This window comes from Cervus elaphus, chromosome 12 (assembly GCF_910594005.1).
Source record: "Cervus elaphus chromosome 12, mCerEla1.1, whole genome shotgun sequence".
Lineage (NCBI taxonomy): Eukaryota > Metazoa > Chordata > Mammalia > Artiodactyla > Cervidae > Cervus > Cervus elaphus.
The window spans coordinates 76649406-77226121 of NC_057826.1; the positions used below are offsets into that span (position 1 = coordinate 76649406).

Below are 576716 nucleotides of genomic sequence, written 5' to 3' on the forward strand. Positions count from 1 at the left end.
ATATATGCAACCTACATTACTGAAACGGGAATCAAATGCAGAATATATTAAAAGCTCATAAATCAATATGAAGTGAAAATAATTAATATGAAAGGCAAAATCTTGGAGATTCAATTCAGAAATATTATATCCAATAGTAGCTAGTAAACATGCAATATGTCCTTGATTTTACTATTTTTAAGGAAACCAAAATCAAGCCTCACCAGATTCATCTGTGTCCTTTCAGCACCCTGAGTGTATCAGTGCAGTTAGCTGGCTATCACACCAAAAGGATAAGGAAAAATAATGACTATCTCCAGGAAAGTAAGTGATTAAGTAAATGTCCTAGAAGCGTCCACTAGAACTAGATGTGGGGGGAAAAAGCAGTTCACAAGCCTGGCCATTGAAGGAAAGGAAGGTTTTAGTGGAATAAAGAGAGTTGATATTTATTGAGCTTACTCTGTGTAAGGCACTGTAGGATGCATTTCCAATTCATTATCTAATTTAAATATCAAAACCTTATGGGGCAGGTTTTTATTATTCCAATTATTATCATCTTTGAGAAATGAGACACAACTTTGCTGTCTGTGAAAAGTGTCTCTAACCTTTATTGTCATCCAGAGTGTACCATTTACAGGGCTCCTTGGAGAAGATTTGGAATGAGGAAGGCTTGACCCAGCACAGGATGAATGGATGTCTCAGTGCCAGTGACAATATGAGTTTAAACTGGAACCTAAATGGATCTGTGAAGAATGGTTCTATCAAGATCTACAAGACTTTCTAGAACTACAACCAAAAAAAGATGTCATTTTCATCATAGGGGATTGGAGTGCAAACATAGAAAGTCAAGAGATACCGGGAGTAACTGGCAACTTTGGCCTTGGAGTACAAAATGAAGCAGGACAAAGGCTAGCAGAGTTTTGCCAAGAAAACACACTGGTTGTAGCAAACACCCTCTTCCAACAACACGACAACCCACACTACACATGGATATCACCAGAGGGTTAATACAGAAATCAGATTGATTATATTCGTTGCAGTCGAAGATGGAGGAAATCTATACAGTCACAAAAAGAAAATCTGGAGCCGACTGTGGCTAAGATCATGAACTCCTTATTGCAAAATTCAGGCTTAAGCTGAAGAAAGTAGGGAAAACCACTAGACCATTTAGGTATGACCTAAACCAAGAACATTATGATTATAAAGTGGAGGTGACAAACAGATTCAGGGATTAGATTCCATAGACAGAGTTCCTGAAGAACTGTGGTTGGGGATTCATAACACTGTACAGAAGTCAGTGACCAAAACCATCCCAAAGCAAAAGAAATGCAAGAAGGCAAAATGTTTCTCTAAGAAAATAGCTGAGAAAAGAAGTAAGAGATAAAGAAGAAGGGGGAAGATATAGCCAAATGAATGCAAAATTCCAGAGACTAGCAAGAAGAGATAAGAAATCTTTCTTAAGTGAGCAATGCAAAGAAATAGCAGGGAACAATAGAATGGGAAAAACTATAGACATTTTCAAGAAAATTAGAGTTACCAAGGGAACATTTTATGCAATGTTGGGCACAAAAAAGGACAGAAATGGCAAGAATCTAACAGGAGCAGAAGAGATTAAGAAGAGGTGGCAAGAATACACAGAAAAACTGTACAGAAGAGGTCTTAATGACCCAGATAACCAGGATGGTCACTCACCTAAAGCCAGGCATCCTGGAGTGTGAAGTCTAGTGGGCCTTAGGAAACATTATTATAAACAAAGCTAGTGCAGATGATGGAATTCCAGCTAACCTTTTAAAGTCCTAAATTATGATAATGTTAAAGTGCTGTACTCATTCTGCCAGCAAATTTTGAAAACTCAGCAATGGTCACAGGAGTAGAAAAGGTCAGTTTTCATTCCAATACTAAAGAAAGGCAATACCAAAGAACGTTCAAACTATCATACAATTGAGCTCGTTTCATAGATTAGCAAGGTAATTCACAAAATCCTTCAAGTAGGTTTAAGCAGTTTGTGAACTGAGAAATTCCAAATGTGTAAGTTGGATTTAGAAAAGGCAGAGGAACCAGAAGTCAAATTGCCAACATTCATTGGATCATAGGAAAAGCAAGGGAATTCCAGAAAAGCATCTACCTCTGCTTCACTGACTACACTAAAGCCTTTGAATGTGTGGATCACAATAAACTGGAAAATTCTTAGATAGATAGGATACTAGTACACCTTACCTGCCTCAGGTAACACTTAGAACTTAGAAGCAACACTTAGAACTGGACATGGAACAACAAACTGGTTCAAAATTGGGAAGGAGTAAATCAAGGCTGTATACTGTCACTCTGCTTATTTAAATTGTATGTAGAGTACATCACACATCATGTGAAATGCTGGGTTGGATGAATCACAAGCTGGAATCAAGATTGCCAGGAGAAATACCAACAACCTCAAATATGCAGATAATACCACTCTAATGGCAGAAAGAGAAGAGTAACTAAAGAGCCTCTTGATGAGGGTGAAGGAGGACAGTGACAAATTGACTTAAAACTCAGCATTCAAAAAACTAAGATCATGGCATCTGATCCCATCACTTCATGGCAAATAGATGGGGAAAAGTGTAAGCAGTCACGGATTTTATTTTCTTGGGCTCCAAAATCACTGTGGAAGATGATTGCAGCCATGGTATTAAAAGACGCTTGCTTCTTGGAAGGAAAGATATGACAAACCTACACAGCATATTAAAAAGCAGAGAGATCACTTTGCCAACAAAGGTCCATAGAGTTGAAGCTGTGGTTTTCCAGTAGTCATGTATGGATGTGAGAGTTGGACGCTCAAGGAGGCTGAGAGCCGAAGAATCGAGCCTTTCTAATTGTGGTGCTGCAGAAGACCTTTGAGAGTTTCTTTGACAACAAGGATATCAAACCAGTCAATTCTAAAGGAAATCAACCCTGAATATTCATCAAAAAGACTGATGCTGAAGCTGAAGCTCCAATACTTTGACCCCTGGTGTAAAGAGCCGACTCATTGAAAAGACCCTGATGCTGGGAAAGATTGAGGGCAGGAGGAGAAGCGGGTGACAGAGGACAAGACGACTGGATGGCATCATCCACACAATGGACATGAGTTTGAGCAATCTCTTGGAGATAGTGAAGGGCAGGGGAGTCTGCTGTGCTGCAGTCCAAGGGGTCACATAGAGTCAGACATGACTGAGTACCTGAACAACAATAAGACTTCCATTGAGCATTTATGTATGTTTGTTAAATGAACAAAGCATGATTATCATAACATTTACTCCCATGTCTTCAATAGAGTTTTCCTCAATCCTAGACTTGGATTTATTGTTTATTGTCCATTTTGTTCACAATTTACTGTTCATTTTGTTCACAATAATAACCCCCTGTTTATACTATTGGAGCCTTTTGTTTGGTATGCATTCCATAAAATTGGAAGATTGTTTTCAGAATAATTTAAATTGTTCAACATATTTTTTTCATTAAATTCATGAATAATGATTCATCGGCTCATTCAAGATACAAGTAATTCTTGAGTGTCTACTGTCTACCAAACTCTCTTATAAACATTGAATTACATGGCCTTTGAAGTAAGTTTTAAATATAGGAAGGTTAGAGACAAATGAATACTTAAAGAGATCAACAAATGAGAAGCATATGACTGCAGTAAAGCAGTAAAAGATAATTAAAACACTTCTATGGAGTGTTTTGGAGAAGGAAATGGCAACCCACTGAAGTACTCTTGCCTGGAAAATCCCATGGATGGAAGAGCCTGGTAGGCTACAGTCCGTGGGGTCACAAAGAGTCAGACATGACTGAGTGACTTCACTTTCACCTTCACCTTCATGGAGTGTTTAGGACCAAGAAAATACAGATGAGTACAGAGGTATTACAAGTAAGATGTGTGAAGTGTGTGCTAAGATGCTTCAGTCGTGTCTGACTCTGCAAGTCATGGACTGTAGCCCATCAGGCTCCTCTTTCCAGTGAATTTTCCAGGCAGAATATTGGAGTGGGTTGCCATGGACCCTTCTCCAGGGGATCGTCCTGATCCAGGGATTGAACCTGGGTCTCTTAAGTCTCCTGTATTGGCAGGTGAGTTCTTTACCACTCATGCCACCTGGGAAGCCCATTTACCTGCAAACTTGAGGGGTTTTTCAAAAAGTTGCTTGCTGACTATTGGTCCGGATTTAGATCTGCAGTTCTATTCAGTCACAAGAAGGGGCTGATTCATCTGAAAACAATGTTTCTGGGAGAAGGGAACAGAAATTTATTTTCCATTGATGTGCCCCCCAAAAGGAAAAATAACAAACTTTCTTCTTCTCTAGACAACTTGAGCTTTATTATCCCTTGTTGAACGTGTGTGGTCAAGGATTCAGGTTAGCCCAATAGCCTAAGCCCTTTCCAAGTACCTTCCTAACACGCTTTCCCATTTCCCTGCTCTGATTATCCCTTCTCTTTTCTATTCCTGATACCTTTTTTCCCTCCTCCAACTTTTTCTACCATTCACACCTACCTCCATGCCACCTCCACTTTTTTTTCCTTCATTTCTGTCAATTCCTCTGCCTTAGCATCCTTGCTACACAACATCCACAAGCATTGGCATAGGGAACATGAGAATTAAGGGCCACTGTTCAAGGAGGAGGTGAACACCATCTATGTCAATCAGTTAGTTTATTAAGAACAAATGCATGGAAAATGTCTACCTAGTTGGCAATAGATGCAAGATTCCAAGAACCCTCACGAGAGCTGCTACGAGTTCTAGGATGTGTAGCTATTAGTCTCAATGTTATTAGTTTTCCTGTCTCCCAGAGCACATCCCTGCCTACTTTTGAATCTCCCATTAATGTTCTGGAATGTGGATGGAAATTTTCATCATTTTACAACACAGAGCTTAGTACATTTTTCTGGGATTAAGCACTGTATTCCTCAAGCTTCATGGAGCACCAGCCAGTTTCCTAAGAAACAAATGAAAGACCAATAACTGTGCACAGACACGTCATTGTGATCCATGTTCTTTATCCAGAGCCAGACATTAAACTTCATAAATGATTTCACTGTGAGCTGGGGATGCTTCACCATCTTTTGGGGACATGACTAAAACCAGGGAGGAAGACATAGATAAGGAACTGCTTGATCATTGGCTGAGAAGGTCCTGACAACACAGCAGTATCTGCACTGGTTGCAAGTTTTTGCTGACAGCTGTTGCCTCTGTTCTCTGGAACCTCCTCAAGCCAAGGATCAGACACAAGCTTGAGCTCTGGGCCCATGGTCCTAGCTTGTCCTTGAAGTATGAGGCTGGTGACTGGAGTAACTGTGTTTCTGACCTTAGGTAAGTGCTCTGTGTCTACAAGGGGTGACTTGAGGGCAAAGGGCCACAAAGATTCACTTACTCTCCACTCCCCTCCCTGTGTTGTAGTCAGCATCACAGTGTTGGGACTGAGAAGTGATCTGTGGGTTTGCTAAAGACGACAGATTTCTACATGACAGTTTAAATCATAGCCACGATACCAGAAGAGTCCTTAGCAGTAAGCAGGTTGTAAGAATTCTCTGGTCTTATTAAGCCAAAGACCCATGGAACAAAGCCTATGGAATCTCTGATTCTTGCCACATATCTCTGGTCTCTATAATTTTGTTGTTGTCCAGTTGCTAAGTTGTATCCAACTTTTTACGACCAAATGGACAGCAGTGTGCCAGGCTCCTCTATCCTCTACTATCTCCTGGAGTATGCTCAAATTCATGTCCACTGAGATGGTGATGCTGTTTAACCGTGTCATCCTCGGATGCCCTCCTCTCCTTTTGCCTTCACTCTTTCCCAGAATCAGGGTATTTTCCAATGAGTCAGCTCTTCTCATCAGGTGGACAAAATATTGGAGCTTCAGTTTCAGCATCAGTCTCTCCAATGAATATTTAGGGTTCATTTCCTTTAGGATAACTGGTTTGATTTCCTTGCAGTCCAATAATGAACATCAACAATATTTTTACAGGACATAAGTAGAAACACTTGAGTAGGAGTTAGGGTCAGACAGTTACAGGAGGCTTATGCCTTTTATCCATAGAATTACACTTATTTGTGCTCTGAAGTTAATTTGATTTCTTAACCCCCCAGGGACTGTGTTTGATGCTAAGACCACTCAGCCCAGCTCCATGGATTGTTGTGAAGGAGAGGATGTGAACCTGTCTTGTAACCACTCTACCATTGGTGGAAATGACATTGGTATCGGCAAAATCCAAATCAGAGTCCACAGTATGTCATTCATGGCTTACGAGGCACAGTGAACGACAGCATGGCCTCTCTGACCATAGCTTCAGACAGAAAGTCCAGCACCTTGGTCCTGCCCCAGGTCACCCTGAGAGACACCACTGTGTACTACTGCGTCCTGAGAGGGGCACACTGGGACAGATGGGGCTGCACCTGTGCAGTGTCTCATGTGGGAAGAAGGGGGGACACAGTGGGGGAGCAGTCACGAGAGCAAATCTAGAGTCATCCGGAAGGAGAGTCAGAGAGCAGTAAGAGATGAGGAAAATGAAGGAAAGGAAATGGGGAGAAGATGCATAAAGAAAAGGACAAGGAAGAAGTGCTTCATTGATTGATGTGGCTGAGACGAATTATGGGAATACTAAGAATCCTAATTGCAACATAGAAATAACGTGAGAAACATTAGCAATTTTTCATGGTTCTTTCTCATGTCAATAAAACAGTTTCAGTGTGTTAGTCTTAACCTATAAGTGAGAAAAATACAAATAATTCTCGTTGTTCCAAAGACTTCTTTCATGTCCGACTCTTTGCCAACACAAGAACTGTGATTAGTTCTATCACTAATTCTACCAATAGAGATTCACCATGAGTATATGATCTCACAAGAAAATTGATAGGAGTTAGTAACTTGGAGCTCCATTGGCTCACTGTGTCTTAACTGTTTTTCCCTACAGCTAATGCATTAGTAAATTGAATCAGGAAAGATTGTTGGCAGTGCACACTGAGGATTCTAATGTTTCACAAATTCTACCTGTTTGCACATCTGAGAGACTCAATCTAAAGTTAGAAGAATATCTAATTTGTTTGCTACACCAGAATTGCATAACATACAACATACTAAGTGATGTTTAAATTAATTAATAACAACATACTAAGAATTTCATAACATTGGCAACATACTAAGTGATGCTTAAATTAACTAATAACAAGTGTATACACAATACAGAACATAGAGAAGAAAGTATCCTGGGCACAAAGAGGATGAGAAAACTTCAGAAAATAATTCATTTTATTAGTTAGAACGAAAGTTTAGAAAACTACATCACCCATGTAATAAATACATGATAATATGAAAGGTAAAGAAAAATTTTAAAAATAGAAGAAATCCTGAAATAAAGGAGAATGATATGACCATATGGAGAGGGTGACAAAGTAAAATTTTGTGATAAAATTAATACTGGAAGGGTATTACACTAAAAATTGGAAAAACATTTCCATCCATGTGCCAAGGATAAAGGATTTATAAATAGCAGTCAGAATGCAGAATAATGCATGACGTTAATAGAAAAAACTCAGAACTTGTTCATTACTTTGTGATAGATACACATTTCTTAGACAGGACACAAGTATCACTAAGCTTCAAAACTAATCTATATTCATATATACATTCATGTTTTGTCACTTTCCTGTACAGCAGAGATGGGCACAACATGGTAAACCATCTACCCTTCATTAAAAAACTGATCTACATTAAAATTATTTCAAGAGTTAAAAGGATAACTAGAAAATCTATTAAAGGATAACTAGTGGATATATTTGCAATATTATTATCTTATCAAATTTAATATTGATTATCAAAAATAATATATTACCAAACATTATCTATCATATATATCATCAAAGGGATAATTTTGATTTAAAAATATCTCTTTCAAATCAACAAGAAAACAAGCAAATTGATAGAAAAGACAAAAGTCTGAAGTAGGTTTTTGACAACAGCAGATATTCAGATAGTCAATAAACATGTCATTCCTATAGGATACATAAGCTGACGTAGCTCATTTACACTGGCAGAAATCAGAATACTGTTATATGCGGGGCAATATCATAAAGAGAGCACTGTAGGGCTGGTAATGCTCTGTTTCTTGATCTCAGTGCTGATTAAAAGAGTGTTGGTTTTTTTCCCATTGTATATCCTTGCCTCCTTTGTCAAAGATAAGGTGTCCATAGGTTCATGGATTTATCTCTGGGCTTTCTATTCTGTTCCATTGATCTATATTTCTGTCTTTGTGCCAGTACCATACTGTCTTGATGACTGGCTTTGTAGTAGAGTCTGAGGTCAGGCAGGTTGATTCCTCCAGGTCCATTCTTCTTTCTCAAGATTACTTTAGCTATTCGAGGTTTTTTGTATTTCCATACAAATTGTGAAATTATTTGGTCTAGTTCTGTGAAAAATACTGTTGGTAGCTTGATAGGTATTGCATTGAATCTATAGATTGCTTTGGGTAGAATAGCCATTTTGACAATATTGATTCTTCCAATCCATGAACACGGTATGTTTCTCCCTCTGTTTGTGTCCTCTTTGATTTCTTTCATCAGTGTTTTATAGCTTTCTATGTATAGGTCTTTTGTTTCTTTAGGTAGATATACTCCTAAGTATTTTATTCTTTTTGTTGCAATGGTGAATGGTATTGTTTCCTTAATTTCTCTTTCTGTTTTTTCATTGTTAGTATATAAGAATGCAAGGGATTTTGTGTGTGTTAATTTTATATCCTGCAACTTTACTATATTCATTGATTAGCTCTAACCCTAACCCTAAAAGAATGAAACTAGAACACTTTCTAACACCATACACAAAAATAAACTCAAAATGGATTAAAGATCTAAATGTAAGACCAGAAACTATAAAACTCCTAGAGGAGAACATAGGCAAAACACTCCCCGACATAAATCACAGCAGGATCCTCTATGACCCACCTCCCAGAATATTGGAAATAAAAGCAAAAATAAACAAATGGGACCTAATGAAACTTAAAAGCTTTTGCACTACAAAGGAAACTATAACAAGGTGAAAAGACAGCCCTCAGACTGGGAGAAAATAATAGCAAATGAAGCAACAGACAAAGGATTAATCTCAAAAATATACAAGCAACTCCTGCAGCTCAATTCCAGAAAAATAAATGACCCAATCAAAAAATTGGCCAAAGAACTAAACAGACATTTCTCCAAAGAAGACATACAGATGGCTAACAAACACATGAAAAGATGCTCAACATCACTCATTATCAGAGAAATGCAAATCAAAACCACAATGAGGTACCATTACACGCCAGTCAGGATGGCTGCTATCCAAAAGTCTACAGGCAATAAATGCTGGAGAGGGTGTGGAGAAAAGGGAACCCTCTTACACTGTTGGTGGGAATGCAAACTAGTACAGCCACTATGGAAAACAGTGTGGAGATTTCTTAAAAAACTGGAAATAGAACTGCCATATGACCCAGCAATCCTACTTCTGGGCATACACACCGAGGAAACCAGATCTGAAAGAGACACATGCACCCCAATGTTCATTGCAGCACTGTTTATAATAGCCAGGACATGAAAGCAACCTAGATGCCCAATCAGCAGATGAATGGATAAGGAAGCTGTGGTACATATACACCATGGAGTATTACTCAGCCATTAAAAAGAATTCATTTGAATCAGTTTTAATGAGATGGATGAAACTGGAGCCTCTTATACCGAGTGAAGTAAGCCAGAAAGAGAAAGAACATTACAGCATACTAACACATATATATGGAATTTAGAAAGATGGTAATGATAACCCTATATGCAAAACAGAAAAAGAGACACAGATGTACAGAACAGACTTTGGGACTCTGTGGGAGAAGGCGAGGGTGGGATGTTTCAAGAGAACAGCATCGAAACATGTATATTATCTATTGTGAAACAGATCACCAGCCCAGGTGGGATGTATGAGACAAGTGCTCGGGCCTGGTACACTGGGAAGACTCAGAGGGACTGGGTAGAGGGGGAGGTGGGAGGGGGGATTGGGAAGGGGAATACATGTAAATCCATGGCTGATTCATGTCAATGTATGACAAAACCCACTACAATATTGTAAAGTAATTAGCCTCCAACTAATAACAATAAATGAAAAAAATAATAATAAAAAAGTAAATAAATACTTACATTCCTAAAGAAAAATACTGCAAAGCAATAATCTGAGCTTTCAACAAAAAAGATAAAACAAATTACAACTGATATACACTGAAATAAGAAAATAATAAAAATGTCAAATTGGTAAAACAGAAGGAAAAATGATAGAAATACCCATGAGATACAAAGTTAAATTTGCTAAAATGATTAATAAACTATATATTCATAGATAGAATTAGCATGGTGAAAAAAGAGAAAACACAAATTAGAAATATAAAGAATGAAAAAGTAAAATATTGTACAGATGCTGCAGTGTTAAAAAGATAGAGTCCCTCTACTGTCTACCTGAAACTATCACAGCATTGTGAATTGGCTATACTCCAATACAAGATAAAAAAGTTCAATAAAAATGAATAAAAAGGGAAAATTAAAAAAATATTAACAAGATAATGCTACTGACTCATCCCAAGTGGGGATGTGGGAAAGTGGAGAAATTTGATTTTTTGGCAAGGGTGCAATGACAATTCAACAGAGTAATGATAGTCATATGAACAAATGATTTAGGGACAATTGGATATTCCTAGGCAAATTAGTGAATCTTAGCCTAAATCTCACACCTTATACAAAAATTTGAGGAGAATCTCAAAATGGACTGTATATCCAAGTGTAAAATCTAAAACACTAAATCTTTTTGAAAAAAAAATCTTCAGTACCAAGTGTTAGACAAAAGGATTTTTGTCATGACGTTAGAGCACAATCAATAAAAAATAAAATATTTCATCAAAAGTAAAAATGCTTGCTCTGTGAAAGATACTATTAAGAGAATGAAAAAGACAAACGACAGAATGGCAGGAAATATTTTCACAATGTATTTTCATCAAAGGATGGTATTTAGAATACAATGAACTCTCTAAACTCAGTAGGAAGAAAACAAGTAGTCCAATTGGAAAATGGTTCATCCAAACATATTATGGAAGAGCTATGTGTTAGGGAAATAAGCATATAAACAGATGTTCAACATCATTAACCACCAAGGAAATGCAAATTAAAGCCACAATGAGATACCATTCCACATCTTGCTTAATGGCTAAGATGAAAATTACTCATGATAACCAAGTTCTGGCAATGATGTAGAGAAGCTGGACCACTCATGCATTGCTGGTGGGTAAATGGTGCAGTCATTCTGGAAGACAGTTTAGCAGTTCCACATAAACTTAAATATTCACTCACCTTACAAGTCAGCAATCACACTCTCTTATGGGCATTTGAGTTTCTTACTTAGTAATTTCCAGGTATATGAAGCTGATCAATTACCTGGTCCTGTGCTCATTTTGCAGATTTCCAAATAACCCACCAGTTTAACATCATATTGGGCTTCTGTGATGGTCAGATGGTAAAGAATCTGCCCACAATGCAGGAGAGCTGTGTTTGATCCCGGGGTCAGGAAGATACCCTGGAGAAGGGAATGGCTACCATTCCAGTATTCTTGCCTGGATAATTCCATGGGCAGAGGAGCATGGTGGGCTATAGTCCATGGGGTCACAAAGAGTTGGACATGACTTAGTGACTGAACAACAATAACACATATATATACATATTCATACATATATATATATATATATATATATACACATATACACATACAATTAGATTGCTTCCTGCTCATCTTCAGATAATGAGGAACCATTAGAAATTATAAAGATTAAATTTTATATTAAGAATTACAAGGCAACGTACAATTTTTCCCTGAGTTACTTATAGTAACTCATTCACCCTTTTCTGCCACATACTCTAGATGTACATCAGCCACTTTAAAATAAAACCATTTATGCTGCTATTAAGCTCTTTCCTTAATCTGAACCTTTGCAGATGCTGTCCTCTTTGGTCAGAATGGTTTTTCCCAAGTGCTTGTTCAAAACACATATATGTACTCAACCTTTACAGCCCAGTTCAAGCAACATTATTTCTTATGTGAAATCTCAGAGGATAATATTGCTAACTTTTAATTATAAATATTCTTGGATCTGCTCCCCTCTTAAGATGGTTTGACAGGAATATTTGCTACTGGGGGCCATCTTATATTTATATTCATTCAAACTGTTTCCTACGAGGCATCAAGAGATTCCTTTTAGTCCACAAACCAAAGCACGGTCAGGTTCCTTTCTTTTCATTTAGCAAATAGCTCCTTCACAGCACAAGCCCGGGAGATAGGCTACAGCAAATACGATGGTGTGAGTTGGGAAAGCGCAGCCTTCTCCAGGGGGTGACTGTTCTGTCTTGATTTACATCCTTCTGTGTAAACTGTGGCAGGGCTCCTGATCTGCATGAAGACCAGAGAACTTTTAAAGCATCCCCAAGTGCTCTTCTAGACCCCTTGCTCTTCTAGGGTGGGAGTGGAGCCTTCACCAACATAGCATTGCTAGATTTGTCTTCATTTGGAGGTTCAAATCCAACATGCCTGAAAAGGAAAAGTTATCCCAAGGATGTGCATTTCAAAGAACTTTGTTAACTCATGGTCTTTTCCTTTTCCATTGCATCTTAAACCTGCTTCTCTTTCTGTTTCTATATATAAAGTAATTCAGATTCAGATTTACTTTTGACTTTAAAGAAGTTTTGAGATTTCTACTGTTTGTATAATTACATGGCAACACTTCAAAGACATTAAGGATCCTATAGTGGGTTGGAGGGCGGGTCCGGAAAGATACATTCACATCCTAACCCAGGGAAACTGTGAATGTGAACTTGTTTAACAAAGAACCTTTTCAAATGGAATTAAGCAAAGGATATCAAAATCCAATCATACTGGATTATCTTGGTGGGGCCTCAATCCAGTGACAAGTGTCCTTTTAAGAGACACACAGGTGAGAAGGCCTCGTGAGGTCTTTTTGATGGAGGAGGAGACTGGAGGTGTACAGTCACTAGCAAAGGAGCACCTGGAACCACCAGAAGCCAGAAGAGGCAGGAAGGAGTCTCTCCAGAAACAGTTGGAAGGAGTATGTTCCTGCTGACACCTTATCATCAGACTTCTGCCCTCCAGGTTGCAGGGAACCGATTCTTGTTTTTTGGAGCCATCAAATTTGTGATGATTTGTTATGGGAGAACTAGGGCTACTGGGGCTAACACAGTTTTCAAAAGGTAGCATTTCTAAATAGCTACAAGCAACTCCTGACTGTTTACATTCATGGAAGGGCACTTTTAAATTGCTCTTTGGGACATTTGCATTCAAATTCTCACATATGCAAATGTATATATTTATTTATCATTCAGCAAATGTTAGAGTAACCACTGTTTACCAGGTATTACTGGATCAGCAATTTTTGATCCAGTCACAGAGGGGCAGCATCTGCAAACATAGACACTCCATGGGGGAGATGGGTGGATAATAAGGTGTAAGTCTGGTTGGCTGTCTCAAATTGTAGTCGCTCCTTTCTATTTGCTTTCCAAAAGACAGTATAGACCAGGTTTCTATAGGTCTGGAAGAAACTGATACAAGGGAAAGCCTTTCAGGAGCAGGCAGATGCGGCAACTGTTTCTGAAGAGGAAGAAAAGGGAGATGCTACTGTTAGCACTAGGGTTGATCTTATGAATATAAATATCACATGAGTTTGGGGTTTCCCTGATTGCTCCCAGAAAATTCAGCACAGAGGAATCTTATCTGCAGGCAACTGTAAGAGTGGGATTTTCTGACTGAGAGCAGGATGTTGAGAAAAACATAAAAACTAAAAGGTGGGTATAGAGTTGGGGAGAGAAACATGGAAAGAAGGAGAAAATACACAAGAAGAATGAGAGAGACCATGACAGCTGAGAGAATAAACATCTAATCAGACTTTCTCTGTTACTTCTCACTGTTTTTCTGAACAGAAATGAATGGACAACAGATAAAGCATTTTCCTGAATTCTTGCTTCTGCAAGAAGGAGAGAACTTCACCACATACTGCAATTCCTCAAGCACATTTTACAGTTTACAGTGGTATCAGCAGAGGCCTGGAGGAAGTCCTGTCTTCTTGATGATATTAGCTGAGGGTGGAGAAGTGAAGATGGTGCAGAGACGGACAGATCGGCGTGGAGAGTCCAGACAGCACAGCTCCCTGCACCTCGCGGCTGCCCAGCTCTCAGACGTAGGAACCTACTTCTGGGCAAGGGGACAGTGCTCTGGAAGCACCTGCTGTCTGTCCCCAAACCTCACTGTGGGCTCCAGGGTCGCTCCTCCTCATCTCTCCTCAGAGCAGGGGCCAGAGAAAGCTGAAGTCATGATGTCTATGAAGAAATTGAAGTTTTAATAAAAAAAAATCCCCAGACTCAGTGTCACTGAAGAATTCTGTCAAACATTGAATTGTACACAATTTCTTTCAGAAAATAGAAAGAAAATAATTCTTCACTCATTTTATGAGGCTAATATTACCCTGATACCCAAATCAGACAAAGACCATAAAGAACCAAAAACTACATGGAAATATCTTTTATCTAGAAGATAGACACAAATTTATTAAAATATTTTAGCAAGTAAAATTCATTGATATATAAAATGAATAATATACCGAGCACAAATGTAATTTCTTTCAAGGATGCAAGACACTTTAATATTGAAAATCAGTGGATGGAATTCACCATATGAAAGGGTAAAAAAGAAAAATCATATCATCATATTAACCTAGTCAGAATAAAAGGATTTGCAAAAATTCAGTAGTTAGTTATGGTGGAAACTCTGAGCAACACAAGAATAGTGGGGAATCTCCTCAATACCTAATGGTATTCTTACTAGTAAAAGACTATGATATTCTCTAAGAAAGAGACCAAAACCAGAGTGTCCTTTCTCGTCACTCTTTCCATACAGAGCTAGATGTTGGAGTCAGTGCAATAAAGAAAGTAGATGTAACAATCTTATAGAGTTGAAAGAAAAAGTGAAACTGCCACTATTTTCTGGTAACATGATTATCTATGTAGAAAATCCAAAGAATATACCCCTAAAATTATATTAGGGAAATCCAACTTAAAATTACAAAGAGAAACCACTTCACATCTATCATAAGGGCCAAAATTAAAATTACTGACAATACCAAGTTCTGGCAAGGAAGCAGAGAAATTTGATCACTCATGCATTGCTGGTGGGTGAATGGCCCAGTCATTCTAGGAAACAATCCAAGAGTTTCACATAAACTTAAATATTCACTTACTGAACAACCCAGCAAACACACTCCTGGGTATTTATGCTTGAGAAATGAAAACTTTATGTTCACACAAAAATATGTGCATTAGCACTGGAAATTAACCAGTGATCGTCACTGAATGAGCAGATAAATATCCTGTAGTGCATTCACACAATGAAATACTATTTATACATCTTTCTCAACTTCAATAGGGTTATTTTGCAATAAATCATTTTAAGTTGAAACAATAGAAAGTCAAAAGTTCATTTAATATGGGAAGGAAATCTAAAAAAATGTGGAGATAAATGTATGCATGTATAACTGATTCTCTTTGCTGCACTGCAGAAAGCGACATTGTAAAGAAACTATACTTCAATAAAAATAGATTAAAATTAAAAAAAAAGAAAACCCACCTAATATATTAAATCTAGCTTCCTTTGAAAGTGAAGTTGCTCAGTCGTGTCCGACTCCTTGAGACCCCATGGACTGTCCATGGAATTCTCCAGGCCAGACTACTGGAGTGGGTAGCCTTTCCCTTCTCCAGGGCATCTTCCCAATCCAGGGATCAGACACAGATCTCCTGCATTGCAGGCGGATTCTTTACAAGGGAAACCCAAGAATACTGGAATGGGTAGCCTATCCCTTCTCCAGAGGAACTTCCCAACCCAGGAATCAAACCAGGGTGTCCTGCATTGCAGCAAATTCTTTACCAACTCACCTATCAGGGAAGCGGTAGCTTCCCTTAAATGTGGCCAACACTTACATTAGCCTACAGTTGGGAAAAAATTGTCTCGTACAGTCTATTTTATACTAAAATGATGAAAATCTTATGAATGTGTTGAATACTGTACTGAAAGTGAAAATCAAAATGGTTATACAGGTATGAAATGGCTGTAAATGTGTCAGTTGTTTACACTCATGATTTTGAGGCTGGCCAGGAGCTCAGCTCACTGCTGCTGCCCAGAATCACCAGGAAATATCATACTGCATGTTGCTAGCCCAGGAAAAGATAAAATTTCAGTATTCCAAGTATGGTTTCTACTGAATGCATACCACTTTTTCACTACTGTAAAGTCAAAAATCCTAAATTGAATTATCCTAATTAAGTTGGGGACAGTCTGTAGTGATTAAAAGGAAAAGGTTATTGATATATGCAGTAGTCTAGATGGATCTCAGGATACTATGCTGAATGAAACAAAATCAATCTCAGAGGCTACATGGTGTGTGGTTACACTTACTGGATTATTATGATTGCATACATAGTGTGATTCTACTTACACAACATTCTCAACAGGACAAAATACAGAGATGAAAGGAGATCAGTAGTGACCTGGATTGTAAAGAATTGCAGGCCTCGGGAGGGTGTGCAAAGAGGGTTTCTTTAGAGAGATGGAAAAAGTCTATGTCGTGATTTTAATGGTGATAACAGGAGCCTATACATGTGATAAAGTTTCACAGAGCTATGCATCAAAACCAAAGATTACATATAGAACTGAGGTACCAGATCATGATCTGTATTTTAATAAAATTTTAGCAATATCAATTTCCTGATATGTATATGTAATTATTATATTAGCATATATATTTTAGAATATCAAGCTGCTCCCCAGGCTGTTGTGGGCCTTTGTGGTCTCTTCTGCCTAGTTACTAATAATTGGAAACCAGAACATCAGCAGTTTTTAAGGGTTGCAGAGGTGGTGATGGTTGGCAAAGCAACCTAAAGTTCTTTAGGGTGATAGAATGGTTCTGTATATTAATTTTAGTGGTGGTAATAAGAATTTACAAGTGTGATCAATTTCACAACTATTCATAAAAAGGTGGATAAAAATGTAATAAATATAATATACTGATATATATAATATGTGTATTAGAGATCAAATTGCCAACATTCATGGGATCATGGAGAAAGCAAAGGAATTCCAGAACAACATCTACTTCTGCTTCATTGACTACACTAAAAACTTTGTGTGGATAACAACAAACTGGAAAATTCTTAAGGAGATGGAAACACCAACCCACCATACTTGTCTCCTGATCTGTATGCAGATCAAGAAGCAGCAGTTAGAACCGGACATGGAACAACCTACTGGTACCAAATTGGGAAAGGAGTACATCAAGGCTATATTGCCAGTCCTCTTATTTAACTTATATGCAGAGTATAACATGTGAAATGCTGGGCTGGATGAGTCATAGGCTGGAATCAAGATTGCTGGGAGAAATATAAAAAACCTCAGATATGCAGATGATACCACTCTAATGGGAGAAAGTGAAGAGGAACTTAAGGGCCTCTTGATGAGAGTGAAAGAGGAGAGTGAAAAAACTGGCTTGAAACTCAACGTTCAAAAATCTGAGATCATGGCATCTGGTCCCATTACTTTATGGCAAATAGAAGGGGAAAATGTAGAAGTAGTGACAGATTTAATTTTTGTGGGCTCCAAAATTCCTATGGATAGTGACTGAAGCCATGAAATTGAAAGATGTTTCCTCTTTGGAAGAAAAGATATGACAGACCTGCAGGTGGGCTAAGTCGCTTCAGTCGTGTCCGCTCTGCATCCCTGTGAACCGTAGCCCTCCAGGCTCCTCTGTTCATGAGATTTCCCAGGCAACAGTATTGGAGTGGGTTGCCATGCCCTCCTCCAGGCGATCTTCCTGACCCAGGGATCGAACCCACATCTCTTATGTCTCCTGCATTTGCAGGCAGGTTCTTAAACACTTGTGCTCCCTGGGAAGCTTAAGATGGCATATTAAAAAGCAGACACACTTTGCCGACAAGGGTCTGTATAATCAAAGCTCTGGTTTTTCCAATTGTCATGTGTGGTGTGAGAGTTGGACCATAAATAAGGCTGAATGCTGAAGAATTGATGCTTTTCAATTGTGGTGCTAGAGAAAACTCTTGAGAGTCCCTTGGACTGCAAGGAGGACAAACCAGTCAGTCCTAATAGAAATCAATCATGAATACTCACTGGAAGGACTGATGCTGAAGCTGAAGCTCCAATACTTTGACCACCTGATATGAAGAGCTGACTCTTGGGAAAAACCCTGATGCTGGGAAAGATTGAAGGCAAAAGGAGAAAGGAGCAGCAGAGGATGAGGTGATTGGATAGCATCATTGACTCAATGGACATGAATTAGAGCAACTGTGGGAGATACTGAAGCACAGTGTAGCCTGGGGTGCTGCAGTCCATGGGGGTCACAAAGTTTGGACACAACTTAGTGACTGAACAAAAACAAAAACGTGTTTAAAACCTGTAAATACCAAGTGTTGTAGGAGAACATTACAGCATTATGTCACAGAAAGATCTGGCATACTTTTCTTGAATTTATTTTACAGAGAGAAAAATAATGAGCCACTAACAAGTGAGACTGAACACTTTGGACCACTGACATAGAAAATGTGATGTCAGGACAATTCCAGGACACATGGTCTAATTAATGCAATCCTGCTTGTGGAGGGGACAAGACAGAGTATCCTGGTCTTCCTCAAAGTCTAATAAATAAGACTCAATTTCAAATTTCAAAAGAATATTTTATTCCTATGTAATTTCATTCAAAATTTAAAACTGAATAGACTCTGAAAGTCAGATGGATTGATTATTTTTGTCATTTCATGGTGAAGTAATTTTATTTATTGAAAAACCTAAACAGAGTCACAAAACTCAATACAAAGACAGAGATACATTAATGATTTTGAATAAAATTTCCATTCACCAAGAAGCCTAAGATCTGCAAGTTTTTAAAAGAGGCATTAGATTCTGGATGGAGAAAAGTATAGGCTAAATAAATGACCTGTTAGTAGATTACAGAAAGTTTCATAGGCTATAGTAAATTATATCTTAAACAAGATGGCAAAACTATTTTGCTAAATAATTATTAATGTATGTCAACTTGCCTAATATTCAGTTCTCCTCAGCTCAAATTTTAATTCTGATTGCTTTTTTCATGACTTCTTTCAGGATTTGCCTAATCTAATGACCAGGGAAAAACAAGCAGACAAAGTAAAGATTTGTGGTGAGCCAGACTTTTTCCCATGCATTCACAGACCACGTGGTCTATGGACATGACAAACCCCACTTCCTGTCGGGGGGAGTCACACAGGTACCGGGTAGTATGTATATGTGCTGCCAGGCACTCAAAGACACTGAACTCTCAGCTTGAGGCAGAACTCAGCACATTTGTTGAGGGAAATCCATGCCTCATGCCACTCTCCAGTCTGCTCTGGGTGTTCCTGGCCTTCACCTTCTCTGGTAGGGATGCTTCCAAATGTGGGTGCGAGTATTCAGGGTGAAAGGACTGCACACAGGCACGTGGTGCTTCACAGGGACTTGGGGAAGAAAGGAAAGATGAAGAAAAGCAAGAATCTTATGATTTCAATTTTTTGTCTTTGGATCCTAAATAACTCCTAGATTATTTTATTCACTGCTTCATCTTTGTTTTCTGATTTTTTTCCCATAGGATCTGGTGTGGCCCAGAAAGTTACTCAATACCAGCCAGATGTATCCAGCCAAGTGGGGCAGTCAGTCACCCTGAATTGTCGGTATGAAACAAGTTGGACCACTTACTACCTTTATTGGTACGAGCAACCTCCCAGTGGACAGATGACTTATGTTATTCATCAGGATTCATTAGTCTCAAATGCAAGGAAAGACCGCTACTCTGTAAACTTTAAGAAAGCAGACAAATCCATCAGCCTCACCATTTCAGCCTTACAACTGGAAGACTCTGCAAAGTACTTCTGTGCTCTTTCTGAACTCACAGTGCTTGAAGTAATAGGAAAAGCTGTACAAAAACCCCGGAGCTTAGTAAGAGTGAGCCCCCCTGCTGCAAGACCCCAGCTGAAATGCACACCCACAGACCCCAGACAAGAAATGATAGTCCTGTGGTTATTTAAGTTGTGGTCTGGATCAGAAGATTTAGTTCTAGTTTAAGGCACCTTCTACGTTATTTGGAAACAGGTGTCCAGAGTAACTTTCTATTAATATATTCTCTTGAATTTTTGACTTTAAATCAACTGTACAGAACATGTGCAAAGTTGCCTAAATTAGAAAACTTGGCCCATAATACTTTAAACTGGCAGTTTTACTTCATCAAAACCTGGGTCTAGTTGTGTGGAATCACCATCAAAACCATTTCCTTAGTCACTCCCTCCTAGACTTTGTGTCAGGGCACAATCAGAAAGCAGACCATGGATGATGTAGAATAAGAGATTAGTTCTAGGGATTAAAACTCAGGTAATGGCTAGAGCTGGTGGATGAGTCTGTACAAAGCTGTTATCTTCATATCTGCTGTTGAGACTGAATTCACTTTAAGTCATCTTAGAGTAACATTGATGCTTTTGAACTGTGGTGTTGGAGAAGACTCTTGAGAGTCCCTTGGACTGCAAGGAGATTCAACCAGTCCATCCTAAAGGAAATCAGTCCTGAATATTCATTGGAAGGACTGATGCTGAAGCTGAAATTCCAATACTTTGGCCACATGATGCGAAGAACTGATTCCTTGGAAAAGACCCTGATGCTGGGAAAGATTGAAGGTGGGAGGAGAAGGGGATGGAAGAGGATGAGATGGTTGGATGGCATCACTGACTCAATGGACATGAGTTTGAGTAAGCTCCGGGAGTTGGTGATGGACAGGAAAGCCTGGCATACTGCAGTCCATGGGGTCGAAAAGAGTCAGACACCACTGAGCAACTGAACTGAACAAAACTGAACTGAGGTTAACATTTGTAAAGCAAAGTCTGATGGGGACAAAAGCATGGACAAACTTGGACAAACAAAGTCATAGTTGAACTATGAGGACAACTGGAACCCACAAAGACTTGTCTGTCCCTCGCCTCCTTCAGTCTCACAATAGTGGGTGACTTTGAAGAGAAGTGGGTATCATTTGCCATCTTGCTACATGCATACTTGGCCCAAGACAAAGAAGATGAGGAGGACATCTAATGGGAAGTGGAGGAGTTGTGAGTCAACAATAAGTTGAGCTAGTTCAGCAACAGCAATGAGTAGAAAAGCATTTGCCAAAATCCAATAGTCAGCCATGGTGAAAACTCTAAGAAACACAGGAATAATGGGGAAGTTCCTCAACAGCTCTTAGCATGTTTACTGGTAAAAGACTATACTTTTCCCTAAGGAAGGGAACAAAGGGAGAATATCCACTTTAATCACTCTCCTTCAGCACAGTGCTGGACGTTGTAGTCAGTGCAGTAAAGCAAATAAATATATAAACAATCTTTTAAGCTAGAAAGGCAGTCAAATGACCACTATTTTCTATCTATGTAAAAAATCCCAAAGAATATACCCTCCAAAACTCCTACAACTATTAAGTGGGTTCAGTAGGTCTCAGGATATATAAGGTAAACACACAAAATAAAAAGCATTTTTATATATTATCAGTAAACATGTGGATGCCTAAATTAAAAATATAATACTGTTTACAATGGCTCAAGAAAGGCCCTAAATCCTTAGGCATAAATCTAAGAAAATAAGTACAGAAATTATACACAGAAAGCTACAAAACACTGGTACTTCCAAAATATAAAAATTGCCAAGTATTCTAGCTATTATCCTAGAAAGACCAACCTTCCCCCAGTGGAGCTGCATAGGCACCTTTAGAGAAAATAAATTGATGGCACATGTATTATGGCACATCTTTTTGGACTTGATTTTGTTTATTGACTATTTTATCTTCATACCAACAGACCATTCTATCTTAATTACTTCATACACGTTTTGAAATCTGGAAATGCAAGTCATGTTTTCCGTGTCTTATTCAAGGCTTATTCTAGGTCTTTGCACTTTCACGTAAATTATAGAGCAGCTTCTAACACAAGAGATTGAGGTAATTTGATTGGGATTGTGTTGAATTTACAAATTCATTTAGGACAATTGACATCTTAACACATAGAGTCCTTAGATCCATAACCTCTTTATTTATGTCCTCTCTAATTTCTTTCATTCATTTAGGTCCTCTCTAATTTCTTTCGTTAGTGTTAAGATTTTTGCAGAGGACTTGTATTGTTGCTGTTGTTTAGTCTCCGTCGTGTCCAACTCTTCACGACCCCATGGACTGTAGCCCGCCAGGCTCCTCTGTCCACGGGATTTCCCGGGCAAGAATACTGGAGTGGGTTGCCCCTCCCCTCTCCAGGGGATCTTCCCAAAGCAGGGGTATTTTCTACACGTACAAACATATGATGTGTAAATAAAAATAGTGCACCTGGTTGGCAGGTGGACTCTTTACCATTGAGCCACCTGGGAAGCAAGGCTACTTATAACAATTTTATCTTTTATTTTGTATAGCTTTTTTTACCTTAATTGACCTAAATGCCCAGCATCAAATCCAGAGCTAGGACTAATTGCATTAAGAAAATGCAAATACAGGGAATTAATTATGCCTTGAAATAGCCAGAACAGAGCTAGATACCTGTCAATATGAGAACAGATTTAGTTCAACAGCCAAATAAATGGTACCAACCTCTTGTTTGGGGTTTTGAAAACACTATTTCATTGAGCAGCCTTAGGAAATGGTGTTTCCTGACATTAGTGTCTGTAGGTGGCAAGGACTGGTCACCACTGAGTACCAGGCCATGATTTATGTTAGTTACCCCAGACCTCAGAAGTGAGGACATTTCTCATCTCCTTAAAATGCTATGTGATTTTTATCTCTCAAATCAAAATTATTCTAGAGTTACTGGAGAGGAATCAAGAAGAGGTCTTGCATACCTTATATTACATTTGTTCCCCAGCGTTTGATAAATGACATTTTAATTGCATTTTCTAATGCTTTTGCTAGAATCTAGAAATAAAATTGATTTTTGTGTTTGGTGACTGTATCAATGCACTAATAGGTTCTAGTTCTTAAACAGCTTGTTTAGAGGTACTTTGTATTTTGTACATGTATAAACTTGTAAATCTGTAAATTAAAATAGTTTTGCTTCTCCTTTTATTTTTTTTATTTTTTGCTTCTTCTTTTAAAACTTAATATATCTTATTTCCTTTCCTGTTTTGATCACAGGCCCTCCATTAGGACAGTGAATAGAAGTACATGTCTTGTTTGTGATCCTGTAGGGAATAATATTGACTTTGATATTTTCACTGATACCCTTTATTAGATTTGGGAATTATTCTTTTATTTTTGGATTGTTGGGAGTATTCATCATGCAGAGACATTAGCCTTTCATCAAGTTCTCTTAATTTTTTAAAATTAAATTAAGTACATTATTTTGGTTTTCATCAAGCAAAGAAGGATAACATCATCTCATATGGTCAAGATATAATCTTCTAAAATTAAAAATTCTGAAAAGAGCCAATAGGCTAAAAATCTTATTTTTAAATTCTTCATATTTTGGTTTTCATTTTTTCAGTTTTCACTATTATTTAAAATGCCACTTTGAAGTGTGACATCAAATCTTCTAAAAAATAAAGTTAAAGAAGCCAAAAAGCAAAAACTTTTTTTTTTCTGTCTTTTGGTAATATAATAAAATAATATATTCCTACATAGTTTAAATGAATTCATCTTTAGTTGTTCCTATATTTTCAGTAGTAGAGGGTGTTGACTTGTGTGTGTGTGATCTGCCACAGAACAGACTACCAAAGAATATTTATGAATATTTGTTAAATATTTATATGGGAATAATATGTATACCCATATCAGTTTAATTTTCCTCCATCCTAGACTTGGGATGTTTGTTATCTGTTATTGAATTTTGTCCATGAATATAACCCTCTATTTATCCTGTTGGAGTCTTTTGTTTAACTTGACTTCCATAGTATTGGAAGATTGCTTTTAGAATAATTTCAAGAGTTGTTCAGTATAACTTCTTTCACTAAGTTCATGAATAACAACTCATCTACTCATTCAGAAAACAGATAACTCTTGAGTGCTTTACCTGTACCAACCTCTCTCTATAAACATTGAATAACCTTTAAATATGGGGAGACAAAAGACAAAAGGAAAACTACAAAGAAGTCAGCAACAGAGGATCATAATGGGGGTGTGACAAAGAAAGGAGCCAGAAAGAATGAAAACAACTTGTGGAGTGGCATAGAACTAAGAAAACACAGATGGATACAGAGGTCATACAACTAAGATGTATGTATCTCAGTCGTGTCCAACTCCTGGAACACCATGGACTGTAGCCCACCAGGCTCTTCTGTTCATGGGTTTACCCAGGCAAGAATACTGGAGTGGGTTCAGTTCAGTTCAGTTCAGTTGCTCAGTCATGTTCGACTCTTTGCGACCCCATGAACTGCAGCACACCAGGCCGCCCTGTCGATCACCAACTACTAGAGTCTACCCAAACCCATGTCCATTGTGTCGGTGATGCCATCCAACCATCTCATCCTCTGTGGTCCCCTTCTCCTCCTGCCCTCAATTTTTCCCAGCATCAGGGTCTGTTCAAATGAGTCAGCTCTTCCCATTAGGTGGCCAAATTATTGGAGTTTCAGCTTCAGCATCAGTCCTTCCAATAAACACCCAGGACTGATCTCCTTTAGGATGGATTGGTTGGATCTCCTTGCAGTCCAAGGGACTCTCAAGAGTCTTCTCCAACACCACAGTTCAAAAGCATCAATTCTTTGGCACTCAGCTTTCTTTATAGTCCAACTTTCATATCCATACATGACCACTGGAAAAACCATAGCCTTGACTAGACAGATCTTTGTTGGCAAAGTAATGTCTCTGCTTTTTAATATGCTGCCTAGGTTGGTCATAACTTTCCTTCCAAGGAGTAAGCATCTTTAATTTCATGGCTGCAATCACCATCTGCAGTGATTTTGGAGCCCAGAAAGTGAGCCACTGTTTCCACTGTTTCCCCATCTATTTGTCATGAAGTGATGGGAGCAGATTCCATGATCTTAGTTTTCTGAATGTTGAGCTTTAAGCCAACTTTTTCACTCTCCTCTTTCACTTTCATCAAGAAGTTCTTTAGTTCTTCACTTTTTGCCGTAAGGTTAGTGTCATCTGCTTATCTGAGGTTACTGATATTTCTCCCAGCAATCTTGATTCCAGCTTGTGCTTCATCCAGCCCAGCGTTTCTCATGATGTACTCTGCATATAAGTATTTAAAGCAGGGTGACAATATACAGCCTGACATACTCTTTTTCCTATTTGGGACCAGTCTGTTGTTCCATGTCCAGTTTTAACTATTGCTTCCTGACTTTCATACAGGTTTCTCAAGAGGCAGGTCAGGGGTCTGGTATTCCCATCTCTTTCAGAATTTTCCACAGTTTATTGTGATCCAGAGTCAAAGGCTTTGGCATAGTCAACAAAGCAGACATAGATATTTTTCTGGAACTCTCTTGCTTTTTTGATGACCTAATCAAATCCCTTATGACTGAAAGGTTGTTGCTGAACGATAAGACGCCAGGATTCTTGGCCTCCGGAGGAGATGAATTCAATCCGGGGCCAGAGACGAGGCTGGATCACTCAGAGCTTTTGTGTAATAAAATTTTATTAAAGTATAAAAGAGATAGAGAAAGCTTCCGACATAGGCATCAGAAGGGGGCAGAAAGAGTACCCCCCTGCTAGTCTTTAGCTGTATGTTATATAGCCACTCGCAGTCTGTTAATGAAAAGAAAGGAATGTCATAAAATTTAGAATGGCACCAGATAATTCATCTCTGCCATAAACGATTGACTTGAATCTTGTAGAAGGGCAGATTACCAAACAAACAGTTTCATTTACATAGATTAGGGGAACAATATCTGAGTATAGTTTGAGCCATTTTGGCGGAACTTAGAGTCTGGGGTAAATGCATAGCACATTAACATAGCTTAAGACAAACATTTCCATAAGAAAAAAATGTATTGGTTAACTCAAAGTTTGAGAATATTTAGCTTCAGGTGAAACCAGGTGTCATGGCAACACAGCATTTTAAGAGAAATCTCCTTTTAAAATTGTATAAAGAAGAAAAAAATATCACTGGTTTGTTTCCTCCTGCTGCTTGAGAGAGAGAAAAATGTCTGGCACTTGCAGCCTATTTCCTCTGTTTGGAGATCCCTGGCCTTCCTGCCTGTTACCTTCTCATTCTCCCCTTTTCTTTTAGGAAAATTATGTTGCCTAGGGAAAAGGGGCGTCGTTCCCATTCCATAACTGCTTCTGAGCTGACAAGGGGCATTGTCCCTAAATTGGTGAGGCAACATATTCTCCTAATCCTTATAGTGAGGATGTCTGATCCAGGGGCCCCAAATAGTAGTCGGAAGAAGCTGCAGTGATAGCAGGAGTTTGAGCAACCATTTGTAACTTAAAAGCTTTCATGCGACTGGAAACAAATCCAGTTACACAGTTACAGATGCAGGGAGCAAACAGCAAAAACAAAACAATCAGAATTATTGTAATTAAGATAGTTTTGCACCCTGGGGAACTAGTTAACGTCTCCCAAAGTGAGGCAATTGAGGCTTCAGGAGTATCCATGGCCCCAATCATCTTGTTCATATGTTTAGTAAAATGAGTAACATTAGTGCTCATATCAGGTATATATGTACAGCAATGGGTATGAATGATGGCACAAGTTCCTCCTTGTGCAGCTGTCAGAATATCTAAAGCCAATCTGTTTTGTAAAACCACCTTTCTAATTTGTGCTTGTTCAGCATTAAGAGCTGAAATAGCTTTTTGAGAATCTTGTAATGCCTGTTGAGTAAAATTAGTCAAAGCACCCACTCATAGCATAACATCTGTAGTTCCCAAAGAGGAGACAAACAGTGCAGCCAAATAATCGTACCAGTGAAATACAGACCTTGCCCACCGAGTTTTAAGGTGGGGTAAATTAGCAGGCTTCTCCAGAAGCTCTGAAAATATAAAGCCACGAGTAAAGGCTAGACCCAGGGTGCATCTCCCTATCTAGCCAGGGGGAAGCCAAGCCCATAGGTAAGAGCCACATATCTAATAAGTCCCATTTGGAGCAAGCCAGAGTGACTGAGATATCCAGTCCCAATTAGCGTCTGGCCAGACAAAGGGAGATCCTGAACTGGGGTTGGGAAACACGGGAATGGTTACATTACATATTTCCTGAGGCAAAAAATCCCAATTGTTTCCAATCATTGTAATTAAGTTGTTGGCTAACTTTGGGGGATGGCTCTGTTTGTTCCCAGCATATAGGGGCAGTAGATATTAGATGTCCTTTTTCAGGAGTTAGCCATATAACCTCATCCCATATTTGATAAACATCAGGTAAAAAACCATCAGACCTAGACATATTTGTCTTATATGCAGCAAAATAGTCATTAAACTGAGACAATGTATAATCAAAATAAAAAGTCACCTTATGTCCATAGTTAAAGTACAAAGTGTTGCACCAGTCCATTTTAGGATTGCTGGATGTCATCAGATGAAGAAGAGGCATCACATATGATTGTTGTTGAAGATATTCACAGACTTGGAGAAAGTCTTTTTCTTGAACTGGAGATGTCCACCATGGGAAGCCTTCCACTGATGAAGAGGGGAGTGCTCCGCAGACCCAGCAGTTAGACCGATTGTGGAAGATTGTGGAATGCACCGTAGGAGTGAGCCCAGGACAGGATGGCATTGTCTTGAGGATCAAACGGCAGACTCAGGATTTTTGGAGTCAGCAGAAGCAGGCTCACATAGATTATCAGGCCCATCTGAAACATACAAAGTCAGAGCATAGAAAGTAAAGGCATAAAATGACATCACTTAGTTCTGGCCAGGGTGTCACCTCTTAACTCGGTTGATTCATGTACCCATGAATCAATTCCTGGGACTTTGACAGCTGTGGGAGAAGAAAGAATAACCTGGTAAGGGCCTTCCCAGAGGGGCTCCAGGCTTGGGCCCCCAGACCCCAATGTTTTTATGAGGACCTCGGTTCCTGGCTCAAGCAGAAGCTTGGGCAGGCTCAAATAGAGGCTTGTTGGATTCAGAAGCTGGGTCAGGAGTCGTCTCCCGGAGTTCTGTTAATGCCTGTTGAAAAGCTGAGAGCTGAGTTACATAATTAGTTATCTCCAAGGCTTCAGGATCTATAACAATGTCTGTGCCTAAGAAAGGCCTTCCATAAATACATTCAAAGGGGGACAGTCCCTCCTTTTTTGGGGCAGTTCGAGCCCTCGTTAAAGCTGTGGGTAGAACTTTAATCCAGTTGTCCTGTGTTTCTTGAGTTAATTTGCGCAGATGTCTTTTGATAATGTCATTAGCTTTTTCAACCTTTCCTGAGGATTGGGGTCTCCACGAACAGTGTAAGTGATATTCTATTCCTAGAGCTTTAGATATCCCCTGAGTTACAGCAGCTTTAAAGGCGGAGCCACTGTCACTCTGAAGGCTCTGTGGCAGCCCAAATCTGGGGATGATTTCATGGAAAATCTTTATAACCACCTTAGCTTGTTCACTATGACAGGGGAAAGCCTCAATCCATCCAGTAAAAGTATCCACTCAAACTTGTAAGCAAGAATATCCATTAGCTTTTGGCATATGAGTAAAATCAATTTCCCAGTCCTCTCCAGGATACTTTCCACTTCGTTGTAATCTAGATTTTGCTAGCTTTTCAGTCTGTGGGTTATTTTTCTGACAAACCTCACACTGTTTGATAATGTTCTTTAAAGTTTTCAGTATATTTTTACCTTCAAACAAATGAGAAGCCATCTGGTAAGTACTTTCTACACCCAAATGAAAACTCTGATGCAAACCCTTAAGAATTTTCCACTGAGCATTTTCAGAAATTATTAATCGTCCATCCTCGGACTGTAACCATCCTTTATTAGTAATCTTTGCTCCTCTTTTCTCATATCTTTCTAATTCTTCCTCAGTATATTGTGGTTTTTCCTGTTCCACAGGACCTGTCCAGATCAAAGGCGTCTGTAGGGAGGGGGTTTGGTAAAGTGCTGCTTTTTTGGCTTGAAAGTCAGCTAACAGGTTACTGGCGGCTACTTTACTCCCATCCCTGCTGTGCCCTTTGCAATGCATAATCGCTACTTCTTCAGGACAATAGATAGCAGTTAAAAGTCTCTCGATCTCTCTGAAATGCTTAATAGGTTCTCCTGTTGCTGTTTTAAACTGTCTTTCTTTCCATATTGCAGCATGAGCATGTAAAGTCAAATAAGCATACTTAGAATCAGTGTAGATATTTACTCGCTGCCCTTTGCTTAACTCTAGAGCTTGGGTCAGAGCCATAAGCTCCGCTAACTGGGCACTGGTTCCCTGGGGGAGAGATTTTGCTTCTAAAACCTGTTCAGCAGTCACCATGGCGTAACCTGCTTTACGCTTTCCATCCCGAACAAAAGAACTGCCATCTGTAAATATTTCCATGTCAGGATTGTCTAATGGGGTATCCATTAGATCCTCCCGAGCTGCATAGTTTAAAGTTAAGAATTGGGAACAATCGTGATCAGGTGTTTCATTTTCCTTTTCAGGAAGGAAAGTGGCAGGATTTAAATTTCCACAAATTTTAAGCTCAGTTACTGGTCCTTCTGACTACAATGACTGATATTTAAGAAGTCTACTGTCTGTTATCCAAATATTAACCTTAGAATTTAAGATTCCACTCACATCATGAGAAGTCAGTACAGTAAGGTTTCGTCCATTAATTATTTTTAAAGCTTCAGGTGCTAATAAAGCCGTGACCCCAATTACTCTTAGGCAGTGGGGCCACCCACGTGCAATTACACCTAATTCTCTGCTTAGATAAGCAATGGGTTGCTGGTGAGGCCCTGGGGGTTGTGTCAAAACTCCCAAGGCCATACCTTTTCTTTCAGTGACAAACAAGTTGAATTCTGACCCTGTGGGCAAACTCAAAGCAGGAGCTTGCAGGAGAGCAGTCTGAAGAACCTTAAAAGCCTTTTGAGTATCTGGAGACCAAATCAGTTTGTCAGTTTGGGCCTGCTGAGTTTCAGCTATAAGTTTATATAAAGGCCAGGCAAGTTCCCCATAGCCCGGAATCCAAATAAGACAGTAGCCTGTGATTCCCCCAAATCCTGTCAATTGTCTTAAAGTCATAGGTAGGGGATGATTTAGTATAGGTTTAATTCTCTCAGGGCCTATGGCCCTAGTCCCTTCTGATATGATCAGGCCCAGATATCTAACAGATTGTTGACAAAGCTGAGCCTTCTCTCTTGATGCCTTGTAACTGCAGCCTGCCAGAAAGTTTAAGAAATCTTCTGAAGCTCGTGAACAAGCTTCCTCTGTCTCAGCACAGAGCAAAATATCATCTACATACTGTAACACTACTGCTTCAGCGCTGTTAAAGTTTTGTAGATCCCGTGCCCAAATAAGTGAGGACTGTCACGAAATCCCTGGGGCAAAACTGTCCAGGTTAACTGAGAAGCTGACTGCGTGGGGTCTTCAAAGGCAAATAAAAATTGACTTTCCTCCACCAAAGGCACTGAATAGAAGGCATCTTTTAAATCAATTACTGAAAAATATTTGGCTCCTTCAGGAATTTCAGACAATAGAGTCTAAGGATTAGGCACCACGGGGTGTAAAGGAACCACAGCCTCGTTTATTATTCGTGAATCTTGAACTAGTTTCCATATACCATTTGCTTTCTTTATACCCAAAATAGGAGTGTTGCATGGACTGTTACAGGGAATCAATAGGCCCTGCTCCTTTAAATTCTCAACGATGGATTTTAACCCTTCCTTAACCTCGGGTTTCAGTGGATACTGCTTCTTATGTGGAAATAGGTGCGGGTCTTGGAGCTTGACAACTACAGGAATAGCATTTTGTGCTCGACCCACAGACTTTCTATTAGCCCATACTCTAGGATTTACATTTTGTTCAACTAAAGAGAGAGAATGGGAGGGCTCCATATTCATGAAAACAGAGGCATGGACCTTGCTCAGTATATCCCTCCCCAAAAGGGGTGAGGGTGGTTCTGGCACAATCAGAAACTCATGGGAAAATAGCACAGAATCCCAGTTGCAAGATAGAGAATAACTGAAATAAGACCTTTTGGCTCATCCAGATAATCCCATTATGGAAGCGGATCGGGAAGAAAGTGGGCCAGGAGCTTCAGTAAGCGCGGAGTAAGTTGCCCCAGTATCTAAAAGGAAATTGACGGGTTGGCCTCCCACCGTTATCAATACCCAGGGTTCCTCAGGTGTAATTAGGATGGGAGCTTGTGTGGGGACCCCCAGGCACCTTCGGTCCTGATTGTCTTGAGAGTCAGACCCCTGAGACCTATGCCTGGGAGGGGGTCAGTATCTCCTCCAATGTGGTCCCTTGCAGACCAGACATGGAGCTGGGGGCTGCTTAGATGCCTGAGGGCAATCTTGCTTGAGATGCCCCTCCTTTCCATAGCAATAGCAAGCCCATCCCTTTTCACCTGGGTCCCTCTGGGCATTTTTCTCAGGCTGTTTAAGGATGGTTTTCATAGCCATTGTGAGGGCTTCCGCCTTTTCCTTTGTCTTTCTCTGCCTTTCTTTCTTTTCCTCATATTCCCTACCATAATAGACTGTCTGAGCCAGTTGTAACAGATTATCTAAAGACTGATTTGGTCCATACGCCCATTTTGATAACTTACAGCGAATATCTGTAGCTGACTGAGTGAGAAATCTATCCTTTAAAATCACTTTTCCCTCTTCACTTTCAGGATCAATCTCAGTGAATCTGCAAAGGGCTTCTCTCAGTCTATCTAGGAATTTACCAGGAGCTTCCTTCTCCTCCTGTTCTATGTCTGCCAGTTTGCCATAGTTTAAAGGCTTAGAACGCGCCTGCCTGAGTCCTTCAAGAATACATCTGACAAAATGACTCTTATTAGAAAACACCGCGGGAAGAAAAAGCCGCCTCTAAGGACCGTTGGTGAAGGCCTTTATTGAGCGTTCACTCTCGGGCAGAACTCCCAGGGGCAGGTGAGCGAGGAGACAAAGGGAGTCTGCGAGGTATGAGGGGGTGGGGAGGGGTTTTATAGCCAGGGCCGGTGTCCAAGCCAGGTCTTTTCATATAAGGAAGAAAACGCGGGCTACAGCGGTGGTCAGTGTCTAAGGGCTCCATGTTGGTACATGATTGGACCAGGCTGCAGGGGGTCGGTCTCTGGAAGTTTAGCCAGCCTCCGGAATTTGCCTTGCGGCACTTTTCTGGGGCGTGTCTCAACATACCCGACCTTTCAACTCTGATCCCATCTTCCTTTAGCAGTGTTATAGTCTCAGTCTGGTTCTGTAGCTGGGACCGCCTGACTCCCAGTGGGTATCACATAGGAAGACCAAGTGTGTCTTCTTTAAGCCCTGGGGATCAAATCTATCCCAGTTTTTTTTTAGGATACAGTTCAAAGGAGTGAGGCTTGAATTGTTAGCTCCCATCTGTAAGAGAGAAAAAAAGCAACCAGTGCCATTTTTTCTACTGGAGGCGTCCCTCCTAGTTCTAGATGAGGGTCTAGACAGACTTTACACCAAAAGCTTTTCCTTCCTGGTCAGACTTAGTCTGTCCCTTACCGACACAGGTGTCACACTCGTCCCTCCCGGTTCTACCACCGAGATGGGGTGGGGATGAACCAGGGGTAGACCTGATGGCATCCCTGACTGACGTCCAGCTCTTCACCTCGCTTGCCTCTGATGCCACCCGGGGTGCAATCAGAGTAACCTTCCGGAATGCCTCCCAAGCTAAGACCTCTGGGGGGAAACTTTCGTCACCTGAGTGCCTGTGCACGACCCTGAGTGTATTCCTGACCACAATAAGACCTGCACGAACTTTAAACTGAGATGTTCCTGCCAAACATCACCACACCAGTATAAGAGCCTCCTCTGGTCCACTAAGAGCCAGTGTTACCAAAAGAAAAAAAAAAACATTGCAGTTCCAATCCGAGTAACCTTTAACCTCAGAGATGCTCTTGGAGTTAGAGCTCCATCTAGCTTCTGAACTTTCGATGCCTAGCAAGGCTAGGCGCTTCCTGACTACCAATCCAAGTTTGAGACCTAGGCCACCTAGTACACAGTAGCAACATAGATTACAAGTCCCTTGAAAGCTTATGATCCGATAGATTAGGTTAGTACTTCTAATTCCCAAAGAGTTATGAAATGGTCAAAGAGACCAAAAAGTTTGACCGAGAAAGGAGAGTCAGTCCACACACTTTGCCCATTTCTGATCGGTTCCCAAAGGAGACATTGGTTGCCTCTTGGCATTAGCAGGTCGGTATAAACCCCCGACAGGTTTCTGCCATAAGCCTTATGAGGTCACCGCTGAACCACAGAGCAGGGCTCCTCACTTGCTTCTTGTAGGGTGTTTCATTCATTCACACAAGCACACCGTAGAGTTAGTAAAGTACAGCGGAAAACGTGTTTGCTAGGAGAACAAAGAGCTAGAGCTCCAAGCACCCTTACCTTGTCCTGAGGGATCCCTGACGAGCCCCCAAGATGAAAGGTTGTTGCTGAACGATAAGACGCCGGGATTCTTGGCTTCCAGAGGAGACGAATTCAATCCGGGGCCAGAGATGAGGCTGGATCACTCAGAGCTTTTGTGTAATAAAGTTTTATTAAAGTATAAAGGAGATAGAGAAAGCTTCTGACATAGGCATCAGAAGGAGGCGGAAAGAGTACCCCCCCTCCTAGTCTTTAGCTGTAAGTTATATAGTCACTCACAATCTGTTAATGAAAAGAAAGGAATGTCTTAGAATTTAGAATGGCACCAGATAATTCATCCCTGGCCATAAAATGATTGACTTGAATCTTGTAGAAGGGCAGATTACCAACAAATAGTTTCATTTACATAGATTAGGGGAACAATATCTGAGTAAGTAGGTTAAAACATTTGGCGGAACTTAGAGTCTGGAGTAAATTAACATATCTTAAGACAAACATTTCCATAGAAAAAAGAAATGTGTTGGTTAACTCAAGGTTTGAGAGTAGTTAGCTTTAGGTGAAACCGGGTGTCATGGCGACACAGCATTTTAAGAGAAACCTCCTTTTATATTTGTATAGAGAAGAAAAAAATATCGCTGGTTTGTTTCCTCCTGCCACTTAAGAGAGATGAAAATGTCTGGCACTTGCAGCCTATTTTCTCCATTTGGAGACCCCTGGCCTTCCTGCCTGTTACCCTCTCATATATTCTTACTAGCTTTAAAATATGTTTTTGTGTTTTTTGTTTGTTTGCTTGTTTGTTTTTTTTAAGCATGGATAACAATTTTCTGCATCCATGCATTCTATACTATTCTATTTTTTCAACTCAATGTCATTAAACCTGTATTGTTTTCCCCCTTTATATCAGAATAAAAGTTTTTAGCTGCTTTTCCTGAATTCCTTTCTAGCATAATTTTGAGGAAGGTTCTGACAATGTGATTTGGAAGGCAAAGGAGAAAGGAAGAAATGTGTGAGGCCAGCCAGTATCTGAGTCTGCTTTTCCTACTTAATCGGAATCTGGGAAACCAGTCACACGTTGACTTTGGACTCATGAAACTCCCTGATCTGAAACTGTGGAGAGTCAACTCTCTGAAAGAACCTGAGCTAAGCTCCCATCTATGTGTCTAAGGACTAATGATTCCAGGGGCTTTACTGACTCTTTCTTTCTCCAGAACTTTATCCTGAGAGCCCTCAGGATTTTTGGTTTCTTTTAATTTTTTTAAATAAAATGAACATTCATAAAAAGCCAGCTTAAAAAAAAAAAGTGAGCTAAAGAAGACTTCTTGTTGCTGATGGTACTTCACAGAGAAGGATCATTTAACACAACCTGTAGAGTCATGGGCTTCCCAGGTGGCGCTAGTGGTAAAGAACCAACCTGCAAATGCAGAAGACATAAGAGACGTCAGTTCAATCCCTGGGTCAGGAAGATCCTCTAGAGGAGGATATGGCAATGCACTCCAGTATTCTTGCCTGGAGGATCCCATAGACAGAGAAGCCTGGTGGGCTACAGTCTATAGGGTCACAAAGAGTCCGACACAACTGAAGCGACTTAGCACAGTATAGTCATGGAAACATTTTTCCATTCTGAGCCCAGAGCTTTCTCCCTGAACCTTGGCAACTACCTTTGTCTAGACATTGATCACAAATGAAATTTTGTTGGACTGTTTTCAACAAAATCTCTAAGGGAGCTTTCAAAATTACAAATTCACAAGTCTCAATTCTGGAAAATATGATTCATGAAATCTGTGGTGCATCCAGAATCTGTAATTTTAAATCATGCACATATTGATTTTGTCATCAGCTGTTGTATAAATATCAATTTATAAGTCTTTAATGATTTGAAAAGCTGGGAAAGAACAGTCCTAACTCAAGCTCCAGGCTTTTGACAGAAATTCACATCTTTGGGGTTCCAGACACGGAGGAGAAAAATTATTTGGTTAAAGTTTGGCATCAAAATGTTGGTATAACATTTTGCTTATTACTTATTACCTTAAGTAATAAAAAGTGTATTTGAGGTTAGATATCTACTGAGGGTATTGTTGGTAGGATTTAGTAAGATTAGTATTTGTTGCTCAGACAGTAAAGAATCTGCCTGCAATGTGGGAGACACGGGTTCCCTAGGTTGGGAAGATCCCCTGCAGAAGGGAATGGCAACCCACTCTGGTATTCTTGCCTGGAGAATTCCATGGACAGAGGAGCCTGGTGGGCTACAGTCAATGGGGTCACAAAGAATCAGACATGACTAAATGACTAATACTCAGGCAGCTTGAAACTGTGAGAGAATAAGATATTCATATCAGAACATCAAGTAGAATTTCATAAATTCAATTATGGTGTTTCTTTCTAGCTAGGATTCATATTTTCATTTTCAAATGATTTTTATATTCAGGAATATATGACTATTAGTAAGATATATGACTTTTCCTGCTTAAAAGCTTTTACTAAAAGATAGAATTCCTTACAATTGATATAATTTAGGACTAGTCCCTCACAGCTCAGTTAGTAAAGAATCTGCCTGTAAAGCAGGAGATCCGGGTTTGATTCCTGGGTCAGAAAGATCCCCTGGAGAAGGAAATGGCAAACCACTCCAGTATTCTTGCCTGGAGAGTCCCATGGGCAAAGGAACCTTGCAGGCTACAGTCCATAGGGTTGCAAGAGTTCAACAAGACTTAGGGACTAAACCCACCAACCAAGGAAACAGTGCATTTCAAAAAGTAGTGATTCCTCAAAGATTGTCTAGTCATCATTTTTGTTTAATTGGACAGATATTTTGTGATGTAATAATCTGAGTTTACTGCTCTACATATTAGGGTACAGTATTGAAAAAAAGAATCACTCAGTAATGACTTGATTTTTTATTACTTCTTCTAAGTTCAATACCAAATACTTTTCTGGTATTTGATGAATTATGGCTAGTTCACACTGAATACATGAGGATGTAAAGGACTGTTTTAACATGCTCAAGGAAATTGGTATCTTTTCAGTTACAGACATACCCTAGGGATGTTCTGTTAAAGGACTTCTGTCAGGTAGAGACCTAATGACAAAATAGACCTCAGAGGTTAGAGCAACTTGGTCAGATTTCCAAGTGCCATCTGAAGACTGGTATAGATCTCAAAAATAAAGCTGGGGATGTGAACATGTTCCGGAGACTAGGTCACAAGCATCCCATTCCTCGCTCTGTCCACAAGGGGGTGCAGCTTCCTGACACCAGCGCATTTCCTGTGTGAAAAGCAGGCTTCGACTTGTCACTTCATTGTGATTTCAACCTTTCTTCCTCTTAAAAGAAGAAGTGTCAGGTGTCGCCTCTTTATTCGGATGACACTCCAGAGATGAGCTCCTCTCCAGGTTTAGTGACTGTGATACTCCTAATGCTTGGTAAGTAAAATGCCTCTTAAAACATGGATTTTTCCTTCTATTATGTCAGCAAAATCTTTAACCATAATTTTATCCCAGAATAATATGTCCCCGGTGACACAAAATTTTTATTTATAATTTGCCCAGGACAAACCCATGGAAACTCAGTGACCCAGATGGATGGCCAAGTGACTCTTTCAGAAGGGACTTCTCTGACTATAAACTGCACTTATTCAACCTCTGGGTACCCTACTCTTTTCTGGTATGTCCAGTATCCTGGAGAAGGCCCACAGCTCCTCCTGAAAGCCACGAAGGTCAAGGAGAAGGGAAGTCACAAAGGTTTTGAAGCCACATACAATACAGAAACCACCTCCTTCCACTTGGAGAAAGCCTCAGTCCAAGAGTCAGACTCGGCTGTGTACTACTGTGCTCTGAGGAACACAGTGACGGAAACTGCAGGGGGAGCTGAGCACAAACTCTGAGCAGCAGCGGGGCCTGGATGCTGAGTGTCTCTGACCCCCTCTGGTCCCTGCAGAGTTTATGGTGGTTTGTCGCTCAGTCTCTCGTTGATACAAACATCATACCAACATCTAGAGCATAAGAACAAGAAGTAAACACTCCCCTGTGTGAGCGCTGAGTCACTTCAGTCATGTCCGACTCTTTGGGACCCCATGGACTGTAGCCCGCCAGGCTCCTCTGTCCATGGAATTCTTCAGGCAAGAATACTGGAGTGGGTTGCCATACCCTCCTCCAGGGGATCTTCCCGACCCAGGGATCGAACCTGGGTCTGCTGCATTGCAGGTGGATTCTTTACCACTGCATCACTGGGAAACGTTCCCTTTACCCAGCCTCTTATTAGTGAAGTTAAAAACTGTCTGACACCAAAGGCTCCTTATCAAAGACCAAAGTAATTTCAAGGATAAACCACATAAACAATGCAATAGTCCCTTGCTCATCCTTGCAGTCAAATCCATGCCCCGCAGGTTGTTCCAGGCCAACTTGATGGGTTTTACTTTACTGAGTTTTATCATACTTTTAGTATACAATACACTTTTAGAGAGCCAGAGTGCACCAGAGAAGGTGTCATTTTCATAGTGTCTTCCTGACAGAGCATGCAGGAGAAGTAATAGGAGAGCTACAGCCTCCAAAAACCATGACTTATGAAAACTTTTATTTTAGATTGAAGTAGAGCTGACACACAGCGTTGTGTCAGTGTCAGGTGCACAGCAGAGTCCGTCATGTGCACGAGTGTAGTGTGTGACACACGTGGTGTATGGGTTCTTTCCAGATTCTCCCTTATAGGTTACAGCAAAATATTGAGGATTTTGTCATAATCTTGAAACTGTGAGAGATAAGGAAGTAAGAGAAGATGGTGTATTGAAAAGAATAATAGAGCAATCAATCTCTGTATTGCACTGCAAATATACTGCTGGTCTTTGCAAATATTGGTGCAATCCTATGTAATCAACATCTGTTTATTGGCAAACTAGGAGTACTTTTGCTACTTGGGAGAAAGTTTTAAGCACAGATGTGAACAACGTATGTTCTCTGGTTCTGCAGTGGCTATTATGATAAGAATAACTAAAAATATTATTGCCCTTGAAATGCCTGCTGCTTCTAAAATATTTTTCTTGGCCTCATTCTTCCACATTCATGAAAATTTTCTTCTACTTTTTTCAAAGACTGTATTTTTAGGCTTTGTGAATGAGCTAGAGTCATAACATTAATATATTTTTGTTATGCATTGTTGATTTAAATGTAGTATATATCAGCTATGCATCATTGGTTTAAATCTAGTTAATTTTTTATTAAATTGATTTAAAGGCAAATTTTATTTTTAAAGTTCTATAAATAAAATCCATGTCAAAGTATACTTCAAACAATACAAAATGTTGTGCTATAAAATGTTTTCTCTGAAACTTGTATAAACATAGTAGATTAATAATATGCATTTATCTCTAAGATAGTAAAGAAATCAGAAAGACTATAAACCTGCAAACACAAAAAGAATAGATGAGGAGATCATAGCACAGTGATGTCAACAAAATGTCAGAAGGTGAGAAGTGTAAGGAAGAATTAAAGCTTGTGATACAGACTAGACGAAGGAGAAACCTAGGTTCAGTGTGAGAGGTGTCACAATGTGAGCTGTGCAAGAGTTTAAAAGAGAAGGACCAGTTACCTTTGAATAGTTTAGAAAGATGGTGTTGCTCTCGCAAGTGCCTGTGTATGTGTGGGTTGAAGGTTTGTGGTGGGTGCTAAAATAGGAGGCCTGAGTGAGATTACTTATAAGTGAAGAACACCAATGCTCTCCACAATTCTTTATAGTAGTGTTAGTTGCTCAGTCATGTCTGACTCTTTGCGACCCATGGACTGTAGCCTGCCAGGCTCCTCTGTCCATGGGATTTTTCCAGGCAAGAATACTGGAGTGGCTGCCATTCACTTCTCCAGGAAATCTTCCTGACCCAGGGATCAAACCTGGGTCTGCTGCATTGCAGGCAGATTCTTTACTATTTGAGCCACCAGGGAATTTATGACAAGCAATAATTGCTTTCTAAATCCAGAAGAAAAGTGGAAGATAGTCTTTGATGAATTAAGAACTTCACATACAAAATTGTTCCAAACTTTGTGTATTACCTGGGCTTCCCTGGTGGCTCAGATGGTAAATAATCTGCCTGCAGTGTAAGAAGCTTAGCACACATAAAACCAGCACATTTTAATAAATATACATATTTATACGTTGAGTAGATATTCTTCAACACAGCTGTGTAAAATTTTAAAGATATGAGATATGGAACAGAGGTTAAATTAATTCTTTGTAATCCACAGGGCCAGAGAATCCAAATCACAGGAGAGGGGCTTCTACCTCTGGAAATGAAGTAGTCTTGGTTGCCCAGGGACCATTTCTTCCAACAGGTTCTTTAGGGTCAATCTTTTATTTGCACTATTTCTCTAGAAGACACAGGCAGTATTGAGGCTTTCTTAGATTTGTTCTCACAGAGGTAACCAGAAAATTCCAAGTAATTAAAGTGGTTTTGGCAGAGGAAGATAATTCTGGAAACTCACAGAGGTTAAGGGAAAGGGTCTTGGGTAAAGAACATTTTATTGGGGAAATGTCAATGTCAGTGTCTTGGGGAAAGAACATTCTAGTGGAGTTTGGAAGAAAAATAATCGAATATAGACCCTGAGCCAGCGATGGTCAAGGCAGCAGAAGCATGCCAGTAGAAATGATTCATCCTCTGGAGGAAATTCCACTGAGGCTCTGAGTTATTCACTGCTTTTAAGATATGTGTGAGTTTAAGGTGTCTTTTATAATGATTTGACATATGCATTTGATATATATATTTTGAAGTGATAACACTGATAAGGTTAGTGAACACATGTTTCATTGCACATAATTACCAGGGTTTTTGTCTTGTTGTTATTATGGTGAGTATATTTAAGGTCTGTACTCCCAGCCACTCTCAAATGAAAAGTACAGTATTGTTAACTATAGTCACAGTTAACAGGCAAGACCAGCTTAGAGGAACACAATCTAAGATAATAGGCATTTGGGATATCAAATGATCTTTTTCTTTTATACTCTTCTTTGGCTTACATGTTCCTTTTAGAAAGATTTTCTCCCCATAGTAGACAAAAGAACATGGTATACAGGCTGAAAAGGAAGGTTTTATATTTTTATGTTTAAGAGTGAATCATGGTGCTTTTCTAATTTCAAAACTAATATCAGGCCCATCATTGGATAAAGAGCAACAGCATCTACCTCCTTCTAACTTACTAAAAATGACTCAGTTGTGTGGAGAGGTATAAATCTTGATCTCTACATCCTTACTGTGCATTTAAATTTACAACCCAAGATGTAATTTGCTTGATCTTTGCTGTTTTTATGCATCAGAGTCCCTCATAGGCACAGGTATGAGAAGGACATTTAACAGAGAGTTCAGTAGTTAGAGATGTAACCACCAGAGGGTGGTGCACCTCTGCTGATCAGAACATGTGGATTGTTCATTTGAGTGGATTCTGAATGGATAGGTAGGCTTGGGCAGAAGCAGAACCTTTTCCTTATTGGCTGGGTAGACAATGAAAGAAACCAGTAGAGAAAAGAAGGGATCACTTGGTAACAGAAGCAGCTCTCCTGGCCGGAGACTGCAGGTCCACAATCGATCCTAAATGGGAAAAGCAATGAAGACACCCATTGGAGCTTTAATCACATTCTTGTGGCTGCAGCTGGACTGTGAGTTGAGGGTTTAAGGGAAATACAGTGTATTAGTAGATATTCTTTAGATGCCAAGACTGGCTTTATTCATGTTTCTTCTAGTTATTGTAGAAAAGGAAAAGTAAACTCTAGAGCTAAATAATCTGACAACCCTTCTCCTTTCTCTACTTCTGCTTTCTCCATAGGTGTCAGCCTGGGAAACAAGGTGGAACAGAGTCCTTCTACCCTGAGTGTCCAGGAGGGAAACAGCTCTGTTATCACCTGCACTTATACAGATGGTAACTCAGACTACTTCCCTTGGTATAAGCAAGAACCTGGGAAAGGTCCCCAGCTCCTTATAGCCATTCGTTCAAATATGGGTAAAAATGAAGGCCAGAGACTGACTGTTTTATTGAATAAGACGGCCAAACATCTCTCCCTGCACATCACCACCACTGAAGCTGGAGACTCAGCTGTCTACTTCTGTGCAGCAAGGACACAGTGCTTCCCAGGCACCCGCTATCTGTACTGAAACCTGCGACTGGGGCAGCCCCCTTCCTGTGGCACAACCTTCAAGTTATAGCATTTGTCATAGTGTTTGTCTACAAGTGGAAACTAATGTTTCAGACATGAAAAACGTAGAATAAGAAGATTAGGTTTCATATGATGCAGAAAGTGTTAAAACACATTCTGTTGGATGACTATTGCTTACTGAATTCTTGAAAAGGAGTTAGGTTTTATTTTAAAATTCAGGCTTTAAAAATGACTTTATATTTGCTATCAGACTCCTCTTCTATAAATGAATGCTTGGGAACAATACTACTTTCCTATTATGGATGAGTTCTTAATGCTTGTGTTTCAAAAATTATGTATGTTATTTTTCACTTATTGTAAAAATTATATTCTAAATGTAGAAAATGTGTTTAATACAAAAATATTGTAAAATTTATAATTCTGCATCCAGATAATTTATTGCTAATATTTGATTTACTCTCTTTTTAAGTTCTAGCATGTTTAGAATTCTGATTTTTTTCACTTAATATAATATCTTGAAATGAGCATTTTCAATTTCATTATCTTCATCTCTAACACCTACTTTTAATGGCTTCATGAGAGATTTTTCTCACAATTATATTTAAAATTTTCTTTCTATATTTCTGGCAAAATTGGACTGTCCTTTCTATATATTCTGACTACTTTCTTGTTGAAATGTGACTTGGGTTTTCTTTAGAGCCCAGTGATGGAGCATATATATTTTTGTATGTTTGAGGGAAATCAAAATAGAAAGTGATTTATTCAAGAATATAATTTGAGGATTAGGCTCACAAATCTATTCTTCTTTTCAAAATGTTATTAGTGTTCATGTTTACTCTCATGTAAGTTAGAAGGGAGACTTGTGTCTTTTAATCAAATTCCCTTGTGGTATAATTTTGTAATCACACCCTGACCTATAATAACTCCATGCAAACCTTGATTTTATATTTTTATCTTTTCAGGAATTTTATATGAATAAGTGAAAGTTGCTCAGTTGTGTCCGACTCTCCAGGCCAGAATACTGGAGTGAGTAGACTTTCCCTTCTCCAGGGGATCTTCCCAACCCAGGGATTTAACCCAGGTCTCCCACATTGCAGGCAGATTCTTTACTAGCTGAGCCACAAGGGAAGCCCAAGAATACTGGAGTGGGTAGCCTATCCCTTCTGCAGCGGATCTTCTCAGCCCAGGAATTGAACTGAGGTCTCCTGCATTGCAGGAGGATTCTTTACCAACTGAGCTATGAGGGAAGCCCCGTATGAATAAAGTCATACAATAAAAAACCTTTTGAGCAGTCTGCATCTTTGTCAGGTGGAGCACATGGTACTAGGCATGTGAATGATCGCTTTCCCTGCCACCGCTCTCACTAATTTTTAACCCAGATGTTTTGAACTTTTAAGTTATTTTGCAAAAATAACTCATCATTTCAAGTGTTTGAATTCCTTTAGAAATTTTATTTGTATTTCTACAAAAGAAACATTATGGCAACTGATAATGAGCAGGTTCACTGGAGTGTTGGACCAACTCATGATCAAGTTAAGACATATTCTTCATGCAAAGCTAACTGTACCAACTCCATTATGAATATTTCTAATATTTTTAACACAAATTTTATTGGTCAAATTTCACTTTAGCAGTACTAATTGGGATATGTTTATTATTTGGTGTTTACAGGAGTTGACACTAAATAACATCTCCAACAATTGTTTAACATTGTTGCACAATCAATGGGCTTGTTGAACCAAATTATAGCATTAGGATGGTTACTGCTTCAAGTGAAGCCAATATGTTAGTAAATTATTTTATTGGTAGGAGAAAATCATAAAGTAGGGGAAATCATAAATATATAACACACTAGTGTTAAAGTGGGCAAGTACCACTAAAAAGATGAAAAATAGAAGAATGCAAAGGGTAGTGTGACAAACAGTGGTTCCAGACATCTTAGAGAATTCTCTAGTGGTCTTGGATGGAGATATACACTTTAGGCAGTTGTATATTTGTTTCAAGGATCGTGGGTCAACCCATCTTCTATGGACTATCTGCTTCTGATCATTCTTGGGAGAACCTCGGTTTAATACCTCTAATGTACGTAACTTTACAACTTTTGTCAATTAGGGATGCCTGATGTTATAGTAGTTGGTACACATGTGATGAAGGATCAATTTCTTGTACTTTACCTGCTGAACTGATAACAAATAGAACATATTAAAGTCATTTCCACAAGTTCAATGGCAGTTTTTCTCTGGGTATTATGCCAGCACTCAGTCACCCAGGTTGTCATGAAAAAACTGGTTAAATGAAAGGCTAGGAAATCAACCTGTGCCTGTGATGAATGGACTGATTATAACGGGTTTATTTATTTAGTTCAGTTGGTGAAAGATTGGAATATGTGTGATTCGGGCCGTTGTGAATTACCTGGGCATATCAGGGACCAGCTGGTAGTGAGATCTGGTAGTGTGACCTTGTGAGGGAAGAAAAAGGGCCATGGGGGCCAAGACTAATTAATAATGTATTAGGCCACAGTAGTTCAAGGGTGTCTGATACTGTAATTCATTTCAGTTCTAATATTCCATTTGTTCTTTCCACTTCTTCAGAAGATAGAGGGACAATAAGAGTAGTAAAATTTCTGAGTGAGGGCAAAATTTATATAACTATCTCAGAGAAACTTGTTTCCTTATATAGATACAATTAGAAATGACACAGGTAGTAAAGACTGCATCAAGTTCATTTTTAAGTATGGTGAGTGCTGTGGTTTATCAAAAGATTGCTTCAACCCATGTGAAGAATAAAAATGCTGTTACTAGTACACACTCATAACCTATGGAGATGTGAAATTGTTTAAATTTCTTTTGGAAATACCCAAATATTTCCTTGGTATAGTATTCTAGTTCATAATCGACTTTTACAAATTTTATGGGATTTTGAGGGTTCCAAGAAATGCATGAGCTGACCCCAGTATCTACCAACCTAGAAAATTTTTCCCACAATTTTTTTTAAATGTTGCAGCCAATATTTCCCCAATGCCATATCTCAAGGATTTGAATAAGGGTTCAATGGAGATCATTTGGCTTCACCAGACAACTGTCTTGGCTTTGATATATTTTGTCCTCATGGATCAAACAAATCAATCATTCCTAGTCATTCCTTACAAAATCAGGGTCTGGCATTCTGAACCTAAGATGAAATTTTTGAGCCTTTCTATGGATTTGCCTTTATGTTCGAGAAGAGGTTCTTGCATAAGGACTTTACTCAGAAAGTTATGTTTAATGTGATAATCTGCTCAATCATTTTTTTCCCCATACTCTGCAAAATCTTTCATGCTGAGAGACTTTGCCTTTATAACAAAATTTCTTTGAGTAGCATGATGACATCAAATGATTCATGTATTTATACTGAATTCATGTATTTATACTGAGTTCATTTTAATTGGAGGGCATAAGACATATGCCAAGACTAAGAAAAGTCAGAGATTTAGGAAATCTCATTGTCTCTGTTGTATTTGGAAGCTATGAACTGCATTCAAAACCTACTGACCAACATTGAATATAATTTTTTGTTTGTAAATTGACTTGCCCAAGAGAGATGCACAAGTTCAGCTACTTGAAATAATTATACTTCCCCTAAGGATTGAGTTTTATAAAGGAGTCTGGAGTAATTATTGCATAAACAGCTTGGTATTGTCCCTTTAAATTTTTAAGATTAAATATTTATTATGAAGAATTTTCTATAAGAATGTCTGAAAGATCTGTTCTGGACATGGGCACTTCTTAAATGGCAGAAGTGCAATCATAAGAGTCCTCTGATTTAGAAATAGATTACAGTTCAATCATGCAAGGAGAAATTAATAGTATTTCATATTTATTCAGCCAACTGACATGAAAATGTTGGGTGTTTTCAGAGAGTTGTAGTGTATAACTCAGAGAGCAGAGCTGTTTGTACTGCATGTGGTACCATCAGATTTAATGGAGATTTTAGAGCAAGATGTGATAACACTTCAACCAGTTTAGCTGAGGCTGCTGTTATTTTGAGACAAGGCTGATAAACTTTGGATACATTATCAAAAGGTAGAATAATAGGCCAGGGGCCCTTGTTATTTGCCATGATGTTGAATAATATTCCTAGAGCATGGCCTTACTTTTAACATACATATGCAGAGAAAAAGTTTCATTACCATCAATAATACTGCAATCACAGTCCCTTGTAGTTATATGAGGTCACCTAGAGGAGGAAATGACAACCCACTCCAGAACTCTTGCCTGGAAAATCCCATGGATGGAGGATCCTGGTAGGCTACAGTCCATGGGGTCGCGAAGAGTCGGGCATGACTGAGCAAATTCACTTTCCCTTTTCACTTTCATGCATTGGAGAAGGAAATGGCAACCCACTCCAATATTCTTGCCTGGAGCATCCTAGGGAGAGAGGAGCCTGCTGGGCTGCCACCTATGGGGTCGCACAGAGTCGGACACGACTGAAGCAAATTATCAGCAGCCGCATAATATGTTCTCCATAGAAATGGGCATACAAAATATAGAAGCTTACTGTGGTTCATTTAGGATTTCAACTGAAGTAAAGGGGAAAATGTAATTTCAAAGATTTGATAACCTGATGACAAAACTCTGGTGTCTAAATTGACTTTATGAATGAGTAGAGCTGGGCTGTAAAAACTAATAGAGAAGAGTAGGGGACCTCTGTGATAGGACTCAGTGTGAGTGTGCAGGTGTGCTAAGTCACTTCAGTTGCTTCTGCCTCTGTGACCCTATGGACTGTAGCCTGCCAGTCTCCTACATTGGCAGATGGGCTCTTCTCCCCAGCACCACCTGGGAAACCAATTGCTGAGTCATGTTCAACTCTTTGCAACCCCATGGACTGTAGCCTGTTAGGCTTCTACGTCCAAGGAATTCTCCAGGCAAGAATACTAGAGTGGGTTGCTGTGCCCTCCTCCAGGGGACCTTCACGACCCAGGGATCAAATTTGGGTCTCCTGCATTGCAGGCAGTTTCTTTACTGTCTGAGGCACCAGGAAGCCCCTTAATTTGAGCAGCTTCAGCCTAAATTCTTCAGCCAATTGTGATTAGATTTTCTTCTTTTGACCACAAGACAGGCAACTGAACATTGATAGTGAAGAGAAATAGTGTCTTAACAGCAAGAAGAACAATAAAGTTACAATAATTATTCCAAACAGCTTTCCCTTCTTATTATTAAATGGTTTATTTCTACCTTAGGTTGAAGAACAGCATACATGGCTGTGAGAATGCATGCTTATTATATCTTACACTGTTTCCATAATGCATTACACATAATATTTTAAAATAAGAGCTACCTACTCATTTCCTTCACAGATGCAATGACTGAACACAACATTGGTGGGGTCATCAATCTTTGCTGCAATATTAAATTTAACTTGTTTTTATTTTCAGACGTAATTGATATCAATTGAAGAGCTGGTTAATGCAAAAGGAAGTTTGGGTTGAGTGAGACTCTCACCTGGCCCATAGAGAAGTTGACATACCCACATCAACTTGCAACTCCAGGAAACCCCTGTTTCCTGTTGTGGAGCTGCAGCAGCACATACGCAGCAATTCTTCTCTAACCTGTCAGGCTCATCTCACCTTGCACACCCTTGACATTGAAGAAGAAGATATTTTCCATCTAGTGGAAGAGCTAAAACATGGTTCTCTCAAGCCTTCTGAAGGTGGTCATAGCTTCACTGTGTTTAGGTAAGGATGGTCCTGGTGGGATTGTGACTCCTCTATGACCTAAGGACTGGGGGAACAGGCAGTCTTATGTGTACCCTGAGAAGAAGGGGTAGTAAGATCTAAAATAAGATTTCTTTATTCCACACCACTCATTCCTAAAGTTTTGATTCTGTTTTTTTTTTTTTTCTTTAGGATCCATTATTGCCCAGAAGGTAACTCAAGATCCACAACCAATGTTAGTACAGGAGAAGGAGGCTGTGACCCTGGACTGCACATATGACACCAGTGATTTAAGTTATAATCTATTCTGGTACAAGCAGCCCAGCAGTGGGGCAGTGATTTTTCTCCTTCGTCAGGATTCTCATAGCAAGGAAAATGCCACAGAAGGTCGCTACTCATTGAATTTCCAGAAAGCAAGCAAATCCATCACACTTGTCATCTCAGCTTCACAGCTGGAGGACTCTGCAGTGTATTTCTGTGCACTGAGAGAGACCACAGTGAGACGCACATAGGAGGGATTGTACCAAAACCTAGGGCTCTGCTCCACCTGCTGTAGGGACCAGGGCAGGGAATTGGCAGCAGAGACAGGAAGTGGCTAGGATGACAGTACAGGTGTAGAGTTGGAGGAAGGACACTCACCCTGAGAAAATACCTCTCTAGGTTCATAGACCGTGTTCAGAGCTATCATCAAAAGCACCTTTATCCCTGACTCATTGTCTTGAAGGTAGACGTGTAGCATTTTTAGCCAAAGATTGGAAAGAAAGAACAGCCCCATAAAATCTTTGCCATTTGTTGACCAGATTGAGATAGAAGAATTGTCTAAGTTCAGAAACATATGATGGAAAAATCAGTAAAAATATGTGTGAATTGTTGGTTTTTCTGATCAATTTTTCAATAAATATTTATGGATTATATATTGTGTGGAGGAGGAAAAATTCTCCTCTACCCTCTTTGTGTCCCTGGTTAAGCCTAAGAATTAAACTGACCTAAGACAGATTAGAGGAGAAAAGCATGCAAATTTTGTTAAATTTGTACATGTACATGGGAACCTTCACAAGAAAATGAAGATCTGAAGAAGCACCCAGAGCAGAGATAGTTTTTATACTTGTGGATGAAGAAACAATAAATCTGTGAAGAACTGACAAGACCATGGGCTAGTGATAGTCCACTTATCCCCTGTGTGTCCACATCTTTCTTGAATAAAAGAGTTCTTGGTGCCATTATAGAATTTCTCTTCAAAAAAAGTATTTATTTACTGCTTTTAGGCATAAAAAAGGGATGCTTTCCTGCATTTACTCAAAATAATTTTTATGTCAAAGAGGCATAATTTGCCTTTTTAGAAAAATATTTTGTTTATTTATTTATTTTACTTTACAATATTGTATTGGTTTTGCTATACATTGACTTGAATCTGCCATGGGTGTACCTGTGTTCCCATGCTGACCCACCCCCCACCTCTCTGCCCATCCCATCCCTCTGGGACATCCCAGTGCACCAGCTCCGAGCACCCTGTCTCATGCATCGAACTTAGACTGGTGATTCTTTTCACATATGATAATATACATATTTCAATGCCATTCTGCCATATCATCCCACCCTCACCTTCTCCCACAGAGTCCAAAAGACTGTTCAATACATCTGTTTCTCTTTTGCTGTCTCGCATACAGGGTTATTGTTACCATCTTTCTAAATTCAATATATATGCGTTAGTATACGGTATTGGTGTTTTTCTTTCTGGCTTACTTTCACTCTGTCCAATAGGCTCCAGTTTCATCCACCTCATTAGAACAGATTCAAATGTATTCTTTTTAATGGGTGAGTAATATTCCATTGTGTATATGTACCACAGCATTCTTATCCATTCATCTGCTGATGGACATCTAGGTTGCTTCCATGTCCTGGCTATTATAAACAGTGCTGAGATGAACATTGGGGTACACATGTCTCTTTCAATTCTGGTTTCCTCAGTGTGTATGCCCAGCAGTGGGATTGCTGGGTCATATGGCCATTCTATTTCCAGTTTTTTAAGGAATCTCCACACTGTTCTCCATAGTGGCTGTACTAGTTTGCATTCCCACCAACAGTGTAACAGGGTTCCCTTTTCTCCACACCCTCTCCAGCATTTATTACTTGTAGACTTTTGGATAGCAGCCATTCTGACTGGCGTGAAATGGTACCTCACTTGTGGTTTTGATTTGCATTTCTCTGATAATGAGTGATGTTGAGCATCTTTTCATGTGTTTGTTAGCCATCTGTATGTCTTTTTGGAGAAGGGTCTGTTTAGTTCTTTGGTCCAATTTAGCTGCAGGAGTTGCTTGTGTATTTTTGAGATTTAATTCTTTGTCCGTTGCTTCATTTTCTATTATTTTCTCCCATTCTGAAGACTGTCTTTTCACCTTGCTTATAGTCTCCTTTGTGGTGCAGAAGCTTTTAATTTTAATTAGGTCCCATTTGTCTATTTTTGCTTTTATTTCCAATATTCTGGTAGGTGGGTCATAGAGGATCCTGCTGTGGCTTATGTCAGAGAGTGTTTTACCTATGTTTTCCTCCAGGAGTTTTATAGTTTCTGGTCTTACGTTTAGATCTTCAATCCATTTTGAGTTTATTTTTGTGTATGGTGTTAGAAAGTGTTCTAGTTTCATTCTTTTATAAGTGGATGACCAGTTTTCCCAGCACCACTTGTTAAAGAGATTGTTTTTTCTCTATTGTATATTCTTGCCTCCTTTGTCAAAGATAAGGTGTCCATAGGTATGTGGATTTACCTCTGGGCTTTCTATTTTGTTCAATTGATCTATATTTCTGTCTTTGTGCCAGTACCATACTGTCTTGATGACTGTGGCTTTGTAGTAGAGCCTGAAGTCAGGCAGGTTGATTTCTCCAGTTCCATTCTTCTTTCTCAAGATTGTTTTGGCTATTCAAGGTTTTTTGTATTTCCATACAAATTGTGAGATTATTTGTTCTAGTTCTTTAAAAAATACCATTGGTAGCTTGACAGGGATTGCATTGAATCTATAGATTGCTTTGGGTCATATACTCATTTTCACTGTATTGATTCTTCTGATCCATGAATATGGTATATTTCTCCATCTATTTGTGTCCTCTTTGATTTCTTTCACCAGTGTTTTATAGTTTTCTATGTATAGGTCTTTTGTTTCTTTAGGTAGATATATTCCTAAGTATTTTATTCTTTTCACTGCAATGGTGAATGGAATTGTTTCCTTAATTTCTCTTTCTGTTTTCTCATTGTTAGTGTATAGGAATGCAAGGGATTTCTCTGTGTTAATTTTATATCCTGCAACTTTACTATATTAATTGATTAGCTGTAGTAATTTTCTGGTGGAGTCTTTAGGGTTTTCTATGGAGAGGATCATGTCATCTGCAAACAGTGAGAGTTTTGCTTCTTCTTTTCCTATCTGAATTCCTTTTATTTCTTCTTCTGCTCTGATTGCTGGGGCCAACACTTCCAAAACTATGTCGAATTGAGGTGGTGAGAGTAGGGACCCTTGTCTTGTCCTGACTTTAGGGGAAATGCTTTCAATTTTTCACCATTGAGGATACTGTTTGCTGAGAGTTTGTCATATATGGCTTTTATTATGTTGAGGTATGTTCCTCATATGCCTGCTTTCTGGAGGGTTTTTATCACAAATGGATGTTGAATTTTGTCAAAGGCTTTCTCTGCATCTATTGAGATAATCATATGGCTTTTATTTTCAATTTGTTGATGTGGTGTATTACATCGATTGATTCATGGATATTGAAGAATCCTTGCATCCCTGGGATAAAGCCCACTTGGTCATGATGTATGATCTTTTTAATACGTTGCTGGATTCTGTTTGCTAGACTTTTGTTAAGGATTTTTGCATTTATGTTCATCAGTGATATTGGCCTGTAGTTTTCTCTTTTGTGGCATCTTTGTCAGGTTTTGAAATTAGGGTGATGGTGGCCTCATAGAATGAGTTTGGAAGTTTACTTTCCTCTCCAATTTTCTGGAAGAGTTTGAGTAGGATAGGTGTAAGTTCTTCTCTAAATTTTTGGTAGAATTCAGCTGTGAAATAATCTGGTCCTGGGCTTTTGTTTGTTGGATGATTTCTGGTTACAGTTTCAATTTACATGCTTGTGATGGGTCTATTAAATTTTTCTATTTCTTCCTGATTCAGTTTTGGAAAGTTTTACTTTTATAAGAATGTGTCAATTTCTTCCAAATTGTCCATTTTATTTGCATATAGTTGCTGATAATAGTCTCTTATGATCCTCAAAGAAGCATAATTTGGATTGGCATATTCTGGTTTTCTTCAGTTATGTTATAGGCATGGTTTTCAATTATGAAGGTCCTCTCAGAATGATGTCGCTTTTTATAGACCATGCTGTTTTATACTATTTCTGAATTAGTTTGATTTAGGTCTGTTTGGTGTGAGTCCATGGTACTCATATTTACTTTCTAAGGTGACTACTATGCAATTTTTCTCAGCTTGTAAAGGACTTTTAATATTTTTCTTTATATTTTACCTTATCTTCAAACAAATTTCCCTCTCTATATTCCTACATGTTCATGTCTCTATACGTAATTAAACTTTCTTTTTTATATTTATTTTTAATTTTCTTCCAAGTACAAAAATGTTATTTAGATTAAACAACTATAGTATGTAACTCAAGAAATTAGTATGAACAGTAAAACAAAATGAAAGAAATCAAAGTGAAAGAATTAAAGCAGAAATTGACTGATCAAGGGAAAATAATAAAATCAATAATAAAATCATAATCTGACATTTTGAAAAGGATTGTTTTAATAATTGGAAGTGTATTAACAGATGTATTTGATCTGGAAAGATTTCCTTTTGACCTGGCATGATTCATTCACTATAGCTGTTCAGAACATATGTATTTGTGCAAGCTTATCTGATTTTGGTAGCTCTTATAAATATTTGGATTCCTCTCTAATTTGACTGAACTTATAGATATAGCATTTATTCCTTTTCTTTAATCTGCTTGTTGCATTTAGGTTATTTCTGTGGTGTATAAGAAAAAAATGATGAGTTTTTCTCAACCATGTTTACATTGAAATCTTGTCTTCCACTTACTGCTTGCATATTTGTCTTTTACTGTGAGGGGCTCCAAGTTTTACTCTAGAAGGTGCTGGGGTAGTAACTGTGGTTCAAATTTATGAGATGTATAGATGCTTCAGATTTCTGGAGTGCATCTAAAAATTATTCTCCTTTCTGTCCACAAACCTCTCATAATCTTCTGGAAGTCTCACAAGTATGATGATTCTGTAGAGGTCAAACCATGGTTTAAATAAAGTAGTTGTGTAGGAAGGACCAGGCTTCATGAATAAAGGCAAGAAAAAGGGAAGAATTTTGGCTTCTACCGCTTGTATTTAATATTGTACCAGGGGTTCTAGTCAGTGCAATAAGGCAAGAGGAAGAAACAAAAGACAAAGAGTTTTGAAAGGAAAAGTGAACCTATCTTTAGTCACAGATGGTATAATTGTCTGAGTCTAAAATACATTGGGATCTATGAAAGAAATCTACCAGAAAAAATAAGAAAGTTAAAGTCAAATATACACCTCCCACATGATCCAGCTATTTCACCCCAGATATTTACCCAAGAGAAATGAAAGCATGTCTATTAAAAAAAATCTTATTCACACATATTCATAGCAACTTTATTTGTAACAGCCCTAAACTGGGACTAACCTAAATGTACATCAACAGGTGAATAGATAGGAAAATTGTTTTGTATCCATATAATGGGATACTACTCAGCAACACAGAAGAACAAGCCATTGATACTTATAACTATGAAAGAATCTTAAAATAATTATGCTAAATGAAGGAAGCTAGACAAAAAGTATATATTATCCCATTTATATCATGTTATAAAATATGTAAACTAATTAATAACAAGTTTTGCATGAAAATGGGAGTAGGAGGTGGGGAGAGGGTTGAGAGAACCACAAAGAGATGTAAGGAAACTTTTGGTGGTGAGGCACAGTTCATTATCTTGATTGTGATGATGGTTTCACAATTATGCATGTATATGTACATACATATTTGTCTAATCTTATGAAAGTTTACTTTAAATAAGTGCAGTATATTTTTTATGAAAATTATGCTTTAATAATGGCATTAAAATCCAAATTTAGCAAATATCTTTCTTCATTGTTGTACAAGACTTCTGCTGCTGCTGCTGCTGCTGCTGCTAAATCGCTTCAGTCATGTCCGACTCTGTGAGACCCCATAGACGGCAGTCCTGTGACTCAAATGCAAATATTTGTCCTCTACATTCTCACTGGCCTTAAAATATTATTTTTAAAGTGTGGATAACAACTTTCTGCATCTGTGTATTCTATACTTATTTTTTTGACTCAGTATCATCAAACCTGTATTGTTTTCCCCCTTTAGAGCAGTATAAAAGTTTTTAGCTGCTTTTCCTGAATTCTTTTCTAGCATAATTTTGAGGCAGGTTCTGACAATGCAATTTGGAAGGCAAAGGAGAAAGGAAGAAATATGTGAGGCCAACCAGTATCTGAGTCTGCTTTTCCTACTTAATCAGAATCTGGGAAACCAGTCACACGTTGACTTTGGGCTCATGGAACTCCCTGATCTGAAACCGTGGAGAGTCAACTCTCTGAAGGAAACTGAGCTAAGCTCCCATCTATGTGTCTAGGGACTAATGATTCCAGGGGCTTTACTGACTGTTTCCTTCTCCAGAACTTTATCCTGAGAGCCCTCAGGATTTTTGGTTTCTTTTAATTTTTTTTAAATAAAATGAACATTCATAAAAAGCCAGATTAAAAAAAAAGTGAGCTAAAGAAGACTTTTTTTTTGCTGTTGGTACTTCACAGAGAAGGATCGTTTAACACAACCTGTAGAGTCATGGGCTTCCCAGGTGGCACTAGTAAAGAACCAACCTGCCAGTGCAGAAGACATAAGAGACGTGGTTTCAATCCCTGGGTCAGGAAGGACCTCTGGAGAAGGACATGGCAATGCCCTCCAGTATTCTTGCCTGGAGGATCCCATAGAAAGAGGAGCCTGGTGGGCTATAGTCTATAGGGTCGCAAAGAGTCCGACACAACTGAAGTGACTTAGCAGAGAATAGGCATGGAAACATTTTTCCATTCTGAGCCCAGAGCTTTCTCCCTGAACCTTGGCAACTACCTTTGTCTAGACAATGATCACAAATGCAATTTTGCTGGACTGTTTTCAACAAAACCTCTTAGGGAGCTTTCAAAATTACAAATTCACAAGTGTCAATTCTGGAAAAAAATGATTCATGAAATTTGTGGTGCGTCCGGAATCTGTAATTTTAAATCATGCACATATTGATTCTATCATCAGCTGTTGTATAAATATCAATTTATAAGTCTTTAATAATTTGAAAAGCTTGGAAAGAACAGCTCTAACCCAAGCTCCAGGCTTTTGACAGAAATTCACATCTTTAGGGTTCCAGACACAGTGGAGGAAAATTATTTGGTTAAAGTTTGGCATCAAAATGTTGGTATAACATTTTGCTTATTACTTATTACGTTAAGTAATAAAAAGTGTACTTGAGATTGGATATCTACTAAGTGTATTGTTAGTAGGATTTAGTAAGGTTAGTATTTGTTGGTCACACAGTAAAGAATCTGCCTGCAATGAGGGAGGCACAGGTTCGATCCCCAGATTGGGAAGTTCCCCTGCAGAAGGGAATGGCAACCCACTCTGGTATTCTTGCCTGGAGAATTCCATGGACAGAGGAGCCTGGCGGGCTACCGTCAATGGCTTCACAAAGAATCAGATATGACTAAATGACTAATATTCAGGCAGCTTGAAACTGTGAGAGAATAAGATATTCATATCAGAAGATCAAGTAGAATTTCATAAATTCAATTATGGTGTTTCTTTCTAGCTAGGATTCATATTTTCATTTTCAAATGATTTTTATATTTAGGAATATATGACTATTAGTAAGATATGTGACTTTTCCTCCTTAAAAGCTTTTACTAAAAGATAGAATTCCTTACAATTGATATAATTTAGGACTAGTCCCTCATAGCTCAGTTGGTAAAGAATCAGCCTATAAAGCAGGAGATCCAGGTTTGATTCCTGGGTCAGGAAGATCCCCTGGAGAAGGAAATGGCAAACCACTCCAGTATTCTTGCTTGGAGAGTCCCAGGAGCAAAGGAGCCTTGCAGGCTACAGTCCATGGGGTTGCAAGAGTTGAACAAGACTTAGGGACCAAACCAACCAACCAAGGAAACAGTGCATTTCAAAAAGTAGTGATTCCTCAAAGATTGTCTAGTCATCATTTTTGTTTAATTGGACTGATATTTTGTGATGTAATAAATCTCAGTTTACTGCTCTACATATTAGGGTACAGTGTTTAAAAAAAGAATCACTCAGTAATGACTTGATTTTTTATTACTTCTTCTAAGTTCAACGTCAAACGCTTTTCTGGTATTTGATGAATTATGGCTAGCTCACACTGAATACATGAAGGTGTAAAGGACTATTTTAACATGCTCAAGGAAATTGGTATCTTTTCAGTTACAGACATACCCTAGGGATGTTCTGTTAAAGGACTTCTGTCAGGTAGAGACCTAACGACAAAATAGACCTCAGAGGTTAGAGCAACTTGGTCAGATTTCCAAGTGCCATCTGAAGACTGGTATATATCTCAAAAATAAAGCTGGGGATGTGAACATGTTCCGGAGACTAGGTCACAAGCATCCCATTCCTCGCTCTGTCCACAAGGGGGTGCAGCTTCCTGACACCAACGCATTTCCTGTGTGAAAAGCAGGCTTCGACTTGTCACTTCACTGTGATTTCAACCCTTCTTCCTCTTAAAAGAAGCATCAGGTGTCGCCTCTTTATTCGGGTGACACTCCAGAGATGAGCTCCTCTCCAGGTTTAGTGACTGTGATACTCCTAATGCTTGGTAAGTAAAATGCCTCTTAAAACACGGATTCTTCCTTCTATTATGTCAGCAAAATCTTTAACCATAATTTTATCCGAGAAAAATATGCCCCAGGTGACACAGAGTTTTTATTTATAATTTGCCCAGGACAAACCCATGGAAACTCAGTGACCCAGATGGATGGCCAAGTGACTCTTTCAGAAGGGACTTCTCTGACTATAAACTGCACTTATTCAACCTCTGGGTACCCTACTCTTTTCTGGTATGTCCAGTATCCTGGAGAAGGTCCACAGCTCCTCCTGAAAGCCACGAAGGTCAAGGAGAAGGGAAGTCACAAAGGTTTTGAAACCACATACAATACAGAAACCACCTCCTTCCACTTGGAGAAAGCCTCAGTCCAAGAGTCAGACTCGGCTGTGTACTACTGTGCTCTGAGGGACACAGTGACGGAAACTGCAGGGGGAGCTGAGCACAAACTCTGAGCAGCAGCGGGGCCTGGATGCTGAGTGTCTCTGACCCCCTCTGGTCCCTGCAGAGTTTATGGTGGTTTGTCGCTCAGTCTCTCGTTGATACAAACATCATACCAACATCTAGAGCATAAGAACAAGAAGTAAACACTCCCCTGTGTGAGCGCTGACATCACTTCAGTCATGTCCGACTCTTTGGGACCCCATGGACTGTAGCCCGCCAGGCTCCTCTGTCCATGGAATTCTTCAGGCAAGAATACTGGAGTGGGTTGCCATACCCTCCTCCAGGGGATCTTCCCGACCCAGGGATCGAACCTGGGTCTGCTGCATTGCAGGCGGATTCTTTACCACTGCATCACTGGGACATGTTCCCTTTACCCAACCTCTTATTAGTGAAGCTAAAAACTGTCTGACACCAATGGTTCCTTATCAAAGACCAAAGTAATTTCAAGGTTAAACCACATAAACAATGCAATAGTCCCTTACTCAGCCTTGCAGTCAAAATCCATGCCCCGCAGGTTGTTCCAGGCCAACTTGATGGGTTTTGCTTTACTGAGTTTTATCATACTTTTAGTATACAATACACTTTTAGAGAGCCAGAGTGCACCAGAGAAGGTGTCATTTGCATAGTATCTTCCTGACAGAGCATGCAGGAGAAGTAATAGGAGAGCTACAGCCTCCAAAAACCATGACTTTGTAAAAACTTTTATTTTTAGATTGAAGTAGAGGTGACACACAGCGTTGTGTCAGTGTCAGGTGCACAGCAGAGTCATGTGCACGAGTGTAGTGTGTGACACACGTGGTGTATGGGTTCTTTCCAGATTCTCCCTTATAGGTTACTGCAAAATATTGAGGATTTTGTCATAATCTTGAAACTGTGAGAGATAAGGAAGTAAGAGAAGATGGTGTATTGAAAAGAATAATAGAGCAATCAATCTCTGTATTGCACTGCAAATATACTGCTGGTCTTTGCAAATATTGGTGCAATTCTATTTAATTAACATCAGTTTATTGGCAAACTAGGAGTACTTTTGCTGCTTGGGAAGAAGTTTTAAGCACAGATGTGAACAATATATGTTTTCTGGTTCTGCAGTGACTATTATGATAAGAATGACTAAAAATATTATTGCCCTTGAAATGCCTGCTGCTTCTAAAATGTTTTTCTTGCCTTCATTCTTCCACCTTCATAAAAATTTTCTTCTACTTTTTTCAAAGGCTATATTTGTAGGCTTTGTGGATGAGCTATAGTCATAACATTAATATATTTTTGTTATGCACTGTTGGTTTAAATCTAGTATATATTAGCTATACATTGTTGGTTTAAATCTAGTTAATTTTTTATTAAATTGGTTTAAATGCAAATTTTATTTTTAAAGTTCTATAAATAAAATCCATGTCAAAGTATACTTCAAACAATACAAAATGTTGTGCAATAAAATGTTTTCTCTGAAATTTGTATAAACATAGTAGATTAATAATACACATTTATTTCTAAGATAGTAAAGAAATCAGAAAGGTGTAAACCTGAAAACACAAAAAGAATAGATAAGGAGATCACAGCGCATAGTGATGTTAACAAAATGTCAGAAGGTGAGAAGTTTAAGGCAGAATTAAAGCTTGTGTTACAGACTAGACGAAGAAGAAACCTAGGTTCAGTACAAGAGGTGTCACAATGTGAGCTGTGAAAGAGTTTAAAAAAGAAGGACCTTTGAATAGTTGAGAAAGATGGTGTTGCTCTCGCGAGTGCCTGTGTATGTGTGGGTTGAAGGTTTGTGGTGGGTGCTAAAATAGGAGGCCTGAGTGAGATTACTTATAAGTGAAGAACACCAATGCTCTCCACAATTCTTTATAGTAGTGTTAGTTGCTCAGTCATGTCTGACTCTTTGCGACCCATGGACTGTAGCCTGCCAGGCTCCTCTGTCCATGGGATTTTTCCAGGCAAGAATACTGGAGTGGTTGCCATTCACTTCTCCAGGAGATCTTCCTGACCCAGGGATCAAACCTGGGTCTGCTGCATTGCAGGCAGATTCTTTACTGTTTGAGCCACCAGGGAATTTACAACAAGCAATAATTGCTTTCTAAATCCAGAAGAAAAGTGGAAGATAGTCTTTGATGAATTAAGAACATCACATAAAAAATTGTTCCAAACTTTGTGTATTACCTGGGCTTCCCTGGTGGCTCAGATGATAAATAATCTGCCTACAATGCAAGAAGTTTAATACACATAAAACCAGCACATTTTAATAAATATACATATTTATATGTTGATTAGATATTCTTCACCATAGTTGTGTAAATTTTTAAAAATATGAGATATGGAGCAGAGGTTAAATTAATTCTTTGTAATCCACAGGGCCAGAGAATCCAAATCACAGGAGAGGGGCTTCTACCTCTGGAAATGAAGTAGTCTTGGTTGCCCAGGGACCGTTTCTTACAACAGGTTCTTTAGGGTCAATCTTCTATTTGCACTATTTCTCTAGAAGACACAGGCAGTATTGAGGCTTTCTTAGGTTTATTCTCACAGAGGTAACCAGAAAATTCCAAGTAATTAAAGTGGTTTTGGCAGAGGAAGATAATTCTGGAAACTCACAGAAGTTAAGGGGAAATGTCTTGGGGGAAGGAACCTTTTATTGGGGAAATGTCAATGTCAGTGTCTTGGGGAAAGAACATTCTAGTGGAGTTTGGAAGAAAAATAATCGAATATAGACTCTGAGCCAGTGATGGGCAAGACAGCAGAAGCATGCCAGTAGAACTGACTCATACTCATCCTACTAAGGCTCTGAGTCATTCACTGCTTTTAAGATATGTGTGAGTTTAAGGTGTCTAATATAATGATTTGATATATGTATATATTTTGAAGTGATAGCACTGATAAGGTTAGTGAACACATCTTTCACTGCACATAATTACCAGGGTTTTTGTCTTGTTGTTATTATGGTGAGTATATTTAAGGTCTGCACTCCTAGCCATGCTCAAATGAAAAGTACAGTATTGTTAACTATAGTCACAGTTAACAGGCAAGACCAGCTTAGAGGAACACAATCTAAGATAATAGGCATTTGGGATATCAAATGATCTTTTTTTCTCTTATACTCTTCTTTGGCTTACATGTTCCTTTTAGAAAGATTTTTCTCCCCATAATAGACATAAGAGCATGGTATACAGGCTGAAAAGGAAGGTTTTATATTTTTATGTTTAAGAGTGAATCTTGGTGCTTTTCTAATTTCAAAACTAATATCAGGCCCATCATTGGATAAAGCATCTACCTCCTTCTAACTTACTAAAAATGACTCAGTTGTGTGCAGAGGTGTAAATCTTGATCTCTACATTCTTACTGTGCATTTAAATTTTCAATCTAAAATATAATTTGCTTGGTCTTTGCTGTTTTTATGCATCAGAGTCCCTCATAGGCACAGGTATGAGAAGGACATTTAACCAGAGAGTTCAGTAGCTGGAGATGTGACCACCAGAGGGTGGTGCACCTCTGCTGATCAGAACATGAGGAGAGTTCCTTTGAGTGGATTCTGAATGGATAGGTAGGCTTGCGGCCGAAGCAGAGCCTTTTTCTTATTGGCTGGGTAGACAGAGAAAGAAACCACTAGAGAAAAGAAGGGATCACTTGGTAACAGAAGCAGCTCTCCTGGCCGGAGACTGCCGGTCCACAATTGATCCTAAATGGGAAAAACAATGAAGACACCCATTGGAGCTTTAATCACATTCTTGTGGCTGCAGCTGGACTGTGAGTTGAGGGTTTAAGGGAAATACAGTGTATTGGTAGATATTCATTAGACACTGAGACTGACTTTATTCAGGTTTCTTCTAGTTATTGTAGGAAAAAGAAAAGTAAACTCTAGAGCTCAATAATCTAGCAGTCCTTCTCCTTTCTCTGACTTCTGCTTTCTCCATAGGTGTCAGCCTGGGAAACAAGGTGGAACAGAGTCCTTCTACCCTGAGTGTCCAGGAGGGAAACAGCTCTGTTATCACTTGCACTTATACAGATGGTAACTCAGTGTATTTCCCTTGGTATAAGCAGGAACCTGGGAAAGGTCCCCAGCTCCTTATAGCTATTCATTCAAATAAGGGCAAAGAGGAAGACCAGAGACTGACTGTTTTATTGAATACTATGGCCAAACATCTCTCCCTGCACATCACAACCACTGAAGCTGGAGACTCAGCTGTCTACTTCTGTGCAGCAAGCACACAGTGCTTCCCAGGCATCTTCTGTCTGTACTCAAACCTGTGACTGGGGCAGCCCCCTTCCTTTGGTGCAACCTTCAAATATGACAAATGTTATATTGTTTGTCTGCAGGTGGAAACTGATGTGCCAGTCATAAAAAGCATGTGAAAGAAAGTGGAAGTCACTCAGTCGTGTCCAACTCTTTGCTACGCCATGGATATAGTCCATGGAATTCTCCAGGCCAGAATACTGGAATGAGTAGCCTTTCCCTTCTCCAGGGGATCTTCCCCACACAGGAATCGAACCTAGGTCTCCCAATTGCAGGCAGATTCTTTACCTGCTGAACCACAGGGGAAGCCCAAGAATACTGGAGTGGGTAGTCTATTCCTTCTCCAGGGGATCTTCCCCACCCAGGAATCGAACCGGGGTCTCCAGCATTGCAGGTGGATTCTTTACCCACTGAGCTATCAGGGAAGCCATAAAAAGCATTGGATAAGAATATTAGGCTTAAGGGCAGCTAGAAAGGGTTAGAACATGTTGTTGGATACCTGTTGCTTACTGAATTCTTGAAGAGCGTTAGTAATTTACTGATTGATTTTGAAATTGTAAGACCGACTTTACATTTTGCCATTCTGACTCCTCTTCTACAAATACTCCCTCTGTTATCCATATCACAAGCCTTATTATGAATGGGTTTTTAAAATATTGTGCTTTGAAAACAGCATATTTTTCTGATTATACAAATTACATGCCAATATAAGAAAATGCTTTATATAATTAATATGATATTGACAATTCTATGATCACACAATGTTGCTAATATTCAGTTTACTCTTTTTATAAATTCCTATCTTAATTAGTATCCTTTTCCACTTAATATTAAATATTGAACTGAGCATTCCTCATTTCACTGTCTTGTTCCCAAACATCAGCTTTGAAATATCTCTATGAGAAATATTAATAAATTACAATTTTACATTGTTTGACATCCCTTTTATGTGCATTGACTACTTTCTTATTGAGAAAATGTGACATGTGTTTTCCTTTTGTGCCCAGTAACAGAATATATTTTTTGTGTATTTGAGGAAAAGTAAGATAGAAAGGTATTTGAAAATGTCATGTTCAAATGATTGCAAATCAAATGGTGTATTTGCTTTTTCCTGTCTATGGACAGTTTACTGCAAACTTCATGGCCTTCTCTTGATGCTAGGAGGCCAGTCTGGGTGTTGATAGCCTCCATGTTTCTTCCTTTCCTTGGGGGAGGCTGGCTGCTCACATCTGTCTTGTTTCCTCCAGGCCAGCAGGGTGGGGCCGCCACTGCCCATGCTCACTAGGCATCTGCAGAGCCTCACCCTGGCTGCTCTTTGCGCCCTGGGATCAGTGACAGGGTGGGGTGGTGTTTGAGTCAGACGTTGTGTGATGGCTGGTACCCCTGGGCCACTTTTGATGATTGGCAGGCAAGGCATCCCTGGCGACTGGTGGGCAGTCCTGAGGGAGCCAGTGCCCTGGTAGTAGGAAACTTGTCCACTTTAATGCCCTCCTGGAGATTTGGCTGCCGTTCCCGGTGCTCCCCATTCCCCAGCTGAGCACCACACCTAAGTGTTCTGGGTGAGGTGAGAAAGGGGCGAGTCTTCTCTGTAGGTTCTCCCAAAGCTGGAGAGCAGATGCTCACTCACAGGCTCTCACTTTCCTCTGTGGAGAAATCGCAGGTCAAGAATGTTTCTCCTGGAGCCCAGCTGTGTGCTGTGAGGGGAGGGGTGATGAAGGTAATGGGAACTTGTTCCCCTAACCCTCTGCAGTGTGTCTGACATCAGACGGTGTGCTGGAATTTCTCTGCTGGATTTCTGGACTTCTCAAAGCTCCCTTGGAGTATGACTGTGAAAATTGGTGTTTTTGGCGGGGTGAAAAGATGGTAGAAGATTCCTATTTTGCTATTTTGAATTCAGTATTTCAAATCTTAATTCCTAAGTAATTACATAGAAAAAATGGACTATTTTTGATTTATGTTTCTGTTTATTTTGAATTTTAATCCATTGTGGAGATCAAGTAGCCATCACGAGATCCTGACACAGAACAGCTCCGCTGCTCCCCAGAACACCCTGTGCTCCCCTTTTGTGAAGACAAACTGCCCGATTCCTGTGATGTGCTGTGCTTAGTCGATCAGTTGTGTCCGACTCTTCTCGACCCCGCGGACGGTAGCCCGCCCAGGCTCCTCTGTCCACGGGGATTCTCCAGGCAAGAATATTGGAGAGGGTTGTCATGCCCTCCTAAAGGGGATATTTCCAACCTAGGGATCGAATCCAGATTTCCTGCATTGGAGGAAGATTCTTTATTGACTGAACCACCAGAGAAGCCCATGAATACTGGAGTGGGTAGCCTATCCCTTCTCCAGGGCATCTTCCCAACCCAGGAATTGAACTGGGGTCTCCTGCATTGCAGGCGGATTCTTTACCAGCTGAGCTACAAGGAAAGCACCCCCCACCCATACCTAACTCATCTCAAAAATTTAAAAAAATATAAATTCAGAGTTTGATGTGAGACTGTCAAAAGAATTGTTCCGGGTGTGGATGTACTTTGAGTAACAGAATACAGTCATGAGATCCTTTAATTGAGAAGTTTAAAAGACTTAAATAATATGAAGAGAAATTAATGATATTTCATATTTAGTCAACCAGTTGTTAGAAAAAAGTTGGGTGTTTTTAAATTAGAGAACAATTCCTACTGTATGTAGTTCCATTAAACTTAATGGAGATTCCACTGCAAGATCTAAAGATGCTTCAAACAGTTTCACTGAGGCTGTCATTACTGTGACAGGAAGATGTGAAGTGAACAGTGAAGTGAAAGTCACTCAGTACTGTTTGACTCTTTGCGACCCCATGGACTATACTGTCCATGGATTTCTCTAGGCCAGAATACTGGAGTGGGTAACCTTTCCCTTCTCCAAGGGATCTTCCCAACCCAGGGATCGAACCCAGGTCTCCCGCATTGCAGGCAATTCTTTACCAGCTGAGCCACAGGGGAAGCCCAAGAATACTGGAGTGGGTAGTCTATCCCTTCTATAGTGGATCTTCCCAACCCAGGAATCTAACTGGGGTCTCCTGCATTGCAGGTGGATTCTTTACCAACTGAGCTATCAGGGGAAGATAAGTTTTGGCTAATGTATCAAGAAATAGGCTGTGATAGGCAGTGGGTCTTTGTTGTTTGCCATGGTGTTGAGTCATATCCCTAGGCATGGCTTTCCTGTCATATTCATACACAAACAAAGATTTATCACAGACAGGAAGTGGTTAGGGCTGTGGTAGCACAGGTGTAGGGTTGGGGTTGGAATCAGTGGTGATCTTATGGTTAGCTGTCTTATGGAGGTGTATGAGATCACCTCCTATGTATTTCCTTTAGAGCTGGGCATATAGGATATATAACAGTTTGGTACGGCTTGTTTATGGTCCCAGTTGAGTTAATGGGATGAATATAAGTTCAAAGGCTTGATAACCTAATGACAAAAGTAAGGTATCTAATCTGGCTTTCATGAACAGAGCTGGACTGTCAAAATTAGTAGAAACTAAAAGGGGACTTCCGTGACAGGAGTCAATCTCTGCAACCTCAGCCTAAGCTCTTCAGCAAAGGGTGATTAGATTTTCCTGCTTTGGCCCCAAGATGGGCAACTGAAAATATTGATAGTGAGGAGAAGCATTACTGTAACAATAGGCAGAAAGTGAAGAGGAACTAAAAAGCCTCTTGATGAAAGTGAAAGAGGAGAGTGAAAAAGTTGGCTTAAAGCTCAACATTCAGAAAACTAAGATCATGGCATCTGATCCCATCACTTCATGGGAAATACATGGGCAAACAGTGGAAATAGTGGCTGGCTTTATTTTTGGGGGCTCCAAAATCACTGCAGATGGTGATTTCAGCCATGAAATTAAAATATGCTTACTCCTTGGAAGGAAAGTTATGACCAACCTAGATAGCATATTAAAAAGCAGAGACATTACTTTGCCAACAAAGGTCTGTCTAGTCAAGGCTATGGTTTTTCCAATGGTCATGTGTGGATGTGAGAGTTGGACTATGAAGAAAACTGAGTGCTGAAGAATTGATGCTTTTGAACTGTGGTGTTGGAGAAGACTCTTGAGAGTCCCTTGGACTGCAAGGAGATCCAACCAGTCCATCCTAAAGGAGATCAGTCCTGGGTGTTCACTGGAAGGACTGATGTTGAAGCTGAAACTCCAATACTTTGGCCACCTCATGCAAAGAGTTGACTCATTGGAAAAGACCCTGATGCTGGGAGGGAATGGGGGCAGGAGGAGAAGGGGACGAGAGAGGATGAGATGGCTGGATGGTATCACCGACTTGATGGACATAAGTTTGAGTAAACTCCGGGAGTTGGTGATGGACAGGGAGGCCTGGCGTGCTGCGATTCATGGGGTCGCAGAGTCAGACACGACTGAGCGATTGAACTGAACTGAACTCAGGCAGAATAGAAGAGCTAAAGTGCTTTGTCTTCTTACCATAAAGTGATTTATTTCTACCTTAAGTGGAAGAACAGAACACAGATATGAGGATGCGTGGTTAGTGTGTCTTATATTATTTCCATAATACATTACAGATAATAGTTTTAAATTAGAGCTGCTCACTTATTTCCTTCACAGAAGCAATGACCCAACACAGCATTGTGTGTGTGTGTGTGTGGGGGGGGGGGGGGTCTTCCTTGCAATATTAAATGTAGCTTGCTTATTTTAAGATGTAATTGCTACCCGTCGAAGAGCTGGTTAATACAAAAGGAAGTTTGGTGTGAGTAGGACTCTCACCTGGTTTATAGAGAAGTTGATGTAACCCACATCAACTTGCTACTCAACTAACTACATCAACTTGCTACTCAACTTGCTACATCAACTAACCCCTGTTTCCTGTTGTGGGGAAGCAGCAGCACATACCCAGCAGTTCTTCCCTCACCCTGTCAGGCTCACCTCACCTTGCAAAGCCTTGACACTGAAGAAGAAGACATTTTCCTTCCAGTGGAAGAGCTGAAACATGCTTCTCTCCAGCCTTCTGAAGGTGGTCATGGCTTCACTGTGTTTAGGTAAGGGTGGTCCTGACGGGATTGTGCCTCCACTGTGACCTAAGGACCAAGGGAACGGCAGTCTTAAGGGTACCCCGGGAAGGAAGCCTATCCGAGTGTAAAGTAGAATTTCTTTATTCTACACCACTTATTCCTAAATCTCTGTTGTTTTTGTTCAGTAGCTAAGTTGTGTCTGACTCTTTGCAACCCCATGGACTGCAGAATGCCAGGTTCCCCTGTTCCTCTCTATCTCCTGGAGTTTGCTCAAATTCACGTCCATTGAGTCAGTGATACTATCTAATCATCCCATCTTCTGCTGCACCCTTCTTTTCTCTTCAATCTTTCCAGCATCAGGGTCTTTACCAATATGTCCGCTCTTTGCCTCAGGTGGCCAAAGGATTGGAGCTTCAGTTTCAGCATCAGTCCTTTCAGTGAATATTCAGGGTTGATTTCCTTTAGGATTGACTAGTTTGATCTCCTTGCAGTCCAAGGGACTCTCAAGAGTCTTCTCCAGCACCACAATTTGAAAGCATCAATTCTTCAGTGCTCAGCCTCCTTTCTGGTCCAACTCTTACATCCATACATGACTATTGGAAAACCCATAGCTTTGACTATACAGATCTTTGTTGGGAAAGTGATGTCTCTGTTTTTTAATACACTGTCTAGGTCATTCGTAGCTTTCCTTCCAAGGAGCAAGTGCTTTTTAATTTCATGGCTGCAGTCTACTTCTGTTTTTCTCCTCCAGGATCCAGTATTGCCCAGAAAGTAACTCAAGACCAACAGCCAATGTCAGTGCAGGAGAAGGAAACTGTGACCCTGGATTGCACATATGACACCAGTGGTGCAGCTCACAGTCTGTTCTGGTGCAAGAAGCCCAGCAGTGGGGCGATGACCTTCCTCATTCGCCAGGACTCTCAGAACAAGCAAAATGCAACAGAAGGCCGCTGCTCATTGAATTTCCAGGAGGCAAGCAAATTCATCAAACTTAGCATCTCAGCCTCACAGCTGGAGGACTCTGCAGTGTATTTCTGTGCACTGAGGGAGCCCACAGTGAGAGGCGTGCAGGAGGGTCCTGCACCAAAACCCAGAGTTCTAATGATACACCCACCTGCGGTAGGACCAGGGTGGGGAATTGCCTTCACAGACAGGAAGTGGTTAGCACTGCGGCAGCACAGGTGTAGGTTTAGAGGGGAAACACTCATTCTAAGAAAGTATTTCTCTAGGTTCATAGACCATGTCTAGAGCTACCACTCATCAAAAACATTCTTATCCCTGAAAATTTGGATTTAAATTTCTTATTGAAGACAAATATAACCACCAAAATCTTTACCGTATGGTGATTAGATAAAACTAGAAGAATTGACTAAGGAAATTAAAAAATGTCAGAATTAAAAATCAGTTTAAAATATGTGTGAATTATTGGTCTTTCAGATCAGTTCAGTTCAGTTCAAGTTGCTCACCCATGTCTGACTCTTTGCGACCCCACAGACTGCAGCACACCAGGCCTCGCTGTCTATCACCAACTCCCAGAGTCTACTCAAACTCATGTCCATTGAGTAGGTGATGCCATCCAGCCATCTCATCTTCTGTTGTCCCCTTCTTCTCCCACCTTCTGTCTTTCCCAGAATCAGGGTCTTTTCCAGTGAGTCAATTCTTCACATCAGGTGGCCAAAGTATTAGAGTTTCAGCTTCAACATCAGTCCTTCCAGTGAATATTCAGGACCGATTTCCTTTATGATGGACTGGTTGGATCTCTTTGCAGTCCAAGAGACCCTCAAGACTCTTCTCCAACACCACTGTTCAAAAGCATCAATTCTTTGGCACTCAGCTTTCTTTATAATCCAACCTTCACATCCATACATGACTGCTGGAAAAACCATAGCCTTGACTAGATGGACCTTTGTTGGCAGAGTAATGTCTCTGCTTTTTAATATGCTGTCTAGGTTGGTAGTAACTTTTCTTCCAAGGAGTAAGTGTCCTTTACTTTAATTTCATGGCTGCAGTCACCATCTGTAGTGGTTTTGGAGCACCCCAAAATAAAGTCTGTCACTGTTTCCACTGTTCCCCCATCTATTTGCCATGAAGTAATGGGACCAGATGCCATGATCTTAGTTTTCTGAATGTTGAGCTTTAAGCCAACTTTTTCACTCTCTTCTTTCACTTTCATCAAGAGGCTCTTTAGTTCTTCACTTTCTGCCATAAGGGTGGTGTCATCTGGGTATCTGAGGTTATTGATATTCCTCCCAGCAATCTTGATTCCAGCTTGTGCTTCATCCAGCCCAGCATTTCTCATGATGTACTCTGCATATAAGTTAAATAAGCAGGGTGACAATATAGAGCCTTGACATACTCCTTTCCCGATTTGGAACCAGTCTGTTGTTCCATGTCCAGCTCTAACTGCTGCTTCCTGACCTGCAAACAGATTTCTCAAGAGGTGGGTCAGGTGGTCTGGTATTCCCATCTCTTTAAGAATTTTCCACAGATCAATTTGCTCAATAAATATTTATTGTATTTATATTATATTACCAACATTACTTGGAATGAGGAAGGTGGTGAAATCTCTCTGTGGTAGTCCTCTTTCTGAATATCTGTTTGAATGCAGTTTTATACCATTTAATGAATAAATTTATTTTAGATTTATTAATGGAATCAGTGTACTCTCATTTACTTTCTAAAATGTTTAGTATGTCACAAACTTTGTGCTAATACTCATTCTGCATTATTAACACCTCTAGCATGAAATAGCTCAATTTCTATAATATAGTTTAACTGCCTCCCATCAATCTTATTCACAAAGTGATTAATAATTAGCTGCTCTTAGAAGGATATTGTGAAGGAGAAGAGTATGAATTGTCTTCTTTCTCTGCTCTTGCTCTTTGTTGTACCACTCTTCAAGAAGCATTTTTACTATCATGTGACTGATTTTGCAACCTTCTAGGCCCTGTTTTTCAATCAGTGTTAACACAGTCCAAAATACTCCTTGTCTCCAATTTCCTCCTACCTCTAACCTCATTTTCTCAGCGCCTTAAAATCTGAAGGGTAATGGATGATTGATAAGTGGTCTTGTATTATAACTCCCTCTTATATTTTCATTTAGAAGCAGATGTGTAAAGTAGAATTCTCAAAATACTCCCTTAAATTTTTTTAAATTAAATTTTTATCATTTTGACATTCATTTTTACTATTTTAAGTGTTCAATGCAGTGATACTAAGTACACTTGCATTGTTGTTCAGCAAACACCATCCATATCTAGTACTTTTTGCATCTTGAAAAATTGAAAATTTATACTTATTAAAGACAAACTTCTCAGGACTTCCCTAGTAGTCCAGTGATTAAGACTCCATGCTTACAATGTAGGGGACACAGGTTTGATCCCTAGTCAGGGAAATGATATTCCTCATGCCTCAATGTGCAGCCAAAAATGTAAATTAAAAAAAAAAAAGACTAACTCCTCATTCCTTTGTCCCTCCAACCATGGCCACTACTGTTCTACTTTCTCTTTCTATGAGTTTGACTACTTTAGATAACTCATATAAGTCAAATTACAAAATATTGGTCATTTCGTGACATTTCTTTTATTATAATGTCCTCAAATTTCATTCATGTTGTAGATTTTTTTATACCTTTCTAAGGTTGAGTAATATTCCATTGTACACATATACTTTTTGTCTACTCATTCATCTGTTGATGAACATTTGGGTTCCTTCCATCTTTTGGTAGAAACATGGATATATGAATATGTCAGTATTTGGGGTATATATCCAAATTCTTTCAAGTGTTTTGAATGTAATATAATCAGAAGTAGAATTGCTGGATCACATGGCAGTACAGTTTTTAAATTTTTGAGAAACATTTATCCTGGTTAGTCTGAAAAACTATGCTCTAGACTACTTTATCACATGCCAATTTCAAGGGAAAGAGAAATAGAGTGATCAGTAGTCATGAATGAGGTTTCAGAATTCTAGTGATTTACGGAAACCTAGAAGAGTTTGTTGTGTTGGTATGGAGCATTGCTCCTCAGGTGCCTAGTAATTAGCAGTCTGAAGGGGATGGTCAAGGCACTACCTGGTGGCCATCTCCTGAATTGCAGCTTGAATTTTTTTTTTTTTTTAATTTTACATTATATTGGAGTATAGATGATAGACAATGTTGTGATAGTTTCAGGGGGACAGCAAGGAATTCAGCCATACAGGTACTTGTATCCATTCTCCCCCAAGCTCCCATCCCATCCAAGCTGCCACGTAATATTAGGCAGAGTTTCCTGTGCTAGACATTAGGTCCTGGTTGGTTATCCATTTTAAATAGAGCAGTGTGTACATGTCCATCCTAAACTCCGTAATGATCTCCCCCCCATCCTTCCCCTTTGGCAACCATTAGTTAGTTCTCCATGTCTGTGAGTCTGTTTCTGTTTTGTAAACAAGTTCATGAGTATTCTTTATGTTTCTTTCTTCTTTTGGTGAAAGGGCCAAATCTATAATTATTTAATTAGTTCAGTTTGCATAAGTAAAGAACCTATTAAAAGACTGTCTTAAAATATTTCAAAGATTCGAGAAGTAATTTTGCTGCCCTGTCTCTCTCAAAATTTCTCTGAAAAGTATCTACAGGGGAAAAAAGGAAAGATTTTTGCTATTAGACAGGTCTGTGTTCAAAACTTTTAACTCTAAAATTAAGTTTCTAGATAGCTTTGTTTTACTAGTGATAGAGTGATATCTTCTTTAATATTTTGTTGTGACAATTTATCAGTAATGTATCCACAGAGATTAACAAGTCACAGATGATTACTGACAGCAACCTCTATAGGTACAGAAAAAGCATTGGACAAAACTCAGTATCTATTCTTGATTAAAAACTCCCAGCAAATTAGGACTTAAGGGAATTCATTAACTTAATAAAGGTCCTCTACCAAAAAATCTACATCAAATACACTTGATGGCGAAAGACTGAATGCTTTCCTTCAAAGTTCAGGAATAAGGGAACAATTTTGACTGGCATCACTTGTACTGAATATTGGACTAAGAGTCTTAGCCAGTGCAATAAGGCAGGAGAAAGAAACAAAAATCATATAGTTTGGAAAAGAAGCGAATCTACCTTTCGTCACAGACAGCATAATTATCTGAGTGTCAAATCCAGGGGAATTTGCAAAAACATTACTAGAAAAAAACGAAAGTTAAACAAATTCAAATATATACTTAACATAGGCTCCAGTCATTCCACTCCCAGATATTGACCCAAGAGAAATGAAAGTATGACTATAAAAAATCTTATTCGCACATGTTCACAGCAGCTTTATTTGTAACAGCCGCAAACTAGGACTAACCTAAATGTCCATCAGTAGGTGAATAGATAAACATATCTATAGATAAATCATATCCATATAATGGAATACTATTCAGCAATACAAAGGAATGAAACATGATTATAATAACCATGGAAGAATCTTAAAATAATTATGCTGAATGAAAGAATCTATCAAAGGCACATATCATACCATTTATCTGAAATTACTGAATATGCAAACTATTTTATGAGAGAAATGTTGCTTGAAAATGGGAGGAGGAAGTGAAGAGAGCACTGAGAGGACTAAAAAGAGACAAGAGGAAACTTTTGAGGTGATGCATTGTTCACTATCTTAATTGTGGTGATAGTTTCACAAGTATATACAAGTGTCAATCTTACTAAGGTAAGGAGGTACAATTTATTTCAAAGAGAACTATGCATTAATAAAGCCATTAAAATCCAAATACAGCAAATACTTTTCTTCAGTGTTGTACAAGTCTTCTTTTATGACCCCGCAATGCAAAAATACTTCTCCTATATGTACTCATTGGCCTTAAACTGTGTGTTTTTAAAGTAGAGATAACAACTATCTGCCTCCATATGCTATACATTTATTTTCAGTCCTACATCATTGCAACCTATTTCGCATTCTTTCTTTACACCAGAATTGCCAGCAGATTCTTTACCATCTGAGCCACCAGGGAAACCCACCTACCATTACAGAAGTTTGTAACTCATTTTCCAGAATTTCTTTCTGGCATATTTTTGAGGCAGTTTCTCACTATGTGATTTGGAAGGTGGAGAAGAAAGGAAGGAATATGTGAATTCAAGCAGTATCTGAGCCTGGTTTTTTAACTTCAAATCTGGATTTGGGAAATGATTCACGTGCTGACTCTGACTCATGAAATTCCTTGATGTGAATCTGAGAAGAGTGAACTCCTAGAAACAGAATGGGCTAAGCTTCCATCTGTGTGTTTAGGGATCTATGGTTACAAGCCTTTACAGAAGATGAATGCCTCTTAGAACTTCATCTTGATACTCCTCAGAGGTTTTGTTTTATAAAATGAATGGTCATAAAAAGAGCTAAAGAAGTGCTTGTTTTTGCTGCTGGTACTCAAAAAGAAAAGTTTTGAGTATGCATGTAGTCCTGGGAACATCCTGTTGCTCCCTGATCTTTGACAACTACCTTGATCTAGTACATCTGTCCCAAATGAAAACTTGTAAACCAACATAAGACTGGCTGCGGCCCAACTTCTTGGGGAGCTTCCAAAACTTACAGATTCATGGGTCTCAACTCTGGATAATATGATTCATGAAGTTATTGGTGGGCCCAGAATCTGTAATTTTAAGTCATTCACTCATTAATTCTACTTTCAGCTGTCATGTGAATATTGGCTGAGAGGTCTTTAACAATTTGAAAAACTGGGAAAGAAGAGCGTCCTAACTCATGCTCTGAGCTTTTGACACAAATCCACATCTTCAGGGTTTCAAACACTGGGGGAAAATTATTTGGTTAAAGTTTGGCAACAAAATGTGGCAGATAGAATAGAAAGTATCTTTGAGGCTAGATTTCAACTAAGAATATACAATAGGATTAGTACTTGTCTGATTTACATAGGCCAACCCTCTTATCTTAGAGTCAAGGAAGAAGTAGGAGAATAAGATATTGATCTTAGATAATTCTACAAGGATTTGATAATTTCAATTATATTTCTTTTGTTTTCACATTTTAATGATTCTGAAATTCAGGATTATTTGACTATTGATAAGACAATGTGACTTTTTCCCTTGAAAAAAAATTTATTAGAAAGATAACATTTCTTACAAATGATATTATTTTAGGACTGAGAAAATATTTTATTTCAAGTAGTAGTGATTCCACAATAAAAGACCCTTTATTCATTACTTTTTTTGTGGTAGAGCAAATATTTAGTAAGCATATAATAAACATCAGTCAGGGCTTCCCTGGTGACTCAGTGGTAAAGAATCTGCCTGCCAATGCAGGAGACTCAGGTTCGATCCCTGGGTTGGGAAGATCCCCTGGGGAAGAAATGGCAACTCCAGTATTCTTGACTGGGAAATCCCATGGACAAAGGAGCCTAGCAGGCCACAGTCCTTAGGGTTGCAAAAGAATCAGACATGACTGATTCAGTGACTAAACAACAAATAATTGTCAGTCACTCTTCTATAAATTGGGGTACAATGCTGAAAAACAGAGATTCACTCAGTAATGACCTAGCTTCTTATTACCTCCTCTGTGAAAGTGAAGTGAAAGTGAAGCTGCTCAGTCATGTCCCACTCTTTGCAACCCCGTGGACTGTAGCCCACCAGGCTCCTCAGTCCACGGGATTCTCCAGGCAAGAATACTGGAGTGGGTTGCCAATTTCTTTCTCCAGGGGATCTTCCCAACCCAGGGATCGAACCCAGATCTCCCGCATTGCAGGCAGATGCTTTAACTTCTGAGTCACCAGGGAAGGCCTGTAATCAGCCACAAACTCTTCTGACAGTCAGTGAATTATAGGTTGGCTCACAATGGATACATGAGAATATAAAATACTATATTACAGTGCTTAAGAAAATTGATATCTTCTCAGCTACAAAAATACCTGGGATGCTTTGTTAAAGAACTTCCATGTCAGGTAGTATCCTAAGAACAAAACAGACTTGAGAAATGTTGACAGCTGTTGATCAGATTTCCAAGCTCCACCTAAAGACTGACATGTGCTTCGTGGATAAAGTCAAGGGTAACATTTTTCTAATTTAGGGAGGAGACCAGGATACTTGGGCTTCCCTGGTGGCTCAGTCAGTAAAGAGTCTGTCTGCAGTGTGGAAACCCAAGTTCGATCCCTGGGTCGGGAAGATCCCCTGGAGAAGGAAATGGCAACCCACTCCAGTATTCTTGCCTGGAGAATCCCATGGACAGAGGAGCCTGGCAGGCTACAGTTCACGGGGCTGCGAAGAGTTGGACAGGACTTCACTTTCACTTTCTTTCATACATGCATCGCATTTCTGTCCCTGTCCACCAGAGGGTGCAGTTTCCTAACACAGACACATTTCCTGTGTGTCTAAACTTCACTGAAACTAAACCTCACTGTGACTTCACCATTTCCTCATGTTAACAGTCAAGAACGTTCTTCAGGAGACACTCTAGAGATGATTTCTTCTCCAGGATTAGTGATTGTGATACTCTTCCTGCTGGGTAAGCAAAACGCCTCTAAAAATTTGGATCCTTTCTTCTGTTGTGTCAACAAAACCTTTAAGCATAATTTTATCCCAGAGTTTTATGCCCAAGATCACAGAGAACTCTCTTATTTTCCCCTAGGACAAACCCGTGGAGCTTCAGTGAGCCAGATGGACGGCCAAGTGACCCTTTTGGAAGGGGCTACCTTGACTGTGAACTGTACTTATTCAGACACCATATACCCCACTCTTTTCTGGTATGTCCAGTATCCTGGAGAAGGTCCAGAGCTCCTCCTGAAAGCCACGAAGGCTAACGACAAGGAAACCAACAAAGGTTGTGAAGCCACATACAATGCAAAAACCACCTCCTTCCACTTGGAGAAAGCCTCAGTCCAGGAGTCAGACTCGGCTGTGTACTACTGTGCTCTGAGGGACACAGTGACGGAAACTGCAGCGGGAGCTGAGCGCAAACTCTGAGCAGTGATGGGGCCTGGATGCACTGTGGTTCCAGCAGAGCCTGTGGTTGTCTGTCTCTTCGTCTCTGGTTGATACAAAAAACGTACAAATGGCTAAAGCATAAGAATAAGAAGAGAATATTCCCCATACCCAACTCTTTACTAGTAAAACTGAAAACTCTCTGACACCAATAGTTCCTTTTCCAGGGTCAAAGTAATTTCAAGGTAAAACCACATAAGCAATGAAGTGGTGTTTTGCATATTCTTGCAAAATCCTGCTTCCACAAGTTGTTCCAAGTCACCCAGGTGGGTATTGCTATGCCTCACTATACTTTCATAGAACCAAAGTGTGCCAGATGATGTGTGGTCTGCACAATGTCTTCCTGACAGAGCAGGGCATGAGAGGTGATAGGAGAGCCACAGCCTCCAGAAATTATCATTCTTAATAGAGAAAGAAGGGATGAAAGGAGGAGGAACAGAATCTCATACATAATGAAACAGTGGAAAGAGAGGAAAGGATTTTATTCACATTTATCTCTTTATCTCTTAGCAACTCTAAGAAATTAGAAAGGGTATACGCCTGAAAATACAGAGAGAACAGAAAAGGAGTTAGCAGCGCAGAGTGCTGTCAACAGATTTCAGAGGATGAGAAGTATAAGGAAGAACGAAGACTCGTCTCGTAGAAAAGTTGAAGGAGGAACCTAGCCCTCGTGTGAGACGCATCAGAATGTGTGCTGAGCACCTGTGCAAAGGTTAAGAAAACACGGCACCAATCATCTTTGAGTAATTGAGAAAGATGGTGTTGCCCCAATAAGTGCACATGTGTGAGTGTTGAGGGTTTTGGGGAGCACTAAACCAGGAGGCCTGAGTGAGGTCACTTATAAGCAAAGAATAGCCATGCTCTCCACAATTCTTTACGACAAGCAATGATGACTTTCTAAATAGCATACAGAGAAGACAATGGCAACCCACTCCAGTACTCTTGCCTGGAAACTCCCATGGATGGAGGAGCCTGGTAGACTGCAGTCCACTGGGTCTCGAAGAATCAGACACAACTGAGTGACTTCACTTTCACTTTTCACTTTCATGCCTTGGAGAAGGAAATGGCAACCCACTCCAGCATTCTTGCCTGGAGAATCCCAGGGATGGAGGAGCCTGGTAGGCTGCCAGCTATGGGGTCACACAGAGTTGGACACGACTGAATCGACTTAGCAGCAGCAGCAACAAACTCAGCATAAAAGTGGAAGTTAGTCTTTAATGAACTGAGAACAACACAAAAAATTCCCCCAAACTTTGTATGTGCCATGCTGGGCTTCGTCACTTCAGCTGTGTCCGACTCTTTGCAACCCCATGGACTCCTCTGTCTACGGCTCCTCTGTCTCAGGCTCTGTCCCTCTGTCCATGGGATTCTCCAGGCAAGAATACTGGAGTGGGTTCCATTTCCTTCTCCAGGGGACCTTCCCAACCCAGGAATTGAACCCAGGTCAGGTAGACTCTTTACTGTATGAGCCACAGGGAAGACCAATAATACTGGAGAGGGTAGCCTGTCCCTTCTCGAGCGGAACTTTCCGACTGAGGAATCAAACGGGGGTCTCCTGCATTGCAGAGGGATTCTTTACCAGCTGAGCTACCCTAGTTTGTATACTATTAAACGTTTTGACTTTTACTCATCGGTTAGCCTTTCTTTTCTTAAAAATGTTCTGTAAATGTTTTTTCCCTTCTTCCCTGTAACCCCTTGCAAACACTGAACTTTTTACTATCTCCATAGTTTTTCTTCTTCCAGAATATTATATAGTTGGAATCATATGGTGTGTAGCTTTTTCACATTGGTTTCTTTCACTTGTGTATGTGTGTGCTCAGTCGCTTCAGTCCTGTCTGACTCTTTGCAACGCTATGGAATGTAGCCATAACAATGGCTATGTAACAATTTTAAAGGTTACTTTCCATTTGCAGTTATTACAAAACATTGTCTATATTCTCCATGTTATAACAATACATCCTTAAGCCTACCTTATACCCAATTGTTTGTATCTCCCCACACCCACACCCCTCTACTGGCCCTGCCCCCGCTAAAAACCACCAGTTTGTTCTCTATATCTATGAGTCTGCTTTTATTGTTATATTCACTAGTTTATTGTGTTTGTTAGACTAGTGGAAACAGTGTCAGACTTTATTTTTTGGGGCTCCAAAATCACTGTGGATGGTGATTGCAGCCATGAAATTAAAAGACGCTTACTCCTTGGAAGGAAAGTTATGGCCAACCTAGATAGCATGTTAAAAAGCAGAGATATTACTTTACCAACAAAGGTCTGTCTGGTCAAGGCTATGGTTTTTCCAGTGGTCATGTATGGATGTGAGAGTTGGACTGTGAAGAAAGCTGAGCACCAAAAAATAGATGCTTTTGAACTGTGGTGTTGGAGACGACTGTTGAGAGTCCCTTGGACTGTAAGGAGATCCAACCAGTCCATCCTAAAGGAGATCAGTCCTGGGTGTTCATTGGAAGGACTGATGCTGAAGCTGAAACTCCAATACTCTGGCCACCTCATGCAGAGTTGACTAGTTGGAAAAGACCCTGATGCTGGGAGGGATTGGGGGCAGGAGGAGAAGGGGATGACAGAGGATGAGATGGCTGGATGGCATCACCGACTCGATGGGCATGAGTTTGAGTAAACTTCGGGAGTTGGTGATGGACAGGGAGGCCTGGCATGCTGCGATTCATGGGGTCGCAAAGAGTCGGACACGACTAAGCGACTCAACTGAACTGATACACAGATGATATCATACAGTATTTGTCTTTCTCTGACATATTTCACTAGCATAATGCCCTCCAAGTCCATTCCTGTTGCTGCAAATGGCAAAATTTTGTTCTTTTTAATAAATTACCATATTTACAGCACAATTTCTATAAATAAGGGTTTATTTTGAACTAAAGTAAAGAAATAAAAAAAAAAGCACAAGATCAAATTTATGAAATTTTTAAGGCATAAATTTCCATGAAATGACATTTTAAGAGTAAGAGTTTATTTTTAGTCTCCATTCAATCTAGGCAGTGACTTTTTTTCTGACTACTTTGTTCATCAGGAAGCATGTAGTGAAAGGGACTGGGGTTTTGTGATGCTGTAGTTGGGCTGAAGGGGTCTTTGTTGATGGTTTCAGCCCACTAGGGGGCACTGTAGGCTTTAAAGACATGAAGATCTTTTCTGATGATTCCAAAGATGGAACAGTAAGAGAGGAGCCCAGAGAGCATGGGGAACCGTCAAATTATAGACAGCAAAGGTGGGGAGAGGGGAACAGTGTTTGTGTAAAGTTCATATCAGATTTCAGTTTTGTCATTCTATATAAGGTTTGGAAAACTGTAGCCCTTACCTCTGTAAATCCATGGTGAGAATGATTCTCTGAGCAGAGGTAGAGAAATAGGGATACTACTGAGCTGAGTGCACGGAAGCTCAACAGAAAACATCTGCGTTACCTGTATTCATTTTTAAAATTTTTATGACTGAATTCCCCAAACCCATTGACCCAGAAATTATTCCAATACCCCAGACCTCCTACCTTTTCATATATTTCCTCGAGAGTAGAAAGAACAAGAATAAAAAGAGGAAAAAATAAGGAACAAAAATAGAAGGAAAGGAGAAAGACAATATTGGATTTGAGCAAAAGAGTGTGACCAGATCAGAATTAGCTGTGGGTCAACAGGGTGTTTAAGAGTTGGACAGTAGGAAGGGGAGGTGGAAATTAAGTCAGAGTGAACATTATACGCATGTCCTGTTTTTCAACAACCAAATTCTTATTGGAATCTGTGCAGAGGCTGACTATATATCTCTTTCTAAATGATTTCAAGAAATTGTATTTACTTCTGCAATACACAGTGCATGTATCAGATAGTTTTCCTTGATCAGAATTTTCACATAACCGAATTATCAAAATCTGTGCCAAACTATGCAGTTTGAAAAATGGGTCATCCTTCCCTATAATTCCTCAAGGTTCTACATAATCCATCAAGACACAATTCTATAAATATCATCTACCTTTCCTCACACACTATCCCACAATCTTCTCTTATATATAGTCTTTTAAGAAAAAAAAAATTCTTTATGACTTCACATATTGGAAATATTGCTTTTACCGCTCTGCACTGTCCCCCCAAACCTCAAGTTTGGAGAAATCGCTGACCTTACTGCAGTCTCACTAGGCCACTGTGGGTGGAGTTTCCTGTTAAGTGAGCTGACACACCTCAGATGTGATTGGTACTCAGTGATTCTGGTGGAACACACTGACAGTAAGAACAACATTTCTCTGGCCCCAGGACTCTATATCCCTCAGAGTAGGGGCGAAGGCACCTCAGTACCTGGGCAAGGGATCATGAAGAGACAATGGGGAGCCCTGCTGGGGCTTCTGTGGGTCCAGATTTGCTGTGAGTCGGGGTCACCCCAGAGAGGGGGCTGGGGAGTGTCCACAGCCATCAGTGGGGGGGAGGGGGGAGAGCTGACTGGGGCTCCTAGATGCTCCTTCATCCTCAGGTGCTTCCTGAGAGAGTTTCCTGGTCTGGAAAGCCCATCCGTGACCCCTCAGTGACATCACATGTGTTCGTTTTTCTCTTTCCGAGCAGGGGTGAGAGGAGTGAAGGTGGAGCAGAGTCCTTCAGTCTTGAAGCTCCAGGAAGGAGCCAACTCTACTCTGAGGTGCAATTTTTCTGACACAGTGACCAGTGTGCACTGGTTCCAGCAGAATCCCAGAGGCAGCCTCACCACGCTGTTTTTCATAACTTCAGGGACGAAGCAGAATGAAAGGCTGAGTTCCACAGTGAATTTTAAGGAACGGTACAGTACCCTACACATCGCAGCCTCCCAGCTGGAAGACGCAGCCACCTACCTCTGTGCGGCGGAGGCACAGTGCTCCCCGGTGACCTGCAGCCTGTGCCCAAACTGCAGCTACCTCAGCCCCGCCCCTCCGCAGGGCTACACCATGCAAGTACCTTGTTACCTCTTTGGGATTCCAGATTCATACTTCAGCACTTTTTTCTTCCCAAGATCAGATCCTTTAGGACTGTCATTTCACTTTTTTTTTTTTAACCCTTCTTCATCCCAGAAATCTCTCGTGGATATAAAGCTCTAATATGGAGCCATTGTCATAACTGATGTAGATGCCAATATTCAATGTCCTGTTAAAACAATGTAGTGCTCCTGACAGATAAAATATAAGCTACATATAAATTTCTCTGAGGGAAAATGCTCGAAAAAATATACGGTGATCAACAAACAGAAAGAGATGACCCAATTTTTTGGTTAACTGCATGTGTGTGTTCCTTCAAAGTGAAAAGGGAATTAAATGTGTGTAATGCTTTTAAAGTTTGTATTCAGAGTTTTGAGTCCTGGTAATAACAAATATAAGAAGAATGATTTTTTATGTGAGGACAAGGCAAAGACTGGAGCACTGTGTCTGAAAGCCAAGGAGCACCAAACACTGGGGCAGTTGCCACAAGCTGAGAGAAAAGCATGGGAGTTTACAACAGTTTTATTCACAATTACCAACATTTGGGACTAACCAAGATGTCCTTCAACAAGGAGATGCATAAGTAAATTGTGGTACATCCAAACAATGGAATATTATTCAGTGTTAAAAAGAAGTGAGCTAAAAAAAATAAAAAATAAAAAGAAATGGGCTGTCAAGCCTTAAAAATGCAGAGGAAACTTAAATGCGTGTTACTAAGTGAAAGAAGTCAATCTCAAAGGCTGCCTACTATATGATTCCAACTATATGACATGCTGGGAAAGGTAGAATTATAAAGAGTAAAAACCAGTGATTGCAAGGATTGAGGGGAGTGGAAGGATGAATGGGCAGAGCACAGAGGATTTTTAGGAGTGAAACTACTCTCTGTGATACTATGATGATGAACACGTGCCACTGTACATTTGTGTAAACCCGTAGAATGTACAACACCAAGAGTGAATTCTGGTAAACGATAGACTTTGGGCAATTATAATGTGTTAATATGGGCTCATCAGTTGTGAGAAATAGACCAGTCTCATGTGGAAGTTGATAAGAAGAGAGGTTATGCAAGTGTGGGAGTGGGAGGTATATTGGAAACCTCTGCATCTTCTCTTTAATTTTTCTGTGAACCTAAAATGATTGAAAGTCTCAAAAAATTAGATTCAGATACATGAAGCTAATTTGTATGAAGAGTTAAAGCATTTTAGAAAAATGGTGCCACCAGAAACGTTGAAAGTGAAAGTGTTAGTCGGTCCATCCTGTCCTACTCTATGCGATGCCAAGGACTATAGTCTGCCAGGCTCCTCCTCCATGGAATTCTCTGGGCAAGAATACTGGAGTGGGTTGCCATTTCCTACTCCAAGGGATCTTCCCGACCCAGGGATCGGACCCAGGGGTCGAACTCAGGTCTCCCGCATTGCAGGCAAGTTCTTTACCATTTGAACCACCAGGGAAGCCACTAGAAACATTACCTAATGAGACTTTACCCTGCTTCTTGCAAAGAAGATTCCAGGTTTTCATTTTGCTCTGGTTCTAAAAATGACATAGGTGATCCCCACCTACATTTGCACGGAGAGACAGAAGCCAGAAAGCAATTTGCTTGCTTTAGAAAGAGCCTCTTGCTTTACCTGTTGGCAACTCATTGACTTCCTCCGGGTCCTCCAGTCGTGCAGATGTTTTTTCTTTTATTCCTATAAGATGAAATAAGACTTACAGAATGAATCACCAGAAGAACATCTTCTCACCGATTCAGTCACAAAGCCCCTTTGACCTCACTGTCTGTGAAGACACTTACATTCAGCGAGCCCCGTCCCATTTTATACCATTTTACTGTGGATTTATATTCTCCTTGATCTTACAGGAGAAATGAAATCACAGATAGGGATTCATTCTAAGGACCCTGCCTCTGCTTCAGAAGAGGACCTAGGGTTAATTAGTGGCAACTGCAGCCCCCGAAGACTGCATGAAATGCAAAAATGGTGTTGCGGTTCCAGAGTGCAAGGGGTTTCTCCCCACTTTCTCTCCTCACTCTACATTGTATATAAGCAGGCCTCAAAGATTTGTTCTGCTAAATAGTATAAAAGAATTTAGAGCTAGATGAGCCCTTGTACAGGGTTTAGTTCAACCTCATTTTACAAAACAGAAACTAGATCCAAGATGACAGAATGAAAAATTGTGTAATTAAAAAATAGATCAAACGAGCTAGCAGTAGAAAGTAGAGGATAAACTGGATATCATCACACCCCCCCCCCTTAATGTTCTTTTCCTATCTCCTTCTTCCACACTCTTGTTGCTGAGCAAATAAAAGCTAATACTGCAACACTTAGATCTCTGCCATTTAGTAACTGCATTTTAGGATACATTTCAACTGTTTCTACTGTCAATTCTCTGAGAAAGCAAGGGCCCACTAAAAACCAGCTTAGAGGAGACAGTCTGAGATAACAGGCAGTTGAAATGTCAAATGATCTTCTCTCTGTTACTCTGATCTTTGGCTTAAAAGTTCCTTTTAGAGAGAATTATCCTCCATAACAGGCAAATAAAAAAGTTATATTGGCCGAACTTGATAGTTTCATATATATATATATATATAATTTTTTTTTGGTTTGTTTGTTTAGGAGAGTGAATCATGGTGCTTTTATAATTTGAAAACTATATATCAGGCCCATCATTGAATAAAGAGCAACAGTATCCACCTCTTTTCAGCTTATAAACAGTCAAATTCTCTATCTCTACATTCTTACTGTGCATGAGCAACGAAGAATTCATGTTTTTGAACTGTGGTGTTGGAGAAGACTCTTGAGAGTCCTGTGGACTGCAAGGAGATCCAACCAGTCCATCCTAAAGGAAATCAGTCCTGGGTGTTCATTGGAAGGACTGATCCAATACTTTGGCCACCTGATGCAAAGAGCTGGCTCATTGGAAAAGACCCTGATGCTGGGAAAGATTGAAGGCAGGAGGAGAAGGGGACGACAGAGGATGAGATGGTTGGATGGCATCACCGACTCAATGGATATGGGTTTGGGTAGACTCCGGCAGTTGGTGATGGACAGGGAGACCTGGTGTGCTGCGGTTCATGGGGTCACAAAGAGTCAGACATGACCGAACAACTGAACTGAACTGAACTGAGATTATTTCAATCTGAGACATAATTTGTTTGACCTTTGCTGCTTTTATGCATGTCCCTCATAGGCTGTGCCTATGAGGGACAAACGTCTCTCCCTGCACATCGTAACCATCCAGCCTGGAGACTCAGCTGCCTACTTCTGTGCAGCAAGGACACAGCGCTGCCCAGGCAGCCGCTACCTGTACTCATACTTGTGACGGGCAGCCCCCTTCCTCTAGTGCAACCTTCAAAGTAGCATCTGTCATATTGTTTGTCTGCAAGTGGAAACTGATGTGTTAGACAAGCATAGAATAAGAAGGTTAGGTTCAAGATGACCCAGAAAGTATGACACATTTTATGGATAATTGCTGTTTACTGAATTCTTGAAGGGAGTTAGCATTGTTTTGTTTCAAAATTGTAAGATTGCCTTTACGTTTGCCACTCAGACTTCTTTTCTATAAATAACCTCTTGGTATCAATTCACAATCCTTATTATGAATGGGTTTTTTAATACGGTGTTTTGAAAACAACATTTATTATTTTTCTGATTATATATTGCATGCCAATTATAGGGAAATGTGTGATATCCAATAAATATGATACTGAAAATTCCGCAATCACATAATATTGTGAATATTCAGCTTACCTTTTAAATAAATTATTGTTACAATAGGCTTATAGTTTTTTTCACTTACTATTATATGTTCAATTGAGCATTTCCCATTCATATAGTTGATTATCAGTAGATGTTTATTAAAGAAATAAGAAAGGGTGAATCCTGCAATGCAGGAGACCCTGGTTCAATTCCTGGGTTGGGAAGATCTGCTGGAGAAGGGGTAGGCTACCCACTCCAGTATTCTTGGGCTTTCCTTGTGACTCAGCTGGTAAAGAATCTTCCTGCAATGTGGGAGACCTGGGTTCAATCCCTCGGTTGAGAAGATTCCCTGGAGAAGGGAAAGGCTACCCACTCCAATATTGTGGCCTGGAGAATTCCATGGGCTATCTAGTCCACGGGGTCACAAAGAGTCAGACATGACGAGCGACTTTCACTTTCACTTTAACAGGCATGCATGATATGTGAACTGTGTTAAAAACCTGTAACTACCACTCTATGTATACTTTTTGTAATTTAATGTATCCAAGATAGATCCACAAGTTCAGCTACTTAGTTAATTTCATTTTTGCTAATGATTGGTTTAAAAGGGAGTTTAGAATAGTTATTGCATAGACAGCCTGGTATTGTTTCTTTTCAATATTTAAGATAAGATTATTTTAAAACACATTAATTCACATTTGGTATGAGAGTGTTAAAAAAATCTGTCCTGGACATGAAGGCATTTTGAATAGCAAAGGTACTATCAGGAGAAACTTTCACTGAGAAGCGTAACAACGTTGAATAACCTGATGGGAAATTAATATTTTATATTAGTCAACTGATTGGTAGAAAAAAGTTGGGTGTTTTAGGTTGGGGAACAATTTGTGCTATGTGTGGTACCATCAGATTTAATGGAGATTCCAGGGCAGGATCTGAAAAAAACTTCAACCAGTTTAGCTGAGGCTGTAATTACCTTGAGATAGGAAGGTAAGTTCTGTTCAACTTTAAGGGGTAGGCCACTGTAGGTAACAGCTCTCTGCTGTTTGCCATTGTTGACTAAAAAGATGCACAATGTGAGAGCTGTGAGCTAAGTTTTACTTGGGGCAAAATGAGGACTGCAGCTGGGGAGACCGAAGCTCAGATAGCTCTGAGAGACTGCTCCAAAGAGGTAATGGGGGAAAGTCAACATACAAGATTTTGGTAAAGGGGGAATTCCATGCAATCAAATGCTCACTTTACAAAAAATTTTCTGCTAGTCCCAAGGAACTGATGTCACCATGAAGGGATTTAGTGGTTTTCTAGATATGAAGAGATGGAAGGATTGGGATCATGAAATCAGTTCCTGAAAATATCTAACTATGTAAAGACCTGTTTCACCAGTTTCCCTGGAGCACAGAGTGCCTCACTGTCCACCCTGCATTACCCTTAGAGGGTTTTGAAGGTCAGCAGCTGCAGCAGCACAGGGTTCAATCTCTGTAGAGGTGGAAGACAATTGCCCCTGCTGTTGTTCAGTTGCTGGCAAATACTCTTGGTGAGTGCCAATTTGTAGCTGACAACATGTTGATTAGCAATATTCTTAGGCATGGCTTTCCTTTCACATTCTCACACAAATATTATAATCAGTAGTGGTCTTATGATCAACTGTCCTATGGAGATCTCTTGTGATATATTCCTTTAGAACTAGGTGCACAGAATATAGAGGCTTTTTGAGGCTCTTTTGGGCTTCCCTGGTGGCTCAGATGGTCAAGAATCTGCCTACAAAGGAGGAGACCTGGGTTCAATCCTGGGGTTGGAAAGATCCACTGGAGGAAGGAATGGCTACCCACTCCAGCATTCTTGCCTGGAGAATGCCATGGACAGAGGAGCCTGGCAGGTCTGGGGTCGCAGAGAGTCAGACCTGGCTGAGAGTGTTCCAATTGAATTAATGGGAACAATATAAATTCAAAGTTTTGATAAGCTGATGACCAATATCTAGCATCTATTAGCCCTCTCTGAACAGTCCTGAACTGTCAGAACAAATAGAGAGGAGAAAGGGACCACTGTGATAGGACTCCATGTCTTCGAGATTCACTCTAGGCTTCTGCAAAAGGAGAGTATCTTTCCTCCTACTATTAGGTCCCAAGTTAGGGAACTGAGCAGATGTGGTGAAGAATTATAGTGATTGCTATATTGATATGTAGGTTGAGAAAGCTGCAGTAATTAACACAAACAGATTTGTCTACTTTTCATAAAGCAATTTATTTCTATCTTAAGTGAAAGAAAGCATATGTAGGTATGAGGATAAATGATCACTACATCTTATGTTGTTTCCATAATCCATTACACGCAGTATCTTGAAACAAGTTCCATCATAGATGCAACAGCTGAACACAGTAGTCAGTCAAATTATTACTCTTCCTATAAATATCAAATTTGACTTGTGTTTATTTTCAGATGTAATTGGTATCAACTAAAAATGGGTTTGGGTGGACTCCGGGAGTTGGTGATGGACAGGGAGACCTGGCATGCTGCGGTTCATGGGGTCGCAAAGGATCGGACACAACTGAGCGACTGCACCGAACTGAACTGAAGAGTGGGTTAATGCAAAAGGAAGTTTGGGGTGAGTGAGACACTCACCTGGTCCATAGAGAAGTTGACATGAGCCACATCAACTTGCTACTCCAGGAAACCCCTGTTTCCTGTTGTGGGGCAGCAACAGCACATATCCAGCAATTCTTCCCCTCACCCTGTCAGGCTCATCTCACCTTGCAAAGCCTTGACATTGAGGAAGATATTTTCCATCTAGCGGAGAGCTGAAACATGCTTCTCTCCAGCCTTCTGAAAGTGGTCATGGCTTCACTGTATTTAGGTAAGGATGGTCCCGGTAGAACTGAGCCTCCTCTGTGACCTAAGGACTGGGGGAACAGGCAGTCTTATGGGAACCCTGGGAAGAGGGATAGTAGGGTCTAAAATAGGATTTCTTCATTCCACACCACTTATTCCTAAAGTTCTGATTCTATTTTTTTTTTTTTTTTCCTTTAGGATCCATTATTGCCCAGAAGGTAACTCAAGACCAACCACAAGTATTAGTGCAGGAGAAGGAAGCTGTGACCCTGGACTGCAAGTATGACACCAGTGAGTCACGTTATAGTTTATTCTGGTACAAGCAGCCCAGCAGTGGCGGTGGGGGGGGGGGGGGGGGGATGTGATTCTCCTTATTCGTCAGGATTCTCATAACCAGCAAAGTGCCACAGAAGGTCGCTACTCATTGAATTTCCAGAAAGCAAGAAAATCTATCACACTTGTCATCTCAGCTTCACAGCTGGAGGACTCTGCAGTGTATTTCTGTGCACTGAGAGAGCCCACAGTGAGACGTGTGGAGGAGGGACCTGCACCAAAACCCAGGGCCCTGCTCCACCTGCCGTAGGGACCAGGGCAGGGAGTTGCCAGCACAGACAGGAAGTGATTACGGTTGCACAGGCATAAGGTTAGAGAGAAGATACTCATTCTAAGAAAACAGTTCTCTAGGTTCAGAGGCCATATTCAGAGCTATCACTCATAAAAACATCCTTTATCCCTAAAAATTTGGATTTAAATTATTTATTTATTAAAAATGTAAAATTATGTATTGAAGACAAAAATTAGCTACATAAAATCTTTGCCATGTAGTGATTAGTATGAGCTAGAAGAATTGACTAAGGAAATTCTGAAATGTCTGAATTACAAATCAGTAAAAATATATGTGAATTGTTGGATTTTCATTTCAATTTATTCATGTTTTACCAAAAGTTTTCACTTTTGTCTCAGGTTCAAAGTATTTGTTAACAAAATAAGCCACTTGTTATATACAAATAAATAATATAGATGTTTACTGGAGAATTATCTAGCTTACTTTCAACATATTAGCATTAAACACACTAACGTTAAAAGAAAATAGAAATAGAAAGAGCAGATGACACATCACCAAATTGGGTTTTGACCAACATCCAGACTTGGATGGAGGTCAACATCGAGACTTGAGAGTTTCCAGCACTGGGAAGTCCCAGGTCCCAGCACATCTGGAGTCCCAGTTAGGAAAAGGTGCCAGGAAGCATATGGGCTCCATGGGTGAGACTTCAAAGACTGCAGTTCAGGGCTCCAGTTTACAATCCCAGGGCGGTTGCAAACTGATATCATCAATCTGTGACCAAATTGCAGCTCCGCTTTCATGTTAATGCTATTCGTTTTGTCATGTAAAACTTGGAGTGTTGCTAAGTCTGGGGCTTGTTTGCCCAGGCTCCCTCCGGGAGCTCATCAACCTCAAGATTCCTTCCCCATCTTATCCATGGTGCTGGAAGTCTTGCACTTACAGCAGGCAGTTACCCACAGTCAGCTCACAGTCCAGGCAGGTTAGAAGCAAAGTCAGAGGCCTGTTCTGCTTTGTTTCTGAAGCCTGAACAAGACTATTTATTTAATTTTCCTAGCAATTCATTAAATATTAATTGACTATATGTTATATTACAGGCATTGTTTTGTCATGAAATCTGTGTGATTTTCCTTCTTTTGAATATCATGTTGTTTCACACAATTTAATACATTCATTCATTTTAGTTTTGTTAGCTGAGTTAATAGTACCCTTATTTACGTTCTAAGGTGCCTACTCATTGCTTCTTATTAACATTTCTATAACAGAATGGCTCAATTTCCATAATGCAAGTTTTTCCTGCCTCTCTTCAGTCTTACCCACACAAAGGTCAATAATTAGTGGCTCTTAGAAAGACATTTTGTGAAGTACTGTATGAGTTATGTTCTGTCTCTGGTCTTGCCTTTCACTGCACACTCCTCCAAAAGAATTTTTGCCATCATGTGGCTGATTCTGCACTCCTCTGGGCCCTCTCTTTGAATCATTGTTATACAGTCCCAAATATTCTTTCTCTCCAATTTCCTCCTTTTCAAATCCCATTTTTCTCAGTGTCTTAAAAGTTGAATGGTAATGGGTGGTTGCTAAGCAATCTTGTATAGTAGCTGCCTCTTATATTTGTATTTGGAAAGCAATTGTGTAGAGTAGAAATCTTCAAAAGAATGTCTTACAGTCTTTCCAATAAATGAGGCTGGAAAAACTGGACAGGTACATATAAAGAATGAAATCAGAACACTCTCTAACATCATACACAAAAATAAACTCAAAATGGATTTAAGGCCTAAATGTAAGACTGGATACTCTAAAACTGTTAGAGGATAACATAGGCAGAACACTCTTTGACATAAATCACACTAGAATCTTTTCGTAGTCTACCTCCTAGAGTAATGAAAATAAAAATAAAAATAAACAAATGGAACCTAACTAAACTTAAAAGCTTTTGCATAGCACAAGAAATCATAAACAAAACAAAGAAAATCCACAGAATGAGAGAAAATATTTGCAACCGTATTGACAAGGGACTAGTCTCCAAAATATACAAACACCTCATGCAGGTCCATATTAAAAAAAAACCCAAACAACTCAGATTAAAAATGAGGGGAAGATCCAATAGACAGTTCTCCAAAGAACATTTACAGATGACCAAGAAGCACATGAAAGGATGCTCAACATCACTAATTATTAGAGAAATGCAAATCAAAACTGCAATGAGATATCACACTGACCCTTGGGCTTCTGTGGTGGCTTGGCTGGTAAAAAAAAAAATCTGCCTGCACTGCGGGAAACCTGCGTATGATCTCTGGGTTGGAAAGATCCTCTGGAGGAGAGAAAGGCTACCCACCCCAGTATTCTGGCCTGGAGAATTCTGTGGACTGTACAGTCCATGGGGTCGCAAAGAGTCACACACGACTGAGCCACTTTCACTTTCACTCACACTGAACAGAATGGCCATCATCAAAGAATCTACAAACAATAAACGATGGAAAGGGTGTTGAGAAAAGGAGAAAAGGGAACCCTCCTACACTATGGGGAACCGTATGGAAGTTCCTTAAAAAACTAAAAATAGTGCTACCATATGACCCAGCAATTCCACTCCTGGGCATAAATCTGGAGAAAACCATAATTTGAAAAAAATACATGTACCCTAATGTTCACTGCAGCACTATTTACAATACCTAGGACATGGAAGCAACATATATGTCTATGGAAAGAATGGATAAAGAAGATGTGGTACGTATATACAATGCAACATTATTCAGCCATAAAACACAGTGAAATAATGCCATTTGCAGCAATGTGCATGGAACTAGAGATTGTCACACTGACTGAAGTCAAACAAAGACAAGTATCATATGATATTACTTATATGTGGAGTCTTAAAAAATGGTACAGATGAACCTAATTCCAAAACAGAAGTAGAGTCGCAGATATAGGAAACAAATTTATGGTTCCTGAGGGGGAAGTAGGGGAGGGATAAATTAGGAGGCTGGGATTGTCATATACACACTACTACATATATAATATAGACAGATAACTAATAAGAACCCTACTGTAGGGCACAGGGAACTCTGCTCAATACTTTGCAATGCCCTACATGGGAATATAATTCTAAACAGACTGGATGTGCTGTGTGTGCACAACTGATTCACTTTGCTGTAAAGCAGAAACTGACATGGTAAATCAACTATACTCCAGTAAAAGTTAATTTTAGAAGTTTTAAATTGGTTTAACTCAAAAAATCTTACCATCTTAACAGACTTTTTTTTTTTTTTTTTTTTACTATATTAATGCCCAAATAATCACAATGGTGTGATCACTTACCTAGAGCCAGACATCCTGGAATGCAAAGTCAAGTGGGCCTTAGGAAACATCACTATGAACAAGCTAGTGGAGATGATGGACTTCCCCACTTGAGCTATTTCACATCCTTAAAGATGATGCTGTGAAAATGATGCACTCAATATGTCAGCAAATTTGGAAAACTCAGCAGTGGCCACAGGACTGAAAAGGTCAGTTTTCATTCCAATCCCAAAGAAAGGCAATGCCAAAGAATGCTCAAACTACCACACAATTGCAGTCATCTCACGCACTAGTAAACTTATGCTCAAAATTCTCCAAGCCAGGCTTCAGCAATATGTGAACCATGAACTTCCAGATGTTCAAGCTGGTTTTAGAAAAGGCAGAGGAGCCAGAGATCAAATTGCCAACATCCACTGGATCATTGAAAAAGCAACAGAGTTCCAGAAAAATATCTATTTCTGCTTTATTGACTATGCCAAAGCCTTTGACTGTGTGGATCACAATAAACTGTGGAAAGTTCTGAAAGAGATGGGAATACCAGACTACCTGACCTGCCTCCTGAGAAACCTGTGTGCAGGTAAGGAAGCAACAGTTAGAACTGGACATTGAACAACAGACTGGTTCCAAATCGGGAAAGGAGTACATCAAAGCTGTATATTGTTACCCTGCTTGTTTAACTTATATGCAGAGTACATCATGAGAAATGCTGGGCTGGATGAAGCACAAGCTGGAATCAAAATTGCTGGGAGAAATATCAGTAACCTCAGATATGCAGATGACACCACCCTTATGACAGAAAGTGAAGAAGAACTAAAGAACCTCTTGATGAAAGTGAAAGAGGAGAGTGAAAAAGTTGGCTTAAAGCTCAACATTCAGAAAACTAAGATCAAGGTATCCAGTTCCATTACTTCATGGCAAATAGATAGGGAAACAGTGGAAACAGTGACAGACTTTATTTTTGGGGGCTCCAAAATCACTGTAGATGGTGACTGCAGCCGTGAAATTAAAAGACGCTGACTCCTTGGAATGAAAGTTATGACCAACCTAGACAGCATATTAAAAAGCAGAGACATTACTTTGCCAAGAAAAGTCTGTCTAGTCAAGGCTATGGTTTTTCCTGTAGTCATGTATGGATGTGAGAGTTGGACTATAAAGAAAGCTGAGCGCCAAAGAATTGATGCTTTTGAACTGTAGTGTTGGAGAAGACTCTTGAGAGTCCCTTGGACTGCAAGGAGGTCCAACCAATCCATCCTAAAGGAGATCAGTCCTGGGTGTTCATTGGAAGGACTGATGCTGAAGCTGAAACTCCAATACTTTGGCCACCTCCTGCAAAGAGCTGACTCATTTGAAAAGACCCTGACTCATTTGAAAGCTGGGAAAAATTGAAGGCAGGAGAAGAAGGGGACTACAGAGGATGAGATGGCTGGATGGCATCACCGATTAGATGGACATGAGTTTGAGTAAACTCTGGGAGTTTGTGATGGACAGGGAGGCCTGGCATGCTGCAGCTCATGGGGTCACAAAGAGTCAGACACGACTGGGTGACTGAACTGATCTGAACTGAATAATGTTTAAGTTTATAATCCAGTGATATTAAATACATTTACATTATTATTAAATTGCAACATTATTCATCTCTAGAACTCTTTTCATGTTGAAAAACTGAAAATTTGTACTCATTAAAGAGTAACTCCCCATCCCCCTATCCCTCCAGCCCCTGGCCACTACTCTTCTACTCTGAGTTTGACTACTTTAGACAGCCTGTATAAGTGGAATCATGCAATACAGGTCATTTTGTGTCTTATTTCATTTATCATGATGTACTCCAGTTTCGTCTATGTTGTAGCATGTTTTAGAATTTCTTTCCTTTTTAAGGTTGAATAATATTCTAATGTAAGCATATTCCACATTTTGTCTATCCATTCATTTGTTGATATTTGGACTGCTTTCACCTTTTGATGGAAACATAGATATATAAATATCTCAGTATTTTTGGCATATACCAAAATTTCAATTTTTTGACATAATTAGAAGTGGAATTCTTAAATCATATGACACTTCTGTTTTTAAATTTTTGAGAAGTATTTATCCTAGTTAATTTGAACAGCCATCCTCTTGACTACTTTATCACAAGTCAGTTTCAAGGACTAGAGAAAGCAAGTGATCAGGAGCTGTGAATGAAATTTTGGTACTGGGGGTTCACCTAAACCTAGAAGAATTTGTCGTCTTCGTTACAGTGCACTGCTCCTCAGGTGCCTAACAATTGATCTGAAAGGAATGGCCAAGGCAGTAACTGGTGGTCAGCTCCTGAACTGCAGCTTGGATATTCTTTCCAATGTGTTGCTGTCCTCCTTTGGTGAAAGGGTCAAATCTGTGATTATTTAGTCACTTTTTATTGTTCAATGTGCAGAAATAAAGAAGAAAGCAGTTAACAGACTGTATTGTGTGCGTGTGCGCTCTGTTGCTTCAGTCACGTCTAGCCCCCTGTGACCCCGTGGACTGTAGCCTGCCAGGCTCCTCTGTCCAGGGGATTATCCTGGCAAGAATACTGGAGTGGGTTGCCATTTCCTCCTCCAGGGGATCTTCCCAACTCAGGGATCCAACCTGCAGTTTCTGCATTGCAGGAGGGTTCTTTACCACTGAGACACCAGGGAAGCCCCTGAAAATTATCTATAGTATAAAAAACAGGGAATCAGGTTTTGTTATCAGAGAGATTTCTATCCAAAATTATTAGCTCTGCCATGAACTTTCTAGACACTTGTGAGCCTTGTTTTATTATTTAAAATGGAAGAGTGATATATTCTTTGACATTTTATTGTGGCAAGGTATCTATAGTGTAGTCACAGGGGCTGACAAGTAGCAGTTGATTAATTAACGAGAATAACCTCAATACATGCAGAAAAAGCATTTTAGAAATTTCAGCATCCATTCCTGTTTAAAAACTTCTAGCAAATTAGAACCTAAGGAATTTCCTCAACTTAATAAAAAACCTCTGCAAAAACTACATTAAACATCATACTTGATGGTGAAAGAATGAATGCTTCCCCCCTAATTGCAGCACTAGGGGAAGAATTTTGGCTCTCACTGTTTGTTTTTAGTGTTTTACTAGGGATCCTAGCCAGTGTAAAAAGGCAAGAGAAAAAAACAACAACAACAACAAAAAAAAAACACTATTTGAAAAAGAAGACATGAACCTATCTTTAGTCACAGACAGTACAATTATCTGAGTGTAAAATCCAAGGGAATCTACAAAAAAACCACTGGAAAAAGTAAGAAACTTAGAGTCAAATAAACACCTACCATATGCTCCAGGAATTTCACTGCCAGATATTCACCCAAGACAAAAATGAAAGCACATGTCTACTAAAAATGTGACACAAGCTCAAAGCAACTTTGTACAGCCTCCAACTAGAACTAACAGAAATGTTTGTTAATAGGTGACTAGATTAATAAATTGTTTTATATCAATGTAATGGAAGACTTTTCATCAATATAATGGAATGAACCATTGATGCTTACAACCATGAAAGAATCTTAATTATGTTGAGAGAAAGAAGCTAGACAAAAGAGTACAAATGATTCCATTTATATCATATAAAATATGCAAACTAATTCATGATGGTAGTGCTGCATGAAAATTGGAGTAGGAGGTGGGGAGAGGATTGAGAGAAGATTATAAAGAGATGTGAGGAAACTTTTTTGGGTGATGCATTGTTCATTATCTTGACTGGAATAATAGCTTCACAAATGTGTACACATGTCAAATCTTATTGTTTATTTAAAATAAGTGCAGTACAGTTTTGTGAATGTTGTGTATTTATAAAACAATTAAAAATCCAAGTTTAGCAAATGTCTTTCTTCAATGCTGCATGAGTCTTGTAATGTGACCCCAATTCTAAATATTTCTCCTCTATGTTCTCATTGTCCTATATGTTTTTTTAAAGGTGTGGATAGCAACTTTCTGTGTACATGTGTTATACATTTATTTTCAATCCAGCATCATCCAAACTTAGTTTTTGCTTTCTGTTTAATGTGTCAAATTTTTTCAGAATTCTTCCTAGCGTAGTTTTGAGGCCATTTTTGACAAAGGATTTGGAAAATAAAGGAGAAAGGAAGGAATATGTGAACCCAAAAGAGAATCTGAGCCAGATTTTATTACTTAAATCTGGATCAGGGAAATTATTTGTATGTTAACATTGGACTGATGAAGCTGCTTGATACAAATCTGTGGAGAGTGAACTCCAGGAATCAGGCTGAGCTAAGCTTCCATCTTTGTGTCTAGTATGGGGCTTCCCCTGTGGCTTAGTGGTAAAGAATCTTCATGCAATGCAGGAGATCCAGGAGTTGTGGATCTTCCTGCTGGGTCAGGAAGATCCCCTGGAGGAGGGCATGACAACCCTTGCCTGGAGAATGCCATGGGCAGAGGAGCCTGGCAGGCTGCAGTCCGTAGGATTGCCAAGAGTTGGACATGACTGAAGTGACTGAGCTCCCATGCTCGTGTGTCTAGGGATGCGTGGTTAACAGGGTTTTACAGAAGGTGTGTTCCACTCCAGAACTTCATCCTGATAGCCTTGAGGATGTTTTATTTTTTCAAAAATGAATATTCATACAAAGTAAGCTAAAGAAGTGCTTGTTTCTGCTGCTGCTACTTCACAGCAAAAGACCAGTTTAAAAAATTGCACTTCTTCCTGATCATTGATGACCATCTTGCTCTAGGACACTGATTACAAAAGAAATCTTATAAACCAGTATTGAACTGGCTGCAACAAAACCATCTGGGAGTTTTAAAAGTTATGACTTTCTGGGAATTCCCTGGTGGTCCAGTGGTTAGGAGTCTGTTCTTTCACTGCCAAGGCCCTGGTTCCATCCCTGGGTGGGGAACTAAGATCATACAAGCTGTGCAATGGGGTCAAAGAAAAAAATTACACTTTTTGGTCTCAATCCTGAAAAGTACAATTCATGAAGTTATAGTTGGGATTCCTGAATCTGTCATTTAAAATCAGTCACACATTAGTTCTATTATCAGCTGTTGTATGAATATCAGCTATGTCTTTAATAATTTGAAAAGCTGGGAAAGAACAGAGTCCTAACTTGTGCTCCAGGCTTTTGCCAGAAATCCACATTTTTAGAGTTCACAACCCAGTGGAAATTATTTGATTAAAGTTTGGCAGCAAAATGTGGCAGATGGGTGCTAAGAGAATCAGTCCTGAAGCTAGATTTTCACTAAGAGTATGGGGTTAGTCTTGGCTGATTCAGATAGATTAGCCATCTTATCTTGAAGTCAGGGAAATAGTAGAATAAGATATTGATGTCAGATCATTCTATAAGGAGTTGATAAATTCAGTTATGATAGTTCTTTTGTTTTCATATTTTAATGGTTCTGAAATTCAAGGTTATTTGACTATTGATAGGATAGTGTGAATTTTTCCCCCTGAAAACATTTTATTAAAAAGCTAGCATTTCTTACAAATGATATTATTTCAGGAATGATAAAATACTATATTTCAAGTAGTAGTGATTCCTCAATCAAAGACCTTTTATTCATTATTTTTGTTTGGTATAGCAAATACTTAGTGAGCATGTAATAAATGTAAGTCACTGTTCTATAAATTGGGGTACAATGCTGAGAAATAGAGATTCATTCAATACTGACTTGACTTCTTATTACTTCCTCTGTAATCAGCCACAAAACCCTTTTCTGACAGTCAGTGGATTATAGGTTGGCCCACATGGATTCATGAGGCACTATATTAAAGTGCTTAAGTAAATTGACATCTTCTCAGCTACAGAAATACCTGGGATGCTTTGTTAAAGAACTTCCATGTCAGGTAGTATCCTAAAAACAAAACAGACCTGAGAGGTGTTGACAGCTGTTGATCAGATTTCCAAGCCTCACCTGAAGACTGACATGCTGCCTCATGGATAAAATCAAGGATAACATTTTTCTGATTTGCAGAGGAGACCAGGATACATGCATCATTTTTCTGTCCCTGTCCACTAGAGGGTGCAGATTCCTAACACAGACACATTTTCTGTGTGGAATTAAATTTCACTGTGTCTTCAAGATTTCTTCATCTTAAGAGTCAAGAACGTTACTCAGGAGATACTCTAGAGATGAACTCTTCTTCAGGCTTAGTGACCATAATACTCTTCCTGCTGGGTAAGCAAAATGTTTCTAAAAATGTGGATTCTTTCTTCTGTTATGTCAACAAAACCTTAAATCATAATTTTATCCCAGAGCTTTATGCCTGAGATCACACAGAACTCTTTTATTTTTCCCCAGGACAAACCCGTGGAGACTCAGTGACCCAGTTAAGCAGCCAAGTGACGCTTCCAGAAAAGGCTGCTCTGACCATCAGTTGCACTTATTCAGCCCCCGGGTAGCCAGCTCTTTTTTGGTAGGTTCACTATTCAAGAGAAGGGCCACAGCTCCTCTTGGAAGCCACGAAGGAGAAGGGAATCAGCAAAGAGTTTGAAGCCACATACCACAGAAAATCAAAATCCTTCCACTTGAAGAAAGCCTCAGTCCAAGGGTAAGACTCGGTTGGGTACTACTGTGCTCTGAGAGACACAGAGAAGGGAACTGCAGGGGGAGCTGACGCTCACTCTGAGCAGCAGCGGGGCCTGGATGCAGAGCGTCTGACTGTCTGATCCACTCAGTGGCACAGTCTGTGGTGTTCTGTCTCTCAGCGTCTGGTTGATAGAAAACTCATACAAATGACTAGGGCCTGAGAACAAGATGTGAAGATTCCCCATACCTCACTCTCATTAGTGAGTTCAGCAAAAGAGTCTGACACCAATAGTTCCTTGTCCAGGATTAAAGCAATTTCAGGGTAAATTCATGTAAATAGTGAGACCTGGGGCCATTCAAAAAAGGAACAAGAAGCATTGGGATGCTGCTGTACCCTTGTGGAAAAATTTAGAGACCAGAAACATCAATTACATTTGAATGATTATGGTGGATGACGTGTTGTGTGTGTTTGTGTGTTCCGAGGTCATTCAGGGAGTGAAGGTTGAAAATAGGAGGGCTAAAAATATATAAGCAGAGACCACCTATGTTCTCTACCAGTGCCTGTATAATAAGCAGTGATCACTTTCCAAACCCAGAAGAAAATTGGAAGTTAGCCATTGATGTATTGAGCAATGGCACATGTAAGTAAGAAAGCCAAAATAATTAAAAATTTAAAATATAATAATTAGGTATTCACTTTAGGGAAATAAAACATTGTTTAAGAAAATAACATACCCATAGTCTTTATGATTCAACTAAATTTTCTCCTAGATAAGTTTTATCACCAATAGTCATGATTAGGCAGAATACCTATTTTCCCTAAACTTTGTGTATTACTCAGGTTTTGGACTTTTCTTATCAGTTAGGCTTTAAATTTTTTTTTTTTTTTTGGAATTTTTTTTTTTTAATTTTTTTATTAGTTGGAGGCTAATTACTTCACAACATTTCAGTGGGTTTTGTCATACATTGATATGAATCAGCCATAGATTTACACTTATTCCCCATCCCGATCCCCCCTCCCGCCTCCCTCCCCATCCGATCCCTCTGGGTCTTCCCAGTGCACCAGCCCTGAGCACTTGTCTCATGCATCCAACCTGGGCTGGTGATCTGTTTCACCCTTGATAGTATACTTGTTTCAGTGCTATTCTCTCAGAACACCCCACCCTCACCTTCTCCCACAGAGTCCCGAAGTCTGTTCTGTACATCTGTGTCTCTTTTTCTGTTTTGCATATAGCGTTATCATTACCATCTTTTTAAATTCCATATATATGTGTTAGTATACTGTATTGGTCTTTATCTTTCTGGCTTACTTCCCTCTGTATAATGGGCTCCAGTTTCATCCATCTCACTAGAACTGATTCAAATGAATTCTTTTAAATGGCTGAGTAATATTCCATAGTGTATATGTACCACAGCTTTCTTATCCATGCATCTGCTGATGGGCATCTAGGTTGCTTCCATGTCCTGGCAATTGTAAACAGTGCTGTGATGAACATTGGGGTACATGTGTCTCTTTCAGATCTGGTTTCCTTGGTGTGTATGCCCAGGAGTGGGATTGCTGGGTCATATGGCAGTTCTATTTCCAGTGTTTTAAAGGATCTCCACACTGTTCTACATAGTGGCTGTACTAGCTTAAATTCTCACCAATAGTGTAAAAGGGTTCCCTTTTCTCCACACCCTCTTCAGCATTTATTGCTTGTAGACATTTGGATAGCAGCCATCCTGACTGGCATGTAATGGTACCTCATTGTGGTTTTGATTTGCATTTCTCTGATAATGAGTGATGTTGAGCATCTTTTCATGTGTTTGTTAGCCATCTGTATGTCTTCTTTGGAGAAATGTCTGTTTAGTTCTTTGGCCCATTTTTTGATTGGGTCATTTATTTTTCTGGAATTGAGCTGCAGGAGTTGCTTGTATATTTTTGAGATTAATCCTTCATCTGTTTCTTCACTTGCTATTATTTTCTCCCATTCTGAATGCTGTCTTTTCACCTTGCTTATAGTTTCCTTGTTGTGCAAAAGCTTTTAAGTTTCGTTAGGTCCCATTTGCTTATTTTTGCTTTTATTTCCAATATTCTGGGAGGTGGGTCATAGAGGATCCTGCTGTGATTTATGTCAGAGAGGGTTTTGCCTATGTTCTCCTCTAGGACTTTTATAGTTTCTGGTCTGACATTTAGATCTTTAATCCATTTTGAGTTTATTTTTGTGTATGGTATTAGAAAGTGTTCTAGTTTCATTCTTTTATAAGTGGTTGACCAGTTTTTCCAGCACCACTTGTTAAACAGGTTGTCTTTTTTCCACTGTATATTCTTGCCTCCTTTGTTGAAGATAAGGTGTCCATAGATTTGTGGATTTATCTCTGGGATCTATATTTCTGTCTTTGTGCCAGTACCATACTGTCTTGATGACTGTGGCTTTGTAGTAGAGCCTGAAGCCAGGCAGGTTGATTCCTCCAGTTCAATTCTTCTTTCTCAAGATTGCTTTGGTTATTCGAGGTTTTTTGTATTTCCATACAAATTGTGAGATTGTTTGTTCTAGTTCTGTGAAAAATACCATTGGTAGCTTGATTGGGATTGCATTGAATCTATAGATTGCTTTGGGTAGTATAGCCATTTTCACAATATTGATTCTTCCAATCCATGAACACGGTATATTTCTCCATCTATTTGTGTCCTCTTTGATTTCTTTCATCAATGTTTTATAGTTTTCTATGCATAGGTGTTTCATTTCTTTAGGTAGATATATTCCTAAGTACTTTATTCATTTTGTTGCAATGGTGAATGGTATTGTTTCCTTAATTTGTCTTTCTGTTTTTTCATTGTTAGTGTATAGGAATGCAAGAGATTTCTTTGTGTTAATTTTATATCCTGCAACATTACTATATTCATTGATTAGCTGTAGTAATTTTCTGGTAGAGTCTTTAGGGTTTTCTATGTAGAGGATCGTGTCATCTGCAAACAGTGAGTGTTTCACTTCTTCTTTTCCTATCTGGATTCCTTTTATTTCTTTTTCTGCTCTGATTTCTGTGGCCAACACTTCCAAAACTATGTTGAATAGTAGTGATGACAGTGGACACCCTTGTCTTGTTCCTGACTTTAAGGGAAATTCTTTCAATTTTTCACCATTGAGGATAATGTTTGCTGTGGGTTTGTCATATATAGCTTTGATTATTTTGAGGTTCTATGTTCCTTCTATGCCTGCTTTCTGGAGAGTTTTAATCATAAATGGATGTTGAATTTTGTCAAAGGCTTTTTCTGCATCTATTAGATAATCATATTGTTTTTATCTTTCAATTTGTTAATGTGGTGTATTACATTGATTGATTTGCAGATATTAAATAATCCTTGCATTCCTGGGATAAAGGCCACTTGATCATGATGTATGATCTTTTTAATTTGTTGTTGGATTCTGTTTGCTAGAATTTTGCATCTGTGTTCATCAGTGATATTGGCCTGTAGTTTTCTTTTTTTGTGGCATCCTTGTCTGGTTTTGGTTCTAGGGTGATGGTGGCCTCATAGAATGAGTTTGGAAGTTTACCTTCTGCAATTTTCTGGAAGAGTTTGAGTAAGACAGGTGTTAGTTCTTCTCTAAATTTTTGATAGAATTCAGCTGTGAAGCCATCTGGTCCTGGGCTTTTGTTTGCTGGAAGATTTCTGATTACAGTTTTGATTTCTGTGCTTGTGATGGGTCTGTTAAGATCTTATATTTCTTCCTGGTTCAGTTTTGGAGAGTTATACTTTTCTAGGAATTTGTCCATTTCTTCCAAGTTGTCCATTTTATTGGCATAGAGCTGCTGGTAGTAGTCTCTTATGATCCTTTGTATTTCAGAGTTGTCTGTTGTGATCTCTCCATTTTCATTTCTAATTTTGTTGAATTGGTTCTTCTCCCTTTGTTTCTTGATGAGTCTGGTTAATGGTTTGTGAATTTTATTTTCCTTTTCAAAAAACCAGCTTTTAGCTTTGTTGATTTTTGCTATGGTCTCTTTTGTTTCTTTTGCATTTATTTCTCCCTGATTTTTAAGATTTCTTTCCTTCTACTAACCCTGGGGTTCTTCATTTCTTCCTTCTCTAGTTGCTTTAGGTGTAGAGTTAGGTTATTTATTTGACTTTTTTCTTGTTTCTTGAGGTAAGCCTGTATTGCTATGAACCTTCCCCTTAGCACTGCTCTTACAGTGTCCCATAGGTTTTGGGTTGTTTGTTTTCATTTTCATTTGTTTCTATGAATATTTTTATTTCTTTTTTTATTTCTTCTATGATTTGTTGGTTATTCAGAAGCATGTTATTTAACTTCCATATGGTGGAATTTTTAATAGTTTTTTTTTTTTTTTTTCCTGCAATTGAGATCTAATCTTACTGCATTGTGGTCAGAAAAGATGACTGGAATGATTTCAATTTTTTTGAATTTACCAAGGCTAGATTTATGGCCTAGAATGTGATCTATTCTGGAGAAGGTTCCCTGTGCACTTGAGAAAAAGTTGAAATTGATTGTTTTGGGGTGAAGTGTCCTATAGATATCAATTAGGTCTGACCGGACCATTGTGTTACTTAAAGTTTGTGTTTCCTTGTTAATTTTCTGTTTAGTTGATCTAGCCATAGATGTGAGTGGGGTATTAAAGTCTCCCACTATTATTGTGTTATTCTTAATTTCCCCCTTCACTCTTGTTAGCATTTGCCTTACATATTGCAGTGCTCCTATGTTGGGGGCATATATATTTATAATTGCTATATCTTCTTCTTGGATTGATCCTTTGATCATTATGTAGTGTCCTTTTTTGTCTCTTTTCACAGTCTTTATTTTGAAGTCTATTTTATCTGGTATAAGTATTGCGACTCCTGCTTTCTTTTGGTCTCCGTTTGTGTGAAATATTTTTTTTACAGCCCTTCACTTTCAGTCTGTATGTGTCCCTTGCTTTGAGGTGGGTCTCTTGTAGACAGCATATATAGGGGTCTTGCTTTTGTATCCATTCAGCCAGTGTTTGTCTTTTGGTTGGGGCATTCAACCCATTTACATTTAAGGTAATTATTGATAAGAATGGTCCCGTTGCCATTTGGTTTGTTGTTTTGGGTTCACGTTCATACAACATTTCTGTGTTTCCTGTCTACAGAAGATCCTTTAACATTTGTTGAAGAGCTGGTTTGGTGGTGCTGAATTCTCTCAACCGTTGCTTGTCTGTGAAGCTTTTGAATTCTCCTTCATATCTGAATGAGATCCTTGCTGGGTACAGTAATCTGGGTTGTAGGTTATTCTCTTTCATTACTTTAAGTATGTCCTGCCATTCCCTTCTGGCCTGAAGAGTTTCTATTGAAAGAAGCTGTTATCCTTATGGGAATCCCCTTGTGTGTTATTTGTTGTTTCTCCCTTGCTGTTTTTAATATTTTTTCTTTGTGTTTGATCTTTGTTAATTTGACTAATATGTGTCTTGGGGTGTTTTGCCTTGGGTTTATCCTGTCTGAGACTCTCTGGGTTTCTTGGATTTCGGTGGCTATTTCCTTCCCCATTGGGGGAAGTTTTCAGTTATTATCTCCTCGAGTATCTTCTTATGGCCTTTCTTTTTGTCTTCTTCTTCTAGGACTCCTATGATTTGAATATTGGAGCATTTCACATTGTCCCAAAGGTCCCTGAGGTTGTCCTCATTTCTTTCAATTCTTTTTTCTTTTTTCCTCTCTGCTTCATTTATTTCCACCATTTTATCTTCTACCTCACTTATGCTATCTTCTGCCTCTGTTATTCTACTGTTGGTTCCCTCCACAGTGTTTTTCATCTCATTTATTGCATTATTCATTTTTAATTGACTTTTTAAAAATTTCTTCTAGGCCCTTGTTAAACATTTCTTACATCTTCTCAATCCTTGTCTCCTGGTTATTTATCTGTAACTCCATTTTGTTTTCAAGATTTTGGATCATTTTTATTCTCATTATTCTAAATTCTTTTTCAGGTAGATTCCCTATCTCCTCCTCTTTTATTTGGTTTGGTGGGCATTTTTAATGTTCCTTTACCTGCTGGATATTTCTCTGCCTTTTCATCTTATTTAGATTGCTGGGTTTGGGGTGGCCTTTTTGTATTCTGGTATTCTGTGGTTCTTTTTTATTGTGGAGGTTTCTCCCAGTAGGTGGGGCTGGATGTTTGGCTTGTTGAGGTTTGCTGGTTAGAGAAGCTTGTGTCAGTGTTCTTGTGGGTGGAGCTGGATTTCTTCTCTCTGGAGTGCAATAGAGTGTCCAGTAGTGAGTTTTGAGATGGGTCTATGGTTTTAGTGTGACTTTGGGCAGCCTGTATATTGATGCTCAGGGCCATGTTCCTGCACTGCTGGAGAATATGTCTTGCTCTGGAAATTATTGGCTCTTGGGTGATGGTTTGTTTCAGTATAGGTATGGAGGCTTTTGGGTGATCTCTTATTAATTAATGTTCCCTGTAGTCAGGAGTTCTCTGGTGTTCTCAGGTTTTGGGCTTAAGCCTCTTGCCTCTGGATTTCAGTCTTATTCTTTCAGTAGCCTCAAGACTTCTCCCTCCATACAGCACTGATAATAAAACTTCTAGGTTAATGGTGAAAGGATTCTCCACAGTGAGGGACACCCAGAGAGGTTCACAGAGTTACATGAAGAAGAGGAGAGGGAGGAAGGAGATAGAGGTGAGCAGGAGGAGAAAAAGGGGGATTCAAGAGAGGAGAGACAGATCTAGGTTGTACTCTGTTCCCTAAGTGTTCTCCGTAGCCCAGAACATCCACAGAGATTCACAGAATTGGATTGAGAGGAGAAGGGGGGAGGGAGGAAATAGAGGTGATCTGGGGGAGAAAAGGGAGAGTCAAAAGGGGCAGAGAGTGATCAAACAAGTAATCACACTCCTGAGTAAAAATGGGTGCTGAAGGTTGGATTCTTAAATGTCCAAAATTGATATCAAATACTGAAAAACAAAGATTAAAAGTCTGGAGTAGAGGTTAGACTCTTAAAAATACAATATTAAAAAACCACAAAAACACATAAAATTTAAAAAATATATATGAATTTCACTTTAAAAATAGGGTCCTTTTTTTTTTTTTTTTTTTGGTCAGGTTATAGTGGGTTATAAAAATGAAAATTAAGGAGTATTAGAGGAGTAATAGAGGACTTTAAAAAGAAAAGAAAAAAGAGAGAAAAAACATTTTAATGAAAAAAATAATAGTAAAAATATATCTAGGAACTTCTCTGGAGCTGTTGTGGTGGGTTCGGTTCAGTTTCAGATAGCTCCTTTTTTGAGCTTACACTTCTCGATATCTATAGGCCCCTTCCAGTGTAGTCAGTGTTAACTACAGGGATTTTAATCTGTTGCACTAGTCACTTCTAAAGTGGTTCCCTTTGTTTATTTGGCTTCTGTTTGCAGGTCTCTTCAGTGTCTAATTTTCGCCCTGACACAAGCGGGCGGAGGTGGTCTTTTGTTTAGGTTCGCTTGTTTAGTGGTGCTGTGGGGAGGGAGGGGCGCTGCAGACAAATGTCACTGGCGTGTGTGGGGAGCACTTGCAGTGTTCCGGCCACACTGGGTTTGCTCCCACTTGCAGCATGTGTGCTTCCCCGTATACACTGCTCAGGCTCCAGCCTGCTCTCCAGGGAATGGGCCTTGAGTTGCATGCACTTCCCAGGCCCAAGCTGCTCAGGTTCAGGTTTTCGGGTACTCCACAAAAGTGCAGACTCAGTTGGGCCTGGGTTTTGTGCCTTCCCCGGCCGGAGCAGCTCAGGCAGCCAGGAGCTTGACGAGCGCACTCTTCCTGGGTGCGGTGTGCCCAATCCTCTCCGCGGTCCCGGCCTTAGTTTCCACGCGCACCGGTTGGGTGCGCCTTGTGTCTCTTCTGGGAAGCTAATTTCTGGCTGCGACCCTCCCGGTGGATGTCAATCATCCAAAATCTCAGGAAGTCTTTGGTTAGAAGCTGGGAGGCTGTTTGCATTTTGGTAGGGGGTGCCATCTCTGGGGCCGAGTTTGCCCCTTTCCCCTCCCTCCTGCCTCCTGCCTCTGGTGGGGGATGGGCCTGTACACAGCTACTAGCTCTTCTCTGGTATTTGCTCAGTCTTTCATTCTGGGAATGGGCGGGTAGTGCCTAAATTTAGGGCTTTTCCCAGGTTAATTCTCTCTCTCTTGCTATCCCACAGTTTAAGTTGCTATCTCACGTTAGCTACCTCCGATTGCCCTCAGGGCATTCAGGTCCAGTCCTTACCCTAAGCAATTCCACCTGCTCCTCTCCGTTCAGCCCCCACTTGCTGGTGGCAGATGCGAGTGTCTGGGGTACTTTTCTGCTGGGACTTGTTTTTAGGCATGTAATCTGTGGGTTTTATTTATTTTTCCTCCCAGTTAGGTTGCCTTCCGAGATTCGAAAACTTCCCCCAGACCCGCCAGTGAGAGGGTTTCCTGGTGTTTGGAAACTTCCTCTATTAAGACTCCCTTCCCGGGACAGATCTCTGTCCCTAACTCTATTGTCTCTCTTTTCATCTTTTATATTTTGTCCTACCTCCTTTTGAAGACAATGGGCTGCTTTCTGGGTGTCTGATGTCCTCTGCTAGCGATCAGAAGTTGTTTTGTGGAGTTTGCTCAGCATTCAAGTGATCCTTAGGTGAATTTCTGGGGAAGAAAGTGGTCTCCCCGTCCTATTCCTCCACCATCTTAGTTCCCTCCCCCTTGATCTTACTCCCTTACAGGCTAATAGCTTGTTGTTTCTTCGGTGCTATCAGTAAAGTCACAGATCCTGTGTCAGAGATGAAGGACATTATTACTTAGGACACAGCAAGCAGCATGAACACTAGTGTATTTGCTTCAGTTGCCTTTGTCCATAAGTCTCTCATGGTGATTTAAGGGGTGTAAATGGATGCTATGCATGTGATGGGATTGTGTCACAGCTGATGAATAGCAAGCTTGGGGAATTCATTGTTATTTTCACCAAGCAGTAAGCAAGCTCATTCTTTCTCTCAGAGAAGATATTACCCCATCCATCAAGGTTACATGCTGCAAGCACAACTCTGAGAAATGGTTCAAGTTGAGCGGTAATGACCTTACATTGTTGGTAAACCCTGAACATCATGTAGAAGTATAAGAGATTCACAGCGAACTGCCTTTCAACAACATTCACTTCATGGTTCTAAATTGTATTAGTTTCTAGAAATTTTTCTTGAGAGTTTGCCACTCCATCTGCTGTTCTGATTTCTCTGAATGACAAAGACTGAGATTAGATCTATTTGATTTTTCTCTAACAACATTTAATTAAAACCATTATTAGCAGGGCTTCCCTTGTGCCTTAGTGGTAAAGAATCTGCCTGCAATCCAGAAGACACAGGAAACACTAGTTCGATCCCTGGGTTGGGAAGATACCCTGGAGCAGAAAAAGGTGACCCATTCCAGTATTCTCACCTGGAAAATCTCATGGACAGAGGAGCCTGGCAGGCTACAGTCCATGTGGTCATAAAAGAGCTGAACACAGCTTAGTGAATAAACAGCAACTGTGAGCAGAAATTTATATAGCAAGATGAGACCAATCTGCATGATTAAGCTCAGTCATGTCTCCTAGGATCCCAGATTCAGTCAACTGTGAATAAGGTCCAGGATATAAAAAGCTTGGATGTAGTATAATATTCATTATGATCCATGCAAGGGAATTGGACACACTGGTCTTTGGTTTAATTTCTAAAAAGGGACCAAAGATCAACCATCCTTCCCAATGGAGAGATGTTCTTTCTTCCCAAACACAAACATATAACTCCAAGGGAGACAGATTGGTCCAGTTTTAAATTTATTGTTAAACTTGATTAGAATCATCATTACATCACTTACTAAGTTATATGAGCAGCTAAGTTATATGTCATTCAAGAGGCATAATTCAAGATGGGCAGACACCAAAAGCATATGCATTTGAACCTGCCATACTCAAACAAAGTTGGGTTGATTTATAGGTTTTTACACATAGGGGGTTGGGAATCCATGTTGAACAGCTTCCATTGATGATGTCAGGCACAGAAGAACAGTCCAGGACCAGCCATATTCAAATCAATGTTTCTGTTTTCACAGACCACATGGTTGTTCTGCTTAAGCTGCAGTGCTGGGTCTAGCATACAAAGAGAGCATGAACAGTCTTCCCTTCCAACAAATACAAACTTTCCAGGGTCTAAGGTTTTCCCTTCCCTAGTACCAGGGCTGTTGCTCCTTTTCCACTACCACAAAATTGGTGTGATCATTCTAGTAGCTATAACTTTGCCATTCTTCCTAGTTATTTCCTAATCACACTCAAAACTTCTGTATAGAATGATAAGGAGCAAGAGGAATAAGGGCATTTTCACGCCATTTACAGAGATCATTTACATTCACCACCTTGGGCCTACTGGGCCTTTTAAGGGAATTCTTAGAGCAGTGTACTCAAGTAAACTGTAGTTATCTTCACAATCTAGGACCATATTTATTCAACAGGAGAATCTAGGTGGCTGAACAAGAATTAAATAATTTTAATACCATTTGACTGACCTACTGCCATGAAGGTGGACTAGCCAAACTGGTCAGAGGTTCACTCTTCAGGGAAAGAAGGAAGCATCATACTTTCCACTTCTGACAAGCTGTAGTAGGTATATATATTTTTTTAACTCAACCTGTTGAGAACAGTTAGAAACCCTGGACCACATGTAAAAGAAAAACATAAGAATTTGGGAAGAAGAACAAGACTAGCTCAGGAACCTGGGGCTTGAGGAATGACAGAGCAGTGAGCTCCCTGAGCTTCCTTTTGCCTCATGTGACCGACGTGAGTCCTGGAGAAGCCAGGAACCTGGAAACGCCAACAGATGCAGACAAAAAAGTCCATGGAAAGTCTTCTCTCTGCAGCCAAAGGCCCAGGAAGACACAAGCTTAGAGAGACAGGAAACTTTAGCACATTAATCTGTACATAGAGGCAAACACCACAGAAAGCTGTGCAGCAAGAGAGCAAACACATAAGTAAAAGGTAACAGACGCCTGGTAGGAAACCTCTGTGGTATTTTAACTTACTCTGTTCCATCTTTTCATCACTGGATCCATGACAGTTTTTAGATTGCTGCCTGCATCCCCAGTGTAGGTTCCTGGTGGTGGAGGGAGCAGAGCTCTTGGTCATGAAAGAACAGAGCTTGCCTGCTTTAACCTGTCTCGGGACCCCCTCAGGACTAATGCAAAGGGCTTGTCTATATGTCACATCACTCAGCACTCTCTCAGGGCAGAGAAATATTTATGCAGAGAACATTTTCTAAGAAAAATTCAACCGTAGATTTGAATAGGCAGGAGAAAGAACTTGAAGATAGGTTGGCTGAAATTATCCAGTTAGAGAGCAGAAAGAATAAAGAATGAAGAAAATTGAACTGAGACTAAAGGACCTGTGGCTCTTTGTAAAATTTTCTGACATATGTATAATAGGATTCCCAGAAAAGGAGTAGAGTGAGAAACAGCTGTGTGAGTTTTGTCAAAAGTAATGTTCTCTTAAAGAAAAGGATCCCACTGTTATCATCTTCTCCCTCATCCTACTTCCTACATAGTCATCGGTGGAAATAGGGAGAACCTGACCAGTCCATCTTTGATGGATACTGTTTACCTAATTCTTGAGCAGAAACAGACCTGCTGCATTGCTGTTCTCTAGCCACTAGCTTCTACAAAAACATGAAGCAGGAAGTGAAATGAGAAGGAACAGTACTTGTCTGTGCTTCTTTTTCCATTAGACTCGATTAAGCTTCTTGCATAGATAGCCCTCTGATAAACCTGGTTTGCTGATTAGGGTATAATAGGAAGGCAGAGAGTGATTGTTGCTGTTCTTGTCTAGTTGCTAAGCCGTGTTTGACTCTTTTGCAACCCCATGGACTATAGCCTTACCAGGCTCCTCTGTCCATGGGATTTTCCAGGCAAGAATACTGGAGTGGCTTGCTATTCCCTTCTCCTGGGGAATCTTCTTGACCCAGGGATTGAACCCACATCTCTTGCATTGGCAGACAGATACTTTACCACTGAGCCACCAGGGAAGCTTGCTAAAGAGACTGATACCAGACCCATAACTTTGGAGATTAATCCTGAGATGCCAGGGCTGTGTACAAGAAGAGGGATTAGACCCATGAACCCATCCTTTGGGTTTTATTTACACTCTAGGTAGTGAAGACTGGTCCATCTACTACTACCATCAGCCCAAGTAAGCAATGTTTCCACACAGATATGCCACTGGTACAAAATGGAATTAAGAATTAAGCCCTTGACTGTGTTAAAAATCTGCCCAAGTTGTGAGCTGGAAACATGTTTGTTCAGTCAGATTTTAGGTCATTGTGTCTTAAGAGAATTCTTTTGAGTTAGATTAGATTTCTTTAAAAATAGAAGTGGGGAAATAAGATAGGAAGGGTCTGGCCTGATATGAAGAAGAGCTACACAAATCCCCTGAATCATGAGAGCCTCACCCAGACTTCTATCACTAGAATACCTTAGGACTGATTTTTCAGTGTGAGGGAGTGGCCATTTGATAAAACTGCTTCTAATCAGACAAGTGTTGCCATTTGATATAAAACACACATGTACACATCACCTTCTCCCCACACACATTGACATGGACCATGTGCTTCTCAAAATTTTAATTTAAATAAAGTGGGAGATTTTTACTTTCATCAGTTCCCATAGTAAGGATCTGTTTCAAATATTTCTTTGATCAGGGTCTTGAGTCCACAAGATGGCAGTGTCTTCTCAGGGACCCTGATCATGTATTCCTTCCTCTGTGTGTGTGTGTGTGTGTGTGTGTGAGAGAGAGAGAGAGAGAGAGAGAGAGAGAGAGAGAGAGTGGGGGTGGGTGGGGAGAGAGAGAGAGAGGGAGGGAGGGAGGTAGAGAGAGAGGGAGAAAGCGGCAGGAGAGAAGAGGAGTTCAGTGGTGTGTTGCATGGGTAATGCTAAAAGTCTCTTTTTTCTTTGGTAGAACAGGCTCTTTTTATGATTTCTAGAGCAGAAGAACTGAAATGTCTGAGCTCAACTCTTTTTCTTTCTTTTTTTTTTTAGGGCTTAAAATTTGAATCCTCAGTGAACCAGAGGAAGCAAGAATGATGAAATCTTCAAGAGTTTTATTAGTGATCTTGTGGCTTCAATTAATCTGTAAGTTTGGGGCATTTCTAAGGGACCATAAAATATAGTATTTGGAGTCCTTGTCCCTTCTAGGCTCATGGAGAAACATGAACACTATTCCCTTAAATAAGGGATGGTAGAGGTGGGAGGCCTGTGAAAAGACAACTTGAATTCTGGAGAGGAAGCTTCCACCACCTAACCAATCTTCTTTGACTGACCATTCACTGTCTCTTTGCACAGCGGTGAGCAGCCCAGAGAACACAGTGGAGCAGAGTCCTGCATCTCTGCCTGTCCCAGAGGGAGCCGTCGCCTCTCTCAGCTGCACTTATTCTGACAGTGCTTCTCCGTATTTCGCATGGTACAGACAGTACCCTGGGAAAGGCCCTGAGTTTCTGCTGTTGGTATATGCCGACAAAGACAAAGAGGAAGGAAAATTTAGAGCGCAGGCCACTAAAGCCAACAAGCATGTCTCCCTGCTTATCAGAGACTCTGAGCCCGGCGACTCAGCCACCTACCTCTGTGCAGAGAGCACACAGTGCTCCCCAGACACCGGCAGCCTGTGCCCAAACCTGCTGGGGCCCCAGCAGTGCCTCTTGGAGAGCTTAGGCTGCAGAGCACAGACATCCTGTTACCTCTCTAGATGTAAATGAGGATTAAGAGTAACAGTGTAGAAGGTTTGATTGATTAGGGAAGTATTTTCATAATTCTGAAACAGTTGATTCTGAAGGGAAATTAAAGACACAGTTTCGTCTGAATGACTGAAATATTTTTCAATCTTCTCATTGTACTCTAGTTTTGTACCATAACTTTACTCACTGGAATTGGTATTATGATGCTTTTATATATGACAACAATATTTTAATATGATAACTGAGATACTCCCTCATAGTTCCTGGCACATTTTGCTCTTTCCCCATGTAGTTATTCAAGCTGTTTGATATGCATTGCTTTAGAAAATAATGGAAAAACATAAATGCAGAAGTATTTTTTTAAAGGTTTTTGTTTTTGTTTTTTAATGTGGACCATTTTTAAAGCCTTTATTGAATTTGTTACAATATTGTTTCTACTTTATGTTTTTTGCTTTTTGGCTGTGAAGCATGTGGGATCTTAGTCCCCAGACCAGGGATTGGAAGACACACAAGTGGAAAGAGAACCGGAAAGTCCCCCTGCATTGGAAGGCCAAGTCTTAACCACTGGACCTCCAGGGAAGTCTCAGAAAGGAGTCTTAAGCAACTATTTTGAAAAAGTTGTAAGTCATGTATTATTTTAGTTATAAGTCTGCCACCTCATCTTCACCTTCACCTGCAGCCCCATTGGTGGACTAGATAAGGATACATTTGATGGTTGGATGGATGGACTAGCATCAAAAGGTGAGAACTGGTTGAAACAAAAAGCCTAGACAGTTGTAAGAATTCAGATCAGAGGTTTATGTTACCATTTTTCAGTAAAGGCTGAGTGGAACTCAAAGTTCCAGGTGTGAGCCTTGTGGGAGAGTGCATTGATTCCTGTGTACTTGAGTGTGGCTGGGGATGGTAGAGAGAATTAGCTACAGCCATAGAATGCCCCATACCCACAGCAGGGTGTAGGGGTACAGCTTTCCTGAGAAGGATCTCTGAGTAACCAATGTTATGGTGATTAAAGACCTACATGGATCAGTTATCAAAGACCATATGATATTGAGGATGCTTTAGAAAATGTTGGTGAGAAGAGCTGGGAATATCAACAAGGATATGAATATCTGCCCTCTCCTGACTCACTGGCACTGTGGAATTTTCCTATAACTTATGCCAAAGTCCAGGAAAAATGTTTGTGATCTGATAGAAATCAAATGATGCTTTTGAACTGTGGTGTTGAAGACTCTTGAGAGTCCCTTAGACTGCAAGGAGATTAAACCAGTCAATCCTAAAGGAAATTAACCCTGAATATTCATTGGAAGGACTGATGCTGAAGCTTCATCACTTTGGTCACCTGATGCAAAGAGTTGACTCATTGGAACACCCTGATGCTGAGAAAGATTGAAGGCAGGGGAGAAAGGGATGACAGAATACGAGATGGTTGGATGGCATTATGAATCAATAGACATGAGTTTGTGCAAGATCCAGGAGATGGTGAAAGACAGGGAAGCCTGGTATGCTACAGTCCATTGGGCTGCAAAGAGTCAGACTTGGCTGAGTGACTGAACAACAACAAATAGATCCAGGGGAAAAAATTAGAAGTCACAGTCATTGTAAGGTTGGAGTCGTGGTCTGTTAGACATGACATTGTTAGTTTAGTCCAAAGAGCAGGAAAAGCTGGAAATGACTAATTAAGATTTTTACTCAGTTTTGTTCACATAGTCACTGACTAGAAGGATGTAAAAATATAAAAGGCTACAAACCATGGGGTTGCACAGAATCAGACACAACTGAAGCAACTTAGCATGCAAAGAAGGATGTAATCTAATCGGAATTTGCTTCAAATTCTCAGTCTGGAAACTTATGACTCAGAAATAGTTCCAAATCATGGAAAAAGCACTTGAAAGTCAGTAAGAAAGAGCATAAAATGTATTGAGCTCAAGATACTTGAATTCTCTTTCCACTCTTGTGTCTTCTGGTGCCACTGGAAAGAACCTGGTTTGTGGTGCTGGTCTGATTATCTTTTGTTGCTAATGAGTGACTTGATTTCAGGCTATACTCATATATATTTCAGGATAGGTTTATGATTAAGTGAGGTAGCATATTGTCTTAGGTTGACTTCCTTAACAAAGCCAAAGTTGGGATTTCTGACACTCATCTTATTTTGAGAAAAGTAAGTGGGGAGGGGAAGGAGGTAAAGATGAATGTGGCTGAGCTGAACTCTTGATCCAGCCTGACTTCATGGTGGTCTCTGGAGCATGAAATATCCCCACAGAATTGGTCCCTCCCACCTTGAGTCAAGGGGGTCATACAGCTGATCTTAGAATAAGGCACTCATTGGAGCATGGGTATACTCTACCGGAGAAAGGTGATGTTAATTGATGTAGATCAGTTTTCTGGGAAAGAGGTCAGCTATGAGCCAAGCATAGCCAATGCTTGCAGCAGCTGGGAATTGGATCCACTGGCCTGGAAAAGGGGGGTTAGGTTGAGCACCAGCAGTGTCTATTACTAGCATGGAACTCTCTTGTCATGTGGGTGCATTCAATAAATGGTAGACTTGAAAATTATTGTATTTAAAAAGTTAATTTCTTTCTCTATTTCTTGAAAGTGAAACTGAGTCATTCAGTCATGTCCAACTCTTTGTGACCTCATGGACTATACAGCCCATGGAATTCTCCAGGCCAGAATCTTCTGGTTAATTGGGAAAAGTAAAAAGTCAACATGTTAGCTGCTCAGTTGTGTCCATCTCTTTGCGACCCCATGAACTGTAGCCTGCCAGGCTCCTCTGCCCATGGAATTCTCCAGGTCAGAGTACTGCAGTGGGTAGCCATTCCCTTCTCCAGGGGATCTTCCCAAGGTCTCCTAAATTGCAGGGATCGAACCCAGGTCTCCCAAATTGCAGGTGGATTCTTTACCATCTGAGCCACCAGGAAGCCCTTTCTATTTCTTACCAATCTGGAAAAATTAAAATAATGTAGGGTAAAGAACTTAAGAGAGAAAAATATAAAAATATAAAGAATTATTATTTAAAGCTAAGACTCCAGATTTTTTGAGAGTAGTGACCAAGGAACCATTATATTATTCTCTTAGATCCTTTGGTCATTCTCCAAATATGCATTTCCATATGAAACCATAAAGCATGACATTCTGCCACCACTTTGGTTCCAGGTATAATGACTCTCATATTCACAGTTGATGACTTGGTGCTTCAAGATATAGAAAGAGATGCCATCTGTACTTATTAATGACTAGTGTTACTTTGTTCTTGGTTTATATTTAAGAATGAAGAACTGGGTAGTGGGATGGACTTCTTGTGTCATTGTGTCCCTGTTCTCCACAAGGTTTCTTCCTGAATGGGATTCTTGGCCAGTAGTCTGGCCATGTGGACTTACCATGTTACTTGGCAGCCTTCTTTTTAGGATGAATGAGCAGGGAACTGGCTATTAACTTGTTTCTTCCTCTCCTTTTTTCCACCTAATATCAGTTTGAAGGTGGCTTAGCTCTGTTAAGTACTCACAGGAAAAAATAGCCTTCCAGGTGTTTTATTTCAACTTTAATGAACATCAAGTGCCCACATACAGGCTAGCCTACTATGCTTCTCACATATAAGCCCAGTAGCAAGGAGACTAGTATAAGTATTCCACATATTGACCTTCAATTGATCCCCATGTGCTGTCCCTCCTGCCCTCCATCACACTTATCCTTTCTCAGTCCAGAATCTCTATAGGTTCCTAAGGAGTAAGTTTCCTTCACTAGCATGTCCAATAAAATCTTCTCATAGTTCATTCTGGGCTGTGCTTTCTCCCCCTCTGTTTCACCCATCAGAATGCTCGCATCTACTTTTTGTCTTATGGGAACTGTTGATATCTTTCATCTTTTTATTATTTTCACATTATGGATTTAGTATCATCCTATTTATACTTGTAAATTTCATCCCAGTGGGAAGTTTGGTGAGAAAGGAGGAGAGTACATATATTTGATCAGATATTTTGAATCATATAAAATTTCAAACTGACCATATGATTTGGTCTTACATATGAAAGAAAATCTATCAACAGGATCAAGAAATAAATAGAAGCACAAGGAAGAACTGACTTCAAACTGGTACAAGTCAATGGAGTGCTCAGAAAGAAGGAAGTTGATTTGACCTTGTCAAAAGGACCCCCGCTGACCAGACTTTCATTTCAGCTGAGATTTCTCTGCTTAATATTTTCAACATTAGGTTTCAGTGTTCTCTATGCTAAAATAAGTTGGGTAGGGAAGTCTTTTCCCTCTGGAGTTGCATCTTATTATTAGACCACAGAAGGAGTGTTCCTTGAACAGACCCTCTCTCCTCCCCGCATGGGATGCTAATTGCTTTGCTATGTTGAGTGTCTGTGTCAATTTACTGCCGTGTCCTCTGTACCTACAGAAATTCTTCTCATTTCTGCTCTCCTGTTTTCACTCCTTCCAGCTTTATTGAGTTTATGTAAGTGTACTCTTCTTTTTCTCACAGTTCTTTCCAGAATCATTTATTTGTGTGCTATATTTTCTTTACTGGTAGAATGTAACTCAGGTTTCTCTACAGATACGCCTCTGTTGACATTCTCCTTAGTGTGAGGTCCCCTTCATTTGGCGCAGTATACCTGTCCTGACCATCAACAATTGGAATGGGACTCTCCCTTTCTGCACATAAACGTGGTGCCCAAGTCTTTTTTTTTTTTTTTTTCATGGCTTTAACAAATATCAAAGTTGTTCACCTGAGACCGAGTCATATTTAGACTTTCTGATTGACAAAGAAAATTGTTGTTTTTTTATTAATTTGCATTGATTAAATAATTAATGTTACATGTTCCATTCTGATGTTAAGTAAGTCTGTGATCCAATTTACTCTTCCCCTTTTAGCTCCCCATCCCCTACCTGCTATGACACTCATATCTATTCTTTCTTTTTTTTTTGAATGTGATGCTTGCTGAACCACCTGAGTCCAGCAGGGAGCCCAATCACAGACTTTTAGCATTTCTGTCACTTCATTGCATTATTTTTATGTCTCCTAAGCAAGATTTGAATATCATTCAGATTGTCTCTATATCTTAATAGGAAATTTTGCCTATTTATATTTGTGTTTACATGCATTCATTGTTCCAACTAGTATTTTTAACTATTAGAAGCAGTGTCTTTTTTTGGACCAAAGTATAATAGACCAGGGATTATAAACAACATGGGTTTATTTGTTTCTCACCATTCTGGAGGCTGAAAGTCTGAGGTCAGGGTGCCAGCATGGTGAGTTGCTGGTGAGATCCCTTGTCTGGTTTACAGACTGCTCACCTCTCATTGTATCTTCACGTGGAGAATAGAGAGAGAAACAGCCTGTCTTGCATCTCTTATAAAGGCACAAATCCCACAGTGAGGGCTCCACCCTAATTTCCTCTCAAAGACCCCACCTTCAAACACAGTGACATTGGGGGATTAGAGTTTCAACATATAAATTTCATAGCAAATAATGATGACCTTTGAGGTTATAGAACACTCCCTCCTTGAAATTCATTATTTAGATTTCGGGACTGAGCACTTTCTTGGTTCTCTTCCTGTTATCAGTTGCTCTGTCTCAGTCTCCTTTGAGGGTTTTCCTTTCATCCCCCTGATCTCTAAACATTGGAATGCCTCAAGAATTTATTCTTAGAACTCTTTACTTTCTACCAACAATTTATTTCCAGCTAATTGTATTCAGTCTCTTGGCTTTAAAAACTATTTAAATATCAGCATTTATATCTGAAACCCACATGGCTCCTCTGATTTATGAACTTGTATATTAAATTATCTATCTGACATCTGTATTTGGGCATCTTCTTCTTGGTATATCTCCAGGTGATCTCCTGATTTCCACTGCTCCAGCTACTTCACCCTCCAGACCTCCCAACTGCTTTTTGTGAACCCATCCTCATTTAGGCAAAAGGAAGCTCTGTCTATGAAATTCTCTAATCAACTTGGTCAGAAACCTTGAAGGTATTCTTATATCCTCAATTTTTCTCATATCGCTATTTGATCTGTTACAAAAGTCAATTAGCACTTTCTTCAAAGCAGGCCCAGAATTGATTACTTTTCACCCCCTACTCTGCTCTTACCTGATCCAAGCCACTCTCATCTCTGCTTGGGGGTGGCGATAATAACCCTCCCTGATCTCTCTTCTTTCCTTCTTGCCCTCTTCAGTCTGGTCTCCACACAGCAGAGTGAGCTTCTGAGAACATAACTCAGATCATGTGGCTTCTGTGCTCACAACTCTGCAGTGGTTTTTCATCTCACTGAAATGAAAATCAGAGTCTTACTACAACCTGTAAAATTGCTCCATCTGGTTCCCTGCCCTCTCTCTGCCTTCAGGCACTGTCTCCTCCTCACCCTCTCCCCTTCACCACATTTGATGCTGCTCTGACCTGACAGCTGCTTTCCTGCCCTGGGGTTTCTGCAGCTCTTCTTCCTGGACCTTGAGTGCTTTTCCTCCAGATAGCCACCTAGCTTACTCTTTCACTTCATTCTGGCCTCTGCTCAGGAGACATGCTTGAAACATTTATTGTAGCACTTGAGGGTGGTAATAGTTGGAAAAAAGAATTACAAAGTGTTTCTCAGAAAATGAGTTCAAAAGCTGTATTACAAATCTATTCTACATTAAGCCCCCTATATACAAGTGAGTTCCATTCTGAGAGTGTGTACACAACTCCAATTTGTTTGTAAGTCCAACAAAGTTAGCTTTGTCCAACTAACACAGTCGGTTATATACTACTGTACTGTAATAGGCTTATCACACAAATAATACATAAAAGACAAATACAGAAATAAAGAAAACAAAATAAAATTATAGTACCTTGAAAATTACACCAGATATGTGAACTAACTTATGTTACTGGACATGAGAATGCATGTTTGCATCTTTGAAAGTTTGAAACTTGAAGGTTCATATATAGGGGAATTAATTATTATGCAGCAGGGTGTTAGCGTCAGGATATATAACTGAGTTCCATAACTCAAGTTGCAAAGTGTATACTATTACATATAGAGAGGAAAAATAGGTTCATAATATATTCATCCAGTTCCATTCTTCTTTCTCAAGATTGCTTTGGTTATTTGAGGTTTTTTGTATTTCCATACAAATTGTGAAATTATTTGTTCTAGTTCTCTGAAAAATACCATTGGTAGCTTGGTAGGGATTGCATTGAATCTATAGATTGCTTTGGGTAGTATACTCATTTTCACAGTATTGATTCTTCCAAGCCATGAAAACGGTATATTTCTCCATCTACTTGTGTCCTCTTTGAGTTCTTTCATCAGTGTTTTATAGTTTTTTATACATAGGTCTTTTGTTTCTTCAGGTAGATATACTCCTAAGTATTTTATTCTTTTTGTTGCAATGGTGAATGTTATTGTTTCCTTAATTTCTCTTTCTGTTTTCTCATTGTTAGTGTATAGGAATGCAAGGGATTTCTGTGTGTTAATTTTATATCCTGCAACTTTACTATATTCGTTGATTAGCTCTAGCAATTTTCTGGTAGAATCTTTAGGGTTTTTTATGTAGAGGATCATGTCGTCTGCAAACAGTGACAGTTTTACTTCTTCTTTTCCTATCTGGATTACTTTTATTTCTTTTTCTCCTCTGATTGCTGTGGCCAAAACTTCCACAACTATGGTGAATAGTAGTGGTGAGGGTGGGCACCCTTGTCTTGTTCCTGATTTTAGGGGAAATGCTTTCAATTTTTCACCATTGAGGATAATGTTTGCTGTGGGTTTGTCATATATAGCCTTTATTATGTTGAGGTATGTTCCTTCTATTCCTGCTTTCTGGAGAGCTTTTATCATAAATGGATGTTGACTTTTTTCAAATGCTTTTTCTGCATCTATTGAGATAATCGTATGGTTTTTTTCTTTCAATTTGTTAATGTGGTGTATTACATTGATTGATTTGTAGATATTAAAGAATCGTTGCATTCCTGAGATAAAGCCCACTTGGTCATGATGTATGATCTTTTAAATATGTTGTTGGATTCTGTTTGCTAGAATTTTGTTAAGGATTTTTGCATCTATGTTCATCAGTGATATTGGCCTGTAGTTTTCTTTTTTTGTGGCATCTTTGCCTGGTTTTGGTATTAGGGTGATGGTGGCCTCATAAAATGAGTTTGGAAGTTTACCTTGTTCTGCAATTTTCTGGAAGAGTTTGAGTAAGAAAGTAAAACAAATGGGACCTAATTAAACTTAAAAGCTTTTGCACAACAAAGGAAACTATAAGCAAGATGAAAAGACAGCCTTCAGAATGGGAGAAAATAATAGCAAGTGAAGAAACAGACAAAAGATTAATCTCAAAAATATACAAGCAACTCCTGAAGCTCAATTCCAGAAAAATAAATGACCAGTCAAAAAATGGGCCAAAGAACTGAACAGACATTTCTCCAAAGAAGACATACTGATGGCTAACAAACACATGAAAATATGCTCAACATCACTCATTATCAGAGAAATGCAAATCAAAATCACAGTGAGGTACCACTACACGCCAGTCAGAATGGCTGCTATCCAAAAGTCTACAAGCAATAAATGCTGGAGAGGGTGTGGAGAAAAGGGAACCCTCTTACACTGTTGGTGGGAATGCAAACTAGTACAGCCACTATGGAGAAGAGTGTGGAGGTTCCTTAAAAAAGTGGAAATAGAACTGCCATATGACCCAGCAATCCCACTCCTAGGCATACACACTGAGGAAACCAGATCTGAGACATGTTTACCCCAATGTTCATCACAGCACTATTTATAATAGCCAGGACATGGAAGCAACCTAGATGCCCATCAGTAGATGAATGGATAAGAAAGCTATGGTACACATACACAATGGAATATTACTCAGCCATTAAAAAGAATACATTTGAATCAGTTCTAATTAGATGGATGAAACTGGAGCCCATTATACAGAGTGAAGTAAGTCAGAAAGATAAACACCAATACAGAATATTAACATATATATATGGAATTTTAAAAGATGGTAATGATAACTGTATATGCAAAACAGAAAAAGAGACACAGATGTATAGAACAGACTTTTAGACTCTGTGCGGGAAGGCGAGGGTGTGATGATCTGAGAGAATAGCATTGAAACATGTATATTATCAAGTGTAAAACAGATCACCAGCCCAGGTTGGATGCATGAGACAAGTGTTCAGGGCTGGTGCACTGGGAAGACCCAGAGGAATGGGATGGGGAGGGAGGAGGGTGGGGGTTTCAGGATGGGGAACACATGTAAATCCATGGCTGACTCATGTCAATGTATGGCAAAAACCACTACAATATTGTAAAGTAATTAGCTTCCAACTAATAAAAATAAATGAAAAAAAATTAAAAAAATAATACATTCATATGTCCTTTAAAATTTAGAAATACACAATAGAATAGAACACTTTAACTCATATCTCCCAAATTACTTGCACCTGTCTGTCCGTCTCCTACTCTTTCATTTTCATCTAGAAATTGTCTCTAGTCTTTAGTCTACTCCCAACCCAATATCTCTACTTAACCTCTGATAACATTCCTTTCTATCATTTCCAGGAAAAAGCCAAAGCGATTTCATTCTCATTAATTTTTGTCCGAATGTTTTCTGTTATAAGAAATGTCCCTTTATTTATGGATTCATTTTGTACTACCTCATGTGCCACTTTGTATATGAATACACACACACACACACACACACACACACACACACACACGTACTTGTCTTCCCTATTATACTGCAACATCTTGTAAGTAGACAAAGCTGAATTCAGTTTTTAAGTTTTAAAGACTTAGAACAAGATCTCACTCATAGAAAACCTTTGATAATTTGTTGTGGACTTATTTTGAAATAGATTGGAAAAATCGCATTCAACTTTGAAGATGCAATTTGACAAAATAGTTTAAGATAGTAGTTTCCATTAACTGACATTTTGAAGAAGGAATAAGTTTACTTAAAAAATCCCCACCCAAGCCGACAGTTCTTTTGATCCTGATAATTTCTAGATGATCCTCAGGAGAGATCACAGGGCTAGTGGCTGCTGCTGAGCTTGTTGACCCTACAATTTTAGACCACTATGGGGCACTCTAAGCTACTTGAATGACGAAATTTTTTCTCAAGGGTTGAGATGAATCTTGGTGAACATTGGAATGAGGGTTTCTGGCAGTTAGGAAAACCTCTGAACTAGTCAGATGGGGAACTGGGGCATCTCCATATACTCATCTGTGAGGAAGATCTGTTGCTTTGAGTGGTGTAAATCGATGATTCCCCAACAGAATTGAGCATCAGATTAGGGCCATGGTAAAACTAAAAGTTCAAGAAGAAAAGACATACATTACCTATCTAGAGTTTTGATATTCATGACTAAAAATTCTAAAATATGAGCCTTGCTGTCATTTCACAATTATTCCAGTGATTTCTACCTTCTACTACACCTCCATTTCTTTCACAGACTAAAAAAGAAAAAAGGAAAAAAGGAGATGAGAAGATGAAACAGAAGAGAAGTAGTGCACAGAAAAGAGAGAAAAGAAGAGAGAGATTGGGGAGAAAGAAATAGGAGACAGTTACTTGAATTGTGGCCCCTACTTCATAGTCACAGAGCAGAATCAGTCAGATGCACTTGCAAGGTGCGTGGGGAAAGTGCTGGATAGGAGCAGAAGGGCGGTGGGATTGAGGTCAGGTGGTCATCATGTACATGTCCTGTTTCCTTTCCATCAATCAATTGTTGGAGACACTGTATTTTTTCATGATAATTATGTGTGAGGTTTATATAATTCCCCTAATTTTATTTAATTATATTTATTCCCTCAAGAGGATTCAATAAATAAGCAATGCATTCAGTGAGATATTCCTTCTTTGTGAGAGCTTCCTTGTAAATGAATTCTCAGTCGCTGAAAACTTTTGTGCCCTGATTTTGGGCTAGGGAAATTGGGTCACTGACCCTGATCATTTTTTAGACTTTATTTTCCCCAAATGAAGCCCTTATTTTTCTCTGAAGTGTCCTTTCCCCTTCTTTACTCCTTCATGATCTGTCTGATTGCTGGGGCACTTAAAGTGGAGGCAATGCTGTGAGAGTGAAAAGTCTAGATACTTCTGTACCTGTGATCAGTAATGTCTTAGGCAGTAGGGCACTGGTCTCAGCAGCAATGCCAGTATCTTGCTGAAAAACTAGAAATACATGTCTTTGCTCTCCGATCTCGTACTCCTCTCCATTTAGGACAGATGGGACTCAACCTGCTATTTTCTTCTCAGCTATTTGGGGGCTAGAGAAAAGGCTTTCTCAAAAGAACTAGCTTCCTTAGAGGTCCACTGATCTCTGCATGCAAAGCTTTCTTTACGACCTATAGTTTTCTGCTCTTCATCCTGAAGTTCCTTGCTACTGACCCCAGATTTATTACGAGCCCCAGTGGAAGAACTCACTTGAGGCTCTGTTGGCACAGCCTTGGCTGGCTTCAACAGAAATCTCCTTGGCTAAACACAGGGGATCAGGAACATTGTTAATCTACACTCTTTCTAGAATTGCCTTCTTTTTAGTTCAAATGATTGTTACTTTGTTAATGAACTGTTTTAAAAATGACTGTAGATCTAAAATTCTAAGGGCCCATTCCTGGTGTGAGGAAGGTCAGAATCAATGATGATGAATGGAAAATAAATCGGTATGGTAATGCTTAAGCATTTCATTAACAAACCTATACAGGAGCTTAAATTTCTGTGAAATCTGATCTGCTAATATTTTCCTATATCTTTCTGACTTTCATGCTTAGAAAATTCAGGACCATCCTAAATTTATAAAAAAATAGCTATTACTTAAAAATATTAATTATCTATATTTAGAATTTATTTAATAACAGATGCTAAGGTAGGTGTCCAAATTTATTTGTTAATCTCTAGATGACTCTCCATTCTGAGGGCATGTTTTATTGAATATATCACCTTTTTCTTATTTTTTAATAACTAAATTTTCATAAGCAATTTGTATGTTTGCACTTTCTATTATGTTCCATCGATGTCTGGATCTTTCTGCCAACCAGCATCTTTACTTAATATAGCATTACACTTAGTCTTACTAACTGTGGAGGAAATTCCTCTCCATTTTGTTTCAGAATTGGTCTTCTTGAAGCCTGAGATTACCTGCAGTATCATATTTGGCCTCTAGAGGGAGATGCTATACAACTTGAACTTGATGGAAAGCCAGAAAGCCACCAGCTCTTTGAGGAAGAGCTTTTAGTTTGCATGCCCTGTAAACCCACTCACTGCTCTGTCAGGGTGTCCATGTGGCTGAATTGTTTCCAGGAAAAACATGCAGAAAGGAGCCTCCTGCTTCCTCAGAGCTCAGACATGATACGCGCCCTCATCTCACTGCTTGTGATGATATTCACACTTGGTGAGTAAAGTCTCTTTTTATTTTATCTTACTATGGTCTTCTGATTTAGAATTGGCTTAACGAAATATTCTCCTCTGTTTGCAAGTCAATCCCTGACACAGAATTTGTGTTACAGGAGGAACAAGAGCCCAGACAGTGACTCAGCCTGAGAGCCACATCTCTGTGTCTAATGGGGACCCAGTGCAAGTGAAGTGCAGCTATTAGTATTCTGGGAGTCCTTGGCTCTTCTGGTATGTCCAGTACCCCAGACAGCACATCCAGTTACTCCTGAAAGACTCCTCAAGAGAGAGCATCCAGGGTTTCACCACTGACCTCAACCAGGCTGAGGCATCCTTCCATCTGAAAAAACCCTCAGCTCAGGAGGAAGACTCAGCTGTGTATTACTGTGCTCTGGGTAACACAGTACCTGGCTTCACAAGGGAAGCAGAGCACAAACCCCTTACAGAAAGAAATTCCATGTTCCTTATTTGACCACCGTGAGGCATTGTCTCCCTGGAGACTGACATTGAATTTACCTCTCAGATACAGAGTTGTCATCAGTTGTCAACTAGCTGTAGACTTTCTTTTAAGGGAATTCTCATTGCCTACTCTGTATAAGTTAATTTTTAAATAGCAAGTGTACTATTTTAGATATTAGTACCTGGAAAATACTTCTGAAATAAAACTATGTAACAGCATGAAAATTCTCTTCTTGGCCCAGATGGGCTCCCCAGGTTTAAGTGACACAGTCCCATTTTTCTGACTGTGCTGCTACCTCATCCACACCCACGTGTATCATCACCACATGCTGAAGTTCCTTAAAAGTGAAATGGTGCCTCCTGACATGTGACTGCTGATCTTTCTGCAGCTGATGCCTTTCTTCTCATGCACTTGATGGACTCATACTATCCGAGTAGGGGCAATCAGGAGAAAAATCATGGCAAGTTGAAAAAGGAAAGTTTAATATAAAGAATTATTAACAGATAGCAGAGCATTATTTACTAATGAACTCTAAAGAACACTAGAAAGAACTCTAATGAACACAAGAATAGCATCTGTAGGGAGACACTTATCTTTAGGACTATGCCAGAGTTTCACAGAAAGTTACACATTATAATATGTACTCTCTTCTCCTATCACAGTGGTGACTCAGGCTTCACTGGGGAGTGTGTGACTGTAGCCTACTGGATGGGGAAGCTTGCCGAGGTGCCAGAGAAAAAGACTAACAAGCAGAAGAACAGGTCCCAGGGCTCTAGCACAGTTTGTAGGAAGCTGGCAAAGGAATACTGCTGAACTTGCTCGGGTGCCTGTGAATCTTGCCAAGAAATCACCCAGGGGCTGTCACTAAACATTGCTGGAAGGGAGCATCACAGGTGTCCCTCCGGATGGCCAAGCACCACAGGAGCAAGAAGTGTGGGACACGCGCCAGGACCTGGAGGAGAAGCTGCCTCTTCTGCAGGGTCCTTTCTGCTCTCTCTACTGACAAAGCTTCACATCGTGCCAGCTGGCAAAGGAGAAATGTTTACAAGGTCCATGTCCAGAATTACCCTCTGAATCTATGAAGGGGTAACTTGTAGTTCAAAGGCAGAAAGCTGATAACTGGCACATCTTTCATACACACTCCTCCACACACAGTTGAACTTTCAAGCAAGGGTGAAATGACTGTTTCCATCTAACAAGCTAAGTCTGTCCTTTGAACAACTAAAGACATTCTCATCCTTTCTCCCAAATGAGGAGACCTGTGGTCCCAACAGTCACTATGGCTCACTAGCTGTATTAATTACTTCTAAAATTCAGAGGAAATTCCACTGAAAATTCTGTTATACGCAGACTAAATTGTAAAGTTAATCTTTCTCAAGTTGTATATAGAATAAGTATAGTGAGGAGAAGGAGGAAGAAAATGGCAGTATACACAAAGGAACACATGAAAGTAAAGAGCAAGAAGAAAATGTAGAAAACTACTACATTCTTTGATTCCTGATTTGGTCTTGATGCTGCAGTTGATATAGATGACTTTTTTTTTATTACACATTTTATATTTTCCCTGCTCACAGCCATAACCTCTGTGAATTGGGTTAGTTACTTAGTGGTGTGACCCAATTCTTCATCCTCAAAGGATCTGAGTACTCAAAAATCTTGTCTTTTTATTGGTTGTTGTAATTTAACATTAACCTTTAGTATTGGGCATGAAAGTGCCAAGAGGCTCCCCTAGGAAATCTCCTGGGTTCCAGACGTAGTCGTCTTTATATTTGATATGTAGCAACAACCCCATTTCTCCTTGGTCATTGGTATCAACCACTCTAGTCAGTAGAGTAACCTCATTTTCTATTCATTGGTTGTGAGACATATGTAGCCCAAATAGCCACATGGAAATCTTGTCTTCCAGTTCAGTGAAACCATTGCTGTGTTCCCTGGGGAAAGCATTATTTCTTTTAGAGAATAAGAACAAATACAACTCAAAGTTACAAACATTACATGCAAAAATCTTGCTAGTGAGTTACTGAAAATAACAGTGAAGGATCCACTCCCAGTGCCACCTCCTTGATTTCTGGAATCACACATTCTGGCGATGGGGGAGACAACACCATTACTTATCTCTGCTATAAAGCATGCATTGCATCTGATGAGACAGAATGCTCTCTTTTCAGAGTTGTTTTCAGCCGGTGCTATTATAGAATCAATGTGTGTGAGGGCTCAGTCGTTCAGTCCCCTTTGTGACTCCATGGACTACGGACCACCAGGCTCCTCTGTCCCTGGGATTTTTCAGGCAAGAATACTAGAGTGGGTTGCCATTTCCTACCCCAGGGGATCTTACTGACCCAGGGCTCAAACCTGTGTTTCTTGCATCTCCTGTATTGGCAGGTGGATCCTTTATCACTGTGCCACCTGGGAAGCCCATAGAATCAATTAAGCCATTCTAAATTTTATCAGGTCAGCCATTCCTGGATGATAGGGTATGTGGTAAGAAAAATAATCCTGTGGGTGTGTGCCCATGGCTGTAAACTTTTGCTGTGAAAATCGTTTCTTCCTCAGAAGAAATGCTGTGGGGAATATCTTGCTGAAATTAGGCATCCTGTGAGTTTATGAGGAGGACGCTGGCAGAGTACAACAGCAGGTATAAGTGTCTATTCCAGTGAGAACAAATCTCAGCCGTCCCCATCATAGGAGATATCTAATGTAATCCAGTCGTCACCAGGCATCTGGGAAGTCTCTCTGGGAATGACACCACATCAGGGACTCAGTATGAGTCTGTGTCATTGACAGATTAGGCCCTGAGCAGTAGCATTAGCGAGGTCAAACTTGGTAAGTGCAAATCAGTGCTTTTGAGCTCAGGCATAACTTTGAGACTGCTAGCAAGGCCGGATCATGAAGTCATGAGACCAAAGTGATGAAGCAGGTTGCACTGAGATGTTCCTTCCTCTGCAATCTCTGCCACTTTTGAGAGTAGTTTGAGAAGGATCAGTGTTAACTCTTCCTTAAATGTTTGGTAGACTGACTCTATAGCTTTGGAGTCCAGTTCTCTGACCATATTGGAGATTCTGAGGCAAACCCAATATTAATTAACTGATTCCTTTTCTATTTAATTCAGCCAGAGTCAGATTCTGTTACTCATAAATAAGAACCTTGACTGATACACAATCTCATTCCAGCATGAGGCAAGTTAGGAAAAAAGAAGGACATGGTATCAGAAGTGACTGTAAGAAGTCTAACAGAGCTCCTCAGAGGTATTCTGTAAATACTGGGCATCAATGTTCTTTCTTAATTGAGTTTGTAGTGCATAAGATTGTATCTGTTCTCACTCTAGGCTGGGACTGGAGTTTGACAAAGGCAGATAACAGAACAGCTTTGCGATTTCCTCTGACCCAGCCCTAACACACTTCATCTTCCTCGGGTGGTTCTCTTTGCAGGATGATGTTGCCCCCACAAGATGGCATTGCCTCTCTCCTCAGACTCACCTTGTTTGAAATCAGCACGTTTGTATTGAAAGCAGAAAATTAAGCTTCCTTTGATTGGCTGGGTAAGAAACCTGAGACTCTCCCTGGGACTCAGAGGGACTGGATGAGTACACTCAAAAAGAGAGCTAGACTGAGGAACCTGGCTTTATTTCAGGGCGAGAGCTGCGTCTTCCATGATCCCCCTAAAGAAGAAGAATGGAGAAGCTTCTGGCTCTGTCCTTGGTGATTCTGTGGCTTCAGCTGGCCAGTGAGTTGGGGCTCTTGGTTATGGGAAGAGGGTGACCAAAGTTCAGAGCCCACAAGACTGAGGGGCAAAATCTCTTTAATTGGGAAAAGTGAAAATGAAAGTATTAGTCACTCAGTCCTGTCTAACTCTTTGTAACCCAATGGACTGTAGCCCGCCAGGCTCCTCTGTCTGGAACTTTCCAGGCAAGAATACTGGAGTGGGTTGCCATTCCCTGCTCCAGGAGATCTTCCTGACCCAGGGATCAAACCCACATCTCCTGCATTGGAGGCAGATTCTTTACCACTGTGCCATCAGGAAAGCCTGTTAATTGGGACATGTACCTTCAAATTATAGAAGGAAATGCAAACTCTAGCGAGTGAAAATGCAGTGACTGACTCCTGGCCTCTGTCTTTGTGTTTCTGCCTAGAGGTGAATAGCCAGTAAGGAAAACAGAATCTTCAGACCCTGAGGATCCAGGAGGGTGAAAATATCACCATGAACTGCAGTTATAAAAGTATTACTTTAACTGCCTTACAGAGGTACAGACAGGATTCAAGGCAAGGCTTTGTTCATCTGATATTAATGCGTTCAAGTGAGAGACAGAAATATAGTGGGAGACTACACTTCACACTTGACAACTCCATCAAAAGCAGTTCCTTGTCCATCACAGCTTCCCAGGCTGAGGACGCTGCTACTTACTTCTGTGCTGCAGACCCACAGTGCTCCGCGGGCACCCGCAGCCCCAGCACAGACCTGCCAGAGCTGTCTCTCGGAAGCCGCAACAGTGTGCAGGGTTGGTGATTTTGTCTTCCCACAAAGGAGAGTCTGTAAACAGCTAGCAACACAAAAGGGAGCTCCTCTCAAATTCCTGATGTTTTCGGTAGCATGTCAGACTATAGCAAAGGGCATGAGGTTTAGAACGGGGAACTGAAATGCCAGATTCAGCTCTGCCTATCCTGGCTGTGTCTTTAGCCATATGATCGGTGTAGCAGCCTTCAGTTTCCTCAATTTAAACAAAGGATTTAGACTGGATAAGCCTAAAGACCCTTCAAGTTCTAATTTTACCAGGTCACCTCTGAAGGATGAAGAAGGACTTCTCAGTATTAGAAGGGCCCATCTGTTATACGTGCAGCTTCCCCAAGACCTAGATGGGGCTTTAAGATGCATGAGATGATTTTAGTATTTCTCTAATTCTTGTATAGGAAACAGTAGATTCATCAGATATTAGAAATAAAAAGGATTTAGAACTGTTTCAATGAAATATGTCACTTTAAAACTGAGGAGTGAAAACATTATGTAATAATAGACACAAAGATCTCAGTCTTTGGAGTAAAAGACGCAAAGATGTGCATCTGATTCTGCCATTTACTATTTGTATGATTTCTAAGCTTCAATTTCTTCATTAAAGAGATGGGAATTTATCCGAAAGTCAGAATTTTTCCTCTTACAAGTGAGAGATGTATGTTTTCTTCTATCAGCCCCTAAAGTATTGTTTTTTGAAAGTGGATACTTCTGTTTATTATCACAAATATAACAGTTTTCCATCCACTGTATTCTTGTTCCTGGTAAGAATAGTTTTCTTGATACAGTTTTGATGCTACTGAAAATGTGTTTGTGGACAAAGGGCATTTGTATTTATGTGACACTTGGTGGAAAAGGTAGGAGGGCAGGGGAAAGATTGGTAGGACTGTGGTTCTCACATTCCAGACCTTAAACCACCAACATCACCTATATCAGAATCACCTAGAAAACCTTTGAAGATCTGGATTATTAGGAGCTTACTCAATCAGACTGATGCAGTGATGTATTTTTAATGAACATCATTTATATCAGATATTGGTTCAGCTTCACATCACAAAAAACTCAGGTAACATTTTTAACAAGCTGGAATTCACTTCCCTCTCATATAAAGAAGCTCCATGTGCAGTCCGGGGCTGGTATACTAGCTTCATAATTTTGTGAGGCATCAAGGGTCTTCTTCCTGGCTGTTTCTTGTCCTTAAATTGTCACTTTGGTTTATATACTTTGCCGAAGCAGCAAGAAGTCTATCCATTTTATCCACCTTCCAGGAAGAACGTCAAGAGGCAACTGAGCACATGCTGGCCACGTCAACCATTTTCAGAAGCTTCACCCCACAGCTTCTACTTACATTTCATTTACGAGCTTTAGTCCATGTCTCCACCTTTTTTCCATTGGCAAAGGAGCCTGGGATATCAGGATTTTTTCAGTCTCTGCATGTTTGTCGCTCACAACAAAATTATTGTTCTCAGTTCAATTCAGTTCAGTCGCTCAGTTGTGTCTGACTCTTTGTGATCCTGTGGACTGAAGCACGCCAGGCTTCCTTGTTCATCACCAATTCCCAAAATTTGCTCAAACTGATGTCCATTGAGTCTGTGATGCCATCCAACCATCTCATCCTCTGTCATCCCCCTCTCCTTCCTCCTTCAATCTTTCCCAGCATCTGGGTCTTTTCCAGTGAATGAGTTCTTCACATCAGTTGACCAAAATATTGGAGCTTCAATTTCAGCATCAACCTTCCAATGACTACTCAGGACTGATTTCCTTCAGGATTGACTGGTTTGATCTCCTTGCTGTCCAAGAGACTCTCAAGAGTCTTCTCCAACACCACGGTTCAAAAGCATCAGTTCTTCAGTGCTCAGCTTTCTTCATGGTCCAACTCTCACGTCATACAGGACCACTGGAAAAATCATAGGTTTGACTATATGGAGCTTTGTTGGCAAAGTAATGTCTCTGCTTTTTAATATGCTGTCTAGGTTGTGATATCAGAATCTTTTCAATCTCAGCATGTTGTCACTCACAACAAAATTTTGGTTCTACCGTAATTGAAAAAGACACGTGTACCTCAGTTTATTGAAGCACTATTTACAGTAGCTAGGACAAGGAAGCAACCTAGACGTCCATTGACAGATGAATGGATAAGGAAGTTGTGGTACATATATACAATGGAGTATCACTCAGCTATAAAAAGGAACACATTTGAGTCAGGTCTAATGAGGTGGATGAACTTAAAGCCTATTGCACAGGTTGAAGTAAGCCAGAAGGAGAAAGATAAATATCATGTATTAATGCATATATGTGGAATCTAGAAATGTGGTGATGATGAACCTATTTGCAGGGCAGCAAAGGAGACACAGACATAAAGAACAGACCTTTGGTCACAGTGAGGAAGGGAGAGGGTGGGAAGACTTTTAGTACTGAAATATATACGTTACTATATGTAAAACAGATAGCCAGTGGGAATTTGCTGTATCATGCAGGGAACTCAAAGCTGGTGCTCTTCTAACAACCTAGAGGGGTGGAAGGGGGAGGGAGGTGGGAATGAGGTTTAAGAGGGAGGGGACATGTGTATGCCTGTGGCTGATTCATGTTGATGTATGGCAGAAACCATTTCTACAGCAAAAAGTAATAATCTTCCAATAAAAAATTAAAAAATAAAGTATATAATCAACAAGGACCCACTGTAGCGCACAGGGAAGACTGCTCCGTGTTCTGTAATAACCTAAGTGGGAAAAGATTTGAGAATGAACAGGTCCATGTTTATGTAACTGAATCACTTTACTGTACACTTGAAACTAACATGACACTGTCAATCAACTATACTCCAACATAAAATAAAAATGAAAAAAAATTGTAGTTTTATTAGAAGTAGTAAAAAAATGAGTGTTCTATAGGCAAATAGCAGTTTCTGCTGTACTCTCAGTATTGGGCATATTAAGGCTCATGTGGGTTTTTTTTGTTGTTGGTTTAGTGATGTTCATTTCTGAAGTACTGTCTTCAGTCTGCTTCCCAGCTCTGTTGACTCTGCTTCCTGAAAGTCCTCTAGAAGATGTCACAAGCCCCACAACCCAATTCACCTCCACAGTCCTCATTAAAAATCCATCTTAGTCTCTTGTTCAACACTTGACACACCCCATCACTCTTCCATGTAGTCCCTTGCACCATGGTGAGAGCGATTTTGTCAGAGTGCAAATTTTAGCCTGTCAGCCACCTGGATCCGCATTTGCTCTGAGGATAAAGAAAAGCTGTGTCTCCAGCTTCATTTCATTGTGTCCTAATCCCCGTCTCTGTCTCTCCCTCTCTCTCAACAGAACTGATACTCCGTTTGTCAAAGGCACTACTTTCCTCTTATATAACCCATTCATAGAAATTTTAGGTGATTTTTTTTTTCTTTTCCTAAAATTCTTTTCCTTGCTTCAAAAGAGTTAGAAGAGAAGAGAGAAGAGAAGTCACTCAGTCATGTCCGACTCTTTGTGACCCCATGGACTGTAGCCCACCAGGCTCCTCAATCCATGGGATTTTCCAGGCATGAATACCAGAGTGGGTTGCCATTTCCTTCTCCATGGAAAGAGTTAAAAACATAGTAAATGCCTACTCATCCTTGTATACTTGTCCAAGAGTCAGTAGCTAATGAAAGCTTAGTGGATATTTTTAGAATTACAGACCTCTGCATTTTCAGGTTTATGATTTATTTTTATTTCTTTCATTATTTGTTTAAGGTCTATTTTCAGTCCTACTCTGAGCTCTCCTTAATGGTAGTGTCCATATCTGTGTTTTTCATTCTTGAAAACTCAGCATCAGTGTATCTTAGGCATTTGTTGTTGTTGTTTAGTTGCTAAGTCGTGTCCTGCTCTTTGTGACCTCATGGACTGTAGCCTGCAAGACTCCTCTCTCCATTGGATTTCCAGGTGAGAATACTGGAATGGGTTGCCATTTCCTCCTCCAGGGGATCTTCCTGACCCAGGGATTGAACCCACATCTACATTGGCAGGTGGATTCTTTACCACTGAGCCACCTGGGAAGTATCTTTGGCATTAGCATCATTCAATTTCCTTCTTCTTTTCTATCCATTAATGTGTTCTTTATTTTAAGCCTCCTCAAAAAGCTATGATAATATTTAGTGAAAAAAGTAATCTTTAGAGATTTATGGATAAATTCTTGGAGTATAGCAGGGATTGGCAAAGGATAGCCACACGGCAAAGTAGCTTGATACTTATGTTTGTAAATAAAGTTTTGTTGGAAGACAGCCATGCTCATTCAGTTATGCATTGACCATGGATGCTTTGTGCTATACCAGCATAGTTGTAGCAGAGACTGTACGACTTCAAAACCTGAACAATTTACTATTTGACCCTTTATGGACAGAAAAGTCTGCCAACCTACAGGGTGTAGGAATTACATTAGAATTTTTTTATTTGGATTTTTTTGTTTGATGACAACAAATTAAATAATAAAGGCATATTTCTAATCATCTGTTGGGCCAATTTAGAATACTCCCCGTCTTTCTGAAGATTTTGTGTTATGTCATTTTTTTAAATCTAATTAAAGACAAATGTAATAATGACACTTTACAAAAAAAGCATCATAGATCTTTAAATGGATAAAAGTTTTAAGAATATTTTTTAAACATTTAAGTAGTTTGAATGTATCAACATGCAATTCAGCAGAAAAAAGAGTAGCAGTAAATGCACAATATTTTTTCCAGTGCTGATTTTTTTGATGCTTTGTTCAATAATAGATTTATATAATGCTGACTTAAATGGATATTTTTGAATAGAAGTAAAAATACTGGAAATCAGGAATCACAGTAATTCAGACAACAGTGTGGAGAAGGCAATGGCAACCCTCTCCAGTACTCTTGCCTGGACAATCCCATGGACCGAGGAGCCTGGTAGGCTGTGGTCCATGGGGTCGCTAACTGTCAGACACGACTGAGCGTCTTCACTTTCACTTTTCACTTTCATGCATTAGAGAAGGAAATGGCAACCTACTCCAATGTTCTTGCCTGGAGAATCCCAGGGATAGGGGAGCCTGGTGGGCTGCCGTCTATGGGGTCGCACAGAGTCAGATACAACTGAAGCGACTTAGCAGCAGCAGCAGCAAATAGTGCCTTAAGCTCCAAATTATCTTAATCAGGTGAATTGTTGAATGACACAATCTATAGCTTTCTTCTAATCAGTTTTCACCACCTCTTTAGTTTCATCAAAATATCACTCCTCACATTAATGTTTTAATATGAATTTTATTAACTTTATATTTTGTATGTATGGGCTTCCCTGATAGATCAGTTGGTAAAGAATCTGCCTGCAACGCAGGAGACCCTGGTTCGATTTCTACATCAGGAAGATCCATTGGAGAGGGGATAGGTTACCACTCCATATTCCAGAGCTTTGTTTGTGGCTCAACTGGTAAAGAATCCGTCTGCAATGCAGGATCTGGGTTTGATCCCTGGATTGGGAAGATCCTTGGAGAAGGGAAAGGCTACCCATTCCAGTATTCTGGCCTGGAGAGCCCCATATAGTTCATGGGGTCGCAAAGAGTCAGACTCGACTAAGCAACTTTCACTTTGGTGATTAAGAACTGTGAACCGAAGACATTTATACTTAACCTGAGTCTTGTATGTATAAAAGTGCTATAGTATTTTTAAATAGTCAGTATGAGAGTGGTCTCTTACATGAAGAACTGTGCCTTAGTTTGAGAAATGCCTAATGCCCCTGTGTTCAGACCCTAGACATGCCGCTGGAAGAAGCTCACCATACCGCAGGCCTGAGAACTATTTCTTGTAGAGACTATACTTCATAAACAGATCATTGTACACCTGGACATGTCCACTCATTCACTTATTCATTCATTTTTCAAATATTTTTAAACCATTTGCTCTGAACTAGTGTTCTGTGTATTTTGAGAAGTTGGCCACTGAGATTAATAAGATTAAGTTCCTGATCAAATGCATCAAACCTAGTTTGAAAAACAACACACAAATGTTACTGGATTGATAGCACTTCCCTGAAAACCCATGTAAGGCAACCTCACACCTGACTGCAGCCACAAAGTCTTCATGCCTTAAAATGGTTTATGTCAGCAAAGAACAATGTTTTGACTTCTTACCATAATACAACCATACTTTCCATAAAGTAAATCCTAGAAAAAGAAGCAGCTGTGAAATGACTTTGTTATATCTTCTGCTGGGTTCACTTCACTTGCACAAATAATTGCACAGGGACCTAGACAAACAGGCTGATAGACACTGAGCAGACAGTTCTTCCCAGTGAGATCCCTGAATCTCTAATAAAATAAATACACAGGAGCCTGATAAACACCACACACATGCCTTTGAAATGAAGCAAGCCTGGTTAATATTTTAAGCATCTGAACTTGATTTTCTAAAGACTCTACCAAAAAATTACTAGAGCTAATCAATGAATATAGTAAAGTTGCAGGATATAAATTAACACACAGAAATCCCTTGCATTCCTATACACTAACAATCAGAAAACAGAAAGAGAAATTAAGGAAACAATATCATTCACCATTGCAACAAAAAGAATAAAATACTTAGGAGTATATCTACCTAAAGAAACAAAAGACCTATACATAGAAAACTATAAAACACTGATGAAAGAACTCAAAGAGGACACAAATAGATGGAGAAATATACCGTGTTCATGTTGTGGATTCAATGCAATCCCTATCAAGCTACCAACGGTATTCTTCACAGAATTAGAACAAATAATTCCACAATTTGTATGGAAATACAAAAACCTTGAATAGCAAAAGCAATCTTGAGAAAGAATAATGGAACTGGAGGAATCAACCTGCCTGACTTCAGGCTCTACGACAAAGCCACAGTCATCAAGACAGTATGGTACTGGCATTAAGACAGAAATATAGATCAATGGAGCAAAATAGAAAATCCAGAGATAAATCCACATACCTATGAACACATTATCTTCGACAAAGGAGGCAAGAATATACAATGGAAAAGAGACAACCTCTTTAACAAGTGGTGCTGGGAAAACTGGTCAACCACTTGTAAAAGAATGATTTTCTAAAAAAAAAAAAAAAATACTTAGTTGAATTAAAACAAGAATGTGACAAGTGCTATCATCTAAGTATGGTCCAGGGGCCCCAAAGGAGACCTTTTCAGGGAGGTTTACCAAACTCCCTGAGGTTTCTCTCTTTTATTGAAGATTATTACTCAGCCCAAGATTCACCTTGGATCTCTGCCCTCCGCATGCTACCCCCTTGCCCCTATCTCTCTCTCTTTCTCTCTTTTCCCCCACATCTCTCCTTTCTTGTCCAGTGGTCCACACATTTCTATGTTCCATCTCAATCCCACAGTGAGACAGTTTTGGTAAACCCCGTCAGTACTGGTGCCTGGAAGCTGCTTCCATGAAGTAAGCTGGGCAGTGTTAGCACTCATCTCATCTGTCTTCCTTATCTCTGTGCTACCTGATGTCCAAGGTCCAAAATTTGTTTCATGTATCTTGTCCAGTTTTCTAGTTGTAAGGTCAACTCTACCTTAACTGTGAAAAAGAAGTAACGGTAATTTTTTTTTGTAGTGTTTTTACAAATGTGTCATTTTATGATGGTAGGGTATGTAATAATAACCTTATCATTCAACCACACATTATTTGAGACCTGCTGTAGATAAGGTTTCCTCCATGGCATGTTGACTGAGTCTTGGGGATGAACAGAGCTAATTCAGGTAAAGAACTCGAGTAGAGCAGGGAGCACTTTCCATTCAGGAGGATCCTTCTCTGATTCATGGGTATCTTGGAGACACATTGAAGGAAGAAATCTCTGACTATTCCATCTAGAAATTGTAACTGGGATTTCTTGCGAAGCTAGAGATACCTGTACCATGCAAAAAATCATGAAAGTAATGATAGTTTGCCTAAGCACGCTTATGTTTAGAACTTTCTTCTTAGGGTCCTGTCCCATTCTCCTGCATGTAATCCCACAAGCTATTATCAGGAAAAATAGGTCAGAACGGACTGTGGTGCAATTCTCACGATCACCACCAGAGGGCGGGGCTTCCTTCAGATGCGCTTCCTCGTGTTCAGGAGTTGGTTTGACTTGCCTACTCTGTAGCCGCAAGATAGAATACTGCTATGGTGCAGAAAGGGGCTCTCCTTTTCTGAGTGAGGAGGTTCTGGAACATGATGGAGACTAGATTCGTTAGACTGGTGTATTCCAGGGAACAAGGACCGTTTTCTTTTGCCAGCATGCATTCTGCCACTCACTCAGTTCTTCTGATCATCTTAATATTCAGTAAGTAACATTTTATCCAAAATGTTAATGATTTTTCATTTTCCTATGAATATAGGTAAGTTATATTTTTCTTCTCTGGTTGAAAACTCCTCTCCTGTGCATTTCTACAATAACAAAGTGATTTTCTTGTAGGAGGGACCAATGGTGACTCAGTGAACCAGACAGAAGGCCCAGTGACTGTCTCAGAGGGGGCTCTCATGACCCTGAACTGCACTTACCAGACTGCTGATTCAGCTCCCTATCTTTTCTGGTACGTCCAACATCTCGACAAAGCTCCACAACTCCTCCTGAAGGGCTCAATGACAAACCAGAGGCCCGAACATGAAGGTTTTCAGGCCACTCTTGATAAGAGGGACAGCTCCTTCCACCTGCAGAAACAGGCAGTGCAAACATCAGACTCAGCTGTGTACTACTGTGCTCTGAGTGACACAGTGATGGAGGGCTGCAGGGGGAGCTGAGCACAAACCCAGATGCAGATGGGGCTCTGGCTGTGGGCAGCCCCAGAAGGGGATGTTGTTTCTCTCTCAGAGGTGCTGTCAAAGCACTTCCAGCTCTGATACTCCAAGCCAAGGACCTTGGAATTCTTGGACTGCCCAACAGAGGAATCTGAGGCAGGACAGTGTAAAGAGGAACCTAAGCGTTTTTCTCCAGAAATGCCTGTTTTCAGCCCATCCACATGCCCACAGATGGCATAGAATCCCTTCAAGTGACATTAATTCTTCAACAACAGTTCAGATTATATATGCTGAAATATTTCACAATGTGTTAATAAAAATTCCAGGTCTCACAGTTGATGGATGACTGTGTGATCAGGAAGCAAGTCTTGGGTTTTTAAAGTTCAGGCCAAGATTGTGTATCCTGCTGAGTTTCACCTGCAGACACTCCATCTTCAGTGACTGGAGCTTTATTCTCTCTTTTCTTGACTTTTCCATCCCTTCTGGTTGCTGCAGAAATGCTGCTACCTAAGTAAGTTCCAAGAGGAAAGTTTCTGACAAGACATTCCTTCTGTCAAGGGCCCTGTGGATCAGAGCAGCCCTCTCTGTAAATATTGCAGGTGTTGTGTGTATTGTTTGAATTCATACTGGGTGCAGGATATTCTCTTTGCTAATAACTTCATCTCAGGGAAATGAATGCCAAAGAATGTTCAAATTACCATACAGTTGCACTCATTTCACATGCTAGTAAGATTATGCTCAAAATCCTTCAAGCCATGCCTCAGCAGTACATGAACCAAAAATTTCAGATGTAGAAGCTGGGTTTAGAAAAGGCAGAGGAACCAGAGCAGATCCAATATCTGCTGGATCACAGCAAAAGGATGGGAATTTTAAAAAAAGATCTACTTCTGCTTCACTGACTACGCTAAAGCCTTTGACTGTGTGGATCACAACAAACTATGGAAAATTCTTAAAAAGACAGGGATACTCAAGAAACCTGTATGCAAGACAAGAAGCAACATTTAGTACAGCACAGGGAACAATGGACTGGTTCAAAATTGGGAAAGGAGTAAATCAAGGCTATATATTGTCACCCTGCTTATTTAACTTATATAACTTATTATATATATTATATATATATATGTATAATATAACTTATGTAACTTATATACATCAGGTGAAATGCAGGGCTGGATGACTCAAAAGCTGGAATCAAGATTGCCAGGAGAAATATCAACAACCTCAGATATGCAGATGACACCACTCTGATGGAAGAAAGTGAAAAGAAACTAAAGAACATCTTGATGCAGTGAAAGAGGAGAGTGAAAAAGCTGGATTAAAACTCAACATTAAAAAAAAAAAAAACCTAAGATTATGGCATCCAGTCCCATCATTTTATGGCAAATAGATGGGGAAAATATGGAAACAGTGACAGATTTAATTTTCTTGGGCTTCAAAATCACTGCAAATGGTGACTGCAGCCATGAAATTAAAAGATGCTTGCTCCTTTGGAAGAAAAGCTATGACCAACCTAGACAGCATGTTAAAAAGATGAGACATTACTTTACCGGCAAAGGTCCATATAGTAAGAGCTATGGTTTTCCCAGTAATCATGAATGGATGTGAGAGTTGGACCATAAAGAAAGCTGAGTGCCAAAGAATTGATGCTTTCCAGCTGTGGTGTTAGAGAAGACTCTTGCGAGTCCCTTGGACTGCAAGGAGATCAAACCAGTCCATCCTAAAGGATATCAACCATGAATATCATTGGAAGGACTGAGGCTGAAGCTGCAGTTCCAATATTTTGGCCACCTGATGTGAAGAACCAATTCACTAGAGGAGACCCTGATGCTGGGAAAGATTGAGGGCAAGAGGATAAGGAGGTGACAGAGGATAAGATGGTTGGATGGCATCACTGACTCAATGGACAGGAGTTTGAGCAAATTCTGGGAGCTAGTGAAGGACAGGGAAGCCTGACTTGCTGCAGTTCGTGGGGTCGTAAACAGTCAGACATGACCTAGGGACTGAACAACAGCAAAAGCAGGGAAAATCGATTCATCAGTCAGTCATATTTCAGACACGTGGGGGAAGTCTCTGTGTACTCTTACAATAGGCTATCTTGGCAGTGGAGTGGGCTTTTCACCTGCTCAGGAGACTAGGAGAAATTACCACCCACTCAGCGAGCAGGAGCATCTCCACACTCCTCTGCTCATGAGCGGAATGCGGAGCCACTCTGGTCCCCGCTCTGTGTCCCTGCTACAATCATGCCCATTTCACAGAGTCCCTCATCTTCTCAGGCTGATCTCCTGTCTGCAACTTCCTGGAGCAGACTTTCTTGAAGGACAGTGGTGGGCACAGCGGGTGGGCAGAGATGGATGTTTTACTGCTGGGCAGCCTGTGAGGTGTGGCCAGGACACTGAATCCTTGTCATTTCATAATTTACAGGCCTTTGTGTATTGTGTCTGGTGCTCAGTTTTTAAGTGGCATCTGACTCTCTGCAATCCTGTGGACTGTAGCTGCCAGGCTCCCCTGTCCGTGGAATTTTCCAGGCAAGAACACTGGAGTGGGTTGCTATTTTCTCCTCCAGGGGATCTTCCTGACCCAGGAATCGAACTCTCATCTCCTCAATTAGCAGGCAGATTCTTTACTGCTGAGCTACTGGGGAAACCCAATTTATAGACAGAACTACTTAAATGCAGAGTTTAATAGTTATAGTAGTTTTATGGTCTTGGCAGATGTAGTCACCATCATCACTTAGGGTGGGTCTGGACACCCGCCTGAAGGTGAGCACTGCCTTCCTCCCTAACATCCTAGAGCCCTGCACACTGGGGGCTGGCCGCCTGTGCCCTGGGGGCTCAACATCTTAATAAACAGGCTGAGAAATGGAGAGGGAGATGAAAGAACAAAAATAATCTTAATAGTGGGAAAATAAAAGTATTCTAGCAGGTTTTATTTCCCTGGTGATAACTGCATCAGCTCTCTATTCCAGTCTGATCCCTCATTTCATGTATTGGGGTCCAGCCTAGTGGGAGTACAGACAAGGCATAGGTTTTTTTTGTTTTTTTGTTTTTTTTTGCTTACCTGCTTCTTAATCAATTGAAAGCAATTTGAGATAGGAATTGTATCTGATTTTGGTTTCCACATTGCAGTCAACCCTGTAAATTTCCAGAATGAATGCTGGAAGCTAGGGATTCCTGAAAATGCACAAGAGTTTAAGACAATCTAGGTGATCTGCTGAGCCAGAGAGTCCTGCCAGCATGATAACTTCAACTCAAGTTTCTCATTTTAGGTGGAGGGTTGGTTCAGTGAGTAGGACTCTGCACTCACATTGCTGGAGGCCCAGGTTCGATCCCTGGTCAGGGAACTGGATCCCACAAGCCTAAACTAAGACCTGGCCCAGACAAAACACAAACAAAAAGAACAGTTCAGCAAACAGCTGTGCATTAAAAATGATCCCAGTTTTGGTAAGAACTAACAAAGTTCATTTTAACTGGTGAGAAAATCTCTGTAGAGGTTTGAAGAAGACTGCTCTTGAGTTCCGGAGAAGCAATGGCTCCCCACTCCAGTGCTCTTGCCTGGAAAATCCTATGGACAGAGGAGCCTGGTGGGCTGCAGTCCATGGGGTCGCTAAGAGTCAGACACGACTTAGCGACTTCACTTTCATGCATTGGAGAAGGAAAGGCAACCCACTCCAGTGTTCTTGCCTGGAGAATCCCAGGGACTGGGGAGCCTGCTGGGCTGCCATCTATGGGGTCACATAGAGTCGGACACGACTGAAGCAACTTAGCAGCAGCAGCAGCAGCAGTTCTTAAGTTCAACTGACTTAGTCACAACCATTGTTACTGGATTGACAGCACTGCCCTGAGAGCCTGTGTAAGGCGACCTCACAGCTGTCTGCAGCCACAGTGTTTCCATGCCTTAACATGGTTTATGTCAGCAAAGAACAATGTTTTGACTTCTTACCATGATATAGTCGGACATTGCATAAAATAAACCCTATCCTAGAGGAAAGAACAGCTATGAAATGACCCCATTAAATCTTTTGCTGGGTTCACTTCACTAGCACAAATAATTTCACAGGGAACTAGACAAACAGGCTGACAGACAGTGAGCAAACAGTTCTTTCCATTGAGATTCCTGAATCCCTCATAAATAAACAGAAGACAGATAAATAGCACACACACGCCTCTGTCAAGAAGAGTGCCTGGCTAATATATTAAGCATCTAAACTTGACATTCTAAAAAAAATACTTAGTTGAATTAAAGCAAGAATGTGACAAGAGGTTAAAAGATGTTCCAAGAACCAGGTTTCCTAAGTAAGGTCACCCGTCCCTCATGAGGTTGAAGGTGTAAGGTGGCTGTCCTCCAAGTAGGGTTCAGGCCCCAAAGGAGGCCCCTTCAGGGAGGTTTACAAGACTCATTGAGTCTTCTCTGCTTAGTTACAGATCAGTACTCAGTCCAAGATTCACAGTGACTCCTCCCCCCACCTCTTTGCCCTCATCTCTCTCCCTCTCTCTCTTTAGCCCACGTCCCTCTTCTCTGGTACACTGGTCCAAAAATGTCTAGGTTCCTCAGGATCCACAAAATATTATTCCATCTCAGAGTGAGACAGTTGGGCCATTTTTGTTAAATCCCTCATGCACTGGTGTCTAGAAGCTGCCTCCGTGAAGAAGGCTGGGCGATGTCCTGGCTCATCTCATCTGTTTTCCTTACCTCTGTGCTACCTGATGTCCAAGATCCACAACTTGTCTCATACATTTTGTCCAGTTTTCTAGTTAGAAGGTCGACTCTACCTTTATCAGTAAAAAGAAGTGACAGAAATTTATTTTTTAATTTTACAAATATGATATTTTATGATGGATAGGGATAATAACCTGCTCATTCAACCACACATTAGATGAGATCTGCCTTAAATGATCAGGTGGTTCAGATGTGTAAAGAATCCGCCTGCAATGCAGGAGATGCAGGAGACTCTGGCTCAATCCCTATGTTGGGAAGATCCCCTGGAGGAGGGCATGGCAAGCCACTCTAGTATTCGTGCCTGGAAAATCCCATGGACAGAGGAGCCTGGCAGGCTGTAGTCTCTAGGGCCACAAAGAGTCAGACACGACTGAGTGACTGAGCCCAGCACAGGGCACAGGGATCGTTCATTCACCTGATCGTTCAGCCACACATTGTTTGAGACCTGGCTTAGATAATGTTTCCAACATTATGTAACATTCCAACATTCCAGCAGCATGTTGGCTGTGTCTTGGAGATGAACAGAGCTAATTCAGGTGAAGGTCTTGGGGAGAGGAGGGAGCACTTTCCATGCTGAGGGGTCCTTTGCTGACCCATGGGAATTACGGAGACATATGTAAAGAAGAAACCCTCTGACTATTCCTCCTAAAAATTGTTAACTGGCATTCTTTGCAAAGCTAGTGATATCATACCACACAGAAAATAATGGATGTAATAATGGAACGTTTCCCAAAGCATGTTTGTGTTTAGGGCTCTCCTCTTAGAGTCCTGTCCCATTCTCCTGTGTGTACTCCACAAACTCTCATCAGGAGGACTAGGTCAGGAGTAGGTCAGGATGAGGAGAGTGAAAAAGCTGGCTTTAAACTAAGCATTCAAAAACTAAGATCATGGCATCCAGGCCCATCACGTCATGGCAAATAGATGGGGAAACAATGGAAACAGTGACAGACTTTATATTCTAGGGCTCCAAAATCACTGGCAATGGTGACTGCTGACATGAAATTAAAAGACACTTGCTCCTTGGAAGAAAAGCTATGACCAACCTAGACAGCATATTAAAAAGCAGAGACATTACTTTGCTGACAAAGGTCCATATAGTCAACCCTATGTTTTTTCCTGTAGTCATGTATGGATGTGAGAGTTGGACCAAAAAAGAAAGCTGAGCACCGAAGAATTGATGCTTTTGAACTAAGGTATTCAAAAGAGAACCCCTTGGCTCTTGAGAGCCCCTTGGACTGCAAGGAGATCAAACCAGTCAGTCCTAAAAGAAATCAGTTCTGAATATTCACTGGAAGGACTGATGTTGAAGTTGAAGCTCCAATACTTTGGCCACCTGATGGGAAGAGCCAGCTCATTTGAAAAGACCCTGATGCTGGGAAAGATTGAAGGCAGGAGGAGAAGGGGACGACAGAAGATGAAATGATTGGATGGCATCACTGACTCAATGGACATGGGTTTGAGCAAGCTCCAGGAGCTGGTGTTGGACAGGGAAGCCTGGCCTGCTGCTGTCCATGGGGTCACAAAGAGTTGGACACCACTGAACTACTGAACTGAACTGAGGTCAGATATGACTGTGGTGTAATTTTTAACATCACCACCAGAGGGCGGGGCTTCCTTCATATGCGATTCCTTTTTGTATTCAGGGGCTGGTTTGACTGGCCTACTCTGTAGCCACAAGACAGATGACTGCTGCTGTGCAGAAAGGGGTCCCCATATTCTGAGTGAGGAGCTTCTGTAACATCCAACTGAAGACTACCTTTGATAGATTTGATGTTTCTAGGGAACAAGGACTGTCGCCAGAATGTTTTCTGCCCCTCACTCAGTTCTGGTCATCTTCTTAATACTTGGTAAGTAGCATTTTATCCTAAAATGATTTCTCATTTTCCTATGATAACAGGTAAGTTTTATTTTTCTTCTCTGGCTGAAAACTCTCCTCCTGTACATTTCTACTATAACAAAGTGATTCTCTTGTAGGAGGGACCAATGGTGACTCAGTGAACCAGACAGAAGGCCCAGTGACTGTCTCAGAGGGGGCTCTCATGACCCTGAACTGCACTTACCAGACCACGTATTCAGATCCCTATCTTTTTTGGTACATCCAGCGTCTCAACAAAGCTCCTCAACTCCTCTTGAAGGGCTCAATGACAAACCAGAGGCCCGAGCATGAAGGCTTTCAGGCCACTCTTGTGAAGAGGGACAGGTCCTTCCACCTGCAGAAACAGGCAGTGCAAACATCAGACTCGGCTGTGTACTACTGTGCTCTGAGGGACACAGTGATGGAGGGCTGCAGGGGGAGCTGAGCACAAACCCAAGGCGAGCAGGAGGCTGACGTCAGGAAGACGTATATTCTCTCCTTGACCAGAGTTTAGTTTACATTTAGAGTTTTTCAGGGAAACCAATCAAGCTCAGGTCTAATCCTAGAAACTCAAGAGGTTGGGAATTGCTCTACAGGGATAATAGGGTGGATGTCAGTCTTAAAGAAGACCAAAGCTCAGTCCCCAGAAGCACCCCTGTTCAGCCAGAAAGATTCCTCTCTTCTCTACGCTGACCTTAAAATAAAATCTATTTTTCTCATAATGTAAGATGGATATTAGATGCCACAGAATTAAGAATTCACTTAGAGAAAAGAAAGAGATGATTAAAAGCACATCACCTGAAGCATAATCATAAACCAACACAGAAGTACCAGGCAAATCACACAGCAGTCTGCATGTGGCTGAGATGTAACGCTATTGAGGTGCTGTTTGCAGTGAAAGCCTTTGAACTGGAGATGCTGCAGCCGTGGGATGAAAAAGCGTCTGTGACTTTTGAGTAGCCATGTTTCTTTTATTACTTATTTGTTTGTTTTATTTTTGGTTCGGCTGGGTCTTTGTTACTGACATTGGGCTCTCTCCAGTTGCAGCGGGTGGAGGTTGCTCCTCACTGCGGTGCACGGGCTTCTCACCGCGGCGGCTCCTCTTGGTGCGGAGCGCGGGCTCCCGCTGCACGGGCTTCAGCAGCGGCGGCACACGGGTCAGAAGCAGCGGCACGCAGCCTCTAGGGCTGCATTTCTGATGTAAGGAAATAAGGATGCTTGGTCTGGTGAGCTTGTACTCATTTTGGCTATAAGGTGGATATTTAAAAGCAAGATTATTTTAGCACACATTATTGATTCCTGTTAGACACATACAGCTGGACAAATTTTGTCCACCAGGAAGCTTGCTGTGATTGCATTAAACAGACAAGGAACTTTATCCATTGCAAATTTCCATAGAAACCCATGGCTTGGAGTGTAGGAAGAAAAGTTATGACGATTGAGAGTAAACAGTTTTATCTTCCGGTATGAAAGAAAAACTTGCGAGCTTATTTCACTGTAGATTTGGGCTGCAGATCCCTCCCCCCCAAAAAGAGCTATACAAAAATGTATGCCTATTTGTTCTCAGAGGTCACTATAATCATAATAAATTGTTTTTGTCACAAAACGTATGCCTATCCTAGATGCATTGACTGAATATGCATGCAGCCCTGATGTAATTGTTGTTAATTTAATTACAACATGGCAACCCGCTCCAATATTCTTGCCTGGAGAATGCCATGGACAGAGGAGCCTGGTGGGTTACAGTCCATGGAGTCACAAAGAGTCAGATATGACCAAGTCTAAATAGGCAGCTTACAATCACCAGCCACATCAACAAGCCATGACATGACGCAGGCAAACTGATATCAGCCAGTTACATCTCCTGTTCTGATGCAGAAGCGTCTCACAGTTCAGTCACTGTGCATGTGCCCTCAGGCACGGCTCAGGCATCTACTCAGAGGAAGAACTTCCCACATGGGGCTCCCTGGCCTGCTCAGAGCTGTCATAGCCTCTGTCTGCCTTGGTAAGGCTGGTAAGGATGACCGCCAGCAGACTCAGCTCTGCTCAGCTCCCGTGTGTAGAGGTAGGGCAGGTGATTATTGTCTGTTGGGGTTTAGGAGAGTTGGTTAACTGGCAGAGGAATTAGAACTCTTAATCCTCTGTTTGTTCCTTGAAGTCCTCTGAGTTCCACCAGGAGAATCAGCCTCTTCCTCTGTCTCTCTCTCTCTCCATATAATATATATATATATATATATATATATATATATATATATTTTTTTTTTCTTCTCTCTAGGATCCATCATGGCCCAGAAAGTAACACAAAACCAGTCAGAAATTCCTGTGCTGGAGAAGGAGGATGTAACCTTGAACTGTGCATATGAAGCTAATAGTTATACTTATTATTTATTCTGGTACAAGCAACCACCAAGTGGGGAAATGATTTTCCTTATTCATCAGGAGTCTTTCAATGAGTTGAATACAACAAAAGGTCAGTATTTTTTGAACTTCCAGAAAGCAACGAGTTCCATCAGCCTCACCATCACAGACCTACAGCTCGAGGACTCAGCGGTGTATTTCTGTGCTCTGAGAGACCACAGTGATGCTGGTGCCTGAGGGAGCCCCACAGAAACCTCAGATGTCAACATGTGGAGTCCCCCAGCTATGAATACCTTTGTGAGATTCTCAGTAAGGACAGGAAAAGGTAGGGGGTTTCAAAGTGAAAACCTCACTGTAAGGAAAATGCTATCTCTTTGGCTCAGAGAGCATATCTCAAAGTGTTATTCATCAAAAACACCTTTATCTTCAATTCTTTATCTTGCAGAAGATCATTTGCCAAATTAAAAAAAAAAACTTAAATGGTGATTTTATTAAAGTATGAAATTTGGCTTTAAAAAATTTAATAGTATTTGACTAAATCTGCATCTGAGTTGTCAGAGTTGTAGGTTCATTGCACAAATATTTATGCATTGCTAAGTCTGGCCATCATTGTGGATCTGAAATATCTCTGAAAGGACACGTCTTGGAGCCTCCCTGTGCCCTGCCTCACCTGTGCCGTGAATGACTTGGAATGATGTGCATAGAGTAACTGTTACCACAAACCTTCACCCCAAGGGGAAACGAAACCCTACAGTTAGCTCAGAACTAACCTCATCACCTGGTCACATTCTTGATATGTGATTATAGAGTTATGTATATTTAAGGTAGAAAATAGAATATGCAGAGAAGGAATGCTAAAAACAAAATAACTCACCAATTTTACTAGTCACAAAGAACTCTATTAGAGATTCATACCTTATAGGATATTTCTATTCTGTGTTTTTACCTGATAGTATATTGTGAAATAACTATTTCACAACAATATTTACAGGCCAACATCACACATTCTAATGGTGATATTCCAATGTGCGATTTTATCATACTTTTGGGCTAATTCCATTTTACTAGCTTTCTAGATTGTTTTACTGACTGTAGTAAACAATACTGGAATAAACACAAAGGTATTTGGTGATTTTCTTGATGACTCCTAGGCGTTTAATAGGAGTTTACCATTAAATCTTTCTGATGTGGCTCCCTGCTCATTTCTGTGACCCTGGAGTTTAGAGCATTTTCACTCTGCAATTACTAAACAGTCATATTTTCCTTGTTTCACAAAACTCTTTTATACAAAGGCTTTGCTTTATACTTTAGTCCCAATTAACTCCAGATGGCTTCAATTTTGGATGATTCCGCACCACATCTGTGCAGAGTAGCTGTCATATAACATCTAAAAGAGTTAAGTCTCTGCACTATTCTTGGTGACATCAGGTGGGAATAAACCTAGTGGGTTTGCTTTAATCTGGAATTCCAAAAAGGAAGATACTACTCTTCCTTGTGTAAGGATGTTCTATCCCTATTGTACAAATAACAATGATCCCAATAAAGAGCAACTTTCCAGAAAAGAAAGTATAAGTGTGTGTGTGCATGACACGCAAGTGTGTGAAGGAGAGAGAGATATGAGAGAGACAATAGACTTACATAGCCAAGTCATCAAATAATTAGTTAAAAGAGTTGAATTTTGTAAAACATTGGAAAGAAGGAAGTAAAGTCACCTAGAGACCAACTTTTAATGAAGAAAATAGATGTAAGCAGTTTCAAGGAATAAATCAAACATGTGAAAGAAGAAAAATGTATCCTAGAATTGACTCTTTGCAATCCCATAGACTGTAGCCCGCCAGGCTCCTCTGTCCATGGGATTTCCCAGTAAGAATGCTGGAGTGGGTTGCCATTTCCTTCTCCAGGGGATCTTCCCGACCCAGGGATTGAACTCGCATCTCCTGCATTGGCAGTCAGATTCTTTACCACAGTAAAGTGAGAGAAGTTGTCATTGCAACCTATTGTGAGCCTCAAAATCCTCCAGATTCCAGGGGAATATTTCAATCCTTTCAATCTCCTCTAACTTGAGGAAGATTGAAAAAAACACACACTACCACAGCTTCACTTTTTTCTCTTTTGTTTTTAATATTTTTAAAATTTATTTGGCTGTGCCAGCTCTCATTTGCAGCACATGGGATCTAATTCTCTGTCTGGGGTCAAACCCAGGTCCCTAGCATTGGGAGTTCAGCGCCTTAGCCACTGCACCATCTGTGAAGTCCCTATTTATTCTAACTCTTTAGTGAATTATCAATTTCCTCATGTATCCTCATTGTGCAGAATAGGCTAAGGAAAGTTAAAAAGTGGGCTTTATATAAGTTTTGCAAGTGTTTTCAACCATGTATTGTGGTCTCTCTCCATGAGTTCTCATGTACTGCAGGCTGTCTTCAAAGTCCAAGTCAAAAGGGATATTGCAATTAATATACTTTTATGTATCTACATCTATATCTATAATTATGTATTGTATTTTTCAGTAGCTCAGTCATGTCCGACTCTTTGTGACCCAATGGACTGCAGAACATCAGGCTTCCCTGTCCTTCGCTATCTCTCAGAGCTTGCTCAAACTCATGTCCATTGAGTCAGTGATGCCATCCAACTATCATCCTCTGTCATCCCCTTCTCCTCCTTCAATCTTTCCCAGCATCAGGGTCTTTTCCAATGAGTCGGTTCTTCGCATCAAGTGGCCAAAGGATTGGAGCTTCAGCTTCAGCATCAATCCTTCCAGTGAATATCCAGGACTGATTTCCTTCAGGATTGACTGGTTTGATCTCCTTGCAGTGCAAGGGACTCTCAAGAGTCTTCTCCAACATCACACTTCAAAAGCATCAGTCCTTCGGCACTAAGCCTTCTTTATGGTCCAACTCTCACATCCACACATGACTACTGGAAAAATCATAGCTTTGACTATATGAACCTTTGTTGGCAAAGTAATGTCTCTGTTATGACTATAACTGTGAGCTCTGTAGGGTCAGGAAACATGAATGCATTGTACATTACCCAGTACATAGCACATAGTGGTTGCATATTAAATATTGGTTGACTGAAGAAGAATAATTAATTCATAAAATCAACAGATATAGAGCTTCTACCCTTTGGATGCTGTTAGGTAATTGTGGATCTATTTTTTCTTGTAGTTCATTTCTCATCACCATAAGAATAGTTCTGTTTATATGTGTCATAAATTCCCTTTCTGTTTGAACAGATTTTCTTCATATGGTACTATTTTCAGGCTTGCAATTAAATTAAATGGTCTCCCTCCTGTTGGCATAGACAGAGCCATCTTAATCACTCGTGTGAGTCTATAGTAAGATATATCAACTTGTTCTCTTGTAAACTTGGAAGTCCCTCTTATCAGTGATTCTTCTAAGTTTCAGCCAATGTTAATGTACCCCTGTATTATCTCTTTCTTGCTTTCTTTTCTAGACTTTTTAATCTTTGAATTTTAGCCTCAAATATTTACTTGCTGTGGCTAAAGATACGGATCCTATTAAGCTAAGGATGGTAGTGGGCAAGGAGGGAGCAGTGGTCCAGACTGAAAGAAAGTCACAGTTACCTTAGTTCTCTTTGAGTCCCAATACTTTTCCTTTCCATCCTAATTTCTAGGGTTCAAAGGAAATGACCTTTGTATAACAGGTAGTCTCCATACACTAGATTTTGCCCATGAGTACAACTGGATGGTGTCAAACTATCTGTTTCTATTTATCTTTACCATTGCCATGACTTGTGCTGCTTCTTTGTATGTTTTTTCTTTCAAATCTAAAGACCTGGTTTAGGGATAAATACTCTTACCATTGGGAGTCCTAGCCTAAGACAAGAAAAGTGCTTTGTCTGTTTTTCTAGTTTCTGTTTTCAAGGGCTGACTTATTTTGATCAAGAACAATTTTAAGCTCCTGGATTCACAACCCTTAAGAAAATTTTTAGAAAGTGTTATCCTCAATTATAATATTTGTATTTTAAAAATTGGTATCTAAAAGACTCTGCCACTGGGACAGTAGAAAGAAGAATGACTACATCCTTGGAGAAATTAGCTGTTTGACCTTGGAATGCTGACTGTGAAAAAAGGTCAATGGAAGCCTGTAATTTTAGCAAAAAGTAATAACAGAAAGAGGGAATTTTCATTCTTGGGACAATTTGTAAAGAATATTCTCTTCTTCAAGAAGCACATGCTCAATTATAGGAAAGAAGTATTAGAAAAGGAAGGAGATTCTGACGTTTAGCTCAGTTTGATGACTTAAAGATTGATAGGCATTTTTGTCAGAGAACTTTAAAGAAATGTGAATGTTAGAAATATCAGTTATCTTTAATCATAAGACAGATGTAACCATTTTCTGAATCTTTACTAGAAAGCATTGTCCTGTAATACATGATAGAGGATTTCAGAGGTGATGAATTGAGAAGGACTTGGCTTTTTACTACAGTTTTAACTTTACTCTTTAGGTAGAGAAATTACACTAAGTGTAAAAAGGGAAAGCCACAGGCTCAAAGAATGAATTTTTTTTCACTCCCCTATGAGAAGTCTTCAATCCACACTTTGGTCATGTTGCTTTGAACTAGTTACTTGATAACAGCCAATAGGTAAAGCCTGAAACAAAGATGATGACACAGCCCTTTAAATATATTAAAATATATATACATTATAAAAGTTAGCTCAAAATGGATCATGGACTTAAATGTAAAATATAAAACTATGCAACTCTAAAAAAACATAAGAGAAAATCTCAGGCTTGCAGCTAAGTAAATCTTAGATTTGACACTGAAAGCATGATACACTCACACACACATTCACACACCAAACTGAATCAAAATTAAAAACCTTTACTCTGTAAAAGACCCTGCTAAAATATGAAATGATAAGTTACAGAACTGGAGGTGAAAGTGAAAGGTGCTCAGTCGTGTCCAACTCTTTGCGACCCCTTGGTCTATACAGTCCATGGAATTCTCCAGGCCAGAATACTGAAATGGGTAGCCTTTCCCTTCTCCAGTGGATCTTCCCAACCCAGGGATCGAACCTAGGTCTCCTGCATTGCAGGTGGATTCTTTACCAACTGAGCTATGAGGGAAGAAAACGAGCATCGGATTCAAACAGGTGTTTCACCAAAGAGGGGATATACAGATTGCAAATTAGCACCTGAAAAGATGTTCAACAATATTAGCCATCAGACAAATGCAAATTAAAGCCAAAATGAAATATCACTACACAAATCTCAGTGGGGCTAAAATAAAAAATAGTGATAACACTAAATTCTGGCAAACATGTGGGAAAAACTCAATCACTCACAAATTGCTGATGAAGATATAAAATGATATGGGCATTCTGGAAAATAGCTTGGCAGTTTCTCATAAAACTAAACATGCAATCACACATTTGGACACTTATTCTAAATAAATAAAAGATTTTATTCACATAAAAACTTGTACCTGAATATTCATAACAGCTTTATTCACGGCAGCCGAAGCATGGAAACAACTGTGTCCCTCAGTGGGTTACTGGTTAAGCAAACTGTGAAACATCTACGCCATGGAATACTCTTCAGAAATGAAAAAGACCAACAAGTTGGATACATACAGTAACTTGGATAGATCTCATGTTTTTACTACTTATGCTAAGTGAAAAAAATCTCATTGGCTACTTCTATATAATTCCATTTCTAGGTCATTGTTGTTGTTTAGTCAATAAGTCAGGCCTGAGTCTGCAATCCCATGGACTCCCACCAGGCTCCTCTCTCCATGAGATTTCCCAGACAAGAACACTGGAGTGGGTTGCCATTTCCTTCTCCAGAGGCTCTTCCTGACCCAAGGACTAAACCTGCATTTCCTGCAGGCAGATTCTTTTACCATTGAGCCACCAGGGAAGCCCCTCTATGACATTACTAAGCAACAAAATTGTACGGATGAAGAACAGATGAGTGATTGTCTGGGGTTAATGATTAGGGAAGGGGGTCAGTGTGGCTACAAAGGTGTGCATAGCCTAGGGAAAACTTGTTATGATGAAGCAGTTGTGCATCTTGATTGTGGTGATGAACCTATACATGTGATATACATGAATACATGAATCTGTACATGTGTAAAACTGAATATAGCTACACACACACACACACACACACATGTATCTGCATGCAAAACTGAGGAAATCTAAAAACTGAAACCTGTGGATTTTACTAATGTTAATTTCCTGATTTAAATACCATGGAGGAGACCAGGTAAAGAGTACACAGCCTCCTTGTACATTTTTGGAAACTTTCATGACTCTATAGTGATTTAAAATTAAAAATATTTTTTAAATGACATGCAATTTTCATAAAGTTCACAACTGTAAATCATCTCTTGAGCTTAATTACACATCACTCATCCAGCTCCCGGATTCATTTAGTGTCTGTTCTATAAAGAGCTCCTGCATTTATCTCGCAGTTATCTTTCTCATCTTCTTTCTGAGATACACATTCAGAAACAAAGAAAAGCTGCCTTCTAACTATGATTGTAAGAGAGCTTGCTAAGTCTGGGTAAAATGAATTATATGAAAGGATGCTAAAATTGATATAAGTTAGTTCAAGGACTTTTAAATCACTGAGAAATTACCAAATTTTCAAATAAAAAGTCCAAGAACAACAAACTCCAAACACTGTTAGTGTAAGAACTTCTGTGCTGCTTATTCTTTCTTGTCACTGAGTGGGTAAATGATAAAGTGACATCAAAACAGTGCAGCTGAGAGCTGATGCTCTTTTTCCACATGCTAATGGGGTTGGGGCAGAGTGTGCTGTTCAGACAAGTCTTAAGAGAGCTCCTATAAATGGTGGTCAACTCCACAGCATAGACACACGTTCAATGACAAAATCCAATGGGGTGTCATAGAACCAAGCAAATTAAGCAAGGCTAGTTTTGCTATACTTATCTTCTGCTACCCACTCTGCCCTGTGGCTTTCTGACCTGTCTGATGTCTACATTGGAGAGCTCTTCTTTCCCTCTGCCATGATCGCCCATTCTGTCCTCCCAAGATCTATCAAGTTCTTGACCCTGAGTTTTAGTTATGCTTGGTCCCTGAAGCCAGACATAAAATTATTTGAAGAAATGGATTTCTTAACTTACATTCCCAATTCTCTGTCAAAGAGGTTTCCAGACAGATGCACATCTATTCTATCCCTCTGCTTCTCTCGGCACTCTGGTCTTTTTAAGGTCTCCCCTGCTGAGACTCTTGTGTACCGTAGAGGGAAACACAGTTCATTACACCAATACCGCTGCTACTAAGCCCCTTCATTCGCATCTGACTCTGTGCGACCCCATGGACTGTAGCCTGCCAAGCTCCTCTGTCCATGGGATTCTCCAGGCAAGAATACTGGAGTGGACGGCCATGTCCTCCTCCAGCGCACCTTCCCCACCCAGGGATTGAACCCACGTCTCTTACATCTCTTGCACTGGCAGATGGGCTCTTTACCAGTAGTGCCACCTAAGAAGCCCCATTACACTGATGCTTGGGCTCAACTCCCATAACCCTTGGTAGCAGTTTAGCTTTAAAGTACATCCAAGGAACAAATACATGATTAAAATCGCAGGCAGAAAAGGCTTTTCTGATTACTGCTTTAGACCTCCTATGTACTGTGCCCACCAACATAAAAGATGTCCTTCCCTCAATATTTGTCTTTGTAGGTGGCATAGTTGTCCAGTGAGATGTTTGTGTTTGTAATTCCATTCCTTTCATTTTCCCAGTGTCTTAAAAGTCAAAATCATGAAGCTACTTGAGGATTTGCTCGTGACTGGCTGAGAGGCTCAGCCAGTCGAAAGGCTCTCTTGTGCATTAGAGAAGAACTAAGACACAGGAGCAGCCCCTCAAGGGAGAAGATTTGGAATCATTAAAATTGCATCAAGAGTGAGGTGGCAGGATGGAGAACATGCTGGAATGTGCATTCATGGTCTTGTGGCTTCGGCTTGGATGTAAGTTGCCGATTAAGAGGTGAGAACTTATGGGCACATTTTTCCAAAGACGGGGAGGAGAGAGAGGAGTCTAGACACTGCTCATCCCAGGCTTTGTGTTGGGATTTTAAGCACTGCTGAACTGAAAGCTTTGTGTTGTTTCTGACTTTGTTCTCCTGAACAGGGCTGCATGGAGAAGACCGAGTGGAGCAGAGTCCTCAGACCCTGAGAACCCAGGAGGGGGGCAGTCTCAGTCTCAACTGCAGCCACACCGTCAGGGGTTTCAGAGGGCTACAGTGGTATAGACAAGACCCTGGGAAGGGCCCTGAACTCCTCTTCCTTCTTTACTCAGCTGGGGATGAAAAGCAGAGAGAAAGACTGAGAGCCACCTTGTTAAAGAAGGGAAGTTCTCTGCACATCGAAGCCCCCAAACCCGAAGACTCAGCCACTTACCTCTGCGCTGTGCAGACACAGTGCTCCCCAGGCACCTGCAGACCGTACCCAAACCCTGAGGCTGCAGCTCTAGAGTAAGGGTGTCTTTGCTGTTTTCCTTCCTCCTGGGCACCAGGCCTCTTCCCAAGTGGTCCTATGGAGAAGGAACTCTTGTGACGTATCAAAATAATACTCTCATTTACAAAATCAAATAGCACTCTCTTTTTCTTCTCACTCTTCCACATAGTCTATTTTTGCCTCCCCAGAGGAACCACTTTTTATTCTCAGGTGATGACACTGACATTTATCTCCATATTCAAAATGCTTCTTGGCTTTCTTTTCTCTCTCTCTCTCTGTAACTGAGGTACAACACATATAATAAAGTGTACAAAACAGAAGCTTAGAACTCAAAGAAATTTTACACTTGTTAATATCTACATGCATAGTGTATATTATCTCTGGCTTTTTTCACTCAATAATATCTTTGCAATTCACTGGTGTCACTTTGTGTATGTCTTGTTTGTTCTTTTTTTAATTGATGCGTAGAGTTCCTCTACAAGAATATCTAACTAATTATCCATCCTCCCAGAAGTAGATATTTGGGTTGTTTGGATTGATTACAGTCTTGTGCTATTGTGAAAAAAGTTGTGTGTGAGGGAAAAAAACAGATTTTTTTCCTTCTTGTGTAGGGAAAAACCCAGTTCTGCCCTATTATGTCCTTCTTTCCTATGAGTCTCCTTTACTACTCGCACAAAACATTTCTGGTCAACAAATGTGTTTTTTCCCATAGTAAGCAATCCCACCTGAGTATCCTATCATTCTAGTCAGTTCTGACATTTTCTACCTGAAAAAGGCATGCCAGTCACAAGCCCAAGTGATCAACTATGCTTCTGAACAAAAGACTGTAGATAGAAGATTCCCAAAACAAGATAAAACAAAACAAAATCTTGGGCTCAAGTAATTCCCTAGAGTGACTCACAGAACTAGGAGAAATATTTCACTTATTTTTACCTGTTTATTATAAAAGGCTATGATAAAGGATACAGATGAATATCCAGATGGAAGAGACGTGTAGGGTCAGGTTTGTGAGAGGAACTGTAGAGCTTCCATGTCCTTTCCAGGGACCACTTGCCTAGCACCTCTGTGTGTTCACCAACAGAAAGTTCTTCAGTAGGTCTGGGGTCTGGGCAGCGGTCCTACGAGGTGACTCCCCAGCCCACTTGGCGTTCTGCATTTTCATTTTAACTGCACCCCACAAATCATATAGCAAGTTCTACTTAACTGGCTAAGATCACCTATAAAATGTTGAATAGAATTCTTCTTATTCTCAAACTCAGAGGTAAAGCATTCAATATTTCACTGTGATTATTAATTATAGTGTTTTTGATAAATATTCTTTATTTATTTAAATTGATTTTTAAATGTGAAACCAACGTTCATTTCTAGAGTTGTGCCCTTAGGAATGTTGTTTTGTCCTTTTTACATAATGAAACATTGATTTGCTATTATTTTATTGAGCACTTTCCCCCCATTTTCCTGAATGATACTAGTATTCAACTTTTTCTTTTCCATATTAATGTCAGATTTTGGTATCAAGATTGTAATGGTTCATTAGGTAACTTGCAATTCATGGCTTCTTTTCTACCTGTAGAAGAATTTGTGTAGGGTTTTTAATGATTTAGAAACAATTTTCAGAAAGTTTACTATAGTGAGGCCATGTAAGCATAGCCTTATGGGAGAAACTTAATAATCCTGAAATTATGGATTCAGTTAGTTTAACAGATAAAGGTTCTTTATATATTTAGTTTTCCCTTACGATGGTTGACAAATTGTGTTTTTTTTTCTGCCCATGTTTTATTATTTGCTACCTTTACTTTCTTTTATTTTAACTTGCTACTTTTTCCAGTTCTTTGAGTTGCAACTTTGCCTATTAATTCTCAACATTTCTTTTTTCCTGACAAATATAATTCAAATTCATAAATTTGTCTCTAATTACAAATATTCCTTGACTTACAATGGTGTTATGTGCCAAAAAACTTATCATAAGCTGATAATATCTTTAGTCAAAAGTTCATTTAATATACCTGAACTCTGAACATCATAGCTCATCCTAGCCTACCTTAAACATGTTCAGAACACTTATATTAGCCAACAGTTGGGCAAAATTATTATTATTACCTCCAGGACCTAATATCACTGGTCCTCTGATCACCTCTAGGAAAGGTGAGTTTGAGGTTCATGCCTAAGGAGAGTTTCCTACTTCCTTCTGAATCCAGAATAGCAAGCTCAGAATTCCAACAAGGATGAGGTGGAAAGATAGGACACACCTCAAACTGGCCAAGAGTTGATTTACTTTTCAGGCATCTGGGCTGAAATAGAAAGAAGAGGCAGCCCATCCCAGGGCACTAAATTAGCCCTCTATAGAACTGCATTTATCACAGGTGGCAAAGACTTCAAAATGCAGGAGCTGTAAGCAGAAGAATTGAGCTCTGGCGTCCTGTGTTTAAGTTAGACTGAGAACTGATCTCCCGGGCTTCTCTGGGGGCTCAGATGGTACAGAGTCCGCCTGCAGCGCAGGAGACACTGGGTCAACCCCTGGGCCAAGAGGATCCCCTGGAGAAGGGACTGGCTGCTCACTCTAGTATGCTTGCTTGCAGAATTCCATGGACAGAGGAACCTGGCAGGATACTGTCCATGGGATCACAAACAGCAACTAGCATTTTCACTTTTTTTTCAATCTCCTACTCATAAATGGACTCTGAATGACAGAATCAGCCCTCCTCACTCCTCCTTTGTGGGTAGAAGAAGAGGGGGGTTTACAAAGAAGGAGAGAAGTGGAAGCCTCCTGATTCAAGGAGACAGACACAGTATTCTTATCCATAACTCCTGGTTTTGTTCAGTTTTGATCTTTTGGGTTTTTAGCTTTATAGTCTGCCCAATGTCTTCAGTGGAATAGATCCGAGAATTATCATGAGATTCTTGTTTCTGCCTGCTGTCTTTTTGTCATTCTCATCTTCAACATCAGAGTCTTTATTATCATTTATTGAACCACTACCATATGTCAGGTCCTTTGGTCAGCACTTTAGATACTCGTTCTGTAATCTAAAACCCACAAAATAATATTAATCTATCCTCAGGTAAGGAAACTGAGCCTTAAACGTGTTTAAAGATGAAGGGATTTCTGAGATAAATGCTGCAGGCAACATAAAATGAGAATTAAAAATTAAAAACTCCAGAGTTAAACAGTTCAAAAATTTTTTCTGCTACACAGCAGAAAGTAACATAATATTGTAAATCAGCTATACTCCAACAAGAATTAATTTAAAATGTAAATAACCAGTTTGAATAAGTCCAAAAAATCTTTGCAAGTCAGAAATAATCTACTTACTCTTTTGACAACTCGATAGTATATTATAATAGAGATCTATCCTAACATATTGAGTATTTGTATTGAAGGATATTTAAATATCCTTGCTACATACAATATGCAATTTTATAATGTATTTATAAGGTTATTTCTTTAAAAATTCTCAGACAAGTGGAATGTCTGGCCAATGACATGAAAATAGCACCTATGAATCTTCTTTAGCTTATACTTCAGTTATAGGATGTGAAAGTGGCCATTTCCTGATATATCACAAACATTGAATGTGAATATTATGATTAACTCTTTTTGCAATCTGATGGCTGAGAAAGGATAGAAAGGGATTTTCAAAAAAGTGTGAATTAAAGAAAAACAATTCTTAAGAACTGAAGTGGCAAGAGGAGGGAGCAGTTATAGGAATGTGAAGAGGTTCAGCTGCAGCTGTGCAGTAAAACTTACAATTTCTTCTTTTCTAACATAAGCATTTATGCTTACATTTCTCTCTAGGTACCTGTGTGTATGAGTTACTCAGTATTGTCTGAGTCTTTGCCACCCCATGGACTGTAGCCCACCAGGCTCCTCTCTCCATGGAATTTTCCAGGCAAGAATACTGGAGTGGGTTGTCATTCCCATCTCCAGGCGATCTTCCCCAACCAGGGATCGAACTTGGGTCTCCCGCATTGCAGGCAGATTCTTTGCTGTTTGAGCCATCAGAGAAGCCCCTCTAGGTGCATACTTAGCCACATTCTGCAAATCTGATGTTGTAAAATTTGTTTTCCCTAGGAGGAGGGGAAGAGATAAACATTTCTCTGGCAACGCTGGGCTTAGCCCTGAGATGATGGTGTTTCCATGGCAACCTCGCACTCCTGGCAGATGGGCTTCTGGCGCGTCCTCCTTCGTGCCTGTGTGACTTGCTCTGATTGGCTGGGCTGACTCTGTGTTTCCTGTAGAAAGTTTTGAACACAAGAGGCAGCAAAGCAGGTCTTTTATCCTGCGAGTCCTTGAATATTTTACGGACACAAGAATTCAGTTCTCCAGTGAGTCTAAAGGACAGAAGGAATGGACAAATTCCTGAGCCTACTCAACCTTTGGTTACAATTAAACTGTGAGTTAGAGGGATTTGGAAATGGGCAAAGGATGGGCGACTCCCAGATATTCCTCCCCAGGGAAGACAGAAAGTCAGGGAGTTGTACCTGCATGGTTTCTGGGAGTTCCTGTGGAGAGCGAAAAAGTAAACTTAAGTTAGTTTCCAAGAATAATCAGCCGCTATCTGTTTTCTCTTTCTGAACAGGGGTGAGCGGTAAGCAGGACGTGAGTCAGAGTCCTGAAGCTCTGAGCGTGAGAGAGGGAGACAGCGTGGATCTCAACTGCAGTTACCCCGACAGCGCTCTGTACTTCCTGCAGTGGTTTAGGCAGGATCCCGGGAAAGGGCTCACATCCCTACTGTCAATTCAGGCGAATCAGAAAGAGCAAACACGTGGAAGAATTACAGTCTCGTTGGATAAACCATCAGGACACAGTGCTTTACACATTGCGACTTCTCAGCACGGTGACTCGACCACCGACCTCTGAGCTGTGGGCCCCAGTGCGCAGAGGGAGCCTGTTCCCAGGACTCAGACTGCAGATGGGGCTCCAACCACGTCCTGGCTTGGTGCTGAGGAAACTTCTTCCATTAAGGGGTTTTCTGTATTGACTTTCCTTCCAGATAGAGGCAATTAGCAAGGGAGGGATGATTTGAGAGAATAGCACTGAATCATGTACATTACCACAGGTAAAACTGATGACCAGTGCAAGTTCCATGCATGAAGCAGGACACCCAGAGCCCACGCTCTGGAACAACCTGGAGGGATAGGGTGGCAGGGGAGGTGGGAGGGGTGCTCAGGATGGTGGGGACACAGGTGTATCTGTGGCCGATTCATGTTGCTGTAGGGCAAAAACCATCACAATATTGTAAAGTAATCATCCTCCAATTAAAATAAATTAATTAATTTTAAAAACTCTTTTAAAATGATCTAAAATTATATTGTGAATTCTTTGATTGTTAGATTTTCATCAACTTCAATTTAAATAATAGTTTTACAGTCTAAATGGGAAAAGAATTTGAAAACAAACAGATACATGTGTATGGATAACGGAATCACTTTGATGTACACCAGAAAATAACACAGCATTGTTAACCAGCTCTTCTCTAATACAAAAGAAAAAGTCAAAAAATAGTAGTTTTGTTGAGATTAAGCAACATTTCACACAATTCTCTCTTTTAAAGGAACACCTAAGTGTGCGTCTAGTATATTCACAACATGGCACAATCACTACCTCTATCTAGATTTGAAACCTTGTCATCACCCCGAAAGGAAACCACAGGCCTGTGACATAGTCACTCCCAGAGCTCCCCAGGCACACATCCTTGGGAGCCACCCACCTGCTTTCTGACCACGGGTTTGCTTATTCTATGCATTTCATGCAAATGGAATCTTACAATACATGGCATTTGGGCATTGTTTACTTTACTTAGCATAATACTTCGGAAGTTCATTCAACTCAGGACCACCTGCTAATGTTAGTTAGTGAAATGCTCTCAGTTGAGTTCAACTCTTTGCGACCCCATGGACTATACAGTGTGTGGAATTCTCCAGGCCAGAATACTGGAGTGGGTAGCCTTTCAATTCTCCAGGGGATCTTTCCAACCCAGGTTTCAAACCCGGGTCTCCCACATTGCAGGCGAATTCTTTACCAGCCGAGCCACAAGGGAAGCCCAAGAATACTGGGGAGCATATTCCTTCTCCAGTGGATCTTCCCTACCCAGGAATGGAACCAGGGTCTCCTGCATTGCAGGCAGATTCTTTACCAACTGAGCTATAACAGAAGCCTAGGACCAACTGGAGAAAGGCAAATGTTCATCCTTAGCCAATCACATGGGATGCCATACTGCTAATTAGCCTGCTGACATTGTCCCTGTTCTTTCCACTCCCCTCCACCTGTCTGTTTTGCTAGAACTTTGTCAGTTTTACTGATCCTCTTAAAGAACCAACTCTTTGTTTCATTGATTTTCTCTATTGTTTATCTCTTTTAATTTCATTGATTTCTCCTTTTATCTTTATTATTTTCTTATGCTTGTTTTGGATTAATTTATTTTTTCCTTGTCCAGATTCTTCAGATAGAAGCTTAGATAATCTATCTGAGATTTCATTCTTTTTTAATATTTGCATGTGGTGCTAAAATTTCACTCTAAATACTTCTTTGGCTGTGTCCCCCCAGTTTTGGTATGCTGTTATTTTCATTTTTATTCAACTCATGGGAAATTCAATGATTTCCCTTGAGACATTCTCTATGACCCATAGATGATTAAGAAGTGTGTTGTTTGGTTGCCAAATTTTGGGAATTTTCCTGTATCTTTCTGTTATTTATTTATGCTATTATTTCATTGTGGTTGGAGAACATACTCTTTATATTTCAGTTCTTTTACATTAGATTTGTTGAGTTTTTTTAGGTCCCAAGATTTGGACTTACCTGGTATATATTCCACGGACACTTGGCAAGAAGTATAGTCTCCTCTGGTTGGGTGGAGTGTTGTATACCTGATAATTAAATCCTACTGGTTAGTGGTGTTATTGAGTTCTTCTATATATCTGCTGATTTTCTGCCAAGTTATTCTACCAGTTGTTGAGAGAGGAATATTGAAGTATTTAACTATATTTCTAGATTTGTCTCTTCTTTTTAGCTTTAATTTTTGTTCCACTTATTTTTCAGCTCTGTTAGTTGGTACATATACATTTAGGATTACTATGTCTTCTCAGTAAATTATCCTCTTCATCAGTAGAGAATATTTCTCTGTCTCTCGTAATGTTCTTTGTTCAAGAGTCTGTCTACTTTATCCGATGTTAATATAGCCATTATACTTTCCTTTGATCAATGTTTGCATAATACATCTTTTTCCATCCTTTTACTTTCAGGGTGACTATGTCTTATTTGAAATTAATTTCTCTCAGACAGTCACAGTTGGGTCGTGTTTCTTAACCCACTTCTTGTCTGAGCTGTTTTGTCACTGGTGTGTTCAGGTCAACTTCTGTGTCTTAATTTCTGTGTGTAGATCGCTTGTTTTTAATGTCTTGATATTTTAGGGCTTAGCCTTCCATTTTATTTGATTTTTTTGTGTGTGTGCTTTTTTTTTGTCCCCTATGTTTTTCCTTATAACCTCCTGTGAATTAGTCAACATTTTCTAGGATTACACTTCAATTTATCTGCAGTGTTTAGTGTGTGTATGTGTGTGTCTGTTAGTTGCTCAGTTGTGTCTGACTCTTTGTGACCTCATGGACTGTAGCCTACCGGAATTCTCTAAACAAGAATACTGGAGTGCATAGCCATTCTCTTCTCCAGGGCATCGTGTCGACCCAGGGACTGAACCCGGGTCTCCCACATTGTGGGAAGATTCTTTTATGGTCTGAGTCACAAGGGAATCTCCTATAGCATTTCAGTCAGTTCAGTTCAGTTGCTCAGTCGTGTCTGACTCTTTGCGACCCCATGAATTGCAGCATGCCAGGTCTCCCTGTCCATCACCAATTCCCGGAGTTTACTCAAACTCATGTCCATTGAGTAGGTGATAACATCCAGCCATCTCATCCTCTGTCGTCCCCTTCTCCTCCTGCCCCCAATCCCTCCCAGCATCAGGGTCTTTTCCAATGAGTCAACTGTTCGCATGAGGTGGCCAAAGGATTGGAGTTTCAGCTTCAGCATCAGTCCTTCCAATGAACACCCAGGACTGACCTCCTTTAGGATGGACTGGTTGGATCTCCTTGCAGTCCAAGACACTCTCAAGAGTCTTCTCCAACACCACAGTTCAAAAGCATCAATTCTTTGGTGCTCAGCTTTCTTCACAGTCCAACTCTCACATCCATCCATGACCACTGGAAAAACCATAGCCTTGACTAGATGGACCTTTGTTGGCAAAGTAATATCTCTGCTTTTTAATATATCTAGGTTGGTCATAACTTTCCTTCCAAGGAGTAAGCATCTTTTAATTTCATGGCTGCCTATGGCATTTAGATGTGTCTTATTGTATAGCTGTTTTTATATGGTTGCTCCAGTTACTGCATTTATATAACACAGTCTATTGGTAATATTATTTTACCTATTTGAATGTAATGTATAAGTATTGCCTCCCTTTACACTTATTTATTCTCCCCATTCATAAAATAATTTTCTTTAGTATTTCCTCCATGTGTGTCTAGAGCCTCATTAGACAGTGTTATAATTTTTCCCAGATATATAATTATATTATTATATATATGTTATTATATAACACATCTAATATGCTATAAAATATTTCCACCAAATATAATTTAGGAAATTCAAGAGGAAAAGTCTATTGTATTTATCCATATTTTTGCTTATTGTATTCTTTATTCCTTCTTGTTGTTTCAAGACTCCTTCCTTTATAATTTTATTTCTGTTTATAGAGCTTCCTTTAGACATTATTTTAGGATAGGTCTTCTGGTGACCACTTTTCTTAGTTTCCCTTCAACTAAGAATGTCTGAATTTCACCTTTATTACTGAAGGCTTCTGGATTAATGGCTCTTCTCTTTCTGAAGTTGAAATATGTTGGATTATTTCCTTCTGGCTCAATTAAATCTGGAAACTAAAAAAATTGTAACATTGTGATTTTATGTTTCATTCTAAAAACTATTTTGTATCCAACACTTAAAGTTGAAGTATAGCTGATTGACAATGTTATGCTAATTTCTTCTGTAGAGCAAAGTGACTCAGTTATACATATATAGACTTTCTTATTTTCTTTTCCATTATGGTTTACCCCTGGATATTGAATATAGTTCCCTGTGCTATACAGTAACACAGGAAATTTTTACCTCACAATTCTGTTTTTTTAAAAAGCCAAATAGTTCAAGGCTGACAACATATAAATCCTCTTCTGTACATAATCATAATGCTTTGAAAGTCAACCACAGAAGGGCAGTAAAAGGGTGGGGCATGTTAATGAAAAGTGAACTTCTCCGTAGTTCTCTATTTGGCCTCTGGAGGGCACTGCTGCCTAAATTGGAAATTGCTTTTCTGCTAAGGATCAGAAGAACCTCACAAAACCTTAGGTTTTAAAGAGATATTCTGACCATTTTTTACACAGTGAGATGTAACGCATCTCAGACACCAGAGACAGCCACTTTATTAAGACAGCTTCTCTTCCTAACAACCTCCCTACAATCTTCATCAGAAGAAATATATATCCTTTGTCATTCTTAACTTCAGAGAAACCTGGGTTCAAGTCAGCCAGTCTTCAAACTTATTTGTGGGGAACCTGTTAGAAAGGAGCTCACTGCCTCTTCACTGCTCCACTATGACCTTGGTGTTCACCTTGATGCTTGAGATGCTCCTGTTTCTGAGTATTACTCCACTTTACTCCTTTGTCCACACATGGAATATTGTGCCATGTTGAATAGAGACTTTTTGCGTTAGCTGAGTTCACTGATTCAGCACTGATGTTTCTGTAGGAGTTGGAGCCCAGTCAGTGACCCAGCCTGATGACCACATCACTGTCTCTGAAGGAGCCCGTCTGGAGCTGAGGTGCAACTACTCATCTTCTGTTTCACCATACCTCTTCTGGTCCATGCAGTACCCGGACCAGGGACCCCAGCTTCTCCTGAAGTACGTGTCTGGAGACAATCTTGTTTCAGGCATCAAAGGTTTTGAGGCTGAATTTAGGAAGAGTGAGAAGTCCTTCCACCTGAGGAAAACACCAGCTCATTGGAAAGACTCGGCCAAGTCCTTCTGTGCTCTGAGTGACACGGTGCCTGGGGCTGCAGGAGGAGCTGAACACAAACCTCCTGGACCCTGTAGCTCAGTCTTTGTTGTATTAGGAGGTTGGCATGTTCTGTGAAGGCAAACAGCACAGACAATACAGAATCCTGGAAGTGTTTGGTTCCCATGGGCATCTTAGATTTTTCTTTTCTTCATTTTTTCTTGTCTTTTCTATTCTTTTTTTTTTTTTTATCATTTTGCAAAGGAAAGACTCCTGTTTTCTGAAATTTGGCATTTTCGTCCTCTAGAATCAGAATTCTAGGGAAAATGAGGCCATAGAATTTTCAACAAGCTGGAGAAAGCTACTTACTGCCGGGTCATTTGGAATAGTGATGGGCTGAGATATAATAGCTTGAGATTGACCATGTGAGTTGATATAACACAAGTCAGAGAATTTGCTTTACAATATTAATCTCATCTCTCAAGCAAACAAAAAACCCAGGACAATGCCTTATTTCTAACTGCATTATCTCCAGACTGTTTTGCCAGTATCCTAAGAAGCTTCTTTCCTTAAAGGATTTCAACTCTTTGACTAAAGCATTTGGGACTGGTTGAGCTAATTACTGTTGGCACTTAAGGATGTATACAGGTGACCTTTCCAAACACAATATAGTGTGAAGCAAAAAACGTTCTCCTTTATTCATCAGTCTCCATTAATAGGCTTCCCAGGTGGTGCAGTGGTAAAGAATCTGCCTGCCAATGCAGGAGACACAAGGGCATCCTCCCTAATGAGGAGGAAGATGAGGAGTGCAGTGAAGAGGTGGTTAAGTCATCCATAGGGGGCAGTTCTTCTGGGTCTGTGTTTATCTTTGGCCAGATATCTCTCTCCTTTCCCCACATCAGACCTGTTTTAGGACACTCCTGAAAGATGCATGTGCATCTTTTTGCCAAGATGGACTCTAGCGCAGAGCTTTGTGGGATGCTTGGCATCATCTGTTATGAGGCGGTGCCACCTCCTTTTTGAGCTCTGAGGAGTCTCTCTGTGCCTGCAGTTTTCCTTGACCTTTTGACCTCAGAAGTGGTCACTTTTTTACTCTAGTAGAGCTCAGCTCCTGCCGTTAATTGTCTTGGTTACTGAGGCTAATTAGCATGATAGGTTAATGAATCTGAGAGAAGAGGTGTGTGGGCAAGGAGTTTATTTGGAAAGCTGACTGACCAATAAGATGGCAGACTAATGTCTCAAAATAATCATCTTGTTTGGGTCTGGATGGCAGGTTCTTTTACAGAACAGGGTAGGGGAAGGTGAGGAAACAAATTAAAAAGGCAAAATTAATCTTGTAAACATCTGCTAGAATGGCAAGCCTCAGGCAGGGGATGTATTGATTTCTTCTTTCCTACCATCCACAAGTGGATAGGTCATGAACAAAAGCCTTTTAGCAGTCAGGCCGAGGGGCTGATTCTCTGAGGCAGCCCATTATGTACGATTATTATAACAAAAGCAGTGAAAAGCAAGTCAAAGGAACAGTTCCAACAAGGTAGAATTGGTTCTTCCCTCAGTATTTGGAGTGTGTAGGGAAAACAAAGCTTGAATTTTACTCTGCTTGACAATTACCAGCCCATCTACCTCCTACCTCTGAAACTCATTCTGAGTTTTCACGTGCTCAGTCGTTCAGTCGGGTCTTACTCTTTGCCATCCCATGGACTATAGCCCACTAGGTCCCCCTGGCAATCGGATTTTCCAAGCAAGAATACTGGAGCTGGTTGCCATTTCCTTCTCCAGGGGACCTTCCTGACTCAGATCGAATCCCCATCTCTTTTGTCCCCTGAATTGGCAAGTATATTTTTTACCGCTCCATCCATCCCCTGGAAAACTCTATCAAATGGGGGTTAGTAATAATAGAGGAGGATAATTTTGTGTGAAGAAAAGCTAAATCATTATCGGCATATAAGAAGCATGCTTTTTGATGAATATTCCTTTCAATTAATAGCTCTGTCTTATTCCCTGATTCAAGCACTAGACATTTATGACCATAATGCAAAATATCTATATTTACATTGATTGTTATCATCTTTATCTGTCATTATCTTTATCCATAGCTCTCAGGAAAGTCCCCTGGATCAAACAGGGCATCATAAACAAAAGGTAAGATGGAAAATTTTGAAGTATAGATACCAGCTTTTTCTGATTTTTTTCCACTTTTATTGTCCAAGATTTATTTATTAATATATATCAGGAAAAAATAGGAACTTCCATTTCACAAGTTCAAAATTATGTACAAAACATTGAATGTCACCTTTTTCTCCACTCTCACCCTTCTTTAACCTGTTTTTAGTTCAGTTGAGACCAGAGGGTGGGGCTTCCTGTCACAGAGTGTCAGCTGAGCAGGGTTTGTTGGCTGAGCTGATTGGTTGCAGGAGCTGAAACATCCAGACAAGTCATGACACTCACCACCCAGGGTTTGCTATGTATATTGTGAATGTTTTCCAGCAACAAGGCAAAGCGTCATGAAAAGGCTAGTGGACACTGTACTGGGGCTTTTGTTTGCCCAGGTTTGCTGTGAGTTGGGGCTGCCCCACAGGGGAATCTGAAGGAATGAGCAGCTTCTCTTTTGTTGAAGGAGGAAGAGGAGCTGACAAGTCCTGCAGACTTTCTATCCTTATCATTTATGTGGTTGGGGGTGTACTTTCCGGGTTTTGCAGGCGCTCTGTGACCCTCACCTGTGACTGTTTCCCTCCTTTTCATCAGGTGTGCGAGGGATGGATGTGGTGCAGAGTCCCCCAGCCCTGAGTCTCCAGGAGGGAGCCAGCTCTACTCTGCAGTGTAATTTCTCCACCTTCCCAAACAGTGTGCAGTGGTATCTTCAGAACCCTGGGGGCCGCCTCATCCACCTGTTTTCCGTTCCTTCAGGGACAAAGCAGGAAGGAAGATTAAATGCCACTACAGTCCCCAAAGAAGGCCGCAGCTCACTGCACATTTCCTCTCCGCGGACCACAGACTCGGGCACTTACTTCTGTGCTGCGCAGCACGGTGCTCCCCAGGCACCTGCAGCCTCTACATGAACCCTCCCGGGGCTCAGCCCCTCCTCCAGCCTCAGTCACACCATGAGGCCCCACAGGGCATTTGCAGTGCTGATTGTCTCTTACCTGCACTGGTACAGTTTTAATCACAGACACTTTTTGGCCCTACAGATTATGAACTTCAGTCTTTTTTTTTATTTTTCCAATTATTTTTATTAGTTGGAGGCTAATTACTTCACAACATTGCAGTGGGTTTTGTCATACATTGACGTGAATCAGCCATGGAGTTACATGTATTCCCCATCTTGATGCCCCCTCCCACCTCACCCCCTACCCGATTCCCCTGGGTCCTCTCAGTGCACCTGGCCCGAGCACCTGTCTCATGCATCCCACCTGGGCCAGTGATCTGTTTCACCATAGATAATATACATGCTGTTCTCTCAAAACATCCCACCCTCGCCTTCTCCCACAGAGTCCCAAAGTCTGTTCTGTACATCTGTGTCTCTTTTTCTGTTTTGCATATAGGGTTATCATTACCATCTTTCTAAATTCCATATATATGTGTTAGTACGCTGTAATGATCTTTATCTTTCTGGCTTACTTCACTCGGTATAATGGGCTCCAGTTTCATCCATCTCATTAGAACTGATTCAAATGAATTCTTTTTAATGGCTGAGTAATATTCCATGGTGTATATGTACCACAGCTTCCTTATCCATTCGTCTACTGATGGGCATCTAGGTTGCTTCCATGTCCTGGCTATTATAAATAGTGCTGCGATGAACATTGGGGTGCACATGTCTCTTTCAGATCTGGTTTCCTCAGTGTGTATGCCCAGAAGTGGGATTGCTGGGTCATATGGCAGTTCTATTTCCAATTTTTTAAGAAATCTCCACACTGTTCTCCATAGTGGCTGTACTAGTTTGCATTCCCACCAACAGTGTAAGAGGGTTCCCTTCTCTCCACACCCTTTCCAGCATTTATTGCTTGTAGACTTTTGGATAGCAGCCATCCTGACTGGCGTGTAATGGTACCTCATTGTGGTTTTGATTTGCATTTCTCTGATAATGAGAGATGTTGAGCATATTTTCATGTGTTTGTTAGCCATCTGTATTTCTTCTTTGGAGAAATGTCTGTTTAGTTCTTTGGCCCATTTTTTGATAGGGTCATTTATTTTTCTGGAATTGAGCTTCAGGAGTTGCTTGTATATTTTTGAGATTAATCCTTTGTCTGTTGCTTTGTTTGCTATTATTTTCTCCCAATCTGAGGGCTGTCTTTTCACCTTGTTATAGTTTCCTTTGTTGTGCAAAAGCTTTTAAGTTTCATTAGGTCCCATTTGTTTATTTTTGCTTTTATTTCCAATATTCTGGGAGGTGGGTCATAGAGGATCTTGCTGTGATTTATGTCGGAGAGTGTTTTGCCTATGTTCTCCTCTAGGAGTTTTGTAGTTTCTGGTCTTACATTTAGATCTTTAATCCATTTTGAGTTTATTTTTGTGTATGGTGTTAGAAAGTGTTCTAGTTTCATTCTTTTACAGGTGGTTGACCAGTTTTCCCAGCACCACTTGTTAAAGAGGTTGTCTTTTTTCCATTGTATATCCTTGCCTCCTTTGTCAAAGATAAGGTGTCCATAGGTTCGTGGATTTATCTTTGGGCTTTCTATTCTGTTCCATTGATCTATATTTCTGTCTTTGTGCCAGTACCACACTGTCTTGATGACTGTGGCTTTGTAGTAGAGTCTGAAGTCAGGCAGGTTGATTCCTCCAGTTCCATTCTTCTTTCTCAAGATTACTTTGGCTATTCGAGGTTTTTTGTATTTCCATACAAATCGAGAAATTATTTGTTCTAGTTCTGTGAAAAATTCCATTGGTAGCTTGATAGGGATTGCATTGAATCTATAGATTGCTTTGGGTAGAATAGCCATTTTGACAATATTGATTCTTCCAATCCATGAACACGGTATGTTTCTCCATCTGTTTGTGTCCTCTTTGATTTCTTTCATCAGTGTTTTATAGTTTTTATGTATAGATCTTTTGTTTCTTTAGGTAGATATACTCCTAAGTATTTTATTCTTTTTGTTGCAATGGTGAATGGTATTGTTTCCTTAATTTCTGTTTCTGTTTTTTCATTGTTAGTATATAGGAATGCAAGGGATTTCTGTGTGTTAATTTTATATCCTGCAACTTTACTATATTCATTGATTAGCTCTAGTAATTTTCTGGTAGAGTCTTTAGGGTTTTCTATGTAGAGGATCATGTCATCTGCAAACAGCGAGAGTTTCACTTCTTCTTTTCCTATCTGGATTCCTTTTACTTCTTTTTCTGCTCTGATTGCTGTGGCCAAAACTTCCACAACTATGGTGAATAGTAGTGGTGAGAGTGGGCACCCTTGTCTTGCTCCTGATTTTAGGGGAAATGCTTTCAATTTTTCACCATTGAGGGTAATGCTTGCTATGGGTTTGTCATATATGGCTTTTATTATGTTGAGGTATGTTCCATCTATTCCTGCTTTCTGGAGAGTTTTAATCATAAATGAGTGTTGAATTTTGTCAAAGGCTTTCTCTGCATCTATTGAGATAATCATATGGTTTTTATCTTTCAATTTGTTAATGTGGTGTATTACGTTGATTGATTTGCGGATATTAAAGAATCCTTGCATTCCTGGGATAATGAACTTCAGTCTTTATCTTCCTTTCTCAATCTATATTTCCTTCTGTACTAGACACTTCTAACTTGGAACTAGCAGAATAGCTGATAAGAGGACAAAATAAAATAAATATTTAACCATCATATGCTGAACTGAAAAATGGTAAAAAAGTGAAAAGAATTCAAAGGAAAAAAAAAAAAACCCAATAAAGTTGTTATCCTGATTAGTTAAATGACTCAAGAATGTTCAGATCTGCCTCACCAGAATGTGTCCCAACAGACACTTGCATCATCCCATCCTACAAGTACAGCGAATTGAACATCAACAATAAACCTTACTTAATGTTCAATATGAACTTGGTAACTTAGAAGAAAATTATTCTTGATGCAAGAAATCTTAAATCCATTTCACTGTCTATAGTCAAGTTCTTGGCAGAGTTGATTCCTTCTTGAGATCTAAGGGATGATTCATTTTTGCCTTTTTTAGCTTTTGAAGGCTAACTAAATTCTTTGGTTCGTGACTCCTTCTTGAATCACTAGACCTTCTTCCTCCCATCACCATAGCTCCTTCTTCTTTTGGAGTCAAATATCTTTCTGTCTCTGTCCTATAAAGTATGCTGCTGCTGCTGCTAAGTCACTTCAGTCGTGTCCAGCTCTATGCGACCTGATAGACGGCAGCTCACAAGGCTCCCCTGTTCCTGGGATTCTCCAGGCAAGAACACTGAAGTGGGTTGCCATTTCGTTCTCCAATGCATGAAAATGAAAAGTGAAGTCGCTCAGTTGTGTCTCACTCTTTGGGACCCCATGGACTGCAGCCTACCAGGCTCCTCCATCCATGGGATTTTCAAGGCAAGAATACTGGAGTGGGTTGCCATTTCCTTCTCCAGGGGGTCTTTCTGACCCAGGGATTGAACCCGGATCTCCCTCAATGTAGGCAGATGCTTTACCATCTGAGCCACCAGGGAAGTGTTGGGAGACGGGGGAAATTCTCATGGCTTGTGGACATAGTGGAGGGCAAAGGGAGGATGAGGATGCCTTTATCCTTTCCTGGCAAGGACTCAGCCAATGAAAAGCTGTGGGCTCTTCTTTACTGTAGCCCTCTCAGCTTCCTTTTTCAATCTACATTATCTTAAATTCTTTTCATCAATGTCTTACAGTTTTCAGAGTACAGGTGTTTCACCTCATTGGTTAAATTTGTTCCTGGATACTTTTGATTCTTTTTGATTCAACTAGAAATTGGATTGTTTTCTTAAATTCTCTTTCTGATAATTATTATTAGTGTATAGAAATGCAACAGACTTCTGTATATTAATCTTGTATCCTGCAACTTGTAATTAACTTTGTTGATTGTTTCTATTAGTTTTTTAGCATCTTTACAATTTTCTATATGGAGTATCATGTTGTCTGTAATTAGAGACAGTTTACCTCTTTCTTTCCGACTTGGATGCCAATTATTTCTTTTTCCTGTCTGATTTCTGAGGCTAGGACTTCCAGTACTATGTTAAATAGAAATGGTGAGAGTTGCATCCTTGTCTTGTTACTGATCTTAGAGAAAAAGATTAGTTTTTCACCATTTAGTATGATGTCAGCTGTAGATTTACAACAAGTAGTCTTTATTATTTTGAGTCATGCTCTCTTTATACCAAATATGTTGACGGTTTTTATCATGGATGTTAAATCTTCTCAAAATATTTGTCTGCATCTATTGACATAGTCATATAATTTTTATCCTTTATTCTGTTAACATGGTATATCGTCTTGCTTGATTTGTGGGTTGTGAGCCATCCTTGCACACATGAAATAAATTTCTCCTTATCATGATGCATGATTCTTTTCATGTTTCATTGAATTTAGTTTGCTACTATTTTGTTAAGAATTTTTGCATCTATATTCATCAGCAATATTGGCCTGAATTTTCTTTTTTGTAGAATCTTTGTCCGGTTTTGGTACCAGGATATTGTAGGCCTCAGTGAATGAGATTGAGAGCATTTCCTCATCTTTGATTTTTAGCAATAATTTGTAAAGTGTGGGTACTAATTTTTCTTTAAATATTCAGTTGAATTTCTTCTTGAAGCATATGGCCCTGGACTTCTGTTTCTCAGGAGTTTTTTGATTACTGATTCAACTTCATTACTAGATATTGGTCTGTTCAAATTTTATTTTTCTTTCACATTCAGTCTTGGAAGACTGTATGTGTTCAGAAATTTATCTGTTTCTTTTACAGTCATATTTTTAGATTCCAGGAATTAGGACTTGAATAACTTTGGGAGTCCTTATTCAGGCCACCACATTTTTTACAGCTATTCTGTATATCCATTTTCCACCCCTCTGGCACTTGCTGTTGTCTGCTTGTTTATTTGTCTAGTGACTTGACTATTTCAGTTAAGTTCATTTTTCCCACACTGTGCAGCCTATGATGTTGTTCCTCAAAGAGTATAGTCTTGGGTATTCTTAGACATCCTGATGTGGTAGTGGTTTAGCAAGGCTCTTTGACAGTCTTTTTCTCTAATTGCTATGTTAAACTATTTGCTTCTGTTTGTATTACACCTAGGCAATAGACTCCATTAATTGCTGGCTGATTTTTTTCAACAATGCTATGAATGCATAAATTGTTCCCAGGTCTCATCTAATTAGATCAAGTCTGTTTGCAGAGACAGTCTTTGAAACTTTTCTTTGAGGTCTTCTGATCAGAGAAAACTTTTCCTAGCTATCCCCTTTCCTGTATTTTCTGTTAAGATTTTAAGTAGTTGTCTATGAATTAACTTGTTGCTCTCATTGAGTTGCCAGCCTCCTCTTAAATGTCTACCATAAGCATCTCCATTGTTTTCAACACACCCTTAAACTTGGGCTTCCCAATGATGGTTTCGATTAAAGTCTTCTCAAAGAGAAACTGAAACTGAAGTCGCTTAGTCATGTCTGACTCTTTGCGACCCCATGGACTGTAGCCTACCAGGCTCCTCCATCTATGGGCTTTTCCAGGCAAGAATACTGGACTGGGTTGCCATTCCCTCCTCCAGGGGATCCTCCCGATCCAGGGATCAAACTGGAGTCTCATGTCTCCTGCCTTGGCAGGCAGCTTCTTTACCACTAGCACCGCCTGGGAAGCCCACTGACTAGGGAAAAGGCAAAGGCCAAACAAGAGGAAGATTTCAGATGTTCCTGATGTTCTGTCTGCCTGATTCTGTCGGGAGCGCTAGAGCACATATCAGACAATACTGTACCACTTAGACAAAAGAATTGGATAGTCCCAGAAATCAGTTATTATCTAAGCTGCTGGCAGCAAGACACAAAGAACTTGGGGACTGAGCACAAATGAGGTTTCTGAGAAAATTTGAGCAAGGTACCAACAATGTCTAATGTAGCCACTGTAACATTTATTCCTTGGAACAGTCCTGCAGGTTTCACTGCTTTTGCTATTATTCAAATCAAATTCTCCAATGTTCACATTTGTCTTTGAACTTTCTTTGCCTATCCAACCAACCCTCATCTCTTTCTAGCCACGTCTACACATGTCTTCCTCAGTACTATCCGCTTTAATCTTCACACTTCTCTGCTCCCTAAGTGATGAAGGACATTTTTTACTCACAAACCCGTTTCTCTCCTGACCCTGGATATTTCCTTCCCAACCTTTCCTTTAGACCTCTAACTCTTTGACCCTTGATATTGTTTCTCTTATTCACTATATTTTCCAGAATCATCTTCACCATCCAGAGGTGGTGGATTGTTTTATTCTCTCTCTGATAAAATATCAGCAAAAATGGTCATGTGATCTTAATGACATCAGAAGCTAATGGACATCTGTGATACCAATGTGTGTGAAGGAAGAGACAGAGTATGCAGATGTCTTAAATCTGTACAGATCCATAATTTAAAACTCACTTTTTGTATTTCAACCCTTATCAAAAGTATTCTGAGCAACCTGAATGTCAGCTCAAGATCCACAATCACCTTGGAAATATTCCATTTGCCTAATTTAAGTTTTAGGAAAAGTTTAAGTTAAACTTGATTGGTTTTCTATCATTTTTTAGAAATGTGGACACATCTGAAAGATTGTGTCAAAACTGAAGTTCCATCATGGCAAAAGGGCTATATGTTCTCTCTGTTCGGATCCATGACTTTATCTTGTAATGATATATATTATGCTTCTGTGTATCTTCAATAGGCTTTATTAGTATTTATAATAAAAAATAAATATCCCTCTGCACACTAATTTGTAACTTCATGGGAGTCTCTCTCTTTCCCTTTGTAAAATAATGTAATCTCCATTAACATATCATGCTGTCCTGATATATGAATTTTTCTAGGATGTGTTAAGAAAAGGAAGAGGTGGAGAGCGGGAGAGAAATTCTAACTTGCTCTGTACCCATGTGTAAGCAGAGTATCTCTGATTCCCAGTGAAATTAATTTACAGCAATTCTATTCTCAATATGGGGAATACTTTCCTTGAGAGAGATAGGTTTAAGTGAAAGCACTTGTAAAAGGATGAGGTCTGTTGAAAGCATTAAAGCAGATGTGAACTTAAAGTCAGAGTTCTAGCTGATTGAGAAGACCAGAAGAGGAGCTTGAGTTGTCACTGACCTTTGGTGCCAAGAACAACGGACAAGATTCTGGGAGCATCATTTTTACTTCTGTGGTTTCCGTTAGACTGTGGGTTGTGGTGGACAAAAACTAAGATATCTCATTAATTAGGGGGAATGAGAAAATTGGGGAATGGACAAATTCATGCAGATGAGAACTTTAAGAAGGAAATGTTAATTTGCGGACCTAATGGCTTTTTATCTCTTTAAACAGGGGTGGGTGGACAAGAGAAGGAAACAAGTGACCAACAGCAGGTGAAACAGAACTCTCAATCTTTGATAGTCCAGGAAGGAGGGATTTCCATTCTGAACTGTAGGAGAGGAGTACATTTGACACTTCTTATGGTACAGTCAATACCCTGGTAAAGGCCTTGCATTCTTGATAGACATAGGTTCAGTTATGAATAAAAAGGAAGATGGAAGACTCACAGTTTTCCTCAGTACGAGTGCCAAACAGCTCTCACTGCCCATCACAGCTTCCCAGCCTGGAGACTCAGCACCTACTTCTGCAGCAAGTGCAGAGTGCTCCCCGGGCACCTGCAGCCTGTGCCCAGACCTGCAGCCGAGGCCCCAGACACACCCTGCCATGTAGATAAACACACACACACACACTGGTTTGTGCATGAAAAGTCTTAATACATTTGAGAAAACTGAAATTATATAGCATTTATTATTTGATCAAAATTGGAATTGACTTAGAAAATCAATAGCAAAAAGATATCTTTAGGAATTCCCAAATATTTGGAATTTAGGCATTAAACTTTAAAAAAAAAAACTCCATAGGTTAAAGAAACAATTAGTGGGCTATAAGAAAATATTTTGAAAGAAAATATAGTGAGAACACATACATACAGATATTTATGAGATACAGTTAATATTTTACATAGGAGAGATTTATCTTTTTAAATGCTTATACTGCTAAAGAAAAAAGGCTGAGAAAACAATTATGTAAGCTTTCAACAAAAAAAAAGAAGAAAAATTACAACTAATGCAAGCTGAAACAAGAACATAATAAAAAATGTCAATTTGTTAAATAGAAAGAAAATGATAGAAATAACTATGAGATACCAAGTTAATTTTGCTAAAATGATTAATAAAATATACAGTCCTAGGTAAAATCGTCATGATGAAAAAAGAGAAAGCACAAATTATAAATACAAGGAATGAAAAGTAAGCAATAATACAGATGCTACAGTGTTAATCAGATAGACTCCCTCTGGTGTCCACCGGAAACTATTACAGCATTAATTGGCTATACTCCAATATAAAATAAAAAGTATAATAAAAAATACAAAAAGGATCATAAAATTCATTAACAAGTATATGCTACTGAGTTATCCCAAGTGGGGATGTGGGGAAAGTTGGGAAATCTGACTTTTTTGCAAAGGTGCAATGAAATTCAGTGGAGGAATGATAGAAGCAAATGGTTTGGGGACAACTGGATATGTTCACAGGCAAGTAGCTGAAACTTGGCCTAAACCTCACACCTTATACAAAAGTTTAAGGAGAATCTCAAAATGGACCATACCTCCATGTGTGAAATATAAAACTATGAATCTTTTTGAAAAAAAGAAAATCTTCAGGACCAACTGTTAGACAAAATGATTTTTGTCATGACACTGAAATCACAATCCATAAAAAATAAACTATTTCATCAAAATTAAAAATGCTTGCTCTGTGAAAGATACTATTTAAGAGAATGAAAAAGACAAACCACAGAATGGCAGGAAATATTTTCACAATGTATTTTCATCAAAGGATGGTATTCAGAATACAATGTACTCTCTAAACTCAGCAGGAAGAAAACAAGCAATCTAACTGAAAAACGAACAAAATATTCGCCCAGACACTTCATGCAAGAACTTTGGATTAGGGAAATAAGCATGTAAACAAACATGTAAGCAGATGTTCAACATCATTAACCATCAGGGAAATGCAAATTAAAGGCACAATGAGATACCAGTCCACATCTTTCTTAATGGCTAAAATGAAAACTACTGATGATACCAAGTTCTGGCAATGATGTAGAGAAACTGGATCACTCATACATTGCTGGTTGGAAAATGGTACAGTCATTCTGGAAGAGAGTTTAGCAGTTCCACATAAACTTAAATATTCACTCACCTTATAGCTAAGCAATCATACTCCTTTATGAGCATTTATACTTGAGAAATGAAAAACATGTTCACACAAAAATCTGTACATGAATACTCATGGCAGCTGTGTTTGTGATGGCCAAAAGTTGGAAATCAGCCAAATGTTCTTCATTGTGTGAATAGATAAATATGCTGTGGTACACCCATACAATAAAATATTACTTATAGACCTATCTCAACTTGAAATAGGGTTAAGTCTCAATAAACCAATTTAAGTTGAAAATATCATAAGTAGAAAATGAATACAACAAGCATTGTGAATCAGAGTTTAGCCTAGCCTAAACTTAAAGGGTTGTACTGAAAGTGAAAAACAGAGTGGTTGTATGAGTGCAGAATGGTTGTAGGTGTACCAGTTGTTCACCCTCGTGATCCCAGGGCTGACAGAGAGCTCAGCTTGCTGTTGCTGTTCAGCGTCATTAGATAACGTCATGCAGCATGTTACCAGCATGGGGAAAGATAGAAATTGAAAATACAAAGTATGGTTTCTAGTGAATGTATATATACCTTTCTCATAACCATAAAGTCAAAAATCCTAAGTTCTTCCATCATAAGCTGGGGACAGTCTGTAGTGATTAAAAGAAATATACTATTGATACATGCAATAGCCTAGATGGATCCCAATGGTGAGTGAAAAAAGTATCTTGGAAGACTACATGGTACATGCTTACACACTATATTATTACAATTGCATACATAATGTATGAGTTTACTTTTATAGCATTCTCAAAAGGACAAAATATAGAGATCAAAAGATCAGTAGTTTCTGGGGGTTATCACGAGTTGCAGGGGTGGAGATAGTATGAAAATCATTTTCTCTAGAGATGGAACAATTCTGTATCATGATTTTTGTAATGGTACAAAAACCTACATCTGTGATAAAATTTCATAGAGCTATGCATAAAAAAGTGCATATAAAACTGATGTATCAGATTATCATTTGTATTTTAAAATCTTTTATCAATATCAATTTTCTGGTATATATAATGTATATAATTGTTATATATAAATATATATGCTACATGTTCAATCTCATGCTGCTGCCCAGGCTGCTGTGAGCATTCATGATCTCTTCTTTGAAGATACAAGCGAACCAAGGCATCAGCTGCCTGACAGCACTCAGAGGTGAGATGGGACTGAGCAGAAGACGTCTCAGCTAAATACGCACTCTCCTCCATGTATCAGTCATTAACGATACCACTCAAGGAACTTAAAACCAAGGAGCTGACACTGTTTTAAAGACCTTGTCTGTACGTACTTTTCTATTATCTATATGCTTTTGATTCTTTTTATTAATTCATCCATTAAAATGATGAAACCAAATGGAAGATTGACAGCTATATTCTAAATGAACATGTCAGTTCAACTCAGTTCAGTCGCTCAGTTGTTTCTGACTCTTTGCGACCCAATGGACTGTAGCATGCCAGTTTTCCCTGTCCATCACCAACTCCCCGAGCTTACGCAGACTCATGTCCCTTGAGTTGGTAATGCCATCCAACCATCTCATCCTCTTTCATCCCTGTCTCCTCCTGCCTTCAATGAACATGTAACAGTTTACAAAACTTCATGCATCACCATCTATGGTGTAGATACTGCTTGTAGATACTAAGTTTTGTTGGTCTGCATTATAATACTATGGCAGAGAAAGATCCAGCATGCTTATCTAAAGTGTATTTTGCAAGAAGAAAAAATAATAAGCAACTAACTAGTGAGACTGAACAATTTGGGCCAGCGGGATAGAAAATGTGACATGAGGACAATTCCAAGACACATGATCTAATAAGTACAATTCTACTTGTGGAGGCAATGAGACTGAATATTCTGATCCTTCTCAAAATCTAATAAATAAGACTCAATATCAGGTTTCAAAAGTATAATTATTTTATTCCTGTCATAAATTCATATAAACACAGTCAGTAGAATATACTCTTAAAGTCAAAAGGACTGATTTTTTGTTATCATTTGATGTCAAAGTAATTTTACATATTGAAAAAACTAAGCAGAGCCTTAAAACTCATAAAAAAAATACATTAAAATTTTTGGATAAGACTACATTTCACCAAGTAGAACAAAGATCTGTGAGTTTTTAAATAAAGTACTTAGATTCTGGATGGAGCAATATAACTGTAGGCTAAATAAATGACTAGTAAGTAGATTACAAGAAGGGTTTATAGCTTACACTAAATTTTATTTTCAATCTGTTCATCTTGCAGCAAATGGCATTATTTTATTCTTTTTTTATAGTTGAATGATTTCATCATGGGTTTCCCTGGTGGCCTGGTTGTAAAGAATGCATTTGCCAAGCAGGAGACAGGGGTTTGATCCCTGGGTCAGGAAGAACCCCTGGAGAAGGAAACGGTACCCGACTCCAGTATTCTTGCCTGGGAAATCCCATGGTCAGAGCAGTCTGGAGGGCTACAGTCCATGGGGTTGAAAAACAGTGGGACACGACTTAGCAGCTAAACAACAATGCAACAATTTCATTAGACACATGTTCCATCCACTCCTCTGTTGACGGGTATCTCATTATACACATGTTCCACCCACTCCTCTGTTGACGGATATTCCATTGTGCTGTACAGCAGAAGCTAACACAATGCTATGAATCAACTATACTCTAATAAAAAGTTCAAAAACAAAAAGCAAATGCTGTTTTAAATGGGATGGCAAAATTACTGTATTGAATAATTATCAGTGAATGTCACCTGTTTGTTCCTCAATTCCCCTCAGCTCAAACCTTTATTACTAATTGTTTTTGTGAAGCCACCTTTCAGGATCAGCCTGACTTAATTACCAGTGAAAGAAAAATTGAGAAAGTAAAAGTTTGTGGTGAGCCAGACTTTTTTTTCCCACCTGTGCACAGACCACATGACGTATGTAAATGACAAATCCCACTTCCTGTTTCAAGGAGTCACACAGGACCTGAGGTTATATGTATATGTGCTGCCAGGAGCACAAAGACACTCTCAGCTTGAGGCAAAACTGAGCACAATTGTGCAGGGGAATCCATGCCTCATGGCGCTCTCCAGCCTGCTCTGGGTGTTCCTGGCCTTCACCTTCTCTGGTAGGGATGCTCCCAAACATGGGTGTGCGTGTTCAGGGTGAAAGGACTGCACACAGGCACGCGGTGCTTCACAGGGACTTGGGGAGGAAAGGAGGACTGGAGAAAAGCAAGCGTCCTGTGATTTCAGTTTGATTTGGGGGGGCAGTGGTCCTAAATGAGTCTAATTCCTACATTATTTTAATCACTGTTTCATCTCTGTTTTCTGATTTTCCCCACAGGATCCAGTGTAGCCCAGAAAGTTATTCAAGACCAGCCAGACATATCCAGTCGAGTTGAGGAGTCAGTTACCCTGAATTGTCGGTATGAAACAAGTTGGAGCAGTTACAGCATTTTTTGGTACAAGCAACTTCCCAGTGGAGAGATGATTTTCCTTACAAGGGGTGGCCGTTACTCTACAAATGTTGAGAGATCACGTAAATCATCCAGCCTCACCATTTCAACCTTACAATTGGAAGATTCTGCAAAGTACTTCTGTGCTCTCTGGGAACTCACAGTGCTTGAAGCAATAGGAAAAGCTGAACAAAAACCCCCAAGCTTAATAAGAGAAAGCCTCTCTCTGATGTAGGACCCAGGCTGAAATACACACCTGCCGATCCCAGACAATAAATGGTAGTCCTGTGGTTGCTTCATCTGTGGTCTGGATCAGAAGATTTAATTCTAATTAAAAGCTCCTTCCGTGTCAGGTGGAAGCAAGTGTCCAGGGTAACTTTCTACAGATACATTCTCCTCTTGAATTTTTGACTTTAAATCAACCATACAGAACATGTATAAAGTTGTCTAAATTTGAAAACTTGCCCCATAATAATGTAAAATGACACTTTCACCTAAAGATCTTTACATCACAAATCTTGATATAATATCTGAAATTGTAATGAAAATCCGTTCCTTAGTTCTTTCCTTTCAGGGCTTCCCAGGCACTAGGGGTAAAGAACTTGCCTGCCAATGCAGGAGACATAAGAGACACAGATTTGATCCCTGGTTTGGGAAGTTCTACTGGAGGAGGGCATGGCAACCCACTCCAGTATTCTTGCCTGGAGAATCCCTTGGACAGAGGAGCTTAGTGGCCTACAGTCCATAAGGTCGCAAAAAGTAGGACATAACAGAAGTGACTTATCATACAGCCCTTTCCTCTTAGATCGTATCAGGGCATATTCAGAGATGGAGAACTACCAGTGATGTAGAGTAAGAGATTAGTTATAAGGATTATTCTGCTTCTCTTGTGGCTCAGCTGGTAAAGAATCCGCCTACAATGCAGGAGACCTGGGGAGAGTCCCTTGGACTGAAAGATCAAACCAGTCAATCCTAAAGGAAATCAGTCTTGAATATTCATTGGAAGGACTGATGTTGAAGCTGAAACTCCAATACTTTGGCCACCTGATGCGGAGAACTGACTCATTGGAAAAGACCCTGGTGCTGGGAAAGATTGAAGACAGGAGGAGAAGGGGATGACAGAGGATGAGATGGTTGGATGGTATCACCGTCTTGATGGACATGAGTGTGAGCAAGCTCTGGGAGTTGGTGATGGTCAGGGACGCCTGGAGTGCTGCAGTCCATGGGGTCACAAAGAGTCAGACACCACTGAGTGATTGAACTGATAAGGATTATTCACTGGCAGGGGCTAGAGCTGGTGGAAGAGTCTGTTCCATTTGTATTCCAACACTAAATACAGATGAAAAATGTTATATCTGTATCTGGTGTTGTGTCTGAATTCACTGAAAGTCAACCAGAGTAACATTTGTGAAGGAAAGTTGGATGTGGACAAAAGCATGGACAAACTATGACATGTATGGAAATATATGAGTACAGGGAACCCACAAGATACACCCAACCTTGTCTTTTTCTCTTACCTCCTTTAGGCTCAAAGTACTGGGTGACATTAGGAGAAGTGGATGTCATTTGCCATCATGCTACAAGCATGCTAAGTCAAAGACAAAGATAACATGAGTAAGAGATCTGGTGGAAGGTCGAGGAGTTGTGAGTCAACAATAAATTGAACTACCTGATCAGCAACAACATTATGAGTTGCCATAGCCCCTGGAGCCCTGCACCAACCTGTGGAAAATAGAAACATGGCTACTGCATCACAAGTACTTTCCAAATCTTACACAGACCTCTTTCATGGCCAACCATAAATGAGAACAATACAGAGAAGCAAGTTCTGAGAAACAGATTTCCAGATAGTTAAGTTGAGACAATACAAAGCCACCGTAACAGCTTAAATAGTTATCTTCATTCCTTGTTAACTAAGAATTCATCATTACCTTTTTGAAGAATAAAACTTTCTGATAAGAAAAACAGGAAAATTATGATTCCTATTCAGTTCAGTTCAGCCGCTCAGTCATGTCCAACTCTTTGAGACCCCATGAACTGCAGCACGCCAGGCCACCCTGTCCATCACCAACTCCTGGAGTTTACCCAAACACATGTACATTGAGTCGGTGATGCCATCCAACTATCTCATCCTCTGTCGTCCCCTTCTCCTCCTGCCCTCAATCTTTCCCAGCATCAGGATCTTTTCAAATGAGTCAGCTCTTCGCATTGGATGGCCAAAGTATTGGAGTTTCAGCTTCAACATCAGTCCTTCCAATGAACACCCAGGACTGATCTCCTTTAGGATGAACTGGTTGGATCTCCTTGCAGTCCAAGGGACTCTCAAGAGTCTTCTCCAACACCACACTTCAAGAGCATCAATTCTTCAGTGCTCAGATTTCTGTATCATCCAACTCACATCCATACATACCACTGGAAAAGCCATAGCCTCGACTAGACGGACCTTTGTTGACAAAGTAATGTCTCTGCTTTTTAATATGCTGTCTAGGTTGGTCATAACTTTCCTTCCAAAGAGTAAGCGTCTTTTTATTTCATGGCTGCAATCACCATTTGCAGTGATTTTGGAGCCCAGAAAAGTAAAGTCAGCCACTGTTTCCGCTGTTTCCCCATCTATTTGCCATGAAGTGATGGGACCAGATGCCATGATCTTAGTTTTCTGAATGTTGAGCTTTAAGCCAACTTTTTCACTCTCCTCTTTCACTTTCATCAAGAGACTCCTTAGTTCTTCTTCACTTTCTGCCATTAGGGTGGTGTCATCTGCATATCTGAGGTTATTGATATTTCACCCAGCAATCTTGATTCCAGCTTGTGCTTCTTCCAGCCCAGTGTTTCTCATGATGTACTCTGCATATAAGTTAAACAAGCAGGGTGACAGTATGCAGCCTTGACATACTCCTTTTCCTATTTGGAACCAATCTGTTGTTCCATGTCCAGTTCTAACTGTTGCTTCCTGACCTGAATACAGGTTTCTCAAGAGGCAGGTCAGGTGGTCTGGTATTCCCATCTCTTTTAGAATTTTCCACAGTTTATTGTGATCCACATAGTCAAAGGCTTTGGCATAATCAATAAAGCAGAAATAGATGTTTTTCTGGAACTGTCTTGCTTTTTTGATGATCCAGAGGATGTTGGCAATTTGATCTCTGGTTCCTCTGCCTTTTCTAAATCCAGCTTGAACATCTGGAAGTTCATGGTTTACATATTGCTGAGGCCTGGCTTGGAGAATTTTAAGCATTACTTTACTAGTGTGTGAGATGAGTGCAATTGTGTGGTAGTTTGAGCATTCTTTGGCATTGCCTTTCTTTGGGATTACAATGAAAACTACCTTTTCCAGTCCTGTGGCCACTGCTGAGTTTTCCAAATTTGCTGACATATTGCGTGAAGCACTTTTCCAGCATCATCTTTTAGGATTTGAAATGGCTCAACTGAAATTCCATCACCTCCACTAACTTTGCTCACAGTGATGCTTCCTAAGGCCCACCTGACTTCACATTCCAGGATGTCTGGCTCTAGGTGAGTGATCACACCATCGTGATTATCTGGGTCATGAAGATCTTTTTTGTACAGTTCTTCTGTGTATTCTTGTCACCTCTTCTTAATATCTTCTGCTTCTGTTAGGTCCCTACCATTTCTGTCCTTTATTGAGCCCATCTTTGCATGAAATGTTCCCTTGGTATCGCTAATTTTCTTGAAGATATCTCTAGTCTTTCCCATTGTATTGTTTTCTTCTATTGCATTGATCACTGAGGAAGGCTTTCTTATGTCTCCTTGTTATTCTTTGGAACTCTGCATTCAGATGGGTATATCTTTCCTTTTCTCCTTTGCTCTTCGCTTCTCTTCTTTTCACAGCTATTTGTAAGTCTTCCTCAAACAGCCAGTTTGCTTTTTTGCATTTCTTTTTATTGGGGATGGTCTTGATCCCTGTCTCCTGTGCAAGGTCACGATCCTCGGTCTATAGTTCATCAGGCACTCTGTCTATCAAATTTAGTCCCTTAAAACTATTTCTCACTTCCACTGTATAATCATAAGGGATTTGATTTAGGTTATACCTGAATGAGCTAGTGGTCTTCTCCACTGTCTTCAATTTAAGTCTGAACTTGCTTCCTGTTAATATGATGCAATTATTCTTCATTCAACAAAAACAAGCTCTCTCCTTCAAAGAGAATACCAAGTTCATTTATCCATTTACAGGTGATATTCTTTCCTCATCTAGCTGAATCACACTCTCCCATTAAATTCTGTATCTTAACTACTGAGATACACTGAGATGTAAGATTAAATTGTGGTGGCATGTTTTCTTTCACCACATGCAGGCAAAGAGGAGAGAGAAGCTAAAAAATGGTTAATGTATACATAAATATATTCATGTCAAATGAAGATAATTTTATAACTATTATAGCTTTTGTTACTGCAAATGACCACATGATTGTAACTGGTATTTATAACTACCTCATCCATTACCCATCCCATAAGCTCTTTATCATACCAGGAACCTCCACTCACTGTTGTACTTGACTTCCTATAAAGCAAGCTCCTTATTCAGGAGCAATGCTATGTGAAAAGTCTTAAAGATGAATAAAGAATTCTGCAAGTTCACCACTGTGGTTTTGGCAGAAGTTTGCAAGGCATTGAAGACAAATCCAAGGGTCTAATTTAGTGGAAGAAAATCTTGCTAATAGTCAGGAGAAACAAATATGCTGTGTTCTGGGAAACATCATTAAGAATGACGCCTGAGTTCTCATCACAAGCAATGGCAGTCACAATAGGAAAGCATTCTCAAAGTTTTTAAAGAAAACAAAACTGTCAAGGAAGCTTCTTATGAGCATGAAAGTATATTTTTAGATTGTCATTTTTGTTAAAAATCACTGCTAAGAGAGTGCAAAGTCAATGCGATTGGAAGGCTATATATGCAACCTACATTACTGAAACGGGAATCAAATGCAGAATATATTAAAAGCTCATAAATCAATATGAAGTGAAAATAATTAATATGAAAGGCGAAATCTTGGAGACTCAATTCAGAAATATTATATCCAATAGTAGCTAGTAAACATGCAACATGTCCTTGATTTTACTATTTTTAAGGAAACCAAAATCAAGCCTCACCAGATTCATCTGTGTCCTTTCAGCACCCTGAGTATATCAATGTAGTTAGCTGGCTATCACACCAAAAGGATCAGGAAAAATAATGACTATCTCCAGGAAAGTAAGTGATTAAGTAAATGTCCTAGAAGCTTCCACTACTGAACTGATGTGGGGGGAAAAAGCAGGTCACAAGCCTGGCCATTGAAAGAAAGGAAGGTTTTAGTTGAATAAAGAGAGTTGATATTTCTTGAGCTTACTCTATGTAAGGCACTGTATGATGCATTTCCAATTTATTATCTAATTTAAATATCAAAACCTTATGGGGCAGGTTTTTATTATTCCAATTATTATCATCTTTGAGAAATGAGACACAACTTTCTTATCTGTGAAAAGTGTCTCTAACCTTTATTGTCATCCAGAGTGTACCACTTACAGGGCTCCTTGGAGAAGATTTGGAATGAGGAAGGCCTGACCCAGCACACAATGAATGGATGTCTCAGTGCCAGTGACAATATGAGTTTAAACTGGAACCTAAAGAGATCTGTGAAGAATGGTTCTATCATGATCTAAAAGACTTTCTAGAACTACAACCAAGAAAAGATGTCCTTTTCATCATAGGGGATTGGAATGCAAACATAGGAAGTCAACAGATACCTGGAGTAACCAGCAACTTTGGCCTTGGAGTACAAAATGAAGCAGGACAAAGGCTAGCAGAGTTTTGCCAAGAAAACACACTGGTTGTAGCAAACACCCTCTTCCAACAACACGACAACCCACCCTACACATGGATATCACCAGAGGGTAAATACAGAAATCAGATTGATTATATTCGTTGCAGCCAAAGATGGAGGAAATCTACACAGTCACAAAAAGAAAATCTGGAGCCAACTGTGGCTAAGATCATGAACTCCTTATTGCAAAATTCAGGCTTAAGCTGAAGAAAGTAGGGAAAACCACTAGACCATTTAGGTATGACCTAAATCAAGAACCTTATGATTATAAAATGGAGGTGACAAACAGATTCAGGGATTAGATCCCATAGACGGAGTTCCTGAAGAACTGTGGTTGGAGGTTCATAACACTGTACAGAAGTCAGTGACCAAAACCATCCCAAAGCAAAAGAAATGCAAGAAGGCAAAATGTTTCTCTAAGAAAATAGCTGAGAAAATAAGTAAGAGATAAAGAAGAAGGGGAAAGATATAGCCAAATGAATGCAAAATTCCAGAGACTAGCAAGAAGAGATAAGAAATCTTTCTTAAGTGAGCAATGCAAAGAAATAGCAGGGAACAATAGAATAGGAAAGACTATAGACCTTTTCAAGAAAATTAGAGTTACCAAGGGAACATTTCATGCAATGTTGGGCACAAAAAAAGACAGAAATGGCAAGAATCTAACAGAAGCAGAAGAGATTAAAAAGAGGTGGCAAGAATACACAGAAAAACTGTACAAAAAGGTCTTAATGACCCAGATAACCACGATGGTCACTCACCTAGAGCCAGGCATCCTGGAGTGTGAAGTCTAGTGGGCCTTAGGAAGCATTATTGCAAACAAAGCTAGTGCAGATGAAGGAATTCCAGATAACCTTTTAAAATCCTAAATTATGATACTGTTAAAGTGCTGTACTCATTCTGCCAGCAAATTTTGAAAACTCAGCAATGGTCACAGGAGTAGAAAAGGTTAGTTTTCATTCCAATACTAAAGAAATGCAATACCAAAGAATGTTCAAACTATCATACAGTGAAGCTCATTTCATAGATTAGCAAGGTAATGCACAAAATCCTTCAAGTAGGCTTAAGCAGTATGTGAACCGAGAAATTCCAAATGTATAAGTTGGATTTAGAAAAGGCAGAGGAACCAGAAGTCAAATTGCCAACATTCATTGGATCATAGGAAAAGCAAGGGAATTCCAGAAAAGCATCTACCTCTGCTTCACTGACTACACTAGAGCCTTTGAATGTGTGGATCACAATAAACTGGAAAATTCTTAGATAGATAGGATACTAGTACACCTTACCTGCCTCAGGTAACACTTAGAACTTGGAAGCAATACTTAGAACTGGACATGGAACAACAAACTGGTTCAAAATTGGAAAGGAGTACATCAAGGCTGTATACTGTCACTCTGCTTATTTAAATTGTATGTAGAGTACATCCCACATCATGTGAAATGCTGGGTTGGATGAATCACAAGCTGGAATCAAGATTGCCAGGAGAAATACCAACAACCTCAAATATGCAGATGTTACCACTCTAATGGCAGAAAGAGAAGAGTAACTAAAGAGCCTCTTGATGAGGGTGAAGGAGGACAGTGACAAACTGACTTAAAACTCAACATTTAAAAAACTAAGATCATGGCATCTGATCCCATCACTTCATGGCAAATGGATGGGGGAAAAGTGTAAGCAGTCACGGATTTTATTTTCTTGGGCTCCAAAATCATGTGGAAGATGATTGCAGCCATGATATTAAAAGATGCTTGCTTCTTGGAAGGAAAGATATGACAAACCTACACAGCATATTAAAAAGCAAAGAGATCACTTTGCCAACAAAGGTCCATAGAGTTGAAGCTGTGGTTTTCCAGTAGTCATGTATGGATGTGAGAGTTGGACGCTCAAGGAGGCTGGGAGCCGAAGAATCGAGCCTTTCTAATTGTGGTGCTGTAGAAGACCTTTGAGAGTTTCTTTGACAACAAGGATATCAAACCAGTCAATTCTAAAGGAAATCAACCCGAATATTCATCAAAAAGACTGATACTGAAGCTGAAGCTCCAATACTTTGACCCCTGGTGTGAAGAGCTGACTCATTGAAAAGACCCTGATGCTGGGAAAGATTGAGGGCAGGAGGAGAAGCGGGTGACAGAGGACAAGATGACTGGATGGCATCATCCACACAATGGACATGAGTTTGAGCAATCTCTTGGAGATAGTGAAGGACAGGAAAGTCTGCTGTGCTGCAGTCCGTGGGGTCACGTAGAATCAGACATGACTGAGTGCCTGAACAACAATAAGACTTCCACTGAGCATTTATGAATGTTTGTTAAATGAACAAAGCATGATTACCATAACATTTACTCCCACGTCTTCAATAGAGTTTTCCTCAATCCTAGACTTGGATTTATTGCTTATTGTCCATTTTGTTCACAATTTACTGTTCATTTTGTTCACAATAATAACCCCCTGTTTTATACTATTGGAGCCTTTTGTTTGGCATGCATTCCATAAAATTGGAAGATTGTTTTCAGAATAATTTAAACAATTGTTCAACATAATTTTTTCATTAAATTCATGAATAATGATTCATCGGCTCATTCAAGATACAAGTAATTCTTGAGTGTCTACTGTGTACCAAACTCTCTTATAAACATTGAGTTACATGGCCTTTGAAGTAAGTTTTAAATATAGGAAGGTTAGAGACAAATGAATACTTAAAGAGATCAATGAATGAGAAGCATATGACTGCAGTAAAGCAGTCAAAGATAATTAAAGCACTTCTATGGAGTGTTTTGGAGAAGGAAATGGCAACCCACTGAAGTACTCTTGCCTGGAAAATCCCATGGATGGAAGAGCCTGGTAGGCTACAGTCCATGGGGTTGCAAAGAGTCGGACACGACTGAGTGACTTCACTTTCACCTTCACCTTCATGGAGTGTTTAGGACCAAGAAAATACAGATGAGTACAGAGGTATTACAAGTAAGATGTGTGAAGTGTGTGCTAAGATGCTTCAGTCGTGTCTGACTCTGCAAGTCATGGACTGTAGCCCACCAGGCTCCTCTTTCCAATGAATTTTCCAGGCAGAATATTGGAGTGGGTTGCCATGGGCCCTTCTCCAGGGGATCGTCCTGATTCAGGGATTGAACCTGGGTCTCTTAAGTCTCCTGCATTGGCAGGTGAGTTCTTTACTACTCATGCCACCTGGGAAGCCCATTTACCTGCAAACTTGAGGGGTTTTTCAAAAAGTTGCTTGCTGACTATTGGTCCGGATTTAGATCTGCAGTTCTATTCAGTCACAAGAGGGGGCTGATTCATCTGAAAACAGTGTTTCTGGGAGAAGGGAAGGGAAATTTATTTTCCATTGATGTGCCCCCCAAAAGGAAAAATAACATACTTTCATCTTCTTTAGATGACTTGAGCTTTATTATTCCTTGTTGAATGTGTATGGTCAAGGATTCAGGTTAGCCCAATAGCCTAAGCCCTTCCCAAGTACCTTCCTAACATGCTTTCCCATTTCCCTGTTCTGATTATCCCTTCTCTTTTCTATTCCTGATACCTTTTTTTCCCTCCTCCCACTTTTTCTACCATTCACACCCACCTCCATGCCACCTCCACTTTTTTCCCTTCATTTCTGTCAATTCCTCTGCCTTAGCACCCTTGCTACACAACATCCACAAGCATTGGCATAGGGAACATGAGAATTAAGGGCCACTGTTCAAGGAGGAGGTGAACACCATCTATGTCAATCAGTTAGTTTATTAAGAACAAATGCATGGAAAATGTCTACCTAGTTGGCAATAGATGCAAGATTCCAATAACCCTCACAAGAGCTGCTGCAAGTTCTAGGATGTGTAGCTATTAGTCTCAATGTTATTACTTTTTCCTGTCTCCCAGAGCACATCACTGCCTACTTTTGAATCTCCCATTAATTTTCTGGAATGTGGATGGAAGTTTTCATCATTTTACAACACAGAGCTCAGTACATTTTTCTGGGATTAAACACTGTGTTCCTCAAGTTTCATGGAGCATCAGCCAGTCTCCTAAGAAACAAATGCAAGACCAATAATGTGCAGACACATCATCGTGATCGGTGCTCCTTATCCAGAGCGAGACTTTAAACTTCATAGGTGATCTCACTGTGAGCTGGGGATGCTTCACCATCTTTTGGGGACATGACTAAAACCAGGGAGGAAGAAATAGACAAGGAACTGCTTGATCATTGGCTGAGAAGGTCCTGACAACATAGCAGTATCTGCGATGGTTGTAAGTTTTTACTGACAGCTGTTGCCTCTGTTCTCTGGAACCTCCTCAAGCCAAGGATCAGACACAAGCTTGAGTTCTGGGCCCATGGTCCTAGCTTGTCCTTGAAGTATGAGGCTGGTGACTGGAGTAATCGTGTTTCTGACCTTGGGTAAGTGTTCTGTGTCTACAAGGGATGACTTGAGGGCAAAGGGCCACAAAGAGTCACTTACTCTCCACTCCACTCCCCTCCCTGTGCTGTAGTCAGCATCACAGTGATGGGACTGAGAAATGATCTGTGGGTTTGCTAAAGAGGACCATCTTCTACATTACAGTTTAAATCATAGCCACGATACCAGAAGAGTCCTTAGCAGTAAGCAGGTTGTAAGAATTCTCTGGCCTTATTAAGCCAAGGACCCATGGAACAAAGCCTATGGAATCTCTGATTCTTGCCATATATCTTTGGTCTCTATAATTTTTTTGTTGTCCAGTTGCTAAGTCATATCCAACTTTTTATGACCAAATGAACGTCAGTATGCCAGGCTCCTCTATCTCCTGGAGCATGCTCAAATTCATGGCCATTGAGATGGTGATGCTGTTTAACCATCTCATCCTCTGATGCCCCCTTCTCCTTTTGCCTTCACTCTTTCCCAGAATCAGGGTATTTTCCAATGAGTCAGCTTTTCTCATCAGGTGGACAAAATATTGGAGCTTCAGTTTCAGCATCAGTCTCTCCAGTGAATATTTAGGGTTCATTTCCTTTAGGATAACTGGTTTGATTTCCTTGCAGTCCAATAATGAACATCAACAATATTTTTATAGGACATAAGTAGAAACACTGGAGTAGGGGTTAGGGCCAAACATTTATAGGAAGCTTATCCCTTTGATCCATAGAATTACACTGATTTGTGCTCTGGAGTTAACTTGATTTCTTAACCCCCCAGGGACTGTGACTGATGCTAAGACCACTCAGCCCAGCTCCGCGGATTGTCCTGAAGGAGAGGATGTGAACCTGCCTTGTAACCACTCTACCCTTGGTGGAAATGACTATATACATTGGTATCAGCAAAATCCCAATCAGAGTCCACAGTATGTCATTCATGACTTATGAGGTACAGGGAACAACAGCCTGGCCTCTCTGACCATAGCTTCAGACAGAAAGTCCAGCACCTTGGTCCTGCCCCAGGTCACCCTGAGAGACACTGCTGTGTACTACTGCGTCCTGAGAGGGGCACACGGGGACAGATAGGGCTGCACCTATGCAGTATCTCTGGTGGGAAGAAGGGGGGACACAGTGGGGGAGCAGTCACGAGAGCAAATCTAGAGTCATCTGGAAGGAGAGTCAGAGAGCAGTGAGAGGTGAGCAAAATGAAGGGAAGGGAAAGGGGAGAAGACGCGTAAAGAAAAAGACAAGGAAGAAGTGCTTCATTGATTGATGTGGCTGAGACGAATTATGCGTATACTAAGAATCCTAATTGCAACATAGAAATAAAGTGAGAAGCATTAGCAATTTTTCACGGTTCTTTCTCATGTCAATAAAAGGTTAGTTCCAGTGTGTTAGTCTTAACCTAAAAGTGAGAAAAATACAAATAATTGTCATTGTTCCAAAGACTTCTTTCATGTCCGACTCTTTGCCAACTCAAGAACTGTAGCCCTCCAGGCTCCTCCGTCCATGGGATTTTCTAGGCAAGAATACTGGGGTGGGTTACCATTTCCTTCTCCAGAAGATCTTCCCAATCCAGGGATCAAATCTGGTCTCCTTTGTCTCCTGAATTGTAGGTGGATTCTTTACCCTGTGCCACCTGTGAAGTGGTCCAATTTATTCTTTATAATGTCTATGTAGTACTCTGAAAAGTTCTATTATTAACTACTTTTCCATTAATAAATATTTGTTTCTATTATTGTGCTATCATAAGGAGTGTTGTCTTTATACAGCTTTGTAGATTGACTTTTGTATATGTGGAGACATGTCTATTGTAATGGAATTTCTGAAACTGGAATGGCTGTTTGCAAAACAAGGTGCATTTAAAATTTTTTGATAAAGTGACAACTTTCCATTCAAGTGGTATAAACAATTATACTTCAACCAACAGGGAGTGGGAAGGTGCAGTTTGCATCTTCTAAAAATTGAGAATTATCATCCTCTTTCATTTTAGCAATCCAAATGTACTTTATCTATAGCATTTTACTGATCCCTAGTGCTTTTGAGCAATTTTTTTCTCTGTATATTGGCATTCTTTCATTCAACCTTTGTCACATGCTTATTCCTATCTTTTGACCATTCTTTCCATTAGATTAGTTTTATTTTTATTTGCTAGAATTATTTTGATATCTTACTTGATAATTCAACTTTTATATTTGTTAGTATATTTTATTCTAACACACTACCATTTATTTTTAAAATGATGTTGTCTTCAGTTCTTATACTGTCAAATCTATCAAAAATTTCTTTTTGGCTTTAAAATCACCGTCTTTTTAGAAAGCCCTAAATGTATCTTTTAATCCTCATTACCATTTAGTGAGTTATTCTGAGACCTATGCCACTTATTAGAAAGCTAAGCCTCAAAGAGATTTTAAAAGTTGCCTATCTTCCGTTTTAATATGTCTTAGTCCAGCTGTTACATTTATTTTTAAATCTGCTAATGTCAAGCTCCAGAATCTTGTCACGTGTTGCTCAATGTGGCCTCGCTGGGAGTAACAGTAAGAAGAAAGCCCCAAAGTAATGAGTCAACTGGAAAGTCAGTGGAATGAATCACAATATCCATCGCAGAAGGTGAAATATTTCAGGGCAAAATGTCAAGTGTTAGAATAAAAATCGTATGTTGTGACTTGAGAAAATCAATAATCCTTAATCTGTAAAGAAACATGCCAGTCCTCTAAATATCCAAATGGCAGTAGAACTGTGTGTTACTGATTGTAGCGAGATTCTGAAACATCCTTAGCTCCTTATTAGCCACACATTTTCCCCAGGTGAAAAGATTTAGAGGAAATTAGAGCACAAGGCAGGAAAATAATAGAGAGGTATTCTGGTCCTTGATGTGAGTGGCATCACTAACATAATATTCTTGGATCATCAAAAAGACAGAAATCTATCCTCCTGTGTAGGATGTGTACCTAAATGTAAATTGCTGTGTTTATCATGCTTTGGAAATTGCTTTGATTTGTGAGTTAGAGATAAAAGAACAGATACTTGTACTGAAGTCCTGGAAAGTGCAATGAGAGGTGCTGTAGCACTTTCCAAATACCAGCATATCCCTCCAGTCACTTTTTCACTCATTTCTTCCTCTTCACAGACTTTGAGCTCACTTTCCTTTTCCTCACTTCACTATTCCTGAAACATATCTTTTTGTTCCTTTTGCTTATTGAAGTATTCTCAGTCATCAGCCCAGTATCCAATGTATAGTAGGTGTTCAATAAGTATTTATTGATTAAAGAAATATTCATGACTGATGATACTAATAATTACTAGGGATGCAGTAAAATATTGAAAGGGTGAGTTAGAGCTTCTATAAAAATAGAAGAGAGAGTCAACCTCACACAGATTTCATAATGAAGACAGGGTTACATTTGAAAACTACATATTTATTCATAAACCCATTAATCCTTTCCTTCTATTTCTGTTTCTTTTCCTTTCTCCCTCGCTCTCTCTTTTCCTTTTTTCCTCTCTTTACTCCTTTTTCCTATCATTATTAGTGAAATAGGTCATGTGAAACTTTAGTTTATTTCAATACAAAATTCTTTCTTCCATTTAAATTCCCAGTGCGTTGTGTTTCTCATAAAGTGGTTGGCACCAGACATTTTGAAAGATTAAAATTGTGTTTAACTAGAGTCCCCTGCAAAGAGGCAGGGAATTCTCCTGATGTTAGAAAAGTGGATAAAAAAAATAGTTATTTAGCTATCAACTGGTATTCTCATTCAGTTCATCTTCCATAACTATAAGCCAACAAAGGTGTTAAAAGTTCATGTGGTATTTCAGCAAACCCATGCCCAGAGGAAGCACAGTGCTTGCCAACCCAAAAGTGGTGAACAGATTTTAAAAAGCCTTTTTTGATTTTTAATTTTTTATCTCTGTTCAGAAATAATCCTTTCCAAAAAAAAATCAAGTGTCATTTTTACACCAAACATGTCCTGCTTTAAAACATTCTACTGAATTTATCTTTAGAAATTATAGAATTAATGAGTACTGTTTAATAGAACTGTCATTAGTTCTATTACTAATTCTACCAATAGAGATTCACCATGAGTATATGATCTCACAAGAAAATTAATAGGAGTTAGTAACTTGAAGCTCCATTGGCTCACTGTGTCTTAACTGTTTTTCCCTACAGCTAATGCATTAGTAAATTGAATCAGGAAAGATTGTTGGCAGTGCACACTGAGGATTCTGTTTTACAAATTCTACCTGTTTGCACATCTGAGGAACTGAATCTAATGTTAGAAGAATATCTAATTTGTTCGTTACACCAGAATTGCATAACACTGGCAACATACTAAGTGATGTCTAAATTAACAATAACAAGTGTATACACAATACAGAACATAGAGAAGAAAGTATCCCGAGCACAAAGAGGATGAGAAAACTTCAGAAAATAATTCATTTTAGTAGTTAGAATGAAAGCTTAGAAAACTACATCACCCATGTAAGAAATACATGATAACTATGAAAGGTAAAGAAAAAATTTAAAAATAGAAGAAAACCTGAAATAAAGGAGAATGATATGACCAGATGGAGAGGGTGACAAAGTAAAATTTTTTGATAAAATTAATACTGGAAAGGTATTACACTAAAAATTGGAAAACATTTCCATCCATGTGCCAAGGATAAAGGATTTATAAATAGCAGTCAGAATGCAGATCTGGATGTAAGAATAATGCATGAAGTTAATAGAAAAAATTCAGAACTTGTTCATTACTTTGTGTTAGATACACATTTCTTAAATAGGACACAAGTATCACTAAGCATCAAAACTAATCTATATTCATATATACATTCATGTTTTGTCACTTTTCTGTACAGCAGAGATGGGCACAACATTGTAAACCATCTACTCTTCATTAAAAAACTGATCTACATTAAAATTATTTCAAGAGTTAAAAGGATAACTAGAAAATCTATTAAAGGATAACTAGTGGATATATTTACAATATTATTATCTTATCAAATTTAATATTGATGATCAAAAATAATATATTATCAAACATCTATCACGTATATCATCAAAGGGATCATTTTGATTTAAAAATATCTCTTTCAAATCAAGAAAACAAGCAAAAGACAAAAATCTAAAGTAGGTTTTTGACAACAGAAGATATTCAGATGGTCAAAAAACATGTCATTCCTATAGGATACATAAGCTGACGTAGCTAATTTACACTGGCAGAAATCAGAATACTGTTATATGCGGGGCAATATCATAAAGAGAGCACTGTAGGGCTGGTAAAGCTCTGTTTCATGATCTGAGTGCTGGTTAAAAGAGTGTTGCTTGTGTGAAAATTTACCAGGTTGTACCCTTATATTACATTTTCCTATATGAATATAATACTCCAATAAAAACTAAAATGATACATGATGACCTCCTACTAATTATAAGGTAACAATGAATTAAAACTGAAATTTCAGGTGCTTTCATTCTAGTTTTCCTTTTCTGCTCCGGAAATATTTAAGTAAGAACAGATTTGTGAAACAAGCATGACTTCTGACCAGGGGTAAGCCTTCTATTAATAGACCATAGATGAGAAATGTGTTATCGGTCTTTTTCATCTCTCCGGGATACAAATGTGACTTTTGACCTTTGGTATGTAGTATCAGGACTCCCCAGGTGGCTCAGCGGTTAAGAATCCGTCTGCAATGCAGGAGCCACAGGAATCTCAGTTTCGATCCCTGGGTCGGGAAGATCCCCTGGAGAGGGCATGGCAACCCACTCGAGTATTCTTGCCTGGAGAATCCCATGGACAGAGGAGCCTGGCAGGCTACAGTCCACAGGGTCAGAAAGAGTCCACAGAATCACTTCATGACTGAAGTGACTTAGCACGCATGCACTCATGTATTAGCAAGGTACTAACCCACTGTGACTGCAGCCATGAAATTAAAATACGCTTACCCCTTGAAGGAAAGTTATGACCAACCTAGGTAGCATATTAAAAAGGAGAGACATTACTTTGCCAACAAAGGTCCGTCTGGTCAAGGCTATGGTTTTTCCAGTGGTCATGTATGGATGTGAAAGTTGGACTGTGAAGAAAGCTGAGCACCGAAAAATTGATGCTTTTGAACTGTGGTGTTGGAGAAGACTCTTGAGAGTCCCTTGGACTGCAAGGAGATCCAACCAGTCCATCCTGAAGGAGATAAGTCCTGGGTGTTCATTGGAAGGACTGATGTTGAAGCTGAAACTCCAATACTTTGGCCACCTGATGCAAAGAGTTGACTCGTTGGAAAAGACCCTGATGCTGGGAGGGATTGGGGGCAGGAGGAGAAGGGGGCTACAGAGGATGAGATGGCTGGATGGCATCACCGACTCGATGGGCATGAGTTTGAGTAAATTCTGGGATTTTGTGAAGGACAGGGAGGCCTGGCGTGCTGCAATTCATGGGGTCGCGAAGAGTCGGACACGAATGAGCAACTGAACTGAACTGAACTGAACTGAACCCATTGACATTTGACATTATTAGGAAAAGTAGAAAAGTTTAGTGAATAGGAAAGGGTGATAAATCGCTCAGGATGCTTACATCTTATTGATTAGAACAGAGTTCAAGCTGATCTCAAGCTGTGAAAGTCTGGGGAATATTTGCATTTTTGTCTAGAAACATTGCTGAAAAAGAGAACATAGAGATTCTGGTTAGGATGAAGAAGTAAATCTACTTGTAGGCAGTGAACACCACCTGCCATAGCCTTTCACCTAAACATTAAGGTGAAAGTGAAAGTCCCTCAGTCATGTCCAACTCTTTGAGACGCCATGGGCTATAGAGTCCATGGAATTCTCCGGGTCAGAATACTGAAGTGGGTAGTCTTTCCCTTCTCCAGAAGATCTTCCCAACCCAGGTTTAGAACTCAGGTCTCCCGCATTGCAGGAGGATTCTTTACCAGCTGAGCCACAAGGGAAGCCCAAGAACACTGGAGTGGGTAGTCCATCCCTTCGCCAGCAGATCTTCCCGAACCAGGAATTGAACCGGGTCTCCTGCATTGCGGGTGGATTCTTTGCCAACTGAGCTATCAGGGAAGCATTTAAGGGCTCTTGAAACACTGTGGCATTCTGTGCAATCAATGAGATTTGTTAGCCAACATCTTTATCCTTAACATTATCTCAGAATCTAGTGCGTGGTTCCCATTTGCTGTAAAAACAGAAAAGGGAGTTCATCTTATCTTTGGACTTCAAGAGCTGAAATGGAAGAGAGAGGGGAACATTTATAAAGGAGCTTTGGAATGATTATCTTTACACTCCATGTTAGTTAAGGAAGCAATAGCCTCTGTGAAAATTCCTTCCACATGGCCTTAACTAAAAACTGGCCATTTATAATACCTTTCTCTCTCTTTTAGTTGCTCCTAATTCTTTCTCATCTAAAACACTTCTAATTTAGTAATGGGAACAACATTCTCTTCACAACCACACCCATGCAAAAATAGACTCTTGTCTTTGCTCTGTCTCAGAGCCCTCAATCATGGACAGTCCAGGAAGGAGAGATTTCCATTCAGAACTGTACTTATGAGAAGAGTGAATTTGACTATTTCCCATGGTATCAGCAATACCCTGGTAAAGGCCCTGCATTCTTGGTAGCCATCCATTTGGTTGTGAATAAAAAGGAAGGTTAACAGTTTTCCTCAGTACAGTGCCGAACAGCTCTCACTGCACATCACAGCTTCCCAGCCTGGAGACTCAGCACCTACTTCTGCAGCGAGTGCCGAGTGCTCCCCGGGCACCTGCAGCCTGGACCCAGATCTGCAGCCGAGGATCCAGCCACACCCTGTTGTGTAGATTAAATACACACGCACACACACAATTTGTTTGCACATAAGAAGGCTTAATATATTTAAGAAAATTGAAATTATACAGAATTTATTCTTTGATCAGTAGTGAAATTGACTTAGAAAATCAATAGCAAAAAGATATCTTTAGAAACTCCCAAATATTTGGAATTTAGGCATTAAGTTTTAAAGTAACCCATAGGTTAAAGAAATAATTACTTGGCTGTTAGAAAATATTTTGAAAGAAAATATAGTGAGAACATATGCATATAAATATTATGAGATACAGGTAATATCTCATAATATAATGTCTCATAATAGATTCTGGTAAAGAATCTGCCTGCAATGCGGGAGACCTGGTTTCAACCCCTGGGTTGGGAAGATCCCCTGGAGAAGGGAAAGGCTACCCACTCCAGTACTCTGTCCTCGAGAACTCCATGAACTATATAGGCCATGGGGTCTCAAAGAGTCCAACATGATTAAGCTACTTCCACTTTCAATTTCATAGGTAATATTTTACATAGGAGAAGTTCATCTTTTTAAATACTTACATTCCTTAAGAAAAATACTGCAAAACAATAACCTAAGCTTTCAACAAAAAAGATAGAAGAACAAACTACAACTAATGTAAACTGAAATAAGAAAATAATAAAAATGTCAAATTGGTAAAACAGAAGGAAAATGATAGAAATACCCATGAGATACAAAGTTAAGTTTGCTAAAATGACTAATAAACTATATATTCATAGATAGAATTAGCATGTGAAAAAAGAGAAAACACAAATTAGAAATATAAAGAATGCAAAAGTAAAATACTGTACAGATGTTACAATGTTAAAAAGATAGAGTCCCTCTGCTGTCTACCTGAAACTATCACAGCATTGTGAATTGGCTATACTCCAATACAAGATAAAAAGTTCAATAAAAATGAATACAAAGGGAAAATAAAAAATTATTAACAAGATAATGCTACTGACTCATCCCAAGTGGGGATGTGGGAAAGTGGAGAAATTTGACTTTTTGGCAAGGGAGCAATGACAATTCAATGCAGTAATGATAGTCATATGAACAAATGATTTAGGGACAATTGGATATTCCTAGGCAAATTAGTGAATCTTGGCCTAAATCTCACACCTTATACAAAAATTTGAGGAGAATCTCAAAATGGACTGTATATCCAAGTGTAAAATCTAAAACTCTAAATCTTTTTGAAAAAAAAATCTTCAGGACCAAGTGTTAGACAAAATGATTTTTATCATGACGTTAGAGCACAATCAATAAAAAATAAAATATTTCATCAAAAGTAAAAATGCTTGCTCTGTGAAAGATACTATTAAGAAAATGTAAAGGACAAACCACAGAATGGCAGGAAATACTTTCACAATGTATTTTCATCAAAGGATGGTTTTCAGAAAACAATGAACTGTCTAATCTCAGTAGGAAGAAAACAAGTAGTCCAATTGGAAAATGGTTCATCCAAACGTATCATGGAAGAGCTATGTGTTAGGGAAATAAACATATAAACAGATATTCAACATCATTAACCACCAAGGAAATGCAAATTAAAGCCACAATGAGATACCATTCCACATCTTGCTTAATGGCTAAGATGAAAATTACTCATGATAACCAAGTTCTGGCAATGATGTAGAGAAGCTGGACCACTCACACATTGCTGGTGGGTAAATGGTGCAGTCATTCTGGAAGACAGTTAGCAGTTCCACATAAACTTAAATATTCACTCACCTTACAACCCAGCAATCACACTCTCTTATGGGCATTTGAGTTTCTTACTTAGTAATTTCCAGGTATGAAGCTGATCAATTATCTGGTCCTGTGCTCATTTTGCAGATTTCCAAATAACCCACCAGTTTAACATCATATTGGGCTTCTGTGATGGTCAGATGGTAAAGAATCTGCCCACAATGCAGGAGAGCTGTGTCTGATTCCTGGGTCAGGAAGATACCCTGGAGAAGGGAATGGCTACCATTCCAGTATTCTTGCCTGGATAATTCCATGGGCAGAGGAGCCTGGTGAGCTATAGTCCATGGGATCACAAAGAGTTGGACATGACTTAGTGACTGAACAACAATAACATATATATGCATGTATAATATATATAATATATACATATATATATATATATATATACACATACAATTAGATTGCTTCCTGCTCATCTTTGGATAATGAGGAACCATTAGAAATTGTAAAGATTAAATTTTATATTAAGAATTACAAGGCAACGTACAATTTTTCCCTGAGTTACTTATAGTAACTCATTCACCCTTTTCTGCCACATACTCTGGATGTACATCAGCCACTTTAAAATAAAACCATTTATGCTGCTATTAAGCTCTTTCCTTAATCTGAACCTTTGCAGATGCTGTCCTCTTTGGTCAGAATGGTTTTTCCCAAGTGCTTGTTCAAAACACATATATGTACTCAACCTTTACAGCCCAGTTCAAGCAACATTACTTCTTATGTGAAATCTCAGAGGATAATATTGCTAACTTTTAATTATAGATATTATTGGATCTGATCCCCTCTTAAGATGGTTTGACAGGAATATTTGCTACTGGGGACCATCTTATATTTATATTCATTCAAACTGTTTCCTACGAGGCATGAAGAGATTCCTTTTAGTCCACAAACCAAAGCATGGTCAGGTTCCCTTTTTTTCATTTAGCAAATATCTCCTTCACAGCACAAGCCCGGGAGATAGGCTACAGCAAATATGATGGTGTGAGTTGGGAAAGCGTGGCCTTCTCCAGGGGGTGACTGTTCTGTCTTGGTTTACCTCCTTCTGTGTAAACTGCGGCAGGGCTCCTGATCTGCATGAAGACCAGGGAACTTTTAAAGCATCCGCAAGTGCTGCTCTAGACCCTTGCTCTTCTAGGGTGGGAGTGGAGCCTTCACCAACATAGCATTGCTAGATTTGTCTTCATTTGGAGGTTCAAATCCAACATGCCTGAAAAGGAAAAGTTATCCCAGGGATGTGCATTTCAAAGAGCTTTGTTAGCTCATGGGCTTTTCCTTTTCCATTGCATCCTAAACATGCTTCTCTTTCTGTTTCTATATATAAAGTAATTCAGATTCAGATTTACTTTTGACTTTAAAGAAGTTTTGAGATTTCTACTGTTTGTATAATTACATGGCAAGACTTCAAAGATATTAAGGATCCTATAGTGGGTTGGAGGGTACATCCTAATCCACGGAAACTGTGAATGTGAACTTATTTAACAAAGAACTTTTTCAAATGGAATTAAGCAAAGGATATCAAAATCCAATCATACTGGATTATATTGGTGGGGCCTCAATCCAGTGACAAGTGTCCTTTTAAGAGACACACAGGTGAGAAGGCATTGTGAGGTCTTTTTGATGGAGGAGGAGACTGGAGGTGTACAGTCACTAGCAAAGGAGCACCTGGAACCACCAGAAGCCAGAAGAGGCAGGAAGGAGTCTCTCCAGAAACATTTGGAAGCAGTATGTTCCTGCTGACACCTTGTCATCAGACTTCTGCCCTCCAGGTTGCAGGGAACCAATTCTTGTTTTTTGGAGCCATCAAATTTATGATGATTTGTTATGGGAGAACTAGGGCTACTGGGGCTAACACAGTTTTCAAAAGGTAGCATTTCTAAATAGCTGCAAGCAACTCCTGACTGTTTACATTCATGGAAGGACACTTTTAAATTGCTCTTTGGGACATTTGCATTCAAATTCTCACATATGCAAACATATATATTTATTTATCATTCAGCAAATATTTGAGTAATCACTGTTTACTAGGTATTACTGGATCAGCAATTTTTGATCCAGTCACAGAGGGGCAGCATCTGCAAACATAGACACTCCACGGGGAAGATGGGTGGATAATAAGGTGGTAAATCTGATTGGCTGTCTCAAATTGCAGTCACTCCTTTCTATTTGCTTTCCAAAAGGCAGTATAGACCACATTTCTATAGGTCTGGAAGAAGCTGATACAAGGGAAACCCTTTCAGAAGCAGGCAGATTCAGCAACTCTTTCTGAAGAGGAAGAAAAGGGAGATGCTACTGTTAGCACCAGTGTTGATCTTATGGCTGCAAATATCACCCGAGTTTGGGGTTTCCCTGATTGCTCCCAGAAAATTCAGCACAGAGGAATCTTATCTGCAGGCAACTGTAGGAGTGGGATTTTCTGACTGAGAGCAGGATGTTGAGAAAAACATAAAAACTAAAATGTGGGAGGTAAGGGAGTTGTTGAGAGAGACATGGAAAGAAGGAGAAAATACACAAGAAGAATGAGAGAGACCATGACAGCTGAGAGAATAAATATCTAATCAGACTTTCTCTGTTACTTCTCACTGCTTTTCTGAACAGAAATGAATGGACAACAGATAAAGCATTTTCCTGAATTCTTGCTTCTGCAAGAAGGAGAGAACTTCACCACATACTGCAATTCCTCAAGCACATTTTACAGTTTACAGTGGTATACGCAGAGGCCTGGGGGAAGTCCTGTCCTCTTGATGATATTAGCTAAGGGTGGAGAAGTGAAGAAGGAGCAGAGATGGACAGATTGGTTTGGAGAGTCCAGACAGCACAGCTCCCCGCACCTCGTGGCTGCCCAGCTCTCAGACGTAGGAACCTACTTCTGGGCAAGGGCACAGTGCTCTGGAAGCACCTGCTGTCTGTCCCCAAACCTCACTGTGGGCTCTGGGGTCGCTCCTCCTCATCTCTCCTCAGAGCAGGGGCCAGAGAAAGCTGAAGTCATGATGTCTATGAAGACACTGAATTTTTAATAAAAAAAAAATCCCCAGACTCAGTGTCACTGAAGAATTCTGTCAAACATTGAATTATACACAATTTCTTGCAGAAAATAGAAAGAAAATAATTCTTCACTCATTTTATGAGGCTAATATTACCCTGATACACAAATCAGACAAAGACCATTAAGAACCAAAAACTACAGGCAAATATCTTTTATCTTGAAGATAGACACAACATTTCTGAAAATATTTTAGCAAGTAAAATTCATTGATATATAAAATGAATAATATACCGAGCACAAATGTAATTTCTTTCAAGGGTGCAAGACACTTTAATATTGAAAATCAATGGATTGAATTCACCATATTAACATGGTAGAAAAGAAAAATCATATCATCATATTAACCTAGTCAGAAAAAAAGGATTTGCAAAAATTCAGTAGTCAGTTATGTTGAAAACTCTGAGCAACACAAGAATAGTGGGGAATCTCCTCAATACCTAATGGTATTCTTACTAGTAAAAGACTATGCTTATCTCTAATAAAGAGAACAAAACCAGACAGAGTGTCCATTCTTGTCACACCTTCTGTACAGTGCTAGATGTTGGAGCCAGTGCAATAAAGAAAGTAGATGTAACAATCTTATAGAGTTGAAAGAAAAAGTGAAACTGCCACTCTTTGCTGGTAACATGATCATCTATGTAGAAAATCCAAAGAATACACCCCTTGCGGGGAGCGGCTTGAAAGAGCTGACTCTGGAAGCTGCCTTGATTGATTATCAAGGGTCTGTTCGCAGACATAGCTCTCTGTCCCGCCACCCCTCTGGAATTTACTATCCAAGTTAACTCCTAACAGACCATTAGTGAGCCTTGAATGCACACAAGGTGCAGATAGATGGCTTTTCACGACTGCCCTTAAGATAAGTAGGATGCCTTTGGCGCCATGAGAGAGCTCTGGTGATTGTTATCTTAAAGATGATGTACATGGGGAAGAATTTTCTTTGGGATGCCTCTCTTCTTGGTTTAGTATATATGTAACCCTGAGAAATAAAGAATCGTCGTTGACTGCAGCGATCCTCTCGACCCCATCTGTTCTGTCTCTTTATTTCTTAGCCTAAAGGAACGCGTAGTGTTGCTCGCTGAAATCTCCCGGCTGGCCCGGCAACCCCTAAAATTATATTAGGGAAATCCAAATTAAAATTACAAAGAGAAACCACTTCACATCTATCACAAGGGCCAAAATTAAAATTACTGACAATATCAAGTTCTGGCAAGGAAGCAGAGAAGTTGGATCACTCATTCATTGCTGGTGGGTGAATGGCCCAGTCATTCTAGAAAACAATCCATGAGTTTCACATAAACTTAAATATTCACTTACTGAACAACCCAGAAATCACACTCCTGGGTATTTCTGCTTGAGAAATGAAAACTTTATGTTCACACAAAAATAATACATTAGTACTGGAAATTAACCAGTGATCTTCACTGAATGAAAAGATAAATATCCTGTAGTGCATTCACACAGTGAAATATTATTTATACATCTTTCTCAACTTCAATACGGTTATTTTGCAATAAATCATTTTAAGTTGAAACAATAGTAAGTCAAAAGTTCATTTAATATAGGAAGGAAATCTAAAAAAGAGTGGAGATAAATGTATGCATGTATAACTGATTCTCTTTGCTGTACTGCAGAAACTGGCATTGTAAAGAAACTATACTTCAATAAAAATAAATTAAAATTAAAAAATAAAAGAAAATCCATCTAATATATTTAACATAGCTTTCCTTGAAAATGAAAGTCACTCAGTCGTGTCCGACTCTTTGTGACCCCGTGGACTGTCCATGGAATTCTCCAAGTCAGACTACTGGAGTGGGCACCCTTTCCCTACTCGAGGGCATCTTCCCAATCCAGGGATCGAACACAGATCTCCTGCATTGCAGGTGGATTCTTTAACAGCTGAGCCACAAGGGAAACCCAAGAATACTGGAATGGGTAGCCTATCCCTTCTCCAGAGGAACTTTCCAACCCAGGAATTAAACCAGGGTCTCCTGCATTGCAGCAAATTCTTTACCAACTCAGCTATCAGGGAAGCTGTAGCTTCCCTTAAATGTAGCCAACAATTACATTAGCCTACAGTTGGAAAAAATTGTCTCACACAGTCTATTTTATACTGAAATGATGAAAATCTTAAGAATGTGTTGAGTACTGTACTGAAAGTGAAAATCAAAATGGTTATATGGGTATGAAATGGCTGTAAATGTGTCGGTTGTTTACACTCATGATTTTGAGGCTGGCCAGGAGCTCAGCTCACTGCTGCTGCCCAGAATCACCAGGAAATATCATACTGCATGTTGCTAGCCCAGGAAAAGATAAAATTTCAATATTCCAGGTATGGTTTCTACTGAATGCGTACCACTTTCTCACCACTGTAAAGTCAAAAATCTTAAATTGAATTATCCTAATTAAGTTGGGGACAGTCTGTAGTGATTAAAAGGAAAAGATATTGACATATGCAATAGTCTAGATGGATCTCAGGATGTTATGCTGAGTAAAAAATAATCAATCTCAGAGGTTACATGGTGTATGGTTACACTTACTGGATTATTATGATTATATGAATAGTGTGATTCTACTTACACAACATTCTCAACAGGACAAAATACAGAGATGAAAGGAGATCAGTAGTGACCTGTCTGCAAAGAATTGCAGGCCTTGGGAGTGTGTGCAAAGAGGGTTTCTTTAGAGAGATGGAAAAATTCTATGTTGTGATTTTAATGGTGGTAACAGGAGCCTATATATGTGATAAAGTTTCACAGAGCTATGCATCAAAACCAAAGAGTGCATATAAAACTGAGGTATCAGATCACGATTTGTATTTTAATAAAATTTTAGCAATATCAATTTCCTGGTATGTATATGTAATTATTATGTTAGCATATATATTTTAGAATATCAAGCTGCTCCCCAGGCTGTTGTGGGCCTTTGTGGTCTCTTCTGCCTAGCTACAAATAATTGGAAACCAAGGCATCAGCAGTTTTCAAGGGTTGCAGCAGTGGGGATGGTTGGCAAAACAACCTAAAGTTCTTTAGGGTGATAGAATGGTTCTGAATCTTAATTTTAGTGGTGGTAATAAGAATTTACAAATGTGATCAACTTCACAATTATGCATAAGAAGGTGGATATAAAAACATGTGATAAATATAATATATTGACACATATAATATATGTATTATCTTGGTGATGCCCAGAATGCTCTGGGCGTTTGTGGTATCCCCTGCTTCCTTGTAAATAATTAGAAACCAGGACATCAGATGCCTGTTACTCAGAGTTCAAATGGGACAGAAGAATAGATGGTTCAACCTCATATAAACTCTCCTCCCTGCATCACTCATTAGAGTTCTTTTGACCTTAAATTCTAAGAACTGGCACTGTTTTGGAGACTGTGTCTAGACTTCCTTTTCTGCTTGTTTGTTTGCTTTTGGTTCTTTTAAATTAATTCATCTATTAAAATGATGAAACCAAGTGGAAGATTGAGAGATACATTCTTCATGATCATGCACAGTATACAAAACTTCAATCATCAAGTTCAGTGGTATTGACATATACTAAATGTTTGAATAGGATTGGAAAAGGTCAGTTTTCATTCCAGTCCCAAGAAGGGCAATACCAAAGATTGTTCAAATTATTATGTGGTTGTGCTCATTTCACATGCTAGTAAGATTATGCTTAAAATCCTTCAACTAGCCTTCAGCAGTATGTGAACCAAGAACTTCCAGATGTACAAACTGGGTTTCAAGGAGGCAGAGGAGCCAGAGACCACATTGCCAACATTCATGGGATCATGGAGAAAGCAAAGGAATTCCAGAACAACATCTACTTCTGCTTCATTGACTACACTAAAAACTTTGTGTGGATAACAACAAACTGGAAAATTCTTAAGGAGATGGAAATACCAACCTACCTTACTTGTCTCCTGAGAAACCTGTATGCAGGTCAAAAGTAACAGTTAGAACCAGACATGGAACAACCAACTGGTTCCAAATTGGAAAAGGAGTACATCAAGGCTGTATTGTCAGTCCTCTTATTTAACTTATATGCAGAGTATAACATGCGAAATGCCTGGCTGGATGAATCACAAGCTGGAATCAAGATTGCTGGGAGAAATATCAAAAACCTCAGATATACAGATGATACCACTTTAATGGGAGAAAGTGAAGAGGAACTTAAGGACCTCTTGATGAGTGTGAAAGAGAAGAGTGAAAAAACTGGCTTGAAACTCAACATTCAAAAATCTAAGATCATGGCATCTGGTCCCATCACTTTATGGCAAATAGAAGGCGAAAAAACAGAAGTAGTGACAGATTTAATTTTCGTGGGCTCCAAAATCCCTGTGGATGGTGACTGAAGCCATGAAATTGAAAGATGTTTGCTCCTTGGAAGAGAAGATATGACAAACCTGCAGGTGGGCTAAGTCGCTTCAGTCGTGTCCTGCTCTGCATCTCTGTGAACCGTAGCCCTCCAGGCTCCTCTGTTCATGACATTTCCCAGAGAAGAATATGGAGTGGGTTGCCATGCCCTCCTCCAGGCGATCTTCCTGACCCAGGGATCAAACCCACATCTCTTATGTCTCCTGCATTTGCATGCAGGTTCTTAAACACCTGTGCCTCCTGGGAAGCTTAAGATGGCATATTAAAAAGCAGACACATCACTTTGCCGACAAAGGTCTGTATCATCAAAGCTATGGTTTTTCCAATTGTCATGTGTAGTGTGAGAGTTGGACCATAAATAAGGCTGAATGCTGAACAAGTGATGCTTTTGAACTGTGGTGCTGGAGAAAGCTCTTGAGAGTCCCTCGGACTGCAAGGAGGACAAACCAGTCAGTCCTAATTGAAATCCATCTTGAATATTCACCTAAAGGACTGATGCTGAAGCTGAAGCTCCAATACTTTGGCCACCTGATGTGAAGATCTGACTCTTTGGAAAAACCCTGATGCTGGGAAAGATTGAAGTCTAAAGGAGAAAGGAGCAGCAGAGGATGAGGTGGATAGATAGCATCATTGACTCAATGGACATGAATTAGAGCAACTTTGGGAGATACTGAAGTACAGTGTAGCCTGGGGTGCTGCAGTCCATGGGGTCACAAAGTTTGGATGTGATTTAGTGACTGAACAACCAAAAAGTGTTTAAAACGTGCAGATACTAAGTTTTGTAGGAGAACATTACAGCATTATGTCACAGAAAGAGCTGGCGTATTTATTTTGAATTTATTTTACAAACAGAAAAATAATGAGCCACTAAAAAGTGAGACTGAACACTTTGGACCACTGACATAGAAAATGTGACATCAAAAAAAAAAGAAAATGTGACATCAGGACAATTCCAGGACACATGGTCTAATAAATGCAATTCTGCTTGGGGAGGGGACAGGACCGAATATCCTGGTCTTCCTCAAAGTCTAATAAATAAGACTCAATTTCAAATTTCAAAAGAACATTTTATTCCTGTATAATTTCATTCAAAATTTAAAACTGAATAGACTCTGAAAGTCAGATGGACTGATTATTTTTTGTCATTTTATGGTGAAGTAATTTTATTTATTGAAAAACCTAAATAGAGTCACAAAGCTCAATACAAAGACAGAGGTACATTAATGATTTTGAATAAAATTTCCATTCACCAAGAAGCCTAAGATCTGCAAGTTTTTAAAAGAGTCATTAGATTCTGGATGGAGAAAAGTATAGGCTAAATGAATGACCTGTTAGTAGATTACTGAAAGTTTCATAGACTATAGTAAATGATATCTTAAACAGGATGGCAAAACTATTTGCTGAATAATTATCAATATATGTCAACTTGTCTAATATTCAGTTCTCCTCAGCTCAAATTTTAATACTGATTGCTTTTTTCATGCCTTCTTTCAGGATCTGCCTAATTTAACAACCTGGAAAAGACAAGCAGACAAAGTAAAGGTTTGTGGTGAGCCAGACTTTTTCCCGTGCATGCACAGACCACGTGGTCTATGAACACGACAACCCCCACTTCCTGTCGGGGGGGAGTCACGCAGGTACCGGGTAGTATGTATATGTGCTGCCAGGCCCTCAAAGACACTGAACTCTCAGCTTAAGGCAGAACTGAGCACATTTGTTCAGGGGAATCCATGCCTCATGCCGCTCTCCAGTCTGCTCTGGGTGTTCCTGGCCTTCACCCTCCCTGGTAGGGATGCTTCCAATCACGGATGTGATTATTCAGGGAAAAAGGAATGCACACAGGCATGTGGTGCTTCATAGGGACTTGGGGAGGAAAGGAAAGTTGGAGAAAAGCAAGCAAGCGTCTTATGATTTCAATTTTTTTTGTCTTTGGGTCCTAAATAACTCCTAAATTATTTTATTCACTGCTTCATCTTTGTTTTCTGATTTTTTTCCCACAGCAGCTGGTGTGGCCCAGAAAGTTACTCAAGACCAGCCAGATGTATCCAGACAAGTGGGGCAGTCAGTCACCCTGAATTGTCGGTATGAAACAAGTTGGATCGCTTACTACCTTTTTTGGTACAAGCAATCTCCCAGTGGACAGATGACTTACGTTATTCGTCAGGGTTCGGAAGCCACAAATGCAAGGAACGGCCGCTACTCTGTAAACTTTAAGAAAGCAGACAAATCCATCAGCCTCACCGTTTCAGCCTTACAACTGGAAGACTCTGCAAAGTACTTCTGTGCTCTCCGTGAGCTCACAGTGCTTGAAGTAATAGGAAAAGCTGTACAAAAACCCTGGAGCTTAGTAAGAGAGAGCCCCCCTGCTGCAAGACCCCAGCTGAAGTGCACACCCACAGACCCCAGACAAGAAATGATAGTCCTGTGGTTATTTAAGTTGTGGTCTGGATCAGAAGATTTAGTTCTAGTTAAAGGCACCTTCTACGTTATTCGGAAACAGGTGTCCAGAGTAACTTTCTATTAATATATTCGCTTGAATTTTTTAATTTAAATCAACTGTACAGAACATGTATAAAGTTGTCTAAATTAGAAAACTTGGCCCATAATACTTTAAACTGGCAGTTTTACTTCATCAAAAACCTGGGTCTAGTTGTGTGGAATCACCATCAAAACCATTTCCTTAGTCACTTGCTCTTATACTTTGTGTCAGGGCACAATCAGAAAAGCAGACCATGGGTGATGTAGAATAAGAGATTAGTTCTAGGGATTAGAACTCAGGCAATGGCTAGAGCTGGTGGACGAGTCTGTACAAAGCTGTTATCTTCATATCTGGTGTTGAGCCTGAATTCACTTTAAGTCAGCTTAGAGTAACATTGATGCTTTTGAACTGTGGTGTTGGAGAAGACTCTTGAGAATCCCTTGGACTGCAAGGAGATTCAACCAGTCCATCCCAAAGGAAATCAGTCCTGAATATTCATTGGAAGGACTGATGATGAAGCTGAAATTCCAATACTTTGGCCACATAATGCGAAGGACTGACTCACTGAAAAAGACCGTGAAGCTGGGAAAGGTTGAAGGTGGGAGGAGAAGGGGATGGAAGAGGATGAGATGGTTGGATGGCATCACTGACTCAATGGACATGAGTTTGAGCAAGCTCTGGGAGTTGGTGATGGACAAGAAAGCCTGGCATACTGCAGTCCATGGGGTCACAAAGAGTCAGACACAACTGAGCAACTGAACTGAACAAAACTGAACTGAGGTTAACATTTGTAAAGCAAAGTCTGATGGGGACAAAGCATGGACAAACTGTGACAAACAAAGTCATACTTGAACTATGAGGACAACTGGAACCCACAAAGACTTGTCTGTCCCTCACCTCCTTCAGTCTCACAATAGTGGGTGACTTTGAAGAGGAGTGAGTATCATTTGCCATCTTGCTACATGTATACTTGGCCCAAGACAAAGAAGATGAGGAGGACATCTAAAGGGAAGTGGAGGAGTTGTGAGTCAACAATAAGTTGAGCTAGTTCAGCAGCAGCAATGTGTAGAAAAAGCATTTGCCAAAATCCAGTAGTCAACCATGGTGAAAACTCTAAGAAACACAGGAATAATGGAGAAGCTCCTCAACCGCTCTTAGCATGTTTACTGGTAAAAGACTATACTTTTCCCTAAGGAAGGGAACAAAGGGAGAATATCCACTTTAATCACTCTCCTTCAGCACAGTGCTGGACAGTGTAGCCAGTGCAGTAAAGAAAATAAATATATAAACAATCTTTTAAGCCAGAAAGGCAGTCAAATTACCACTCTTTTCTATCTATGTAGAAAATCCCAAAGAATATACCCTCCAAAACTCCTACAACTATTAAGTGGGTTCAGAAGGTCTCAGGATATATAAGGTAAACACACAAAATAAAGTGCATTTTTATATACTATCAGTAAACATGTGGATGCCTAAATTAAAAATATAATACTGCTTACAATGGCTCAAGAAAGACCCTAAATCCTTAGGCATAAATCTAAGAAAATATGTACAGAAATTATACACAGAAAGCTACAAAACACTGGTACTTCCAAAAATAAAAATAGCCAATTATTCTAGCTATTATCCTAGAAAGACCAACTTTCCCCCAGTGGAGCTGCATAGGCACCTTTAGAGGAAATAAATCGATGGCACATGTATTATGGCACGTCTTTTTGGACTTGATTTTGTTTATTGACTTCTTTATTTTATCTTCATATCAACAGACCATTCTATCTTAATTACTGGGGCTTCATACGCGTTTTGAAATCTGGAAATGCAAGTCATGTTTTCCTTGTCTTATTCAAGGCTTATTCTGGGTCTTTGCACTTTCACATAAATTATAGAACAGCTTCTAACACAAGAGATTGAGGTAATTTGATTGGGATTGTGTTGAATTTACGAATTCATTTAGGACAATTGACATCTTAACACATGGAGTCCTTAGATCCATAACCTCTTTATTTATGTCCTCTCTAATTCCTTTCATTAATTTAGGTCCTCTCTAATTTCTTTCGTTAGTGTTAAGATTTTTGTAGAGGACTTGTATTGTTGCTGTTGTTTTGTCTCTGTCGTGTCCAACTCTTCGCAACCCCGTGGACTGTAGCCCGCCAGGCTCCTCTGTCCACGGGATTTCCCGGTCAGGAATACTGGAGTGGGTTGCCCCTCCCCTCTCCAGGGGATCTTCCCAATGCAGGGGTATTTCTACATGTACAAACGTATGATTTGTAAATAAAAATAGTCCACCTGGTTGGCAGGCGGACTCTTTACCACTGAGCCACCTGGGAAGCAAGTCTACTTATAACAATTTTATCTTTTATTTCATATAGCTTTTTTACCTTAATTGACCTAAATGCCCAGCATCAAATCTAGAGCTAGGACTAATTGGGTTAAGAAAATGCAAATACAGGGAATTAATTATGCCCTGAAATAGCCAGAACAGAGCTAGATACAGAACAGATTTAGTTCAACAGCCAAATAAATGGTACCAACCTCTTGTTTGGGGTTTTGAAAACACTATTTCATTGAGCAGCCTTAGGAAATGGTCTTTCCTGACATTAGTGTCTGTAGGTGGCAAGGACTGGTCACCACTGAGTACCATGCCATGATTTATGTTAGTTATCCCAGACCTCGGAAGTGAGGACATTTCTCATCTCCCTAAAATGCTATGTGATTTTTATCCCTCAAATCAAAATTATTCTAGAGTTATTGGAGAGGAATCAAGAAGAGGTCTTGCATACCTTATATTACATTAGTTTCCCAGCGTTTGATAAATGACATTTTAATTGCATTTTCTAATGTTCTTGCTAGAATCTAGAAATAAAATTGATTTTTGTGTTTGGTGACTGTATCAATGCACTAAAAGGTTCTAGTTCTTAAGCAGCTTGTTTAGAGGTACTTTGTATTTTCTACATGTATAAACTTATGATCTGTAAATTAAAATAGTTTTGCTTCTCCTTTTATTTTCTTATTTTTTGCTTCTCCTTTTAAAACTTAATATATCTTATTTCCTTTCCTGGTTTGATCCCAGGCCCTCCACTAGGACAGTGAATAGAAGTGATGAATAGAAGTACATGTCTTGTTTGTGATCCTGTAGGGAATAATATTGACTTTGATATTTCACTGATACCCTTTATTAGATTTGGGAATTTCTCTTTTATTTTTGGATTGTTGGGATATTCATCATGCAGAGACATTAGCGTTTCATCAAATTATCTTGATTTTATAAATTAAGTACATTATTTTGGTTATCATCAAGCAAAGAAAGATAACTTCATCTCATATGGTCAAGATATAATCTTCTAAAATTAAAAATTCTGAAAAGAGCCAATAGGCTAAAAAACTTATTTTTAGATTCTCCATATTTAGGTTTTCATTTTTTTGGTTTTCAGTATTAATTAAAATGCCACTTTGAAGTGTGTTGTCAAATCTTCTAAAAAATAAAGTCAAAGAAATTAAGAAGCAAAAACGTTTGTTTGTTTTTCTGCCTTTTGGTAATACAATAAAATAATATATTCCTACATAGTTTAAATGAATTCATTTTTAGTTGTTCCTATATTTTCCGTATGTGTGTGATCCACCACAGAATGGACTACCAAAGAATAATTATGAATATTTGTTAAATATTTATTTGGGAATAATATATCAGTTTAATGTTCCTCCATCCTAGACTTGGGATGTTTGTTATCTGTTCTTGAATTTTGTCCATGAATATAACCCTCTATTTATCCTGTTGGAGTCTTTTGTTTAACTTGACTCCCATAGTATTGAAAGAATTCTTTTAGAACCATTTCAAGAGTTGCTCAGTATAACTTCTTTCACTAAGTTCATGAATAACAACTCATCTACTCATTGGGAAAGCAGATAACTCTTGAGTGCTTTATCTGTACCAACCTCTCTCTATAAACACTGAATAACCTTTAAATATGGGGAGACAAAATACAAAAGGAAAACTACAAAGCCAGCAACTGAGGATCATAATGGGGGTGTGACAAAGAAAGGAGCCAGAAAGAATGAAAACAATTTGTGGAGTGGCACAGAACTAAGAAAACACAGATTAACACAGAGGTCATACAACTAAGATGTGTGTATCTCAGTCGTGTCCAACTCCTGGGACACCATGGACTGTAGCCCACCAGACTCTTCTGTTCATGGATTTACCCGGGCAAGAATACTGGTGTGGGTTCAGTTCAGTTCAGTTCAGTCACTCAGTAATGTCCGACTCTTTGTGACCCCATAAACTGCAGCACGCCAGGCCGCCCTGTCCATCACCAACTACTGGAGTCTACCCAAACCCATGTCCATTGTGTCGGTGATGCCATCCAACCATCTCATCCTCTGTGGTCCCCTTCTCCTCCTGCCCTCAATTTTTCCCAGCATCAGGGTCTTTTCCAGTGAGTCAGCTCTTCACATCTGGTAGCCAAAGCATTGGGGTTTCAGCTACAACATCAGACCTTCCAATAAACACCCAGGACTGATCTCCTCTGGGATGGACTGGTTGGATCTCCTTGCAGTCCAAAGGACTCCCAAGAGTCTTCTCCAACACCACAGTTCAAAAGCATCAATTCTTAGGCGCTCAGCTTTCTTTATAGTCCAACTCTCACATCCATACATGACCACTGGAAAAACCATAGCCTTGACTAGATGGACCTTTGTTGGCAAAGTAATGTCTCTGCTTTTTAATATGCTACCTAGGTTGGTCATAACTTTCTTTCCAGGGAGTAAGCGTCTTTAATTTCATGGCTGCAATCACCATTTGCAGTGATTTTGGAGCCCAGAAAGTCAGCCACTGTTTCCACTGTTTCCACTGTTTCCCCATCTATTTGCCATGAAGTGATGGGACCAGATTCCATGATCTTAGTTTTCTGAATGTTGAGCTTTAAGCCAACTTTTTCACTCTCCTCTTTCACTTAAATCAAGAGGTGCTTTAGTTCTTCACTTTTTGCCATAAGGGTAGTGTCATCTGTGTATCTGAGGTTATTGATATTTCTCCCAGCAATCTTGATTCCAGCTTGTGCTTCCTCCAGCCCAGCGTTTCTCATGATGTACTCTGCATATAAGTTAAATAAGCAGGGTGACAATATACAGCCTGACATACTCTTTTTCTTATTTGGGACCAGTCTGTTGTTCCATGTCCAGTTCTAACTATTGCTTCCTGTATGCAAGTCAGCATACAGGTTTCTCAAGAGGCAGGTCAGGTGGTCTGGTATTCCCATCTCTTTCAGAATTTTCCACAGTTTATTGTGATCCACAGTCAAAGGCTTTGGCATAGTCAATAAAGCAGACATAGATATTTTTCTGGAACTCTCGTGCTTTTTTGATGACCTAATCAAATCCCTTATGACTATACAGTGGAAGTGAGAAATAGATTTAAGGGACTAGATCTGATAGACAGAGTGCCTGATGAACTATGGACTGAAGTTTGTGACATTGTACAGTAGACAGGGATCAAGACCATCCCCAAGAAAAAGAAATGCAAAAAAGCAAAATGGCTGTCTGAGGAGGCCTTACAAATAGCTGTGAAAAGAAGGTGGAAGGCAAAGGAGAAAAGGAAAGATATCCCCATTTGAATGCAAAGTTCCAAAGAATAGCAAGGAGAGATAAGAAATCATTCCTCAGAGATCAATGCAAAGAAATAGAGGAAAACAATAGAATGGGAAAGACTAGAGATCTCTTCAAGAAAATTAGAGATACCAAGAGAACATTTCATGCAAAGATGGGCTCAATAAAGCACAAAAATTGTATGGGCCTAACAGAAGCACAAGATATTAAGAAGAGGTGGCAAGAATACACAGAAGAACTGTATAAAAAAGGTCTTCAGGACCCAGATAGTCACAAAAGTGTGATCACTCACACTCACCTAGAGCTGGACACCCTGGAATGTGAAGTCAGGTGGGCCTTAGGATGCATCACTACAAACAAAGCTAGTGGAGGTGATGGAATTCAGTTGAGCTATTTCAAATCCTAAAAGATGATGCTGTGAAAGTGCTGCACTCAATATGCCAGCAAATTTGGAAAACTCAGCATTGACCACAGGACTGGAAAAGGTCAGTTTTCATTCCAATCCCAAAAAAAGACAATGCGAAAGAATGCTCAAACTACTGCACAATTGCACTCATCTCACAGGCTAGTAAAGTAATGCTCAAAATTCTCCAAAACAGGCTTCAGCAATACCTGAACTGTGAACTTCCAGATGTTCAAGCTGGTTTTAGAAAAGGCAGAGGAACCAGAGATCAAATTGCCAACATCCGCTGGATCATTGAAAAAACTGAAGTGTGTAGCGATTTCCTTTTCAGGAGGCTATTCCTGATCCAGGGATCAAACCCCCATTGCCTACACTGCAAATGGATTCTTTACCGACTGAGCCACCAGGGATATTTACCTTTCTATCTGAGGAACCTTTCAAAAGACTGACATCCGGTGGGAGTTTAGCTCTGCAGTTCATGTATTCAGTCACTAGAGGGGGCTGCGTCACTTGGAAACAGCGGGCCTTTCTGGCTATAAAGGAAAGGGAGTTTATGTTTTCCATCGATGTTACACAGAAAAGTAAAAAAAAAAAAAAAAAAAAAAGACAGATTTTCATCATCTTTAGACAACTTGATGTTATAATCCTTTGTTGAGTGCATGTGGTCAAGGATTCAGGGAATCATAGCCTCTTAGTCTAAACCTTTTCCATGTACCTCCCTAAACATTGCTTTCCCATTTCCCACCCCCAGTTAACCCTTCCCTTCCCTATTCCTTACGCTCTGCTCTTTTCTCTTCACTTCTCTTTCTCTGCCGGGATCATCCACCTCCACCTTCTCCACCCCAGAGAGTTCGCTCTCCCTTCCGTCTTCTCTCTCTGTCTCAGCCTCCTTGGTGCGGAGCACCTACACACACGGGCACAGAGGACATAAGGATTCAGGACCATTGTTCAAGGAGGACGAGAATACCATCCGTGTCATCAGTTACTATATCAAGAACAGATGCACTAGAAATGTCTGCCTAGATGGAGACAGATGCATGATTCCAAGGACCTTTTCAGGACGCTGAGCTCCAATGTCCAAGCTCAAGACGTTTAGCTTTTTGTCCCAATGTTATTAATATTTCCTGTCCCTCAGAGCAATCACAGCCTACTTTGAAATCTCACATACATTTGCTAGAACACGGATGGGAATTTTTATCTCTTTACAATTCAGAGCTCAGTACAGTTTTCTGGGATTAAACAGTGTTTTCCACAAGCTTCATGGAGCATCAGAAAATTTCTTTGAAGAAGAAATGATAGAAAAATGGTTCTGGATAGACACACCATCATGATCAGTGTTCCGTTTTCAGAGCCAGACTTTAAACTTCACAAGGGATAGCAGTCGGCACCCTGTGAGTTAGGGATGTCTCTCCTTCTTTGGAGGATGTGACTAAAACAGGGGAGGAAGACCTAGACGAGGAACTGCTTGATCATTGGCTGACAGATCCTGGCAACAACACACTGCAACAGACACGGGCACTGGTTGTAGGTCTCTACCAGCAGCAGTTGGTTCTGTTCTCTGGAGACAAGCCCAGGAGCAGACACAAGTGTGAGCTCTGAGCCCACAGTCCTGGTTTGTCCTTGAAATATGAGGCTGGTGATTGGAGTAACTGTTTTTCTGACCTTGGGTAAGTGTTCTGTATCTACAATGGATGACTTTGAGGCCAAGGGAGCATTTGCTCTCTACTCCTCTCCCTGTGTTTTATTCAGCATTATAGCAATGGAATTGAGAACGGATCTATGCGTTTGCTAGGGAGTACAAACTTCTATATGACAGGTTAATTCATAGCCATGATCCGGAAGAGACCTTAGCAGTAAGCAGGTTGGAAGAAATCTCTGGGGTTACTGAGCCAAGGAACATGGGATAAAGCCTATAGAGTTCTCAGATTCTTGCCATGTGTCTTTGGTCCCTATATAATAAGCACCAATGATATTTCTCAGGACATAGATAAAAACACTGGAGTAGGGGGTACGTAAGTCCAGACAGTTATGGCAATGTTGCGCCCTTGATCCACAGAAATACACGAATTTGTTGTCAGAGGCTAATTTTATTTTCTTGAGCCTTTAGGGACTGTGATTGATGCTAAGACCACCCAACCCAGCTCCATGGATTGTGCTGAAGGAGAAGATGTAAACCTGCCTTGTAACCACTCTACCATCAGTGGAGCTGACTATATACATTGGCATCAGCAAAATCCCAATCAGAGTCCACAGTATGTCATTCATGGCTTATGAGGCACAGGGAACAACAGCCTGGCCTCTCTGACCATAGCTTCAGACAGAAAGTCCAGCACCTTGGTCCTGCCCCAGGTCACCCTGAGAGGCACCGCTGTGTACTACTGCGTCCTGAGAGGGGCACAGTGGGACAGATGGGGCTGCACCTGTGCAGTATCTCTGGTGGGAAGAAAGGGGGACACAGTGGGGGAGCAGTCACGAGAGCAAATCTAGAGTCATCTAGCAGGAGAGTCAGAGAGCAGTGAGAGATGAGGAAAATGAAGGGAAGAGAAATGGAAGAAGATGGATAAAAACAGAAGAAAAAGAGGACAAGGAATAAGCACCTAGTTTACTGATGAATCTGAGAAGAATTTTGAGGATAATTTTAACATAGCAATAAAGTGAGAAGTGTTAGTAATTTTTATGGCTCTTCTTCATGTCAATAAAATGTTGGTTTTAGTGTACTAGCCCCAACATAAGAAGTGGGAAACATACAAATAATTCTCCTTGTACCAAAGGCTTCTTTCATTTGGATCCAAGGGCAATTTGAGACTCTGATACGTTATAATTGTTCCACTTACCAGAAACAAACTACTCTCCCTGAGAAAGATCTGAAATGTTTTTTGTTGCTAGTCGAGAACATTCATATTTCCCATGAAGAAGTTTTTTGAAAGAAACAAAAATTAAGTGAATAATAATTTTTCACTTTCTAGGCAGGTCTGGAAACCTTGCCTTTATAAGGAGTTTTCATCAATTTGATAATCCCTAAGCAGCACACGGGGGTTCCCTGGTGGCTCAGAAGTAAAGAATTCACCTGCAGTGCAGGAGCTGCAAGAGACCCAGGTTCAATCCTTGGTTCAGGAAGATCCCTTGGAGGAGGACATGGCAACCCATTCCAGTATTCTTGCTTGGAGAATCCCATGGACAGAGGAGCCTGGCAGACTACAGTCCATAGAGTTGCAAAGAATCAGGCATGATGGAAGCGACTTAGCATGCAGGCATGCAAGCAGCACACGGGGCTTACCCTGGTGGCTCAGTGGTAAAGAATCTGCCTGCCAATGCAAGGGACACAGATTCAGTCCCTGGTTGGAGAACTGAGATCCCACATGCCTTGGAGCAACCAGGCCTACATGCTGCTACTACTGAAGCATCCTTGAACTGTCCATCTGAATGTTAGTGTCTGCAGATCACTTCACTTTCACTGCAGTGAAAATATACAGGTCCTCATCTTCCATCCCTTTTACCCCCTAATCCACTGACAGAAAATCGATATTATTTACAGAGTCTGAGATAAGAGCACAAACTAAAATTATCCTCATATGGTTTCAAAAGCACTTATTTTTCTCAAAAATAGCCTACTAAAATTAAAAAGCAGAATACAAAACTAGTAGTTAACAGTTTAAAAATGTATTTACCATAGAAAACTTTTTAAAATAATTTATTTTAAACTTATAGATGTTTTAATAAACATAAAACTATTACAATTCAATTTTCGACGTCCAGCTGGTGGTTAAGATAACTAATATTGCTTGTAATGCAGGCCGAGTCTAAAATAAAGGTATACAACTTTTAAAGTAATCAGTACCATTTTTATGGAATCCATATATATGCAGTAATATACATTTTTTTTCTCTTTCTGACTTACTTCACTCTGTTTACAAGGCTCTGGGCTCATCCACCTTACTAGAACTGTCTCATATGTGTTTGTTTTTTTTTTAATGGCTGAGAAATATTCCATTGTATATAAGTACCACAACTTCTTTATCTGTTCATCTGTTGATGGACCCTATTTTCAGGACAAAAATTGAGACGCGGACATAGAGACTAAACTTTGGACACAGTAGGGTAAAGAGAGAGTGGGAAAAATCGAGAGAGTAGCATTGAAACATACGCATTACCATATGCAAAGAGATAGCTAGTGGGAAGTTGCTGTGTGATGCAGGGAGCTCAACACGGTGCTCTGTGACAACCTAGAGGGGTTGGGAGGAGCTTCAAGAGGGAGGGGACGTGTGTGTACTTCTGGCTGAACATCCTTGTATGGCAAAAGCCAACACAATATTGTAGAGCAATTATCCTCCAATTAGAAATAAATTAAGTTTTAAAAATAAATTTAAAAAATAATACTGGTTAATCCAGCAAAGCATTCCAGCCAATAGAAGAAACTTCTGATACTGTGCTGATTCATGAGCACCCTTCAGAACCACACGTAAGTGCATAAGAGAAGCAAAAGCCGCATCCTCAGCACTTCTGGAAACAGTATTTCATTACGGAAGAATCTACTGCATCCATGCCATGTGAGAGAAAGATGGGGCTATATAATTAATTTTTGCTTTCTTTTCCCTAAAATTCTCCAAAATTCCTAATCAGGGTCTGCCTTCTCCTAAATGTTCTCAGAAAATGTCCCTCAAATCATAAAATAATGATCTATTTCCTACTCTCACCCGCCCCTGGCCAGCATATTCTGAGTTGGTCGCGGTGGGGGGTGGGGCGTCCTGTCAGTGTCACCTGAGCAGGATTTGTTGGGTGAGCTGATTGGCTGCAGGAGCAGGAATGACTTACGTCACTCCCTCCCTCAGGGTTTTGTTAAAAGTCTTGCAGTGAAAATGTCCCAACAAGAAGAGGAAGCATCATGAAGAGGCTAGCAGGCACTGTGCTGGGGCTTTTGTTTGCCCAGGTTTGCTGTGAGTTGGGGCTGCCCCACAGGGAACCTGAAGGAGTGAGGCGCTGATCTATTGTTGAGGGAGAGAGAGAGGAGCTGACAAGTCCTGCAGACTTTCTATCCTTCTCATCATCTGTGGGGATGGGGGAGCACTTTCAGGGTTTAGTAGGAGTTACAGTGACCCTCACAGTGACTGTTTTTCTTTCCTCATCAGGTGTGCGAGGAGCGGATGTGGAGCAGAGTCCCCCAGCCCTGAGCCTCCAGGAGGGAGCCAGCTACACGCTTCGGTGTAATTTTTCCGCTTTCCCAATGAGTGTGAATTGGTATCTTCAGAACCCTCGGGGCCGCATCATCCACCTGTTTTCAGGGACAAAGCAGGAAGGAAGATTAAAGGCCACCACAGTCCCTGCAGAACGCCACAGCTCACTGCACATTTCCTCTCCGCGGACCACAGACTCGGGCACTTACTTCTGTGCTGCGCAGCACGGTGCTCCCCAGGCACCTGCAGCCTCTACACGAACCCTCCCGGGGCTCAGCCCCTCCTCCAGCCTCAGCACACCGTGAGGCCCCCACAGGGCATTCGCAGTGCTTAATGTTATTCAGCTACATCAGGACAGTTTTAACCACAGATACTTTTTGGCCCTACAGATTACAGACTTTGGTCTATATCTTTCCTTCTCAACATGTATCTCCTTCTGCACTAGAAACTTCTAACAGGGAACTAGCAGAGTAGTTGATATGAGGACAGAATTAAAATAAATATTTAACCACAGCTTCCCAGGTGGCTGAGTAGTAAAGAATTTGCCAACCAGTAGAGGAGATGCAGAAGACATGGGTTTGATTCCTGGGTTGGCAAGATCCTCTGGAATAGGAAATGGTAATCCACTCCAGTATTCTTGGGAAACACTGGGAAATCTCATGGACAGAGGAGCCTGGCGGGCTCCAGTCCATGGGGTCTCAAACAGATGGACTGATTGAATGACTAAATGCATATACTGAACTCAAAAATATTAAAAAGTAAAAGGAATTAAGTGAAATCACTCCAATAAAGATATTATCCAGTTTGTGAGAGGGTGGGGCCTACTGAAAGAATTAAAGCAGATATGAACTTAGAGTTCTAGCTGGCTGAGAAGAGCAGAAAAGGAACTTGAGTTGTCACTGAGCACTGATGCCAGAAACAATGAAAAGATACTGGGAGCATCATTTTGATTCTGTGGCTTCAACTAGGCTATGACTTGTGAGGAGAACATCTAGGATATCTCATCAATTAGGCGGACTGAGAAAACTGGATTACAAACAAGCTCATACAGATAGAAACTCTAAGAAAGAAATAGGTGTCTGTGGATCTAACAACTTTTTATCTCTTTAAGTAGGGGTGAGTGGACAACAGAAGGAAAAACGTGATCAAGAGCAGGTGAAACAGAGCCCTCAATCTTTGACAGTCCAGGAAGGAGAGATTTCAATTCTGAACTGAAGTTATGAGAAGGGTGCATTTGACTATCTCCTGTGGTACTGGCAATATTCTGGTAAAGCCCCTGCATTCTTGATAGCCGTAAGTTCAGTTATGAATGAGATAGAAGATGAAACTTTCAGTTTCCCTCAATAAGAGTGCCAAACAGCTCTTATTGTACATAGCAACTTCCCAGCCTGGAGACTCAGCCACCTACATCTTTGCAGCAAGTGCCCAGTGCTCCCCAGGCACCTGCAGCCAGTACCCAAACCTGCAGCTGAGCTGCAGCCACACCCTGCTGTGTAGATGAAATGCACATGCACACACACACAAAATCTGTTTGGTCATAAAAATCTTAATGTATTTAAGAAAACTGAAATTATATAGGATTTATTCTTCAACCAAAATGGAAATGATACAGAATATCTAATACAAAGAGATGTCTGTAGAACCTCTCTAATATTTGGAATATATGCACTAACTTAAAAATAAACATAGGCTAAAGAAACAATTACTATGACTTTAGGAAATATTTGGAAAGTAAATATTGTGAGAGCACATTATATAAATATGAATGAGATGCAGCTAAAATAATACATAAAAGGAAATTTATGCTTTTAAATGCTTATTTAACTAAAGAAAAAAGGTTTATCATCTAAGCTTTCAGCGAAAGATGATAGAAAAGTGAATTAAACCCAACATAAACTGAAAGAAGTAAATAATAAACTGTTGGATTGGTGAAATACAAAGAAAGCTATAGGGATAGCCAGGAAATACAAAGTTAATTTTGTTAAAATGGTCAATAAGATTGAAATATTTCTAGGTAGAATTATCAAAGGAAAAAAGAAAAAAAACACAAATTATAAATATAAGCAACTAAAAAGAAAATTATTCTACAAGTTCTATAATATTAAAAGGGTAATAAAAGAATATAATTAACAAGTTTATGTCACTAAGTAAGTGTATAGAAGTAGATTTACACAAGTAGGGAAGATTTATTTTTTTGACAAAGTGCAAAGACAGTTCAATGGAGGTAACACAGTCTTATGAGCAAATGATGTTGGAATAAATGGATATTTTTGGGAAATAATTAAAACTTGGCGTAAATATCACATCTCATACAAAAATTTGGGTACAGCCTCAAAATTAACCATACATCCAAGTGTAAAAAGTAAAATTACCAAATCTTTTAGGAAAAACATGAGAGTATCTTCATGACCTAGGGTTAGACAAAAAGAATTTTGACATGACACCAAAAGCACGATCCATAAGCAAACTTAGATTTTATCAAAATTAAGGATTTGCTCTGTGAAAGACACTGTTTGCTCTGTGAAAGACACTGTTAAGAGAAGGAGAAAGATAAACCACAGAAATGACAGGAAATACATTTTCATCAAAAGATTGTATTCAGAATACAATGAACTCTCTAGACTCAGCAGGAAGAAAACAATCCAGTTGAAAACTGGACAATAGATTTACACAGACACTTCACCAGAGAGCTATGTGGTAAGGAAAAAAGCATATAAAAAGATGGTCAGGCTAAGTCAAATATCTCTCATAGTAAATGTTACATTGTACTAGAAAATATGTGGGTTATTTTCAAGTATCTTTTGATAATTTTTTCTGGCATAATTCCACAGTGATTAGAAAACGGACTGTAGGATTTCAATATCTTTAAACCATGAAATTTTGCACCTTGTTTTATGTCCCTGGATATGTACCAGTGTCTCCTAGTTTATAGTCTATGGGACCTTGAGTAGAATTTGCATCCTACTATTGTGTGAAAATTGCATAAATCTTAATTAAGTTGATTCATAGTGCTTTTCAGGTCTACTGTACCCTCCTACTTTTCTGTATATTCATTCTATTAATTTTTGAGAGTTTACCATTGAAACTCCAACCAAAATTTTTAATTTATTTACATAAAAAATAGTTGTAATATATAGTGGAACTGTAGTCTGTGCTTTGTTTTCTAAGTCTAATGTATACTTTCATCATTTAAAAAATAAACAGAAAAACAGATGGTCGACCTTATTAGTTATTAGGGAAATGCAAATTAAGGCACAAAGAGATACTACTTCACATCTACCATAAAGACTAAAATTAAAAATACTGGCAATATCGAGTTCTGTCAAAGATGCAGAGAAACTGGAGCCCTCATATATTGCTGGTGGGTGAATGGTCCAGTCATTCTGGAAAAAAGTTCAGCAGTTCCACATAAACTTAAATATTCACTTACCTTACAACTCTGCAATCATACTCCTGAGTATTTATGCTTGAAAAATGAAAAGCTTATCTTTATACAAAAATTTGTACATGAATATTCATAGCAGCTATATTTGTGATGATCAAAAGCTGGAAACCAGTCAAGTTTTCTTCATTGGGTGAGTAGATAAATAAATCCACTGTAATACCTCTGTACAATCACATATTATTTGTAGATTTTTTTCAACTTATAATAGAGTTGTGCCTCAACAAACCATTTTCAGTAGAAAAATAACAAAAATGCATTTAATATACTTAATCCAGCCTGCATTAAATGTGCTCAACACTTACTTTAGCCTACTTACTTTTTTTTTACTTTAGCCTACTTACTTTGTCTTTAGGTGGGAGAAATCATCTAATGCAAAGTCTATTTTATACTAACATGTTGAAAATCTCATGTAATTTATTGAGTACTGTACTGAAAGTGGAAAATAGAATAGTTGTATGATTACAGAATGAAGGTAAGTGTGTCAGGGTTTTACCCTCATGATCTCAGGGCTGACCAGGAGCTCAGCTTACTGCTGCTGCCCAGATCACCAAAGAATATATAGCAAATGTTGCTAGCATGGGCAAAGATCAAATTTAAAATTTCAAAGTGTGGTTTCTACTGAATGTGCATTCAGTAGAATGTGCATCACTTTCTTACCACTGTAAAGTCAAAAATCCAAAGTCAAGACATCATAAGTTGGGACAGTCTGTAGTGACTAAAAGAAACAGACTATTGATACATGCAGTAGCTTAGATAGAGCTTCCAAGGTGGCTCAGTGGTAAGAATCTGCCTGCAATGCAGGAGACGGGGGTTTGATTCCTGTGTGGGGAAGATCCCCTGGAGAAGGAAATGGCAACCCACTCTAGTATTCTTCCCTGGAAAATTCCAAGGACAGAGGAGCCTAGAAGTCTGAAGTTAGTGAGGTTGCAAAAGAGTGGGACATGACTTAGCAGCTATAAAACAATAGCCTAAATGGCTATAACATCTCAGGATGTTATGCTGAATGAAGAAATAGTCCATCTCAGATGCTACATGGTATATGATTACACTTATTGGATTATTATGATTGTATACATACTGTATACATGTATACTGTATATATGCATGTATGTATACATACATACATACATACTGTATACATACATACATTCTACTTATACAACATTCTCAAAAAAAAAATTAGAGATGAAAAAGAGATCAGTGGTCAGGGTTAGAAAGAGCTGCAGGGATGGGGAGAGTATGCAGAGGGGATTTCTTTAAGAGACAAAACAATTTTGTGTAATGATTTTAGTGGTGGTACAAGAACCAATACATGTGATAAAATGTCATGGACTAATGCATCAAAACCAAAGAATGTATATAAAAACTGATATATAAGGTTATGGTATTTTGATAAAATTTTATCAATATCAATTTCTTAATATATGTAATTATTATTTAGTATATATCTATATTTTATAATATCATACTGCTTTGCAAGCTGCTGTGGTAATTCATGATCTGATCTCCTCTGCTTAGTTACAAATAATTTCAAGCCTAAGCATTCATTGCCTGTCAGCACTCAGAAGTGAAATGAGAAAGAAGTGTAGATGTCTCAGATAAATACAACCTATCCTCCCTGCTTCAGTCATTCATGAGTTATTTTGATCTTAAATTCCATGAACTGGCACTATTTTAGACCTGTCTGTATTTTATTTTCTACTTGTCTATTTGCCTTTGGTTCTTTTATGTTAATTCATCTATTACAGCAATGAAAGATTGACAGCTACATTCCACATGAACATGAAACAGTGCAGAGAACTTCAGTCACCAACTTCTCTGGTATTGATAGGTACTAAGTGTCTACAGTCTGTAAATATTAAGTTTTGTAGGAGTGCATTATAGCATTACACCAGAGAAAGATCTGGCATGTTTATCTTTATTTCATAAAGAGAAATAATAATGAGCAACTGACAAGTGAGACTGAACACTCTGGACCCATGAGACAGAAAATGTGACATGAGAATGACTTTAGGACAGATGATCTAATAAGTACAATTCTACATTTAGAGGTAACAGGATTGAATAGCCTGATTGCCCTCAATGTTTAATACGTAAGATTCAATATAAAATTTAAAAAGAATAATATTTTATTCCAATTATTATTTCATTTAAATATACACCACTGAATACTCTGAAATTCAGATGGGCTGATTTTTTAAAGTCGTTTTATGTTGAAGTGATTTTATTTATTGAAAAATCTAAGTGGAGCCCTGGAACACAGTGAAAAAAAAAAAGAGGTACATTAATTCTTTTTTTTTTTACATTAATTATTTTGTATAAGATTGCTATTCACCCAGAAGTCCTAAGATCTGTGAATGTTTTAAAATAGTCACTAGATTCTGGATAGAGAAAAGTAAGTATAGGCTAAATGACAAATCAGCAGATTACAAGAATATTTCTTAGGCTATAGTAAATTATATCTTAAAGAGGATGACAAAATTATTTTACTGAATCAATGTATGTCAAATATGACTTCACAGTTGAATTCTACTAAAAATTTAAAGAGATAAAACCTATCCCACTAAAACTCTTCCAGAAATTTGCAGAGGAAGGTAAACTTCCAAACTCATTCTATAAGGCCACCATCACCCTAATACCAAAACCAGACAAAGATGCCACAAAAAAAGAAAACTACAGGCCAATATCACTGATAAGCATAGATGCAAAAATCCTTAACAAAATTCTAGCAAACAGAATCCAACAACATATTAAGAAGATCATAAATCATGACCAAATGGGCTTTATCCCAGGGATGCAAGGATTTGTTAATATCCACAAATCAATGTGATACACCACATCAACAAACTGAAAGATAAAAGCCATATGATTATCTCAATAGATGTAGAAAAAGCTTTTGACAAAATTCAACATCCATTTATGATAAAAATCTTCCAGAAAGCAGGAATAGATGGAACATACCTCAACATAATAAAAGCCATATATGGCAAACCCACAGCAAACATTATCCTCAATGGTGAAAAATTGAAAGTGTTTCCCCTAAAGTCAGGAGCAAGACAAGGGTGCCCACTCTCACCACTACTATTCAACATAGTTTTGGAAGTTTTAGCTATAGCAATCAGAGAAGAAAAAGAAATAAAAGGAATCCAGATTGGTAAAGAAGTAAAACTCTCACTGTTTGCAGATGACATGATCCTCTACATAGAACACCCTGAAGACTCCACCAAAAAATTTCTAGAGCTAATCAATGAATAAAGTTGCAGGATATAAAATTAACACACAGAAATCCTTTGCATTCCTATAAACTAATAAAGAGAAAACAGAAAGAGAAATTAAGGAAACAATTCCATTCACCATTGCAACGAAAAGAATGAAACGCTTAGGAATAAATCTACCTAAATAAGCAAAAGACCTATATATAGAAAACTATAAAACACTGGTGAAGGAAATCAAAGATGAGTCAAATAGATGGAGAAATAAACCATGCGCTTGGATCAGAAGAATCAATACAGTGAAAATGAGTATACTACCCAAAGCAATCTATAGATTCAGTGCAATCCCCATCAAGCTACCAATGGTATTTTTCAGAGAACTAGAACAAATAATTTCACAATTTGTACAGAAATACAAAAAAACCTCGAATAGCCAAAGCAATCTTGAGAATAAAGAATGGAACTGGAGGAATCAACCTGCCTGACTTCAGCCTCTACTACAAAGCCACAGTCATCAGGACAGTATGGTACTGGCACAAAGACAGAAACATAGATCAATGGAACAAAATAGAAAGCCCAGAGATAAATCCACGCACCTATGAGCACCTTATCTTTGACAAAGGAAGCAAGAATATACAATGGAGAAAAGACAATCTCTTCAACAAGTGGTACTGAGAAAACTGGTCAACCACTTGTAAAAGAAAGAAACTAAAACATTTTCTAACACCATACACAAAAATAAACTCAATACAGATTAAAGATCTAAATGTAAGACCAGAAACTGTAAAACTCCTACAGGAAAACATAGGCAAAACACTCTCTGACATGAATCACAGCAGGATCCTCTATGACCCACCTCCCAGAGTAATGGAAATAAAGGCAAAAATAAACAAATGGGACCTAATTAAACTTAAAAGCTTTGGCCGATGAAGGAAACTATAAGCAAGGTGAAAAGTCAGCCTTCAGAATGGGAGAAAATAATAGCAAATGAAGGAACTGATAAAGAATTAATCTCAAAAATATGCAAGCAGCACCTGCAGCTCAACTCCAGAAAAATAAACGACCTAATAAAAAAATGGGCCAAAGAACTAAACAGACATTTCTCCAAAGAAGACATACAGATGGCTAACAAACACATGAAAAGATGCTCAACATCACTCATTATCAGAGAAATGTGAATCAAAGTTGCAATGAAGTACCATCTCGTGTCAGTCAGAATGGCTGCTATCCAAAAGTCTACAAGCAATAAATGCTGGAGAGGGCTGGAGAAAAGGGAAGCCTCTTACACTGTTGGTGGAAATGCAAACTAGTACAGCCACTATGGAGAACAGTGTGGAGATTCCTTAAAAAACTGGAAATAGAACTGCCATGTGACCCAGCAATCCCACTCCTGGGCATACACTCTGAGGAAACCAGAATTGAAACAGACACATGTACCCCAATGTTCATCCCAGCTCTGTTTATAATAGCCAGGACATGGAAGCAACCTAGATGCCCATCAGTACTCGAATGGATAAGAAAGCTGTGGTATGTATACACAATGGAATATTACTTAGCCATTAAAAAGAATTCATTTGAATCAGCTCTAATGAGGTGGATGAAATTGGAGCCTATTATACAGAGTGAAGTAAGTCAGAAAGAAAAACACCAATACAGTATACTAATGCATATATATGGAATTTAGAAAGATGGTAACGATGACCCTATATGCGGGACAGCAAAAGAAACACAGATGTATAAAACAATCTTTTGGACTCTGTGGGAGAAGGTGAGGGTGGGATGATTTGAGGGAATAGCATTGAAACATGTATATTATCATATGTGAAAGAGATCATCAGTCCAGGTTCGATGAATGAGACAGGGTGCTCAGGGCTGGTGCACTGGGATGACCCTGGGGGATGGGATGGGGACGGAGGTGGGAGGGCGGTTCAGGATGGGGAACACATGTACTCCTATGGCTGATTCATGTCAATGTATGCCAAACCAATGTATGGCAATATTAAAATAAATAAATAAAATTTATTCATTAATTTAAATTAATAATAAAATAATTAAAATAAATAAATTTTTAAAAATGTATGTCAACTTCTTTAATCTTCAGTTTCCCTCAGTTCAAACCTTTAATATTAATTGCTTTCTTCATGTCCCTTTTCAGGATCTGCCAAATATAAAGACCAGGGAAAGGAAAGTAGACAAAATAAAGGTGTGTGGTGAGCCAGACTTTATCTATACACAGACCACGCAGTCGATGAACATGACACCCTACTTCCTGTTTAGGAGGAGTCACTCAGGAACCAGGTACTATGTATATGTGCTGCCAGGCACTTAAAGACATTGAAATCTTAGCTTGAGGCAGAACTTGAGCACATTTGTGTAGGGGAATCCACTCCTCATGCCTCTCTCCAGTCTGCTCTGGGTGTTCTGGCCTTCACCTTCTCTGGTAGGGATGCTTTCAAACATGGGAGCAACGTTCAGGGTGAAAGGACTGCACACAGGCACGTGGTGCTTCACAGGGACTTGGGGAGGAAAGGGGGACTGGAGAAAAGCAGACATCCCATGATTTCAGTATGGTTTGTAAATATTTGGGTCCAAAATTAGTTGAATTTCTACATTATTTTGTTCGGTATTTCAGCTCTGTTTTCTTCTTTTTTCCACAGGATCTGGTGTGGCCCAGAAAGCTACTCAATATCAGCCAGACATAATCAGTCAAGTGCAGAACGTGGTCACCCTGAACTGTCAGTATGAAACAAGTTGGAACATGTACACCTACTGGATATTTTGGTACAAGCAGCTTCCCAGTGGAGAGATGACTTACCTCATTCGTCAGTATTCAGAAGATGGGAATGAAAGGGACGGCCACTACTCTGTAAACTTCCAGAAAACACATCAATTCATCAGCCTCACCATTTCATCCTTAAAGCTGGAACATTCTGGAAAATACTTTTGTGCTCTCTTGGAACTCACAGTGCTTGAAATAATAGGAAAAGCTGAACAAAAACCCCAGAGCTTAATAAGAGAGAGCCTCCCTGCTGTGGGACCCAGGTTGAAATGCACAGCTGCAGACCCCAGACAAGAAATAGTAGTCCTGTGGTTCCTTAATCTGTGATCTGGATCAGAAGATTTGATTCTAAATAAAAGCTTCTTCTATGTAATTTGGAAGCAGGTGTCCTGAGTGACTTTCTACTAATATTCTTCTCTTGAATTCCTGACATTAAATCAATCATGCAGAGCATGTGTAACCTTGTCTAAAGTTGTAAACTTTCTCTATAATAATGTAAAGTGACAGGTTCACTCAACTACACTCACATCTCAAACCTGGGTCTAGTTATCTGGAATCATCATGAAAATTATTTCCTTAGTCCTTTATTCTTAGACTTTTGTCACTTAACTTACACTCAGAGAAGCATATCACCAGTGGTGTTGAATAAGAAATTGGTTACGAAGATTAGAACTCAGGCAATTGCTAGATCTGGTGAAGGAGTGTATACAAAGTTGCTATCTTTGACTGTGGTGCTGAGACTGAATTCATTGTTAATCAGCTAGAGTAGTATTTGTAGAACAAAGTTGGGTATAGACAAAAGCATGGACAAACTGTGACTCATAAGGACATACTAGAACCATGAGCATAATGGAACCCACAAGACACACTAAAACTTGTCTATGTCTCACCTCCTTCAGTTCCACAGTAGTGAGTGACCTTAGGAGATGTCGGTGTCATTTGGCATCATGCTAACATACCTACTTGGTCCAAGACAAAGAGAAGATGAGGAGGAGGTTTGGTGGGAAGTGGAAGTGTTGTGAATCAATGATAAGATGAGCTGTCAGATCAGTAGCAACATGAATGAGTAACCATAGTCCTTGGAGCTCTGCACCAACCCCCAAAACATAAAACTGTGGCTGCTTCATCACAATGACCTTTCAAGTGTCACACAAATTTCTTTTGTGGCCAGCTGTAACCCAGAAAAATATGGGAAGCACATTCTGGGAAATATGTTTCCGGTTAGTTAAGACAGATCAAAGCTGCTACAGTATCTTCTTTGTTAACTTGGCATCCACCTGTACCCTTTAACAGCTTTTGAATAAAGACCACAGCAAAACTATGCTTCTTGCTAATGCTGTTGTTGCTGTTCAGTCACTAAGTCATGTCTGACTCTTTGTGATCCCATGGACTGCAGGATCCTCTATCTCCCACTATCTTCTGGAGTTTGCTCACATTCATGTCCACTGAGTTGGTGCTACCATCCAACCACCTCAACCTCTGCTGATGTCTTCTTCTTTTGTCTTCAGTCTTTCCCAGCATCAGGGTCTTTTCCAATGAGTTGGCTTTTCTCACCAAGTGGCCAAAGTATTGAAGTTTCAGCTTCAGTTATCAGTCCTTCCAATGAATATTCAGGGTTGATTTCCTTTAGGATTGACTGGTTTGATCTCTTTGCAATCCAAGGGACTCTCAAGAGCCTTCTCCAGCACCACACTTCTTGCTAATATGATGCAATAATTCCTGATTCAACTCAAAACATTGTAAACATATCCTGCAAAGATTATAGCAAGTTCATTTATCCCTTAGTGGGTGATGTTATTTTCTTTTCTACCTAAGACATACCCTCCCATTGAATCCTGTATCTTCACTACTGAGATACAACAGCATATAACATTGACTTATGTTAGCATGTCCTATGTTACTACATGTAGTCAAATTGGAGAAGGGAGTTAAAATTGGTTACTGTAACACATAAATATATTATATCAAATTGAAAAACAAATTTTCACAAATATTATTGTTCTTATTTCTGCAAATGACCTCATGATCTAGGAAAAATCAAGACGTTGATCTAGGGAAAATCAAGGGCAGGAGAAGATGGCGACAGAGGATGATATAGTTGGATGGCATCATTGACTCAATGAACACGTGAGTGAAAGTCACTCAGCTGTGTCCAAGTCTTTGCAAACCAGAATTTTCCAGGCCAGAATACTGAAGTGATTAGCCTTTCCCTTCTCCTGGGAATCTTCCCAACCCAGGGATTGAACCCAGGTCTCCCACACTGCAGGTGGATTCTTTACCAATTGAGCTACCAGGAGACATGAGTTTGAGCATATTCTTGGAGATGGTGAAAGACAGGGAAGCCTGGCATGCTGCAGTCCATGAGGTCACAAAGAGTTGAACACATCTTAGTGACTGAACAACAACAACAACAAAAATTTAATATGGGAAAGCCTGAAAACACTCTTATCAGATTACAGTGGGAAGAATTCAACCCTGGTAAGAACAGGGAGGAAACAGAGCACAAAATACTCAAGAAAGAATTTGTTCCAGTTGTTGACCTCCAGGTGATGTTGCAGAAACTTTAAATTTCACCTGTAATAAAAGCTCCATTTCACTCCTATGAGCTTCTGTACCTCATAGCTCACTGAGGTGTACATTTGAATAGGCTCAGCACCAGCAGCAGTAATTGTCAAGGACACATGTCTTCCTGATAGTCACTAGAACTTGCTTATATTGGGGTCCTTTGAATCTCAGATTTCCCTTAATAAAGACTCAGCACCCTCTGGCACATTCCTTCCTGCTCCTCAGGGGAGATCTTCCACAAAATGGATCTCAACTTCCTTCCTGCATAGCCATGTTCTCCACTATCCTTCTCCTGTTGGGAATGCTCTTCATATGGAATCCTAACATCATAATCCATGCTCCAGTGTCTATAGAACAAACAGAGTTCTGGTTGAAATATGAATAGAGACACTGTCTCATTATAGGTAGGTCTGTCCTGGTCTCACTGATTTGGCACTGATGCTGCAGGAGGAACTGGAGGCCAGTTAGTGACCTGCCTGACAGCCTCATCACTGGCTCTAAGGGGCCCCCTGAAGTGGAGGGGCAACTATACCTACCTGTAGTGAACTTCCTTATCTCTTCTTGTATGTCTAGACAATAAAGTAAGAAGGTAAAAAAAGCTTTCTTTATCTAGCAGTGGCCTATAACAGGCATTCTAGGTTAAACACATTGCTTTGGCAAAGTTCCAAGTGACCCATTCAGGTTGCTCCTCTCCTCTTTTCTCTCTTCTAATTTAACTTCTCTAATGCCCACTATGTGTATAATAATAATTATTGATTCCTAAGGTCAAGGTTATGGTTTTTCCAGTGGTCATGTATGGATGTGAGAGTTGGACTGTGAGGAAAGCTGAGCATCAAAAAATTGATGCTTTTGAACTCTGGTGTTGGAGAAGAGTCTTGAGAGTCTTGAGAGTCCCTTGGACTGCAAGAAGAGCCAACCAGTCCATCCTAAAGGAGATCACCCACTGTCCTGGGTATTCATTGGAAGGACTGATGCTGAAGCTGAAACTCCAATACTTTGGCCACCTTATGTGAAGAGTTGACTCATTGGAAAAGACCCTGATGCTGGGAGGGATTGGGGGCAGGAGGAAGGGGACGACAGAGGATCAGATGGCTGGATGGCATCACTGACTCGATGGACATGAGTTTGAGTAAACTTCGGGAGTTGGTGATGGACAGGGAGGCCTGGCGTGCTGCAATTCATGGGGTCGCAAAGAGTCGGACACCACTGAGCGACTGAACTGAACTGAACTGAATCAGCTTTATTTTTATACACTATTTCTCTACAGTTCCTTTAGTAAACATTTGCAATAATCTTGAACTGTCCATCTGATCCCCGTGCCTACACATAATTTCAATTTTACCTGAGTAAAAATATACAGGTCCTCATTGTCCATCCTTTTTACCTTGAAATCCATATACACAGAACCATTATTATTCACAGAGTCTGCGAAAAAAGCACAGAGTTGATTTTCATATGTTTTAAAACACTTCTTTTAAAATAACCTACTAGAGGTAAAAAGCAGAATACAAACACAATAACCAACAGTTAAAATATATTTAGTATAAAATAGATAACTAGTGGGAACCTGCAATATAAATACCCATACTGGTGCTCTGTGAGGAACTAGATCATTAGAGGGAGGCTCAAGAGGGAGGAGATACATATACAATATTGACTGATTCATGTTGTTATAAGGCAGAAACGGACACAACAGTGTAAAGCAATTATCCTCTAATTAAAAAAATGATAAAATAAAATGTATTTAAACCTCAAATTTTATTTAGAATTTATTTTTAAATTATATGTTTTTAAATTAATTTATTTATTTTAATTGGAGGGCAATTATTTTATAATATTTTAGTGGGTTTTGCCATACTTTGACTTGAATCAGTTTTAACAAAAATAAAAATAAAGCTATTAGTTTTAATAAAAATAAAACTATTTACCATTCTACTTTCAGTGCTCATCAAAAGACAAAAAATAATAAGACTCTTTATGTAGGTTCAGTCTAAAATAAATATATATAATTTAAAAGTAAACCTGTTTAATACTGCAAAATGTTCCATCCAAGACTGCTATGAATACTGTGGTGATTTGAGAGCACCCTTCAGAATCACAGGTGAGTGTCTAAGAGATGCCAAAGGGAAAAAAAAAAGGATCCTGAGGACTCCTGGGAAATAATAGTTCATTTTGCAAGAATCTCCTGCATCCAAGCCAACTAGATAAGTGATTTTTGTTTTCTCTTCCCTAAAATCCTCCACAAATTCCAAATCATGTCAGCCTTTTTTGAAAAGTTCTTAGAAAATGCTCCTCAAGTCCTAAACTAATGACCTTCCTATTTGCCACTCTCCTCACTCCTCTCCAGTCCATTCTGAATTGGTTAAGGTGGGAGGGTGGGGCTTCCTGTCACAAAGTGAGGGCATGAGCAGGATTTGCTGGGTGAGCTGATTGGCTGCAGGAACAGGAACATTTCCACAAGGGTTTATGACATTCACCCCCTCAGGGTTTAGTTAAGTATCTTACAGTGAAAATGTCCCAACAAGAAGAGGAAGCATCATGAGGAGGCTAGCAGGCACTGTGCTGGGGCTTTGTTTGCCCAGATTTCCTGTGAGTTGGGGCTGCCCCACAGGGAACCTGAAGGAATGAGGCGCTGCTCTGTTGTTGAGAGAGAGAGAGAGGAGCTGACAAGTCCTGCAGACTTTCTATCCTTCTCATCATCTATGGGGATGGGGAGGGCACTTTCAGGGGTTTAGTAGGAGTTACAGTGACCCTCACAGTGACTGTTTCTCTTTCCTCATCAGGTGTGCGAGGGGTGGATGTGAAGCAGAGTCTCCAGGAGGGAGCCAACTCCACACTTCCCCACAGAGTGTGAAGTAGTATCTTAAGAACTTTGGGGGCTACCTCATCCACCTGGTTTACAATCCTTCAGGGACAAAACAGGATGGAAAATTCAAGGCCACCACAGTCCCTATAGAACGCCATAGCTCACTGCACATTTCCTCTTTGCAGACCACAGACTCAGGCAATTACTTGTGTTGGGCAGCACAGTGTCCCCAGCACCTTCAGTCTGTACTCAAACCCTTTTCAGGGCTTAGCCCTTCCTCCATCCACAGTCACATCATGAGGCCACCACAGGGCATTTGCAGTACTTAGTATTTCTTACCTACATTGATATAGTTATAACCACAAACACTTTTTAGCCCTACAGATCTGGGATTTTGTCTTTTCCCTTCTCAATCTGTATCTCCTTTCACACTAGAATCTCTAGCTTGTAACTAAAAGAATAGCTGATAAGATGACATAGTCAAAATAAATATTTTCCACAGTAAACCGGACTCCAAAACAGTAACGTTGAAAGCAACTAAAAGAAGAGAGAAATCTCTCCAGTAAAGATATTATACAGCTTGGTTGGGTGTCTCAAGAATGTTCAGGTCTGTCTCACCATGATGTATCCCAACAGGCAACTGCAAGCACTGTTATCCCATCCTATGAGTGCAGCAAAGTGAACAGAAAATATTTGCTCAATGTTTAGTGTGAACTTGATCACTTACAAAATATTTCTTATAGTTCTGGAGGCAAGAAATCTAAAATCCATTTTGCTATCTACAGTCAAGTTCTTGGCAGGGTTGATTTCTTCCAGATTCTCTGAGGAAAAATCTGTTTCTTTCCTTTTGTAGTTTCTGGAAGCCACTCAGATTCCATGGCTCAAGACCCCTTCTTGAATCACTCCAACATCTTACTTCCACCACCTTGGCTCCCTCATCTCCTGGAATCAAATATCTTTCTGACTCTGTCCTATAAGGTATAAAAATTTAATGCAGAGAAATCTCAATTAAATAGAGCTGGCAGAAGAGGGGGAGCTCTCCCAACCTGTGGACATCACAGATGGCAAAGGGAAGATGGAAGAAGCCCCTTCTTCCCCGGTCAGGACGCAGTTGATGGAAAGTCAAGGGCACTCTGTTTACTGTCACCCTCCCAAGTTCCATGTCTTCCCTATAAAAGCATTTCCTTTCCTTGTCCAGTGGGGACTTGCTGCTCATGGTTGCTGATCCAGAACTGCAGTCCTTTGATTATCTCTGATAAGCTCATCTTTTATGGGGAAATACCTGGCAGTCTGCCGTTTGTTCCTGTGATTCTGTTTTTGTTCTATTTGTTTCTTTGTTTTGCTTTGCTTTTATACATCATATATAAATAAAAACACACAGAATTTGTCTTTCTCTGTCTGACTTATTTCACTAAGTATAATACACTCCGTATCTATCCGTGTTGTTCCGTTTGGCACAATTACATTCTTTTTTTATATGTGATTAATGTTCCATTGTGGGGGGTGTGTATGTGTGTATAGGTAGATAATTAGATGAAAGATCAGTATTTTCTGTATCCATTCATCTATGAATGAACACTTAGCTTGGTTTCGGATCTTGGTTATTGTAAATAATGCTGCTATAAACTTTTGGGTGCCGATACAGTTTTGAAGCATTTTTGTTTTCTTTGGATAAATACCCAGGAGTGGAATTGCTGGATTATATGGTAGTTATATTGTTAGTGTTTTGAGAGGAATCTCCGTAATGTTTTCCATAGTAGCTGCAGCAATTTACAACCCAGCAGCAGTGCACTAGGTTTTCCTTTCCTCTGCCTCCTCACCACATTTGTTATTTTTTTTTTTTTCTTTTGATGATAGCCATACTGATAGATGTGAGGTGACACCTCATTTTGACATAGATTTGCTCTTTTTCTGAATATTAGAGCTTTAGGGTATCTTTTCATATACTTGTTGGCTATCTCTTTGGAAAAATGGCTACTCAGGTCCTATGCCCATTTTTCAATCAGACTGTATTTTTGATATTGAGGTATACGAAGTCTTTATGTATTTTGGATATAAACCCCTTATTGTAAATATCTACTCCCATTCAGTAGTTTGCCTTTTATTTTTGTTGATGGTTTCTTTGTTGTGCATTAGATTTTAGTTTGATTAGGTCCCATTTATTTATTTTTGTTTTTGTTGCCCTTGCCTTTGAGACAGAAAAAAATATTGCAACATACTGTCTATATTTTCTTTGTGAATTTTAAGGTTTCAGGTCTTACATTTCAGTCTTTAATCAATTTTGAGTTTATATTTAAATATGTTGTGAGAAAATGTTCTAGTTTTTGTCTTATCCTTGTAGGTGTTCAGTATGGTCAACACCACTTACTGAAGAAACTTCTTTTCCCCATTTTAAGAAGCTGGATAAAGTCATTCAGAGTAATATCTCTGTATGGCCACAGAGGGGCAATGCTGCCTCAGAGAAGATTAACTTTCGTCCCACATATACAGATTCTTCAAGGAGCCAGAAAACATCCTTTAAATATCTATCAAATTTTTATCTCCAACTTTGGTTCAATTTACATCTATCATTCTTGTATGTATGTATGTATCCAATTCTTCCTAAATAGTATCTGTGTATATTTGTCTAACTGTTTGAAAAGTATGACTTTGAAAGTTAATATCTCTGTAAACAATATGTTTTGTCCTCTGAGATTAAGGCTACATTAGTTTGTCTAATATAAATTTATAATGTTTTCACCCAGATACATCCCAAACTCCAATCATACAGAGTTAATCGGTGCCAGAATTTCCTTACCCCATTCTTTACTAAGAAATCTAGTGATGGTGTAAGTTCCAGTTCAAGCAGCTCCTCCATCAGAACCTCTCTCTGACTGAGCCCATTATCATTTTCTTGGGTACATCATATAGAAACACATTTCTCTATAGTAGCTTTTATGTGAATGTACTTGAGTATTGGGAGTGGGTTGACTGAAGATTGTTATTTCTGTCTCTTTCTTAAATGAGACCCAAGTATGACCATTTAGTAGGCACTTAGTATCGCTAATAAATATATACTGAAGACATGTGTCAACAAAAAAATGAATAAAAAAGAAAACACAGCAACATTTAACAAACAATAAAAAATGCCCTTAGAGAGCTGGAGTAGATGGGATTAGATTGAGGAGTGGAAATGGTTATCATTGTTTCCTGTTGAACCGTGAAGATGTTTTTCTTTGATAGTATCTGAGATCACATCAATGCAGAGACCACAGACTCTTCTCTGTGCTTCAAAAATATGAGCTCCTTTGTTGCAGCCTGGCGGAGCAGAGACCAGAACCTACCCCATGACTGGAGGGTGCTGCAAACTGCGCCCTCGTGATTGTCCTAGTAAGCATGCCAAAGGGACATTCTTGGGTGGACTTGCTCTCTGCTCCGCTTCACTGCCTACACCTGCCTCCGTCCCCATGGAAACAAAACAAGATGTTCCTGATCAACAGCAGAGCCTTAACTTTACTCTTCTCTTTATGGTGTGCTAATCAAACTCTCCAGTATAACTAACTATTCCTTCATGATCTCATGTGTTTTCTGCCAATAAAAGTGCGGGCTGAAAGGAGTCATTTTGTCTTCCTGCCATGGAGAGCCGGAGGGCCCCCTGACTCCCCATTTGCCAAATTATATGTGTCTGTCTTTCCATTAGGCGCTCGGCCCCATTTCAGGTCTTTCTCACCTGCTGTGCTGGAGGAGGCACTCCTTGATTTCCGTCTCTATACCCTGATGTGTTGACCTCAAAAGCCAAACTGATTCTTCATAGTTTTGTATTTTACCTGTGAGGTTAAGATGTAACACAGGATGAGAACTACCAAAAATGTTTCATTTGATCATGGTCCCATATCTTCTGAATTCTGCAGAATTTTTCTAGTCAATTTTATCCTTTGGAGAGCAAAGATCCTCCAGACTAGATTATTCCAGTGCTTCTCAATTTATTTTCTCCATGCCTATTCTTGGAAATATTTTATTTGCCTGATTTATATTTTAGAAGAAATATAAATTGAAATTTATTTATCTTTTTTTTTTCTTAAGGTCATGTAAAGTGTGGAAACATCTGAATGATGGTGTTAAAATTTAAGTTCCACCAGGGCAAAAAGACTATTTATTCTTTATGTTCTAATGCTTAAGCTTAGCTTGTGAAAGTAAAAGTGTTAGTTACTCAGTTGTTTCTGACATTGCGACCTTGCCAGGCTCCCTCTGTCCGTGGGATTCTCCAGGCAAGAATACTGGGGTGGATTGCCATTTCTTTCTCCAGGGGATCTTCCTGACCTAGGGAACAAACCCTGGTCTCCTGCTTGGCAGGCAGATTCTTTACCGTCTGAGCCACCAGGGAAGCCACCAGGGAAGCTTAGCTAGTTATGACATATTTTGCCCCTTGTGTATTCTCAATGCACTTTAAGTAGTTTGCAAAAAAAAAAAAAAAAAAGAGAGAGAGAAATGCCCCCTACATACTAATCTTGTGACTTCTTCCCCATTGTAATATAATGGTATTCCCTATTAACACATCAAGTTGTCCTGATACATGATTTTTAAACTTCTAGGAGGTGTAAGGAAAGGAAGAAGGGAGAAATTCTAACATGCTCTTTATCTGTTTAAGTTGGGAGAGCGCATTTCTGATTCCCTATTAATTTGATTTTTGCTGATTCTAAATTAGCACCGAATGAGAACTAGTACTTTTGAGAGAGAGAGGTTTAAGTGAAAGCAATTGTGAGAGGGTGAGGCCTACTGAATAAAAGCAGGTGTGAATTTAAAGTCAGAGTTCTAGCTGGCTGAGAAGCGCAGAAGAGGAGCTTGAGTGGCCACTGAGCACTGATGCCAGAAACAATGGACAAGATACTGGGAGCATAATTTTTGTTTCTGTGGCTTCAGCTAGTCTGTAAGTTGTTCCCTATGAAATTCTTCCCTAATGAAATTCTTCCCTAATTTCATTAATTAGGGGGACTGAGAAAATTGGATTGCAAACAAGTTCATGCAGATAGAAACTTTAAACAAGAAATATGTTTTATGGAACTAATGGCTTTTATCTCTTTAAGCAGGGGTGAATGGACAACAGAAGGAAAAAAGTGACCAACAGCAGGTGAAACAGAGCCCTCAATCTTTGACAGTCCAGAAAGGAGAGATTTCCATTCTGAACTGTAATTATGAGAGCAGTTTGTTTGACTACTTCCCGTGGTACCGACGATGTCCTGGTAAAGGCCCTGCATTCTTGATAGACATATGTTCAGCTGTGAATGAAATGGAAGAGGGAAGATTCACCGTTTCCCTCAATAAGAGCGCCAAACAGCTCTCATTGCACATCGCAACTTCCGAGCCTGGAGACTCAGCCACCTACTTCTGTGCAGCAAGTGCACGGTGCTCCCCGGGCATCTGCAGCCTGTACCCAAACCTGCAGCTGAGGCTCCAGACACAACCTGCTGAGTAGATGAAATACACACACACAATTTGCCTGTGCATAAAAAGTCTTAATATATTTAGGAAAACTGAAATTATACAGAATTTATTCTTTCATCAAAATGGAATTGATACAGAAAACCAATTGTTAAAAGATGTCTCTAAGAACTCCCAAACATTTGGAATACATGCACTGACTTAAAAATAACCATGGGTTAAAGAAACAATTACAATGACTTTAGAAAATACTTTGAAAGTACATATTGTGAGAGCACATGCTATAAACATGTATGAGGTGCAGCTAAAATAATACATAGAAGGAAATTTATACTTTTAAATACTTATATTACTAAAGAAAAAAAGTTGAAAAACTATTATCAAGACTTGCAGCAAAAGATGATGGAAAAACAAATTAAACTCAACATAAACTGAAAGAAGTAAATAATAAAATGTTGGATTGGTGAAATACAAAGAATACTATGGAGATAACCATGAAATACAAAATCAACTTTGTTAAAAAGGTTAATAAAATTGATATATTCCTAGATAGAATTATCCATGGAAAAAAGGAAAAAACACAAATTATAAATATTAGTAATAAAAAAGAAAACTATTCTGCAGGTTCTGTAATGTTCTAAGGGCAATGAACAAATATCATTAAGTTTATGTCACTTTGTAAGTGTATAGGGGTAGACCTACACAGGTTGGGAAAACTTATATTTTGAAAAAGTGCAAAGACAATTCAATAGAGGTGACATAGTCTCATGGGCAAGTGAGGTTGGGACAATTGGGTATTCTTGGGAAATAATTGAAACTTGACCTAAATATCACATCTTATACAAAAATTTGAGTACATTCTCAAAATGGACCATCAGTTCAGTTCAGTTCAGTTGCTCAGTCGTGTCTGACTCTTTGCAACCATGGACTGCAGCACACCAGTTTTCCCTGCCCATCACCAACTCCCTGAGCCTGCTCAAACTCATGTCCATCAAGTTCATGATGCCATCCAACCATCTCATCCTCTGCCGTCCCTTTCTTCTCCTGCCTTCAGTCTTTCCCAGCATCAGGGTCTTTTCCAATGAGTCAGTTCTTTGCACCAGGTGGCCAAAGTATTGTAACCTCAGCTTCATCATCAGTCCTTCCAATGAATATTCAGGGTTCATTTCTTTTAGGATTGGCTGTTTTGATCTCCTTGATGTCTAAGGGGCTCTCAAGAGTCTTCTCCAGCACCACAGTTCAAAAGCATCAATTCTTCTGCACTTAGCTTTCTTTATGGTCCAACTCTCACATCAATACATGACTGATGGAAAAACCATAGCTTTGACTAGATGGACCTTTGTCCTATACTGTGTACTGTGTACTGACAAAGGTCCGTATTCCTAACCCAGCCTAACTTAAAGGTGCTCAACCTTTACATTAGTGTACAGTTGGAAGAAATCATCTAACACAAATTCTATTTTATAATAAAGTGTTGAAAATCTCATGCAGTTCCTTGAGTACTGTACTAAAATTGGCGTGCTCCAGTCCATGGGGTTGCAAAGAGTTGGATATTACTGAGTGACTGAACTGAACTGAACTGAAAGTGGGGCTTCCCAGGCAGCACTCATGGTGAAGAACTGGCCTGCCAATGCAGGTAACATAGCAGACTCGGGTTCAATCCCTGGATCAGGAAGATGCCCTGGAGGAGGACACAGGAGACCACTCCAGTATTCTTGCCTGGAGAATTTCATGGACAGAGGAGCCCAGTGGGCTTCAGTCTATAGGGTTGCAAAGAGTCCGACATGACTGCAGTGACTGAGCACATATACACAGAAAGCGAAAAGCAGAATGATTGTATGAGTACAGAGTGAATGTAAGTGGGTTGGTTGTTTACCATCATGATCTCAGGGCCAGCCAGGAGCTCAGCTCACTGCTGCTGCCCAGAATCACCGGAGAATATTACACCACATCTTGTTAGCATGGGAAAAGATCAAATTAAAAAATTCGAAGTATGGTTACTACTGAGTGTGTATCACTTTCTTACCACTGTAAAGTCAAAAATCTGAAGTAAAAACATCATAAGTTGGTGAGTCTGTAGTGATTAAAAGAAACAGACTATTGATACTTACAACAGCCTAGATGGGGATTCCTAGGTGGATCAGTGGTAAAGAATCTGCCTGCAATGCAGGAGACCCAGGTTTGATGCCTGGTTCAGGAAGATCCCCTGGAGAAGGAAATGGCAACCCCATCCAGTATTCTTCCCTGGAAAATTTCAAGAACAGAGGAGCCTGGAAGTCTACAGTACATGGGGTCTAAAAAGAGTACGACATGACTTAGCGACTAAACAACAATAGCCAAGATGGACCTCAGGATGTTATGCTGAATGAAAGAAAAATCAGTCTCAGAGGCTACATGGTGTATGTTTACATTTATTGGATTATTATGATTGTATATATGGTGTGATTCTACTTATACAACATTCTTAAAAGGACAAAATATAGAGATAAAAAGGAGATTAGTAGTTACTGGGGTTATAAAGAGTTGCAGGGATAGGGAGGGTATGCAAAGAGGGTTTCTTTAGAAAGATGTGTCATGATTTTAGTGGTGGTACAAGAACCTATATAAGTGATAAAATTTCATAGAGCTTCATATCAAGACCAAAGAGCATGTATAAAAACTGATGTATAAGATTATGGTCTGTATTTTGACAAAAATGTCATCAATATCAATTTCCTAATATTTATGCAATTATTAATACATATCTGTATTTTATAACATCATGCTGCTGCACAGGCTGATGTGGTCATTCATGATATCTTCTCTGCTTAGTTACAAATAATTTCAAGCCCAGGCATTGGTTACCTGCCAGCACTCAGAAGTGAAATGGGACAGAAGACTAGATGTCTCAGATAAATACAAACTCGCCTCCCTGCTTCACTCATTCATGAGTCATTTTGATCTTAAATTCCATGAACTGGCACTGTTTTAGACCTTGTCTGTATTTTTCTTTTCTACTTGTCTGTTTGCCTTTCATTCTTTTATATTAATTCATCCATTACAACAATGAAACCAAATAGAAGATTGACAGCAACATTCCACATGAAGATGAAACAGTGCACAGAACTTCAGTCACCAACTTCTGTGGTATTGACAGGTCCTAAGTGTCTGCAGTCTGTAGATATTAAGTTTTGCAGAAGTGCATTATATCAGTACATCAGAGAAAGATCTGGCATGTTTATCTTAACTTTATTTTACAGAGAGAAATAATAATGAGTGAGAAGTTAGGCTGAATCCTCTGGACCAATGAGATAGAAAATGTGACATTTAGATGATTCTAGGAAACATGATCTAATAAGTACAATTTTACATTTAGAGGCAACAGGATTGAATAGTTGATTGCCCTCAAAGTCTAATACATAAGACTCAATATCAGATTTCAAAAGAATAATATTTTATTCCAGTTATAATTTCATTTAAATATAAACCACTGAATAGACTATAAATTCAGATGGACTGATTTTTTAAAAATCATTTCATGTTGAACTAGTTTTATTTATTGGAAAATCTAGGTAGAGTACTGGAACTCAGTTAAAAAAAAAAGATGAGATACATTAATTACTTTGGATAAGATTGCTTTTCACACAAAACACCTAAGATCTGTGAAAGTTTTAAAATAATCACTAGATTCTGGATGGAGAAAAGTAAGTATAGGCTAAATGAATGACCAATCAGTAGATTACAAGAATGTTTCATAGGCTATACTAAATTATATCTTAAACCGGATGGCAAAATTATTTTACTGAATAAATACCAATATATGTCAACTTGTTTAACCTTCAATTTCCCTCAATTCAAACCTTTAATATTAATTGCTTTCTTCATGCCCCTTTTCAGGATCTGCCAAAACTAATGATCAGGGAAAGACAAGTAGGCAAAGTAAAGGTTTGTAATGAGCCAGACTTTTTCCCGTCTGGGCACAGACAAGCTGGTCTATGAATATGACAAACCCCACTTCCTGTACGGGGGAGGAGTCACACAGGAGCCAGGTACTATGTATATGTGCTGTCAGGCACTTAAAGATGCTGAATTCTTAGCTTGAGGCAGAATTAAACACATTTATGCAGATAATCCATGTCTCATGTCGCTCTCCAGCCTGCTCTGGGTGTTCCTGGTCTTCACCTTCTCTGGTAGGGACGCTTCCAAACATGGGTGTGAGTATTCAGGGTGAAAGGACTGCACACAGGCACGTGGTTCTTCACAGGGATTTGGGGAGGAAATGAGGACTGGAGAAAAGCAAGCATCTTATGATTTCAATTTGGGTTGTAAATATTTGGGTCAGTCCGAAATTAATTTCTGTATTATTTTGTTCACTATTTCAGCTCTGTTTTCTCACATTTTTCACAGGATCTGGTGTGGCCCAGAAAGTTACTCAAGACCAGTCAGACATAATCAGGCAAGTGGGGCAGTCAGTCATTCTGAACTGCCAGTATGAAATAAGTTGGTCCACATACTACTACTCCATTTATTGGTACAAGCAGCTTCCTAGGGGACAGATGACTTTCCTTATTCTTCAATATTCAGAAGAAAACAATGCAGGGAATGGCCGCTACTCTGTAAATTTCCAGAAAGCATATAAATCCATCAGCCTCACCATTTCAGCCTTACAGCTGGAAGACTCTGCAAAGTACTTCTGTGCTCTAAGGGAGCTCTCAAGGACAGTTAAAGCAGCTCACGGTGCTTGAAGTAATGGGAAAAGCCTCACAAAAACCCCAGAGCTTAATAAGAGAGCTCCGCTGCTGCAGGATCCCAGCTGAAATGCACACCTGCAGACCCCAGACAAGAAATGGTAATCGTGTGGTTGCTTAATGTGTGGTCTGAATTAGAGAATTTAATTCTAAATTAAAGCTTCTTCTATGTCCAGAGTAACTTTCTACTATTTACATTCTCCTTGAATTTTTTATTTTAAATCAGCCTTACAGCACATGTATAAAGTTGTCTAAACTTGCTCCAAAGTTAATTGAAAATGACAGTTTCACTAAAATACACTAACATCACAAATCTGGGTATAGTCATCTGGAACCATCATGAAAATCATTTCCTTAGTCCTTTCTTCTTAGACTTGTGTCACTTAAGGTACAATCAGAGAAGCAGATCACCAGTGGTATCAAATAAGAAATTAGTTTTGAAGATTAGAACTCAGGCAATTGCTAGATCTGGTGGAAGAGTGTATATAAAGCTGCTATATTCATATGTGGTGTTGAGACTGAATTCATTGTTAATCAGCTAGAGCAAAGTTAGGGAGAGACTGAAGCATGGAAAACTGTGACTCATAAGGACATACTAGAACCATGAGGGTAATGGAACCCACATAGACACATTAAAACTTGTCTATGTCTCACCTCCTTCGGTCTCACAGTAGAGGGTGAGCTTAGGAGAAGTGGATGTCAGTTGACATCATGCTACATGCATACTTGGCCCAAGACAAACAGAAGATGAGGAAGAGGACTGGTGGGAAGTGGAGGGGTTGTGAGTCAACAATGAGCTATCAGATCAGCAGCAACATGAGTGAGTAACTATAGTCCCTGGAGCCCTGCACCAACCCAAACATAAAAACTGTGGCTGCTTCATCAAAACGACCTCCCAAATGTCCCACACATTTCTTTTGTGGCCAACCCTAAGCCAGAACAATATGGGAAGCACATTCTGGGAAAGATATTTCCAGTTAGTTAAGACAGATCAAAAGGATAGATCAAATACCGTTTTTGTTAACTTGGAATCCATCGCTACTCTTTTAACAGCTTTTGAATAAAGACCATAGCAAAACTATGCTTCTTGCTAATGTTGTTGTTGTTGTTCAGTCACTAAGTTGTGTCTGACTCTTTGTGATCCCATGGACTGCAGCACACCAGGCCTCTCTATCCTGACAAGCATGGAAATAGAGAATAGCTATAATTGGGGATGAAGGATAATTTATTAAAATTATTAAACTGGAATTTCAAAATGGATGAATTTTATGGAATGTTACTTATTCCTCAATAGAGTTGCTCAAAATAAATAAGACTTGTTCTGTCTTACCTGTGTCACAGTCCAGGAATAATGTTAATTGAATTCAAAATGCACATATTTATTTAAACAGTGATTCTGTGCTCACAGTTTCCCTCAATTCACTTCAGTTGCTCAGTCGTGTCCAACTCTTTGCAACCCCATGGACTGCAGCACACAGGCCTCCCTATCCATCACCAACTCCTGGAGTTCACTTAAATTCATGACCATTGAGTTGCTGATGCCATCTGACCATCTCACCCTCTGTCGTCCCCTTCTCCCGACTTCAATCTTGCCCAGCTCAGGGTCTTTTCAAGTGATTCAGTTCTTTGCATCAGGTGGCCAAAGTATTGGAGTTTCAGTTTAAGCATCAGTCCTTCCAATGAACGTTCAGGACTGATTTCCTTTAGGATGGACTGGTTGGATCTCCTTGCTGTCTAAGGGACTCTCTTCTCCTACACCAAAGTTCAAAAGCATCAATTCTTTGGCGCTCAGCTTTCTTTATAGTCCAACTCTCACATCCATACATGACTACTGGAAAAACCATAGTTTTGACTAGACAGACCTTTGTTGGCAAAGTAATGCCTCTGCTCTTTAATAAGCTGTCTAGGTTGGTCATAACTTTTCTTTCAAAAAGCAAGCGTCTTTTAATTTCATGGCTGCAGTCACCGTCTGTAGTGATTTTGGAGCCCCCAAAAATTAAGTGTCACTATTCCCACTCTCTCCCCATCTATTTGCCATGAAGTGATGGGACCAGATGCCGTGATCTTAGTTTTCTGAATGCTGAGCTTTAAGCCAACTTTTTCACTCTCCTCTTTCACTTTCATCAAGAGGCTCTTTTGTTCTTCTTCTCTTTCTGCCATAAGCGTGGTATCATCTGCACATCTGAGGTTATTGATATTTCTCTTGGCAATCTTGATTCCAGCTTGTGCTTCATCCAGTCCAGCGTTTCTATGCATATAAGTTAAATAAGCAGGGTGAAAATATACAGCCTTGATGTACTCCTTCCCCGATTTGGAACAAGTCTGTTGTTCCATGTCCAGTTCTAACTGTTCCTTCTTGACCTACATACAGATTTCTCAGGAGACAGGTCAGGTGGTCTGGTATTCCCATCTCTTGAAGAATTTTCCACAGTTTATTGTGATCCACACAGTCAAAGACTCTGGCATAGTCAATAAAGCAGAAGTAGATGTTTTTCTGGAATTCTCTTGCTTTTTCAATGATCCAGAGGATGTTGGCAATTTGATCTCTGGTTCCTCTGCCTTTTCTAAATCCAGCTTGAACATCTGGAAGTTCACAGTTATATACTATTTTAGCCTGGCTTGGAGAATTTTGAGAATTACTTTACTAACGTGTGAGATGAGTGCATTTGTGAGGTAGTCTGAGCATTCTTTGGGATTGGAATGAAAACTGACCTTTTCCAGTCCTGTGGCCACTGCTGAGTTTTCCAAATTTGCTGGCATATTGAGTGCAGCACTTTCACAGCATCATCTTTTAGGATTTCAAATGGCTCAACTGAAATTCCATCACCTCCACTAGCTTTGCTCATAGTGATGCTTCCTAAGGTCCACCTGACTTCACATTCCAGGATGTCTGATTCTAGGTGAGTGATCACACCATCGTGATTATCTGGGTCATGAAGATCTCTTTTGTATAGTTCTTCTGTGTATTCTTGCCACCTCTTCTTAATATCTTCTGCTTCTGTTAGGTCCATATCATTTCTGTCCTTTATTGAGCCCATCTTTGCACAAAATGTTCCCTTTGTATCCCTAATTTTCTTGAAGAGATCGCTAGTCTTTCCCATTCTATTGTTTCCCTCTATTTCTTTGCATTAATCACTGAGGAAGGCTTTCTTATCTCTCCTTGCTATTTCAAGAAAATTTTGTAGGCTATCCAAAATTATATCTGAAACAGGATGGCAAATAATTTTACTGAATAATTACCAGTGTATGTCAACTTGTTTAATCTTTAGTTCCCCTCAATTAATCTTTAATATTAATTGCTGTTTTCAAGCCCTTTTCCAGGATCTGCCAAATTTAATGACCAGAGAAACATGAGTAGACAAAGTAAAAGTTGTGGTGAGCCAAACTGTTTTCCTCCTGAGCACAGACCAGCTGGTCTAGGAACATGACAAATGGCACCTCCCGTCTGGGGGAGGAGCCACACAGGAACCAGGTGCTGTGTAAATGTGCTGCCAGGCACTTACAGACACTGAAATCTTAGCTCGAGGCAGAATTAGACACGTTTGTGCTGGGGAATCCATGCCTCATGCCGCTCTCCAGCCTGCTCTGGGTGTTCCTGGCCTTCACCTTCTCTGGTAGGGATGCTTCCAGGCATGGGTGTGAGTGTTCAGGGTGAAAGGACCGCACACAGGCACGTGTTACTTCACAGGGACTTGGGGAGGAAAGGAGGATTGGAGAAAAGCAAGCATCGTAGGATTTCAGTTTGGTTTGTAAATATTTGGGTCCAAAATTAGCATAATTTCTACATTATTTTGTTCACTATTTCAGCTCTGTTTTCTTGTTTTTGTTTTTTTTTTTCCCCCATAGGATCTGGTGTGGCCCAGAGTGTTACTCAAGACCAACCACACATAGTCAGTGAAGTGGGGAAGACAGTCACCCTGAACTGTCGGTATGAAACAAGCTGGAACGTGTACAAGTACTACATTTTTTGGTACAAGCAGCTTCCCAGTGGACAGATGACTTATCTTATTCATCAGTATTCAGATGATGGGAATGCAAGGGACGGCCGCTACTCTGTAAATTTCCAGAAAGCTCATAAGTCTATCAGCCTCACCATTTCAGCCTTAGAGCTGGAAGATTCTGCAAAGTACTTCTGTGCTCTCTGGGACTCCCAGTGCTGGAAGTAATAGGAAAGCTGAACAAAAACCCCAGAACTAAATAAACGAGAGCCCCCCTGCTGCAGGACCCCAGCTGAAATGCACACCTGCAGACCCCAGACAAGAAATGGTAGTCCTGTGGTTGCTTCTTCTGTAGTCTGGATCAGAGGATTTAATTCTAAATAAAAGCTTCTTTGATGTCACTTGGAAGCAGGTGTCCAGAGTGACTGTCAACTAATATGTTCTCCTCTTAATTCTTGACTTTAAGTCAATCATACAGAAGATGTGTAAAGTTGTCTAAAGCTGTAAACTTGCTCCATAATAATTTAAAGTGACAATTTCCCTAAAATACGCTCACATCACAAACCTGGGTATAGTTATCATGAATCATCATGAAAATCATTTCTTTAGTCCTTTCTTCTTAGGCTTTTGTCCCTTAAGGTACAATCAGAGAAGCAGAACCACTAGTGGTGTCGAATAAGAAATTAGTTATAAAGACTAGAATTCAGGCAATTGCTAGGTCTGGTGAAAGAGTGTACACAAAGCTGTTATCTTAGTATCTGGTATTGAGACTGAATTTAGTGTTAGTCAGTTGGAGTAATATTTGTAGAAGAACATTGGATAGAGACTGAAGCATGGACGAACTGTGACTCAAATGATATACTAGAACCATGAAGATAATGGAGCCCACAAAGACACACTAAAACTTGTCTGTCTCACCTCCCTCAGTTTCACAGTAGTGGGTGACCTTAAAAGAAGTAGGTGTCATTTGGCATCATGCTACATACATACTTGGCCCAAGACAAAGAGAAGATGAGGAGATTTGGTTGGAAGTGAAGGAGTTGTGAGTCAACAATAATATGAGCTATTAGATCAGCAGCAACATGTATAATTAACTATAGTCTATGGAGCCCTGCAACAAACCCCCAAATATAACAACTGTGGCTGCTTCATCACAGCGACCCTCCAAATGTTAGACAAGTTCCTTTGGTGGCCAACCCTAAGTCCGAACAATATGGGAAGCACATTCTGGGAAAGATGTTTCCGGTTAGTCAAGATAGATCAAAGCTGCTACAGTACCCTCTTTGTCAACTTGTCATCCATCTGTACTCTTTTAACCACTTTTGAATAAGGACAATTGGAAAGCTATGATTCTTGCTAATGCTGTTGTCGCTGTTCAGTCACTAAGTCGTGTCTGACTGTTTGTGACTCCATGGATTGCAGCTCACCAGGCTCCTCTATCTTCCACTACCTCCCAGAGTCTGCTCAAATTCATGTCCATTGATTTGCTGGTACCATACAACCGTCTCATCTTCTGCTGCCCTCTTCTTTTGCTTTCAATCTTTCCCAGCATCAGGCTCGGTCTTTTCCAATGAGTTGGCTCTTCTCAACAAGTGGCTAAAGTATTGGAGTTTCAGCTTCAGCATCAGTCCTTCCAATGAATATTCAGGGTTGATTTCCTTTGGGATTGACTACTTTGATCTCCTTGCAGCCCAAGGGACTCTCAAAAGTCTTCTCCAGCACCACACTTGCTCTTATGAAACAGTAATTCCTCATTTAGTCCAAAACCTTCTAACCTTATCCTTCAAAGATTAGAGCAAGTTCATTTATCCATCTGTAGGTGATGTTATTTTATCTTCTAGCTAGCCACACTCTCCCACTGAATCCTGTATCTTCATTACTGAGATAAAATAAGATATAAGATTGAGTTTTGTTAACATACCTTCCTTATGTTACTACATGCAGGAAAATGGGAGGGGGGAGTTAAAAATTGGTTAATATAATACATAAATATTCATATAAAAATGAAAAACAAATTTTCATAAGTATTATTGTTCTTATTCCTGCAAATGACCATATGATTGTAGCTGGTGTTTATAATGACCTCTTCCATTACCCATCCCATAACCTGTTTGCTCATAGCAAGCACTTCCTCTCACTGCTATACTTGACTTCCTATAAAGCAATCTCCTTATTCAGGAGCAATGCTATAAGGAAAGCCATAACTTTGAATAAGGAATTCTGCAAGTCCACCACTCTGGTTTTGACAGATGTTTGCAAGACATTGTATTCTGGGAAACATCATTAAGAATGATTAAAAGATGTTTGCTCTTTGGAAGAAGAGCTATGACAAAGCTAGACAGCAGAGACATTACTTTACCAACAAAGGCCCATCTAGTCAAAGCTATGGTTTTTCCAGTAGTTGTGCATGTATGTGAGAGGTGGACCATAAAGCTGAGCATAGAATAATTGATACTTTTGAATTGTGGTGTTGGAGAAGACTCCTGAGAGTCCCTTGGACTGCAAGGAGATCCAACCAGTCAATTCTAAAGGGAATCAGCCCTGAATATTCATTAGAAGGACTGATAATGAAGCTGAAACACCAATATTTTGGCCACCTGATGCGAAGAACTGGCTCACTGGAAAAAGACTCTGATGTTGAGAAAGATTGAAGGCAGGAGAACGGGAATACAGAGGATAAGATGGTTGGGTGGCATCACTGACTCAATGAACTTAAGTTTGAGCAAGCTCCAGGAGTTGGTGAGGGAGAGGGAAGCCTGGTGTGCTGCAGTCCATGGGGTGGCAAAGAGTAGTACATGACTGAGCTACTGAACTGAGCTGATAACTTCACATCATAAGCAACAGAAGCCACCAAGGTCAAAAAAAAAAAAAAAAAGAAGAAAGAAAGAAAGAAACATTTACAGAGTTTAAAGAAAACAAACTAAATATCCAAGCCAGTTTCTTATGAACATGAAAATATATTTTTAAATTGTGTTTGTTTTAAATCACCACTAAGAGTTTTGAAAGTCAAAGCACAGACTGATAAGCAGTATTTGCAGTGCATATTTCTGAAAAAGGACTCAAATGCAGAATATGTTAGAAGTTCCTTTAAATCATTAAGAAAACAGATAATAAAGAATGACAAAATCTTGGAGATCCAACTCAGAAATAAGATAACTGATAGCTAATGCAGATATAAAGACCTTAATATTATTCATTAGGGAAATGAAAATAATACTTTATCTAGGCATACCATCTGGGTCCTTTCAGTACTCTGAGCATCAGTGTGGCTAAGAGAATATGACTCCAGGAAATAGGGAGAAATAATGACTGTCTCCAGGAAAATAAGTGATTAAGTGAATTTTCTAGACGCTTCCATCATTGAACCGATGTGGAGAAGAGAACAAACAGTAACAAGTCACAGACCTAGACATTGAAGGAGAGGTAGGATTTACTGGAAAAAAGAAAGTTGGTATATTTATGAGCTTTACTCAATGTCAGGCACTGTGTTTGCCTTTCAGATTCATTATCTAATTTAAATATCAAAACCCTAAGAGATAGGATTTATTATTTCCTTTAAAAAAAATACTTTGGGAATGAGCCCTATCTTTTCTAATTATGAAAAGCTTCTCTACCTTGTATTATCAGCCAGTGTGTTGCATTTTAGAGGGCTGCTTAGAAGCAAGGTCTGGACTATGGAGAAGCACTTGGCCCCAGAACTGGGTGGCTGGATGTCTCAGTGATGGTGACATTACTGGTTTAAACTGGACGCTAAAAGGAACTAAGAAAGAAAATGCCCATTGGGATGGGGAATACATGTAAATCTATGGCTGATTCATATCAATGTATGACAAAACCCACTGAAATGTTGTGAAGTAATTAGCCTGCAACTAATAAAAAAAAAAAAAGAAAATGCCCAAACATAGATTCAACTGTCCCAGGATCAGTAAATGAGGAAAGCATTCACTAACTAGTTAACAGTGCCGGATGCTTTAGTTAGTTTCTTATGTAATAGTGTGCTGGGAGAAACAGGGGCTACAATGAGATTTCATTCCTTAAACACCCCAAGCTTGTTTCCCAATCAAGACCTGTGCCCCTTGTTTTTCCCTCTCTCCTGTGACGCTTTGCTGTTGTTTAGTCACTAAGTCGTGTGTGACTCATCCTCTGTCCATGGGGTTTCCCAGACAAGAATACTGGAGTGGGTAGACATTTCCTTCTTTAGGGGGTCTTCCAGACCCCGGGATTGAATCCATTGGAAGGTGGATTCTTTACCACTGAGCCAGTGATGCTATCCCCCCAATTATGAACATGATGCACCTCTGAATCCCTTCATGTTTCAACTCAGATATCACCCCTTTGTGAATCCTTTGTCTAAATCTGTTTTTCCTTCTTGAGAATCGGACTCTAGCACACTGGATGCAGCAAGAATGAAAGCTGACATACTGCCATCTGGTGTCCTGCTCAAACATTTTGTGAGGCTTTCTCTGGCTTCCCTGCTCCCCTCCAGTGATCTTGCATTAAATTGTGGGGAAGCCTAATCACAATAGCAGCTGCCAAACTTGAAGCATTCAGTAAACTTTGAAATGCAAAATTCAAGAGAGAGAGGATTCAGGAAAACTGGCTTTTTTTTTTTTTTGGCTTTTGCCAGACAGATGTGAAAGTGATTGATTCCAAATGAGAAATAAACACATGAGATGACTATGGCTGCATGAATAGAAATTTTGGAATAGTTGCACAAGATGGGAGGTTTTTATGTATTGAGTCAAATTGCATTTACTGCTTGTCCTTTCTTGTAGTGTAGAAATATCCTGAGAAGTGGGAGCAAAAGTCAATTATGAAAATACTAATAGACTGTAGTAGCAAACACAGTTTGGTATACTCTTTCTATGTTATATTATGCTACCATTGTCTCAATGTAATACTTTATATTTAAGGTGGTTACCATCAGTTAATGGGAACTGATTTCCCATTTACAGTAAGAAACATGATAGACCACAGACATTTATGATAATACATGAAATCTTCTGTGTAAACTGCTAAGCAAACCTCAGAAAATATTGAGCTTTATCTTGTAGATAGACTCGTCTGGAATTTCATGCCATGGCTTCCTATCCTCCAAGGTTTTGTACATTACCACAGCTGGTTGAGAGCCTGTGACAGAGAAGGTGTTGCACTAGGTGATTTGCATGTGTGTTTGCAATTCTTACTGGAACCCCTCAAGATTGGGTCCACCCTAGTTTAGGAAGACAGTGGAGCAAAGTGCTTAAGACCAAAGACTTAGATTGTGTTTCTAGATCTAGCATTCATTAGTGTGTGACCTTGGGATTGTGACAAGAATTTTTACGCTTCCATTTCCTCATCTCTGCACTGTGGTTATTGATAGAATTTACCATGCAGGGTTCTGATAAGTAGTGAATGGAATAAAGAATGCTAATGCTGAGCCCAGTGTCCAACAGAAAGATACTGGCTACTTACAGAAATAAAATTGAACATGAGAGAGGTTGAATGCCTAGCCTGGTGTTGCAGAGTAAGTGTTAGAGTGGAGCCCTCCCTCCACACCCTACTTAGAGCTGATGCCTTTCCTCATCTCAAGAGTCACTCTCTATCTTAACACAGTTTTGTAATGTCTTTAAAGTGCTTATCACTACTTAAAATTGTCTAATTTTTTAAAAAACAATGCTGTTTAATTTTTTCTCCTTCTACTGCACTATAGGCCTTTTTTTCTTTTTTTTTTTTTTATTGCTCTTCACTGTTGCATCCTGCATTCCTGAACAATACACAGCACACACAGGAGACTATCTATCTATCTATAAGTAATTGAGCAGGACCTTATGAGGCCTTCCTGGAGCAGACCACTCCATCTGACCCTGCAATGTCTTCTCTCTGCCTCCTGTGTGTAGAAAACTTTAGCTCCTAGACCTTCCTCAAGTTCCAACGTATAAATTTAATCAGAGAAGTGAGAAAATGAAGAAAGAAAGGAAAACAATCAAACAAGACAAAACAATAATACTTTGAGTTCAGTGCAGTCGTGGAGTCTTGTCTTCAGCACGCCAGGCTTCCTGTCCATCACCAACTCCCAGAGCTTGCTCAAACTCATGTCCATCGAGTTGGGGAAGCCATCCAACCATCTCATCCTCTGTCACCCCCTTCTCCTCCTGCCTTCAATCTTTCCCAGCATCAGGGTTTTTCCCAATGAGTCAGTTCTTCATATAAGGGGCCAAAGTATTAGAGCTTCAACTTCAGCATCAGTCCTCCAATGAATATGCAGGACTGATTTCCTTTAAGTTTGACTGGTTTGATCTCCTTGCTGTCCAACGGACTCTTAAGAGTCTTTGCCGATAGTTTAGCCATTAAGCAAATTCAAGGACCTTCAGATCCCCCTCAAGGACTGTGTGTAACATTCTGAGCCAAGTCCTTTGAGCTGTTTTGCAGAAGCTGAAACCCCTACCAAGTGGAAGAAGTTAACTGTATGTGCTCACGAACACTAGATCTCAGACTATCTGTGTTAGTTGTTCAAATGTGTTGGACTCCTTTCAACCCCATGGACTGTAGTCACCAGGCTCCTCTCTCCATGGAAATCTCCAGGCAAGAATACTGGAGTGGGTTGCCATTTTCTTCTCCTGGAGATCTTCCTGACCCAGGTATCAAACCTGGGTCTCCTGCATTGCAAGTGGCTGCTTTACTGTCCCAGCTACTAACAAAGCCCCAGTACTCAGACTGATTGGAAACAAAAGGTTGATTGTGTTGACTCCTGATTACCTCGCCACCAACGAACCAGAAGAATGTCCACAAGCTGATCACACACCCCACAACTCCCTTCCCTCCCCTTATCTTTAAAACATTTTCCTCAAAGCCATCCGGGAATTCCAGACTTTTGAGTCCTGGCTGCATGGGCTACTTGCTTGGTGCCCTGTGATTAACACTGCATTTTGCTTCACTGCAACCCACATGGGCAAGTGGATCCAGAAATGTTCCAGGACTATATATTATTTAGTCGCCAAATCATGTCCAACTTTTTTGTGACCCGGTGGACTGTAGCTTGCCAGGCTCCGCTATCCACAGGCTTTCCCAGGCAAGAATAATGGAGTGGGTTGCCATTTTCTTCTGCAGAGTATCTTCTTGACCCAGTGATCAAACTCACGTCTCCTGCATTGCAGGTGGATTCTTTACCACTGAGCCATCTGGGAAGCCAAAGTATGTGAGTATGTGTTTGTGTGTGTGTGTGTGTGTGTGTGTAGTGCAAAAGATAAAAGTATTTCTAAGAGTCCACAGTATTCAAACTCTAAAGTAAAAGATTAAATGGGGCTCATTTTAATTTATCTATATTTGTCAACATTTCTACCTTGCATGCCACTTCAGGAAGATTTATTTAATTTACCTAGTGGTCAATTGACTTGGCCTCTATTTCAGATAATTATGATAGTTTTAGATTTCAGGATTCTGTCATATTAGTTGAAAGAATGCTTCCTGCTGTTGGAGGCCTATACTTCCTGGTTTGGACACAGCCCCTCCAATACGTGGGTAAATTTATCAAAGAATTAGTCGTCTCATCAGAAATAAGCTCCATAGCAAATGAGCTTTCTTAATGGTGTGGTCATGTTCTTATGATCTTATCCTCAAGTGGGCTGATTGCTGTGATCTGGAGAAAAGAAAAAGGAAATTGATTTGTAGTGACTTCTGTTTGTCAGGGCTTCCCAAGAGACGCTAGTGGTAAAGAACCTGCCTGTCAATGAAGGAGATATAAAAGGTATGGGTTCAGTCTCTGGGTCTGCAAGATCTCCCGGAGGAGGGCATGGTAACCCACTCTGGTATTCTTGCCCTGAGAATCCCATGGACAGAGCCTGGTGGGCTACAGTCAATGGAGTTGTAAAGAGTCAGACACAATTGAGCAACTAACACTATACTACACTGTTGTTTGTCTAGCATCCCCTCCCCAAACATACATTTATACTTCTGAATAGGAGACGTTAATGAGACTTTTCAGATATTTCTTTATTAACTGTAGCTGCGTTTCTTTTCTTGGGAAGGGAAGCCAGAGGTTAGCCATTGAGAAACCTTCCAATCCTGTTTCTCTTTTCAGAACATGATTTAAATTTGAGTGTTCATGGGCTTCCCTGGTGGCTCAGATGCTAAAGAATCCACCTGCAGTGCAAGATACCTGGGTTTGACCTCTGGGTTGAGAAGATTCCCTGGAGGGCATGGCAAGCCTCTCCTGTATACTTGCCTGAAGAATTCCCATGGACAGAGGAACCTGGTGGGTTACAGTCCATGGGGTTGAAAAGAGTCATACATGACTGAGCGACTAAGCTGGTGGAAGGCACTGCTCTGATTTTTAGCACCTGTCCCATACTGTTTAGGTGAGATGAGATGAGGTGGTTAGACAGCATCATTGACTCAATAGACATGAATTTGGGCAAACTCCAGGGAGTAGTGGAGGACAGAGGACCCTAGCATGCTGCAGTTCTTGGGGTCACAAATAGTCAACTTAACTACTGAACAACAACCATACTATTTACTTTGCTTATTTCAGTTGTTCCCTGGAAAGAAGATTTGTAGTGAGTATGCAGTACCAGATTCCAAGAAGTAGATTTAGATTCTGAACAGTTTCTATTAATACTATCTCGTACTTGCAAATTTTCCCTAGACATGTTTTATTTTTTCAACTACATTTTGAGCTCACAGACAATGTTGCTTTTATAACTTTTAAAGGTCCTAGGGAAATTGTGGACAAAATCACTGTTTAAATAAATACCTACATGTTGAATTAAACCAACATTCTTCCTATACTGTGACACAAGTAAGACAGGACAATATTCTTATTTATTTTTAAGCAACTCTACTGAGGTATAAGTGACATTTCCTAAAATTCTTCCATTTTGAATTCCCAGTTTAATAATTATTAGTAAATTATCTTGCATCCCCAATTATAGTTGTCCTTTATTTCCATGTTTGCCCCCCCGGCAACCACTGATCTAATTTACAGCTTTATAAGTTCCTTTATGAATATTTCATATACATAGGAACTTTCAATATGTAATTTTGTGTTTTGCTATTTTTCCTTAACATATTTTTTAGAAAAAAATATTTATCTTGTAGTATACATTAGTATTTCACTCATATTTGTTGATGAATAGAAATTCATTGACAAAATAATTACATTTTGTTTATCCACTTACCAGATGCTGCACATTTTGTTACTTCTCATTTGGGGGCTATTAGGAAGGATAACCACAAAGCAGGTTCCCAGTATTTTTAGAACGTAACTTTGCTAACACTTACACATTTACTGAATATCACAAATGTAGGTCGCATGGCAAATTTCAAACACTATAGACTACTTGAAAGTGAAAGGAAAGACACTCAGTCATGTCTGACTCTTTGTGACCCATGGACTGTAGTCTTCCAGGCTCCTCTGTCCATGGGATTTTCCAGGCAAGTATACTGAAGTTGGTTGCCATCTCCTTCTCCAGGGGATCTTCCTAACCCAGGGATCGAACCAGGGTCTCCTGCATTACAGGGAGACTCTTTACCGTCTGAGCCACTGGGGAATCCAGGGAATAGACTACTTAGCCAAATAGATATATATTGTGGTTCTTACTATGCTATCTGCTATATGTGTGATCTCAAGTTAGTTACTTGATCTCTTTCAGCTTTAGTTTTCTTGTTTGTAAGTTGAAAATAATATCTCTATTGCATATATTTTATATTAGAATAGTGTGCACAAAGATAATTTAACACACAGCATTTGCGCACATTTATAAATTGGTGATTTGAAAGTTTATCAATTTTATTGAAATTTTATGTAAAATATTCCTAACCACAGTGTGTTTCCTGCCACATGTGCAATCCCAATCTCTCTCAAGTTGAATAACAGCAGTCCCTCCCAAGGCAACCCAATTCTGAAAGGTTGTCAGCTTTCTTTGCATTGTGAGTTCTTAAGAGATATCCACAATGTTTGTGAAGCTGGTCTCAAGAAAGCAGTGTTTGATTCCTCATTTTGAACCACAGGAAGTTGATTCTAGGGCAGAAATGGTGCATTTCTAGCACATGTATGTGGTCTCATCACTGATTGGCTGGGCAACAAGATGCAAAATCCATACCTGAAGCAGAATATTCCACAGACCTAGGCTGCAGAACTTTCCTCTGTTGAGGATACCTGATCAGAATAAATGGAGAGGAGCACTTTGCCAGCCTCATTACTGATTCTGTGGCTTCATCCAGCCCGGCATTTCACATGATGTACTCTGCATATAAGTTAAATAAGCAGGGTGACAATAGACAGCCCTGATGTACTCCTTTCCCGATTTGAACCAGTCCATGTCCAGTTCCATGTCCAGTTCTAACTGTTGCTTCTTGACCTGCATACAGACTTCTCAGGAGGAAGGTCAGGTGGCCTGATATTCCCATCTCAAATTTCCCATAGTCTGTTGTGATCCACACAGTCAAAGGCTTTGGCATAGTCAATAAAGCAGAAGTAGATGTTTTTCTGGAACTCTCTTTCTTTTTCGATGTTTCAGCTTATGTTGGCAATTTGATCTTTGGCTCCTCTGCCTTTTCTAAATCCAGCTTGAACATCTGAAAGTTCACGGTTCACATATTGTTGAAGCTTGGCTTGGAGAATTCTGAGCATTACTTTGCTGGCATGTAGATGAATGCAATTGTGCCGTAGTTTGAACATTCTTTGCCATTGCCTTTCTTTGGGATTGGAATGAAAACTGACCTTTTTCAGTCCTATGGCCACTGCTGAGATTTCCAAATTTGCTGACATATTGAGTGCAGCACTTTCCCAGCATCATCTTTTAGGATTTGAAATAGCTCAACTGGAATCCCATCACCTCCACTGGCTTTGTTTGTAGTGATGCTTCTTAAGGCTCACTTGACTTTGCATTCTAGGATGTCTGGCTCTAGGTGAGTGATCACACCATCATGGCTTTCTGCATCATGAAGATCTTTTTTGTACAGCTTCTCTATGTATTCTTGCTACCTCTTCTTAATATCTTCTGCTTCTCTTAGGTCCATACCATTTCTGTCCTTTATTGTGCCCGTCTTTGCATGAAATGTTCTCTTGATATCTCTAATTTTGTTGAAGAGATCTCTAGCCTTTCCCATTCTATTATTTTCCCCTATTTCTTTTCACTGATCACTGAGGAGGACCTTCTTATCTCTCCTTGCTATTCTTTGGAATTCTGCATTCAAGTGGGTATATCCCTCCCTTTCTCCCTTGCTTTTCTTTTCTCTTCTTTTCTTAGTTATTTGTAAGGCCTTCTCAGATGAACATTTTGTCTATATTCTAATAAAAAGTTTAAAAACAAAAAGCAAATGGTGTTTTAAATGGTATGGCAAAATAATTGTCCTGAATATGTATCAGTGAATGACACCTAGTTTGTTCCTCAATTCCCTCAGCTCAAACCTTTATTACTAACTTTTTTTCAACACCCCCTTTCAGGATCAGCCTAACTTAATTGCCAGTGGAAGAAAAATAGACAAAGTAAAAGTTTGTGGTGAGTCAGACGTTTTTTCTCTTCTGTACACAGACCACATGATGTATGAATATGACGAACACCACTTCCTGTTTGAAGGAGTCACACAAGAACTGAGGTATTATGCATATGTGCTGCCAGGTGCACAAAAACACTGAACTCTAACTTTGAGGCAGAACTGAGCACATTTGTGTAGGGGAATCCGTGCCTCATGCTGCTCTCCGGTCTGCTTTGGGTGTTCTGGCCTTCACCTTTTCTGGTAGGGATGCTTCCAAACATGGGTGTGAGTGTTCAGGGTGAAAGGACTGCACACAGGCACGTGGTGCTTCACAGGGACTTGGGGAGGAAAGGAGGATTGGAATTAGCAAGCATCTTATGATTTCAGTTTGGTTTTGGGGGGAGGGTGATCTGAAATGAGCCTAATTCCTACACTATTTTATTCACTGCTTCATCTCTGTCTTCTGATTTTTTCCACAGGATCTGGTGTAACCTGGAAAGTTATTCAAGATCAAGCAGACATATTCACTCAGATTGGAGAGGCAGTCACCATGAACTGTTGGCGTGAAACAAGTTGGAGGGGTCACAACATGTTTTGGTATAAGCCGCCTCCTAGTGGAGAGATGATTTTCCTTACAAGGGATGGCCGCTACTCTATAAATTTTCAGAGATCACTTAAATATCCTCCAGCCTCACCATTTCAACCTTACAACTGGAAGATTCTGCAGTACTTCTGTGCTCTCTTTGAACTCACAGTGCTCAAGGTAATAGGAAAAGCCTAACAAAAACCCCAGAGCTTAATAAGAGAGAGCCCCTCTGCTGCAGGACCACACCTGAGATACACACCTGTAGATCCTAGACAAGAAATGATAATCCTGTGGTTGCTTCATCCGTGGTCTGCATCAGAGGATTTAATTCTAAATAAAATTTCCTTCCATGACATATGGAAGCAGGTGTCCAGAGTAACTCTCTCCTGATAACATTCTCCTCTTGAATTTTTGACTTTAAATCAACCATACAAAATATGTGCAAAGTTGTCTAAATTTGAAGACTTGCTCCACAGTAATATAAAATGGTAGTTTCACCTAAAGATCCTCACATCACAGATCTGGGTCTAGAGTCTGAAATTATCATGGAAATCATTTCCTTAGTCCTTTCCTTTTAGGGCTTCCCAGGCTCTAGGGGTAACGAACTCACTTGCCAATGCAGGAGACATAAGAGACACAGATTTGATCCCTGGTTTGCGAAGATCCCCTGGAGGAGGGCACGGCCACCAGCTCCAATATTCTTGCCTGGAGAATCCCTTGGACAGAGGAAGGTGGTGGGCTACAGTCCATGGGGTTGCAAAGAGTCAGACACGACTGAAGCAACTTATCATACAGTCCTTTCCTCTTAGACATCATGTCAGAGCATATTCAGAGGAGAACCACCAGTGATGTACGATAAGATTAGTTATAAGGATTATTCACAGGCAGGGGCTAGAGCTGGTGGAAGAGTCTATAAAAGCTATTATATTTGTATTTGGTTTGAGCTTGAGATCACTGTCAGTCAACTAAAGTACCATTTATGAAGGAAAGTTGGATGTGGCAACTGGACAAACTGTGGACAAACTGGAAAAAGCATGGACAAACTGACATGTACATGCGGACAATGGACCCCACAAGACACACTAAAACCTGTCTCTCTCTTACCTCCTTCAGGCCCACAGTAGTGGGCGAACTTCAGAAGTATGCCATCATGCTACGTGCATACTTGGTCAAAGGCAAAGAGAACATGAGTAAGAGATCTGGTGGGAGGTTGAGGAGTTGTGAGTCAACAGTAAGTTGAACTACCAGACCAGCAGCAGCATTATGAGTTGCCATAGTCTCTGTATCCTTGAACCAACCAGCGGAACCTAGAAACATGACTACTTCATCACAGTTCAGTTCAGTTCAGTTCAGTCGCTCAGTCGTGTCTGACTCTTTGTGACCCCATGAATCACAACACGCCAGGCCTCCCTGTCCATCACCAACTCCCGGAGTTTACTCAAACTCATGCCCATCGAGTCAGTGATGCCATCCAGCCATCTCATCCTCTGTCATCCCCTTCTCCTCCTGCCCCCAATCCCTCCCAGCATCAGGGTCTTTTCCAACGAGTCAACTCTTCGCATCAGGTGGCCAAAGTATTGGAGTTTCAGCTTCTTCATCAGTCCTTCCAATGAACAGCCAGGACTGATCTCCTTCAGGATGGACTGGTTGGATCTCCTTGCAGTCCAAGGGACTCTCAAGAGTCTTCTCCAACACCACAGTTCAAAAGCATCCATTTTTCGGCGCTCAGCTTTCCTCACAGTCCAATTCTCACATCCATACATGACCACTGGAAAAACCATAGCCTTGGACTATGGACCTTTGTTGGCAAAGTAATGTCTTTGCTTTTTAATATGCTATCTAGGTTGGTCGTAACTTTCCTTCCAAGGAGTAAGAGTCTTTTTAATTTCATGGCTGCAATCACCATCTGCAGTGATTTTGGAACCCAAAAAACTAAAGTCTGACACTGTTTCTACTGTTTTCCCATCTATTTCCCATGAAGTGATGGGATGCTTCATCACAAGTATCTTCCAAATCTTACACAAATCTCCTTCATGGCCAACTATAACCAGCAGAGAAGCAAATTCTGGGAAATAGATTAAGTTGAGACAGTACCAATCCACCAAAATAGCTTAACTAGTTAACTTGCCTCCTTGTTAACTAAGCATGCATTACCTCTTTGAACACCACAACTTTGAATAAGGACCACAGGAAAACTATGCTTCCTGTTAATATGATGCAATTATTCTTTATTCAGCCAAAACAAGCTCTCTCCTTCAAAGAGAATACCAAGTTCATTTATCTATTTAAGGGTGACGTTCTTTCCTCTTCTAGCTGAATCACACTCTCCAATTGACCCTGTATCTTTGCTACAGAGATACAATGAGATATAAGATTAACTTGTAGCAGCACATTTTCTGTTACTAGAAGCAGGCAAAGAGGAGAGAGAAGCTAAAAATGGCTAATGTATACATAAATATATTCATATAAAATGAAAATAATTTCACAAATATTCTAGGTTTTGTTACTGCAAATGACCACATGGTTGTAACTGGTATTTATAACTACCTCATCCATTACCTATTCCATAACCTCTTTAGCATAGCAAGAACCTCTACTCACTGTTGTACTTGACTTCCTATAAAACAAGCTCCTTATTCAGGAGCAATGCTATGTGGAAAGTCATAAAGATGAATAAGTTGACCGCTGTGGTTTTGGCTGAAGCTTGCAAGGTCTTAAAGACAAATTCAAGGGTCTATTTTAGTGGGAAAAAATATTGTTAATAGGCAGGGGAAATTGATATGTTGTATTCTGGGAAACATCATTAAGAACGATACTTGTCTTCTCGTCACAAGCAATAGCAGTCATAAAAGGAAAACATTTGTAACGTCTTTAAAGAAAACAACAAATAAAACTTTTGAGGGAGCTTCTAATGAGCATAAAGCATATTTTTAAATTGTCTTTTTTGTTAAAAAACAAACAAACAAACAAAAAAAAAAAAACACTGCTAAGAGAGTGAAAAGCCAGTGCCAGTCTGGAAGGCTATATATGCAATACACATTACTGAAAAAAGAATCAACTGCAGAATATATTAAAAGCTCATAAAGCAAAAAGAAGTGAAAAAAGTCACTTCTTAGTCATTAATAAGAATGACTTATTAATAGTCATTAATAAGAATAGCAAAATCTTGGAGATCCAATTTGGAAATATTATATCCAATAGCTAGTAAACATGCAAGTTCTCCTTGATTTCACTATTTTTACGGAAATCAAAGTCAAACCTCACAAGTTCCATCTGTGTCTTTTCAACACCCTGAGTGTATCAATGTAGCTAGCTAGCTATCGCACCAAAAGGATAAGGAAAAATAAAGACTATCTCCAGGAAAACAAGTGATTAGATAAATTTCCTAGAAGCGTCCATTACTGAACTGATGTGGAGTTGAAAAATCAGGTCACAGACCTGGACATTAATGGAAAGGAGGTTTTAGTAGAATATGGAAAGTTGGTATTTATTGCATTTACTGTATGTCAGGCACCATATGTCAGGCATTTCCAATTCATTATCTAATTTAAATATCAAAACCCTACGAGACAGATTTTACTGCTCCAATTTTTTAATCTTTGAGAAATGAGACACAACTTTCCTAACTGTGAAAAGCATCTTAAACTTTTATTGTCATCCTGAGTGTACCATTTAGAGGGATCCTTGGAGAAGATTTGGGTATGAGGAAGCACTTGATCCAGAACAGGGTGACTGGATGTCTCAGTGATGATGACATGATGGGTTTAAACTAGAACCTAAAGGGATCTATGAAGAACTGTTCCATGAAGATCTACGAGACCTTCTATAAATACCACAAAAACAAAAGATGTCCTTTTTATCATAGGGGATTGGAAAGCAAACATAAGAAGTCCAGAGATACCTGGAGTCACAGGCAAGTTTGGCCTTGGAGTACAAAATGAAGCAGGACAAGGACTAATAGAGTTTTGCCAAGGAAACACACTGGTCATAGAGACACCCTCTTCCAACAACAAAAGAGCCCACCCTACACACAAATATCACCAGAGGGTTAACACAGAAATCAAATTGATTATATTCTTTGCAGCCAAAGATGGAGAAACTCTACACAGTCAGCAAAAACAAGATCTGGAGCTGACTGTGGCTCAGATCATGAGGTCGTTACTGCAAAATTCAGGCTTAAGCTGAAGAAAGTAGGAAAAACCACTAGATTATTCACTGGATCATAGGAAAAGCAAGGGAATTCCAGAAAACATCTTCTTCTGCTTCGTTGACTATGCTAAAGCCTTTGACTGTGTGGATCAAAACAAACTGGAAAATTCTTAAATAGACAGGAATACCAGACCAACCTTACCTGCCTCCCGAGAAACCTGTATGCAGGTCAAGAAGCAACAGTTAGAACCAGACGTGGAACAACAAACTGATTCAAAATTGGGAAAGGACTACAACAAGGCTGCATACTGTCACCCTGCTTATTTAAATTATATGCAGAGTACATCATGTGAAATGCTGGGTTGGATGAATCACAAGCTGGAATCAAGATTGCCAGGAGAAATACCAACAACCTCAAATATACAGATGTTACCACTCTAATGGCAGAAAGAGAAGAGTAACTAAAGAGCCTCTTGATGAGAGTGAAGGAGGACAGTGACAAACTCAACATTCAAAAAACTAAGATCATGGCATCTGGGGTCCCAACACTTAATGCAAATAGATGGGGAAAAAGTGGAAGCAGTGACAGATTTTATTTTCTTGGGCTCCAAAATCACTGCAGAAGATGACTGCCGTCATGATATTAAAAAACACTTGCTCCTTGGAAGGAAAGCTATGACAAACCTAGACAGTGTATTAAAAAGCAGAGACATCACTTTGCCAACAAAGTTCCACAGTGTTGAAGCTATGGTTTTCCAGTAGTCATGCTGATGTGAGAGTTAGACCCTAAAGAAGGCTGAGTGCCAAAGAATTGAGGCTTTCCAATTGTGGTGCTGCAGAAAACCTTTGAGAGTTTCTTGGACAGCAAAGAGATCAAACCAGTCAATCCTAAAGGAAATCAATCCAGAATATTCATCAGAAAGACTGATGTTGAAGCTGAAGTTCCAATACTTTGGCCACCTGATGTGAAGAGCTGACTCATTGGAAAAGACCCTGATGCTGGGAAAGATTGAGGGCAGGAGAAGGGGGTGATTGGATGGCAGCATCCACACAATGGACATGGGCTTGAAGAAACTCTTGGAGACAGAGGAGGACAAGAAATTGTGGGTGCTGCAGTTCATGGGGTCACAGAGAGTCAGACATTAGAGAATGAACAGACTTAGAGAATGAACAACAACGCTTCCAGCGAGTATTTATGAATATTTGTTAAATGAACAAAGCATTAGGACTGATTCAAATGAATTCTTTTTGATGGCTGAGTAATATTCCATGGTGTATATGTACCACAGCTTCCTTATCCGTTCATCTGCTGATGGGCATCTAGGTTGCTTCCATGTCCTGGCTATTATAAACAGTGCTGCGATGAACATTGGGGTGCACGTGTCTCTTTCAGATCTGGTTTCCTCAGTGTGTATGCCCAGAAGTGGGATTGCTGGGTCATATGGCAGTTCTATTTCCAGTTTTTTAAGGAATCTCCACACTGTTTTCCATAGCGGCTGTACTAGTTTGCATTCCCACCAACAGTGTAAGAGGGTTCCCTTTTCTCCACACCCTCTCCAGCTCTATGGCTGATTCATATCAATGTATGACAAAACCCACTGAAATGTTGTGAAGTAATTAGCCTCCAACTAATAAAAAAATTAAAAAAAAAATGAACAAAGCATGATTATTGTAACATTTACTCCTAAGTCTTCAGTATGATTTTCCTCCATGCTAGACTTGGATTTATTGTTTATAGTCTATTATTCATTGTTCACAATAATAACCTTCTGTTTACACTATCAGAGCCTTTTATTTGGCATGCATCCCATAAAACTGAAAGATTGTTTTCAGAATAACTTAAACAGTTGTTTAATGTAATTTATCGTCAAATTCATGAATAATGATTCATTGGCTCACTCAGAAACCAAGCAATTCTTGAGTGCCTACTGTGTATCAAAATCTCTTATAAATATTGAATTACATGGGCTTTGAAGTAAATTTTAAATATAGGAAGGTTATAGACAAATGAAAAAGAGATCAACAAATGAGAATCGTATGACTGCAGAGACCTGGCGTCCTGCGGTTCATGGGGTTGCAAAGAGTCGGACATGACTAAGCGACTGAACTGAACTGAACTGAAAGCAGTCAAGGATAATTAAAACCTTCTGTGAGGTATTTAGGACCAAGGAAATCCAGATGAGCACAGAGGTGTGACAAGGAAGGTGTGCGTACTGTGTGGCAAGTCGCTTCAATCGTGTCTAGCTCTGCGAGTCATGGCCTGTAGCCCGCAGGCTCCTCTGTCCAGTGGATTCTCCAGGCAAGAATATTGAAGTGGGTTGCTATGCCCTTCTCTAGGAGATCTTCCTGATCCAGGGATTGAACATGGGTCTCTTAAGTCTCCTGCATTGGCAGGTGAGTTCTTTACCACTCACACCACTTGGGAAGCCCATTTACCATCAAATCTGAGGAGCTTTTCAAAAAGTTGCTTGCTGAATTTTGGTGTGGGTTTAGCTCTGCAGTTCTTTTATTCAGTCACAAGAGAGGGCTGATTCATCTAAAAATAGTGTTTCTTTCTGGGAGAAAGGGAGGGAAATGTGTTTTCCATTGATGTGCCAAAAAAAGGAAAAATGACATGCTTTCATCTTCTTTAGACAACTTGAGCTTTTTATCCCTTATTGAATGTGTGTGATGAAGGATTCAGGGGATCTTAGCCCAACAGCCTAAGCCTTTTCCATATACCTCCCTAAACACTGCTTTCCCATTTCCCTGCTCTGATTATCTCTTCCCTTTTCTATTCCTTATACCCTTTTTTCCCTCCTCCGACTTTTTATACCACTCACACCCACCTCCACCCCACCCCCACCTACTTTTCCTTTCTTTCTGTCTATCCCCCTGCCTTAGCATCCTTGCTGCACAACCCCCACAAGCATCAGCATAGGGAACATGAGGATTATGGACCACTGTTCAAGGAGGATGAGGTGAACACCATCTATGTTAATAGATGTATGTCAATAAGAACAGATGTGTGAAAAATGTCTACCTAGATGGCGATAGTTGCATGATTCCAAAACACTTACAAGAGCTCTGATTTCCAGGATGTGTAGCGTTTAGTCTCAATGTTATTAATTTTTCCATCTCCCAGAGCAAATCACTGCCTACTTTTGAATCTCCCATACATTTTCTGGAATGTGGATGGAAATTTTCATTGTCTTACAACACAGAGCTCAGTACATTTTTCTGGGATTAAATATTATGCTCTGCAAGCTTCATGGAGCACCGGCCAATTTCTTAAGAAACAAATGATAGACCAATGGTTGTGCATAGACACATCATTGCGATTGGTATTCCTTTTCCCTAGGCAGACATTAAACTTCAGAGATGATTGCACTGTGAGCTGGGGATGTTTCACCATCTTTTGGGGACATGATTAAAACAGGGGAGGAAGACCTAGATGAGGGATTGCTTGATCATTGGCTGAGAAGGTCCTGACAACAACACAGCAGTATCTGCATTGGTTGTAAGTTTTTACTGACAGCTGTTGCCTCTGTTCTCTGGAACCTCCTTAAGTCAAGAATCAGACACAATCTTAACTCTGAGCCCATGGTCCTAGCTTGTCTTTGAAGTATGAGGCTGGTGACTGGAGTAGCCATGTTTCTGACCTTGGATAAGTGTTCTGTGTCTACAAGGGATGACTTGAGGGCAAAGGGCCACAAACAGTCACTTACTCTCTATTCCCCTCCCTGTGCTGTATTCAGCATCACAGTGATGGGACTGAGAACCATCTATGGATTTGTTAGGGAACACAAACTTCTGCATGACAGGTTAAACCATGGCCATGATTCCAGAAGAGTCTTTAGCAGCAAGCCAGTTGTAGGAAATCTCTTGGTTTATTGAGCCAAGGACCCATGGAAAAAAGCCTATGGATCTCTGATTCTTGCCACATATCTTTGGTCTCTATAATTTTGTTGTTCAGTCACTAAGTTGTATCCAACTTCTTACCACCAAATGGACGGAAGTATGCCAGGCTCCTCTGTCCTCTATAATCTCTTGGAATATGCTCAAATTCATGTCCGTTGAGACAGTAATGCTGTTTAATAATCTCATCCTCTGATGCCCCCTTCTTCTTTTGCCTTCAATTTTTCCCAGCATCAGGGTATTTTTCAAAGAGTCAGCTCTTCTCATCAGGTGTACAAATTATTGACGCTTCAGTTTCAGCATCAATCCTTCAAATGAATATTTAGCATTCATTTCCTTTAGGATAACTGGTTTTATCTCCTTGCAGTCCAATAATGAACACCAATAAAATTTTTGCAGGACATAAATAGAAACACTGGAATAGCTGTTAGGGCAAGACAGTTATGGGAGGGTTATGACTTTGATCCATACAATTACACTGATTTTTGCTCTGGAGCTAATTTGATTTCTTAACCCCATAGGGACTGTGACTGATGCCAAGACCACCCAACCCAGCTCCATGGATTGTGCTGAAGGAGATGATGTAAACCTGCCCTGTAACCACTCTACCATTGGTGGAGATGACTATGTACACTGGTATCAGCAAAATCCTAATCAGAGTCCACAGTATGTCATTCATGGCGTATGAAGCACAGTGAACAGCAGCATGGCCTCTCTGACAGTAGCTTCAGACAGAAAGTCCAGCACCTTGGTCCTGCCCCAGGTCACCCTGAGAGACACCGCTGTGTGCTACTGCATCCTGAGGGGGGCACACGGGGACAGATGGGGCTGCACCTGGGCAGTATCTCTGGTGGGAAGAAGGGGGGACACAGTGTGGGAGCAGTCATGAGAGCAAATCTAGAGTCATCTGGAAGGAGAGTCAGAGAGCAGTAAGAGATGAGGGAAATGAAGGGAAGGGAAAGGGAAGAAGATGGATAAAGAAAAGAAGAAATGGAGGACAAGGAAGTGGTGCTTCTTTGGTTGATGTGGCTGAGAAAAATTATGGGAATAGTAGGAATCCTAACTGCAACAAAGAAATAAAGTGAGAAGCATTAGCAATTTGTCATGGTTCTTTCTTTTATCAATAAAATATTGGTTCCAATGTGTTAGTTTCAACCTAAAAGTGAGAAAAATGCAAATAATTCTCCTGTTCCAAAGTCTTCTTTTATGTGCAACCTCAAGAACGGTAGCCTGCCAGGCTCCTCTGTCCAAGGGATTTTTCAGGCAAGCATACTGGAGTGGGTTGCCATTTCCTCCTCCACGGGATCATCCTGACCCAGGGATCAAACCTGGTCTTTTTTGTCTCCTACACTGTAGGCAGATTATAAAGCACTGTGCCACATTGAAAACGGTCCAGTTCATTCTTTACAATGCCCATGTAATACTCTGAGACATTCTGTCATTAATTGCCTTTCCATTAATAAATAATTGTTTCCATTGCTGTGCTGTCATAAAGAGTGTTGTCTTTATATATTTTTGCAATTCATTTTTCTATCTATGGGGACATCTCTATTATAATGTAATGTCTGAAACCAGAATGGCTATTCACAAAACAAGGTGCTTTTAAAATTCTTTTGAGAAAGTGACAACTTGCCATTCATGTGGTATAAACAATTATACTTCAGCTAACAGGGAAAAGGCACAGTTTGCATCCTCTAAAAATTGAGAAATGCCAGTATTTTTCTTTCTTTCTTTTTTTTTTTAATGTGGCCAGTAGGCAAGTGTTCTTTTATTTTTTTTATTTTCCATTTATTTTTAGTAGTTGGAGGCTAATTACTTTACAATATTGTAGTGGTTTTTGTCATACATTGACATGAATCAGCCATGGATTTACATGTATTCCCCATCCCAATCCCTCCTCCCACCTCCCTCTCTACCCGATCCCTCTGGGTCTTCCCAGTGCACCAGGCCCGAGCACTTGTCTCATGCATCCAACCTGGGCTGGTGATCTGTTTCACCATAGATAATATACATGTTTCAATGCTGTTCTCTCGAAATATCCCACCCTCGCCTTCTCCCACAGAGTCCAAAAGTCTGTTCTGTACCTCTGTGTCTCTTTTTCTGATTTGCATATAGGGTTATCGTTACCATCTTTCTAAATTCCATATATATGTGTTAGTATATTGGAATGGTCTTTATCTTTCTGGCTTACTTCACTCTGTATAATGGGCTCCAGTTTCATCCATCTCATTAGAACTGATTCAAATGAATTCTTTTTAATGGCTGAGTAATATTCCATGGTGTATATGTACCACAGCTTTCTTATCCATTCATCTGCTGATGGGCATCTAGGTTGCTTCCATGTCCTGGCTATTATAAACAGTGCTGCGATGAACATTCGGGTGCACATGTCTCTTTCGGATCTGGTTTCCTCAGTGTGTATGCCCAGAAGTGGGATTGCTGGGTCATATGGCAGTTCTATTTCCAGTTTTTAAAGGAATCTCCACACTGTTTTCCATAGCGGCTATACTAGTTTGCATTCCCACCAACAGTGTAAGAGGGTTCCCTTTTCTCCACACCCTCTCCAGCATTTATTGCTTGTAGACTTTTGGATAGCAGCCATCCTGACTGGCGTGTAATGGTACCTCATTGTGGTTTTGATTTGCATTTCTCTGATGATGAGTGATGTTGAGCATCTTTTCATGTGTTTGTTAGCCATCTGTATGTCTTCTTTGGAGAAATGTCTGTTTAGTTCTTTGGCCCATCTTTTGATCAGGTCATTTATTTTTCTGGAATTGAGCTGTAGGAGTTGCTTGAATATTTTTGAGATTAATCCTTTGTCTGTTGCTTCGTTTGCTATTATTTTCTCCCAATCTGAGGGCTGTCTTTTCACATTGCTTATAATTTCCTTTATTGTGCAAAAGCTTTTAAGTTTCATTAGGTCCCATTTGTTTATTTTTGCTTTTATTTCCAATATTCTGGGAGGTGGGTCATAGAGGATCCTGCTGTGATTTATGTCGGAGAGTGTTTTGCCTATGTTCTTCTCTAAGAGTTTTATAGTTTCTGGTCTTACATTTAGATCTTTAATCCATTTTGAGTTTATTTTTGTGTATGGTGTTAGAAAGTGTTCTAGATTCATTCTTTTACAAGTGGTTGACCCGTTTTCCCAGCACCACTTGTTAAAGAGGTTGTCTTTTTTCCATTGTATATTCTTGCCTACTTTGTCAAAGATAAGGTGTCCATAGGTTCGTGGATTTATCTCTCGGCTTTCTATTCTGTTCAGTATTTTTCATTTTAACAATCTGAATAAACTTTATTGATAGTCATTTTACTGGTCCCTGGGCTTCCTACAGAGTTCCAAAGAATAGCAAGGAGAGATAAGAAAGCCTTCCTCAGTGATCAATGCAAAGAAATAGAGGAAAACAATAGAATGGGAGAGACTAGAGATCTCGTCAACAAAATTAGAGATATCAAGGGAACATTTCATGCAAAGATGGGCACAATAAGGACAGAAATGGTATGGATCTAACAGAAGCAGAAGATGTTCAGAGAGGTGGCAACAATACACAGAAGAACTATACAAGAAATGATCTTCATAACACGGACAACCATGATGGTGTGATCACTCACCTAGAGCCTAACATGCTGAAATGCAAAGTCAAGTGGGCCTTAGAAAGCATCACTACAAAGTTGGTGGAGGTGATGGAATTCCAGTTGAGCTATTTCAAATTCTAAATGCTGGGAAAGTGCTGCACTCAATATGCCAGCAAATTTGGAAAACTCAGCAGTGGCCACAGGACTGGAAAAGGTCAGTTATCATTCCAATCCCAAAGAAAGGCAATGCTGAAGAGTGTTCAAACTACTGCACAATTGCACTCATCTCACATGCTAGCAAAGTAACACTCAAAATTCTCCAAGCCAGGCTTCAACAGTACATGAACCATGAACTTCCAGATGTTCAAGCTGGTTTTAGAAAAGGCAGAGGAACCAGAGATCAAATTGCCAACATCAGCTGAAACATCGAAAAAGCAAGAGAGTTCCCGAAAAACATCTACTTATTCTTTATTGACAATACAAAAACCTTTGACTGTGTGGATCACACAAATTGTGGGAAATTCTGAAAGAGATGGGAATACCATACCACCTGACCTCCCTCCTGAGAAATCTGTATACAGGTCAAGAAGGAACAGTTAGAACTGGACATGGAACTGGGCATGGACTGGTTCAAATTGGGAAAGGAGTACATCAAGGCTGTCTATTGTCTCCCTGCTTATTTAACTTATATGCATAGTACATCATGTGAAATGCCTGGGTGAATGAAACACAAACTAGAATCAAGAGTGCCAGGAGAAATATCAATAACCTCAGATACCCAGATGACACCACCCTTATGGCAGAAAGCAAAGAAGAGCTAAAGACTCTCTTGATGAAAGTGAAAGAGGAGAATGAAAAAGTTGGCTTAAAACTCAACATTCAGAAAACTAAGATCATGGCATCTGGTCCCATCACTTCATGGCAAATAGATGGGGAAACAGTGGAAACAGTGACAGACTTTATTTTCTTGGGCTTCAAAATCACTGCAGATGGTGACTGCAGCCATGAAATTAAAAGGTAATCGCTCCTTGGAAGAAAAGCTATGATCAACCTAGACAGCATACTAAAAAGCAGAGACTACTTTGCCAACAAAGATCTGTCTAGTCAAAGTGATGGTTTTTCCAGTGATCATGTATGGATGTGACAGTTGGACTATAAAGAAAGCTGAATGCCGAAGAACTGATGCTTTTGAACTGTGGTGTTGTAGGAGACTCTTTAGAGTCCCTTGGACAGTAAGGAGATCAAACCAGTCAGTCCTAAAGGAAGTCAGCGAATTGGAAGGACTGATGCTGAAACTGAAGCTCCAATACTTTGGCCAGCTGATGGGAAGAACTGATTCATTGGAAAAGACCCTGATGCTGGGAAAGACTGAAGGTGGTAGGAGAAGGGGATGACAGAAGATGACGTGGTTGGATGGCATCACCGACTCAATGGGCATGAGTTTGAGTAAGTTCTAGGATTTGGTGATGGACAGGAAAGCCTGGAGTGCTGCAGTCCATGGGGTTACAAAGAGTCAGACACGACTGTGTGTCTGAACTGAACATTCATAAAATAAAATATAATTTATAGATCCATTTCAACTTGCAATAGAGTTAAGTCTCAATAAACCATTTTAATTTAAAAATATCAGTAAGTGGATAATGCATTTAATGTACTCAACCTACTGTGAGTCAAAGCTTCGCCTGGCCTACCTTAAAGGTATTATACTGAAAGTGAAAAATATAATGGTTGTATGGGTACAGAATGGTTGTAAGTGTATCACTTGTTTACCCTCCTGTTCCTGGGTCTGACTGAGAGCTCAGCTCACTGTTGCTCCCAAGAACCATCAGAGGATGTAATACAGCATGTTGCTAGCATGGGGAAAGATCAAAGTTCAAAGTTCAAAGTATGGTTTCTAGTGAATGCATACATAGCTTTCTCCACACCAGAAAGTCAAAAATCCTAGGTTGATTCATCATAAGTTAGAGACAGTCTGTTGTGATCAATAGAAACAGAATATTGATACATGCAATAGCCTAGATGGATCTCAATGCTGAGTGAAGAAAAAGTCAGTCTCGGAAGACTACATGATAGATGACTACACTTAACATATTTTATGATTGTATATATAATGTATGAGTTTACTTATATAGGATTCTCATAAAGACAAAATATAGAGATGAAAAAATCAGTATCTGCTAGGGGTCATCACCAGTCGCAGGGATGGGGAGGGTACGAAAATGGTTATGTTTAGAGAGATGGAACAATTCTGTATCATGATTTTAGTGATGATACAAAAACCTACACCTGTGACAAAATTTCATAGAGTGATGCATAAAAAAGAGTGCATATACAGAGAGCAGGCGCAGCTTTTCGTCCCGCGCTTTTGTGGAACACCCGAGGGCTGGAACCTCGCGCAGCGCGGGCGCGCTCCATATAGAACAGCCGGGAGCCTGGGCAGCGCAGACGGAGAAAGCAGCGTCAGCCCCTCCCGGCAGCGCCAGCCCATCCCCGCGGCGCAAGCCCGTCCCCACAGCACCAGCCCCTCCCCGCAGCGCCAGCCCCTCCCTGCAGTGCCAGCCCCTCCCCTCAGAGTGACAGAACTAGCTACCTGAATAAGAGTCCACCTCCGCCCGCCTGTGGCGGAAATGAGGCTCTGAAGAGACCGGCAAACAGAAGCTAAATAAACAAAGGGAACCGCTTCAGAAGTGACTGGTGCAACAGATTAAAATCCCTCTAGAAAACACCGACTACACCGGAAGGGGCCTGTAGATATTGAGAAGTGTAAGCTGGAACAAAGAGCTATCTGAAACTGAGCCGAACGCACACTGACCGCAACAGCTCCAGAGAAACTCCTAGATATAATTTTACTTTTTTCTCTCTCTTTTTTTTTTCTTTTTTTATTTTTTCTTTTTTATTTTTTCTCTTTTATTTTCCTTTAAAATCCCCTATTACTCCCCCATTACTCCTTAACTTTCATTTCCATAGATTTTTACGATTTTTTTAATTAGGGAGAAAAAAAAATTTTTTTTCTTTTTTTTTTTCTTTTTTCTTCTTTTTTTTTTCTTTCCTTTTTCTCTTCTATTTTCTATTTTTCTTTTTCTCTTATTTCTTTTAAAGTCCTCTAGTACTCCTCCTCTACTACTCCTTAATTTTCATTTTCACTACACTATAACCTTACAAAAAAAAAAAAAAAAGAAGCCTTATTTTTAAACCGAAGATTATTCTCTCTCAATCTTGACTCTCTGTTTTCTACCTCAGAACACCTCTATTTCCTCCTTTCCCCTTCTCTTCCCAATCCAATTCTGTGAATCTTTGTAGGTGACTGGGCTACGGAGAACACTCTGGGAACAGACAGCTGCGTAGATCTGTCTCTCTCCTCTTGAGTCCCCCTTTTTCTCCTCCTGCTCATCTCTATCTCCCTCCTCCCTCTCCTCTTCTTCATGAAACTCTGTGAACCTCTCTGGGTGTCCCTAACGGGGGAGAATCTTTTTGCCATTAACCTAGAAGTTTTCTTATCAGTGCTGTATAGTTGGAGAAGTCCTGAGACTACAGGAAGAATAAAACTGAAATCCAGAGGCAGGAGACTTAAGCTCATAACTTGAGAACACCAGAAAACTCCTGACTACATGGAACTTTAAGTAATAAGTGACTGTCCAAAAGCCTCCATACCTACACTGAAACCAACCACCACCCAAGAGCCAATAAGTTTTAGAGCAAGACATACCATGCAAATTCTCCAGCAACGCAGGAACATAGCCCTGAACGTCTACATACAGGCTGCCCAAGGTCACACCTAACACATAGACCCATCTCAAAACTCATTACTGGGCACTCCATTGCTCTCCAAAAAGAAGAAATCAAGTTCCACGCACCAGTACACTGATGCAAGCTTCCCTAACCGGGAAACCTTGACAAGCCAATCGTCTAACCCCACCCACTGGGTAAATCCTCCACAATAAAAAGGAACCACAGACCTCCAGAATACAGAAAGCCCACTCCAGATACAGCAATCTAAACAAGATGAAAAGGCAAAGAAATACCCAACAGGTAAAGGAACATGAAAAATGCCCACCAAGTCAAACAAAAGAGGAGGAGATAGGGAATCTACCTGAAAAAGAATTTAGAATAATGATAATAAAAATGATCCAAAATCTTGAAAATGAAATGGAGTTACAGATAAATAGCCTGGAAACAAAGATTGAAAAGATGCAAGAAATGTTTAATAAAGACCTAGAAGAAATAAAAAAGAGTCAATTAAAAATGAATAATGCAATGAATGAGATCAAAAACACTTTGGAGGGAACCAAGAGTAGAATAACGGAGGCAGAAGATAGGATAAGTGAGGTAGAAGATAAAATGGTGGAAATAAATGAAGCAGAGAGGAAAAAAGGATCAAAAGAAATGAGGACAACCTCAGGGACCTCTGGGACAATGTGAAACACCCTAACATTCGAATCATAGGAGTTCCAGAAGAAGAAGACAAAAAGAAAGGCCATGAGAAAATACTCGAGGAGATAATAGCTGAAAACTTCCCTAAAATGGGGAAGGAAATAGCCACCCAAGTCCAAGAAACCCAGAGAGTCCCAAACAGGATAAACCCAAGGCGAAACACCCCAAGACACATATTAATCAAACTAACAAAGATCAAACACAAAGAACAAATATTAAAAGCAGCAAGGGAGAAAAAACAAATAACACACAAAGGGATCCCCATAAGGATAACAGCTGATCTATCAATAGAAACCCTCCAGGCCAGAAGGGAATGGCAGGACATACTGAAAGTAATGAAAGAGAATAACCTACAACCTAGATTACTGTATCCAGCAAGGATCTCATTCAGATATGAAGGAGAATTCAAAAGCTTTACAAACAAGCAAAAGCTGAGAGAATTCAGCACCACCAAACCAGCTCTTCAACAAATGCTAAAGGATCTTCTCTAGACAGGAAATGCAGAAAGGTTGTATAAACGTGAACCCAAAACAACAAAGTAAATGGCAATGGGACCACACCTATCAATAATTACCCTAAATGTAAATGGGTTGAATGCCCCAATCAAAAGGCAAAGATTGGCTGAATGGATACAAAAACAAGACCCCTATATATGCTGTCTACAAGAGAGCCACCTCAAAACAAGAGACACATACAGACTAAAAGTGAAGGGCTGGAAAAAAATATTTCATGCAAACGGAGACCAAAAGAAAGCAGGAGTCGCAATACTCATATCAGATAAAATAGACTTTCAAATAAAGGATGTGAAAAGAGACAAAGAAGGACACTATATAATGATCAAAGGATCAATCCAAGAAGAAGATATAACAATTATAAATATATATGCACCCAACATAGGAGCACCGCAATATGTACGGCAAACATTAACGAGTATGAAAGAGGAAATTAATAGTAACACAATAATAGTGGGAGACTTTAATACCCCACTCACAACTATGGATAGATCAACTAAACAGAAAATTAACAAGGAAACACAAACTTTAAACGACACAATGGACCAGCTAGACCTAATTGATATCTATAGGACATTTCACCCCAAAACAATCAACTTCACCTTTTCCTCAAGTGCACACGGAACCTTCTCCAGAATAGATCACATCCTGGGCCATAAATCTGGTCTTGGAAAATTCAAAAAAATTGAAATCATTCCAGTCATCTTTTCTGACCACAGTGCAGTAAGATTAGATCTCAATTACAGGAAAAAAATTGTTAAAACTTCAAACATATGGAGGCTAAATAACACGCTTCTGAATGACCAACAAATCATAGAAGAAATCAAAAAAGAAATCAAAATATGTATAGAAATGAATGAAAATGAAAACACAACAACCCAAAACCTATGGGACACTGTAAAAGCAGTGCTAAGGGGAAGGTTCATAGCATTACAGGCTTACATCAAGAAACAAGAAAAAAGCCAAATAAATAACCTAACTCTACACCTAAAGCAATTAGAGAAGGAAGAAATGAAGAATCCCAGGGTTAGCAGAAGGCAGAAATAAATGCAATAGAAACTAAAGAGACCATAGCAAAAATCAACAAAGCTAAAAGCTGGTTTTTTGAAAAAATAAACAAAATTGGCAAACCATTAGCAAGACTCATTAAGAAACAAAGAGAGAAGAACCAAATTAACAAAATTAGAAATGAAAATGGAGAGATCACAACAGACAACACTGAAATACAAAGGATCATCAGAGACTACTACCAGTAGCTCTATGCCAATAAAATGGACAACTTGGATGAAATGGACAAATTCTTAGAAAAGTATAACTTTCCAAAACTGAACCAGGAAGAAATAGAAGATCTTAACAGACCCATCACAAGCAAGGAAATCGAAACTGTAATCAAAAATCTTCCAGCAAACAAAAGCCCAGGACCAGATGGCTTCACAGCTGAATTCTACCAAAAATTTAGAGAAGAGCTAACACCTATCTTACTCAAACTCTTCCAGAAAATTGCAGATGAAGGTAAGCTTCCAAACTCATTCTATGAGGCCACCATCACCCTAATTCCAAAACCAGACAAAGATGCCACCAAAAAAGAAAACTACAGGCCAATATCACTGATGAACATAGATGCAAAAATCCTTAACAAAATTCTAGCAAACAGAATCCAACAACATATTAAAAAAATCATACACCATGACCAAGTGGGCTTTATCCCAGGAATGCAAGGATTCTTTAATATCCACAAATCAATCAATGTAATACACCACATTAACAAATTGAAAGATAAAATCCATATGATTATCTCAATAGATGCAGAGAAAGCCTTTGACAAAATTCAACACTCGTTTATGATTAAAACTCTCCAAAAAGCAGGAATAGAAGGAACATACCTCAACATAATAAAAGCTATATATGACAAACCCACAGCAAGCATCACCCTCAATGGTGAAAAATTGAAGGCATTTCCCCTGAAATCAGGAACAAGACAAGGGTGCCCACTCTCACCACTACTATTCAACATAGTGTTGGAAGTTTTGGCCATGGCAATCAGAGCAGAAAAAGAAGTAAAAGGAATCCAGATAGGAAAAGAAGAAGTGAAACTCTCACTGTTTGCAGATGACATGATCCTCTACATAGAAAACCCTAAAGACTCTTCCAGAAAATTACTAGAGCTAATCAATGAATATGGTAAAGTTGCAGGACATGAAATTAACACACAGAAATCCCTTGCATTCCTATATACTAACAATGAAAAAACAGAAAGAGAAATTAAGGAAACAATACCATTCACCATTGCAACAAAAAGAATAAAATACTTAGGAGTATATCTACCTAAGGAAACAAAAGACCTATACATAGAAAACTATAAAACACTGATGAAAGAAATCAAAGAGGACACAAACAGATGGAGAAACATACCGTGTTCATGGATTGGAAGAATCAATATTGTCAAAATGGCTATTTTACCCAAAGCAATCTATAGATTCAATGCAATCCCTATCAAGCTACCAACGGTATTTTCACAGAACTAGAACAAAGAATTTCACAATTTGTATGGAAATACAAAAAACCTCGAATAGCCAAAATAATCTTGAGAAAGAAGAATGGAACTGGAGGAATCAACCTGCCTGACTTCAGCCTCTACTACAAAGCCACAGTAATCAAGACAGTATGGTACTGGCACAAAGACAGAAATATAGATCAATGGAACAGAATAGAAAGCCCAGAGATAAATCCACGAACCTATGGACACCTTATCTTTGACAAAGGAGGCAAGGATATACAATGGGAAAAAGACAACCTCTTTAACAAGTGGTGCTGGGAAAACTGGTCAACCACTTGTAAAAGAATGAAACTAGAACACTTTCTAACACCATACACAAAAATAAACTCAAGATGGATTAAAGATCTAAATGTAAGACCAGAAACTATAAAACTCCTAGAGGAGAACATAGGCAAAACACTCTCCCACATAAATCATAGCAAGATCCTCTATGACCCACCTCCCAGAATATTGGAAATAAAAGCAAAAATAAACAAATGGGACCTAATGAAACTTAAAAGCTTTTGCACTACAAAGGAAACTATAAGTAAGGTGAAAAGACAGCCCTCAGATTGGGAGAAAATAATAGCAAGTGAAGAAACAGACAAAGGATTAATCTCAAAAATATACAAGCAACTCCTGCAGCTCAATTCCAGAAAAATAAATGACCCAATCAAAAATTGGGCCAAAGAACTAAACAGACATTTCTCCAAAGAAGACATACAGATGGCTAACAAACACATGAAAAGATGCTCAACATCACTCATTATTAGAGAAATGCAAATCAAAACCACTATGAGGTACCATTACATGCCAGTCAGGATGGCTGCTATCCAAAAGTCTACAAGCAATAAATGCTGGAGAGGCTGTGGAGAAAAGGGAACCCTCTTACACTGTTGGTGGGAATGCAAACTAGTACAGCCTCTATGGAAAATAGTGTGGAGATTTCTTAAAAAACTGGAAATAGAACTGCCATATGACCCAGCAATCCCACTTCTGGGCATACACACTGAGGAAACCAGATCTGAAAGAGGCACGTGCACCCCAATGTTCATCGCAGCACTGTTTATAATAGCCAGGACATGGAAGCAACCTAGATGCCCATCAGCAGATGAATGGATAAGAAAGCTGTGGTACATATACACCATGGAATATTACTCAGCCATTAAAAAGAATTCATTTGAACCAGTCCTAATGAGATGGATGAAACTGGAGCCCATTATACAGAGTGAAGTAAGCCAGAAAGATAAAGAACATTACAGCATACTAACACATATATATGGAATTTAGAAAGATGGTAACGATAACCCTATATGCAAATCAGAAAAAGAGACACAGAAATACAGAACAGACTTTTGAACTTTGTGGGAGAATGTGAGGGTGGGATATTTCAGAAGAACAGCATGTATACTATCTATGGTGAAACAGATCACCAGCCCAGGTTGGATGCATGAGACAAGTGCTCGGGCCTGGTGCACTGGGAAGACCCAGAGGAATCGGGTGGAGAGGGAGGTGGGAGGGGGGATCGGGATGGGGAATACGTGTAAATCTATGGCTGATTCATGTCAATGTATGACAAAACCCACTGAAATGTTGTGAAGTAATTAGCCTGCAACTAATAAAAAAAAAAAAAAAAGTGCATATAAAGCTGAGGTATCAGGTTATCATTTGTATTTTAGCAATATTTTAGAACTCTAAAACCCAGAAAACAATTCATTAAAAAGTTTGGATAAGATCGCCTTTCTCCAAGGCCAAAACCTGTGAATTTTTAAATAGAGTATTTGGATTTTGGATGGAGAAATGTAAGCATAGGCTAAATGAATGACTAGTAAGTAAGTAGATTACAAGATGGGTTCATAGCTTATACTACATCTTATTTTAGGTCTGTCCATGTTGCTGCAGATGGCAGTATTTTGTTCTTTTTCATGGCTGAGTGCTTTCATTGTGGGGTTTTCCCGGTAGCTCTGTGGTAAAGAATCTGCTTGCCAAGCAGGAAACATGGGTTCGATCCGTGGGCCAGGTATAGCCCCTGGAGAGGAAATGGCACCCCACTCCAGTATTTTTGCTTGAGAAATTCCATGAACAAAGGAACCTAATGGACTAGAGTCCATGGGGTCACAGAGTCAGACAGGACTTAGCAACTAAAGAGCAACAATAATTTCATTGTACATATGTACCACATATTTATCCATTCTTCGGTCGATGGACATTTCATTTTGCTGTAGCACGTTGTAAATCAACTATACTCTAATAAAAATTTAAAAACAAATCCTACTTTATATGGGATGGCAAAATTATTCTGTTGAATAATCATCAATGAATGTCAACTTGTTTGTTCTTTAATATCCCTCAGCTCAAATCTTTACTAATAACTGCTTTTGCAAAGTCTTCTTTCAGGCTCAAACTGAAGCAGTGTCTCCTGCATTGCAGGCAGATTCTTTACCAACTAAGTTATCAGGGGAGCCCTTTTTTCAGACTCAGTGTAACTTAATTACCAGTGAAAGAAAAATAGACAAAGTAAAGGTTTGTGGTGAATCACACTTTTTTTTCCCATCTGTGCACAGACCATGTTACCTTGAACATGACAAACTCCACTTCCTGTCTGAAGGAGTCACACAGGAACCAGGTACTCTGTAAATGTGCTGCCAGGCAGACAAAGACACTGAACTCTCAGCTTGAGGCAGAACTCAGCACATTTGTGTAGGGGAACCCATGCCTCATGCCGCTCTCCAGCCTGCTCTGGGTGTTCCTTGCCTTCACCTTCTCTGGTAGGGATGCTTCCAAATGTGGGTGCGGTGTTCAGGGTGAAAGGACTGCACACAGGCACGTGGTGCTTCACTGGGACTTGGTGGGGGAGTGAAGGGGGACTGGAGAAAAGCAAGCATCTTAGGGTTTCAGTTTGGTTTTTCTTTTTGGAGACATAAATGAGTCTAATTCCTACACTATTTTATTCACTGCTTCATCTCTGTTTTCTGATTTTTTCCACAGAATCTGGTGTGGCCCAGAAAGTTACTCAAGACCAGCCAGACACATCCAGTCAAGTTGGGGAGTCAGCCACCATGAACTGTCAGTATGAGACAAGTTGGAGGAGCTATAACATTTTTTGGTATAAGCAGCTTCCCAGTGGAGAGATGATTTACCTTATTGTTCAGAGTTCTTATGGCCCGAATGCAAGGGATGGCTGCTACTCCATAAATTTTCAGAGATCACGTAAAGCCATCAGCCTCATTATTTCAGCCTTAAAGCTGGAAGACTCTGCAAAGTACTTCTGTGCTCTCTGGGAACTCACAGTGCTTGAAGTGATAGGAAAAGCTGAACAAAAACTCCTGAGCTGGATAAGAGAGAGGACCCCCCTCCCCCACAACCCCGCCCCCTCCCACCCCCGCTGCAGGATGACCACCAAAATACACAGCTGCAGACCCCAGACAAGAAATGGTAGTCCTATGCTTCTTTCATCTGTGGTCTGGATCAGAAGATTTAATCCTAAAAGAAAGCTCCTTGCATGTCATTTGGAATCAGATGTCCAGGGTAACTTTCTACTGCTATATTCTCATCTTGAATTTTTGACTTTTAAATCAACCATCCAGAGCATGTGTAAAGCTGTCTAAATTTGAAAACTTGCCCCATAAGGATATAAAATGGCAGTTTCACCTAAAGATCCTCACATCACAAATCTGGGTCTGGAAGCTGAAATCATTATGAAAATCATTTCCTTAGTCCTTTCCCCTCAGATTTTGTGTCAGGGCACAATCAGAGAAGGAGAACCACCAGTGATGTAGAGTAAGAGATAAGTTATAAGGATTAGAACACAGGCAATTGTGGGGAGCCGGCCTGACTGCTCAGGCTCCTTCTTGGCCCTGAGAGAGATCAAGAGGTCCCTCTCTGTCCCACCACCCCTGATTTATTAAAGTGCAAATTGGCCTTTCTCACCTCCCTCAAGGAAATTGCTGCAGCCACCTTTTGCCCATTCTCCTGACTCTGATAAGATTGTCAGGCTCCTGTGAATGGTTTATGTCTAGGCCATCTTTTGTAAGACGCTAGTGCCATGCTCTGCTAGTCTTAAAGAGTTGAGATAAAATTCCTGAGCTAAAACTAGTGTCTGCAGTTCTGCACGTATGCATGTCTTTGATCTAAAATTTAGTGAGTCCTGTTAGCATATATATGTATGTTACCCCTCAATAAAGTCGTCGGAATCAGTCACAAGCTGACTCCGTCCCTCTCAACACCATCTTTCCGAGTCTTTTATTTCTCAGGTGCTCTGGTGATTGCGTCCTCGACCCGTTCGTTTGCTGGCAGGCCCGGCAGGCAATAGCTAGAGCTGGTGGAAGAGTCCATAAAAACTGTTTATTTTTATTTGGTGTTGAGCTTGAATTCACTGTAAGTCAACTAGATAACATTCATGAAGGAAAGTTGGATGTGGACATAAGCATGGACAAACTGTGACATGTATGGAAATACAGGAGGACAACGGAACCCACAAGACACACTAAAGCTTGTCTTTCTCTAACCTCCTTAGAGCTCACAGCACTGGGTGAACTTCAGGAGAAGTGGATGTCATTTTTCATCATGCTACATGCGTACTTGGTCTAATACAAAGAGAACATGAGTAAGAGATTTGATGGGAGGTAGACGAGTTGTGAGTCAATAATAAGTTGAACTATCAGATCAGCAGCAACATTATGTATTGCCATAGTCCCTGGAGCTCTGCACCAACCTGTGGAACATAAAAATATGGCTACTTCATCACAAGTACCTTCCAAAACTTACACAAATCTCTTTCATGGCCAAGCCTAACCCAGAACAAAAAAGGGAGGAAATAGATTTCCAGATAGTTAAGTTGAAACAGTACAAAGCTATCGTAATAGCTTAACTAGTTAACTTCCCTCCTTGTTAACTAGGGATTCATCAGTACCTCCTTGAACAACACAACTTTCTAATAAGGACAACAGGAAAATCATGCTTCCTGTTAATATGATGCAATTATTTGATCTTCAATCAACCAAAGCAACTTATCTTCCTCAAAGAGAATGCCAAGTTCATTTATCCATTTAGGGATGATGCTCTGTCCTCTGATAGCTGGATCAGAGGATCCATTGAATTCTTTAACTTGACTACTGAGATACAAGGATACAGAATTTAACTTGTAGTAGCACGTTTTATGCTACTACAGGCAGGAAAACTGGAGATGGAAGTTTAAAATGGTTGATGCATACATAAATATATTCATATAAAATGAAAGTAATTTCATAACTATTATACTTTTTGGTACTGCAAATGACCACATGGTTGTAACTGGTATTTATAACTACCTCATGCATTACCCATTCTATAATCTCTTTGCTCATAGCAAGAATCTCCACTCACTGTTGTATTTAACTTCATATAAAACAAGCTCCTTATTCAGGAACAATACTATATGGAAAGTAATAAAGAGTAAAGATGAATAAGGAATTCTGCAAGTCCACCTCTGCGGTTTTGGCAAAAGTTTGCAAAGCATTGAAGACAAATCCAAGGGTCTATTTTAGTGGGAAAAAAATCTTACTAATCCTCAGGGGAAATTGATATGTTGTATTCTGGGAAACATCATTATACCCGACTTATTATCACAGGCAATAACAGTCACAAAAGGTAAGCATTTTAAAGTTTTTAAAGAAAACAAACACATAAAAGTTTCAAGGGAGCTTCTCATGAGCATGCAAGTATATTTTAAAATTGTTTTTTTTTTTTTTTTCTTAAAAATCACTGCAAAGAAAGGGAAAAGTCAAGGTCTGACTAGAAGGCTATATATTCAATACACAGTCCTGAAAAGGACTCAAATGCAGGATATATTAAAAGCTCATAAATCAATAAGAAGAGAAAATAGGTAATAAGAATGGCAAAATCTTGGAGGTCCAAATCATAAATATTATATTCAATAGGTAGTAAACATGCAATATGGCCTTGATTTTACTGTTTTTACAGAAACCAAAATCAAACCTCATCTGCTCCATCCATGTCCTTTCAGCCTGAGTGTATCAATGTAGCTAGATGTACATGATACAAAAAGGATAAGGAAAAATAATGACTGTCTCCAGGAAAGTAAGTGATTAAGTAAATATCCTGGAAGCTTCCATTACTGAACTGATGTGGGGGGTGGGGAGTAGGTCACAGAAGTGGACTTTGAAGGAAAGGTAGGCTTTAGTAAAAGAAAGAAAGTTGATATTTATTGAGCTTACTATAATATAGTAAGGCACCATGTGATGCATTTCCAATCCATTGTCTAATTTAAGTGTTAAAACCCTATGAGACAGGTTTTATTGTTCCATTTCTTTTAATCTTTGAGAAGTGAGACATAACTTTTCTAACTGTGAAAAGTGTCCCAAACTTTTATTGTCTTCCAGAGTGTACCATCTTAGAGGGCTCCTTAACAGAAAGTTTGGGTATGGAGAAGCACTTTGATCTGAGACAGGGTGGCTGGATGTCTCAGGGATGGTGACATTATACTACTTTAAACTGGAAACTAAAGGCAACTAGGAAAGAAGATGGTAAACCTAGGTACAAATTGCCCCAGGATCAGTAGATGAGGAAATCATCCACTATCCAGTTAAGTGCTAAATGCTTTAGCAAGTTTGTTAGCTGTATAGTGCCTGGAAAAACAAGAAGCTACAGGAAAAGAAGAGATATCACTCCTTAAACACTCCAAGCATATTCCTATATCAAGACCTGTGCCCCTTGCCTTTGCCCTCTCTGCTGTGATGCTATCCCTCTGGGGGTGGGGGCACCTCTGAAAACTCAAATGTCACAGCTTTGTGAATGCCTTATCTCAGTCTTACTACTTGCATTCCCAGAGAATCAGGCTCCAGCGACTGCGCAACAGGAATGAAAGCTGAAGCACTGCCATCTGGTGTCCTGCTAAATAGTCTGTGAGGCGGACACTGGGCACCTTGCTGCCCTCTAGTGGTCATGGATTAAACCTCGGGCAAACCTAGTCACTTGTATTGTGTGCCTGGAGAATCCCGTGGAGTGAAGAGCCTGAGTGGCTGCAGTCCAAAGGTTTCAAAGACTGAGAGGCTAAGCATGCACGCTGGTCACAATGGGGGCTTCCATTGTTGAATCAAAATCAGTAAACGTCTCATTGAAGAAATCATAGGAGATCAGAAGATTCGGGAGAACTGGCTGGTTTTAATCTTTTCCTGAGAGTGAAATTCACTCAATCGTGTCCGAATTTTTGCAACCCCATGGACTGTCGGGTCCTGTGGAATTCTCTAGGCCAGAGTACTGGAGTGGGTAGTCTTTCCCTTCTTCAGGAGATCTTCCCAATCCAGGGATCGAACCCAGGTCTCCCACGTTGCAGGCGGATTCTTTACAAACTGAGCCACAAGGGAAGCCCAAAAATACTTGAGTGGATATCCTATCCCTTCTGCAGAGGATCTTCCGGACCCAGGAATCGAACGGGGGTCTCCTGCGTTGCAGGTGGATTCTTTACCAACTGAGCTATCAGGGAAGCCCTGATCATCTTTGCCTACTAGATGTGAAAATGATTGACTTCAAACAACAAATATTGGATTGGCCAAAAAGTATCTTCGTGTTTACCTTTACGTAAAATATCTTACATGGGATGATTTTGGCTGGCAAGTAATAGGCTACCTTGGAAAGGAAGCTCAGAATTATTGCACAAAGGGTTTTCTTCTTCTTCTTCTTCTGTAAGTGAAATAGTTTCTACTGCTCTGTCCTTTCTTGTGGTATTCTGAGAATGGCAGCAAGACTCAAAAATGGGGAAGAAACTAAGCAATCGTAGCAAACACTGCTTGGTATATTCATTCCAACAACAACATGTCAATCTCTCAATATAACACCCTAATGAACTGATTTTCCCTGAACCGTAAGAACATAATAGACCATGGAAACTTATGGAAATACATGAAATCTACCATTTAAACTGCCAATTACACCTCAAAAAATATTAAGCTCTATCTCGTGGATAGACTCCTTTGCAATCTGAGAGTTTGGCTCCCAAATCCTCAATGTTTTGTGCATTGCTTTCAACTGACTGAGTGCCTATGCTAGGGAAAGTGTTGTGCGAGGTGATTTTCAGGTGCGTTCTCACTCAATTCTTCTCCTAACCCTTCAAGGTTGGGTCCATACTACTTTAGGGAGGCAGTGTAACAGCGCTTGGGATGGAAGACTTGGATTATGTTTCTAGACCTACCACTCATTAGTTGAGTGATCTTGGGAGTATCACTTAATTATTTTTATGCTTCAGTTTCCTTATATTTGCAATGTGGATATTGATAGAATCTACCATGCAGGGTTCTTAGGAGAAGTGAATGAGATGATGAATGCCAATGTGAGCCCAGTGCCCAGCAGAAGGATACTGACTATTCACAGAAATGGAAATTGAACATGAGAGAGGTTCAATACCTTGCCTGGTGTTGCAGAGTAAGTGTCAGAGTGGAGCCTTCCCTTCATACCTTACTTAGAGCAGATGCCTTCCTCATCCCAAGAGTAACTCTCTATCTTAACACAGTATTGTATTGCCTTTAAAGTGCTTATCCAGTGCAGTGGGTGCTGCGCTGGTTTGATTCTTGATCAGGGAGCTAAGATCCCAAATGCCTTGTCCCCCTCTCAAAAAAAAAAAAAATTTAAAAACCCAGAAGCAATATTGTAACAAATTCAATAAAGTCTTTAAAAATGATTGACATCAAGAAAATTCTTTTTTAAAAAAAGAAAGAAAATCAACAAGTAGACTGCTATTATTTTTAAAACATATAACCTCTGACATTTAAAACATTTATAGAATATCACAAACATAGGGGCATGACAGATTCCAAACACCATATGCTCCATACCAGATAGGTAAGTGTTCTAATTCTTACTATGCCACTTACCTGATATTTCACCTTGAGTTAATCACCCAAACTCTTTGAGCTTCAGTTTTTGTTATTTGTAAATTAGGAATAGTAGTAACTCTTTGTGTGACTTTCATATTAGAATAATGTACTTGAAGCAAAACAAAGTTCAGCACATTATGTGGGTGAACATTTCTATTTGGGGAATTTGAAAGTTTTAAAAATTTTGTTTAAAATACGTATAAAGATTCTTAACCAAAGTGGGATTCATGTCACATATTACCATCCCACTCTCTCAATTTGAATAGTAGCAGTCCATGATTAAGCATCCCACATCTGAACGGTTGTCGGTTCTCTTTGTGTAGTGAGCTCGTCTCAATGCTTGTGAAGTTAGTCTCAAGAAAGCAGTGTTTGATCCCTCATTGTGAACCACAGGAAACTGATTCTAGGGCAGAAATGGTTGGTGTTTCTAGCACATGTATGCGGTCTTGTCTCTGATTGGTTGGGGAACCAGGTACAGAAACCTATTTTGTGAAGCAGCATGTTTCACAGATCTAGGCTGCAGAACATTCTTCTACTGAGGATACTTGATCAGGATAAATGGAGAGAAACACTTTGACAACTTCATGGCTGATTCTGTGGCTTCATCTTGGCCGTAAGTCCTGGGGCTGCTGAGGACATTCTGAATAGCTTGGGTGGTGATGGGAAGGAGGGAGATGCAGTCAGGCACCTCAAGATTCTAATATTTGGGAATCGGTGAAGGCAACGAACACTGTAGAGAAATCAGTTTCTATGTGTGACCTTGTCTTTCTGAACAGGAGTGAGCAGCCTCTTGACTGTGGAACAGCGTCCTGCCTCTCTGTGGGTTCAGGAAGGAGAGAGCGCCAATTTCACCTGCAGTTTCCCTTCCAGCTCTTTCTATGCATTACACTGGTACAGATGGGAACCTGCAAAGGGCCTCAAGAACCTGTTTGTAGTGAGTGCAAATGGGGATGAAAAGAAGCAAGGACGAATGAGAGTCACTCTGAACACTAAGGAGGGCGACAGCTCCATGTACATCAGAGGATCCCAGCCTGAAGACTCAGCCACATACCTCTGCGCCTCCACACAGTGCTCCTCAGCCCCCTGCAGCCCTCACCCAAACCCCGGCCTGCTGCTGCTCTGGGACCAGTGCAGAGGAAAAGGGAAATTCAATGAATGACAGTGTTTTTGATAATCAGGGGGAAATGCAGACACTTATAAACAGGGATTCCAGTCACTGTAGCTCCCTCAACCAACTGGACTGTTTCTAAACATCACTAATCTCCACTACCACCAGTATACTGACCATATCATTGATTCCAATTCCTAGCCTCCTCTTTTCCCATGATCCCAAGTGAACTAAATAGTATTTAAACCTATCTAAAATAATGTGGTTATACCTGGTTAATATTTACCCTTCACTGTTGCTACATCCTAAGAGCTAGTCTTTATGGTATTTCTTTATGTGCATGAATGTAATATGGGGATATGCTGTCTCACAGATCTGGCATGGAAGTCTGCATGTTTTATATCAGAACAGTCAATTCTGTCTCGTTTAACTCGTTGGAGATTTTGATTTTGCTTTATTTCAAACTTCCCACTACGTGGACATCTGTATGTCATTTCTTTACTATGTGGCTGTTTGCATTTTAAAAAATCGCTTTGATATCTGGAAGAAGCATTGATAGGGGAAATTCACTACTAAAATTGGTCTCTCCCCCAGTTTATATTGTAACTGTGATAGTGAATAAGTAACTGGACTCCAGAATCTGAGTTTCTTACTTAGTAATTTCCAGGTATATGAAGCTGATCAATCATCTGGCCCTGTGCTCATTTTGCAGATTTCCAAATAACCCACCAGTTTAACATCATATCGGGCTTCTGTGATGGTTCAGACGGTAAAGAATCTGCCCACAGTGCAGGACAGCCATGTTTGATCCCTGGGTCAGGAAGATCCCCTGGAGGAGGGAATGGCTACCCATTCCAACATTCTTGCCTGGATAGTTCCATGGGCAGAGGAGCCTGGTGGGCTGTAGTCATGGGGTCACAAGGAGCTGGACGTGACTGAGTGACTAGCACTCTCACTTAATGCCGCGTTGGCGCTTTGCTGCTGCTTAGTCACTTCAGGTGCGTCCGACTCATGCTATGGACTGCAGCCCGCCAGGCTCCTCTGGCACAGGCTGCTAGTTCTGGGGTCTTTCTGGGGTTTGTCAGCATGAATGAATTTGCTTCTGGGCCTCTTCATCTTATAGCTGTGTTTTCAGGTTTCTCCCCACCATACACATCAGTAATTAACATCCAGCCTCTGCCCAGCCTCCTGAAGTATGGGGCTGTGGTGCTCTCTCTCTTTCATAAATTTGTATTTTAAAAAATGTATTAATGTCATTATGTTTAGGAAAGATAATACATATTACAAAAACAGTACTGGTTTACATACAAATCCCTCAGACCAAAACTATTTAAGAAACATTCATGTGAAAGATTTCTTCTTCAAAGATCATTCACAAGGCAGTAATGAATCTATTTGTCCATCAGGTTGCAAATGGTTGAATCCGCTTTGTGATATGAATGTGCATAGAACTGGAAGGTAAAGCACAGAAGTGAGTGAGGTAAACCTGTAGTTCATTGTACAGTAGTGTTAGTGGAATAAAACAACACGCCAAAAAAGAGCTTCTGGTCAACTTCCTAAACTGGGTCTTCAACATTATTGGCATAAAGATCAATGGAAGACATTTCTAATACTATCAGTGAATAACCTGTGTTTTAGCTAACTCTGAGTTGGTAGAATCAAAAAGCACAGAGAAAAAGCGAGGACACAATTTGTCTATACTGTGTGTTGCTGCAACACAGTGCTTCATGTATTTTTCATACCAAAGAACATATAGAAATTGATTACATTTGTACAGCCCTTCAATATAGAATGCTGCTTGAAACTGACCTGTGATTCCACATTCCCTGGGTTCTTCCTCACCTTAGAGGGTAAGGAGATAAAGCACTTTCAACCCAGGTAATCAATTCCTGGATGCAGTGGCACATAATTTGGAAAATCTACTCATAAACATGGGGAAAATGTAAACTTAGAAATGAGATTTCTTAAAAAATACCTGTGTCTTTATGAAAGTCATGTGTAACCAAGCAAACATGCACCAAACTTTTCAGTTTCTTTGAGTTCTCAAATGGATTTGAAATTGAAAATACTCTGTTGTGTTAGTTATAGAGATACAGATCTGACCTCTTAAATAGTCCCTCATTTTTAAAAGTCACATGGAGTGAGAATGAGTGAAATATACAAATCAAATTGAACAAGGAAAGCTCACATCTCCCTGTTTACTGTAGGGCCCCAACATGAGCAATCAACCACCTGCTCCTATTCTATGGGGCCCAAGGCTCTCATCACACCTGGGCATCACCAGCTAATCTTCTGTGCTAAGGCAGGAGCACTCAGACCACACGTGAAGAAGTTTGGTGAAACAGACAGATGTTTCAGGGCCAGCTCTTAGAGACAATCAGAAATCAGAGAGAGGAAAAACACCTTTCATTCTTGCTAATATCTCACAAGTCTTCAACAGGATTCTCTTCACAGGCGTTAGTGTCATTGTGTTTTGCTGCATAACAAACCACCTCAAAACTCACTGTTTAATTATCTCATGGTACCTCTGCTCCATGCGGTGAAAGGGGGCTCAACTGCACTGGAATCCCTCAATTTACTCACTTAATTAGTCTGGTTGACTGGAAGCTGAGGCTCAACTGAAATCTCAGAGGCCCAGGCTCATCTCTTCTTCAGACGTTCTCAGGAGTGACCATGGCCCATACATGTGATCTCTCTTTGGGACCCTGAGGGAAGCTGGGCATCTTACATTGTGCCTCGGGGCTTCCAAAATCACAGAAGTGTCAACTGCCAAAGAGTCGTCCCCTTTCGCCTCAGAACTGGCATGATGTTAACTTCTGCTCATCTGTTTACTCCAGTAAGTCACGCAGCCAGCCTGGACTCAGTGCACACGGGGGCTACACAAGGTCCCAGGTATCGGGAAGCAAGGATCACTGGAGGCAACTTTGGCCACTAGTTTCCACGTGAGCTGATAGAATAAATACATCCCTTGTGGCAAACTAGCACCAGAGTGCTAATGAAGCACATAGACTTTAATAATCATCAAGGTCAAGTCAGTTTACTGCACAAATAGCACCCACATCCATTTCCTCATCTCTATGCTCCTTGCAACTCCCCTAATCCAAGCATTTAGCACCTCTCACTTGGATAACTGCAAAGGCCTCTTCACTCTCTTCCTGCCTTTGCTCTCAACTCTTTGAATCTGACTTTTACATGACCACAGAGTTTATATATATATATATATATATATATTTGAGAAGGAAATGGCAACCCACTCCAGTATTCTTGTCTGGGAAATCCCATGGACAGAGGAGCCTGGCGTGTTGCAGTTGATGGGGCCACAAAGAATTGGACACGACTTAGCGACTGAACAACAATAACAATAACATCAATAATAACAACAATAACATATAAAATTAGTTCGCTCCCTGCTCATCTTTGGATAATGAGGAACCATTAGAAATTGTAAAGATCAAATTTTATGTTAAGAATTACAAGGCAATGCACAATTTTTCCCTGAGTTACTTCTAGTTTTCTCATTCACCCTTTTCTGCCACATGCTGTAGATGTACATCGGCCACTTTAAAATAAAACCATTTATGTTTTTATTAAGTGCTTTCCTTAATCTTAACCTTTGTGGATGCTGTCCTCCTTGGTCAGAATGGTTTTCCCCAAGTACTTGTTCAAAACACATATATGTACTCAACCTTTACAGCCCAGTTCAAGCAACATTACTTCTTATGTGAAATCTCAGAGGATAATATTGCTAACTTTTAATTATAAATATTCTTGGATCTGATCCCCTCTTAAGATGGTTTGACAGGAATATTTGCTACTGGGGGCCATCTTATATTTATATTCATTCAAACTGTTTCCTACGAGGCATGAAGAGATTCCTTTTAGACCACAAACCAAAGCACGATCAGGTTCCCTTCTTTTCATTTAGCAAATATCTCCCTCACAGCACAAGCCCCGGAGATAGGCTACAGCAAATACGATGCTGTGAGTTGGGAAAGCGCGGCCTTCTCCAGGGGGTGACTGTTCTGTCTTGGTTTACATCCTTCTGTGTAAACTGCGGCAGGGCTCCTGATCTGCATGAAGACCAAGGAACTTTTAAAGCATCCCCAAGTGCTGCCCCAGACCCCTTGCTCTTTTAGGGTGGAGGTGGAGCCTTCACCAACATAGCATTGCTAGATTTGTCTTCATTTGGGGGTCCAAATCCAAAATGCCTGAAAAGGAAAAGTTATCCCAATGATGTGCATTTCAAAGAACTGTGTTAACTCATGGGATTTTCCTTTTCCATTACATCCTAAACGTGCTTCTCTTTCTGTTTCTATATATAAAGTAATTCAGATTCAGATTTACTTTTGACTTTAAAGAAGTTTTGAGATGTCTACCATTTATATAACTGCATGGCAACACTTGAAAGACTTTAAGGATGCTATAGTGAGTTGGAGGGCGGGCCCCGAAAGACACATTCACATCCTAATCCATGGAAACTGTGAATGTGAACTTATTTAACAAAGCAACTCTTCAAATGGAATTAAGAAAAGGGTATCAAAATCCAATCATACTGGATTATCTTGGTGGGGCCTCAATCCAGTGACAAGTGTCCTTTTAAGAGACACACAGGTGAGCAGGCCTCGTGAGGTCTTCTCGATGGAGGAGGAGTTTGGAGGTGTACAGTCACTAGCAAAGGAGTGCCTGGAGTCCCCAGAAGCCAGAAGAGGCAAGGGAGACCATCTGGAAGGAGTATGTTCCTGCTGACACCTTGTCGTCAGACTTCTGCCCTCCAGGTTGCAGGGAACCGATTCTTGCTTTTTGGAGCCATCAAATTTGTGATAATTTGTAATGGTAGAACAAGGGCTTCTGGGGCTAACACAGTTTTCCATAGGTAACATTTTTAAATAGCTACAAGCAACTCCTAATTGTTTACATTCATGGAAGGGCACTTTTAAATTACTTTAAATTAAAGAGTAATTAATTAAATTACTCTTTGGTACATTTGCATTCAAATTATCACATAAGTAAACATACACATTTATTTATCATTCAACAAATGTTTGAGTAACCGCTATTTACCAGGTATTACTGGATCAGCAAGTTTTGATCCAGTCACAGAGGGGCAGCATCTGCAAACATAGACACTCCCTGGGGAAGATGGGTGGGTAACATGGTGGTAAGTGATGGGCTGTCTCAAACTGCAGTCACTCGTTTCTTTTTTATTTCCCAAAGGCAGTATAGACCAGGTTCCTATAGGTCTGGAAGAAGCTGATACAAGGGAAACCCTTTTAGGAGCAGGCAGATTCAGCAACTCTTTCTGAAGAGGAAGAAAAGGGAGATGCTACTGTTAGCACCAGGGCTGATCTTAAGGATGCAAATACCACATGAGTTTAGGGTTTCCCTGATTGCTCCCAGAAAATTCAGCACAGCAGCATCTTATCTGCAGGCAACTGTAGGAGTGGGATTTTCTGATTGAGAGCAGGATGATGAGAAAAAAATGAAAACTAAAAAGTGAGAGATAGAGAGAGTTGGGGAGAGAGACACAGAAAGGAGAAAATACACAAGAAGAATGAGAGAGACCATGACAGCTGAGAGAATTAACATCTAATCAGACTTTCTCTGTTACTTCTCACTGCTTTTCTGAACAGAAATGAATGGACAACAGATAAAGCATTTTCCTGAATTCTTGCTCCTGCAAGAAGGAGAGAACTTCACCACATACTGCAATTCCTCAAGCACATTTTACAGTTTAGAGTGGTATAAGCAGGGGCCTGGGGGAAGTCCTGTCCTCTTGATGATATTAGCTAAGGGTGGAGAAGTGAAGATGGCTCAGAGATGGACAGATCGGTGTGGAGAGTCCAGACAGCATAGCTCCCTGCACCTCGCGGCTGCCCAGCTCTCAGAGGTAGAAACCTACTTCTGGGCAAGGGGACAGTGCTCTGGAAGCACCTGCTGTCTGTCCCCAAACCTCACTGTGGGCTCCGGGGTCGCTCCTCCTCATCTCTCCTCAGAGCAGGGGCCAGAGAAAGCTGAAGTCATGATGTCTACGAAGAAATTGAATTTTTAATAAAAAAAATCCCCAGACTCAGTGTCACTGAAGAATTCTGTGAAACACTGAAGAGGAATTAGCATGAATTATACACAGTTTTTTGCAGAGAATAGACAGAAAATAATTCTTCACTCATTTTATGAGGCTAATATTACCCTGATGCCAAAATCAGAGAAACAGCATAAATAACTGAAAACTACAGGGAAATATCTTTTATCTAGAAGATAGACACAAATTTCTTAAAATATTTTAGCAAGTAAAATTCATTGATATGTAAAATGAGTAATATACCAAGCACAAGTGTAAATTTCTTTCAAGGGTGCAAGACACTTTAATATTGAAAATCAATGAATAGAATTCACCATATTAGCAGGGTAGAAAAGAACCATATCATCATATTAATCTAGTCAGAAAAAAAGGATTTGCAAAAATTCAGTAGTCAATTATGATGAAAACTCTGAGAATCACAAGAATAGTGGGGAATTTTCTCAATAGCTAATGGTATTCTTATTAGTAAAAGACTATAATTTTCTCTAAGAAAGAGAAAAAAGCCAGAGTGTCAATTCTTGTCACTCTTTTGGTACAGTGCCAGATGTTGGAGCAAGTGCAATAAAGAAAGTAGATGTAACGATCTTATAGAGTTGAAAGAAGTAAAACTGCCGCTATTTGCTGGTAAATGATTATGTAGAAAATACAAAGAATATACCCCTACATTTATATTAGGGAAACCCAAATTAAAACTACAAAGAGACACCACTTCACATATATCATAAGGGCTAAAATTAAACATACTGACAATACCAAGTTCTGGCAAGGATGCAGAGAGGTTGGATCACTCATGCATTGCTGGTGGGTGAATGGCCCAGTCATTCTAGAAAACAGTCCAAAGAATTTCAAATACACTTAAATATCCACTTGCTGAATTCTTAATACTGGAAGTCAACCAGTGATCTTCACTGAATGAACAGATAAATATCCTGTAGTACATTCACACAATGAAATATTATTTATACATCTTTCTCAACTTCAAGAGGGTTATTTTGCAGTAAATCACTTTAGGTTGAGACAATAGGAAGCCCAAAGCTCGTTTGATGCGGGGAGGAGGTCTAACAAGAGCGGCGAGAAATGTGACCCGTGAACCAGCCTCACGCTGCACTGCAGACACCGACGCTGCAGAGCAACCAGACTCCAGTAAAAGTCAAGGAAACAGGAGCTTCCGCTCACAGACTCAGCCGCCTCACAGATTCTGCCGCCGCTGCCGCCCAGGCCTGCGGTCTGTCCGACTCTGTGCGGCCCCATGGACGGCCGCCGGCCAGGCTCCGCCGCCCCTGGGACTCTGCAGGCAAGAGCACTGAAGTGGGCTAGCTTCCCTTAAGTGTGGCCAATACTTGCCTTAGCATGCATTTGGAAAAAAATCATCTCACACAGTCCATTTTATACTAAAATGATGAAAATCTTATGTAATGTATTGAATACTGTACTGAAAGTGAAAATCAGACTGGTTATACGGGTGTGAAACGGCTGTAAATGTGTTAGTTGTTTACACTCATGATTTTGAGGCTGGCCAGGAGTTCAGCTCACTCTTGCTGCCCAGAATCACCAGGAAACATAATACTGCATGTTGCTAGCCCAGGAAAAGATAAAATTTCAATATTCCAAGTATGGTTTCTACTGAAAGCATATCACTTTCTCACTACTGTAAAGTCAAAAATTCTAAACTGAATTATCATAAGTTGGGGACAGTCTGTAGTGATTAAAAGCAACAGACTATTGATATATGCAGTAGTCTAGATGGATCTCAGGATGCTATGCTGAGTAAAAAAATCAATCTCAGAGGCTACAGTATATGATTACATTTATTGGATTATTATGACTGTATACATAGTATGATTCTACTTATACAACATTCTCAACAGGACAAAATATAAAGATGAAATGAGATCAGTAGTGACCTGGATTGTAAAGAATTGCAGGCCTCGGGAGGGTGTGCAAAGAGGGTTTCTTTAGAGAGATGGAACAATTCTATGTCATGATTTTAATGGTGGTAACAAGAGCCTATACATGTGATAGTTTCACAGAGTTATGCATCAAAACCAGAGTGCATAGAAAACTGAGGAATCAGATCACCATCTGTATTTTAATAAAATTTTGGCAATATCAATTTCCTGGTATGTATATGTAATTATTATTATATTAGCATATATATTTTAGAATATCAAGTGCTCTTCAGGCTGCTGCAAGCCTTCGTGGTCTTGTCTGCTTAGTTACAAATAATTGGGAGCCAGGACATCAGCAGATTTCACGGATTTTCAAGGGTTGTGGAGGTTGGCATGGTCTGCAAAGTAAGTTCTTTAGGGTGATGGAATGATTCTGTATCTTAGTTTTAGTGGTAGTAACAAGAACCTACAAATGGGATAACTTTCACAGCTATGCATAAAAAGGTATATATAAAAACATGTGATATATATAATAAAATGATACATATAATGATACATAGAATATATGTATTATCATTCTGCTCCCCAGACTGCTCTGGGCATTTGTTGTCTCCCCTGCTTCCTTGTAAATTATTAGAAACCAGGACATCAGCTGCCTGTCACTCAGAGTTGAAATGGGACAGAAGAGTAGATGGTTCAACTACATACAAACTTTCCTCCCTGCATCAGTCATTAATGAGTTCTTTTGACCTTAAATTTTAAGAACTGGCACTCTTTTGGAGACTGTGTCTATACTTCCTTTTCTACTTGCTTATTTGCTTTTGGTTCTTTTAAATTAATTCATCTATTAAGATGATGAAACTAAGTGGAAGATTGAGAGATACATCTTTCATGATCATGTACAGTATACAAAACTTCAAATCATCAACTTCGATGGTATTGACATATACTAAGTGTTTGAACAGGACTGGAAAAGGTCAGTTTTCATTCCAGTCCCAAGAAGGGCAATGCCAAAGATTGTTCAAACCATTATGCAGTTGTGCTCATTTCACATGCAAGTAAGGTTATGCTTAAAATCTTTTAAGCTAGGTTTCAGCAATGTGTGAACCAAGAACTTCCAGATGTACAGGCTAGGTTTCAAAGAGGCAGAGGAACCAGAGATCAAGTTGCTAATATTCATTGGATCATGGAGAAAGCAAAGGAATTCCAGAAAAGCATCTACTTCTACTTCATTGACTATGCTAAAAACTTTGTGTGGATAAAAACAAACTGTGGAAAAGTCTTAAAGTGATGGAAATACCAGCCCTCCTTACTTGTCTCCTGAGAAACCTGTATGCAGGTCAAGAAGCAACAGTTAGAACCAGACATGGAATAATGGACTGGTTCCAAATTGGGAAAGGAGTCTTTCAAGGCTGTATATGGTCAGCCTGCTTATTTAACTTATATGACTTATTTAACTTATTTAACTTAACATGTGAAGTGCTGGGCTGGATGAATCACAAGCTGGAATCAAGATTGTTGGGAGAAATATCAAAAATCTCAGATACACAGAAGATACCACTCTAATGGGAGAAAATGAAGAGGAACTGAAAGGGCTTTCTGATGAGTGTGAAAGAGGAGAGTGAAAAAGCTGCCTTGAAACTCAACATTCAAAAATCTAAGATAATGGCATCTGGTCCCATTACTTCATGGCAAATAAAAGGGGAAAAAGTAGAAGCAATGACAGATTTTATTTTCTTGGGCTCCAAAATCCCTATGGACAGTGGCTGCAGCCAGGAAATTGAAAGATGCTTGCCCCATGGAAGAGAAGATATGACAAACCTGCAGATGGGCTAAGTCACTACAGTCGTGTCCAGCTCTGCGTCCCTGTGAACCATAGCCCTCTTGGATCCTCTGTCCATGAGATTTCCCAGGCAAGAATACTGGAGTGGGTTGCCTTGTCCTCCTCCAGGGGATCTTCCTGACCCAGGGATTGAACCCACATCTCTTATGTCTCTTGAATTTGCAGGCAAGTTCTTAACCACTAGTGCCACCTAGAAAGCTTAAGATGACATATCAAAAAGCAGACACATCATTTTGCTGACAAAGGTCTGTATAGTCAAAGCTATGGTTTTTCCAATAGTCATGTGTGGTGTAAGAGTTAGGCTGTAAATAAGGCTGAAAGCTGAAGAATTGATGCTTTTGAACTGTGGTGCTGGATAAGACTCTTGAGAGTCCCTTGGACTGCAAGGAAGACAAACCAGTCAATCCTAACAGGAATCAACTGTGAATATTCACTGGAAGGACTGATGCTGAAGCTGAAACTCCAATACTTTGGCCACCTGATGCGAGGAGCCAACTCACTGGAAAAGACCTTGATGATGGGAAAGATTGAAGGCAAAAGGAGAAGGGAGAGGCAGAGCATGAGAGGATTAGATAGCATCATTGACTCAATGGACATGAATTAAAGCAACTTTGGGAGATATTGAAGTACAGTGTAGCCTGGTGTGCTGCAGTGCATGGGGTCACAAAGAGTTGGACGCAACTTAGCAGCTGAACAACAACAACAAAGTGTTTGAAACCTGTAGATACCAACTTTTATAGGAGAGCATTAGGGCATTATATCACAGAAAGATTCAGCATACTTATGTTGAATTTATTTACAAAGACAAAAATAATGAGCCACTAACAAGTGAGACTCAACACTTTGGACCACTGACATAGAAAATGTGACGTCAGGACAATTCCAGGACACATGGTCTAATAAATGCAATTCTGCTTGTGGAGGGGACGGGACTGAATATCCTGGTCTTCCTCAAAGTCTAATAAATAAGACTCAATTTCAAAGTTCAAAAAAATATTTTATTCCTGTATAATTTCATTCAAAATTTAAAACTGAATAGACACTGAAAGTCAGATGGACTGATTATTTTTTGTTATTTATGGTGAAGTAACTTTACTTATTGAAAAACCTAATTAGAGTCACAGAACTCAATACAAAGACAAAGAGATACAATAATTATTTTGAATAAAATTTCCATTCACCAAGAATCCTAAGATCTGCAAGTTTTCTTAAAGAGTCATTAGATTCTGGATGGAGCAAAGTAAGTATAGGCTAAATAAATGACCAGTTAATAGATAACAGAACATTTCATAGGGTATAGTAAATTATATGTTAAACCAGCCGGAAAAACCATTTTGCTGAGTAATGATCAATGTATGTCAACTTGCTTAACATTCAGTTCCCCTCAGCTTAAAATTTAATACTGCTTGCTTTTCTTCATGCCTTCTTTCAGGATCTGATTAATTTAATGACCAGGGAAAAACAAGTAGACAAAGTAAAGGTTTATGGTGAGCCAGACTTTTTCCCATGTATGCACAGACCACGTGGTCTATGAACATGACAACCCCCACTTCCTGTTGGGGGGAGTCACACAGGTACCGGGTAGTATGTATATGTGCTGTCGGGCACTCAAAGACACTGAACTCTCAGCCTGAGGCAGAACTCAGCACATTTGTTCAGGGGAATCCATGCCTCATGCTGCTCTCCAGTCTGCTCTGGGTGTTTCTGGCCTTCACCTTCTCTGGTAGGGATGCTGTCAAACGTGGGTGCGAGTGTTCAGGGTGAAAGGAATGCACACAGGCACGTGGTGCTTCACAGGGACTTGGGGAGGAAAGGAAAGTTGGAGAAAAGCAAGCAAGCAACTTAAGATTTCAATTTTTTGTCTTTGGGTCCTAAATAATTCCTACACTATTTTATTCACTGCTTCATCTTTGTTTTCTGATTTTTTTTTCCACACAGCATCTGGTGTGGCCCAGAAAGTTACTCAAAACCAGCCAGATATATCCAGTCAAGTGGGGCAGTCAGTCACCCTGAATTGTCGGTATGAAACAAGTTGGAGAAATTACTACCTTTATTGGTACAAGCAACTTCCCAGTGGGCAGATGACTTACCTTATTCAACAGTATTCAGCAGACAGTACTGCAAGGAACGGCCGCTACTCTGTAAACTTCCAGAAAGCAGATAAATCCATTAGCCTCATCATTTCATTCTTAGAACTGGAAGATTCTGCAAAGTACTTCTGTGCTCTCCGTGAGCTCACAGTGCTTGAAGTAATAGGAAAAGCTGTACAAAAACCCAGAGCTTGATAAGAGAGAGACCCCCTGCTGCAGGACCCCAGCTGAAGTTCACACCCACAGACCCCAGACAAGAAATGATAGTCCTGTGGTTTTTTAAGTTGTGGTCTGGATCAGAAGATTTAATTCTAGATAAAGGCTCCTTCTATGTCTTTGGAAACAGGTGCCAGAGTAACTTTCTACAAATACATTCTCCTCTTGAATTTTTTACTTTAAGTCAACCACACAGAACATGTGTAAAGTTGTGTAGATTTGAAAACTTGCCCCATAATACTTTAAACTGGCAGTTTTACTTCATCACAAACCTGGGTCTAGTTGTGTCACTATCAAAACCATTTGCTTAATCACTTCCTCTTAGACTTCGTGTCAGGGCACAATCAGAAAAGCAGAACCATGAGTGATGTAGAATAAGAGATTAGTTATAAGGACTAGAACTCAGGTAATGGCTAGAGCTGGTGGACAAGTCTGTACAAAGCTCTTATTTTTATATCTGATGTTGAGCCTGAATTCACTTTAAGGGAGCTTAGAGTAACGTTTGTAAAGGAAAGTTTGGTGAGGACGAAAGCATGGACAAACTGTGACACATAAAGTCGTACTTAAACTGTGAGGATGCTTGGAACCCACAAAGACTTGTCTGTTTCACCTCCTTCAGTCTCACAATAGTGGATGACCTTGAAGAGAAGTGGCTGTCATTTGCCATCATGCTACATGCATACGTGGCCCAAGACAAAGAAGATGAGGAGGACTTCTAATGGGAAATGGAGGAGTTGTGAGTCAACAATAAGATGAGCTAGTTCATCAGCAGCAGTGTAGAAAAAGCATTTGCCAAAATCCAATAGTCAACCATGGTGGAAACTCTAAGAAACACAGGAATAATGGAGAAGTTCCTCAATAGCTCTTAGCTTGTTTACTGGTAAAAGAATCTATATTTTTCCCTAAGGAAGGCAACAAAGGGAGAATATCCACTTTAATCACTCTCCTTCAGCACAGTGCTGGATGTTGTAGCCAGTGCAGTAAAGCAAGTAAATATATAAACAATCTTTTAAGCCAGAAAGGCAGTCAAATTACCACTATTTTCTATCTATGTAGAAAATCCCAAAGAATATACCCTCCAAAACTCCCACAACTAGTAAGCAGGTTCGGAAGGTCTCAGGATATATAAGGTAAACACAAAATCAAATGCATTTCTATATACTAGCAATAAACATGTGGATATCTAAATTAGTAATATAATACAATTTACAATGGCTCAAGAAAGACCCTAAATCCTTAGGCATAAATCTAAGAAAACATGTACAGAACTTATACACAGAAAGCTACAAAACACTGGTACTTCCAAAAAATACAAATAGCCAATTATTCTAGCTATTATCCTAGAAAGACCAACTTTTCCCCCATGGAGCTGCATAAGCATCTTTAAAAATGAAAGTGAAAGTCTCTCAGTCATGTCCAACTCATTGCAATCCCATGGACTATACAGTCCATGGAATTCTCCAGGCCAGAATACTGGAGTGGGTAGCCTTTCCCTTCTCCAGGGGATCTTCCCAACCCAGGGATTGAACCCAGGTCTCCCACATTGCAGGTGGATTCTTTACTAGCTAAGCCACAGGGGAAGCCCCATGGAGCTGCATAGGCACTTTTAGAGAAAAAAAAAAATTGATGACACATGCATTATGACCTCTTTTTGGACTTGATTCTGTTTACTGACTTTATTTTATCCTCATACCAACAGACCATTCTATCTTAATTACTGGGGCTTCATATACATTTTGAAATCTGGAAATGCAAGAGGTGTTTTCTTTGTCTTATTCAAGGCTTATCTAGGTTTTTGCACTTCCACATAAGTTATACAATAGCTTCTATCACAAGAGACTGAGGTAATTTGCTTGGGATTGTGTTGAATTTATGAATTAATTTGGGACAAATCAAATTGATTTGGGACAACTGACATCTTAACATATGGAGTCTTTGGATCCATAGCCTCTTTATTTATGCCCCCTCTAATTTCTTTCATTAATGTTAAGATTTTTGTAGAGGACATACATTGTTGCTCTTGTTTAGTCTCTGTCATGTCCAACTCTTTTCAACCCCTTGGACTGTAGCCCGCCAGGCTTCTCTATCAGTGGGAATTTCCAGGCAAGCATACTGGAGTGGGCAGCCATTTCCTTTACCAGAGGATATTCCTGATCCAGGGATTGAACCCCCATTGCCTACGTTGCAGGTGGATTCTTTACCGGCTGAGCCACCAGGGAAATTTACCCTTCTATCTGAGGAACTTTTCAAAAGGTTGACTTCTGGTGGGAGTTTAGCTCTGCAGTCTGTTTATTCAGTCACACGATGGGGCTGCTTCATTTGGAAACAGTGGTCCTTTCTGGCTATAAAGGAAAGGAAACATGTTTTCCATCGATGTTCCACAGAAAAGTGAAAAGCAATGACAGATTTTCATTGTCTTTAGATAAACTGATTTTATAATCCTTTGTTGAGTGCATGTGGTCAGGGATTCAGGGAATCATAACCTTATAGCCTAACCTTTTCCATGTACCTCCCTAAACACTGCTTTCCCATTTCCCACCCCTGGTTAACTCTTCCCTTCCCTATTCCTTATGCTCCTTCCTCTTCACTCCTCTTTTTCTGCCGGGATCATCCACCTCCACCTTTCTCCACCCCAGAGAGTTTGCTTATCCTTCTGTCTTCTCTCTGTGTCTGCATCCTTGGTGCTCAGCACCTACAAATGTGGGCACAGAGGGCCTTTAAGGACAACTGTTCAAGGAGGACGAGGAGAATGCCATCTGTGTCATCAGTTACTATATCAAGAACCGATGCCTTGAGAAATGTCTGCCTAGATGGAGACAGATGCATGATTCCAAGGACCTTTTCAGGACGCTGAGCTCCAATGTCCGAGCTCAAGATGCTTAGCTTTTTGTCTCAATGTTACTAATATTTCCTGTCCCTCGGAACAACCACAGCCTACTTTGAAATCTCACATACATTTGCTAGAATGTGGATGGGAATTTTCATCTCTTTACATTATAGAGCTCAGTAAAGCTTTCTGGGATTAAATAATGTTTTCCACAAGCTTCACGGAGCATCAGAAAATTTCTTTGAAGAAGAAATGATAGAACACAGGTTCTGGATAGACACACCATCGTGATCAGTGTTCCTTTTCCAGAGCCAGACTTTAAACTTCACAAGGGATAGCAGTCGGCACGCTGTGAACTGGGGATGTCTCGCCTTCTTTGCGGGATGTGACTAAAACAGGGAAGGAAGACCTAGATGAGGAACTGCTTGATCACTGGCTGACAGATCCTGGCAACAACACACTGCAACAGACACGGGCACTGGTTGTAGGTCTCTACCAGCAGCAGTTGTTTCTGTTCTCTGGAGACAAGCCCAGGAGCAGACACAAGTGTGAGCTCTGAGCCCACAGTCCTGGTTTGTCCTTCAAGTATGAGGCTGGTGGTTGGAGTAACTGTTTTTCTGACCTTGGGTAAGTGTTCTGTGTCTACAAGGGGTTGACTTTGAGGCCAAGGAAGCATAAAGTGTCATTTGCTCTCTACTCTTCTTCCTGTGTTTTATTCAGCTTTATGGCAATGGAATTGAGAACAGATCTATGCATTTGCTAGTGAGCACAAACTTCTACATGACAGGTTAATCCATAGCCATGATCCCAGAAGAGACCTTAGCAGTAAGCAGATTGGAAGAAATCTCTGGGGTTATTGAGCCAAGGACCCATGGGATAAACCCTATAGAGTTCTCAGATTCTTGCCATGTGTCTTTGGTCCCTGTATGATAAGCACCAATGATATTTCTCAGGACATAGATAAAAAACACTGGAGTAGGGGGTAGGTCCAGACAGTTTGGGGAGTGTTGTGCCCTTGATCCACAGGATTACACTCATTTGTTGTCAGGGGATAATTTTATTTTCTTGACCCTTTAGGGATTGTGATTGATGCTAAGACCACTCAGCCCAGCTCCATGGATTGTGTTGAAGGAGAGGATGTAAACCTGCCTTGTAACCACTCTACCATTGGTGGAGATGACTATATACATTGGTATCAGCAAAATCCCAATCAGAGTCCACAGTATGTCATTCATGGCTTACAAGGCACAGTGAACAGCAGCATGGCCTCTCTGACCATAGCTTCAGACAGAAAGTCCAGCACCTTAGTCCTGCCCCAGGTCACCCTGAGAGACACCGCTCTGTACTATTGCATCCTGAGAGGGACACACGGGGACAGATGGGGCTGCACCTGGGCAGTATCTCTGGTGGGAAGAAGGGGGGACACAGTGGGGGAGCACTCATGAGAGCAAATCTAGAGTCATCTGGAAGGAGAGTCAGAGAGCAGTGAGAGATGAGGAAAATGAAGGGAAGGGAAAGTGAAGAAGATGGATAAAGAAAAGAAGAGAAAGAGGACAAGGAAGAAGTGCTTCATTGGTTGATATGGCTGTGAATGACAAGGCAATTAAGAATCATAATTTTAACACAGGAATAAAGTGAAGAGGTATTAATAATTTGTCATGGCTCCTCCTCATGTCAATAAAATGTTGGTTTCAGTGTGTTAAAGATGAAAAGCTAAGGAAATCATAAATAATTCTCCTGTTCCAAAGGCTTCTTTCATTTGGACCCAGGACAAATCCACACTCAGAAATGCATATTATTACAGTTGTTTCACTTGCAAATTGATTTTACTCAGAGGAAAATCTAAAATGTTATTTTGTTACTACTCTAGAACATGCATGCTTATGATAAAAAAAGTTTTAAGGAAACAAAAACTAAGTGAATATTTATTTTTAATCTGTCAAGAAGTTCTGCCTCTATAAAGTGTTTTCATCATTTTTTATATTCTCTAAGCAGCACATAGATCCATCTCATTATAAAAGTCTCAGGCAGAGCAAAAGTGAAGGCTCATAGCTGTAAATGAGGGAGATTCCTCCCACTGTCCTTTTCTGACAGTTTAATGTATATCATATCAGCCTGTTTATTTCAATTACATATATTTTTGCACAGTTCCCCAGGTGAAAGGCTTCCCTGATGAAAGGCTTCCCCTTGATGAAAATGAAAGAGGAGAGTGAAAAAGTTGGCTTAAAACTCTTCATTCAAAAAACTAAGATCATGGCACCAGTCCCATGACTTGATGGCAAAAAATGAGGAAACAATGAAGCAGTGAGAGACTTTAGTTTGGGGGGCTCAAAAATCACTGCAGATGGTGACTGCAGTCATGAAATTAAGACACTTGCTCCTTGGAAGAAAAACTATTACAAACGTAGATAGCATATTAAAAAGTAGTGACATTACTTTGGTGACAAAGGTCCATCTGGTCAAAGCTATGGTTTTTCCAGTAGTCATGTATGTGTGTGAGAGTTGGACTATAAAGAAAGCTGAGTCCCGAAGAATTGATGCTTTTGAACTGTGGTGTTGGAGAAGACTCTTGAGAGTTCCTTGGACTGCAAGGAAATCAAACCAGTCCATCCTAAAGGAAATCAGTCCTGAATATTCATTGGAAGGACTGATGCTGAAGCTCCAGTGCTTTGGCCATCTGATGCAAAGGACTGACTCATTTGAAAAGACCCTGATGCTGGGATAGATTGAACGCAGGAGGAGAAGGAAATGACAGAGGATGAGATGGTTGGATGGCATCACTGACTCAATGGACATGAGTTTGAGTAAGCTCCGGAAGTTGGTGATGGACAGGGAAGCCTGGCCTGCTGCAGTCCATGGGGTTGCAAAGAGTCGGACACGACTGAGCAACTGAACTGAATTGAACCCCAGGTGGTGCAGTGATAAAGAATCTGCCTGCCAATGCAGGAGACACAACAGAGGCAGGTTCAATTCTTGGGTCAGGAAGAGCCCCTGGAGTAGGAAATGACAACCCACTCCAGTATCCTTGCCTGAGAAATTCCATGGACAGAAGAGCCTGAGCAGCTACAGTCTAGTGGGTCACAAAGAGTTGGACACAACTGAACACACACACATATATCTTTGCCCATCACTTCATGCAACTGCATACACATTTATACACATACATACATATGTGCATACACAGATCAAATGATTTGCCGTTAAATTGAATTTATTTGGATTTTTCACACTGTGCCTTTTGATTTTCATTTAATAATGTCCTGGAGCTCTTTCTACAGTTGAAACAAAGTGGAGTGGCTCACTACATTCTTTCTGATGCTTATTTAGTATTTGAAACATCTTATCAATAAATTAATTAATTAGTAATTATAATTACTATATAATTATAATGAAGACAACATCTTACACATCTTTGTAGAATCTTACACATCTTTGTAGAATCACTTTGGCATGTACATGAAAAATTAAATAGATAAATGAATTAGATACTAGAAAATTTGATTAGATGTTCAATAAAGGGCAAATTTAAAATTTTTGGAGAAGTGACATTTTGCCTTCTATATGCTGTAAACAGTCATACTTCAACAGAGTGAGAGGACGTATCTCGCATCCTCCACAAATAGGAAATTACCTGTGTTTTTTAACAGTCCAAATATACTTTATCTATACACAATGTGCGTGTGTGCTAAGTTGTTTCAGTCATGTCCGACTCTTTGAGATCCTCTGGACCGTATCCTGACTGTCTCCTCTGTCCATGGATTCTAGGCAAGAATACTGGAGTGGGTTGCCTTGCCCTACTCCAGGGGATCTTCCCAACCCTGGGATTGAACCTGTGTCTTTTATATCTCTTGCACTGACAGGCAGGTTCTTTACCACTAGTGTCACCTGGGAAGCCCCAATATGAGAAGAGGCTTTTTGTTAATCAAATTGGTTCACTACTTTAGGATTGGCAAGCACTGTGCTTCCTTGGGCACATTGCTGAGTCATCATGTGCATTTTTACATTTTCATTGACTTGTAGTTGTGATAACACACTGACTGTGAGTATCGACTGATGTCTAAATGTATATTTTTTTGTTATTCTTTTTCACCAAGTTAGGAGAATTCCTTGCATCTTTCCAGAGGACTCTATCTAGCTACATGCAATCATAATCTTTCAAACTATCTGGTGTCAACCTTATGACAAACAATAATTAAACACTTTAACAAAACAAGCAGAAATCTGTGCCATTTATCACAGTCTATGAAGAGTGTCAGAGATAAAGAGAAGTGTGTATTGGAATGAACTGAAGTTCATAGGAAGAGCCTAACAAAATAGTTGGGGACCAATTTCACATTTAATAATGATAGGAATGGGGAATAGAAAGAGGAAGGAAGGAAAAGAGAGAGGGTGGGAAGAAGGAAAGAAAAAAGGTAAATAGGAAGGAAAAATTTAATGAGTCCATGAATGAATAAGGATTTTCAAATACATTCTTGTCTTCATTATGAGATCCCATGTGATGTCCTTTGACTCTTTCTTCTGTTTTTATAGAAGATCTAACTCATGTCTTCTATATTTTATTGCATCCCTAGCAATTGTCAGTAAAATGTTCAGCCAAGAACATTTCTTTATCCAATAAATGTTTATTGAGCAGCTACTATTTGTCAGGTACTATGCTAATTATTGAGAACACTTCAATAAATAAAACAGATAGAAAGATATATTTTAGGAAAAACAAAGTGAGGAAATAAGCAAGTGAACTCTAAAGCTGGGAAGAGGAGGAAATGAGAGAAAAAGTGAGTGAAAGTGTCCTGAAGGGATATGCTGATCTTTGGAAAGTGCTAGAGCACCTCTCATTGTACTTTCCAAGACTTGAGTACAAGTATCTGTTACCTCAGATTTCACTCACAGAATCAAAACAATTTCCAAAGTATGATAAACATAGCCATTTACATTTCCACACACATCCTACACACCAGGACAAATTTCTCAGTCTTTTTGAATATCCAAGAATACGATGTGAACGATGCCACATTGAGGATTCTAATGTTTCACAAACTCCATCTGTTAGGCACATCTGAGATATTGATTCTAAGTTAGAAGAATATCTGATTCATTCTATCAAAATTGCATGAAATGTGCAACATACTAAGTGATTTCAAATTGACTTGCCCCCGGAAGTAGATAACATGTAAGAGGGTTATAAGAAACAAGTAACAAGTGCATACACATATGGCACATAGGAAAGACAATTTCCTGAACACAAAGAAAAGAAAACTTCTGAAAATAATCGATTGGGATAGCCAAAATAAATCATAGCCAATGGTTTATGACATCTTCTTAGAGACTTGAGCACCAGTTGGTCTCATTGTGGCCACATTCCTCTGTACTAGGACCTTTGAAGGCACATTTGCTTCTACCCCTGATTGACTCCTTGCAGAGAGGAATGATTCACCAAGGAGTCTGACCTGTTTAATTTTCTGCACTGACCTAACTACCTCTTACCATCCCATACTGCTTTCTACTTTGCCCTCTAAATCCTATTCTATTGAAAACAAACATCCAGTAGCCCCTGTAAAAATTCCTTCCACATATCAGCTCTTTCACTTATGGTTACTTCTGGTCCTCCCTCATCTAAAACACTTCAAATTTAGAGATGAGAACAGCATGCTTGTCACTCCCACACCCCCCAAAAAACAGACTCTTGTCTTTGACCCGTTGAGACTGCCTTTTACCCCTACTTTTCCCTATTCCTTTCATCACTCTCATCTTTATAAACATCAGACACTCTCTGGGGGAACCATGTTTCACTGTTTGCTCAGAAACATCTCCTGGAATTGACTCTCACTCACTCCCTCCTCCTCGCTTGCTCTCCCCTGCCTTTAAGTTAGATGTTCTGGTTGACGCGTCAGCATTGCAGGATGCTGTTGTGCATGATGAACAAACCGCCTTTCTTCAAAGGCCTTTCTTTAGGACTCTGGTGTGACTTCCTCCAGATCTCCAGGAGGTCGCTTCCTTAGCCCCAGAGTGCTGCCTCCGTCTGGCTTTCCTGCTCTCAGTTAAAGATCACCTGACACGTGACCAGCAAACGCGTGACCAGCAAACGCACGCCCAGCGTTTCCTCAGAGCTGCTCTTCCCGAGCCTCCCCGCACTGTCTCCTACGATCCCGTGTGTTTGTGAGAATTATTCAGTGCGACACCGCCGCACTCTCCCTTATATATTGAAGATGTACACACATAAGATTCTACTGTAACCTAAAACACTCCTTGACTTAAATTCAGAGAGAAACCTGAACTCATCAACTTTGAAGTCTATCAGTTAGGATCCCTCTCAGTCACAAATTCCCATGGCCACACTCCAGGAAGATGTGATGATGTTTCTCCAGGTAGATGCCGCTCCACCTCTGAAATCTTACATCCTGTCTAAACCTTGCATCCTCAGATTCCTACACTCATATACTTCTGCTGCATTCGTTCTTTGACTCTTTATGATCATTTAGTCCCCAGATCTCTTTATTGTTATCTTATTTCTCAGAAGTTTTCAATCTTTTATTTCTCTTTCTACAGTATCTAAACTTCATTGTTTTGAGTTAATTCTATGTCATATCAATGATCTTATTAATTCCTAATCATGGGTTAATATCTGCCTTATGTACCCCGTTGGGGTAATGATTAAAAACACTATATTACACTGATACCATGGAATACTGTTCAGTCATTATAAAGGTCAAATTTAATAAATCTACTTTCCTATATACTTTGATAAACCAGAGTTCAAGAAAATCACACAGATGGGCAGGCTGGTGTCACTGAAATTGTGATCACCTCCAACACTAGCTAGACCCACAGTGCTTCCAAGAAAGTATTCTTTTTCTCTGTAATAATTTCTCATTGTCAATTCCTATAGTGACTTTTTCAAAACTTCTCACACTCATCAGATTTCTTAACCCAGGATGTCTTCTATCAATTATCTTGGAAGGTACTTAATTTCTACCTACAAGAAGAAAAAATTCATTAAATTAATAGATGTGTCAACTTTCTGCCTTCATACCCTGAAATAATACTGAAATCCAAACCAATTCTTTCCTCCTTCATTCCAATAAAATTGGAAATAACTGTTTCTCCTCACAAATTAATTCTCCTACCTGTGGTCCATATTCCATCCTGGCTGTCTCTTCAGAAGTTTGATCCATTGTTTATAGAACATTTCCAAAAACATGTAAATATATCATAACCTTTAAAACCCCTACTATTACCACTTCAACATCCTTCTCTAGTTAGCACCATGTCTTTTCTCCCGTTCTCAGTTCAGCCTCTGGAAGGAGATTTCTGTATTCCAAAATTTTTCTCCTTTGTCTTGTCTCTACTATAGTTGAGTTCCTGCTGAAAGACTCAAATCATGATCTTTGTGCTGCTAAAAGTCAATAGACACTTTTCAGTCATCATCTCACTAGGTAGACATTTTTTAGCATCTGCTCTGATGGAGAGTCCTTCCTCTTTGAAACTCCACTTTGCTTCTCTTTCAGGACACCAGTCAATTCTGATTTGCCATGTACCTCTCTGGACTACTTTAAGGTTTCTCTGATACTTTTTTCTACGGGCCTTCATGTCAGTGTTTGAGTTCCTTGGAGATTTTCTTTAGTTTCTATTCTCTTGTGAAGTTTGCTCTGCGTGTGTGTCTTGGTGAAATTACATTTACTCTAAAGAGTAATATTGCCAGTAGTTGTCAGTAGATGACAACATAGTGGAGTCTAATTGAATTAGATGTTAATCCTTATATGTTCTTGGACAAATCATTTAGCTTCTAAAGGACTTGATTTATCTAGTCTAATGACCATAGTGCTGAATTGTCAGTGGCCAATGATACAGATTCTTGAATCATACCAATGGGACAAATTCCAGATCACTTACTGTAATCTTGAACAAATTACATCCTTCTTTCCTTGCTTCAATTTTCTCATCTATAAAAATAAGGATAATTTACTTTATGTGATAATGTGATTATGTAATCACATAAAATACTATATTATAATAGTTTTTATTTTATTCTATTCTATTCTATTTTTATATTTTATATTATTTTTATAAAATACATTTTATATATTTATATTTTATAAATTTTATTTATAAAGTATATATTTTTATATATTTTATACTTTGATTATATTTTATTATATTATTATTATAATAATATTAATTTAATATATTATATATATAGTGATTATATAATCACAATAACTATTTAATTCATAGTATTAAAAGAACCTCTTACTAAGCAAACCCCTGAAACATTCTCATCAGTTTAAAATGCTAAGTAATTCAAGCCTAAATAGGAGCAGAAAGGAGATGGGGCACAAAATCCTGAAGACTCGAATTTTTTCTTTTGTTGACCTGCAGAGGGTGATGTTGCATAAACTGGAAGTGTTTGTCTCACTTCTATGAGCTTCTTTATCTTACAGCTCATTGAAGTGCATGTTTGAACAGGCTCAATGTCTGGAGCAGTCATTTTTTTTTTTTTTTTTTTTAGGAGCAGTCATTCTTAAGGAAGCATTTCTTACTGGTAGTAGCTAGGATTGCCTAAACAGGGATCTCTTTAACTCTCAGATTTTCCCTGTTACAAGGACTCAGCACACCCTGGCACATTCCTTCCTGCTCCTCAAGGGAGATCTTCCTCCCTCTGTAGCCATGCTCTCAGTGACTCTTCTGCTACTTGGAATGCTCTTCACAGCAAGTAAGTAACATTCTATTCCATGCTGCTGCCTATATAGAAGGGATTTTGTTCTGAGGGTGTCTGAATGGAAACACTGTCTCATTATAGATAGGTGTGTCCTGGATTCACTGATGCTGCATTGCTGTTGCAGGAGGAACTGGAGCCCAGTTAGTGACCCAGCCTGACCGTCACATCAGCGTCTCTGAAGGAAACCATCTGGAGCTGAGATGCAACTATTCTTATGGTGGATCTATTTCTCTCTTCTGGTATGTCCAGTACCCCAGCCAAGGCCTCCAGTTTCTACTGAAGTATTTATCAGGGCCCACCTGGGTTAAAGGCATCAAAGGCTTCGAGGCTGAATTCAAGAAGGATGAGAAGTCCTTCCACCTGAAGAAAGCTTCAGCCTATTGGAGTGACTCTGCCAAGTACTTCTGTGCTCTGTGTGACACAGTGCCTGAGTTTGCAGGGGGAGCTGAACAAAAACCTTCTCAGACATTGTAGCTTAAAACACTCAGGGTCTCAGCCTGACCTGGTTTTAGAGAGGTCTCTGATCTGATCAAAGTGAGCAGAAGGAGAAGCAGAGTCCTGGGGAGTGCTTGGTCCCGAGGAGAAACAAGATTTTCAATGAGTCCCTTGTTCTACATCTATGCAAGACCAGACCTGGAACAGGCTTGAATGAATAGTCTCCTTTTTCGTGGTGACGTAGCATTCTGAAGGGTCAGGATCCTAATTTAATGTGTTGCTGTTGTTGTTTAGTCACTAAGTCATGTCCAGCTTTTTACAACTCCATGGATGGCAGTCCCCCAGGCTCATTTGTCCATGAGATTTCCCAAGCAAGAATACTGCAGTGGGTTGCCATTTCCTTCTCCAGGAGATTTTCCTGACCCAGGGATCAAACCCATATCTCCTGCTTGGCAGGCGAGTTCTTTACCACTGAGCCACCTGGGAAGCCCCAGTTCAACGTGAGCAGCACTAACCTGATCGTTCGCCTTCTGAGCTGTCCTCCAACACGCTCCTTCCCCAGCTCTTGTTTACAGCTGAGAGCACCTCCGTGCTGTCCACATCTCTTGCTGTAACTTTAGTGATCTTTGACTCTTATTGTTTTCTCACTGCTTACATCTAACTCAGAAAGAAACCCAGTTGGCCGTTTCTTAAAAATTAATGCCAGATTGAACCACCACTGCCATTTTCACTGCTACTTCTTTGGTCAAACTATGCTCATCTCTGAAATGTATTACTCTGAAACCCAGTTTACATATTATGACATAGACAGTCTTCAGGAAATGGTATTGGGAAAGTTGGAAAACTGCACAAAATAAATCAATGCTGTTAGAACATACTCTCACACACCACACACAAAAATAAACTCAAAGTGGCTTAAAGACTTAAATATAAGACACAATACCATAAAACTCCTAAAAGAAAACATAGGCAAAGCATTCTCTGACATAAATCTCACCAATGTTTTTTTCAGGTCAGTCTCCCAAGGCAATAGAAATAAAAGCAAAAATAAACAGATGGGACCTAATAAAGCTTACAAGCTTTTGTACAGCAAAAGAATTCATAAACAGTACAAAGAGCCAAGCTACAGACTAGGAGAAAATATTTGCAAATGTTGTGATGGACAAGGGCTTAATTTCCAAGATATACTAGCAGCTTATACGACTCAATAACAAAACCACAAACAACCCAGTGGGAAAATGGGCATATGACCTAAATAGAAATTTCTCCAAAGAAGACATGCAGATAGCCAACAGGCACGTGTAAAGATGCTCAACACTGCTAATTACTAGAAAAATGCAAATCAAAATGACAGTGAGGTATCACTTCACACCAGGCAGAATGGCCATCATCAAAAAAATCTGCAAACAATAAACACTGGAGAAGATGTGGAGAAAAGGGAACTCTTCTACACTGTTGGCGGGAATGTAAACTGGTGCAATCACTGTGGAAAACAGTATGGCAATTCCTCAAAAAACTAAAACTAGAGTTCCTATATAATCCAACAATCCCTCTCCTGGGCACATACCCAGAGGAAAAAACATGGTTCAGAAAGATATCTGAACTCCAATGTTCACTGCATTATTCACAATAGTCAAGACATGGAAGCAATCTAAATGCCCATTGACAGAGGAATGGATAAAGAAGATATGGTATAGGTATACAATGGAGTATTACCCAGCCATTAAAGCAAATGAAATAAAGGCCATTTGCAGCGGCATGGATGGACCTAGAGATTATCAAACTGAGATAAGCAAATCAGACAGAAAAGGAGAAACATTGTGTGACATCCCTTATATACAGAATCTAAACAGAAATGATACAAATAAACTTATTTACAAAACAGAAACATATCCACAGACCTAGAGAATGAACATATGGTTGCCAGGGGGGAAGAATGAGGAGAAAGGTTAGGGAGTTTGGGATCAACATGTACACACTGCTATATTTTAAATGGATAACCAACAAAGTCCTACTGTATAGCACAGGGAACTCTGCTCACTGTTACGTGGGAGGGACGTTTGGGGGAGAATGGACACGTGGATGTGTATGGCCGAGTCCCTTTACCATCCACCTGAAACTTTCACAACATTGTTGATTGGCTGTATGTGTCAGTCAGTCGTGCTGACTCTTTGTGACCCCATGGACTGTAGCCTTCCAGGCTCCTCTGTCCATGAAATTTTCCAGGCAAGAATACTGGGTTGGTTTGCCATTTCCTACTCTAGGGGAATATAAAATAAAAAGCTTTACAAAAGTAAAGTCGATTAACTTTGTAAAAGTTAATTTTCATATAGAAAGTAAAAGGCAAAAAGAAAATCTATGAGCTTCATCTCATAGAAATATTTACTATGCACAGCTCAAGTCATTTTTGAATTTCCTACCCTGTCTACCCTCTTCAACTTTTTCTTGGTGTTTCTCTGGTATTGTATGTACTATGCAGCATGTATTATGCAAAACTATTTGAGTATGTATGTAATTCAATTATAATCATAACCTGGAAAGTAGAAATAACCCCTGGTAAGTAAAGCAATATAAAGGCATTTAAGAGGGCAGGTATAGGCATATTCCAACTCAACTGAATTACAGCAAAAAGAAGTTAATAAATATTTTAACCTTAGTTTTGTTACTTGTATACTGGGGTAGTTACAAGAAAGAAAGGAGCCATAGGACAGTGTTCAAAAGATAGTAGATGGAAAAATGAGTCCAGTCTGGCTCATTTGGAGACTGCTGTGACACCCATGGAAAGAAAATAAAGATTCAAAGTATATGGCTTTTCAGCAAGATTCTGGACCATTCTGAATAGCTGTAAGTCAGCAGCCAAAATGTTTTTAGTTGCTGAGTATTTTGGAGGGAAAGATTTCACTTCTGAATTTCAAGTATAAGGTGACATGTTTTGATATGGTGGATTCTAGCCCTCTAGTTTTCTCTATCATATAGTCACATGGACTTGAAGAAAATTACATGATAGCTAAAATTTTTTTTTTAATCACAAATCTCTCACTATTATGACTTTGTGAGCCAAGTGTTTGAGTGTGAACCTGGAAACTTAGCAGCCATAAAGACTTCATCACCAGAACCGAACCATCTGCTCTGATAAACGGGACAAGATTTTATACAAGAGATTGTTACTGTGAGCAACTAATTCACTTAAGGCATGTTCTTCAAATTTTACAAAAAGAACAAAAGAGAAAAATGGGAAAAGCAAGTTATTTTTATTATTGATTTCATCTAGGTCTTCACAAAAACCTTTCTTAAATATTTGAAGTTAGCACATCTTCTTTTCCCTAAAATGGTTAACCTGTGACTGCCCTATAAGCTCACTCTCACGTAGCTCATTTCCAAGTGTGCATGTGCGACCCCATGGACTATAACCAGCCAGGCTCTTCTGTCCATGGAATTTTCCAGGCAAGTATAGTGGAGTGGGTTGCCATTTTATTCTCCAAGGGATCTTCCTGACCCAGGGATTGAACCTGCGTCTTTTGCATCTCTTGCATTGCCAAGCAGATTATTTACCACTGTGCCACCTGGAAAGCCCAAAAGCAATAGTATATATTGTTTGTTGACTACTTGTTCTCTCTCACTCTTGCTATGCTAACCTTTAGCCAGAGTGTATTTCTGATACTTCACCACACTGTGGACTTTGGACATAACAATGTGACCATATTTGACCAATAACATGTGAGTGGATACTTATATCCTAGTTAAAACTAAATATATTTGTTTTCACATACCAGATAGTAGTTGTCCTTTCAGGTTTTATTCCATAATGTGAAGCAGACACAAGTTTCAGAATGAAGAGACAACTCATGGGAGCAGACCTGAATCCACTTGTATGCAAGAGCAGAGCCACAGTGTTGGGATGGCAGCTGACCCACAAGTAACACACAGTGGACCATTCATTAAGCTTTGTTCCTGTGAGCCACTGAGATTGTGAAGTTCTTTGTACTAAGTCTTATGCTAGTCAAAGTTGACTGATATATGAAGTCACATCAATACTGTCTTCTAAATATCTCTCACATTCAACCACCTCTTTTTAGTTGCCTTGTTACTATCCTGGTTCAGGTTCTCATAATCTCTCACCAAGTTGGTTGGAATAACTTCTTAAATATATCCTTTACCCATGAGCTCCTACCACTCCAAACTCTCTAAAGTAATCATTCTAAAACACACATTTGGATTAGATTGCTATTCTATTTTAAGACCTTCTATAGCTCACGATGACCCACAAATGAAAATCAAGGTTTCTGTGGCCATCTACAGTATTACTTCCAGGAAGTTTTCATCCTCATCCCCACCACTACCCCAAGATTTCTAAATATCAGACATAATGAACTCATTTTAATATTTTCTTCTCATATATATTATTCTTTTCTCAAGTTTGCAAAAGCCTACTCAACCTTCAGGACTCAGTAAATGTCACATTTACTTTTTAAAAGATTTTCCACCTTATAATTTATTTGTCTTCTTCCTCTTATAGTATTTTGTACACAATTTTACAATAGCAATATTTAAAATGTTATGAATATTGTTTGGTTTTTGACACTTTACTAGTACAAGTTCCTCAAGGATAGGGGCCATTCCACACTATTCTTTAATCTCACCTGTTATTACTGTTCCTGACATACAAGGAGTCAGCAGATGGGCCACAGCTTGACCACAGAGTGCTTTTGACATGTGCACTGATGAATGAGAGCTGGTTTGTGAAGCTGGATATGCAGGTGGACTGGAAACCTCCCACATGGCAACCCTTGAGGACACCTTAACCTCATTACATCCCTCAAACCAACACATGTCTATGCTTCCAACTCTTACATACTTAAACCGTAATCCCTAGAAGACAAAATGACTCTATCCAGCCATATGAATCATACAGTCTTACTGAAGTTTGCCTCCATATATTTGTGGCTTTTAACATCAATAGTAAATGAAATGGTGAATGAAAACTTTTTCATGTTTCTATAATATATCATTTATATCTCCTTTGACTCTGTACTCTCCTAAAATAGCCAACTGACCACATTTGATGAGTCATGGTAGGTGACAATAAAGACAATTCGTATCATTAAATGAATCCTCCTCAACTTTCTGCATCCTAGGTAAAACATTCCTGTTTTACACATATAGTTTACGTTCTCTCCCATAATAATAAAAAAGGTGTCTTTCTTACTTTGAAATGGTACCCCTCTGCCCAAATGCTTTACCCACAGTATTCTGTCTGAATTAATTCTCTGGCACTTCAGCCCACTGATCATACAAACTTTGGTCTGACTCTTCAAGATTTTCTTGCTAATTCCCTCCCAGCATTTAAAATATTCAAGCTTTCTCATCTTAAAAAATATTTAATATTCCCACAAACCCATATGTGCCTCTCCAGTAACAAATCTTTTTTTTTGCCACCTGTTCCTTGTAAGATCTGAAAGATGATAGATATCATTCTTTTTATTGTTTTTAAATTTTTTTAATTGAAGGATAATTGCCTTACAGAATTGTGTGGTTTTCTTTCATATCAACAAGAATCAGCCATAGTACACCCATGTCCCCTCTTCCCAGACCTCCTCCCGTCTCCCTCCCGCCCGCCCTCAGCCCGTCTCAGAGCCCCGGTCTGAGCTCCTGCGCCCTCAGCCCTGCTCTGAGTCTCACGGCACACTCCCGCTGGCCCTCTCTCACACACGGTGCTGTGCGTTTCTATGTGACTCTGTCCATACGCCTCCCCTTCTCCCTCCTCTTCTCCTGCCGTGTCCATAGGTCTGTTCTCTATGTCTGTTTCTCCACTGCTACCCTGAAAATAAATTCATCAGTGCCATCTCTTCAGATTCCATATATATATATATATGTGTGTGTGTGTGTGTGTCAGTATACAATATTTATATCTCTCTTTCTGGCTTACTCCATTCAATATAATGGGCTCTAGTTTCATCCACCTCATTAGAACAGATTCAAATGTGTTCCTTTTTATGGCTGAGTAGTATTCCATTGCATATATGTACCAGCTTCTTTATCCATTCATCTGTTAATGGACATCTAGGTTGCTTCCATGTTCTAGCTATTATAAACAGAGCTGCAGTGAACATTGGGGTACATGTGTCTTCTTCAATTTTGGTTTCCTCAGGGTATATGCCTAGGAGTGGGATTTCTGGGTCATGCGGTGGTTTTATTCCTAGCTTTTTAAGGAGTCTCCATACCTTCTTCCATAGTGGCTGTATCAATTTACATTTCCACCAGCAATGCAAGAGCATTCCCTTTTCTCCATATGCTCTCCAGCATTTATTGTTTGTAGACTTTTTGATGATGGCCATTCTGACTGCTGTGAGGTGGTATCTCATTGTAGTTTTGATTTGCATTTCTCTGATAATGAGTGATGTTGGGCATCTTTTCATGAGCTTGTTAGCCCTCTGTATGTCTTCTTTGGAGAAATGTCTCTTCAGGTCCCTTTCCCACTTTTTGATAGGGTTTTTTGTTGTTGTTGAGTTGTATGAGCTTCTTATATATTTTGGAAATTAATTCTTTATCAGTTGTTTCCCTTGCTATTATTTTCTCCCATTCTGAGGGTTGTCTTTTCGCCTTGCTTGTAGTTTCCTTTGTTGTGAAAAAGCTTTTAAGTTTATTAGGTCCTAATTGTTTATTTTTGTTTTTATTTCCATTACTCTAGGAGGTGGGTCATAGATCTTGCTTTGTCATCGAGTGTTCTGCCTATGTTCTCCTCTAAGAGTTTAATAGTTTCTGGTCTTATATTTAGGTCTTTAATCCACTTTGAGTTTATCTTTGTGTATGGCATTAGGTAATGATCTAATTCCATTCTTTTGTACATTGCTGTCAAGTTTTCCCACGACCACTTATTGAAGAAGCTGTCTTTGCCCAATTGTATATTCTTGCCTCCTCTGTCAAAAATAAGGTACCATGGGTGTGTGGGTTTATCTCTGGGTTCTCTATCTTTTTCCACTGGTCTGTTTTTCTGCCAGTACCATACTGTCTTGATGACTGTAGCTTTGTAGTATAGTGTGAAGTCAGGAAGGTTAATTCCTCCAGCTCCATTCTTCTTTCTCAAGACTGCTTTGGCTATTCAGGGTCTTTTGTGTTTCCATATGAATTGTGAAATTTTTTGTTCTAGTTCTGTAAAAAAAAAGCCATTGGTAATTTCATAGGGATTACGTTGAGTCCGTAGATTGCATTTGGTAGTATAGTCACTTCACAATATTGATTATTCCCACCCAGGAACATGGAATATCTCTCCATCTGTTTACGTCATCTTTAGTTTCTTTCATCAGTATCTTATAGTTTTCTGAGTACAGGTATTTTGTTTCCTTAAATAGGTTTATTCCTAGATATGTTATTCTTTTTGTTGCAATGGTGAATGATATTGATTCCTTAATTTCTCTTTCTGAGGACACTTTCAGGGTTTTGCAGGAGCCCTGTGGCTCAGCTGGTAAAGAATCACCTGCGATGCGGGAGATGTGGGTTCAATCTCTGGGTTGGGTAGATCCCCTGGAGAAGGGAAAGGCTACCCACTGCAGTATTCTGGCCTGGAGAATTCCATGAACTGTATATAGTCCATGGGGTCACAAAGAGTGAGACATGACTGAGTGACTTATACTACACTACTGTGACCCTCTCCTATGACTGTTCTTTCTCATCAGGTGTGAGAGGGGTGGATGTGGAGCAGAGTACCCCAGCCCTGAGTCTACAGGAGGGAGCCAGCTCTACTCTGCAGTATAATTTCTCCACCCTCGCAAACAGTGTGTAGTGGTTCCATGAGAAACCTGGGGGCCGCCTCATCCGTCTGTTTTACATTCCTTCAGGGACAGAGCAGGATGGAAGATTAAACGCCATGACAGTCCCTACAGAATGCCGCAGCTCACTGCAGTTTCCTCTTCGCGGACCACAGACTCAGGCACTTACATCTGTGCTGCACAGTATGGTGCTCCCCAGGCACCTGTGGCCTCTACAGGAACCCTCCCGGGGCTCAGCCCCTCCTCCAGCCTCAGTCACACCGTGACGCCATTACCAGGTATCTGCACTGTTTAGTATTCCTTACCTACACTGGTACAGTTTTAACCACAAACACTTTTTGCCTCAACGAATTTGGGATTTGGTCTTTTCCCTTCTGAATATCTCCTGTATCTCCTTCTGCACTAGAACCTCTGACTTGTAGTTAGGAGAGAATCTAGATAAGACGACAGATTTAAAGTAAATATTTAAACACAATATGCTGGACTCCAAAATGATAAAAAGTGAAAGGACCTAAAAGGAGAGAAAATAACTCCAATAAAGATGTTATCCAGTTTAGTTGGGTGTCTCAAGAATATTCAAATTTGCCTTACCATAAATGCAAATACAAATAACTCACAATTGCAATTACTCACATTTGCAAATTGCAAATACTCACATCTTATCCTATGACTGGGGCAAAACAAACAGAAAATATTTGTTCAGTATTCATACATGAATTGATCATTTGAAACAAATTTATCCTCTTTCAGTTCTGGATGCAAGAAGTCTAAAATCAGTTTCACTGGCTACAGTCAAGTTTTTGGCAGGGTGGATTCTTCCCCTTCACTGCACATTACATAGTTTTAATTTATTTATTTTATAAGTGGAAGTTTCTCTTAATCCCCTTCACCTATTTCACCCCTACACCCATCCTTTCCCTTGCAGTAACCAATAATTTGTTCCCTATATGTCTGAGTCTGTTTCTGTTTTGTAATATTTGTTAATTTGTTTTGCTTTTTAGATTTCATATAAAAGTGAAAGCATACAGTATTTGTCTTTCTCTATCTGACATTTCACTAAGTGTGATATCCTCCAGGTCTATCATGCTGTCCCTACTGGCAAAATTTTATTCTTTTTTTATGGCTAGTAATATTCCATTGTATACAAACACACACCCTCATATATTTATCTATCTATCTATCTATCTATCTATCTATCTATCTATCTATCTATATATGTATATATCTTCTAGATCCATTCATATGAGTGAAAACTGAGGTTGTTTCTATATATCTTCACTATTGGAAATAATGTTGCATTGAACATTTGGGTGCATACATATTTTTGAATTAGTGTTTTGTTTTCTTCTGATAGATACCCAGGAATGGAATTGATGAATCATATAATGCATGTGCACGCTAAGTCATTGCAGTCATGTCCGACTCTTTGCAATCTCATGGAAACATAGAGCACCAGGCTCCTCTGTCTCTGGAAATTTTCCCAGCAAGAATACTGGAGTGGGCTGCCATTTCCTACTCCAGGGGATCTTCCTGACCCAGGGATCAAAACTGAAGTGTCTCCTGCATTGAAGGTGGCTTCTTTATCGCTGAGCCACCTGGGAAACCCCGAATCATATAGTAGGTATATTTTTATTATTTTGGGGAATCTTCATGCTGTTTTAAATAGAGGCTACATCAGTTTACTTTCCCAGCAAGAATGCACAAGCTTTCCCTTTTCTCCACATCCTTGACAATACTCAATTATTTTTCATTTTTGTCATGATAGTATTCTGGTAGGAGTGAGGTGATTTTGGTTTTGATTTGCATTTACCTGATGATTAGAGATGTTGAACATCTTTTCATGTGTCTGTTTGCCATCTGTATGTTTCTTTGGAAAAATGCCTATTCATGTCCTCTGCCTGTGGTTTTGATATTGTGTGCAAAAGTTTTTTTATATATTTTGGGCATTAACCCCTTATTGACTGATCACTTCCAAGTATCTTCTCCCATTTGATAGGTTGCCTTTTTTGTGTGTGAATGGTTTCTTTCACTGTGCAAAATAATTTAATTAGGTCCTATTTTCTGTGTTATTTCTTTTTTGTCCTTGCCTGAGGAAATAAATACAAAAATATGGCAAAGGTGAATGTCATAAACCATATTGCCTATACTTCCTTTAAGCATTTATGAGTTCAGGTCATATATTTAAGTCTCTAATCCGTTTTGAGTTTATTTTAGTATATGCTCTGAGAAAATATTCTAATTTCATTCTTTAACATGTAGCTGTCCAATTGTCTAACACCAATTATAGAAGAAGCAGTTTTCCCCTCATTGATTCTTCTTGCCTCCTTTGTTATAGATTGATTGACCATGTATACAAGGGTTAAAATCTGGACTCCCTATTCTTTTCCATTCACTGAATCTCTATGTTTGGGCCAGCAGTGTACATTTTAGATTACAACACCTTTGAAGCATATTTTGATGTCAGGGAGTGTGATACCTTCAATTTTGTTCTTTTTTTTTTTCAAAATTGCTTTGATAATTTGTGGTCTTTTGTGATAACTTGTGGTTCTATACAAAATTTAGGGCTATTTGTTCTAGTTGCATGAAAAATGCCATAACTATTTTGAGAGGGGTTGCATTAAATCTGTAGATTGCTCTGGTTCAGAGGACATTTCAACATTGTTAATTCTTAAAACCCATGAACATGAAATATCTTTATATTTATTTGCATTATCCTCAATTTTCTTCATCAATATCTTATAGCTTTCAGAGTGACATCAGTACAATTCTAGGGCACATGATCTAATAAGTTCAATTCTCCTTGTAGAGGCACAAGACTGAATATCCTGATCCTCCTCAAAGTCTAATAAATAAGATTAAATGTCAGATTTCAGAAAAATAATATTTTATTCCTGTTACAGTTTCAGAAAAACACATACAAATGAATAGATTCTGAAAGTCAGAAGAACTGATGTTTCTTCATTTCATGTTAAAGTAATTTTATTTACTAAAAATTCTAAATAGAGCCCTAACACCCAGTTAAGAAAAAAAAATAATTATTTTGGATAAGATAGCTTTTCACCAAGAAAGTTGAAAACCTGTGTGTTTTAAAAAAGACATTGTTTCTGAATGGAGGAAAGGTAAGCATAGGCTAAATGAATGACCAGTAAGTAAGTTACAAGAAGAGTTCATATCCTATGCTAAATTCTATCTTAAATGAGCTGGTAAAATTATTTTACTGAATGATTATCAATATTTGTCAACTTGTTTAAAATTCAGTTCCCCTCAGCTCATACCATTAATACTAACTGTTTTTTTCCATACTCCTTTTCAAGATCTGCTTAACTCAATTATCAGGGAAAGACAAGTAGACAAAATAAAGTTTGTGGTGAGCCAGACTTTTTCCCACATGTGCACAGACCACATGGGCTATGAACATGACAAACCCCACTTCCCGTTGGGGGGAGTCACACAGGTACCAGGTAGTATGTATATGTGCTGTCAGGCACTCAAAGACACTGTACTCTCAGCCTGAGGCAGGACTCAGCACATTCGTGAAGGGGAATCCATGCCTCATGCCGCTCTCCAGTCTGCTCTGGGTGTTCTTGGCCTTCACCTTCCTTGGTAAGGATACTTCCAAACAAGGGTACAAGTGTTTAGGGTGAAAGGTCCGCACACAGGCACATGGTGCTTCACAGGGACTTGGGGAGGAAAGGAGGGTTGGGGAAAAGCATACTTATTATGATTTCAATTTGGGTTTTCTTTGGGCCCCAAATTAGTCTAATTCCTACATTAGTTTGTTCATTATTTCAGCTCTGTTTCCTGATTTTTTCCCCCCACAGGATCTGGTCTGGCGCAGAACGTTATTCAAGACCAGCCAGACATATCCGGTCAACTGGGACAGTCAGTCACCCTGAACTGTCGGTATGGAACAGCCTGGAGTTATTACTACATGTTTTGGTACAAGCTGCTTCCCAATGGAGAGATGATTTACCTTATTGGTCAGGTTTCTTCTAGCCAGAATGCAAGGAATGGCCGCTACTCTGTAAATTTTCAGAAAGCTCGTAAATCCATCAGCCTCACCATTTCAGACTTAGAGCTGGAAGATTCTGCAGAGTATTTCTGTGCTCTCTGGGAGCTCACAGTGCTTGAAGTAATGGGAAAAGCTAAACAAAAACCTCAGAGTTTAATAAAAGAGAGCTTCCTTGCTGCAGAACTCCAGCTGAAATATGCACCTGCAGATCCCAGACCAGAAATGGCAGTTGTGTGGTTGCTTAATCTGTGGTCTGGAAGCCCCTTTTAAGTCGCTTAGGAACAGATGTCCAGACTAACTTTCTAGTAATACGTTCTCAGTCTTGATTTTTTAAATTTTGTATCAACCATACAGAACATGTGCAAAGTTGTCTAAATTTGAAAACTTGTCCCATAATAATTTAATATGGCAACTTCACCTAAAAAATCTCACATCTTAAATCTGGGTTTAATTTTCAGAAATTGTCATGAATATAATTTCCTTTATCTTTTCTTCTTAGGTTTTGTGTCAGTTAGGGTACAATCAGAAAAGTAGAACCACAGTGATACAGAATAAGAGACTCATTTTAAGGAATAGAACTCTCAGGCAATTGCTAGAGTTGGTGGAGGAGTTTATACAAAGCTGTTATCTTTGCATCTGGTGCAAACCTGAATTTACTTTAAATCAACTAGAGTGTCATTTGGAAAGGAAAATTGTATGTGGACAAAAGCATGGAAAAACTGATGTGTAAGGACATACTAGAATCCACGAGGACAATTGGAACCCACAAAGACACACTAAAACTTGCCTGTCTCTCGCCTCCTTCAATCTCATGGTAATGGGTGACCTTCTGGAGAAGTGGATATTTCTCATCATGCTACATGCACATTTGGCCCAAGATGGGAGATCTGGTTGGAGGTCAAGGAGTTGTAAGTCAACAATAAGATGAGCTAGCAGATCAGCAGCAACACGTGTGAGTTGCACAGTGGCTGGAGCCCTGCACCAACCAGCAGGACATAAAAAAAAAAAATGTGGCTACTTTAAGACAACTACCTTCTAAACCTTGCAGTTTCTTTTTTATGGCCAATCCTAACCCAGAACAATACAGGGAGACAAATTCTGAGTCATAGATTTCCAGCTAGTAGAGACACTACAAAGCTATTCCAGTACCTTCTATGTCAACTGGTCATCCATCTATACCTCTTTTAACAACACACTTTCAAATAAAGAAAACAGCAAAACTATGCTTCTTGTTAATATGATGCAATTACTCCCCATTCAACCAAAATCACTGTAACCTTCTCCTGAAAAGAGTATACCAGGTTTGTGCATGCATCCTAAGTTGCTTCAGCCACATCCAACTCTTCATGACCCTATGTACTGTAGCCCCCCAGGCTACTCTGTCCATGGGATTCTCCGGGCAAGAATACTGGAGTGGGTTGCCATACCCTCTTCAAGGGATACCAAGTTCACTTATCCATTTTTGGGTGTTATTCTTTTCTTTTATCCCTCACCCACACTGTCCCATTGGATCCTGCATCTTAACTACTGAGATACAATCAGATACAAGACTAACTTGTATTTTGCACATCATATGTTTCCATAGGCAGGCAACTGGGGGAGAGATTTAAAAATGGCTACTGTATTCATAAACATATTCACATCAAACTGAAAAAGAGATTGTCATAACTACTATCAACTTAAAAAATATTCACAACCAGAAGTTGAGAGTTATGTTTTATCTGGTGAGAATTTTTAGGACTTCAAGCCTGGGAGATAATATGTTCAAGAAACCCTGAAAGAACTGCTCTAAGGAGGTGAGCAGAGGATCCAGGTTGTGTAGAAGTTTTGCAACAAAATGCAGGTAGTCTGAACATCAAAAGATTACTGTTAATTAAAGAAAATCGGATATCTCAAGTCAAGGAGTCTAGCTCTTTTCTATGCATGGGAAGATGAAAGAGTCTGGGCTCACTGAAGTCATTCTTTTACTATTCACCTCAGCTGTCCTGGGGCCAATATCTGTGTTTCTTACATCCTGAGATCCTTTAGGCTCCTGGTAGGGAGTGACTGCAGTTCTGATGGTTGTTAGATCACAGATATTCTTCTCCTTCCTGAGTGCCCTTAGGCTCAGGAGCTCACACTGGGCTGCAGTTGCTGATGACTGATATCCTTGTTTACTGATATGGCAGGAAATGCTCCATTTCTGACTATTACAGTTTTTGCTACTGCAAATGATCACATGATTGTTGGTAGTATTTATAACTACCTTTTCCATTACCCATTTCATAACATTTTTGCTCATAACAAGCACCTTCACTCACTGCCATACTTGACTTCCTATAAAACAAGCTCCTTACATAGGAGCAATGCTATGTGGAAAATCATCAAGGTGAATAAGACATTCTGCAAGTCTTCCACTGTGGTTTTGACGGAAGTTCAAAGGGTATTGAAGGCAAATCCAAGGATCTATTTAAGTGGAAATAATCTTGCCAATAAACAGGGAAAATTGATAGACTGTATTCTGGGAAATATCATTAAGAATGATGCTTGATTTCATGTCAGATGCAATAGAAGCCACCAAGGGAGAACATTTTTAAAGTGTTAAAAGGAAGCAAATATTTTCAAACTAGTAACACTTTTAAACTAGCTTCTTTTTTTGTTGTTGTTGTTGGTAAATCATTTTCTTTTTTTTTCTTTTCTTTTTTTTTCTTATCAGCCATAGATTTACACGTATTCCCCATCCCGATCCCCCCTCCCACCTCCCTCTCCACCCGATTCTTCTGGGTCTTCCCAGTGCACCAGGCCCGAGCACTTGTCTCATGCATCCACCTGGGCTGGTGATCTGTTTCACCATAGATAGTATACATGCTGTTCTTTTGAAATATCCCACCCTCACATTCTCCCACAGAGTTCAAAAGTCTGTTCTGTATTTCTGTGTCTCTTTTTCTGTTCTGCATATAGGGTTATCGTTACCATCTTTCTAAATTCCATATATATGTGTTAGTATGCTGTAATGTTCTTTATCTTTCTGGCTTACTTCACTCTGTATAATGGGCTCCAGTTTCATCCATCTCATTAGGACTGATTCAAATGAATTCTTTTTAACGGCTGAGTAATATTCCATGGTGTATATGTACCACAGCTTCCTTATCCATTCATCTGCTGATGGGCATCTAGGTTGCTTCCATGTCCTGGCTATTATAAACAGTGCTGCGATGAACATTGGGGTGCACGTGTCTCTTTCAGATCTGGTTTCCTCAGTGTGTATGCCCAGAAGTGGGATTGCTGGGTCATATGGCAGTTCTATTTCCAGTTTTTTAAGAAATCTCCACACTGTTTTCCATAGCGGCTGTACTAGTTTGCATTCCCACCAACAGTGTAAGAGGGTTCCCTTTTCTCCACACCCTCTCCAGCATTTATTGCTTGTAGACTTTTGGATAGCAGCCATCCTGACTGGCGTGTAATGGTACCTCATAGTGGTTTTGATTTGCATTTCTCTAATAATGAGTGATGTTGAGCGTCTTTTCATGTGTTTGTTAGCCATCTGTATGTCTTCTTTGGAGAAATGTCTGTTTAGTTCTTTGACCCATTTTTTGATTGGGTCATTTATTTTTCCGGAATTGAGCTGCAGGAGTTGCTTGTATATTTTTGAGATTACTCTACACCTAAAGCAACTAGAGAAGGAAGAAATGAAGAACCCCAGGGTTAACAGAAGGAAAGAAATCTTAAAAATCAGGGCAGAAATAAATGCAAAAGAAACTAAAGAGACCATAGCAAAAATCAACAAAGCTAAAAGCTGGTTTTTTGAAAAAATAAACAAAATTGACAAGCCATTAGCAAGACTCATTAAGAAACAAAGAGAGAAGAACCAAATTAACAAAATTAGAAATGAAAATGGAGAGATCACAACAGACAACACCGAAATACAAAGGATCATAAGAGACTACTACCAGTAGCTCTATGCCAATAAAATGGACAACTTGGATGAAATGGACAAATTCTTAGAAAAGTATAACTTTCCAAAACTGAACCAGGAAGAAATAGAAGATCTTAACAGACCCATCACAAGCAAGGAAATCGAAACTGTAATCAGAAATCTTCCAGCAAACAAAAGCCCAGGACCAGATGGCTTCACAGCTGAATTCTACCAAAAATTTAGAGAAGAGCTAACACCTATCTTACTCAAACTCTTCCAGAAAATTTCAGATGAAGGTAAGCTTCCAAACTCATTCCATGAGGCCACCATCACCCTAATTCCAAAACCAGACAAAGATGCCACCAAAAAAGAAAACTACAGGCCAATATCACTGATGAACATAGATGCAAAAATCCTTAACAAAATTCTAGAAAACAGAATCCAACAACATATTAAAAAAATCATACACCATGACCAAGTGGGCTTTATCCCAGGAATGCAAGGATTCTTTAATATCCACAAATCAATCAATGTAATACACCACATTAACAAATTGAAAGATAAAAACCATATGATTATCTCAATAGATGCAGAGAAAGCCTTTGACAAAATTCAACACTCATTTATGATTAAAACTCTCCAGAAAGCAAGAATAGAAGGAACATACCTCAACATAATGAAAGCTATATATGACAAACCCACAGCGTCACCCTCAATGGTGAAAAATTGAAAGCGTTTCCCCTGAAATCAGGAACAAGACAAGGGTGCCCACTCTCACCTCTACTATTCAACATAGTGTTGGAAGTTTTGGCCACGGCAATCAGAGCAGAAAAAGAAGTAAAAGGAATCCAGATAGGAAAAGAAGAAGTGAAACTCTCACTGTTTGCAGATGACATGATCCTCTACATAGAAAACCCTAAAGACTCTACCAGAAAATTACTAGAGCTAATCAACGAATATAGTAAAGTTGCAGGATATAAAATTAACACACAGAAATCCCTTGCATTCCTTTATACTAACAATGAAAAAACAGAAAGAGAAATTAAAGAAACAATACCATTCACCATTGCAACAAAAAGAATAAAATACTTAGGAGTATATCTACCTAAAGAAACAAAAGACCTATACATAGAAAACTATAAAACACTGATGAAAGAAATCAAAGAGGACACAAACAGATGGAGAAACATACCATGTTCATGGATTGGAAGAATCAATATTGTCAAAATGGCTATTCTACCCAAAGCAATCTATAGATTCAATGCAATCCCTATCAAGTTACCAACGGTATTTTTCTCAGAACTAGACCAAAGAATTTCACAATTTGTATGGAAATACAAAAAACCTCGAATAGCCAAAGTAATCTTGAGAAAGAAGAATGGAACTGGAGGAATCAACCTGCCTGACTTCAGACTCTACTACAAAGCCACAGTCATCAAGACAGTATGGTACTGGCACAAAGACAGAAATATAGATCAATGGAACAGAATAGAAAGCCCAGAGATAAATCCATGAACCTATGGACACCTTATCTTTGACAAAGGAGGCAAGGATATACAATGGAAAAAAGACAACCTCTTTAACAAGTGGTGCTGGGAAAACTGGTCAACCGCTTGTAAAAGAATGAAACTAGAACACTTTCTAACACCATACACAAAAATAAACTCAAAATGGATTAAAGATCTAAATGTAAGACCAGAAACTATAAAACTCCTAGAGGAGAACATAGGCAAAACACTCTCAGACATAAATCACAGCAGGATCCTCTATGACCCACCTCCCAGAATATTGGAAATAAAAGCAAAACTAAACAAATGGGACCTAATGAAACTTAAAAGCTTTTGCACTACAAAGGAAACTATAAGTAAGGTGAAAAGACAGCCCTCAGATTGGGAGAAAATAATAGCAAGTGAAGAAACAGACAAAGGATTAATCTCAAAAATATACAAGCAACTCCTGCAGCTCAATTCCAGAAAAATAAATGACCCAATCGAAAAATGGGCCAAAGAACTAAACAGACATTTCTCCAAAGAAGACATACAGATGGCTAACAAACACATGAAAATATGCTCAACATCACTCATTATTAGAGAAATGCAAATCAAAACCACTATGAGGTACCATTACACGCCAGTCAGGATGGCTGCTATCCAAAAGTCTACAAGCAATAAATGCTGGAGAGGGTGTGGAGAAAAGGGAACCTTCTTACACTGTTGGTGGGAATGCAAACTAGTACATCCGCTATGGAAAACAGTGTGGAGATTTCTTAAAAAACTGGAAATAGAACTGCCATATGACCCAGCAATCCCACTTCTGGGCATACACACTGAGGAAACCAGATCTGAAAGAGACACGTGCACCCCAATGTTCATTGCAGCACTGTTTATAATAGCCAGGACATGGAAGCAACCTAGATGCCCATCAGCAGATGAATGGATAAGGAAGCTGTGGTACATATATACCATGGAATATTACTCAGCCGTTAAAAAGAATTCATTTGAATCAGTCCTAATGAGATGGATGAAACTGGAGCCCCTTATACAGAGTGAAGTAAGCCAGAAAGATAAAGAACATTACAGCATACTAACACATATATATGGAATTTAGAAAGATGGTAACGATATATGCAAAACAGAAAAAGAGACACAGAAATACAGAACAGACTTTTGAACTCTGTGGGAGAATGTGAGGGTGGGATGTTTCAAAAGAACAGCATGTATACTATCTATGGTGAAACAGATCACCAGCCCAGGTGGGATGCATGAGACAAGTGCTCGGGCCTGGTGCACTGGGAAGACCCAGAGGAACCGGGTGGAGAGGGAGGTGGGAGGGGTGATCGGGATGGGGAATACGTGTAAATCTATGGCTGATTCATATCAATGTATGACAAAACCCACTGAAATGTTGTGAAGTAATTAGCCTCCAACTAATAAAAAAAAACAAAAAAACCACGGATTCTTCCTTCTGTTATGTCAGCAAAATCTTTAACCATAATTTTATCCCAGAAACATATGCCCAAGGTGACACAGAATTTTTATTTATAATTTGACCAGGACAAACCCATGGAAACTCAGTGACCCAGATGGATGGCCAAGTGAGTCTTTCAGAAGGGACTTCTGTGACTATAAACTGCACTTATTCAACTCTGGGTACCCTGCTCTTTTCTGGTATGTCCAGTATCCTGGAGAAGGTCCACAGCTCCTCCTAAAAGCCACGAAGGCCAACGAGAAGCAAAGCCACAAAGGTTTTGAAGCCAGATACAATGCAAAAACCACCTCCTTCCACTTGGAGAAAGCCTCAGTCCAAGAGTCAGACTCAGCTGTGTACTACTGTGCTCTGAGTGACACAGTGACAGAAACTGCAGGGGGAGCTGAGCACAAACTCTGAGCAGCAGCGGGGCCTGGATGCTGAGTGTCTCTGATCCCCTCTGGTCCCAGCAGAGTTTATGGTGGTTTGTCGCTCAGTCTCTGGTTGATACAAACATGATACCAACGTCTAGAGCATAAGAACAAGAAGTAAACATCCCCTTGTGTGAGTGCTCAGTCACTTCAGTCGTGTCCGACTCTTTGGCATCCCATGGACTGTAGCCCGCCAGGCTCCTCTGTCCATGGAATTCTTCAGGCAAGAATACTAGAGTGGGTTGCCATACCCTCCTCCAGGGGATCTTCCCGACCCAGGGATCGAACCTGGGTCTGCTGCATTGCAGGCGGATTCTTTACTACTGTATCACTGGGAAACATTTCCTTTACCCAGCCTCTTATTAGTGAAGCTAAAAACTGTCTGACACCAACCGTTCCTTATCAAAGACCAAAGTAATTTCAAGGTTAAACCACATAAACAACGCAATAGTCCCTTGCTCATCCTTGCAGTCAAATCCATGCCCTGCAGGTTGTTCCAGGCCAACTTGATGGGTTTTGCTTTACTGAGTTTTATCATACTTTTAGTATACAATATACTTTTAGAGAGCCAGAGTGCACCAGAGAAGGTGTCATTTGCATAGTGTCTTCCTGACAGAGCATTCAGGAGAAGTAATAGAAGAGCTACAGCCTCCAAAAACGATGACTTTGAAAAACTGTTATTTTTAGATTGAAGTAGAGCTGACACACAGCGTTGTGTCAGTGTCAGGTGCACAGCAGAGTCACCGTCACGTGCACGAGTGTAGTGTGTGACACACGTGGTGTATGGGGTTCTTTCTCAGATTCTCCCTTATAGGTTACTGCAAAATATTGAGGATTTTGTCATAATCTTGAAACTGTGAGAGATAAGGAAGTAAGAGAAGATGGTGTATTGAAAAGAATAATAGAGCAATCAATCTCTGTATTGCACTGCAAATATACTGCTGGTCTTCGCAAATATTGGTGCAATCCTATTTAATCAACATCTTTTATTGGCACACTAGGAGTACTTTCGCTGCTTGGGAGAAAGTTTTAAGCACAGACGTGAACAACATATGTTTTCCGGTTCTGCAGTGGCTATTATGGTAACAATGACTAAAAATATTATTGCCCTTGAAATACCTGCTGCTTCTAAAATATTTTTCTTGGCTTCATTCTTCCACCTTCATGAAAATTTTCTTCTACTTTTTTCAAAGGCTATATTTGTAGGATTTGTGAATGAGCTATAGTTATAACATTAATATATTTTTGTTATGCACTGTTGGTTTAAATCTAGTATGTATTAGCTATGCATTATTGATTTAAATCTAGTTAAAATTTTTATTAGATTGGTTTAAATGCCAATTTTATTTTTAAAGTTCTGTAAATAAAATGCATGTCAAAGTATACTTTAAATAATACAAAATGTTGTGCAATAAAATGTTTTCTCTGAAATTTGTATAAACATAGTAGATTAATAATACACATTTATCTCTAAGATAGTAAAGAAATCAGAAAGGGTATAAACCTGCAAACACAAAAAGAATAGATAAGGAGATCACAGCGCATAGTGATGTCAACAAAATGTCAGAGGTGAGAAGTGTAAGGAAGAATTAAAGCTTGTGTTACAGACTAGACAAAGAAGAAACCTAGGTTCAGTGCGAGAGGTGTCACAATGTGAGCTGCAGAAGACTTTAAAAAAGAAGGACCAGTTACCTTTGAATAGTTGAGAAAGATGGTGTTGCTCTCGCGAGTGCCTGTGTATGTGTGGGTTGAAGGTTTGTGACGGGTGCTAAAATAGGAGGCCTGAGTGAAATTACTTGTAAGTAAAGAACACCAATGCTCTCCACAGTTCTTTATAGGAGTGTTAGTTGTTCAGTCGTGTCTGACTCTTTACGACCGCATGGACTGTAGCCTGCCAGGCTCCTCTGTCCATGGGATTTTTTCAGGCAAGAATACTGGAGTGGTTGCCATTCACTTCTCCAGGGGATCTTCCTGACCCAGGGATTAAACCTGGGTCTGCTGCATTGCAGGCAGATTCTTTACTGTTTGAGCCACCAGAGAATTTACGACAAGCAATAATTGCTTTCTAAATCCAGAAGAAAAGTGGAAGTTAGTCTTTGATGAATTAAGAACATCACATAAAAAATTGTTCCAAACTTTGTGTATTACCTGGGCTTCCCTGGTGGCTCAGATGGTAAATAATCTGCCTGCAATGCAAGAAGTTTAACACACATGAAACCAGAACATTTTAATAAATATACATATTTATATATTGAGTAGATATTCTTCACCATAGCTGTGTAAATTTTTAAAGATATGAGATATGGAACAGAGGTTAAATTAATTCTTTGTAATCCACAGGGCCAGAGAATCCAAATCACAGGAGAGGGGCTTCTACCTCTGGAAATGAAGTAGTCTTGGTTGCCCAGGGACCATTTCTTACAACAGGTTCTTTAGGGTTAATCTTCTATTTGCACTATTTCTCTAGAAGACACAGGCAATATTGAGGCTTTCTTAGGTTTATCCTCACAGAGGTAAACAGAAAATTCTAAGTAATAAAACTGGTTTTGGCAGAGGAAGATAATTCTGGAAACTCACAGCAGTTAAGGGGAAGTGTCTTGGGTAAAGAACATTTTATTGGGGAAATGTCAATGTCATTGTCTTAGGCAAAGAACACTGTAGTGAAGTTTGGAAGAAAAATAATCGAATATAGACTCCGAGCCAGCAATGGCCAAGGCAGCAGAGGCATGCCAGTAGAACTGACTCATCCTCTGGAGGAAATTCCACTAAGGCTCTGAGTCATTCACTGCTTTTAAGACATGTGTGAGTTTAAGGTGTCTAATATAATTATTTGATATATGTATATATTTTGAAGTGATAACACTGATAAGGTTAGTGAACACATCTTTCACTGCACATAATTACCAGGGTTTTTGTCTTGTTGTTATTATGGTGAGTATATTTAAGGTCTGTACTCCCAGCCACTCTCAAATGAAAAATACCGTATTGTTAACCATAGTCACAGTTAACAGGCAAGACCAGCTTAGAGGAACACAATCTAAGATAATAGGCATTTGGGATATCAAGTGATCTTTTTTCTCTTTTACTCTTACTTGGCTTACATGTTCCTTTTAGAAAGATTTTCTCCCCATGGTAGAAAGAGCATGGTAAATAGGCTGAAAAGGAAGGTTTTATACTTTTATGTTTAAGAGTGAATCATGGTGCTTTTCTAATTTCAAAACTAATATCAGGCCCATCATTGGATAAAGAGCAACAGCATCTACCTCCTTCTAACTTACTAAAAATGACTCAGTTGTGTGCAGAGGTGTAAATCTTAATCTCTACATCCTTACTGTGCATTTAAATTTACAACCTAAGATGTAATTTGCTTAATCTTTGCTGTTTCTATGCATCAGAGTCCCTCATAGGCACAGGTATGAGAAGGACATTTAACCAGAGAGTTCAGTAGTTAGAGATGTAACCACCAGAGGGTGGTGCACCTCTGCTGATCAGAGCCTGTGGAGGGTTCATTTGAGTGGATTCTGAATGGATAGGTAGACTTGGGGCAGAGGCAGAACCTTTTCCTTATTGGCTGGGTAGACAATGAAAGAAACCACTAGAGAAAAGAAGGGATCACTTGGTAACAGAAGCCGCTCTCCTGGCCGGAGACTGCAGGTCCACAACTGATCCTAAATGGGGAAAACAATGAAGACACCCATTGGAGCTTTAATCACATTCTTGTGGCTGCGGCTGGACTGTGAGTTGAGGGTTTAAGGGAAATAGAGTGTATTTGTAGATATTCTTTAGATGCCAAGACTGGCTTTATTCAGGTTTCTTCTAGTTATTGTAGAAAAGGAAAAGTAAAGTCTAGAGCTAAATAATCTGACAACCCTTTTCCTTTCTCTGACTTCTTTCTCCATAGGTGTCAGCCTGGGAAACAAGGTGGAGCAGAGTCCTTCTACCCTGACTGTCCAGGAGGGAAACAGCTCTGTTATCACCTGCACTTATACAGATGGTAACTCAGAGTATTTCCCTTGGTATAAGCAAGAACCTGGGAAAGGACCCCAGCTCCTTATAGCTATTCGTTCAAATAAGGACAAAAAGGAAGACCAGAGACTGACTGTTTTGTTGAATAAGACAGCCAAACATCTCTCCCTGCACATCGCAACCACTGAAGCTGGAGACTCAGCTGTCTACTTGTGTGCAGCAAGCACACAGTGCTCCCCAGGCATCTTCTGTCTGTACTCAAACCTGTGACTGGGGCAGCCCCCTTCCTTTGGTGCAAACTTCAAATATGACAAATGTTATATTGCTTGTCTGCAGGTGGAAACTGATGTGCTAGTCATAAAAAGCATGTGAAAGAAAGTGAAAGTCACTCAGTTGTGTCCAACTCTTTGCTACACTATGGACTATACAGTCCATGGGATTCTCCAGGCCAGAATACTTGAATGGGTAGCCTTTCCCTTCTAAAGGGGATCTTCCCAATCCAGGGATCAAACCCAGGTCTCCTGCATTGCAGGCAGATTCTTTACCAGCTGAGCCACAGAGGAAGCCCAAGAATACTGGAATGGGTAGCCTATCCCTTCTCCAGGGGGCCTTCCAGACCCAGGAATCAACCCGGGGTCTCCAGCATTGCAGGTGATTCTTTACCAACTGAGCTGTCAGGGAAGCCATAAAAAGCATTGGATAAGAATATTAGGCTCTTTTGAAATATCCCACCCTCACATTCTCCCACGAGGAATCGGGTGGAGAGGGAGGTGGGAGGGGGGATCGGGATTGGGAATACATGTAAATCCATGGCTGATTCATATCAATGTATGACAAAACCCACTGGAAAAAAAAATAATAATAAAAAAATAATAATAAAATAGCTCAACTGGAAAAAAAAAAAAAAAAAGAACAGAAGAATATTAGGCTCAAGAGCAGCTAGAAAGGGTTAGAACATGTTGTTGGATACCTGTTGCTCACTGAATTCTTGAAGAGAGTTAGTAATTTACTGATTTGTTTTGAAATTGTAAGACTGACTTTACATTTTGCCATTCAGACTCCTGTTCTATAAACACTCCCCCTGTTATCCATATCACAATCCTTATTATGAATGAGTTTTTAAAATATTGTGCTTTGAAAACAGCATATTTTTCTGATTATACAAATTGCATGCCAAATATAACAAAATGCTTTATATAATTAATATGATATTGACAATTCTATGATCACACAATGTCGCTAATATTGTTTACTCTTTTTATAAATTCCTATCTTAATTAGTATCTTTTTCCACTTAATATTAAATATTGAACTGAGCATTCCTCATTCCATTTTCTTGTTCCCAAACATCAGCTTTGAAATAGCTCTATGAGAAATATTAATAAATTACAATTTTACATTGTCTGACATCCCTTTTATGTGCATTGACCACCTTCTTATTGAGAAAATGTGACTTGTGTTTTCCTTTAGTGTCCAGTAACAGTATATATTTTTTGTGTGTTTGAGGAAAAGTAAGATAGAAAGTGATTTGAAAATGTCATGTTCAAATGATTGCAAATCAAATGGTGTATTTGCCTTCTCCTGTCTCTGGACAATTTACTGCGAACTTCATGGCCTTCTCTTGCTGTTAGGAGGCCAGTCTGGGTGTTGATAGCCCCCATGTTTCTTCCTTTCCTTAGGGGGAGGCTGGCTGCTCACATCTGTCTTGTTTCCTCCAGGCCAGCAGGGTGGGGCCGCCACTGCCCATGCTCAGGAGGCATCTGCAGAGCCTCACTCTGGCTGCTCTTTGCGCCCCTGGAGCAGCGACAGGGTGGGGTGGTGTTTGAGTCAGACGTTGTGTGATGGCTGGTACCCCTGGGCCACTTTTGATGATTGGCAGGCAAGGCATCCCCGGCGACTGGTGGCAGTCCTGAGGGAGCCAGTGTCCTGGTAGTAGGAAACTTGTCCACTTTAATGCCCTCCTGGAGACCTGGCTGCTGTTCCCAGGGGCTCCCCACTCCCCAGCTGAGCAGCACACCTAAGTGTTCTGGGTGAGGAGAGAAAGGGGCGAGTCTTCTCTGTAGGTTCTCCCAAAGCTGGAGAGCAGATGCTCACTCACAGGCTCTCACTTTCCTCTGGGGAGAAATCGCAGGTCAAGAATGTTTCTCCTGGAGCCCAGCTGTGTGCTGTGAGGGGAGGGGTGAGGAAGGTAATGGGAAACTGTTCCCCTAACCGTCTGCAGTGTGTCTGATATCAGACGGTGTGCTGGAACTTCTCTGCTGGATTTCTGGACTTCTCAGAGCTCCCTTGGAGTATAACTGTGAAAATTGGTGTTTTTTGGCGGGGTGAAAAGATGGTAGAAGATTCCTCTTTTGCTATTTTGAATTCAGTATTTGAAATCTTAATTCCTAAGTAATTACATAGAAAAATGGACTATTTTTTATTTATATTTCTGTTTATTTTGAATTTTAATCCACTGTGGAGATGATGTAGCCATCACAAGTTCCTGACACAGAACAGCCTCACTGCTCCCCAGAACGCCCCGTGCTCCCCTTTTGTGAAGACAAACTGCCCGATTCCTGTGCTGTGCTGTGCTTAGTCACTCAGCTGTGTCCGACTCTTCTTGACTCCACTGACCATAGCCTGCCCAGGCTCCTCTGTCCACAGGCAAGAATATTGGAGAGGGTTGTCATGCCCTCCTAAAGGGGATCTTTCCAACCTAGGGATCAAATTCAGATTTCCCACATTGCAGGCAGATTCTTTATTGACTGAACTACCAGGGAAGCCCATGAATACTGGAAAGGGTAGCCTATCCCTTCTCCAGGGCATCTTCCCAACCCAGGAATTGAACTGGGGTCCCCAGCATTGCAGGCAGATTCTTTACCAGCTGAGCTACAAGGGAAGTACCCCCTGCCCATGCCTAACTCATTTCAAAAATAAAAAAATATATATAAATTCAGAGTTTGATGTGAGACTGTCCAAAAAATTGTTCTGGGTATGGATGTACTTTGAGTAACAGAGTACAATCATAAGATCCTTAAATTGAGAAGTTTAAAGGACTTAAATAATATGAAGAGAAATTAATGATACTTCATATTTAGTCAACCAGTTGTTAGAAAAAAGTTGTTTTTAAATTAGAGAACAATTCCTACTCTATGTAGTTCCATTAAACTTAATGGAGATTCCACTGCAAGATCTAAAGATGCTTCAAACAATTTCTCTGAGGCTGTCATTACTGTGACAGGAAGATGTGAAGTGAACAGTGAAGTGAAAGTCACTCAGTCATGTCTGACTCCTTGCGACCCCGTGGACTATACTGTCCATGGATTTCTCCAGGCCAGAATACTGGAGTGGGTAACCTTTCCCTTCTCCAGGGTATCTTCCCAACCCAGGGATCCCGCATTGCAGGCATATTCTTTACCAGGTGAGCCACAGGGGAAGCCCAAGAATACTGGAGTGGGTAGTCTATCCCTTCTTTAGCGGATCTTCCCAACCCAGGAATCTAATTGGGCTCTCCTGCATTGCAGGTGGATTCTTTACCAACTGAGCTATCAGGGGAAGATAAGTTTTGACTAGTGTATCAAGAAATAGGCTGTGATAGGCAGTGGGTCTTTGTTGTTTGCCATGGTGTTGAGTCATATCCCTAGGCATGGCTTTCCTGTTATATTCATATACAAACAAAGATTTATTACAGACAGGAAGTGGTTAGGGCTGTGGTAGCACAGGTGTAGGGTTGGGGGTGGAATCAGTGTTGATCTTATGGTTAGCTGTCTTATGGAGGTGTATGAGATCACCTGCTATGTATTTCCTTTAGAGCTGGGCATACAGGATATATAACAATTTGGTATGGCTTGTTTATGGTCCCAGTTGAGTTAATGGGATGAATATAAGTTCAAAGGCTTGATAACCTAATGACAAAACTAAGGTATCTAATCTGGCTTTCATGAACAGAGCTGGACTGTCAAAATTAGTAGAGAATAAAAGGGGATTGCTGTGACAGGAGTCGGTCTCTGCAATCTCAGCCTAAACTCTTTAGCAAAGGGTGATTAGATTTTCCTGCTTTGGCCCCAAGATGGGCAACTGAAAATATTGATAGTGAGGAGAAGCATTATGGTAACAATAGGCAGAAAGTGAAGAGGCAATAAAAAGCCTCTTAGTGAAAGAGGAGAGTGAAAAAGTTGGCTTAAAGCTCAACATTCAGAAAACTAACATCATGGCATCTGGTCCCATCACTTCATGGGAAATACATGGGGAAACAGTGGAAACAGTGGCTGGCTTTATTTTGGGGGGCTCCAAAATCACTGCAGATGGTGATTGCAGCCATGAAATGCTTACTGCTTGGAAGGAAAGTTATGACCAACCTAGATAGCATATTAAAAAGCTGAGACATTACTTTGCCAACAAAGGTCTGTCTAGTCAAGGCTTTGGTTTTTCCAGTGGTCATGTGCAGATGTAAGAGTTGGACTATGAAGAAAACTGAGCGCTGAAGAATTGATGCTTTTGAACTGTGGTGTTGGAGAAGACTCTTGAGAGTCCCTTGGACTGCAAGGAGATCCAACCAGTCCATCCTAAAGGAGATCAGTCCTGGGTGTTCATTGGAAGGATTGATGTTGAAGCTGAAACTCCAATACTTTGGCCACCTCATGCAAAGAGTTGACTCATTGGAAAAGACCCTGATGCTGGGAGGGATTGGGGGCAGGAGGAGAAGGGGATGACAGAGGATGAAATGGCTGGATGGTACCACCAACTTGATGGACATGGGTTTGAGTAAACTCCGGGTGTTTGTGATGGACAGGGAGGTCTGGCGTGCTGTGATTCATGGGGTCGCAAAGAGTTGGACATGACTGAGCAACTGAACTGAACTGAACTGAGGCAGAATAGAAGAGCTAAAGTGCTTTGTCTTCTTACCATAAAGTGATTTATTTCTACCTTAGGTAGAAGAACAGAACACGGATGTGAGATTGCATGGTTAGTGTGTCTTATATTATTTCCATAATACGTTACCGATAATAGTTTTAAATAAGAGCTGCTCACTCATTTCCTTCACAGAAGCAATGACCCAACACAGCATTGTGTGTTTGTCTGTGTGGGGGTCTTCCTTGCAATATCAAATTTAACTTGTGTTTATTTTAAGATGTTATTGCTACCAGTCGAAGAGCTGGTTAATACAAAAGGAAGTTTGGGGTGAGTAGGACTCTCAACTGGTTTATAGAGAAGTTGATGTAACCCACATCAACTTGCTACTCAACTAACTACATCAACTTGCTACATCACTAACCCCTGTTTCCTGTTGTGGGGCAGCAGCAGCACATACCCAGCAGTTCTTCCCTCACCCTCTCAGGCTCACCTCACCTTGCAAAGCCTTGACATTGAAGAAGAAGATATTTTCCATCTAGTGGATGAGCTGAAACATGCTTCTCTCCAGCCTTCTGAAGGTGGTCGTGGCTTCACTGTGTTTCAGTAAGGATGGCCCCAGTGGGACTGTGCCTCCTCTGTGACCTAAGGACCAAGGGAACAGGCAGTCTTAAGGGTAGCCTGGGAAGGAAGCCTAGCCGAGTGTAAAGTAGAATTTCTTTATTCTACACCATTTATTCCTAAATCTCTGTTGTTTTTGTTCAGTAGCTAAGTTGTGTCTGACTCTTTGCAACCCCATGGACTGCAGAACGCCAGGTTCCCCTGCTCCTCTCTATCTCTCAGAGTTTCCTCAAATTCACGTCCATTGAGTCAGTGATACTATCTACTCACCCAATCTTCTGCTGCACCCTTCTTTTCTCTTCAATTTTTCCCACTATCAGGGTCTTTTCCAATATGTCTGCTCTTTGCCTCCGGTGGCCAAATTATTGGAGCTTCAGCTTCAGCATCAGTCCTTTCAGTGAATATTCAGGGTTTATTTCCTTTAGGATTGACTAGTTTGATCTCCTTACAGTCCAAGGGACTCTCAAGAGTCTGCTCCAGCACCACAATTTGAAAGCATCAATTCTTCAGCACTCCGCCTCCTTTGTGGTCCAACTCTCACATCCAAACATGACTATTGGAAAACCCATAGCTTTGACTATACAGATCTTTACTGGCAAAGTGATGTCTCTGTTTTTTAATACACTGTCTAGGTTATTCGTAGCTTTCCTTCCAAATTTTAATTTCATGGCTGCAGTCTACTTCTATCTGTTTTTTCCCTCTAGGATCCAGTATTGCCCAGAAAGTAACTCAAGACCAACCACCAATGTCAGTGCAGGAGAAAGAAACTGTGACCCTGGATTGCACATACGACACCAGTGGTACAGCTCACAGTCTGTTCTGGTACAAGAAGCCCAGCAGTGGGGCAATGACCTTCCTCATTCGCCAGGACTCTCATAACAAGCAAAATGCCACGGAAGGCTGCTGCTCATTGAATTTCCAGGAGGCAAGCAGATTCATCAAACTTACCATCTCAGCCTCACAGCTGGAGGACTCTGCAGTGTATTTCTGTGCACCGAGGGAGCCCATAGTGAGAGGCGTGCAGGAGGGACCTGCACCAAAACCCAGAGTTCTAATGATACACCCACCTGCGGTAGGACCAGGGTGGGGAATTGCCTTCACAGACAGGAGTGGTTAGTACTGTGGCAGCACAGGTGTAGGTTTAGAGGGGAAACACTCACTCTAAGAAAGTATTTCTCTAGGTTCATAGACCATGTCTAGAGCTACCACTCATCAAAAACATTCTTATCCCTGAAAATTTGGATTTAAATTTCTTATTGAAGACAAATATAACCACCAAAATCTTTACCGTATGGTGATTAGATAAAACTAGAAGAGTTGACTAAGGAAATTCAAAAATGTCTGAATTAAAAATCAGTTAAAAATATGTGTGAATTATTGGTCGTTCAGATCAGTTCAGTTCAGTTCAGTTGCTCACCCATGTCCAGCTCTTTGCGAGCCCACAGACTGCAGCACACCAGGCCTCCCTGTCTATCATCAACTCCCAGAGTCTACTCAAATTCATGTCCACTGAGTCGGTGATGCCATCCAAGCATCTCATCTTCTGTTGTCCCCTTCTTCTCCCACCTTCTGTCTTTCCCAGAATCAGAGTCTTTTCCAATGAGTCAGTTCTTCACATCAGGTGGCCAAAGTATTGGAGTTTCAGCTTCAACATCAGTCCTTCCAGTGAATATTCAGGACCGATTTCCTTTAGGATGGACTGGTTGGATCTCCTTGCAGTCCAAGAGACCCTCAAGAGTCTTCTCCAACACCACTGTTCAAAAGCATCAATTCTTCAGCACTCAGCTTTCTTTATAATCCAACACTCACATCCATACATGACTGCTGGAAAAACCATAGCCTTGACTAGATGGACCTTTGTTGGCAGAGTAATGTCTCTGCTTTTTAATATGTTGTCTAGGTTGGTAGAAACTTTTCTTCCAAGGAGTAAGTGTCCTTTAATTTCATGGCTGCAGTCACCATCTGTAGTGATTTTCGAGCCCCCCAAAATAAAGTCTGACAATGTTTCCACTGTTCCCCCATCTATTTGTCATGAAGTAATGGGACCAGATGCCCTGATCTTAGTTTTCTGAATGTTGAGCTTTAAGTCAACTTTTTCACTCTCTTCTTTCACTTTCTTCAAGAGGCTCTTTAGTTCTTCACTTTCTTCCATAAGGGTGGTGTCATCTGGGTATCTGAGGTTATTGATATTTCTCCCAGCAATCTTGATTCCTGCTTGTGCTTCATCTAGCCCAGCATTTCTCATGATGTACTCTGCATATAAGTTAAATAAGCAGGATGACAATATATAGCCTTGACATACTCCTTTCCCGATTTGGAACCAGTCTGTTGTTCCATGTCCAGTTCTAACTGTTGCTTCCTGACCTGCAAACAGATTTCTCAAGAGGTGGGTCAGGTGGTCTGGTATTCCCATCTCTTTAAGAATTTTCCACAGATCAATTTGTTCAATAAATATTTATTGTATTTATATTATATTACCAACATTACTTGGAATGAGGAAGGTGGTGAAATCTCTCTGTGGTAGTCCTCTTTTTGAATATCTGTTTGAATACAGTTTTATACCATTTAATGAATAAATTTATTTTAGATTTATTAATGGAATCAATGTACTCTCATTTACTTTCCAAAATGTTTAATATGTCACAAACTTTATGCTAATACTCATTCTGCATTATTAACACCTCTAGCATGAAATAGCTCAATTTCTATAATATAGTTTAACTGCCTCCCATCAATCTTATTCACAAAGTGATTAATAATTAGCTGCTCTTAGAAGGACATTGTGAAGGAGAAGAGTATGAATTGTCTTCTTTCTCTGCTTTTGCCCTTTGCTGTACCACTCTTCAAAAAGCATTTTTACCATCATGTGACTGATTTTGTACCTCTCTAGGCCCTCCTTTTCAATCAGTGTTAACACAGTCCAAAATACTCCTTGTCTCCAATTTCCTCCTACCTCTAACCTCATTTTCTCAGTGCCTTAAAATCTGAATGGTAATGGATGATTGATAAGTGGTCTTGTATTATGACTCCCTCTTATATTTGCATTTGGAAGCAGATGTGTAAAGTAGAATTCTTAAAATACTCCCTTAAATTTTTTAAATTAAATTTTTATCATTTTGACATTCATTTTTACTATTTTAACTATTTTAAGTGTTCAGTACAGTGATACTAAATACATTTGCCTTGTTGTTCAGCAAGCACCATCCATCTCTAGTACTCTTTGCATCTTGAAAAATTGAAAATTTATACTCATTAAAGACAAACTCCTCAGGACTTCCCTAGTAGTCCAGTGATTAAGACTCCATGCTTACAATGCAGGGGACACAGGTTTGATCCCTGGTCAAGGAACTGATATTCCCCATGCCTCAACGTGCAGACAAAAATGTAAATTAAAAAAAAAAAAAGACTAACTCCTCATTCCCTTGTCCCTCCAACCCATGGCCACTACTGTTCTACTTTCTCTTTCTATGAGTTTGACTACTTTAGATAACTCATATAAGTCAAATTACAAAATATTGTTCATTTTGTGACATTTCTTTGATTATAATGTCCTCAAATTTCATCCATGTTGTAGATTTTTTTTATACCTTTCTAAAGGTGAATAATATTCCATTGTACACATACACTATTTTTTGTCTACTCATTCATCTGTTGATGAACATTTGGGTTCCTTCCATCTTTTGGTAGAAACATGGATATATGAATATCTCAGTATTTGGAGTATATATCCAAATTCTTTCAAGTGTTTTGAATATAATATTATCAGAAGTAGAATTGCTGGATCACATGGCAGTACAGTTTTTAAATTTTTGAGAAACATTTATCCTGGTTAGTCTGAAAAACTATGCTCTAGACTACTTTATCACATGCCAATTTAAAGGGAAAGAGAAATAGTGACCAGTAGTCATGAACGAGGTTTCAGGATTCTAGTGGTTTACAGAAACCTAGAAGAGTTTGGTGCACTGGTATGGAGCATCGCTCCTCGGGTGCCTAGTAAGTAGGAGTCTGAAGGGGATGGTCAAAGCACTACCTGGTGGTCATCTCCTGAATTGCAGCTTGAATTTTTTTTTTTTTTTTTTTAATTTTATGTTATATTGGAGTATAGCTGATTAACAATGTTGTGATAGTTTCAGGGGGACAGCAAAGGAATTCAGCCATACAGGTACTTGTATCCATTCTCCCCCAAGCTCCCATCCCATCCAAGGTGCCACGTATCATTAGGCAGAGTTTCCTGTGCTAGACATAGGTCCTTGTTGGTTATCCATTTTAAATAGAGCAGTGTGTACATGTCCATCCCAAACTCCCTATCGATCTCTCCCCCCCATCCTTCCCCTTTGGCAACCATGAGTTCGTTCTCTATGTCTGTGAGTCTGTTTCTGTTTTGTAAACAAGTTCATGAGTATTCTTCATGTTTCTTTCCTCTTTTGGCTAAAGGGCCAAATCTATAATTATTTAATTAGTCCAATTTGAATAAGTAAAGAACATATTAAAAGACTGTCTTAAAATATTTCAAAGATTTGAGTAGTAATTTTGCTGCCCTTTCTCTCTCAAAGTTTCTCTGAAAATAATCTATAGGGGAAAAAAGGAAACAGATTTTTGCTATTAGACAGGTCTGTGTTCAAAACTATTAACTCTAAAATTAAGTTTCCAGATAGCTTTGTTTTACTATTTGTAAGACGATTTATTAGTAATGTATCCACAGAGATTAACAAGTCATAGAAGATTAATGACAGTAACCTCTATAGCTACAGAAAAACCATTGGACAAAACTCAGTATCTATTCTTGATTAAGAACTCCCAGCAAATTAATTAAGACTTAAGGGAATTCATTAAGTTAATAAAGGTTCTCTACAACAAATCTACATCAAATACACTTGATAGCAAAAGACTGAATGCTTTCCTTCAAATTTCAGGACTAAGGGAAGAATTTTGACTCTTACCTTTTGTATTGAATATTGTACTATGGGTCCTATAGTTGTCCTATTGAATATTGTACTATAGCCAGTGCAATAAAGCAGGAGAAAGAAACAAAAATCATACATTTTAGAAAAGAATAAGTGAATCTATCTTTAGTCACAGACAGCATAATTATCTGAGCATCAAATCCAAGGGAATTAACAAAAAAGCTACTAGAAAAAAGAAGAAAGTTAAACAAAGTCAAATATATACCTAACATAGGCTCCAGTCATTCTACTCCCAGATATTGACACAAGAGAAATGAAAGTAAAACTATAAAAAATCTTATTCACACATGTTCATAGCAGCTTTGTTTGTAACAGCCACAAACTAGGACTAACCTAAATGTCCATCAGTAAGTGAATAGATAAACATATCTATAGATAAATCACATCTATATGATGGAATACTACTCAGCAATACAAAGGAATAAAACATGATTATAATAACCATGGAATATATATAATTATGCTGAATGAAAGAACCTATCAAAGGCACATATCATACTATTTATTTGAAATTACTGAATATGCAAACTATGAGAGAAATGTTGCTTGAAAATGGGAGTAAAAAGTGAAGAGAGGGCTGAAAGGACTAAAAAGAGACAAGAGGAAACTTTTGGGGTGATGCATTATTCATTATCTTGATTGTGGAGATGGCTTCACGAGTATATACATATGTCAATCTTATTAAGTTAAGGAGGTGCAATTTATTTTAAAGAGAACTATGTATTAATAAAGCCATTAAAATCCAAATATAGCAAATACTTTTCTTCAGTGTTGTACAAGTCTTCTTTTATGACCCCGAAATGCAAAAATACTTCTCCTATATGTACTCATTAGCCTTAAACTATGTTTTTTGAAAATAGAGATAACAACTATCTGTCTCCATGTGCTATACATTTATTTTCAGTCCTACACCATTACAACCTATTTTGCATCCTTTCTATACACCAGAATTGCCAGCGGATTCTTTACCATCTGAGCCACCAGGGAAACCCACCTACCAGAGAAGGAGTTTGTAACTGATTTTCCAGAATTTTTTTCTGGTGTATTTTTGAGGCAGTTTCTTACTATGTGATTTGGAAGGTGGAGAAGAATGGAAAGGATATGTGAATCCAAGCAGTATCTGAGCCTGGTTTTTTAAATTTAAATCTGGATTTAGGAAATGATTCATGTGCTGACTCTGGACTCATGAAATTCCTTGATGTGAATCTGAGAAGAGTGAACTCCCAGAAACAGAATGGGCTAAGCTTCCATCTGTGTGTTTAGGGATCTATGGTTACAGGGCTTTACAGAAGATGAATGCCTATTAGAACTTCATCTTGATACTCCTCAGAGGTTTTGTTTTATAAAATGAACGGTCATAAAGAGAGAGCTAAAGAAGTGCTTGTTTTTGCTGCTGCACTAAGTTACTTTAGTCGTGTCCGACTCTTCAAGACCCCGGAGATGGCAGCCCACCAGGCTCCCCCGTCCCTGGGATTCTCCAGGCAAGAACACTGGAGTGGGTTGCCATTTCCTTCTCCAATGTATGAAAGTGAAAAGTGAAAGTGAAGTCACTCAGTCGTGTCTGACTCATCGAGACCCCATGGACTGTAGCCCACCAGGCTCCTCCGTCCATGGGATCCTCCAGGCAAGAGTACTGGAGTGGGTTGCCATTGCCTTCACTCAAGAAGAGAAGTTTTGAGTATGTACGTAGTCCTGGGAACATCCTGTTGCTCACTGATCTTTGACAACTACCTTGATCTAGGACATCTGTCCCAAATGAAAACTTGTAAACCAACATCAGACTAGCTGCAACCCAACTTCTTTTTTTTTTTTTAATTTATTTTTATTAGTTGGAGGCTAATTACTTTACAATATTGTAGTGGTTTTTGCCATACATTGACATGAATCAGCCATGGATTTACATGTGTTCCCCATCCCGATCCCCCCTCCCGCCTCCCTCCCCATCCCATCCCTCTGGATCTTCCCAGTGCACCAGCCCTGAGCACTTGTCTCATGCATCCAACCTGCGACCCAACTTCTTGAGGAGCTTTCAAAAATTACAGGTTCATGGGTCTCAACTCTGGATAATGTGATTCATGAAGTTATTGGTGGGCCCAGAATCTGTAATTTTAAGTCATTCACTCATTAATTCTACTTTCAGCTGTCATGTGAATATTGGCTGAGAGGTCTTTAACAATTTCAAAAGCTGGGAAAGAGTGACCTAACTCATGCTCTGAGCTTTTGACACAAATCCACATCTTCAGGGTTTCAAACACTGGGGGAAAATTATTTTGTTAAAGCTTGGCAACAAAATGTGGCAGATAGAATAGAAAGTATCTTTGAGGCTAGATATCAACTAAGAATATACAATGGGATTAGTACTTGTCTGATATACATAGGCCAACCCTTTTATCTTAGAGTCAAGGAAGAAGTAGGAAAATAAGATATTGCTCTTAGATAATTCTACAAGGATTTGATAATTTCAATTATGATATATCTTTTGTTTTCACATTTTAATGATTCTGAAATTCAGGATTATTTGACTATTGATGAGACACTGTGACTTTTTTCCTTGAAAAAAATTTTATTAGAAAGATATCATTTCTTACAAATGATATTATTTTAGGACTGAGAAAATATTTTATTTCAAGCAGCAGTGATTTCACAATCAAAGACCCTTTATTCATTACTTTTTTTTGGTATAGTAAATATTCAGTGAGCATGTAATAAACATCAGTCAGGGCTTCCCTGGTGACTCAGTGGTAAAGAATCTACCTGCCAGTGCAGGAGACTCAGGTTCGATTCCATCCCCTGGGGAAGAAAATGGCAACTCACTTCAGCATTCTTGACTGGGAAATCCCACAGACAAAGGAGTCTAGCAGGCTACAGTCCTTAGGGTTGCAAAAGAGTCAGACATGACTGATTCAGTGACTAAACAACAAATAGTTGTCAGTCGCTCTTCTATAAATTGGGGCACAATGCTGAAAAACAGAGATTCACTCAGTAATGACCTGCTTCTTATTACTTCCTCTGTAAACAGCCACAAACTCTTCTGACAGTCAGTGGATTATAGGTTGGCCCACAATGGATACCAGAGAAGGCAATGGCAACCTACTCCAGTACTCTTGCCTGGAAAATCCCATGGACCGAGGAGCCTGGTGGGCTGCAGTCCATGGAGTTGGGCATGACTGAGGGATTTCACTTTCACTTTTTATGCATGTTTCATGCATTTGAGAAGGAAAGTTTCATGCATTGGAGAAGGAAATGGCAACACACTCCAGTACTCTTACCTGGAAAATCCCATGGATGGAGGAGCCTGGCAGGCTATAGTCCATGGGGTTGCAAAGAGCTGGACACGACTGAGCGACTTCACTTTCTTTCCAGTATACATGCATCAAGCTGCCTGGTGGCTCAGAGGGTAAAACGTCTGTCTGCAATGCGGAAGACCTGTGTTCGATCCCTGGGTCAGGAAGATCCCCTGGAGAAGGAAATGGCAACCAACTCCAGTGTTCTTGCCTGGGGAATCCCATAGACAGAGGAGGCTGGCAGGCTATAGTTCACAGGGTCGCAAAGAGTTGGACACGACTTCACTTTCACTTTCACTTTATTTCATACATGCATCGCATTTTTTTCCCTGTCCACCAGAGGGTGCAGTTTCCTAACGCAGACACATTTCCTGTGAGTCTAAACTTCACTGAAACTAAACCTCACTGTGACTTCAACATTTCTTCATGTTAAGAGTCAAGAACGTTCTTCAGGAGACACTCTAGAGATGATCTCTTCTCCAGGATTAGTGGCTGTGATACTCTTCCTGCTGGGTAAGCAAAGCGCCTGTAAAAATTTGGATCCGTTCTTCTGTTATGTCAACAGAAACTTTAAGCGTGATTTTATCCCAGAGTTTTATGCCCAAGATCACAGAGAACTCTCTTGTTTTCCCCTAGGACAAACCCGTGGAGACTCAGTAAGCCAGACGGACGGCCAAGTGACCCTTTTGCAAGGGGCTACCTTGACTGTGAACTGTACTTATTCAGCCACTGGGTACCCCACTCTTTTCTGGTATGTCCAGTATCCTGGAGAAGGTCCAGAACTCCTCCTGAAAGCCACGAAGGTCAACAACAAGAGAACCAACAAAGGTTTTGAAGCCACATACAATGCAAAAACCACCTCCTTCCACCTGGAGAAAGCCTCGGCCCAGGAGTCAGACTCGGCTGTGTACTACTGCGCTCTGGGTGACACAGTGACGGAAACTGCAGGGGGAGCTGAGCACAAACTCTGAGCAGCAGCGGGGCCTGGATGCACTGTGGTTCCCACAGAGCCTGTGGTTGTTTGTCTCTTAGTCTCTGGTTGACACTAAAAACGTACAAATGGTTAAAGCATAAGAGTAAGAAGAGAATATTCCCCATACCCAGCTCTTTACTAGTGAAACTGAAAACTCTCTGACACCAAGAGTTCCTTTTCCAGGGTAAAAGTAATTTCAAGGTAAAACCACATAAGCAAAGAAGTGGTGTTTTGCATATTCTTGCAAAGTCCTGCTTCCACAAGTTGTTCCAAGTCACCCAGGTGGGTATTGCTATGCCTCACTATACTTTCAAAGAACCAAAGTGTGCCAGATGAGGTGTGGTCTGCACAATGTCTTCCTGACAGAGCAGGGCATGAGAGGTGATAGGAGAGCCACAGCCTCCAGAAATTATCATTCTTAATAGAGAAAGAAGGGATGAAAGGAGGAGGAACAGAATCTCATACATAATGAAACAGTGGAAAGAGAGGAAAGGATTTTATTCACATTTATCTCTTTATCCCCCTGGAAGTCTAAGAAATTAGAAAGGGTATACGCTTGAAAATACAGAGAGAACAGAAAAGGAGTTAGCAGCGCAGAGTGCTATCAACAGATTTCAGAGGATGAGAAGTGTAAGGAAGAACGAAGACTCGTCTCGTAGAATAGTTGAAGAAGGAACCTAGACCTCGTGTGAGACGCATCAGAATGTGTCCTGAGCACCTGTGCAAAGGTTAAGAAAACACGGCTCCAATCATCATTGAATAATTGGGAAAGATGGTGTTGCCCCAATAAGTGCACATGTGTGAGTGTTGAGGGTTTTGGGGAGCACTAAAACAGGAGGCCCGAGTGAGGTCATTTGTAAGCAAAGAATAGCCGTGCTCTCCACAATTCTTTATGACAAGCAATGATGACTTTCTATACAGCATACAGAGAAGGCAATGGCAACCCACTCCAGTCCTCTTACCTGGAGACCCCCATGGATGGAGGAGCCTGGTAGGCTACAGTCTATGGGGTTGCGAAGAGTCGGACATGCCTGAGCGACTTCAGTTTCATGCATTGGAGAAGGAAATGGCAACCCACTCCAGCATTCCTGCCTGGAGAATCCCAGGGATGGAGGAGCCTGGTAGGCCGCAGCCTATGGGGTCACACAGAGTTGGACACGACTGAAGTGACTTAGCAGCAGCAGCAGCAGCAGCAAACTCAGCATAAAAGTGAAAGTTAGTCTTTAATGAACTGAGAACAACACAAAAAATTCCCCCAGACTTTGTATGTGCCGTGCTGGGCTTCGTCACTTCAGCTGTGTCCTTCTCTTTGCAACCCCGTGGACTCCTCTGTCCATAGCTCCTCTGCCCCAGGCTCCTCAGTCCTTGGGATTCTCCAGGCACGAATACTGGAGTGGGTTGCCATTTCCTTCTCCAGGGGACCTTCCCAACTCAGGAATCAAACCCAGGTCAGGTAGATTCTTTACTGTATGAGCCACAGGGAAGACCAATAATATTGGAGAGGGTAGCCTGTCCCTTCTAGAGGGGAACTTTCCGACTGAGGAATCAAACGGGGGTCTTCTGCATTGCAGGGGGATTCTTTACCAGCTGAGCTACCCAAGGTTGTATACTATTAAACTTTTGACTTTTACTCATTGGTTAGCCTTTCTTTTCTTAAAAATGTTCTGTAAAAATTTTTCCCTTCTTCCCTGTAACCCCTTGCAAACACTGATCTTTTTACTGTCTCCATAGTTTTGTTTCGTCCAGAACATTATATAGTCGGGATCATATGGTGTGTGGCTTTCTCAGACTGGTTTCTTTCACTTGTGTATGTGTGTGCTCAGTTACTTCAGTCCTGTCTGACTCTTTGTGACCCTATGGACTGTAGCCATAACAATGGCTATGTAACACTTTTAAAGGTTACTTTCCATTTGCAGTTATTACAAAATATTGGCTATCTTCTCCATGTTATAACAATACATCCTTAAGCCTCTCTTATACCCAACTGTTTGGGTCTCCCACACCCACACCCCTCTACTGGCCCTGCCCCCGCTAAAAACCACCAGTTTGTTCTCTATATCTATGAGTCTGCTTTTATTGTTATATTCACTAGTTTATTGTGTTTGTTAGATTCTATACACAGATGATATCATACAGTATTTGTCTTTCTCTGACATATTTTACTTAGCATAATGCCCTCCAAGTCCATCCCTGTTGTTGCAAATGGCAAAATTTTGTTCTTTCTAATAAATTACCATATTTACAGCACAACTTCTATAAATAAGGATTTATTTTGAACTAAAGTAATGAAAAGAAAGCACAAAATGAAACATCAATTTTTTAAGGCATAAATTTCCATGAAATGGCATTTTAAGAGTAAGAGTTTATTTTTAGTCTCCATTCAATCTAGGCAGTGACTTTTTTTTTTTTTTCTGGCAACTTTCTTCATCAGAAAGCATGCAGTGAATGGGACTGGGGTTCTGTGATGCTGCAGTTGTTGGTCTGAAGGGGTCTTTGTTGATGGTTTCAGTCCACTAGGGGGCACTGTAGGCTTTACAAGACATGAAGACATTTTCTGATGATTCCAAAGATGGAACAGTTAAGAGAGGAGCCTAGAGAGCATGGGGAACAGTCAAATTAGAGACAGCAAAGGTGGGGAGAGGGGAACAGTGTTTGTGTGAAGTTCATCTCAGATTTCAGCTTTGTCATTCTATATAAGGTTTGGAAAGCTGTAGCGCTTACCTCTGTATATCCATGGTGAGGATGATTCTCTGAGCAGAGGTAGCGACATAGGGATACTACTGAGTTCTGAGAGCATGGAAGCTCAACAGAAAACACCTGCGTTACCTGTATTCATTTTTAAAATTGTTATGACTGAATTCCCTAAACCCACTGACCCAGAAATGATTCCAATACCCCAGACCTCCTACCTTTTCATATATTTCCTTGAGAGTAGAAAGAACAAGAATAAAAAGAGGAAAAAATAAGGAACAAAAATGGAAAGGAGAAAGACAACATTGAATTTGAGCAAAAAAGTGTGGCTCAAAGTGTGGCTCAGATCAGAATCAGCTGTGGGTCAACAGGGTGCCCAAGAGCTGGACAGTAGGAAGGGAGAGGTGGAAATTAAGGCAGATGAACATTATACGCATGTCCTGATTTTCAACAACGAAATTCTTATTGGAATCATTTTTGTGCAGAGGCTGACTATATATCTTGGCTTCTAAACGATTTCAAGAATTGTATTTACTTCTGCAATAAACAATGCATGTATCAGATAGTTTTCCTTGATGAGAATTTTCACATAACTGAATTATCAAAATCTCTGCCAAACTATGCAATTTGAAAAGTGGGTCATTCTTCCCTATAATTCCTAAAGGTTCTATGTAATCCATCATGACGCAATTCTTCTAGAAATATCATCTACTTTTCCTCACACACTATCCCACAATCTTCTCTTACATATAGTCTTTTAAGAAAAAAAAAATTCTTTATGACTATATACATCAGAAATATTGCTTTTACCTCTCTGAGTGTCCCCCCAAACCTCAATTTTGGAGAAATTGCTGACCTTACTGCAGTCTCACTAGGCCCCTGTGGGTGGAGTTTCCTGTTAAGTGAGCTGACACACCTCAGATGTGATTGGTACTCAGCGATTCTGGTGGAACACACTGGTAGTAAGAACATTTCTCTGGCCCCAGGACTCTATATCCTTCAGAGTAGGGGCAAAGGCACCTCAGTATCTGGGCAAGGGATCATGAAGAGACAATGGGGAGCCCTGCTGGGGCTTCTGTGGGTCCAGATTTGCTGTGAGTCGGGGTCATCCCAGAGAGGGGGCTGGGGAGAGTCCACAGCCGTCAGTGGGCGGGAAGGGGGAGAGCTGACTGGGGCTCCTAGCTGGTCCTTCATCCTCAGGTGCTTCCTGAGAGGGTTTCCTGGTCTGGAAACCCCATCCGCGACCCCTCAGTGACATCATATGTGTGTGTTTTTCTCTTTCCGAGCAGGGGTGAGAGGAGTGAAGGTGGAGCAGAGCCCTTCAGTCTTGAAGCTCCAGGAAGGAGCCAACTCTACTCTGAGGTGCAATTTTTCTGCCACAGTGAGCAGTGTGCACTGGTTCCAGCAGAATCCCAGAGGCAGCCTCACCACGCTGTTTTCCATAACTTCAGGGATGAAGCAGAAAGAAAGGCTGAGTTCCACAGTGAATTTTAAGGAACGGTATAGCACCCTACACATCGCAGCCTCCCAGCTGGAAGACGCAGCCACCTACCTCTGTGCGGTGGAGGCACAGTGCTCCCCGGTGATCTGCAGCCTGTGCCCAAACTGCAGCTGCCTCAGCCCCGCCCCTCCGCAGGGCTACACCATGCAAGTACCTTGTTACCTCTTTGGGTTTCCAGATTCATAGTTCAGCACTTTTTTCTTCCGAAGATCAGATCCTTTAGGACTGTCATTTCACTTTTTTTTTTTTTGCCCTTCTTATCCCAGAAATCTCCTGTGTATATAAAGCTCTAATATGGAGCCATTGTCATAACTGATGTAGATGCCAATATTCAATGTCCTGCTAAAAAAGTCTACTGCTCCTGACAGACAAAATATAAGCTATATATAAATTTCTCTGATGGAAAATGCTTGAAAAAATATATGGTGATCAACAAACAGAAAGAGATGACTCAATTTTTTGGTTAACTGCACGTGTGTGTTCCTTCAAAGTGAAAAGGGAATTAAATGTGTCTAATATTTTTAAAGTTTGTATTCAGAGTTTTGAGTCCTGGTAATCACAAATATAAGAAAAATAATTTTTTATGTGAAGACAAGGCAGAGACTGGAGCGCTGTGTCTGAAAGCCAAGGAGCACCAAACACTGAGGGCGGCTGCCACAGGCTGAGAGAAGGGCACGGGTCTACAGCGGCTCATCCACAGGTACCGACATTTGGGACTAACCAAGATGTCCTTCAGCAAGTGGATGGATAAGTAAATTGTGGTACATCCAAACAATGGAATATTATTCAGTGTTAAAAAGAAATGGGCTGTCAAGCCATAAAAATACAAAGGAAACTTAAATGCATAATACTAAGTGAAAGAAGTCAATCTAAAAGGCCGCCTACTATATGATTCCAACTATGTGACATTCTGGGAAAGGCAAAATTATAAAGAGAGTGAAAACCACTGATTGCAGGGATTGAGGGGAGTGGAGGGATGAATGGGCAGAGCACAAAGGATGTTTAGGAGTGAAACTACTCTCTGTGATACTATGATGATGAACACGTGCCACTGTACATTTGTGGAAACCCATAGAATGTACAACACCAAGAGTGAATCCTAGTAAACTATAGACTTTGGGCGATTATAATGTGTTAATATGGGCTCATCAGTTGTGAGAAATAGACCAGTCTCGTGTGGAAGTTGATAGCAAGAGAGGTTATGCAAGTGTGGGAGTGAGAGGTATATTGGAAACCTCTGCATCTTCTCTTTAATTTTTCTGTGAACCTAAAATGATCGAAAGTCTCAAAAAATTAGATTCAGATACATGAAACTAATTTGTATGAAGAGTTAAAGCATTTTAGAAAAATGGTGCCACTAGAAACGTTGAAAGTGAAAGTGTTAGTCGCTCCATCCTGTCCTACTCTATGCGAGCCCATGGACTACAGCCTGCCAGGCTCCTCGTTCCACGGAATTCTCTGGGCAAGAATACTGGAGTGGGTTGCCATTTCCTACTCCAAGGGATCTTCCCGACCCAGGGATCAGACCCAGGGATCGAACTCAGGTCTCCCGCATTGCAGGCAAGTTCTTTACCATCTGAGCCACCAGGGAAGCCACTAGAAACATTACTTAATGAGACTTTACCCTGCTTCTTGCAAAGAAGATTCCAAATTTTCATTTTGCACTGGTTCTAAAAATGACAGGTGATCCCCACCTACACTTGCACGGAGAGACAGAAGCCAGAAAGCAATTTGGTAGCTTTAGAAAGAGCCTCTTGCTTTACCTGTTGGCAACTCAGCGACTTCCTCCGGGTCCTCCAGTTGTGCAGATGTTTTTTCTTTTATTCCTACAAGATGAAGTAAGACTTACAGAATGAATCACCAGAAGAACATCTCCTTACCGATTCAGTCACAAAGCCCCTTTGACCTCACTGTCTGTGATGACGCTCACATTCAGTGAGCCCTGCCCCATTTTATGCCATTTTACTCTGGATTTATATTCTCCTTGATCTTATAGAAGAAACGAAATCACAGATAGGGATTCACTCCACGGACCCTACCTCTGCTTCAGAAGAAGACCTAGGGTTAATTAGTGGCAACCACAGCCCCCAAAGACTGCATGAAATGCACAAATGGTGTTGGGGTTCCAGAGTGCAAGGGGTCTCTCCCCACTCTCTCTCATCACTCTACATTGTATATGAGCAGGCCTCAATAAAGATTTGTTCTGCTAAATAGTATAAAAGAATTTAGAGCTAGATGAGCCCTTAGACAGGGTTTAGTTCACCTCATTTTACAAAACAGAAATTAGATCCAAGATGGCAGAATGAAAAATTATATAATTAAAAAATATATCAAATGAGCTAGCAGCAGAAAGTAGAGGATAAGCTGGATATCCTCACCTCCCCCTTAATGTTCTTTTCCTATCTCCTTATTCCAGACCCTTGTTGCTGAGCAAAGAAAAGCTGTCTAATGCAAACTGCAACATTAGATCTCTGCCATTTAGTAATTACATTTTAGGATACATTTCAACTGTTTCTACTGTCAATTCTCTGAGAAAGCAAGGGCCCACTGAAAACCAGGTTAGAGGAGACAGTCTGAGATAACAGGCAGTTGAAATGTCAGATGATCTTCTCTCTGTTACTCTGATCTTTGGCTTACAAGTTTCTTTTACAGAGTTTTCCTCCATAACAGGCAAATGAAAATGGTATATTGGCTGAACTTGATAGTTTCATATATATATATATATATTACATATATATATATATATATATGTTTGCTTGTTTGTTTAGGAGAGTGAATCATGGTGCTTTTATAATTTAAAAATTATATATCAGGCCCATCATTGAATAAAGAGCAACCGCATCTACCTCTTTTCAGCTTATAAACAGTCAAATTCTCTATCTCTATATTCTTACTGTGCATTAGAGTACTTCAATCTGAGACAAAATTTGTTTGACCTTTGCTGATTTTATGCATGTCCCTCGTAGGCACAGCCATGAAAAGGACATTTAACCAGAATTCAGTAGGTAGAGATGTGACCACCAGATGGGGGTGCACCTCTGCTGATCAGAATATGTGGAGGGCTCCTTTGAATGGATTCTGAATGGATAGGCTTAGGGCAGAAGCAGAGCCTTTTTCTTATTGGCTGAGTAGAAACCACTAGAGAAAAGAAGGGGACACTTGGTAACAGAAGCAGGTCTCCTGGCTGGAGACTGCAGGTCCACAATTGATCTTAAATGGGAAAAACAGTGAAGACACCCATTGGAGCTTTAATCACATTCTTATGGCTACAGCTGGACTGTGAGTTGAGGGTTTAAGGGAAACAGTAAAATAAATAAATTAATTAAAAAAAAAAAAAGAGAAACAGTGTATTAGTAGATATTTGTTAGACACCGAGACTGACTTTATTCAGGTTTCTTCTAGTTATTGTAGAAAAGGGAAAGTAAATTGTGGAACTTAATAATCTGACAACCTTCTCCTTTCTCTGACTTCTACTTTCTCCATAGGTGTCAGTCTTGGAAACGAGGTGGAGCAGAGTCCTTCTACCCTGAGTGTCCAGGAGGGAAACACCGCTGTTATCACCTGCACTTATACAGACACTGCTTCAGAGTATTTCCCTTGGTATAAGCAAGAACCTGGAAAAGGTCCCCAGCTCCTTGTAGCTATTCATTCAAATATGGGTGAAAAAAAAGACCAGAGACTGACTGTTTTCTTGAATAAGACCTCCAAACGTCTCTCCCTGCACATTGCAACCATCCAGCCTGGAGACTCAGCTGCCTACTTCTGTGCAGCAAGGACACAGCGCTGCCCAGGCAGCCGCTACCTGTACTCATACTTGTGACGGGCAGCCCCCTTCTCTGGTGCAACCTTCAAAGTAGCATTTGTCATATTGTTTGTCTGCAAGTGGAAACTGATGTGTTAGACAAGCATAGAATAAGAAGGTTAGGTTCAAGATGACCCAGAAAGTATGACACATTTGATGGATAATTGCTGCTTATTGATTTCTTGAAGGGAGTTAGCATTGTTTTGTTTCAAAATTGTAAGATTGCCTTTACATTTGCTACTCAGACTCCTTTTCTCTAAATAACCCCTTGGTATCAATTTATAATCCTTATCATGAATGGATTTTTTTTAATACTGTGTTTTGAAAACAACATTTATTATTTTTCTGATTATATATTGCATGCCAATTATAGGGAAATGTGTGATATCCAATAAATATGATATTGATAATTCTGCAATCACATAATATTGTGAATATTCAGCTTACCTTTTCAATAAATTATTGTTACAATAGGCTTATAATGTTTTTCACTTACTATTATATGTTGAATTGAGCATTCCCCATTCACATAGTTAATTATCAGTAGATGTTTGTTAAAGAAATAAGAAAGGGTGAATCCTGCAATGCAGGAGACTCTGGTTTGATTCCTGGGTTGGGAAGATCTGCTGGAGAAGGAGTAGGTTACCCACTCCAGTATTCTTGGGCTTCCCTTGTGACTCAGCTGGTAAAGAATCTGCCTGCAATGTGGGAGAGTTGGAATCAACCCCTGGGTTGAGAAGATTCCCTGGAGAAGGAAAAGGCTACCCACTCCAGTATTGTGGCCTGGAGAATTCCATGGGCTGTATAGGCCATGTGGTTACAAAGAATCAGGCACAATGAGCAACTTTCACTTTCATTTTAACAGGCATACATGATATGTGAACTGTGTTAAAAACCTCTAACTACCACTGTATGTATACTTTTTGTAATTTAATGTATCCAAAATAGATTCACAAGTTCAGATACTTAGTTAATTTTGTTTTTGCTAATGATTGGTTTAAAAAGGAGTTTAGAATAGTTATTGCATAGACAGCCTGGTATTGTTTCTTTTCAATATTTAAGATAAGATTATTTTAAAACACATTAATTCACATTTGGTATGAGAGTGTTAAAAAAATCTGCTCTGGACACGAAGGCATTTTGAACAGCAAAGGTACTATCAGGAGAACTTTTCACTGAGAAGGGTAACAAAGTTGAATAACCTGAGGGGAAATTAATGTTTTATATTAGTAAATTGATTGGTAGAAAAAGGTGGGTGCTTTAGGTTGGAGAACAATTTGTGCTATGTGTGGTACCATCAGATTTAATGGAGATGCCAGGGCAGGATCTGAAACTTCAATCAGTTTAGCTGAGGCTGTAATTACTTCTAGATAGGAAGGTAAGTTCTGTTCAACTTTAAGGGGTAGGCCCCTATAGGTAACAGCTCTCTGCTGTCTGTCATTGTTGACTGAAAAGATGCACAATGTGAGAGCTGTGAGCTAAGTTTTACTTGGGGCAAAATGAGGACTGCAGCCGGGGAGACCGAAGCTCAGAGAGCCCGGAGAGACTGCTCCAAAGAGGTAGTGGGGGAAGGTCAACATATAAGATTTTGGCAAAGGGGGAATTCAACACAATCAAGTGCTTACTTTATGAAAGATTTTCTGCTAGTCCCAAGGAGCTGATGTCACCATGAAAGGATTTAGTGTTTTTCTAGATATGAAGAGATGCAAGGATTGGGATCATGAAATCAGTTCCTGAAAATATCTAACTATGTAAAGACCTGTTTCACCAGTTTCCCGGGAGCACAGAGTGCCTCACTGTCCACCCTGCATTACCCTCAGAGGGTTTTGAAGGTCAGCAGCTACAGCAGTGCAGGGTTCAGTCTCTGTCGAGGTGGAAGACAAATGCCCTTGCTGTTCAGTTGCTGACAAATACTCTTGGCAAGTGCCAATTTGTAGTTGACACCATGTTGTTTAACCTTAGGCATGGCTTTCCTTTTACATTCCTACACAAATATTATAATCAGTAGTAGTTTCATGATCAACTGTCTTATGGAGGTCTCTTGTGGTATATTCCCTTAGAACTAGGTACACAGAATATAGAGGCTTTTTCTGGCTCTTTTGGGCTTCCCTGGTGGCTCAGATGATCAAGAACCTGCCTACAATGCAGGAGACCTGGGTTCAGTCCTGGGGTTGGAAATGATCCACTGGAGGAGGGAATGGCTACCCACTCCAGTATTCTTGCCTGGAGAATGCCATGGTCAGAGGAGCCTGGCAGGTCTGGGGTCACAGAGAGTTGGACCTGACTGAGAGGGTTCCAACTGAATTAATGGGAACAACATAAATTCAAAAGTTTGATAACCTGATGACCAATTATCTAGCATCTATTTGACCTCTCTGAACAGACCTGGGCTGTCAGAACAAATAGAGAAGAGAAAGGGACCACTGTGACAGGACTCCATGTCTGTGAGATTCATTCTAGCTTTCTGTAAAGGGGGATTATCTTTTCTCCTACTATTAGGTCCCAAGTTAGGTAACTGAGCAGATGTGGTGGTGAAGAATTATAGTGATTGCTATATTGATATGTAGGTTGAGAAAGCTGCAGTAATTAACACAAACGGATTTGTCTTCTTTTCATAAAGCAATTTATTTCTATCTTAAATGAAAAAAGCATATGTAGGTATGAGGATAAAAGATCACTACATCTTTTTTTTTTTTTTTTTTTTTAGGTAAACCTCTTTATTTCAACCATAGATAAGTGGAGAGATTTTCCTTTCACCTTGAAATTCAAAAAACTTACTGTGTTAAAAATGTTACTCTCTATTGTTTCATTTTGGGGAGATCCTGAGCATTTAAACCTGTTAATATATTCTCAGGTATTTAATAAATTTGGGGAGATTGATTTCATTGATTTTTGCTTTTTTATCATTCTTCTGGAATTTCTATTGTAAGTAGTTTTGATCTTCTTGGACACCTTTCAGATCTCTGAAGAATTATTACCACTATTATTCTTTATTGTTTTTCCTGACTCTGTGGGAGAAGGCGAGGGTGGGATGTTTCAAGAGAACAGCATTGAAACATGTATATTATCTAGGGTGAAACTGATCACTACATCTTATGTTGTTTCCATAATCCATTACATGCAGTATCTTGAAACAAGTCCCATCATAGATGCAACAGCTGAACACAGTAGTTAGTCAAATTATCACTCTTCCTTTCAATATCAAATTTGACTTGTGTTTATTTTCGGATGTAATTGGTATCAACTGAAAATGGGTTTGGGTGGACTCCGGGGGTTGGTGATGGACAGGGAAGCCGGGCGTGCTGTGGTTCATGGGGTCACAAAGAATTGGACCCAACTGAGTGACTGAACTGAACCGAACTGAACTGAAGAGCTGGTTAATACAAAAGGAAGTTTGGGGTGAGTGAGACACTCACCTGGTCCATAGAGATGTTGACATGAGCCACATCAACTTGCTACTCCAGGAAACCCCTGTTTCCTGTTGTGAGGCAGCAGCAGCACACACCCAGCAATCCTTCCCTCACCCTGTCAGGCTCATCTCACCTTGCAAAGTCTTGACACTGAAGAAGAAGATATTTTCCATCTAGCGGAGAGCTGAAACATGCTTCTCTCCAGCCTTCTGAAGGTGGTCGTGACTTCACTGTGTTTAGGTAAGGATGGTCCTGGTGGAACTGTACCTCCTCTGTTACCTAAGGACTGGAGGAACAAGCAGTCTTATGGGAACCCTGGGAAGAAGGGGTGGTAGTAGGGTCTAAGATAGGATTTCTTTATTCCACACCACTTATTCCTAAAGTTCTGATTCTTTTTTTTTTTTTTTTTTCTTTAGGATCCATTATTGCCCAGAAGGTAACTCAAGAACAACCACCACAAGTATTAGTGCAGGAGAAGGAAGCTGTGACCCTGGATTGCAAGTATGACACCAGGGAATCACAGTATAGTTTATTCTGGTACAAGCAGCCCAGCAGTGGGGGGATGATTCTCCTTATTCGTCAGGATTCTCATAACCAGCAAAATGCCACAGAAGGTCGCTACTCATTGAATTTCCAGAAAGCAAGAAAATCTATCACACTTGTCATCTCAGCTTCACAGCTGGAGGACTCTGCAGTGTATTTCTGTGCGCTGAGAGAGCCCACAGTGAGACGTGTGGAGGAGGGACCTGCACCAAAACTCAGGGCCCTGCTCCACCTGCTGTAGGGACCAGGGCAGGGAGTTGCCAGCACAGACAGGAAGTGATTACGGTTGCACAGGCATAGGGTTAGAGAGAAGATACTCATTCTAAGAAAACAGTTCTCTAGGTTCAGAGGCCATATTCAGAGCTATCATTCATTAAAAAAAATCCTTATCCCTAAAAATTTAGGTTTAAATTATTTATTTATTAAAAATGTAAAATTAGGTACTGAGGACAGAAATTAGCCACATAAAATCCTTGCCATGCAGTGATTCATATGAGCTAGAAGAATTGACTAAGGAAATTCAGAAATGTCTGAATTATAAATCAGTAAAAATATGTGTGAATTGTTGGATTTTCATTTCAATTTATTCATGTTTCACCAAAAGTTTTCACTTTTGTCTCAGGTTCAAAGGATTTGTTAACAAAATAAGCCACTTGTTATATACAAATAAATAATATAGATGTTTATTGGAGAATTATCTAGTTTACTTTTAATATATTAGCATTAAACACACTAACATTAAAAGAAAATAGAAAGAGTAGATGATACATCAACAAATTGGGTTTTGACCAACATCCAGACTTGAGAGTTTCCAGCACTGGGAAGTCCCAGGTCACAGCACTTCTGGAGTCCCAGTTATGAAAAGAGTCCTTTCCATGGGTAAGACTTCAAAGATCACAGTTCAGGGCTCTCATTTACAATCGCAGGGCAGTTGCAAACTGATATCATCATCAATCTGTGACCCAGTTGCAGCTCTGGTTTCATGTTAATGATGTTCGTTTAGTCATGTAAAACTTGGAATGTTGCTCAGGCTGGGGGATCCCTCTAGGAGCTCAACAATCTCAAGATTCCTTCCCCATTTTATCCATTGTGCTAGAAGTCTTGCACTCACAGCAGGCAGTTACTCACAGTTAGGGCACTGTCCAGGAAGTTTAGAAGCAAGGTCAGAGGCCTGTTCTGCTTTGTCTCTGAAGCCTAAACAAGACTGGTTATTTAATTTTCCTAGCAAATCATTAAATATTAATTGACTATATGTTATGTTACAGGCATTGTTTTGTCATGAAATCTCTGTGTGATTTTCCTTCTTTTGAATATCATGTTGTTTTTCACCATTTAATAAATTCATTCATTTTAGTTTTGTTAGCTGAGTTAATAGTACCTTTATTTACATTCTAAGGTGCCTACTTTGTGCTAATACTCATTGCTTCTTATTAACACCTCTATCATTGAATGGCTCAATTTCCATAATGTAAGTTTTTCCTGCCTCTCTTCAGTCTTATCCACAAAAAGATCAATAATTAGTGGCTCTTAGAAGGACATTTTGCAAAGTACTGTATGAATTATGTTCTGTCTCTGGTCTTGCCTTACACTGCACGCTCTTCCAAAAGCATTTTTGCCATCATGTGGCTGATTTTGCACCCTTCTAGGCTCTCTCATTCAATCATTGTTACACAATCCCAAATATTCCTTCTCTGCAACTTCTTCCTTCTAACTTGAATCCCATTTTTGTCAGTGTTTTAAAAGTTGAATGGTAATGGGTGGTTGCTAAGTGATCTTGTATAGTAGCTGCTTCTTATTTTTGTATTTGGAAAGCAATTGTGTAGAGTAGAAATCTTAAAAGGAATGTCTTACATTCTTTACAATAAGTGAGGCTGGAAAAACTGGACAGCTAAATGTAAAAGAATGAAATCAGAACACTCTCTAACATCATACACAAAAATAGACTCAAAATGGTTTAAAGGCCTAAATGTAAGACTGGATACTATAAAACTGTTAGAGGATAACATAGGCAGAACACTCTTTGACATAAATCACACTAGAATCTTTCCTTGGTCTACCTCCTAGAGTAATGAAAATAAAAATAAAAAGAAACAAATGGAACCTAACTAAACTTAAAAGCTTTTGCATAGCAAAGGAAATCATAAACAAAACAGAAAGAAAATTCACAGAGAGAGAAAATATTCACAACCGAATTGACAAGGGATTAGTCTCCAAAATATACAAACAGCTCATGCAGATCCATATTAAAAAAAAACCAAAACAATTCAAATAAAAATGAGGGGACGATCCAATAGACACTTCTCCAAAGAACATGTACAGGGGACCAAGAGGCATATGAAAAGATGCTCAACACCACTAATTACTAGACAAATGCAAATCAAAACTACAACGAGATGTCACTTCACACTGATCTTTGGGCTTCCCTGGTGGCTCAATTGGTACAAAATCTTGGGCTTCCCTGGTGGCTCAGCTGGCAAAAAATCTGCTTGCAATGTGGGAAACCTGGGTTTGATTCCTGGATTGGGAAGATCCCCTGGAGAAGTGAAAGGCTACCCACTCCAGTACTCTGGCCTGGAAAATTCCATGGACTGTATAGTCCATGGGATCACAACATGTCGGACATGACTGAGTGACTTTCACTTTCACTCACACTGATCAGAATGGCCATCATCAAAGAATCTACAAGCAATAAATGCTGGAGAAGTTGTGGAGAAAAGAAGAAAAGGGAACACTCCTACACTGTTGGTGGAAATGTAAATTGGTATAGCCACTATGGAGAACAGTATGGAAGCTCCTTAAAAAACTAAAAAGAGTGCTACCATATGACCCAGCGATTCCACTCCTGGGCATAAATCTGGAGAAAACCATAATTTGAAAAAATACATGCACCCTAATGTTCACTGCAGCACTATTTACAATACCAAGGACATGGAAGCAACCTATATGTCTATGGAAAGAATGGATAAAGAAGGTGTGGTACATGTATACTATGCAATATTACTCAGCCATAAAAACAATGAGGTAATGCCATTTGCAGCAACATGGATGGACCTGGAGATTGTCACACTGACTGAAGTCAAACAAAGACAAATATCATATATTACTTATATGTGGAATTTTAAAAAATGGTACAAATGAACCTAATTCCAAAACAGAAGTAGAGCCACAGATATAGGAAACAAATTTATGGTTACCAAGGGGGAAGTAGGGGAGGGATAAATTAGGAGGCTGCGATTGTCATATACACACTACTACATATATAATATAGACAGATAACTAATAAGAAACCTACTGAAGGGCACAGGGAACTCTGCTTAATACTTTGTAAGGACCTACATGGGAATATAATTCTAAACAGACTGGGTGTGCTGTGTGTGCACAACTGATTCACTTTGCTGTACAGCGGAAAATGACACAGTAAATCAACTGTACTCCAGTAAAAGTTAATTTAAAAAAGTCTTAAATTTGTTTAACTCAAAAAATCATACCATCCTAACAGATATTTTTTTTTTCCGTATTAATAAGTTTAAGTGTATAACACAGTGATCATTTCAGTGGTCATGTATGGATGTGAGAGTTGGACTGTGAAGAAAGCTGAGCACCAAAGAATTGATGCTTTTGAACTGTGGTGCTGGAGAAGACTCTTGAGAGTCCCTTGGACTGCAAGGAGGTCCAACCAGTCCATCCTAAAGGAGATCAGTCCTGGCTGTTCATTGGAAGGACTGATGCTAAAGCTGAAACTCCAATACTTTGGCCACCTCACGCGAAGAGTTGACTCATTGGAAAAGACCCTGATGCTGGGAGGGATTGGGGGCAGGAGGAGAAGGGGACGACAGAGGATGAGATGGCTTGATGGTGTCACTGACTCGATGGACATGAGTTTGAGTAAACTCTGGGAGTTGGTGATGGACAGGGAGGCTTGGCGTGCTGCAATTCATGGGGTCGCAAAGAGTCGGATACGACTGAGTGACTGAACTGAACTGAACTGAATATAGTGATATTAAATATATTTACATTATCATTAAACAGAAACATTATTCATCTCTAGAACTCTTTTCATGTTGAAAAACTGAAAATTTGTACTCATTAAAGAGTAGCTCCCCATTCCCCTGTTCCTCTAGCTCCTGACCACTACTCTTCTACTCTCTCTGAGTTTGACTACTTTAGACATCCTGTAGAAGTGGAATCATGCACCACAGGTCATTTTGTGTCTTATTTCATTTATCATGATGTACTCAAGTTTCATCTATGTTGTCACATGTTTTAGAATTTCTTTCCTTTTTAAGATTGAATAATATTCTAGGGTAAGTATAGATCACATTTCATCTATCCATTCATTTGGTGATATTTGGGTTGCTTCCACCTTTTGACAGAAACATAGATATATAAATATCTCAGTGTTTTGGGCACATACCAAAATTTCAATTTTTTGACATAATTAGAAGTGGAATTCTTGAATCATATGACACTTCTGTTTTTAAATTTTTGAGAAATGTTTATCTTAGTTAATTTGAACAGCCATCCTCTAGACTACTTTATCACAAGCCAGTTTCAAGGACTAGAGAAAGCGAGTGATCAGGAGCTGTGAAGGAAGTTTTGGTACTCTGGGGGTTCACGTAAACCTAGAAGAATTTGTCATCTTTGTCATAGTGCACTGCTCCTCAGGTGCCTAACAATTGATCTGAAAGGAGTGGCCAAGCCAGTACCTGGTGGTCAGCCCCTGAACTGCAGCTTGGATGTTCTTTCCAATGTGTTGCTGTCCTCTTTTGGTGAAAGGGTCAAATCTGTGATGATTTAGTCACTTTTTATTGCTCAATGTGCAGAAATAAAGAAGAAAGCGGTTAACAGACTGTATTGTGTGCGTGTGTGCTCTGCTGCTTCAGTCACATTCAGCCCCCTGTGACCCCGTGGACTGTAGCCTGCCAGGCTCCTCTGTCCAGGGGATTATCCTGGCAAGAATACTGCAGTGGGTTGCCATTTCCTCCTCCAGGGGATCTTCCCAACTCGGGGATCCAACCTGCAGCTTCTGCATTGCAGGTGGGTTCTTTACCTCTGAGCCACCAGAGAAGCCCCTGAAAATGATCAATAGTATAAAAAACAGGGAATCAGGTTTGCTATCAATGAGATTTCTATTCAAAATTATTAGCTTGGCCACAAACTTTCTAGACACTTGTGAGCCTTGTTTTATTATATAAAATGGGAGAGTGATATATTCTTTGATATTTTATTGTGGCAAGTTATCAATAGTGTAGTTACAGGGGCTGACAAGTAGCAGTTGATAATTAATGAGAATAACCTCAATAGATGCAGAAAAAGCATTTGAGATAATTCAGCATCCATTCCTGTTCAAAAACTTCCAGAAAATTAGGACCTAAGGAATTTCCTCAACTTAATAAAAAGCCTCTACAAAAACTACATCAAACATCATACTTGATGGTGAAAGAATGAATGCTTCCCCCCTAATTTCAGCACTAGGGGAAGAATTTTTGCTCTCACTGTTTGTATTTAGTGTTTTACTAGGGATTCTAGCCAGTGTAAAAAGGCAAGAGAAAGAAGCAAAAAAACACAATTTGAAAAGGAAGACATGAACCTGTCTTTAGTCACAGACAGCATAGTTATCTTAGTATAAAATCCAAGGGAATCTATAAAAAACCACTAGAAAAATAAGAAAGTTAAAGTCAAATAAACACCTACCATATGCTCCAGGGATTCCACTTCCAGATATTCACCCAAGAGAAAAATGAAAGCACATGTCTACTAAAAATGTGACACAAAAAAGCTCAAAGCAACTTTGTTTGTAGCAGCCTCCAACTAGAACTAACAGAAATGTTTGCTAATAGGTGACTAGATTAACAAATTGTTTTATATCTATGTAACGGAAGACATTTCATCAATACAAAGGAATGAACCATTGATACTTACAACCATGAAAGAATCTTAATTATGCTGAGAGAAAGAAAATAGACCAAAGAGTACACATGATTCCATTTATATCATATAAAATATGCAAACTAGTTCATGATGGAAGTGCTGCATGAAAATTGGAGTGGGGGGGAGAGGATTGAGAGAAGATTATAAAGAGATGTGAGGAAACTCTTTTGGGTGATGCACTGTTCATTATCTTGCTTGGAATAATAGCTTCACAAATGTGTACACATGTCAAATCTTATTGTTTATTTAAAATAAGTGCAGTATAGTTTTGTGAATGTTGTGTATTTATAAAACAATTAAAAATCCAAGTTTAGCAAATGTATTTCTTCAATGTTGCATGAGTCTTCTAATGTGACCCCAACTCCAAATATTTCTCCTCTGTGTTTCCATTGTCCTATATAGTTTTTTAAAGGTGTGGATAGTAGCTTTCTGTGTCCATGTGTTATACATTTATTTTCAACCCAGCATCCTCCAAACTTATTTTTCGCCTTCTGTTTAATGTGTCAAATTTTTTCAGAATTCCTTCCTAGCATAGTTTTGAGGCCATTTTTGACAACGGAGTTGGAAAATAAAGGAGAAAGGAAGGAATATGTGAACCCAAAAGAGAATCTGAGCCTGATTTTATTACTTAAATCTAGATCAGGGAAATTATCTGTATGTTTGCTTTGGACTGATGAAGCTGCTTGATACAAATCTGTGGAGAGTGAACTCCAGGAATCAGGCTGAGCTAAACTTCCATCTTTGAGTCTAGCATGGGGCTTCCCCTGTGGCTTAGTGGTAAAGAATCTTCCTGCGATGCAGGAGATTCAGGAGTTGTGGGTTCGATTGCTGGGTCAGGAAGGTCCCTTGGAGGAGGGCATGACAACCCTTGCCTGGGGAACGCCATGGACAGAGAAGCCGGGCAGGCTGCAGTCCATAGAATTGCAAAGAATTGGACATGACTGAAGCGGCTGAGCACCCATGCACGTTTGTCTAGGGATGCACGGTTACAGGGTTTTACAAGAGGTGCGCTCCACTCCAGAACTTCATCCTTGAGGATGTTTTGTTTATTTTATTTTTTCAAAGATGAATATTCATAAAAAGTAAGCTAAAGAAGTGCTTGTTTTTGCTGTTGCTTCTGCTGCTAAGTCTCTTCAGCCGTGTCCGACTCTGTGCGACCCCATAGACAGCAGCCCACCAGGCTCCCCCATCCCTGGGATTCTCCAGGCAAGAACACTGGAGTGGGTTGCCATTTACTTCATAGCAAAAGACCAGTTTAAAAAATGGCGTTTCTGCCTGATCATTGATGACCATCTTGCTTTAGGACACTGATTACAAAAGAAATCTTATAAACCAGTATTGAACTAGCTGCAACAAAACCATCTGGGAGTTTTAAAAGTTATGAATTTCTGGGAATTCCCTGGTTGTCCAGCAGCTGGGAGTCTGTTCTTTCACTGCCAAGGGCCCTGGTTCCATCCCTGGGTGGGGAACTAAGATTCTACAAGCTGTGCAGTGGGGTCAAGGAAAAAATTACACTTCTTGGTCTCAATCCTGAAAAGTACAATTCATGAAGTTATAGTTGGAATTCCTGAATCTGTCATTTAAGATCAGTCACACATTGATTCTATTATTTGCTGTTGTATACATATCAGCTATGTTTTTAATAATTTGAAAAGCTGGGAAAGAACAGAGTCCTAACTCATGCTCCAGGCTTTTGACAGAAATCCACATTTTTAGGGTTCCCAACCCAATGGAGGAAAACTATTTGATTAAAGTTTGGCAACAAAATGTGGCAGATGGGTGTTGAGAGAATCAATCCTGAAGCTAGATTTTCATTAAGAGTATGGGGTTCATCTTGGCTGATTCAGATAGATTAGCCATCTTATCTTGAAATCAGGGAAATAGTAGAATAAGATATTGATGTCAGATCATTCTATAAGGATTTGATAAATTCAGTTATGATAATTCTTTTGTTTTCATATTTTAATGGTTTTGAAATTCAAGGTTATTTGACTATTGATAGGATAGTGTGAAGTTTCCCCCCTGAAAATACTTATTAAAAAGTTAGCATTTCTTACAAATGGTATTATTTTAGGAATGATAAAATACTATATTTCAAGTAGTAGTGATTCCTCAATCAAAGACCCTTTATTCATTATTTATGTTTGGTATAGCAAATACTTAGTGAGCATGTAATAACTGTAAGTCACTGTTCTATAAATTGGGGTATAATGCTGAGAAATAGAGATTCATTCAATACTGACTTGACTTCTTATTACTTTCTCTGTCATCAGCCACAAAACCCTTTTCTGACAGTCAGTGGATTATAGGTTGGCCCACACGGATGCATGTGACTATAAAGCACTATGTTAAAGTGCTTAAGAAAATTGATTATCTTCTTAACTACAGAAATACCTGGGATGCTCTGTTAAAGAACTTCCATGTCAGGTAGTATCCTAAAAACAAAACAGACCTGACAGGTGTTGACAGCTGTTGATCAGATTTCCAAGCCTCACCTGAAGACTGACATGTGCCTTATGGATACTGTCAAGGATAACATTTTTCTGATTTGCAGCAGAGACCAGGATACATGCATCATTTTTCTGTCCCTGTCCACCAGAGGGTGCAGCTTCCTAACACAGACACATTTTCTGCGTGGAACTAAATTTCACTGTGACTTCAACATTTCTTCATCTTCAGAGTCAAGAACGTTATTCAGGAGATACTCTAGAGATGAACTCTTCTTCAGGCTTAGTGACCATAATACTCTTCCTGCTGGGTAAGCAAAATGCTTCTAAAAATGTGGATTCTTTCTTCTGTTATGTCAACAAAACCTTTAATCATAATTTTATCCCAGAGCTTTATGCCTGAGATCACACAGAACTCTTTTATTTTTCCCCAGGACAAACACGTGAAGACTCAATGACCCAGTTAGGCGGCCAAGTGACTCTTCCAGAAAAGGCTGCTCTGACCATCAGTTGCACTTACTCAGCCACCGGGTACCCGACTCTTTTTTGATATGTTCACTATTTAAGAGAAGGTCCACAGCTCCTCCTGAAAGCCACGAAGGACAAGGAGAAGGAAATCAGCAAAGAGTTTGAAGCCACATACCACAGAAAATCAACATCCTTCCACTTGAAGAAAGCCTCAGTCCAAGAGTCAGACGCGGTTGTGTACTACTGTGCTCTGAGAGACACAGAGAAGGGAACTGCAGGGGGAGCTGACGCTCACTCTGAGCAGCAGCGGGGCTTGGATGTGGAGCGCCTGACTGATCCACTCTGGGGCACAGTCTGTGGTGTTCTGACTCTGTCTCTGGCTGATACAAAAGTCATACAAATGAGTAGGGCATGAGAACAAGAAGTGAAGATTCCCCATACCCAACTCTCATTAGTGAATTTGGCAAAAGAGTATGACACCAATAGTTCCTTGTCCAGGATTAAAGTAACTTCAGGGTAAAGTCACATAAATAGTGATACTTGGGGGCCATTCAAAAAACGAACAAGAAGCATTGGGATGCTGCTGTACCCTTGTGGAAAAATTTAGAGACCAGAAACATCAATTACATTTGAATAATTAGGGTGGATTGAAGCGTTGTGTGTGTTTGTGTGTTCCGAGGTCATTCAGAGAGTGAAGGTTGAAAATAGGAAGACTAAAAATATATAAGCAGAGACCACCTATGTTCTCTACCAGTGCCTGTATAATAAGCAGTGATCACTTTCCGAACCCAGCAGAAAATTGGAAGTTAGCCATTGATGAATTGAGCAATGGCACATGTAAGTAAGAAAGCCAAAATAATTAAAAATTTAAAATATAATAATTAAGTATTCATTTTAGGGAAATAAAATATTATTGAAGATAGTAACATACCCATAGTCTTTATGATTCAACTAAATTTTCTCCTAGATAAGTTTTACCACCAATAGTCACGATTAGGCAGAATACTTATTTTCCTAAACTTTGTGTATTACTGAGGTTTTGGACTTTTGCTTATCAGCTAGGCTTTAAATTTTTTTTAAATTATTTAAAGTTTATGAATGAGGCAGAACTTAATTTCATTTAAAAGTCATTTATATGTTTTCGTGTAAATTTTCTATTCACGTGTCTTACCCTTCCCTACTGGGTTATAGGGCTTCCCAGCTGGTTAGGTGGGAAGGAGATGAGGGCTCAGTCTCTGAGTCCAGAAGAGGCCCTGGAGACGGACATGGCGGCCACTCCAACATTCCTGCCTGGGAAACCCCTGGACAGAGGAGCCCGGTGGGCTGCAGTCCACGGGGTGCCTGAGAGTCGGATGTGACTTAGCAACTAAAACAGCGCCTGTGTTAGAGTCATTTAAATATAGATTTGAAAGAACATTGTCTGTTAAGAAATTTGTCGTAAAACTGTCATATATATGTCTTTAAAAAAGTTTAATACAATCTTTTTGACTTTGTTCATGTTTGCTATGCAGAATTTTAAAAATAGTATGTAGTAAATTTTTGAAAAATTTCTTTTATGGATTCTGAGCTATATATTTCTTTTTTTTTTTTTTTTTTTTTAAACTCATTCCTATCAACTTTATTAGGGCATATTTTGCATGATAAAATGCAACCATTTTAAAGCATACAGTTTAATGACTTTTGATAACTATAAACAATCATATAACTACCAGCAAAATCAGACTTAGGACATTTCCAAATCCAACCCCTGCAAAATAGCTCATGTCCCTTTACAGTGTATTCATGAAACACTCCCTATCACCTGCCCCTGATGCCAGATTTTCTCTTACTGTAGTTTGGTTCTGTCATTTCTAGAATATCATGGGACTGAAACCAATAATAATGTTCTTCTTTGTGTCTAGCTTCTCTGGCTCAGCATGGTGCTTTAAGATTCATTCATTCTGTTCTGTGTATCAGTATTTCAGTACTCAATAGAATTCCAACACATGGCTATAATACAAATGTTTTACCCATTCACTTTTGGATGGACATTTAGATTATTACCAGTTTGGGGCTATTGTGAATGAAACTGCTATGAACATTTGATTGCAAGATTTTGTGTGGACAATTTTCATTTATCTTAGGTAAATATCTAGGGATTGATAGGTTATATAATACACGTATATCTACTTTTGTAAGAAACTACCAAATTGTTTTCCAAAAGGATAGAAATTTTACATTCCTACCAGCAATATAAAAGAGTTCCTCTTGTTCCTACAGCCTATTAACACTTTCTTTTTCAGATTTTTAAATTTTATCTAATTGAGAAGGTGGGAAGTGACATTGCTTGTTTTTTTTTTTTTTTATGTTTTTTAATAGAGTTTTTTAATTTTTTTTTTTATTTTTTTTTTAATTTTTTTATTAGTTGAAGGCTAATTACTTCACAACATTTCAGTGGGTTTTGTCATACATTGATATGAATCAGCCATAGATTTACACTTATTCCCCATCCCGATCCCACCTCCCATCTCCCTCTCCACCCGATTCCTCTGGGTCTTCCCAGTGCACCAGGCCCAAGCACTTGTCTCATGCACCCCACCTGGGCTGGTGATCTGTTTCACCATAGATAGTATACATGCTGTTCTTTTGAAACATCCCACCCTCACCTTCTCCCACAGAGTTCAAAAGTCTGTTCTGTATTTCTGTGTCTCTTTTTCGGTTTTGCATATAGGGTTATCGTTACCATCTTTCTAAATTCCATATATATGTGTTAGTATGCTGTAATGTTCTTTATCTTTCTGGCTTACTTCACTCTGTATAATGGGCTCCAGTTTCATCCATCTCATTAGGACTGGTTCAAATGAATTCTTTTTGACGGCTGAGTAAAATTCCATGGTGTATATGTACCACAGCTTCCTTATCCATTCATCTGCTGATGGGCATCTAGGTTGCTTCCATGTCCTGGCTATTATAAACAGTGCTGCGATGAACATTGGGGTGCATGTGTCTCTTTCAGATCTGGTTTCCTCAGTGTGTATGCCCAGAAGTGGGATTGCTGGGTCATATGGCAGTTCTATTTCCAGTTTTTTAAGGAATCTCCACACTGTTTTCCATAGTGGCTGTACTAGTTTGCATTCCCACCAACAGTGTAAGAGGGTTCCCTTTTCTCCACACCCTCTCCAGCATTTATTGCTTGTAGACTTTTGGATAGCAGCCATCCTGACTGGTGTGTAATGGTACCTCATTGTGGTTTTGATTTGCATTTCTCTAATAATGAGTGATGTTGAGCATCTTTTCATTTCTTTGTTAGCCATCTGTATGTCTTCTTTGGAGAAATGTCTGTTTAGTTCTCTGGCCCATTTTTTGATTGGGTCATTTATTTTTCTGGAATTGAGCTGCAGGAGTTGCTTGTATATTTTTGAGATTAATCCTTTGTCTGTTTCTTCATTTGCTATTATTTTCTCCCAATCTGACGGCTGTCTTTTCACCTTACTTATAGTTTCTTTTGTAGTGCAAAAGCTTTTAAGTTTCATTAGATCCCATTTGTTTAGTTTTGCTTTTATTTCCAATATTCTGGGAGGTGGGTCATAGAGGATCTTGCTGTGATTTATGTCAGAGAGTGTTTTGCCTATGTTCTCCTCTAGGAGTTTTATAGTTTCTGGTCTTATATTTAGATCTTTAATCCATTTTGAGTTTATTTTTGTGTATGGTGTTAGAAAGTGTTCTAGTTTCATTCTTTTGCAAGTGGTTGACCAGTTTTCCCAGCACCACTTGTTAAAGAGGTTGTCTTTTTTCCATTGTATATTCTTGCCTCCTTTGTCAAAGATAAGGTGTCCATAGGTTCGTGGATTTATCTCTGGGCTTTCTATTCTGTTCCATTGATCTATATTTCTGTCTTTGTGCCAGTACCATACTGTCTTGATGACTGTGGCTTTGTAGTAGAGTCTGAAGTCAGGCAGGTTGATTCCTCCAGTTCCATTCTTCTTTCTCAAGATTACTTTGGCTATTCGAGGTTTTTTGTATTTCCATACAAATTGTGAAATTCTTTGGTCTAGTTCTGTGAAAAATACAGTTGGTAGCTTGATAGGGATTGCATTGAATCTATAGATTGCTTTGGGTAGAATAGCCATTTTGACAATATTGATTCTTCCAATCCATGAACACGGTATGTTTCTCCATCTGTTTGTGTCCTCTTTGATTTCTTTCATCAGTGTTTTATAGTTTTCTATGTATAGGTCTTTTGTTTCTTTAGGTAGATATACTCCTAAGTATTTTATTCTTTTTGTTGCAATGGTGAATGGTATTGTTTCCTTAATTTCTCTTTCTGTTTTTTCATTGTTAGTATAAAGGAATGCAAGGGATTTCTGTGTGTTAATTTTATATCCTGCAACTTTACTATATTCGTTGATTAGTTCTAGTAATTTTCTGGTAGAGTCTTTAGGGTTTTCTATATAGAGGATCATGTCATCTGCAAACAGTGAGAGTTTCACTTCTTCTTTTCCTATCTGGATTCCTTTTACTTCTTTTTCTGCTCTAATAGCTGTGGCCAAAACTTCCAACACTATGTTGAACAGTAGTGGTGAGAGTGGGCACCCTTGTCTTGTTCCTGATTTCAGGGGAAATGCTTTCAATTTTTCTCCATTGAGGGTGATGCTTGCTGTGGGTTTGTCATATATAGCTTTTATTATGTTGAGGTATGTTCCTTCTATTCCTGCTTTTTGGAGAGTTTTAATCATAAATGAGTGTTGAATTTTGTCAAAGGCTTTCTCTGCATCTATTGAGATAATCATATGGTTTTTATCTTTCAATTTGTTAATGTGGTGTATTACATTGATTGATTTGCGGATATTGAAGAATCCTTGCATTCCTGGGATAAAGCCCACTTGGTCGTGGTGTATGATTTTTTTAATATGTTGTTGGATTCTGTTTGCTAGAATTTTGTTAAGGATTTTTGCATCTATGTTCATCAGTGATATTGGCCTGTAGTTTTCTTTTTTGGTGGCATCTTTGTCAGGTTTTGGAATTAGGGTGATGGTGGCCTCATAGAATGAGTTTGGAAGTTTACCTTCTTCTGCAATTTTCTGGAAGAGTTTGAGTAAGGTAGGTGTTAGCTCTTCTCTAAATTTTTGGTAGAATTCAGCTGTGAAGCCATCTGGTCCTCGGCTTTTGTTTGCTGGAAGATTTTTGATTACAGTTTCGATTTCCTTGCCTGTGATGGGTCTGTTAAGATCTTCTATTTCTTCCTGGTTCAGTTTTGGAAAGTTATACTTTTCTAAGAATTTGTCCATTTCATCCAAGTTGTCCATTTTATTGGCATAGAGCTGCTGGTAGTAGTCTCTGATGATCCTTTGTATTTCAGTGTTGTCTGTTGTGATCTCTCCATTTTCATTTCTAATTTTGTTAATTTGGTTCTTCTCTCTTTGTTTCTTAATGAGTCTTGCTAATGGTTTGTCAATTTTGTTTATTTTTTCAAAAAACCAGCTTTTAGCTTTGTTGATTTTTGCTATGGTCTCTTTAGTTTCTATTGCATTTATTTCTGCCTTCTGCTAACCCTGGGATTCTTCATTTCTTCCTTCTCTAATTGCTTTAGGTGTAGAGTTAGGTTATTTATTTGGCTTTTTTCTTGTTTCTTGATGTAAGCCTGTAATGCTATGAACCTTCCCCTTAGCACTGCTTTTACAGTGTCCCATAGGTTTTGGGTTGTTGTGTTTTCATTTTCATTCATTTCTATACATATTTTGATTTCTTTTTTGATTTCTTCTATGATTTGTTGGTCATTCAGAAGCGTGTTATTTAGCCTCCATATGTTTGAAGTTTTAACAATTTTTTTCCTGTAATTGAGATCTAATCTTACTGCACTGTGGTCAGAAAAGATGACTGGAATGATTTCAATTTTTTTGAATTTTCCAAGACCAGATTTATGGCCCAGGATGTGATCTATTCTGGAGAAGGTTCCGTGTGCACTTGAGGAAAAGGTGAAGTTGATTGTTTTGGGGTGAAATGTCCTATAGATATCAATTAGGTCTAGCTGGTCCATTGTGTCGTTTAAAGTTTGTGTTTCCTTGTTAATTTTCTGTTTAGTTGATCTATCCATAGTTGTGAGTGGGGTATTAAAGTCTCCCACTATTATTGTGTTACTATTAATTTCCTCTTTCATACTCGTTAATGTTTGCCGTACATATTGCGGTGCTCCTATGTTGGGTGCATATATATTTATAATTGTTATATCTTCTTCTTGGATTGATCCTTTGATCATTATGTAGTGTCCTTCTTTGTCTCTTTTCACAGCTTTTATTTGAAAGTCTACTTTATCTGATATGAGTATTGCGACTCCTGCTTTCTTTTGGTCTCCATTTGCATGAAATATTTTTTTCCAGCCCTTCACTTTTAGTCTGTATGTGTCTCTTGTTTTGAGGTGGGTCTCTTGTAGACAGCATATATGGGGGTCTTGTTTTTGTATCCATTCAGCCAATCTTTGTCTTTTGATTGGGGCATTCAACCCATTTACATTTAAGGTAATTATTGATAGGTGTGGTCCCGTTGCCATTTACTTTGTTGTTTTGGGTTCACGTTTATACAACCTTTCTGCATTTCCTGTCTAGAGAAGATCCTTTAGCATTTGTTGAAGAGCTGGTTTGGTGGTGCTGAATTCTCTCAGCTTTTGCTTATCTGTAAAGCTTTTGAGTTCTCCTTCATATCTGAATGAGATCCTTGCTGGATACAGTAATCTAGGTTGTAGGTTATTCTCTTTCATTACTTTCAGGACGTCCTGCCATTCCCTTCTGGCCTGGAGGGTTTCTATTGATAGGTCAGCTGTTATCCTTATGGGAATCCCTTTGTGTGTTATTTGTTGTTTTTCCCTTGCTGCTTTTAATATTTGTTCTTTGTGTTTGATCTTTGTTAGTTTGATTAATATGTGTCTTGGGGTGTTTCGCCTTGGGTTTATCCTGTTTGGGACTCTCTGGGTTTCTTGGACTTGAGTGGCTATTTCCTTCCCCATTTTAGGGAAGTTTTCAGCTATTATCTCCTCGAGTATTTTCTCATGGCCTTTCTTTTTGTCTTCTTCTTCTGGAACTCCTATGATTAGAATGTTGGGGCGTTTCACAGTGTCCCAGAGGTCCCTGAGGTTGTCCGCATTTCTTTTGATCCTTTTTTCTTTTTTCCTCTCTGCTTCATTTATTTCCACCATTTTATCTTCTACCTCACTTATCCTATCTTCTGCCTCTGTTATTCTACTCTTGGTTCCCTCCAAAGTGTTTTTGATCTCATTCATTGCATTGTTCATTTTTAATTGACTCTTTTTTATTTCTTCTAGGTCTTTATTAAACAATTCTTGTATCTTTTCAATCTTTGTCTCCAGGCTATTTATCTGTAACTCCATTTTGTTTTCAAGATTTTGGATCATTTTATTCTCATTATTCTAAATTCTTTTTCAGGTAGATTCCCTATCTCCTCCTCTTTTGTTTGACTTGGTGGGCATTTTTCATGTTCCTTTACCTGTTGGGTATTTCTTTGCCTTTTCATCTTGTTTAGATTGCTGTGTCTGGAGTGGACTTTCTGTATTCTGGAGGTCTGTGGTTCCTTTTTATTGTGGAGGATTTACCCAGTGGGTGGGGTTAGACGATTGGCTTGTCAAGGTTTCCCGGTTAGGGAAGCTTGCGTCAGTGTACTGGTGCGTGGAACTTGATTTCTTCTTTTTGGAGAGCAATGGAGTGCCCAGTAATGAGTTTTGAGATGGGTCTATGTGTTAGGTGTCACCTTGGGCAGCCTGTATGTTGACATTCGGGGCTATGTTCCTGTGTTGCTGGAGAATTTGCGTGGTATGTCTTGCTCTAAAACTTACTGGCTCTTGGGTGGTGGTTGGTTTCAGTGTAGGTATGGAGGCTTTTGGACGGTCACTTATTGCTTAAAGTTCCATGTAGTCAGGAGTTTTCTGGTGTTCTCAGGTTTTGGGCTTAAGTTTCCTGCCTCTGGATTTCAGTTTTATTCTTCCTGTAGTCTCAGGACTTCTCCAACTATACAGCACTGATAATAAAACTTCTAGGTTAATGGCGAAAAGATTCTCCCCTGTTAGGGACACCCAGAGAGGTTCACAGAGTTACATGAACAGGAGAAAAGGGAGGAGGGAGATAGAGATGAGCAGGAGGAGAAAAAGGGGGACTCAAGAGGAGAGAGACAGATCTACACAGCTGTCTGTTCCCAGAGTGTTCTCCGTATCTGAGACACCTACAAGGATTCACAGAATTGGATTGGGAAGAGAAGGGGAAAGGAGGAAATAGAGGTGTTCTGAGGTAGAAAACAGAGAGTCAAGATTGGGAGAGAATAATCTTCGGTTTAAAGATAGGGCTTCTCTTTTTTTTTTGGTAAGGTTATAGTGTAGTGAAAATGAAAATGAAGAGTAGTAGAGGAGTTCTAGAGGACTTTAAAAAGAAATAAGAGAAAAAGAAAAATAGAAAATAAAAGAGAAAACGGAAAGGAAAAAAAAAGAAGGAAAAAGAAAAAAAAAGAAAGAAAGAAAAAAATTTTTTTTTTTTCCCCTAATTAAAAAAATCGTAAAAATCTATGAAAATGAAAGTTAAGGAGTAATGGGGGAGTAATAGGGAATTTTAAAGGAAAATAAAAGAGAAAAAATAAAAAAGAAAAAATATAAAAAGAAAAAAAAATGTTTTGTTTTTTTTTTTCCTTACTTAGAAAAAAAAAAGTAAAAATATATCTAGGAGTTTCTCTGGAGCTGTTGCGGTCAGTGTGGGTTCGGCTCAGTTTCAGATAGCTCCTCGTTCCAGCTTATACTTCTCGATATCTACAGGGCCCTTCCGGTGAAGTCGGTGTTTTCTACAGGGATTTTAATCTGTTGCACCAGTCCCTTCTGAAGCGGGTCCCTTTGTTTATTTGGCTTCTGTTTGCCGGTCTCTTCAGAGCCTCATTTCCGCCCTGACACAGGCGGGCGGAGGTGGACTCTTATTCAGTTAGCTAGTTCCGTTGCGCTGCTGGGAGGGGCTGACGCTGCGGGGATGGGCTGGCGCTGCGGGGCGGGGCTGACGCTGCGGGGAGGGGCTGGCCCTGCGGGGGCGGGCTGGCGCTGCTTTCTCCGTCTGCGCTGCTCAGGCTCCCGGCTGTTCTATATGGAGCGCGCCCCGCGCTGCGCTAGGTTCCAGCCCTCGGGTGTTACACAAAAGCGCGGAAGGAAAAGCTGCGCCTGCTCTCTGTGCCTTCCCCGTCAGAGCGGTCCAGGCAGCCAGGGGCTTGATGGGCGCACTATCCCCAGGTGTGGCGCACTCACTCCCTTCCGCGGACCCAGTCTCAGTTTCCGCTGGCGCCAGTCGGGTGCGCGCGCCTTCCGCCCTCTGCGTCCCCAGCCCCAGTCCCCGCCCGCGCCGGTCGGGTGCCTGCGCCCTGTGTCTCGCCGCGACCTTCCCCTCCCCCCTGCCTCCTGCCTCCGGCGGGGCTGGGCCGGTCCGCAGCCTGCGACCTCTTCTTGGGACTTTCTCCGTCCCTTTGTTCTGCGAACGGCCGGCAGTGTGTTCCGGCCGGTTAATTTTCTCTCTTTTGGTCTCCCACAGTTCAAGTTGGCACCTCACAGAAGCTCCCTCCAATTGTCCTCAGGGCACTCAGGCCCGGACCCTAGCCCAAGCAAGGCCGCCTAAGACTCCCTTCCCGGGACGGGTCTCCGTCCTTAGCTCTTTTGTCTCACTTTTTATCTTTTATATTTTGTCCTACCTCCTTTCGAAGACAATGGTCTGCTTTTCTGGGCGCCTGATGACCTCAGCTAGCGATCAGAAGTTGTTTTGTGAGGTTTGCTCTGCATTCAGTTATTCTTTTGATGAATTTGTAGGAGAGAAAGTGGTCTCCCCGTCCTACTCCTCCGCCATCTTGGCTCCTCCACCTGAGCTATATATTTCATGCTTCATAATATGTAGCACCTTAACTGGTAAAATTTTATCTCATATTTTCTTTAATTTCTCTCAGATTAGTTTTGTCTTTGATCTTAAATGGCTCATTTTTCTTCTGATTTTTAAATGTTATATTTGTCTTTTTTCCTATCTCTTTCATTTTTCCTTATTAAAATTTTCAACCTAGGCATTCTTTTCTGTTCAATATTTATATTTCAATATTCACAATGCTTTTTGCCAGTTGCTTACTGGATACATAAGGAATACATGTCCAGTCAACTTCAAGCCAGTGCTAGAAATATAGAGAAAAAAATGTGACTGGGAGAGATGCCATTGGAGAAGTAAAGAGAGATAAATCCACTCCATTGCATCAAAAGATGTGTATGAAGTGTCATCTCAGGCAATGGAAACTATCTACCTGTGTTCCCAGCTCTGTCAGTTGGGGACCCAGGCAAAGTCGCTAAAAACATGTTCACAATTAGTCCACACAAGGCTGGGAGGTGGACAATCAACACTGGAGAACAAGAACAATCTTGTGTCATCTGTCTTCTTGAAGAAGAGGATTTAAATAATGAGGACTGGGATTTAGAGTCACATCTACTTGAAATGATTTGAAATCTGCAGCTGCCTCAGTGTTTTGAACTCTGTCATTGCTTTGTAGGACATTTTTGAACTTTTTTTTCTGTTGCCACATTGATTTTTGATGAAGTTTGTAAAAATTTACTTTAGTAACTATCCTTGCTTCTGTTGAGGGTGTAGTTGAAAATTGATGACTGTATTTCAAACATCTTGCCACTAGTTTAAGCAGAACAGGTATGGGCAGCTCTGTGGTCTAAGGTTCTTCTCTTCTCTCTCTTCTTCCTCTCCTGCTCCCTTCGCCTCTCTCCTCTCTTGTCTTCTCTCAGCTCTTCTGCTCTTGATTTTCCTGGACTGATTCTGTTTTCAGCCTTCTCTGAATTAAGCATTTCTACTCAACCATTTCTTTGAGCCATCAATGTTTAAAAATAATTTTATTGTGAAATATAGCAAATGTTCACAAAAGTATGTAAAACCCACAATATATATTATTTAGGTACATACAAATTTGAGACTATGGTTTTTTGCTTGTGAAATTTCTTTATGAATTTTAAAAGTTCTCTGTATTAGGGTTCCCCATAGAAACAGAATCAATAGGATTAATTCAATGTGCATGTGTCTTCATCTCTAATAATCCTATTCTGAAGGCCTAGTTTGTTATACAAGGGCATAATATGTTAGCTTTTTAAGGTAAGTGTTTATGTGATATATCTTTTGCCATTCTTTTGCTTTCAAAATCTTTGGGCATTATATTTCAAGTTTGGAATAAATCTTCAGATATCCACATTCTCAAGTGTTGGTTGGCTTTCTATTTCACTGAGAAAATAGAAGCAATAAGAAAATTTTCACAAGCTCCTACACTTAGCACTTTTTAAGGTAATTCACAGATTTCCATTTCTTTCAGTTGGTTACTGGAAATTTATTTCCTGCCTTTGATTGTATCATGTTTTCTTGATTCTTTATGCATCTTGTACATTTGCTTTGTTGTGTGAGCTTTTGAAGCAGCAGGTACCTCTCCCAGTATTTGTGGTCTGGTCTTAACTAGAAGAGACCTTCCTCAGTCAGCAGTGCTAAATATGAGGCAAGATAGAGACCAGTCCCTTTGGGAGTGTACTCCTGAGTAAATTTGGACAAGGACCCGTTGGTTTCCAGTCCTTTCCTTTGAAGGAAACACCTCAGTTCTATCCTTCCTCCACCCTGCAGATCAGTACTAGCTGTAATACCACACCATTCTTTCTCCCTTTGCTGCTAGCTGTTCCAGTGACCAAGCCCTGCCAGTCATTCCGTGCTAAGTATGACCTGAAGCAAGTAGAAACTGGCTCCGTGGAGGGTGCTTTGCATTATCTGGCATAAGGCCCCCTTCACTCTGTGTGGGGTTAAAACCAGTTCTGCACTGATTCCCAGTCTTGCAGGGCAGTGCTAGTTGGAGAACCACACTCTCCCTTTCCTTGTTCCTTACTGTCCCAAGGGACCAGGCTCTGCTCCATCCTGAATAGGGGGAGAGAGAAACCACTCCTACTCTGAAATGCTAGGAGTAAGGCCAGCTCTTTCTCCTCCCACCATTTGCTCTCTTTTCCCCTTTGGTGGAAGAACCTCAGTTCTGCTCTCCCAAGTTCACAGAGCAGGACTGGCAGCAAAAGAGACGTCCTGCATTTTCCTTTGTTGCTCACTGTCCCAAGGGATTGCTCTCTGCCTGTCATACTGGGCGGGAGGTGAGATAGAAAACCAGCCACAGAGGGTGCCCTGAGAGGACTGAAGGTCGGGTGCAAGCTCCACTATCACTCCTCTCCCCCACGGGGGACATGATGGGCACAGGCTATCTTCTTGGTACTGAGCTGAACCCATCTGAGGGACTGATGCGGATGAAGTGAAGTTGCTCTTCTCCCCCCTGTAAATGTGACTGCTCTCAGCTTGTTCTTCCGGGAGCGCGTTTACTTTTAGCTGGTTCTGCCTTGTCCTTCAAGGCATATTGTCATTAATACCGTTGTTGCATCCATGTCTGTGCAGGAGAGGGATATATGGCTTCCTCCTTTGCCATCATGCTGAGAGCCACATCACGTCTTTTACATCTTTTTTTTTTTTTCTTTTCATTTATTTTTATTAGTTGGAGGCTAATTACTTCACAACATTGCAGTGGGTTTTGTCATACATTGACATGAATCAGCCATGGAGTTACATGTATTCCCCATCCCGATCCCCCTCCCACCTCCCTCTCCACCCGATTCTTCTGGTTCTTCCCAGTGCACCAGGCCCGAGCACTTGTCTCATGCATCCCACCTGGGCTGGTGATCTGTTTCACTATAGATAATATACATGCTGTTCTCTCGAAACATCCCACCCTCACCTTCTCCCACAGAGTTCAAAATTCTGTTCTGTACATCTGTGTCTCTTTTTCTGTTTTGCATATAGGGTTATCATTACCATCTTTTTAAATTCCATATATATGCGTTAGCATACTGTATTGGTCTTTATCTTTCTGGCTTACTTCACTCTGTATAATGGGCTCCAGTTTCATCCATCTCATTAGAACTGATTCAAATGAATTCTTTTTAATGCTGAGTAATATTCCATTGTGTATATGTACCACAGCTTACTTATCCATTCGTCTGCTGATGGGCATTTGGTTGCTTCCATGTCCTGGCAATTATAAACAGTGCTGCGATGAACATTGGGGTACACATGTCTGTTTCAGTTCTGGTTTCCTCAGTGTGTATGCCCAGCAGTGGGATTGCTGGTTCATATGGCAGTTCTATTTCCAGTTTTTAAAAGGAATCTCCACACTGTTCTCCATAGTGGCTGTACTAGTTCGCATTCCCACCAACAGTGTAAGAGGATTTCCTTTTCTCCACACCCTCTCCAGCATTTATTGCTTGTAGACTTTTGGATAGCAGACATTCTGATTGGCGTGTAATGGTGCCTCATTGTGGTTTTGATTTGCATTTCTCCGATAATGAGTAATGTTGAACATCTTTCCCTGTGTTTGTTATCCCATTGTGTCTTAAGAGGATTCTTTTGAGTTAGATTAGATTTCTTTAAAAATAGAGGTGGGGAAATAAGATAGGAAGTGTCTGGCCTGATATGAAGAACTACACAGATCCCCTGAATCATGAGAGCCTCACCCAGACTTCTATCATTAGAATACCTTTTTGTCAGTGTGAGAGAGTGGCCATTTGATAAAATTGCTTCTAATCAGACAAGTGTTGCCATTTGATGTAAAACACACATGTACACATCAATCTATCCCCACACACATTGACTTGGACCATACGCTTCTCAAATTTTTAATTTAACTAAAGTGGCAAATTTTTATTTTCATCAGTTCCCATAGTAAGGATCTATGTTTCGAATATTTCCTTGAGCAGGGTCTTGAGTCCACAAGATGGCAGTGTCTTCTCAGGGACCCTACTCATGTATTCCTTCCTATGTGTGTGTGTGTGTGAGAGAGAGAGAGAGAGAGGGAAAGAGAGAGGGAGAGAGCAAGAGCGAGAGAGAGAGCAAGAGAGAGAGAGAGTGAGAGAGAGACAGAGAGAGAGAGAGAGAGCAAGAGACTGAGAGAGAGAGTGAGAGCGAGAGAGGGAGGGAGAAAGTGGGAGGAGAGAGGGGGAGCTCAGTGGTGTGTTGCATGCATAGTGAAAAAAGTCTCTTTTTTCTTTGGTAGAACAGGCTCTTTTTATGATTTCTAGAGCAGAAGAATTGAAATGTCTGAGCTCGACTTTTTTTTTTTTTTTTTTTTTTTTTAGGGCTTAAAATTTGAATCCTCAATGAACCAGAGGAGGCAAGAATGATGAAATCCTCAAGAGTTTTATTAGTGATCCTGTGGCTTCAGTTAATCTGTAAGTTTGGGGCATTTCTATGGGACCATAAAATATAGTATTTGGAGTCATTGTCCCTTCTAGACTCATGGAGAAACATGAACACTATTTCCCTTAAATAAGGGATGCTAGAGGTGGGAGGTCTGTGAAAAGATAACTTGAATTCTGGAGAGGAAGCATCCACTACCTAACCAATCTTCTTTGACTGACCATTCACTGTCTCTCTGCACAGCGGTGAGCAGCCCACAGAACACAGTGGAGCAGAGTCCTGCATCTCTGCCTGTCCAGGAGGGAGCCGTCGCCTCTCTCAGCTGCACTTACTCTGACAGTGCTTCTACGTACTTCGCATGGTACAGACAGTACCCTGGGAAAGGCCCTGAGTTTCTGCTGTATGTATATGCTGACAAAGACAAAGAGGAAGGAAAATTTACAGTGCAGGCCAACAAAGCCAACAAGCATGTCTCCCTGCTTATCAGAGACTCCGAGCCCAGCGACTCAGCCACCTACCTCTGTGCAGCGAGCACACAGTGCTCCCCAGGCACCTGCAGCCTGTGCCCAAACCTGCTGGGGCCCCAACAGCGCCTCTTGGAGAGCTGAGGCTGCAGGGCGCAGACATCCTGTTATCTCTCTAGATGTAAATGAGGTTAAGAGTAGAGTAACTAAAGGAGATCAGTCCTGAGTGTTCACTGGAAGGACTGATGCTGAAGCTGAAACTCCAATACTTTGGCCACCTCATGTGAAGAGTTGACTCATTGGAAAACACCCTGATGCTGGGAGGGATTGGGGGCAGGAAGAGAAGGGGACAACAGAAAATGAGATGGCTGGATGGCATCACCAACTTGATGGGCATGAGTTTGAGTAAACTCTAGGAGTTGGTGATGGACAGGGAGGCCTGGTGTGCTGCGATTCATTGGGTCGCAAAGAGTCGGACACGACTGAGTGGCTGAACTGAACTGAACTGAACTGAACAGTGAAGAAGGTTTGATTGATTAGGGAAGTATTTTCATAATTCTGAAACAGTTGATTCTGAAGGGAAATTAAAGACACAGTTTGGTCTGAATGACTGAAATTTTTTCAATATTCTCATTGTACTCTAGTTTTGTACCATAACTTTACTCACTGGAATTGGTATTATGATGCGTTTATATATGACAGCAATATTATAATATGATAACTGAGATACTCCCTCATAGTTCCTGGTACATTTGATCTTTCCCCATGTAGTTATTCAAGGTGTTTGATATGCATTGCTTTAGAAAATAATGGAAAAACATAAATGCAGAAGTCTTTTTTTTAAGTTTTTTTTTAATGTGGACCATTTTTAAAGCCTTTATTGAATTTGTTACAATATTGTTTCTACTTTATGTTTTTTGCTTTTTGGCTGTGAAGCATGTGGAATCTTAGTCCCCAGACCAGGGATTGGAAGGCACACAAGTGGAATGAGAATTGGAAAGTCCCCCTGCATTTGAAGCCCAGGTCTTAACCACTGGACCTCCAGGGAAGTCCCAGAAAGGAGTCTTAAGCAACTATTTTGAAAATGTTGTAAGTCATGAATTATTTTAGTTATAGATCTGCCACCTCATCTTCACCTTCAACTGCAACCGCATTGATGGATTAGATAAGGATACATTTGATGGATAGATGGAAGGACTAGCATCAAAAGGTGAGAACTGGTTGAAACAAAAAGCCTAGACAGTTGCAGGAATTCAGATCAGAGGTTTATGTTACCATTTTTTAGTAAAGGCTGAGTAGAACTCAAAGTTCCAGGTGTGAGCCTTGTGGGAGAGTGCATTGATTCCTATGTATTTGAGTGTAGCTGGGGATGGTAGAGAGAATAAACTACAGCCATAGAATGTCCCATTCCCACAGCAGGGTGTAGGGGTATAGATTTCCTGAGAAGGATCTCTGAGTAACCAATGTTATGGTGATTAAAGACCTACATGGATCAGTTGTCAAAGACCATATGGTATTGAGGATGCTTTAGAAAATGTTGGTGAGGGGAGCTGGGAATACCAACAAGAATTTGAATATCCACCCTCACCTGACTCACCGGTGCTGTGGAATTGTCCTATAACTTATGCCAAAGTCTGGGAAAAATGTTTGTGATCTGATGGAAATCAATTGATGCTTTTGAACTGTGGTGTTGAAGACTCTTGAGAGTTCCTTGGACTCCAAAGAGATTAAACCAGTCAATGCTAAAGGAAATTAACCCTGAATATTCATTGGAAGGACTGATGCTGAAGCTTCAACACTTTGGTCACCTGATGCAAAGAGTTGACTCATTGGAAGACCCTGATGCTGGGAAAGATTGAAGGCAGGGGAGAAAGGGATGGCAGAAGACGACATGGTCAGATGACATCACCGCTCAATAGACAAGAGTTTGTGCAAGATCCAGGAGATGGTGAAGGACAGGGAAGCCTGGTATGCTACAGTCCATGGGGTTGCAAAGAGCCAGACATGACTGAGTGACTGAACAACAACAAATAGATCCAGGGAAAAAATTAGAAGTCACAGTCGTCACAAAGCTGGAGTCGTGGTCTGTTAGACATGACATTGTTTAGTCCAAAGAGCAGGAAAAGCTGGGAATGACTAGTTAAGATTTTTACTCAGTTTTGTTCACATAGTCACTGACTAAAAGGATTTAAAAGTATAAAAGGCTACAATCCAGGAGGTTACACAGAATCAGACACAACTGAAGCAACTTAGCATGCAAAGAAGGATGTAATCGAATTGGAATTTGCTTCAAATTCTCAGTCTGGAAACTTATGACTCAGAAATATTTCCAAATCATGGAAAAAGCACTTGAAAGGCAGTGAGAAAGAGCGTGAAATGTATTGAGCTCAAGATACTCGAATTCTCTTTCCACTTGTGTGTCTTCTGGTGCCACTGGAAAGAACCTGGTTTGTGGTGCTGGTCTGATTATCTTTTGTTGCTAATGAGTGACTTGATTTCAGGCTATACTCATATATATTTCAGGATATGTTTATGGTTAAGTGAGGTAGCATATTGTCTTAGGTTGACTTCCTTAACAAAGCCAAAGTTGGGATTTCTGACACTCATCTTATTTTGAGAAAAGCAAGTGGGGAGGGGAAGAGGGTAAAAATGAATGTGGCTGAGCTGAACTCTTGATCCAGCCTGACTTCATGGGGGTCTCTGGAGCATGAAATGCCCCACAGAATTGGTCCCTCCCACCTTAAGTCAAGGGGGTCATACAGCTGATCTTAGAATAAGGCACTCATTGGAGCATAGGTATACTCTACTGGAGAAAGGTGATGCTAATTGGTGTAGATCAGTTTTCTGGGAAAGAGGGCAGCTATGACCCAAGCATAGCCAATGCTTGCAGCAGCTGCGAATTGGGTCCACTGGCCTGGAAAAGGGGGTTTAGGTTGAGCACCAGCAGTGTCTACTACTAGCATGGAACTCTCTTGTCATGTGGGTGCATTCAATAAATGGTAGACTTGAAAATTATTGTATTTAAAAAGCTAATTTCTTTCTCTATTTCTTGAAAGTGAAAGTGAGTCACTCAGTCATGTCCAACTCTTTGTGACCTCATGGACTATACAACCCATGGAGTTCTCCAGGCCAGAATCTTCCAGTTAATTGGGAAAAGTGAAAAGTCAAAGTGTTAGCTGCTCAGTTGTGTCCAACTCTTTGCCACCCCATGAACTGTAGCCTGCCAGGCTCCTCTGCTCATGGAATTCTCCAGGTCAGAGTACTGCAGTGAGTAGCCATTCCCTTCTCCAGGAGATCTTCCCAAGGTCTCCTAAATTGCAGGGATTGAACCCAGGTCTCCCAAATTGCAGGTGGATTCTTTACCATCTGAGCCACCAGGAAGCCCTTTCTATTTCTTACCAATCTGGAAAAATTAAAATAATGTACAGTAAAGAACTTAAAAGAGAAAAATATAAAAATATAAAGAATTATTATTTAAAGCTAAGACTCCAGATTTTTTGAGAGTAGTGACCAAGGAACCATTATATTATTCTCTTAGATCTTTTGGTCATTCTCTAAATATGCATTTCCATATGAAACCATAAAGCATGACATTCTGCCACCACTTTGGTTCTAGGTATAATGACTCTCTATTCACAGTTGATGACTTGGTGCTTCAAGATATAGAAAGAGATACCATCTGTACTTATTAATGACTAGTGTTAATTTATTCTTGCTTTATATTTAAGAATGAAGAACTGGGTAGTGGAATGGACTTCTTATATGATCGTGTCCCTGTTCTCCACAAAGTTTCTTCCTGAATGGGATTCTTGGCCAATATTCTGGCCATGTGGACTTACTGTGTTACTTGGAAGGCTTCTTTTTAGGATGAATGAGCAGGGAACTGGTTATTAACTTGTTTCTTCCTCTCCTTTCCACCTAATATCAGTTTGAAGGTGGCTTAGCTCTGTTAAGTGCTCATAGGAAAAAATAACATTCCAGGTGCTTTATTTCAACTTTAGTGAACATCAGGTGCCCACATACAGGCTAGCCTACTATGCTTCTCACATACAAGTCCTGTAGCAGGGAGACTAGTATAACTATTCCACATATTGACCTTCAACTGGTCCCCACATGCTGTCCCCCCTGCCCTCCATCACACTTATCCTTTCCCAGTCCAGAATCTCTATAGGTTCCTAGGGAGTAAGTTTCCTTCACTTGCGTGTCCAATAAAATCTTCTCATAGTTCATTCTGGGCTGTGCTTTCTCCCTCTGTTTCACCCATCAGAATGCTTGCATCTACTTTTTGTCTTATGGGAACTGTTCATATCTTTCATCTTTTTATTATTTTCACATTATGGATTTGGTATCATCCTATTTATACTTGTAAATTTCATCCCAGTGGGAAGTTTGGTGAGAAAGGAGGAGAGTACATGTGTTTGATCAGATATTTTGAATCATATAGAATTTCAAACTGACCATATGATTTGGTCTTACATGTGAAAGAAAATCTATCAACAGGATCAAGAAGTAAATAGAAGCACAAGGGAGAATTTATTTCAAACTGGTACAAGTCAATGGAGTGCTCAGAAAGAAGGAAGTTGATTTGACCTTGTCAAAAGGAGCCCCGCTGACCAGACTTTCATTTCAGCTGAGATTTCTCTGCTTAATATTTTCAACATTAGGTTTCAGTGTTATCTATGCTAAAATAAGTTGGGTAGGGAAGTCTTTTCCCTTTAGAGTTGCATCTTATCATTAGACCACAAAGGAGTGTCCCGTGAACAGACCCTCTCTCCTCCCCGCATGGGATACTAATTGCTTTGCTATGTTGAGTGTCTGTGTCAATTTACTGCCGTGTCCTCTGTACCTACAGAAGTTCTTCTCATTTCTGCTCTCCTGGTTTCACTCCTTCCAGCTTTATTGAGTTTATGTAAGTGTACTCTTCTTTTTCTCACAGTTCTTTCCAGAATCATTTATTTGTGTGCCATATTTTCTTTACTGGTAGAATGTAGCTCAGGTTTCTCTGCAGATACGCCTCTTGACATTCTCCTTAGTGTGAGGTCCCCTTCATTTGGCGCAGGATACCTGTCTGTTCTGACCATCGACAATTGGAATGGGACTTTCCCTTTCTGCACATAAACATGTGGTGCCCACGTCATTTTTTTTTTCATGGCTTTAGCAAATATCAGAGTTGTTTACCTGAGACCGAGTCATATTTAGACTTTCTGACTGACAAAGAAAATCGTTGTTTTTTTTTATTAATTTGCATTGATTAAATAATTAACGTTACATGTTCCATTCTGATGTTAAGTAAAAGTCTTTGATCTAATTTACTCTTCCCCTTTTAGCACCAAACAGAGGAATAATCTCTCCCCATCCCCCACCTGCTATGACACTCATATCCATCCTTCCTTTTTTGAATATGATGCTTGCTGAACCACCTGAGTCCAGCAGGGAGTCCAATCACAGACTTTTAACATTTCTGTCACTTCATTGCATTATTTTTATGTCTCCTAAGCAAGATTTGAATATCATTCAGATTGTCTCTGTAACTTAATAGGAGAATTTGCCTATTTATATTTGTGTTTACATGCATTTATTTTTCCAACTAGTATTTTTAACTATTTGAAGCAGTGTCTTTGTTTGGACCAAAGTACAATATGCCGGGGATTATAAACAACATGGGTTTATTTGTTTCTCACCATTCTGGAGGCTGGAAGTCTGAGGTCAGGGTGCCAGCATGGTGAGTTGCTGGTGAGATCCCTTCTGTGGTTTACAGACTGCTCACCTCTCATTGTATCTTCATGTGGAGAGCAGAGAGGGAAACAGCCTGTCTTGCATCTCTTATAAAGGCACAAATCCCACAGTGAGGGCTCCACCCTAATTTCCTCTCAAAGACCCCACCTTCAAATGCAATGACATTGGGGGATTAGAGTTTCAACATACGAATTTCATAGCAAATAATGATGACATTTTAAGATTATAGAACACTCCCTTCTTGAAATTCTTTATTTAGATTTAGAGCCAGAGCACTTTCTTGGTTCTCATCCTGTTATCAGTTGCTCCTTCTCAGTCTCTTTTGAGGGTTTTTCCTTCATCCCCCTGATCTCTAAACATTAGAATGCCTCAAGACTTTATTCTTAGAACTCTTTACTTTCTACCAACATTTTATTTCCAGCTAATTGTATCCATTCTCTTGGTTTTAAAAACTATTTAAATATCACCATTTAATTTGAAACCCACATGGTTCCTCTGATTTCTGAACTTGTATATTATATGCTCTATCTGACATCCGTATTTGGGCATCTTCTTCTTGGTATATCTCCAGGTGATCTCCTGATTTCCACCACTCCAGCTACTTCACCCTCCAGACCTCCCACCTGCTTTTTGTGAACTCATCCTCATTTAGGCAAAAGGCAGCTCTGTCTCTGAAATTCTCTAATCACCTTGGTCAGAAACCTTGAAGGTGCCCTTATCTCCTCAATTTTTCTCATATCACCATTTGATCTGTTAGGAAAGTCAATTAGATCTTTCTTCAAAGCAGGCCCAGAATTGATCACTTTTCACCTACTCTGCTCTTACCTGATCTAAGCCACTCTCATCTCTGCCTGGGGGTGGCAATAATAACCCTCCCTGATCTCTCTTCTTTCCTTCTTGCCCTCTTCAGTCTGGTCTCCACCCAGGGGAGTGAGCTTCTGAGAACATAACTCAGATCATGTGGCTTCTGTGCTCACAACTCTGCAGTGGTTTTTCATCTCAGTGAGATGAAAAGCAGATTCTTACCACAACCTGTAAGACTGCTCCACCTGGTTCCCTGCCCCTCTCTGCCGTCAGGCACTGTCTCCTCCTCACTCTCTCCCCTTCACCACATTGGATGCTGCTCTGACCTGACAGCTGCTTTCCTGCCCTGGAGTTTCTGCAGCTCTTCTTCCTGGACCTGAGTGCTTTTCCTCCAGGTAGCCACCTAGCTTACTCTCTCACTTCACTCTGGCCTCTGCTCAGAGACATGCTTGAAACATTTATTGCAGCACTTGAGAGTGGTAATAGTTGGAAAAAAGAAATACAAAGTGTTTCTCAGAGAATGAGTTCAAAAGCTGTATTACAAATCTATTCTACATTAGGCCCCCTACATACAAGTGAGTTCCATTCTGAGAGCGTGTACACAACTCCAATTTGTTTGCAAGTCCAACAAAGTTAGCTTTGTCCTACTAACACAGCTGGTTATATAGTACAGTACTGTAATAGGGTTATAATACTTTTCACACAAATGACATATAAAAGATGAATACAAAAATAAAGAAAACAAAATAAAATTATAGTACCTTGAAAATTACACCAGATATGTGAACTAACTTATGTGACTGGACATGAGAATGCATGTTTGCATTTTTGAAAGTTTGAAACTTGAAGGTTCGTATGTAGGGGACTTCATTATTATGAAGCGGGGTGTTAGCATCAATAGATCATCAGGACGTATAACGGAGTTCCATAACTCAAGTTGCAAACTGTATACTATTACATATAGAGAGGAGAGATAGGTTAATAATATATCCATATGTCCTTTAAAATTTTGAAATGCACAATAGAATAGAACACTTTACCTCATATCTCCCACATTACTTGCACCTGTCTGTCCATCTCCTACTCTTTCATTTTCATCTAGAAAGAGTAGTCTTCAGTCTACTCCCAACCCAATATCTCTACTTAACCTCTGATAACATTCCTTTCCATCATTTCCAGGAAAAAGACAAGGCGATTTTGTTCTCATTAATTTTTGTTTGACTGTTCTCTGTTATAAGAAATCTCTCCTTATTTCTGGATTCATTTTGTACTATCTCATGTGCCACTTTGTACATGAATACACACACACACACACACACATGTCCTTGTCTTTCCTATTATGTTGCAACGTCTTGTAAGTAGACAAAGCTGAATTCAGTTTTTAAGTTTTAAAGACTTAGAACAAGATCTCACTCATAGAAAACCTTTGATAATTTGTTGTGGACTTATTCTGAAATAGATTGGAAAAATCACATTCAGCTTTGAAGATGCAATTTGACAAAATAGTTTAAGATAGTAGTTTCCATTAACTGACATTTTGAAGAAGAAATAAGTTTACTTAAAAAATCCCCACCCAAGCCGACAGTTCTTTTGTTCCTGATAATTTCTAGATGGTCCTCAGGAGAGAACAGAGGGCTAGAGGCTGCTGCTGAGCTAATTGACCCAACAATTTTAGACCACTAGGGGGCACTCTAAGCTACTCCAAATGACGAAATTTTTTCTCAAGGTTTGAGATGAATCTTGGTGAACATTTGAGTGAGGGTTTCTGGCAGTTAGAAAACCTCTGAACTAGTCAGATGGGGAACTGGGGCATCTCCATATACTCATCTGTGAGGAAGATCTGTTGCTTTGAGTGGTGTAAATCGATGATTCCCCAACAGAATTGAGCATCAGATTAGGGCCATGGTAAAACTAAAAGTTCAAGAAGAAAAGACATGCATTACCTATCTAGAGTTTTGATATTCATGACTGAAAATTCTAAAATATGAGCCTTGCTGTCATTTCACAATTATTCCAATGATTTATACCTTCTATTACACATCCATTTCTTTCAGAGACCAAAAAAAAAAAAAAAGGTAAAAAGGAGATGAGAAGATGAAACAGAAGAGAAGTAGTGCACAGAAAAGAGAGAAGAGAAAAGAGAGATTGGGGAGAAAGAACTAGGAGACAGTTACTTGAATTGTGGCCCCTACTTCATAGTCACAGAGCAGAATCAGTCAGATGCACTTGCAAGGTGCATGGGGAAAGTGCTGGATAGGAGCAGAAGGGCGGTGTAATTGAGGTCAGGTGGTCATCATGTACATGTCCTCTTTTTCTTCCATCAATCAAAATCTTGTTGGAGACACTGTATTTTTTTCATGATAATTATATCTGAGGTTTACATAATTATCCTAATTTTATTTAATTGCACTTATTCCCTCAAGAGGATTCAATAAATAAGCAATGCATTCAGTGAGATATTCCTTCTTTGTGAGAGCTTCCTTGTAAATGAATTCTCAATCACTGAAAACTTTGTGTCCTGATTTTTGGCTAGGGGAATTGGGTCACTGACCCTGATCATTTTTTAGACTTTATTTTCCCTAGATGAAGCCCTTATTTTTCTCTGACGTATCCTCTCCCTTTCTTTACTCCTTTCTGACCTGTCAGATTGCTGGGGCACTTTAAGTGGAAGCAATGTCATGACAGTGAAATGTCTAGATACTTCTGTACCTGTGATCAGCAATGTCTTAGGCAGAAGGGCACTGGTCTTAGCAGCAATGCCAGTATCTTGCTGAAAAACTAGAAAGACATGTCTTTGCTCTCTGATCTCGTTGTACTCCTCTCCATTTAGGACAGATGGGACTCAATCTGCTACTTCCTTCTCAGCTATTTGGGGGCTAGAGAAAAGACTTTCTCAAAAGAACTAGCTTCCTTAGAGGTCCACTGATCATGCAAAGCTTTCTTTACGACCTATAGTTTTCTGCTCTTCATCCTGAAGTTCCTTGCTACTGACCCCAGATTTATTACGAGCTCCAGTGGAAAAACTCACTTGAGCTCTGTTGGCACAGCATTGGCTGGCTTCAACAGAAAGCTCCTTGGCTAAACACAGGGGATCAGGAACATTTTTAATCTACACTCTTTCTAGAATTGCCTTCTTTTTAGTTCAAATGCTTGTTACTTTGTTAATGAACTATTTTAAAAAAAGACTGTAGATCTAAAATTCTAAGGGCCCATTCCTGGTGTGAGGAAGGTCAAAATCAATGATGATGAATGGAAAATAACTCGGCATGGTAATGCTTAAGCATTTCATTAACAAACCTATACAGAAGCTTAAATTTCTGTGAAGTCTGATCTGCTAATATTTTCCTATACTCTTTCTGGCTTTCATGCTTAGAAAATTCATGACCATCCTAAATTTATCAAAAAATAGTTATTACTTAAAATATTAATTATCTATATTTAGAATTTATTTAATAACAGATGCTAAGGTAGGTGTCCAAATTTATTTGTTAACCTCTAGAGGACTGCAGAGGACCTTTAGTATTGGGCATGGAAGTGCCAAGAGGCTCCCCTAGGAAATCTCCTGGGTTCCAGACATAGTCCTCTTTTTATTTGATATGTAGCAACAACCCCATTTCTCCTTGGTAATTGGTATCAACCACCCTAGTCAGTAGAGTAAGCTCATTTTCTATTCATTGGTTGTGAGACGTATGTAGCCCAGATAGCCACATGGAAGTCTTATCTTCCAGTTCAATGAAACCATTGCTGTGTTCCCTGGGGAAAGCATTATTTCTTTTAGAGAATAAGACTAATACAACTCAAAGTTACAAACATTACATGCAAAAATCTTGCTAGTGAGTTACTGAAAATAACAGTGAAGAACCCACTCCCAGTGCCACCTCCTTGATTTCTGGAATCACGCATTCTGGCGATGGGGGAGACAACACCATTACTTATCTCTGCTGTAAAGCACACATTGCAGCCGATGAGACAGAATGCCGTCTTCTCGGAGTTGTTTTTCAACCGGTGCTCTTACAGAATCAATGTGTGTGAGAGTGCTCAGTCGTTCAGTCCCCTCTGTGACCCCATGGACTATGGTCCACCAGGCTCCTCTGTCCCTGGGATTTTTCAGGCAAGAATACTGGAGTGGGTTGCCATTTCCTACCCCAGGGGATCTTACTGACCCAGGGTTCAAACCTGTGTTTCTTACATCTCCTGTATTGGCAGGTGGATCCTTTATCACTGTGCCACCTGGGAAGCCCATAGAATCAATAAGCCATTCTAAATTTAATCAGGCCAGCCATTCCTGGATGATAGGGTATGTGGTAAGAAAAACAATCCTGTGGGCATGTGCCCATGGCTGTAATCTTTTGCTGTGAAAATCGTTTCTTCCTCAGAAGAAATGCTGTGGGGAATATCTTGCTGAAATTAGGCATCCTGTGAGTTTATGAGGAGGACGCTGGCAGAGTACAACAGCAGGTATAAGTGTCTATTCCAGTGAGAACAAATCTCAGCCGTCTCCATCATAGGAGATATCTAATGTAATCCAGTCGTCACCAGGCATCTGGGAAGTCTCTCTGGGGAATGACACCACATCAGGGACTCAGTATGAGTCTTGTGTCATTGACAGATTAGGCCCTGAGCAATAGCATTAGCGAGGTCAAACTTGGTAAGTGCAAATCAGTGCTTTCGAGCTCAGGCATAACTTTCAGACTGCTAGCAGGGCCGGATCATGAAGTCATGAGACCAAAGTGATGAAGCAGGTTGCACTGAGATGTTCCTTCCTCTGCAATCTCTGCAACTTTTGAGAGTAGTTTGAGAAGGATCAGTGTTAACTCTTCCTTAAATGTTTGGTAGACTGACTCTATAGCTTTGGAGTCTAGTTCTCTGACCGTATTGGAGATTCTGAGGCAAACCCAATATTAATTAACTGATTCCTTTTCTATTTAATTCAGCCAGAGTCAGATTCTGTTACTCATAAATAAGAACCTTGACTGATATACAATCTCATTCCAGCATGAGGCAAGTTAGGAAAAAAGAAGAAGGACATGGTATCAGAAGTGACTGTAAGAAGTCTAACAGTGCTCCTCAGAGGTGCTCTGTAAATACTGGGCATCAATGTTCTTTCTTAATTGAGTTTTTAGTGCATGAAATTGTAGCTGTTCTCACTCTAGGCTGGGACTGGAGTTTGACAAAGGCAGATAACAGAACAGCTTTGCGATTTCCTCTGACCCAGCCCTAACACACTTCATCTTCCTCGAGTGGTTCTCTTTGCAGGATGATGTTGCCCCCACAAGATGGCATTGCCTCTCTCCTCAGACTCACTTTGTTTGAAATCAGCATGTTTGTATTGAAAGCAGAAGATTAAGCTTCCTTTGATTGGCTGGGTAAGAAACCTGAGACTCTCCCTGGGCCTCAGAGGGACTAGATGAGTACACCCAAAAAAAGAGCTAGACTGAGGAACCTGGCTTTATTTCAGGACGAGAGCTGCGTCTTCTTCCCCATAAAGAAGAAGAATGGAGAAGCTTCTGGCTCTGTCTTTCGTGATTCTGTGGCTTCAGCTGGCCAGTGAGTTGGGGCTCTTGGTGATGGGAAGAGGGTGACCAAAGTTCAGAGCCCACAAGACTGAGGGGCAAAATCTCTTTAATTGGGAAAAGTGAAAAGTGAAAGTGTTAGTTGCTCAGTCCTGTCTAACTCTTTGCGACCCAATGGACTATAGCCTGCGAGGCTCCTCTGTCCGTGGAATTTTCCAGGCAAGAATACTGGTGTGGGTTGCCATTCCCTGCTCCAGGAGATCTTCCTGACCCAGGGATCAAACCCACATCTCCTGCATTGGAGGCAGATTCTTTACCACTGTGCCACCAGGAAAGCCTGTTAATTGGGACATGTACCCTCATTTTATGGAAGGAAATGCAAACTCTAATGAGTGAAAATGCAGTGACTGACTCCTGGCCTCTGTCCTTGTGTTTCTGCCTAGAGGTGAATAGCCAGCAAAGAGAACAGAATCTTCAGACCCTGAGCATCCAGGAGGGTGAAAATGTCACCATGAACTGCAGTTACAAAAGTATTACTATAACTGCCTTACAGTGGTACAGACAGGATTCAAGGCGAGGCTTTGTTCATCTGATTTTAATGTGTTCAAATGAGAGACAGAAATACAGTGGACGACTACACTTCACACTTGACAACTCCATCAAAAGCAGTTCCTTGTCCATCACGGCTTCCCAGGCTGAGGACGCTGCTACTTACCTCTGTGCTGCAGACCCACAGTGCTCCGCGGGCACCCGCAGCCCCAGCACAGACCTGCCAGAGCTGTCTCTCAGAAGCCGCAACAGTGTGTGGAGTTGGTGGTTTTGTCTTCCCACAAAGGAGAGTCTGCAAACGGCTAGCAACATGAAAGGGAGCTCCTCTCAAATTCCTGATGTTTTCGGTAGCGTGTCAGACTGTAGCAAAGGGCATGAGGTTTAGAACGGGAAACTGAAATGCCAGATGCAGCTCTGCCCATCCTGGCTGTGTCTTTAGCCATATCATCGGTGTAGCAGCCTTCAGTTTCCTCAGTTTAAACAAAGGATTTAGACTGGATGAGCCTAAAGACCCTTTAAGTTCTAATTTTACCAGGTCACCTCTGGAGGATGAAGAAAGACTTCTCAGTATAGAAGGGCTCATCTGTTATATGTGCAGCAGGGAGGGCTTTAAGATGCCTGAGATGACTTTACTATTTCTCTAATTCCTCTATAGGAAACAGTAGATTCATCAGGCATTAGAAATAAAAAGGATTTAGGACTGTTTCAATGAAACTTTTCACTTTAAAACTGAGGAGTAAAAATGTTATGTAATAATAGACAGAAAGATCTCAGTCTTTGGAGTAAAAGAGACAAAGATGTGCATCTGATTCTGCCATTTATGATTTGTATGATTTCTAAGCTTCAATTTCTCCATTAAAGAGATGGGAATTTATCCAAAAGTCAGAATTTTTCCTCTTACAAGTGACAGATGTATGTTTTCTTCTATCAGCCCCTAAAGTATTGTTTTTTGAAAGTGGATACTTCTGTTTATTATCACATATATAACAGTTTTCCATCCATTGTATTCTTGTTCCTGGTAAGAGTAGTTTTCTTGATAGGGTTTTGATGCTACTGAAAATGTGTTTGTGGACAAAGGGCATTTGTATTTATGTGACACTTGGTGGAAAAGGTAAGATGGCAGGGGAAAGGTTGGTAGGACTGTGGTTCCCACATTGCAGACCTTAAACCACCACCATCACCTATATCAGAATCACCTAGAACACCTTTGAAGAACTGGGTTATTAGGAGCTTACTCAATCAGACTGATGCAGTGATGTATTTTTAATGAACATCATTTATATCAGATATTGGTTCAGCTTCACATCACAAAAAATTCAGGTAACATTTTTAACAAGCTGAAATTTACTTCCCTCTCATATAAAGAAGCTAGCTCTATCGCATGTACCATGTGCAGTCCAGGGCTCGTATACTAGCTTCATAATTTTGTGAGGAATCAAGGGTCTTCTTTCTGGCTGTCTCTTGTCCTTAAATTGTCACTTTTGTTTATATACTTTGCCGAAACAGCAAGAAGTCTATCCATTTTTTCCACCTTCCAGGAAGAACGTCAAGAGGCAACTGAGCACATGCTGGCCATGTCAACCATTTTCAGAAGCTTCACCCTGCAGCTCCTACTTGCATTTCATTCACGAGTGTTAGTCCGTGTCTCCACATTTCCTACATCTGCAAAGGAGCACGGGATATCAGGATTTTTTCAGTCTCTGCATGTTGCCGCTGCCAACAAAATTGTTGTTCTCAGTTCAATTCAGTTCAGTCGCTCAGTTGCGTCTGACTCTGCGATCCCATGGACTGCAGCACACCAGGCTTCCTTGTCCGTCACCAATTCCCAAAATTTGCTCAAAATGATGTCCATTGAGTCTGTGATGCCATCTAACCATCTCATCCTCTGTCATCCCCCTCTCCTTCTGCCTTCAATCTTTCCCAGCAGCTGGGTCTCTTCCAGTGAATGAGTTCTTCACATCAGGTGGCCAAAGTATTGGAGTTTCAATTTCAGCATCAACCTTCTAATGAATATTCAGGACTGATTTCCTTCAGGATTGACTGGTTTGATCTCCTTTCTGTCCAAGAGACTCTCAAGAGTCTTTTCCAACACCACAGTTCAAAAGCATCAATTCTTCGGTGCTCAGCTTTCTTCATGGGTCAACTCTCACATCATACATGACCACTGGAAAAATCATAGGTTTGACTATATGGACATTCGTTGGCAAAGTAATGTGTCTGCTTTTTAATATGCTGTCTAGGTTGGGATATCAAGATCTTTTCAATTTCAGCATGTTGTCACTCATGACAAAATTTTGCTTCTACCATAATTGAAAAAGACACATATACCCCAGTTTATTGAAGCACTATTTACAATGGCTAGGACAAGGAAGCAACCTAGACACCCATTGACAGATGAATGGATAAGGAAGTTGTGGTACATATGTACAGTGGAGTATCACTCAGCTATAAAAAGGAACACATTTGAGTCAGTTCTAATGAGGTGGATGAACTTAAAGCCTATTGCACAGGGTGAAGTAAGCCAGAAAGAGAAAGACAAATATTATGTATTAATGCATATATATGGAATCTAGGAAGATGGTGATGATGACCTATTTGCAGGGCAGCAAAGGAGACACAGACATGAAGAACAGATTTAATTAAGGCAGAAATAAATGCAAAAGAAACAAAAAAGACCATAGCAAAAATCAACAAAACTAAAAGCTGGTTTTATGAAAAGATAAACAAAATTGACAAACTGTTATCAAGACTCATTAAGAAACAAAGGGAGAAGAACCAAATCAACAAAATTAGAAATGAAAATGGAGAGATCATAACACACAACACTGAAATACAAAGGATCATAAGAGATTACTACCAGCAGCTCTATGCCAATAAAATGGACAACTTGGAAGAAATGGACAAATTCCTAGAAAAGTATAACTAGAAACAAAGGGAGAAGAACCAAATCAACAAAATTAGAAATGAAAATGGAGAGATCACAACAGCAACACTGAAATACAAAGGATCATAAGAGATTACTACCAGTAGCTCTATGCCAATAAAATGGACAACTTGGAAGAAATGGACAAATTCCTAGAAAAATATAACTTTCTAAAACTGAACCAGGAAGAAATAGAAGATCTTAACAGACCCATCACAAGCATGGAAATCGAAACTGTAATCAGAAATCTTCCAGCAAATAAAAGCCCGGGACCAGATGGCTTCACAGCTGAATTCTACCAAAAATTTAGAGAAGAGGTAACACCTGTCTTACTCATACTCTTCCAGAAAGTTGCAGAAGGTAAACTTCCAAACTCATTCTATGAGGCCACCATCACCCTAATTCCAAAACCTGACAAAGATGCCACAAAAAAAGAAAACCGCAGGCCAATATCACTGATAAACATAGATGCAAAAATCCTTAACAAAATTCTAGCAAACAGAATCCAACAACATATTAAAAAGATCATACATCATGACCAAGTGGGCTTTATCCCAGGAATGCAATATCAATCATTATGCAATATCTGCAAATCAATGAATGTAATACACCACATTAACAAATTGAAAGATAAAAACCATATGATTATCTCAATAGATGCAGAAAAATCCTTTGACAATATTCAACATCTATTTATGATAAAAATTCTCCAGAAAGCAGGGATAGAAGGAACATACCTCAACAAAATAAAAGCTATATATGACAAACCCACAGCAAACATTATCCTCAATGGTGAAAAACTGAAAGCATTTCCCCTAAAATCAGCAACAAGATAAGGGTGCCCACTCTCACCACTACTATTCAACATGATTTTGGAAGTTTTGGCCACAGCAATCAGAGCAGAAAAAGAAATAAAAGGAATCCAGATAGGAAAAGAAGAAGTGAAACTCTCACTGTTTGCAGATGACATGATCCTCTACATAGAAAACCAATGCCTCAAGACTTCTCTCTCCATTGGATTTCCAGGTGAGAATACTGGAGTGGGTTGCCATTTCCTCCTCCAGGGGATCTTCCTGACCCAGGGATTGAATCCACATCTCCTACATCGGCAGGTGGATTCTTTACCACTGAGCCACCCGGGAAGTATCTTTGGTATTAGCATCATTCAATTTCCCTCTTCTTTTCTATCCATTAATGTGTTCTTTATTTTAAACCTCCTCAAAAAGCTCTGATAATATCTAGTGAAAAAAAGTAATCTTTAGAGGTTTATGGATAAATTCTTGGGGGGATTGGCAAAGGATAGCCAGAGGGCAAAGTAGCTTGATATTTATGTTTATAAATAAAGTCTTGTTGGAAGACAGCCATGCTCATTATTTATGCATTGACCATGGATGCTTTGTGCTATACCAGCATGGTTGTAGCAGAGCCTGTATGACTTCAAAACCTAAACTATTTACTATTTGACCCTTTATGAACAAAAATGTCTGCCAACCTACAGGGTGTAGGAATTACATTAGAACTTTTCGATCTGGATTTTTTTGTTTGATGACAACAAATTAAATAATAAAGGCATATTTCTAATCATCTGTTGGGCCAATTTAGAATACTCCCCGTCTTTCTGAAGATTTTGTGTTATGTCATTTTTTAATCTAATTAAAGACAAATGGAATAATGACACTTTACAAATAAAAGCATCATAGGTCTTTAAATAGATAAAAGTTTTAAGAATATTTTTAAACATTTAAAAAGTTTGAATGTATCAACATGCTATTCAGTAGAAAAAAGAGTAGCAGTAAATGCATACTATTTTTTCAGTGCTGATTTTTTGATGCTTTGTTCAATAATAGAGTTATATAATGCTGACTTAAATGGATATTTTTGAATAGAAGTAAAAATACTGGAAATCAGTAATCACAGGAATTCAGACAACAGTGTGGAGAAGGCAATGGCAACCCTCTCCAGTACTCTTGCCTGGACAATCCCATGGAAGGAGGAGCCTGGTAGGCTGCAGTCCATGGGTTCGCTAAGTGTCAGAAATGACTGAGCGTCTTCACTTTCACTTTTCACTTTCATACATTAGAGAAGAAAATGGCAACCCAATCCAGTGTTCTTGCCTGGAGAATCCCAGGGACAGGGGAGCCTGGTGGGCTGCCGTCTATGGGGTCACACAGAGTCAGACACGACTGAAGCAACTTAGCAGCAGCAGCAGCAAATAGTGCATTAAGCTCCAAATCATCTCAATCAGGTGAATTGTTGAATGACACAATCTATAGCTTTCTTCTAATGAGATTTCACCACCTCTTTAGTTTCAGCAAAATATCACTCCTCACATTGATGTTTTAATATGAATTTTATTAACTTTGTATTTTGTATGCATGGGCTTCCCTGATAGCTCAGTTGGTAAAGAGTCCACTTGCAATGCAGGAGACCCTGGTTCAATTTCTACATTGGGAAGATCCGTTGGAGAAGGGATAGGTTACCATTCCATATTCTAGAGCTTTGCTTGTGGCTCAACTGGTAAAGAATCCATCTGCAATGCGGGATCTGGGTTTGATCCCTGGGTTGGGAAGATCCCTGGAGAAGGGAAAGGCTACCCACTCCAGTATTCTGGCCTGGAGAGCCCCATGTAGTTCATGGGGTCGCAAAGAGTCAGACTCGACTAAGCAACTTTCACTTTGGTGATTAAGAACTATGAACCGAAGACATTTATACTTAACCTGAGTTTTGTATGTATAAAACTGCTACAGCATTTTTTAAATAGTCAGTTTGAGAGTGGTCTCTTACATGAAGAACTGTGCCTTAGTTTGAGAAATGCCTAATGCCCCTGTGTTCAGACCCTATACAAGCCACTGGAAGAAGCTTATCATACCGCGGGCCTGAGAACTATTTCTCGTAGAGACTATACTTCATAAACAGATCATTGTACACCTGGACATGTCCACTCATTCACTTTTTCATTCATTTTTCAAATATTTTTAAACCATTTGCCCTGAACTAGTGTTCTGTGTATTTTGAGAAGTTGGCCACTGAGATTAATAAGATTAAGTTCCTGATCTCAGGTGCATCAAGCCTAGTTTGAAAAACAACACACAAATGTTACTGGATTGATAGCATTGCCCTGAAAATCCATGTAAGGCAACCTCACACCTGACTGTAGCCACAAAGTCTTCATGCCTTAAAATGGTTTATGTTAGCAAAGAACAATGTTTTGACTTCTTACCATAATACAACCATACTTTCCATGAAGTAAATCCTAGAAAAAGAAGCAGCTGTGAAATGACTTTGTTATATCTTCTGCTGGGTTCACTTCACTTGCACAAATAATTGCACAGGAACCTAGACAAACAGGCTGATAGACACTGAGCAGACAGTTCTTCCCAGTGAGATCCCTGAATCTCTAATAAAATAAATACACAGGAGCCTGATAAACACCACACACATGCCTTTGAAATGAAGCAAGCCTGGTTAATATATTAAGCATCTGAACTTCATTTTCTAAAGACTCTACCAGAAAATTACTAGAGCTAATCAATGAATATAGTAAAGTTGCAGGACATAAAATTAACACAGAGAAATCCCTTGCATTCCTATACACTAACAATGAGAAAACAGAAAGAGAAATTAAGGAAACAATACCATTCACCATTGCAACAAAAAGAACAAAATACTTCAAAGTATATCTACCTAAGGAAACAAAAGACCTATACATAAAAACTATAAAACACTGATGAAAGAAATCAAAGAGGACACAAATAGATGGAGAAATATACCGTGATCATGGATTGAAAGAATCAATATTGTGAAAATGAGTACACTACCTAAAGCAATCTATAGATTCAACGCAATCCCTATCAAGCTACCAATGGTATTCTTCACAGAACTAGAACAAATAATTTCACAATTTGTATGGAAATACAAAAAACCTTGAATAGCCAAAGCAATCTTGAGAAAGAAGAATGGAACTGGAGGAATCAACCTGCCTGACTTCAGGCTCTACTACAAAGCCACAGTCATCAAGACAGTATGGTACTGGCACAAAGACAGAAATATAGATCAATGGGACAAAATAGAAAGCCCAGAGATAAATCCACATACCTATGGACACCTTATCTTTGACAAAGGAGGCAAGAATATACAGTGGAAAAAAGACAACCTCTTTAACAAGTGGTGCTGGGAAAACTGGTCAACCACTTGTAAAAGAATGACTTTCTAAAAAAAAAAAAAAAATACTTAGTTGAATTAAAACAAGAATATTACAAGTGCTATCATCTAAGTATGGTCCAGGGGCCCCAAAGGAGACCTTTTCAGGGAGGTTTACCAAACTCCCTGAGGTTTCTCTCTTTTATTGAAGATTATTACTCAGCCCAAGATTCACCTTGGATCTCTGCCCTCCGCATGCTACCCCCTTGCCCCTATCTCTCTCCCTTTCCCTCTTTTTGCCCACATCTCTCCTTTCTTGTCCAGTGGTCCACACATTTCGAGGTTCCATCTCAATCCCACAGTGAGAGAGTTTTGGTAAACCCCGCCAGTACTGGTGCCTGGAAGCTGCTTCCATGAAGTAAGCTGGGCAGTGTTAGCACTCATCTCATCTGTCTTCCTTATCTCTGTGCTACCTGATGTCCAAGGTCCAAAATTTGTTTCATGTATTTTGTCCAGTTTTCTAGTTGTAAGGTCAACTCTACCTCTAACTCTGAAAAAGGAGTAATGGTAATTTTTTTTTTTTTTTTTTGGTATTTTTACAAATGTGTCATTTGATGATGGTAGGGTATGTAATAATAACCTTATCATTCAACCATACATTATTTGAGACCTGCTGTAGATAAGGTTTCTTCCATGGCATGTTGACTGAGTCTTGGGGATGAACAGAGCTAATTCAGGTGAAGAACTTGAGGAAAGCAGGGAGCACTTTCCATTCAGGAGGAACCTTCTCTGATTCATGGGTATCTTGGAGACACATTGAAGGAAGAAATCTCTGACTATCCCATCTAGAAATTGTAAGTGGGGTTTCTTGAGAAGCTAGAGGTACCTGTACCATGCAAAAAATTATGGAAGTAATTATAGTTTGCCTAAGCACTGTTATGTTTAGGACTCTCTTCTTAGGGTCCTGTCCCATTCTTCTGTATGTACCCCATAAGCTATTATCAGGAGAAACAGGTCAGAGCGGACTGTGGTGCAATTTTCACGATCACCACCAGAGAGCGGGGTTTCCTTCAGATGCCATTCCTCTTGTGTTCAAGAGCCGGTTTGACTTGCTTATTCTGTAGCCACAAGACGGAATACTGCTATGGTGCAGAAAGGGGCTCTCCGTTTCTGAGTGAGGAGCTTCTGTAACATCCAGATGGAGACTAGTTTCGTTAGACTGGCGTATTCCAGGGAACAAGGACCGTTTTCTTTTGCCAGCATGCATTCTGCCACTCACTCAGTTCTTCTGATCATCTTAATATTCAGTAAGTAACATTTTATTCTAAAGCTTAATGATTTTTCACTTTCTTATAACTGTAGGTAAGTTTTGTTTTTCTTCTCTGACTGAAAACTCCTCTCCTGTGCATTTCTATCATAACAAAGTGATTTTCTTGTAGGAGGGACCAATGGTGACTCAGTGAACCAGACAGAAGGCCCAGTGACTGTCTCAGAGGGGGCTCTCATGACCCTGAACTGCACTTACCAGACTGCTGATTCGGCTCTCTATCTGTTCTGGTACGTTAAGCATCTCAACAAAGCTCCTCAACTCCTCCTGAAGGGCTCGACGACAAACCAGAGGCCCGAGTATGAAGGTTTTCAGGCCACTCTTGTGAAGAGGGACAGCTCCTTACACCTGCAGAAACAGGCAGTGCAAACATCAGACTCGGCTGTGTACTACTGTGCTCTGAGTGACACAGTGATGGAGGGCTGCAGGGGGAGCTGAGCGCAAACCCAGATGCAGATGGGGCTCCGACTGTGGGCAGCCCCGGAAGGGGGTGTTGTTTCTCTTTCAGAGGTACTGTCAAAGCACTCCCAGCTCTGATACTCTGAGCCAAGGACCTTGGAATTCTTGGATTGCCCGACAGAGGAATCTGGGGCAGGACAGTGTAAGAGGAACCTAAGTGCTTTTCTCCAGAAATGCCTGTTTTCAGCCCATCCACATTCCCCCAGATGGCATAGAATCCCTTGAAGTGACATTAACTCTTCAACAACAATTCAGATTATATATGCTGAAATATTTCACAATGTGTTAATGAAAATTCCAGGGCTCATTGTTGATGGACGACTGTGTGATCTGGAAGCTAGTCTCTGGTTTTGAAAATTCAGGCCAAGATTGTGTATCCTGATGAGTTTCACCTGCAGACACTCCATCTTCAGTGACTGGAGCTTTATTCTCTCTTTCCTGGACTTTTCCATCCCTTCTGGTTGCTCCAGAAATGCTGCTACCTAAGTAAATTCCAAGAGGAATTTACTGACAAGTTTCTGACAAGGTATTCCTTCTGTCAAGGGCCCTGTGGATCAGAGCAGCCCACTCTGTAAATATTGCAGGTGTTGTGTGTATTGTTTGTATTCACACTGGGTGCAGGATATTCTCTTTGCTAATAACCTCATCTCAGGGAAATGGATGCCAAAGAATGTTCAAATTACCATACATTTGCACTCATTTTACATGTTAGCAAGATTATGTTCAAAATTCTTCAAGCTATGCTTCAGCAGTACATGAACCAAGAATTTCAGATGTAGAAGCTGGGTTTAGAAAAGGCTGAGGTACCAGAGCAGATCCAATATCTGCTGGATCACAGCAAAAGCAAGGGAATTAAAAAAAAATCTACTTCTGCTTCACTGACTACGCTAAAGCCTTTGACTGTGCGGATCACAACAAACTGTGAAAAATTCTTAAAGAGATGGGGATACCCAAGAAAGCTGTATGCAGGACAAGAAGCAACAGTTAGTACTGCACATGGAACAATGGACTGGTTCAAAATTGGGAAAGGAGTACATCAAGGTTATATATTGTCACCCTGCTTATTTAACTTATATGTGGAGTACATCAGGTGACATGCAGGGCTGGATGACTCAAAAGCTGGAATCAAGATTGCCAGGAGAAATATCAACAACCTCAGATATGCAGATGACACCACTCTGATGGAGAAAGTGAAAAGAAACTAAAGAACATCTTGATGCAGGTGAAAGAGGAGAGTGAAAAAGCTGGATTAAAACTCAACATTAAAAAAAAAAACCTAAGATTACGGTATTCAATCCCATCATTTTATGGCAAATAGATGGGGAAAATGTGGAAACAGTGACAGATTTAATTTTCTTGGGCTTCAAGATCACTGCAAATGGCGACTGCAGCCATGAAATTAAAAGATGCTTGCTCCTTGGAAGAAAAGATATGACCAACCTAGACAGCATGTTAAAAAGCAGAGACATTACTTTATCAGCAAAGGTCCATATAGTAAGAGCTATGGTTTTCCCAGTAATCATGAATGGATGTGAGAGTTGGACCATAAAGAAGGCTGAGTGCCAAAGAATTGATGCTTTCTAGCTGTGGTGTTGGAGAAGACTCTCAAGAGTCCCTTGGACAGCAAGGAGATCAAACCAGTCCATCCTAAAGGATATCAACCGTGAATGTTCATTGGAAGGACTGACGGGAAGCTGAAGTTCCAATATTTTGGCCACCTGATGTGAAGAACCAATTCACTAGAGAAGACCCTGATGCTGGGAAAGATTGAGGGCAAGAGGATAAGGAGGTGACAGAGGATAAGATGGTTGGATGGCATCACTGACTCAATGGACGTGAGTTTAGCAAACTCTGGGAGCTAGTGAAGGACAGGGAAGGACACATACCTGCAACATTTACAGAGTGAGCTGCTCTGATCCACAGGGCCCTTCAGAAGGAATATCTTGTCCGGAAGCTCTCCTCTTGGAACTTACTTAGGCAGCAGCATTTCTGGGGCAACAAGAAGGGATGGAAAAATCAAGGAAAGAGAGAATAAAGCTCCTTGCATGCTGCAGTTCATGGGATGGTAAAGAGTCAGAAATGACCTAGGGACTCAACGACAACAAAAACAGGGAAAATTAATTCGTCAATCAGTCATATTTCAGACACGTAGAAAGAGTGTTTATGCACTTTTACAATAAGCTACCTTGGCAGCAGAGTGAGCTTTTTCACCTGCTCAAGAAACTGGGAGAAAGTATCACCCACTCCCAAAGCAGGAACGTCTCCACACTCCTCTGCTCATGAGCGGGATGCGGAGCCACTGTGGTCCCTGCTCTGCGTCTCTGATACAATCATGCCATCTGCAACTTTGAGGACTAGACTTTCTGGCAGGACAGTGGTGGGCACACAGGTGGGAAGAGATGGATGTTTTACTACTGGGCAGTCTGTGAGATGTGGCCAGAATACTGAATCATTGTCATTTCATAATTTATAGGCAAGTGTGATTTGCTAAGTTTTGTCTGACTCTTTCCAACCCCATGGACTGTAGCCCACCAGGCTCCTCTGTCCTTGGAATTTTCCAGGCAAGAATACTGGAGTGGGTTGCTATTCCCTTCTCCTGGGGATCTTTCTCACCCAGGGATCAAACCCTCATCTCCCCAATTGGCAGGCAGATTATTTATCACTTAGCACCTGAGAAGCTCAATTTATAGACACAACTACTTAAATGCAGAGTTTAATAGTTATAGTAGTTTTATGGTCTTGGCAGATGTAGTCACCATCGTCACTTAGGGTGGATCTGGACACCCACCTGAAGGTGAGCACTGCCTTCCTCCCTAACATCCTAGAGTCCTGCACACTGGGGGCTGGCCACCTGTGCCCTGGGGGTTCAGCATCTTAATAAACAGACCCAGAAATGGAGAGGGAGATGAAAGAGCAAAAATAAATCTTAACGGTGGGAAAATAAAAGTATTCTAGCTGATTTTATTTCCCTGGTAGTAACTGCTTCAGTTCTCTGCTTTCGGTCTGATCCCTCATTTCAAGTACTGGGGGCCAGGCTAGTGGGAGTACAGACAGGGCATAGGATTTTTTTTTTTTTTTTTGCTCACCTGCTCCTCAATCAACTGAATGCCATTTGAGGTAGGAAATGTTTTCCACATTGTAGACAACCCTGTAAATTTCCAGAATGAATGCTGGAGGGATTCCTGAAAATGCACAAGAGTTTAAGACAATCTAGGTGATCTGCTGAGCCAGAGAGTCCTGCCAGCATGATAACTTCAACTCAAGATTCTAATTTTAGGCAGAGTGTTGGTTCAGTGACTGGGGCTCTGCACTCACATTGCTGGAGGCCCAGGTTCGATCCCTGGTCAGGGAACTAGATCCCACAAGCCTAAACTAAGACCTGGTGCAGACAAAAGAACAAAACAAGCAAAAAGAACAGCTCAGCATCAGATGTGCATTAAAAATGATCCCAGTTTTGGTAAGAACTAACAAAGTTCATTTTAACTGGGGAGAAAATCTCAGTAGTGAAAAAAAGGCACATTTGAAGAAGACTGTTCTTGAGTTCAGCTGACTTAGTCACAGCCGTTGTTACTGGACTGACAACATTGAGAGCCCGTGTAAGACACCCTCACAGCTGTCTGCAGCCACGACGTCCCCAAGCCTTAAAATGGTCTATGTCAGCAAAGAACAATGTTTGACTTCTTACCATACTATAGTTAGACTTTGCATAAAGTAAACCCAATCCTAGAGGAAAGAACAAGCTATGAAATGACCCCATTAAATCTTCTGCTGGGTTCACTTCACTAGCACAAATAGTTGCACAGGGAACTAGACAAACAGGCTGACAGACACTGAGCAAACAAGTTCTTTCCACTGAGATTCCTGAATCCCTAATAAACAAACAGAAGACAGATAAATACCACACACATGCCTCTGGAATGAAGAGTGTCTGGGTAATATATTAAGCATCTAAACTTGACATTCTAAAAAAAATACTTAGTTGAATTAAAGCAAGAATGTGACAAGAGGTAAAAAGATGTTTCAAGAACCAGATTACCTAAGTAAGGTCACCTGTGCCTCATGAGGCTTACACCTTTAGGTGTAAGGTTGCTGTCATCCAGGATGGTCCAACTCCCCACCACTCTCCCCCACGAACCCTGCCTTGCACTTATTTCTCTTTTTCTCTCGTTTTTGTCAACATTCCTCCCCTCTGGTACAGAGGTCCACAAGTTTTAGGTATTTCAGGATCTCCATTCTCCTATTCTGTCTCAATCCCACAGAGAGACAGCTGCACTATTTTTGGTAAATCCCTCATGCACTGGTGCCTAGAAACTGCCTCCATGAAGTAAGCTAGGCAATATAAGTGCTCATCTTATCTGTTTTCCTTATCTCTGTGCTACCTGATGTTCAAGGTCCAAAAATAGTTTTCTAGTTGGAAGATCAACTCTACCGTTATCAGTGAAAAAGAAGTCACGTATTTTATTTTTACTGTGTTTTACAAATCTGTCATTCCATGATAAATCAGGATAATAACCTTATCATTTAACTACACGTTATTTGACACCTGCCTTAGAAAAAATTTTCTCCACGGCATGTTGACAGAGTCAACATGAATATAACTACTTCAGAGAAATGACTTGGGGAGAGGAGGAAGCACTTTCCATACAGAGGGATCCTTCTCTGACCCATGGGAATCAGAGACATACGCGAGGAAGAAACCTCTGACTATTCCATCTAGAAATTATAACTGGGGTTTCTTGTGAAGCTAGAGATACCTGTGCCATGCAAAAAATTATGGAAGTAATATAGAATATTTCCCTAAGCACGCTTATGTTTAGGACACTCTTCCTAGGGTCCTAGGCAATTTTCCTGTGTGTAATCCCACAAGCTGTTATCAGGAGGAATAGGTCAGACTCCACTGTGGTGCAATTCTCACGACCACCACCAGAGGACGGGGCTTCCTTCAGATGTGGTTCCTCTTGTTCAGGAGCTGGTTTGACTTGCCTACTTTGTAGCCACAAGACAGAATATTGGTGCTGTCCAGAAAGGGGCTCTCCGTTTCTGAGTGAGGAGCTTCTGAAATATCCAGATGGAGACTAGATTCGTTAGACTGGTATATTCCAGGGAACAAGGACCGTTTTCTTCTGCGAACATGCATTCTGTCACTCACTCAGTTCTTCTGATCATCTTAATATTCAGTAAGTAGCATTTTATTCTAAATGTTAATGATTTTTCACTTTCCTAAAACTGTAGGTAAGTTTTGTTTTTCTTCTCTGACTGAAAACTCCTCTCCTGTACATTTCTATCATAACAAAGTGATTTTCTCGTAGGAGGGACCAATGGTGACTCAGTGAACCAGACAGAAGGCCCAGTGACTGTCTCAGAGGGGGCTCTCATGACTCTGAACTGCACTTACCAGACTGCTGGTTTTGCTGCCTATCTTTTCTGGTATGTCCAGCATCTCAACAAAGCTCCTCAACTCCTCCTGAAGGGCTTAACAGCAGACAAGAAGGTAGAGCATGAAGGCTTTCAGGCCACTCTTGTTAAGAGAGACAGCTCCTTCCACCTGCAGAAACAGGCAGTGCAAACATCAGACTCGGCTGTGTACTACTGTGCTCTGAGTGACACAGTGATGGAGGGCTGCAGGGGGAGCTGAGCACAAACCCAGATGCAGATGGGGCTCCGGCTGTGGGCAGCCCGGGAAGGGGGTGCTGTTTCTCTCTCTAGTGTGCTATGCTAGAGGTCTTGTCAAAGCTCTTCCAGGTCTGCTCCTCAGAGCCAATTGGACCTAGGAATTCTTGGGTTGCCCTACAGAGAGGAATCTGGGGCAGGACAGTTCAAAAAGGAACCTAAGCGTTTTTTTCCAGAAATGCGTGTTTTCAGCCCATCCACATGCCCCCAGATGGCATAGAATCCCTTAAAGTGATATTAACTCTTCAATGACAATTCAGAAATATGCTGAAATATTTTACAATGTGTTAATGAAAATTCCAAGGCACATTGTTAATGGATGACTGTGCGACCTGGAAGCTAGTCTCTGGTTTTTAAAATTCAGGCCAAGATTGTGTATCCTGATGAGTTTCACCTGCAGACACTCCATCTTCAGTGACTGGAGCTTTATTCTCTCTTTCCTTAAGTTTTCCATCCCTTTTGGTTGCTCCAGCGATGCTGCTGCCTAAGTAAATTCCAGGAGGAGAACTTCCTGAAAAGATATTCCTTCTGTCAAGGGCCCTGTGGATCAAAGCAGCCCTCTCTGTAAATATTGCAGGTGTTGTGTGTATTGTTTGTATTCAAACTGGGTACAGGATATTCTCTTTGCTAATATTCTCATCTCAGGGAAATGAATGCCAAAGAATGTTCAAATTACCATACACTTGCACTCATTTCACATGTTAGCAAGATTATGCTCAAAATCCTTCAAGCTATGCTTCAGCAGTACGTGAACCAAGAACTTCAGATGTACAAGCTGAGTTTAGAAAAGGCAGAGGAACCAGCAATCAAATTACCAACAGCCACTGGATCACAGGAAAAAGCAAGTGAATTAAAAAAAGTCTACTTCTGCTTCATTGACTACGCTAAATCCTTTGACTGTGTGGATCACAACAAGCTGTGAAAATTTCTAAAGAGATGGGAATACCCAAGAAACCTGTATGCAGGACAAGAAGCAATAGTTAGTACTGCACATGGAACAATGGACTGGTTCAAATTTGGAAAAGGAGTACTTCAAAGCTATATATTGTCACCCTGCTTATTTAACTTATGTGTGGAGTACATTAGGTGAAATACAGGGCTGGATAACTTACAAGCTGGAATCAAGATTGCCAGGAGAAATATCAACAACCTCAGATATGGAGATGATGCCACGCTAATGGCAGAAAGCAGAGAGAAGCTAAAGAGCCTCTTGATGAGGGTGAAAGAGGAGAGTGAAAAAGCTGGAGTAAAACTCAACATTTAAAAACGTGAGATTATGGCATCCGGTCCCATCACTTCATGGCCAAGAGATGGGGAAAAAGTGGAAACAATGACAGATTTTACTTTCTTGGCCTCCAAAGTCACTGCAGATGGTGACTGCATTCATAAAATTAAAAGACTCTTGATCCTTGGAAGAAAAGATATGACAAACCTAGACAGTGTATTAAAAAGCAGAGACATTACTTTGCCGGCAAAGGTCCCTATAGTCAGAGCTATGGTTTACCCAGTAATCATGTATGAATGTGAACGTTGGACCATAAAGAAAGCTGAGCGCTGAAGAATTGATGCTTTTGAACTGTGGTTTTGGAGAAGATTCTTGAGCGTCTCTTGGACTGCAAGGTGATCAAAGCAGTCAATCCTAAAGGATATCAACCCTGAACATTCATTGGAAGGACTGATGCTGAAGCTAAAGTTCCAACATTTTGGCCACCTGATGTGAAGAAGCGACTCACTGGAGAAGACCTTGATGCTAGGAAAGTTTGAGGGCAAGAGGATAAGGAGGTGACAGAGGATAAAATGGTTGGATGGCATCACCGACTCAATGGACATGGGTCTGAGCAAGCTCCGGGAGCTGGTGTTGGACAGCGAAGCCTCGCCTGCTGCTGTCCATGGGGTCGCAAAGAGTTGGACACGACTGAGCTACTGAACTGAACTGAGGTCAGACATGACTGTGGTGTAATCTTTAAGATCACCACCAGAGGGCGGGGCTTCCTTCAAATGCGATTCCTTTTTGTATTCAGGAGCTGGCTTGACTTGCCTCCTCTGTAGCCGCAAGACAGATGACTGCTGCTGTGCAGAAAGGGGTCCCCATTTTCTGAGTGAGGAGCTTCTGTAACATCCAGCTGAAGACTAACTTTGTTAGATTTGATGTTTCTAGGAAAGAAGTACTGTTGCCAGAATGTTTTCTGCCACTCACTCACTTCTGGTCATCTTCTTAATATTTGGTAAGGAGCATTTTATCCTAAAGTGGTTTCTCATTTTCCTATAATAACAGGTAAGTTTTATTTTTCTTCTCTGGCTGAAAACTCTCCTCCTGTACATTTCTACTATAACGAAGTGATTCTCTTGTAGGAGGGACCAATGGTGACTCAGTGAACCAGAGAGAAGGCCCAGTGAGTGTCTCAGAGGGGGCTCTCATGACCCTGAACTGCACTTACCAGGCCACGTATTCAACTTCCTATCATTTCTGGTATGTCCAGCATCTCAACAAAGCTCCTCAACTCCTCCTGAAGGGCTGAGTAGCAGACAAGAAGGTAGAGCATGAAGGTTTTCAGGCCACTCTTGTGAAGACGGACAGCTCCTTCCACCTGCAGAAACGGGCAGTGCAAGCATCAGACTTGGCTGTGTACTACTGTGCTCTGAGTGACACAGTGATGGAGGGCTGCAGGGGGAGCTGAGCGCAAACCCAAGGGGAGCAGGAGGCTGACGTCAGGAAGACATATATTCTCTCCTTGATCAGAGTTTAGTGTATATTTAGAGTTTTTCAGGAAAACCAATCAAACTCAGGTCAAATCCTAGAAACTCAGGGGGTTGGGAATTGCTCTACAGGATAATAGGGTGGATGTCAGTCTTAAAGAAGACCCAAGCTCCAACCCCCAGCAGCACCCCTGTTCAGCCAGAAAGATTCCTCTTCTCTAGACTGACTCAAAAAAAAATCTATTTTGCTCATAATGTAAGATAGATATTAGATGTCACAAAATTAGTAGTCCATTTCGGGAAAAGAAATAGATGATTAAAAGCGCATCACCTGAATCATAATCATAAACCAACACAGAAGTACCAGGCAAATCACATAGCAGTCTGCGTGTGGCTGAGACGTAACGCTATTGAGGTGCTGCTTGCAGTGAAAGCCTTTGAACCGGAGCTGCTGCAGCCATGGGATGAAAAAGCGTTTGTGACTTTTGAGTGGCCATGTTTCTTTTATTACTTATTTGTTTGTTTTATTTTTGGTCCGGCTGGGTCTTTGTTACTGACCTTGGGCTCTCTCCAGTTGCAGCGGGTGGAGGTTGCTAGTCATTGCGGCGGTGCACGGGCTTCTCACCGCGGCGGCTCCTCTTGGTGCGGAGCGCGGGCTTCCGCTGCACCGGCTTCAGTAGCCGCGGCGCACAGGCTCAGTAGCGGCGGCACGCAGCCTCTAGGGCTGCATTTCTGATGTAAGGAAAGAACGATGCTTGGTCTGGTGAGCTTGTACTCATTTTGGCTATAGGGTGGATATTTAAAAGCAAGATTATTTTAGCACACATTATTGATTCCTGTTAGACACATACAGCTGGACAAATTTTGTCCATCAGGAAGCTTGCTGTGATTGCATTAAACAGACAAGGAACTTTATCCAGTGTAAATTTCCACAGAAACCCATGCCTTGGAGTGTAGGAAGAAAAGTTACGACGATTGAGAGTAAACAGTTTTATCTTCCGGTATGAAAGAAAAACTTGCGAGCTTATTTCACTGTAGATTTGGGCTGCAGATCCCTCCCCCCAAAAAGATCTATACAAAAATGGATGCCTATTTGTTCTCAGAGGTCACTATAATTATAATAAATTGTTTTTGTCACAAAACTTATGTCTATCCTAGATGTATTGACTGAATATGCATGCAGCCCTGATGTAATTGTTGTTAATTTAATTACAGCATGATAACCCACTCTAATATTCTTGCCTGGAGAATCCCATGGACAGAGGACCCTGTCCTCTATTATTTATAGTCTATCAATAGACTATTAGTACTAGTCAAATAATACTAGTCAGACAGTATTTGACTAAATCTAAAACTATATAGAGTTGTAGGTTCACTGTACAGATATTTATGCATTGCTAAGTCTGGCCATCACTGTGGATCTGAAATATCTCTGAAAGGACACTTCTTGGACCCTCCCTGTGCCCTGCCTCACCTGTGCCATGAATGACTTGGAATGATGTGCACAGAGTAACTATTACCACAAACCTTCACCCCAAGGGGAAATGAAACCCTGAAGTTTGCTCAGAACTAACCTCATCACCTGGTCACATTCTCTATATGTGATTACAGAGGTATGTATGTTTAAGGTAGAGAATAGAGTATGCAAAGAAGGAATGCTAGAAACAAATTAACTCACCAATTTTACTAGTCAAAAAAACTCTATTAGAGATTCATACCTTATAGGATATTTCTTTTCTGAGTTTTTACCTGACAGTGTATTGTGAAATAATTATTTCACAACAGTAGTTACAGGTCAACATCACACATTCTAATGGTGATATTCCAATGTGTGATTTTATCATACTTTTGGGCTAATTCCATTTTACTAGCTTTTTAGATTGTTTTACTCACTGTAGTAAACAATACTGGAATAAACACAAAGGTATTTGGTGATTTTCTTAATGACTCCTAGGAGTTTAATAGGAGTTTACCATTAAATCTTTCTGATGTGGCTCCCTGCTCATTTCTGTGACCCTGGAGTATAGAGCATTTTCACTCTGCAATTACTAAACAGTCATATTTTCCTTGTTTCACAAAATTCTTTTATATGAAGGCTTTGCTTTATACTTTAGTCCCAGTTAACTCCAGATGGCTTCAATTTTGGATGATTCTGCACCACGTATGTGCAGAGTAGCTGTCATATAACATCTAAAAGAGTTAAGTCTCTGCACTATTCTTGGTGACATCAGGTGGGAATTAACCTAGTGGGTTTGCTTTCATCTGGAATTCCAAAAAGGAAGATACTACCCTTCCTTGTGTAAGGATTTTCTATCCCTATTATACAAATAACAAGGATCCCAATAAAGAGCAACTTTCCAGAAAAGAAAGTATAAGTGTGTGTGTGCATGACACACAAGTATGTGAAGGAGAGAGAGAGATGAGAGAGACAATAGACTTACATAGCCAAGTCATCAAGTAATTAGTTAAAAGAGTTGAATTTTGTAAAACATATTGGAAAGAAGGAAGTAAAGTCACCTAGAGACCAACTTTTAATGAAGAAAAGAGGTGTAAGCAGTTTCAAGGAATAAATCAAAGGTGTGAAAGAAGAAAAATGTATCCTAGAATTAACTCTTTGCAATCCCATATTTTTGCAGGCTCCTCTGTCCATGGGATTTCCCAGGCAAGAATGCTGGAGTGGGTTGCCATTTCCTTCTCCAGGGAATCGTTCTGACCCAGGGATTGAACTCGCATCTCCTGCATTGGTAGTCAGATTCTTTACCACAGTAAAGTGAGAAAAGTTATCATTGCAACCTAATGTGAGCCTCAAAATCCTCCAGACTCCAGGGGAATATTTCAAACTCTCTGAGTCAATCCTTTGAATCTCTTCTAACTTGAGAAAGATTGAAAAAACACACACCACCACAGCTTCACTTTTTTCTCTTTTGTTTTTAATATTTTTTAATTGATTTGGCTGTGCTAGCTCTTAGTTGCAGCACATGGGATCTAATTCTCTGTCTGGGGTCCCTAGCATTGGGAGTTCAGCGTCTTAGCCACTGCACCTGTGGCTATTTATTCTAACTGTGAAGTCCCTATTTATTCTAACTCTTTAGTGAATTATCAGTTTTCTCATGTATTATTATTGTGCAGAATAGGATAAGGAAAGTTAAAAAGTGGACTTTATATATGTTTTGCAAGTGTCTTCAAGCATGTATTGTGGTCTCTCTCCATGAGTTCTCATGTACTGCAGGCTGTCTTCAAAGCCCAAGACAAAAGGGACGTTGCAATTAGTATGCTTTTATGTACTTACATCTATATCTATAATTATGTGTTGTATTTTTCAGTAGCTCAGTCATGTCCGACTCTTTGTGACCCAATGGACTGCAGAACATCAGGCTTCCCTGTCCTTCACTGTCTCTCAGATTTTGCTCAAACTCATGTCCATTGAGTCAGTGATGCCATCCAACTATCATCCTCTGTCATCCCCTTCTCCTCCTTCAATCTTTCCCAGCATCAGGGTCTTTTCCAATGAGTCGGTTCCTCACATCAGGTGGCCAAAGGATTGGAACTTCAGTTTAAGCATCAATCCCTCCAATGAATATTCAGGACTGATTTCCTTCAGGATTGACTGGTTTGATCTCCTTGTAGTCCAAGGTACTCTCAAGAGTCTTCTCCAACACCACACTTCAAAAGCATCAATCCTTCAGCACTCAGCCTTCTTTATGGTCCAACTCTCACCTCCACACATGACTACTGGAAAAATCATAGCTTTGACTATATGGATCTTTGTTGGCAAAGTAATGTCTCTGTTATGACTATAACTGTGAGCTCTGTAGGGTCAGGAAATGTGAATGCATTGTACATTACACAGTACATAGCACATAGTGGTTGCATATTAAATATTGGTTGACTGAAGAATAATTCATTCATTAAATCAACAGATATAGAGCTTCTACCCTTTGGATGTTGTTAGGTAATTGTGGATCTATTTTTTCTTGTAGTTCATTTCTCATCGCCATAAGAATACTTCTGTTTATATGTGTCATAAGTTCCCTTTCTGTTTGAACAGATTTTCTTCATATGGTACTGTTTTCAGGCCTGCAATCAAATTAAATGGTCTCCCTCCTGTTGGCATAGACAGAGCCATCTTAATCACCTGAGTGAGTCTATAGTGAGGTATATTGACTTGTTCTCTTGTAAACTTGGAAGTCCCTCTTATCAGTGATTCTTCTAGATTTCAGCCAATGTTAATGTACCCCTGTATTATCTCTTTCTTGCTTTCATTTCTAGACTTTTTAATCTTCGAATTTTAGCCTCAAATATTTACTTGCTGTGGCTAAAGATATGGATCCTATTAAGCTAAGGATGGTAGTGGGCAAGGAGGGAGCAGTGGTCCAGACTGAAAGAAAGTCACAGTTACCTTAGTTCTCTTTGAGTCCCAATACTTTTCCTTTCCATCCTAATTTCTAGGGTTCAAAGGAAATGACCTTGGTATAACAGGTAGTCTCCATACACTAGATTTTGCCCATGAGTACAACTGGATGGTGTCAAACTATCTGTTTCTATTTATCTTTACCATTGCCATGACTTGTGCTGCTTCTTTGTCCATTTTTTCTTTCAAATCTAAAGACCAAGTTTAGGGATAAATACTCCTACCATTGGGAGTCTTAGCCTAAGACAAGAAAAGTGCCTTGTCTGTTTTTCTAGTTTCTGTTTTCAAGGGTTGACTTATTTTGATCACGAACAATTTTAAGCTCCTGGATTCACAACCCTTAAAAATATTTTTAGAAAGTGTTATACTCAATTATAATATTTGTATTCAAAAAATTGGTATTTAAAAGACTCTGCCCCTGGGACAGTAGAAAGAAGAATGACTACATCCTTGGTGAAATGAGCTGTTTGACCTTGGAATGCTGACTGTGAAAAAAGGTCAATGGAAGCCTGTAATTCTAGCAAAAAGTACTAACAGAAAGAGGGAATTTTCATTCTTGGGACATTTTGTAAAGAATGTTCTCTTCTTCAGGAAACACATGCTCAATTATAGGAAAGAAGTTACAGACAAGGAAGGAGATTCTGACATTTAGCTCAGTTTGATGACTTAAAGATTGATAAGCATTTTTGTCAGAGAACTTTAAAGTTTAAAGAAATGTGAATGTTAGAAGAGATTATAGTTATCTTCAATCATAAGACAGATGTAGCCATTTTCTGAATCTATACTAGAAAGCATTGTCCTGTAATACATGATAGAGGATTTCAGAGGTGATGAATTGAGAAGGGCTTGGCTTTTTACTACAATTTTAACTTTACTCTTTAGGTAGAGAAATCACACTAAGTATAAAAAGGGAAAGCCACAGGCTCAAAGAACGAATTTTTTTTCACTCCCCTATGAGAGGTCTTCAGTCCACACTTTGGTCATGTTGCTTTGAACTAGTTACTTGATAACAGCAAATAGATAAAGCCTGAAACAAAGATGATGACACAGCCCTTTAAAAAAAATTAAAAATATATATACATTATAAAAGTTAGCTCAAAATGGATCATGGACTTAAATGTAAAATATAAAACTATGCGACTCTAACAAAAGATAAGAGAAAAACTTCAGGCTTGCAGCTAAGTAAATCTTAGATTTGACACTGAAAGCATGATATACTCACACACACATGCACACAGCAAACTGAATCAAAATTAAAAAACTTTCCTCTGTAAAAGACCCTGCTAAAATATGAAATGATAAGTTACAGAACTGGAGGTGAAAGTGAAAGTTGTCCATGGACTTCTCCAGGCCAGAATACTGGAATGTGTAGCCTTTCCCTTCTCCAGTGGATCTTCCCAACCCAGGGATCAAACCTAGGTCTCCTGCATTGCAGGTGGATTCTTTACTAACTGAGCTATGAGGGAAGAAAATGAGCATTGGATTTGAACAGGTGTTTTACCAAAGAGGGGATATACAGATTGCAAATTAGCACCTGAAAACATGTTCAACAATATTAGCCATCAGAGAAGTGCAAATTAAAGCCACAATGAAATATCACTACACAAATCTCAGTGGGGCTAAAATAAAAAATAGTGATAACACTAAATTCTGGCAAACATGTGGGAAAAACTCAATCACTCACAAATTACTGATGAAGATATAAAATGATACGGGCATTCTGGAAAATAGCTTGGCAGTTTCTCATAAAACTAAACATGCAATCACACATTTGGACACTTATTCTAAATAAATAAAAGATTTTATTCACATAAAAACTTGTACCTGAATATTCATAATAATTTATTCACAGCAGCCGAAATATGGAAACAACTGTGTCCCTCAGTGGGTTACTGGTTAAGCAAACTGTGAAACATCTACACCATGGAATACTCTTCAGAAATAAAAAAGACCAACAAGTTGGATACATACAGTAACTTGGATAGATCTCATGTTTTTACTACTTATGCTAAGTGAAAAAATCTCATTGGCTACTTCTACATAATTCCATTTCTAGGTCATTGTTGCTGTTTAGTCGATAAGTCAGACCTGACTCTGCAATCCCATGGACTCCCACAAGGCTCCTCTCTCCATGATATTTCCCAGACAAGAACACTGGAATGGGTTGCCATTTCCTTCTCCAGAGGCTTTTCCTGACCCAAGGATTAAACCTGCATTTCCTGCAGGCAGATTCTTTTACCATTGAGCCACCAGGGAAGCCCCTCTATGACATTACTAAAAAACAAAATTGTATGGATGAAGAACAGATGAGTGATTGTCTGGGGTTAATGATTAGGGAAGGGGGTCAGTGTGGCTACAAAGGTGTGCATAGCCTAGGGAAACCTTGTTATGATGAAGCAGTTGTGCATCTTGATTGTGGTGATGAACCTATACATGTGATATACATAAATACATGAATCTGTACATGTGTAAAACTGAATATAGCTACACACACACACACACACACACACACACATGTATCTGCATGCAAAACTGAGGAAATCTAAAAACTGAAACCTGTGGATTTTACTAATGTTAATTTCCTGATTTAAATACCATGGAGGAGACCAGGTAAAGAGTACACAGAGCCTCCTTGTACATTTTTGGAAACTTTCATGACTTGATAGTGATTTAAAATTAAAAATATTTTTTTAATGACATGCAATTTTCATAAAGTTCGCAACTGTAAATCACCTCTTGAGCTTCATTACACATCACTCATCCAGCTCCCGGATTCATTTAGTGTCTGTTCTACAAAGAGTGCCTGCATTTATCTTGCAGTTATCTTTCCCATCTTCTTTCTGAGATACACATTCAGAAACAAAGAAAAGCTGCCTTCTAACTATGATTGTAAGGGAGCTTGCTAAGTCTGGGTAAAATGAATTATATGAAAGGATGCTAAAATTGATATGTTAGTTCAATGACTTTTAAATCACTGAGAAATTACCAAATTTTCAAATAAAAAGTCCAAGAACAACAAACTCCAAACACTGTTTGGAAGTGTAAGAACTTCTGTGCTGCTTATTCTTTGTTGTCACTGAGTGGGTGAAGGATAAAGTGACATCAAAACAGTGCAGCTGAGAGCTGATGCTCTTTTTCCGCATTGAAGCTAATGGGGTTGGGGCAGAGTGTGCTGTTCAGACAAGTCTTAAGAGAGCTCCTATAAACGGTGGTCAACTCCACAACATAGACCCACGTTCAGTGACAAAATCCAGTGGGGTGTCATAGAACCAAGCAAATTAAGCAAGGCTAGTTTTGCTGTACTTATCTTCTGCTACCCACTCTGCCCTGTGACTTTCTGACCTGTCTCATGTCTACATTGGAGAGCTCTTCTTTCCCTCTGCCATGATCGCCTGTTCTGTCCTCCCAAGATCTGTCAAGTCTTGACCCTGAGTTTTAGTTATGCTTGGTCCCTGAAGCCAGGCATAAAATTATTTGAAGAAATGGATTTCTTAACTTATATTCCCAATTCTCTGTCAAAGAGGCTTCCAGACAGATGCACAACTATTCTATCCCTCTAATTCTCTCAGCACTCTGGTCTTTTTAAGGTCTCCCCTGCTGAGACTCTTGTGTACCGTAGAGGGAAACACAGTCCATTATACCAATACCGCTGCTACTAAGCCCCTTCAGTCGTGTCCGACTCTGTCCGACCCCAGGGACTGTAGCCTGCCAAGCTCCTCTGTCCAGGGGATTCTCCAGGCAAGAATACTGGAGTGGATGGCCATGTCCTCCTCCAGGGGATCTTCCCCACCCAGGGATTGAACCCACGTCTCTTACATCTCTTGCACTGGCAGATGGGCTCTTTACCAGTAGTGCCACCTAAGAAGCCCCATTACACTGATGCTTGGGCTCAACTCCCATAACCCTTGATAGCAGTTTAGCTTTATAGTAAATCCAAGGAACAATGACATGATTAAAATTGCTGGCAGAGAAGGCTTTTCTGATTACTGCTTTAGACCTCCGTGTGCTGTGCCCAGCAACATAAAAGATGTCCTTCCCTCAATATTTGTCTTTGTAGGTGGCATAGTTGTCTAGTGAGATGTTTGTGTTTGTGACCACCAGGGGGCAGTGATTCCATTCCTTTCATTTTCCCAGTGTCTTAAAAGTCAAAAGCATGAAGCTACTAGAGGATTTGTTCGTGATTGGCTGAGCCCAGCAGAAAGGCTCTGTTGTGCATTAGAGAAGAACTAAGACACAGGAGCAGCTCCTCAGGGGAGAAGATTTGGAATCACTAAAATTGCATCAAGAGTGAGGTGGCAGGATGGAGAACATGCTGGAATGTGCATTCATAGTCTTGTGGCTTCAGGTTGGATGTAAGTTGCCGGTTAAGAGGTGAGAACTTACGGGCACATTTTTCCAAAGACGGGGAGGAGAGAGAGAGGAGTCTAGACACTGCTCATCCCAGGCTTTGTGTTGGGATTTTAAGCACTGCTAATCGGAAAGCTTTGTGTTGTTTCTGACTTTGTTCTCCTGAACAGGGCTGCGTGGAGAAGACCGAGTGGAGCAGAGTCCTCAGACCCTGAGAACCCAGGAGGGGGACAGTCTCAGTCTCAACTGCAGCCACACCGTCAGCGGTTTCAGAGGGCTACAGTGGTATAGACAAGACCCCTGGAAGGGCCCTGAACTCCTCTTCCTTCTTTACTCAGCTGGGGATGAAAAGCAGAGAGAAAGACTGAGAGCCACCTTGTTAAAGAAGAGAAGTTCTCTGCACATCGAAGCCCCCAAACCCGAAGACTCAGCCACTTACCTCTGCACTGTGCAGACACAGTGCTCCCCAGGCACCTGCAGACCGTACCCAAACCCTGAGGCTGCGGCTCTAGAATAAGGGCGTCTTTGCTGTTTTCCTTCCTCCCGAGCACCCAAAGCCTCTTCCCAAGTGGTCCTATGGAGAACGAACTCTTCTTGTGACGCAGCCAGACAGCAGAGATTACTGGGCATTCTGTCCAGGATCCTAGACAGTCCCCGCTGTGTGTCCATGGATCAGGCTGCTCTTTTAAACAGCCCAGAGCTTCGCCCGTGTAGATTTGAAAGGGATAGTGGTGGTATGGAGTCTTGGTTTCCAGTCTTGGGCCCCTTGAAAAGATACCACAGGAATGTACCTTCTTCCCTAAAATAAATTTTTTGGCATTCTCTTATAATAATCTGGCCACACATCTGTAAGAGAATCTTTCCCGTTTTAATATACTCTCAAAGGTCATATCTCCACCAGCCCTATTACTACATTTCTCTTCTCCTTAATAATCAAGTTAGTTGACTGTCTAGACTTACTGTCCCCTCCTTGAATCTGACTTCTATGAGCATTACTCCGTGAGAAGCTCTCACTTAAACCAGTGGCTTTGGTGGTGATAAAGCCAATGATTATTTCTCAACCTCATCTCATCTGAGATTCTCACTTTTTCATCCTTTTTAAAAATAAAATTTCTTTTTTAATCAAAATAATACTCTCATTTATTTACAAAATCAAATAGCACTCTCTTTTTCTTCTCACTCTTCCACATAGTCTATTTTTGCCTCCCCAGAGGAACCACTTTTTATTCTCAGGTGCTGACACTGACATTTATCTCCACATTCAAAATGCTTCTTGGCTTTCTCTTCTCTCTCTCTCTGTAACTGAGGTACAACACATATAATAAAGTGTACAAAACGGAAGCTTAGAACTCAATGAAATTTTACACTTGTTAATATCTACATGCATAGTGTATATTATCTCTGGCTTTGTTCACTCAGAATAATATCTTTGCAATTCACTAGTGTCACTTTGTGTATGTCTTTGTTTGTTCTTTTTTTAATTGATGTGTAGAGTTCCTCTATATGAATATCTAACAATTTAATTATCCATCCTCCCAGAAGTAGATATTTGGGTTGTTTGGATTGATTACAGTCTTGTGCTATTGTGAAAAAACCTGTGTGTGAGGGAAAAAAAAAACAGATTTTTTTCCTTCTTGTGTAGGGAAAAACCCAGTTCTACCCTATTATGTCCTTCTTTCCTATGAGTCTCCTTTACTACTCACACAAAACATTTCTGGTCAACAAATGTGTTTTTTCCCATACTAAGCAATTATCTGCAATCCCACCTGAGTATCCTATCATTCTAGTCAGTTCTGACACTTTCTACCTGAAAAAGGCATGCCTGTCACAAGCCCAAGTGTGCTTCTGAACAAAAGACTGTAGATAGAAGATTCCCAAAACAAGGTAAAACAAAACAAAATCCTGGGCTCAATTAATTCTCTAGAGTGACTCACAGAACTAGGAGAAATATTTCACTTATTTTTACCTGTTTATTATAAAAGGCTATGATAAAGGATGCAGATGAATATCCAGATGGAAGAGACGTGTAGGGTCAGGTTTGTGAGAGGAACTGTAGAGCTTCCATGTCCTCTCCTGGGACCACTCGCCTAGCACCTCTGTGTGTTCACCGACGGAAAGCTCTTCAGTAGGTCTGGGGTCTGGGCAGTGGTCCTACGAGATGACTCCCCAGCCCACTTGTCGTTCTGCATTTTCATTTTAACTGCACCCCACAAATGATATAGCAAGTCCTACTTAACTGGCTCAGATCACCTATAAAATGTTGAATAGAATTCTTCTTATTCCCAAACTCAGAGGTAAAGCATTCAATATTTCACTGTGGCTATTAATTATAGTGTTTTTGATAAATATTCTTTATTTATTTAAATTGATTTTTAAATGTGAAACCAACTTTCATTTCTAGAGTTAAGTGCCCTTAGGAATGTTGTTTTGTCCTTTTTACATAATGAAACATTGATTTGCTATTATTTTATTGAGCACTTTCCCCCCATTTTCCTGAATGATGCTAGTATTCAACTTTTTCTTTTCCAAGTTAATGTCAGATTTTGGTATCAAGATTGTAATGGTTCATTGGGTAACTTGCAATTCATGGCTTCTTTTCTACCTGTAGAAGAATTTGTGTAGGGTTTCTAATGATTTAGAAACAATTTTCAGAAAGTTCACTATAGTGAGGCCGTGTAAGCATAGCCTTATGGGAGAAACTTAATAATCCTGAAATTATGGATTCAGTTAGTTTAACAGATAAAGGGTTCTTTATATATTTTTTCTTATCATGGTTGACAAATTGTGTTTTTTTCTGCCCATGTTTTATTATTTGCTACCTTTACTTTCTTTTAACTTACTACTTTTTCCACTTCTTTGAGTTGCAACTTTGCCTATTAATTCTCAACATTTCTTTTTTCCTGACAAATATAATTGAAATTCATTAATTTGTCTCTAATTACAAATATTCCTTGACTTACAATGGTGTTATGTGCCAAAAAACTTATCATAAGCTGATAATATCTTTAGTCAAAAGTTCATTTAATACACCTGAACTCTGAACATCATAGCTCATCCTAGCCTACCTTAAACATGTTCAGAACACTTATATTAGCCAACAGTTGGGCAAAATTATCTAATACAAAGCCTATCTTATAATTTGATGCTGACTACCACATATAATTTATTTGGCACTGTACTGAAAATGAAAAACTGAGTGGTTGTCTAGGTTCAGAAGGGTTGTGTGTTGGTTGTTTACCTTTGCAGTCGAGTAACTGACTGGGAGCTGCAACTTGCTGCTGATGTTCAGCATTAAAAGACAGCATCATGCTAGCCCATGAACAAAATTCAAAATTTGAAGTGCAGTTTCTACTGAATTCATATTATTTTTGTACCATCGTAAAGTTGGAAAACAATAAGTCAGGGACTTTCTGTACTGCTTTTGCTGCATCTTACATGTTTTGATATGTCATATATTCATTGTTATTCAACTAAAATATTTCCATTTGAAGTGGGACCTAAGAATGGCCAAATCCTGCCCTGCTCACCACAGGGAAGAATCCTGAAGATGCTGTATATATTAGCTTAAGACAAACAGAAAGTGAAGGACTTTTAGCTGATCCCTGGACCTAATTACCTCTAGGACCTAATATCACTGGTCATCTGATTACCTCTAGGAAAGGTAAGTTTGAGGCTCATGCCTAAGTAGAGTTTCCTACTTCCTTCTGAATCCAGAACAGCAAGCTCAGAATTCCTACAAGGATGAGGTGGAAAGATAGGACACACCTCAAATTGGCCAAGAGTTGACTTACTTTTCAGGCATCTGGGCTGAAATAGAAAGAAGCAGCAGCCCATCCCAGGGCACTAAATTAGCCCTCTATAGAAATGCATTTATCACAGGTAGGCAAAGACTTCAAAATGCAGGAGCTATAAGCAGAATAAGTGGACTCTGGAGTCCTGTGTTTAAGTTAGACTGAGAACTGATCTGGGCTTCTCCGGGGGCTCAGAGGGTAAAGAATCCGCCTGCAGTGCAGGAGACACGGGCTCAACCCCTGGGCCAAGAGGATCCCCTGGAGAAGGGACTGGCTCCTCACTCTAGTATGCTTGCTTGGAGAATTCCATGGACAGAGGAACCTGGCAGGATACCGTCCATGGGATCACAAAGAGTTGGACATGAATGAGCGACTTGCATTTTCACTTTTTTTTCAATCTCCTACTCATAAATGGACTCTGAATGACAGAACCAGCCCTCCTCACTCCTCCTTTGTGGGTAGAAGAAGAGAGGGGTTTACAAAGAAGGAAAGAAGAAGTGGAAGCTTTCTGATTCAAGGAGAGAGACACAGGTATTCTTATCCATACCTCCTGGTTTTGTTCAGTTTTGATCTTTTGGGTTTTTAGCTTTATAGTCTGCCCAATGTCTTCAGTGGAATAGATCCGAGAATTATCATGAGATTCTTGTTTCTACCTGCTGTCTTTTTGTCATTCTCATCTTCAACACCAGAGTCTTTATTATCATTTATTGAACCACTACCATATGCCAGGTCCATTGCTCAGCACTTTAGATACTCCTTCTGTAATCTAAAACCCACAAAGTAATATTAATCTATCCTCAGGTAAGGAAACTGAGCCTTAAACATGTTTAAAGATAAAGGGATTTCTGAGATAAATGCTGCAGGCAACATAAAATGAGAATTAAAAAATAAAAACTCCAGAGTTAAATAGTTCAAAATTTTTTCTGCTATACAGCAGAAAGTAACATAACATTGTAAATCAGCTATACTCCAACAAGAATTAATCTAAAATGTAAATAACCAGTTTGAATAAGTCCAAAAAATCTTTGCAAGTCAGAAATAAGTCTACTTACTCTTTTGACAACTGTCTAGTATATTATAATACAGATCTATCATAACATATTGAGTATTTGTATTGAAGGATATTTAAATATCCTTGCTGCATACAATACGCAATTTTATAATGTATTCATAAGGTTATTTCTTAAAAAATTCTCAGACAAGTGGAATATCTGGCCAATGATAAGAAAATAGCACCTATGAATCTTATTTAGCTTATACTTCAGTTATAGGATGTGAAAGTGCCCATTTCCTGATATATTACACACATTGAATGTGAATATTATGATTCTTAACTCTTTTTGCAACCTGATGGCTGAGAAATGATAGAAAGGGATTTTCAAGAAAGTGTGAATTAAAGAAAACAATTCTTAAGAACTGAAGTGGCAAGAGGAGGGAGCAGTTACAGGAATGTGAAGAGGTTCAGCTGCAGCTGTGCAGTAAAACTTACAATTTCTTCTTTTCTAACATAAGCATTTATGCTTACATTTCTCTCTAGGTTCCTGTGTGTATGAGTTACTCAGTATTGTCTGAGTCTTTGCCACCCCATGGACTGTAGCCCACCAGACTCCTCTGTCCATGGAATTTTCCAGGCAAGGATACTGGAGTGGGTTGTCACTCGTATCTCCAGGGGATCTTCCCCATCCAGGGATCGAACTTGGGTCTCCTGCATTGCAGGCAGATTCTTTACTGTTTGAGCCATCAGAGAAACCCCTCTAGGTACATACTTAGCCACATTCTGCAAATCTGATGTGTTAAAAATTGTTTTCCCTAGGAGGAGGGACAGAGGAGGGAAAGAGATAAGCATTTCTCTGGCAACGCTGGGCTTAGCCCTGAGATGATGGTGTTTCCATGGCAACCTGGCACTCCCGGCAGATGGGCTTCTGGTGCGTCCTCCTCTGTGCCTCTGTGACTTGCTCTGATTGGCTGGGCTGACTCTGTGTTTCCTGTAGAAAGTTTTGAACACAAGAGGCAGCAAAGCAGGTCTTTTATCCTGCGAGTCCTTGAATATTTTACAGACACAAGAATTCAGTTCTCCAGTGAGTCTAAATGACGGAAGGAATGGACAAATCCCTGAGCCCGCTCATCCTTTGGTTACAACTAAACTGTGAGTTAGAGGGATTTGCAAATGGGCAAAGAATGGGCGACTCCCAGATATTCCTCCCCAGGGAACACAGAAAGTCAGGGAGTTGTACCTGCATGGTTTCTGGGAGTTCCTGTGGAGAGCGAAAAAGTAAACTTAAGTTAGTTTCCAAGAATAATCAGCCGCTAACCAGCCTGTCTCTGTTTTCTCTTTCTGAACAAGGGTGAGCAGTAAGCAGGACGTGAGTCAGAGTCCTGAAGCTCTGAGCGTGAGAGAGGGAGACAGCGTGGATCTCAACTGCAGTTACACCGACAGCGCTCTGTACTTCCTGCAGTGGTTTAGGCAGGATCCCGGGAAAGGGCTCACATCTCTGTTGTCAATTCAGGCGAATCAGAGAGAGCAAACAAGTGGAAGAATTACAGTCTCATTGGATAAACCATCAGGACACAGTGCTTCACACATTGCGGCTTCTCAGCACAGTGACTCGACCACTGACCTCTGAGCTGTGGGCCCCAGTGCGCAGAGGGAGCCTGTTCCCAGGACTCAGACTGCAGATGGGCTCCAACCACGTCCTGGCTTGGCGCTGAGGAAACTTCTTCCATTAAGGGGTTTTCTGTATTGACTTTCCTTCCAGATAGAGGCAATTAGCAAGTGTAGGATGATTTGAGAGAATAGCACTGAATCATGTACATTACCACAGGTAAAATAGATGACCAGTGCAAGTTCCATGCATGAAGCAGGGCACCCAAAGCCCACGCTCTGGGACAACCTGGAGGGATGGGGTGGCAGGGGAGGTGGGAGGGGTGCTCAGGATGGTGGGGACACAGGTGTATCTGTGGCCGATTCATGTTCATGTAGGGCAAAAACCATCACAATATTGTAAAGTAATCATCCTCCAATTAAAATAAATAAATTAATTTTAAAAAATCTTTTAAAATGATCTAAAATTATATTGTGAATTCTTTGATTGTTAGATTTTCATCAACTTCAATTTAAATAATAGTTTTACAATCTAACTGGGAAAAGAATTTGAAAACGAGCAGATACATGTGTATGGATAACGGAATCACTTTGATGTACACCTGAAAATAACACAACATTGTTAACCAGCTCTTCTCTAATACAAAATAAAAAGTCAAAAAATAGTAGTTTTGTTGAGATTAAGCAACATTTCACACAATTCTCTCTTTTAAAGGAACACCTAAGTGTGCGTCTAGTATATTCACAACATGGCACAATCACTACCTCTTTCTAGATTTGAAACCTTGTCATCACCCAGAAAGGAAACCACAGGCCCGTGACATAGTCACTCCCTGAGCTCCCCAGGCACACATCCTTGGGAGCCACCCACCTGCTTTCTGACCACAGGTTTGCTTATTCTATGCATTTTATGCAAATGGAATCTTACAATACATGGCATTTTGGCATTGTTTACTTGACTTAGCATAATACTTCGGAAGTTCATTCAACTCAGGACCAACTGCTAATGTTAGTTAGTTAGTGAAAGGCTCTCAGTCGAGTCCAACTCTTTGCGAGACCCCATGGACTATACAGTGCGTGGAATTCTCCAGGCCAGAATACTGGAGTGGGTAGCCTTTCAATTCTCCAGGGGATCTTTCCAACCCAGGTTTCAAACCCAGGTCTCCCACATTGCAGGCGAATTCTTTACCAGCTGAGCCACAAGGGAAGCCCAAGAATACTGGGGAGCATATTCCTTCTCCAGTGGATCTTCCCTACCCAGGAAGCGAACCAGGGTCTCCTGCATTGCAGGCAGATTCTTTACCAACTGAGCTATGACAGAAGCCTAGGACCAACTGGAGAAAGGCAAATGTTCATCCCTAGCCAATCACATGGGATGCCATACTGCTAATTAGCCTGCTGACATTGTCCCTGTTCTTCCCACTCCCCTCCACCCATCTGTTTTGCTATAACTTTGTCAGTTTTACTGATCCTCTTAAAGAACCAACTCTTTGTTTCATTGATTTTCTCTATTGTTTATCTCTTTTAAATTTCACTGATTTCTCCTTTTATCTTTATTATTTTCTTATGCTTGTTTTGGATTAATTTATCTTTTCCTTGTCCAGGTTCTTCAGATAGAAGCTTATATAATCTGAGATTTTATTCCTTTTTAATATTTGCATGTGGTGCTAAAATTTCACTCTCAATACTTCTTTGGCTGTGTCCCCCCAGTTTTGGTATGCTGTTATTTTCATTTTTATTCAACTCATGGGAAATTCAATGATTTCCCTTGAGACATTCTCTATGACCCATAGATGATTAAGAAGTGTGTTGTTTGGTTGTCAAATGTTTGGGAATTTTCCTGTATCTTTCTGTTATTTATTTATGCTATTATTTCATTGTGGTTGGAGAACATACTCTTTATATTTCAGTTCTTTTACATTAGATTTGTTGAGTTTTTTTAGGTCCCAAGATTTGGACTTACCTGGTATATATTCCATGGACACTTGACAAGAAGTATATTCTCCTCTGGTTGGGTGGAGTGTTGTATAGCTGATAATTAAGTCCTACTGGTTAATGGTGTTATTGAGTTCTTCTATATATCTGCTGATTTTCTGGCAAGTTATTCTACCAGTTGTTGAGAGAGGAATATTGAAGTATTTAACTATATTTCTAGATTTGTCTCTTTTCTTTTTAGCTTTAATTTTTGTTCCACTTATTTTTCAGCTCTGTTAGTTGGTACATATACATTTAGGATTACTATGCCTTCTCAGTAAATTATCCTCTTCATCAGTAGATAATATTTCTCTGTTTCTCGTAATGTTCTTTGTTCAAGAGTCTGTCTACTTTATCCGATGTTAATATAGCCATTATACTTTCCTTTGATCAATGTTTGCATAATACATCTTTTTCCATCCTTTTACTTTCAAGATGACCATGTCTTATTTGAAATGAATTTCTCTCAGACAGTCACAGTTGGGTCGTGTTTCTTAATCCACTTTTTGTCTGAACTGTTTTGTCACTGGTATGTTCAGGTCAACTTCTGTGTCTTAGTTTCTGTGTGTAGATCGCTTGTTTTTAATGTCTTGATATTTTAGGGCTTAGCCTTCCATTTTATTTGATTTTTTTTTTTTGCGCTTTTTTTTTGTCCCCTATGTTTTTCCTTCTAACCTCCTGTGAATTAGTCAACATTTTCTAGGATTACACTTCAATTTATCTGCAGCGTTTAGTGTGTGTGTGTGTCTGTTAGTTGCTCAGTTGTGTCTGACTCTTTGTGACCTCATGGACTGTAGCCTACCGGAATTCTCTAAACAAGAATACTGGAGTGCATAGCCATTCTCTTCTCCAGGGCATCGTGTCGACCCAGGGACTGAACCCGGGTCTTCCGCATTGTAGGAAGATTCTTTTATGGTCTGAGTCACAAGAGAAGCTCCTATAGCATGTCAGTCAGTTCAGTTCAGTCGCTCAGTCGTGTCCAACTCTTTGCGACCCCATGAATTGCAGCACGCCAGGTCTCCCTGTCCATCACCAACTCCCGGAGTTTACTCAAACTCATGTCCATTGAGTCAGTGATAACATCCAGCCATCTCATCCTCTGTCGTCCCCTTCTCCTCCTGCCCCCAATCCCTCCCAGCATCATGGTCTTTTCCAATGAGTCAACTCTTAGCATCAGTTGGCCAAAGTATTGGAGTTTCAGCTTCAGCATCAGTCCTTCCAATGAACACCCAGGACTGATCTCCTTTAGGATGGACTGGTTGGATCTCCTTGCAGTCCAAGACACTCTCAAGAGTCTTCTCCAACACCACAGCTCAAAAGCATCAATTCTTTGGTGCTCAGCTTTCTTCACAGTCCAACTCTCACATCCATACATGACCACTGGAAAAACCATAGCCTTGACTAGATGGACCTTTGTTGGCAAAGTAATATCTCTGCTTTTTAATATATCTAGGTTGGTCATAACTTTCCTTCCAAGGAGTAAGCATCTTTTAATTTCATGGCTGCCTATGGCATTTAGATGTGTCTTATTGTATAGCTGTTTTTATATGGTTGCTCCAGTTACTGCATTTATATAACACAGTCTATTGGTAATATTATTTTACCTATTTGAATGTAATGTATAAGTATTGCCTCCCTTTACACTTATTTATTCTCCCCACTCATAAAATAATTTTCTTTAGTATTTCCTCCATGTGTGTCTAGAGCCTCATTAGACAGTGTTATAATTTTTCCCAGATATATAATTATATTATTATATATATGTTATTATATAACACATCTAATATGCTATAAAATATTTCCACCAAATATAATTTAGGAAATTCAAGAGGAAAAGTCTATTGTATTTATCCATATTTTTGCTTATTGTATTCTTTATTCCTTCTTGTTGTTTCAAGACTCCTTCCTTTATAATTTTATTTCTGTTTATAGAGCTTCCTTTAGACATTATTTTAGGATAGGTCTTCTGGTGACCACTTTTCTTCGTTTTCCTTCAACTGAGAATGTCTGAATTTCACCTTTATTAGTGAAGGCTTCTGGATTAATGGCTCTTCTCTTTCTGCAGTTGAAATATATTGGATTATTTCCTTCTGGCTCAATTAAATCTGGAAACTAAAAAAATTGTAACATTGTAGTTTTATGTTTCATTCTAAAAATTATTTTGTATCCAGCACTTAAAAGTTGAAGGATAGCTGATTGACAATGTTATGCTAATTTCTTCTGTAGAGCAAAGTGACTCAGTTATACATATATAGACTTTCTTTTTTATTTTCTTTTCCATTATTGTTGACCCCTGGATATTGAATATAGTTCCCTGTGCTATACAGTAACACAGGACATTTTTACCTCACAATTCTGTTTTTTTAAAAAGCCAAATAGTTCAAGGCTGACAACATATAAATCCTCTTCTGTACATAATCATAATGCTTTGAAATTCAACCACAGAAGGGCAGTAAAAGGGTGGGGCATGTTAATGAAAAGTGAACTTCTCCGTAGTTCTCTATTTGGCCTCTGGAGGGCACTGCTGCCTAAATTGGAAATTGCTTTTCTGCGAAGGATCAGAAGAACCTCACAAAACCCTAGGTTTTAAGGAGATATTCTGACCATTTTTTACACAGCGAGATGTAAAGCATCTCAGACACCAGAGACAGCCATTTTGTTAAGACAGCTTCTCTTCCTAACAACCTCCCTACAATCTCCATCTGAAGAATTATATACCCTTTGTCATTCTTAACTTCAGAGAAACCTGGGTTCAAGTCAGCCAGTCTTCAAACTTATTTGTGGGGAACCTGTTAGAAAGGAGCTCACTGCCTCTTCACTGCCCCACTATGACCTTGGTGTTCACCTTGATGCTTGAGATGCTCCTGTTTCTGAGTGAGTATTACTCCACTTTACTCCTTTGTCCACACATGGAATATTGTGCCATGTTGAATAGAGACTTTTTGTTTTAGCTGAGTTCACTGATTCAGCACTGATGTTTCAGCAGGAGCTGGAGCCCAGTTGTGACCCAGCCTGATGACCACATCACTGTCTCTGAAGGAGCCCGTCTGGAGCTGAGGTGCAGCTACTCATCTTCTGTTTCACCATACCTCTTCTGGTCCGTGCAGTACCCGGACCAGGGACCCCAGCTTCTCCTGAAGTACGTGTCTGGAGACAATCTTGTCTCAGGCATCAAAGGTTTTGAGGCTGAATTTAGGAAGAGTGAGAAGTCCTTCCACCTGAGGAAAACACCAGCTCATTGGAAAGACTCGGCCAAGTCCTTCTGTGCCCTGAGTGACACAGTGCCCGGGGCTGCAGGAGGAGCTGAACACAAACCTCCTGGACCCTGTAGCTCAGTCTTTGTTGTATTAGGAGGTTGGCATGTTCTGTGAAGGCAAACAGCACAGACAACACAGAATCCTGGAAGTGTTTGGTTCCCATGGTCATCTTACATTTTTCTTTTCTTCATTTTTTCTTGTCTTTTCTATTCTTTTTTTTTTATATCATTTTGCAAAGGAAAGACTCCTGTTTTCTGAAATTTGGCATTTTCATCCTCTAGAATCAGAATTCTAGGGAAAATGAGGCCATAGAATTTTCAACAAGCTGGAGAAAGCTACTTACTGCCGGGTCATTTGGAATAGTGATGGGCTGAGATATAGTAGCTTGAGATTGGCCATGTGAGTTGATATAACACAAGTCAGAGAATTTGCTTTACAATATTAATCTCATCTCTCAAGCAAACAAAAAACCCAGGACAATGCCTTATTTCTAACTGCATTATCTCCAGACTGTTTTGCCAGTATCCTAAGAAGCTTCTTTCCTTAAAGGATTTCAACTCTTTGACTAAAGCGTTTGGGACTGGTTGAGCTAATTACTGTTGGCACTGAAGGATGTATATGGGTGACCTTTCCAAACACAATATAGTGTGAAGCAAAAAACGTTCTCCTTTATTCATCAGTCTCCATTAATAGGCTTCCCAGGTGGTGCAGTGGTAAAGAATCTGCCTGCCAATGCAGGAGACACAAGGGCATCCTCGCTAATGAGGAGGAAGATGAGGAGTGCAGTGAAGAGGTGGTTAAGTCATCCATATGGGGCAGTTCTTCTGGGTCTGTGTTTATCTTTGGCCAGATATCTCTCTCCTTTCCCACATCAGACCTGTTTTAGGACACTCCTGAAAGATGCATGTGCATCTTTTTGCCAAGATGGATTCCAGCACAGAGCTTTGTGGGATGCTTGGCATCATCTGTTATGAGGCCGTGCCACCTCCTTTTTGAGCTCCAAGGAGTCTTTCTGTGCCTGCAGTTTTCCTTGACCTTTTGACCTCAGAAGTGGTCACTTTTTTACTCTAGCAGAGCTCAGCTCCTGCCTTTAATTGTCTTGGTTACTGAGGCTAATTAGCATGACAGGTTAATGAATCTGAGAGAAGAGGTGTGGGGGCAAGGAGTTTATTCGGAAAGCTGACTGACCAATAAGATGGCAGACTAATGTCTCAAAATAATCATCTTGTTTGGGTCTGGATGGCAAGTTCTTTCACAGAACAGGGTGGGGGAAGGTGAGGAAACAAATTAAAAAGGCAAAATTAATCTTGTAAACATCTGCTGGAATGGCAAGCCTCAGGCAGGGGATGTATTAATTCCTTCTTTCCTACCATCCACAAGTGGATAGGTCATGAACAAAAGCCTTTTAGCAGTCAGGCCGAGGGGCTGATTCTCTGAGGCAGCCCATTATGTATGATTATTATAACAAAAGCAGTGAAAAGCAAGTCAAAGGAACAGTTCCAAGAAGGTAGAATTGGTTCTTCCCTCAGTATTTGGAGTGTGTAGGGAAAACAAAGCTTGAATTTTACTCTGCTTGACAATTACCAGCCCATCTACCTCCTACCTCTGAGACTCATTCTGAGTTTTCACGTGCTCAGTCGTTCAGTCGGGTCTTACTCTTTGCCATCCCATGGACTACAGCCCAATAGGTCCCCCTGGCAATCGGATTTTCCAAGCAAGAATATTGGAGCTGGTTGCCATTTCCTTCTCCAGGGGACCTTCCTGACTCAGATCGAATCCCCATCTCTTTTGTCCCCTGAATTGGCAAGTATATTCTTTACCGCTCCATACCCTGGAAAACTCTTTCAAATGGGGGTTAGTAATAATAGAGGAGGGTAATTTTGTGTGAAGAAAAGCTAAATCATTATCGGCATATAAGAAGCATGCTTTTTGATGAATATTTCTTTCAATTAATAGCTCTGTCTTATTCCCTGATTCAAGCACTAGACATTTATGACCATAATGCAAAATATCTATATTTACATTGATCGTTATTATCTTTATCTGTCATTATCTTTATCCATAGCTCTCAGGAAAGTCCCCTGAATCAAACAGGGCATCATAAACAAAAGGTAAGATGGAAAATTTTGAAGTATAGATGCCAGCTTTTTCTGATTTTTTTCCACTTTTATTGCCTAAGATTTATTTATTAATATATATCAGGAGAAAATAGGAACTTCCATTTCACAAGTTCAAAATTATGTACAAAACATTGAATGTCACCTTTTTCTCCACTCTCACCCTTCTTTAACCTGTTTTTAGTTCAGTTGAGACCAGAGGGTGGGGCTTCCTGTCACAGTGTCAGCTGAGCAGGGTTTGTTGGCTGAGCTGTTGGTTGCAGGAGCTGAAACATCCAGACAAGTCATGACACTCACCACCCAGGGTTTGCTATGTATCTTGTGAATGTTTTCCAGCAACAAGGCAAAGCGTCATGAAAAGGCTAGTGGACACTGTACTGGGGCTTTTGTTTGCCCAGGTTTGCTGTGAGTTGGGGCTGCCCCACAGGGGAATCTGAAGGAATGAGCAGCTTCTCTTTTGTTGAAGGAGGAAGAGGAGCTGACAAGTCCTGTAGACTTTCTATCCTTATCATTTATGGGGTTGGGGGTGTACTTTATGGGTTGTGCAGGCGCTCTGTGACCCTCACCTGTGACTGTTTCTCTTTCCTCATCAGGTGTGCAAGGGATGGATGTGGAGCAGAGTCCCCCAGCCCTGAGTCTCCAGGAGGGAGCCAGCTCTACTCTGCGGTGTAATTTCTCCACCTCCCTAGACAATGTGCAGTGGTATCTTCAGAACCCCGGGGGCGGCCTCATCCACCTGTTTTCCGTTCCTTCAGGGACAAAGCAGGAAGGAAGATTAAAGGCCACGACAGTCCCCAAAGAACGCCGCAGCTCACTGCACATTTCCTCTCCGCGGACCACAGACTCGGGCACTTACTTCTGTGCTGCGCAGCACGGTGCTCCCCAGGCACCTGCAGCCTCTACAGGAACCCTCCGGGGCTCAGCCCCTCCTCCAGCCTCAGTCACACCGTAGGGCACTTGCAGTGCTGATTGTTTCTTACCTGCACTGGTACAGTTTTAATCACAGACACTTTTTGGCCCTACAGGTTATGAACTTCAGTCTTTATCTTCCTTTCTCAATCTATGTTTCCTTCTGCACTAGACACTTCTAACTTGGAACTAGCAGAATAGCTGATAAGAGGACAAAATAAAATAAATATTTAACCATCATATGCTGAACTGAAAAATGGTAAAAAGTGAAAAGAATTCAAAGGAAAAAAAAAAAAACTCCAATAAAGTTGTTATCCTGATTAGTTAGATGACTCAAGAATGTTCAGATCTGCCTCACCAGAATGTGTCCCAACAGACACTTGCATCATCCCATCCTACAAGTACAGCGAATTGAACATCAACAATAAACCTTACTTAATGTTCAATATGAACTTGGTAACTTAGAAGAAAATTATTCTTGATGCAAGAAATCTTAAATCCATTTCACTGTCTATAGTCAAGTTCTTGGCAGAGTGGATTCCTTCTTGAGATCTAAGGGATGATTCATTTCTTTGCCTTTTTTAGCTTTTGAAGGCTAACTAAATTCTTTGGTTCGTGACTCCTTCTTGAATCACTAGAACTTCTTGCTCCCATCACCATAGCTCCTTCTTCTTTTGGAGTCAAATATCTTTCTGTCTCTGTCCTATAAAGTATGATGCTGCTGCTGCTAAGTCATTTCAGTCGTGTCCAGCTCTATGCGACCCGATAGACAGCAGCCCACCAGGCTCCCTTGTTCCTGGGATTCTCCAGGCAAGAACACTGAAGTGGGTTGCCATTTCGTTCTCCAATGCACGAAAATGAAAAGTGAAAGTGAAGTCGCTCAGTTGTGTCCCACTCTTTGGGACCCCATGGACTGCAGCCTACCAGGCTCCTCCATCCATGGGATTTTCAAGGCAAGAATACTGGAGTGGGTTGCCATTTCCTTCTCCAGGGGATCTTTCTGACCCAGGGATCGAACCCGGATCTCCCTCATTGTAGGCAGATGCTTTACCATCTGAGCCACCAGGGAAGTGTTGGGAGATGGGGGAAATTCTCATGGCTTGTGGACATGGTGGAGGGCAAAGGGAGGATGAGGATGCCTTTATCCTTTCCTGGCAAGGACTCAGCCAATGAAAAGCTGTGGGCTCTTGTTTACTGTAGCCCTCTCAGTTTCCTTTTTCAATTTACATTATCTTAAATTCTTTTCATCAATGTCTTACAGTTTTCAGAGTACAGGTCTTTCACCTCATTGGTTAAATTTGTTCCTGGATACTTTTGATTCTTTTTGATTCAACTAGAAATTGGATTGTTTTCTTAAATTCTCTTTCTGATAATTATTATTAGTGTATAGAAATGCAACAGATTTCTGTATATTAATCTTGTATCCTGCAACTTGTAATTAACTTTGTTGATTGTTTCTATTAGTTCTTTAGCATCTTTACAATTTTCTATATGGAGTATCATGTTGTCTGTAATTAGAGACAGTTTACCTCTTTCTTTCTGACTTGGATGCCAATTATTTCTTTTTCCTGTCTGACTACTGAGGCTAGGACTTCCGGTACTATGTTAAATAGAAATGGTGAGAGTTGCATCCTTGTCTTGTTACTGATCTTAGAGAAAAAGATTAGTTTTTCACCATTTAGTATGATGTCAGCTGTAGATTTACAACAAGTAGTCTTTATTATTTTGAGTCATGCTCTCTTTTTACCAAATATGTTGACAGTTTTTATCATGGATGTTAAATCTTCTCAAAATATTTGTCTGCATCTATTGACATAGTCGTATGATTTTTATCCTTTATTCTGTTAACATGGTATATCGTCTTGCTTGATTTGTGGATTGTGAACCATCCTTGCACACCTGAAATAAATTTCTCCTTATCATGATGCATGATTCTTTTCATGTTTCATTGAATTTAGTTTGCTACTATTTTGTTAAGAATTTTTGCATCTATATTCATCAGCAATATTGGCCTGAATTTTCTGTTTTGTAGAATCTTTGTCTGGTTTTGGTAACAGGATATTGTAGGCCTCAGTGAATGAGATTGACAGCATTTCCTCATCTTTGATTTTTAGCAATAATTTGTAAAGTGTGGGTACTAATTTTTCTTTAAATATTCAGTTGAATTTCTTCTTGAAGCATATGGCCCTGCACTTCTGTTTCTAGGGAGTTTTTTGATTACTGATTCAACTTCATTACTAGATATTGGTCTGTTCAAATTTTATTTTTCTTTCACATTCAGTCTTGGAAGACTGTATGTGTTCAGAAATTGATCTGTTTCTTTTACAGTCATATTTTTAGATTCCAGGAATTAGGACTTGAATAACTTTGGGAGTCCTTATTCAGGCCACCACATTTTTTACAGCTATTCTGTATATCCATTTTCCACCCCTCTGGCACTTGCTGTTGTCTGCTTGTTTATTTACCTAGTGACTTGACTATTTCAGTTAAGTTCATTTTTCCCACACTGTGCAGCCTATGATGTTGTTCCTCAAAGGGTATAGTCTTGGGTATTCTTAGACATCCTGATGTGGTAGTGGTTTAGCAAGGCTCTTTGACAGTCTTTTTCTCTAATTGCTATGTTAAACTATTTGCTTCTGTTTGTATTACACCTAGGCAATAGACTCCATTAATTGCTGGCTGATTTTTTTCAACAATGCTATGAATGTGTAAATTGTTCCCAGGTCTCATCTAATTAGACCAAGTCTGTTTGCAGAGACAGTCTTTGAAACTTTTCTTTGAGGTCTTCTGATCAGAGAGGACTTTTCCTAGCTATCCCCTTTCCTGTATTTTCTGTTAAGATTTTAAGTAGTTATCTATGAATTAACTTGTTGCTCTCATTGAGTTGCGAGCCTCCTCTTAAATGTCTACCATAAAAATCTCCATTGTTTTCAACACACCCTTAAACTTGGGCTTCCCAATGATGGTTTCGATTAAAGTCTTCTCAAAGAGAAACTGAAACTGAAGTCGCTTAGTCATGTCTGACTCTTTGCGACCCCATGGACTGTAGCCTACCAGGCTCCTCCATCTGTGGGCTTTTCCAGGCAAGAATACTGGACTGGGTTGCCATTCCCTCCTCCAGGGGATCCTCCCGACCCAGGGATCAAACTAGAGTCTCATGTCTCCTGCCTTGGCAGGCAGCTTCTTTACCACTAGCACCGCCTGGGAAGCCCACTGACTAGGGAAAAGGCAAAGGCCAAACAAGAGGAAGATTTTAGATGTTCCTGATGTTCTGTCTGCCTGATTCTGTAGGGAGCACTAGAGCACATATCAGACTATACTGTACCACTTAGACAAAAGAATTGGATAGTCCCAGAAATCAGTTATTATCTAAGCTGCTGGCAGCAAGACACAAAGAACTTGGGGACTGAGCACAGATGAGGTTTCTGAGAAAATTTGAGCAAGGTACCAACAATGTCTAATGTAGCCACTGTAACATTTATTCCTTGGAACAGTCTTGCAGGTTTCACTGCTTTTGCTATTATTCAAATCAAATTCTCCAATGTTCACATTTGTCTTTGAACTTTCTTTGCCTATCCAACCAACCCTCATCTCTTTCTACACACGTCTTCCTCAGTACTATCCACTTTAATCTTCACACTTCTCTGCTCCCTAAGTGATGAAGGACATTTTTTACTCACAAACCCATGTTTCTCTCCTGACCCTGGATATTTCCTTCCCAACCTTTCCTTTAGACCTCTAACTCTTTGACCCTTGATATTGTTTCTCTTATTCACTATATTTTCCAGAATCATCTTCACCATCCAGAGGTGGTGGATTGTTTTATTCTCTCTCTGATAAAATATCAGCAGAAATGGTCATGTGATCTTAATGACATCAGAAGCTAATGGACATCTGTGATACCGATGTGTGTGAAGGAAGAGACGGAGTATGTGGATGTCTTAAATCTGTACAGATCCATAATTTAAAACTCACTTTTTATATTTCAACCCTTATCAAAAGTATTCTGAGCAACCTGAATGTCAGCTTAGGATCCACGATCACCTTGGAAATATTCCATTTGTCTAATTTATGTTTTAGGAAAAGTATAAATTAAACTTGATTGGTTTTCTATCATTTTTTAGAAATGTGGATACATCTGAAAGATTGTGTCAAAACTGAAGTTCCATCATGGCAAAAGGGCTATATGTTCTCTCTGTTCGGATCCATGACTTTATCTTGTAATGATATATATTATGCTTCTGTGTATCTTCAATAGGCTTTATTAGTATTTATAATAAAAAATAAATATCCCTCTGCACACTAATTTGTAACTTCATGGGAGTCTCTCTCTTTCCCTTTGTAAAATCATGTAATCTCCATTAACATATCATGCTGTCCTGATATATGAATTTTTCTAGGATGTGTTAAGAAAAGGAAGAGGTGGAGAATGGGAGAGAAATTCTAACTTGCTCTGTACCCATGTGTAAGCAGAGTATCTCTGATTTCCAGTGAAATTAATTTATAGCAATTCTATTCTCAATATGGGGAATACTTTCCTTGAGAGAGATAGGTTTAAGTGAAAGCACTTGTAAAAGGATGGGGTCTGTTGAAAGCATTAAAGCAGATGTGAACTTAAAGTCAGAGTTCTAGCTGATTGAGAAGACCAGAAGAGGAGCTTGAGTTGTCACTGACCTTTGGTGTCAAGAACAATGGACAAGATTCTGGGAGCATCATTTTTACTTCTGTGGTTTCAGTTAGACTGTGGGTTGTGGTGGACAAAAACTAAGATATCTCATTAATAGGGGGAATGAGAAATTTGGGGAATGGACAAATTCATGCAGATGAGAACTTTAAGAAGGAAATGTTAATTTGTGGACCTAATGGCTTTTTCTCTCTTTAAACAGGGGTGGGTGGACAAGAGAAGGAAACAAGTGACCAACAGCAGGTGAAACAGAGCCCTCAATCTTTGATAGTCCAGGAAGGAGGGATTTCCATTCTGAACTGTAGGAGAGGAGTACATTTGACACTTCTTATGGTACAGTCAATACCCTGGTAAAGGTCTTGCACTCTTGATAGCCATAGGTTCAGTTATGAATAAAAAGGAAGGTGGAAGACTCACAGTTTTCCTCAGTACGAGGGCCAAACAGCTCTCACTGCACATCACAGCTTCCCAGCCTGGAGACTCAGCACCTACATCTGCAGCAAGTGCAGAGTGCTCCCCGGGCACCTGCAGCCTGTGCCCAGATCTGCAGCCGAGGCCCCAGACACACCCTGCCATGTAGATACACACACACACACACTGGTTTGTGCATGAAAAGTCTTAATACATTTAAGAAAACTGAAATTATGTAGAATTTATTCTTTGAACAAAATTGGAATTGACTTAGAAAATCAATAGCAAAAATATATCTTTAGGAATTCCCAAATATTTGGAATTTAGGCATTAAACTTTAAAAAAACTCCACAGGTTAAAGAAACAATTAGTGGGCTATAAGAAAATATTTTGAAAGAAAATATAGTGAGAACACATACATACAGATATTTATGAGATACAGTTAATATTTTACATAGGAGAGATTTATCTTTTTAAATGCTTATACTGCTAAAGAAAAAAGGCTGAGAAAACAATTATGTAAGCTTTCAACAAAAAAAAAGAAGAAAAATTACAACTAATGTAAACTGAAACAAGAGCATAATAAAAAATGTCAATTGGTTAAATAGAAAGAAAATTATAGAAATAACTATGAGATACCAAGTTAATTTTGCTAAAATGATTAATAAAATATACAGTCCTAGGTAAAATCATCATGATGAAAAAAGAGAAAGCACAAATTATAAATACAAGGAATGAAAAGTAAGCAATAATACAGATGCTATAGTGTTAATCAGAGAGACTCCCTCTGGTGTCCACCTGAAACTATTACAGCATTAATTGGCTATACTCCAATATAAAATAAAAAGTATAATAAAAAATACAAAAAGGATCATAAAGTTCATTAACAAGTATATGCTACTGAGTTATCCCAAGTGGAGATGTGGGGAAAGTTGGGAAATCTGACTTTTTTGCAAAGGTGCAATGACAATTCAGTGGAGGAATGATAGAAGCAAATGGTTTGGGGACAACTGGATATGTTCACAGGCAAGTAGCTGAAACTTGGCCTAAACCTCACACCTTATACAAAAATTTGAGGAGAATCTCAAAATGGACCATACATCCACATGTGAAATATAAAACTATGAATCTTTTTGAAAAAAAGAAAATCTTCAGGACCAATTGTTAGACAAAATGATTTTTGTCATGACACTGAAATCACAATCCATAAAAAATAAACTATTTCATCAAAATTAAAAATGCTTGCTCTGTGAAAGATACCATTTAAGAGAATGAAAAAGACAAACCACAGAATGGCAGGAAATATTTTCACAATGTATTTTCATCAAAGGATGGCATTCAGAATACAATCTACTCTCTAAACTCAGCAGGAAGAAAGCAAGCAATCTAACTGAAAAATGAACAAAAGATTCACCCAGACACTTCATGCAAGAACTTTGTATTAGGGAAATAAGCATGTAAACAAGCATGTAAGCAGATGTTCAACATCATTAACCATCAAGGGAATGCAAATTAAAGTCACAATGAGATACCAGTCCACATCTTTCTTAATGGCTAAAATGAAAACTACTGATGATACCAAGTTCTGGCAATGATGTAGAGAAACTGGATCACTCATACATTGCTGGTGGGAAAATGGTACAGTCATTCTGGAAGAGAGTTTAGCAGTTCCACATAAACTTAAATATTCACTCACCTTACAGCTCAGCAATCATACTCCTTTATGAGCATTTATACTTGAGAAATGAAAAACATGTTCACACAAAAATCTGTACATGAATACTCATGGCAGCTGTGTTTGTGATGGCCAAAAGTTGGAAACCAGGCAAATGTTCTTCATTGTGTGAATAGATAAATATGCTGTAGTACACCCGTACAATAAAATATTACTTATAGATCTATCTCAACTTGAAATAGGGTTAAGTCTCAACAAACCAATTTAAGTTGAAAATATCATAAGTATCTACAAGCAATAAATGCTGGAGAGGGTGTGGAGAAAAGGGAACCCTCTTACACTGTTGGTGGGAATGCAAACTAGTACAGCCGCTATGGAAAACAGTGTGGAGATTTCTTAAAAAACTGGAAATAGAACTGCCATATGACCCAGCAATCCCACTTCTGGGCATACACACTGAGGAAACCAGATCTGAAAGAGACACATGCACCCCAATGTTCAGCGCAGCACTGTTTATAATAGCCAGGACATGGAAGCAACCTAGATGCCCATCAGCAGATGAATGGATAAGGAAGCTGTGGTACATATACACCATGGAATATTACTCAGCCGTTAAAAAGAATTCATTTGAATCAGTTCTAACGAGATGGATGAAACTGGAGCCCATTATACAGAGTGAAGTAAGCCAGAAAGATAAAGAACATTACAGCATACTAACACATATATATGGAATTTAGAAAGATGGTAACGACAACCCTATATGCAAAACAGAAAAAGAGACACAGAAGTACAGAACAGACTTTTGAATCCTGTGGGAGAAGGTGAGGGTGGGATGTTTTGAAAGAACAGCGTGTATATTATCTATGGTGAAACAGATCACCAGCCCAGGTGGGATGCATGAGACAAGTGCTCGGGCCTGGTGCACTGGGAAGACCCAGAGGAATCGGGTGGAGAGGGAGGTGGGAGGGGGGATCGGGATGGGGAATACGTGTAAATCTATGGCTGATTCATATCAATGTATGACAAAACCCACTGAAAAAATAAATAAATTTAAAAAAAAGAAAGAAAATATCATAAGTAGAAAATGAATACAATAAGCATTGTGAATCAGAGTTTAGCCTAGCCTAAACTTAAGGGGTTGTACTGAAAGTGAAAAACAGAGTGGTTGTATGAGTGCAGAATGGTTGTAGGTGCACCAGTTGTTCACCCTCGTGATCCCAGGGCTGACGGAGGCTCAGCTTGCTGTTGCTGTTCAGCATCATTAGAGAACGTCATGCAGCATGTTACCAGCATGGGGAAAGATAGAAATTGAAACTACAAAGTATGGTTTCTAGTGAATGTATATATACCTTTCTCATAACCATAAAGTCAAAAATCCTAAGTTCGTCCATCATAAGCTGGGGACAGTCTGTAGTGATTAAAAGAAATATACTATTGATACATGCAATAGCCTAGATGGATCCCAATGGTGAGTGAAAAAAGTATCTTGGAAGACTACATGGTACATGCTTACACACTATATTATTACAATTGCATACATAATGTATGAGTTTACTTTTACAGCATTCTCAAAAGGACAAAATATAGAGATCAAAAGATCAGTAGTTTCTGGGGGTTATCACGAGTTGCAGGGGTGGAGATAGTATGAAAATCGTTTTCTCTAGAGATGGAACAATTCTGTATCATGATTTTTGTAATGGTACAAAAACCTACATCTGTGATAAAATTTCATAGAGCTATGCATAAAAAAGTGCATATAAAACTGATGTATAAGATTATCATTTGTATTTTAAAATCTTTTATCAATATCAATTTTCTGGTATATATAATGTATATAATTGTTATATATAAATATATATGCTTCATATACAATCTCATGCAGCTGCCCAGGCTGCTGTGAGCATTCATGATCTCTTCTTTGAAGATACAAGCAAACCAAGGCATCAGCTGCCTGACAGCACTCAGAGGTGAAATGGGACAGAGGAGAAGACGTCTCAACTAAATCTGCACTCTCCTCCGTGTATCAGTCATTAACGACACCACTCAGGGAACTTAAAACCAAGGAATTGACACTGTTTCAAAGACCTTGTCTGTACTTTCTTTTCTATTATCTATATGTTTTTGATTCTTTTTATTAATTCATCCATTAAAATGAAACCAAATGGAAGATTGACAGCTATATTCTAAATGAATGTGTCAGTTCAGCTCAGTTCAGTCGCTCAGTTGTTTCTGACCCTTTGCGACCCAATGACTGTAGCATGCCAGGTTTCCCTGTCCATCACCAACTCCCTGAGCTTACGCAAACTCATGTCCCTTGAGTTGGTAATGCCATCCAACCATCTCATCCTCTGTCATCCCTGTCTCCTCCTGCCTTCAATGAACATGTAACAGTTTACAAAACTTCATGCATCACCATTTATGGTGTAGATACTGCTTGTAGACACTAAGTTTTGTTGGAGTGCACTATAATACTATGGCACAGAAAGGTCCAGCATGTTTATATAAAGTGTATTTTGCAAGAAGAAAAAATAATAAGGAACTAACTAGTGAGACTGAACAATTTGGGCCACTGGGATAGAAAATGCGACATGAGGACAATTCCAAGACACATGATCTAATAAGTACAATTCTTCTTGTGGGGGCAATGAGACTGAATATTCTGATCCTTCTCAAAATCTAATAAATAAGACTCAATATCAGGTTTCAAAAGTATAATTATTTTATTCCTGTCATAAATTCATATAAACACAATCAATAGAATAGACTCTTAAAGTCAGAAGGACTGATTTTTTGTTATCATTTGATGTCAAAGTAATTTTACATATTGAAAAATCTAAGTAGAGCCCTAAAACCCAGAAAAAAATACATTAAACATTTTGGATAAGACTACATTTCACCAAGAAGACCAAAGATCTGTGAGTTTTTAAATAAAGTACTTAGATTTTGGATGGAGCAATATAACTGTAGGCTAAATAAATGACTAGTAAGTAGAGTACAAGAAGGGTTCGTAGCTTATACTAAATTTTATTTTAGATCTGTTCATGTTGCAGCAAATGGCATTATTTTATTATTTTTTTTTTTTTTATAGCTGAATGGTTTCATCATGGGTTTCCCTGGTGGCCTGGCAGTAAAGAATGCATTTGCCAAGCAGGAGACATGGGTTTGACCCCTGGGTTAGGAAGAACCCCTGGAGAAGCAAATGGTACCCGACTCCAGTATTCTTGCCTGGGAAATCCCATGGACAGAGCAGTCTGGAGGGCTACAGTCCATGGGGTTGAAAAACAGTGGGACACGACTTAGCAACTAAACAACAACGGCAACAATTTCATTATACATATGTTCCACATCTTTATCCACTCCTCCACATCTTTCATTTTGCTGTATAGCAGAAGCTAACACAACACTGTAAATCAACTATAATAAAAAGTTCAAAAACAAAAAACAAATGCTGTTTTAAATGAGATGGCAAAATTAATGTGTTGAATAATTATCAGTGAATGTCACCTAGTTTGTTCCTCAGTTCCCCTCAGCTCAAACCTTTATTATTAATTGCTTTTGTGAAGCCCCCTTTCAGGATCAGCCTAACTTAATTACCAGTGAAAGAAAAATCGACAAAGTAAAAGTTTGTGGTGAGCCAGACATTTTTTCCCACCTGTGCACAGACCACATGACGTATGTAAATGACAAATCCCACTTCCTGTTTGAAGGAGTCACACAGGACCTGAGGTTATATGTATACGTGCTGCCAGGAGCACAAAGACACTCTCAGCTTGAGGCAAAACTGAGCACAATTGTGCAGGGGAATCCATGCCTCATGGCGCTCTCCAGTCTCCTCTGGGTGTTCCTGGCCTTCACCTTCTCTGGTAGGGATGCTCCCAAACATGGGTACATGTGTTCAGGGTGAAAGGACTGCACACAGGCACGTGGTGCTTCATACGGACTTGGGGAGGAAAGGAGGACTGGAAAAAAGCAAGCATCTTATGATTTCAGTTGGTTTTGGGGGGCGGTGGTCCTAAATGAGTCTAATTCCTACATTATTTTATTCACTGTTTCATCTCTGTTTTCTGATTTTCCCCCACAGGATCCAGTGTAGCCCAGAATGTTATTCAAGACCAGCCAGACATATCCAGTCAAGTTGGGGAGTCAGTTACCCTGAACTGCCGGTATGAAACAAGTCGGATGTATGAAACAGTTTGGAGCAGTTACAACATTTTTTGGTACAAGCAACTTCCTAGTGGAGAGATGATTTTCCTTACAAGGGGTGGCCGTTACTCTATAAATTTTGAGAGATCACGTAAATCATCCAGCCTCACCATTTCAACCTTACAATTGGAAGATTCTGCAAAGTACTTCTGTGCTCTCTGGGAACTCACAGTGCTTGAAGTAATAGGAAAAGCTGAACAAAAACCCCCAAGCTTAATAAGAGAAAGCCTCTCTGCTGTAGGACCCTAGCTGAAATACACACCTGCAGATCCCAGACAATAAATGGTAATCCTGTGGTTGCTTCATCTGTGGTCTGGATCAGAAGATTTAATTTTAAATATGAGCTCCTTCCATGTTGTATGGAAGCAGGTGTTCAGAGTAACTTGCTACTGGTACATTTTCCTCTTGAATTTTTGACTTTAAATCAACCATACAGAACATGTGTAAAGTTGTCTAAATTTGAAAACTTGCCCCATAATAATAAAAAATGACACTTTCACCTAAAGATCCTCACATCACAAATCTTGATATAGTGTCTCAAATTGTCATGAAAATAATTTTCTTAGTTCTTTCCTTTTAGGGCTTCACAGGCATTAGGTGTAAAGAACTCACCTGCCAATTCAGGAGACGTAAGAGACACAGATTTGATCCCTGGTTTGGGAAGTTCCACTGGAGGAGGGCATGGCAACCCACTCCAGTATTCTTGCCTGGAGAATCCCCTGGACAGAGGAGCTTGGTGGGCTACAGTCCATAGGGTCGCAAAGAGTAGGACACAACTGAAGCGACTTAGTACACAGCCCTTTCCTCTTAGATCGTGTCAGGGCATATTCAGAGAAGGAGAACTACCAGTGATGTAGAGTAAGAGATTAGTTATAAGGATTATTCCATTTCTCTTACAGCTCAGCTGGTTAAGTATCCGCCTGCAATGCAGGAGACCTGGGGAGAGTCCCCTGGACTGAAAGGAGATCAAACCAGTCAATCCTAAAGGAAATCAGTCCTGAATATTCATTGGAAGGACTGATGTTGAAGCTGAAACTCCAATACTTTGGCCACTCAATGAGAAGAACTGACTCATTGGAAAAGACCCTGGTACTGAGAAAGATTGAAGACAGGAGGAGAAGGGGATGACAGAGGATGAGATGGTTGGATGGTATCACTGACTCAATGGACATGAGTGTGAGCAAGCTCTGGGAGTTGGTGATGGACAGGGAGGCCTGGTGTGCTGCAGTCCATGGGGTCGCAAAGAGTCAGACACCACTGAGCGACTGAACTGATAAGGATTATTCACTGGCAGGGGCTAGAGCCATTGGAAGAGTCTGTTCCATTTGTATTCCAACACTAAATACAGATGAAAAATGTTATATTTGTATCTGGTGTTGTGTCTGAATTCACTGAAAGTCAACCAGAGTAGCATTTGTGAAGGAAAGTTGGACATGGACAAAAACATGGACAAACTGTGACATGTATGGAAATATATGAGGACAATGGAACCCACAAGATACACTGAAACTTGTCTGTTTCTCTTACCTCCTTTAGGTTCAAAGTACTGGGTGACATTAGGAGAAGTGGATGTCATTTGCCATCATGCTACAAGCATACTTAGTCAAAGACAAAGATAACATGAGTAAGAGATCTGGTGGAAGGTCGAGGAGTTGTGAGTCAACAATAAATTGAACTACCTGATCAGCAGCAATGTTACAAGTTGCCATAGTCCCTGGAGCCCTGCACCAACCTATGGAAGATAGAAACATGATTACTGCAACACAAGTACCTTCCAAATCTTACGTAGACATCTTTCATGGCCAAACATAAACGAGAACAATACAGGGAAGCAAGTTCTGGGAAACAGATTTCCAGATAGTTAAGCTAAGGCACTACAAAGCCACTGTAATAGCTTAACTAGTTAACTTAATTCCTTGTTAACTAAGAATTCATCATTGCCTCTTTGAAGAACAAAACTTTCTGATAAGGACAACAGGAAAATTATGATTCCTGTTCAGTTCAGTTCAGTCACTCAGTCATGTCCGACTCTTTGCGACCCCATGAACCGCAGCACGCCAGGCCTCCCTGTCCATCACCAACTCCTGGAGTTTACCCAAACTCACGTCCATTGAGTCAGTGATGCCATCCAACTATCTCATCCTCTGTCATCCCCTTCTCCTCCTGCCCTCAATCTTTCCCAGCATCAGGGTCTTTTCAAATGAGTCAGCTGTTTGCATCAGGTGGCCAAAATATTGGAGTTTCAGCTTCAACATCAGTCCTTCCAATGAACACCCAGGACTGATCTCCTTTAGGATGGACTGGTTGGATCTCCTTGCAGTCCAAGGGAATCTCAAGAGTCTTCTCCAACACCACAGTTCAAAAGCATCAGTTCTTCAGTGCTCAGCTTTCTTTATCATCCAACTCTCACATCCATACATGACCACTGGAAAAACCATAGCCTCAACTAGACAGACCTTGTTGACAAAGTAATATCTCTGCTTTTTAATATGTTGTCAAGGTTGGTCATAACTTTCCTTCCAAGGAGTAACCATCTTTTTATTTCATGGCTGCAATCACCATTTGCAGTGATTTTGGAGCCCAGAAAAGTAAAGTCAGCCACTGTTTCCACTGTTTCCCCATCTATTTGCCATGAAGTGATGGGACTGGATGCCATGATCTTAGTTTTCTGAATGTTGAGCTTTAAGCCAACTTTTTCACTCTCATCTTTCACTTTCATCAAGAGGCTCTTTAGTTCTTCACTTTCTGCCATAAGGGTGGTGTCATCTGCATATCTGAGGTTAATGATATTTCCCCCGGCAATCTTGATTCCACCTTGTGCTTCTTCCAGCCCAGTGTTTCTCATGATGTACTCTGCATATAAGTTAAATATGCAGGGTGACCATATGCAGCCTTGATATAATCCTTTTCCTATTTGGAACCAGTCTGTTTTTCCATGTCTAGTTCTAACTGTTGCTTCCTGACCTGCATACAGGTTTCTCAAGAGGCCCCTCGGATGGTCTTGTATGCCCATCTCTTTTAGAATTTTCCACAGTTTATTGTGATCCACACAATCAAAGGCTTTGGCATAGTCAATAAAGCAGACATAGATGTTTTTCTGGAACTCATTGCTTTTTCAATGATCCAGAGGATGTTGGCAATTTGATCTCTGATTCCTCTGCCTTTTCTAAAACCCGCTTGAACATCTGGAAGTTCACAGTTCACGTATTGCTGAAGCCTGGCTTAGAGAATTTTAAGCATTACTTTACTAGCGTGTGAGATGAGTGCAATTGTGTGGTAGTTTGAGCATTCTTTGGCATTGCCTTTCTTTGGGATTACAATGAAAACTGACCTTTTCCAGTCCTGTGGCCTCTGCTGAGTTTTCCAAATTTGTTGACATATTGAGTGCAGCACCTTCCCAGCATCATCTTTTAGGATTTCAAATGGCTCAACTGGAATTCCATCACCTCCACTAGCTTTGTTTGTAGTGATGCTTCCTAAGGTCCACCTGACTTCACATTCCAGGATGTCTGGCTCTAGGTGAGTGATCACACCATCGTGATTATCTGGGTCATGAAGATCCTTTTTGTACAGTTCTTCTGTGTATTCTTGTCACCTCTTCTTAATATCTTCTGCTTCTGTTAGGTTCCTACCATTTCTGTCCTTTTCGAGCCCATCTTTGCATGAAATGTTCCCTTGGTATAGCTAATTTTCTTGAAGAGATCTCTAGTCTTTCCCATTTTATTGTTTTCCTCTATTTCTTCGCACTGATCACTGAGGAAGGCTTTCTTATCTCTCCTGGCTATTCTTTGGAACTCTGCATTCAAATGGGGATATCTTTCCTTTTCTCCTTTGCTCTTCATTACTCTTCCTTTCACAACTATTTGTAAGTCCTCCTCAAACAGCCATTTTGCTTTTTCGCATTTCTTTTTCTTTGGGATGGTCTTGATCCCTGTCTCTTGTGCAAGGTCACGATCCTCTGTCTATAGTTCATCAGGCACTCTGACTATCAGATCTAGTCCCTTAAATCTATTTCTCACTTCCACTGTATAATCATAAGGGATTTGATTTAGGTTATACCTGAATGATCTAGTGGTCTTCTCCATTTCTTCAATTTAATTCTGAACATGTTTCCTGTTACTATGATGCAATTAATCTTCATTCAACCAAAACAAGCTCTCTCCTTCAGAGAAAATACCAAGTTCATTTATCCATTTACAGGTGATATCCTTTCCTCATCTAGCTGAATCACACTCTCCCATTGAATTCTGTATCTTAACTACTGAGATACACTGAAATGTAAGATTAAATTGTAGTGGCATGTTTTCTTTTACCACATGCAGACAAAGAGGAGAGAGAAGCTAAAAAATGGTTAATGTATACATAAATATATTCATGTAAAATGAAGATAATTTTATAATTATTATAGCTTTTGTTACTGCAAATGACCACATGATCGTAACTGGTATTTATAACTACCTCATCCATTACCCATCCCATAACCTCTTTATCATAGCAGGAACCTCCACTCACTGTTGTACTTGACTTCCTATAAAGCAAGCTCCTTATTCAGAAGCAATGTTATGTGAAAAGTCATAAAGATGAGTAAAGAATTCTGCAAGTTCACCACTGTGGTTTTGGCAGAAGTTTGCAAGGCAATGAAGACAAATCCAAGGGTCTAATTTAGTGGAAGGAAATCTTGCTAATAGTCAGGAGAAATCAATATGCTGTGTTCTGGGAAACATCATTAAGAATGACACCTGAGTTCTCATCACAAGCAATGACAGTCACAAAAGGAAAGCATTCTCAAAGTTTTTAAAGAAAACAAAACTGTCAAGGAAGCTTCTTATGAGCATGAAAGTATATTTTTAGATTGTCTTTTTTGTTAAGAATCACTGCTAAGAGAGTGCAAAATCAATGTGATTGGAAGGCTATACATGCAATCTGTATTACTGAAATGGGAATCAAATGCACAATATATTAAAATCTCATAAATCAATATGAAGTGAAAATAGTTAATATGAATGGCAAAATCTTGGAGATCCAATTCAGAAATATTATATCCAGTAATAGCTAGTAAACATGAAATATGTCCTTGATTTTACTATTTTTAGGGAAACCAAAATCAAGCCTCACCTGATTCATCTGTGTCCTTTCAGCACCCTGAGTGTATCAGTGTAGCTAGCTGGCTATCACACCAAAAGGATAAGGAAAAATAATGACTATCTCCAGGAAAGCAAGTGATTAAGTAAATGTCCTAGAAGATTCCACTACTGAACTGATGTTGGGGGGTGGGGGGGAAGCAGGTCATAAGTCTGGACCTTGAAGGAAAGGAAGGTTTTAGTGGAATAAAGAGAGTTGATATTTATTGAGCTTACTGTATGTCAGGCACTGTAGGATGCATTTCCAATTCATTATCTAATTTAAATATCAAAACCCTATGGGACAGGTTTTATTATTCCAATTATTTTTATCTTTGAGAAATGAGACACAACTTTCCTAGCTGTCAAAAGTCTCTCAAACCTTTATTGTCATCCAGAGTGTACCATTTACAGGGCTCCTTGGAGAAGATTTGGATATGAGGAAGGCTTGACCCAGCACAGGATGAATGGATGTCTCAGTGCCAGTGATAATATGAGTTTAAACTGGAACCTAAATGGATCTGTGAAGAATGGTTCTATCAAGATCTACAAGACTTTCTAGAACTACAACCAAGAAAAGATGTCCTTTTCATCATAGGGGATTGGAATGCAAACATAGGAAGTCAAGAGATACCTGGAGTAACAGGTAAGTTTGGCCTTGGAGTACAAAATGAAGCAGGACAAAGGCTAGCAGAGTTTTGCCAAGAAAACACACTGGTCATAGCAAACACCCTCTTCCAACAACACAAGAGCACACCCTATACATGGATATCACCAGAGGATTAATACAGAAATCAGATTGATTATATTCTTTGCAGCTGAAGATGGAGGAAATCTATACAGTCACAAAAAGAAAATCTGGAGCTGACTGTGGCTAAGATCATGAGCTCCTTATTGCAAAATTCAGGCTTAAGCTGAAGAAAGTAGGGGAAACCACTAGACCATTTAGGTATGACTTAAATCAAGAACCTAATGATTATAGAGTGGAGATGACAACTAGATTCAGGGCTTAGATCCCATAGACGGAGTTCCTGAAGAACTGTGGTTGGAGGCTTGTAACATTGTACAGAAGTCAGTGACCAAAACCATCCCAAACAAAAAGAAATGCAAGAAGGCAAAATGTTTCTCTAAGAAAATAGCTGAAAGAAGAAGTAAGAGATAAAGAAGAAGGGGGAAGATATAGCCAAATGAATGCAGAATTCCAGAGAATAGCAAGGAGAGATAAGAAATCTTTCTTAAGTGAGCAATGCAAAGAAATAGCAGGGAACAATAGAATGGGAAAGATGATAGACCTCTTCAAGAAAATTAGAGATATCAGCGGAACATTTCATGCAATGATGGGAACAAAAAAGGACAGAAATGGCAAGAATCTAACAGAAGCAGAAGAGATTAAGAAGAGGTGGCAAGAATACACAGAAAAACTGTACAAAAAAGGTCTTAATGACCCAGATAACCATGATGGTCAGTCACCTAGAGCCAGGCATCCTGGAGTGTGAAGTCTAGTGGGCCTTAGGAAGCATTATTGCAAACAAAGCTCGTGCAGATGATGGAATTCCAGCTAACCTTTTAAAATCCTAAATTATGATACTGTTAAAGTTCTGTACTCATTCTGCCAGCAAATTTTGAAAACTCAGCAATGGTCACAGGAGTAGAAAAGGTCAGTTTTCATTCCAATACTAAAGAAAGGCAATACCAAAGAATGTTCAAACTATCGTACAATTGAGCTCGTTTCATAGATTAGCAAGGTAATGTGCAAAATCCTTCAATCAGGCTTAAGCAGTATGTGAACCGAGAAATTCCAAATGTATAAGTTGAATTTAGAAAAGGCAGAGGAACCAGAAATCAAATTGCCCACATTCATTGGATCATAGAAAAAGCAAGGGAATTCCAGAAAAGCAACTACCTCTGCTTCACTGACTATACTAAAGCCTTTTAATGTGTGGATCACAACAAACTGGAAAATTCTTAAATAGATAGTATACTAGTACACCTTACCTGCCTCATGTGAAACCTGCATGCAGGTCAGGAAGCAACAGTTAGAACTGGACATGGAACAACAAACCAGTTCAAAATTGGGAAAGGAGTACATCAAGGCTGTATACTGTCACCCTGCTGATTTAAATTGTATGTAGAGTACATCACACATGTGAAATGCTGGGTTGGATGAATCACAAGCTGGAACTAAGATTGCCAGGAGAAATACCAATAACCTCAAATATGCAGATAATATCACTCTAACGGCAGAAAGAGAAGAGTAACTAAAGAACCTCTTGATGAGGGTGAAGGAGGACAGTGACAAATTGACTTAAAACTCAACATTCAGAAAACTAAGATCATGGCATCTGATCCCATCACTTCATGGCAAATAGATGGGGGAAAAGTGTAAGCAGTCACAGATTTTATTTTCTTGGGCTCCAAAATTACTGTGGAAGATGATTGCAGCCATGATATTAAAAGATGCTTGCTTCTTGGAAGGAAAGCTATGACAAACCTAGACAGCATATTAAAAAGCAGAGAGATCACTTTGCCAACAAAGGCCCATAGAGTCAAAGCTATGGTTTTCCAGTAGTCGTGTATGGGTGTGAGAGTTGGACGCTAAAGAAGGCTGAGAGCTGAAGAATCGAACCTTTCTAATTGTGGTGCTGCAGAAGACCTTCGAGAGTTTCTTTGACAACAAAGATATCAAACCAGTCAATTCTAAAGGAAATCAATCCTGAATATTCATCAAAAAGACTGATACTGAAGCTGACGCTCCAATACTTTGATCCCCTGGTGTAAAGAGCTGACTCATTGAAAAGACCCTGATGCTGGGAAAGATTGAGGGCAAGAGGAGAAGGGGGTGACAGGATGAGATGATTGGAAGGCATCATCCACACGATGGATGTGAGTTTGAGCAATCTCTTGGAGATAGAGAAGGACAGGGAAGTCTGCTGTGCTGCAGTCCACGGGGTCACATAGAGTTAGACACGACTGAGTGACTGAATAACAATAAGACTTTCACTGAGTATTTATGAATGTTTGTTAAATGAACAAAGCATGATTACCATTACATTTAGTCCCATGTCTTCAATAGAAGTTTTCTCAATCCTAGACTTGGATTTATTGTTTATTCTCCATTTTGTTCACAATTTACTGTTCATTTTGTTCACAATAATAACCCCCTGTTTATACTATTGGAGCCTTTTGTTTGGCATGCATTCCATAAAATTGGAAGATTGTTTTCAGAATAATTTAAACAATTGTTCAACATAATTTTTTCATTAAATTCATGAATAATGGTTTGTCGGCTCATTCAGGATACAAGTAATTCTTGAGTGTCTGCTGTGTACCAAACTCTCTTATAAACATTGAATTACATGGCCTTTGAAGTAAATTTTAAATATAGGAAGGTTAGAGACAAGTGAAAACTTAAAGAGATCAACAAATGAGAAGCATATGACTGCAGTAAAGCAGTCAAAGATAATTAAAGCACTTATATGGAGTGTTTAGGACCAAGAAAATACAGGTGAGTACAGAGGTATTACAAGTAAGATGTGCATACTGTGTGCTGAGATGCTTCAGTCGTGTCTGACTCTGCAAGTCATGGACTGTAGCCCACCAGGCTCCTCTTTCCAGAGAATTTTCCAGGCAGAATATTGGAGTGGGTGCCATGGGCCCTTCTCCAGGGGATCGTCCTAATCCATGGATTGAACCTGGGTCTCTTAAGTCTCCTGCATTGGCAGGTGAGTTCTTTACCACTCATGCCACCTGGGGAGCCCATTTACCTGCAAACTTGAGGGGTTTTTCAAAAAGTTGCTTGCTGACTTTTGGTCTGGATATAGATCTGTAGTTCTTCTATTCAAGAAGGGGCTGATTCAGCTGAAAACAGTGTTTCTGGGAGAAGGGAAGGGAAATTTATTTTCCTTTGATGTGCCCCCAAAAAGGAAAAATGACATCCTCTTTAGACAACTTGAGCTTTATTATCCCTTGTTGAACGTCTGTGATCAAGGATTCAGTTTAGCCCAATAGCCTAAGCCCTTTCCAAGTACCTTCCTAACACACTTTCCCATTTCCCTGCTCTGATTATCCCTTCCCTTTTCTATTCCTGATATCTTTTTTTCCCTCCTCCAACTTTTTATACCATTCACACCCACCTCCAATTTGTTTTCCTTCATTTCTGTCAATTCCTCTGCCTTAGCTTCCTTGCTACACAACATCCACAAGCATCGGCATAGGGAACATGAGGATTAAGGGCCACTGTTCAAGGAGGAGGTGAACACCATCTATGTCAATCAGTTAGTTTATTAAGAACAAATGCAGGGAAAATGTCTACCTAGTTGGCAAAAGATGCATGATTCCAAGAACTGTTACAAGAGCTGCTGCAGGTTCTAGGATGTGTAGCTATTAGTCTCAATGTTATTACTTTTTCCTGTCTCCCAGAGCACATCACTGCCTACTTTTGAATCTCCCATTAATTTTCTGGAATGTGGATGGAAATTTTTATCATTTTACAGCACAGAGCTCAGTACATTTTTCTGGGATTAAACATTGTGTTCCTCAAGCTTCATGGAGCATCAGCCAGTCTCCTAAGAAACAAATGAAAGACCAATAACTGTGCAGACACATCATTGTGATCGGTGCTCCTTATCCAGAGCCAGACTTTAAACTTCATAGGTGATCTCACTGTGAGCTGGGGATGCTTCACCATCTTTTGGGGACATGACTAAAACTGGGGAGGAAGACATAGATAAGGAACTGCTTGATCATTGGCTGAGAAGGTCCTGACAACACAGCAGTATCTGTGCTGGTTGTAAGTTTTTACTGACAGCTGTTGCCTCTGTTCTCTGGAACCTCTTCAAGCAAAGGATCAGACACAAGTCTGAGTTCTCAGCCCATGGTCCTAGTTTGTCCTTGAAGTATGAGGCTGGTGACTGGAGTAAGCATGTTTCTGACCTTGGGTAAGTGCTCTGTGTCTACAAGGGGTGACTTGAGGGCAAAGGGCCACAAAGAGTCACTTACTCTCCACTCCCCTCCCTGTGCTATAGTCAGCATCACAGTGATGGGACTGAGAAATGATCTGTGGGTTTGCTAAAGAGGACCGTCTTCTACATGACAGGTTAAATCATAGCCACTATACCAGAAGAGTCCTTTCAGTAAGCAGGTTGTAAGAATTCTCTGGGTTTATTAAGCCAAGGACCCATGGAACAAAGCCTATGGATCTCTGATTCTTACCACATATCTTTGGTCTCTATAATTTTGTTGTCCAGTTGCTAAGTTGTATCCAACTTTTTACGACCAAATGGAAGTCAGTATGCCAGGCTCCTCTGTCCTCTACTATCTCCTGGAGCATGCTCAAATTCATGTCCACTGAGATGGTGATGCTGTTTAACCATCTCATCCTCTGATGCCCCCTTCTCCTTTTGCCCTCACTCTTTCCCAGAATCAGGGTATTTTCCAATGAGTCAGCTTTTCTTATCAGGTGGACAAAATATTGGAGCTTCAATTTCAGCATCAGTCTCTCCAGTGAATATTTAGGGTTCATTTCCTTTAGGATAACTGGTTTCATTCCCTTGCAGTCCAATAATGAACATCAACAATATTTTTACAGGACATAAGTAGAAACACTGGAGTAGGGGTTAGGGCCAAACAGTTATAGGAGGCTTATCCCTTTGATCCATAGAATTACACTGATTTGTGCTCTGGAGTTAACTTGATTTCTTAACCCCCCAGGGACTGTGATTAATGCTAAGACCACTCAGCCCAGCTCCATGGATTGTCCTGAAGGAGAGGATATGAACCTGCCTTGTAACCACTCTACCATTGGTGGAAATGACTATATACATTGGTATCGGCAAAATCCCAATCAGAGTCCACAGTATGTCATTCATGGCTTACGAGGCACAGGGAACAACAGCCTGGCCTCTCTGACCATAGCTTCAGACAGAAAGTCCAGCACCTTGGTCCTGCCCCAGGTCACCCTGAGAGACACCGCTGTGTACTACTGCATCCTGAGAGGGGCACAGTGGGACAGATGGGGCTGCACCTGGGCAGTATCTCTGGTGGGAAGAAGGGGGACACAGTGGGGGAGCAGTCACGAGAGCAAACCTAGAGTTATCTAGAAGGAGAGTCAGAGAGCAGTAAGAGATGAGGAAAATGAAGGGAAGGAAACAGGGAGAAGACGCATAAAGAAAAGGACAAGGAAGAAGTGCTTCATTGATTGATGTGGCTGAGACGAATTATGGGTATACTAAGAATCCTAATTACAACATAGAAATAAAGTGAGAAGCATTAGCAATTTTTCACGGTTCTTTCTCATGTCAATAAAATGTTAGTTCCAGTGTGTTAGTCTTAAACTAAACGTGAGAAAAATACAAATAATTCTCGTTGTTCCAAAGACTTCTTTCATGTCCGACTCTTTGCCAACTCAAGAACTGTAGCCCTCCAGGCTTCTCCATCCATGGGATTTTCTAGGCAAGAATACTGGGGTGGGTTACCATTTCCTTCTCCAGAAGATCTTCCCAATCCAAGGATCAAATCTGGTCTCCTTTGTCTCCTGCATAAGGTGGATTCTTTACCACTGTGCCACCTGGGAAGTGGTCCAATTTATTCTTTATAATGTCTATGTAGTACTCTGAAATGTTCTATTATTAACTACTTTTCCATTAATAAATATTTGTTTCTATTATTGTGCTATCATAAGGAGTGTTGTCTTTATACAGCTTTGTAGATTGACTTTTGTATATATGGAGACATGTCTATTGTAATGGAATTTCTGAAACTGGAATGGCTGTTTGCAAAACAAGGTGCATTTAAAATTTTTCTGATAAAGTGACAACTTTCCATTCAAGTGGTATAAACAATTATACTTCAACCAACAGGGAGTGGGAAGGTGCAATTTGTATCTTCTAAAAATTGAGAATTATCAGCCTCTTTCATTTTAGCAATCCAAATGTACTTTATCTATAGCATTTTACTGATCCCTAGTGCTTTTGAGCAATTTTTTTCTCTGTGTATTGGCACTCTTTCATTCAACCTTGGTCACATGCTTATTGCTATCTTTTGACCATTTTTTCCATTAGATTAGTTTTATTTTTCTTTGCTAGAATTATTTTGATATCTTACTTGATAATTAAACTTTTATATTTGTTAGTATATTTTATTCTAACATACTACCATTTATTTTTTAAATGATGTTGTCTTTAGTTCTCATACTGTCAAATCTATCAAAAATTTCTTTTTGGCTTTAAAATCACTGTCTTTTTAGAAAGCCCTAAGTGTATCTTTTAATCCTCATTACCATTTAGTGAGTTATTCTGAGACCTATGCCACCTATTAGAAAGCTAAGCCTCAAAGAGATTTTAAAAGTTGCCTATCATCAGTTTTAATATGTCCTAGTCCAGCTGTTACATTTATTTTTAAATCTGCTAATGTCAAGCTTCAAAATCTTGGCATATGTTGCTCAATGAGGCCTCGCTGGGAGTAGTAGTAAGAAGAAAGCCCCAAAGTAATGAGTCAACTGGAAAGTCAGTGTAATGAATCACAATATCCATCGCAGAAGGTGAAATATTTCAGGGCAAAATGTCAAGTGTTAGAATAAAAAGTGTATTTTGTGACTTGAGAAAAGCAATAATCCTTAATCTGTAAAGAAACATGCCAGTCCTCTAAATACCCAAACGGCAGTAGGACTATGTGTTACTGATTGTAGCAAGATTCTGAAACATCCTTAGCTCCTTATTAGCCACACATTTTCCCCAGGTGAAAAGATTCAGAGGAAATTAGAGCACAAGGCAGGAAAATAATAGAGAGGTATTCTGGTCCTTGATGTGAGCAGCATCACTAACATAATATTCTTGGATCATCAAAAAGACAGAAATCTATCCTCCTGTGTAGGATGTGTACCTAAATGTAAATTGCTGTGTTTATCATGCTTTGGAAATTGCTTTGATTTGTGAGTTAGAGATAAAAGAACAGATACTTGTACTGAAGTCCTGGAAAGTGTAATGAGAGGTGCTGTAGCACTTTCCAAATACCAGCATATCTCTCCAGTCACTTTTTCACTCATTTCTTCCTCTTTTCAGACTTTGAGCTCACTTTCCTTTTCCTCATTTCACTATTCCTGAAACATATCTTTTTGTTCCTTTTACTTATTGAAGTATTCTCAGTCATCAGCCCAGTACCCAATATATAGTAGGTGTTCAATAAATATTTATTGATTAAAGAAATATTCATGACTGATGATACTAATAATTACTAGGGATGCAGTAAAATATTGAAAGGGTGAGTTAGAGCTTCTATAAAAATAGAAGAGAGAGTCAACCTCACACAGATTTCATAATGAAGACAGGGTTACATTTGAAAAATACTTATTTATTCATAAACCCATTAATCCTTTCCTTTTTTTTTTTTAAATAGAGAAATATAACTGTTTATTTTCTTAGCCTCCAGTGGGAAAAATTTACCTATGTTCTAAAACAACAACAAAAATAAATAAATAAATAAAGGGAAAAAAATTTTAAAAAAGAGAAGAATTTAGCAGGAATACAACTCAGTTTTATGGATAAGAAAACTTAAATAATCCTTTCCTTTTATTTTCATTTCTTTTCCTTTCTCCCTCGCTCTCTCTTATCCTTCTTTCCTCTCTTTACTCCTTTTTCCTATCATTATTAGTGAAATAAGTCATGTGAAACTTTAGTTTACTCCAATACAAAATTCTTTCTTCCATTAAAATTCCCAGTGTGTTGTGCTTCTCATAAAGTGGTTGGCACCAGGTATTTTGAAAGATTAAAATTGTGTTTAACTAGAGTCCCCTACAAAGAGGCAGGGAATTCTCCTGATGTTAGAAAAATGGATTCAAAAAATAGTTATTTAGCTATCAACTGGTATTCTCATTCAGTTCATCTTCCATAACTATACGCCAACAAAGGTGTTAAAAGTTCATGTGGTATTTCAGCAAACCCATGCCCATAGGAAGCACAGTGCTTGCCAACCCAAAAGTGGTGAACAGATTTTAAAAAGCCTTTTTTGATTTTTAATTTTCCATCTCTGTTCAGAAATAATCCTTTCCAAAAAAAAAAAATCAAGTGTCATTTTTATACCAAACATGTCCTGCTTTAAAACATTCTACTGAATTTATCTTTAGAAATTATAGAATTAATGAGTACTGTTTAATAGAACTGTCATTAGTTCTATTACTAATTCTACCAATAGAGATTCACCATGAGTATATGATCTCACAAGAAAATTAATAGCAGTTAATAACTTGGAGCTCCATTTGTTCACTGTGTCTTAACTGTTTTTCCCTACAGCTAATGAATTAGTAAATTGAATCAGGAAAGATTGTTGGCAGTGCACACTGAGGATTCTAATGTTTCACAAATTCTACCTGTTTGCACATCTGAGGGACTCAATCTAAAGTTAGAAGAATATCTAATTTGTTCGTTCCACCAGAATTGCATAACACTGGCAACATACTAAGTGATGTCTAAATTAACTAATAACAATTGTATACACAATATAGAACATAGAGAAGAAAGTATCCTGGGCACAAAGAGGATGAGAAAACTTCAGAAAATAATTCATGTTAGTAGTTAGAATGAAAGTTTAGAAAACTACATCACCCATGTAAGAAATACCTGCTAACTATGAAAGGTAAAGAAAAATTTTAAAAATAGAATAAAACCTGAAATAAAGGAGAATGATATGACCAGATGGAGAGGGTGACAAAGTAAAATTTTGTGATAAAATTAATACTGGAAAGGTATTACACTAAAAATTGGAAAACATTTCCATCCATGTGCCAAGGATAAAGGATTTATAAATAGCAGTCAGAATGCAGATCTGAATGTAAGAATAATGCATGAAGTTAATAGAAAAAATTCAGAACTTGTTCATTACTTTGTGTTATATACACATTTCTTAAACAGGACACAAGTATCACTAAGCATCAAAACTAATCTATATTCATATATACATTCATGTTTTGTCACTTTTCTGTACAGCAGAGATGGGCACAACATTGTAAACCATCTACTCTTCATTAAAAAACTGATCTACATTAAAATTATTTCAAGAGTTATAAGGATAACTAGAAAATCTATTATAGGATAACTAGTGGATATATATACAATATTATTATCTTATCAAATTTAATATTGATTATCAAAAATAATATATTACAAACATTATCTATCACATATATCATCAAAGGGATCATTTTGATTTAAAAATATCTCTTTCAAATCAGCAAGAAAACAAGCAAAAGACAAAAGTCTTGTCAGGGAATGTTTGAGGGGAGGATTCCTACGTGCTGTCTCTCATGAGTCCTTTGTCCCTCTTCAAGCGGAACAGCACACTGCTCCCAGGGACTGAGGTCATTGTGTGAGGCAGGCTTGGGTCTCCTTTAGTAAACATTCTCTTTAGGACAAAACTGCTTAGTCTCGCTCCCCTTTCTTGAGATATGGATTGCCTCCTGACCTTGTGACTAACATCACCCCTTATTCCCTTGGTAATGGTTGCTGTACGTTTGGTTTTCTGATTTCTATCATTCCTGAAAGAAGTTTCTTGTACCACAGCCTATATATACTCATAGGAAAATCATTAAAGCACCTTTGCTCCATCAGAGCTTAGGTCCCCGGGTCTTTTTCTTTCTTTCTCTCTCTCTCTCTTTCTCTCTTTTACTTTCTTATCATTGACTCTGTACCACAAGGTTCCGGTCCATTAAAGGACCCCCACAAAGTCTGAAGTAGGTTTTTGACAACAGAAGATATTCAGATGGTCAAAAAACATGTCATTCCTATAAGATACATAAGCTGACGTAGCTAATTTACACTGGCAGAAATCAGAATACTGTTATATGCGGGGCAATATCATAAAGAGAGCACTGTAGGGCTGGTAATGCTCTGTTTCTTGATCTGAGAGCTGGTTAAAAGAGTGTTGGTTATGTGAAAATTTAACAGACTGTACCCTTATATTACATTTTCTTATATGAATATAATACTCCAATAAAAACTAAAATGATACATGATGACCTCCTACTAATTATAAGGTAACAATGAATTAAAACTGAAATTTCAGGTGCTTTCATTCTAGTTTTCCTTTTCTGTTCCTGAAACATTTAAGTAAGAACAGATTTGTGAAACAAGCATGACTTCCGACCAGGGGTAAGCCTTCTCTTAATAGACCATAGATGAGAAATGTGTTATTGGTCTTTTTCATCTCTCTGGGATACAAATGTGACTTTTGACCTTTGGTATGTAGTATCAGGACTCCCCTGGTGGCTCAGTGGTAAAGAATCTGCCTGCAATGCAGGAGCCGCAGGAGTCTCAGGTTCGATCCCTGGGTTGGGAAGATCCCAGGAGAGGGCATGGCAATGCACTCCAGTATTCTTGCCTGGAGAATCCCATGGACAGAGGAGCCTGGCAGGCCACAGTCCACAGGGTCAGAAAGAGTCCACAGAATCACTTCATGACTGAAGTGACTTAGCATGCATGCACTCACGTATTAGCAAGGTACTAACCTATTGTGACTGCAGCCATGAAATTAAAAGACGCTTACTCCTTGGAAGGAAAGTTATGACCAACCTAGGTAGTATATTAAAAAGCAGAGACATTACTTTGCCAACAAAGTTCTGTCTGGTCAAAGCTATGGTTTTTCCAGTGGTCATGTATGGATGTGAGAGTTGGACTGTGAAGAAAGCTGAGCGCCAAAAAATTGATGCTTTTGAACTGTGGTGTTGGAGAAGACTCTTGAGAGTCCCTTGGACTGCAAGGAGATCCAACCAGTCTATCCTGAAGGAGATAAGTCCTGGGTGTTCATTGGAAGGACAGATGCTGAAGCTGAAACTCCAATACTTTGGCCATCTGATGCTAAGAGTTGACTCATTGGAAAAGACCCTGATGCTGGGAGGGATTGGGGGCAGGAGGAGGAGGGGACGACAGAGGATGAGATGGCTGGATGGCATCACCGACTCGATGGGCATGAGTTTGAGTAAACTCTGGGATTTTGTGAAGGACAGGGAGGCCTGGTGTGCTGCGATTCATGGGGTCGCGAAGAGTCGGACACGAATGAGCAACTGAACTGAACTGAACTGAACTGAACCCACTGACATTTGACATTATTAGGAAAAGTAGAAAAGTTTAGTGAATAGGAAAGGGTGATAAATCGCTCAGGATGCTTACATCTTACTGATTAGAACAGAGTTCAAGCTGATCTCAAGCTGTGAAAGTCTGGGGAATGTATGCATTTTTGTCTAGAAACATGCTGAAAAACAGAACATAGAGATTCTGGTAAAGATGAAGAAATAAATCTACTTGTAGGCAATGAACACCACCTGCCATAGCCTTTCACCTAAACATTAAGGTGAAAGTGAAAGTCCCTCAGTCATGTCCAACTCTTTGAGACGCCATGGGCTATAGAGTCCATGGAATTCTCCGGGTCAGAATACTGAAGTGGGTAGTCTTTCCCTTCTCCAGAAGATCTTCCCAACTCAGGTTTCGAACTCAGGTCTCCTGCATTGCAGGAGGATTCTTTACCAGCTGAGCCACAAGGAAAGCCCAAGAACACTGGAGTGGGTAGTCCATCCTTTCGCCAGCAGATCTTCCCGAACCAGGAATTGAACCGGGGTCTCCTGCATTGCAGGTGGATTCTTTGCCAACTGAGCTACCAGGGAAGCATTTAAGGGCTCTTGAAACACTGTGGCATTCTGTGCAGTCAATGAGATTTGTTAGCCAACATCTTTATCCTTAACATTATCTCAGGATCTAGTGTGTGGTTCCCGTTTGCTGTAAAAACAGAAAAGGAAGTTCATCTTATCTTTGGATTTCAAGAGCTGCTGAAATGGAAGAGAGAGGGGAACATTTATAAAGGAGCTTTGGAATGATTATCTTTACACTTCATGTTAGTTGAGGAAGCAATAGCCTCTGTGAAAATTCCTTCCACATGGCCTTAACTAAAAACTGACCATTTATAATAACTTTCTCTCTCTTTTAGTTGCTCCTAATTCTTTCTCATCTAAAACACTTTCAGTTTAGTAATGGGAACAACATTCTCTTCATAACCACACCCATGCAAAAATAGACTCTTGTCTTTGCTCTGTCTCAGAGCCCTCAATCATGAACAGTCCAGAAAGGAGAGATTTCCATTCAGAACTGTACTTATGAGAAGAGTGAATTTGACTACCTCCCATGGTATCAGCAATACCTTGGTAAAGGCCCTGCATTCTTGGTAGCCATCCATTTGGTTGTGAATAAAAAGGAAGGTTAACAGTTTTCCTCAGTACAGTGCCGAACAGCTCTCACTGCACATCACAGCTTCCCAGCCTGGAGACTCAGCACCGACTTCTGCAGCAAGTGCCGAGTGCTCCCCGGGCACCTGCAGCCTGGACCCAGATCTGCAGCCCAGGATCCAGCCACACCCTGTTGTGTAGATTAAATACACATGCACACACACAATTTGTTTGTGCATAAGAAGGCTTAGTATATTTAAGAAAATTGAAGTTACACAGAATGTATTCTTTGATCAGTAGTGAAATTGACTTAGAAAATCAATAGCAAAAAGATATCTTTAGAAACTCCCAAATATTTGGAATTTAGGCATTAAGTTTTAAAGTAACCCATAGGTTAAAGAAATAATTACTTGGCTGTTAGAAAATATTTTGAAAGAAAATATAGTGAGAACATATACATATAAATATTATGAGATACAGGTAATATCTCATAATATAATATCTCATAATAGATTCTGGTAGAGAATCTGCCTGCAATGCGGGAGACCTGGTTTCAACTCCTGGGTTGGGAAGATCACCTGGAGAAGGGAAAGGCTACCCATTCCAGTACTCTGTCCTCGAGAATTCCATGAAATGTATAGGCCATGGGGTCTCAAAGAGTCCAACGTGATTAAGCTACTTCCACTTTCAATTTCATAGGTAATATTTTACATAGGAGGAGTTCATCTTTTTAAATACTTACATTCCTTAAGAAAAATACTGCAAAACAATAACCTAAGCTTTCAACAAAAAAGATAGAAGAACAAATTACAACTAATATAAACTGAAATAAGAAAATAATAAAAATGTCAAATTGGTAAAACAGAAGGAAAATGATAGAAATACCCATGAGATACAAAGTTAAGTTTGCTAAAATGACTAATAAACTATATATTCATAGATAGAATTAGCATGTGAAAAAAGAGAAAACACAAATTAGAAATATAAAGAATGAAAAAGTAAAATATTGTACAGATGTTACAATGTTAAAAAGATAGAGTCCCTCTGCTGTCTACCTGAAACTATCACAGCATTGTGAATTGGCTATACTCCAAAACAAGATAAAAATTTCAATAAAAATGAATAAAAAGGGAAAATAAAAAATTATTAACAAGATAATGTTACTGACTCATCCCAAGTGGGAATGTGGGAAAGTGGAGAAATTTGACTTTTTGGCAAGTGTGCAATGACAATTCAATGGAGTAATGATAGTCATATGAACAAATGATTTAGGGACAATTGGATATTCCTAGGCAAATTAGTGAATCTTAGCCTAAATCTCACACCTTATACAAAAATTTGAGGAGAATCTCAAAATGGACTGTATATCCAAGTGTAAAATCTAAAACTCTAAATCTTTTTGAAAAAAAAAAATCTTCAGGACAAGTGTCAGACAAAAGGATTTTTGTCATGATGTTAAAGCACAATCAATAAAAATTAAAATATTTCATCAAAAGTAAAAATGCTTGCTCTGTGAAAGATACTATTAAGAAAATGTAAAGGACAAACCACAGAATGGCAGGAAATATTTTCACAATGTATTTTCATCAAAGGATGGTGTTCAGAAAACAATGGACTGTCTAAACTCAGTAGGAAGAAAGCAAGTAGTCCAATTGGAAAATGGTTCATCCAAACATATCATGGAAGAGCTATGTGTTAGAGAAATAAGCATATAAACAGATGTTCAACATCATTAACCACCAAGGAAATGCAAATTAAAGCCACAATGAGATACCATTCCACATCTTGCTTAATGGCTAAGAAGAAAATTACTCATGATGACCAAGTTCTGGCAACGATGTAGAGAAGCTGGACCACTCACACATTGCTGGTGGGTAAATGGTGCAGTCATTCTGGAAGACAGTTAGCAGTTCCACATAAGCTTAAATATTCACTCACCTTACAACTCAGCAATCACATTCTTTTATGGGCATTTGAGTTTCTTACTTAGTAATTTCCAGGTATGTGAAGCTGATCAATTACCTGGTCCTGTGCTCATTTTGCAGATTTCCAAATAACCCACCAGTTTAATATCATATTGGGCTTCTGTGATGGTCAGATGGTAAAGAATCTGCCCACAGTGCAGGAGAGCTGTGTCTGATTCCTGGGTCAGGAAGATACCCTGGAGAAGGGAATGGCTACCATTCCAGTATTCTTGCCTGGATAATTCCATGGGCAGAGGAGCCTGGTGAGCTATAGTCCATGGGGTCACAAAGAGCTGGACATGACTTATCGACTGAACAACAATAACAAATATATGTATGTGTGTATATATATACACACATATGTATATATATACACATACAATTAGATTGCTTCCTGCTCATCTTTGGATAATGAGGAACCATTAGAAATTGTAAAGATAAAATTTTATATTAAGAATTACAAGGCAATGTACAATTTTTCCCTGAGTTACTTCTAGTTTTCTCATTCACCCTTTTCTACCGCATACTCTAGATGTACATCAACCACTTTAAAATAAAACCATTTATGCTGGTATTAAGCTCTTTCCTTAATCTGAACTTTGCAGATGCTGTCCTCTTTGGTCAGAATGGTTTTTCCCAAATACTTGTTCAAAACACATATATGTATTCAACCTTTACAGCCCAGTTCAAGCAACATTATTTCTTAGGTGAAATCTCAGAGGATTGCTAACATTTAATTATAAATATTCTTGGATCTCGTCCCCTCTTAAGATGGTTTGACAGGAATATTTGCTCCTGAGGGCCATCTTGTATTTATATTCATTCAAACTGTTTCCTATGAAGCATGAAGAGATTCCTTTTAGTCCACAAACCAAAGCACGGTCAGGTTCCCTTCTTTTCATTTAGCAAATATCTCCCTCACAGCACAAACCCCGGAGATAAGCTACAGCAAATATGATGCTGTGAGTTGGGAAAGCGCGGTCTTCTCCAGGGGGTGACTGTTCTGTCTTGGTTTATATCCTTCTGTGTTAACTGCGGCGGGGCTCCTGATCTGCATGAAGACCAGGGAACTTTTAAAGCATCCCCAAGTTCTGTTCCAGACCCCTTGCTCTTTTAGGGTGGGAGTGGACCCTTCACCAACATAGCATTGCTAGATTTGTCTTCATTTGGAGGTTCAAATCCAACATGCCTGAAAAGGAAAAGTTATCCCAGGGATGTGCATTTCAAAGAGCTTTGTTAACTCACGAGCTTTTCCTTTTCCATTACATCCTAAACCTGCTTCTCTTTCTGTTTCTATATATAAAGTAATTCAGATTCAGATTTACTTTTGACTTTAAAAAAGTTTTGAGATTTCTGCTGTTTGTATAATTACAAAGTGGGTTGGAAGGTGGGTCCCAAAAGATACATTCACATCCTAACCCATGGAAACTGTGAATGTGAACTTATTTAACAAAGAACCTTTTCAAATGGAATTAAGCAAAGGATATCAAAACCCAATCATACTGGATTATATTGGTGGGGCCTCAATCCAGCGACAAGTGTCCTTTTAAGAGACACACAAGTGAGAAGGCCTCGTGAGGTCTTTTAGATGAAGGAGGAGGCTGGATGTGTACAGTCACTAGCAAAGGAGCACCTGCAGCCACCAGAAGCCAGAAGAGGCAGGAAGGAGTCTCTCCTGGACCATCTGGAAGGAGTATGTTCCTGCTGACACCTTGTCATCAGACTTCTGCCCTCCAGGGTGCAGAGAACCAATTCTTGTTTTTTGGAGCCATTGAATTTGTGATGATTTGTTATGGGAGAACTAGGGCTACTGGGGCTAACACAGTTTTCAAAAGGTAGCATTTCTAAATAACTACAAGCAACTCCTGACTGTTTACATTCATGGAAGGGCACTTTTAAATTGTTCTTTGGAATACTGGCATTCAAATTCTCACATATGCAAACATATATATTTATTTATCATTCAGAAAATGTTAGAGTAACCACTGTTTACCAGGTATTACTGGATCAGCAATTTTTGATCTAGTCACAGAGGGGCAGCATCTGCAAACATAGACACTCTGGGGAAGATGGGTGGATAATAAGGTAGTAAGTCTGATTGGCTGTCTCAAATTGTAGTCACTCCTTTCTATTTGCTTTCCAAAAGGCAGTATAGACCACATTTCTATAGGTCTGGAAGAAGCTGACACAAGGGAAACACTTTTAGGAGCAGGCAGATGCAGCAACTCTTTCTGAAGAGGAAGAAACGGGAGATGCTACTGTTAGCACCAGGGTTGATCTTATGGATGCAAATATCATGTGAGTTTGGGGTTTCCCTGATTGCTCCCAGAAAATTCAGCACAGAAGAATGTTATCTGCAGGCAACTGTAGGAGGGGGATTTTCTGACTGAGAGCAGGATGTTGAGAAAAACATAAAAACTAAAAGGTGGGTATAGAGTTGGGGAGAGAAACATGGAAAGAAGGAGAAAATACACAAGAAGAATGAGAGAAACCATGACAGCTGAGAGAATAAACATCTAATCAGACTTTCTCTGTTACTTCTCACTGCTTTTCTGAACAGAAATGAATAAACAACAGATAAAGCATTTTCCTGAATTCTTGCTTCTGCAAGAAGGAGAGAACTTTACCACATACTGCAGTTCCTCAAGCACATTTTATAGTTTACAGTGGTATAAGCAGAGGCCTCTGGGAAGTCCTGTCTTCTTGATGATATTAGCTAAGGGTGGAGAAATGAAGATGGTGCAGAGACGGACAGATCGGTGTGGAGAGCCCAGACAGCACAGCTCCCTGCACCTCGCGGCTGCCCAGCTCTCAGACGTAGGAACCTACTTCTGGGCAAGGGGACAGTGCTCTGGAAGCACCTGCTGTCTGTCCCCAAACCTCACTGTGGGCTCTGGGGTCGCTCCTCCTCATCTCTCCTCAGAGCAGGGGCCAGAGAAAGCTGAAGTCATGATGTCTATGAAGAAATTGAAGTTTTAATTAAAAAAATCACCAGACTCAGTGTCACTGAAGAATTTGTCAAACATTGAATTGTACACAATTTCTTTCAGAAAATAGAAAGAAAATAATTCTTCACTCATTTTATGAGGCTAATATTACCCTGATACCTAAATCAGACAAAGACCATAAAGAACCAAAAACTACATGGAAATATCTTTTATCTAGAAGATAGACACAAACTTATTAAAATATTTTAGCAAGTAAAATTCATTGATATATAAAATGAATAATATACTGAGCACAAATGTAATTTCTTTCAAGGGTGCAAGACACTTTAATATTGAAAATCAATGGATGGAATTCACCATATGAACAGGGTAGAAAAGAAAAATCATATCATCATATTAACCTAGTCAGAAAAAAAGGATTTGCAAAAATTCAGTAGTCAGTTATGGTGGAAACTCTGAGCAACACAAGAATAATGGGGAATCTCCTCAATACCTAATGGTATTCTTGCTAGTGAAAGACTATGATTTTCTCTAAGAAAGAGAACAAAACCAGTGTCCTTTCTCGTCACTCTTTCCGTACAGTGCTAGATGTTGGAGTCAGTGCAATAAAGAAAGTAGATGTAACAATCTTATAGAGTTGAAAGAAAAAGTGAAACTGCCACTATTTGCTGGTAACATGATTATCTATGTAGAAAATCCTAAGAATATACCCCTAAAATTATATTAAGGAAATCCAAATTAAAATTACAAAGAGAAACCACTTCACATCTATCATAAGGGCCAAAATTAAAATTACTGACAATACCAAGTTCTGGCAAGGAAGCAGAGAAATTGGATTACTCATACATTGCTGGTGGGTGAATGGCCCAGTCATTCTAGAAAACAATCCACGAGTTTCACATAAACTTAAATATTCACTTACTGAACAACCCAGCAAACACACTCCTGGGTATTTATGCTTGAGAAATGAAAACTTTATGTTCACACAAAAATATGTACATTAGTACTGGAAATTAACCAGTGATCTTCACTGAATGAACAGATAAATATCCTGTAGTGCATTCACACAATGAAATACTATTTATACATCTTTCTCAACTTCAATAGGGTTATTTTGCAATAAATCATTTTAAGTTGAAACAATAGTAAGTCAAAAGTTCATTTAATATGGGAAGGAAATCTAAAAAAGAGTGGAGATAAATGTAACATGTGTAACAGATTCTCTTTGCTGCACTGCAGAAAGCAACATTGTAAAGAAACTATACTTCAATAAAAATAGATTAAAATTAAAAAAAAGAAAACCCACCTAATATATTTAACCTAGCTTCCCTTGAAAGTGAAAGTCGCTCAGTCGTGTCTGACTCCTTGAGACCCCATGGACTGTCCATGGAATTCTCCAGGCCAGACTACTGGAGTGGGTAGCCTTCCCCTTCTCCATGGCATCTTCCCAATCCAGGGATTGGACACAGATCTCCTGCATTGCAGGCGGATTCTTTACCAGCTGAGCCACAAGGGAAACCCAAGAATACTGGAATGGGTAGCCTATCCCTTCTCCAGAGGAACTTCCCAACCCAGGAATCAAATCAGGGTCTCCCGCATTAGAGCAAATTCTTTACCAACTCAGCTATCAGGGAAGCAGTAGCTTCCCTTAAATGTGGCCAACACTTACATTAGCCTACAGTTGGGAAAAAATTGTTTCATACAGACTATTTTATACTAAAATGATGAAAATCTTATGAATGTGTTGAGGACTGTACTGAAAGTGAAAATCAAAATGGTTATATGGGTATGAAATGGCTGTAAATGTGTCGGTTGTTTACACTGATGATTTTGAGGCTGGCCAGGAGCTCAGCTCACTATTGCTGCCCAGAATCACCAGGAAATATCATACTGCATGTTGCTAGCCCAGGAAAAGATAAAATTTCGGTATTCCAAGTATGGTTTCTACTGAATGCATACCACTTTCTCACTACTGTAAAGTCAAAAATCCTAAATTGAATTATCCTAATTAAATTGGGGACAGTCTGTAGTGATTAAAAGGAAAAGATTATTGATATATGCAGTAGTCTAGATGGATCTCAGGATGTTATGCTGAGTAAAACAAAATCAATCTCAGAGGCTACATGGTGTATGGTTACACTTACTGGATTATTATGATTGCATACATAGTGTGATTCTACTTACACAACATTCTCAACAGGACAAAATACAGAGATGAAAGGAGATCAGTAGTGACCTGGATTGTAAAGAATTGCAGGCCTCGGGAGGGTGTGCAAAGAGGATTTCTTTAGAGAGATGGAAAAAGTCTATGTCGTGATTTTAATGGTGATAACAGGAGCCTATACATGTGATAAAGTTTCACAGAGCTATGCATCAAAACCAAAGAGTACATATAAAACTGAGGTACCAGATCACGATCTGTATTTTAATAAAATTTTAGCAATACCAATTTCCTGGTATGTATATGTAATTATTATATTAGCACATATATTTTAGAATATCAAGCTGCTTCCCAGGCTGTTGTGGGCCTTTGTGGTCTCTTCTGCCTAGTTATAAATAATTGGAAACCAAGGCATCAGCAGTTTTCAAGGGTTGCAGAGGTGGGGATCGTTGGCAAAGCAACCTAAAGTTCTTTAGGGTGATAGAATGGTTCAGTATCTTAATTTTAGTGGTGGTAATAAGAATTTACAAGTGTGATCAATTTCACAACTATGCATAAAAAGGTGCATAAAAATGTGATAAATATAATATACTGATACATATAATATGTGTATTATCTTGTTATGTTCCCCAGACTGCTCTGGGCATTTATGGTCTCCCCTGCTTCCTTGTAAATAATTAGAAACCAGGACATCAGCTGCCTGTCACTCAGAGTTCAATGGGACAGAAGAGATGGTTCAACCTCATATAAACTCTCTTCCCTGCATCACTCATTAATGAGTTCTTTTGACCTTAAATTCTAAGAACTGGCACTGTTTTAGAGACTGTGTCTATACTTCCTTTTCTACTTGTTTGTTTGCTTTTGGTTCTTTTAAATTAATTCATCTATTAAAATGATGAAACCAAGTGGAAGATTGAGAAATACATACTTCATGATCTTGCACAGTACACAAAACTTCAGTCATCAAGTTCTGTGGTATTGACATATACTGTTTGAACAGAACTGGAAAAGGTCAGTTTTCATTCCAGTCCCAAGAAGGGCAATACCAACTATTGTTCAAATTATTATGCAATTGTGCTCATTTCACATGCAAGTAAGGTTATGCTTAAAATCTTTTAAGCTAGGTTTCAGCAGTGTGTGAACCAAGAACTTCCAGATGTACAAACTGGGTTTCAAGGAGGCAGAGGAACCAGAGATCAAATTGCCAACATTCATTGGATCATGGAGAAAGCAAAGGAATTCCAGAACAGCATCTACTTCTGCTTCATTGACTACAATAAAAACTTTGTGTGGATAACAACAAACTGGAAAATTCTTAAGGAGATGGAAATACCAACCCACCTTACTTGTCTCCTGATCTGTATGCAGATCAAGAAGCAACAGTTAGAACCAGACATGGAACAACCTACTGGTTCCAAATTGGGAAAGGAGTACGTCAAGGCTATATTGCCAGTCCTCTTATTTAACTTATGTGCAGAGTATAACATGTGAAATGCTGGGCTGGATGAATCACAAGCTGGAATCAAGATTGCTGGGAGAAATATAAAAAACCTCAGATATGCAGATGATACCACTCTAATGGGAGAAAGTAAAGAGGAACTTAAGGGCCTCTTGATGAGTGCGAAAGAGGAGAGTGAAAAAACTGGCTTGAAACTCAATATTCAAAAATCTGAGATCATGGCACCTGGTCCCATTACTTCATGGCAAATAGAAGGGGAAAAAGTAGAAGTAGTGACAGATTTAATTTTCGTGGGCTCCAAAATTCCTGTGGATGGTGACCGAAGCCATGAAATTGAAAGATGTGGATGGTGACCGAAGCCATGAAATTGAAAGATGTTTGCTTATTGGAAGAAAAGATATGACAAACCTGCAGGTGGGCTAATTGCTTCAGTAGTGTCTGGCTCTGCATCCCTGTGAACCATAGCCCTCCAGGATCCTCTGTTCATGAGATTTCCCAGGCAAGAATATTAGAGTGGGTTGCCATGCCCTCCTCCAGGCTATCTTCCTGACCCAGGGATCGAACCCACATCTCTTATGTCTCCTGCATTTGCAGGCAGGTTCTTAAACACCAGTGCCTCCTGGGAAGCTTAAGATGGCATATTAAAAAGCAGACACACTTTGCCGACAAAGGTCTGTATAATCAAAGCTATGGTTTTTCCAATTGTCATGTGTGGTGTGAGAGTTGGACCATAAATGAGGCTGAATGTTGACGAATTGATGCTTTTCAATTGTGGTGCTGGAGAAAGCTCTTGAGAGTCCCTTGGACTGCAAGGAGGACAAACCAGTCAGTCCTAATAGAAATCAATCATGAATATTCACTGGAAGGACTGATGCTGAAGCTGAAGCTCCAATACTTTGGCCACCTGATGTGAAGAGCTGACTCTTGCAAAAAACCCTGATGCTGGGAAAGCTTGAAGGCAAAAGGAGAAAGGAGCAGCAGAGGATGAGGTGATTGGATAGCATCATTGACTCAATGGACATGAATTAGAGCAACTTTGGGAGATATTGAAGTACAGGGTAGCCTGGGGTGCTGCAGTCCATGGGTCACAAAGTTTGGACATGACTTAGTGACTGAACAAAAACAAAAAAGTGTTTAAAACCTGTAAATACCAAGTTTTGTATGAAAGCATTACAGCATTATGTCACAGAAAGATCTGGCATACTTAGCTTGAATTTATTTTACACAGAGAAAAATAATGAGCCACTAACAAGGGAGACTGAACTCGTTGGACCAATGACATAGAAAATGTGACTTCAGCACAATTCCAGGACACATGGTCTAATAAATGCAATTCTGCTTGTGGAGGGGACAGGACTGAATATCCTGGTCTTCCTCAAAGGCTAATAAATAAGACCCAATTTCAAATTTCAAAACAATATTTGATTCCTCTATAATTTCATTCAAAATTTAAAACTGGATAGACTCTGAAAGTCAGATGGACTGATTATTTTTTGTCATTTTATGGTGAAGTAATTTTATTTATTGAAAAACCTAAATAGAGTCATAAAACTCAATACAAAGACAGAGATACATTAATGATTTTGAATAAAATTTCCATTCACCAAGAAGCCTAAGATCTGCAAGTTTTTAAAAGAGTCATTAGATTTTGGATAGGGAAAAGTATAGGCTAAATGAATGACCTGTTAGTAGATTACCAAAAGTTTCATAGGCTATAGTAAATTATATCTTAAACAGGATGGAAAAACTATTTTGCTGAATAATTATCAGCATATGTCAACTTGTCTAATATTCATTTCTCCTCAGCTCAAATTTTAATACTGATTACTTTTTTCATGCCTTCTTTCAGGATCTGCCTAATTTAATGACCAGGGAAAGACAAGCAGACAAAGCAAAGGTCTGTGGTGAGCCAGACTTTTTCCCATGCATGCACAGACCACGTGGTCTATGAACATGACAAACCCCACTTCCTGTTGGGGGGAGTCACACAGGTAGCGGGTAGTATGTATATGTGCTGCCAGGCACTCAAAGACACTGAACTCTCAGCTTGAAGCAGAACTGAGCACATTTGAGCAGGGGAATCTATGCCTCATGCTGCTCTCCAGTCTGCTCTGGGTGTTCCTGGCCTTCACCTTCTCTGGTAGGGATGCTGTCAAACGTGGGTGAGGGTGTTTAGGGTGAAAGGACTGCACACAGGCACGTGGTGCTTCACAGGGACTTGGGGAAGAAAGGAAAGATGGAGAAAAGCAAGAATCTTAAGATTTCAATTTTTGTCTTTGGATCCTAAATATCTCCTAAATTATTTTATTCACTGCTTCATCTTTGTTTTCTGATTTTTTTCCCACAGGATCTGGTGTGGCCCAGAAAGTTACTCAAGACCAGCCAGATGTATCCAGCCAAGTGGGGCAGTCAGTCACCCTGAACTGTCGGTATGAAACAAGTTGGACCACTTACTACCTTTACTGGTACAAGCAACCTCCCAGTGGACAGATGACTTATGTTATTCATCAGAGTTCATCAGCCTCAAGTGCAAGGAAAGACCGCTACTCTGTAAACTTTAAGAAAGCAGACAAATCCATCAGCCTCACCATTTCAGCCTTACAACTGGAAGACTCTGCAAAGTACTTCTGTGCTCTCCGTGAGCTCACAGTGCTTGAAGTAATAGGAAAAGCTGTACAAAAACCCCGGAGCTTAGTAGAGCCCCCTGCTGCAAGGCCCCAGCTGAAATGCACACCCGCAGACCCCAGACAAGAAATGATAGTCCTGTGGTTATTTAAGTTGTGGTCTGGATCAGAAGATTTAGTTCTAGTTAAAGGCACCTTCTATGTTATTTGGAAACAGGTGTCCAGAGTAACTTTCTATTAATATATTCTCTTGAATTTTTGACTTTAAATCAACTGTACAGAACATGTGCAAAGTTGTCTAAATTTGAAAACTTGCCCCATAATACTTTAAACTGGCAGTTTTACTTCATCAAAACCTGGGTCTAGTTGTGTGGAATCACCATCAAAACCATTTCCTTAGTCACTTCCTCTTAGACTTTGTGTCAGGGCACAATCAGAAAAGCAGACCATGGGTGATGTAGAATAAGAGATTAGTTCTAGGAATTAGAACTCAGGCAATGGCTAGAGCTGGTGGATGAGTCTGTACAAAGCTGTTATCTTCATATCTGGTATTGAGCCTGAATTCACTTTAAGTCAGCTTAGAGTAACATTGATGCTTTTGAACTGTGGTTTGGAGAAGACTCTTGAGAGTCCCTTGGACTGCAAGGAGATCCAACCAGTCCATCCTAAAAGAAATCAGTCCTGAATATTCACTGGAAGGACTGATGCTGAAGCTGAAATTCCAATACTTTGGCCACATGATGCGAAGAACTGACTCATTGGAAAAGACCCTGATGCTGGGAAAGATTGAAGGTGGGAGGAGAAGGGGACGAAAGAGGATGAGATGGTTGTATGGCATCACTGACTCAATGGACATGAGTTTGAGTAAGCTCCGGGAGTTGGTGATGGACAGGAAAGCCTGGCATACTGCATTCCATGGGGTCGCAAAGAGTCAGACACAACTGAGCAACTGAACTGAACAAAACTGAACTGAGGTTAACATTTGTAAAGCAAAGTCTGATGGGGACAAAAGCATGGACAAACTGTGACAAACAAAGTCATACTTGAACTATGAGGACAACTGGAACCCACAAAGACTTGTCTGTCCCTCGCCTCCTTCAGTCTCACAATAGTGGGTGACTTTGAAGAGAAGTGGGCATCATTTGCCATCTTGCTACATGCATACTTGGCCCAAGACAAAGAAAATGAGGAGGACATCTAACGGGAAGTGGAGGAGTTGTGAATCAACAATAAGATGAGCTAGTTCGGCAGCAGCAATGTGTAGAAAAAGCATTTGCCAAAATCCAATAGTCAGCCATGGTGAAAAGTCTAAGAAACACAGGAATAATGGAGAAGTTCTTCAACAGCTCTTAGCATGTTTACTGGTAAAAGACTATACTTTTCCCTAAGGAAGGGAACAAAGGGAGAATATCCACTTTAATCACTCTCCTTCAGCACAGTGCTGGACGTTGTAGCCAGTGCAGTAAAGCAAATAAATATGTAAACAATCTTTTAAGCCAGAAAGGCAGTCAAATTACCACCATTTTCTATCTATGTAGAAAATCCCAAAGAATATACCCTCCAAAACTCCTAAGACTATTAAGTGGGTTCAGAAGGTCTCAGGATATATAAGGTAAACACACAAAATAAAATGCATTTTTATATACTATCAGTAAACATGTGGATGCCTAAATAAAAAATATAATACTGTTTACAATGGCTCAAGAAAGACCCTAAATCCTTAGGCATAAATCTAAGAAAATATGTACAGAAATTATACACCGAAAGCTACAAAACACTGGTACTTCCAAAAAATAAAAATAGCCAATTATTCTAGCTATTATCCTAGAAACACCAACTTTCCCCCAGTGGAGCTGCATAGGCACCTTTAGAGAAAATAAATTGATGGCACATGTATTATGGCACATCTTTTTGGACTTGATTTTGTTTATTAACTTCTTTATCTTCATACCAACAGACCATTCTATTTTAATTACTGTGGCTTCATACATGCTTTGAAACTGGAAATGCAAGTCATGTTTTCCTTGTCTTATTCAAGGCTTATTCTAGGTCTTTGCACTTTCTTGTAAATTATAGAACAGCTTCTAACACAAGAGATTGAGGTAATTTGATTGGGATTGTGTTGAATTTATGAATTCATTTAGGACAATTGACATCTTAACACATGGAGTCTTTAGATCCATAACCTCTTTATTTATGTCCTCTCTAATTTCTTTCATTCATTTAGGTCCTCTCTAATTTCTTTCGTTAGTATTAAGATTTTTGTAGAGGACTTGTATTGTTGCTGTTGTTTAGTCTCCATCGTGTCCAACTCTTCGCGACCCCATGGACTGTAGCCCGCCAGGCTCCTCTGTCCACGGGATTTGCCAGGCAAGAATACTGGAGTGGGTTGCCCCTCCCCTCTCCAGGGGATCTTCCCAATGCAGGGGTATTTTCTACATGTACAAACATATGCTGTGTAAATAAAAATAGTCCACCTGCTTGGCAGGTGGACTCTTTACCACTGAGCCACCTGGGAAGCAAGGCTACTTATAACAATTTTATCTTTTATTTCATATAGCTTTTTTTTTACCTTAATTAACCTAAATGCCCAGCATCAAATCCAGAGCTAGGACTAATTGGGTTAAGAAAATGCAAATACAGGGAATTAATTATGCCCTGAAATAGCCAGAACAGAGCTAGATACCTGTCAATATGAGAACAGATTTAGTTCAACAGCCAAATAAATGGTACCAACCTCTTGTTTGGGGTTTGGAAAACACTATTTCATTGAGCAGCCTTAGGAAATGGTCTTTCCTGACATTAGTGTCTGTAGGTGGCAAGGACTGGTCACCACTGAGTACCAGGCCATGATTTATGTTAGTTACCCCAGACCTCAGAAGTGAGGACATTTCTCATCTCCCTAAAATGCTATGTGATTTTTATCTCTCAAATCAAAATTATTCTAGAGTTATTGGAGAGGAATCAAGAAGAGGTCTTGCATACCTTATATTACATTAGTTCCCCAGCATTTGATAAATGACATTTTAATTGCATTTTCTAATGCTTTTGCTAGAATCTAGAAATAAAATTGATTTTTGTGTTTGGTGACTGTATCAATGCACTAATAGGTTCTAGTTCTTAAACAGCTTGTTTAGAGGTACTTTATATTTTCTACATGTATAAACTTGTAAATCTGTAAATTAAAATAGTTTTGCTTCTCCTTTTATTTTTTTTATTTTTTGCTTCTCCTTTTAAAACTTAATATATCTATTTCCTTTCCTGTTTTGATCACAGGCCCTCCATTAGGACAGTGAATAGAAGTAATGAATAGAAGTACATGTCTTGTTTGTGATCCTGTAGGGAATAATATTGACTTTGATATTTTCACTGATACCCTTTATTAGATTTGGGAATTACTTTTTAATTTTTGGATTGTTGGGAGTATTCATCATGCAGAGACATTAGCCTTTCATCAAATTCTGTTGATTTTTTAAAATCAAATTAAGTACATTATTTTGGTTTTCATCAAGCAAAGAAGGATAACATCATCTCATATGGTCAAGATATAATCTTCTAAAATTAAAAATTCTGAAAAGAGCCAATAGGCTAAAAATCTTATTTTTAAATTCCTCATATTTTGGTTTTCATTTTTTCAGTTTTCACTATTATTTAAAATGCCACTTTGAAGTGTGACATCAAATCTTCTAAAAAATAAAGTTAAAGAAGCCAAAAAGCAAAAACTTTTTTTTTTCTGCCTTTTGGTAATATAATAAAATAATATATTCCTACATAGTTTAAATGAATTCATTTTTAGTTGTTCCTATATTTTCAGTAGTAGTGGGTGTTGACTTGTGTGTGTGTGATCCGCCACAGAACAGACTACCAAAGAATATTTATGAATATTTGTTAAATATTTATATGGGAATAATATTTATACCCATATCAGTTTAATTTTCCTCCATCCTAGACTTGGGATGTTTGTTATCTGTTATTGAATTTTGTCCATGAATATAACCCTCTATTTATCCTGTTGGAGTCTTTTGTTTAACTTGACTTGCATAGTATTGGAAGATTGCTTTTAGAATAATTTCAAGACTTGTTCAGTATAACTTCTTTCACTACATTCATGAATAACAACTCATTTACTCATTCAGAAAACAGATAACTCTTGAGTGCTTTACCTGTACCAACCTCTCTCTATAAACATTGAATAACCTTTAAATACGGGAAGACAAAAGACAAAAGGAAAACTACAAAGAAGCCAGCAACAGAGGATCATAATGGGGGTGTGACAAAGAAAGGAGCCAGAAATAATGAAAACAATTTGTGGAGTGGCATAGAACTAAGAAAACACAGATGAATACAGAGGTCATACAACTAAGATGTGTGTATCTCAGTCGTGTCCAACTCCTGGGACACCATGGACTGTAGCCCACCAGACTCTTCTGTTCATGGATTTACCCAGGCAAGAATACTGGAGTGGGTTCAGTTCAGTTCAGTTCAGTCACTCAGTCGTGTCCGACTCTTTGCAACCCCATGAACTGCAGCATGCCAGGCCGCCCTGTCCATCACCAACTACCGGAGTCTACCCAAAACCATGTCCATTGTGTCCTTGATGCCCTCCAACCATTTCATCCTCTGTGGTCCCCTTCTCCTCCTGCCTTCAATCTTTCCCAGCATCAGGGTCTTTTCAAACGAGTCAGCTCTTCGCATCAGGTGGCCAGAGTATTGGAGTTTCAGCTTCAACATCATTCCTTCCAATGGACACCCAGGACTGATCTCCTTTAGGATGGACTGGTTGGATCTCCTTGCAGTCCAAGGGACTCTCAAGAGTCTTCTCCAACACCACAGTTCAAAAGCATCAATTCTTCTTCACTCAGCTTTCTTTATAGTCCAACTCTCACATCCATACATGATCACTGGAAAAACCATAGCCTTGACTAGATGGACCTTTGTTGGCAAAGTAATGTCTCTGCTTTTTAATATGCTGTCTAGGTTGGTCATAACTTTCCTTCCAAGGAGTAAGCATCTTTAATTTCATGGCTGCAATCACCATCTGCAGTGATTTTAGAGCCCAGAAAGTCAGCCACTGTTTCCACTGTTTCCCCATCTATTTGCCATGAAGTGATGGGACCAGATGCCATGATCTTGGTTTTCTGAATGTTGAGCTTTAAGCCAACTTTTTCACTCTCTTCTTTCACTTTCATCAAGAGTTTCTTTAGTTTTTCACTTTTTGCCATAAGGGTAGTGTCATCTGCATATCTGAGGTTATTGATATTTCTCCCAGAAATCTTGATTCCAGCTTCCTGGAACACCTGTGCTTCCTCTAGCCCAGTGTTTCTCATGAGGTTATTGATATTTCTCCTGGCAATCTTGATTCCAGCTTCCTGGAACACTTGTGCTTCCTCCAGCCCAGTGTTTCTCATGATGTACTCTGCATATAAGTTAAATAAGCAGGGTGACAATATACAGCCTGACCATACTCTTTTTCCTGTTTGGGACCAGTCTGTTGTTCCATGTCCAGTTCTAACTATTGCTTCCTGACTTGCATACAGGTTTCTAAAGAGGCAGGTCAGGTGGTCTGGTATTCCCATCTCTTTCAGAATTTTCCACAGTTTATTGTGATCCACAGTCAAAGGCTTTGGCATAGTCAATAAAGCAGACATAGATGTTTTTCTGGAACTCTCTTGCTTTTTTGATGACCTAATCAAATCCCTTATGACTATACAGTGGAAGTGAGAAATAGATTTAAGGGACCAGATCTGACAGACAGAGTGCCTGATGAACTATGGACAGAGATTCATGACATTGTACAGGAGACAGGGATCAAGACCATCCCCAAGAAAAAGAAATGCAAAAAAGCAAAATGGCTTTCTGAGGAGGCCTTACAAATAGCTGTGAAAAGAAGGTGAAAGGCGAAGGAGAAAAGGAACGATATTCCCATTTGAATGCAAAATTCCAAAGAATAGCAAGGAGAGATAAGGAATCATTCATCAGAGATCAATGCAAAGAAATAGAGGAAAACAATAGAATGGGAAAGACTAGAGATCTCTTCAAGAAAGTTAGAGATACCAAGAGAACATTTCATGGAAAGATGGGCTCAATAAAGGACAGAAATTGTATAAACCTAACAGAAGCAGAAGATATTAAGAAGAGGTGGCAAGAATACACAGAAGGACTGCACAAAAAAGATATTCATAACCCAGATAATCATGATGGTGTGATCACTCACACTCACCTAGAGCCAGACATCCTGGAATGTAAAGTCAGGTGGGCCTTAGGAAGCATCACTACAAACAAAGCTAGTGGAGGTGATGGAATTCCAGTTGAAATTTCAAATCCTTCAAGATGATGCTGTGAAAGTGCTGCACTCAATATGCCAGCAAATTTGGAAAACTCAGCATTGGCCACAGGACTGGAAAAGGCCAGTTTTCACTGTAATCCCAAAGAAAGGCAATGCCAAAGAATGCTCAAACTACTGCACAATTGCACTCATCTCACACGCTAGTATAGTAATGCTCAAAATTTTCCAAGCCAGGCTTCAGCAATACGTGAACTGTAAACTTCCAGATGTTCAAGCTGGTTTTGGAAAAGGCAGAGGAACCAGAGATCAAATTGCCAGCATCTGTTGGATCATTGAAAAAACTGAAGTATGTAGCAATTTCCTTTTCAGGAGACTATTCCTGACCCAGGGATCAAACCGCCGTTGCCTACACTGCAGATGGATTCTTTACCAACTGAACGACCAGGGATATTTATCTTTCTACCTAGGAACCTTTGAAAAGGTTGACATCCGGTGGGAGTTTAGCTTTGCAGTTCATATATTCAGTCACTAGAGGGGGTTGAGTCATTTGGAAACAGCGGTCCTTTCTGGCTATAAAGGAAAGGAAGTTTGCGTTTTCCATCGATGTTCCACAGAAAAGTAAAAAAAAAAAAAAAAAAAAAAAAAAAAAAAGATAGATTTTCATTATCTTTAGACAACTTGATTTTATAATCCTTTGTTGATGTTATGCCCCATGTCCAAATCCCCAAGCGGGAAGAGAGAAGGCCTCCAAGACAATGCAACTCGCAAAAAGGGAAGTTTATTTCTGACTCGAGTCAGGGCTCCTGCCGCATCCAATGCAGTGGTGCGGGGTCAGAGAGCCCCGAGCCCAAGCTGTTACACAAATTTATAGGGTGAGCACATGCCGTTGGTAGTTGGTTTAAGCGGATTGGTTACAAGTTTGCAAAGCAATTTCATTGGTCAAACACACTCAAAACTTTCAAGTGCGGGACTTTTCCGGGGGTTTCTGCCCCGTTCCTAATTGGCAAACAGCGGTCAGTGTTAAGCTGATTGGTTGTATCCAGGTGGCCTGATAATCTTACCACCCAGAAGTAGGAAGGCCTACTCCTAATCTAAGCTGCCTGCCATGGCGTTACTTCTGCTCGCCTCACAGCTGAGTGCATGTGGTCAAGGATTCAGTGAATCATAGCCTTACAGCCTAAACCTTATCCATGTACCTCCCTAAACTTTCCTTTCCCATTTCCCACCCCTGGTTAACCCTTCCCTTCCTTATTCCTTATGCTCTTTTCTCTTCACTTCTCTTTCTCTGCCAGGATCATCCACCTCCACCCTTCTCCACCCCAGAGAGTTTACTCTCCCTTCCATCTTTTCTCTCTGTCTCAGCCTCCTTGGTGCAGAGCACCTACAAACGTAGGCACAGAGGACATAAGGATTAAGGACCATTGTTCAAGGAGGACGAGGAGAATACCATCCGTGTCATCAGTTACTATATCAAGAACCGATGCATTGAGAAATGTCTGCCTAGATGGAGACAGATGAATGATTCCAAGGACCTTTTCAGGATGCTGAGCTCCAATGTCCGAGCTCAAGACGTTTAGGTTTTTGTCCCAATGCTCTTAATATCTCCTGTCCCTCAGAGCTATCACAGCCTACGTTGAAATCTTACATACATTTCCTAGAACGCGGATGGGAATTTTTACCTCTTTACAAGTCAGAGCTCAGTACAGTTTTCTGGGATTAAACAATGTTTTCCACAAGATTCATGGAACATCAGAAAATTTCTTTGAAGAAGAAATGATAGAACAATGGTTCTGGATAGACACACCATTGTGATCAGTGTTCCTTTTCCAGAGCCAGACTTTAAACTTCACAAGGGATAGCAGTCGGCACCCTGTGAGGTGGGGATATCTCTCCTTCTTTGGGGGATGTGACTAAAACAGGGGAGGGAGACCTAGACGAGGAACTGCTTGATCACTGGCTGACAGATCCTGGCAACAACACACTGCAACAGACACCTGCACTGGTTGTAGGTCTCTACCAGCAGCAGTTGTTTCTGTTCTCTGGAGACAAGCCCAGGAGCAGCACAAGTGTGAGCTCTGAGCCCACAGTCCTGGTTTGTCCTTGAAATATGAGGCTGATGATTGGAGTAACTGTTTTTCTGACCTTGGGTAAGTGTTCTGTGTCTGCAAGGGATGACTTTGAGGCCAAGGGAGCATTTGCTCTCTACTCCTCTCCCTGTGTTTTATTCAGCATTATAGCAATGGAATTGAGAACAGATCTATGCATTTGCTAGGTAGTACAAACTTCTACTTGACAGGTTAATTCATAGCCATGATCTGGAAGAGACCTTAGCAGTAAGCAGATTGGAAGAAATCTCTGGGGTTATTGAGCCAAGTACCCATGGGATAAACCCTATAGAGTTCTCAGATTCTTGCCATGTGTCTTTGGTCTCTATATAATAAGCACCAATAATATTTCTCAGGACATACATAAAAACACTGGAGTAGGGGGTACGTCCAGACAGTTATGGGAATGTTGTGCCCTTCATCCACAGAATTTCACTGATTTGTTATCAGGGGATAATTTTATTTTCTTGACACTTTAGGGACTGTGATTAATGCTAAGACCACTCAGCCCAACTCCATGGATTGTGCTGAAGGAGAAAATGTAAACCTGTCTTGTAACCACTCTACCACTGTTGTAAATGACTATATACATTGGTATCGGCAAAATACCAGTCAGAGTCCACAGTATGTCATTCATGGCTTACGAGGCACAGTGAACAGCATGGCCTTTCTGACCACAGCTTCAGACAGAAAGTCCAGCACCTTGGTCCTGCCCCAGGTCACCCTGAGAGACACCGCTGTGTACTACTGCGTCCTGAAAGAGGCACACTGGGACAGATGGGGCTGCACCTGGGCAGTATTTCTGGTGGGAAGAAGGGGGGACACTGTGGGGGAGCAGTCACGAGAGCAAATGTAGAGTCATCTGGAAGGAGAGTCAGAGAGCAGTGAGAGATAAGGAAAATGAAGGGAAGGAGAAGGGAAGAAGATGGATAAAGAAAAGAAGAAAAAGAGGACAAGGAATAAGCACCTAGTTTACTGATGAATCTGAGAAGAGTTTTGAGGATTGACAGGATCATAATTTTAACATAGCGATAAAGTAAGAAGTGTTAATAATTTTTATGACTCTTTCTCATGTCAATAAAATGTTGGTTTCAGTGTGCTAGTCCCAACATAAGAAGTGGGAAACATACAAATAATTCTCCTTGTACCAGAGGCGTCTTCCATTAGGATCCAAGGGCAAGTTGAGACTCTGATATGTTATAGTTGTTCCACTTACCAGAAACAAACTACACTCTCTGAGAAAGATTTGAAATGTTTTTTGTTGCTAGTCTAGAACATTCATATTTCCCATGAAGAAGTTTTTTGAAAGAAACAAAAATTAAGTGAATAATAATTTTTCACTTTCTAGGCAGGTCTGGAAACCCTGCCTCTGTAAGGAGTTTTCATCAATTTGATAATCCCTAAGCAGCACACGGGGGTTCCCCTGTGGCTCAGCAGTAAAGAATTTACCTGCAGTGCAGGAGCTGCAAGAGCCCCAGGTCCAATCCTTGGTTCAGGAAGATCCCTTGGAGGAGGGCATGGCAACCCATCCCAGTATTCTCCCCTGGAGAATCCCATGGGCAGAGGAGCCTGGCAGACTACAGTCTTTAGAGTTGCAAAGAATCTGACATGACTGAAGCAACTTAGCATGCAGGCATGCAAGCAGCACATGGGGCTTACCCTGGGGGCTCAGTGGTAAAGAATCTGCCTGCCAATGCAGGGATCACAGGTTCAGTCCCTGGTTGGAGAACTAAGATCCCACATGCTTTGGAGCAACCAGGCCTACGTGCTGCTACTACTGAAGCATCCTTGAACTGTCCATCTGAATGTTAGTGTCTGCAGATGACTTCACTTTCACTGCAGTGAAAATATACAGGTCCTCATCTTCCATCCCTTTTACCCCCAAATCTACTGACAGAGAATCGATATTATTTACAGAGTCTGAGATAAGAGCACAAACTAAAATTATCTTTATATGGTTTCAAAAGCACTTATTTTCCTCTAAAATGGCCTACTAAAATTAAAAAGCAGAATATAAAACTAGTGATAAGCAGTTTAAAATGTATTTACAATAGAAATTTTAAAAAATAATTTATTTTAAAATTATTAAAATAAAAATATTACAATTCAATTTTCAATGTCTAGCTGGTGGTAAAGATAACACATATTGCTCTCAATTCAGGCTTAGTCTAAAATAAATATATATAACTTTTAAAGTCATCAGTACCATTTTTATGGAATCCATATATAGGCATTAAGATACAATTTTTTTTTGGTCTCTTTCTGACTTACCTCACTCTGTTTCACATGCTCTAGGCTCATCCACCTCACTAGGACTGTCTCAAATGTGTTTTTTGATGGCTGAGAAATATTCCATTGTATATAAATACGACAACTTCTTTATCTGTTCATCTGTTGATGGACCCTATTTGCAGGGCAAAAATAGAGACACAGACATAGAGAACAGACTTTGGACACAGTAGGGGAAGGAGAGGGTGGGAAAAATTGAGAGAGTAGCACTGAAACATATGCATTACCATATGTAAAATAGATAGCTAGTGGGAAGTTGCTGTATGATGGAGGGAGCTCAACATGGTGCTCTGTGACAACCTAGAGGGGTTGGGGAAGGTTCAAGAGGGAGGGGACGTGTGTGTACTTCTGGCTGATTCACATCCTTGTATGGCAAAAGCCAACACAATATTGTACAGCAATTATCCTCCAATTAGAAATATATTAATTTTTAAAAATAAATTTAGAAAATAATACTGGTTAATACAGCAAAGTGTTCCGGCCAATAGAAGCAACTTCCTATACTGTGCTGATTCATGAGCACCCTTCAGAACCACAGGTAAGTGCATAAGAGAAGCAAAATCTGCATCCTCAGCACATCTGGGAAACAATATTTCATTGCGGAAGAATCTACTGCATCCATGCCATGTGAGAGGAAGACAGGGCTATACAGTTAACTTTTGCTTTCTTTTCCCTAAAATTCTCCCAAATTCCTAATCAGGGTCTGCCTTCTCCTAAATGTTCTCAGAAAGTATCCCTTAAGTCATAAAATAATGATCTTTCTATTTCCCACTTTCACCCGCCCCTGGCCAGCACATTCTGAGTTGGTTGCGGTGGGGGGTGGGGCGTCCTGTCAGCGTCACCTGAGCAGGATTTGTTGGGTGAGCTGATTGGCTGCAGGAGCAGGAACGACTTACGTCACTCACTCCCTCAGGGTTTAGTTAAGTGTCTTGCAGTGAAAATGTCCCAACAAGAAGAGGAAGCATCATGAAGAGGCTAGCAGCCACTGTGCTGGGGCTTTTGTTTGCCCAGGTTTGCTGTGAGTTGGGCTGCCCCACAGGGAACCTGAAGGAGTGAGGCGCTGCTCTATTGTTGAGGGAGAGAGAGGAGCTGACAAGTCCGGCAGAATTTCTATCCTTCTCATCATCTGTGGGGATGGGGGAGCACTTTCAGGGTTTAGTAGGAGTTACAGTGACCCTCACCAGTGACTGTTTCTCTTTCCTTATCAGGTGTGCGAGGGGAGGATGTAGAGCAGAGTCCCCTAGCCCTGAGTCTCCAGGAGGGAGCCAGCTACACGCTTCAGTGTAATTTTTCCACTTTCCCACAGAGTGTGAATTGGTATCTTCAGAACTCTGGGGGCCGCCTCATCCACCTGTTTTACATTCCTTCAGGGACAAAGCAGGAAGGAAGATTAAAGGCCACGACAGTCCCTACAGAAAGCCGAAGCTCGCTGCACATTTCCTCTCCGTGGACCACAGACTCGGGCACTTACTTCCGTGCTGCGCAGCACGGTGCTCCCCAGGCACCTGCGGCCTCTACACGAACCCTCCCGGGGCTCAGTCCCTCCTCCAGCCTCAGTCACACCGTGAGGCCCCCACAGGGCATTTGCAGTGCTTCATGTTACTCACCTACATCAGGACAGTTTTAACCACAGATACTTTTTGGCCCTACAGATTGCGGACTTTGGTCTTTATCTTCCCTTCTCAACATGTATCTCCTTCTACACTAGAAACTTCTGACTGGGAACTAGCAGAGTAGTTGATACGAGGACACAATTAAAATAAATATTTAACCATAGCTTCCCAGGTGGCTCAGTGGTAAAGAATTTGCCAACCAATGGAGGAGATGCAGAAGACATGGGTTTGATCCCTGGGTTGGCAAGATCCTCTGGAGTAGGAAATGGTAATCCACTCCAGTGTTCTTGGGAAACACTGGGAAATCTCATGGACAGAGGAGCCTGGTGGGCTCCAGTCCATGGGGTCTCAAACAGTTGGACTGATTGAATGGCTAAATACACATACTGAACTCAAAAATGTTAAAAAGTGAAAGGAATTAAGTGAAATCACTCCAATAAAGATATTATCCAGTTTGTGAGAGGGTGGGGCCTACTGAAAGAATTAAAGCAGATATGAACTTAGAGTTCTAGCTGGCTGAGAAGAGCAGAAGAGGAACTTGAGTTGTCACTGAGCACTGATGCCAGAAACAATGAATAAGATACTGGGAGCATCATTTTGATTCTGTGGCTTCAACTAGGCTATGACTTGTGAGGAGAAAATCTAGGATATCTCATCAATTAGGCGAACTGAGAAAACTGGATTACAAACAAGCTCATACAGATAGAAACTCTAAGAAAGAAATAGGTGTCTGTGGATCTAAAAACTTTTTATCTCTTTAAGTAGGGGTGAGTGGACAACAGAAAGAAAAAAGTGATCAAGAGCAGGTGAAACAGAGTCCTCAATCTTTGACAGTCCAGGAAGGAGAGATTTAAATTCTGAACTGAAGTTATGAGAAGGGTGCTTTTGACTATCTCCTGTGGTACTGGCAATATTCTGGTAAAGCCCCTGCATTCTTGATAGCCATAAGTTCAGTTATGAATGAAATGGAAGATGAAAGTTTCAGTTTCCCTCAATAAGAGTGCCAAACAGCTCTTATTGTACATAGCAACTTCCCAGCCTGGAGACTCAGCCACCTACATCTTTGCAGCAAGTGCCCAGTGCTCCCCAGGCACCTGCAGCCTGTACCCAAACCTGCAGCTGAGCTGCAGCCACACCCTGCTGTGTAGATGAAATACACATGCACACACACAAAATATGTTTGGTCATAAAAATCTTAATGTATTTAAGAAAACTGAAATTATATAGGATTTATTCTTCAACCAAATGGAAATGATACAGAATATCTAGTACAAAGAGATGTCTGTAGAACCTCTCAAATATTTGGAATATATGCACTAACTTAAAAATAAACATAGGTTAAAGAAACAATTACTATGACTTTAGAAAATATTTGGAAAGTAAATATTGTGAGAGCACATTATATAAATATGTATGAGATGCAGCTAAAATAATACATAAAAGGAAATTTATGCTTTTAAATGCTTATTTAACTAAAGAAAAAAGGTTTAAAAACTATCATCTAGGCTTTCAGCGAAAGATGATAGAAAAGCGAATTAAACCCAACATAAACTGAAAGAAGTAAATAATAAACTGTTGGATTGGTGAAATACAAAGAAAGCTACAGGGATAGCCAGGAAATACAAAGTTAATTTTGTTATAATGGTCAATAAGATTGAAATATTTCTAGGTAGAATTATCAAAGGAAAAAAGAAAAAATCTCAATTATAAGGAACTAAAAAGAAAATTATTCTACAAGTTCTATAATATTAAAAGGGTAATAAAAGAATATAATTAACAAGTTTAGGTCACTGAGTAAGTGTATAGAAGTAGATTTACACAAGTAGGGAAGATTTATTTTTTTGACAAAGTGCAAAGACAGTTCAATGGAGGTCACACAGTCTTATGAGCAAATGATGTTGGGATAATTGGATATTCTTGGGAAATAATTAAAACTTGGCCTAAATATCACACCTCATACAAAAATTTGGGTACAGCCTCAAAATTAACCATACATCCAAGTGTAAAGTGTAAAATTACCAAATCTTTTAGGAAAAACATGAGAGTATCTTCATGACCTAGGGTTAGACAAAAAGAATTTTGACATGACACCAAAAGCACGATGCATAAACAAACTAAGATTTCATCAAAATTAAAAATTTGTTCTGTGAAAGACACTACTCTGTGAAAGACACTGTTAAGAGAAGGAGAAAGATAAACCACAGAAATGACAGGAAACACATTTTCATCAAAAGATTGTGTTCAGAATACAATGAACTCTCTAGATTCAGCAGGAAGGAAACAATCCAGTTGAAAACTGGACAATAGATTTACACAGACACTTCACCAGAGAGCTATGTGGTAAGGAAGTAAGCATATAAAAAGATGGTCAGGCTAAGTCAAATATCTCTCTTAGTAAATGTCACATTGCACTGGAAAATATGTGGGTTATTTTCAAGTACCTTTTGATAATGATTTCTAGCATAATTCCACAGTGATTAGAAAACGGACTGTAGGATTTCAATATCTTTAAACCATGGAATTTTGCACCTTGTTTTATGTCCCTGGATATGTAACAGTGTCTCCTTGTTTATAGTCTATGGGACCTTGAATAGAATTTGCATCCTACTATTGTGTGAAAATTGCATAAATCTTAATTAAGTTGATTCATAGTGACTTTCAGGTCTACTGTACCCTCCTACATTTCTGTATATTCATTCTATTAATTTTTGAGAGTTTACCATTAAACTCCAACCAAAATTTTTAATTTATTTACATAAAAAATAGTTGTAATATATAGTGGAACTATAGTTTGTGCTTTGTTTTCTAAGTCTAATGTATACTTTCATCATTTAAAAAATAAAGAGAAAAAAAGATGGTCAACATTATTAGTCATTAGGGAAATACAAATTAAGGCACAAAGAGATACTACTTCACATCTACCATAAAGACTAAAATTAAAAATACTGGCAATATCTAGTTCTGGCAAAGATGCAGAGAAATTGGAGCCCTCATATATTGCTGGTGGGTGAATGGTCCAGTCATTTTGGAAAAAAGTTCAGCAGTTCCACATAAACTTAAATATTCACTTACCTTACAACTCTGCAATCACACTCCTGAGTATTTATGCTTGAAAATGAAAAGCTTATATTTATACAAAAATCTGTAAATGAATATTCATAGCAGCTATATTTGTGATGACCAAAAGCTGGAAACCAGTCAAGTTTTCTTCATTGGGTGAATAGATAAATAAATCCACTGTAATACATCTGTACAATGACATATTACTTATAGATTTTTTTCAACTTATAATAGAGTTGTGCCTCAACAAACCATTTTCAGTTGAAAAATAACAAAAATGCATTTAATATACTTAATCCAGCCTACATTAAAGGTGCTCAACACTTACTTTAGCCTACTTACTTTTTTTTTTTACTTTAGCACACTTACTTTGTCTTTAGGTGGGAGAAATCATCTAATGCAAAGTCTATTTTATACTAACATGTTGAAAGTCTCATGTAATTTATTGAGTACTGTACTGAAAGTGGAAAATAGAATAGTTGTATGATTACAGAATGAAGGTAAACGTGTCAGTTTTTTACCCTCATGATCTCAGAGCTGGCCAGGAGCTCAGCTTACTGCTGCTGCCCAGATCACCAAAGAATATATAGCAAATGTTGCTAGCATGGGCAAAGATCAAATTTAAAATTTCAAAGTGTGGTTTCTACTGGATGTGCATTCAGTAGAATGTGCATCACTTTCTTACCACTGTAAAGTCAAAAATCCAAAGTCAAGACATCATAAGTTGGGACAGTCTGTAGTGACTCAAAGAAACAGACTATTGATACATGCAGTAGCTTAGATAGAGCTTCCGAGGTGGCTCAGTGGTAAGAATCTGCCTGCAATGCAGGAGACGGGGATTTGATTCCTGTGTGGGGAAGATCCCCTGGAGAAGGAAATGGCAACCCACTCTAGTATTCTTCCCTGGGAAATTCCAAGGACAGAGGAGCCTAGAAGTCTACAATTAGTGAGGTTGCAAAAGAGTGGGACATGACCTAGCAGCTATAAAACAATAGCCTAAATGGCTATAACAGCTCAGGATGTTATGCTGAGTGAAGAAATAGTCACCCTCAGATGCTACATGGTGTATGATTACACTTATTGGATTATTATGATTGCATACATACTGTATACATACTGTATACATGTATACTGTATACATTATGTATACATACATACATACATAATGTATACATACATACATTCTACTTATACAACATTCTCAAAAAAAAATTAGAGATGAAAAAGAGATCAGTGGTCAGGGTTAGAAAGAGCTGCAGGGATGGGGAGATTATGCAGAGGGGATTTCTTTAAGAGACAAAACAATTTTGTGTAATGATTTTAGTGGTGGTACAAGAACCAATACATGTGATAAAATGTCATGGACTAATGCATCAAAACCAAAGAATGTATATAAAAACTGATGTATAAGGTTATGGTATTTTGATAAAATTTTATCAATATCAATTTCTTAATATATGTAATTATTATATTAGTATATATCTATATTTTATAATATCATGCTGTTTTGCAAGCTGCTGTGGTAATTCATGATCTGATCTCCTCTGCTTAGTTACAGATAATTTCAAGCCTAGGCATTCGTTGCCTGTCAGCACTCAGAAGTGAAATGAGAAAGAAGTGTAGATGTCTCAGATAAATACAACGTATCCTCCCTGCTTCAGTCATTCATGAGTTATTTTGATCTTAAATTCCATGAACTGGCACTATTTTAGACCTGTCTGTATTTTATTTTCTACTTGTCTATTTGCCTTTGGTTCTTTTATATTAATTCATTTATTACAGCAATGAAAGCATGTGGAAGATTGGCAGCTACATTCCACATGAACATGAAACAGTGCAGAGAACTTCAGTCACCAACTTCTCTGGTGTTGATAGGTACTAAGTGTCTACAGTCTGTAAATATTAAGTTTTGTAGGAGTGCATTATAGCATTACACCAGAGAAAGATCTGGCATGTTTATCTTTATTTTATAAAGAGAAATAATGAGCAACTGACAAGTGAGACTGAACACTCTGGACCAATGAGACAGAAAATGTGACATGAGAATCACTTTAGGACAGATGATCTAATAAGTACAATTCTACATTTAGAGGTAACAGGATTGAATAGCCTGATTGTCCTCAATGTTTAATACATAAGATTCAATATAAAATTTAAAAAGAATAATATTTTATTCCAATTATAATTTCATTTAAATATACACCACTGAATACTCTGAAATTCAGATGGGCTGATTTTTTAAAGTAGTTTTATGTTGAAGTGATTTTATTTATTGAAAAATCTAAGTGGAGCCCTGGAACACAGTGAAAAAAAAAAAAAAGAGGTACATTAATTGGTTTTTTTTTTTTACATTAATTATTTTGTATAAGATTGCTATTCACCCAGTAGTCCTAAGATCTGTGAATGTTTTAAAATAGTCACTAGATTCTGGATAGAGAAAAGTAAGTATAGGCTAAATGAATGACAAATCAGCAGATTACAAGAATATTTCTTAGGCTATACTAAATTACATCTTAAAGAGGATGACAAAATTATTTTACTGAATCAATGTATGTCAAATATGGCTTCACAGTTGAATTCTACTAAACATTTAAAGAGATAACACCTATCCCACTAAAACTCTTCTAGAAATTTGCAGAGGAAGGTAAACTTCCAAACTCATTCTATAAGGCCACCATCACTCTAATACCAAAACCAGACAAAGATGTCACACACCCAAAAATAGAGAAAACTACAGGCCAATATCACTGATAAGCATAGATGCAAAAATCCTTAACAAAATTCTAGCAAACAGAATCCAGCAACGTATTAAAAAGATCATACATCATGACCATATGGGCTTTATCCCAGGGATGCAAGGATTCTTTAATATCCACAAATCAATCAATGTGATACACCACATCAACAAACTTAAAGATAAAAGTCATATGATTATCTCAATAGATGTAGAAAAAGCTTTTGACAAAATTCAACATCCATTTATGATAAAAAAAAAAAAACCCTCCAGAAAGCAGGAATAAATGGAACATACCTCAACATAATAAAAGCCATATATGACAAACCCACAGCAAACATTATCCTCAATGGTGAAAAATTGAAAGCGTTTCCCCTAAAGTCAGGAGCAAGACAAGGATGCCCACTCTCACCACTACTATTCAACATAGTTTTGGAAGTTTTAGCTATAGCAATCAGAGAAGAAAAAGAAATAAAAGGAATCCAGATTGGTAAAGAAGTAAAACTCTCACTGTTTGCAGATGACATGATCCTCTACATAGAACACCCTAAAGACTCCACCAAAAAATTTCTGGAGCTAATCAATGAATAAAGTTGCAGGATATAAAATTAACACACAGAAATCCTTTGCATTCCTATAAACTAACAAAGAGAAAACAGAAGGAGAATTTAAGGAAACAATTCCATTCACCATTGCAATGAAAAGAATGAAATGCTTAGGAATAAATCCACCTAAAGAAGCAAAAGACCTATATATATAAAACTATAAAACACTGGTGAAGGAAATCAAAGATGAGTCAAATAGATGGAGAAATATACCATGTTCTTGGATCAGAAGAATCAATACAGTGAAAATGAGTATACTACCCAAAGCAATCTATAGATTCAATGCAATCCCCATCAAGCTACCAATGGTACTTTTCAGAGAACTAGAACAAATAATTTCACAATTTGTACAGAAATACAAAAAAAAAAAAAAAAAAAAAAAAAAAAAACCTTGAATAGTCAAAGCAATCTTGAGAATAAAGAATGGAACTGGGGGAATCAACCTGCCTGACTTCAGACTCTACTACAAAGCCACAGTCATCAAGACAGTATGGTACTGGCACAAAGACAGAAACATAGATCAATGGAACAGAATAGAAAGCCCAGAGATAAATCCATGCACCTATGAGCACCTTATCTTTGACAAAGGAAGCAAGAATATACAATGGAGAAAAGACAATCTCTTCAACAAGTGGTGCTGGGAAAACTGGTCAACCACTTGTAAAAGAAAGAAACTAAAACACTTTCTAACACCATACACAAAAATAAACTCAATACAGATGAAAGATCTACATGTAAGACCAGAAACTGTAAAACTCCTACAGGAAAACACAGGCAAAACACTCTCTGACATAAATCACAGCAGGATCCTCTATGACCCACCTCCCAGAGTAATGGAAATAAGGCAAAAATAAACAAATGGGATCTAATTAAACTTAAAAGCTTTGGCCAATGAAGGAAACTATAAGCAAGGTGAAAAGACAGCCTTCAGAATGGGAGAAAATAATAGCAATGTAGGAGCTGATAAAGAATTAATCTCAAAAATATGCTAGCAGCACCCGCAGCTCAACTCCAGAAAAATAAACGACCTAATCAAAAAATGGGCCAAAGAACTAAACAGACATTTCTCCAAAGAAGACATACAGATGGCTAACAAACACATGAAAAGATGCTCAACATCACTCATTATCAGAGAAATGCAAATCAAAACCTCAATGAGGTACCATCTCTTGTCGGTCAGAATGGCTGCTATCCAAAAGTCTACAAGCAGTAAATGCTGGAGAGGGTGTGGAGAAAAGGGAACCCTCTTACACTGTTGGTGGGAATGCAAACTAGTACAGCCACTATGGAGAACAGTGTGGAGATTCCTTAAAAAACTGAAAATAGAACTGCCATATGACCCAGCAATCCCACTCCTGGACATACACACTGAGGAAACCAGAATTGAAATAGACACATGTACCCCAATGTTCATCCCAGCTCTGTTTATAATAGCCAGGACATGGAAGCAACCTAGATGCCCATCAGTAGTCAAATGGATAAGAAAGCTGTGGTATGTATACACAATGGAATATTACTCAGCCATTAAAAAGAATGCATTTGAATCAGCTGTAATGAGGTGGATGAAATTGGAGCCTATTATACAGAGTGAAGTAAGTCAGAAAGGAAAACACCAATACAGTATACTAACACACACACACACACACATATATATATATATATATATATATATATATATATATATATATATGGAATTTAGAAAGATGGTAACGATGACCCTATATGCAGGACAGCAAAAGAGACACAGATGTATAAAACAATCTTTTGGACTCTGTGGGAGAAGGTGAGGGTGGGATGATTTGAGAGAATAGCATTGAAACATGTATATTATCATATGTGAAAGAGATCATCAGTCCAGGTTCGATGAATGAGACAGGGTGCTCAGGGCTGGTGCACTGGGATGACCCTGGGGGATGGGATGGGGACGGAGGTGGGAGGGGGGTTCAGGATGGGGAACACATGTACACCTATGGCTGATTCATGTCAATGTATGGCAAAACCCACTACAATATTGTAAAGTAATTAGCCTCCAATTAAAACAAATAATTTTTTTAAAATGGATGTCAACTTCTTTAATCTTCAGTTTCCCTCAGTTCAAACCTTTAATATTAATTGCTTTCTTCATGCCCCTTTTCAGGATCTGCCAAACATAAAGACCAGGGAAAGGAAAGTAGACAAAATAAAGGTGTGTGGTGAGCCAGACTTTATCTATACACAGACCACGTAGTTGATGAACATGACATCCTACTTCCTGTTTAGGAGGAGTCACTCAGGAACCAGGTACTATGTATATGTGCTGCCAGGCACTTAAAGACACTGAAATCTTAGCTTGATGCAGAACTTGAGCACATTTGTGTAGGGGAATCCACTCCTCATGCCTCTCTCCAGTCTGCTCTGGGTGTTCCTGGCCTTCACCTTCTCTGGTAGGGATGCTTTCAAACATGGGAGCAACGTTCAGGGTGAAAGGACTGCACACAGGCACGTGGTGCTTCACAGGGACTTGGGGAGGAAAGGGGGACTGGAGAAAAGCAGACAGCCCATGATTTCAGTAAGGTTTGTAAATATTTGGGTCCAAAATTAGTTGAATTTCTACATTATTTTGTTCGGTATTTCAGCTCTGTTTTCTTTTTTCCACAGGATCTGGTGTGGCCCAGAAAGTTACTCAATATCAGCCAGACATAATCAGTCAAGTGCAGAATGTGGTCACCCTGAACTGTCTGTACGAAAAAAGTTGGAACGTGTACACCTACTGGATATTTTGGTACAAGCAGCTTCCCAGTGGAGAGATGACTTACCTCATTCATCAGTATTCAGAAGATGGAAATGAAAGGGACAGCCACTACTCTGTAAACTTCCAGAAAGCTCATCAATTCATCAGCCTCACCATTTCATCCTTAAAGCTGGAACATTCTGGAAAATACTTTTGTGCTCTCTGGGAACTCACAGTGCTTGAAATAATAGGAAAAGCTGAACAAAAACCCCAGAGCTTAATAAGAGAGAGCCTCCCTGCTGTGGGACCCAGGTTGAAATGCACAGCTGCAGACCCCAGACAAGAAATAGTAGTCCTGTGATTCCACAATCTGTGATCTGGATCAGAAGATTTGATTCTAAATAAAAGCTTCTTCTATGGAATTTGGAAGCAGGTGTCCTGAGTGACTTTCTACTAATATTCTTCTCTTGAATTCCTGACTTTAAATCAATCATGCAGAGCATGTGTAACCTTGTCTAAAGTTGTAAACTTTCTCTATAATAATGTAAAGTGACAGTTTCACTCAACTGCACTCACATCACAAACCTGGGTCTAGTTATCTGGAATCATCATGAAAAGTATTTCCTTAGTCCTTTATTCTTAGACTTTTGTCACTTAACTTACAGTCAGAGAAGCAGATCACCAGTGGTGTTGAATAAGAAATTGGTTACGAAGATTAGAACTCAGGCAATTGCTAGATCTGGTGGAGGAGTGTATACAAAGTTGCTATCTTTGTGTGTGGTGCTGAGACTGAATTCATTGTTAATCAGCTAGAGTAGTATTTGTAGAACAAAGTTGGGTATAGACAAAAGCATGGACAAACTGTGACTCATAAGGACATACTAGAATTATGAGCATAATGGAACCCACAAGACACACTAAAACTTGTCTCTGTCTCACCTCCTTCAGTTCCACAGTAGTGAGTGACCTTAGGAGATGTCAGTGTCATTTGGCATCATGCTAACATACCTACTTGGTCCAAGACAAAGAGAAGATGAGGAGGAGGTTTGGTGGGAAGTGGAAGGGTTGTGAATCAATGATAAGATGAGCTATCAGATCAGCAGCAACATTAATGAGTAACCATAGTCCTTGGAGCTCTGCACCAACCCCCAAAACATAAAACTGTGGCTGCTTCATCACAATGACCTTTCAAATGTCACACAAATTTCTTTTGTGGCCAGCCGTAACCCAGAAAAATACGGGAAGCACATTCTGGGAAAGATGTTTCCGGTTAGTTAAGATACATCAAAGCTGCTACAGTATCTTCTTTGTTAACTTGGCATCCAACTGTACCCTTTAACAGCTCTTGAATAAAGACCATAGCAAAACTATGCTTCTTGCTAATGCTGTTGTTGCTGTTCAGTCACTAAGTCATGTCTGACTCTTTGTGATCCCATGGACTGCAGGATCCTCTATCTCCCACTATCTTCTGGAGTTTGCTCACATTCATGTCCACTGAGTTGGTGCTACCATCCAACCACCTCATCCTCTGCTGATGTCTTCTTCTTTTGTCTTCAGTCTTTCCCAGCATCAGGGTCTTTTCCAATGAGTTGGCTTTTCTCACCAAGTGGCCAAAGTATTAAAGTTTCAGCTTCAGTATCAGTCCTTCCAATGAATATTCAGGGTTGATTTCCTTTAGGATTGACTGGTTTGATCTCTTTGCAATCTAAGGGACTCTCAAGAGTCTTCTCCAGCACCACACTTCTTGCTAATATGATGCAATAATTCCTCATTCAACTCAAAACATTGTAAACATATCCTGCGAAGATTATAGCAAGTTCATTTATCCCTTAGTGGGTGATGTTATTTTCTTTTCTACCTAAGACATACCCTCCCATTGAATCCTGTATCTTCACTACTGAGATACAACAGCATATAACATTGACTTACATTAGCATGTCTTATGTTACTACATGTAGTCAAATTGGAGAAGGGAGTTAAAATTGGTTACTGTAACACATAAATATATTATATCAAATTGAAAAACAAATTTTCATAAGTATTATTGTTCTTATTTCTGCAAATGACCTCATGATCTAGGAAAAATCAAGACGTTGATCTAGGGAAAATCAAGGGCAGGAGAAGATAGCAACAGAGGATGTTATAGTTGGATGGCATCATCGACTCAATGAACACGTGAGTGAAAGTCACTCAGCTGTGTCCAAGTCTTTGCAAACCAGAATTTTCCAAGCCAGAATACTGAAGTGATTAGCCTTTCCCTTCTCCTGGGGATCTTCCCAACCCAGGGATTGAACCCAGGTCTCCCACATTGCAGGTGGATTCTTTACCAGCTGAGCCACCAGGGAAGCCCAAGAATCCTGGAGTGGGTAGTCTATCCCTTCTCCAGTGGATCTTCCCAACCCAGAAATCCATATGGGATCTCCTGTATTGCAGGTGGATTCTTTACCAATTGAGCTACCAGGAGACATGAGTTTGAGCATATTCTGGGAGATAGTGAAAGACAGGGAAGCCTGGCATGCTGCAGTCCATGAGGTCACAAAGAGTTGAACACAACTTAGTGACTGAACAACAACAACAACAAAAATTTAATATGGGAAAGCCTGAAAACACTCTTATCAGATTACAGTGGGAAGAATTCAACCTTGGTAAGAACAGGGAGGAAACAGAGCATGAAATACTCAAGAAAGAATTTGTTCCAGTTGTTGACCTCCAGGTGATGTTGCAGAAACTTTAAATTTCACCTCTAATAAAAGCTCCATTTCACTCCTATGAGCTTCTGTACCTCACAGCTCACTGAGGTGTACATTTGAATAGGCTCAGCACCAGCAGCAGTAATTGTCAAGGACGCATTTCTTCCTGATAGTCACTAGAACTTGCTTATATTGGGGTCCTTTGAATCTCATATTTCCTTAATAAAGACTCAGCACCCTCTGGCACATTCCTTCCTTCTCCTCAGGGGAGATCTTCCACAAAATGGATCTCAACTTCCTTCCTGCATAGCCATGTTCTCCACTACCCTTCTCCTGTTGGGAATGCTCTTCATATGGAATCCTAACATCATAATCCATGCTCCTGTGTCTATAGAACAAGCAGAGTTCTGGTTGAAATATGAATAGAGACATTGTCTCATTATAGGTAGGCCTGTCCTGGTCTCACTGATTCAGCACTGATGCTGCAGGAGGAACTGGAGGCCAGTTAGTGACCTGCCTGACAGCCTCATCACTGGCTCTAAGGGGCCCCCTGAACTGGAGGTGCAACTATACCTACCTGTAGTGAACTTCCTTATCTCTTCTTGTATGTAAGAAGAAGGTAAAAAAAGCTTTCTTTATCTAGCAGTGGCGTATAACCGGCATTCTAGGTTAAACACATTGCTTTGGCAAAGTTTGAAGTGACCCATTCAGGTTGCTCCTCTCCTCTCTTCTCGCTTCTAATTTAACTTCTCTAATGCCCACTGTGTGCATAATAATAATTATTGATTCCTAAGGTCAAGGTTATGGTTTTTCCAGTGGTCATGTATGGATGTGAGAGTCGGACTGTGAGGAAAGCTGAGCACCAAAAAATTGATGCTTTTGAACTCTGGTGTTGGAGAAGAGTCTTGAGAGTCTTGAGAGTCCCTTGGACTGCAAGGAGAGCCAACCAGTCCATCCTAACGGAGATCACCCACTGTCCTGGGTATTCATTGGAAGGACTGATGCTGAAGCTGAAACTCCAATACTTTGGCCACCTCATGTGAAGAGCTGACTCATTGGAAAAGACCCTGATGCTGGGAGGGATTGGGGGCGGAGGAAGGGGGCGATAGAGGATCAGATGGCTGGATGGCATCACCGACTCGATGGACATGAGTTTGAGTAAACTTCGGGAGTTGGTGATGGACAGGGAGGCCTGGCGTGCTGCAATTCATGGGGTCGCAAAGAGTTGGACACCACTGAGCAACTGAACTGAACTGAACTGAATCAGCTTTATTTTTATACACTATTTCTCTACAGTTCCTTTAGTAAACATTTGCAATAATCTTGAACTGTCTATTTGATCCCCGTGCCTACACATAATTTCAATTTTACCTCAGTGAAAATAAACAGGTCCTCATTTTCCATCCTTTTTACCTTGAAATCCATACACACAGAACCATTATTATTCATAGAGTCTGAGAAAAAAGCACAGAGTTGATTTTCATATGTTTTAAAACACTTCTTTTAAAATAACCTACTAGAGGTAAAAAGCAGAATACAAACACAATAACCAACAGTTAAAATATATTTAGTATAAAATAGATAACTAGTGGGAACCTGCAATATAAATACCCATACTGGTGCTCTGTGAGGAACTAGATCATTAGAGGGAGGCTCAAGAGGGAGGAGATACATATACAATATTGACTGATTCATGTTGTTATAAGGCAGAAATGGACACAACAGTGTAAAGCAATTATCCTCTAATTAAAAAAACGATAAAATAAAATGTATTTAAACCTCAAATTTTATTTAAAATTTATTTTTAAATTATATGTTTTTAAATTAATTTATTTTAATTGGAGAGCAATTATTTTATAATATTTTAGTGGTTTTTGCCATACTTTGACATGAATCAATTTTAACAAAAATAAAAATAAAGCTATTAGTTTTCATAAAAATAAAACTATTTACAATTCTACTTTCAGTGCTCATCAAAAGACAAAAAATAATAAGACTCTTTATGTAGGTTCAGTCTGAAATAAATATATATAATTTAAAAGTAAACCTGTTTAATACTGCAAAATGTTCCATCCAAGACTGCTATGAATACTGTGTTGATTCGAGAGCACCCTTCAGAATCACAGGTGAGTGCCTAAGAGATGCCAAAGGAAAAAAAAAAAAAAAAGGATCCTGAGGACTCCTGGGAAATAATATTTCATTTTGCAAGAATCTCCTGCATCCATGCCAACTAGATAATTGATTTTTGTTTTCTCTTCCCTAAAATCCTCCACAAATTCCAAATTGTGTCAGCCTTTTTTGCAAAGTTCTTAGAAAATGCTCCTCAAGTCCTAAAATAATGACCTTCTGATTTGTCACTCTCCTCACTCCTCTCTAGTCCATTCTGAATTGGTTAAGGTGGTAGGGTAGGGCTTCCTGTCACAAAGTGAGGGCATGAGCAGGATTTGCTGGGTGAGCTGATTGGCTGCAGGAACAGGAACATTTCCACAAGGGTTTATGACACTCACCCCCTCAGGGTTTAGTTAAGTATCTTACAGTGAAAATGTCCCAACAAGAAGAGGAAGCATCATGAAGAGGCTAGCAGGCACTGTGCTGGGGCTTTGTTTGCCCAGATTTCCTGTGAGTTGGGGCTGCCTCACAGGGGCATCTGAAGGAATGAGGCGCTGCTCTATTGTTGGGGGAGAGAGAGGAGCTGACAAGTCCTGCAGACTTTCTATCCTTCTCATCATCTATGGGGATTGAGGTGGGGGACACTTTCAAGGTTTAGTAGGAGTTACAGGGACCCTCACCTGTGACTGTTTCTCTTTCCTCATCAGGTGTGCAAGGGGTGGATGTAAAGCAGAGTCTCCCAGTCCTGAGTCTCCAGGAGGGAGCCAACTCCACACTTCCCCACAGAGTATGAAGTGGTATCTTAAGAACTTTGGGGGCTACCTCATCCACCTGGTTTACAATCCTTCAGGGACAAAACAGGATGGAAGATTAAAGGCCACCATAGTCCCTATAGAACGCCATAGCTCACTGCACATTTCCTCTTTGCAGACCACAGACTCAGGCAATTACTTGTGTTGGGCAGCACAGTGTCCCCCAGGCACCTGCAGCCTGTACTCAAACCCTTTTCAGGGCTTAGCCCTTCCTCCATCCACAGTCACATCATGAGGCCACCACAGGGCATTTGCAGTACTTAGTATTTCTTACCTACATTGGTATAGTTATAACCACAAACACATTTTAGCCCTACAGATTTGGGATTTGGTCTTTTCCCTTCTCAATCTGTACCTCCTTCTACACTAGAATCTCTAACTTGTAACTAAAAGAATAGCTGATAAGATGACATAATTAAAATAAATATTTCCCACAGTAAGCCGGACTCCAAAACAGTAAACATTGAAAGCAACTAAAAGAAGAGAGAAATCTCTCCAGTAAAGATATTATCCAGCTTGGTTGGGTGTCTCAAGAATGTTCAGGTCTGTCTCACCATGATGTATCCCAACAGGCAACGGCAAGCACTGGTATAACATCCTATGAGTGCAGCAAAGAGAACAAAAACTATTTGCTCAATGTTTAGTGTGAACTTGATCACTTACAAAATATTTCTTACAGTTCTGGAGGCAAGAAACCTAAAATCCGTTTTGCTGTCTACAGTCAAGTTCTTGGCAGGGTTGATTCCTTCCAGATTCTCTGAGGAAGAATCCGTTTCTTTACTTTTGTTGCTTTTGGAAGCCACTTGGATTCCATGGCTCAAGACCCCTTCTTGAATCACTCCAACATCTTACTTCCACCACCATGGCTCCCTCATCTCCTGGAACCAAATATCTTTCTGACTCTGTCCTATAAGGTATAAAAATTTAATGCAGAGAAATCTCAATTAAATAGAGCTGGCAGAAGAGGGGGAGCTCTCCCGACCTGTGGACATCACAGAGGGCAAAAAGAAGATGAAAGAAGCCCCTTCTTCCCCGGTCAGGACGCAGTCAATGCAAAGTCAAGGGCACTCTGTTTACTGTCACCCTCCCAATTTCCATGTCTTCCCTATAAAAGCATTTCCTTTCCTTGTCCAGTGGGGACTTGCATGTGGCTCCTCATGGTTGCTGATCCAGAACTGCAGTCCTTTGGTGATCTCCAATAAGCTCGTCTTTTATGGGGAAATACCTGGCAGTCTGCCATTTGCTCCTGTGATCCTGTTTTTGTTCTATTTGTTCCTTTGTTTTGCTTTGCTTTTATATATCACGTATAAGTTAAAACACACAGTATTTGTCTTTCTCTGTCTGACTTATTTCACTAAGTATAATACACTCCATATCTATCCATGTTGTTCCATTTGGCACAATTACATTCTTTTTGTGTATGTGATTAGTGTTCCATTGTTGGGGGTGTCTGTGTGTGTATAGATAGATAGTTAGATGAAAGGTCAGTATTTTCTCTATCCATTAATCTATGAAGGAACACTTAGCTTGGTTTTGGATCTTGGTTATTATAAATAATGCTGCTTATAACATTTGGGTGCAGATACAGTTTTAAAGAGTTTTTATTTTCTTTGGATAAATACCCAGGAGAGGAATTGCTGGATTATATGGTAGTTATATTTTTAGTGTTTTGAGAGGAATCTCCATAATGTTTTCCATAGTAGCTGCAGCAATTTACAACCCAGCAGCAGTGCACTAGGTTTTCCTTTCCTCTGCATCCTCACCACATTTGTTATTTTTTTTTTCTTTTGATGATAGCCATACTGATAGATGTGAGGTGACACCTCATTTTGACATAGATTTGCTCTTTTTCTGAATATTAGAGCTTTTGGGTATCTTTTCATGTACCTGTTGGCTATCTCTTTGGAAAAATGGCTACTCAGGCCCTATGCCCATTTTTCAATCAGACTGTGTTTTTGATATTGAGGTATATGAAGTCTTTATGTATTTTGGATATAAACCCCTTATGGCAAATATCTACTCCCATTCAGTAGTTTGTCTTTTATTTTTGTTGATGGTTTCTTTGTTGTGCATTAGATTTTAGTTTGATTAGGTCCCATTTATTTATTTTTGTTTTTGTTGCCCTTGCCTTTGAGACAGAAAAAAAATATTGCAGAGAGGAACGTCAGTGAACATACTGTCTATATTTTCTTTTGCGAGTTTTAAGGTTTCAGGTCTTACATTTCAGTCTTTAATCCATTTTGAGTTTATATTTGTATATGTTGTGAGAAAATGTTCTAGTTTTGGTCTTATCCTTGTAGGTGTTCAATATGGTCAACACCACTTACTGAAGAAACTTATCTTTTCCCCATTTTAAGAAGCTGGATAAAGTCATTCAGAGTAATATCTCTGTATGGCCACAGAGGGGCAACGCTGCTTCAGAGAAGATTAACTTTTGTCCCACATACACAGATTCTTTAAGGAGCCAGAAAGCATCCTTTAAATATCTATCAAATCTGTATCTCCAACTTTGGTTCAATTTACATCTATCATTCTTGTATGTATGTATGTATCCATCTATCTTCCTAAATAGTATCTGTGTGTATTTGTCTGTTTGAAAAGTATGACTTTGAAAGTTAATATCTCTGTAAATAATATATGTTGTCCTTTAAGATTAAGGCTACATTAGTTTCTCTAATATAAATTTATAATGTTTTCACCCAGATACATCCCAAACTCCAATCATACTGAGTTAAACAGTGCCAGAATTCCCTTACCCCATTCTTGACTAAGAAATCTAGTTGTGGTGTAAGTTCCAGTTCAAGCAGCTCCTCCATCAGAACTACTCTCTGACCGAGCCCAGAAGTGAGTCCATTATCATTTTCTTGGGTGCATCATATAGAAACACATTTCTCTTTTTTTTTTTTTTAATTTTAAAAATTTTTTTTATTTTTTTAATTAGTTGGAGGCTAATTACTTCACAACGTTTCAGTGGGTTTTGTCATACATTGATATGAATCAGCCATAGAGTTACACGTATTCCCCATCCCGATCCCCCCCTCCCACCTCCCTCTCCACCCGATTCCTCTGGGTCTTCCCAGTGCACCAGGCCCGAGCACTTGTCTCATGCATCCCACCTGGGCTGGTGATATGTTTCACCATAGATAATATACATGCTGTTCTTTTGAAACATCCCACCCTCACCTTCTGCCACAGAGTTCAAAAGTCTGTTCTGTACTTCTGTGTCTCTTTTTCTAACGGCTGAGTAATTTTATGTTCTAATGCATAAGCTTAGCTTGTGAAAGTGAAAGTGTTAGTTACTCAGTGGTTTCTGACATTGCGACCCTGCCAGGCTCCCTCTGTCCATGGGATTATCCAGGCAAGAATACTGGGGTGGATTGCCATTTCTTTCTCCAGGGGATCTTCCTGACCTAGGGAACAAACCCTGGTCTCCTGCTTGGCAGGCAGATTCTTTACCGTCTGAGCCACCAGGGAAGCTTAGCTAGTTATGACATATTTTGCCCCTTGTATATTCTCAATGCACTTTAAGTAGTTTGCAAAAAAAAAAAAGAGAGAGAGAGAGAAATGCCCCCTACATACTAACCTTGTGACTTCTTCCCCATTGTAATATAACATTATTCCCTATTAACACATCAAGTTGTCCTGATATATGATTTTTAATCTTCTAGGAGGTGTAAGGAAAGGAAGAAAAGGATAGTGTGGGAGAAATTCTAACATGCTTTTTATCCATTTAAGTTGGGAGAGCGCATTTCTGATTCCCTATTAATTTGATTTTTGGTGACTGTAAATTAGCACCGAATGAGAACTAGTACTTTTGAGAGAGAGAGGTTTAAGTGAAAGTAATTGTGAGAGGGTGAGGCCTAGTGAAAGAATAAAAGCAGGTGTGAACTTAAAGTCAGAGTTCTAGCTGGCTGAGAAGTGCAGAAGAGGAACCTGAGTTGCCACTGAGCACTGATGCCAGAAACAATGGACAAGATACTGGGAGCATCATTTTTGATTCTGTGGCTTCAGCTAGTCTGTAAGTTGTTCCCTATGAAATTCTTCCCTAATTTCATTAATTAGGCGGACTGAGAAAATTGGATTACAAACAAGTTCATGCAGATAGAAACTTTAAACAAGAAATATGTTTTATGGAACTAATGGCTTTTATCTCTTTAAGCAGGGGTGAGTGGACAACAGAAGGAAAAAAGTGACCAACAGCAGGTGAAACAGAGCCCTCAATCTTTGACAGTCCAGGAAGGAGAGATTTCCATTCTGAACTGTAGTTATGAGAACAGTTTGTTTGACTACTTCCCGTGGTACCGACAATATCCTGGTAAAGGCCCTGCATTCTTGATAGCCATACGTTCAGCTGTGAATAAAATGGAAGATGGAAGACTCACCGTTTTCCTCAATAAGAGTGCCAAACAGCTCTCATTGCACATCGCAACTTCCCAGCCTGGAGACTCAGCCACCTACTTCTGTGCAGCAAGTGCACGGTGCTCCCTGGGCACCTGCAGCCTGTGCCCAAACCTGCAGCTGAGGCTCCAGACACACCCTGCTGAGTAGATGAAATACACACCCACAGTTTGTTTGAGCATAAAAAGTCTTAGTATATTTAAGAAAACTGAAATTATACAGAATTTATTCTTTCATCAAAATGGATTTGATACAGAAAATCAATTGTTAAAAGATGTGTCTAAGAACTCCCAAACATTTGGAATACATGAGCTAACTTAAAAATAACCATGGGTTAAAGAAACAATTACAATGACTTTAGAAAATATTTTGAAAGTAAATATTGTGAGAGCACATGATATAAACATGTATGAGGTGAAGCTAAAAATAATACATAGAAGGAAATTTATCTTTTTAAATACTTATATTACTAAAGAAAAAAAGTTGAAAATTATTATCAAGAGTTGCAGCAAAAGATGATGGACAAGCAAATTAAACTCAACATAAACTGAAAGAAGTAAATAATAAAATGTTGGATTGGTGAAATACAAAGAATACTATGGATATAACTATGAAATACATAGTTTGTTAATAAGATTAATAAGATTGATATATTCCTAGATAGAATTATCCATGGAAAAAATAAAAAAAACACAAAGTATAAATATTAATAATAAAAAAGAAAACTATTCTGAAGGTTCTATAATTTTCTAACGGTAATGAATGAATATCATTAACAAATTTATGTCACTTTGTAAGTGTATAGAGGTAGATCTACACAGGGTGGGAAAACTTATATTTTGAAAAAGTGCAGAGACAGCTCAATAGAGGTGACATAGTCTCATGAGCAAATGAGGTTGGGACAATTGGATATTCTTGGGAAATAATTGAAACTTGGCCTAAACATCACATCTTATACAAAAATTTGTGTACACTCTCGAAATGAGCCATCAGTTCATTTCAGTTCAGTTGCTCAGTCATGTCTGACACGTTGCAACCATGAACTGCAGCACACCAGTTTTCCCTGTCCATCACCAAATCCCTGAACTTGCTCAAACTCATGTCCATCAAGTTGGTGATGCCATCCAATCATCTCATCCTCTGTTGTCCCTTTCTTCTCCTGCCTTTACTCTTTCCCAGCATCAGGGTCTTTTCCAATGAATCAGTTCTTTGCATCAGGTGGCCAAAGTATTATAACTTCAATGTCATCATCAGTCCTTCCAATGAATATTCAGGGTTCATTTCTTCTAGGATTGACTGCTTTGATCTCTTTTCTGTCCAAGGGACTCTCAAGAGTCTTCTCCAACACCACAGTTCAAAAGCATCAGTTCTTCTACACTCAGCTTTCTTTATGGTCCAACTCTCACATCAATACATGACTAGTGGAAAAACCATGCCATTGACTAAATGGACCTTTGTCCTTGTACCGACCTTTGACCTTTGTACCATGTACTGACAAAGGTCCATATTCCTAACCCAGCCTAACTTAACGATGCTCAACACTTACATTAGTGTACAGTTGGAAGAAATCATCTAACACAAAATCTATTTTATACCAAAGTGTTGAAAATCTCATGCAATTCATTGAGCATTGTACTGAAATTGGTGTGCTGCAGTCCATGGGATCGCAAAGAGTCGGACATTACTGAGCGACTGAGCTGAACTGAACTGAAAGTGGGGCTTCCCAGATGGCACTCATGGCAAAGAACTGACGTGCCAATGCAGGTAACATAGCAGACTCGGTTCAACCCCTGGATCAGGAAGATGCCCTGGAGGAGGACACGGGAGACCACTCCAGTATTCTTGCCTGGAGGATTTCATGGACAGAGGAGCCCACTGGGCTTCAGTCCATAGGGTTGCAAAGAGTCCGACACCACTGCAGTGACTGAGCACATACACACAGAAAGCGAAAAACAGAATGATTATATGAGTACAGAATGAATGTAAGTGGGTTGGTTGTTTACCATCATGATCTCAGGGCGGGCCAGGAGCTCAGCTCACTGCTGCTGCCCAGAATCACCAGAGAATAATACACTACATCTTGTTAGCATGGGAAAAGATCAAAATTAAAAATTCAAAGTATGGTTACTACTGAATGTGCTCACTTTCTTACCACTGTAAAGTCAAAATTCCGAAGTCAAAACGTCATAAGTTGGTGAGTCTATAGTGATTAAGAGAAACAGACTATTGATACTTGCAACAGCCTAGATGGGGATTCCTAGGTGGGTCAGTGGTAAAGAATCTGCCTGCAACGCAGGAGACCCAAGTTTGATGCCTGGGTCAGGAAGATCCCCTAGAGAAGGAAATGGCAACTCCCTCCAGTATTCTTCCCTGGAAAATTCCAAGGAGAGAGGAGCCTGGCAGTCTACAGTACATGGGGTCTAAAGTGAGTATGACTTGACTTAGTGACTAAACAACAATAGCCAAGATGGATCTCAGGATGTTATGCTGAATGAAAGAAAAGTCAATCTCAGAGGCTACATGGTGTATATTTACACTTGTTGGATTATTATGATTGTATATATGGTGTGATTCTACTTATACAACATTCTCAAAAGAACAAAATATAGAGCTAAAAAGGAGATTAGTAGTTACTGGGGTTATAAAGAGTTGCAGGGATAGGGAGGGTATTCAAAGAGGGTTTCTTTAGAGAGATATGTCATGATTTTAGTGGCGGTACAAGAACCTATATATGTGATAAAACTTCATAGAGCTTCCTATCAAAACCAAAGAGCACATGTAAAAACTGATGTATAAGATTATGGTCTGTATTTTGATAAAAATGTCATAAATATCAATTTCCTAACATATATGCTATTCTTATATAAATATATATCTGTATTTTATAACATCATGCTGCTGCACAGGCTGATGCAGTCATTCATGATCTCCTCTGCTTAGTTACAAATAATTTCAAGCCCAGGCATTAGTTACCTGCCAGCACTCAGAAGTGAAATGGGATGGAAGAGTAGCTGTCTCAGATAAATACAAACTCACCTCCCTGCTTCACTCCTTTGAGTCATTTTGATCTTAAATTCCATGAATTGGCACTGTTTTAGACCTTGTCTGTATTTTTATTTTCTACTTGTCTATTTGCCTTTCATTCTTTTATATTAATTCTTGCATTACAACAATGAAACCAAATGGAAGATTGAAAGCTACAGTCCACATGAACACGACACAGTGCACAGAACTTCAGTCACCAACTTCTGTGGTATTGACAGGTCCTAAGTGTCTGCAGTCTGTAGATATTAGGTATTGTAGAGTGCATTATCACAGTACATCAGAGAAAGATCTGGCATGTTTATCTTAACTTTATTTTACAAAAAGAAATAATAATGAGTGACTGAGAAGTGAGACTGAATGCTCTGGATCAATGAGACAGAAAATATGACATTTGGATGATTCTAGTATGCACGATCTAGTAAGTACAATTCTACATTTAGAGGCAACAAGATTGAATAACCTGATTGCCATCAAAGTCTAATACATGACTCAATATAAAGTTTCAAAAGAATAATATTTTATTCCAGTTATAATTTCATTTAAATATATACCACTGAATAGACTCTGAAATTCAGATGGATTGATTTTTTTTTAAATCATTTCATGTTGACATAGTTTTATTCACTGAAAAATCTAAGTAGAGTACTGGAACTCAGTTAAAAAAAAAAAAAAAGATGAGATACATTAATTACTTTGGATAAGATTGCTTTTCACCCAGAAGGCCTAAGATCTGTGAAAGTTTTAAAATAGTCACTAGATTCTGGATGGAGAAAAGTAACTATAGGCTAAATGAATGACAAAGCATTACATTACAAGAATGTTTCACAGGCTATACTAAATTATATCTTAAACAGGATGGCAGAATTATTTTACTGAATAATTACCAATGTATGTCAACTTGTTTAACCTTCAGGTTCCCTCAGTTAAAACCTTTAATATTAATTGCTTTCTTCATGCCCCTTTTCAGGATCTGCCAAACTTAATGACCAGGAAAAGAAAAGTAGACAAAGTAAAGGTTTCTAGTGAGCCAGACTTTTTCCCATCTGGGCACAGACAAGCTGGTCTATGAATAGACAAACCCCACTTCCTGTATAGGGGAGGAGTCACACAGGAGCCAGGTACCATGTATATGTGCTGTCAGGCACTTAAAGATGCTGAATTCTTAGCTTGAGGCAGAATTAAACACATTTATGCACAGAATCCATGCCTCATGTCACTCTCCAGCCTGCTCTGGGTGTTCCTGGCCTTCATCATCTCTGGTAGGGATGCTTCTGAACATGGGTGCCAGTGTTCGGGGTGAAAGGACTGCACACAGCCACGTGGTACTTCACAGGGATTTGGGGAGGAAATGAGGACTGGAGAAAAGCAAGCATCTTATGATTTCAATTTGGGTTGTAAATATTTAAATCGGTCCAAAATTAATTTCTGCATTATTTTGTTCACTATTTCAGCTCTGTTTTCTCACATTTTCCACAGGATCTTGTGTGGCCCAGAAAGTTACTCAAGACCAGTCAGACATAATCCGGCAAGTGGGGCAGTCAGTCATTTTGAACTGTCAGTATCAAATAAGTTGGCTCACATCCTACTACTCCATTTATTGGTACAAACAGCTTCCTAGGAGACAGATGACTTTCCTTATTCATCAACATTCAGAACACGGGAATGCAGGGAATGGCCACTACTCTGTAAACTTCCAGAAAGCATATAAATACGTCAGCCTCACCATTTCAGCCTTACAGCTGGAAGACTCTGCAAAGTACTTCTGTACTCTAAGGGAGCTCTCATCTAAGTCAGAGAACTCACAGTGCTTGAAGTACTGGGAGAAGCCGTACAAAAACCCCAGAGCTTAAAAAGAGGGCTCCGCTGCTACAGGATCCCAGCTGAAAAGCACACCTGCAGACCCTAGACAAGAAATGGTAATCATGTGGTTGCTTGATGTGTAGTCTGAATCAAAGAATTTAATTCTAAATTAAAGCTTCTTCTATGTCCAGAATAACTTTCTACTGTTTACATTCTCCTCTTGAATTTTTGATTTTAAATCAATCATACAGAACATGTGTAAAGTTGTCTAAACGTGCTCCAAAGTTAATTAAAATGACAGTTTCACTAAAATACACTAACATCACAAATCTGGGTATAGTCATCTGGAATTGTCATGAAAATCATTTCCTTAGTCCTTTCTTCTTAGACTCGTGTCTCTTAAGGTACAATCAGAGAAGCAGATCACCAGTGGTATCAAATAAGAAATTAGTTATGAAGATTAGAACTCAGGCAATTGCCAGATCTGGTGGAAGAGTGTATACAAAACTGTTATCTTCATATCTGGTGTTGAGACTGAATTTATTGTTAATCAGCTAGAGCAAAGTTAGGGAGAGACTGAAGCATAGACAAACTCTGACTCTTAAGGACATACTAGAATCATGAGGGTAATGGAACCCACACAGACACACTAAAACTTGTCTATGTCTCACCTCCTTTGGTCTCACAGTAGAGGGTGAGCTTAGGAGAAGTGGGTTTGGTAGGAAGTGGAGGGGTTGTGAGTTAACAATGAGCTATCACATCAGGAGGAACACGTGTGAGTAGCCGTAGTCCCTGGAGCCCTGCACCAACCCAAACATAAAAACTATGGCTGCTTCATCACAACGACCTTCCAGATGTCACACAAATTTCTTCTGTGGCCAACCCTAAGCCAGAACAATATGGAAAACACATTCTGCGAAAGATACTTCCAGTTAGTTAAGACAGATCAAAGTTGCTACAGTACCCCCTTTGTTAACTTGGCATCATCTGTACTCTTTTAACAGCTTTGGAATAAAGACCATAGAAAAACTATGCTTCTTGATAATGTTGATGTTGCTGTTCAGGCACTAAATCATGTCTGATTCTTTGGGATCCCATGGACTGCAGCACACTAGGCTCCTCTATCCTGCCGAGCATGGAAATAGAGAATAACTATAACTGAGGATGAAGGATAATTTATTAAACTTGAATTTCAAAAGGGATGAACTTTATGGAATGTCAGTTATGCCTCAATAGAGTTGCTCAAAATAAATAAGACTTTGTTCTGTCTTACCGGTGTCACACTCCAGGAATCAGTTCAGTTCAGTCGCTCAGTCGTGTCCGACTCTTTGCGACCCCATGAGCCACAGCATGCCAGGCCTTCCTGTCCATCACCAACTCTCAGAGTCTACCCAAACCCATGTCCATCGAGCTGGTGATGCCATCCAAACATCTCATCCTCTGTTGTCCCCTTCTCCTCCTGCCCTCAATCTTTCCCAGCATCAGGGTCTTTTCAAAGAAGTCAGCTCTTCACATCAGGTGGCCAAAGTATTGGAGTTTCTGCTTCAACATCAGACCTTCCAATGAACACCCAGGACTGATCTCCTTTAGGATGGACTGGTTGCATCTCCTTGCAGTCCAAGGGACTCTCAAGAGTCTTTTCCAACACCACAGTTCAAAAGCATCAATTCTTCGGCGCTCATTGCTAAGGATGCAATAATAATAATGCTAAAGAAGGTGAAGTTGAACAGTTCTATGATGACCAGCATTTCTCATGATGTACTCTGCATATATGTTAAATAAACAGGGTGACAATATACAGCCTTGACATAATCCTTTTCCTCTTTGGAACCAGTCTGTTGTTCCAGGTCCAGTTCTAACTGTTGCTTCCTGACCTGCATACAGGTTTCTCAAGAGGCTGCTCAGATGGTCTTGTATGCCCATCTCTTTCAGAATTTTCCACAGTTTATTGTAATCCACACAGTCAAAGGCTTTGGCATAGTCAATAAAGCTGAAGTAGATGTTTTTTTTCTGGAACTCTCTTGCTTTTTCGATGATCCAGTAGATGTTGGCAATTTGATCACTGGGTCCTCTGCCTTTTCTAAAACCAACTTGAACATCTGGAAGTTCATGGCTCATGTATTGCTGAAGCCTGACTTGGAGAATTTTGAGCATAACTTTACTAGCGTGTGAGATGAGTGCAATTGTGCGGTAGTTTGAGCATTCTTTGGCATTACCTTTCTTTGGGATTGGAATGAAGACTGACCTTTTCCAGCCCTGTGGCCACTGCTGAGTTTTCTGAATTTGCTGGCATATTGAGTGCAGCATTTTCACAACATCAAGTTTCAGGATTTGAAATAGCTCAACTTGAATTCCATCACCTCCACTTGCTTTGTTTGTAGTGATACTTTCTAAGGACCACTTGACTTCGCATTCCAGGATGTCTGGCTCTAGGTGAGTGATCACACCATCGTGGTTATCTGGATCATGAAGATCATTTTTGTATAGTTCTCCTATGATTTAGGCCATACTTCAATGGTTTAGTGGTTTTCCCCACTTTCTTCAGTTTAAGTCTGAATTTGGCAATAAGGAGTTCATGATCTGAGCTACAATCACTCCCAGTCTTCTTTCTGCTGACTCTATGGAGCTTCTCCATCTTTGGCTGCAAAGAATATAATCAATCTGATTGCAATATTGACCATCTGGTGATGTCCATGTGTAGAGTCCTCTCTTGTGTTGTTGGAAGAGGGTGTTTGCTATGACTGGTGAGTTCTCATGGCAAAACTCTATTAGCCTTTGCCCTGCTTGTTTCTGTACTCCAAGGCAAAATTTACCTGTTATTCCAGGTATTTCTTGACTTCCTACATTTGCATTCCAGTCTCCTATAATGAAAAGCACATCTTCTTTGGGTGTTAGTTCTAGAGGGTCTTGTAGGTCATCATAGAACTGTTCAACTTCACCTTCTTTAGCATTATTGGCCTGGTATAGACTTGGATTACTGTGATATTGAATAGTTTGTCTTGGATCCGAACAGAGATCATTCTGTCGTTTTTGAGATTTTATCCAAGTACTGCATTTCAGACTCTTCTGTTGACTATGATGGCTGCTCCATCTTTCACTGCTCACCAAGTGACAAAAAATAATATCACTCTTTATATAGGTTCAATTATATATATATATGTGTGTGTGTGTATATATATATAATTTAAATGTAAAGTTGTTTAATACTGCAAAATATTTCAGGCAAGACTGTTATGAATATTGTGTTGATTCATGAGTACCCTTCAGAATCACAGGTGAGTGCATAGGAGAAGGGGGAAAAGAAACGATCCTGAGAACTCCTGGGAAATAATATTTCATTTTGCAAAAATCTCTTGCATCCATGCCAGCTAGGTAATTAATTTTTGTTTTCTCTTCCCTAAAATCCTACACAAATTCCAAATCAGAGTCTGCCTTCTTTGTAATGTTCTTTAAAAATGCCCCTCAAGTCCTAAGATAATGACCTTTCTATTTCCCACTCTCACTCCATTCCTCTCCAGTCCATTCTGAATTGGTTGAAGTGGGAGGGTGTGTCTTCCTGTCACAAAGTGAGGAAGTTGAGTGAGCTGATTGGTTGCAGGAGCAAGAACATTTCTGCATGGACTTATGACATTCACCCCCTCAGGGTTTAGTGAAGTATTTTACAGTGGAAATGTCTCAGTAAGAAGAGGAAGCATCATGAAGAGGCTAGCAGGCACTGTTCTGGGGCTTTTGCTTTCCCAGGTTTGCTGTGAGTTGGGGCTGACCCACAGGGGAATCTGAAGGATTGACCAGCTTCTGTATTTTTAAGGGAGAGAGAGGAGCTGACAAGCCCTGCAGACTTTCTTTTTTTTTTTTTTCTATCCTTCTCATCATCTATGTGGATTGGGGGGGACCAGTTTCAGGGTTTTGTAGGAGGTACAGTGACCCTCACCTGTGATTATTTCTCCTTCCTCATCAGGTGTGTGAGAAGTGGATGTTGAGCAGAGTCCCCCTGTCCTGAATCTCCAGGAGGGAGTCAACTCCCCGTATTGGTGTAACTTTTCCACTTTCACACAGAGTGTGAATTGGTATAAGAACCCTGGGGGCTGCCTCATTCACCTGGTTTACATTCCTTTAGGGACAAAACAGGATGGAAGATTAAATGCCACCACGGTACCTACAGAACACCACAACTCACTGCAAATTTTCTCTTCACAAACCACAGACTCGGGCACTTACTTCTGTGCTATGCAGCATGGTGCTCCCCAGGCACCTGCAGCCTCTACACAAACCCTTCGTGGGGCTCAGCCCCTCCTCCAGCCACAGTCACACCATGAAGCCTCCATGAGGTCACCATAAGGCATTTGCAGTACTTAGTATTTCTTACCTACATTGGTATAGTTATAACCACAAACACTTTTTAGCCCTCCAGATTTGGGACTTGGTCTTTTCCCTTCTCAATCTGTATCTCTTTCTGCTCTAGAACCTCTAACTTGTAATTAAAAGAATCGCTTATAAGAGGATAGAATTAAAATAAATGTTTTCCAAGTCTTCTGGACTCCAAAACAGTAAACATTGAAAGCAACTAAAAGAAGAAAGAAATCCCTTCAGTAAAGATATTATCCAGCTTGGTTGGGTGTCTCAAGAATGTTCAGGTCTGTCTCACCATGATGTGCCCCAACAGGCAACTGCAAGCACTGGTATCCCATCCTATGAGTGCAGCAAAGTGAACAGAAAATATTTGCTCAATGCTTAATATGAACTTGATCACTTACAAAATATCTTATAGTTCTGGATGTGAGGAATAAAAAGTCTGTTTTGCTGTCTACAGTCAAGGTCTTGGCAGGGTTGATTCCTTCCAGATTCTCTGAAGAAGAATCTGTTTCTTTCCTTTTGTAGTTTCTGGAAGCCACTCAGATTCCATGGCTCAAGACTCCTTGAATCACTCCAACACTTTACTTCCACCACCATGGCTCCCTCCTCTTATGGAGTCAAATATTTTTCTGACTCTCTCCTATAAGTTATAAAACTTTAATGCAGGGAAATCTCAATTAAATAGAGCTGGCAGAAGAGGGGGAGCTCTCCCGAACTGTGCACATCACAGAGGGCAGAGGGGAGAGGAATGAAGCCTCTTCTTCCCCGGTCAGGACGCAGTCAATGCAAAGTCAAGGGCACTCTGTTTACTGTCACCCTCACAATTTCCATGTCTTCCCTATAAAAGCGTTTCCTTTCCTTGTCCAGTGGGGACTTGCATGTGGCTCCTCATGGTTGCTGATCCGGAACTTCAGTCCTTTGGTGATCTCAAATAAAATCACTTTTAATGGGGAAATACCTAGCAGTCTGCCGTTTGTTCCCTGTTCCTGTGATTCTGTATTTGTTCCTTTGTTTGCTTTGTTTTTATATATCATATATAAATAAAAACACACAGTATTTGTCTTTCTCTGTCTTACTTATTTCACTAAGTTTAATACACTCCATATCTATCCATGTTGCTTCATTTGGCACGATTACATTCTTTTTTATATTTGATTAATTTTCCATTGTGGTGTGTGTGTATGTGTCTGTGTGTGTATGGATAGATAGTTAGATGAAAGGTCAGTATTTTCTCTATCCATTCATCTGTGAATGAACACTTAGCTTGGTTCTGAATCTTGGTTATTGTAAATAATGCTGCTATAAACATTTGGGTGCAGATACAGTTTTGAATTTTTGTTTTCTTTTGATAAATACCTAGGAGAGGAATTGCTGGATTATATGGTAGTTATATTTTTAGTGTTTTGAGAGGAATCTCCATAATGTTTTCCATAGTAGCTGCAGCAATTTACAACCCAGCAGCAGTGCACTAGGTTTTCCTTTCCTCTGCATCCTCACCACATTTGTTATTTTTTTTTCTTTTGATGATAGCCATACTGATAGATGTGAGGTGACACCTCATTTTGACATAGATTTGCTCTTTTTCTGAATATTAGAGCTTTTGGGTATCTTTTCATGTACCTGTTGGCTATCTCTTTGGAAAAATGGCTAGTTAGGCCCTATGCCCATTTTTCAATCAGACTGTGTTTTTGATATTGAGGTATATGAAGTCTTTATGTATTTTGGATATAAACCCCTTATGGCAAATATCTACTGCCATTCAGTAGTTTGTCTTTTATTTTTGTTGATGGTTTCTTTGTTGTGCATTAGATTTTAGTTTGATTAGGTCCCATTTATTTATTTTTGTTTTTGTTGCCCTTGCCTTTGAGACAGAAAAAATATTGCAAAGAGGACGTTAACGAATATACTGTCTATATTTTCTTTTGCGAGTTTTAAGGTTTCAGGTCTTACATTTCAGTCTTTAATCCATTTTGAGTTTATATTTGTATATGTTGTGAGAAAATGTTCTAGTTTTGGTCTTATCCTTGTAGGTGTTCAATATGGTCAACACCACTTACTGAAGAAACTTGTCTTTTCCCCATTTTAAGAAGCTGGATAAAGTCATTCAGAGTAATATCTCTGTATGGCCACAGAGGGGCAACGCTGCTTCAGAGAAGCATACACAGATTCTTCAAGATTTTATCCCACATAGACAGATTCTTCAAGGAGCCAGAAAAGATCCTTTAAATATCAAATTTTTATCTCCAACTTTGCTTCAGTTTACATCTCTCAATCTTGTATGTATGTAGGTATCCATCCATCTACCTAAATAGTATCTGTGTATATTTTAGTCTAACAGTTTTAAAAATATAGCTTTGAAAATTAACATTTCTTTAAATAATATGTTTTGTCCTCTGAGATTAAGGCCACATTAATATCTCTAATATAAATTTATAATGTTTTCACCCAGATACATCCCAAATTCCCATCATACTGAGTTAAACAGTGCCAGAATTCCCTTACCCCATTCTTTACTAAGAAATCTAGTGATGGTGTAAGTTCCAGTTCAAGCAGCTCCTCCATTAGAACTACTCTCTGACCGAGCCCAGAAGTGAGTCCATTATCATTTTCTTGGGTGCATCATATAGAAACACATTTCTCTTTAGTAGCTTTTATCTGAATGTACTTGAGTATTAGGAGTGGGTAGGCTGAAGATTGTTACTTCTGTCTCTTTCTTAAATGAGACCCAAGTATGACCATTTAGTAGGCATAAGTATATATATACTGAAGACATGCATCAATGAGTGACTAAATAAGAGAAAACACACCAAAAATTCAACAAAGAATAAAACATTCCCTTTAAGAGCTGGAGTAGATGGGATTAGATTGAGGAGTGGGAATGGTTATTATTGTCTCCTTTTGAACTGTGATGATGTTTTTCTTTGTTTTAGTGTCTGAGATGACATCAAAGACAGAGACCACAAACTCTTCTTTGTGCTTAAAAAAAATGAGCTCCTTAATTTCTGCCTGTATCCCCTGATGTATTGACATCAAAAGCCAAATTGACTCTTCACATTTTTGTATTTTCCTTGTGAGGATAAGGTGTAACTCAGGATGAGAACTACCAAAAATGTTTCTTTACTGAATGATCATGGTCTCATATCTTCTGCATTCTACAGAATTTTCCTAGCCAATCTTATCCGTTTGGAGATCAAATGTCCTCCAGAGCAGATTATTCCAGTGCTTCTCAGTTTATTTTCTCCATGCATATTCTTGGAGACATTTTATTTGCCTGATTTACATTTTAGAAGAAATATAACTTGAAATTGATCTAATTATATTTTATTAATTCTTAGGATCATGTAAAGTGTGGAAGCATTGAATGATCATGTTAATATTTAAGTTCCATCAGGGCAAAAGGACTATGTATCTTTATATTCTGCTCCATAAGCTTTGCTTGAATGATATATTATGCCCCTTGTGTATTCGCAACAGACTTTAATTAGTATTTGTAATAAAAAAGAAATACCCTGTAATGCTAATCTTGTGAATTCGTGCGAGGCCCTCTCTTCCCTATTTTAAACTAATCCTATTCCTATTAAAACATCAAACTGTTCTGATACACGATTTTTAACCTTCTAGGAGGTGTGAGGAAAAGGAAGAAGGGGATAGTGTGAGAGAAATTCTAATCTGGTCTTTATGCTTGTAAGGGGGGCATTTCTGATTCCCAGTTGAATTCCAGTGAATTCACTGATTCCAGTGAATTTAATTTTCGGTGATTCTCAATTAGCACTGAATGAGAAGTAGTACTTTTGAGAGAGATAGGTTTGAGGTAACACTTATGAAAGAGTGGGACCTACTGAAAGAATAAAAGCAGGTGTGAACTTAAAGTCAGAGTTCTAGCTGGCTGAGAAGAGCAGAAGAGGAACTTGAGTTGCCACTGAACACTGGTGCCAGAAACAGTGGACAAGATACTGGGAGCATCACTTTTGATTCTGTGGCTTCAACTAGGCTGTGAGTTGTAGGGGAGAAACCTAGGATATCTCATTAATTGGGAGGACTGAGAAAATTGGGTTACAAACAAGTTCATGCAGCTAGTCTTAAAAAAGAAACATATTTTATGGAATTAATGGCTTTTATCTCTTTAAGCAGGGGTGAATGGACAACAAAAGGAAAAAAGTGACCAACAGCAAGTGAAACAGAGCCCTCGATCTCTGACAGTCCAGGAAGGAGAGATTTCCATTCTGAACTGTAGTTGTGAGAAGAGTGCATTTAACTGCTTCCTGTGGTACCAGCAATACCCTGGTAAAGGCCCTGCATTCTTGATAGCCATACGTTCAGCTGTGAATGAAATGGAAGAGGGAAGATTCACCGTTTTCCTCAGTAAGAGTGCCCAAAGCTCTCATTGCACATCGCAACTTCCCAGCCTGGAGACTCAGCACCTACTTCTGTGCAGCAAGTGCACGGTGCTCCCCGGGCACCCGCAGCCTGTGCCCAGACCTGCAGCCGAGGCTCCAGACACAGCCTGCTGAGTAGATGAAATACACACAGACACACAATCTGTTTCTGCATAAGAAGTCTTAATATATTTAGGAAAACTGACATTATATAGAATTTATTTTTTGACTAAAATGGAAACGATATGGAAAATTAAGTGCAAAGAGACATCTCTAGAAACTCCCAAATAGTTGGTATATATTTAAAAACTATAACTTTAAAACAACCCTAGGTTAAAGAAACAATTACAATGGATGCTGGAAGATATTTTGAAAGTAAATGTGAGAGCACATTAAATATGTATGAGATGCAGCTAAAATAATACATAAAAAGAAATTTATCTTTTTAAATACTTATATTACTAAAGAAAAAAGGTTGATAAACTACTATCAAGGTTTTTAAGAAAAGATGATAGAAAAGCAAATTAAACCCAACATAAACTGAAAGAAGTAAATAATAAAATGTATAACTGGTGAAATACAAAGAAATCTATGGAGGTAACCATGAAATACAAAGCAAATTTTGTTAAAATAATTAATAAACTTGATATATTCCTAGGTAGAATTATCAAAGGAAAAAAGAAAAAAATACAAATTATAAATATCAGAATAAAAAAGAGAACTATTCTGCAGGTTCTGTTACATTCTAAGGGAATGAAAGAGTATCATTAACAAGTTTATGTTAGTGAGTCATTGTATAGAAGTGGATCCACACAGGTCAGGAAAGCTTATTTTTTGACAAAATGCAAAGACAATTCAATAGAGGTAGCAAGGTGGGTTTTTTTTTTTAAATTAATTAATTTATTTTAATTGGAGGCTAATTACTTTATGATATTGTGGTGGTTTTTGCCATACATTGACATGAATCAGCCATGGGTGTACATGTGTCCCCCATCCTGACCCTCATCCCACTCCCCCCCCATCCCACCCCTCTGGGTGGTCCCACTGCACTAGCTTTGAGTGCCCTGTTTCATGTGTTGAACTTGGACTGGTCATCCATTTCACATATGGTAATATACATGTTTCAATGCTATTCTTTCATCCCTCCCTTGCCTTCTCCACAGAGTCCAAAAGTCTTTTCTTTATATCTGTGTCTCTTTTGCTGTTTCACATATAGGGTCGTTGTTGCCATCTTTCTAAATTCCATATATATGCATTAATATACTTTATTGGTATTTTTCTTTCTAACTTACTTCACTCTGTATAATAGGCTCCAGTTTCATCTACCTCATTAGAACTGATTCAAATGTGTTCTTTTTAATTGCTGAGAAATATTCCATTGTGTATATGTACCACAACTTTCTTATCCATTCATCTGCCGATGGACATCTAGGTTGCTTTCATGTCCTGGCTATTGTAAACAGTGCTGTGATGAACACTGGGGTACACGTGTCTCTTTCAATTCTAGAGTGGTAACATAGTTTTATGAGCAAATGAGGTTAGGACAATTGGATATTCTTGGGAAACAATTGAAACTTGACCTAAATATCACACCTTATACAAAAATTTGAGTATCGTCTCAAAGTGAACCATACATCCAGGTATAAAGTGTAACATTACAAATTTTTTAGGAAAAACATAAAGAGAATATCTTCATGACCAAAGTCTGGACAAAAAGACTTTTGACATGACCCCAAAAGCACAATTCATAAAAAAAAAAAAAAAAAAAATCACTTAGATTTCATCAAAATTAAAAATGTTTGCTCTGTAAAAGACACTATTAAGAGAAGGAAAAAGATAAACCACAGAAAGGCAGGAAATAGTTGTAAATACATTTTCATCAAAAAACTGTATTCTGAATACAATGAACTCTCTGAACTCAGCAGGAAGAAAGCAAACAATCCAGTTGAAACCTGGACAAAAGATTAACACAGACACTTTACCAAAAAGCTATCTGGTAATGAAATAAGAATATAAAGACATGATTAGCATTATTAGTAGTTAGGGAAATGCAAATTAAGCCACAAAGTAACACTTCACATTTCTCACAGGCTAAAATTAAAAATACTGACAATGCCAAGTTCTGGCAAAACTGCAGAAAAATTGGATCACTCATGCATTGCTGGTGGGTGAATGGTCCAGCCATTCTGGAAAAAAGTTCAGAAGTTTCACCTAAACTTAAATATTCACTTACCTTACAGCTCGGCAATCACACTCCTGGGTATTAATGCTTGAAAAGTGAAAAATTATATTCATTCAAAAATCTGTACTTGAATATTCATAGCAGCTCCATTTCTGATGATCAAAAACTGGAAACTAGCCAAATGTTCTTCACTGGGTGAATAGACAAATAAATCCGCTGTAACACATCTGTACAATGCCATATTATTTATAGGTTTTTCTCAACTTGCAATAGAATTGTGTCTCAATAAACCATTTTCAGTTGAGAGGATCATAAATGGAAAATGCATCTAATATACCTAACCCACTGAATTGAACCCAGTCTACCTTAAAGGTGCTCAACACCGACATTAACGTACAGCTGGGTGAAATCATCTAACACAAAGTCTATTTTATATTAAAATGTTGAAAATCTCATATAATTTATTGAGTACTGTACTGAAAGTGGGGCTTCCAAGGTGGCTGTAATGGATAAAGAACCTGCCTGCTAAAGCAGAGACATAAGAGATGCAGGTTAAATCCCTGGATCAGGAAGATCCCCTGGAGGAGGGCACAGCACCACACTCGAGTATTCTTGCCTGGAGACTCCCATGGACAGACGAGCCTGGTGGGCTCCCGTCCATACCATCTCAGAGTCGGACACAACTGCAGGAACCTAACACACACACTAAAAGTAAAAAACAGAATGGTTGTATGAGTACAGAGTGAATGTAAGTGTGTCTGTTGTTTACCCTCCTGATCTCAGGGCTGGCCAGGAGCTCAGCTCACTGCTGCTGCCCAGAATCACCAGGGAATGTTATACCACATGTTGCTAGCAGGGGGGAAGATCATATTTAAAAATTCAAAGTATGGTTTCTACTTTCTACTGAAAGTTCATCACTGTCTTGCCACTGTAAGGTAAAGAAATTCAGAGTCAGAATATCCTAAGATGGTAACAGTCTGTAGTGATTAAAAGAAACAGACTACTGATATATGCAATAGCCTAGATGGGGCTTCCTTGGTGGTTCAGTGGTAAAAATCTTCCTGCGAAGCAGGAGATGTGGGTTTGATCTCTGGGTCAAGAAATCCCCTGGAGAAGGAAAAGGCAACTCACTCCAGTATTCATGCCTGGAAAATTCCATAGACAGAGGAGCCTGGTGGGCTACAGTACATGGGGTCACAAAAGAGTCAGACAGGACTTAGAGACTAAACAACAATAGCCTAGATGGATCTCAGGATGTTATGCTGGATGAATAAATAGTCGCTCTCAGAGGCTACATGGTATATGATTACACTTATTGGATTATTATTATGCTTACATAGTGTGATTTTGCTTAAACAACATTCTCAAAGGCACAAAATATAAAGATGAAAAGGAGATGAGTAGTTAGCAGGGTTATAAAGAGTTGCAGGGATGGGGAAGGTATTCTGTGTCATGATTTCAGTGATGGTACAAGAACTTATACATGTGATAAAATTTCTTAGAGTGATGTATGAAAACCTAAGAGTGTATGTCAAAATTGATGTATAAGGTTATGATATTTTGGTAAAATTGTATTAATATCAATTTCTTGATAGATATGAAATCAATATCAGATTTCAAAAGAATAATATTTTATTCTGGTTATAATTTTATTTAAATATAAACCACTGAATAAGCTCTGAAACTCAGATGGGCTGATTTTCTAAAATCACTTCATGTTGCAGTAATTTTATTTATTGAAAAATCTAAGTAGAGCTCTGGGACTCAGTGGAAAAACAAAAGAGATACATTAATTATTTTGGATAAGATTGCTTTTCTCCCAGAAGGCCTAAGATCTGTGAATGTTTTAAAACAGTCAGTAGATTCTGGATGGAGAAAAGTAAGTATAGGCTAAATGAATGACCAATCAGTAGATTTCAAGAAAGTTTCATAGGCTATACAAAATTATATCTTAAACAGGATGGCAAATAATTTTACTGAATAATTACCAGTGTATGTCAACTTGTTTAATCTTTAGTTCCCTTCAATTCAAATCTTTAATATTAATTGCTTTTTTCAAGCCCTCTTCCAGGATCTGCCAAATTTAATGACCAGGGAAACATGAGTAGACAGAGTAAAAGTTTGTGGTGAGCCAAACTGTTTTCCTCCTGAGCACAGACCAGCTGGTCTAGGAACATGACAAATGGCACCTCCCGTCTGGGGGAGGAGCCACACAGGAACCAGGTGCTGTGTAAATGTGCTGCCAGGCACTTACAGACACTGAAATCTTAGCTCGAGGCAGAAGTAGACACACTTGTCCTGGGGAGTCCATGCATCATGCTGCTCTCCAGCCTGCTCTGGGTGTTCCTGGCCTTCACCTTCTCTGGTAGGGATGCTTCCAGGCATGGGTGTGAGTGTTCAGGGTGAAAGGACTGCACACAGGCATGTGTTACTTCACAGGGACTTGGGGAGGAAAGGAGGATTGGAGAAAAGCAAGCATCTTAGGATTTCAGTTTGGTTTGTAAATATTTGGGTCCAAAATTAGCCTAATTTCTACATTATTTTGTTCACTATTTCAGCTCTGTTTTCTTTTTGTTGTTTTTTTTCCCACAGGATATGGTGTGGCTCAGAGTGTTACTCAAGACCAACCACACATAGTCAGTGAAGTGGGGAAGACAGTCACCCTGAACTGTCGGTATGAAACAAGTTGGGACATGTACAAGTACTCCATTTTTTGGTACAAGCAGCTTCCCAGTGGACAGATGACTTACCTTATTCGTCAGCATTCAGATGATGGGAATGCAAGGGACGGCCGCTATTCCGTAAATTTCCAGAAAGCTCATAAATCCATCAGCCTCACCATTCCAGCCTTAGAGCTGGAAGATTCTGCAAAGTACTTCTGTGCTCTCCAGGACTCACAGTGCTTGAAGTAATAGGAAAAGCTGAACAAAAACCCCAGAACTAAATAAATGAGAGCCCCCCTACTGCAGGACCCAGCTGAAAGGCACAGCTGCAGACCCCAGACAAGAAATGGTAGTCCTGCGGTTGCTTCATCTGTAGTCTGGATCAGAGGATTTAATTCTAAATAAAAGCTTCTTTGATGTCACTTGGAAGCAGGTGTCCAGAGTGACTGTCAACTAATATGTTCTCTTGAATTCTTGACTTTAAGTCAATCATACAGAAGATGTATAAAGTTGTCTAAAGCTGTAAACTTGCTCCATAATAATTTAAAGTGACAGTTTCCCTAAAATACACTCACATCACAAATCTGGGTATAGTTATCATTAATCGTCATGAAAATCATTTCCTTACTCCTTTCTTCTTGGGCTTTTGTCCCTTAAGGCACAATCAGAGAAGCAGAACCACTAGTGGTGTTGAATAAGAAATTAGTTATAAAGATTAGGATTCAGACAATTGCTAGGCCTGGTGAAAGAGTGTACACAAAGCTGTTATCTTAGTATCTGGTATTGAGACTGAATTTAGTGTTAGTCAGTTGGAGTAATATTTGTAGAAGAACACTGGATAGAGACTGAAGCATGGATGAACTGTACCTCAAATGACATACTAGAACCATGAAGATAATGGAGCCCACAAAGACACACTAAAACTTGTCTATGTCTCACCTCCCTCAGTTTCAGAGTAGTGGGTGACCTTAGGAGAAGTAGGTGTCTTTTGGCATCATGCTACATACATACTTGGCCCAAGACAAAGAGAAGATGAGGAGATTTGGTTGGAAGTGAAGGAGTTGTGAGTCAATAATAAGATGAGCTATCAGATCAGCAGCAACATGTATAATTAACCATAGTCTCTGGAGCCCTGCAACAAACCCCCAAATATAAAAACTGTGGCTGCTTCATCACAACGACCTTCCAAATGTTAGACAAGTTCCTTTGGCAGCCAACTCTTAAGTCCGAACAATACGGGAAGCACATTCTGGGAAAGATGTTTCCAGTTAGTTAAGATAGATCAAAGCTGCTACAGTACCCTCTTTGTCAACTTGTCATCCATCTGTACTCTTTTAACCACTTTTGAATAAGGACGATTGGAAAGCTGTGCTTCTTGCTCATGTTGTTGTTGCTGTTCAGTCACTAAGTCGTGTCTGACTGTTTGTGACTCCATGGACTGCAGCTCGCCAGGCTCCTCTATCTTCCACTACCTCCCAGAGTTTGCTCAAATCCATGTCCATTGATTTGCTGGTACCATACAACTGTCTCATCTTCTGCTGCCCTCTTCTTTTGCCTTCCATCTTTCCCAGCATCAGGCTCGGTCTTTTCCAATGAGTTGGCTCTTCTCAACAAGTGGCTACAGTATTGGAGTTTCAGCTTCAGCATCAGTCCTTCCAATGAATATTCAGGGTTGATTTCCTTTGGGATTAACTACTTTGATCTCCTTGCAGTCTGAGGGACTCTCAAGAGTCTTCTCCAGCACCACACTTCTTGCTGTTATGATGCAGTAATTCCTCATTCAACCCAAAATACCTTCTAACCTTATCCTTCAAAGATTAGAGCAAGTTCATTTATCCATTTGTAGGTGATGTTATTTTATCTCCTAGCTAGCCACACTCTCCCACTGAATCCTGTATCTTCACTACTGAGATAAAATAAGATATAAGATTGAGTTATGTTAACATACCTTCCTTATGTTACTACAGGCGGAAAATGGGAGGGGGGGTTAAAAATTGGTTAATATAATACATAAATATATTTATATAAAAATGAAAAACAAATTTTCATAAGTATTATTGTTCTCATTCCTGCAAGTGATCACATTACAGCTGGTATTTATAATGACCTCTTCCATTACCCATCCCATAACCTGTTTGCTCATAGTAAGCACTTCCCCTCACTGCTATACTTGACTTCCTATAAAGCAATCTCCTTATTCAGGAGCAATGCTATGAGGAAATTCATAAATTTAAATAAGGAATTCTGCAAGTCCACCACTCTGGTTGTGACAGATGTTTGCAAGACATTGTATTCTGGGAAACATCATTAAGAATGATTAAAAGATGTTTGCTCTTTGGAAGAAGAGCTGTGACAAAGCTAGACAGCAGAAACATTACTTTACCAACAAAGGTCCATCTAGTCAAAGCTATGGTTTTTCCAGTAGTTGTGTAGGTATGTGAGAGTTGGATCATAAAGCTGAGCATAGAAGAATTGATGGTTTTGAACTGTGGTGTTGGAGAAGACTTGAGAGTCCCTTGGGCAGCGAGGAGATCCAACCAGTCAATTCTAAAGGGAATCAGTCCTGAATATTCATTGGAAGGACTGATGCTGAAGCTGAAACTCCAATACTTTGGCCACCTGATGCGAAGAACTGACTCATTGGAAAAAGACTCTGATGTTGAGAAAGATTGAAGGCAGGAGAAGGGGAATACAGAGGATAAGATGGTTGGATGGCATCACTGACTCAATGAGCTTAAGTTTGAGCAAGCTCCAGGAGTTGGTGAGGGACAGGGAAGCCTGGTGTGCTGCAGTCCATGGGTTTGCAAAGAGTAGTACATGACTGAGAGACTGAACTGAGCTGATAACTTCACATCAGAAGCAATAGAAGCCACCAAGCTAAAAAAGAAAGAAAGAAAGATTTATAGAGTTTAAAGAAAACAAACTAAATATCCAAGCCAGTTTCTTATGAACATGAGAACATATTTTTAAATTGTGTTTGTTATAAATCACCACTAAGAGTTTTGAAAGTCAAAGCACAGACTGATAAACAGTATTTGCAGTGCATATTTCTGAAAAAGGACTCAAATGCAGAATATGTTAGAAGTTCCTTTAAATCATTAAGAAAACAGATAATAAAGAATGACAAAATCTTGGAGATCTAACTCAGAAATAAGATAACTGATAGCTAATGCATATATAAAGACCTTAATATTATTATTAATTAGGGAAATGAAAACAATACTTTATATAGGCATACCATCTGGGTCGTTTCAGTACTCTGAGCATCAGTGTGGCTAAGAGAATATGACTCCAGGAAATAGGGAGAAATAATGACTGTCTCCAGGAAAATAAGTGATTAAGTGAATTTTCTAGATGCTTCCATCATTGAACTGATGTGGAGAAAAGAACAAACAGTAACAAGTCACAGACCTAGACATTGAAGGAGAGGTAGGATTTACTGGAAAAAAGAAAGTTGGTATTTACTGAGCTTTACTCAATGTCAAGCACTGTGTTTGCCTTTCAGATTCATTATCTAATTTAAATAACAAAACCCTAAGAGATAGGATTTATTATTTCCTTTAAAAAAAAATACTTTGGGAATGAGCCCTATCTTTTCTAATTGTGAAAAGCTTCTCTACCTTGTATTATGGCCAGTGTGTTGCATTTTAGAGGGCTGCTTAGAAGCAAGGTCTGGACTATGGAGAATCACTTGGCCCCAGAACTGGGTGGCTGGATGTCTCAGTGGTGGTGACATTACTGGTTTAAACTGGATGCTAAAGGGAACTAAGAAAGAAAATGCCCAAACATAGATTCAACTGTCCCAGGATCAGTAAATGAGCAAAGCATCCACTAACTAGTTGACAGTGCCGGATGCTTTAGTAAGTTTCTTAAGTAACAGTGTGCTGGAAAAAACAAGGGCTACAATGAGATTTCATTCTTTAAACACTCCAAGCTTGTTTCCCAATCAAGACCTGTGTCCCTTGTTTTTCCCTCTCTCCTGTGATGCTTTGCTGTTGTTTAGTCACTAAGTCGTGTGTGACTCATCCTCTGTCCATTGGGTTTCCCAGGCAAGAATACTGGAGTGGGTAGCCATTTCCTTCTTGAGGGGATCTTCAGACCCAGGGATTGAATCCACTGGAAGGTGGATTCTTTACCACTGAGCCAGTGATGCTATCCACCCAACTATGAACATGATGTACCTCTGAATTCCTTCATGTTTCAACTCATACGTCACCCCTTTGTGACTCCTTTGTCTAAATCTGTTTTTCCATCCTGAGAATCGGACTCTAGCACACTGGATGCAGCAAGAATGAAAGCTGACATACTGCCACCTGGTGTCCTGCTCAAACATTTTGTGAGGCTTTCTCTGGCTTCCCTGCTCCCCTCCAGTGATCTTGGATTAAATTGTAGGGAAGCATAATCACAATAGCAGCTGCCAAAATTGAACCACTCAGTAAACTTTGCAATGCAAAATTCAAGGGAGAGAGGATTCAAGAAAACTGGCTGTTTTTTTTTTTCTTTTTTCTTTTTTTTGCTTTTGCCAGACAGATGTGAAAGTGATTGATTCCAAATGAAAAATAAACACATGTGATGACTATGGTCTGCATGAATAGAAAGCTTGGAATAGTTGCACAAGATGGGAGATTTTTATCTATTAAGTCACATTGTATTTACTGCTTGTCTTGTAGTGTAGAAATATCCTGAGAAGTGGGAGCAAAAGTCAACTATGAAAACACTAACAGACTATAGTAGCAAACACAGCTTGGTATACTCTTTCTGTGTTATATGATGCTACCCATTGTCTCAACGTAATACTTTATATTTAAGGTGGTTACCATCAGTTAATGGGAACTGATTTCCCATTAACAGTAAGAAACATAACAGACCACTGATATTTATGATAATACATGAAATCTTCTGTGTAAACTGCTAAACAAACCTCAGAAAATATTGAGCTTTATCTTGTAAATAGACTCATCTGGAATTTCATACCATGGCTTCCAATCCTCCAAGGTCTTGTACATTACCACAGCTGGTTGAGAGCCTGTGACAGAGAAGGTGTTGCACTAGGTGGTTTGCATGTGTGTTCGCAATTCTGACTGGAACCCCTCAAGATTGGGTCCACCCTACTTTAGGAAGACAGTGGAGCAAAGTGCTTAAAACCAAAGACTTAAGTTGTATTTCTAGATCTAGCATTCATTAGTTGTGTGACCTTAGGATTGTGACAAGAATTTTTATGCTTCAATTTCCTCAGCTCTGCACTGTGGTTATTGATAGAATTTACCATGCAGGGTTCTGATAAGAAGCGAATGAAGCAATGAATGCCAATGCTGAGCCCAGTGCCCAGCAGGAAGATACTGGCTACTTACAGAAATAAAATTGAACATGAGAGAGATTCATGCAATACCGAGCCTGGTATTGCAGAGTAAGTGTCAGAGGGGAGCCCTCCCTCCATACTCTACTTAGAGCTGATGCCTTTCCTCATCCCAAGAGTCACTCTCTATCTTAACACAGTTTTGTAATGTCTTTAAAGTGCTTATCACTACTTAAAATTGTCTAATTTTTTAGAAAACAAAGCTGTTTAATTTTTTCTCCTTCTACTGCACTATAGGCCTTTTTTTCCTTTTTTATTGCTCTTCACTGTTGCATCCTGCATTCGTGAACAATACATAGCACACACAGGAGACTATCTATCTATCTATAAGTAATTGGGCAGGACCTTATGAGGCCTTCCTGGAGCAGACCACTCCATCTGCCCCTGCAGTGTCCTCTCTCTGCCTCTTGTGTGTAGAAAAACTTTAGCTCCTAGACCTTCCCCAAGTTCCAAAGTATAAATTTAATCAGAGAAGTGAGAAAATGCAGAAAGGAAGGAAAACAATCAAGCAAGACAAAACAATAGTTTCAGTTCAGTTCAGTCATGGAGTCGTGTCTTCAGCACGCCAGGCTTCCTGTCTATCACCAACTCCCAGAGGTTGCTCAAACTCATGGCCATCGAGTCAGGGATGCCATCCAACCATCTCATCCTCTGTCATTCGCTTTTCCTGCCTTCAATCTTTCCCAGCATCAGGGTTTTTCCCAATGAGTCAGTTCTTCATATAGGGGGTCAAAGTATTAGAGCTTCAACTTCAGCATCAGTCCTCCAGTGAATATGCAGGACTGATTTCCTTTAAGTTTGATTGGTTTGATCTCCTTGTTGTCCAACGGACTCTCAAGAGTCTTCGCCAATAGTTTAGCCATTAAGCAAGTTCAGGGACCTTCAGATCCCCCTCAAGGACTGTGTGTAACATTCTGAGCCAAGTCCTTTGGGCTGTTTTGCAGAAGCTGAAACCCCTACCAGGTGGAAGAAGTTAACTGTATGTGCTCACGAACACTAGACCTCAGACTATCTGTGTTAGTTGTTCAATTGTGTCGGACTCCTTTCAACCCCATGGACTGTAGTCACCAGGCTCCTCTCTCCATGGAATTCTCCAGGCAAGAATACTGGAGTGGGTTGCCATTTTCTTCTCCCAGAGATCTTCCTGACCCAGGTATCAAACCTGGGTCTCCTGCATTGCAAGTGGCTGCTTTACCATCCCAGCTACTAACGAAGACCCAGTACTCAGACTGGTTGGAAACAAAAGGTTGATTGTGTTGACTCCTGATTACCTCACCACCAACGAACCAGAAGAATGTCCACAAGCTGATCACACACCCCACAACTCTCTTCCCTCCCCTTATCTTTAAAACATTTTCCTCAAAGCCATCCGGGAATTCCAGACTTCTGAGTCCTGGCTGCATGGGCCACTTGCTTGGTGCCCTGTGATAAACACTGCATTTTGCTTCACTGCAGCCCACATGGGCAAGTGGATCCAGAAACGTTCCAGGAATATATATTGTTCTTTAGTCGCTAAATCATGTCCAATTTTTTGTGACCCGGTGGACTGTAGCTTGCCAGGCTCCCTATCCACAGGCTTTCCCAGGCAAGACTAATGGAGTGGGTTGCCATTTGTTTCTCCAGGGTATCTTCCTGATCCAGTGATCAAACTCATGTCTCCTGCCTTGCAGGTGGATTCTTTACCACTGAGCCATCTGGGAAGCCAATGTATGTGAGTATGTGTTTGTGTGTGTGTGTGTGTGTGTGTGTGTAGTGCGAAAGATGAAAGTATTTCTAAGAGTCCACAGTATTCAAACTCTAAAGTAAAAGATTAAATGGGGCTCATTTTAATTTATCTGTATTTGTCAACATTTCTACCTTGCATGCCACTTCAAGAAGATTTATTTAATTTACCTAGTGGTCAATTGACTTGGCCTCTATTTCAGATAATTATGATAGTTTTAGATTTCAGGATTCTGTCATATTAGTTGAAAGAATGCTTCCTGCTGTTGGAGGCCTATACTTCCTGGTTTGGACACAGCCCCTCCAGTATGTCGGTAAATTTATCAAAGAATTAGTCATCTCATCAGAATTAAGCTCCATAGCAAATGAGCTTTCTGAATGGTGTGGTCATGTTCTTACTATCTTATCCTCAAGTGGGCTGATTGCTGTGATCTGGAGAAAAGAAAAAGGAAATCGATTTGTAGTGACTTCTGTTTTGTCAGGGCTTCCCAAGTGGTGCTATTGGTAAAGAACCTGCCTGTCAATGAAGGAGATATAAGAGGTATGGGTTCAGTCTCTGGGTCCACAAGATCTCCTGGAGGAGGGCATGGTAACCCACTCTGGTATTCTTGCCCTGAGAATCCCATAGACAGGAGAGCCTGGTGGGCTACAGTCAATGGGGTTGCAAAGAGTGAGACACAATTGAGCAACTAACACTATACTACACTGCTGTTTGTCTAGCATCCCCTCCCCAAACATACATTCATACTTCTGAATAGGAGATGTTAATGAGACTTTTCAGATATTCCTTTATTAACTGTAGGTGTGTTTCTTTTCTTGGGAAGGTAAGCCAGAGGTTAGCCATTGAGAAATCTTCCAATCCTGTTTCTCTTTTCAGAACATGATTTAAATTTGAGTATTCATGGGCTTCCCTGGTGGCTCAGATGCTAAAGAATCCACCTGCAGTGCAGGATACCTGGGTTCTACCTCTGGGTTGAGAAGATCCCCTGGAGGGCATGGCAAGCCTCTCCTGTATTCTTGCCTGAAGAATTCCCATGGACAGAGGAACCTGGTGGGTTACAGTCCATGGGGTTGAAAAGAGTCATACATGACTGAGCGACTAAGCTGGTGGAAGGCACTGCTCTGATTTTTAGCACCTATCCCATGCTGTTTAGGTGAGATGAGATGAAGTGGTTAGATAGCATCATTGACTCAATAGACATGAATTTGAGCAAACTCCAGGGCATAGTGGAGGACAGAGGACACTAGCATGCTGCAGTCCTTGGGGTCAAAAATAGTCGACTTAACTACTGAACAACAACCATACTGTTTACTTTGCTTATTTCAGTTGTTCCCTGGAAAGAAGATTTGTAGTGAGTATGCAGTACCAGATTCCAAGAAGTAGATTTAGATTCTGAACAGTCTCTATTAATATTATCTTGTATTTGCAAATTTTCTCTAGATGTGTTTTATTTTTTTTAACTACATTTTGAGCTCACAGACAATGTTGCTTTTATAACTTTTAAAGGTCCAAGGGAAATTGTGGACAAAATCACTGTTTAAATAAATACCTAGATGTTGAATTAAACTAACATTCTTCCTGTACTGTGACACAGGTAAGACAGAACAAAATTCTTATTTATTTTTAAGCAACTCTACTGAGGTACAAGTGACATTCCCTAAAATTCTTCCATTTTGAATTCCCAGTTTAATAATTTTTAGTAAATTATCCTGCATCCCCAATTATAGTTGTCCTTTATTTCCACGTTTGCCCCCTGGCAACCACTGATCTAATTTATAGCTTTATAAGTTCCTTTTGTGAATATTTCATATACATGGGAACTTTCAATATGTAATTTTGTGTTTTGCTATTTTTCCTTAACATAATTTTTTAGAAAAAAATTATTTATCTTGTAGTATACATTAATATTTCACTCATATTTATTGACTAATAGAAATTCATTGACAAATTAATTACATTTTGTTTATCCACTCACCAGATGTTGCACATTTGGTTGCTTCTCGTTTGGGGGCTATTAGGAAGGGTAACCACAAAGTAGGTTCTCAGTATTTTTAGAACGTAATTTTGTTAACACTTACACATTTACTGAGTATCACAAATGTAGGTCACATGGCAAATTCCAAACACTGTAGACTACTTGAAAGTGAAAGGGAAGTCACTCAGTCATGTCTGACTCTTTCCGACCCTTGGATTGTAGTCCGCCAGGCTCCTTCGTCCATGGGATTTTTCCAGGCAAGCATACTGGAGTGGGTTGCCATTTCCTTCTCCAGGGGATCTTCCTGACCCAGGGATCAAACCAGGGTCTCCCGCATTACAGGGAGACTCTTTACCGTCTGAGCCACTGGGGAATCCCAGGGAATAGACTACTTAGCCAAATAGGTATATATTGTGATTCTTACTATGCTACCTGCTATATGTGTGATCTCAAGTTAGTTACTTGATCTCTTTCAGCTTTCGTTTTCTTGTTTGTAAGTTGGAAATAATATCTCTATTGCATATATTTTCTATTAGAATAGATAATTTAACACATAGCATTTGTGATTTGTAAGTTTATAAACTTTATTGAAATTTTATGTAAAAGATTCCTAACCAAAGTGTGTTTCCTGTCACATTTGCAATCCCAATCTCTCTCAAGTTGAATAACAGCAGTCCATCCCAACGCAACCCAATTCTGAAAGATTGTCAGCTTTCTTTGCATTGTGAGCTCTTAAGAGATATCCACATGTTTGTGAAGCTGGTCTCAAGAAAGCAGTGTTTGAATCCTCTTTTTGAACCACAGGAAGTTGATTCTAGGGCAGAAATGGTGTATTTCTAGAACATGTATGTGGTCTCATCTCTGATTGGCTGGGCAACAAGATACAAAATCCATACCTGAAGCAGAATATTCCACAGACCTAGGCTGCAGAACTTTCCTCTGTTGAGGATACTTGATCAGAATAAATGGAGAGGAGCACTTTGCCAGCCTCATTACTGAGTCCTTGGCTTCATCCAAACCGGCATTTCACATGATGTACTCTGCATATAAGTTAAATAAGCAGGGTGACAACAGACAGCCTTGATGTATTCCTTTCCCAATTTGAACCAGTCCATGTCCAGTTCCATGTCCAGTTCTAATTGTTGCTTCTTGACCTGCATACAGATTTCTCAGGAGGAAGGTCAGGTGGTCTGGTATTCCCATCTCTTGAAGAATTTCCCAGTCTGTTGTGATCCACACAGTCAAAGGCTTTGGCATAGTCAATAAAGCAGAAGTAGATGTTTTTCTGGAACTCTCTTTCTTTTTCGATGTTTCAGCTTATGTTGGCAATTTGATCTTTGGCTCCTCTGCCTTTTCTAAATCCAGCTTGAACATCTGAAAGTTCACGGTTCACATATTGTTGAAGCTTGGCTTGGAGAATTCTGAGCATTACTTTGCTAGCATGTATATGAGTGCAACTGTGCCATAGTTTGAACATTCTTTGGCATTGCCTTTCTTTGGGATTGGAATGAAAACTGACCTTTTCCAGTCCTATGGCCACTGCTGAGATTTCCAAATTTGCTGACATATTGAGTGCAACACTTTCCCAGCATCATCTTTTAGGATTTGAAATAGTTCAACTGGAATCCCATCACCTCCACTGGCTTTGTAGTGATGCTTCCTAAGGCCCACTTGACTTTGCATTCCAGGATGTCTGGCTCTAGGTGAGTGATCACACCATCATGGCTTTCTGCATCATGAAGATCTTTTTTGCATAGCTCCTCTGTGTATTCTTGCTACCTCTTCTTAATATCTTCTGCTTCTCTTAGGTCCATACCATTTCTGTCCTTTATTGTGCTCATCTTTGCATGAAGTGTTCTCTTGATATCTCTAATTTTGTTGAAGAGATCTCTAGTCTTTCCCACTCTATTGTTTTCCTCTATTTCTTTTCACTGATCACTGAGGAAGACCTTCTTATCTCTCCTTGCTATTCTTTGGAACTCTGCGTTCAAATGGGTATATCGCTCCTTTTCTTCTTTGCTTTTCTTTTCTCTTCTTTTCTCAGTTATTTGTAAGTCCTCCTCAGATGAACATTTTGCCTACACTCTAATAAAAAGTTTAAAAACAAAAAGCAAATGGTGTTTTAAATGGTATGGCAAAATAATTTTCCTGAATATGTATCAGTGAATGACACCTAGTTTGTTCCTCAATTCCCTCAGCTCAAACCTTTATTACTAACTGCTTTTTCAATGCCACCTTTCAAGATCAGCCTAACTTAATTGCCAGTGAAAGAAAAATAGACAAAGTAAAAGTTTGTGGTGAGTCAGACGTTTTTTCTCATCTGTACACAGACCATATGACATATGAATATGACAAACACCACTTCCTGTTTGAAGGAGTCACACAAGAACTGAGGAATTATGCATATGTGCTGCCAGGCACATAAAAATACTGAACTCTAAGCTTGAGGCAGAACTGAGCACATTTGTGTAGGGGAATCCATGCCTCATGCTGCTCTCCAGTCTGCTTTGGGTGTTCCTGGCCTTCACCTTCTCTGGTAGGGATGCTTCCAAACATGGGTGTGAGTGTCCAGGGTGAAAGGACTGCACACAGGCACGTGGTGCTTCACAGGGACTTGGGGAGGAAAGGAGGATTGGAATTAGCTAGCATCTTATGATTTCAGTTTGCTTTTTTGGGGGGAGGGTGGTCTGAAATGAGTCTAATTCCTACACTATTTTATTCACTGCTTCATCTTTGTTTTCTGATTTTTTCCACAGGATCTGGTAGCCCAGAAAGTTATTCAAGATCAAACAGACATATTCACTCAGATTGGAGAGGCAGTCACTGTGAACTGTCAGCGTGAAACAAGTTGGAGGAGTTACAACAGTTTTTGGTATAAGCAACCTCCTAGTGGAGAGATGATTTTCCTTACAAGGGATGGTCACTACTCTATAAATTTTCAGAGATCACTTAAATAACCTCCAGCCTCACCATTTCAACCTTACAACTGGAAGATTCTGCAAAGTACTTCTGTGTTCTCTTTGAACTCACAGTGCTCAAGGTAATAGGAAAAGCCTAACAAAAACCCCAGAGCTTAATAAGAGAGAGCCCCTCTGCTGCAGGACCACACCTGAGATACACACATGTAGATCCTAGACAAGAAATGGTAATCCTGCAGTTGCTTCATCTGTGGTCTGCATCAGAGGATTTCATTCTAAATAAAATTTCCTTCCATGACATATGGAAGCAGGTGTCCAGAGTAACTCTCTCCTGATAACATTCTCCTCTTGAGTTTTTGACTTTAAATCAACCATACAAAATATGTGCAAAGTTGTCTAAATTTGAAGACTTTCTCTACAGTAATATAAAGTGGTAGTTTCACCTAAAGATCCTCACACCACAAGTCTGGGTCTAGAGTCTGAAATCATCATAAACATAATTTCCTTAGTCCTTTCCTTTTAGGGTTTCCCAGGCGTTAGGGGTAAAGAACTCGCTTGCCAATGCAGGAGACATAAGAGACTCAGATTTGATCCCTGGTTTGGGAAGATCCCCTGGAGGAGGCCATGGCCACCAACTCCAATATTCTTGCCTGGAGAATCCCTTGGAGAGAGGAAGTTGGTGGGCTACAGTCCATGGGGTTGCAAAGAGTCAGACATGACTGAAGTGACTTATCATACAGTTCTTTCCTCTTAGACATTGTGTCAGAGCATATTCAGAGGAGAACCACCAGGGATGTATGATAAGAGATTAGTTATAAAGATTATTCACAGGCAGGGGCTAGAGCTGGTGGAAGAGTCTATAAAAGCTATTATATTTGTATTTGGTTTGAGCTTGAGATCACTGTAAGTCAACTGAAGTACCATTTATGAAGGAAAGTTGGATGTGGCAACTGGACAAACTGTGGGCAAACTGGAAAAAGCATGGACAAACTGACATGTACATGAGGACAATGGGACCCACAAGACACACTGAAACTTGTCTTTCTCTTACCTCCTTCAGGCTCACAGCAGTGGGCGAACTTCAGAAGTATGCCATCATGCTACATGCACACTTGGTCAAAGACAAAGAGAACATGAGTAAGAGACCTGGTGGGAGGTCGAGGAGTTGTGAGTCAACAATAAATTGAACTACCAGACCAGCAGCAACATTATGAGTTGCCATAGTTTCTGTAACCCTGAACCAACCACCGGAACCTAGAAACATGACTACTTCATCACAGTTCACTTCAGTTCAGTTCAGTCGCTCAGTCGTGTCCGACTCTTTGCGACCCCATGAATCACAGCACGCCAGGCCTCCCTGTCCATCACCAACTCCCGGAGTCTACTCAAACTCAGTCCATTGAGTCGGTGATGCCATCCAGCCATCTCATCCTCTGTTGTCCACTTCTCTTTCTGCCCCCAATCGCTCCCAGCATCAGGGTCTTTTCCAATGAGTCAACTCTTCGCATCAGGTGGCCAAAGTATTGGAGTTTCAGCTTCAGCATCAGTCCTTCCAATGAACACCCAGGACTGATCTCCTTTAGGATGGACTGGTTGCATCTCCTTGCAATCCAAGGGACTCTCAAGAGTCTTCTCCAACACCACAGTTCAAAAGCATCCATTTTTGGCGCTCAGCTTTCTTCACAGTCCAACTCTCACATCCATACATGACCACTGGAAAAACCATAGCCTTGACTAGATGGACCTTTGTTGGCAAAGTAATGTCTCTGCTTTTTAATATGCTATCTAGGTTGGTCATAACTTTCCTTCCTAGGAGTAAGGGTCTTTTAATTTCATGGCTGCAATCACCACCTGCAGTGATTTTGGAGCCCCCAAAAATAAAGTCTGACACTGTTTCCAATGTTTTCCCATCTATTTCCCATGAAATGATGGGATGCTTCATCACAAGTACCTTCCAAATCTTACACAAATCTTTTTTGTGGCCAACCATAACCCAGAACAATACAGAGAAGCAAATTCTGGGAAATAGATTAAGTTGAGACAGTACCAATCCACCAAAATAGCTTAACTGGTTAACTTCCCTCCTTGTTAACTAAGCATTCATTGCCTCTTTGAACACCACAACTTTGAATAAGAACTACAGGAAAACTATTCTTCCTGTTAATATGATGCAATTAACCTTTATTCAGCCAAAACAAGCTCTCTCCTTCAAAGAGAATACCAAGTTCATTTATCTATTTAAGGGTGACATTCTTTCCTCTTCTGGCTGAATCACACTCTCCAAGTGACCCTGTATCTTTACTACAGAGATACAATGAGGTATAACATTAACTTGTAGCAGCACATTTTCTGTTACCAGAAGCAGGCAAAGAGGAGAGGGAAGCTAAAAATGGCTAATGTATACATAAATATATTCATATAAAATGAAAATAATTTCATAAATATTCTAGGTTTTTTTACTGCAAATGACCACATGGCTGTAACTAGTATTTATAACTACCTCATCCAATACCCATTCCTTAACCTCTTTAGCACAGCAAGAACCTCTACTCCCTGTTGTACTTGACTTCCTATAAAAGAAGCTCCTTATTCAGGAGCAATGCTATGTGGAAAGTCATAAAGATGAATAAAGAGTTCTGTAAGTTGACCACTGTGGTTTTGGCAGAAGCTTGCAAGGTCTTGAAGACAAATTCAAGGGTCTATTTTAGTGGAAAAAAAATCATGCTAATAGGCAGGGGAAATTGATATGTTGTATTCTGGGAAACATCATTAAGAATGACACTTGTCTTCTCATCACAAGCAATAGCAGTCATAACAGGAAGACATTTGTAAAGTCTTTAAAGAAAACAACAAATAAAACTTTCAAGGAAACTTCTAATGAGCATAAAGCATATTTTTAAATTGTCTTTTTTGTTAAAAAAACACTGCTAAGAGAGTGGAAAGCCAGTGCCAGTCTGGAAGGCTATATATGCAATACACATTACTGAAAAAGGAAATCAACTGCAGAATATATTAAAAGCTCATAAAGCAAAAAGGAGTGAAAATAGTCACTTCTTAGTCATTAATAAGAACAACTTATTAATAGTCATTAATAAGAATGGCAAAATCTTGGAGATCCAATTCAGAAATATTATATCTAATAGCTAGTAAACATGCAAGGTGTCCTTGATTTCACTATTTTTATGGAAATCAAAGTCAAACCTCACCTGTTCCATCTGTGTCTTTTCAGCACCCTGAGTATATCAATGTAGCTAGCTGGCTATCACACCAAAAGGATAAGGAAAAATAATGACTATCTTCAGGAAAACAAGTGATTAAATAAATTTCCTAGAAGTGTCCATTACTGAACTGATGTGTAGTTGAAAAATCAGGTCAGAGACCTGGACATTAATGGAAAGGAGGTTTTAGTAGAATATAGAAAGTTGGTATTTATTGAGCTTACTGTATGTCAGGCACTTCTGATTCATTATCTAATTTAAATATCAAAACCCTATGAGACAGATTTTACTGTTCCATTTTTTTTAATCTTTGAGAAATGAGACACAACTTTCTTAACTGTGAAAAGCATCTTAAACTTTTATTGTCATCCTGAGCGTACCATTTAGAGGGCTCCTTGGAGAAGATTTGGGTATGAGGAAGCACTTGACCCAGGACAGGGTGACTGGATGTCTCGGTGATGGTGACATGATGGGTTTAAACTGGAACCTAAAGGGATCTATGAAGCACAGTTCTATGAAGATCTACAAGATCTTCTAGAAATAGCACCAAAAAAAAAAGATGTTCTTTTCATCATAGGGGATTGGAATGCACACATAGGAAGTCAAGAGATACCTGGAGTAACAGGCAAGTTTGGCCTTGGAGTACAAAATGAAGCAGGACAAGGACTAATAGAGTTTTGCCAAGGAAACACACTGGTCATAGAGACACCCTCTTTCAACAACATGAGAGCCCACCCTACACACAAATATCACCAGAAGGTTAATACAGAAATCAAACTGATTATATTCTTTGCAGCCAAAGATGGAGAAACTCTACGCAGTCAGCAAAAACAAGATCTGGAGCTGACTGTGGCTCAGATCATGAGATCGTTACTGGAAAATTCAGGCTTAAGCTGAAGAAAGTAGGGAAAACCACTAGACCATTCACTGGATCATAGAAAAAGCAAGGGAATTACAGAAAACATCTACTTCTGCTTTGTTGACTATGCTAAAGCCTTTGACTTTGTGGATCAAAACAAACTGGAAAATTATTAAATAGATAGGAATACCAGACAACCTTACCTGCCTCCTGAGAAACCTGTATGCAGGTCAAGAAGCAACAGTTAGAACCAGACATGGAACAACAAACTGATTCAAAATTGGGAAAGGAATACATCAAGGCTGTATATTGTCACCCTGCTTATTTAAATTATATGCAGAGTACATTATGTGAAATGCTGGGTTAGATGAATCACAAGCTGGAATCAAGTTTGCCAGGAGAAATACCAACAACCTCAAATATGCAGATGATGCCACTCTAATGGCAGAAAGAGAAGAGTAACTAAAGAGCCTCTTGATGAGAGTGAAGGAGGACAGTGACAAACTCAACATTCAAAAAACTAAGATCATGGCATCTGGGGTCCCAACACTTAATGCAAATAGATGGGGAAAAAGCGGAAGCAGTGACAGATTTTATTTTCTTGGGCTCCAAAATCACTGCATAAGATGACTGCAGACATGATATTAAGACACTTGCTCCTTGGAAGGAAAGCTGTGACAAACCTAGACAGCATATTAAAAAGCAGAGACATCACTTTGCCAACAAAGTTCCACAGAGTTGAAGCTATGGTTTCCTAGTAGTCATGCTGATGTGAGAGTTAGACCCTAAAGAAGGCTGAGTGCTGAAGAATTGAGGCTTTCTAATTGTGGTGCTGCAGAAGACCTTTGAGAGTTTCTTGGACAGCAAAGAGATCAAAGCAATCAATTCTAAAGGAAATCAATCTAGAATATTCATCAGACAGACTGATGCTGAAGTTCCAATACTTTGGCCATCTGATGTAGAGAGCTGACTGACTGGAAAAGACCCTGATGCTGGAAAGCTTGAGGGCAGGAGAAGAAGGGGGTGATTGGATGGCAGCATCCACACAATGGACATGGGCTTGAACAAACTCTTGGAGATAGAGGAGGATAAGAAATTGTGGTGTGCTGCAGTTCATGGGGTCACAAAGAGTCAGACATGACTTAGAGACTGAACAAAAACAACACTTCCAGCGAGTATTTATGAATATTTGTTAAATGAACAAAGCATGATTACTATAACATTTACTCCTGTCTTCAGTATAATTTTCCTCCATGCTAGACTTGGATTTATTATTTATAGTCTATTATTCATTGTTCACAACAATAACCTTCTGTTTATACTATCAGAGTCTTTTATTTGGCATGCACCCCATAAAGTTGGAAGATTGTTTTCAGAATAACTTAAACAGTTGTTTAACATAATTTATCATCAAATTCATGAATAAAGATTCATTGGCTCACTCAGATATCATGCAATTCTCGAGTGCCTACTGTGTATCAAACTCTCTTATAAATATTGAATTACATGGGCTTTGAAGTAAATTTTAAATATCGGAAGGTTAGGGATAAATGAAAAAGAGATCAACAATTCAAATGAGAATCGTATGGCTGCAGAGGCCTGGCGTGCTGCGGTTCATGGGGTCGCAAAGAGTTGAACACGACTGAGCGACTGAACGACTGAACTGCACAGAACTGAAAGCAGGCAAGGATAATTAAAACCTTCTATGAGGTATTTAGGACCAAGGAAATCCAGATGAGCACAGAGGTGTGACAAGGAAGATGTGCGTACTGTGTGGCAAGTTGCTTCAATCGTGTCTAGCCCGCAGGCTCCTCTGTGCAACGGATTCTCCAGGCAAGAATACTGAAGTGGGTTGCTATGCCCTTCTCTAGGGGATCTTCCTGATCCAGGGATTGAACATGGGTCTCTTAAGTCTTCTGCATTGGCAGGTGAGTTCTTTACCACTCACACCACTTGGGAAGCCCATTTACCTTCAAATCTGAGGAGCTTTCCAAAAAGTTGCTTGCTTACTTTTGGTGTGGGTTTAGCTCTGCAGTTCTTCTATTCAGTCACAAGAAGGGGCTGATTCATCTGAAAACAGTGTTTCTTTCTGGGAGAAAGGGAGGGAAATTTATTTTCCATTGATGTGCCAAAAACAACGAAAAATGACATGCTTTCATCTTCTTTAGACAACTTGAGCTTTTCATCTCTTGTTGAATGGGTGTGATCAAGGATTCAGGGGATCTTAACCCAATAGCCTAAGCCTTTTCCATGTACCTCCCTAACACTGCTTTTCCATTTCCCTGCTCCGATTATCTCTTCCTTTTTCTATTCCTTATACCCATCTTTTCCCTCTTCCGACCTTTTATACCACTCACATCCACCTCCACCCCACCCCACCTACTTTGCCTTTCTTTCTGTCTATTCCTCTGCCTTAGCATCCTTGCTGCACAACACCCACAAGCATCGGCATAGGGAACATGAGGATTATGGACCACTGTTCAAGGAGGATGAGGTGAACACCATCTATGTCAATAAGAACAGATGTATGAAAAATGTCTACCTAGATGGCAATAGTTGCATGATTCCAAGAACACTTACAAGAGCTCCAAGTTCCAGGATGTGTAGTTTTAGTCTCAATGTTATTAATTTTTCCATCTCCCAGAGCAAATCACTGCCTACTTTTGAATCTCCCATACATTTTCTGGAATGTGGATGGAAATTTTCATTATCTTACAACACAGAGCTCAGTAATTTTTCTGGGATTAAATACTATGCTCTGCAAGCTTCGTGGAACACCAGCCAATTTCTTAAGAAACAAATGATAGACCAATGGTTGTGCATAGACACATCATTGTGATTGGTATTCCTTTTCCTGAGGCAGACATTAAACTTCAGAGATGATTGCACTGTGAACTGGGGATGTTTCACCATCTTTTGGGGACATGACTAAAACAGGGGAGGAAGACCTAGATAAGGGATTCTTTGATCATTGGCTAAGAAGGTCCTGGCAACAACACAGTGATATCTGCACTGGTTGTAAGTTTTTACTAACAGCTGTTGCCTCTGTTCTCTGAAACCTCCTTAAGCCAAGGATCAGCTCTGAGCCCATGATCCTGGTTTGTCCTTGAAGTATGAGGCTGGTGACTGGAGTAACCATGTTTCTGACCTTGGGTGAGTGTTGTCTACAAGGGATGACTTTGAGAGCAAGGGACCACAAAGAGTTATTTGTTTTCTACTCCTCTCCCTGTGCTTTATTCAGCATCACAGTGATGGAATTGAGAACCAATCTATGGATTTTCTAGGGAACAAAAACTTCTACATGACAGAAACCATGACCATGATTTCAGAAGAGTCTTTAGCAATAAGCAGGTTGTAGGAAATCTCTTGGTTTATTGAGCCAAGGACCCATGGAACAAAGCCTATGGATATCTGATTCTTGCCACGTATCTTTGGTCTCTATAATTTTGTTGTTCAGTCACTAAGTTGTATCCAACTTTTTACCACCAAATGGATGGCTGTATGCCAGGCTCCTCTGTCCTCTATAATCTCTTGGAATATGCTCAAATTCAAGTCCATTGAGACAGTAATGCTGTTTAATCATCTCATCCTCTACTGCCCCCTTCTCCTTTTGCCTTCAATTTTCCCCAGCATCAGGGTATTTTTCAATGAGTCAGCTCTTTTCATCAGGTGTACAAATTATTGGAGCTTCAGTTTCAGCATCAGTCCTTCCAATGAATATTTAGGGTTCATTTCCTTTAGGATAACTGGTTTGATCTCCTTACAGTCCAATACTGAACACCAATAATATTTTTGCAGGACATAAATAGAAACACAGGAGTAGGGGTTAGGGCTAGACAGTTACAGGAGGGTTATGCCCTTGATCCATAGAATTATGCTTATTTGTGCTCTGGAACTAATGTGCTCTTATTTGTGCTCTGGAACTGGCTCCTCTGTCCTTGGGATTTTCCAGGGAAGAATACTGGTGTGAGTTGCCATTTCCTTCTCCAGAAGGATCTTCCCAATCCAGGGATCAAACCAGTGTCCTTTGTCTCTTGCATTGTAGCAGGATTCTTTACCACTGTGCCACCTGGGAAGTGGTCAAATTCTTTCTTTATAATGCCTGTGTAGTACTCTGAAACTTTCTATTATTAATTATGTTTACCTTAATAAGTATTTATTTCTATGACTGTGCTATCCTAAAGAGTGTTGTCTTTATACAACTTTGTAGATTGACTTTTGTATATATGGAGACATGTCTATTGTAATGAAATTTCTGAACTGGAATGGCTATTTTCAAAACAAGGTGCATTTACAATTTTTTGATAAAGTGACAACTTTCCATTCAAATGGTATAAACAATTATACTTCAACCAACAGGGAATGAGAAGGTGTACTTTGCATCCTCTAAAAATTGAGAATTACCAGCCTTTTCCATTTTAACAATCCAAATGTACTTTATCTTTAGACATTTTATTGATCCCTAGTGCTTTCGAGCAACTTTTTCTTGTATATTGGCACTCTGTCATGCAACCTTGTTCATAAGCTTGTTCCTATCTTTTGACCATTTTTTTCCATTAGGTTAACTTTATTTTTATTTGCTAGAATTATTTTGATATCTTACATGTTATTTTGACTTTTATGTTTGCTTGTATGTTTTATTCTAACATACTACCTTTATTTTTAAAATGATGCTGTCTTTATTTCTTACACTGTTAAATCTATCAAAAATGTATTTCTTTTTGGCTTTAAAATCAGTGTCTTTTAGAAAGCCCTAAATGTATCTTTTAATCCTCCTTACCATTTAGTGAATTATTCTGAGATCTATGCTACCTGTTAGAAAGCTAGGCCTCAAAGATATTTTAAAAGTTGCCTATCTTCAGTCTTAATATGTCTTAGACCAACTGTTATGTTTATTTTTAAATCTGCTAATGTCAAGCTCCAAATTCTCAGCATGTGTAGTTCAATCTGGCCTTACTGGAAGCAACAGTAAGAAGAAAGCCCTGGAATACTGAGGCAACTGGAAAGTCATGGGGTGAATCACAATTCCCATAGCTGAAGGTGACACACATTTTAGGGGAAAATGTCAAGTGTTAGAATAAAAAGCATATGTTGTGACTCAAGAAAAGCAATAATCTTTAATTCTGTAAAGAGACATGCAAGTCCTCTAAACATCCAAATAGCAGTAGAAATATTTTTACTGATTGTAGTGGGATTCCGAAACATCCTTAGCTCCTTATTAGCCACACATTTTCCCTAAAAGAAAAGATATAGAGGAAACTAGAACACAAGACAGAGAAAGAAATAGGGAGGCATTCTGGCCCTTGATGTGCGCTGTATCACTAACATAATATCATGGATCATCCGCAAATCAATCAATGTAACACACCACATTAACAAATTGAAAGATAAAAGCCATATGATTATCTCAATAGATGCAAAAAAAGCCTTTGACAAAATTCAACATCCATTTATGATAAAAACCCTCCAGAAAGCAGGAATAAATGGAACATACCTCAATATAATAAAAGCTATTATGACAAACCCACAGCAGACATTTTCCTCAATGGTGAAAAATTGAAAGCATTTTCCCTAAAGTCAGGAACAAGACAAGGGTGCCCACTCTCACCACTACTATTCAACATAGTGTTGGAAGTTTTGGCCACAGCAATCAGAGCAGAAAAAGAAGTAAAAGGAATGCAGATAGGAAAAGAAGAAGTGAAACGCTCACTGTTTGCAGATGACATGATCCTCTACATAGAAAACCCTAAAAACTCCACCAGAAAATTACTAGAGCTCATCAATGAATATAGTAAAGTTGCAGGATATAAAATTAACATACAGAAATCCCTTGCATTCCTATACACTAACAATGAGAAAACAGAAAGAGAAATTAAGGAAACAATACCATTCACCATTGCAATAAAAAGAATAAAATAATTAGGAATATATCTACCTAAAGAAACAAAAGACCTATGTATAGAAAACTATAAAACACTGGTGAAAGAAATCAAAGAGGACGTAAATAGATGGAGAAATATACTGTGTTCATGGATTGGAAGAATCAATATTGTGAAAATGAGTATATGACCCAAAGCAATCTATAGATTCAATGCAATCCCTATTAAACTACCAACGGTATTCTTCACAGAACTAGAACAAATAATTTCACAATTTGTATGGAAATACAAAAAACCTTGAATAGCCAAAACAATCTTGAGAAAGAAGAATGGAACTGGAGGAATCAACCTGCCTGACTTTAGGTTCTACTACAAATCCAGTCATCAAAACAGTATGGTACTGGCACAAAGACAGAAATATAGATCAATGGAAAAAAATAGAAAGCCCAGAGATAAACCCACATACTTATGGACACCTTATCTTTGACAAAGGAGGCAAGAATATACAACGGAAAAAAGACAACCTCTTTAACAAGTGGTGCTGGGAAAACTGGTCAACCACCTGTAAAAGAATGAAACTAGAACACTTTCTAACACTATACACAAAAATAAACTCAAAATGGATTAAATATTTAAATGTAAGACCAGAAATTATAAAACTCCTAGCAGAGAACATAGGCAAAACACTCTCCGACATAAATCACAGCAAGATCCTCTATGACCCACCTCCCAGAATATTGGAAATAAAAGCAAAAATAAACAAATGGGACCTAATTAAACTTAAAAGTTTTTGCACAACAAAGGAAACTATAAGCAAGGTGAAAAGACAGCCTTCAGAATGGGAGAAAATAATAGCAAACCAAGCAACAGACAAAGGATTAATCTCAAAAATATACAAGCAACTCCTGCAGCTCAATTCCAGAAAAATAAATGACCCAATCAAAAAATGGGCCAAAGATCTAAACAGATATTTCTCCAAAGAAGACATACATATGGCTAACAAACACGTGAAAAGATGCTCAACATCACTCATTATCAGAGAAATGCAAATCAAAACCACAATGAGGTACCATTACACGCCAGTCAGGATGGCTGCTATCCTAAAGTCTACAAGCAATAAATGCTGGAGAGGGTGTGGAGAAAAGGGAACCCTCTTACACTGTTGGTGGGAATGCAAACTAGTACAGTCACTATGGAGAATAGTGTGGAGATTTCTTAAAAAACTGGAAATAGAACTGCCATATGACCCAGCAATCCCACTTCTGGGCATACACACTGAGGAAACCAGATCTGAAAGAGACACGTGTACCCCAATGTTCATCGCAGCACTGTTTATAAAAGCGAGGACATGGAAGCAACCTAGATGTCCATCTGCAGACAAATGGATAAGAAAGCTATGGTACATATACACAATGGAATATTACTCAGCCATTAAAAAGAATACATTTGAATCAGTTCTAATGAGATGGATAAAACTGGAGTCCATTATACAGAGTAAAGTAAGCCAGAAAGATAAAGACCATTACAGTATACTAACACATATATATGGGATTTAGAAAGATGGTAATTATAACCCTATATGCAAGACAGAAAAAGAGACACAGATGTATAGAACAGACTTTTGGACTCTGTGGGAGAAGGCGAGGATGGGATGATCTGAGAAAATAGCATCAAAACATGTATATTATCAAGTGAGAAACAGATCGCCAGTCCAGGTTGGATGCATGAGACAAGTGCTCAGGGCTGGTGCACTGGGATGATCCAGAGGGATGGGATGGGGAAGGAGGTGGGAGGGAGGTTCAGGATGGGGAACACATGTAAATCCATGGCTGATTCATGTCAATATATGGCAAAAACCACTACAATATTTTAAAGTAATTAGCCGCCAGCTAATGAAAATAAATGGAAAAAAAAAAAAAGACTGACAAATCTCTCCTGCTGCATAGGATGTGTACCTAAACATATATCACTGTGTTTATGCTTTGGGAACTGCTTTGATTTGTGAGTCAGAGATGAAGGAACAGATACTTGTATTCAATCTTGCCAAGTACAATGAGAGGTGCTGTAGCATTTTCCAAATATCAGCATATCCCTTCAGTCACCTTTTCACTCATTTGCTCTTCTTCACGGACTTTTTTTTTTTTCCATTTATTTTTATTCGTTGGAGGCTAATTACTTTACAATATTGTAGTGGTTTCTGCCACACATTGACATGAATCAGCCATGGATTTACATGGGTTCCCCATTCCGATCCCCCCTCCTGCCTCCCTCTCCATCCCATCCCTCTGGGTCTTCCCAGTGCACCAGCCCTGAGCACCCATCTCATGCATCCAACCTGGGTTGGTGATCTGTTTCACCCTTGATAGTATACTTGTTTCAATGCTGTTCTCTCTGAACATCCTACCCTTGCCTTCTCCCACAGAGTCTCTCACTTTCTGTTTCCTTATTTCACTTTTCATGAAACATATCTTTCATCCCTTTAGTTTATTGAAGTATTCTCAGTAATTAGCACAGTACCCAACAAATAGTATGTGTTCAACAAATATTTATTGAGTAAAGAAATATTTATGACTGATGTTACTAGTAATTGCTAGGGATGCAATAAAATATTGAAAGGGTGAGTTAGATCTTTTTAACAATAGAAGAGAGTCAACATCACACGGATTTCACAATGAAGACGGATATATTTGAAGATACTTATTCATTCATAAACTCATTAATTCTATTCCCCTTTCTTTTCCTTCCACCCTCCCTCTCTCTTTTCCTTCTTTCCTCTTCTTTCCTATGATTATTAGTAAAACAGGTACCCAAGTACTTTGTTAAGATCTTCTTGTGAAACTTTAGTTTATTCCAACACAAAATTCTTTCTTCCATCAAAATTCCCAGTACTTTGTGTTTCTCATAAAGTGGTTGACACCAGATATTTTGAAAGATTAAAATTGCACTTAACTCATTCCCCCAATGAGGCAGGGAATTCTCCTAATTTTAGAAAAATGGATACAAAAAATAGTTATTTGGATATCAACTGGTATTGTCATTCACGCCATCTTCCATAACTATAAGCCAACAAAGGTGTTAAAAGTCCATATGGTATTTCAGCAAACCCATGGCCATTGGAAACACAGTGCTTGCCAATCCAAAAGTGGTGAACAGATTTTAAAAAGCCTTTTCTTATTCCTGTTTTTTCATCTTCGTTCAGAAATAATACTTACCAATAAAAAAAAGAAAAAAAAAAAAAAAACATGTGCTATTCTTATACCAAACGTGTCCTGCTTTAAAACATTCTACTGAACTTATCTTTAGAAATTACAGAATTAATGAGTACTGTTAAATAGAACTGTCATTAGTTCTATCACTAATTCTACCAGTAGAGATTCACCATGAGCAGATGATCTCACAAGAAAAATAACAGGAGTTAGGAACTTGAAGCTCCATTAGCTCACTGTATCTTTTAACTGTTTTCCCCTACAACTAATACATTAATAAATTGAATCAGGAAGAGATTGTTATCATTGCACCCTGAGGATTCTAATGTTTTACAAATTCTACCTGTTGGCACATCTGAGGGACTGAATCTAAAGTAAGACAAATATCTAATTCATTTGTTACACCAGAATTGCATAAAACAGGCAACATACTAAGTGATTTTCAAATTAACTAATAACAAGTGTACACACAATACAGCACTTGGAAAAGAAAGCATCCTGGGCACAAATAGGAGGAGAAATCTTCTGAAAATAATTCATTTTAGTAATTAGAATGAAAGTTTAGAAAACTACATCATCCAAGTAATAAATATGTGATAACTATAAAATGTTAAAAAAGTTCTAAAAACAGAAGAAAAATTGAAATAAAGCAGAATGATATAAGCAGATGGAGAGGGTGACAAAGTAAAATTTTGTGATAAAATTAATCCTGAAAATGTATTACACTAAAAATTGGAAAACATTTGCCTTTATGTGCCAAGGATAAAGGATTTTCATTGCAATAAGGGACTTTCTATCACTTTTCCTATGGAAAAGTGTATTATGGCCTTCAGATCATATATAAATAGCAGTCAAAGTGCAGATCTGAATGTAAGAATAATGTATGAAGTTAATGGAAAAAATATAAAACTTGTGTTAGGTACACATTTCTTAAACAGGACACAAACATGGCTAAGCATCAAAACTAGTCTATATTCATATATACATTCATTTTTTGTGTCACTTTTCTGTATAGCAGAGATGGGCACAACATTGCAAACCAACTACCCTTCATTTAAAAACTGATATATATTAAAATTGGCATTAAAAATATTCAAGAGTTAAAAGGATAGTTAGAAAATCTATTAAAGGGTAACTAGTGAATATATTTACAGTATTATTATGTTATCAAAGTTAATATTATTAATTATAAAATATTATATTATCAAATATTAGCTATAAAATACATTATCATACTATCAAAGGGCTCATTTTGATTTCAAAATATCTCCTTCAAATCAACAAGAAAACAAACAAATTGATAGAAAAGACAAAAGTCTGAAGTAGGCATTTGACAATAGAAGATATTCAAATGGTCAATAAACATGTCATTCCCATAAGATGCATAAGCTGACATAGTTAATTTATACTGGTAGAAATCAGAATACTGTTATAAATGGGTCAGTATCATAAAGGGAACTCTGAAGGGCTGGTAATGCTCTGTTTCTTAATCTGAGTGTTGGTTATAAAGGTGTTGGTTATGTGAAAATTTACCTTGCTGTACCCTTATATTACATTTTCTTATATGAATATAAACCTCCAATAAAAACTAAAATGATACATGATAATCTCTTATTAATTATTAGTTATAAGGTGACAATAAACTAAAACTAAATTTCAGGTGTTTTCATTCTAGTTTTCCTTTTCTGCTACTGAAGTATTTAGGTAAGAACACATTTGTGAAACAAGCATGACTTCCGACCAGGGGTAAGCATTGACTTTCTTTTCATAGACCATAGATGAGAAATGTGTCATTTGTCTTTTTCATCTATCCAAGGTAGTATCAGGACTTCCCTGCTGGTTCAGCGGTAAAGAATCTGCCTGCAGTGCAGGAACCGCAGGAGTCTCTGGTCGACCCCTGGGTCAGGAAGATTCCCTGGAGGAGGGCATAACAACACACTCCAGTATTCTTGCCTGGAGAATCCCACGGACAGAGGAACCTGGAGGGCTACAGTACATAGGGTCAGAAAGACTCAGACATGACTGAACTGACTTCACACACATGCAACACATGCAGTATCAAGGTAGCAACACGTTGACATTTGGTATTATTAGGAAAAGCAGAAAACTCTAGTGAATAGGAAAGGGTGATAAATCGCTCAGGATGCTTACATCTTATTGATTACAACAAAGTTCACACTGATCCCAAGCTATGAAAGTCCAGGGAAGGTACGCATTTTTCTCTAGGAACATTGTTAACAAACAGAATATTGGGATTCTGGTAAGGATGAAGAAGTAAATCTACTTGTAGACAATGAACAGTACCTGTCATATTCTTAAATATTAAAGGGCTCCTGAAACACTGTGGCATGCTATGCAGTCAGTGAGATTTATTAGCCAACATCTTTATCGCTAACACTATCCCAGAATCTGGTGCTTGGTTCTGGTTTGCTGTAACAACAGAAAAGGAAGTTCGTCTTGTCTTTGGACTTCAAAGTCTGGTGAAATGGAAGAGAGAGAGGAACATTTATAAAGGAGCTGTGGAATGATTATCTTTACACTCCCTTTTAGTTAAGGAAGCAATAGCCTCTGTGAAAATTCCTTCCACATGGCCTTAACTAAAAACTGACCAGTATAATATATTTCTCTCTCTTGTGGTTGCTCCTTAGTCTCTCTCATCTAAAACATTTTGAATTTAGAGATGGGAACAGCATTCTCTTCAGAATCACATCCGTGCAAAAATAGACTCTTGTCTTTGCTCTCAATCTCAAACAGAGCCCTCAATCATTGACAGTCCAGGAAAGAGAGATCTCCATTCTGAACTGTACTTATGAGAAGAGTGCATTTGACAACTTCCCACGGGCTTCCCTGGTGGCTCAAACAGTAAAGCGTCTGCCTACAATGTGGGAGACCCGGGTTCGATCCCTGGGTAGGGAAGATTCCCCTGGAGAAGGAAATGGCAACCCACTCCAATATTCTTGCCTGGAGAATCCCATGGACAGAGGAGCCTGGTGGGCTATATTCCATGGGGTCACAAAGAGTCGGATATGACTGAGCACATGAGGAATATTAAAGAAATGGTATCAGCAACACTCTGGTAAAGGCCCTGCAATCTTGATAACCATATGTTTGGTTGTGAATATAAAGGAAGACTCACAGTTCCCCTCAATAAGAGTGTCAAACAGCTTTCACTGCACATCACAACTTCCCAGCCTGGGGACTCAGCCGCACACTTCTGAACAGAAAGTGCATGGTGCTCCCCAGGCACCTGCAGCCTGTACCCAAACATGCAGCTGAGGTTCCAGACACACCCTGACGTGTAGATGAAATATACTCACAGACACACACACATATATCAGTTTGTGCATAAAAGTTTTAATATATTTAAGCAAATTGAAATTATATAGAATTTATTCTTTGATCAAAAGTGGAATTGACTTAGAAAATCAATAGCAAAATGACATCTTGAGAAATGCCCAATATTTCAAATTGAGGCATTAAAATTTAGGTTTTAATTTAACCCATAGGTTAAAGAAATAATACTTGGCTATTAGAAAATATTGTGAAAGAAAACATAGTGAGAACATATACATATAAATGTTATGAGATGCAGCTAATATAGGAGGAATTTCTCTTTTAAATACCTATACTACTAAAGAAAAAGGCTGCAAAACAATTATCTAAGCTTTCAACAAAAAAGATAGCAAAAGAAGAACAAATTACAACTAATATAAACTGAAATAAGAAAATAATAAAATTGTCTGATTGGTAAAACAGGAATAGAATAATAGAAATAAACATGAGATACAAAGTTAATTTTGCTAAAATGATTATATTCCTAAAAAATTATATTCCTAGATGGAATTATCATGGTGAAAAAAGAGAAAACACAAATTAGAAATATAAAGAATGAAAAAGTAAACAATAGATGCTGCAGTGTTAAAAGGATAGAGTACCTCTGCTGTCCACCTGAAACTATCACAATATTGCTAATTGGCCATACTCCAATACAAGATAAAAAGTTCAACAAAAATGGATAAAAAGAGATAATAAAAAATCATTAACAGGATAATGCTACTGACTCATCCCAAGTGGGGATGTGAGAAAGTGGGCAAATCTAATTTTTTGGCAAAGGTGCAACGACTATTCAATGGAGAAATGATAGTCTTATGAGCAAATGATTTAGGGACAATTGGATATTCCTAGGCAAATAACTGAATCTTGGCCTAAATCTCACACCTTATACAAAAATTTGAGGAAAGTCACAAAATGGACAACATAGCCAAGTGTAAAATCCAAAACTATAAAACTTTGAAAACAATCTTCAGTACCAAGTGTTGGACAAAATGGTTTTTGTCATGACATCAAAGCACAATCCATAAAAAATAAAATATTCATCAAAAGTAAAAATGCTTGCTCTGTGGAAGATACTATTAAGAGAATGAAAAAGACAAACGACAGAATGGCAGGAAATATTTTCATGACGTGTTTTCATCAAAGGATGGTGTTCAGAAAACAATGACTGTATAAACTCAGCAGGAAGAAAACAAGTAGTTCAATTGGAAAATGGTTCACCCAGACATTTCATCGAAGAGCCATGTGTTAGGGAAATAAGCATGTAAACATATCTTCAACATCATTAACCATCAGGGAAATGCAAATTAAAACCACAATGAAATACCATTCCACATATTTCTTAATGGCTAAAATGAAAAATAATGATGATACCAAGTTCTGGCAATGATGTAGAGAAATTGGATCACTCATACATTGCTGGTGGGTAAATGGAACAATCATTCTGGAAGACAGCTTAGCAGTTCCACATAAACTTAAATATTCACTCACCCTACAATTCAGCAGTCACACTCCTTTATGGGCATTTATACTGGAATAATGACAAACTTATGCTCACACAAAATTTGTACTTGAATATCCATGTAAACTATATATGCGATGGCCAAAAACTGGAACCCAGCCAAATGTTCTTCATTGTATGAATAGATAAATATGCTGTGGTACACCCATTCAGTACAATATTATTTATAGATCTATCTCAACTTGCTATAAGGTTAAGTGTAAATAAACCATTTTAAGTTGAAAATGTTGTAAGTGGAAAATGCATATAATATACTTAACCTACTGTGCATAGAGTTCTGCTTGGCCTAATCTTAAAGGTGTTGCACTGAAAGTGATGCATGAGACAAGTGCTCGGGCCTGGTGCACTGGGAAGACCTAGATGGATTGGGTAGAGAGGGAGGTGGGAGGGGGGATCGGGATGGGGAATACATGTAACTCCATGGCTGATTCATGTCAATGTATGACAAAACTCACTACAATATTGTAAAGTAATTAGCCTCCAACTAATAAAAATAAATGAAAAAAAAAAAGAAAAAAAAAACAACAAACAGAATGGTTGTATGGGTGCTGCTGCTGCTGCTGCTGAGTCACTTCAGTCGTGTCCGCCTCTGTGCGACCGTATGGGTACAGAATGGTTGTGAGTGTATCAGTTGTTCACCCTCATGATCCCAGGGTTGACTGAGAGCTCAGCTTGCCGTTGCTGCCCAGCATCACTAGAGAATGTCATACAGCATGTTGCCAGCATGGGAAAAGATAAAAATTAAAAATACAAAGCATGGTTTCTAGTGAGTGCATATATATGTTTTTCACTACCATAGCATGAAAAATCCCGAGTTGATTCATCACAAGTTGGGGACAGTCTGTAGTGATTAAAAGAAACTTACTATTGATTCATGCAACAGCCTAGATGGATCTCAATGCTGAGTGAAAAAAAGTATCTCAGAAGACTACATGATACATGCTTACACACCATATTATTACAATTGCATGCATAATATATGAATTTACTTAAACAGCATTCTCAAAAGGACAAAATATAGAGATGAAAAGATCAGTAGTTGCTAGGAGTTGCAGGGGTGGAGACAGTGTGAAAGTGATTTTCTCTAGAGAAATGGAACAATTTTGCATCATGATTTTAGTGATGGTACAAAAATGTATACCTGTGATAAAATTTCAGAGCTATGCATAATAAAGAGTGCATATAAAGCTGATATATCAGATTACCATCTGTATTTTAGTAATACTTTATCAATATCAATTTTCTGATATATATATAATATCGATAGTTATATATGCTACATATAAAATACCATGCTGCTGCCCAGTTGCCATGGACATTCGTGATCTCTTCTACTTAAATACAAGTAGGTTTGGTCATGCAAACCAGGGCATCAGCTGCCTGACAGCACTCAGAGGTGAAATGGGACAGAGGAGAAGATGTCTCAACTAAACGTGCACTCTCCTTCATGCATCAGTCACTAACAACACCGCTCAAGCAACTTAAAAGCAAGGAGTTGGCACTGCTTTAGAGACCTTTTCTGTACTTCCTTTCTACTATTTGTTTGCCTTTGGTTCTTTTATATTAATACATACATTAAAATGGTAAAACCAAATGGAAAATTGACAGACAGCTACATTCAAATGAACAGGTAACAGTTTACAAAATTTCAGTAATCACCTTCTGTGCTATAGACATATACTGTGTGCTTGCAGTCTGTAGATACCAAGTTTTGTTGGAGCGCATTATAGTATTATGGCACAGAAAGAACTGACATGCTTATCTTAACTTTACTTAACAAAAAGAAAAAAATAACAAGCAACTAGCTAGTAAGACTGAACACTTTGGGCCAGTGGGACAGAAAAAAATAACATGAGGAAAATTCTAAGACACATGGAAGTACAATTCTACTTGTGGAAGGAATGGGACTGGATTTCCTGATCCTCCTTAAAGTCTGATAAATAAGATTCAATATCAAGTTTCAAAAGAATAATTATTTTATTCTGGTTATAAATTCATACATTCATAAATTCATAAAAAACAGAATAAACTTTGAAAGTTAGAAGGACTGATGTTTAATCATTTGATGTCGAAATGATTTTATGTATTGAAAAAACCAAATAGAGCCCTAAAACCTATAAAAAATATATGTTAAAAATTTTGAAAAGACTGCCTTTCACCAAAAGTCTGTGACTTTTTCAATAGAGTATTTAAATTTTGGATGGAGAAATGTAAGTATAGGCTAAATGAATGACTAGTAAATAAGTAGATTATAAGAAGGGTTCATTGATTATATTAAATCTTACTTTAGTCTGCTCATTTTGTTACAAACAGCATTATTTTGTTCTTTTTCATGGCTGAGGAATTTTATTGTGGGGTTTCCCCGGTGGCTCTGCAGTAAAGAATCCACCTGCCAAGCAGGACACATGGGTTCGATTCCTGGCTCAGGAAGATCCCTGGAAAAGGAAATGACACCCCACTCCAGTATCTTGCCTGGGAAATCCCATGGAAAGAAGAGCCCAGCAGGTTACAGTCCATGGATCCCAAAGAGTCAGACACCACTTAGTGACTACAGAACAACAACAATATCATTGTACATAAGTAACACATTCTATTCATTTCTCTGTCAAAGCACATTTCATTTTGCTGTGACACAAACTGTAAATCAACCAAACACCAATAAAAATGTAAAAAAACAAACAAAAAAATCCTGTATTAAATGGGATGGCAAAATTATTCTGTGGAATAATTATAAGTGAAAATCAACTTGTTTGTTCTTTAGTTCCACTCCGTTCAAACCTTTAAAATAATTGCTTTTGCAAAGCCCCCTTTCAGGCTCAGCCTAATTTAAGAAAGAAAAATAGACAAAGAAAGGTTTGTGGTGAGCTAGACTTTTTTTCCCTGTCTGTGCACAGACCATGTTACCCATGAACATGACAACCCCCACTTCCTGTCTGAAGGAGTCACACAGGAACCGGATACTATGTATATGTGCTGCCAGGCACACAGAGACACTGAACTCTCAGCTTGAGGCAGAGAACTCAGCACATTTGTGCAGGGGAATCCATGCCTCATGTTGTCCTCCAGTCTGCCCTGGGTGTTCCTGGCCTTCATCTTCTCTGGTAGGTATTCTAAAAGAGAAGCAAACATCTTATGATTTCAGCTTGGGATTTTTTAGTTTAATTCCTATACTATTTTATTCACTGCTCCATCTCTGTTTTCTGATTTTCCCCACAGGATCCAGTGTAGCCCAGAGAGTTACTCAAGACCAGCCAGACATTTCCAGTCAAGTTGGGGAGGTAGTCACCCTGAGCTGTCGATATGAGACAAGAGTGAGCAGTTACACCATTTTTTGGTATAAACAACTTCCCAGTGGAGAGATGATTTACCTTATTCGTCAGGGTTCTTCTAGCCAGAATGCAAGGGATGGCCGCTACTCTATAAATTTTCAGAGATCACAAAGATCCATCAGCCTCACCATTTCAGACTTACAGCTAGAAGACTCTGCAAAGTACTTCTGTGCTCTCCGGGAACTCACAGTGGTTGAAGTAATAGGAAAAGCTGAACAAAAACCCCAGAGCTTAATAAGAGAGAGCCCCCTGCTGCGGGACCCAGGCTGAAATACACACCTGCAGACCCCAGACAAGAAATGGTAGTCCTGCGGTTGCTTCATCTGTGGTCTGGATCAGAAGATTTAATTCTAAATAAAAGCTCCTCCTATGTCATTTGGAAGCAGGTGTCCAGAGTAACTTTCTAATGATACATTCTCCTCCTGAGTTTTTTACTTTAAATCAGCCACACAGAACATGTGTAAAGTTGTCTAAATTTGAAAACTTGCCCCATAAGAACATAGAATAGCAGTTTCACCGGAAAAGGCTCATATCACAAATCTGGATCTAGAAGCTGAAATTGTCATGAAAATCATCTCCTTAGTGCTTTCCCCTCAGAGTTTGTGTAGGAGCACAATCAGAGGAGAACCACTAGTGATGTAGAGTAAGAGATTAGTAATAAGGATTAGAACACAGGCAATGGCGAGAGCTGGTGGGAGAGTCCATAAAAACCGCTGTATTTGTATTTGGTGTTGAGTTGAATTCACTGTAAGTCAACTAGAATAACATTTGTGAAGGAAAGTTGGATGTGGACAAAAGCATGGACAAACTGTGACATGTATGGAAATATATGAGGACAACGGAACCCACTAAAACTTGTCTTTCTCTAACCTCCTTAGGGCTCACAGTAGTGGGTGACCTTCAGGAGAAGTGGATGTCATTTGCCATCATGCTACATGCATACTTGGTCTCATACAAAGAGAACATGAGTAAGATATCTGGTGGAAGGTCAAGAGGTTTTAAGTCAATAATAAATTGAAGTATCAGAGCAGCAGCAACAGTATGTATTGCCATAGTCCCTGGAGCCCTGTACCAACCTGAGGAACATAGAAACATGCTACTTCATCATAAGTACCTTCCAAAACTTACACAAGTCTCTTTCAGGGCCAACCCTAACCCAGAACAATACAGGGAAGCAAATCCTGGGAAATAGATTTTCATATTGTTAAGTTGAGACTGTACATAAGCTACCATAATAGCTTGACTAGTTAACTTCCCTCGTTAACTAGGCATTCATCAGTACCTCTTTGAACATCACAGCTTTCTAATAAGGAACACAGGAAAACTATGTTTGCTGTTAATATGATGCAATTACTCTTCATTCAACCAAAACAAGCTGTCTCCTTCAAAGAGAATACCAAGTTTATTTATCTGTTTAAGGTTCTTTCTTCTTCTAGCTAAACACACTCTCCCATTGAACCTTATATCTTAACTACTGAGATACAATGAGATAAGGATTAATTTGTAGTGGCATATTTTATGTTAGACAGGCAGGCAAACAGGAGAGGGAAGTTAAAAATGGTTAGTGTATGCATAAATACATTCATATAAAATGAAAATAATTTTATAACTACTATTGCTTTTGTTTGGCTTTTTTTTTTTGCATAGTAATTGTATTTATCTTACTTTATTTAATGTACTTTCCCCACCCCCATCCTGAACCCCCCTCCCACCTCCCTCCCCTTCCCATCCCTCTGGGTCATCCCAGTGCACCAGCCCCGAGCACCCTGTATCATGCATCGAACCTGGGCTGGCGATTCGTTAATGACTATTGCTTTTGTTATTGCTGCAAATGACCACATGATTGTAACTAGGATTTATAACTACCTCATCCATTACCCATTCCATAAGCTCTTTATCATAGCAAGAACCTCCACTCACTGTTGTACTTGACTTCCTATAAAGCAAGCTGCTTATTCAGGAGCATCGCTATGTGGAAAGTCATAAAGATGAATAAGAAATTCTGAAAGTCGACCAGGATAGTTTTAGCAGAAGTTTGCAAGGCACTGAAGACAAATCCAAGGGTCTATTTTCATGGAAAAAAATATTGCTAATACTCAAGGGAAATTGATTCATTGTATTCTGGGAAATATCATTAACAGTGATAACTGACTATCATCACAAGCAACAGAAGCCACAAAAGGAAAGTATTTCTAAATTTTCTAAAGAAACCAAACAAATAAAACTTGCAAGGGAGATTCTTATGACATGAATGTATATTTTTAAATTGCCTTTTTTTTGGTCATTATTGAAAATCACTGCTAAGAGAGTGGAAAGTCAACGCCAGCGTGGAAGGCAATATATGAAAAAGACAGTTCTGAAAAAGGAATCAAATGCAGAATATATTAAGAGCTCATAAATCAAAAAGAAGAGAAAACAGTTAATCAGAGTAGCAAAATCTTAGAGATCCAAATAAAAAATATTATATCCAATAGGTAGTAAACATGCAAGATGCCCTTGATTTTACTGTTTTTAGGAAAACCAAAATCAAACCTCCCCTGTTCCATCTGTGTCTTTCCAACACCCTGAGTGGATCAATGTATCAATGTAGCTAGTTGTATATGGTATCAAAAGGTTAAGGAAAAAATAATGACTGTCTCCAAGAAAATAAGAGATTAAGTAAATGTCCTAGAAGCTTCCATCCCTGAACTGATGTGGCGGAGTGGGGGTTGGGGGGTGGGGGGCGGGAAGCAGATCACAGATCTGGACCCTGAAGGAAAGGCAAGTTTTAGTAGAATAAAGAAAGTTGAAATGTACTGAACTTACTATAGGTCAGGAACTGTAGAATTCATTTCTGATTCATTATATAAGCGAAATATCAAAACCCTATGAGACAAGTTTTATTGTTCTGATGCGTGTAATCTTTGGGAAATGAGACATAACTTTCCTAACTGAAAAATGTCTCAAACTTTCATTGTCATCCTGAGTGTACCATTTATAGGGCTCCTTGGAGAAGATTTGGGTATGAGAAATCACTTGACACAGAAGAGGATGAATGGATGTTTCAGCAATGGCGACATTATGGTTAACATGGAACCTAAAGAGATCTGTGAAGAGTGGTTCTATCAAGATCTGCAAGACTTTCTAGAATTAACACCAAAAATAGATGCCCTTTTCATCACAGGGGATTAGAATGCAAACTCAGGAAGCAATGCAAACTTAGTTCAGGCAAGTTTGAACTTGGAGTACAAAATGAAGCAGGGCAAAGGCTAATACAGTTTTGCCAAGAAAACACACTGGTCATAGCAAATGCCCTCTTCCAACAACACGAGAGACCACTCTACACTTGAATATCACCAGGTGGCTAATACAGAAGTAAGATTGGTTATATTCTTTGCAGCCAAAGATGGAGAAACTCTATACAGTCAGCAAAAACAAGATCTGGAGCTGACTGTGGTCAGATCATGGGCTCCTTATTTTAAAATTTAGGTTTAAATTGAAGAAAGGCTGGAAAACCACTAGGCCATTCAGGTACGACCTAAATCAAATCCCTTAATTTAAACAATTTAAACAGTATTCAACACAACATTTTCATTAAATTCAAGAAATTCATTGTCTCATTCAGCAAACAGATAATTCTTGAGTGCCTAGTCTGTACCAACCTCTCTTATAAACATTTGAATTATATGGGCTTTTGAGTAAATTTTAAATATGGGAATGTTGGATACAAATGAAAACTAAAGAGATCAAGAAGTGAGAATCATACGACTGAAATAAAGCAGTCAAAGATCATTAAAACCTTCTATAGAGTGTTTGGGACCAAGAAAACACAGATGAGCACAGAGGTATGACAAGTAAGGTGTGTGAGCTGTGTGGTGAGTCGCTTCAGTCATGTCTGACCCTGCGAACACATGGTTTATAGCCCAGCAGGCTCCCTTGTCCAGGGGATTCTCAGGAAAGAATACTGAAGTGGGTCGCCATGCCCTTCTCCAGGGGATCTCCCCAATCCAGGGATTGAAACTGTGTCTCTTAAGTCTCCTGCATTGGCAGGTGAGTTCTTTACCACTAGAGTCACCTGAAGTGAAAGTGAAAGTCGCTCAGTCGTGTCTGACTCTTTGTGAACCCATGGACCGTAGTCCATGGAATTCTCCGGCAGAATACTGGAGTGGGTAGCCTATCCCTTCTCCAGTGTATCTTCCCAATGCAGGAATCGAACCAGGGTCTCTGCATTGCAGGTGGGTTCTTTACCAACTGAACCATCAGGGAGTCACCTCGGAGGCCTATTTCCCTTTAAACCTGAGGAACTTTTCCAACAGTTGCTTGTTGGCTTTTGGTCTGGGTTTAGCTCTCCACTTTTATTCAGTCACAAGAGGGCACTGTTTCATCTGAAAACTGTTTCTGGGAGAAGGGAAGGGAAATTTGTTTTCCATTGATGTGCCAAAAAAATGAAAAATGACATGCTTTCATCTTCTTTAGACAACCTGAGCTTTATTATCCCTTGTTGACTGTGTGTGATCAAGGATTCAGGGGATCTTAGCCCAATAGCCTAAGCCTTTTCCATGTACCTCCCTAAACACTGCCTCCCCATTTCCCTGCTCTGATTATCCCTTCACCTTTCTATTCCTTAAAATCTTTTTCCCCTCCTCCAACTTTTTTTTTACCACTCACACTCATCTCCACCCAAACCCCACTTCGTTTGCCTTTCTTTCTGTCTATTCCTCTGCCTTAGCATCCTTGCTGAACAACAGCCACAAGCATAGGGAACATGAGGATTATGGACCACTGTTTAAGGAGGATGAGGTGAACACCATCTATGTCAATCAGTTAGTATATTAAGAACAGATGCATGAAAAATGTCTACCTAGATGGTGGTAGATGCATGATTCCAGGAACACTTACAAGAACTCCGAGTTCCAGGATGTGTAGCTTTTAGTCTCAATGTTAATCTTTCCATCTCCCAGACCACATCCTACTTTTGAACCTCCTAGGGATTTTCTAAAACATGGACAGGAATTTTCATCATCTTACAACACAGAGCTCAGTGCATTTTTCTGGGATTAAATACTGTATTCCACAAGCTTCTTGGAGCATCAGCCAATTTCTTAAACAAATGATAGACCAATGGTTGTGCATAGACACATCATTGTGAATGGTGTTCCTTTGCCAGAGCCAGACATTAAACTTCACAGATGATTGCACAGTGAGCTGGGAATGTTTCACCATCTTTTGGGGACATGACTAAAACAGAGGAGGAAGACCTAGGTAAGGAAATGTTTGATCATTGGCTGAGAAGGTTCTGGCAATAACACAGTGGTATCTGCACTCGTTGTTAAGTCTTACTAACAGCTGTTGCCTCTGTTCTCTGGAACTTCCTTAAGACAAGGATCAGACACAAGTCTGAGTTCTGAGTCCATGGTCCTGGCTTGTCCTTGAAGTATGAGGCTGGTGACTGGAGTAATCGTGTTTCTGACCTTGGATAAGTGTTCTGTGTCTACAAGGGATGACTTGAGGGCAAAGGGCCACAAAGAGTCACTTACTCTCTACTCCTCTCCCTGTTCTGTATTCAGCATTACAATGATGGAACTGAAGTGATCTGTGGGTTTGCTAAAGAGGACAGATTTCTACATGACAGGTTAAATCATGGCCATGATTCCGGATGAGTCCTTAGCAGTAAGCAGGTTATAGGAAATCTCTGGGTCTATTGAGCCAATGACCCATGGAACAAAGCCTATGGATCTCTGATTCTTGCCACACCTTTGGTCTCTATAATTTTGTTGTTGTTCAGTCACTAAGTTGTATACAACTTTTTACGTACATGGACGGCAGTATGCCAGGCTCCTCCATCCTCTACTTTCTCCTGGAGTATGCTCAAGTTCATGTCCATTGAGATGGTAATGCTGTTTAGCCATCTCATCCTTTGATGCCCCCTTCTCCTTTTGCCTTCAATCTTTCCCAGAATCAGGACATTTTCCAATAAGTTGGGTCTTGAACAAAGTACTGGAGCTTCAGTTTCAGCATCAGTCTTTCCAATGAATATTTAGGGTTCATTTCCTTTAGATTGACTGGCTTGATCTCCTTGCAGTCCAACAATGAACACCAATAATATTTTTGCAGGACATAAATAGAAACACTTGAGTAGGGGTTAGGGCCAGACAGTTATGGGATGGTTATGGCTTTGATCCATAGAATTATACTGATTTGTGCTCTGGTGCTAGTTTGATTTCTTAACCCCATAGGGACTGGGATTGATGCTAAGACCACCCAGCCCAGCTCCATGGATTGTGCTGAAGGAGATGATGTAAACCTGCCTTGTAATAACTATGCCATTGATGGAAATGACTATATACACTCATATCAGCAAAATCCCAATCAGAGTCCACAGTATGTCATTCATGGCATATGAAGCACAGTGAACAGCAGCATGGCCTCTCTGACCATAGCTTCAGACAGAAAGTCCAGCACCTTGGTCCTGCCCCAGGTCACCCTGAGAGACACCGCTGTGTACTACTGCATCCTGAGGGGGGCACACGGGGACAGATGGGGCTGCACCTGTGCAGTATCTCTGGTGGGAAGAAGGGGGGACACAGTGGGGGAGCAGTCACGAGAGCAAATCTAGAGTCATCTGGAAGGAGAGTCAGAGAGCAGTAAGAGATGAGGAATATGAAGGGAAGGAGAAGGGGAGAAGATGCATAAAGAAAAGAAAAAAAGGACAAGGAAGAAGTGCCTCATTAGTTGATGTAGCTGGGAAGAATTATATGGCTACTAAGAATCCCAATTGCAGCACAGAAATCAAGTGAGAACCATTAACAATTTGTCATGGTTCTTTCTTGTGTCAATAAAATGTTGGTTCCAGTGTGTTAGTCTCAACCTGAAAGTGAGAAAAATACAAATAACTCTCCTGTTCCAAAGGCTTGTTTTATGTGCAGCCTCAAGAACTGTAGCCTGCCAGGCTCCTCTGTCCAAGGAACTTTTCAGGCAAGAATACTGGAGTGGGTTGCCACTTCCTCCTCCATGGGATCATCCTGACCCAGGTATCAAACTTGGTCTTTTTTGTCTCCTGCACTGCAGGCAGATTATTTACCACTGTGCCACCTGGGAAGTGGTCCAGTTCATTTTTTACAATGCCCATGTGGTACTCTGAGACATTCTGTCATTAATTGCCTTTCCATTAATAAATAATTGCTTTTATTGCTGTGCTATCATAAAGAGTGTTGTCTTTATATATCTTTGTAATTCATTTTTGTATCTACAGGGACACCTCTATTATAATGTAATTTCTGAAACTACAATGGCTATTCACAAAACAAGGTGTTTTTAATATTTTTTTTTAGAAAGTGACAACTTGCCACTCACGTGGTGTAAACAATTATATTTCAGCTAATAGGGGAAAGGTGCAGTTTGCATCCTCTAAAAATTGAGAAATACCAGTATTTTCATTTTAACAATCTGAATAAACTTTATTGATAGTCATTTTACTGGTTCCTGGGCTTCCTACAGAGTTCCAAGGAATAGTAAGGAGAGATAAGAAAGCCCTCCTCAGTGATCAATGCAAAGAAATAGAGGAAAACAATAGAATGGGAAAGACTAGAGAACTTGTCAAGAAAATGAGAGATACCAAGGGAACATTTCATGGAAAGATGGGCACAATAAAGGACAGAAATGCTATGGATCTAACAGAAGCAGAAGATGTTAAGAAGAGGTGGCAAGAATACACAGAAACACTATACAAAAAAGATCTTCATGACCCATACAAGCATGATGGTGTGATTACTCACCTAGAGCCAGACATCTTGGAATGCGAAGTCAAGTGGTCCTTAGAAAGCACCGCTACGAACAAAGTCAGTGGAGGTGATGAAATTCCAGTTAAGCTAATTCATATCCTAAAAGATGATGCTATAAAAATGCTGCACTCAATATGCCAGCAAATTTGGAAAACTCAGCAGTGGCCACAGGACGGGAAAAGGTCAGTTGTCATTCCAATCCCAAAGAAAGGCAATGCTGAAGAACGTTCAAACTACTGCACAATTGCACTCATCTCACACACTAGCAAAGTAACACTCAAAATTCTCCAAGCCAGGCCTCAACAGTACATGAACTGTGAACTTCCAGATGTTCAAGCTGGATTTAGAAAAGGCAGAGGAACCAGGGATCAAATTGCCAACATCAGCTGAAACATCGAAAAACAGAGTCCCAGAAAAACATCTACTTCTGCTTTATTGACTATGCCAAAGCCTTTGACTGTGGATCACAATAAACTGCGGGAAATTCTGAAAGAGATGGGAATACCAGACCACCTTACCTTCCTCCTGAGAAATCTGTATGCAGGTCAAGAAGCAACAGTTAGAACTTGACATGGACTGGTTCAAATTGGGAAAGGAGTACATCAAGGCTGTCTATTGTCACCCTGTTTATTTAACTTATATGCAGAGTACTTCATGTGAAATGCCAGGCTGGATGAAGCACAAACTGTAATCAAGATTGTCGGGAGAAAGATCAACAACCTCAGATATGAAGATGACACCACCCTTACGACAGAAAGTGAAGAAGAGCTAAAGAGCCTCTTGATGAAAGTGAAAGAGGAGAGTGAAAAAGTTGGCTTAAAACTCAACATTCAGAAAACTAAGATCATGGCATCCAGTCCCATCACTTCATGGGAAATAGATGGGGAAATAGTGGAAACAGTGACAGACTTTATTTTCTTGGGCTCCAAATCACTGCAGATGGTGACTGCAGCCATGAAATTAAAAGACACTTGCTCCTTGGAAGAAAAGCTATGACCAACCTATACAGCACACTAAAAAGCAGAGACATTACTTTGCCAACAAAAGTCCGTCTAGTCAAAGCTATGGTTTTTCCAGTGATCATGTATGGATGTGAGATTTGGACTATAAAGAAAGCTGAGCATCGAAGAATTGATGTTTTTGAACTTTGGTGTTGCAGAAGACTCTTGAGAGTCCCTTGGACTGCAAGGAGATCAAACCAGTCGGTAGTAAAGGAAATCAGTCCTGAATATTCATTGGAAGGACTGATACTGAAACTGAAGCTCCAATACTTTGGCCATCTGATGGGAAGAACTGATTCATTGGAAAAGACCCTGATGCTGGGAGACATTGAAGGCGGGGGAAGGGGATAACAGAGGATGAGATGGTTGGATGGCATCACTGACTCGATGGACATGAGTTTGAGTAAGTTCCAGGAGTTGGTGATGGACAGGAAAGCCTGGCATGCTGCCGTCCATGGGGTCACAAAGAGTCAGACATGACTGAGTGACCGAGCTGAACTGAACATCCATACAATAAAAGATAATTTATAGATATATTTCAACTTGCAATAGGGTTAAGTCTCAATAAACCATTTTAAGTTGAAAACACCAGTAAGTGGAAAATGCATTTAATGTACTTAACCTACTGTGAGTCAGAGCTTCGCCTGGCCTACCTTAAATGTATTATACTGAAAGTGAAAAACATAATGGTTGTATGGGTACAGAACGGTTGTAAGTGTATCAATTGTTTACCCTCCTATTCCTGGGGCTGACTGAGCGCTCAGCTCACTGTTGCTGCCAAGAACCATCAGAGGATGTAATACGACATGCTGCTAGCATGGGGAAAGATCAAAGTTCAAAGTATGGTTTCTAGGGGATGCATACATAGCTTTCTCCACACCAGAAAGTCAAAAATCCTAAGTTGATTCATCTTAAGTTAGAGACAGTCTGTTGTGATTAAAAGAAACAGAATATTGATACACGCAATAGCCCAGATGGATCTCAAGGCTGAGTGAAAAAAAAAGTTAGTTTCAGAAGACTACATGGTAGATGACTACACTTAACATATTTTTATGATTGTATGCATAATGTATGAGTTTACTTATATAAAATTCTCATAAAGACAAAATATAGAGATAAAAGATCAGTATCTGCTAGGGGTCATCACCAGTCGCAGGGATGGGGAGGGCACGAAAATGGTTATGTTTATAGAGATGGAACAATTCTGTATCCTGATTTTAGTGGTGGCACAAAAACCTACACCTGTGACAAAATTTCATAGAGCGATGCATAAAAAAGAGTGCATATAAAGCTGAGGTATCAGGTTATCATTTGTATTTTAGCAATATTTTAGAACTCTAAAACCCAGGAATAAAATTCATTAAAATTTTTGGATAAGACTGCCTTTCTCCAAGGACAAAAGTCTGTGAGTTTTTAAATACAGTATTAGATTTTGGATGGAGAAATGTAAGCATAGGCTACATGAATAACTAGTAAGTAGGTAGATTACAAGAAGGGTCCATAGCTTACACTACACCTTATTATAGGTCTGTTCATGTTGCTGCAGATGGCATTATTTTGTTCTTTTTCATGGCTGAGTGTTTTCATTGTGGGTTTTTCCTGGTAGCTCTGTGGTAAAGAATCTGCTTGCCAAGCAGGAGACGTGGGATCGATCCCTGGGTCAGGTGTAGCCCCTGGAGAGGAAATGGCACCCCACTCCAGTATTTTTGCTTGAGAAATTCCATGAACAAAGGAGCCTAATGGGCTAGAGTCCATGGGGTCACAGAGTCAGACAGGACTTAGCAACTAAAGAGCAACAATAATTTCATTGTACATATGTACCACATGTTTATCCATTCCTCTGTTGATGGACATTTCGTTTTGCTGTAACACAACATTGTAAATCAACTATACTCCAATAAAAAGTTAAAAAACAAATCCTACTTTTGATGGGATGGCAAAATTATTCAGTTGAATAATCATCAATGAATGTCAACTTGTTTGTTCTTCAATACCCCTCAGCTCAAATCTTTACTAATAACTGGTTTTGCAAAGTCCTCTTTCAGGCTCGAACTGAAGCAGGGTCTCCTGCATTGCAGGCAGATTCTTTACCAACTAAGTTATCAGGGGAGCCCTTTTTTCAGACTCAGTGTAACTTAATTACCAGTGAAAGAAAAATGGACAAAGTAAAGGTTTGTGGTGAATCACACTTTTTTTTCCCATCTGTGCACAGACCATGTTACCTTGAACATGACAAACTCCACTTCCTGTCTGAAGGAGTCACACAGGAACCAGGTACTCTGTAAATGTGCTGCCAGGCAGACAAAGACACTGAACTCTCAGCTTGAGGCAGAACTGAGCACATTTGAGCAGGGGAATCCATGCCTCATGCCGCTCTCCAGCCTGCTCTGGGTGTTCCTGGCCTTCACCTTCTCTGGTAGGGATGCTTCCAAACGTGGGTGCGGTGTTCAGGGTGAAAGGACTGCACACAGGCACGTGGTGCTTCACTGGGACTTGGGGCGGCGGGAAGGAGGACTGGAGAAAAGCAAGCATCTTAGGGTTTCAGTTTGGTTTTTCTTTTTGGAGACCTAAACGAGTCTAATTCCTACATTATTTTATTCACTGTTCCATCTCTGTTTTCTGATTTTTTTCCACAGGATCTGGTGTGGCCCAGAAAGTTACTCAAGACCAGCCAGACATATCCAGTCAAGTTGGGGAGTTAGCCACCATGAACTGTCAGTATGAGACAAGTTGGAGGAGTTATAACATTTTTTGGTATAAGCAGCTTCCCAGTGGAGAGATGATTTACCTTATTAGTCAGAGTTCTTATGGCCCGAATGCAAGGGATGGCCGCTACTCCATAAATTTTCAGAGATCACTTAAAGCCATCACCCTCATTATTTCATCCTTAAAGCTGGAAGACTCTGCAAAGTACTTCTGTGCTCTCTGGGAACTCACAGTGCTTGAAGTGATAGGAAAAGCTGCACAAAAACTCCCGAGCTGGATAAGAGAGAGGACCCCCCTCCCCCCACAAACCCGCCCCCTTCCACTCCCGCTGCAGGACGACCGCCAAAATACACACCTGCAGACCCCAGACAAGAAATGGTAGTCCTATGCTTCTTTCATCTGTGGTCTGGATCAGAAGATTTAACACTAAAAGAAAGCTCCTTGCATGTCATTTGGAAGCAGGTGTCCAGGGTAACTTTCTACTGCTGTATTCTCATCTTGAATTTTTGACTTTTAAATCAACCATCCAGAGCATGTGTAAAGTTGTCTAAATTTGAAAACTTGCCCCATAAGAATATAAAATGGAAGTTTCACCTAAAGATCTTCACATCAAAAAAAAAAAGATCTTCACATCACAAATCTGGGTCTAGAAGCTGAAATCATCATGAAAATCATTTCTTTAGTCCT

General features: G+C 39.6%; 3 pseudogenes and 35 gene segments (V, D, J or C); all 38 read left to right on the forward strand.

Moving 5' to 3' along the window:
- The first annotated feature begins 5262 nt into the window (after window positions 1-5262).
- Window positions 5263-6452, forward strand: LOC122705782 (annotated as a pseudogene).
- A 12976-nt stretch (window positions 6453-19428) lies between these two features.
- On the forward strand, window positions 19429-37357 carry LOC122705783. The segment is given in 3 exon segments: window positions 19429-19499; window positions 19708-20054; window positions 37148-37357. Coding segments are annotated over 3 exon segments (606 nt in total).
- Window positions 37358-40969: 3612 nt separating this feature from the next.
- LOC122704636 lies at window positions 40970-41747 on the forward strand. The segment is given in 2 exon segments: window positions 40970-41106; window positions 41274-41747. Coding segments are annotated over 2 exon segments (390 nt in total).
- Window positions 41748-47231: 5484 nt separating this feature from the next.
- On the forward strand, window positions 47232-47805 carry LOC122705784. The segment is given in 2 exon segments: window positions 47232-47314; window positions 47486-47805. Coding segments are annotated over 2 exon segments (369 nt in total).
- An 18052-nt stretch (window positions 47806-65857) lies between these two features.
- Window positions 65858-67127, forward strand: LOC122705785. The segment is given in 2 exon segments: window positions 65858-65906; window positions 66631-67127. Coding segments are annotated over 2 exon segments (546 nt in total).
- A 7172-nt stretch (window positions 67128-74299) lies between these two features.
- LOC122705786 lies at window positions 74300-74820 on the forward strand. The segment is given in 2 exon segments: window positions 74300-74362; window positions 74486-74820. Coding segments are annotated over 2 exon segments (381 nt in total).
- A 4313-nt stretch (window positions 74821-79133) lies between these two features.
- On the forward strand, window positions 79134-83108 carry LOC122705787. The segment is given in 3 exon segments: window positions 79134-79212; window positions 79408-79769; window positions 82977-83108. Coding segments are annotated over 3 exon segments (546 nt in total).
- Window positions 83109-109610: 26502 nt separating this feature from the next.
- On the forward strand, window positions 109611-110371 carry LOC122705788. The segment is given in 2 exon segments: window positions 109611-109751; window positions 109962-110371. Coding segments are annotated over 2 exon segments (462 nt in total).
- A 25438-nt stretch (window positions 110372-135809) lies between these two features.
- On the forward strand, window positions 135810-136409 carry LOC122705790. The segment is given in 2 exon segments: window positions 135810-135951; window positions 136084-136409. Coding segments are annotated over 2 exon segments (438 nt in total).
- Window positions 136410-142874: 6465 nt separating this feature from the next.
- LOC122705791 lies at window positions 142875-153804 on the forward strand. The segment is given in 2 exon segments: window positions 142875-142969; window positions 153458-153804. Coding segments are annotated over 2 exon segments (393 nt in total).
- Window positions 143112-427497, forward strand: LOC122704631. The segment is given in 3 exon segments: window positions 143112-143214; window positions 426102-426319; window positions 426485-427497. Coding segments are annotated over 2 exon segments (399 nt in total).
- Window positions 158077-158676, forward strand: LOC122704652. The segment is given in 2 exon segments: window positions 158077-158174; window positions 158361-158676. Coding segments are annotated over 2 exon segments (327 nt in total).
- On the forward strand, window positions 163355-163956 carry LOC122705792 (annotated as a pseudogene).
- LOC122705793 lies at window positions 166292-166877 on the forward strand. The segment is given in 2 exon segments: window positions 166292-166374; window positions 166564-166877. Coding segments are annotated over 2 exon segments (366 nt in total).
- On the forward strand, window positions 179078-179838 carry LOC122705794. The segment is given in 2 exon segments: window positions 179078-179273; window positions 179492-179838. Coding segments are annotated over 2 exon segments (543 nt in total).
- Window positions 208503-209289, forward strand: LOC122705795. The segment is given in 2 exon segments: window positions 208503-208551; window positions 208766-209289. Coding segments are annotated over 2 exon segments (573 nt in total).
- Window positions 220131-220724, forward strand: LOC122705796. The segment is given in 2 exon segments: window positions 220131-220182; window positions 220375-220724. Coding segments are annotated over 2 exon segments (402 nt in total).
- On the forward strand, window positions 244765-245368 carry LOC122705798. The segment is given in 2 exon segments: window positions 244765-244813; window positions 245031-245368. Coding segments are annotated over 2 exon segments (387 nt in total).
- On the forward strand, window positions 248879-249717 carry LOC122704644. The segment is given in 2 exon segments: window positions 248879-248985; window positions 249218-249717. Coding segments are annotated over 2 exon segments (369 nt in total).
- LOC122705799 lies at window positions 313978-314562 on the forward strand. The segment is given in 2 exon segments: window positions 313978-314082; window positions 314213-314562. Coding segments are annotated over 2 exon segments (396 nt in total).
- On the forward strand, window positions 325808-334365 carry LOC122705800. The segment is given in 4 exon segments: window positions 325808-325892; window positions 326111-326421; window positions 333374-333544; window positions 334282-334365. Coding segments are annotated over 4 exon segments (615 nt in total).
- On the forward strand, window positions 337244-337830 carry LOC122705802. The segment is given in 2 exon segments: window positions 337244-337330; window positions 337496-337830. Coding segments are annotated over 2 exon segments (399 nt in total).
- LOC122705803 lies at window positions 342951-344131 on the forward strand. The segment is given in 2 exon segments: window positions 342951-342999; window positions 343719-344131. Coding segments are annotated over 2 exon segments (462 nt in total).
- Window positions 351648-352233, forward strand: LOC122705804. The segment is given in 2 exon segments: window positions 351648-351775; window positions 351899-352233. Coding segments are annotated over 2 exon segments (381 nt in total).
- LOC122705805 lies at window positions 355902-356613 on the forward strand. The segment is given in 2 exon segments: window positions 355902-356020; window positions 356216-356613. Coding segments are annotated over 2 exon segments (450 nt in total).
- Window positions 363831-364423, forward strand: LOC122705806. The segment is given in 2 exon segments: window positions 363831-363879; window positions 364056-364423. Coding segments are annotated over 2 exon segments (417 nt in total).
- LOC122705807 lies at window positions 387159-387882 on the forward strand. The segment is given in 2 exon segments: window positions 387159-387306; window positions 387518-387882. Coding segments are annotated over 2 exon segments (417 nt in total).
- Window positions 408582-409267, forward strand: LOC122705808 (annotated as a pseudogene).
- Window positions 414249-438052, forward strand: LOC122705810. The segment is given in 3 exon segments: window positions 414249-414366; window positions 414499-414616; window positions 437668-438052. Coding segments are annotated over 3 exon segments (612 nt in total).
- Window positions 438053-440394: 2342 nt separating this feature from the next.
- Window positions 440395-441007, forward strand: LOC122705811. The segment is given in 2 exon segments: window positions 440395-440460; window positions 440649-441007. Coding segments are annotated over 2 exon segments (411 nt in total).
- A 10481-nt stretch (window positions 441008-451488) lies between these two features.
- On the forward strand, window positions 451489-452186 carry LOC122705812. The segment is given in 2 exon segments: window positions 451489-451597; window positions 451816-452186. Coding segments are annotated over 2 exon segments (420 nt in total).
- A 9768-nt stretch (window positions 452187-461954) lies between these two features.
- On the forward strand, window positions 461955-463155 carry LOC122705813. The segment is given in 2 exon segments: window positions 461955-461994; window positions 462767-463155. Coding segments are annotated over 2 exon segments (429 nt in total).
- Window positions 463156-493060: 29905 nt separating this feature from the next.
- On the forward strand, window positions 493061-493721 carry LOC122705814. The segment is given in 3 exon segments: window positions 493061-493112; window positions 493303-493377; window positions 493465-493721. Coding segments are annotated over 3 exon segments (384 nt in total).
- Window positions 493722-502480: 8759 nt separating this feature from the next.
- On the forward strand, window positions 502481-503177 carry LOC122705815. The segment is given in 2 exon segments: window positions 502481-502529; window positions 502744-503177. Coding segments are annotated over 2 exon segments (483 nt in total).
- Window positions 503178-517070: 13893 nt separating this feature from the next.
- On the forward strand, window positions 517071-517720 carry LOC122705816. The segment is given in 2 exon segments: window positions 517071-517129; window positions 517347-517720. Coding segments are annotated over 2 exon segments (423 nt in total).
- A 13133-nt stretch (window positions 517721-530853) lies between these two features.
- Window positions 530854-531493, forward strand: LOC122705817. The segment is given in 2 exon segments: window positions 530854-530946; window positions 531174-531493. Coding segments are annotated over 2 exon segments (369 nt in total).
- A 32729-nt stretch (window positions 531494-564222) lies between these two features.
- On the forward strand, window positions 564223-564832 carry LOC122705818. The segment is given in 2 exon segments: window positions 564223-564334; window positions 564450-564832. Coding segments are annotated over 2 exon segments (432 nt in total).
- A 10771-nt stretch (window positions 564833-575603) lies between these two features.
- Window positions 575604-576411, forward strand: LOC122705819. The segment is given in 2 exon segments: window positions 575604-575739; window positions 575960-576411. Coding segments are annotated over 2 exon segments (501 nt in total).
- Window positions 576412-576716: the final 305 nt, after the last annotated feature.